Source organism: Corvus moneduloides, chromosome 2, assembly GCF_009650955.1.
Source record: "Corvus moneduloides isolate bCorMon1 chromosome 2, bCorMon1.pri, whole genome shotgun sequence".
Taxonomy (NCBI): domain Eukaryota; kingdom Metazoa; phylum Chordata; class Aves; order Passeriformes; family Corvidae; genus Corvus; species Corvus moneduloides.
Window position 1 is genome coordinate 109,965,615 of NC_045477.1, and position 576,716 is coordinate 110,542,330.

Below are 576,716 nucleotides of genomic sequence, written 5' to 3' on the forward strand. Positions count from 1 at the left end.
AATGATGTTATCCTTGCTTTCCCCACCTTCCTTCCTCTCCTCCCTCACATCTACTTGCCTGCTTATGATCTTTTTTTCTCCCACAAAGATTTGATAATCCTTTCTCAGGACAAGAAGAGGGACCATATCTGGCAGGAGTGAGTGGTGCAGGGGCTCACAGTCCTCTCCCCAGCCCCAGGACAGGGCTGCTCTCCCTGTGCCCTGCCCAGGCTCCTCCCCAGGCAGGGTTGCACCTGTTTGGAAGTTGGATGTGTGTTTGGAAGCACAAGGAAAAAATAACAAGCTAAAGAGGAAGCAAGTCCCTCAGCTTGGCTCAAGTGCAGTTTTCAATGTTTAACCTTCTAAAATGGCATTAGGATTGCACCACAATTAGTTTTTAATATATCACTGCCTGAATCAATGTATCTTTGTTCCAAGTACTATATTTGCTGTAGAAATCATCTTATGATGACCTGCCACTGCAGAATTACACATCTGAAATATGTTCCAGGATTAATTAATTTATTAGTTATCATAAAATATCAACGTCAACTATTTTCATCATGCCGTCAACTGCGTGTGTACACAAGCTAGGGAGTACACACACCTTGTCTGAGGTAACACTGGTTTGCATAAATCACAATTAGGCAATGATCACAGTGAATAATAACCAGAATTAACAGTACAGCACATTCATCTTAGGGAAGATGAGAGTGACCAGGGTGAGAAAAAGACTCCAAGATCAAAAGACTCTGCTTGTCTTGGCAGCAGAGGCTGGCAGATGAGAAATACAATGAACCCAAAAGGCACAAGTGACTAAATTTACCACTGGTTCTTATAAGAAATGTATGATCAGGAAAACTCCATTGGAGATGTGTTTGAAGCATGTGAGGAAATGGGGAGAGGAAAAGCCTCACACTAGGTGAATCTTCCTGGGCCATGCCTTGTTTTCCACAAAGGCAACTAGAAGTGTTGGAATTGAGCTGTGGAACAGCACTTCATACCAGAAAAACATACAGCAAAACAATGTTTCTTCCCCCCTTACTGAAAAGAAGCTACAAACCAGAGTTCCTCCTCAAGGCTTCCTAGCAGGGCAGTGGGAGCTCCTTTTCTCCTGCTCAGTTTAGCAAAACCATGCAGGAAAGGGAGGTGATAATCCCCTGGCGACATTTCACTTAACACTTCTCTGGGAGGCAATAATTCCTGTGTGCCACAGGAACCAGAGTAATGGAAGCAGGATCTGTCTCAGAGAAGTGTGTTAACGTACTTGCAGCACATAAAGGACATTATTATGAGCTTAATACAAGTTTTGATGAAAGCACTGTAAAGTTCTTATAAGGCCTTTGTGACATTAGGCACTTTCACTTCAGAGATGGTGCTGTTCAGCAACCCTAAACACTGAGAAGCTCCAAACAAAAGGAAACCCAGGCCTGACCCAGGGACCAGATATACAGATGGATTCCACACGCTGAGGGTAAGTGAGCCACATCCTCTATCCCTTACCTGCAAGGTGAGGACAACAGTTCTGGCTTCAGTAAATAAGCAAATTCATAAGCATGTAGACACAAACCCAAAAGTAATAAAGGGTCACACTGGAACTTTTCTAAATTAGGGCTATATGATGAATTTCAGTTCCTAATTCACAAGAGAAGGCTGGGAGCATAAAAACTGGGGAACTGACCCCTATCCCTTCCTTTTTTGGACAATTTATTTCCTCCCTAGACATCTCTTGGCTCATCCACCTTGTAGGCACAGGTTTTCTTCATCTTCTTTGTACACCTAATATCAAGTTTTCTTCCAAGCTGGTTTCTCTTCACTGTCAGTAACAGCAGTGCTTATTGCAGCCCTCATGCTAACATATCCTTACACATTTTTAAGGGCTGTTGTGGACTAAGACATGTTTCATGAAGAGATGGAGAAAATAAGAGAGAGAGCAGGAAAATGGGCTAACCAGAGCTGAAAGTGTTAGGATATCAATACGAAAATGTATCTGTAAATTACGGCCTTTGCTATTTTTAGCTATCATTTCAGAAACAGCAATAATGATGGATACCACCTTTGTACCTCAACTCCTCAACGGTAACTTGTCCTTGAGACTTTGCCACTGCTGCATGAATAGGAGATTCTCCTGAAGCAGACAAGGAAAGCAGAGCAGCTCTGCATGGGACTGTGCCCAGTGAATTTAGCTGCAGAGCTGCCACTCATTTTGCCATGTTGCTGTAAAGAAGCTAATTAGCCCCACTGAGAGTCAAGCTTTATTAGCCTCAGTGCATGTTTGTTAACCTTGTCTCACCATCAGGGACAGCACTTGGCCAGCACAGGACAAGGGTCTTTGCACCAGACGCCTGCACACAGACATGCCACATGTTCTGGGTCTGTCCCTGGTGCAGTGTGCTGCCCCAGTATCCCCAGTGCCGTGGCCAGGTAGGGAAAGTGGGGGCATGATTCACCCTGATCCCCACTTCTTTCCCACTGCTTCTCCCACATGCAAGCATAGGAGAGGGCTTGCACCAGTTCAGCAGAAACAACATTCTGCCCCACAGCTGCTGCTCACCCTAGGAGTAACCATATACACCTCTATTACAACAGCAACTTCAACTTTGGAACTAAGCTGATACTCACTTTCAGTAAACACTGTCACCACATATTTGGCACCTACATTCCTGTTGCTCCAACTGCACTTTAGACCCAAAGTGCCTGCCTACTACAAGCAGGACTGAGGATACCCGGTGATGGACTATGCCTTGAGGCACCTGGGCCTGAACCTGCCTCTCAACACAGGATGCAGGAGACTACATGCCCATGGCAAGGCACCAAAGGTGCTCAAGCTTGTGGAAGTGCTCAGGGGCTGCAACTGCCATGTTCCAGAGCAAATAAGGAATGTGTATGTGCATGGAGAGTAGGTCAGACGATGGCTTTAGGCTCTCACCCTACAAAGGGAGGAAAGAAAATAATATCCTTAATCTGAAGAGAAGAAAATAAGGGAAACCATTTGGTCAGGACCACACAGAATCACCAGGCCAGAGATAGGAATCCTTTTGGTTACTACTGAGAATATGAATTAAGGTTGCGCATCATCTTTAACAGAAATGTCTCAGATGACCCAGGGCATTGGGATTTGGCCTTTTGGCTGAACCCCATGAGCTCATTTCACTTGTGGAGCATTTCTGGAGTCCATTGCCCTTCAGTAATGAAACAGCTACACGGATCAGGACCTGGGCACAAAATGCTCTCCATGGCACCCTAAGCCTCCAGGTCTGCCCATGGCCTGCCTGCTCCAGCCATCCCTGGGCTCGAATGAGCACATCTCTGCAGTGATCCTGAGAGGCACACACTGTCTCTATGGCAATGAGAGACAGGAAGAGCCTGGGAAAGATGCTGCAGAAAGGACTGTCTGGCACCAGGAGGAGACAGCAGAATGTGCAGAAGACCAGAGGAAAACATTCCCTGCAGGCTTAGGAAAGTGATGTGGCCATTGGATGACAATAAGGGACCCACAGGAAGATACAAATAAGTGTCAGTTTGCTTCAAGTCAGGTTTTCCTTACCATCAATATTTGCATTACCTTTTATTTATAATGGATTAAATTTTAACTACACAGTACTGTAAAAAGTGCTTACTGCACACCACCCAGCTCGAACTTCATCAGGCTCCTGAAAACTGTGAAATGTAACCTTTTCAGCTTTCTAGTGCAGAACTGCACTGCCTGTTATGTACTTTGTTGCAGCACAGGAAGGGGTATTATGAAATAACAAGTACTGCATAAGAGTACTTTCAGGTGCTCTCTGTATTTGTGTCAGGCTTTTCCCTCTTTGGAAGAACTGCAGTTAAAAGGCATTACATTAGCATAAAAACCATATTTAACTAAAAACATACCTACTATTATAACTGATGATTCAGAACAGAAAAGGAAAGTAAGACTTCTAATTCCACTTTTCCTATTTATTGTTTGTTTCCTTTTCAACACTTCATTCAGACAAGTGCAATGAAATGGCCTTGCCAGGTTCAGCCTCTGCTTATAGCTACCTTTCAGTTCTCAGTACTAGTGCCTTCTTGCCTCATATACAGGAACAAGAGAAGTATGTTTTAAAATGTACGTTTTAATTTTGTCAGGATTTGACGTGTCACTAGAGAAAGTGCAATAAAAGTCTACAAGCTTCTGCTTCTGCTATAAACTACTGATCATGATCAAGACAATATGACAGGGATTATTAGTCACATTAATTGTTACAATTCATATTCACAAATTGGTTTTAATCCCCCATGTACCTATTTGCTTTCAAAATCCAATCAAAACAGAAAGGTCAATTTTCTACTTAAATCCCTAAAAAGAAGTTACCTACAAAAGCTGCTGCACTTCATCTCTCTGCATTCAGGGGGCAGATTATGGAATGGGGCAAATTTTTACCTGTGCCAAGTAAATTAAGAAGCAGTATAGCATGTATTTGCAGGCTTATTCACCTGTGCTGTATCCCCACCGCATGCTCTTTCACAGCCACCTATTCCCTATGAGTGGGTAGGAGTGAGGGAGAAAGTGGGAAGGATGAAATATTGGGACAAGAATCCTGAAGTCACTGAAGAAATCAATATATCAGTAATATATTCAAGTTTCATATGTGTGTGTAAACAAAAGATCAGGACTTACATATAATTCTGCATGTGGTATATGGGACCTCTTCCGAAACAACTCTCTGAGACATATATTGCTGCCCTACTGCTGTGTTTTTCAAAACCCACATCTTTTCTAGAAGAGAAAATGTCTGCACCTAGCAGATTCTAACTTTGTGTGGGTGTGTAACCGACTTGGTTACCAAAGAAACTAGTTCATGTTCTACACCACTGAAAACTAATATTACTATTAGAATAAATAATTGGATGGAGAGGAAGGGAGGGGGGAAAAAAAAAAAAAAAGAGAGAGAGAGAGAATTACTGCACTGCAGATTTGTAACAACCAATTAATGGCCAGGGAGAGAAATGCCATAGCCTCTGTCACAAAATTTTCAGTCTCCCTACACCGACCAAGCAAGCCTTTGCTTTCAATACAAGTGTTTCAAACCCAAGCCTACACTGCTGTGTTCACGCACCACTGCACTGCCTACACGACGCGTTTTCTGCATAAGTGAAGGAAAGTTGCAGACATCTTGTCCTGTTGCCAAGACACTCTGACACTTGCTCAGAGACACTCTGCTGCTGCCGCTGCTGCTCAGGAATCCTCTGACTCCCTGCGCTCCTGTGCCGCACCTGGGCACTCCCCGGCTGCTCACACCTTCTGCTTTGCTTTTCCATAGCATTGGATTTGCCTTTCTTCTCTGCAGCAGCATCCACCTGTATATGTGGAAGGTGAACAAAACCCCAAAGAGCAGAACCGGATCATTTCTTTGGGGCAGAAATACTGTATTACTTCATGCTCGCTATGCTGGCAGGGTAACACCCATATGCTTAACGCAGCCTCGCGCCAGCACCACCAGCTGCTTTTTCAGGGATTTTTGGCTGGTTTTCCCAAAGTGCCACACCAGTGCTCTGGGTCGCTGCCCGTGTCCGGCGGCCGCTCCTGCGCGGTGCCGCGTCCCGGCGGGGCGAGGCGGGCGCGCCCGGCAGCGCTGCCCGACACCGCCGCCCCGCGGCCCCGCCGCCTCCGCGGGCCGCCCGGAGCGCCGGGAGCTGCCCGGAGCCGCCCGGAGCCGCCCGGAGCTGCCCGGAGCCGCCGGGAGCTGCCCGCGCCTCCCTTCCCGCAGCCCCGTCCCGCCTTCCCCTCTCCTCCCGCGGGCGAACGCGCGGGGTGCGGGGAAGGCGGCGGAGGAGACGGTGGGAACCCACAGCGGGTCTGAGGGGAAAAGGGAAACTGAGGACAGAGTAAAGGAGAGCAAGGAAGAGCGGAAAACGCGGGATCTGATGTGGACGCAGGATACAACTGCGCCTTGTGCAGCAGCCCGGCAGAGGCGGGGATGTGGCCCCGCCACACGGCCAGGATTTGGCCGAGCGCGGCCCCAGAGAGCCAGCGAGCCCTTTGGGAGGCTCTTTCCAAGAACTGCAGGCAAGGAGACCCCCACAACATCGCAGTCAGTGTGAATGGAAGGCGCTGTTTTCCTTGCAAGAACTAATCGACTCTTTTTTTTTCCCCAGGTAATCCTCTGTTTACAGTCTGTGGCTGATGCATCAGCGGGCTGGTGGCATCCCCAAAGAACGCTGAAAGCAGCAGAGACTCAGCAACGGGAAATGGGAAAAAATTATAAAGCTTTACCAAGAGACGCTGGAGCTTAGCAGTCACTCTCGACTCTGAACTCCACCTTACCGAAGGTGTCCCTTTTTCATTACCTTTTTTCTCACATCTGTGAGTTTGATCGTGCCAAAGCCCGGCCACTCTTCATATTTGTACTCCCTTTCCTCTATCAAGCTGCAGCCAGTTTCACCTTTGTCCAGGCCATTCCATGCCACCTGGACCTCTGGCTACAGATCAGTGACCCAGGGATTAGTGTCACTTATCTTGATTTTCTCTTTTGCTCAGAGGATCTCCCAGCCCTGACAAGAAGACAGATAACAAATTTCAGAAGCCAAAGTTGAGTTCACCCACCTTACTGCAGCTGTTCTCCACTCAAGCCCTTTCCTCCCATACTTTTACCCAGACAAAACCATGTTTCCCAGCTCTCAAATACCAGAGTCCTCAGGCAGTCAGACATAGCAATGAGAGGCAAGGACAAAGTCTGATGTGCGAGAAGGTGTACAGCTACGTAACTCATCAGTCTTTCCTTTAAATGGTCTTTTCTCTCGTTCCAGTCACAGCTACATTCCAGCACCTACAGCAAATGACGCAGGGTCTGGCCTCCAGGGAACAGACTCATTCCATATGCAACTCTGACTCCTTCCTTAATTGATCCTGGACACCTAAAAAGGAATGGCTTAATCCTAAAAAAAGCTAATGTGTCAGCATGTAAGTAAAATGTATGTTCACACTGAGGCCAAATTAGTATTTTGGCACCTGAAATTAGGTGTTTCTGAACATTTCAGTGCCTGACTCTGCAACATGAATGCTCTTTAATACATACCTGTATATAAATTCTGGAAATGGGGCTGGGGGAGAAGTGGGGGAGGGGGGGCAGATGTCTCTAAAGCAAATGGCTTCCCATCCCCCACGTGAGTTCCTGAATGCATTATTGTCTCAGAGGACCCACTGACAGATCTGAAGCCTTAATATACAGACTTTGACCTCACAAGCCAAGAAGGAAACTTTTCAAGGGAGAATAAAACACTATCTTTACTGTGATTGTCAGTACTCTTCTCTGGCAACAGAAGTGACACAGAAATACAAAGAGGGGTGGCGTATGGTGATGGAGAAAGACACTTCTCCCTGTTCATTTTCCACTCCTGTAAGTAATGTGTTCCTCAAAACCAGGATTCATCCTCTCACTGTTATATCCTACCCGCTGGTTCCAGTTCCCCTCTACACCATTATTCTCCATCAGCTGCCTAAGATTTCTGTATCTTCATCCACCTCTCTTCCTCTCTATTTCAGTCAGGCTAATCCACCTTCCATCATATCAGAGAAGGATGCATTAAAAAAAAAAAAAAACAAACAGGAAAACAATCTCCCTGAATTTAGCAGAATTGCCAGGGACCAGAGCAGCCCCTGGCTTCCAAAAAAAGCAATTACAAAGCCCCAAACTGAGCATGCTAAATACAGTGCTGTTTAAGCAGCCATCTCTTAGGAACCATCTGCTAAGCATGTGCAAATAGTGACTTTGGAGATTATTTTGATTTACCAAATTTTGGAAGAATTTTACAGGAACAGCAAGAGAAGGCTCTAAGTACTATTCTGACATAGGTTTTACAGAATAATGACATACTGATTTTAGTTTTAGGAATAACATTCATCTCCCATGAACCAAAATGTAAGCTTGCAGCAACCTTGAGGGGAAAAAATTACTCTTAATGATTTCCTCAAATGTACAGTAAATTTCATTGAAATATAGAACAGGCTTTCCTTGTATGATATTCCCATGCAGTCAAAAAAAAAGCATGTGCCTTCAGGTGCAAAGCCAAACTCAATTAGTATTTTACACAAACCAGAATATACCCTGAATTCTGATCAGAGGCAGGCTGATGATTCATACTGCCATGGTCTGCACATTCGGATTTGCAAGAAAAGCCAGTGTACAGCTTGATAAGGGGTTTTGATCCAAAAATAGGCACAGATGTGATTTTAAACATTTGCCTGAGAAAATTAGGTTTAGAGACTCTGCTTTAATTGTGTGTCATCTAATGCTGATGGGCACTTACCCGGGTAGAACACCAGCTCCTCGATTAAAATGTAAAGCAACATGTAACATTTACAGTAATGTAATTCTGTATTCATGAGCAGAAAGCACTGCTTGGAACGCAGCTTTCATAGAAAGCAAACCCAAAAACCCTATAAAGATCAAATGTACATCATACAGTAGGATAATTCCCTGCTTCTCTTTTTATCTCAGAAACATCAGGAACAATCGGAAAATCAAGCCAGTCCTATGAAAAGCATGTAAGAGAAAAAGGTATCTGATGTTTTCTTATTTTGAATACACATCTGCTTAATTATCTGATGGTTCTGAACTGAAAATGTATGCCTTGAGAATAACTGACCTCTCTCAAAGGCTGTATGCATTTCACCTGCTCATAAAAGGTACACCTGTGACTTACTGATGTGGGTTTCTTCCAGCACTGTACATTCCATGCTTTGTCATGAGAGACTTTTAGTACTTAAAAATAAAAACAGGCAGACTGTGGTCTTACCCTAAATACAGTACTCAGAGAAACCTTCTCCTACTGTCCTGCATATTCTTTAAATAGCAGTGTGGGGTAAGCAAGTAACGAGACATTTTAGGAGCTATTTAAATATGGTTGTGGTACATTTTCAGTGAACACGTGTTAACGTAAAGGGTGTATGAATGGCAAATCCCTTGCTTTATAATAACGTGGCTGTTTTGTTTTGTTTGCTGTTTTGCTTCTTAAAGGTCCCAAGAAGCTCCTCTTTTATTTTCTCCTGATTATAGCCAGTTCCTGGCTTTATTCATGGGTATTTACAGCAATGCAGGGGAAAGATATGTTTGTGACAGACAGAAAGGACAGTAGCAGGTCAAGGTACAGCAGCACAGAGGTACATCCAAACTGCTGACAAACACATCCCTGGTGCAATTTTCTGGTATTTGTTGAGAAAGCACGGGTGCAGGGCTGTAACAATGGCTATCTGGGATCCATATTTGTGGGAAGTTGAAAATGGGCTGGTTAAAGAGTAGGTAAAACTCACTTCCCCTTTATGATTCATTATATTACTTGGCTCACGTCAACATTTAAAAACAGTTGATAAAACATAACAAAGTATAATGTTAAGAATGATCTTACAGTAAAGGTTCTCTGGTCTGAATAAAACTCTGCACTCGTTTATCATACTGTATTTCCTAAATGCTGTTATATTGTTGATCATGGTCATTCCACTCCCTGTAAAAGGCAGGGTTTTTTTTTATCATCCTAGTTTTAAAGATAGGGAAACTGAGGCAAGGAGAGAATAAAAGTGAATTCCTTACAGCAACACAGCAGTTGTAGAACCTGATTCCTGCAGTTTTCAGTCCTTGGTCTGTCATCTGTGCTGCAGCCTATAAATGATGCAAAACCCCTGTGATATTGTCTAAAATCTACTCAGTCTGATACCAGTCCATAAAGACATACTGAAGGACTGAAGAAAAATTATAGGGTTTTTTAAAATGTCCTTTACTGAAGGTCTCTTACTTTATAGCCAACAACACTGTCAATATGACTCAATATGCAATCTAGATGCAGGTGGAAGAATGTGACAGAGCAGTATGAAGACAATTCTGAGTCAGTGTGCTGTCCCAAAGCTGTACATCTGTAATATACATTTAGATAATTGTTTTTACTAACAACTTTAGAGACACAAAGCCTAGCCAAAGGCTGTAAAGGGGATGTAAGTCTGACTACGAAAAAGTAAAGCAGGGGAGAAATAGGTTGATCAGCCCCATCTACACAGCTTGACTACTCTGCCAGGGACTTCATCAAACCCACATTTTCTCTTGAAAGAGAAAGTAGGTGAGCTAGGTAGGAGCTGTTCACTGTTCTCAGTAAGAAGTTTTTTTGCATCTGTAAATCACAGGCTATTTTTCTTATACTTCACCAGCATAAGATGAAGTATATATCTGTGTATATATATATATATATGTAAACAGATGTGGAAGTGTGACACCTAACCTATTCTTAGGCCATATCTTTGAGTCACAGAAAATAGTGCTGGCTGAGAGAGTCCTCAAAGATACCTAGTTCCTTCTTCTACACCAAAGTGGGATTAGCAATACTTATGTCACACCTTATACATTTATCCAGCTTGCTTTTAAAATCCGCCAGTACTGGAAAGCCTGCACCTTTCCCAGGTGACCCTGCTGCTCCACATTAGTGTTAGAAAGGTGTCACCATTAAAAAGCTTTTTTAGTATCCAACTTAAACATCTCCTGCTTTTATTTAAGCCTATGTAAACATACATTATATAGATATAAAGAAGCATTTATATATATTCCATATATACAGTGTATACATGTGCCTTCGCATATACATGTGCATACATGTGTGCACGTGTATGTATTCATTCCTAAATCTGAAATCAGATGCTAACCTATTTTAATAGCTCCATGTGTTTTCTTCTGCTTTCACTTGCAACCTACTTCTTTAGCCCATTGTTGTATGAAGGCATATAAACAAAAGAGAAACAACATTCACACTATTCTAGGAGTTACACTCTGCCAAAATCCCAGTATGTCCAGACATATTTACTAAACTCACAGCTAATGTTTTGTTTTATACTAAAACTTGTCTCTTAAAGCAGTGCTTTACCTTTAAAGTAGAGAAGTCATACATTTTATACACTTAACTGTTATGGTTAAATTAGAAATTCCTATTTTCTTAAAATAATTTATCCACAAATGAAACCTCTTTTCTGTTTTGGTCCCTTGGACACTGAATACTATAATTCCTTTTCTAGTAGCATTCCAATATCAGAATATTCAGGGTTATTCTAATAAGAACTTTGTATAGTGCACCCAGGGTAACACATACACAGCTATGCTTCTTCATTGGCTCACAGACATTTTTCCCAAAGGATATATGGTTTAAGTCTGTCCTCTGCTTTAGACAAACTCATGTTCTTGATAAAATTTGTGCATTTCCTATTTTTTTAGAAAGCTGCATCATCCAGTTATCTAATACAACTGCATTCAATTAACATCTACCAGACTGGGACAAGAAGCAAATTTATTGTGTTGTCTTGTCTGCTTGTTTTGTTTCTTAAACTGTAGTATGAAAGCTGTAAATTGACTCGTCTGCTTATATTAGCTGTAACATTTCAGTACATCAGGACCACTCAGACTGCATTTCAAAATAAGAACTTAATCCATCTTTCTGCAAGGAAGGACTTTTTTTTATCAGGCCATTATTATTTATGGTGAAGGAAAGACCTTTCCCTAGGTCTGGCAGAAGTGTCAGCAGTCACTCTTTTAAAATAAACAGGTGAGAGGCCATGATTAATAGTCTGATCAATCGCAAATAGCAGACGGTGGAGCCAAAAATACAGCCAGAGAGAGACCCAAAGGTTTCAGTTTAAGAAGCAAATCTAGATCTAAAAAAATATAGGGGAACCCAAATAAAAGCAGAGCATTTTTGTGCAGCCTATGCAATATGCAAGGGAACAGATCCATCCTTCCCCTCTACTGAGCTTTCATACAAGCAGAGGGGGAAAAAAGAAGAAAAAAAAAAGCACAGGCTCCCTTGCTCCCTGTTACATTCCAGGGTTTTTTTTTTCAATCTGTTCATGTTAATGGTACAATTGGGGATTTCCAGTTTTTGTATCACCACTGCCAGGAGCAGGCTAATGGAGCATCTCAGAGACAGACCACAGAACTGCCATTCCAGCCACACAGGGCACTTTCCTCTTTTATTACACTCTGTAAAAGATGTCACACATGCTTTCTCTTAGCAGTCCTCATGAATCAGCAAAGAGCTGCCGAAGAGTGACCACCAGGGCACTTGGGAAAGAATCAGGTGCCAGCTGACAAAGTATTTCTTGGTGTTTACGTTGTTTTCATATATCTCTCTATCCACTTGGAGGAACAGGCCAGAGAGGAGCATTTACATATTTGCATATTACAGGACAGACTGCAAAGAAGAGATGTTGTCATGCAGGCGCAGGAGGGAGGATTTCTTCCCTTTTAGCAGATGCAAAACAAATATTCCAGTTCCTGTGATTTCTCCCAAGATCTGCATTAGCAAGTCCAATGTGCGGAGCGTGTGAGTCCTGTCACCACGGGTGGCAGCACGTCGGGGCACTGGGGAGTGAGTGCAACGTCAAAGGGCATGCACAGCCACAGCTTTTCCTCTTCTTTGCCTCTCTCTTCCCTTCTGTTTGGTGAACACTAGGGGCTTACACACACTGAAGAAAAAATTCCAGCATGACTGATTTTGTCAGTAGCCTGTTTCACAGAGGTGAGAAATCACCCATCTTGAATTCCAGCAATGAAATCTGTGGATGCAGGTTGCAAAATATGCGGCCATCCCTGGGCAGGGTATTGCTTCCTGGTTTGTACACTGGGTTAAGAAGGCAGCTGTTCTTCAGACAGCCCCATCCTTCACAACCCAAAGGACTAGTGTAGAGAGAGAAAACACAGGCTTTGTGATGCTGCTTTCTTCCTCTATTAAATTTCTGCTTTCTCTGGTTGCATAGTTTAAAAAGTCACCTTAGTTTTGGGGTTTTTAAGCTCTGACCATGCTGTTTGTGCCCATGGTGTCCCACTCCTTGGTGCCAGCCAAAAGAAGGTGGGACTGAGGAGAGGAAAAGAGGCAAGTGAAGTTTCACTGATTAAATATAAACTACTAACTGCACTGAGACCAGCTTTCAATTTCCTAAGGTTGCTTCTAGAATGCCCTTTTTAGCATAAGAAAATTGCCATCCTTCTGGGAGAAGTGCAGCACATATGAGTGAAAAGAGTGAAACTTTTGTATAATATTCCTACTGTGATGGAACCCAGGCTGGAAATAAGGAGGATGCCTCCTTCTACTTCACTTTTCTGTTAATTTCAAATGGACAAAAGTTGCAAGTTGTGAGGATCCCTCACCAATCAGCAATGGGAAATTAACTTTATCATTAACCTTGTCTGTGCCCTCACCAATTCAACTGGCATTGGCCCAGGTCCCAGACCTGAGGCCAACAAATACAGAGCAGAGCTTGGTCAGGTGATGCAATGAGAGCTACTTCTCTCCCCAGCCATCCTGGACTGGCTACATCTCGTCTTGACCCCTTGGCACAAAGCACTGGGTCTTTCCATGCCACCAGCGAGACTTTCAGCCAGTATAAATGAGCATAACATAACCAATTTCAATAAAATAGCTTTTGCAACCCTTAAGAATCTAACCATAATTATTAAACTCTCCTTGAAAATTTTCTTTTTAGTTCCCTTAAAAAAAAAAGGTCTTTGTTACCCACCTCCTCACTGTGGGTAACCTCATCCTCTCCAAGCTCCAGCTGGAACCTGCATCACACATTGCTCAGTGCCTTGTTGCAAAAAACATTCCCCATTCGCAGCACTAAATCCCCTGCACATACTCCCAAAATATCTTCTGTGGTTCCTCATGCCTAACTAAACAATGCAAAATCCTGATTCTCTGCATACCTCCCACAGCCATCCCAGCTGCTCCTGACACCTTTCCTTTCCCCTAGGCCCTCTTCACTCATCTGAAGTTACTCATCAGGAATCCCCTCCTCCATCACTTCTCTCTGTTTTTTTTTCATTGGACCACTTTTGGGGAGGTAGGATAAAGAAGTTATTTTAAATAAAATCTTCTTCAACTTCTTCCTCTCACATTAGTTTTAAAACTTCCCATAGTAACAAGATTTGAGCAGATGCTTAAAGATATGCTCATTTCTAGATGGTCAAGCCATCCTAAAGCCCTCTGGCCTGGGCTGTGGGTTGCTTGACCCACCAAGGCCTTGCAGGCCCTGGGAGTGACACCATGAGCTCATGCTAATCCACATGACCTGTTTGGCCTTGAGAGCTTGTGAGCATGGGTCAAGGCAGTCTCTTTGCAGGGATCTGAGAGTCAACAAATGCTCACCAGCAGATAAATCTGCTCTTGAGAGCAGACTCGAACCCTGTGCAGATGCTGCCTTTGAGTCACATCTTCCCCATCTCCCTTTTACACTCTGTCCCCAAAAGTAGCTACCCTGAGGCATTTGCTTTGAAAGGACATAATCATATTGTTCCCCCCTCATTATCCCTATTCCCAGCATCTGCACCTCATTGTACGGTCATGTCTTCCCATCATTCTCTTCTTAATTTAGTTTGGAAACTCTCTGGAGCAATGAGACATCATTATCTATTTTGTAAAGCACCATTCAGAGCCGGAGCAGAGTGGCACACATACGTGATAGAAAACCTACCCTTCCATTTTCCTCCAAAGCAAATGCAGAGCAGGTTAATGCTCGGTGCTCACTGTGAGGCACGTGCCGCTGGCTTTCCCCTACAACGCAGGTGAGAGCTCACCGGGCTTTGGTCTTCACAGAGTGCTGTGGGAGCCTCCAGCTTTTCCACTCCTGACAACCACATTTCCACAGAACGCATCTTGATGGCAATTTTTGGCGTGCCAGAGCAATGATGCTCAATAACAAGGTGATTTCACTACCTGCGGAGTCAGGAGTATGCAGGTTTCCCCTCTGGTTTGGTAACATCCACAGGGTGTTTGCAGCATTGTAATGTACTCAGCGCAGTTCCAGCACACACAGCTGAGCACCAGTAGCACATGTCAAGCTGCCTCACATTCCTCTGTATGTCCCTCCCCTATGGGAAACCCCACAGTCAAAGGCAGGGCAATTCCTTGGGCTAAAGGGAAGCAGAATTTTATAGGGTGAAAACCTATGACTATCTTTGGAAAGACATCATTTCCACTGCAGCTAACAGCACAGCCTGATGCTGGTTACAACAGGCAGTAAAACTGACACTGCTCTGGGAAGACAGAGGAACATCTAGCAGAATTGCTGATACATCAGTTTTTTCCTCTGTGCCCTTGCAAAAATGCATAGATATTGTTAAAGGTTGGTTTCAATGATCTTAAATGATTCTATGAGTCTTCCTGGGGTCACCTATAGCTTACCCAAAGTTAATGTGCTGAGAACTGGGGTAGATGTCAGATCCTCAAACTAGTTTTCCTGAGATACCCTGGAGAACTGCGAATTGGCCACTGGATGGTTACTGAAACAATTAATAATCTTCCTTCATTTTTAATAATGACAAAATATCTTTAATGGAGACCCAAAAAAACCAGCACGGATGATACTGCCTGCAGCAATGACAAAAGTTCTTTACTTGTTGCTAATGACGTAGAGCACTAGGCACATCCCGACGTTCCCCCAATATACAATGAGGTGAGTGAGCCTGTGTTCAGATCTGTGTAGAGTCATCGGCAGTGAGGGGAAAGTGCTGGGCTGGGACACCAGAGACCTAGGCTCTGAGGCCTGACCTAATACTGAATGTCACCTAAACTTGGGTCCAATCCTCTCCCATGTCTGTGCTTATGTTTCTATTTCCACTTTGAGATTTTCTTTAAAATATATTCAAATTAAATTTTCTTCCTTAAATTTACGTAGGACTGATACAAGCAGTGGGGACCCACCTCTGAGGGAGTGGAACTGAGGAGGGGAGTGATCATGTTACAAACCCCAGCATTCCTGGACTGGGCACTCTAGATGCAGATGCACTGACTTCACAGGCAGATCACTCTCAGAGCAATTCCTGGTCCTGGGCATGAAACCCAGAAGAACCAGGCGATGGTGGGACCTTACTGACCTTGGCTGTGCTCAGTCAAGCCACTCACTTGCTTGCCACATTACAAGTGAAACATGGAAAGAGTTTAGCATTCAAGCTGGGTGACCTAGCTGTGAGGAGACAGGAATGGTGTCAAGGTTTTGTGCATGAAGCGCCCATGACAAAACATTAGCTTAAGTCAGACGCTACTGAAATGTAAAAGGGAGGATGACTGTCAGCCTATCAACAACCGAAACAGGGAGCCACTGCCGTTTTATGCACCAACACATATAACAGCTGTCAAACAGAAACTTCTTTTTCTCAGATTTGTAAAACCACCGGCCTGGGTAGTAGCTGGACTCCCACTACCAACACCTTTAGATTAGGAAGTAGTCGCTTGGGCCAGATAACAGCGCTAGGAATCAGCGTGCCCAAATACGCCAACAGCCAGAGCATTTATGCTCGTTGCTGCTATTTAAACACAATTTGTGTTTAAAAATGAGGCCATGCCCCTGGACCGCACCCGGCAGGGACGGGCTGTAGCTACACACAGGTGGGCAGCGCGCTCAGGCTCACGCCGCCGGGGCTGCCGGTTCGCGCTGAGGGGAGCGGCGCGGTGCCGGCAGGTGCCGGGGCTCCCCGCGCGGGGCACTGCGGGGCAGCCCAGGGCGGCTCCGGAGACGATGCCTGGTGGCCGGAGACCGTGAGACGAGCAGGGACAGCCTCGCCGCCGGCACCCGCTTTCCCTAATGGGCATGTGCGGCGCTCGCACATGCCCACTCGGGCCGCGCGGGGCCGGCGGTCTGTGCCGCGCCGCGCTGCCGGCGCCGCCGCGGTAGCCGTGCGGCGGGACCGCGGGGCGCGCCGTCGGACACCCCGGGACGCGGCCCGCCCCCGTCGCCGGGGGTAGCGCCCGGACGTTTCTGGCGGCCGGTCCCCGGCACGAAGCCCCCCACGAAACGCACCCAACTCCCCCTCCACGGGCAGCGGCCGTTCCGCGCCCCGCCGCCCGCCCGTCGGGGCCAAGGGCAGCCTGCGCTGCCCCGTCGTCCCGGGGGCAGCGGTGCCGGCGGCGGCGGGCGGGGCCGGGCGGGGCGGGGCGCGCCGCGGCGTCCCGAGCGCGGCCGGCGGGCGGGCGGTCCCGGCGGGAGGCGCGGCGCTGCGCCCGCCGCCCCGTGCTCGGCGCCGCCCGGCGTGGCCCCGCGCCCCCGGGCGGAGGGCGGGGGCGCCGCGGAGGGCTTTCCGCGCCCGCCCCACCTCGCCTCGCCTGCCGCGGCCGGGGGATTAGTCAGCAGTCTGCGGGCAGCCCCGCTCCCGCGCAAACTCCGCGGCGGGGGCGGGGAGCGGCGCTTGCCCCTTCCCCTTCCCGCGGCGGGGCGGCGGCGGGGCTGCCCCCCCCCCCCACAGCCCCCGGCAGTCCGCGCCGCCGCTCCGCGGCGAGGGGCGGCGGGTTGGCAAGTCAGGCACCGAGGAGCTGGGAAACTCCTCTCGGGCACGGCGGCGTTGCGGGAGGACGGGCGCCCGAGCCGCCCCGCGCACGCACACGGGCGGGCGGGCGCGCACACACACCGCACACACACGCACACGCGCGGCGGCGGCCCCCGGCCCCCCGCAGCCGCGGCCGGCGGGGAGGCGGCGCCCGGCGGGGCTGCCCCATGGTCTTGCGGGGGCCGTGGGGGAGCTGCGGGGGCCCCGGCGCGGCGCTCGCTCTCCTGCGCGCCCTCCGCACTAGGATGTTGCGGCAGGTCTTGCACAGGGGGCTGGGGACGTCCTTCTCCCGGCTCGGCCACTTCGTCGCCAGCCACCCGGTGTTCTTCGCCTCGGCGCCCGTTCTCATCTCCATCCTGCTGGGCGCCAGCTTCAGCCGCTACCAGGTGGAGGAGAGCGTGGAGCACCTCCTGGCCCCCACGCACAGCTTGGCCAAGATCGAGAGGAACCTGGTGGACAGCCTCTTCCCGGTGAACCGCTCCAAGCACCGGCTCTACTCTGACCTGCAGACGCCTGGGAGGTACGGCCGGGTGATCATCACCTCCTTCCGCAAGGCCAACATGCTGGACCAGCACCACACCGATCTCATCCTCAAGGTAACCCCGGCGGGTCCCCCGGCCCCGAGCATCGCCACCCCGTCTGGCTCGGCGTCCCGCTCCCCGCACCTGCCCGCCGGCACGGACCCGCCCGCGCATGCCGTGCTCTGCCCGCCCGGCACGGGCGCTGCCACCGCAGCTCCCCGGTCACCTCCCTGCAACAGTTGGGACGCCAGCCCGCCGCGGGGAGCCGGCACCGCGCTCCCCGCCAGCGCCGCAGGCTCCGCTCTCTTCCTCCTTTTTTTTTTTTTTTCCCCTCATCTTTTTGTTTTTTCCCCGTTTTGCTTGTATTTGCTTTGGGTGAGCGAGAAGGGCAGTCTGACTAGCTTAAATAATTTTTCGGTGTCTCTACTCGCGTGGCAGTTGTGCTCCCGGCTTAAGGCGTCTCGGGCTTTGATAAACTCAAACTTAAAAAACAGTTAGGTACCAGTCAGGCTGCCGAGAATGGTTTGGGGGGCTGCTGCTGTGTCTGGACTGCACTTCTGCATGGAGAGGGGTAGCACAAAACCACCTTCTCACTGCTCATCAAGGCAAATGACATAACTCAGCAGCTTATTTTTAGTGGGTAGTGTTTTTTTCCCCTCCACTCCCAGCCCACCACCACCACCGGTTTCATAGATGAAGAGAAAATCCAGCCCAGCTATAGATTGCAGGCATGGTGCAGCCTGTGCTGCTGGTTCAAGTTAGAGCGGGCAGCATCTTCCCACTTGAGCAGCACAGAGCGTGCGAGCCACAAAGTGACAGGACATCTCACCATACCATATATCATGTCGGAAACCTCCGTTTCTTGAAGCTGGTATGCTAGTTCATACCCCAGTAGTTTTGAACAATTTTGGAAAGAAAAACAAGGAGGATAGATGCAAAAACTGAGTGTTAAGAGGGCCAAGTTCACTCAAGAAAAAGGAAAGGAACATTTGGAAATAACCAGAGGTGTGGCTAGCTCAATCCTGCACATTTTTGCTGTTGCCTTGTGGAAGCCCAGAAGATTTCAGCACTGCTTTTTTTTTCCCCCGAATGTCAAACTGTCAGCCCATATAAAAGCCAATGTTAATTATCCTTAATCACTTCAAGGAGTGTCTCTTCTAAAATGAAAAAACAGATGCAAACACTATTGTAAGAGACTTCAGGGAGACCTCTTTACTAAACAGTGAAATAACTGTTACAGTGAATTTACTTGTATTTTATTTCCACTGTAGGCACATATAGAACTGTGGTACAGAGCCACTCAGTATTTTCTGTTTTCTTTTTGACATATTACCCAACAGTAATGAGCAAACATTTAATGAGTGTCGACTCACTAAGTACAGTAACGGCAATGTTACTGGCAAATGAGAAAACTCCAGAGAAACGATTGTCATTCCTTCATTTTCTTGTACTGTGAATTGCATTTGCATCCAGTATGTGCACATTTACTTAGTCATAGAATAATAATGATAATGGATTTTTTCTATGTACTGCTTTCTCCAGAGATGTGTAGTTTTATCAATAGCAGAGTGACACACAAATAAATGGTACCCTGAATCTTTCCGCAAGCAAACTTCTGCATAAGATTTATCACATCAGCAAAAGAGGTATAACTTAGAAAGTTCTGTCAGTATTTAACACAGCTTCATTTTTAATAGACAGAATTCACTAACAAAATTATTCTTTTTCTTTTAGTGAGATAATGAACATCATTGCCATTTGATTGTTTAGACATTGTCAGGCATATCTGATGCATTATGTCCAACTCTTTACTTATCTACTTAATTCCAATATGCTTTGTGTAGAATAGATTAAGTGCCTTGTCCTGATTATGTTTCTGTTTGTGGGCAAAGGCAGGCTCAGGCAGCTGCCTGTCCAACCTTGTGGATGGCCCCATGGGTCAAAGAACAGCAAAACAGGAGGGAGTGCTCCTAGTTCCAAATATTGTTATATCTGTGGTGATGAAGGGCTACATCATTTTGTGTTAACAGGGCCCACCAAGGGAAGGAGAAAGAAAAAGGTGGCCATCAAGGTTTTCCTATACACATTCTGTTGCATGAAGGAGAGAAGGGAGCAAAGGCAGCCCCAGCTGCAGTCCAGAGCCAACCAACTCAAAGGACTGTGCTTGTAAATAAGTGTCCGGGGTGAAACCATAGAGTAAATCCCACTCACATTTCTGAAGCTGCCGTGTAGGCACAGTCAGGGCAGAGAACCTACATGGCACCTTTGCTTATCTTTTCCGGAGGATGACCTCCCCAAGGGAGAGGTTTTGCTTTAGAATAAGTGTCAGGTCGGACGCTGGCTCCTCCCACATGACTGTTGCTGCATCTCCACCCACAAGCAGGAGGATGGGAGACACAGGAGGATGGTTGCCCCAGGCAGATGCTGGCTCCTGCTAGAGCACATCTTCTTGGTTTCCTTACCTGCCACATCCCAGTTCATCTGCCAAAGAAGGAAGAGAATGAGCCTTGAGCAGCTAAAGCTTCCCTAGTCATGTGCCAAGGGAAGGAGATTTCCCCTGATTTAGGAAGAGGAAGAAGTCAGCTTCTGTTATTGTCCCTTAGTAAAGGGGTACGAAGTTTTGGGCTCTGAGTGATCAAAACTGAAACATAGATGGTAGTGTCAAAAGTTAATCAGTCTAACATCCAAATCAGTTCATCATTCAATGAAATAACTCTTGTTGTGACTTCTCTAGAACACTCTGGTTAGCTCAGTGCAGTTCCTCAGGGCACGTTATTAGCCTGAGAAAGTCACTGTTGCCAGTACTGCACGATACCTTGTTGCTGGCTGGGAAGGGACTCTGGGCAGGGCTCAGCCTCAGAATTGTCTCAGCCCAGGGCTCAGGCAGCACTCCCAGAGCAGGAGCTGCTGAAGGGCTCCCGCTGTCAGCGCACATCTGCCAGCGTGACACTGGCTGCTCCCAGGACAGCCCCAGGTCTTGCTGGACGCACAAGCTGCCCCACACAGGGTCTCTCCTCATTAGCAGAGAGGTGTGTGGCTGCCTTACGGAATAGTTTTGATTTGGAGATGATGCCGAGTACTCTTTCATTTCTTATATTTGTGTAAAAATCTCTATCCGTAGTTGCCATAGCTCCCCATAAGTGCTTACACCATTCTAGGCCTGCCATCCCAGCATTGCATTTCCAGCTGCCATAGTCACTTGCAGAAGGGAGAAATCTGAACATATCCTGAATCTCTGGTCTTGAATAGTTGTTCCAATAAAAAGCCTTGGTAGAATCTCAGATATGGGAGTGATGCATCCTGAGACTGAGATATCGTGGGAGGACAATAATGAAATTTTACTTGCTGCAATACCTGCTCTATAGCTGAGCATAGGGAGCTGGCATCCTGTGCTCTTGGTGTGCAGGATGTTTCTTCCTCAAAATTTGTCTTTCAAGGGAGAGGTAGGAGATAAAACACCTAATTGAAGAAAGTGTGCTTTTACCCCTGTATTTCCAATAAGTGCTTAGAAAAGCAAAAATAATTGGGATATTTGGTGTGGACCATCATGCAGAGGTTCAGGTGATTATATGAAGTCTGTAGAATTTGTCTAAGAAAACCTAGAATCCCACCTAAAAATAGTGTTAGAACAGCCCCCCTACCATTTCATGGTGATATTTTCACTTGCAGCAAGATACTTGTTAGGTTAAAGTCATACAGACTCATTGGGAATACAGACCTAGACAGATTTTTGAACCTCAGAAAATATGTTCTAACTTGGACAGAATTTGAGACACTGATCCTTTTGAGTCTGTTTATTGCTGTATGCTTACAGTGACTTAACTGCATTATACTAAAGACTTTTTTTAATTAAAGATTTCCCCTTTTTCGCAGAAAAATATTCTCTCTTCCATTTCCATTACTGTGTTAATAACATAGTACTAATATTTTTGTGGCAAAAACTCTACTTAAGGTATCAAGACATAAAGATGAAAAGGGATTGAAATGTAACATGCCTTACTGAAGGGGATTGTATTTGCAGTTTGCTTCTATAAAAATCTGTAGATGACAGGGGTTTTTTTCTTAAAGAAACCTTTACTAACCACAAATTTTTAGAAGTGCTTATACATTGCTCCTCTAATATAAACTGGCCATTAATCAATCTAGATAACTGACTAAATATGTATTTGTGCACACAAAGTAAAATTGGGTATTTCTGTTTAGAGACACATTTATTTAAGAACTTCATAACTTCTGATTTTGCAGAACAAAACAGTTTAGCTTCAAAATCTTGCAGACCTCATATTTGTTGGGGTTTTAGTTCCTCTTTCTGCTCCTTAATTATTCTGTTCCTGTTAACGTGTGTTTTGGCACGCTCTGTCTACGGTCCTCACGGATTTCCTCACTTACTTTGTACATGTGAGGAAATTCGTGGAGGAAACAACCATCTTTAGAAATAACCACGTTCCCTTGTCTGTGGTATTCCCAATTGCTCTGCTGTACAAACATGGCACGCTTAAACCATTATTTCCAAAGTCAGTGGAAATGGGTTGTGGTTGTTCTGCGGAGCCAAAAGCTGGGTCTGTTGCGATCCTGAGTAATGCAAAGTACCCTTTTTTTAGAAACTTTTCACTACTTCTGAATGCCTGGACACAGGCAGTCAGCTGTGGATCTAGCAATGGATGTAGTAGGTCTCCACCTTCTCTGGGTAGCTCAGGCACTAAAAACACTTCTCGGGAAACCGTCAATAGAACGTACAGTGCATTCTGCTGAAAACAAAACAAAGGATGAAGTCATGTCTTTAGAGCAAGGCTGTAAGATGAGGGGAAGAGTCCTAATACAAGAAAAACAAGGGTGTGAAAGCAGCAGAAGTGCAAGCCTGTTGTCATAGCAGCACAATGCTGCAGGGCTAAAATGTATCTTATGTGAAAACAGATGAGAATTAAGATACGCAGGTAAGATCCGGGCACAGCCAGGGAAGAGGGAAGGTAAATAGCACGTTGCAAGGACAGTGTGGAAGTGTGTGCAGAAACCCCCCTGAGCTCCCGGTGTCAGCAGCAGCAGCTCCTCTGCGTGATTCCTGCAGGCAAGAGGGTTTGGTCTCTTCCGCAGGCACTGGTCAGAGCCTGGAGCAGAAGTCCTAAAGTTGCCTGTGCCTGGGAGGATGACTACATCTCACTGGTGCCCACCACACCCCTGCCCTGCTCCAGTAGCACCTGCTGGGACAGGGCCCTTCTGCTCTCCCTCCTTTTTCACTCTGTGGTGTGATGCTCCCTACAAACCCTGTGCTGCTGCCGGCTGAGCAGCCAGTGCTCGGAATGCCCAGCATCCCATGTTGCCTTGCCTTTCCTGCCTTGGAAAGTCAAACTTTGCTTCCCCTCTAACAAACAGAACACATGGAGGACAGGTGTTTTCAGTAGGTGGCTGAATGCGTTGTGTGTGCTGGGGGCATCACCCCTCAGGGAGAGCACGCAAGTGGGCAGGGCAGGCATCAGAAGCCAGGGACATCTGTGCGTCACAGCCACCGAGGCCAGGCCACCCCCAGGCAGTGCCACAGGGCTCAGGGAGAGCTGCCGGGGCTCCCCACTGACCACATTTGTACTTCCCAAAAGCTGTGACAAGGCCCTGCCTTTAAGTTGGGGTTTACAGCAAGAGAACCCCCTCTCCTGTTGGAAGATAGAAGGAGGAGCCGAGTTGTTAATTAACACCCTCATCTGTGAACTTGCAGCTATTAAGTTTTCCCTGCAGCGCAGAAGGGGTTGTTCCTCAGCCTTCTGCTGGAGGAGCTCTTGGCAAGAGCCCCCTGAAAAGCAGTATAAGGATGGAAGGGTGTTCATGGAGGCATCTGAGGTGCATGAGGAGAGCCACCGGTGGTGGAAGACACAGGAGTGAAGTTTTACTGTTTTTTCCCCATCACAAAAAATTGATCTCGTTTGCCGCACACCAGGCTGTGCAGAGGTTTCTGCTGCCCAGGTGTCCTGCCCTCTAGCAGCAGTCGTCCCAAAAAAGAGAGTGAGCTTCTCTCGTGTGAACAAATTCAGGCAGATTTACAAGGTGATTGTCAGAATTAAGATGGTATTGATTAAAAAAGCTTCTCCACTTCAGGTTAGAGAAGAAAAATCATATCTAGTGATTTTCTGTAGCTACCAAGAAGACAAATGGAAATGTAAATGCACGCACATCTGCCGCTTCGAGCACTAATAGTTGTCCCTCAGTTGACAACTTGTAGTTGGAACAATTTTTAGATTTTATTTTTATGAAAATTGTTTGGAGAAAATATAAATCACTGTGTTTTGGACAGCTAAAAAAATTAGTCGCAAAAATAAATCCCGTGCATAATTAGTATCTTAGCATCTCTTCAGGAAACCTGATTGTAGGACTGAGAAAAAGAGCCAAGCTACTCATAGTGATCCTCACTGCTTGCTCTCCAGCTGTGACTTCTAATGTTTATCCCAAGCCATTAGAATCTCTTGGCTTGGTGCACGCTCGTCATCCCTCGCTAGGCTCGCATGGTCAGGAGGCCACTGCCCACCGCCCCCTTTGAACCTCTGCCCTGCACCCGCAGTCTCGGACTGACAGCAGGGCACAGCCCGGGCCAGGGGCTCCCTTGCCCTCCCCCTCAGCACCTTCTGATGAAAGTACACTCTTGAAAGTTTAATTCAGCCGATGTCTGCAGAACCCATGGTGGGGTTTTTTTGTAAATTAAGCTGGAAGCTGTGCAAGTCTTTTCTCTCTCATAACCTTTTTACGTTTTGACTGAGGCCACCTCTTGACGTAAATAAAAAAGTACACTGCAAAGGTATGAAATGCCAGAGATTACTGAGATCATAGGAAAAGTGGAGAAATTTATTGCTGTCCATTAAAGGCATTTTCTCATCTTCATTTTCCTTGGCACAAGTTACCTGCAAAAATTACTAAAAGAGTAAACCAGCTTCTCATAAAAATGAAGTGTATATTTAAAATTATTGTCTTCATCCTGCTTTCTAGTTTTTCAGTCTTGAACCCAAAACAGTGATAAAATTTTAAACAGTAATTGATAATGAGTTCAGAGCCTTCTCAGTCTTTCCTCCATAACCACAAGATCAGACATTTCTTTACTTTTTTTTAATTTTTTTTTTTAATGAAAGCTGAGACTAAAAGAAAAAAATCACAATACTTCAGGCTCCAGGACTCACGGAAAAAACAAACTTGGTGAAAATGACAGCAAAAAAAATTCTAAGAGTGGCAACACTGAGGAGCGAAGCTAATGTTGAATTTGAACCATCAGATGGAGACTGCAAGACCAAATAAGGCAAATAATAGCAGCAACAACAAAGTAATATGGCTTTGCAAAGATGATGCTCCTGAGAGTAAAACATGTGTGTTCCAGATCATTTGCAGTGCAAGAGGACATCCATATATCCAACTAGTTTTGTCTCATTGGCCATTCATCAACTGTATGTCAAGTACAAAGTACAGCCGAGTCCTTACGATGAGTGATGTCCCTTATAAACACCACATGTCACCACTCAGCAGCAAAACCAAACATGTTTTTGAGGTATATATGATGAGCAGGAGGTAGTTGTGCACATCCTTGTGATTAAAAATGGTGTCTGTGACTGACCCAGCTTCCAAGAGAGTCAGGATGTGTTTTCATGAGCTGGGCATGGGAGCTTGTCAAAGACTGAAGGGTCCCATTGCATGTTGCTGTCGTTGTCACAGTGGCATTTCCCTGGGAGCAAAGCTGTGCCACCAGCAAGGTGAGACCCAAGTGAGACACTGGTGGCTGGGTCCTCATCCTCTTTGCCCAGAGATTTGATTGGGGTAGGAGATTGTGTAATGTGAGCTTAAAGGATTTCCGGGATTGGACCATTTTGCAGATGAATCAGCAGTTTCTAACCCATCCCTGCTGGGATGGGATCTGTTTCCTTCACAGGGAGGCTGCAGACTTCTTTGTTACCTGATTAAATTAACAGAATTCTGGTAATACCTGCTCACTTCTGAATGAAAGAAAGGATTTCTCAACAAAGCAAAGGCGTACAAGTTTTTCTCACCCCTTCTTGTAGCTTTCTGCATCTTTCGCAGGGACTTAAGAATAAAAACTAGTTTTGCTTTCTGTCCTGACCATACATCTCCAAGTACAACCCTTTTGCCTTCAGGCACAGCTTTGATGCCACTGCTGAAAGTTGTGCCAAGCTCTGTGCAGTCGAGAGCTGTCTCATAGAGCCCGGTGTGGGACTTGGCCATCCCAGGGCACCCAAACTGACCCTACTGCAGGGCTCTGGTTCCCAGCGTCTATCTTCCTGTGCTGGTGGCAGAAGTAGGAGGACTGGCAAAAATAAAACAGCTTGAAGAATTTACAGCCATGGCTCCCTGAGGCCCTGGTGCAAATGGCTTAGCCCAGGATAAATGAAATGATTTTTGCTTCCTGGCGTCTCCTCCTGGACAGAACCAGCTGGTGGGACAGTGCGATTTCACCACCTCCCATCTGTCAGCTGTGCCACAGGCTTAAACATGGCTTGATGTGGAGGTGTGAGACCAGTACAACCCTCACCTGGAGGTATTTGCCAAAAGGGATTTGTCTCCTGGTTGAAGCCATCTTTCCTCTCTGTCTAAAATAAATAATCAAGTGAGCATGGGACTTAAAGTAAGCAAAGACCAAGATGTTACCAAATGCAAATTACTAAAGACTATAGGAAAACACTGTTCCAGAAATCTCTTAATGTTGTGCAAGACACACATAAAACACCATTTTCGGAAGGTAGAGGGGAAGTCCAAGGAATGGTCACTGTTTAAACAATGGCGAAAGGAAGAGGTGGAAGTTCTTATTTCATGTCTGAACACTTTCAAGGACCATGTGCCACCGTGGTGAGGGAGCTTAGGTGGTGCTGTGCAGTTCTCATGCTCAATGCTCGGGCATCTCAGCAGCAAACTGATTTTTGGTTCCTTGCACTGTTAGCTAGCTGAAAAAGCTGGGAGTGATGAGCAAGCAGTGCATGTCTCCCTTCAAGAAAAACCATTCATTCAGCTTTTGTCATTCCTTTAAATTTCCTTTTCTCCCAATAGGATCAGTAAGGATAAGAACAGCTGGATAAGTGAGGATCTGGTAGTCAGTCATTTGTCCCAGAACTAGGTGCCAGGTTTATTCCAAGTATGGGTACTTGCTATTACAACCCTCTGCACCGAGGAGTGCAATATGCATTGTGCATTAGCATATTGCTAATGTTGTCCCCATCACACAACAGCCCTCACCATCAGACTGAAGTTTCCTGGAGGACCTCCTGGTGTAACATAGGCAAGCCAAACTGCAGGCTGTGCAATCCTTTGAACTCACAGGATGTGCCCTTGTAAGTTCTTGGAGCTTCTGTTTTCTGTGGAAACCAGTCACCCAGGGTTATGAGTGTGGGTTCCAGATGTGGGTGGAAAAATCTGTGTGGCTGCAGCTGAATTCCCAGTGTGGCAGCAGAAAGGAGAGTGCCGTGGGACTGAAGCTCTCATCAGGGAAGAGGCAGCATCTGTGGCTCACAGGCTGCCACAGGCAAGCAAAGGGAGAAAGGAGAGAGAGCCTGCAGCCATGCTGCAGCACACCCCTGCCCTGCACCAAGGCAGCAGAAGGCTTTCCTAGCATCAGGTCTGAAAAAAGTGCAGATAAATTGATGTGTTTGTCTTGAGAAGGAAGTCTGGGTCAGGATTCCCAGTGCTGAATTCTTGGGCATGCTGGTACAGTTCTCAGCATACTTTGTTGGGATGGAGGGAATGGCAAGTTTTCCTCTTTTTTGGCTGCTTGCCACCGATTTGAGACCAAGCATTGTGGCCACTGGCAAAGCTCAGGATATATCTCATAGCTGCTCTAAACTGCACGAGCTTGCAGCCAGCTCTGGGGGCTGCTCAGCTGCCAGGATATGCCAGGACACAGAACTGTCTGCCTGCATCCCTCTCCCCCATGAAGCCTCATTGCTGAGGTGGGGTGGGCAGGTCCTCCTCACACAGTGCCCAGTCCAGCACAGCATGGCCTCAGAAGCACCAGGCCACTGCTGCAGAACAGGCTCCTCAGCCTGAAATTATCATTTCCAAGAGGAAAGGAGTGTTTTAGGTATGACATTGAGCTTCTAGCCTTTCACTAAAGATGAAGTAATAGCTGTGATAGATGAGGTTATTTTATAACCTAAATATTAAAAGAAAGTGCTTCAAGTGTGGAAGGAAGCAAATGCTGCAGTGAGGCAGGGTGGGTAAATAGCAACACACACTGTTTGATAAAAGTTGCATGTCAGTTTAGTTTCTTCTGTGTTGTGTCACTCCATAGATCCTCTCTGAAGGAGTTGTATTGTGAATGTAATAAAGGCAGGAAATTCCTTCTATTCCTCCTGGTTTCCCTCAGCTGCGCTTCTTTGTGTGACGTCTTGTTTTATAGCTGTTGTCAATGAAAACCATTCAGTAGCTTCCACTGCAAAAAAAAATTTAAATCAGATATCTGTCTTTGATCCGGTAAAGCAGGGAATTTTCGCCAAACTGTAGTGACATACATTAGAATTTGTACCCCAAAACAGCAGAGCTTTGCAACCCCAAACTGAAAACCCCATAGAGGTTCATTTCTTTGTCATGTTCCTATAAATCTTTTAATTTGTTTTGTTTTAGAAGAAAGTTGTGCAAAATACCCTAATCTGTCATATAGACAGTTACATTTGCTCTCCCACCACAGTGAAAAATTTTGCTTCTCACCATGGCCAGGTATCGTGTTCTCACAGTAATGTGAAAAGATTTGTTAGTTCAATTCATTTCTCAAAGTTATCTTTCTAATATCAGTATTGAACTGTTACTTCTGTTAAAAAAATTAAAACTCCTCAAATGTGGAAAAATACACCCCCAAGCTGCTAGAGAAACAAGTTGAGAATATAGGAATGTTGTAATCTTTGTCTATATGATGTCACATTATCCTGGGGAATGGCGGCAACATAGCTAATTTATACCCATCACAGACTCTGCAATGTAATCACAAAACAATCAGATTCATAGTACCATATAAATGATGGGGGGTTGCTGCAAATAAAGTCACTATGACTGTTTAGTTTCAACAGATGCAGGAGGTTAGCCAGGGTTATTAGGCATTTTTTCCGTTGCCCCCAGATGAGTGTATAAGCTCTACTGCTCTCCTGTACACTGTCTTCTATTTCTTTAAACAGTGTTTGTCATCAGAAAGAATGATACATGTTAGCAAACTCAATATTTTATTTTTGAAAAGCATTGTAACCCCACCCTATTAGGGCTATTCTCTTGCCATATTTTAAATTTCTTGTTTCTTCTATGTTGACCAAAATGGATTCAGAAAATGTTGCAAGAGTTTTCTATATTTTTTCAAGAAGAGATGGTAATTTTTTCTGCCTTTCTTATGGTCAAAAATAACTGAATGTTTTTGGGGTCAGAGCTCAGGCATGGCAAATTACAGAAGGATGAGAAACAACTTAAAAAGGAGGGTGCACTAAGAGCTGCTAGACCTAACAATAACCTACAAACCCTAAAGTTAGGGGACCCTCACTGGTTAACTGAACCTCTCAGAGGGAGCAAGAGAAAACCAGTGTCTGTCTCTGCCATTGCTTCCTGCTCTCAGACTACTGAGGATTTGATGGGGGAAGGAGGGAGGAGAAAAGAGGGCAAAGCAGTTGTTGCCAGCTGTCTTTTCCCTGCTGTGCCAGCAGTCTCTATACGTAGGACATGCAGCTGTGGCCTGTCCTTTACTCTGAGCGAGTGCTGGTCCCCTGCACTGCCAGGCTGCTGCCGAATCCTGCACAGGTGGCACACCTGGTCATGGTGCTCTTCTGCCTTCTGTACCTCAAGTTGATCTCTTGAGAGAGTAATTGGGCAATCCTGAGCATGACAGTGTCCCTGGACATGGTTGGGCTGTCGCTGGACCTGTTGAGTTTACTTATTTAGAGAGGCCAGTCAGCAGATGCATGTGGCACGTATGCAAGTCACATTATGCCAGAGTTACCAGCAAAGGACATAGGGGAATAATACTGCTGGTTGGATGCATGTTTCTTTTTTTTTTCTGTAATATATGTGCTATTAATACTGCAGTCACTGGAACTTTTGTTGTTGTTGCTTAGATCAAATAGAAAAGGGACGGCGGTGAGGAGCTGCTGTCGTTCTGGCTGCTGCTGTGCGAGATGAACTGATGAATAACGTGTGTGATTTCTCTTTCCCTTGTAGTTGCATTCTGCAGTGACCAGGATCCAAGTTCAAAGACCTGGTTTCAATTACACGTTTGCCCATATATGTATCCTGAACAATGACAAGACATGCATAGTGGACGACATAGTGCATGTACTGGAGGAATTAAAGGCTGCTCGTTCTTCTAATCGAACTAATTTTGCAATCACTTACCCGATTACTCACTTAAAGGATGGCAGGGAAGTGTATAATGGGCATCAGCTCGGTGGGGTTACTGTGCACAGCAAGGACCGGGTGAAGTCTGCGGAAGCCATTCAGCTCACCTACTACTTGCAGGCAATCAACTCCTTGAATGACATGGTGGCAGAGAAGTGGGAATCCATTTTTTGTGACACTGTTGAACTTTTCCAGAAATCCAACAGGAAAGTCAAAATGTATCCTTTCACTTCTTCTTCGCTGAAGGAGGATTTCCAGAAGACGAGCAGGGTGTCAGAACGCTACCTGATCACAAGCTTGGTCCTTGTGGTCACCTTGGCCATTCTCTGCTGCTCCATGCAGGATTGTGTCCGCAGCAAACCCTGGCTTGGCCTTCTGGGATTGCTGACAGTGACCCTTGCCACCCTGACTGCAGCTGGGATCATCAATCTCACTGGTGGGAAATACAATTCCACCTTCCTGGGAATCCCCTTCATCCTGTTAGGTAACTATCTCCTCTCTCTTTTGTGTGTTTGTGCCTCCCTGATGCATTTCCCAGTAAGCCGAGAAGCATCACTGCATGGTTCCTGTTCTCTCATCCCTGCAGCACTGCCCCATGCCAAATCCACACTGCCTCCTTTCTGAAACTCTTTTTATGGTGCCTGGATGTTAAAATCGTGCCTGGGGCTCCAGTATAGCGTAACACAATGCTGTGGGATGTGGAGCCTGTGCAGTAGCAAGGAACAAGGATGTGCAAATGCCATGCCTTTTGCAGAGAGGGAGCCCAGCTGCTGCTTCTCTGTGGATGTTTGATTCTGGTTTTGGAGGGAGACCTTTGCAGTGGTCCCTATGCAACGCTGACAGCATCAGGTGCGCTGGCAAATCATAGGGCTGCCCATGTTGGGCATTTAGGGAGTGCTGGCTCCTTTGGAAACCAGAGTGGTGCTGTCCTGGCTTGGCAGGTGCCTGCCTGTGGGATAAGAGCGGTGGTTGGTTCTGGGTTGCATTGCTCCAGAAGTCCCTGTGTTGGCTGAGCAAACATAGGGAGGGTTTCACAGCCCTGGGGGAGAGAGCTTTGACACCCCTGGCCAGGGATGGATGTGCAAGCCCAGCACCAGCGCACCCCACGGCAGAGGGTTATGGAGGGAAGTAGCACTGGCTGCTCCCTGGCTCCTGTGCCAGCAGAGACATCTTTATCTCCCTGGCTTTTGTACCACCTTCACTCGCTGTGGGATATGGAGTGGTTTTGGTTTGGTTTGGTTTGTTTTCCTTGAAGGTAGGAAGGGGGAGGACAGAAGTGTGGTCTTCTTGCTCCCAACCCAAAGTCAGAGCCCTCTCCTGCACCAGGGCGTTTGTGGGAATGCTGCATACTGTACCCAAAGAAGCAGGAGGACTTCACAGGAGACAAAATGAGAGCTCTGGAGAGTTCACAGCCTCTTTGTTTGTGTTTGGTTCAAAACCAGTGTGAAAAGCTTTGTGCACTGTAGGTGTTTAATATGTCCTTGTTCACGCCATTATTCATTTGTGGAGAATAATACATGCATTGATTTGATCACAGCTTCCCCGGCTGAAAATCAGTGTTCAGTAATACTTCAGGTTTCAAGTGTGAGTGTCTCCAGTGACTTAGTCACATCATCTAGTGATATGGCACGTTTTGAGCACAGCTATTTTTATATCCAGCACCAGGTTCCTGTGCTGTGGTGGTACTGTAGTGCTGTAGCACTGTGGTATTGTTGCACTTTAATTAAAGGCTATGCTTCAGTGCATCACACTACCAGTTAACATACAGAATATATTCAGTGACAAACAGAATTCAGCTACATTACATCGGCTGTCATTTTCAGATGACATCCATGAAAGTTAAACTACATTGTAATCTAGAGGAAATGCAGCACAAGAAAGTCAGAGTCAAAAGAAGGGTGTCTTTCTGACCTGAGTCTCTGGTTTCTTTGGTGGGTTTTAATGCCTTTTCATGTATTATAAAATTCAATTCCTCAAATTAAGTAGTGTATATTAAGTGTAGCTTTAGATAGGAGGGGATTTTCAGATGTGTTACAACAGTAGCAGAAAAGCAGTCTGAATTCCAGACATATGAAGTGAAATTACATGGGGAAAGCGACTCAAAAATATGAAATATTAGCTTTGTTTAGGGATCAAATATCTGCTCACTGGGACAACCTTTCAGATCTTTAATTTACTAGTAGTGACAATGCTGAGACTTGAAATCCTCAAAGACTTACAGATAACTATGAAAAGTTTCACGTATCTGTTTTAGTGTTCCTTTAAGTGCCAAGCTGTATAGTCAACTCTGCTTTTCTTTTCCTTTTTCTTCTTTTTCCTGAGTGTGGGGTTTTTTTGTTTGGTTTTTTTTTTTTTTTGGTCTTGCTTGGTTGAAGTATTCCACTCTTAAAAGGGCAGCTCAACTCCCACTGTGAACAAGCCAAGATAGAGCAGCCAAGTTCATGTGAATCTTGCCCGCTTCTCAGCTGCATAAAATCTCCCAAGGGATGGGAATATCAACAGGTGAACAGAAGGCACTGAAGGCATTTTGGAGTTCTTAATGAGAACTGTTTTAAACTGGCAGATAGCTAGAAAGGCAGATTGGCCTTTTTTTTTTTTCCTGAAGTACAACGGAAAGATTCAGCATGAGTTTTGAAATGTCTTTCATACCTAGATGTTGTTTTGCTTATAAAGGATGTTTTAAGCCGAGGCAACTGAAGGGTGAGATACTAAGAACCCTCCATCATAGCCCGCTGAACTGCTTCCGCTTAATTTCAGTGAGCGTCAGATTAGATCATAGATTAACTGACCTTTAGAAAGCGAAAGGATTTCTGGCTAACGATGCAGCCCTGTATCTATTACTCATAATCTCATGGCTAAAAGCAAAAATGAGATAGAAAAAATGATTACACTGGACATGTTTCAGGCGAGGCCCCTTTACTGGTATACATCATTAATGAAGTTTCCCTGGTTTATAGCAGCTGAGGATTTTTAACTTTTCATCAGCGTTGCGGAGGCGGGGGGACACTCTCCAGACATCATTTGACACAGGATGAGATTACATCTTTCATAACAGATAGTTTTCATCATGCACTTTGTCTCCTCCTTGGACTGCTTCCTCCTGTGTTTCACTGCACAACCACTACAGCATTTGCATCATGTCTAACCTGAGTTCCCCTTTTGCAACCTAGCTGTCCTCCTTATTTATCCACTGCATCTGGAAAATAATTTATTTTCTTTTTCTTTGTATATTTGGGACCACTCTCACTTGCCCAGTCCTCTTCCTTTTCATTGCAGCTTGCCTCAGACTATGTTTACCAGACTTCCAGCACTCTTCTTACTTTTGACCATTCCACCACATCTTCTGTGGAGTGTGGTGCCTAAATCCAGACACAGGATTCAGACTGAGGCTTTCAGCAGCACGGAGAGTAGGAGGATGATTTTTCACATCTTGCATATGGCACTGCTGTTCATACATCGCCATATGTCATTCATTTTTTTCTCAGCTGTGTGAAATGGTTGGCATTTGGTTGGTGGTATATGGTAATTCACAGATCCTTCATGTCGTTTTCTACCCTGTTTTCACAGTCATTTATTCCAAACAACACGTAGAAGTTTGCCCTTGTCCTTGCTGAATTATAGCTTGTTTATCTCACACCATTTCTCTTCAATAAGTTTATCTGGAGACCATCACTGCCATTCCAGGATGTATTAGCTGGTCAGCAATGTTTTACAATTATCAACCTTTTCATATTTTCAAGAATTACTTTCTGAATAGGTTGTCCAGTCACAAGCCCATTCTAAAAATATCGGCAGTGTGTCTGGAAAATAGTCTGATCCAAGTGCTTTGTAATACCTCTTTCATTCATCCTGTTTTCTTTGACATCCCTTATTCATCAGCCATTTCCAAGAACAAACAAGCTACAGTGAAGGGTACCAGCCTCTGTAGATGTTGAATCCTCAGCTTTAACACCAACAGGGAATTTAAAGTTACTAAAGTACCATGACTTACCAAATTACAGTCTTAAGCTGTGTAAGTGTCGGCAGGAATATCTTTTGCCTACTCCACCTGTTAAATATGACATGCCAGTTTAAACACTTCATACTTTGGTTTTAATCATGGTAGTTTGTTCTAATTTATTTTACTTTTTAATTAAGGCAGATTACTGTAACCTAGCTTACAAAAGATGATTCTACATAGTGTGTCACTACTGTGACAATTTTTATGTTGGGGCAGGTTTCTTTTTTGCCCTCCCTGGTTTCTAACTCAATGGCAAAAACGGAAGCCAGGAGGGATGTGCCAGATACCCCCTTCTCCACCAGATACTAAAAGAATGAAGGTTCCCTTTGGTGACTGGAGGCCCAGCTGCAAGAGGCAGGCAAGTGGCCATGGCTGGGGCTGGCCTGAACCCCACCGAGGTGGGTTCAGAGGGCAGGCTGGCTGCAGCCACTCTTTTCTCTGGGATGTCTTGTCAGGTCAAACTGGGAACTGTTCTTCTCCAGCTATAGGTTTATATAGGTACTTCTAACCTGAAAGTGAAGCCTAAAACCTGGGAAAATTGGCAGGCTCCCACCGTTCATCTGGACATAGTTTGAATTAGCATACGTCTCAGTGGTTTTTAAAATTGCCATCCACATCTATCAGTGTGCACACAAGTAATTTAAGGACAAGTTTGCTCACATGTGTAGTTCTTTTGGAATACTTTGCTGAATTAGGGCTATTCATTTTTGACCATAGGAACCAAAAAAAAAAAATTCTACAACTTGGTTTGATTTAAAATAGTTGATTTATAGTGTCAGCTGAAAAACAGAATTAAAATTCTGATTTCCTATTGCCTTCTTCATTAAAAACTACAGATGTTTGGTCTGGCACAGATGCTAATATAGCCGTCATAAGTTTCCCTTACACATTAAATTCTGTTTAAAAACTGCCAAACCTTTAAAAATACTGTTTTCCTCAAAAAAACACAGTGTTACCAAACAAATCATTGGACAACAACCAGCACTGTCTGAACAAGTTTTTGGCGTGACTTTTTTTCTTCCCAGAGGCAGAGTGGAACCTAGGCACTCAAAAGAAAATTGCAACATAGCCCTTTGCACTGCAAACTAGCAATGTGTTTGCTGTTCCTTCGGAAATGAATACAGCTTACTTGGGGAGAAGTGGCTGTCTTCAGCTGCCAAGTTCGTGAAAAGCATCGGCTGTGTGAAACCGCGGTGGAACGCCAGGCACTGCCAGATATGGGCAAGGACGCGGGGCCAGCTCCAAGAGCTTATATTTAGCCTCCAATGCTGGCAGGGGAAAACCAGGTGGAAGTTATGAGAGAGGCTTGAGCTTGTAGCACACTCTAAAAGGAAACGATAGGCAGCAGCATGTGAAACAAGGCAAAAACAGGGACAAATGAAAAACCCCTTCTTAGCACCTCCCTCGCATCCCACCATGCAGCATGCCCCTTCTGGGAAGAGAGAAGGGAAAAGCAGTCAACAGAGAGGTGAAGGGAGGTATGACTGGGAAGGAGCAGGTGGAAATGTCAGGCAGGACCCAGGCAGGGTGCTCCTGAGGTTCAGTCCCAAGTGGAGGAAAGTCAGGAGGAGAAGAACACTTACAGGGCTATGTCTGGCAGGAGGAAGCAGAGGAGCAGGTGAGTTGCAGAACACTTTGGAAGGTACCTGGAGGAACCAGGGCTCATAGTGGCACCTCACAGATGCAGAGAAGTTCCAGTTGCTGCTTAGAAACAGATTTGTTGGACAGACACCTTCCACATGGCTTGCCTGGAGGAGAGCTGTGCTGATGGAGGAGTGAGCTGAGATAGCTGTACAGGGGCACTATGGATGCGAAAAATTGGAGCGCCAAAGATGGGATCTGAGGTCAGAGACAGCTGGGAAAGAAGATTGGAAGGAAAAGGTAGGCAACAGAAGAAGAGGGGAGGTCAATGTGTTTGATTATAGGAGTGAAAAGTACAGGAGGGCAAGTGAGAGGATTGTTGAAGGTTAGAGACCATGAAGGCAGCTGGCAACTAAAGCAAGCAGGGCAGCTGACAGCACAAACACCTGAGGGTGCTCAGGCCAGCACACACCAGTACATGGGGCTCACTGGAGCTGTGCCTCGGTGCCAGTAAGGCACCTGGCCTGGCTGCTGCTTAGTTCTCTGGAAGAACATGCTGGTAGGGAGTTGCAACATATGCCAAATTAATACATCCAAAAAGCATTCATTATCCTCCCTATAAAGCATCCAAGTGTTTGCTATATTCAGTAAAGCTGAAGAGTCAGCATTGGTTACATATAGAGAGTTTCAAAGGGAGAACCAGCCCCTCCACAGGTCTCCCCAGTGCCCTTCAGTCCACGCACAGAGGTAACACACACCCCCAAATGTTTGACTTTGTACAGTATTTTTCCACCGATTTTCCTGCTGTCAGTTAATAAAAATGTAAAGCTTACTGAGTCTGGTTTTTTATTCCCCAGCTAAGCTTTCTCACTCTACCTGTCCAACTGTCCCTCTGCTGTCTTTTCATGCTGGGAAGAAGCATGTCGTCCCTCAGCTGGCTGCCTCAGCTGGCTGCCCCCACATCCCTGTCTCACATCTCGTCCATCTCTTTTGCAATATCTGGCTGCCTCCTCCAGTAGGTCTCACCCATCTTCCTGCTCCAGGCCATGGCATCTCCTTCCTAAAGCCTGCACAGCTATCAGCATTTTTTGGTCTCCCTAAGCTTCCTTCATCTTTTCTGCTGTTTTCCCCATTCCTGTCAATGTGTTCCCTCTGCCATTTTTGTTGGGTTTTCTTTAAATTTCTCCTCTCTCATCCTCCCTTCTCCTCAGCCACAGCTGGGCCCATTGCTCCTACCATTTTCCCTATATTCCTCCATAACTTCCTTGGCTCTCAGCTAGGTCCCCACTATACTCTGCAGTTGTATCTCAGCTGCTTCAGATTTCCCAGTGATTTCCACCATTCATCCTTTCCTTTTTTCACACTGCCAAAGCACTCCAAGAGTGCCCTGGAAGTACACTTGGTTTTTTGTCACTCCATCTGCTCAGTTTTCCCAGTTCAACCCTGCACAGCTCAGTTACAGTCCTGAAGCATTTTGTGGTTTGTTCCTTTCATCCCTCTTCTAAGAAATGAATAAAATTATCTGGTTTTATCTACCCTGAGCAGACAGAATCCCAGGCATGTCACGTTGCTCATCATGCTTTTTTCCTTTCCTGTCCTCAGTCCCTCAGTCTCTTCTGACATCTCTAAGCAGCCATGCATCTTCTGCAGTCCTTCAAGCATCACCTGGCATTTCTATTCCTCATGGGGGAGACGGGGTAAGAGCAGAAGTATGTTCCCAGGCCACCCTTTCTCACTCAGTGTAGCAGCTAGTCTCACGAAAGTCAGCGTTTTCCACCCAAAGTGGAGCTGATGATTCACCTTCTTCACCTGCTGGTCTTCCTCACTCCAGCTCTCCTCCTGAAGGATGATGTCCCAAGCCCCTTAAGGAACCCAAAGACTGAAGCCACTATTGTATGGAAAGGAAACAGACTTGAAATTGGTGGACAAATGGTGGCAGACTGTTTCAGACACCAGCTCTTTCCTGAGCTGTGCAAAAGCAGCAAGTAGAGCTTGCAGCTGGCACACATAACACACAGCCAACAAGGTGTCCAAGTTCCCCCCTCACCACCACAAACCCCAGTGAAATCCCTGCACATGTACATGCTTCTTGGCTTCAGAAGACTGCTGATGACTCAGATAATTTACAATATCTTTTGGAAAAGAGGAGCTATATCCATAGGAAGTTAGTCCAGAGAACATCTTAATATTGAAACCAAGTGCTGTACAGTCATTGAGTAAGATCAACCATTTCCTCTTGATTGGTGGTGCTCCAATAAACACTTGTGAGAAGTATGTTAAAGGTGATGCAGCGTGTTCAATGAGCATTCATTTATGCAAAGAGTGACAGAAAGCTGTTACACTTTTGCTGTCTGCATTCTTTTAGCTGCAGGGAAGTCAGTCCATGCGAGGGCTCAATGGAGGGCTTTGTCAGAGGTGTCCCAAACAGTCACAGCTACCAAGAGTCTGGCACAGACATCCTGATTTTCTTCAAGTAATGAAGTCCCTCAGGAGAAACTTTCACATAGATGTGAACATACTGGAAATTCAGAGATTTAAGAAAGGAATCCTTTCTTTATATACACATGTAGGAAGTATATATGTATATGTTTGTGATACACTTTGCGTACTGGGCCTGGGTGATCAATGAAGACCTGGGGAATGTCAGCAGGAACCAATGTTACTTCATTTTAGGTCTGTGAGAGAGGTGGTGCACACTGTGAGCTTCAAATAAATGACAACCCCAAATAGGGAATAGCCTAGAGGCTTGTGTGCAGAGAGGGGACCAGTCATTTTCAGGTCATGAAACCTCTGGCGGAGAATGATTTCATCCAGAGGTGGATTAAATTGAACTGGAATAAATATGGATGCTTTGTGAAAAGCTCAGGTTGAGTTCCAAACTTGTAATTACTTTTTTTTTCTTTTTTTCTTTTTTTTTTTAATCAGTAAAAATAGGTTGGATGTGCTTTAACCGAACTTTTGCAACGTTCTGAACATTTTGTTTCACATATGGTTGATCTGTATATTATGAGTAAGAGTAGTGACAAACATCACTTAAACAGGAGAATTTAAGTGTATGCCTGAGATGTTGTGGTTGTAGCTTTCTCACCAGAAAAGGGGAAACTTGAAGTGTGGTAAACAAATCCATATTCCACTGGCCCATATTGCACTGGGTCAACACTCCTAGAAGCAAAGGATATTTTAGCTTGTGGCCTTAGAAATTTAAAGCAGATTTAAAATGTGTTTGCCCCAGATGTACCCACTATGTCTTACTCCATCTCCAGGAGGTTTGCTGTATGTTACTTGGCTGTTCTGTAACATGGTAAACATTAACCTTGCCCAGGTGGTTGCAGGAGGCTCTCACTTTTAAGTGCTTCTTTTACACAGCATGCATAAAATCTGTCCAAAAATCACTTAATGATGAAAATCAGTTTTCAATTTTGTCTGCTGATCCAAGTTATAGCATGTCATGTATGAGATGAGCCTGGGTTTCTTAACATACTAACTCCACATCTGACCACGTCCTCAGCTAGTGAGGCTTGAGGTACATGCTCCACGGGGAAATTCATCTTGCCAGCCACATCTGTCATTCCTTTACTGCCCTGGCATGGCACTCTCCCATCCTGTACAGCTCCCCTGGTGCACAGGGTGGTCCTGGCTCCCCACACACCCTGGGGTCTGCACCCCATGCTAGCAGCAGTGGCAAGCAGACCCCCGGTCGTCCTCCACACGGCTTTCTCCCTGTCTCTTCAAATAACACCTTACGCAGGGCACTCTGCTTCCTGGGGGATTTTCTGATGTGTCTGAGCTAAAGAGGATGAAGAGGCATTCCTGGAAGGACTTTGGGGCAGGGAGACCCTTTGTAGGCCAGAGTCATGTGCTCCCCTGGTGCTTGCTCCAGAAGCACAGATTTGCACATACAGCACAGGTTTGGCTCAAATGCTTTCGGTTCAGATCTGCACAAGGTCTGGGGTGTCAGTAGATGAGCAAGCCATGCAGACATAAATATTCCAGCAGCTAAAACCAAATTTTGATAACACGCAGCTCCTTCTGTTGCACTGAAAGAAATATGACTTTTAACTTTTGCCAGGTCTTTTGTGAAAACAGAGGAAAGCAAGTGACACGTTTAAACAGAGCTGACAGCATGCTATTTAAATGCCAAAACAAGCCTTTGCTGATTTTTAAGTGGAATTAAATGTTCTCTTTATATATAAAAGTATATTTTGAACTATAAGTTAGTTTGCTTATCAAAATACAAGAGCCACTCAAGTTTCCTCTCAAATGTATCTCTGTTTTTAAAATGTGTTTATTTGACATTCTTGCTATCACTGTAACAACAAAATCTCAAATATTACATTGTTTCAAAAGTAAAAAAGGATGATACAATAAAAACATCCATAATTCTCCCAAAACCTAAATCAATAATTTTATTTTCTTGAAATCAATGGGACTATTCAGGATTAACCCTGTAAGTGCTGAATTGCATGTATAATCATTGTAATAGGAGGCTGTTAATTTAAACAGAATTTGGTATGCTTTAAAAAAATAATTTGAAAATGCAGTATTAAGTAGTAAGATTTTTTTCTTAGTGAATAGCTTTAAAATACACATATTCCAAAAATAAAAAGTGGTGAACCTTGTTACCACCATTGCTGATTAGGGATTGTGGTGAAGTCTAGGATTATGAATACCAAGGCATTGTAGAATTCTACTTAATTAAAATACTTCTCATGCTCTTTGTTTCTTTTCCCCTTATATAGGTAGAAAAATTACAGAATGTTTATGTGTGTCTTGTGTATTGTGTTTGTATTTCTTCAAAGCTAGAGATTTATATGTGGAATGATTTTCATTTCAATAGTAATACATAGATCATGGTTTTAAAATTAGCTTGTGACTTGTACCATTTTCTAAAACATTGGCTCGTTGTTTGTTTGCCACAATAAAAAATACTACTGGAGAGTTTATAGTTGGGGTGCACCATGTACCCCAAGCATTGCTGACTGCATCTCCACAATTTAGGGTGAGACCGAGGGGGTGATTTCTTTTTGTCCGTGCCCACTTTGTGCAAATGTGTACTTCTTAGTATTGGTCCAAAAGGGCTATGCCTGACCAAAACAGAGTTTCACAGGAGAACAGAGAGTTGATTGGGTGCTCCATTTCCAAAAGCTCAGTTTAAAAATGTAGGATATGGCAGACATTCATTGCCAGAAGACTGGGATCTAAATTACTCCGGTGCAGCAGATCTGTACGAGTCTTGTGAGGAACCTACCCCCCTTTTGTGCTTGGGAGTGCTGCACAAGGCCTAAATGAGGCATCAAATTTGTGCTGGATTTCCAGACACACCCCATTTTCCTGACTGTGCATTAAGCAATTTGAGTGCAGGCTTAATGGCCCGGAGAGTCTTTCAGCAGGATCTACGACTGAAAATACCATTGTGGTCTCCCAGCATGAAGCACTGAGCACCAGTTGAAGGCGTCTTCTCTGCGCACACCAACCAAGCCAGGGTGTGCTGCACGGGGACACTTTCTCTTCACGGTGTGTTTCTGTGGGCACAGCCGCCCACAGCTGTGAAACACAGCAGATTCTGAGAGCATATTATTAAACATTTTAGTTTCTCTTACTTTGTTGCCAAGTAGATACAGCACAAAACACAACTCTCTCTCCAGAGACTGAGGCAGATTTTAATCTGGTGTGAATGCACCAAGATACTGTGTTTTTGATGCTGGTAGTAAGTTCAGGAATACTTGGGCATGCCTGGGGCTTTCTGACTGGGATGGCCATTGCTGTTATAATATATATAGAGAGATCAGCCTGACACTTGAGGGTTAATGGTTAATAATCAAATGTAAAGCAAAACCAGAGAGTGATCAAATGGTTTCATGCCTAGATGCCTAACAGGCTCACCTACCTAATTTCAGTATGTTTCTTTCTTGGGAAGATCCCAAGTCAGGTGTTAGTACCTGCAGCCATAGTACATCTTAGGTGATATATGAGTAAAATTTAGTAGCCTTTAAAACAATAATTGCAAATACTGAATCTACCCAACAGGATTGTCATCATGTTTTTGAGGTATGTTGTCATACCTGTAATTCAGTTACAGTACATGTAAAGTCTATGTGACAGGAGGTAAATAAAGCACAGCAATATGTACAGCCTATTCTTATACCAGTACATCCCCTCCCATGTTGCTCTTCACGTGTCCTGAATCCGTGTACCATGCCTGCACATAGCATTCAGGCTTACTTGGCCTTTGAGCCTGTGCTTGGAGGTATAAAATGAGGTCGGGCTGCGCTTGTGTGGCTGGGACTTCAATCACTTTGCCAAAGAGAGAGGAAGCATTTAAGACTATTTAACTGTCCACAGCCTGCAGTCCCCTAGTCACAATTCCCCTGAGCTGAACACTGCTGCCTGGAAACACAGTTGTTTAGATGAGTACCTTACAGGATGTTAGTACCCTCTAGGATTTTACTCTACACTGTGAACTGGGCTCCCACAAACAGGCAAGTGTAGGAAAAGCGAGTAGGATTTACAGTGTGTTTTCTCAGCTCAGCACAAATGTTTGGGACAGACAAGTCTGCACTGTGGGATGTTCAGCATTACACACCCTCCTTCAGGTCTGACATTCACGCAGCAAAACTGGAGTATTGCAGCACCATTTATGGAGGACAAAGTTGGACATTGCTTAGGGTAACCCACAGTTTGTTTCAACAGCATGCTAATGATAGTATAGCTGGTCAGCTCCACCCTTGCCAGTAAACTCTTATCCACTCAGTGAAAAGTGTTGTATAAATTAGGCTTGGTGCTGATTCTGTCTGCATGCTGAAGGATCTCATTTAGCTGTAGTATTTTATTATTTTAGTGAGAACAGAGTATGGAGCCAAATATTTGCTTCAGCTGGATGCAAATATTCTTGCTCTGCCTGTCATATTCGGTAGCAGTTTGAGCCTGTTATATGTTCCGAGCTGAAATCGTGCCTGCTGGGAGAGGCCACATGAGGCAGGCCGGGTATTTAGTCAACAACTGGTTGATTACAACTCCTGTGACAAAGGGAGTCCGGATTAGCGGTTTCACTTGGCTTGTCAGAAGATGGGAGCTGATGAGATCACTGATCTAGCTGGAAAAAAATAAGTCAGCAGGGGGAAATTATCTCAGTCTCTTTGTTGACATTACTGTGGAAAGCAGTCCTAGAGTTGAGCAGTGTACATTGTTATTTTTAATACTGTCAGCTAGGAAAATTCATTGCACCTTCATTATATCATATGTTATTGCAGGTACCATTTTGGAAAGGGCAATTCCTGCGATATGTTTCTGATCTCCTCTGTACTATTTTTGCACAAGAGCAGTTCTTGAGACCTTGCCTGCATTTGCAGCAAGCTGGGATATGAATTTACAGCATCCTAGCTATTTCATGTTAATTCATCTGCTGTTTGTCTCTGCAGATGATATTTCACTCCACTTTGAATGTGAATCAGGCTGTGCTTCACAGATACCCACAAAGAAAGCTGGTACAACATCGTTTGCCCTCTGTACATTCACACCCTTTCTCACAGCACACTAAATTCCTCTTGCAGACAAGTGCTCCAATTCAGTGGGGTGATTTCAGGCTTAAATCAACCTGAGTGGGACAACATTGGTCCAGCTGAACTGATAGTGTTACAAGGATGCAGCCATTACAGTGCAAGCAAAAACCTTAAATCAAAATCCATACTTAACCTCAGAAATTCCATCAGACCATGCTTCCACCTCAAATTTTCACCCCCCCCAGTTTACAAGGCTCCTATATATCCTACCATGAGTCATTACCCATTTCAGATGGTCTTTTGTGCCATCAGCATCAGGAAAAGATTTCGTTTAAAAAGTAACCTTCAAAAAAAAAAAAAAAGGCTACTTTCTAATCCCCACCATTCTTTTAGTCCAGTGTAGACTATAACAGGTGAATTAGTAGCCATGTGGGAACAGAGAACTTCTGTAGGAGAAGAGAAGTAATGCCTACAGAGGGAGAAACCCCATAGCCCAGCTTTGCCTCTAGTGAAGTCTGCCCCCTCTGGAAAACAATTTGTGGCTTTATTGGTGTTAATTGTGGCAGTTAATGGGCACCATACATCCTGGTGCAGCACTCAGCCTCACTGAGGGGCAGATCTGTTGTTGTTAGTGTTTTGTGTGCCTCTGCATTAAAATGGGATTGATAAAATCCATTACCCCTGAAATGCAGCCTTCCACACAGAAGACTGGAACTTCACAACGTGTAAGTGGTGTTTTATTCAGAGAGATTTTACTCAAGCATCAAACACATGCAGAAACATACAACCTTCAAAATAATAAGGACAAACCAGATGAGACCCACAGTGTACTATTATTCTCAACTTTCATAGATAGTTAAGAAGAATGATGCAAAAAGAAGAACCAAAAACCTCAGTCATTCCCCTTAATTTCTCTGACAGACTAAGTCTTTTTGGATATCCAAGCCTCATCTTATCATGATAAGATCAAAACTTCACATGATTTTAGAGCAAAATTGAACATACCCCTCAGTCTTTTTATAAAAGCAGGCAGCAGCCCTTATTCCAGGTAGGCAATTAAACCAAGCAAATAAGAGAACTGATTTGTGACTCCAGTGACCTGAAGGTCACTTCCCTGCCCTCTCACAGGCTCTGGGGCTGCTTAAATCCCTTCATCTCTCTCTGCTTCAGTTTCACTGTTTGCCAGTCAGGAGCAGAGCCAGCACTAAGCCTGGGCTGCCAGTGCCAATTCATAAAGGCCCCTTGCTTGAGCAACCACTTAACAGGGGAAAGGATGCATTTCTTTTTTGGGGTTTGAAAATGGTACTAAAAAGAACAGTTTCAGTGCCTGCACATTAGTAGTATTTAAAAATGAGGTAAATTATTCGATAATTTTAAGGAACAGAAAATTTTGCTTTAGTTTTCACAGCTTCCTACAAGTGCTTTTTTTTCTCATCTATGCTCTGCATTGATTTTGCAGAGCATATGTAATTGCAAGACTTGTTTCTGAAGGAGGCAAATGAAACTTTTTAAATAGCATTTTCAGGCTGCTCATAAAAGTGCTGTGTTTAAGCTAGGCGTAATTTATTTGGTTTATTGGTATTATTATTATTATTATTATTATCAGGTTCTAAAATTAAATGTAGCCCACCATAGGCTGAAAAACCTGTGAGTTCCTCAGCATTAACAGTAATTATCTTCTTCATTTTCTTTGGCTATTAAAGTCCTGTTCTCAGTCCTCCAACACATGGTAGGAGTATCTCCTAAATGCAAAGTAGCAGAAAAAGAGAATAAGAAAAAAAGTTTTATCCCCATTTTGTCCAATACCATTCTCCTATCCCTTTAACATTTTGCTTTGACCCTGAACCTCTTTTTCTTTAAAAAAATCCCATTTTTCTGTGTACTTCTTGTAAGCTCATGATTGTACAGCCTGACTGTAGGGCATGCCCAGTGAATCATAACAGCAAATGTCAGCAGGAAAAAATCTCCAGTAGCCCATTAGCTGTTTGAATTCATATTTATTATTTACTGAATGACCGTGAATAATGAACAAGTTGCTCTAAATGATTACAGATTTGTGGCTAAATCTCTATTAAAAAGGGAAAATCAGCTGAAGCAATTACACAATTTATTTACAAGGAAAAAATTTCCTTCATCTCATTAATATTACCTAGAGCAGATAGCGAGAGAAATAGAGTTAATTGGTGCAAATTGATTAGGGATGTAAAAAAAAATGAAAACTCTGAAATGACAGAGAAGTGAAAGAATGCTTCCATGGAGATATCTGCCCTAATCTTTGTGGGCTAGACTTATATGAACATCTGCGAGTTACTGTGTTGAAGACTGTTACCCAAGTTGTGTTTACAGTCAGTATTTAGAGAGGTAAATTAGGTTAGGTAAATCCCATCCCAGCTAAATACAGCTAATCTTTTGACTGCCAAGCCTAATTTGTGCTTGAGTTTGGGCCTAATTTTTTTCTCAGACTAAACTGGATCAGGTCAGGAGTGCCACTGGTGCAAAAAGTGTGCAACTTTGTCATTTAGGCATGTCCTCTTAAAGGTAAATGATAATTCCGTAGCTATCATATAAATGGACAGAGAAATCACAAACTGTACAACTGAAGGAAAATACCAGTTCCTAGTGCACAGATTGTGTAGCAAACAACAAAAGGAACCTATCCTAAAATAGGAGAGTATCCAAATATTTTTCTCTTGGCTTTGTGGAGCACATGTGGTGACGCCTCTTCATGCATTTAGTTGAGCAGCTCTCTAAATCAGATTCCATTTTAGGGTAGTCTTGAAGATTATGTAAGAGCAAATTGTGGTTTTCTCTTTCCTGCTTAAAGAAAGAATGTGGCATCAGAAGTCGTATTATCAGGCGTTATCCAAAATCTTATACCTGTTAAAACGGCATGTTCAGCATCATATTTAACTAGCTCTAATTTCCTTCTCTCATTGCAGAGTCAAAGGGTTTCCAAATTAATATGGCTATTTGAGTATTTTTAGGCAAGAGCCTATTAGCACTGATTTTTTTTTTTACAAAAACATGCTATAGCTAAAGCTCATAATGGAAGTAATTTGTAATATTCAATGACCTCATTTTATTCTGTTTTGCTCACTCAACGCTAATGTGTATGATGCCATATGAAATTCACAGACGAGCCTGTCTGCAGGACTCATGGGAGCCATAAATGGATTAAACCTCTCACTCCCTGCTTTGGCAAGTGATCAGTTACATTTAAATAAAGGTCAGTCTGTCTTTACAAAGAACACACTGAAAGCAAGCTTAATAGCTTTCCCTACTGAGCCTAGAACATAACTATTTGAAGCATAATTAGCAACGGGGTGCCTGTCACTGATTGTGCTTTTTATGTCTGGGGAATTCCAGTATTCCCCATTAGCTTTAAGAGGGGGCACAGTGCTAGTTATCAAATTGACAGTCTTGACCTGGCCTCTGAAAGCAGCTGTAAAACATTGTTGGGGAAAATTAAGATGAATGCCAAAGCCAGGTCTGTAATACTGCTACAGATTGGACATTTGAGGTGCATACCATGACTCTAAATAACAAAATAGGTAAAATATCTGATACACATGAGAGTATGGACTTTGTTACACTAAATACCAGGTGATAAGGACATACACCAGCTGTCCTATTGTCTCATCTTGTGAGCTCTGTATTGTGATTTCTTTATAAAATACTCCATACCTGTTTTTTTCAGCATAGCAGAGTGACCAGCTCTGCCATCTGTCAAAATACAGATTTCAGGAAGGGTGGAGTGAATCAGCTACAACTGCCCCTACAGTTAAAGGTGCTGGCCACAAAAGGGTTATCTTGTCAAGTTAAATACTTAGCCTGTATGAGGCATTTAAGAATAAACATGATTATAGACTCATAGAATGATAGAATAGTTTGGGCTGGAAGGGACCTTCAAGATCATCTAGTTCTAACATTCCTAATATATCTTGTGGTGTTCCAGTTCTTCAAAACACTTCATTTGCTTGAGGTTTCTTGACTGGTATTTATAGCCCTTGTAGCAAAAGTGATAATTGTCTACAGGTGGAGAGAACAGAGCTGATACAGCAACTTCGGTACTCTGCAGACAGCCTGAAATTCTAAGACAGATCTGTGAATTACCTTGACCTTCCTGACTGGAGCATGAGCTTCAAAAGTCCAGTGATTGCACTTCAGTGTTATCAGCAGCTAATTTAGCACTGATCATTTTATCTAATACTATCAGGGAAGATGGGTAAGAGCAAAACACAGTGGACTGGCTTTTGGGAATTTCTGGAGATAATCCAAGAGCGGACCAGAGAAGTACACAAGTGACAGCAAAATCAGCAAAAGAATAAGGAGGAGGAGGAATTAAAAGGCAGAAAAGAGGCTGGGATTAGATGGAAAGGATCTCTTTAGTAAAGATGAACGTTATAATGAATTATTATGAGAAAATATTACCATCTCACATTTTAGGGGTGATACAAAGATTATAGTCTGTTTATCTCTGTGTAAATCATCAACCTACATTTACTTAAGCCCCTCTCACCTGGTATTTGGTCAATGGCTGCATTCCCAGCTCAGGTTCACTACGAGAGAGCAGAGGTCTGTGTCCTCCAAACACATCTTCACAACATAGAAACTGTTAAGAGGAAGATGACCAACCAGGGATTAAGTTAAAAGCATGTACTTTTCCTGATTTACGTGCACTTGGGGGTTAAACACAGGATTTTAAGTCAACAGGTTTTCTTCTCCTTTCATGAATGGTATATCCATTTTAAGAGTCAATTAAATACATCACAAAATGTAGGCATTGCCAAGAAAAATAGGGCTGTATTTGGTTTTATAAGATCTTAGATATATAAAGAAGACCAATGCCTTAAGCAGCTCCATATCAGTTTTACCACTCTCCTCTAAAATTTATTTGTGCTTTTATTTGTTTGTTTCATTTCTAGGATTTCTTTTTCCTGATGGAAAATTTGTCCAGGAATTAGAGAAATCGGTAACTGATTTAATTGATAATTTTCAGCTTATATGGAATTTTCATTTTTTACAGATTTTCTGCAAAGCAGCCAACTAATTCTCTGGTTCCAGAATAGGCACTTCAAGGTCATATATCTTTGTTTTCACCACAGGTCAAGATACCATCACCAGGAAAAACTAATCTGAAAGCATCTTTCGTCACAGGCACTTGGAAATAATGAAACAAAACAGCCAAGCAGAGTAAAAAAATCCTTTTGCTTTAACCCATGAATCCTGTGCCAGCGGTGCAGAACTCACCTCAAGCACTGGCAGTAAGGTTTGCTAGGCAGGTAGCAAACAGACTTCTGTGGTTTACACCTCCATAATAATTTCTCTCTTCTGCAGAACGTTTCCTTCAAGCACTGGTAGCATCCAGCTGTGTCTCCTTTGAGCCTTTTAGCATGTCCACTTTACATTTTTCCATGTAATTCAGGATTTGTACTTTAAACACTCGCTTTGTTCTCTGTTGTAGGTCATGGGTTGTATGGGACTTTTGAAATGTTGTCCTCCTGGAGAAAAACTAGAGAAGACCAACACGTTAAAGAGAGGACTGCAGCTGTATTTGCAGACTCCATGCTCTCGTTTTCTCTCACCACTGCCATGTACCTGGTCACTTTTGGAATAGGTGCCAGTCCCTTCACTAACATTGAAGCAGCCAGGATTTTCTGCTGCAATTCCTGTATTGCAATTTTCTTCAACTACCTCTATGTACTCTCCTTTTATGGTTCCAGCCTGGTGTTTACTGGCTACATAGAAAACAACTACCAGCATAGTATCTTCTGCAGAAAGGTACCAAAGCCAGAGGTATTGCAAGAGAAGCCTGCATGGTATAGGTTTCTTCTGACAGCCAAATTCAGTGAGGACACGGATGATTCAGAGGAAACGAACACTTACGAGAGTCATCTTTTGGTGTGGTTCCTGAAACGCTATTATTGTGACTGGATAACAAACACTTACGTCAAGCCTTTTGTAGTTCTCTTTTACCTTGTTTATATTTCCTTTGCCTTAATGGGCTACCTGCAGGTCAGTGAGGGGTCAGACCTGAGCAACATCGTAGCGACTGCGACTCGGACCATCGAGTACACAACTGCCCAGCAGAAGTATTTCAGTAACTACAGCCCGGTCATTGGGTTCTACATCTACGAGTCGATCGAGTACTGGAACACCAGTGTCCAGGAGGATGTGTTGGAGTATACCAAGGGCTTTGTGAGGATATCTTGGTTCGAGAGCTACTTAAATTACCTTAGGAAACTCAACATATCTACTGGATTGCCCAAGAAGAATTTCACTGATATGTTGAGGAACTCCTTCTTGAAGACCCCTCAGTTTGCCCATTTTTCAGAGGATATCATCTTTTCCAAGAAATACAACAATGAAGTTGATGTTGTGGCCTCCAGGATGTTCTTGGTGGCCAAGACAATGGAAACCAAGAGGGAAGAACTTTACGACCTCCTGGAGACCCTGAGGAAGCTCTCTCTCACCTCCAAGGTGAAATTCATCGTTTTCAATCCATCATTTGTGTACATGGATCGTTATGCCTCTTCAGTGGGAGCCCCCTTACAAAACTCCTGCATTAGTGCTTTATTTCTGCTCTTCTTCTCTGCATTCCTGGTGGCAGACTCTCTGATCAATGTCTGGCTCACTCTAACTGTTGCCTCGGTTGAATTTGGAGTTATAGGTTTTATGACCTTGTGGAAAGTGGAACTAGATTGTATTTCTGTGTTGTGCTTAATTTACGGAATTAATTATACAATTGACAACTGTGCTCCACTGTTATCAACCTTTGTCCTGGGCAAAGAGTTCACAAGAACTAAATGGGTGAAAAATGCCCTGGAAGTGCATGGGGTAGCTATTTTGCAGAGCTACCTCTGCTATATTGTTGGTCTGATTCCTCTTGCAGCTGTGCCTTCAAATCTGACCCGTACACTGTTCAGGTGCTTGTTTTTAATAGCATTAGTCACCTTCTTTCACTGCTTTGCCATTTTACCTGTGATACTGACTTTCCTGCCACCCTCCAAGAAGAAGAGGAAAGAGAAGAAGAATCCTGAAAACCGTGAGGAAATAGAGTGTGTTGAAATGGTGGATATGGATAGCACCCGAGTGGTCGACCAAATTACAACAGTCTAACTTGATTTGTTGGCTGCTTTTTTACACTAGGTCTTACTGAGGAAACAAAAAGAAACCAGTACTGACTAAATGTGTGGGGAGAGGAAGGAGATTGGAAGTTTTCCCCTCCCTTCTCTAAGCTAAATCCAGGAATATTCAAAATTATGGGAGAAATTAAAAATAAATTTAAAAAAAAAAAGAGCCGGGGTATTGTACCTTGCTCAGTTCCTGTAACAGATTATATGAGAGAATTTGCACACTCATGCAAAGAGAGGTTAAATTGTAGATGCATGAAGTAAGATCTAATGGAAGAAGTTGGGTTCTTAAGCAGTCGTCTGCATCGCCTGTACTGCAGATGCTGCAATTATTGTGGCTAAACCAAATCATGTTGAAAGGTCAACTGTCAAGGCTGAAGTAGCACTAAATGTTCGCTGGATGTAAAGGCTTTACAAACTTTCTGCACAGCAATAACTCAAGTCAGTGAGTCAGCTCTTTTAAGTCTTTGCCATCACATTTAATTTTTCTTTTCTCCCCTAATCTAAACATTTATGCAAGACTATATAAAAGATAGCAAATTGTACTGGGAAAGAAGGCAGTACACAGCAACCAAGTGCTTTCCAAACACTTTTATGTTATGAATCACATTTTTTTTCCTAAAAGTATCATTATTTTAAAATGGAGATCATCCCTTGTAACATTTTTAATCATGGTTTTATAGCTGTTTCTTTTTCTTATAAAAACAAAAAAGAACAAAAAAAAGGAACAAAAAAATCCATGTGACTCTGTCACTCTAGAAAATATATAATTCTATTTTATACATGTCTCGCTACTAGTTAAACATGTAATCTGCTTTACCAACTGTAATTTTGTTAGCACTCTACTAAGACACGTGAGTGGATCTAGCAGCAGACAGAAGATGGTGTACTGAATATTTCAGCACCAAAATCCATGATACAAACCTCAGATACTAAAATGTCATCAAGAAAGTGAATGTTAGGGCTCTTTTAGTGAGAGCCTATTTCAGGCCATTCACTGGTAATGCACACTAAGAGGATTAGAGGGTAGTTTTACATAATGTATAACTTAATCCCTCGATCGTCCTAGAGTACCTGTAAAGCAATAGACCTTGCAGCTATGGGCTCTTCCAGGAGACAGTAGACAGGGAGAGTTGTGTGGAACAAACCGAAGGTTGGGACTGTGGTTTAGTAGCAGCAAGTTTAACAACGTCCCCAAAGAGCCCATATCTAAGGAGCCTATTGAAAACATCACATCTGAGAGGGGAAAAAAAAACCAACTTAAAAATATTACATTACTGGGTCTTTTTGGAGCCGTGAGTTCTAAATCAATAATTCTGTCAGCATCTGTGATGTGGAGTAATACAGATAAAGCAGCATCTCTTCCCTCCTCCACCCCCTCCACCCATAAACGCAACAGGCTCATTACTGTAAGGTTTTATCATGCAGTTGAACCCTAGTGGGGATGTGTAAGCCAATTCTGTAGGTTTTGCTGAGAGTTTTCTGACCATACATTGCCTGTGAAAACCCAGTAGCATGAAGCTGACTGGTGTGTTGAGTGGTTTCATATGGACTGTTGCTTTGTGGTGCAAAATGAATGTATTCCAACCGGACTCCGTTTTGCAGCTCATCTGGAAACTAAGAGTACTTGAAAAGTTTTCAGCACATGGCACAAAGTTTGCTTCAGTGCCAGTATCTGGAGGGGAAGGGATATGGCAAGAGCCATGGGGCTTGGAGCACTGGGAGCACTGTGGCTCAGGAGGCTGCCTGTGGTAGCTGTACAGTCACTAGGACATCTGTGGTCACAAACCCAGGGTGTGCTTCATTCCATGAAACATCTCTTTAGCATCCAAATCCCAGTGACCCCCAAATGCCCTGTGCAAAACCTGCAAATGCCACCTACTGAATATTAATTTTCAAGCCAAGAGATACTTCTAAAGCATCCTTCCTAGCAGAAAATAAGATAACCAGATATTTTGCCCTGAAGCAAAATGTTACATTCTCACTAGCAAAACAAGTCAGCAGTGCAGCTGGCAACATTTACTTTCCCCTGGATAAGTCCCTTCCCTGACCAGAAGAAAGGAAGCTGTGTCCAGGAATGCACAGGCTCTTTGCTTAAGTAAACAACAGTTGCTTCGGTAGCAGCTGGGAAGCTGTAACAACAACTTCAGCCTTGGCAGAACACAGGCGGACACCTTGAAGACAGCCAGATGAATGTAAGGCTAGGAAAAAGATCTGTTTCCCCTGTTTTCTTTAGACTCAGGCTTGGGGTTATGTTTTCCAGCCAAAAATTATTCCTTAAATATACTTCACTGTAGATTTTCTGTGATCATCAGTATGTTGTTTAAATAATAGTCACCCTGTCCCCAGGCTGTTCAACAGGCAGCTGCAGTGGCTTTTAAACTTCTGAGGGCATTAGCAAATTAGCTGAGAGTTACAGAGGAATTGCAATTCCTCTGCAGTAATCTACTGACCTGTGGGACACTTGGAAATGGGACATGTGTCAAAGAGGTTGTTTGTACACTGCAGAGAGGAATACATGGCAAACACTGATTTTACACCTCTGCTATCCCTCATGCTATCACTTGCAGACACCAGACACCAAGATAGTTACCATAAATCTCCTCACATCTAATTGCAGTGCATAGACAGGAGCATCTTTAAAAAGATGTCCAAAGACAAGATTGCAGTTTCACAGATCTCTTATTAAATCTCACCATGTGAGGCCTTCAGAGATCTTCAAGAAAGGTGATAAAACCAGGGATAAAATTACTTCTCTATCTCCAAACCTGTCAGAAAAAGGATGTGGAGGCACTCCTGTGACAAAGTGCTGCAGAAGAGGCTTGGGTGTCCACAGAAGGCAGGGTGAGAAGTCATGCAGTCCACGCCCTTGCCCCCAGGGCAGACTCAACAACATGTAAATAATTTCTGAAGGATGTTTGTTCAGCCCATTCCTAAAAGTCTTTTTAAGGGCAGATTCCTCTCCCAGCAGTTCTCCCCCAGTGCCATGTTACCCTCTCCAGTAACCAGTAACCAGTAACCAGTAACTCCTGCCAGCCACCCAAGACTGGGTTAGAGAAGAGGAGCTGTGCTCCTCTCCACACAGGGATAGGACAGGCAGGAGACTGGAGCATCCCCAAAAGAGAGAGAACCCGGAACAGAGCCGAAACCACCTTACATACATTTTTCACTGTGCTTCACATGAAGCTGCCATTCCATTCCCCACCTCCAGGGTTGGCAAGGTACAGCTGATGCCTTTTCCTGGTCTTAAAATCAAGAGTCAAACACGATTAGAAGGGGAAAATGGATTTTACTTTGGTATTTATTTTAAGGATCCTTAAGTGCACACATCTAGGTCAAGTGCACCGAAATGCACACCCCCAAAAGATCTGGTATAACATTATAGGTTTTACTAATTAGCATATCTATCAAAGATTCCCCAATGAGAGGCTCGAATGAGCCCCCCTCCCCAAGGAGCCTCCCCCTGGATGGTTCTATCTTGGTTTACAGAATGTGTTCTGGAGAGGACCTTGGGGTCTGGGGCGTACTGATCTCTACGAAGCTTCTAAAATGTTTAGTCTCCCAGCTTGACAAACAAGTCTAAGAATGTAGGCAAAAGCACTAAGAATACAGAAGTTGTAAAAGGTATAACAGGGGTATAAAAGAAAAGGCAAAAAATCATCATGGCATCACAGCCATGGAAGTGTCCAAGGTGCACTCAGCCCAGGTCCATGAGACTTCTGCCTGAATCCTGTTGTGTCTGAGGGATGCACCAAATGCTCCTTGTCTACAGGTAGCTTGAATACCTCAACATGAACCATGTTCTCAAGGTTTCAGACTATGCTAAGCCACTTTGGCCTTCCTCCCCGTCAACTTTTTCCTCTGGAGCAATTATCTTCACCAAAGTCAGTGGACCTCCCTGCGCCGACTGCGCCTGGTGCAGATGCAGTGCTCTGTTCTCAGTCCAAAGCACTCCCAGTGTCGAACTGTGCATAAGATTTTACCCTTACTGGTGAACCTCCATTTTGGAAGACTACCTAGGCTTAAGCAGATTTTTGTCATATTCTTAAGTGGCATTTTAGCCCAGGTATCACTGTGGTTTTGTTTGCAATATAGAGGATCAAATTTTTTATAAATTCAGTGAGTAGAATACAGTATTATACACTGTCAGGCACTGACTAAAATCTAACAGTGAAAGTTTTAGCTAAGGCTAATAAGACTATGTAGGACTATGGCTCACTGAGCACATATACCTTCTACAAACATTAAAATTCCCATACAGTAAGGTATGGTGTACAGTATATTTTTACTACAGGGTAAGCATGGGGAAAAAGAGCCAACCTATGTGCATATGGCCCTCAAGATCAATCCAGTTTTCTTGTTATATAACTTCTGATGTTGTGTTAGCACAAGTCCACTTTCAATTTACAATTACTCTAACTGGAGAAAAAAATAAAGAGAAAATGTGGTATAGCTGGAATAACTATGGCATAAAAATTAATTGATGAAGGCAGAATTTTCTGCCCAAAGCAGAAATGTGAAAATGTTCTAGTTAGATTAAAATTATGGCTGGAAAGGTTGAGAAAAACCTGTCAGTCAAAGAAAAAGAGCTTCTTTTCCAAAGACAAGCAAATACACTTACCATGGTCAACTGCATGAACCTGGAGGGAATACAGTACCAAAGTGGCCTGAGGTTATGTTGAGTCACGAGAGGATTCACATCTGCTCTCAGAAGCCTTCTGAGCCAGCACTGAATTCAGGTAAAACATGTACTGTAAATTGAAAGGTGTACTTTTAAATGCTTTTTTCTAGGCTGACTGTCCTCCTGCGAGCCATGAAATCCCACCTCAGTCAACACCTTTAGTTTTATTCAAAGGGAAAACAAAACAAAGTGGTGGCATGACTGGGCGGAGATCAGGGGAGTCCAGAAGGAAGACTGGCTTCTCTGAAAAACAGAGCCAGCAAAGCAAGGGGGTTGCGGGAGAAGACCTGGTGACTTCAAATCTTAGCAAAGTGGTGGTTTTTCCTATTTGTTAACTTTGGAAGCAGATAGCACGTTCAGGGAGACGCAGGGAAGGGAAGCCGAGTTAACAGGAGCCAGCTCCGGGTTTGCTGTGGACTCAGTTACAGTAGCTCCTCTGCATGGTTGGGAACTGTCAGCAGGACGGGAGTGTGGGAGGGGCGGGGACGGCCCCTGTGTGGGCACTGGGGATGCCAGACCAGGGGCTGTGGTGGTGCCATTTCCCTTGTCCCTATCCCACAGCCCTGCCCAGGGGTTCCCGGGGTGAGCAGCCTGCAGAGAGCTCCAGCTCCCGGGCAGGAACAGCTCCTCACGATTCCCACGCTGTGGCAGCACTGCTGGCAGGTTTTGCTGAAGCAGAGCTTGCGTGGTAATGCACAGGCCCTCTAGGAAACCACTTTCTGGAAGCTCTTGGTTAGAAAGAATTACCCAGAACCCTTACCTCCCCTGCCTTTGCACATGTTAAAACCCTGATCCATAAAAATCAGATTGTACAATTAGCTGTGTAGGGACAAAGTATTTCTTCCATAGCTTTATCCCTACATATATCACTAAAAGTACTTGTAATTTATTTTCTTATAAATGTTGTGAAATAAGTAATCCTTTCTGGGGTACACACAAGTCTGATGAGAAGGAGGCAGGGAGGGGAGAGAGCCCCTTCCCCTTCCTGAAGGTAGGAAGCATCTTCCACCCACGGCCAGGCACTACACCATCGCTGCAGGGCACCCCCATGACCCCAGCTCAGTGCAGTGGGGGGGCAACCTTATCCCCCCTCCCCAATCTTATTAGAGAACAGGGAGAAGCTTTAGCTCCAAATTATGGGGGGGACGAGCCCCCAGGAAGCCCTTGTGAAACCCATCCACTGCCAGGAAAGTGCAGTGGCGAACTTCTTGTTTGGTTGGGGTTTTTTTGAGAAAGATACGGCAAAAGTATCACAGGAGGGGATTTGAACACAAATTCCTGTCCATGGTGCATGGGTTGGAGCAGAGTGGCATGCCCTGACATGCCACCCCTTGCCCTGTTGTCCTGGCACAGCTTCCTGCCTGGAGAGAGGGCACCTCAGCATCACGTGCGCCTGCCTGGGGCAGCCGCTTCTCAGGCACAAATTGTTCTGATGTCGTTGGCATTCTGCAAGTCATTACCTTTTTTTAATTTTTGGGAAAAACAAAAAAAAAAAAAAATCAGCATAAACAATTCTAGATTATTTAAGCTCCAAGAAGTCTTAATCTGTGCATCAAATAAATGGCTTGCAAGATGTCAGGGGTTTTCGTTTAGGCTTTTTTTAACCTATTTTTACTATTTTTGTATTAATTTAGGGGAAAATTGTATAATGAATCTCAATGTATAGCATAAGCCTAAAATAAAATGGCTGTCTCTCTCTTTGCTTCCTGTGCTCCCAAACTGCTACAGAAATCCTGTGCCATCACCAATGCAACAAACTGATTTTCCTGGCCTAACCCAAATAATCAGGATGTGCATCCTCTCCAGATCCCCACAGAAACGGGTGGTGGAGTAGTTCAGGGGCACCTGCTCAGCATGGAGCCAGCGATGTCCCAAAGATGATGGGCATGCTGCTTCTCCAGGAGCCCCTCTTGTTCCAAGCTGCACACTGCTCAGCAGCAAGCACAGGGAAAATCCCTTCACTTCTATTAATTTCCATGTTATTGGGATCTAAGTCCTTTTTGGGGGGGGTGGTTCTAGATAATCCAGCAGCAGGACCCCAGCCTCAGCAGGCAAGCCAACATCTAAGGCAAAAATCTGAAACTGGATCAAAAACTACAGGTTATCTCCTCAAACAAGAACCAGACCTTCTGAGATCTGGTAGGTAGGTAGACCTGAAGTATTTCTATTGAACAGAAGTAGTTCTATTGAACAGAATTATTACTATTAAATTTTTTCTTACCAAGACCGTACCAGCCACAAACTTAGAAGCTCCATCACCACTGAGAGACCCACCTCTCCCACCTGAAGAACTGCAGCTGCTGCCCCAGGATCTTCTGATGACTGTGCTCAATCATCTTCTTCTCATACCCAGGCAGATCACCCATTTACACTTTTGCCCTAATGTTTGGAGGAGGGGAGCAGCATTCCTACAGCCCCACTTGGACTAACTGCTTCAAAGCAGAAGCAAACCACCCTGCCAGGGGATGAGGGTGACAGCTACAGATGCTCTGTCACACCTGACTGCAGAAATGAGATATAATTCACTTTACTGTAAAAAGCAGGTGAGCCAGATCCAATCCCAAGTCACTGCAACAAATATCAGGGCTTTGGGATTTTTGGCTACCAAGGGCTTTTGGCCTCTTTAGTTTAATGGGAAGTTTGGGATAGCAATTTAAAGGTGACTCCTGTCACCTCTTACAGCTCCTGGCCTTGGCGCTTTCAGTCATTCTTTCTCTCATTGCCTTAAATGCAGAATCCACAAGCACTGTTGCCAAAAATTCTGTCTGGAACTGAAACTCAAATGATTTCAATTTTTCTAATTGCTTGTATAATATGAGAGGCTACGTCTAAGCATTGTGCAGGAACTCGGAGAGCAAAACCCCCGTACCAGGCTGGTGTTCCTCATTTGTGTTAGCAAGAGCTCCTTCATGCAAATCTCCAGAGATCTAATTTACAAAATTCAGACTTTCCAAATGTGTAATCAGCGCATTTTATTCTGAAAATTCATCTGTACGTATACCTTCAAAATAGAGGCATGTTAAATCTGATTTTTAGCTTATCAAGGAATACAGTTCAGCCCAACAAACGTTCATGAGCAGCATGTGTGAATTCCACATGCAATTCTTACACTGCCACATACAAGTCAGAATATTTTCATTCCAAAATACCCGCATTTCCATCTTTATACAACTAATTTGCACACAGAAACTAGGCAGGATTGTGAACCCAAAACAGTGAAGTGTGCTCATGTCCACGTTCATCCTGTAAATATCACTTGAACTTGTAAAGGTTAATGGCAATATAGAACTCATTGAGAAGAACAGGGCTTTTTTTGCCAACTTCAGTTTACTGGCAGAGAATAACTGAAATATATGCCAAGCACTAGCTAGAAAGAACCCAGTAATAAGACATTCAACAGTCCATCAGCAGAGAAAAAAGTCCACTTGAAAATTTATACATATGAGAAATGTAAGAATCGCATTAAAGGCCTTAGCTGGGTATCCAGACTATACATAGCATATGTTATATATGAATGCAGAATATTCCATTCTGATTCTTTTTGGCCACATTCAATCCTCTGAAATATTCTCTGTTCTGTGAAGAGGCATACTTTTGAGCAAAACTGACATTTTTCTTCTTAGAAATTACCAATTTGCACAGGTGAAGTTTGCTGGAAACAAAATTTTAAATGCATACAAACAAACTGAAGCCAGAAAACACAATTTGTAAAAAATATGCCTTCACATACTGATTATATTTCATAATAAGCAATCTGTTCCCTGATGCTACAAGTAAAAAGTGATTTTTTTATTTGTCAGCTATATTCAGGAAAATGAGATGCCCCACTAATGTATATATAGTGCATACACCCCCATACCTATTATGTATTTCTTACACGCCCAACACAAGTTGGCTCTGTATAAAGAGGAGGAAAAGCCAACCTAGAAATGTAGTTAAAAGCTGGTAGGAAGAATAGTTTATCTGTACTGAAATTAGTAATGAATCAGCAGGGGAGGAGCGACAGAGAAGTTTGGTAAAGAGTTTAGGAACAAAGACAATAGCTGCAGAAATGCAGAGCTGTTGAGAAACTAAAATACTCAGGTTTTATTGTGTCAGGAGGACGAGAAAGAAATTATATAAAAACTTCTGAGTTGCAAAGGGAAGGAAGGTCTAAGGTAGTATGAGAGAGAGAAAAATCATGTGAACATATGTAAGACTAGCAACTGTAAGTTATATTAAGGCTATCTAATAAAAGACAGGATCTGTCCATATAAGGAAAATAAAAAATCACAGCTGCCTAATTATATGATTTCAAATATAGATTCAGTACCTCATTGTTTTGGAATAAAAGGAGGAGATCATTCATAATCTAATCTGGAGTCCAGAGCTGGAGACTTTAACATGATATATAAACAATATCATGCAGAATAAGAGATCGGTCATGGATTCTGGCTCAGAACTTGCTGAAAAGTGACAAATTGACTCTCACTATTTTGCTGCAGCTCTTACTTAGAGAAGAGCAGCTGACTTTAATGGTTCTGAAATGGCCATACCTTCCTGATAAAATACTTGTTTGTTTGAAGCATTTCTTTTCTTTTCTTTTGAAGATGTGATCAATTTTCTCTCTGGACAAAGTGAACCCTCAGGCACATAACCTACAGCAAGAAGTGGGAAATTCCAGCTCTCCTAAGGTGATTCCTGATTCATGGACATCCATCTGAAATTGAATTTCTCTTTTCTTTCCTCTCTGCATGCTATTGCAGGCTGTTCTAAACTTGTCTGTTGACAGTTTTACCAATCAGTATATCGTGCCCCTCTTTGCAAGAGAGGTGGGGTTCTACCAAGCCTCTCCTGATGTTGGCTCCAGAGGCAGTGGCCACCTTATAATTTCAGGATTATTCCTGCTCATTAGCTCCTCTCCTGGGAGCCTTTCTGTCAATATCTTGGATCTTACTGGAAGGGTGGCTACAACAGCTGTCACGGGACAACCAACATTTTGCTGATCTGACATGCCTCTGATATACACAAGTGACATAACATTATTAGATCTAGCAAGGAAAAGCATCCAAATCTCACTGTCAGGACATCATATGATATTTAATATCACCATCTGTGAGGATGTTTATACAGCAGATTTATTATATGGAATTTGCAGAAATGGGGAGGAGAGAAAGAGAATATCAATTAGACTGCTCATTCAGCACTTTCCAAACCTATCCATCAAAGGAAGAGTTCTTGCCTCACAGTCAGTGGTGATACCAAGCCTGAAGAATCTAATTTACAGAAAAAGGTTAAAAGAATTTGGCTTAGAAAGGGGAAACATGGACTTAAGAATTATGGATAAGATTGCTAACATCAGTGAGTTCCTTTTTTTTTTTTTTTTTTTTTTTTTTTTTTGCGCAGTATATGCTTCAAAGCCAGAATCTCTGAATATGAAATGTCTGAAGTGAGAAGCAAATAATAAATTCACGGAGAACATTTCACAGGTAGAAATGACAAATACATATAGGAAACTGTAAAGTCGAGGGAGACAAAAAAATCAACTCAGATGAGAAATGCCTAAATTTATTGTAGAGAGCTCCATAAAAACCTAGACAGAAAATCTCCTAAATGTACTCACAGCCCTGGAGAGCTCTTCAGGTGGTCTCTTCCAGCACCAGACCAAAATAAAGGTAAGAGTTTTAAATTATTGACAACTAAAACCAACAGAGCTTTAAAGTGTGGAACATGGGTACGGGAGAAATGGAAAAATTATGGGAAAAATACTTCAACAAAGTATTTACTCTTTGTGTGCACTGGCACCTCTCCACAGATTTCTTGGGAGTTATAGCCAATAACATTTGTTTAAAGCACTACCCAGACAACTGTTCCCCCCTTCCCCTGGAAGCCAAAGGCTGAGTTTCATTTTGTCAGTCTGCTTTCAAGGCAGACGATCCCTCTGACAGTGTCTGAGTGACAAAAGACCTGAGACACAGAGGTGAGAAGAGATCAGCACAGGAAATGACCCATACCTGAGCCATGGCAGGGCAAAGTATTATTCCTCCTTCATCAGAGAGCTGTGCAAAAGAGGGCATTCCAATTCTTAATGTACTTTAAAAGCTTATAAGTAAAATCGGCCTCTGTGGTAGTCTGTGGTTTCCCTAAGCACAGACTGTGCTATGGATGCTGTCCAGGCCTACTTATGCTTGTGCTTTTCCAAAGCTTGGTAGCCCTCAGCCTTTGGCTTCGTGTCACACAGCCCCTCTGACACTCATATTGCAATTTTTATTGAGATACCTTTTTGGTGAAAAAGACTTTGTTCAGAACAAACAAACCTTTTTAAATGCATGCTCTTCTATTTGCCCCAGGTTCCCACACCTGCCATCTCTATTCCCTGTAAGTACATTTGGAAATGAAGGTGGCCACAGTGGGAAGGAGAGAACTGGAAACCAAGTAAAAGTCCCATCATTGCAGTTAAGGGACAGCTAGTTTTGTGAGGCTCAATTACCAGTGATTTTGTGAGCCTCATTTTCCACTACCAAATTTTAAAAAGGTGCTCACTATTCTACTCCAAGCCAGGGAGAGCTATGGATTTTCAGTATACTCCAAGCAGAGTATAACCATTGGATTGAAACCATGTTGCCCAGTGGAAATAAAGCATTGGGAAGGGGAGGAGAGGTGGATGGAGTTGCTGGATTTGAAATTTTCAGCAGAAAAGACTGTGTTTTCTTTTTCTAAAGAAAGTTCACATATTTACCTTTGTTCTGATAGGAGAAGTCTTCAAGTCTGACAAACTCAAAGCACATAAAATCATTTACAAAACCTTCTGTGCAGGAGAAGAGAGGCGGGAGGTGAGCTGAGAAAAGACATTAAGGCAGTAGCAAATGCAAACAATAGCAAACATTGCACTTCTAGGAAACGCAGATTTGAATGCAGAATTGGCTAAATGTTACCAAAACTCTCCTGATGCAGGAGAAATAAAGTCAGGGAACGATTGTCAAAAAAGCCTTTCTACAGTTTTTAACTTCCTGTTATGGTTTATTTTTAAGGTCACCAGATCCGTGGCTTTTACACTCCATTCAAATCTGTAACTGTTTCTTCAGACGTAGGTATCATTAATACACATTCAGCCATTGACCAAATATAAACCATACTCAGGTGGCCAGCCATAGATCTCAAGTAGTCAAATGTCATCCCTTACAGCTACCGCTATTCCTAAAATACATATAAAGTATATATATTTCACAGAATAATGGGGAAAATCTATACAAAATTCTAACCTACCTGAAAACAATTTGCTTTAAACAGGCCAAACAGAATTGAAAAATTGTTTCCAGCAAATACTTTTATAGGCTCTAAATGTGAAGGTAAAGTAGCTCTATTCAAGCCTTTTGAAGAGAATGAATGAGAGAATGAATGTGAAAAAGCACATGGAGGGCAATTTAAAGAAGCAAGCAAGCGAATCATGACCAGAGAATGTCTATAAAACCTTGGCAGTTGACCTTCACTGGGTGAGGATGGTAAGTGGTTTGGAGAATCAGCATTTCATCAAGTGGTTGAGTATATTTTTACCCTTTTCAGATATGAACCAGCTCATCAGGTAAAAACTGATCATGGAGGTTTGTCCATTTGCCTGCTCTCAGTGAGCATGAAAAAAAATCATATTCCTAAATGAGTCTATGGTTTCTGCTGACTTTGGTTAATTCCAGTATGTTTCTGTTAACCACTAAGGGGACAAAAAACAGAAATAAAAATGCTCCAAACCTTTATTACTTTTTCTTTTCTTAAGAATCTATCCTACACCTCCCATTATCTCCTTTTGCTATGCCAGACCTCTCTTACGAAATTCCCCAGTTTTGGCCAATTGACTCAAGCACTCCCCTAATACGCTCTTGCAATTGTAAGTACTCAGGGGTTCCACTAAAAGGGTGGCTGGATGCAGCTTCAGGACTAATTGTATCCTATGAGTTATAGAATTATGCACCAACAGCTAAAAGGACACAATTACAAGGTGAACTATTATGACACACACTGTGTAATGTCATACAATCAAATGCAATGTTTAGTAAACATGAACCTCTTTGTCATTTTGTATTTATTTATACAGGTTTAAAAAAAATAAAAATAAAGCACACATTTAAAAATATCCCTTTCTCCATTGTGTCTCTGCAGCATTATGCAGCTTCCTGTTGAGGCTGATGGGTAGGCAATGACTCGGTCGGTGCCTGGGGAACTAGGCAATGACTAGCAAGGAATATGCAATTCTTGTTTGATTGAATTATACCTGCAAAGAGAGGGATACAACCTTCCAGAGAATGTGGGAGAGAAAAGGAACAGCTCACCAGGCATTTGCTAGGAGCTGCCTAGGTGGGAACACCAAATTTCTGCAGAAGTAGGAGCCTTAACTAACTCACTGCGTAAAGGACTGCATTTTTCCAGCAATGTGCCAGTAATGAAACACCAAAGGGTTTCTAATTCCTGGGCTCTCTTCCCCAGCTACAAAGTCTGGGGGAAAAAGGAAAGGGGAAAAATGTCTTCCACTTACAGCTGGAGAACTGATAAATCTCTGGCATGCCCTCAAAACAGGGATGTGACACAGCTCTGCAGGGAGCCAGCTCCTGCCTGTTTGCCCAAGGACCCATGGGTTATCCCACCAGCTCTCTGTAATACACAAAGGCTCTGCTTTGCAGACCTCCAGCACAACTGTCCCCCTCTCCTCTGGCAGTGACAACACACATTTCCAGATCTCTGTCTGTCTCCAGAGGAAGATTCTCTGGCACCTTGCCCTCCTGCAATTCCACCCTCCTTCTCTCTCCTCACTTGTTCTCATCCTTATTTATCTCACACACTCACATAAGAGATTCCTATGCAAAGGGGTGACCTCAGTCCATTCCCCTCTGGCCTAAGCCACACGACTTCCACCAGCAAAGGAAAGCAATTCACAATTCTGGCAAAATGATCATTTTTCTCCTTTCCTCAATACACCACGAGAAATGGAGAATAATCTAAAGACAGATATCCAAAATACTGCAGAGGGAACAAAAGCCAAACATGTTACTAATTTTTACAAAAGATGTACTGTGAGTTTAGTGTAACTACAATGAGTGGAGGGGCCATATCATTATTTTTTCCAATGGTTACAGAATCATAGTGGGTTTTGTGGCAACAGTTTTGGTTTGTGCTTTGAATACAAAGCAATTACAATGTCAAATGGCATTATTTTGAAAAAAAGAGAAGCGTTTGTGAAATTTAATTGTGTTTAAATCCCAGAGTAATTGTGGTAATATGAATTATCATGTCAAGTTTCAACTCCATCTCTACATTTGCACTGCATGTGTGTGCATGCTCACATTTGGTGCACTCAGTGGTACTCTTAGCAGTCATACAAGAGGGAGATCCCACATGGGCTGTTCAGGGCCAGCCCAATTCAATGTTTTCACTACTACCAGCATGGATAGTGTACAAAAGGATATGTTAATAAAGCATTTTCTGCCTAAGTTGGGAAGAACTACAGAATTCTGAAGGCTGAGAACAGAGTCGAAACAGACCATTGGAAGAATGATGTGAAATCAGCTGTAAGAAATTCAGAAAAGGCAAGTCCATGGAGGAAAGAGAAATCAGTGATGCAAACACAAAGTATGGAAAAACTGATTAAACAGCAGTTTAGCAGAAGACTATCAGAGGTTGCACTTGGTCACTGCTTCACAGTGAGTAAAAACTGTCACAATGCTACAAAGCCACCACATCTAATCCTTACCCAATTTATTAAAAGAATCACATACAGAAGACATGGAAGACTTTTTCGTTTTTTTTTGTTCTCCTTAGAGGTGATGAATCTTCAACTGAACACTGTAGGCATGACCCTTGGAAAGAGAATGGAATTGAATGAGAATGAGGAGTCAGAAAAATGCACTTTCTTCAGGAAAGCCTGCTTATTCTAGAAGAGATGAATTTGTGAACCACAGTAATGCTTTTCTGTATTAAAAAGGAATATAAGAACAGGTATCAAATGCTTCTTGTGTCCCCTGAAGGTGGGACAAGACACAATCAGTTTAATTTGCAGCAAAGTCAATTTGCATATCCTAATTCCAAGAATAGGCATGCACTGGGAATATGCCTAGGCTGGCTGTGGAACCATCTTTAGCAGGGTTTAAAGAAGAGGTTACACAAAAAACTGCTTGAAACAACCTAGATACTGATTCAGCCCTTTTTTTTACAAAATCCAGTATTTTACAACTCAAGCATGGTATAGCAATTTAGGTTGCCCCAAGCTATGTCCCTTTAAATTGGCTCAGATTGTGTATTCAGAAACAGAGGCACTTTGAATTGCTTGTCATGTTACTTAGCATAAAAGCTGGATTCCTGGCCTGTGGAGGCTGGGATGTGTTAAAAAAAATGGGAGATTTATGTATCTGTAGCTAATACTTTTAAGTACGGCAATTTAAAAGTTGTAGCAATTCAGCCACAATGAGTGGAGAAAATGCAATGTCTTCTACTGTTTCCGGATGCACTTTAATATGTATCTGTGAAATTCAAGCTCTTTGGCTCACAGAAAACCTCTGCTGTAAAACATTCAGTAAGAAGGGTCCATGAAGTACAGAATAACAGCAGAAGAAAGAGACAAATTAATTTGCTGGATAGACGATTATTGGAAGCTTAGGAGAGAGAAATACCAGATTAAATACTTTCTCCATTTCCTTCTTGCAAATCACTCTTTCGGTGTTTAATGAGTTCCTATCGGTCTATGCAAATAATTCACAATGAATAATTTATCTGATATCTTTTCTGTTTGTGGGATATCTAAAAGCAAATTGGTTTCCTCTCACATATTCATTATTCAAAATTATATTAATACAGCCTTAGGTGAGTGCATTTTTGCTGCAGTTGCTTTGCTCTATCATTCAGTTTTCATACCACCTACATGTGGCAAGGGTCCCACCAAACTCCCCTTGTCCTCAGGGCAAAGATTCCTTCAGGGTGAATTAAGGTCCCACTTTTAACAGGCTCTGTGGGGTATCTCTCTGTCCACTGATGCCATGGAGGGGGCTAGCCTCCTAATCTGAGCATCTGGATCCAATGTGGGTGTCTGGACTAGGCTGCCCAGTGGGAATTACTGCCAGTGCTAAATTAAGGATCCTCTTGAGCTCCCCCTTTCCAAATTAGCTGGCTGAAGAGAAGCAAGATTACCCAGGGAAAGAGAAGAAGGACTCCTCCAGGCATCCCATTTCTGCCATTAATGTTCCCCGTCTCTTCCATTGGCTGTTCCTTGTCAACATTATCATAGAATCATGGAATACTTTAGGTTGGAAAATACCTTTAGGATCATTCAGTCCAACTGTGTATTACATATATGCTTGCACTTGGTTTGCACACAAGTGGTAGGAAAAGGATTATGACCTTAGTTTTGAATCTCATTTTAATAGTTCCTCCATGAAGGAAATTGCCACCATACTTGAAGTATCTCCACAATTTTGGGTACAGTCCATGGAACTCCTTCTGCTCCTTGGAACAGAGAATTAAATACTTGTGTGGAGAACTTTCAATTCACCTCTGTCATGAAGTTTAGGGATGCCAGACAGACCAGCTAACACAACAGGCATTGCTCCTGTCGTGTAACACATTGAGAATGCCAAACAATGACAGAGAACTAGCAAGGTCCTTCAGCAAGCAAATTTTGAATAGGAAGAAAAGCTTGAACTGCAGTTGTTTTTCCACATGCAGTCAGGTCTTTTGATAATGACATTATACAGAGGCAGTTCTATAAATTTCCTCGTGACTTCAGTGCAGACAGTTACAGGTTTTGGTAACTGAACGTGATGAAATATTTGTGTTGTTAGAGGCACTTGACAAGGAGACACACTGTATTAAAAGTTCAGTGTGTCCAGCTCCTTCAAATTCCTTCTTTAGCATTTTCAGAATTCAGAATGCCATATACACCGCAGCATTTGCCTTTGCAGAATCATCTTCCTCAGAAGCTCACCTCAGACTTCCTCTTTCACCATCTCAGACTGTTAGAAGAAGTCATTCAAAGTTATCAAGAATATTTTTATTCACAAATGGAAAGGCTCATTCTCTTTACTGCTATAAAAAGCCAGCTTAAACTGCTGGCTGCTTGTGGCTGGCGTATTAATGTAAAAGTGAGAGAGCTTGCATGGGGGAGATAAAAAGGGGCAAATGAAAGAACAGAAAGCATGCAGGGAGAGAAAACATATTAACAGAAGGGGGGAAAAAGGTCAAAGAAATAAGTGGAATGGGAAAAAAGCAGAAAAAGAAGGCAAAATATAGAGATATCCTCAGTAGAAAGGAAGAAACAGTAAAGAAAAACAAGGGTATTGGGAAAAAGCAGGGATGAGGATGATACCAGATCTTAAAATAATTCTGAGAAAATAGATAGTGATGCCAAAATCCCAGTAATTGAATTTTTGCCTTGAAAAGCCAGTGACAGCTTTGCTTAAATGTTTAGCCACATAAAATCAAAATCCACGTCCCTGACTGCATGTATCTCTCAATGAAGTCAACAAGAATCGATAGCAAGAGCAGCATTCAACTCCATGCTGTTTTCATTGCAGAAAAGGTAAATACAATACTCTTTCCATACCTGCACCATTTCTCCATCTTTTTGTAGCCTCTGACACGCTTTCTAATATACGTCTATCCCAAAGCCACTGTTGTTAGCCTTCCTGTATTGATGGCATCCAGCTGAAGAGAAGCCAGTGAGGGAGAGCTCACATATTGTCTGTTCTTAATAAATAATCATTAAAGCATAGATTGGCAGCACCACAGCATTGTCCAGCTCTCAGTCTATTTGCCTTGAGTCAGCTGCTCTGTACTTTCTCCCTATTCTTGCATAATTGAATACTACATCTTACATTTCTTTTTTTCTCTGTGCAAGGACTGGTCTTACCTGAAAAATATTGTAAGCTCATTCAAATTTCATGAATTCATCGGATCCAATGCAAACTGGAGATACAGGAAAAACAAATAAATTAGTAAACCAGCACCTCTCCACTACCCATTAATGGTGGGTTTTTCTGTTTCCTTTAATTGCAGCCCAGGCCTGCCTAGCGTCTCCCCCATCCTTTGCAAAGGACACTGAAAAATTTATGAGCAGCCCAAACTTATTCAATCATTTCAATATCTCAGACTTACAATATATCACATAAAGTGAGTACTCAAATGCTTGAATCATTACACTGAGGCCGTGTTTCTTGGATCAGTGATGTTTCCATCCATCCACCCGATGGGTCTGATGAGACAATCTGCAAACAGGGGCCAGACAAGGAAGTAATAGTGTCACATAAGAGTTAGATAAATGCTTCACTAGTGGAACCAGCTTGAAGATTTCTTGGCAGTTTAGACAAAAACTTGAATGTCTTCACCACACAAGCAAATTAGTGGGTAGGTCTCCTTTCAGACAGTGGTGAAACTCAGGTGATCATGGTGGTAGAGGGTTGTGGGTGGGAACAGGGGGCACAGTGTCACCAGGAGGGGCAGGGAGCTGATGAGGGCCATGAAAATCTGGAAGGGGTGGCAGGTGGTCAGAGGGTTTCTGGAGTTTGTGGGGATGCCTGTTTCCTACCTTTCCATCTATCTCACAGGTACAGATGCACAATCTCCCAGTTTATTTTATCTCTAGTGAGGCTCTGGTCTACAACAGGGACACAACAGAGTACCAGACCCCAGCCCTGCTCCCTTGGAACCCCAACCCATGCCCTCTGGTGGAGGTGATCGAGCTGCCAGGCTGTCCTTGCTCTGTCCCACCCCAGTGGCGCAGCTGCCCGAGGGGAGCTGCACTTCTTCCCAGACGTGGTTTCCACCCCATCAGCTCAGGTGCTGCACACCGAGGAGGGGACAGCTCGGGCACTGCAGGCACTGCTCCCAGCAGCTGCCAGTCTCCCTGCCTGTCTGCTGGGACATGGGTAGGAGCACACTGCCCCGTGCGCCAGCCTGAGCCAGAAACACTAACGCTGAAAAGCACATTCTAAAATGTAACAGGCTCAGGTCTTCAAGACCATCTCACCCATGCAAAAACCTAATGATTCTTCATGTGGACATCAGTCTAGATACCAGAGCCGTGATGATTTGTAGGGAACCATCAGACTTGTAGGCTTCTCTGTATGTCTCATTTGGGATGGGAAGACAGATAATATACGATCAGGTTGATTAGCCAGAAGGAGTGACTTACAGTTTCGTGCACCGTCTGCTTTGTACACCTAAACAACAGAACAAATTCAGATATATTCCTGAGTGGCCTATATAATCAAAAATATCTATATCTAGACCCTAAAACAGAGCGAGGATTTGTTTCCCTTTTAAAAGTCAAGGTGTCCAAGCACATAATATAGAAGGAAAGAAAACTTAGTATTTCCCTCTAGAGGTCTTTTAACGAAAGAATGTGTCACAATGATGTACCGCAGGTAGAAAACAAATTTGATAAAATAAAAATGTAGAATAAATATTATTTTTAAGGACACTGTCTCACAATATTTTTGGTTATGATACAAAAGCATATATTTGATTTGCACAATAAGACCCTTTCCAGAAATACTGTATAGTCCTAAAATGTCATGCTGTAAAGCAGAATCATCCATCAAAATGCAAAATAAGCAAGTTTCTTATTTTGGGACAAATAGAGTTCGCCAAAGATATGAGGTCAGGTGAAAAGAAGGAAAATTTTCTGTATTTTTCAGCCACCAGGATTGTGAGAAAAATCCTTTCTGAATTCTTCCCATCTATGTGCCTGTGATGTACCTGTGCAGCTCGAGGTTCCTTGTACACAGAAAGCAGGATGCATTAATCATGAGGAACAGAGGGCCTGGAGCTGCAGTGTGCCACTCCACTTGAAAAGCCTCTAAAATATGCTAGTGCCAGATCTGCCTCAGCTGAAAATTGTGTACTGCTCACAGTGATGCATCTGAAAAGAGTAAAATTAAATGTATGCTCTCAGAAAATTTGCTGCACATCTACTCCCAATTTCTTTCCATTTCTGCCCTACCAAAGGCTTGCAATTTCCTTCTCTGTCTTAAGCATGTTCCTTCTCTATCTTTCATCAGACCCACAAAGCTCCCTCCTGCCTTTCTCATGAAAGTTTACCTCAATGAAATCACCAAGGTAAATAGGGCAAGCAAGATTTTCCCACTACCTCGCGGGGAATTCATCTGCCCAGGCTTCATTTTCGGTAATGTATGGCTTTTGTTCCTGGCCTCCTCCACACAGTTACACACTTAGGCACGATGATAATCTGGCTTTCTCCCCATGTACACCTGGCAGATGGTGGTGTGTATTAGCTCTGACGGCAAGCACTGAGCAATGCAGCCTGCTCGTTGTCATACTGGAGCAAGAACAGCCTCGGCCACATTCCCAAGCACTTACTCTTTGTCTGGAGTTCCTCAGATATTTCAGTGCCAGCCATACATCACAACTTTAAGAGCTGAGGTGACAATTCAAAATACGAAAATCATTGCAGAGTAAATGAAGCAAATGATCGTTTTTGACAAATACACATGAGTGTGGCACTCAGAAATCTGGCTTGAATGTCTCTAAATAATTAAATTTATCTACCTCAGTAACTACATTTGAATTGCAAATTAGCTCTCCACCTCAGCCCTGCTGCATGCGTGCATCTCTGCTGGTACCTGAGCTCCCACAGCCTGCTAGCTCCGAGTGCAGGAGCACCTTTGGGTGGATGCATTTCGGTGCAGAGAGCACCCAAGGGTGAGGACGCTTGGCTTTGCTGCACAACGTTTTGTTGTCACCCTCCTTGCACTTCCTTTTGGTGCTTTTTAGTGGGCGCTGTGCTGTGCGGCACATCCACAGCCCAGGGACAGTGCCACACACGGAGCTGCTGGGGCAGGGCTGCTCCTGCAAACCTGGCTTAGTTCCATCACGTGTGTTGTGGTATCTTTTAACTGCATAAACCATCCTCTCTACCACGCTCCTGTCCTTTTTACACAGAATAGACAGGGGCATCACTGCTCATCTGATATTCCCCCCTGGGGGAATGACAAAATACACTGTTAACTCCCTATATTGTTTCCATCTTTGTTCAGTTCTCCACCAATGCCACCTTTATTACAAGTTACTCAAATCCCATTGTAAGACAGAATTATCCATCTCCCTACCACTTCTCAGCATATGAGCATTTTCCCGAGAACAATGACTTTGTTCTCCCAAATATCCTGTGAGATGAGGAAACTTCCTTACATCCATTTTACAAATAGAAGCTTGAGGCACAGAGATATTAATGTCAACAGGGCTAATTCATTTGAAGTGTTTGCAGTTTGACTTTCTTAGGGAACCAGGCATTTTATTGCACTGCATTCCTCCACAAAATACCAGTTTCCTGGTCTCCATTGGAAACTCCAAGCATCCTTCACTTCATTTCAGTAAGTCAGACTGAAGGGCTCAGATAAGAAATCCAGAAATTGAAGAACACACAGGCATTACCTGTGAGAAATGTCAGTGAAGTGATATGATTTAAATCCCCACGGAATTCCAGCACGTCAGGAATAAAATAAGGTTCTCCAGGGCAGTATTTAACAGCCCATCCCAGGAGACTTCCTCTTGTTCCATCTTACTCACTGCACAGATTCCCAGTTCCTGCAGCAAATAATGCAGAAGTCCTGGAGGTGACGGTTTCTCCCCATAGCTGTGACACATCTCCCAGCCCATGTACCCTGAACTATTTACAGCTCTGTGGAAAACCCTGTGTGTAAGGGGTGAGCAAGTAACCCAAAATTGCCCTTGTTGCCATTCAGGATTGTAAAGGCAGCTTTGCACTGGCAACTTGAAAACTGATTTTTTTTTCCAGTTCCATATCTCCCTCTGGTGCTGTAAGAAAACCCTTAGAACAAGTGAAGAAGGGGCTAGGAAGTTTCCAGGTTTCATGCTTGCAGCTCTGAAGTGATCCTGAGGTAGGAATAATCCTCTGCACAAGTGTCACAAGGATGCCAATGGTAAAGGGCCACTCTGGTTCCTTAGGAAAAGGAGCTACACTCCACAATGGCAGTAAGTGAATTTTGGCCCTTGTGCCCTGAGCTATTCTATTCCTCAGGCCAGGTTCAACTCTCCTGGCACCTTGTGACTCTTGATACCTCAGGTTCTGTCCCACCTGAGCCCTGTCCTCATCCTGCAGGGCTCAGTCCTGCCTCCTGCTTCCTCATCCCCGCTCTTCCCTTAACCATTCCCATGACCCTCTCCAGCACAGACACACACTCACAATGAGCACTCTGCACACAGAATGAAATCAGACAGCAGAAACTTCAGTCTTTCATGGGCATTTTCACAGCCAGAGTAAGGGACAGATCCTGACACCAGCCCTGCTCCTCACCCAGCTTTCCAGCCCTGCCCTAAAGCTTTAACTGAGCAAGGCTGTCACCTCTTTCTTGCAAACAGGCAAATTGTTTCAGAGAATAGAAATTGTGCACGTTTTGGCAGTGAAAGTTCTAAACGTAACTCTTAAATTTTAGAAAAGTTATGAAACATAGAAAAACAATTATAAATATTGTTGTGTCCTAGAGTGAGGCTTGATTACCTGGCTGCATTATTTAAGGAAAGCTTTTACAAACAGAAAGAATATGCATGTGATCTCTGGATAACCAGACAATCTCAGCTGACAAAACTGTAACTAAATGACCACAGTACTCAGTGTAATTCTCTCTGTCAGGTGGCCAGCTCTCTACTAGCCAGAGATCAAGAGGTGAATTCTCTCTATAGTGTCCTTTCTCTGTATCTGAAAGCAAAACTCAAAGGTTTTTAGCAGCACATCCAATTTATCTCTTCCACTAACAGGCAGCGTCCTCTTAAAAATCTTTTCATCTCTCTATAGTACTAAATTACACAGTCCTAATCCCAACTGAATCAGATGATTGTGCCCATCTGTGCTGTGGAGGCACTTGCAGATAGCTTCACTCAACATAAGCAGCACCTGCTCTGCAAACATCATACCTGCTATCCACACCTAAAAGCGGTTTTGGCTGACTGACAAGCATTACTCTTGTAACATTAGCCCAGCTGTATAGTATTTATTTATATAATCTGTTTTATATGTATGTGTTTATGTATTATTATTGATAAATAATAGAATAGAATAATATAATGCAATGATAAATTACATCACGGTTTCATTTGTTGGTTTGTTTTTATAATGAATTTATAATCTGTTAGTCCAGCTACATCTTTAGGTGTAGTTAGACGTATGGGACAGAATAGGCTATCTGGAGTCATCTGCCATATGCACTGGCTACAGACATCATGGATAGCCTTGGCAAGGGGAGGAGGTTCGTGCAAGTGTGATCTTTGTATTTTTAGAACGAGTTTTCTCAAATCTATCAAACGAAGAAAGGATATTATACTGATTCCAAGTGACTCCATCACTGCAGCTGGATACAAGATGCTGGGTGGTCACAGTGCCTGCTCACAGTTCAGTGTCTTACATCAGCCGGGTTGCAGCATCACCTTTCAAACACAGACAGGCCTGGTTTTCCATGACACACCTAGCTTGCCATTTAGGCCTAAGCCTGAGATCTGGGACCAGCAAGGCTGCCAACCTGCCTCACTGCTGTGACAAACTCATCAGCGACCGCCAGGCTTAAGACCATGATGCTCTGGCTGGACCCCTCACACCTGTAGCTTCAGGTTGCTTCCAGGAGGACAAGAGGAACTTTGGAACATGGTTTAAGCTGGGCAGATGTTCATTTGTGAAGTAATGTGCTAGAAGTTTAAGGAGTTGCTGTCTCAGCAGGGAGCTCCCTGTCAATCAGCTGGGTGCTGAAAGACTCCACTGAAAGAGCTCAAACTTGTTAAACATCCATGAGCTCTTTCCAGCGCCAGTGCAAGTGCCCTGGGCTGGGTCACACTGGAAGTCAGTGCCCCAGCACTACAGGCACAGCTTTAAAGGACCAATTTCAAACTCCCCACATGTCACCAGCAGAACTGATCCAACAGAAGCTTGAAAGCTTCAACATCCAGCCAAGAACCACAGGCTTGGACTGAAAGTCTTGGGAAAGAAAATGTGGGGTCTGCAGCCTGTTCCTGTGTGGTGGCCGGTGAACATACATTACAAGGGACAGAGAGTTCTCAGTAAGACAAGTCCCCAGCACCACAAGAACCACTTTACGCTAGGGTGACCAGAAAGGCTTCTCCCAGGATGCTTGTTCTGTTATGTTAATCTATCCCAGTTTGGATTCCCCAGTAGCCTGTCAGCCTCTACCCCCTTGTCACTCCCCCAGAGCTTCCCCATTGGCCCCCGTTCCCCGGTCCGGCCTTTTCCCCACCCCCAGATAAAACTGAGTTTTGGGCTCGTGTTTGTATTTGCCTCTGCAACCTTCGGCAGTGTAGCAGCAATAAATGCTCCTGGCAGAACGCACACAAATGCCCTTCTCGGCTCTTTGCTGCCGACTGCAGCACTGAACCCACCCGTGTGTCTGTGGGGGCACGCGGGACCCCACGGAACCGGGCAGGGACAGTATTATTCCTGGATTCAGGGGGAAATTGCAGAGTATATTTCCCTGAATGATTAATGTAGCGGCCACAGAGCTAATCAATAATAGAAATAATGACACACTGTCTGTGCTTACTGCATTGCTGTCCTTGCTTACTTACACGGCCCTGGCCAGCCCTGCCTCTGCCACTTCCTGAGCAGGGCAGGGAGGAGGATTTTGTCAAAACCGTGGTAGCCGAGCACAAGACGAGCCATGGCTGCAGGAGGATGTCCCATGTACCCTGGCTGGGCACATGAGGTTTTGGTGCAGGCAACCTCCCACAGCTCCAACCATGGGGCAGGGGCAAGAGCAGGCATCTGGAGCTGCTGGTGCTCTCCTGAGATTCATGACTGCCTCTCTGGCTCAGGGAAACATCCCAACAGCCCTGCACTTGCAGAAGTCACTGGGGGTGGGAACTACATGATCTTTAAGGTCCCTTCCAGCCCAAGCCTTTCGATGATTCTATGAAATCTATGAAATATCCTTCATTATATTTTAAATAGAAAGAACACTGCTTCTTTTACACTCTGTTTTCTGAGCCTTTGGATTGCCCTTGTCCAGGCTGGTCCCTTTGACAACGAAATCCTCCTCATAATGCAATATAGTAACATGACTTCAGACAGGGGAACTTCAAGGAAAACTCCAAAAGCTGCAGTAGAGCTCTCAGAGCCAGCAGCAGCAGGAAGGGATCACAGGTACACTCTCAGCACGCTGCTTACCTGGGGACACCTTCTTCCATTTCCACTCCACCATGTCTCATCAAAGTGACAGGTGTGAGACCATGGATCTCAGTTAATGTCTGTTAACTGCTTGGATGGAATTTGACAGAATATGAAATACTATTACTAAATGCACAAAAATAACTAAAGACAGTATGAAGTGAGCATGTATAGATATATAAAAATTATATATATGTATGTATGTATGTATGTATGCATTATTTTTTTTCTCAAGAAGCCAGTAAAAAGTTACTGGCTTTTATCCCCTTCTGAGATACTTTTGGAATATGTACAATGTACAATGTATAATATGTACAAAAGCCCTGACAATTATTCTACCACTTGTTACATAAAACACTAGAGTGTCTCATATGTAAGCAATATCCTTCCAGAAATAATTATCCTTTTGACATAATGTTATATATATGCTTCTTTGTTTAGGCATCCAGCAGATTAATAAAATCAAGACCCAGATGCCTTGAGACAAATTAGCTATTTCCTGTCAATAAAATATAATGCAGCACACTTAATCTGTAGGAAACACTGGTGCCATGAAATGCTTTGGGCTGCCTGTGCTGCTCATCCCTGTGGAAGCACTGTTGCTATTACAGCCCTACAACCACACAGCATTGGTCCACAAGTATAGAAGAGCTTATCTAAATAAGAGCCATGAACAACGTAAGATGGTTCCGCACCAAAAAAGAGCCATTTGACTTTGAATTTGCTTAGTCACTCTCCAATTCATTTTTCATCTACAGGATTCTCTATATTCACTTATAAAACCAGGTTGTTTTTATGGAGGTTTGAATAATGACAGTGCTCTGCAGCTGTTTGGCACTGCTTCTGAAATGGCATTCCTGACAGGGAAGATGCCTCTGACAAGACCAAGTGATCACAGAATCATAAAATCATTAAGGTTGGAAAAGATTATTAAGTCCACATCTAACCAATCACACTGTTGTTAATGGCTTGAGAGAAGAAATATTCTGAAAAAGTTTAAAAAATCCAACCCCTCTTATCATCCTATATTTTTCTTGTATATTTCCAACTCATCCAAGGGTTGTTTTCTTCTCTGGACTTTGGTTAAAACACTTAGATGCTCCAGCCTAGTTTGGAAAAAAATCAGTGAGACTCATTTGCAACTAGCACAGTTAATTTTGGAAGACCTGTTGCCATGCCACAGTTAAGCTGCATTATGTTTTATCATGTTGTTTAACACACAAAACACGTGGTATCACCCTCAAATGTTTACCACATACTCTCTTTTCTAAAACTTGACATTTATGACGTTTTTCAAGAAAGACAATAATTCAGGCTCTAAGCACTAAGTAATTAAGAATTAGTGCCCCAAAGCCCATGTTTTGAGTTCTGTGATTTATTGAAGATTTTCTACACTGACAAGGTCAAAACAGAGAAAGTGAAAACATACTGAACATTTCATGACTTCTCAGTGGCTCTGGCTTTATTTTACTCTCAAAATTCAGACTTTCAGCAGTCAACTAACATAAACCAAAATTTCTGACAGTTTCTCCAGTTCTTCAATGCTGTATGAAAAGCCATCTTAACCAGCTCAAACAGTAAGTATGTTGGGACCAATTCACACAGGACCCTCTTTCTCTAAGGCTCCCAGCCCCCACCAAGGAGACAGAAATAACCTCTGCTGGACTTTCTTCTTTAATATAAAAAATTATAGGGGGAGAGGAGGGCATTCACTAATGATTTGTTAAGACAAGGTGGAAGTCCTGAACTGGCTAACTTTAATGGAAACAAAGAAATCTGTTCCTCAGCCAAAGCTTATGACTCTCACTGCCCGGTCCACTTCCACCTCCCTTTGATTTATAGCAAACTGATCCATTCCTTGAAACAGATGGGTTTTTTGCACTCCCCTCACAAAAAAACTAAAGAACAAATCCAGCCAATAAAAACAAACCAAAAAAAATCCTCTTCTTTAAACAATAGTGACCTTTTCTCAAGAAAATAACAATTTTGATAAAAGTTTATTGTTTCCCCCAGACTTCTGGTGACCAGGAAGGAAAAGGTCAAGTTCTCACTAGAGCATTTTTCATCTGGGCAATTTTGAGAGGACAGAGAGCTCAGTATGCTGAAGGTGAAGCCCCGAAGGTGACCCTGTCAGCCTGAACACTGGCTGCCACCACTGATCCAGCCCCGGCCCCCCAGCCCCAGTGCCCCCTGCCACCCCCCGGGCTGCCTCCCCTCCTGCCACAATGCAGAGAAAACCCACCAAAACACAACCTCACCCATGCCACCCTGACAGAAACCTCAGTGAGCAGGACAGGCTCTAACAAAGCAAAGGACCCTCTTTTTTTTTACACAGAACAGAAAGTTCTGCTCTGAGCTATGTGGCTCTATGAGGAAAATTGGATGTTAGGCAAAAAACAAATCTCAAATCTTTTCCATCTATCTGAGTAAGTGACAGTTGTGATTAGATGCACACACTTGGGAAATTACAGCATGTGGCAAGGACGTGGTACCGTAATCCTTTCAAAAATAGTTGTGGTGCCAGAACAGACCCCTAAGACACTCCAGTATACCCCATCTTTCTCCCATTTCTGCTCTGTGTGACCCCTTTACCCCTCCCCACTGGGATCCCCTGCCCACTTCCCCACTCTGATGCAGGGCATTCCTTCATCTTGCAATGGAAGCAGCAACAGCAGGAGGCTTCACAGCTCATTGCCCTCAGCCCTGCAGCCTGGAACACGAGGAAGAAAAGCAGGGACAAAGATTATAGTGACTTTGATGGAGCAGGGGAACATGGATATTAAGTTGCAGCAGAATACGGATTAGAAGCTGTTGAACCTGGTTTGGCACAGAAACTCTGCGATGTCTATCTATTGCCTCTGCAAAGCTGCATTTGGCCAACCTGCTTGTAGCTTCTGGAAAGGTTTATTTATAGGCCACCCTTTCATTTTTGTTCATGCACAATTAGGAAGTGTGGAGAACTAAATCATTTGCAGCAAATGGAATTTGAACCGAAAGGGAAAATGCCTCCTTAAATCCCATGGAAAATGAGTTCCTGCTGTCTACCGCAGGAATCTTCTGTTCAATACCTCTGGATCATGCATGAGTTGCAAACTGATGTGCTTTGGCTGATAGGAGAGACCTTTCTGCTCTTTTACATCTGTCTTTTCAGGTTCCAAGAGGAAGGAAGAAGCTTAGGAGTGAATTTTAGAAAACAATTTCATTTTGTGTATGCAAACATCCTCACTAGAGAACCTACTCACACCAGTCAAATCTCAGTATAAAGATCACTTATTCAACCCAACAGGCTGATTCCAAAAGCCCAGTACACAACATACAAATGGAAAAAAATCTGTGTATTTGCTGCATATTTTCACAGTCTTCAACTCGCTTACAATTAAACTTTCCATTTTAAGGAGTATTACAATGGGGTTTTAATTCAACAGCATCTCCAGAAAAAGATTTATACCTCATACTTCCATATTTATCATGCCAAAGGGTAGAAATAAATGAGCGTTGTCACATTCTGACACTGAATAAAATGTCATGAAAGTCAAATGACACACTTAGAATTTAAAATTTTTTATTCCAGGAGAGAGAGAAACTGTTAAATATATTTAAGAAAAGAAGTAAGGCAATCAAAACAATGAAATAGAGGATCTTTCTTGCTTTATTACCTCTAGTATGCCAACCTCCTCTTTGTAACAGCCAGGCAGACAAAGACCTGTCATCCAGTATCTTCACAAATTACAGTCCAACCTGTAAATACAAACAGAGCACTTGATATGATCTTCAGGCATTTCTATTTTCTATTTAATACTGTTTCATGCATTCATGTGCTAATAAAGGTTAAACTAGGTGATCTTTCAAGCAGCCCTCTACACTTTATCTGCCAGAGCTATAAAAGCCAAAGAAAATTGGTGCATTTATATTGTGAAAAGAGAAAGACTCCAAGCATTGTAATGAAGTAGGGTATTTCTTCTTGTGTATCATTTCAGCAGCAGTTGTTTACAACAAAAACATTTAGTCAGAACTGGATTTTTATGAGAAATCCTCATGTGTTACTAATCTTCTGCTGACATCAGACTGATTCTCCTGGATCTTTCATTTGCTTCTGGTGAATCACCTTGCTCATAAAACAAATTGCCTTGTCCTGACTTGGATTTCCACGTTGATTTTCCGTGTGGCTTCAGGTATATGCAGCAGTTTACCCTTGAGAAAATTCAGCATAGTCATGCTAGCACAGTCTTCATCCTAAAATAACACACACCATTCTACAATGAACAAAATAAAATAAAAAAATTGGAGGAATTAATTCTAAAATTAATTCCAGTATAGAACAGCCTTTTTACCTCAGATTCCAAAAGCAGAACCAGATGCACAATTAAGTACAAGGTGGGCCACATAACCACAGATGAGAAGCAGACAAAAGTGTTTATCAAAATATCTCCTTATTCCTTTTGACTTCCCAGCCTTGTCTTCAGCCTTCCTAAGGTAGCAATTTCTCCTCTATACAGGAAATACACAAGTCCCTTTTTAACCCTCTCAGTAGTCTGAAATACATACCAAAAAACCCCTTTGTGGGGCCTCACAAAGAACCTTTAGGCAAAATAAGCAGCTGACTAAAATCACCTTTTCAGATCTCCACATCCTTCAAAAGATAAGAGCACGGTCCTGAACATGAATGGTTGGTTTGGCTGAGAACTGGCAGAGTTGCATTACAAGATGAGGAAAAGGTGTAATGAAAACCTTTGCAATACATAAAAGAAATCTCAGATGAACAAAGCCAAAGAAGAACATGGATAGAGAGGCTGGGTTTAGCAAAAGTGCTTCCACGATTTCACTGAATAGCTGAGATAAACAAGAACAGGCAAATCTTGATGCATCCACTCATCAGGCTAGAGAACGAATTATCATTACAGAATAAATGGCATTCTCCTTCAGGCAGAGTTGATAAACAGCCATCTAGAGAGAAGGAAAAAAACCAAGAATGTCCCCTGCAGAGGAATTGCAATAAAAACCCTATGTGTTACTATAATGTTTCATGATCACACAGGACGAGCCAACACCAATTAAAGGCCAAACTCTGCTCTGAAAGTACAAGCTCATCTCCCATTTACAGCAGCAATGGTAGAAGAGGCAAATTTTGGCCATGACCTTGTCTTTTATTAATATCCTAGATGCCAGAAGGCAGATTTACAAAGGCATTTTTCAAGCTAAAATTGCATATGGGCCCATTGACACAAATACAGGGATTTGCAGAAAATCCTCACAGGATGCCTGAAGTGGCTTTTTAAATTTTTAATCACAAACAAATGAGTCATGTTAGAAAGAGTACACAGAAAGAGAACTACCATCACCACCAGCACTGATTGTTTTAAAAAACCTAAATTAAGCTTGCCAAACCTAGCACTTGAAGTTTCTTTTCTCTGTTATTTGTATGCATACACAGAGTCTGACAAAGCATCCCCAAAATTATAACATAGACTTAAAAAAAAAAAAGATGCAAATTTTTAGAAATACCCACTATGGTGCAGTAAAATTCTTTCATTATTTTCCCATCATTTCATTTTATTCTGATAAATGCACACATTAAGCCCTTCTCTCAGTAATTTTTTTATACTCAAGTGGAATCTGATTTTTTCCAACATAGTTACTCTGAACTACTTCCTTCCTTTTCCAAAGACATTTGATCTTTTGCATTTGAAATGGAGCAACTGAAATTGGAATTGAGCAAAACATTTAATTTCCTTAGATCAAGAGATTCTTAGCACTTTCCAGATATGCTTTAATTATTTTGGGAGAACAACATAGCTTTCCTTGCTAACTCAGACCAGGTCTAGTAATTTCCCTGTATTGCAAACTAGTCAGTGCTTCTTTAGCCTAAAAAAAAGCTGATCTTTTAAAATATTGAGTTATGCTCTTTGAACAATCCACATCATGCGGATTTTTGTGGGGTTTTTTTCTGAAATATCTTCCTTGAATACTTTTTTACATAAGTTGGTAAAATGTAGATTATCTAAGTGTCTACAATTGTTTGCATCATCCTCCTCCACTTACTGTAATCTACAGACCTCAAGATTCTGGATATGACAGCAGTGCCACCATTGAAGGCACTTACAAAAGAAACAAACACCATGGCTACAGCAAGAACTTGAATTCATGTGCTAGAGGGTTTCTGCATTTCACAGTTATTGTTCTTTGTTTTGAGGTGGTGCCTACAGTTCTGAACAGCAAAATGATCCCTCCTAGGTATCAGGGGATGTGTAATGAAAACTGAAAGGGAAGATGAGAATAATAACTCGTTGACTAATCTTTTTTCCCCAGCTGTCATTTATGCCCTCACCCATGCCTTCATTTCTGTTCCCAAGTTATTGTTTTAATTTTGACCAAGCCCATGCTGAAATTGAACACAAAGCTATTTAAAATACTTTGGGTCCAATCTAACTCCTATTCAAGTAGATGGAAAGAAAGATGGATTTTATTTCTTTATTTCAGAATAGAAAATATTCCTGTATTTCTGCTAAGACAAAGGCCAGTGCAGGACATCAAACCACTACATTCCATCACATCAGAAGCATTTCCCACATGGGTCTTAACAACGTGAGATACAGATGAAAACAAAAGCCTTTTTCCCAAGCAACAGCACCACACCAGTCCTGTCCCAAGCTCCTCCTCACTCCTTCCTGACCCGGGGCAATTGCTCAAAGTCTTGTCCACATTTTTTTCAATTTACTTTCCTTATATTTACTGCCCAATTTATACTGGCAATGAAGCCAGCCAAGTCATTCCTTTTTGTTTTGAGAAGAACAAGGTGGATAATTTTTTGTAAATCATTTTTACAAACACAATATTCATAGTCCTAGAGATGAACTGAAAAATCTACTGCAAGGACTGAGCAGCAGTTCTTAAACAAACTTTCTTGGTTTTATTGCTGGTGCTTTATTTTTCCTTTCTTTCTCCTCTCTTGCTGTCTCTGTCACCAGTACCAACCATTTTCACTCTTAATATCACACTGTAATTAAAGAAATTTCTTGTTCTATGGTTTAAAAAATTATTTTAATGACCTTCACTAATTCAGATACGTCTTCAAGTCTTTGTGCTATAGCTATTGAAGCAAGCAGGAGTCTCAAAATGTCTGTGAAAAGCACTTACTGAAAATTTTACATCTAAAAACACTAGCTAAGAATTCTTTTCAGAGGCTTTGATTCCATGAAGCCGCCATGATCTTCCTCCTAAACCAGACAGACAAAAAAAAAGCCACTTAGAGGAAAATGGGAAAAAAACCGTAATACAGAAAACACTACCCTGCAGCAGAGTTCACATCTCAACAAAGAAGAAACTCAAGGACTGCATAACATCTACTAGGATATTTGTTGTAGATATTATATTGATGTAAAAATGTATGTCTCTGGTGAGATGAAGGATGGTAGCGCAGAGCTCGAGAGAGAAAACAGGGCAGCACCTGAATCCTTTGTTTTAAGCACAGAATCATCATATCATCATTAGGGCTGGAAAAGACCTCTAAGATCATCAAGTCCAACCATTCAACTGTATGGCACAGGAGACATATCCTTTGAGATACAACAGTTGTCTGTGTCCTCTTGCATGAAAAATATTACCCTGTCTCATGCCATGAGTTTGCAAACCACGTATCCCTACATGTGAAAAATAATGTGGAGCCAGACTCAAGTGAAGTAGGAGCAAGAAGCCCACAGGACAAGTATTCCTGCTCCGTGGCCTTCCTACATCACCAGAGCAGCTTCTGCTGGCTCCCAACCCAAAAGACAGGACCCAGGAAAGGGATAAAAGAGGTGGGAGGCAGGACCATGAGGAAGCTTGGCTCCCAGAGCAAACCAAGCATCAAGGGAGACCAGGGACAGGAGAGCAGGGAGGCCTGAGTCCTCACCTCCTTTGCTATCCCTGTGTCCACGCTGAAGGAAATCCAGTGTTCACATCTGCCTGAAGCACAGTATTCCCTGGGCTCCCACTGCAACACAGCAGCTTTGCTCTGCCCCTTGCACAGCTCTGCAAAGCCTCATCTGAAACAGTTAAGTACAAGGAAGTGTAATTTTAAGTTCTATCCGTAACTCACACGGAGCTATTATAAAAGGAGGAACATTACCCATATTATAAATGTTACATGAGTAAACGAGGAATATGAATGAGTGAGAGCTATTCATCTCAATGAGCACTTCTCTCTTGGAGAGTGTTACAAAGCCACAGGATGTCCCCAAGTTTCAGAATTTGCATTCCCACCTTTGAGTTAGATGAAAAACTTGCAAAAGCATATGTATCTAGATAGCTCCTTAATGACCCTGCCTCTCAGGGGAATTCTGTGCATTGCATATTCAGGAGAAAGACGGCAATAGACACAACCACGCACGCTTACCAACAATAATTGCTACTTAAACAGCCATTTTCTCCTGCAAACAAAGCTTTACTGGGCACCTACTATCAACCCTCTGAATGAGGGAAAGCCAAAGATCTTCCAAAGATGTAGATGGGGAGCAGTGGGATAGCAACTGAAACCATTTCCATTGCCTACAGCTGTGTCTGTGTTGCAATTAAAAGATGTATGTGGAGATAAACGCTTAATGCTGAGGACCTAATGCCACATTATTTTAAAAACCAGGGAGGGTAGAGAGTGGGGATGTACTTCAGGCACAGTCAAGTCTGATCTGATGTGCTGAATTAGCAGTGGGCACACTGGTCTCCGTGCAGGAGGAGCTGAGTTCATGAGCTCTGAGACCACTCAGTACCACAAACCACATGACCTTAGTGCAGGCAACTGGAAGAGCTGTTTCAAAATGCATTCCAGATCTGAATAAAACCACTAATGTAAATGCACACTTCTTCATCCTGTTCCTCAATACCTTTGAAAACACTGAAATAAGTCATGCACAAAGGCACAACTCAAGGAGAAGAAAGATTGCACAGTAACTTCTCTTTTGCCCAAGCTGCTATGCCTTTCATGTTGCTTTGATAATAAAGGGAACGAAAGTCTGAAGCAGAACTATTCAACTAAACTACACTCCATTGCTTGGTTCTGAATAAAGAAATTTCAAGCTTTTCTACCTTACCTATTATGCTATTCTAAGACAGAAAGATTTCTATAATTTTAAAGGTTTGTTGGGGTTTTTTTCCCCGGCATTAATGAGATTTTTTTTCCTCTGAGAATTTAGCACTTTTCTCACAATTACCATTCCACCTCCAGTTTCTTTAACACACCTGTTTCTGCACAGCAGACAAGAATGAGCTGTTTTTGTTAGGTAGTGTCTTCCCAGTAGATGCTGCCACTGCAGTGCTGAGCACCTCTCACAGCAACACCGAACACTTCTTTATGAACCTTCAGTGCCAAAGTTGCACACTGATTTTGCTGCACCAGAATTCCATTCAGCAGAATTCATTGCTGCACCAGAAGCATCTTTCCTGCAGCATTAACAGGGATACCCCTGTGCCAGTGCAGGAACTGTAACAAAAGCAGGCAGAATTGCAGCCTCTCTCTTTCTCCCAGGTTGTTTGAGAGGGCAGGTACTTCATTTAGCATATTTCTTAAACTGGGAATTGTTTTTAAGAAAAGAAAAATACACACACAAAAAAAATCCTGACTACTCTTATTTCGGTTCTGATGCTCACAGAAACACCATTTTTACCAGGTACAGGGAAGGTAAATGACAGCTTTAAACCAAAGTGATCTGTTTCAGTCAAATATATTTGCTTTTTTTCTTGAAACTTCTCTCCTGCCCTTCCACATGCCCAGACTGGAGAACAGGCAGTGGGTACAGAAACTCCTCCCTGCCAGGAAGCCAAACCACAAGCAGACACCTCCAGGGGTGAGCACAGGGCAGGGAACAAGCTCAGTGAAAGCTGGTTATAAACCAAACCCACATCGTGGATGCCCTGCAACCGCCCCCATTCCCCCTGGGGCTGCCCACTTACATAGGCAGCCAGCAGCTCCTCCGTGGCTCTTCCCTTTCCAAAGATACTGTGGCCCCAACCTCAACCCCTGCTTTGGTGTGGGCAGCTCTTTCCCCCTGGGCTGGGGATACAGCTCACTTCTGGCTTTGAAATTAAACCATTTGCCTAACAGGTCTCCCAAGATCTGGGCACCATCACAAGATGCCCAAATCACCAAAATTTTCACACCTAGCTGGGTTAGAAAGTTAGGTGGAGAGCAGAGCAGCATTTTCATCTGGGAGCCCAAGGAAGGGACATGACTGGCCCCACTGTGAAAGCAGCGAAGGATTCGCACTGCCCCGTAACCAGATCTTTCCGTGATGCCAGCCTGAGCTTTGTGACAGAGTGGGGAACATCTCCACTGCCTTCACATGATCCCACCTCAGGATTTTAGATCTAACTTTACTATGCTTTAAAAAAAAAATATCTGTTGTATAGGATTGGTCTGTTTCTACTCCTTGGTGATGTGCATGACAGCAACACAGCAGAAATATAGCACATGCCCTTAATTTAGTCCCTGTAAAGCTCTCCTGTAACTGCTTAATGCAATCAATTCCCGAGTAATCTGAACTGTGCCCACAAATGAGCATAAATTGGCATCGAAGCTAGGACAATGCAAGCAGTGGTGTTAGTTCCCAACCATCTATTGTAATTCTGTATTCATTGGAGAGGTTCCTCTCCTGGTTAATTTTAGAAGTTCTTTACACAAATGACTGCTATCCTCTGATGTGGGGCAACAGGGAATGTCTTTTTAGCACTAAAATTACACAAAACATACTATGCATGTATGTACACAAGCAGAACTGAACAAAGAGTATTTAGAGAAATTCTGGACTCATTTGCTTTGGTGGATAAATACTGGTTTTAGGTAAAGTCCATTTACAAAATTACATGACACATCCATATATATATATACACACACGCATCCCTTCAGTACAGAAAATTACCTTTAAAAGTATTTAGAACTACACTGTGCATTAACTACAAAATAAGCCACATGCAGACTTGCAGATGACAAACAGCAAAGGGGGAATGATTTGCGTTATTGCAGAGCGAGGTGAGGCAGGCAGCGCGGGAGCCCTGCCCTCCTGTTCGCTCCGTTGTCTCCGGGGAAGGGAGGGAGCCGATGATGTTGGGAAGGCTGCACGGCCGTGCTCCTGCGCTCCCTCTTCCTCTCGCCCTCTCCAGTCTTTTCCTTCTCACACTGCCGCAGAGCTTTCCAAATGAAGAAGCTGTTTCCATGACACCAAACCCTTAATTTGAAGCATACATATAAACAGCCTATGATTGTGATCACAATGCACCATTTCTTATTTATTTTATTCTTTCTTTTGGTTCTGCTTTGGACAGAGACAGGCAGTTCTAACGAAATACAACATAAAAATCACTGGTTGTAAACAGCAAGCAGTTTCACCTTTAGTGTTTTACAAATACCTTGATTTTGTTCTCTATTAAATTTCTTGTCATGTTTAATAAACCTAAGAAGCAGACTAGTTGCCTAATCAGAGTGCTTTGTGTTTACGCTTTGTACTTTTAGCCAGACACATCTCCATGGTGCTTTGTTCTTTTGGTGAGGTCTTAGTTTAGTGCATCCTTTCCCCTCACTATTTACTTTTCCTCAAAAGCTATTTTTTGGTCACTCTCTTTCCCAGAACAGTGTTTTGTATTCCTCTATCATGGCAAACTTACAATAAGAAACTACAAATGTAAGTATTCTTTCTTTTTAAATTTATCTACATTTTTATCTATTTATCTAAAAGAAACAAAAGAACATTCTTCTGGCATAAAAAACTGTAATAAAATATGTGCCACATTAAGAAAAACATAATCTTATATTGAACAGGACTACCATCAGTGGAACACACCCCATAAGCAACCATTTTATTTTTTAATTATTTAATTGTGCATTCTTAATCACAAGATCAAGATTTATTTGTCCTTCTAAAGAGAAATTTTAGTCAAAATATTCTCCAGTTAAAACACTGTAAATTTGTTTGATTCCCAGTGAAATGGAATCAGAAAGTAAAGATGGCAGGAAGATGAAGGTTTTGTGCATCCACAGCATCCCCTCTCTCATCCAACTCCTGCTACCAATGAAAGCAGTGGCAGAAGCGGAATGCAATAGCAGGTAAGTGTTATTCATATCCTCAGCTTTATTAACAAGTCTGAGACACCTACGGCGTGTACACCCGCACACCTGCTAAGCCAAGGGCAGGGAAAGCAGGCATTTACTGAGTGCCTTATTTCCCATTGCTCCACACCTGCAAGGCAGCTGCCCATGGGTGCCCTCAGCTCCCTTCTCAAACACAGCAGCTCCTGCCCCACTGCTACAGGTAGGAATTACAGCTAGGAATTACACTGTAGCTGCAAGTCCCGTGCCATTCCCTGAGTGCGCAGGGGGACGCAGGGAACGTGACAAGGTGGCACATTTCCATCTGGCCATCACTGGTATGCTCACTGTGGAGAGCAGCTTGTACCTTTGGGCCAGATGTTTCGCTCTCCTGAAAGACAGGAAGCAACAAACAGCCAAAACAACACTGGGAGCAGCTTCTCAATATGGAGGCCCAGAGACTGATCCCAAAATCAACACACAAAAGACAGAGCTAAATATGCACAAGTGATTTGATGTACCAGCAAAATCAGCACCGTCCCTTTTCCTACCCCCAGATTACCCAGAAGTTCCTGCACACAAAGGAAAGGAGAAAATTCCATGGCTTTATGGCGCAATTCAACCCCTGGCATACTTGCAAGCAGTGATATATTAGGGTAAAGGTTGCAGGGGGGCTTCAGAATTGGAGCAATAAATCATTTTATTGGTATCTTTTCCCCATTCATGGAGGCTTTCTTATGACATAGACTTTTCCCCAAAAGCAGCCTGTTCCAAAGGCCAAGGAAGGCAGAAAGACTCCCTGCGCTGAAGACACCAGGTGTCCCACGAGGTAAAATGTGCTACCCATAAATGTGAGCACCTGGCTGTACCATCCATGAAGGACACATCCACAGAAACTTGCAGGAAGCAACAAGATGAGTAAAGCCTGGAAGCCCATAAATAGCAGAAAACACTCAGGACGTAGAAATGTGAAACACAGGAGCAACCAGCAAAGCATGGCACCCAGAGTTGAAGGGGGTGAGACTGCTAGGTGGCCACAGGAGTTCATGCATGGGACACTCCCTTCTTCTGTGTGGCTACTTCAGCCAGGCATGATCTGCCCTTCACATGAGACCACACAAGAGCTAGGCTCAAGCCTGTGCCGTGCAAGTTTGCTCTGCAAACCTCAAGCAAGTTTTTCAGTCATCTGTCAAAGAGGAACAGCAGTAGAGCCACACTTCACAGGGACAGAGTGAAGACAAATATGCGGGAGCACATAGAAGACTGCAACAGCAGGTACTAAGAGACATGAAAAACCTTGAGAGAAGCAGCAGGTCTGGGGTTTGCAGCATCCCCATCCCTGCCTAACAAAAGGGCTTCCTTTCCTTCAGGAAATCCTCACAAGAGCATCCAGCCTGGAGGGTGAAGTGTGATCCAAGCTCTATTGAGGGGTATGGACATCAAGGCCTGTGCTCACAGCTTTTTCATGGCTTGTGGAGAACCTGGCAATCTCTGAAAATAATTTGAGATGAGACAAGGAAATGAGATAATGATGCACTTTAAAGTCAGCTACTGAAGAGAGATGGGGTACCTGACGAAGGACAAAGGTACTTGCTGGATCACACTGACAGGGCGACACCAGACACAAGTAATTTGAACTGAAGGAAAGGCTTTTTCAGTTGTAGTGTAGGGTTTATACCATTAGGTTGCTGCCGTTCTGCATGTTATTCTGAGAGCTATTAATGCATCTCTATCTTTTATTCAATTATATTTTTTCCCTTTAATAAACTTGCTTATTCAGTCTCACTATCACACCAAAGGACTAATTTGGATTTAATTTATCTCTCTCTGTGTACTTGCCATAGCCACTGTTCCTTTTACTTTTTCTCCCCTATCTGCCAGTCTTTTTAATTCTCTGTCTTTTGTGTGAGCCTCGTAGGGCAAGGATCATACCTACTTCTATTTTTGGAAACCATCTACAGGGAATAAATTATGGTGATTATGTCCAGCAGAATTAGATTGTAGTGACTGCCAGACATGGAATAGCCACTGTCAGAGATCCTCAGAACAAGATCATCTGGCTTTGCCCTCAAGTAAGAAAGAACAAGGAAGATGCACCGCCAAAATCAGTATTATGAAAATGCCTCTATCTCTAATCTCTGAAAAAGTGCATGGTGAATGCTGCCTACAGCCAGGGAATCACAGAGAGAGCCAGGCATTTGAGCTTTACCACAGAAAGGACATAATAACATTAGTGACTGCTGAATTTAAAATTGAATTCTACTGAAGTTCCCATTTGAAGCTACACTTATTCCCTTGCTCAAGGCTTTGAGTGTGGGTAAAAGGGTGGGAAAAAGCTTTGAATGCAATCTTCATTTTACACATTTCTGATATTTAAAATGTTTCAAAATTATTAATGTTCTACACTTTGCCTCAGTCCAAGTGGTGGCTTATCTAATATTACTTTATGAAAAATTTGGAAGTATGAAAATAGTATTATCCATATATTCAACTAAAATCTGTTTATTTATGTAGTAGGAAAAAATGGCCAAATATTTTAACATCAAATTAAGTGTGTGGCATAGACCTCCCAGAGGAAAAGAAATAGACTCCTGTGAAGGTGCTCAGTTCAGTAGCTGTAAGGTGAAGAATGCCAATGCTAACACAGCTGCACTTTTGACTCAGACACTTGAGGCTACATTGGTGTGATGCTCTAGAGGTAAGGTGGTTTAAGGAGACAAGGTGCAGGCTGAGTTTCCCTAGCTTGTTCTTAACTGCTTTAAGCACTTTTTCTCTACTGGTGCCTCTATATATGTTCAAAGAGGGCCCGTAAGGAGGGAAAGAAAGGGTGCTTGTGCCCTTATCTTGTTGCTTCTTGGTGTGTTAGAGACATCTGCAAGAGCTGGGAGTCTGGCTTGTTTGGGTTTTGCTGGCTTTTTCTATCAACAATGTAGGTTCTGTGTCTTGCTTGAGAGGCAGTCATTGGTAACCAGAGCTGTGAGAGTTCTGCTGACTCTCTAGAGTGAGGAGCTTCCACAGGTCCAAAGAAGACTGTCACCTGGCACCCAGAGCAGGTCTGGGTGTCTGCATGTATGAAAAACAGGTTGTTCTGAATATGTTTCACCTTTTTGTCTAACTGATGTAACCATGATAATGTGGATTAACATATCCATATTCATTTTCCTGTAAAAAGTATAAATTGCAGAGTTTCACAGACTTTTACCATAGTGGGTTTGTTTCTGTGGGCTCTCTTACCAGGTAGATATTTCTGATTTAAGGAACTAGTATCCATTAAAAGGCACCTTTTTTTCCAGTAACAAACAACCCTGCCAGTGTAAGAGGAAACCAGAACTCTCCAAATATTTTTTTCCATGCTGACAATCATGACACACAGGTGAGATGATTGATGAAGCATCAGAAGAGCAGAAGGGAATGGACATTTTGGGCACATGCCAGATCTTCCTTTAGGCTGCTGCATTGTGAGCCTGCCTTAGGGCAGTTTCATTTCTTCTCCAGCAGCACATCATCCCAGAGCAGCAGAGCTCCTCCTCTGTGCCATGCTCTGGAGGAACCCAGGGCAGAGCAGTAACCACCTGGAATCCTCCCTGATGAGAGAAGCTGCCAATATCTGCCCAAAACCTGAAAGTTTATAAATAGACATCAGAACAGATGGGGAGATGCATCCCTTCCTAAGTCAGGATTTACATTTTCTTGCATTCATATTGCAAATGTTTTGTTGCAACCAACCCTTTGGGGATTTCTGTGATGGCTGAAATAAAAAGAGAGGATTTCAGGCAACACCTGACTGTTGAATTCAGAGGCCTAAGCCCCATACTCTTCAAAAGGTCAACACCTTCCCCTGTGAATCTGTGACTGATTGGAGGTATTAACATCTCCTCAACCACATAAATAGTCTTGAGTAAGGAAGGATTTCAGAACATTAACCTCAGTAATTAGTCTCCTGTATCACCTCCTTTAAAGGATGCATGCTGAGAAGGAGGCAATAAAGACATTCAAAGAAATTAATCCTTTTTCCTATATTTTTTCTTGTTTCTTCAGGCTGGCCCTAAGGAGGAGAGAAATTTCACCCTGATAGCTGGAAAGGCTCCTATGGTTGAGCCTTTGGACATCTACTCTTTTCCCTGTCTTAAGGAGGAGCTGGTTCTGGTGCACTTATGTAAAATGCAGATGTTTCTTTCAAGGTCACTTGGCTGAAATAGCCTCTCGATGTTTTCTTTCCTTATTCCAACATGCTTTCACAATAGCTTTGTGTTCATCTGGCAAAGCAACATGTACAGCCACGCAGTTTGGATAGCTCACCCAGCAGCCCACTGCTCACCACTGGCACGGGGAAGCCACTGTGACATCTACAAGATACCTATCACAAAGATTTTTACCTTTTTTGTTCCTGTCAGGATTGGTGAGCAGTTTGGAGGAAAGTAGCCAAGGCTGCAGAGTTCAATTAAAACTCCCCCATTTAATGACAACCCTTTACCAATCAGATTTCTGAATCACTCCGTTCATTCTGTCTTAATTAATCTTCTGGCCTCACATCACCCCAGCTAAAAGAGCCTGTATTGGATATGAACAACACATATAAGCAACCCACACATCTTGCCTAATACCACGATGTGCACATGGGGATAAGGAGCTGAAAGAAACATGAGATGCAATTGATAAGATAGCAGCACCATCCCTGCACTGTGCACACAAACTTCACAAACACTCCCATTGGAAAAGGAATCCCTGAGGAGCCATTGTGTGGGGAACCCACAGCTCAGGCTCTGTAAGAAAGCAGTGGGAAAACCTGCTGTCTTCTAGGAGCTGGTACAGTGTCACTGTCACAGAGCTACGGAGTGAGTGAGCAGTACCCGCTGCATTTTCACACTATGAAATCATATGTCTTTTTAATTTGAAAAAAGTTTGGCTGATTAAGGTTATTGATATCTGTATTTCCTATGGGAATTTTAATAGCAAACAGGAAACCACCAGATAGAAATATCTATAATAGTAATGCTGACAGACCTCTGACTATAGCATCCTAAACTCTGGCTTTATAGCAACCTGCTTAGAAGTTTCTACACCCACAGAATTTCAGTCCTAGCCTAGCTCTTGGGACTGCTATATTCCACTTTTAAAAGCAAACCCATCAATTATCTGGATAGTGAAGGAGTGAAGGATAAACTTGAACAAGTTACATGAACATTTTAATTAAAGCACATCTTGACAAAAGATCAAGAAGAGAATAGTAAGTTAACATCCATAAAAAATGTGTTGAGACAGCTCTGATATATTTTCCAGTTGTAGAAAAGGTAATTGGATGAAATGAAGGGGAAACAAATTCAATGTGATAAATGTAATAGATATTTATTGCTACAAAGGATTAGCTAGAATTACCTTCAAGCACAGGCTTGATATGATAATTTGGTAAGAAGAAACTGCCTTTCCCTCTCATACTATATCAACTTCTTTTATTATGATGTTCCATAAAGGGGAGAAAAAAATCACATTATGGATTTGCTGGCCTGTGGGATAACCTTGAAATTGTGCCACTGAATTTCCACATCTTTTTTTAGACCTCCAGTATGGAACCAAAATAGTACTGAAAGTACATGGAAGATTAGAATATGGGTAAATACAGAGTGGGACCTTTTCTTGCCACAGAGAAAAATCCCTGCGACCTCCACTCATTGAGAGTCAAGGCACAAATGAAAGTGCCTAAAGGGAGAAGAAAAAAATCTTACTCAGAGAGATAACAGAACTTTCTCAGCTGTGAGCATTCCTTGTCGAATGAGAAAGTGTTCCTTTAAACTATCACTCCACACATACTGTGTGTGTGTGTGTGTAAATAGCGGTGATATATTCGTGTCACATCTGTACTGGTTCCGTGCCACAGGGTGTAATGAAGCACATGGCTTTTGCCTTCCCAATAATGACTCACATGCTACCTACAGTAAACTAAGAAGAGAGGGGTGGCACAGTAACTACAAATGCAGAAAAAATGTGTGGTTTTTTATAATTTCCGTCTTCTTGTAACTATCCTTTTCTGTTTTCCTTCAAGAAGCCAAACCAAACCTAAGTAGCACTTTTGCCTGAACAAGGAGTGCTATAAATAAGTGTTACAAACAAGGAGTGTTATAAACAAGTGTTATAAAGAAGGAGTGCTATAAAGAGTTGAAAACCCCTATTTTATCTGCAAAACAGACATGCTGACATCTATGGCATGACAAAGCAAATGGATTATTTCTAGACTCCAGGTTGTGCAGAGGTGGGACCTATGTCTGTAAGACTGTTCCTAGCACAGTAGTGTTGCTACTAAAATATTAATAACAAATGATATACATAGCCTGAAGGGTGGGATCTTTTGCTTAAACTCAAAAAACTCCACTGAACAAGCGTATGACACCATCAGACACACTCTCTCGAAATTGTTCTAACTCAGTATTGACATTTATCTCCATTATCCATCACATCCATGAGATTTTAATATAATTATTTCAGAACATTGCTCAGCTCTTGTCTGCTCTTGGAAATATATCAAAATAGCTACAATTATTCCGAGATGGTTTATTTCAATATAAATCCCAAAGCGGACACTCTTATTCCAAAATAAGAGTTCTTATTTCCAATTTAATTTAATCTAGTTCTAAAATATCCTCCTGGGAGCTTATTCTGGAATAGTTCTTTTTGGTACATTTCCAAATGTAGGCAAGCCCAGAGTCAGGGATTGGAGACTGGAGTTTGCTGAAGAGAAAACTCTGTTTCCACTTGAAAAAAAATCCAAACCAAATAAGCTCAAGAAATCCATCCCTTTCAGAAGCACAAGCCCTTACACAAAAAGGGTAGAGATCCTATTTCAAGAATAGCAGTTTGTTACGTTTGCATGTGCAGATACCAATTAATGTTTCATCAAAGGAGTCACTCACAGAGCTCCTCCACCCCTTTTTTTTTCATCTAAACATATACTGTCAAAGCAAAAGAGAAAAAAATAAGAGTTGGAAACTAAGCAAAGAAAATAATATAGCTCAGGCAGCCTTCTGATCCTGAGAAAAGTGAAATGTAAAAGTCTCCATTAGCTCAGCCAAACATTTTCCATCAGTTGCTAATTTTACACAGAAGGTGTTAGTATGCTGAATGCTAGGCTGTATACAAAACCTGCAATAGGCAAGCCTGAAGAGAAGTACAATGAAGCTGTGAACCTATGGAGGGGGAAAAAAGGATATTTGTTGCTTTTTAAAATCAACTATACCTTCACTACACCAAAGCCTAAACTTTCTAAAATCTCTGGAATACAAAAGGGAACTTGGAGAAGATCTCAGTTTTCTTTACCACAAATGAACTTAGAGAAGTAAAATCAGAGAATGGTTTGGATTGGAAGGGACCTTAACAATCATCTAGGACCTATGACTTAACAACTTCCTTGCTGGGGATATCAGCAATCAGTGATGGTGAAACAGGACACTGGGAGTGTTTAATGTCAGAGTGGTTAAAGTCATTAGAACACGAGCAAACATGGGGACCTGTGTATGACTCAGCAGCTTTCTCTCTATCATTTGGCTTCACTGACCACTCAATAGTATTTCCAAGGATGAAACAAATTCTGATATCAGCAGATATTGACAAATAGTTGTTACCCAGAGCCTCTGCCTCTCAGTGTATATGGGCACAAACAACAAAAAAATCAAAAGAGCTTCCTAATACACTAAATGTAGATAGTTGATCCAAGCAAGTTGTTTTTATTACATCTGTCCCACAAGTGTTAGTAAGAGATATGGTCTATCCTTTATGGATTTTGAAGACTGTCAATAATACTGCTTTTTTTCCTCATTTTCTACTCATCAGCCTAACAAGAGAATTCAAGGCTTTCTTATTTTCTTTAGAGTCTTCTTTTCAGCCTGACCATGCACAAAATATATACAGCAGCGTTTACCAACACTGCCACCAGTATCCCACAGAGCCAGAACACATCAGCTCTATCTTGCATCCCATGTACACCTTTCAAATCTGTCCCGAGTACCAGTGACATGTGAATCCCCTGTCCTTGTGACTGTGCTCTTCTCTGGGACTGCCCAAAGGCTCTGCAGTGGCTCTGCAAGGGCCTGCAAAGATAGCAGTCCTGTCCTTGTGAGACAGTTGTCTCAGCAGCCCATCTTCACCCTGGGTCACACATCACACAACCAAGACTTCGGAGTCAGGGACGGAGTCTCCTGCTTTAAACAACATCCACTTGGCAAGCCAAACATGTAAAGAAGAAAAGCTACAAAAAGTAGCTTCATGTCCCTTTTCTGCCCTCAAAAACACACCAATTACACCTACAGCAGCAGTGCTTCAGGCCCACAAAGGTTGCATTGCCATGGTTTTGGTTCTTTCTCTTCCATAGGGAAGATTTGTCCCTTCTTCCTCCCAATGCAGAGGAAGAACCATGACCGTCCCATCCCACATGATGCTGAGCTGTGTTTCACAGCCAGAAGAGAGACCTCAGCATGTCCTGCGCTCTACAGACCATCTGTGTTTGAGTTGGGAACTGTAGAATGAGAAATGGCAACAAAGGTGTAGATTGCCCCACAAGCCCCATGCAACCCCCTCTGATCAATCCCTTCCTCTGGATATCACCAGCCCTCCTTGTACCTCGGTAACATCACCACCAAAGCTGTGAGGGGTACCAAGAGCCACAAAGTAAGCAAATATCCCCATCTAGTGTCCCTGAGTGCTGCAGAATATATTCTACTATTTTCCATCTCTTTGATCCCTTTCCAGTCGTCCTGATTCTTAGGGCGAAAGAGGCTCTCTCCAAAAGAGAGACTAAAAATTACCACTGCCCCCCAGAAGGGCATTATGCAGGCTTTAGGCAAGCAAACAGCTCAGCCAGCACGCTGCTAATTACATTTCTGCAAGTCTGGTCGGAGCTTTCTCTTGAGCAACAGCTGCTTATTATTCCATCTCACATGGTCAGTCTCTGTGAGGTTTCTTTCTTGGCTCCATTCTGCTAATCTGACCACAAGGAATCGACAAATTAGTTCTAGAGGATAAACCAAAGGGGTTTTCGTGTGGCCCTTACCCCGTTTTGCATACAGTGCTTCCAGCTCACGACTGTCTCCTCAGTTCTCCTAGAAAATCTCCCTGGCTACAGAGGCGTGTTATTTGAGGGTGAAATGCATTAGCCTCTGTTTGCTCCAAATTTAATTCATCTATTTAAATAATTTATTTCAGCATCCATCAGTATGAAAGCTGGGCAAATTGAATCCAAAGGATTTGAAGACACATAGATTAAATAAACTACCTTCCAATCCTGGCTCTCAAATTATCGCTGCCCCTGGATTAATTCTACCTTCTCAAAATTATTAAATTTGTGAAATAAAGATGAAATAAACATAAAGCAAAAGCAAATGGAATATAAACAGCCAGAAATCATAAGATATAATACAGAGCCTTAAATCATACTAAAAGTCATTCAGTTTAGGTTCTTATTAGAGCTCTATAAAGTCATGAGTGGCATGAAAGAGATGAATAAAAAATTTTGTTTCTCAAAATACAAGAAATAGGGGTGCATCACATGAAACTTTCAGCCAGGGCTCTAAAACAAACAAAAGTGAGGACTTTCTGACAGAGTGAATCATTGAATTGCTAAACTCATTGCCAAAAGTGCTGCAGATGCTGAAAGCAAAAGTAGAATCTGGCAAATCAACAAGATAAGGCCACAAAGACTTATTAAACACAGAGATCAGAAAATCTTTAAGCCATGAACTGCTGAGGGGTGGGAGAACATATTGGGCAAACATCACTCAATACTTTCCCTGCAGTTACACCCTTTCCTTAATTATCAGCTACTGTCAGAAGCAGGATACTGAGCTTGATGGGCTTTTGGTTGAGCATAATGGGGCTATTCTTATAGTGTGACAAGTCACGAACTGGATTTACTTTAAAATGTTGACACTGGCTTCAGAGTCTTGTACCAGAAGGTGACTAAAGAGCGTCCAAGTTAAACTCAGCCCATGGAGTTTAGGATAACAATTAGTCTCTCAGACTTATCTAACTTGCAGGAGTTGTTCATGTTGCAGCTCCAGTTGATTGTCAAATCCATTAAGCATCACTACTGCAAATGCAAAGGCAGATATTTTTCTATGGCTATGGCTCATGATGAGAGCAAGCCAGCAGGTTACAGCACAAAAGACAACTCACTCTACAAAAGGTCCCTGACAAGCAGCTTCATTAACAGCAAGGATTTTAAGGAAAAAAAACTTTTTAAAGAGTAATATCTTCAAGAAAGGCCCCAAAATTTGAGGACAGGATTGAAATTATTTACAACATCTGTTCCACGCAGGTAGCTAGAAACCATAGTCAACACTGCTTTGAAGTCTCTGGAGAGTCCTTTGGAAGGAAGCATAGAAGAGCACATGGTCCCTGCCCCATCTGGACTGTAATTAAAAGCAACACTTGGAGAACAGGGTCAGAAAGATGCTTGTCCAAGCCAGCCCTCAGAAATGAGAAGCAGAGCAGGTCATCACTCCAGAAGATCTGGTGCTAAATTCAAGGAGAGGAAACAATCTAGTTTTATATCCTTGCAGTAAGTGGTGCAGACCCATACTTCATCACATAACAGGCAGCACCACCTGGCAGACTGATCTGCTCTTGTTCAACCACAACGCCAAAGTTTCTGAAAACATCAAGACAGCTCAGTTTTAAGCCAGTTTTAACACTAGCTGGAGAGTCACCAGGACTCTGAGAGCAGTGCAGCAGATGATAGACAATATTGCCATACCCCAAGTCTACTGCCAGAGCTGGATCCTCACACCAACAGCATTTTTCAGAAAAGCCAACATTTAATTTTTGTCTGCTAGAAAAGATCACACATAAAGGGAGAAGAAAGCCCTAGATTGATGCAGCCTGCAGACTTGACTCAGCCTTTATTGTCTTCAACATAAAGACCCTTGATGCCCTCCTGGGAGTGGAGTGCAGCCTTCAAAGTTGCCTGGAAACGTAAAACATGATAAGAGTGCTCAGGTATTGAAGCTGCTCTCAGAAGCCAGGTGAAGACAGCCTCAGGCCCCCACAAAGCTCATGGAGAAACAGCAATTACCAGGAGCAGCAGAGGGAGTTCACTGCCTTTGTCGCCCACATCAAGAGCGCTCAAAAGCCAGACAAGCAGGTGCTCCCAAAGGTGGCATTGGGACATGCAGGCAGGTGTGCCTCACCACTGTGACACATTTCACAGTCACATCAAAACAAGCTCTTTCTTTCTTATTCTTCCCTTGTTCTTCCTCCCTCAGTTCCCCATGCAAGGTCTGTCTCCACCTTCTACCATCATCTTGCCACAGCAGGAACAGCCAAATACCTCAGCCCGGAGTCAGAAAATGTAATGCCCAACCTGCTGAGTGTCCTGAGCCAGCTCTCACTCTGCACCTTCCTTTGGGGAACAGTTCTCAGCCATACACATTTCCTCCACCAGACTTGTACTGGTACTGACTTCTACTCTTGAAACAGCCTTCAAAACCCTTATCAAGGCTTCCCTTCACCAGTCACCATCCTAACCCATTTACAGTCTTAAAATTACAAGCCCTGGATGCCTGCCAGCTTAAATAATGCAGATCCAAATGACTTTAAATCTCTCTTTTTTTTTCCTCTCTGCATTTTCCATACATGGTGTTAAGACCCACAGCAGAAAACTCTGTTTCCCTGTGTTATTCTATAATTTGCAATGCCACCCACCAAATGGTACAGTAGAAATAGTTAATCACATAGGCTTGGGATATGCATAAGCTGAGTTGTAAAGGTGCTAATAGATATATTTGAATTCAAAAGAGATCTGAGAGGTGGAAAATAATATCTTATTAGTATGCTATATGTGTGTGCAAAGCAGCAGCCCGTTCTCTAAAAGATGTGGGGAAAAAATAGTAGAATCAAAGCCCTCAGCTTCTCTTATAAGAACATATTAAAATCAGTAATCTTTCTACTTTTTCTCATTCGAATTATTAACACTATTGATTTCTATATCACATAATTTTGAACCATTGCAAAAAATATTACACACAGTAAATCTGCATTTCTGTATATTCACAACCACTCGTGTCTGTCTCTGGGTCCAGCCTCAGGTACCAGCAGCCCAGTGTTTCCATACAACTTGCAGTTTGCCTGGCATTTGAAGAAATGTGTTGAACCTGAATCACGTAGGAAATGGATCCTCAAAATGAGCTGTTAAAATGTACTGAATATGGGCTGAAATAACACAGCATGGCAGCATCTTCAACTTGGTTACCTTTATTTCCCAGAACAGACATATTCCTCAAATACATGCAGTTTATGGGAATTGCTGTTTCTGTCTTCAACACACTGCTGGTTTGCAGGTTGTTTTCTCCCATTCCCTCTACTCACTCTGTGACCAACAGCCTTCACAGAGCAGGTCCAATTGAATGTATGACTGAGCACTTATATCAAGAGGCCAGGGACAGAGGTTCTCCACAGAGGCAAGGGAGAATAAGATCAGTGAAGCACACAGATTATGCGTGGGCAGGATCATACGTTTAAAACTTAGACAAAACAAGTATACCCAAGCAATTAATCCAAGTTTCATTATGACTACTTAATGCGCTCCTGTTAGTCAACTCAGTAATTCCATCACATCCATCACATTTACATCTCAGCTACAGAATTTGGAAATGATTCTGCAAGATACAATTTGGGGGAAAAAAATTATAATTTCTTTTTAAACCTTGGAGCATGAGGGGGAGAATAAATACTAGGCTATCTGAACAGACTCAGAGTGTTTCCACTGGCATGGAGAGGCATAAGATTTCAACCTGTTCTCTTTTTAAACTGAATTTCAACATTAAAAATGGATAAATGGGTTGTGCCACCCACAGCACACTCTGGGGACCAGGAGCATGACTGAATTTTAAAAAGCATTAGGCAGTCCCTGCCTGTAGACATTCTCCCCCCTATCCAGTTCTCTAATGTACAAACTGGCACAGTGAAACCTGCCATTAGAGACTGTGTTTCCACAAGCAAGGGACTACTCTTGCAGAAATTCTTCTTGGTTCATCTGGTCTCAAACAGCAAACCCAGATGAGATGAAATTTGCTCCCATGGGCTTCTACTTGGAAGTACTTTCCTTTGTACTAAGTAAAGCAGAAAATGAAACAAAGCAAATCCCTTGGGCATATTCCACTCTCCTCAGCTGTTCAGCATCAACCTCCCAGGGTCCTTAACAGCATGAGTCAGGTTAAGCAATCTCTGCTGACCAAGGCAACTGGAAGATGCCATCCTGAGTGTGGCACACACACCATGAGGCCACCATGCAGCTCTGGCGCCTGCAGGAGGGCACAGCCAGCCAAGTGCTCCATCAGCCACTTGCAGCAGGGAGGGCAAACACATTGCCAACACTGTGGTCTGACACTGTCTTTGCAACCCCCATCTTTCAACCGAATGTTGCCTTGAACACCAAGAAGTTTGTATCCATATTGTATTCAACACACCAGCTGTCTTGGGGATACCAAAAAGATAAAAAACCAGAAAGGAAAACCATCTGTAACAAACTCTTTCACCTCTGCAATCACAAAAGCTGTCAAGAATGCAGAGGTCTATGGAGTGAAGCTTCCTGTTCATTCTGAGCACTGGAACAGGTTGCCCAGGGAGGTTGTGGAGTCTCCTTCTTTGGAGATACTCGAATTGTCTGGACACAATCCTGAGCAATGTGCTTTAGGAGAGTAGAGAGGTTGGACCAGATGACCTCCCATGATCCCTTTCAACCATTCTGTGTGATTTTGTGATTCATCATTTTCTGGGAATGAGGTGGTGCTCCAGCAAAGCACACAGCACACTATACATGAAAGTCAGGGTGACACAGTAGATGGATAATAAGAATCACATACATCTACTCTGTTCTGCAGGGATCAAAACATCCATTCCCTTATCCATATCCTTTTTGCAAGGATGAATCATGCCTATAGCAATCATGTTTTCATTAATTAACACTGAATCTTTCCTGAATTTAAAAAAAAAAAAATCAAAACATAATTTCATTTTAAAAGTTATGATTAAATGAAACAATGCTCTTCTGTAGGACATTTAAACCTTGCTTAATCATGTGCAAACCCCTAAAATCAACACTTATATAATGGTTGGCCCATCACTTTTTAAATTATTCACAGAATAAAATATTTTATTCTTTTTATACTGGGTCCTCTACATCACCTCTGGAAAGTATCCCACAAAGTACAAGTATACATGCAGTCAAAACATAGTTGCAAAAAACCTGTAGTGCAAAACACAGAGCACTCAAAATTAGCTCATGTGCATACGGGTTTTTAAAGTTGAACTGCATAAAACCCAACAGAAGTGCAAAACACTGAAGACCTGATTACCATTTTTGCACCAGTACAGCCTCCAGGAAGATGCAATATTTTCTTAGTATTTTTCAATTGAATCTTTATCAATAATATTATTATTTTATTTTCATTGAGTTTTGATTAAACATTTCAGTTTTGGTTTTGTGGTTTTTAATGTTCAGATAGAAATTGTAGTGTTTCACCTGCCACAGACATCATGGAAAGTATTTGACACTTCAGGGGTTTTCTTCTGTCCCTGGAGTTACAGCAAAGGCAGCTTCACCATAGAGTTTAGGATCTCCTTTAAAAAAAATCTCTCAAATGAGTGAAAACTATTGCTGCTGGGAGCTCAGTGGGTAGCAGACACACCAGGTGCTGCTGAACATTCAGTTCATGCATTGGGCATAACTGGAATTGGAAATAATTAGATGAATACTTCCGTCCTGAACTGTGCCTGTTCCTCTAATCCTCTCTGTTGCAACTGTATTTGCTGCTTAGCAGTACCAGCTTTAATTCCCAGTTCCTAATTAGTGCTATCAAGCACCACTCTCTCAATTTCATTATACAGAACTGGATGAAACCTTAGGTCAAGTGTACCTCCCAGGTGAGCTTACATTACCATTTGCTTCCTAGTTTCTATATATGCTCTGCATGTTCCACCTCAAGCGATGGCAGATCCTCTGTAAGTGCTGAAATTGTTCAGCTGGGTCCTCAGGGCACCCCAAAACACAGCAGACACCACACAACAACTGCCACAGCCCTGAGGTGTTCAGCTATGGCAGTGCAGCTGGTAAAAGTAAGCAGCCTAATAGCTGATAAATGTCACCTGGGTTAGCACAAATCATCCTTCACTCAGTGTTTTTCCCATTCTTACCATCCTCTTTCATGACAAACACTTTGAAATAAAGTTACATAAGCAAAAACTGGTAGCTCACATCCACGACAAATTACGAGCATGAAATACGTGACAACTTTACATATTTACAAGGCTTAGAGGAGGCATTTGGATCATCAAGAGCCCTAACCACATGGTTCTTAATATGCATTTCCAACTCTCAGGGATATGATGAAGAGTGTTTTCACACTGCTGGCTGAGCACTAATGGATTTGGAGCTGTTAACTGTAGTCCACAGGCATCCTGAGATGGTGAGCTAATGTGCATTTAATTTTGCTCATTTGGTTTAAGCACAACCAGGTTTAGTTATAACACTGTAGTGTCAGCACCAACCATCTGGGGGTTGAACACTGTGAGAAAAGGGTATGAGTGATCGGTGAAACCCTTTGAGAAGGGAAAATTTAAAGAAAAGCAGAAGAAAAACAGAAGAGAAACGGGCAGGGATAAGAAATAGAAAAAAAGTCAGAGAAACAACAGCAATAACAGGCAGTGACAAAATAAAGCACCAAAAAGGAGTGCCTTGAATAAATATCAACATGTCTGGTTGCTCCACACATCTGAGTAAAGACTGGGTGCTGCGAAGAAACTCACTGAAAACATTAATATCAGCAAACTGAGAAATGCCAGTGTTCCTGTTTTAGATATCAGCCCTCAAATTAGGATTTGAGTACTGGATCCTCTCCTGGAAAAAGAGCAATTCTAAAACCATTCAGTTAGTCCTGGAAACATTTAGGGGCTGCATGGCCATTAAGCAGCTTATGTTAAGTTTCCTCCCTGAAAAGCATTCAAAATACAATATTTCAAAACAAAGGGGGGAGGAAATGCTTTTCAGGGAAGAAACATAACATAAGCTACCTTGATATTTTACTGTGAACTTTCACCCGTAAGTTTTGTAAGTTATAACGGGCTGGCAGGATGTTGGCCCAGGAACTAAAGGATGATAAACCAAACATTGATACAGAATCACAGAATTTTCTGAGTAGGAAGGGACCCACAAGGATAGTGTACAGAAAAACAAGATCGTCTCAGGCTTTTAGAAGTGTTGCTACCAGCAGAAAGAGAGTCCAAAGAAGCAAAAGGGTCAAAGACATGAAGAGAAGAAGATCTGAGCAGGGACACCTCTTCTGCAAACCAGGAACACAATCGTCTTCCTCAGCTCTTGATGTGCACCTTAGGTACATCCCAGCATGTAAGGACCTGAAACCCAGACACATTCCCAGGGAGAATACAAGCAGAAAAAAGTGCCTCCAAGTACTTCAGGGTGAAGGAAAAACAAGAATGCAATACCGTGTCCAAAGCTGTAAGCACAGACCAGCAACCAGACTGACACCAGTTCGTCTGACTGGAACCAGCACAGAACAGCATCCTGGCAGGGAGACCATGAACCAGCCCCAGCCTGAAATACTCTTGGCACTAACAAATGGACCAACCATAAAAAAATCTCAATAGATCATTTTCATCCTTATAAATTTTGTTACTAATGATTTCACATCAGTCCAAAAGAACCTTCCATAGCTCTTACCCTGGCAGGGCCTGAAGCAAGGCCAGCTCTGAGCAAACAGTAGGTATATGCCCCTAATTTTTAAGACTAACTGTGGTAATACAGCTTTGTCATCACCAGCAGCAAAGACTCTCCCAAGAGGCAACCTTGGAGAGCCTGGGGGGGACTTTTAGAATCACATTAAAACATGTCTGGTCTTTAGCATTGGCCAGAACTTCTCTGTTTTTCATGTTTTTCAATGCAAACTGAAGACAGAGGAAAATCCGCCATCTTTGAGTGACTCAAAACAAGCATCAGTTTAAACTGCAATGTCAGATGTACAAGTGGAGTGTAGATTCAGAACCTGCTGGCAAATTGATATTTAACAGGAATCTTAGGACTTTAAAAGTATGCTGCACACTGCAGGCTTTTTTATATTAAAGGAAAGAAACTAAATACCAGCTAAGGTTTCATTATGCATTCGTACACTACTTATAATGGGACATTTGTGGAGTGGTCCCTCATACCAAGGTCCTGCAGCAGTTTAGGCCAGGTAGGAGCAGGGATCACAACACAGGTGAGCTGCCTCCACCACACTAAAGCTGCATCTCACATGTGTGAACACCACCCCGAAGCTGGATGCTGCAAGGGCCAAGCTGTGTCCTGAGCTGAATCAGCTCATTTGGCCTGGGTACTGGGATGGTGTTTTGCAGTAGAAATTGCAGACAAATCCAGAAGGATTAGTGGCTGGAGAGCAGGAGCTGAACTGAGAAACCTGCTCCTCCTGCCAAATAAATGCAGCAAATGAGTCTTGGGGAATCAAGTAGAGGGTGTTATGTGAAGGAAATTAGTATCACTGTCTCCTATAATGAGGGCCCCCAAGGACTGGTTGCACCAATTAAATTAAATCAATTTCATAGCCAATATTGCACTATTGCACAATCATCTATAGAAAGTGATATTTCAATTAAGAGAATTTTCTCTCAGTTTAGATTAAGACAGTTCACAGTAAATTTTTTAAAAATTAATTTAAACCATTGCTGAAGTGAAATCCAAGCCTTGACAGCACACCATTAGCTGATTTCATGCAAGCCTAGAAAAAGTAACTTCTCAGCAAGATACATAAAGTTATGAGAAAGATTTTTGGGGTTTGTGAGAAGATTTATTATTGCCACTTCTTTTCTAAAATTCATTTCTAAAGCAATGTGAGACTTCCCTTTATTGTGGCTGGTTTTGTGCTTGAGTGCTGCTAAGCAGTTTGTGTACTGAAAAGGGCTTTTTTGCTGATAAAAGATACTGAGAATTCTCTTAAGCTTGGAAAATTAAATGGCCAATGAAGATCTATCAACTTCCAAGCCCTTTTTTTTAATTAACTTATGAATTCATACAACCAATCATTATACAGCAGTTTAAAATCTTCAGAAGATTTTTTTGTTTGTTTTTATAGGAGAAAGAAACTCTTGAATGGCAAAACTGGTGAATAGTGTTTGTAGGTAAGCCTGTCCATCAGAAGCAAGAACATTCAGAATTTAAGCATTCAGTCAGACTGACACAGATTTACTGCAAAAAGCAAAAGCATACAGACATTTGAGTTAAGCTGCCTTATGGGAATACTTATTGGAGTTTTCTTCCCCTGCAGTGAGGTTTTATTGTCACTTCATCTCAGGCAAGGTCCACTCTTGGAATATTTGCCAGTATAATCATCTTCTATGTATATATGGGGAAGGAGGGACCAAGGAGGAGAGAGGGAGGAAACAAGGGAGAGGAGGAATGAGATCATAGGGCATTTTTAGACTTGCCAGCATAGATACATTTCTGTTGGAAAGTCACTTTAGCTAACCTCATTTGTTTTATTCCTTATCATATACCTGGTATAAATAACAATGTTAAGTGTAACTTTTTGCTGTTAGAAGCTTATAAAGACTCCAACTATATTACACAACTGTGAGCAATGAACCTACTGCTCATCTAGAGGTTATCTGAGATGTAGTGAATGGTTTTTCATGTCTCCTCAGCTCAGTTTCATACAAAGTGCAGTGGCTTGCATTATTTCAGCTCAGATGGTTTGAGATAGCACCGATAGCGAGGTAGGAATCACTGCATCCACATTCTGCAAAAAAAACTTTCTGTCTGACAGCAAACTAAGCAGTCACAGCTTCTGCACTGAAAACCTTTTGAACCACTTCAAGGTCTTGCGTGTGCCTGGTGATGTCATGAGAGGGCTGGGCTGTAAAGCTATTCCACTACACCAGACAGCTTCTAGAGTAGCCTATGACCATGACCCAAGAAGGTACATCCTATGGCTCCACTTGCATTGCTCTGTTATGATTTTTGATCATTTCTCCATCCCTCTTATGAACTGGCAGAAATATCAGCCCCCAAATCACAGACGAGCAACGATCCAGTCCTGCCTCTCTGACCCTTCCAGACCTCAGCTCCCTGTGTCCCTTCTTTGAAGCCACACTGGTACAACTCGTGTAAGCAGTTCCAATGTATTAAACTATTCCCTGGGGAGCTTTCCTCACCTAGAAAAGTCAATAATGTCCTTTTCTCAGTTAAGCATTCATTAGTTTTCTGTATGCAAGCCATTGAGTGGGCAGGGAAGAGCAGAAGGATGTGTATTGAGAAGACACAATGTTCTCCTCTGGCAATGTGGGAAGACTGGCACATCATAATGCTCAGGAATAATAATTGCACCTCTAGCACTCCACTACCTACTTGATCAATGTTTAATAAAGATTTAACATACTGATGTTTTTGAAAAGTAACCATCAGTCCAGATACACAGCTTGTGAGGGTCAGGAAAAGGGCAATAGAGCAGAACTCTTAAAAAAATGGCTCACTAAGAAATTTGATTGAAACAAATAGAGTTGAAAAGCAAGTTATTATTTCTGACTTTTGCTACCAAAAAGCAAAATTTCAAATTAAAAAAAAAACCAAAATAACATATTTTCAACAAAAACACTGCGAAAGCAGGAATAGTAACTATTTGAGTAACTTGTGTTGCCCCCCTGACATAGGCCAAGCTCTGTGGTCCAGTTGTACATCACATCATGCCTGAAGATATCATTCCCCCTCACTCATGAAAACCATTGCGTCTGGGGAACCTGGCTTACAGGGCAAAATGGGGGCATGAGGAAAACAAATGGCAGCTTTCTGAAAAATTTGGCACAGTGCTTCCAAAACCAAAGGCACAGGTCTTGGCTGTACTACCTCTGTTTTCAATGAAAAGCACCTATTTCTGCCAAAATGCTGTTGAAGTTCAAGTGATTATTTTACTATATCTTAATTGATTGAAAATGTTACCTCTCAATTTTTGTGAATTCCCTTCCTTGAACCATTGGAGGCAATGATGGACTAATCTTTCTTCTTACATTAAATGTGGTGCTATGGTACTTGACTAATTTTGCTAGACTTTCAAATCTAATAATAGCATTCTACTTAATTGATTTAGTCTTTCTCAATTCCACTTAAATTAGCTTTCTGCTTTAATTAAATCACAACATATTTTATGCCAGGAGAGAATTGGTCATTTTTACCTGCTGGTATAATTACGAAGTATCACCACAATGCACAAGAGAATCCTGAGGTCTTTAGCTATAAATAAGCTTAAGAGTTAATTTTATGCTTCTGTTTTCCCTCCAATATTTATAGCATATTTGCATTGCTGATACGTTTTATGCTGCTATGTTTTACAGCGTTTTGCAGACAGTCTTGCAATTCTCAATATGCAATAATAGGAATTAAATATTTATGGTTGTGCATAACTTCAATTCTCTCTGCAGTCTTCAGAGTTCCCCGTAGAAGTCAGCATTTGTCAGCTCGGAGCCTGCACTGGCACCAGTGATGATTGTGCTGGCACTGCCTCATGCTACAGCAAAGACTCTCTCTAGCCCCAGATCATCCATAATTTCAGTGCATTTCATCCCATCCTCTTCACAGAAAAAAGTTATCAGAGTGAAAACTGTTGCCCTACTTTCCCAGCCCAAGGAAGACATCATCTGAGAGCTGAGATTTTGCTTTGGTTTCCATGTATCTCATGCACACCTTGGAGTGAGAGGTTTGACACTGTGTGGGACACTTGTAACTCATGCCTCTGGTCAGGCCAAGACTTCAGAGTTCCCTACACCTGAGAATAGGTCACACAAAATACACAAGGAAGAGATGTACAAGCTCTCTCCAGGGTGCTTGAGTCTTGCCCAGAGGCTGCAGTGAGGGACTGAAGGAGCAGGTTTTCAGGGACAGCTGCTCTTCTTCCATCTGGAGCCACAACAGGACAGGACCAGGAGAGTATCCAAGCTCCCAGCAGAACCAAACCTGCAGCTGACACACACAACAGCTGAGATAAGTCTTTGCCTACTGCTGTCCTGGGTCCTACTCCTTCCTGGGTCTGGGTATCCTCCTTAAAACCCACTCTGGTGCTGTTGCTAAACTTTAAGATCCTTTTCTAACTAGAAGGCAGAAAAGCCTTGTTAGTGGCAGGCCATCCCATGCATTTATTCTAGAAATTTCAAGATTAAATAAGAATCAAAAATTAAAAGTGCTGTTAGCTTCTGTTAAAAATGTCTAGACTTTTTATTTCTTTTTCTGTTCTCTTATCTGACCATCTGTGCTGCTTTGAGAACAGGAACTCAAGTTGTTATCTCCACTGTACACGATGAAATGGACCCCGGTAAATCTGCAGGTCCCTCCCCACAACTTTTGCCCTCTGCTATGTAAATTACATTATTTCACAAAGTTATTTTAATGATAATATGGTGCTCTTACATTAGGCCTAATTTCCTTTCAACACAGCCTCAAAAGAGGGAGCTCATTTACAGCGTTCTAAAGCACTTGTATTTCCTTATTGCCTGAACTTTTCTAATATGAATTCTTGTAAGACAGAGCACAACATGAATTATGTGTATCTGTATTCACTCATAAGCCTATAAAAACTTGCATTTACTCCCTTCCTGCTTTTTCTCCTTGTTGGATTTGTTGTTTTCTTCTCAACACGATCTGTTAGGGAACTGGTCCAGAAAGCAAAATATTCCTTTGTTATATGTACTCTTTTTTATTGTTCCTAGATATAATTTCAATTTTTGTCTGGCAGAAGGAAGGAAGGGACAGTAATGATTTCTCCTAAAAAATGAAAAAAGCCTAAAAAGTTTTGGAACAAGATTTATGCCTCCAAAGGGCTACTCGCTCAAAATGCCCTGTGTCTCAGTGTGAGCAGAGTTACATGCCTTCCCAGCTGAACATCATCTCTGAGTGCCCTGTCTGAAAGAACATTCAGTCTGTACCTTGGACATTCATTAAATAGAAGTGAGGAAATCCTTTTTATAATGCTGCGCATAGACACAGAAAATTATCCCTTGTGCATAATTGCACATGACAATTCTTTTTTTTTTTTTTTACATGGGTGTTTGCATACATATGTGTGCCTTAATATTGAGACATAAATAATATAAATATGTTATTAATGACTCCCAGTAACAATACTGCTGCATATTCTGGTGGTAAATGACTTAAGAAATCTCCCAAGGGATGCTGTCACTGCAACAACATTGTTCCAACATTGCTGGAATGGGACAAGCGGAGTGGACAATTGCTACAGTCAACTCACTCCTCACGTGGAGATAGAGCCCCTGGTAGCTTTCCATGACAGATCTCTACCTATAGCTGCACCAGCTCTCTACACAAAAACATAGGTGAAGTCTTCAAATCATGTGAAGGCTCACAGCACAAAAGCTAAGATCTGAAAATATTTTATGGAAATATTAAATATTTTAACAAAATACAGCTGTGTAGTAATGGGACTGGTTCAGTAAGTGCTTGGTGTAGTCATGTACATATGGCAGTGTCTATCTGGAGATCTCTGTCAGTCTAAAATTAACCTGAGTTTTAATAAAAGACTGCTAAATGAAAACAGCTAATTAAAGGCAAAGGCAAAAAAGTTGTAACATCTTAACTTTTATTTTCTACCACTATGACCACAAACAAGTAGCAGAATTCAATCACTGATCTTACATTTGACCTCACTTAGATGTTACCCACAACCTGCTGATATAGTAGCTGAAGGCAAAAGAAGTAAGGTGAAGAATAATTATAATTAATAATAATAACAACTCATAATATATTACTGCTACACATATACACAACATGCAAGAAAAAGAAATCACATTAGCAAGAAGAACACATGCAGGAGACCTAGTGCTTTTCCTGAAAAATTGTCCAAACTTCTTCCTTTAAGTAATACTTGGGAGCACATTGGGTTTTAAGGCCAATTGTTCTCACATATTGAAATTCTGGGAACATTGACTTTCTTCATTAAGTCAGAGCTATAATCCATAAGATTGACAATAAAAATATTCATGGTACTTTGTCCAATTTTCAGCTGATCATCATCCTCTGCAAGCAAAGCTGCAGGAAGCAAAAAATTGAGTAACTCATTGAAAAACAGACCAAACTGCTTTACTCTCAAAAACCAGTGTCCATCTTTGGGAACACACTGGCAAATTTAAGTAAGAAAAATATTTGTCCATGATCTACTCAGCATATGACCTACTTCTTACATAATGATTTACTTGAAGTGAATTAAATTAAGCATTGCCAACCATCAAGTCTTTACTTACTGAGCTCTATTGGGCTTGTACCCAAAAAATCCTAATTTAGTGTGAGACTCAACTATTTTTAAAAATTTTTGCAAGTCTGTCCTGTACTTGTTATAGAAGGGACAACTTTGCCATAATCATGTAGCATTATTGACTTGACAGAACTACTGGTGACCAGACCAACCACTCATCTGCAGTGTAGCTTATGACATTTCACCTCTGGCCTCCTCTGCCCTGCAGCTCCAGTTACTCCTCCAACCAGGCCAAGACCAGCATTTCTCACATAGCTGGAGTGACTTTCCCTCCGGGGGGCTGGAGAGGTCTCCGAGATCACCTGCGACAGAATGGAATGTTCCTCTCACCTTAGAATCATAGAATCATTTAGATGGGAAAGACCTTTAAGATCATCAAGTCCAACCATTAGGACTCTTTCTGCAACAAGTCCAGACAGACTTTTGGCCTGAGGGTACGAAACCTGCTAACAGATTTTGGTAGACTTGCAGTGAGGGAGAACCCAAGCTACAAATCCCAAGCATTTGGGAGAGTGTTCAGGGAAGTATCACTGTGTACTTTCTCTTATCTTCCTCTCTCACTCGAGTATCTGCAGCTGGACAAAAGGCAGGATAACTAGCCTGAAATAGTATTTCTTTGCTTATGTTCATTAGGAATTACTGGCCAAAATTTGATATTTGGAATTCACAGAAAGAATGAGATGACGTAATGATGCCATGAAGATTTTTTGCCTTTTCTTTTATACCCCTGTTATACCTTTTCACAACTTCTGTATTCTTAGTGCTTTTTGCCTACATTCTTGGACTTGTTTGTTCAGCTAAGAGACTAAACATTTTAGAAGCTTCGTAGGTAGAGGATAGTGTGCCCCAGACCCCAAGGTCCTCTCCAGAACACATTCTGTAAACCAAGATAGAACCATCCAGGGGAAGGTTCCTTGGGGAGGGGGGCTCATTCAAGCCTCTCATTGGGGAATTTCCCTTGTTCCCTTTTTCCCTTCTCTTTTTGATATTCCAAGGAGTGCAAATAACTCACTGGCTTTAAGAAATCAATGAACTGTCATGTCCCTGCAAGTAAATGAATGACATTTAGACTTTCCACTATACAAGTTTGAATATCTGATTGATTTTATGCTGGAAAATTTAGTTTAGGCAAGCAGTACTGCTAAAGTCTCCTGTATCAAAACAAGACAGACTTTCATTTGAGATCTCCTGAAAAACAGAGTGAAACTGTCCAAACTCTTCAAGTACCCTTGGATTGCTTGACCTTGCAGGGGAGCTACTTGTATCAACCAGGGAAGCGCAGCACAGAGTGAGACTATGCTTCCATCTCTAAGGCCTCCACTTTGCTACACCCTTCTATATGAATGACAAAAATTATCTCAGGAATTAAAGTACAGCTTAAAATACAAGTCCAAGATGTTCTCATAACAAGGGTCTTAGTAGCACAGCAGTAGGTAGCAAAGTTTACAAACTGTGCCATCAGAAAAAAAAAGCAGTGCAGAGACACTTCAGCTAGAAAACTTCCTGGGGAAATAAGGTGGACAGTGGCTGAAGAACTTGTTCAGACTTTGTGCCCATTAGAGCAAAACCACCCCCAGCCATGTCAGTAACTCCAGGTCACCAAGAACTACAACTCCCTTCCCAATACCAAACTGAAGGTCTCACTCAGCTAACTAGTCTACAGTTAAATCTCACTATCTGATTTAATTCTGAGCTTTAAGATTAATTCTTTTTTCTGTCATTTGACTGCATTTTTTTGCCTTCCTTATTAAGGAGAAAGTTGGACTTAAGTTTTATGTTATGACAGCACCCTTCCCTGAGACTATGTGCTGATAAACAAGGCTCTACCACTTCCATAGCCATTTTTTCTTTTAGATATTAACCAAACCAATAACAATTTTATCTGAAGATAAAGAGGTGACCAACAAAGAGAAAACAGCTTTTTATTACCTTAAACATTCTACAAAGTTGTCAACAAAAGAAGAGTGGGTTGACTGAAATGCACATCAGTCAATAAAGCAGCAATCATCATTTCAAATCACTCAGGGAAAAATATGTTTATCTGGGGCTGCTTTTATGAGTGGAAATGAATTCAGCCAAATTTCAGAGAGGAATAAATGCCCTTTTGTCAGAGCCACCATAGCAAAATCGTTACTACTTTCTGACTTCTATCACGATGTCAAAACCCAGAATCTCACAGGACATGTGAATGCAGAGCCCCCTCAAACAGAGATCAAGGAGAGGATATTGCATAGAACCAAAGCCAGCCCCTTCCAGAGCTGGATGTATTCAGCCCTACCCTGATTTGGGTGAAAAAAGAAAACAGTGCAGGGTGAATGTGCCAGCTCAAATCCATGGCCAGGTGTGCTGCTGCATTTCAAATGAATTGCAAGCGGCAGATCAGTTTTACCAAACAAGAAGGGAGCCACAAGCGTTATATCTCAAGAAAGCACAGGTTCTGATCACCAGATCAATTCAAGATAAATAACAGTGTATCCCACACAGCCTGCGTATCTTAAATCAGTGCTGCTGAACTATGCCTTTTGAAGCAGAGCTAAAAATGACATTGAAGGTTTTCATGTGACTTTTACTTCAGAGTGAATCCATTCAACCTGGGGAGACATAAAGATCCTCTCAGAGAATCTGCTCTTATCTAGCAGCAGCATTCCTGCTTCCTTCAGGGCTGAGGACACCTTTAATACCAGCATTATCACTCAGGCATCTCTTCCCACAGAACAGAGCCCTAATTTGATGAGTATGTGGAGCATAACACAGAAGCAAATCACGACAGCTTTAGACCCTGTGCCCTGCTCATCTCCCCAAACAACTCCACTTCTACTTTCAGTGACTAGTTACCAAACTTTCCCGACAAATGAGTCATTACCTATCCACCCATGATTCTTTTGGCAGAAAAAAAAGCCTTGTGCAATATCCATCACTCTGAGGGATAGCAACAACAACTAAAAAACAGCTATTACCAGCAGGGCACTGCTCACAGAGCAAGGGACCAGTGTACAAATCCATGTGCCAGGCTCTCCCAGGCCACAGCACCTGCAGACCACCACCTAGAAACCTCCACCTCTAAAAAGGGACAGGGCTGGCTCCCCAGAACCCCTCACGTTGGGTTTTTTCCATGCTGAGAAAAGCTTGGCCACTGCAACTGAGCCAGACAGAGCCAGATGTGCAGGAGAGCTGGTCCCAGCATTGTAGCCCCATTGCTGCACACAAAAGACTCTCAGAGAATGGCTGGGCTCTCCAGTTACCTTAATACCATTACTAACAACTACCTCATACAGCAAAAAAGATTACTTTTACTTTTATGCATTTTTCCTGAACACTTGAAGGAACTATCTCCTAAATACCCTCTTTCCTTTGAAACTCTGAGTTTACCCAGGTAGCATCTCACTCCATGCCTGCCTCACCCTCCCTAACTCCACTTTTCCCACCTGCATTCCCTCCCCCGTTTGTTTTCTCTATCATCAGTGTGCTTCTGCTTAGAATCATTTTTAAATTAAGTTTTCATGTTAGTTCTTTATCAAGTATCTTGGTCTAAGTTTGTTCTGTTGAAAAACAAGTAAATGGCATTGAGCAGGTCCCTTCTAACCCAGGCCATTCTATGATCCTGTGGCTCTATATTTGCAATTTTTTGTGCAGAGTATAATCTGTGCTGCATCTTCCTGTTATATCATACTGATAGAGGCCCTATCAGCTGATAAAAGATTTTTACCCTTTTTCTTTTCTCTGTTTTCTCAGACACAAAGTTCTTATTTTTTTAGTAGCACCTGATTCTTATGGAAGATGTCTTCCAGATAGACATTCTGGAAGCAGCAGCAATAATTTCTGACCTGTTATGGGCAAATCAGCAGTATTAAGTGATCTTCAAAGCACTTCTGTAGATGGTACAAAATGTATATAAGCTGCTCCATTGGCAAAATTATCTACCTTCTGGTGCCATTACACAGAACAGCCTAATATGCATAATTACAGTAATTATACAGAGTACAGCACAAACAAAAACAAAATTATATGCTGCTTCACACTGGCACTCTTTCAGACAGAAATTCATTTTCACATTTACAGTATTGTAAATATGGACAACATTATTAAAGCAGAATTTGAACATAATTATGCATACCAACTCCACATTAAATTGGTGTTTTCCATCTTCAGTAAGTTGTAGGTAGCTGTTGTGATGTCTTCTTGATAGTACACTAAACCACCTAAACTCTTAATAACCTGTAACTCCATCTCTGCTTTTCTTTCAACAGTACCACTGAAAGTTAAATATCACAGTACCACTGAAAGTTAAATATCACAGTATCACTGAAAGTTAAATATCACAGCATCTGTAACCACCTGCTGCCTTCAGTCTAACTGATTCTGCTTTACACAGCGTATGGAACTAGTAGGAATTGCCAGACAAGAAACCTTGACTTTGGGACAAAATGGATCTAAAATCGCATCTTCAGGGAATTCTAAATAAGAAATACCCTTCCTTGTTTAGAATTTAAAACATACTTTTTAAGTTTCTCTGTGAAAAACAAGAGAGAGAAAATATTTTAAGCAGGACTGTTTCATTTCAATTATTTTTAAGCAAAATGAAAACTTGGAGCCCAAGGTCAGAGATTTCCTACACTGCAGTAACAACCTGCATGAACACAGCTCTTTCCAAAACACACGTCCCCTATATCCTATGATAAAATTTCAAGCTACTGTTATTTTATGCATATGGTTACATAAAAGGAGAACCCCTGTCGGGACACAAGACTGCTCTGACTTTGGGCCTGCCACATTGGCTGGGAGGTATCCTGGACCTTTTCATCCTTTCAGCCCCAGCAGCTGCACAAGGCCCTGGGATAAGAACAAGAGGGAGATGAGTGAGTATTAAAGTGTTGAGGGTACCTGGAAAGGACCCATCAGGCACCAGAGATAAGACATTGCTGTGACTGGAAGAGTATCCAGAACCCATCTAGACAAGCAGAAAGTGCTTGTAGTGCTGGGGTGTGACTGCAGGCAGTGAGCTGCTGCTGGGACAGAAAACCTCCACTTGGAAACTCAGTAGCTGGAAGAGGTAGAATAACAAATGGCCCAGTGTAAAGCCTCCAAGGAAAGAAGGTTGATCCCAGTAGCAATTTCGGAAGTCTTTCTCACCTAACTGTTTGGACAGCAGCTCTTTCACAGATGGTTTCATCTATCCAGGCTTTTGATACTTAGGATTGGGAAGGCAGAGAAGGAAGGATCATTGCAAGCAAGCTGCTGAGCAAAGCCAAACTGAATAATTTGTTAAAGGACTGTATTAGTAGAACAGTTTTCCACACTGTCACATTATGATGACCTCAGCTCAGAGTGGATACACTGGCAGACATTAAAACCAAGACCACCAGGAAATGCAAAGATTGCAGATGTGAGAGGAAACCCATGAAGCCCTGCTGTGGGTCAGCAGAGACAGGGATGTTCAGACTTGTCCAGACTGATCAAGCATGGGAGAGGAGATCTTGACACCAACAGCCAGGCTCCTTCAGCCACCACCCTGTCCTGAAAGTCCCCAGGTCTGAAAAACCATCTGAGCAGAAAAGCACTCTTTCTTTCCAGGCATTCCTCTAGTCAGCTCTGAGTGAAAGCTAAAATGCTAACATTGCTTAAGGAAACAAGGCTCTTGGTGTCTGCATCCAGGCCTGTTTGCCTTTTGTTTGTGTCTCTTCCCTAAACTTTTTTGAGCTCACCGGACAATTTAGATCTAAAAAAGACAAGCCAGAAGTCTTACAGTCATTAAGTTCCTACACATTTCCTGAAAATAGTGTGTGGGTGGAAGAGAAAGACCTCATTAATGCTGCCTGTGAGGGAAAGGCTGGTGAACAAACTCCCACCTCTTTAGAAATCAGATTGTACTCAAAGGAGAGAAAGCAAGTGGTTATGAAAATCCCAAGTGTGGGGAAAGCTTGAGGTCTGCAGAGGACCCAAACAGAAAGATCAACACCACAGAAACACAAACTTTCCTTCTTCATATCTTTTGACATTCAGTCTTACCATTGGGGGTAATCCAATCTATTTCGTTTCAGGACCTGAAAAGAGAAGGGAACAGATGTGTTTGTGCTTGGAGTCTAAGTGTACACATCTGTGAGCCCACATAAGCTTCATGCAGGAAGGAAACACTCCTCAGATAACACATGAAGCTGTCATGTATTTTTAACTGCCCTGAGACTGGGGAATTGCCATCTGTAATTGCTGATAGTAGATGACCATTGATAAAATTGATGGAGCCCTGGTTGTCAAGTGGACTGCATTGCACAGGCAGGGCAACAGCTGACAAGGAAGGAAAAGAAGAGTCTGGTTACCACAAAACAACTTAAAAGTAGGGTGAAAGCTTTATAATCAAAGTTGTGGTTGTGGTTCACATATTAGATGAATATTCTGCTTCCGAGTGGAGATGCATCCAGCTGACTCTTTGATAAAATTATCTATTTAATCAAATTCAGAATCAAATAGCAGCCTTCTTCACTGTTAATATGGGGGGGAGGAGTTTTTATATATATGTTAGCATGTTGTATTCTATGTGGTCTCTGACTGGATCTCCACCAATTGCAAGGACTCAGTCCTTCACTTTTCTTGGCAGAAAATATTCTACAGTTTTCCTGAAGTTCAAGCCTCAGTTCTCATCCCTACAGCACTCTGACTATATAATAATCTTCAAGTTGTCACTAAGGAGCTATGGCAATTGCTTGAAGACAGTAAGCCAAAGCAGCTTTTCAAACATCTACTTTTTTTTCCTATATTCTTTTAATCTTAATAATCACAGAGACAACGTATAAAAAGATTGAAATATTTTAAATAAGGCAGAGGATATTTTAATTTATTTAATCACAAGATTTTCCAAATGTGACCATTTAAAAAAACATTTCCACTGCAAATACCTGAAAAATAAAATGCATTACATAGAATGATTTCAGCTTCTGACATTTTATTTCCATATCTGATTTATTTTATGGGAGTGTTCTGTCCATTTTGCTTTATCCCATGATGTTGTTAGATGAATTAACTTTATGCTCAGATCAAACCACCTCCCTAATAAGTTCGTTTAGCCTTTTGGATGCAGCGCTGAAATAGGCACATCCAAGCTAGTCACAAATGCAGATTGCTCTGAGTGGAACTCACTTACGGCCAAAGGCCAATTTCTCACAGTTTTCAGGGGTGGCAAGTTGATAAATCTGGAATGACAGCCAGTTGCCAGGAGGTCAGTTTTCTGAAAGTTGCATGGGACTTCAGTTTTGCAAAAGGACAAAAAGCTAAGGAACTCAAGGAGCCCAGTTTGATTCATAAGAGAGAAACCCTTTTCAGAGCCTTCTTCCCCTACAGGGGACCTGGGTTCTGTTCTCTGCACCAGTTCCCATGAGAAGGTCCTAGCGACTGATTAAAAATGTATTCTGGATTCACAAAGTCATAGATTGGTTGAGTTTGGAAGGCAGATCATCCTGCAGCACAGGCCTGACCTGTGCTCAGAGCTGAGTCAACAAAGGACAGTTGCCCACGGCTGTGTCCAGTCAGGTTTTGAATGTCTCCAAGGAGTTTTGCCTAGGAGCACTTTTTCCTTGACGTTCAACAGCAGAAGAATAGGTGCACTATACAAACTGTATCAAAAAATTTGGTAAAAGCAACCATCTCTCCCTAAAACATCACCTCTCTTATTAGACCAGTATGGTCTTTACTAGTACTACTGCTATTGCTACTATAAAATTTCAATTTCCTATTTTGGACTTTAAGAGTAGGTTTTACAGATACTTTACCGGTATTTAAAACCTCCTGCCTCTTACCTCTGCATACTTGAACAGATTGCCTCATATATTCTGTAAAACTATTATTAATCACATTTAAGCCTTCACTTGAGAGATCCATATAGAGAGTGAGAAGGTGCTTTTGGAGAGGCACGTTTCTGAGCTGTGTACTTCTTCCATTAATCAAGGCACCGAAGGAAAGATCTCCACCGACACAGCTACACCAGTTCTCAGCAGGCAACAATCTCCCCTTAATGTCTGTAAAGCATTTCTTATTTAACAATATCAGCTAATTAAATAATCAGAGAAGCATATGTCTATGGAGAATTAGAGAAGTATATGCCTATGAAGACTGTTCAGTCCCAGGCACAAGTGTGAGAATGTGGTTTTTTTCTTCTAATTAGCATTGAAGCTAAATTCCTCCTTAACTCTTTATCTTACTGCTCATTTGAATTTCTCAGAAGCATTCATTTTGACTCTAAGAAAAGCTGTGATTCAAATCCTTGCAGCTTTGCTGATGTGCAGATTAGATCTCCTTGTGGAGCAAAGCGTTCCCCAGGACGGCTCTGCTTAGCAGGATGCAGGGTTTGGTATTTGTGTGAATCAATCCAGACCACTTCAGGGTCACTTTTAGCAAAGGAAAGCCTGCCTGTTAAGACCAGATAAGAGTGAGGTCATTGATTTATTTTTTCCTCATTATCTGGCAAGGTTTCAGTTGAAGCCTAAACTCATTATCTCTGTGGAAATACAAACACAACTTGGTCCCTTGAAGCAAGTTAATTTAGTTTGAAAACAGTTAGGGAGTTACCTTCTGAATTCAATTAGCTAATAACTCCTGATGGGTAAAGGTCACAGAAGAGCAAGGCACTGTGCTGTTTTAAGTTAAATGCAGTTCTAAGTAATATCAGAGCAGCACTTCTCCCCTTCTTACTGAGTCATGGCTGCAGCTTCTGGCCACCATCCCCAAATTCTCTGTCAATAAGAGAGAAAAATTTATGCAAGAAGGGATCACCTTCAGGGATGAGAACAGCAGCAGAACCTTTGAGCCACAGCTCCTTCAGTGTCTTCCCTTTATATTGGAAGTAGATCAGCAGCAAAAAGACCTCGTCCCTTTCAACCACACTGAATAAAGCCCCCTTACTCACCAACGTGAATCAAAATAATGTGTACATTAAAATCCAAATCCCTCTCTGCAACAAGACGCAGTCAAATGCAGTATTCACTTTCTATTCCCAGCTGCAGAGATGGTTCTTACAAGGACTGATGCTGTAGGAGAGCCTGTGTTTCTGCAAAAGATACGACACTTGTGGATCACTCATGGGCCACCAGCTGCAAGAGGCTGTTTCAGGCTGGGCTGGGAAAACATTTCCAGCTTAACATCCAAGTTAGAAATAATACTGTGATAGAAACACTGACAGGCTTGATCACAGTATAATAACTGTTGGTATTAACTACCATAATAGAGGGGAAGTAAATGGTGGAAGGGCGGCACATTTTAATTGTTCTCTCAAGGAAATACCAGGCTCTGAACTACCCTGGCAATCACGAGCTACAAGCAGTTCCCTCTTAGAGCAACAATTTTTCATTTTATAATGTGAAAGCAAATTTCTTGCCAGTATTACCTCAGGTCATTAGCTATATTGTAATTCTTGTGTTTTTCCAAACTGATTTCCCCCTTAATTTGATTTTGAGCAGCTGATTAAATTTGCCCTCCTTGAAGAAACAGACATTCAATTTAACTCTAGTTCAACATTCTCCTGGTATCAAAATACAGTTCTCATGGTCACACTTCTAGCTACAGAGTAATTTTGTCACCGCTTTAAAGGGACATTCTCTAACCAATGACAGTATGTTGGCTTGCTCCTGTACATCCATCAGATGTGCTCAGAAAGCAGAACAATAAACTGTACAATGCAAAAAAACCTACAAATCATTGAACTACAGGATGAAGGAAAACCCAATGCAGCATAGGTATTAATTTTACTTACTTATCCTACAAGGAACCAAATTTGATACCCAGAAGCCTGGGTGTCTCTGGTTCATTACTGAAGTCACCAGGTCTCTCACCTTCTCAGGCAGCTGGATCAATGAGACCTTCCAAATATGTTCTCTTTCAAGACTTCGAGTGGACATCCGGGCTGAGTCTAATTTTTTTTAATAGGGATCAAGCCTTGGGACCCTGTGGATCTCTGAGCTATTTTATGTGCAAAAACATAAAAAACATTAAACAGAAACATTATGCAGAAGAATTCTGTTGGATCAGATCAAAGGTCCACTTAGTCCAGTATTCCACTGCTGACAGGAGCCAGCAGAAGATACCAAGAGAAACAACTTTTAAAAGGGGTAACCATGCAGTCATTTCTCCACTCTCTCCTCCCCACATCCAGAGCCTGCCACGCAGACAGCTCCTCGGGCACAAATGTCATCTTGTTGCCTAATAGTCCCTGATAGATTTCTTTTTCCATTAATTCACCTGATTGGTTTTGAGCCCATCTAACCTCCTGGCACCCAGCAGAATACTGTAAGACTGGTTCCAGTTTAATCACACACCACAAGGACCAAGTCTGCTGTTGTTTGCTTAAGCCACTACCCAGTAATTCCACCTGATGTCCCTTGTTCTTGTTCTGGGAGAAAGGCAAACAACCATTTGCTACTTATTTTCTCTGTGCCACTCATGATTTTAAACACCGCTATCGCATGCCTTTCCACCTTCCCTTTTCCCATCTAAGGAGTCTATTTAATCAATCTCAATTCAGAAGCTGTTCTTTGTTTGTGAAAACACTTGTCAGGTTTCTCTGTCCCCTTCGAACACTGCCATAGCTTTTCTTAGACGTGGAGATCAGAACAGCGCACAGTAATCAAGAGGTGAATGCACAGCAAAATAATTATTTTGTTTGCTGTGTCTTCCCTAGCAATTTCAGACAATCCATTTGCTTTTGAGCATTGCTCTGCCCTCAGCCAACATTTTTAGAATTACTGACAGCTAATTTGAACTCTCTTCCCTGAGTCACAATAGGTAGTTTAAAGTCCATTTCAGCATCGTACAGTCAGGTTTATTTTTTCCCATGTGCGTTATCTCGTGGTTATTGGCACCAAATGTAGGCTGCCATTTTACTGCAGCACCACTCACCACGTTTTTAAAAGTAGATTTTTATTCTTCCTACCCTGAATAACTCAGTCAAAGAAGCACCCAGCACTATTTAGGACATTTTCCAGACCACTTATGAATATGCCAGACATCACAGAACTCAGTGCAGATCCCTCTGGGATTCCACTTGTTATCTCCCACTGAAATACCTGACTGTTTATTCCTACTCCTCACGTCATTTCCAGCAGGGAACTTTCCTTTCATCCTGCTACCGTTTTGCTTCTTTAGGATCTTCCGACTGAGGAGCTTATCAAAAGCTTTAGAAAAATCTGAGCACACTGTACTGACCAAATCACCCTAATCTACACTCATGTCAGTGCTTCAGACAAAGAGCAGTGGATTTCTCTCAGACACGATTTCTCTTGACAAAAGCCACATTGACATGTTTCCAAAGTCCTTTTTAAATACAGGTGTCAAACTGCTATTTTCCTTTTCTGTGGTACAGTGGAGGTGTACTGTGCGGTGGAGGTGCAGGAGTTTCTGTTCTGCTACTGAAAGTTGGATGAATCTGAGTGTGCAGTGGTTGCAATGACCAAAAGTCCCTCCAGCCCTAATCATGCAAACAAGACCCTGCTTGCTCTTCTGAACAATGCCAAGCACTGCCTCTTCTCCAGGGATTCCCTGTTTAGTGCCTTCAACTCACAGTCACTCATGTTGCTTTACAGCAGCAGAATCCCTCCCCATCATGACTCTTTCTCCACTAACACTCCTATTTTATTCTGCAGCTGCTCAGTTCTGTGAATTACTCCCACACCTTTAGTGCCCTACACACCCCCACAGAATAACCTTTCCCTCAGCAGCCAGACCTCTCCTGCAGCCAGGCTGCACCTTCCTTGTGAACTCAGGCCTTTCTGGAGCTCACGGAGGGGGGCAGGATCTGCTCTCACAAGGGAGAGGCCCCTGCCTTTCACCCCACGTTCAGCCATCACTGAAGAACATTACATGATAGAACTAACTTTTAAGAAGGTTTAACAAAACTCCAAATTAAAATTCTCATGGGTTGCCCAGTGAGGAAAATTTTGAACCCACAGAACTATACCAGTGCTTCCTTTTACAATCACGGATTAATCACCTTAGTGTTATGGCTACTCATGTAAAGCCTGAGGCATTAATGAAATTAATGCAAGTGACAGAGTTTCTCTAATAACATTCAGCTATTTGACAACAGATCTGGTAGTTATTTCAAACCGTTGTGGTTATTCCAAATAAAATTTAACTATGCAAACACACTTGGTTTCTAATTTTACCTGGTTTTATGTTAATAGGCTTATTCTTATTTTATTCTTATCCCTTTTCAGATTTTTCATTTAATGCCTTGGAAAACATAAATGTGCACATTTCAGCGGCAATTTAGCTTTTCAGAATATATCACAAGTTCTTAGAGCTGTATACATAAAATAAGTAAAAAATCCACCAGGATCTTAGGGACTGCTTTGCACGTATGAGGTGCTACCTGTAAAAGAATTCAATCAGAAAATTCATTACAAAACGTGAGAAATGGCCCAGAACCTCCAGTCTAGTGTATGCTGAAACTTATGAAGCGGTGTTAAGGGAAAATTGTTTCCAGAAGGCATCAGATAAGATAGCAAAGATAAAGACTTCCAAACAAGGAATTGGAAATCAGACACACAGTGATGCCCAAAATACGCCTTTTTAATTCCAGGTACAAATGCTCTAGTTAACAGGTAGATCTGTATTCACTCATGTGAAGCGAGACCAGGGATTAAAAATGTTCCTGTCTCTGAAAACAGGTATTATGAAGTATTTTAATAGTAATGGAGTATTCTCAACTGTGGAGGGGCAACCTTTCAGTGGAAGAAAAAGAATTAATTTGAGTTTTTTCACTGACACACTTAGGTGTCTGTGTGCGTACATCTAGAGGCCATGTGAGCTCACGGAGCATTGTAAAAACACAGGCCCTGAGCTTCTCAGTCTTTTTGATATTGAAAGGTGAAACAGGTAAGATGGCTATACTTTCCTGTTGTGAAACACCCTCAAATGTCTCCTTTCACATTAAATGTCTTTTGAGTAGGACCACTTATGTCCCTGGGGCTACAGTAAGTACCACTAGGCAGCAACCGGTATCATTTACTGCAAAATTTGTGTATAAAAAATCAGCACTCCAGAAGCCAGAAGGACACATGTATAACAAAGATTTCAGTACTTAGCACTCATAAAGAAAGGAAAATTCAGAAACGTTAGATCCCAAACCTAACCACATTAGGACAATCACTGCACAGAAACAGAGCTTGAATGAACAGTTTCCAACTAATTAAAACCTAATAACCATGGCAATGTTTCCAGCTCTGCATGCTTCACTAAATGTTTCATTTTTTCCACTAACTTTCATTTCATATATTTTAGTAATATTCGTGTCTCTTGATACATTACTGATGCTCAGACTCAGTTCAGTTCTCCCAAGTCTTTATTCCACACTAATTTCCTCAGGTGCCTGAGTCAACCTTTCAGAGATGATGTTCCTCCAAACCAAGCCTGGTCTAGCTGTTTTGAGGTATTTAACCAGGACAGCAGGGTCTGCTGGGCAGAGTGGGAGCAGAGTAATGCCAGACTCCTCCTGGTGATGCCTGTAACCTCATTTTCTCCAACCAGGCTCTGAAAACAGCCCTGACCCTGCTGCATCTCTCAGAAGCAGTTTTCTGCTGGGGAAGGGAGGGCAGAAGGAGCTGCTGGCCTCTCCCTCAGCCAGCCCACAGCAGGACAAGCCTGCAGGCACAGCAGAGCAGCTGTACAGACCCCACACACCGCCCTTACACAAACCTCATGTAAGAACCACCAAAAAATCTGACCCATGGCAAAAGTGTCCTCCACACTTCTGCTTTCAGCCACCCAAAGGCTGGGCACAGTTGTTCAGGAACATCACAGTATTTGCTTGTTTCCCCAAAGTCTTTCCGTCAAACATCTCACAATTACATGGAAGTTCATCTTTCATTTAAAACAACGGCAGTCTGGAGCCTTCATGGAAACCCAGACATGTGAATCCTACATACATATCAGGAACCAGACAGCTCTAAAGATCTCCAGGTCTCTTACTGCTACTGCTTTCCATCTTCCAACCTCTTAGCATCTGAGTTTAGCAACACTGCACAAAAGCTCAAGGCATAGGGCTCACCATTTCTTCCTTCCAGGCTTGGGGCTGTTATCTAGCTCACTCTGGAGAGTGAGGAAAGAGGGAGCACTTGGCTGGTCTGCCCAGCAAAGCTCATGCTCTTCCATTGTGGAGCACTGCTGTCACCAACAGCAGGCTTCACACCACAAATGTTCAGGCTAAAAGCAAAACTTTATAGCTTCTGAAAAACAGACAGCCCCTGTAGCTACAGACAGGACAGACTTGTTTTCTCTGAATGGCTGCAGAAGGATTTAGTGCATTTACTGACCAGGCTATACCTTCTGTCACCTGGAGCCTTCTGCTTCCTCTTTATTTGCAATTTTTCAAAGAAACCCCTCTGTGAGGCAGGACATACTGGTGACAGTCTATCCCTCCCTCCATAATAACAATCCCACAGCAGCTCTCCTGCCATTATCAGAAGCACCCAGGAGCACCAAGATGCGAATGGGAATGAACTGAAACATGAAGTGGCTTGGGATTATAATGAACTACTGACCCTTAACAAACAATTTGGTAAATATAAACAGTGGTTTGCTGTGGTGACCTACTCAAGCATGTCCAGGCAGCAGGTACAGCAGGCAGGGGACTCTCAAGGTGCACTGCTGCTGCCTGGGGAGGAGCAGAGCACAAAGCTCAGGGCACAGCCAAGCCTTTCAGTATCAATGCCAACTTGCCGCAACAGTTTCTGGATGGCTTTCTAGTAAGAAAACTGACCAAATGGGTAATAAAAATGAAATGATCAAGATTATGCCAGGTATTTTTAATGAGGCATTTTTAAAATCAATTATTTCTTGCTAAACACTAAGAGGCTCCAGTCTGTTGGTTACGTGGCTGCAGACTCATCAGGACAAAAAGCATCATGGCAGGCCTTTGAGAAATGGCAGCAAATGTTGCAGACAACCTCGAAGTCTGCTTTCCTACAGGATGATCAGGAGATATAGAATCTGACTTCTTGGGTTGTTTGGTTTTTTTTAATGCTGCTTGTTTCATTTCCATTAAAAATACCATCTGGCAGAAATTTTATCTCAGAAATCAACACCCAGGTCTAAGAGAGGAGCTCTGCTCCATCAGCTATTCTGTGTTATCAGCTTTCTTAACTGGCAACTTCAGCTCAGTCAATAGTTACTCACAGCAGCTACTTCAAAGCGTAGGCCTGAGGAATAATCCCTTGCAACAGCTACTTGTGCAAAAGATCAACACATCATTCTATATATCTCAGCAATACTTACCATCCTCAAAATCTTAGAAAGTTTTAAAATCTTTTTTAAAATAGGGGGCATTATTCAGCAGCAACTCCCACACAGTGAATGACAGAGATGACACAAATTTTGACAAGACAGCTGCAGTTCTGGAGTGGTTCAGATATATTCAACCCTATGTCCAGGGACAGACTTTGGGTCATGCCTGGAATGGCACACGGAGCATTAACTGTGCTCATGCAGAAGTGCTATTTTATTTTCAGATTACATGATGGTGTGAACCAACCCAGTCCCATTTTCATCACTTTAGACTGCATACTGAAGAAAACAGTAGTAGTAGTCTGGTTCTCACTCTTGTATTATGATTTAAGTGTGCAAGTTGCACACTGTGCTTTATTTTAGGCTTCAGGTGCAGCAGAAAAAAGAAAAGCAGCTGCACCCGACTGTAGCAAGTATTTTCTAAATATTTTCGTCCATATTTTGATTCTGTAATGGTGAATGAGACTGTAAGGCATAAATTCATAAATGCTTTGCACATAGGTAGTATACTTCAAGTGTACTACCTATAATACCTACAGTATCTTGAAATCCCTATGCTTTCACTTAAGAATTAGTAAACTTGCAAACTTTTCCAAACTTCTAAGAATGATGCCTTTCCTAAAAAAGAGTAAGCAGGCAATAATAAATAAAACTCATAGCTATGTACCATGGGCTTTTTTTCCTTTAATCATGGGAAAACAACAACACTAGATTTCAAGATTAGTTGTGGTAGATCAAATATTGACTCTTGCACAAAGGCCACCTGGAAAGCTGACAAATCAAAGCAGAAAAAGAGCTTTGACTCTAACGGGAGTTTACTATTAACCCAAAGTAATTTACAGTTTACTACACAACTTATATACTAAATTAGACTATTGGAGTGAACTATAGGAGACTTAAGACATATACCTATGGTCTGGGGAACACAAATACTGGGTCCATTTCCCCTCCAATTATTAAGAAATTTTGCTTTGCAAGGAAACCTCTAGGTCCTTGCATTAGACCAAGTGGGCAAGCTGAAATAGTTGAACCTCTGAAATATGTGCAAAATTGAGTTGGGATGGGTGAGGATGTTACCATAAAAAAGGTAAAGTCTTCATTTATTTATAGCAGTTCTACATGGAGCACAGAGATTTCTGAAAGAGCAGAGAAGAAGCAGGGCCTGTGCACTCCACTCAGATTAGTTAGAGATGATAGCTTTCCGGAATGCTACCCAAACTCCCAGAAAACTGTGCATAGCTAGCAAAACTGGAAGCAGAAACAAAAATCCAGTAGTGATTTCAGCACTCTATAGTGACCAGGTTAAAACTCATTTTCTGTTACAAATTTTCACCTCTTTCACCAGGATTTGTATGGTTGGGGGGTTTTTTCCGTCCTTTTTAAGAGACTACTGTGGTATCACCAGCATCTTCACTCTCAGAGTTTACCCAATAGTGTAAACTTTTTACTGAAAAAATTATATAAGCCTGATTGTTGTAACAAGTTCACAGGAACTGGGGTTGTTTATGAGGATTGAATACAGATTTCAACTTGCATTTCCTACACCTGTGAATCTTGTATTTTAAAGAAGCAAATACCAGATCCCCAGATTTCAGGAAATTTCAGACACTTTGAGAACAGAGGACTCCAGTTCTTTCAATCGGTACAACAAGCATCGTACTGCCATCTAGTGAGCAATATAAAAGCTACTGACACATCAAGGTGCATGAATATTTCTCATTACAAGCCATTTTTTCTCTTTTGTAAGTACGAAAAGAAGAGAAAAGCAAATTTAGGTATAAAACAGTGCTAGAAAACAGATAATATAAAAAGCTTTTCAAGATAGAAGTGAAGAGGCACAGACAGGCCAGCATAAGGAGAAGAGCTGGAAGGTTTTAAGACCATGTTTTCCCACTATCCTGGGAATGCGGCCTTCTCTCCTACACAGATCATGGGATCACCCATGCTTCAGACAGTAGGATCTATTTTTTGACAGCAGCTAAACATTCCATTTCCCTTCAGTGCCCAAATGCAAGGCACACAGCACACCCATAAGCCTGAGCAAGGCTTTAGTGGCTACCCACAGAAGAGGCATCCCCCAGCTGTCACCAATAAACACTGGCAACATCTGTCTCTGTTCTGGTTTGAGAGAATATGGAATTCGGTTGCCAGAGGGTTTCTCTCCATCCATGAGGCTGTGATTCAGACACCTGCAAGGGCAGGACACAGCTTTGCTTTTTGTCTGAGCAGAGAGGTGACAAATCTTCTGCTTTTCCCAAAGGCTGACTGAGCCCAAGGCTTGGACCAGAGTGCTCTAGGCTCAGTTCAGACCTGAGAAGGCAGATCCAAGGGTGAGATCCCGAGGGCAGGAGCCTGTGAACCCCCGTGAATGTCCCTGACGGAGATTGCTACACTTGACACAGTGGGGTTACTGTTCTGTGGGTAGAGGTCTCTCTTGGTCAGCACCACCAGACAAAGCTGGCTAGGTGATTTTGGGTAGCAAGCTCCGGGCTGTGATGGTCTCAGGGCACAGCAGCAGCATGCTGCCAAGGGCACGTCCAAGACAGCCAGCATTGGTTTTCCAGTGCTGTCCTTCACAGTTCACTGACTTGCAGAGAACAGCATATGTCTAACAGGTGCTGTTCAGCACTGACTTTCTCAGTCCTCACTTGTCAGTACAACTGTCCAAAAATTGTGCTAGTGCACAGAGATGTTTTGGGCACTTTCTTTGAATACATGCTTGTTAAAGGGAAAAAAAAAAAAAAAGGGAGAGCATAAACACACTTGTAACCCACCCCCAGGTGATAGCCAAAGGAAAACTGATGAGGCCCTGCAAGGACTACATGACTTATCAACTCAAGAAGCTGGTTTCACAATGTTTGTTTATATTCACAAACTTGTAGATTCTGTCAGCACCTACAGAGACAGAAGAAAGCTTGGAACAGGAGCTTTAGAAACCATACTCCCCCCTCACCCGGTGACTAGCAGTACAAACCACCCTTTTTTGCCATGCTCAGTCAAACACATCAGTAACGTGCTCTGTCCTTTTCCTATCACACAGGCCCTGCAGGGTTTCTGACACCAATGACATAAGAAGCAGAGTCAGAGGAGAAAGGGAAAGAAATGAAGCAGAACTTTTCTACGGCAGGTGGGTTTGCAGAGGAAAAACATGAATTCCTCTCCAAACACTAATGCATTCCCCAGAGGTAGGCTGCAGGAATGAACATATCTATGATGCTTCTATAGTACAACGTGGCAGATTTTACAAGGTCTATGTTTATATTTATTCAGCCATACTGCTTCCACAAGCTGACAACACAAGCAGCAGTCAGAAGTCAGGATGCAGCTCCAATTAAAGCAAATGGCACCATGCAGCACTCCTCAGCCAGATATACTTTCTCTTCAAGCCCCCTTTGCAGTAAGCACACACAGAGCTGACCCCACCAGTCTGGCCTTAGTAAGAGTCAAAGAGAAGAAGTCTTCTCTAATTGGTAATTTTAATTATGGTCATTCTGTTCCAGTCCAATCCCTCTCACAAAACAGATGCTTTCTACCCTCCTTTCTCCGGCAAAGTTTCCTACGCTATAGATTTTTTGTCATGCATGACAAGCAATATATTTGTTAAAATGTCCCTGTAAACCATGAGGAGGATAAAACCAATTGCTAGTTTCACCAGCACAATATTGAACATCTGCTCCATCTGTTCCAGGAAATGGTGACAGGTATCTTGCTACAATATATTACACTAATTTTTCCAAGATATTTTTATGTTCGGTCATTTAAATTGCAGTGAGGTATTTTATTACCACACAGAACCTCCATAACCACTTCTAAACTGCTTAGTAGCCTAAATCACTCCCTGCTTACAGAACTTTAGTGCCACCATCAAGCCCTTTGCCAAAACTGACCCATCTTTGTGGGCCTGGATATGGCAGGACATGAGGAATGCTGCCTGCAGCACAATGGGGGAAAGGAAGGATTTAAGAAATTTCCCTTTACATAATGGTAAGCCCTACCAGCTTCAGAAGAGCTGTATCACAAGATGAATGTAGCAGTGTTTCTCTTATCACACTTTAACAGCATTGCTTAATATCACCAATTTAAACACAAAAATCAGCATTCAGTTCAAATATTTCATCACTGGGGAAAAAAAAAGAAGACTGCCCATCTCCATTTAGACACTGAAGAGTGATATACATTTGGACTTCATCTTGGATTCCATTTATGAAATTTTTCTTTTTTTAATCACTTGCAGAAGTCTTGAGAGTACAGCATCACCCAGGAAGTCTTTCTTGGTGCTCTTTTGAACTCTGTTCCATGCCTATATAGACTTAATCACATGTGAAGCTCAAATTAGCGCTATTAAACTAACATTCTATTCTGCAGATAAAACTCGTTTTTGTCCTTCAGCATTTTCTCCACTCACAAGAGGCCTGCTTTTTTGCTATTTTTACTGCATTGATTCTACTGGTTTTCTCTCTCATTTAGAGGTATGCCGGAATATCTTTCAACTGAGGGATGTTAACATTATGCAAAGTGCATACCTTGCAACTGCTCTTTTTTTTTCAACTTCTCTGTATGTCTACCTCTCAAATCACTGCCATTTCCTACAGCTCAAAACACCACCACAAAGAGAAGAGCAGGGCCGACCAAAATAACTTTCTCTGTGAACACACAGAGGCCATCACTGTCACTTTTCTTATGAGCAGTGAGATTGAGGAAAGCTTGGTATTAAATTCGGTGCTACTAGAGTTGGATCATGTAAGACAGTAATCTCTCAACACATTTTAGCAAGCTTAAATGTAAAACTTGTCTGATTCCAAGATCAGTGGGAGTACAAAGATTGTTTAATTGTTTTTTTCCACCACAGCCACAGTGCTTAACATGAGCAAACAGGTTTTCTTCATCCTCCTTTTAATGACACGACCTTGATAGGGGTGGGGTGTCAAACTCTAACAGCAGCAAAGAAAGGAACAGGTTTTATCCTGCTTTCAACACTTTGGGAGGTATAATCAGAGAATGGCCACCACCAACTCCCTGTGAAAAAAACAGGACAAGGGGATCTCATGTGTCATCAAGTCCATTTCCCCTGTAGGCAGACATTTAATACAACTTTTTTATAACTCCACGCATGCTGATCAAGTCCAGTAAATATGCAGGTGTTTTGCTCCTGTACTCATCAGAGGGCTGTTCCAGAGCCTTACCCTTCTGATCCTCAGTAATCGTCAATCCCTTCCTTCAGGTGGGCAAACATATCCAAATAAGATTATTACTGTGGCAGTAAGGATATGAACAGCATGACCCTAACTTGTAGAACCTAGACTGGAACTTGAATGCCAATACCAGAAGAGATGGGAAAGGAGACCCTTCTGGAGAGAAGTCAGAGCTTTGGGAGAAAGGAACACTAAAATCATAGGCTAAGAAGTACAAGCATGACTGCAAGATCTTGTTTCTCCCGCTCCTGTGAATTTAATTTTGTGAAGTATCTTTTTAAAGATTGAAATCTGCTGCAGGAAACCACAAAAATAGTAGGATTTTTTCAAGACACAACATATAATCACAGGTGCCTTGCTAATCCTTTTCTTCTTATACAGAGCCTTTCTTCTTCGAAAATGACCCTCAACTCAGGATCCTCTTTTGCCTCTGCTCTTTACATGCCTGTTCTGTATCATTTAAAAAAAAAAAAAAAAGGAGAGAAATTGTGCTGTCCATTCTGACACAGGTACCACACTATCCTGAAGGTACATTTATCACAAATCATCTGCAGAGACAGGGTGCACTGCAGACATTCCTGACACTGTCAGTCTGGAGTAAAACTTTTACTGGACCACCAGTTTTCCCAAAGAATGGCATCCACAGTGCTCAAAACACAAAAAGTCAACACTTTTGATAAGGGACAGCTCCAGCTCTCTCACACCTTAATTTTTAAGGGCCCTGGGTACAATTTAATTGATACACTTAACAGATGACCTAACCTGTCCCAGTCCAATAGGTATGCCTAGTTCAACCAGAAATTGTGCTGCAAAGCCTTACCAACTGCTTGTCACAGCCTAGTTACTGTCTCCAAAATCTTGTTATTAAATGCACTGTGGAATTACATTCTATCTATCCTTATCTGTGATAAATATGTAACTGTTTTGTGATATGAACCACAATCTACTCAGCACTGGGAAAAATGATCTCTCACAAGGCAAACTTGAACAAAGGCATCTGGGTCACAGAGATGATCACAGCGTTGGAGCATCTCCTCTGTAAGCGCTGAAGTTGTTCAGCCTGGAGAAGGCTCTGGGGAGACCTTAGAGCAGCCTTCCAGTACCTAAAGGGGGCTTATAAGAAGGATGGGGACAGACTTTTTAGTAGGGCCTGTTGTGATAAGACAAGGAGTAATGGTTTTAAACTACAAAACAGTACATTAAGACTAAATGTAAAGATGACATGTTTTACAGTAAGGGCGGCAAAACACTGGCACAGGTTGACCAGAGAGCTGGTGGATGCCCCAACCCTGGAAACATTCAAGGTCAGGCTGGATAAGGCTCTGAGCAACCTGATCTAGTTGAAAATGACCCTGCCACTGCAGGGGTATTAGAATAGATTATCTTTAAAGGTCCCTTCCAACCAAACCATTTTGTGATTTAATGAATTAAAGCACTTAGTGTTTCATTTCTGTCAAACCACACTCTTACACATCCACCACGTGCACCACATGGAGCCCATTCAGCCCACCTGGCAACAATTCAAGATTTTGAGCCTGAGGCAGTGCCCTTTTTCGCATTTCCTGTATTCATGAGGCCAGAACGCACAAGCTGCACTTGGCATAGCTGGGTATGACCGCGAGTGATGCCCTGCCCACAGAACCCACGCTGCCACAGATAAGAGAGATGATAGCAGATGGGAAGCCTCTCACGCTGATAGCTTCCTTCTGCGATCACACACTCCAGATACGTGCGCGCTCTCTCTCCATACACACGTGTATTTTTCCCCTCTTTCTCTACACACATACACAATTCCCGTCTCCTCCGAGGCCGAGCCCCGCCGGCACTGCCCGGGCTCAGCGCCCGGTCCCACGGAGGGAACAGGGCCCGGGGCGACTGTGCCGGGCTGGGGTTCCCGTGACGGGCGGGGGTCGCTGTGCCGGGCTGGGGTTCCTATGCCGGACCCGGGGTGGCCGTGCTGTGCCCCGGGGTGGCTGTGCCGGGCCCGGGGGAAGCACACAGCTCCCCGCGCCCGCCTCCCCGAGCCCCGGCCAGGCCAGGCCATGCGGCGGGAGCGTGTGCGGACCAAGCTCCTCCCCGCCGCCGCCGCCGCCCCTCGCCGCGCCGCGGGGACGTGCAGTCGCTCGGCGGGACATGGAGGCGGCCGGCGGGGCCGGGGTGCGGCGCCAGGCGCTGCTGCTGCTCCTGGTGGCGGCGGCGCTGGGAGGCGAAGCGGAGGCGGAGGAGCCGCGCCCGGCGCGGCAGCGCGGGGACGAGCAGTGCCATTACTACGCGGGCGGGCAGGTGTACCCCGGGGAGGCGGCTCGGCTGCCCGTCTCCGACCACTCGCTGCACCTCAGCCAGGCCAAGAGTGAGTGCCGGGCGGGGATGGGGCCGGCGCGGGGATGTGCCCGCAGTGCGCCTCCGGGCTGCGGGGCGGAGGGGGCGGCGGCAGCGCCACGTCAGGCGGAGTGCGCGGGGGCTCCCGATCCCTTCCCTTCCCTTCCCTTCCCTTCCCTTCCCTTCCCTTCCCCACCCCACCCCACGCCGGCTCTGCGTGCGGCCTCTGGGGAGGCCTCGGCAGGCAGGGGAGGGGCGGGCGGACCGGCCCCGCCAGCCCCTTCCAGACCTGCGTTTCCATCGTGGTCCCCGCCGCCGTCTCACGGGCGTCCAGCAAGGTCTCTGGTTGCAGAAATGGCGAACGAGTTCAGGGAAGCGCTTTAAGGCATACACAGGAATGTTTTGTGCTCACGCCGCGGTCAGAAACAATGAACGGGCACGTCTGTAACCCGCTGTCACCGCGCTGGGTTTGGCACTGGCTTTCGTGCCTCTGCTCTGTTGTGATTTAAAGGCTTTATATGACAGACCTGGGGGCAAACACCGTAAATCGCGCCGCAGTGAGATGTTCAGGGATACCTGCTCCCAAGTCCCATTCTGCAGGACAGAGAGTACAGAAAGATCACACAAAAATTATCTTCCCTGTGAGAATGTACAGCTTGAACATCCTTTTCCTTTACTGAGCCAGGGTGTACGTTCTGTTTTAAACGTTTGCAAGCAGATGTTAAAAAAAAAAAAAAAAAAAGCAGCCAAGATATTTGTAACCAACATTTTTTGGGTTTTTTCTCCCTTTGCTATGTCAGTTATTACAGACGGGTGTTTATAACTGCAAAAACAATTACCTTAATTTAGAAGGGGGTCCAAACATGCAGTATTTTGTTTAATATCTTTTCCTTCTCCCTCCTAAACTGAAGGTCCTTGTTATACATCCTCACTGACTATATTCTGCTGCTGTGGGCTGTCCTAAGAACAGGAGAGCCAAACAATGCAGGCGCCATCCAGATAATATTTAAGATTCCACATATTTTTCTCAGAAGCTTTTCCCTAATTTCCTGGAGATGTGTGTCAATGTCCTTGACATGTATAGAGATCACCTGGTAACTCCAGCATACGCTGTCTTTTGTCTCACAATTCACATTGCTATGAAAATAGTACCTGGCAGATTAATTTTTAATATTTTAAATTCAAGGTTAATCTCTTCTGATAGGAATAGTAAATTTATTTCATGCATTTCAACTGGATATTTTTTTAAAGCACAGCTGTCTTCAATTTGCTTAGGAGCTGTAATTTAATAAACATATGTTGCATTTTTAGGCATTTGTCTCTAAACATGTTGTGGCGTGTATTTTTTGTGGACCAGAACTCCCATGGCTAAAAAGGAGCAACGTGAATTTGAGCTATCTTATCCCTCTGGTTCACAACAGCTATTCCTAACAAAACAGTGTGGGTACCTGAAGTATTGAACAGCTTCCCCTTCAGTCTAGCAGGTGCCTTGAGCTGGCAGTGCACACATGGTTTGTTCAGGAGGCCCAGATAAGGTTTGTGTGGCCTTGATTATCAGTTGTTAGCAGGGCTCACGTACAAGCACAAGTTGGTCAAATTATTTACTTTCCATGTGTACTAAAACCTTCATTTCTTCATCATTCTGCACCCCCTGTTTAGAGCTGTAAAGCAGTTTCATTGTGGAACTGTGCTGCAGGTTGTTTTTCAAGCAAAAGGAAGAACAGCTGTCCTTGGACAGCTTGGTTTGAACACGGGTATCATATTCTGACTTTTAATTGAACATTCTTTGCATTTCAGTCTCCAAGCCAGCACCTTACTGGGAGGGAACAGCAGTCATTAATGGAGAGTTTAAAGAGCTGAAATTAACAGATTATGAAGGAAAATATCTTGTCTTCTTCTTCTATCCTCTGGACTTGTAAGTAAGAGCACTGTAGACATACCAAGACTGAGTGCAGCTACACTAGATTCGTAATTCATTAATTCTTCTCTTTTTTTGAGGTCTTGTATTTTTGTTTGGTAAGAATTTGGGAGAGAAGAAAGGAGTGACAGAAGAAAATGTATTATTTGCATTTGTTTTCTCATCATGCATTGGTAAAATTGCAACACAGTCTTTGTCCTAATAACTGTGTCCACTAATTTGTGTCTCCACACAAAAAAAACAACTTCGTAGTTCCCCAGTTAGGCAGCTTCTGTGTTCTGTTTCATGCTGTAAATCAGTGCTGCAAATAGAAGACAGCATCCCAACTATATTTTCTAGAGTGTGTCTATCCAAGAGGTGGCATTTTCCCTTTAAGCTCATCCTGTAACATCCTAAGAGCATTTAACATTAACCTCCTTTATTTAGAATGCAGTAACTTCACTGATTGAGTGAAAACATCTCTGCTTTCTAAGGCACAGTCCCATTCTTTTCCACAAAATGAAGATGCATAACTGCTTTAATATTTTAACATGATTAGCTTTATCACTTCAGTTCTTCTGTAGTACAAAAAGTTGAAGACAAATTAGTTAAAACTTGCAGACATACTCAGTAGCAACAAATTATACTATGATTCTCTGAAAAATTTGGCTTATCGTGCTTAAATTCAGACAGTTAATATTCATAAAATCTAAAAGAAAGTCACTGTAAAAACTCTGAATCCAGATTGTAAGATAATTGTAGATTTATAGTCTTCAGAAATAATCCATTTGTAGCTAAGCTGGAGTCTGAGGGTGGAGGATTTGTCAGGCAGCATTTTGGTTAAATACTTGAAGAAGCAATAAAAATAAGCAAAAGCTGAAATAATTTATGATAAATCCACCATTTTAAGTTAAGCAGAGAATTTACTGGCTTTCTCATGAAATTTTGACTTCTATCTTGTCTTAAATTTTCTAGTACGTTTGTCTGTCCAACTGAGATAATCGCCTTCAGTGACCGAATTGAAGAATTCAGAGCAATAAATACCGAAGTAGTAGCATGTTCTGTGGACTCCAAATTCACTCACTTAGCATGGTACGTATCTTCCTCTTGTCTTTCACTAAACATTGTTCATGGTTCAGTCTTAGCTGAAGAACGGTACTCCCCAGATTTTTAGCCTGTGTAGCTATATCATAATGTGTGAAAGTGTGATGCTCTTGACACAAATGTTTAAAATAAATTTTAACCCCAGTGTGTGAAAGTACCTTTATTTTTGAAGCTTGTTTCATGTGTATTGCTTGCAATATGTCATGTCTCAGTCCAAAAAATAGTACAAATACAAAAAGAAAATACAAAACAATGAAACTATCAGTAAATGCTTCACATTGTCCCAGTTCATGAGCATGTTGGCATAAAGCAAATGTGACTGATAAGAAAGAGGTCATCATTAACAGATACGGACAAAACCTATGAAAGATCTACTGAACATTCTGTTCAAGCCACAAATACTGTTCATCTCCTTTGTGTGCAGAACAGAAAAAACGTCACTTGCACTAAATCCTTCTGTCCATACTGATCTGGTTTGTGATTTCTGACTTGTGTAGGGACTTTAAATCTGTATGAGAAATACATCTATATTTCCTTTCCTTCAAAGGATTAATACTCCCCGTAAGCAAGGAGGACTTGGACCAATGAAGATTCCCCTTCTTTCTGATCTGACACACCAGATTTCAAAGGATTATGGAGTGTATCTGGAAGATCAAGGACATACACTTAGGTATTTTACTGGATCGCAGTTCACTTGGGTTTTTGCTGGGGTAATTCTTAATGCTTTATATTTAAAGAAGCATTTGAAATTTTTCTTTGAGAGCAGATTTTACTTCGGGATTCATAGCAAGCAACAAATATTGAAGAATACCAAAAAATATAGTCATAATGAGTCAGAAGAGGGGTCAAGGCAGGGCAAATATGCAGGATTCACCAGAACTACAGTTGCTCAGGGACCTCCCAAGTCCAAGTGGAGTCAAGACTAAGGTTACCTAAAGAGGTATGTTTGCCAAAAACTGAATAGTGTCTTTTGGGATCCCTGTAATGCCATAGCATCTGCACATACCCTGGCAGGACCTGTCAAAGCTTAGTTTTATGTTCTGCAAAGAAGTATCCCTTTTTGGTTTTTAGCTTTAGCTCAGCTCATGTCATGTGATACCCAGGTAAAGAATAGTAGGTTATTGGTGGTGGGTGCTGTATGGTGTTTGCAAAGATCAAATTCCTCCCATCCAGCAGACATAAAACAGTGCATAAAAACAACGCTATCATTAATTCTGTTTCCTAACACACACACTTTTTTTTCCCCACAGAGGCCTTTTCATTATTGACAATAAGAGAATCCTTCGACAAATCACAATGAATGACCTTCCTGTTGGGAGATCAGTGGATGAAACACTTCGTTTAGTACAAGCATTCCAGTACACAGACAAACATGGAGAAGGTGCTCTTTTAGATATTGCCATATTGAAGATTGTTTTACTTAGCCTGGAAGCTGTATTTGTAGCTTTTTGGAGGAAAGATGCTCTGTAGCATTAAGGACTGGCCTCATGCAGTGACTGAAGTGGTTTGATTGCCCTGCTTAATTCTGTAGTCCCAGGTCCTTAGGCTGTTTCTAGAATAGTAATTTACATTTTGCTTCACATCCACGAGAATGAGAGCATAAAGCATTCCTTAGTGTGAATTTTGGCATTGGGTACCATGTGTCACAAGCATAAACCTGTGCAAAATAAGAGGCTGTGAAGAATGAGGCCAAATATTTCAGTACAGTTTTACATACTAAAGTAATGGAGATGCAGGCCATCTTTGTCCTGTGCCATTCATTGAGGAGCTGTGACAAGTAATTGATTGTGTTTCATGTCAAGATACATGGGTATACTGTGGAAATTATAGCACCATTTATACTTGTGTCTTCTTTGTAAGTGCTATGTGATCATCTTTCCCCAACAAAGAAGTTTTACTCTCTTCAGATCATTACTTTGTATCAAAAATTGTTATTCCTCCAGTTCAAGCATAGGGTGAACTTTTCACATTTCTTTAAATAATTTATTTGAAGATTTGTTCAAATATGAATACATGTTCAGCAGCTTAACTGCCAGTTCAACTCAATGTCACCAGGCATTCTAAAGTACCTTTATATGAAGATACAACTCATTATTCTGCTGTGCTGTACAGACTTGAAAAGATAGATGCTGATACTTAGGCTATGCACATCTAAGGAAATTTATCCACATTTAGTTACAAAGCCATCTTACAGAATGTTGATTTGCAGTGTTTCCAGAATACCACATTTTTTCCTAGCTTTTATGTGAATGTTGAGGAGAGCCTCTGTAGATGCCTCGTTGGTTTCTTTGCGCAGAATAACAGTTCTCCACAATTCCTACTAGCATTTGAGGCATTTTGTCTGTCAGCATATCTTAAAGCAGTGTAATGTGGCATAACTACTTGGAATGAAACCTCAGAGGGAGAGCTCTGAACAGATGGGAGCTTTACTCCAGAATATGCAGCTGTACACGTGGTCCCAGGGCCCCCAGCCACACTGCATGGTAAGCACATGCTGTGGTCCCTTTGCTCCTAAGCAAGGCTAAAAATAAAATCAGTCTCTTGTGGAATCTTTGAACTGATTTCTTTAGTAAAAAATTCCCCTAGTTTTGGTTTTAAAGAAAGAAAGGTAGGTCTCTGGGTAGTCACCTGAATTTTAGTAGAAAACTTCTGGTTTTACTAGAAGAGGTGTTGATTCTCAGACACTGCCTTGCCAATACTTCTTGTAGAAGGGCACAAGAATTAAACTAAGTTATAGGCATCCATCCAGAGGTCTGCAGTTTTCAGGTAACATAAGTGGTAGGTTGTGTCAGGTATAAACTGTTAGGTCACCATCCCACGTGTAAAGAAAACTGCACATTTAATAGTTTCAGATATTGACATGTGACACTTACTTCATGGTGTTTTACTTCATGGTCAGAAAGAGAATCTTAAGCACACAAAAGTCAGTGTGTGTAAATATACTTCAGCTTTGTCCCTTTTTTTTTTTTTTCAGTTTGCCCTGCTGGTTGGAAACCTGGCAGTGAAACAGTAAGTCACTGTTTATATTAACAGGCATGTACTACCAACAAGCACTCAGTCATCATTTCTACTAAAACCAAATCCAAAATCTTAGCAACTTTCAATGAGAACATGTGATTAATCTCACATTATTAAAGTTACATCTTTTGAATTACTATTGATTTCATTAGGGGCTTGTTTCCATCACAGTAGACATGTTCCAGTTGTTTCAAACTCCTGGTGTGTGAACAAAATTCACTTGATCACCAGTGAGTTTGTGATCAAGAACTTTCTTCCTGTTAACACCTGATGAGGGAAAGTAGGAAACTCCTGAGGTAGTTATATCTTCTTGGTTACTTGTCCATATAAATTCTTGGTGGAGTTGTTTCTTAGTGCAGATCCTGAGCGCTACTCAAAAAAAAGAAAGATAGAAGTTGCCAGGCTGCTGTCGTATGTGCCAGAGCCAGTGCCATTATCAGCACTCCAGCAGGGAGCACTGTTTTGCTGTGCAATTGCCCTCCCTTCTTTGTTACTCCTGGGCTCCATGTGACTGCAGGCAGAGGAGCCAGAGTTCAGATAAACACCCATTGAACTTGTTTGTGTTCCCTGGCCCAGGGTGAGCCTCAGCAGAATAATGAAACTTTCACCAGAGGTCTGAGCTGCCTCGCTCAGATGAGATCACTATCATTTATTTGAGCATGTGGCTTCCTTCTGAACAATCTGGTGATGACAGAGCACTGTTGTTAATGAGCTGGCTCAACAAAAACCAGGTCCCAGAAGCCTCTAAGCAGAGTTAGTGAGCATTATACTTGATGGTAAAAAACAGTGGAATGTTAAACCATGTTTCCTTGCTGGATGAGAAAAACGTCCCAGGATGACTGGAGGCTGGGAATCAATTTTTTCAAGCTGGCAGAGGAGTGTCATAGTGGGGAAAGCTGGATATTAAGATTGTAAAATGAAAGAGGGCTGGCTGGCCTAACATTTGTATTTTGGTACTGAAAACTTCTGCCCTCCATAAGTAGGATTACCTAGATAACAATGGCATTAACATACTTTCTAAAAAACAGTCTTAAAATGCTGATAGTAACAGCTCCAATACTGCCAATTTAATAATCTAAAGCAATACATAAGCATTCTCCATCTCCTCTGTGCAAAAGATGCAGATAATAGCAGAGTAGATGAAAAAGCCTTTCTCAAAGATGTAGTCATGCCTTCTAAATGTGTTTGATTTAATTAGATCAAACCAGAGGAAGCCATGAGAGTGTGGTGGCCAAGGGAAGAACTGTAAGTAAATTCTAAACCTCTAGATTAAAGACATTAATTTATCAAAATACCTTGCTTTTGGGGCAAGCTGTCAAAATTCTTCCTTTGGTAGGCTGCACTCTCTCATGCCTCAATCAGTTGAATCTCTCTGCTACTGCTGTTACATACCTTTAGAGATGAACAGTAATCTAGTACCAAATCAACTGATAAATTACTCTTCAGTGTTGCTAGTGAGTTGGCAGTAGCATCCTACTATGAAATGCTGTGCTGTTCTGGCTTTATAGTTTGTTGTGTTTTCGTGGCTTTGGTTTTTGACTAACATTTCCATTTTCTTTCTTGCACAGATAATTCCAGATCCAGCTGGAAAACTGAAGTATTTTGATAAACTAAACTGAGGCTCGCATCTGTTGAACTAAATAGGTCACATTCAACTTGATTTTTGCCAATAAAATTTCATTAATTTTGGTACTTTCTTGAGTTTGATTAATATCTAACAGCAGTAAAACATTGAAGGGCTCGTTTAAACAGAAGTCTAACCTGTGTGAAGCACAGGTACCTTGTTAGTTACTAGAGCATATTCTTATGAAATACATGTTTTCTCTTTAGGGTTTGTTTAGATGCTCAGTCTTCCCCAAATTCACTTCTCTTAACATCTTGGACTTAGATTCATGACTTTTGCTATTAATATATTTCTTAATTTCTGCAAAAATCTTGTGTGTTTTCCTTGAGTGTAGAAACTACAGCTAGAAAAGGGCCACTTGGTTATGGTACATTTGTCTGTAGTCCAGAGTCAATAGCAGTAACCTCAAAGCCAGGAATAAGTTACAGTTGCTGAATTAAATTTCCAGTCTGTGTAAAGCTTGAAAACATCTTTCCAACTACTAAGAACATACCCTATACTATATAAATCAGTACATCTGCACTGAGAAAAACACAGCTCTGCTGGTTCATGTTGATTCAAGGGCTGAACCAGTAAATTTTTCTATGCTCGAATTTGTAGTGTATGTGCTGATAAGATTGATTCTCCTTCACACTTCCTGAGTTAGATCCCTGTCCCTACACTGTTAACGGATGTGGTGGACAGTGTCCTATGCCAATCCACTCATTAACTGTGGCTCCCACTTTTAAGGGAGTAGTTGTAGTCTTTCCCAAGATAAGTACTGGCATGTGATCAAAGGAAACTTTGTGGCTGATGGACGTGGATTTCTTCTTCCAAGGGAAAAGAACGTCCCCATGTAAGACATACTTGTGTGCACTGGAGAACCCTTTCCTAAGGATGTCATCTTGCTTCTTCCTACCTCTTCCTCTTTTTGACATGGTATTGTAGAGTCTGTGCAACTGGAAAAACAGCAACTGAAACATATGTCAGCTTTTCACCAGTCTTGAAAAGGTGACCAGCACCTTCGTGCTCCAATCTGTACCACTAACATTATTACTCTCAGTTGGATCCCACATGCCTGAGAACTCAGTTCCCCTTCCCTCACCAGACCATACAATTCTCTGCCCTATATACAGACACTTCACTACAGTTCTGTAGAACCAGGCCAGGAGTTGGATTTGCACTGTGAAGTTACATATTTTGTGGACTTGGTTGAGTATTGAGCAGCTCTCTGTGTTAGTCACTGCAGACACAGAGCACAAGAGGCTGCTTCACTTCAGCTCTGTTACAAGTAAGACCTACGCCCATGCCACAGGCAGACGGGAACCACAGCCAGAGCAAGCAGAGCTCTACTGAGCTTCCACCTCCCTGTCCCTGTGAGGTCTGGTGTTGGGGTCCCTCCCCCGCCGTGTAGCCCTGGGAGAGGGGCCCTGAGGGCACAGACACGGGGCTTCCCTGCCCCTGCTCAGCCTCGTTCCCATTGGTTGGTTTGTGTTCCCTGCGCGGGCAGAAGGACCCTTGGTCCCGTGACTGGAACAGTTCCTGGGCAGAGCTCCGGCCATGCGGCTGGAGAAATAAACATCTCTCTGAAACAGCTATCAAGAATCTGTCTGTCAATATATATTTCCTTTCCACGGGACTCCTGGTTTGATATATGCGTGTTGCAGGATCCCCACTGCAACAGTCTGGGGAAAGAAGGAGTCCCTCATCCCATCTAGATGGTAAGAGGCAGAACGGGATCAATGCCAAACCCCAAAGGCTGCTAACGTGCTGATCCAGCCTGTGATGGCAAAGACCAGAGGGCAGCATATAGAGAGGTGCTTTCTCACATGACTAGGATGTTAATCACCTTGAGTTTTACTCACCCTGAAGCACCAAGAGCAACACACAGAATGTTCAGATAACTCCAAGCCACTGCAGCATGGCAAATGTGGGCCCAGCTATTACACAGATATTCATCAGCAGCCCAAGGCACAAAACAAATACAACACTTGTGCCCCCTTTAGAAATGGTGCCTGTGCCCTGCTCCCCAGAGGCCTTGCCCACCTCTCCAGCCAGGTGGCTCTCAGTCACACCTGATGCTCTCCCAGCTGCAGGAACCTCAGTGGCACTGAGCCAGACAGTGACACCTGATACAGACGCAGGTGAGGTACCAGCCACGTGTTGAACACACTCCACCCAGCCCAGGGCTCCTTGCAGAGCCCAGTGAGCAGTGAGTTACAGCAACAAAGGCACAGGGTGTAGCACTGGAGCACAGTCTGCACCACTACAGCAGCTGTCAAAAGCTGTAGAGACTGAGCCAAGAACAGAAAACAGCACTGAGAACACTTAGTGACTGAAGAAAACCGGGGCCATCTGCATGCTTTGTCCATTGCAAATTTAGGTCCCAGAGCATAGCTGCGCCAACTTTCAAGGTTTTTATAAATGCACATTTATATTTTAAACATCCAGGAAGGGATGGGAGAAGGATTTTTTTTTAAATGCAGTTCAATGGGGATAAAAAGTATCAAGAGAAATAGGGAAGTAGTCCTTAAGCAGACTTGTCATGTGATTGTACATGCTTGAGATGAACAAATGACAAAGCAGTCTGTTCTTCCAGTACTCTTTACCTGAGGTTTGAAATAGTGGAAAAATTAAATTTCATGGATCTCTGCTTTCCCAAACCCTGGGATATATTATGGGGCCTCTCTTGGAAGTGCATAAAATGTAGATGCTATTGTGAGCCTGTCTTCTCAACAGAAAGAGCAAAAATGCTCCTGTAAGGCAAGTAATGACTAATAACAAGACACAGTCTTCAACTGCCTCTGCTATTTTGGGCAAGCCTCCCACACCCCACTACTGCACCCTCAGCTGTTAAACTATATGTGGTGGTGAGGTCTGCAGCTGAAAGCCATCTCTCCAAGCAGGATGGATCTAGCTGAGACCTGGATGTCACTTCTAGAAGTATTGAAGAAGCATCAATTCAGATAATAATAATGGCACGGATTTTTGATGTTATTAGCTGACATAGCCCACTGCAGCCTTCCTGAGTTACACCCAGGAAGGTTCCTTGCCCACAGAAACCTCTTCCTCTGCAAACTCAAGTGTATCCAAAAAATAACCACCACATTGCTGGGAGCCTGTACTGGTATTACATTTACAGTTAGACTCAATGATCTGACAGGTATTTTCCAATCGATTACCTGTATGTAGGGAAATGGGCAGTGATGGCAGGCTAGCACAGCTCTTTTGAGAGTGCTATGGAGGTCATACATAGTTCTGGAAACCAAGTTGCTCTGCAGATCTCTCTCAGTAATCTGGTCTCAGCTGAGCTGAAATGAGCTGATGCCAGTCAGAGCAAGCTCTGTGGTGTGATTTATCTCTAATGCAGATGGCACCTGTCTTCTCAACAGAAAAAGCAAAGAGCTGAGCAGTTACCACATAGTGATGCTGTAAGGACCAGAACCTCTACCAATCTTCTTTCTGAGTGCCCCAAGCACCAATCCCCAGAGTCCCATTCCCCTTCTCCAGAAATCTCCCATTTCTGCTATGTAACAGAAGGGAAGCAAGGACTAGCCGATGTCCAGCAGTGCCTCCAGCCTCATGGACTGGAGCCCCACAGGGCTGAGGACCTCTGCTGGCAGAGAAGTGCTCCAGTATATTTTCTGTGCAGGTCTGGTCATCCAACTACACCTTCCACAAAAGGAGTCCCCAAATTCTCTTTCATGAAAGCTGAACATTTACCCTTTTATTTTCCTGTCAGCTTGTTCCTAACCCAAGAAGAAATGATCTCTCCCATGCCTAGTTAAGAACGCAGTCAGAGGAGAATCAGCAATCAAACCAGTGTCACCAGACAAAGGTTGGACTGGACGTGCAGTAAAACCCGTTGACCATGCAGTGAGCTTAGAGCAGGTTTCTGAACTAGAACTGTTGCTCAGTGGCCCACGTTGCACCAGCTCCTGCAAACTTCTTCCCAGAGTGCTGAACCCCAGAATATAGCTGCAAAGGAATGGTCTGTATTTGAAAAAGGGCTACTAGAAGCTGTTACATGAAGTTTAAGTAAGTAATTTTACTATTTTTTTAACCACTGAAAAATGAAAACATTTGAAACAAAGCACTCCTTTGAGCACTTAATTCAGCCAGTCCCACAGAAATCTCCTTTTATATCACTATTAAGTGAGAGGGCAAGGGGAGGCAATCCTGCTCCTCCTCACTGTATTCCAAGACATGATGGGCACAGACATTTGCTTCCTGCTACAGAGCCACAGTAAATTAATTCTACAGATAAGTTTACTATAAATAAAAATATTTTCTAGCAATTCCTTTAGGCTTCTGTGGTAATGGTTAGTCACCTACAGCAGTGACAGGTTGTATGTAAGTTGCAACATAAACCAAACATAAATTACTGTCTTGAAATATTTTAATTCTAAATGTGAGATCTGAGAACATTTTTCTCACACACACAAAGGCACAAAGCAGCATGCATACCTCTGAACACATGTAGCCTGTCACCAGAGAGGGTGACAGCTTCTCAGAGTAGAAAATGCATGAGTACATATACATAGCAATAAACAGAAAAGCATATATCTTTTACATATGTATACATATGTATATACACACACAAACACATTCTGCATGTCTGTACATACTTTCTGTAACTACTGTCATTGTGCTATATGATTAAGTTATCATGAACTTTGAGAACACATCAATTTTTCTAGGCATCTTCATTTGTGGCATTCATTTTCTTCACTGTGTCCAGAGGTTCTGATGTCACACCTTCTTCCATAGTCTACTACCTCTTCTTCTCCTCTACAACCATTTCCCAAAGGCTGAATTTAGAAATTATGATAAATTCATCTTTAAATGGAGCTGAAAAGTCAGTAGAGGACAAACTTGATATCCCCTTAACTTACAAGTGTTAAAAAAAGAGCAATCCAGGTAGGACCACTGGGTCAGTGATAAAAACCTGCAGGAGTAATACATAGTTCTGAAATAGATCCTTTCATTTCCTGCCTTCCTATTTATTTTTTAACAGTCACCACTGATCCCTGCAGGGAGGGGGAAGAAGCTCAGATAGAATTTCAGTTCTTTATTTGTGTGGTCAGTCTAATAGAGTCAGTTTTAAAAAGGAAAAACCCCAGGAAATGCAATGTTATCTCCACAGCATCACAACAATTAAAGAAAAATATTTTAACATCATAGATGTTAACATCAAGATTTTAACATAGAGCTGAGTCAGCACTGGAGTGTGGCTGAAGAGAGAAACTCTATGGAAGGAACCAAGAGTTTACTATCAGGGCAATGCATGAATCTGTTCTGGATCAGGCCACACCCCTGTGCCTCCTCTGGAAAGCCATCTAACTCATCCATTAACAGCAGCTGAATCTTAGGAAGGAAAGGCTGATGTGTAACATGCCGATTATTACAGTGGTCAATTACAATTCCTCACAGGAATAACAAAGAGCTGTTAGGAGTCATGAACCTCATGCCATCCTAGCACCAAAGGAAACTGGTCCTAATTGTGACTGTCTCAGGCTTTCTTACTCACAAATAAAAGCTCGACATGCTGCTTTATTTTACCAACCTGCTTCATGCATCTGTCCTGATTCACACAATTCCTATTTGCTGCATTCTCTTTTCAAAAGACTTTAAACCTCACATGGAAGCCAGAATCTGTTCTTGTGTATTGTAAGACATGACATTTCATCCATTTAACCACTGAGCCCAACTCCTCTTTGGCTGTCCTGATCAGTTAGGACATCAATCTTGACATGAAGGTACCAGAGATCCACATTTGTGCTTGTGACATACTCACTACTAAAAGCTGATGCCTCCCATCCACTCAGCTTCCTGGTTTCAAGAAATTGGAGATTATTAAAACTTTCTCCATTACATCAGAAGTGTTTCAGTATCAAGTACTCTGTTCCTGTTATTTATTTGCCATAATTATGTCCACCGTGGTGTCCCCTCTATGGTGGGGAAGTACTCTGACCTTCACAGGTAAACTTGACAACCTTCAGAGCTGTGCAGTACTCATACTGCACTACAGTCCACTAAGAGTACAGATAAATAATCCAGCTGAGGAGGAGACTGTCCTCTAGCTGTACCACCCCTCAGTGGGATAAAGATCCTCCCATCATTCAGCAGCTGACTTGGGAGTTGCTCAACACAGATTCTCAGGACCCCTAATTGCAGCACCAAACATCACCATAACCATTTGGGCAGCATTTTACCTTTTTTGTTCCCAATCCTTAGTAAACCAAAATGTTCTGTTCTACAATGCTATTTCCCAGTCCCACCCAGTCTCAACAATCAGACCTCTAGTGCCCAGGCCATGAGAAGTAATTCACTAAGGAACTCAGAGTTATATATTAAAACAAAAAACCAAAAAACTTAGAAGAGGCTGGCAAGGACACAAACAGAACACCAGAAAATACCATCTGGCCGCCTCCTTTCATTGCAAAAATCAGTTTCCTCCCAAGGGAACATGAAACCATCCAAACAGAAGCTGCAATAACCTTGTAAAATCCACACTGATGGGAAACACCTGCTTTCCACTGTGCACACACTAGTAACTTCTGAGCCTCTGCTGCTGCTTAGATGCATGTGTCCTTGCAAAAAAAGAATTATGACCCTTAACCTAATTTACACAAGAATGTAGGTCAAATTGTTTCACTTGTGTTTATCTACTTATTGCACACCTTTTTCTGACAGAACTTCTATCCCTTATCAGGGAAACACAAAGGAGAGCTACTAAGGGAAAGGCAGCAGATGGTGACAAGACAGCAAAGGTTGTAATGAGATCTCTCAAAGCGGACAAAGAGAGTCTACCCAAAGCCTAAGACTGTATTTTTTCAGCCTCTTTTCCTAGCACTGGCATGTAAAAGATTTCAACAAATTCTAATAGTAAAGAATAAAAAAAATCCAAATATATGCAAATACATAAAGAATACTAAAACAGCAGGGTTTGGTGTGGAGCTTGGGTTTGGTTGGTTTGGGGGTTGTTTGGTTTGGGGTGGTTGTGGGGCTTTTCTTTGAGTATTACAAGCACCTCTCCATTAGCCACCTCTGGTGACAGCTTTTGCCAAGACAGCATGCTGCTACACTGCTGAGGCAGCACCCAGTGCCTGTCAGATTTCTTTCATGACTGCAGTAAAGTGTCGCTTCCCATCTAAATACAACATGGACTCTGAAATAAAGCGGACAAAAGAGAGAACCACATTAGGAACTTAGTATCAATAGTGGGCAACTACAACTACACAGATTGGCAAAAATAAGAAGCAATCCACACTGTCATCAAAGCATAAAATGTACGTGGTTTGCCATGAAATCCTGTTACATTACTCAAATGCCAACAGTTCGTCTATGAAAATGACCAGTGTTCCAAGAGAAAGAAATCCATCTTTTTTACAGAATTATGATGACAACATACTAATGGGATACTTGCCTCCATATGTCTTAGGTACAACTTGTGGGACCTCATTTTCTGATATAAATGTAAAATGGAAAATATTGGTAGTATGGTGCTCCCTGGTATTTGCATTGTAAACTTCACTGTGTACTCGAACCTGGATGTAGTTGTTTTCTGTATAACAGACCTACACAGTTAAAACGAGAGTTACAGCTTGTAATTTACCACCAGTGCTGAAAACTGTAACAGACTTCATTATAGCGTTTAACAAGGAAAGTCACACACTCTCATAACACAGTTCATTATCAGTGACTAACACTGGTGACAGCAAAGGCAAGGTTTGCTCCTTTTCAAAAGGAAATCAATTCCTACCTGTCCAGAAAGCAGTAATAAGGATCCAACTTCAACTGGCTTCTGAAACATGATATCATCAACAGATACGATAAAGGGTCTGGAACCCCTGAGGAAGCAAACAAGAAATTTATGTTTAAGAATAAAAAGCATGTTTGAAGGCATTTAAAATATCTACTTGTCAGCATTTTAATGAAGGGTTACTAGAGAATAAATCTCTTCCTTAAACAGACGCTACAGGAAGTGTTAAGGAGTTATGTCATCACTGGAGGAAATCTCTCACACCAATGAAGTACACACTAAGGACACATTATTGCACCATTATTGTATTTTATGACTTACACTTGCTAGACAATCTTCATGCCATCATTGCTCAGGCCTCAGTTTTTCAAGGACTGACACAAACCACTGAACTTTACTATGTATATTAACTTACATATAGACCTTTGCTGGGTGATGACTTCAGTCACACTTCCTAAGCTCAAGCAGTTACTAGAAGTTCAGAACCCATTCCTCTTGTGTACTGAATGCAAAGATGTAATATTTATTTGATAGAGTGAATATGTTATATGGTTAAAAAGTCCATCTCAATAGCTTGGTAAGAGAAAAGACAACAGAAAAATCAATGTATTTTCTATCTTGACAAGTAACGCTTAAAACTCACACTTCAAGGAGCAAGGTGCCAATCTCTTTGTAAACATGACAGATGTTCCAAGTAGAGCAGCACTGTGCACTAATAGTGCATGATTCTACCAGACACCTAAGTTTTTTCAGCTCAGATTGTCATTAGGTTGGTTAGCTTGGGTTCCCAACCTCTGTGTATGTGCACAATGCTCTGGATTATATAAACATTGCAGATCTACAACTCACCCATAGCTGCAAGCAGTTGCCCATCCCAGTTCAAATGCCTTTCTCATGAGAAAACCCCCAAAGATCCTATTGAAGATGTTCCGTTCCTGTACATAGAAACAAATACCAAATTCTTTTCAAAGCCTTATGTTGAAGTCTGCACTCCACAGTATTTAACAGAAGTCCCAACACCTGAATATATAAAAAGCACTACTGAAATACGTATGTAAAATTGAAAATGCCCAAGGCAACTTTACTTAATAGGAGCTCCATTATCCGACTAATCTGACAGCAAAGGTAACAACTCAAAACTGTATCAGCAACCAAAGGCCAAATGTTTTGCAAACACTTTGCAAAGGAATTTCTTTACACAGAATGGACAGTCTGGTAAGAAAACAAGGTCATTAAAAATCATCCATTTCGCAGTGGTAATCCATACAAACAAAAAACTGGTGAAAGAAACTAGGCTCTAAATACATTGCAAGGACTGCAGAAGCCAAGTAAAATAATGGTTTGACTCATCTTACATGAAAATTCATAGAGTCACAGAATGGATTGGGTTGGAAGGGATCTTAAAGGTATCTCATTCCAACCTCCCTGCCATGAGCAGGGACACCTTGCACTAGACCAGGTTGCTAAGAGCCCCACTCAGTCTGAACGTTTCCAGGGATGGGGCACCCACAAATTCTCTGGGCAACCTGTTCCAGAGCCTTACCACAATCACAGTAAAAAACTTCTTCCTAATACCTATTCTAAACCTCTTCCCTTTCAGTTTAAAGCCATTACCCCTTGTCCTGTCACTATCCTTGTAAAAATTCCCTCTCAAAGTTACTTCTCAAGTAACTTTCTGTAATTCATTAATATTTCTCAAAATACCTCAGGATGGCAAATCTGCAGGGCTTTTAGCTTTGCATCTTCCATCCACACTGAATTGGGTGGTAATTTACGACTCTTGAAACTCACTGTCCTTTGGAAGAGACAATAAACTTTACAGTCCACAGAATTAGCAGAATTCAGCAAGCCAAAAAAGCATAAATAGCAAATGCAGACACACACTAAAAAAAAAACCCCACAAAATCATAGAACAACATAATAAAACCCAAAACAGAAATGGTATCACTAAACACTGTTCCAGCTGACCTTGAAGCCTTATCTAAAGCTGTCCTCTGATTTGTTACTGCAATAAACCTATGCTCCTGATATTTCAAAAACTTCTGCTAATGTTCAAGTTTATGTGAATGAAGAGGCTTGAGAAAGGTACATGAAAGAAAAGATGAATCACAATCACAAAGTGCTCACTTTGTCAGAAAAGCTTTGCTCTGTTTTTTGTCATAATAGGAAATAAAAGCACACAGTGAGCTAATAGAATAATTCAACATCAAACATGCAGACAGTTTTTGAAGTTTTCAAACCCAGATGGAATGCATACAAAGTACAACTGCTAATTTTAAGGGAAAGCATGTCTGCCTCTGGTAAACAGACTTAAATTAACAACTGTATAGGCTAATAAGTTAAAATTATAAATTATCACAAATACAACATTGCACTAATGTAATTAGACGTTGTTCTATCACTGTTGGCATCAGATGACTTCACACCAATCACAAGTATAAGAAAAATATGCTAACAACTCCCTCAAATAATGTTGTCAGGTGTTGTATTTAAAACACACTGCAAGGTTATTTGGTCAAAAGGCGGCCAGTTCCTGCCCTCACAGGTTTTTTAATTAGATATCATGGCAGAAAACTGATTGTGCAAGTCATGACCATTCCATTCTCTTATTTGGTCAAACATCATTAACCTTTTTCCTCAAAATTATTCCTAACAGCTTGTTTAGAACAACAGAAGATTCTCCTAAGAACTGCATATGTCACAATAAAGTTTGTACCTGCATTTCAAATAAACTGCCACAGAATTTAAGTGTGCATTTATTCCAGACTACCCTCTTATGAGCACCCACTCAAAAGGCACTTTTCTCTTTGATAACATGACAGTTCTCCTGCACCCCTCCCCTTCTTGCCTTGTGTCCAATGTATTAAGGAATATATCATGGACAATGTTTCTTTCTTCTGCAGTGGGAGCCATTTTCAGTAAGGAAGCAGTGCTGAAATCAATCCTCCTCATCTTGTTCACTGAATATTAAAAAAAACCCCATAGTATTAGAGTTCAAAGAAAATACAAATAATGGCTCTCAAGATTTTAACCTCAAATCAGCTGTCTTTCCATTTTTCCTTTTCCCCCTGCAACTTAAATCCTGTAACTTCATGGTCCTATAGATCCAAACAGAAATTTGGCTTTTAGAATTGACTGCATTGAAATAAAAATAAAGCAGAAATTCAGTAGTACCTCGGGAATGTGATGAAAAACTTCTATATGTATTTTATGACACCCACACACTGTTCCTACAGAAAACTTGAGTACTCCCCTCAAATACAGAACATATCTAACAAGAAACCCTACAGAACAATCAGCTTCAGGTTTTGCCAATGGTACAAGAACTTTACTTCCTCCCAGCCATTAAGTTGCAACTGAGGCAGATGTGCATACTACCAGGAAATACAACATACATTCCCCTTGCTTGAAGATTTCTTCCTCCTCAGGGCTCTCAGGAATGAGTGGATTAACAAACGCTGGCCTACAGACAGGAAGTTTTTTTTAAGTTACCAACTTCGCAAGAATTTCTCCTGTAAATACATTATAACAGTCTTCCATTTTTACTCACATACACAGAACAAGATGAATGACATACTTCAGGTTATATGATAGAAATAAACATGGCTGCCAACAGAGTATCACATTAGCTTTAATTCTGAACAGGCAGCTAAGTGATCCAACCACTACCTAGTGCAATCAGGAAAGAGAAAGTGACACATCCATGGTTCTTAAGAAGCTAAAATTGTACCCATAAATTATAATGAAGACTGCTCAAGAAGAAAGCTGTTCTGAAACTCAGCAAATGAAAACATGATGATTTACGATAGTCTAAACCAAAACTTGATTGGTACCACTCCTCCTGGAATAGAAGGAGCACGGTGCCGTAGCTAGCAAGTGTTTTTATAATCTACGTGTTCCCTTGACAGCCTTATCTACAGCCAAAAGCTGTTTACCACGTGCACCACTTATCAAAGAAGATTATGACGTGCCTTGAGCACAAATTTCTGTTTGTTTTACTGCACGAGTAAGTTTACTTTAACCTAATTATATAACATTATCTTCACAAGTAAAGACAAATGCTTATTTTCAAGAGTCATTTTTCCCCTTAATTTCTAATTATTATTTTTCTACTTTCGATATTTATACAAATGCTGAGAACAACATACATATATGTACATATACACACATGCACACACATACAGACCTGCTGAACAACTCATTTCTACTCCAGGCCTTTACTTGGGCTGCCAACAACAGGCAGAGAGGATCTTTTCTCTTAGAACAAGCTGCTCTTTCCTGGTTTGCTAAACCTCTGGGTTTTGGAGACCCACCAGCTCCTTTTCCATCACAGAGCTCATGTCCCCTCTCCTCAGCTCAGCACACATCTACATCAGATCTCCTGACCAAGCTCCAAGCTGCTGAGATGCAAGTTTGCTGTGATCCCAAAACCACACAACCATGTTTCTGTGGGGCTACAGCCAACCGAACATATCCCGTACCTCTCTGAAGAGTTTTGACCCCACATAAATACCCTTCTTATATGGACAGAATGCTTCCAAAACACAGCCGGTCAGTGGCCACCTAGTTTGTACAACAGCCACTGGAGTTGGCACCTATCTGCACAAGTCCACGTAGGCTTGTCCTCAGTCAATCAGCTAGTGAAGAATTAATCAAATTTGATGTAATTATTTCAAAAAATTAGTCTTTAAAATGGGAACCATAATATAATTGGATTTCTTAATGTACAGTATGTTCACTGGTTCTAGAAAAAAATCTGAAGAAAACCAACCTAGAAACTACTTCTAATTTATCAGGACTGCATAATTCTATCATGTAAAACCCCTTCATTAAACACAACCTTCTTTGGTAAGTACAAGCAATTATTTAAACCAATTAGAAACAGAGAATTGTTTATTACTTTGGCAGACTATACAGGAAAGAGATAAGAATTACAGCCAATTTTTCTGATGCTGGAGTCATAAATCTAAACTGCAACTGAGCAGCCTTTTATTCTAATGACCAAGGAATTATAGAGAAAGTAAAACCAGAAAAGTAACAAAATAAGTGTCTGGGGGTTTTTTAAGTTCTGCGTAATACTTACCAGTTCCATCTTAGTTACACAAGCAAGTTTTAACCTGAGTTATACTGATGACACCTACTGTCTATTAGGGAATTAATGGTATTGTTCACTCAAAGTCTACTTAACCACTGAAACTCAATCATTAACTACTAGAATGCAGGTGGGTTTCTGGTAGACTCGTTCACTTCTTCTCATTCACTTCTGTGTTCATTCGGACCAGTCACTCAAACACAGAGAAAAATCTGTTAAAAAAAAGGGTCAGATCCCAAGACTACCAGCAATTCCTGGTATCATGACTGCTAAAATCAAGTCTGAAGCTTGTCACAGGAAAGTTAACACTTGCCAGCAGAAAGCATCAACTATGTGGTTTATTGATGACCTACATTATATGACTCCTACCCATACAGAGCAAGCTGCCATGTTTGCCACTTTCAGTACAGCAGAAGTTAGGAAACTTTTCCTGTCCTACAAATTACCGTGTATTCTCTGGGTCCCGGGCCACCATGACAAAGGTTGCATCTAACACAGGGCTGTAATCACCATCATGTAGCTAAAAGAGACAGGAAAAATATATTACTGAACTCTAAAATTGTAAATGTGCTTAGCAAACTGTTTAGTTGACATGAACTATTCAATCACACTGTTAATTCTGCTGACTTTCACATTCTGTCATTCCTTCCAACACCTCTTGCAATAGGCCAAAGAAAAGGAAATAGTTAAAACTTTCCTTTCAGAAATTCTACAATGTAAACATTTTCCAGGTTGTTAAAAACTTTGAGCTGCGAGGGGAGGAAATCAACATAGGCATTGTAAAAGGACCTGCTTAACCTTTACTGTGAGAAATGCCATAGCATTTTTTTTAATACCAAATTGCCACTAAGGCCAGCACTGTAAGGAGTTCAGACAAAAAAGGTGTAACATTATCTTCTACATCAGAGACTTTACTTCAGGAGAGCAACTGAATAAAAAAAATTTACCCATTTACCTGAATTATCACAGAATCATAGAATCACAGCATGATTTGTGTTAGAAGGAAGCTTAAAGACATCCAGTTCAAACACCCCTGCCATGGGCAGGGACACCTTCCAAGATCAGGTGGTTCAAAGCCTCTTCCAACCCAGCCTTGAACACTTCCAGGGATGGGGCATCTCTGCTTCTCTGGGCAACCTGCTCCCGTACCTCACCGTCCTCACAGCAAATAATTTCTTCCCACAATCTCATCTAAACCCATTCTCTCAGTCTGAAGCCATTCCCCCCTTGTCCTGTCACTATATGCTCTTGTAAATTCCCCCTGAAGCACCTCATGCCTGTCGTAAGATGGAGAGAGGTCACAAGAACCAACCTGCAGCATGTGCATCTTCACTTCCATAGAGGTCTTCCCAACCCAAGAAACATTGCCTGTGAATTTGATGTCACAATCCGGATGTATAATCTTCTGGCACAAATCTACAAGACAAACATTAGGGGTTACTGGAGACAGATCACTCACAACTGTCCTAGAATGGCCAGATTCTCTAGGACCTTTATGTGATCTGAAAGTGGCAACACACACAAAGACAACCCAGAAAAGACAGTTGTTGCAAGGGACCACACTGCTTGTCTGCAGTTTCTGCCCCTGCAGACTTCTGAAGCCAGAACGGGAGTAGGAAGCAGGCACACAGGTGGACAGCAGACTCAAGGAAGTGCTCAGCAGAACAGGCAACACAGGCAAGATCCACCAGGATAAACACAGTGCAATAATGAAGCTAGGAACCTGCGTGCCAAAATAAAACTAAGCACAAAAGTGCAGGAACCATGGAAGTCGTATTTTGAAGGGAAGTGACATATGAATGCTGAAAAGCATCTACAAAACCCCCTTCCCATCTCCTGTCAACAAAAGCCACAAAACTTCAAAGCTAAAATAAGATGAAGTGAACAAAACAGGAGTGAAGAAGGTATCCTCAATAACAACCATGGGAAGGCAGTAGCTGGTGAAAGAGTAAGACAAGCAGATTCAACTATTTTTATTTACTAAATTGCCACTTACTGATTTTATCCACCAGAGCTGTGACTATGGATAAAGGAGACCTTGGCTGCATTTCCTGCTTGGTGTGAGTGTAGCAAATAAGAACTGTGAAGAGACCAAAAATGGAGTCAGCTCTTTAATAAAAACATAAGTGGAACAGATCAAAGTCATCTTTGCAAAGCGTAAGAGGTACCTGGAAAACACAAACTAAAGTATCCTACTACAGGAGAGCACACCTTCCACATTTTCATGTATGTAACACATGGGATTGTTATAAAGAAAACAGCAGCAGATGTCTCAGTTTTATGCATATTTACTTACTACAAAGATAAATTTAACTAAGCATTTGAAACCAGCTCATCACTTGACTTTCAATCCCACAATCTCTTCGCTCTACCTCTGCAGCTCCCTGTCTCAGACTCTTCCTACGTTCTATTTTGATTTCATGAAGGCTGTCCAAAGATATATGCTATCTGAGGACTTTTTAAATACTGATTCCTTTCAAGAGGTGGAGATTAAATAAACTGTGCCATACAGGCATGAAAACATAGTCAGAGGTATTTATCACATTGCAATTACTACTAGCTAAACCATACTTAAACTAATTAGGTTTGCTCATAAGAGCACATCCAAGTAAACAGACTCCTTGGAGTAATTCAAGGCTGCAAAGATATGTTTTTTCCTAGTGCTCATGTAATTTTCACTCAACACAGATTTTCATTTTCAAAAGTATCTGTCTTCTACTTAGTGAGATAAGAGAGAAAGAATCCCCGTATGGCCATTCACTTCAGAGTTGGACTTGATGATCTTTGTGGGTCCCTTCCAAACCAGAATATTCTGTGTTCTGGAAGATCTCTATCCTTCCAAGTAATCTAAGATGCTTTTTCCCTATGTTTACTGAAGTCACAATTCTAAAACCTGTTAAGCTTATCAACTTACATCATTATGACTACGCCCAATATTGTCTAATTGGGACAGAATCTTGATTAACCCAAAACAATACATCCCCAGTGGAACTGACTGGAGCCCAGTATGACTGCAAACAAGGCAAAGAGATTCTGTGCTTTCACAGGAAAAAAGTAAGATCTTCACAGATTTCTGGGCAAAATAAACAAGGTATAGAATGAAAAACAGGCTCATGTCATCTTAACAGTGGAGGGTAGCCAATAGTTTGATGTCTCCTTTTCTAATTCAGGACAGATACTGAAGCCAGTATCTTCCGCCTCCCAGGAAGAAATATCAGTCATGCAGCTATTTTGTCTATCCTCAATAGACATGCATTCATTTCCTTCTCTGCCTTCCTCAATTTTGTCCATCTGGACTTTCAGAAGGAACAGAAAAAAACTGTTTTATTCACAACTTTCCCTTAATGAGCACTTAATTCCTTGTCAAAAATCTCCATCAAAAAGCTCCCAACCAGCTACAGAACTTGGATGAAGGAGGAAATCACCTGGTGATGTTTTAAAATAAAAGTATCTCCCAGCTCTATTAACAACCTCACACTTGTAATACAGAAGTCAAAGATCTTGAACTTTTCAAGATCACAAATAAATAAAAGGAGAAAAAAATTAAGAAAGTTAACTCATGAAACAACTGAGTTGGTTTTACCCTTAACAACAATTTGCAGAACCCAAGAATATACACCAATTGTTTTTAATTTGTTCTCAGTGGATACATTACATTATTTTCAGATTATACTCTCTTGTCCCCAAAGGGATGATTAAAATATTTGCATCTTATTATCTGTTGGGGCTTGTGTCAGTTTTTGTTGAGGTTTTTTTTCAAGATTAAAAAAAAATCGAAAGTTTTCATTTTCAAGATGCACTCAACAAATTTTCTCTAAGTTCACATTCAATGGAAATTCATAATGTAGAATCACTTTTCAGTAAATTACTTTTGTAGCTGGTCCTTTAAAAATCTGACAGAGGTAGGAAGCCGAACAATTTTGCTTCCACCTGTTCTTTATCATCCTTCCTTCTCTTTCAGTACCAGTGTCTTCTTTTTTTCCTTCCCTTCTGCAATAGCACAATTACGGCTTTCCCTCCAAGGTCATACTGTGCCACACCAAACAGTGCTCAGCAGTAGTCAAATTCACTTTGTGCAGCCTTTACAAGGGCATAGGTACATACCTCCTAAACTGTCAAGATCTTCAAGTATCCTTCCAAACCTGCAATATAGGGGTTTGACAATTAAATATCTACTCACATGGCAAACAGAAGTTAACAGTTTCCTGTACGTGTAACATGGTTGCTTTGTTACCTTACACTGTTCTGTACATTCAGGTACTTTTCTCTTATTTCAGGCTGACTTCCTAGAGGTAGAATAACTTCCAAGTAGCTATCCTTCATTCTCCTAGGAGGGAGATCTTCCTGCCGTTTTGCCAGTAAAGTATGAAGAGCTTTTCTTTCTTGCATTGCTTGCACATGATCCCTGGTAAGAAAAAAACCATTATTCTGAAGTACAACAACAGAACCACAGCCCTAGCTAAAAGATGCCACATTGGTGATTGTCAAAGTTACAACCAAAATGTAGCAGAAATAGCAAGACACAGTGAGCGTGCCTTGAATAAAAAGTTAAACGCACAAAATGAGAGGTGCTAAGCAAGACTACTGCAGAAATCTTTGAAATAGTTAGTACACAAGTGGTAAGCACACACTTCACACTAATGAGATTAACAAAATGCATCTAATTCTGAATGCTACCAAAATGGTTCCCCTTGAAAAAAACAGATCAGACGTAACTAAAACGATGAGGTTTGGTGCATATTCATGTCTTCCATAGCTACAGTATCGCAAATCATCTCACACTGCCAATTTTAAAGGACTGACCATCAATTTACAATCTCTCCCAAGAAGTAAAGTAGATGTACAGTGTTGGCTAACATTAACAACAAGAGAACTAATCTGCTAAGACTTGCCACCATCCACAGGTGAGCTCCCCCTCTGCAGCATCAGTTCTAACAGCAAGCTAAAAGACAAAGAAAACTAACTTACTTCTCTTTCTCTCTTCCCACCCAGACATCTTAAAATTATACAGGAAAGTTACAGAAAGAAACAACACAGAAAAGGGAGAACTATTCCTTCAGAGTTGCTTTTCTGGCACCACCAAGTCAGAGGGGTTGCAACTCTCACAATGGAGAAGGGGCCAACTTACTGTCACTTCTTTCCAATCTACCAAATGGATTCCTTGCACAGGTATCTATAAGATGTAACAGTCTTGCCCAATATTTTCCCTTATGTGTTCCACCCAAGTTCCCTCCCCTTAGAAGTGCAACCTTGTTGCTGCCTGTTTTGAGCTTCCCCTCCCCCCTCCCAAAGACATGTGCTCCGAGCTCCTTTGTTCCAAGCCCTGGCAAAGCCAAATGTAACTCAGACTCTTTAGCAGTGTCTGATTGGCCGCTCACCCCGGGTCCGCCCCCAGTCCTCCCCTTTCCCCTTCTCCTAATAAAGATGGTCGAGGGGAGGCAAACGCCCTCTCTCAGCTCAGCGACTTTACTGTGAACATCTCTGGTTGTGTGTCTCATTTGAAAGCTTCTAACTGCAGGGAATTGAGCGAGCAGGGAGCTGTATTTCTCCCTCTTTGCTTCTGCTGATGGTACTTGCTCTGCAGCTGATTCAGGTACCGATTTTAGAGCTACTAAAGTGCTAGATTGCCCGTGCTACCTCTCAAGGCTGCTCGAGGCTTTCTAAGGCATTGAAATACAAGCGCTAGCCGGTATAAAGCTGAAAAGATACCCTCCACACAACCTGACTGAATAATGCAAGTATTTCCTAACATCTCTAGAATCAATACCCATCTATCAAAAACCTAGGGGTTAAACATGCAACAGTTCTGGTATAAAGCCATAGAGTATGCAAAACTATGGATCCATTTCATAGAGCATGAGAATGCATGAAACACTAAGCAACCAAACTTAATGTTAAATTTCTGGATGTGTGCCATTCCTTCAGTTGTGCATGCTGCATTGCTGAGATCTCAGTGACACTGTGTTTAACAAAACCAATTAAAAAAAAAAAAAAAGAACGAAAGAAAACAACAGAAAACCTTTTCACCAAAAAGAAATTTTGTCTTAAATTTTGACTTTGTGTGAATTCTGGGTATTAGCCATTTAAAATGAAAGCTTACTTGGCTTGAGTATTACTTACGAAAATCAAGCTTCAACGTATTTATATTCCCTCTTTTCTGTTTAACAAGTTTCAGGGAAATATGAATAATCCATGATCAAAAACAGTGAAAGTCAAGCAGAAAACTTCTGTTAGTTTCATTTGTTTGTTTGAAACATAAGATGTGGTTTACCTCATCTGGGTAATGTGACTACTATGGAGTTCAGAGGAAACAGAAAGATAACAACCTCCTCCAGAGGGTTAACATTTGAAGTTATGTCATTGCATAGAAATGGAATATACTAGATGACTAAAGAAAGATGCAATGTCCAAGATGATGCATCTTCATGCTTTTTAAAAATGTTTTTTCCAAGGTCTTTCAGTGAAAGGCTTAAAAAGAAATTAATCAGAAAGTAAATCAGAAATTTGTCTATAAAGAAACCTAACAATAACTATATTCAACTATATTCTGTTTTCACCAGTTCCATCCTGGGTCCTCTGAGGTCAGCAGCAGAATTCTTCTTGACTTCCACTTCAGAATGTGCTCTTCAATATGCAGAAGTATTGGGCTCAATGTAGTAACATTTGTCAACAGACAAATACTGTTACACACTGCAGTACTAGTTTAACAGTAACAATAAGTCATCTAAGTATTAACTTACACCTGCCCTAAACATTCTGAGAAATGTTTACATCTTTCTGAAATGGCCACGATGCCATCTAGACTATATTTAACAATGAACAGATTAATAGTTTTAACTACAACTGAAGTACAAAACCAGAATAAACACATAAGCAAGATACATCTTTTTAATAACAAATGAGTACAAAATGCCACTGGCTTTTACAAGAGACACCACAAACCAAAGTCTCCTTTTAGCAAAATTAATGGCTGAAGATGTTCCTCCAACATGCATCCCTCCTCTCTCCCAGCATTCCAGATATATGTACATCAGTCCTTCCCTAGCTCCCTTTTCAGGACCCCTAAGCTGTTCTTTCAAATATTTCCCCTTCAGTCATTCTGTGGCCTAACTCACTTAAATCCCCAGCTGTTCATTCTCCACATGTATCAACTCTATTACTCCATTTTTAAAGTGGGCTCTCAAAGGCTACATGATCCATGTCCTCCAAACCTCTCTGTACTAAATCGGTCATTCTCAAGCACTCCCATCTGTGGTCTCCCTGGCATTACTTCTTCATGGTAGCTGAAGGATTCAGTACTCTGCAAACCATTTCTGCTGTATTTTGTACAGCACAAGAGAAGTACCTATCTGAGAAAAACACTGCTGTGGTGATCCTGGCGTCAGTCTGCTCTCCCTCCAGGACAGGAGCAGTGGGGATAAAAAAAAAAAAAAAAAAAAGAGATGGAAGAACAGACTTAACCAGAGCACTCTAAAATCTCAATTTTCAAATGGTATTTCCATATGACATCGTTCCTCCTCAGCCGTTCTGGGGTGTGGGAAAGGCTTTTTCATAAACAATTTCTAGAGCCCTTTCTAGCTGACTGGATGAAAAGTTCAAGCCCCCTCATGCTTAGATACTACTCTTACTAAGCAAAAATCAGCTTCCCAGATTCAGGCATTCTTGTTAGCATGCCTACAGCTGTGTTCAGATAAACTGAGTCAGAAGACCTGGACACATCAGACACTCCACCCAGGCAAGCCTCTCTTCATTTCCCTATCACTGCACAAAGTGGGAAAGAAGAGCTCAGCAAACACAGCCAAAATTAACAGTAAACATGGGACCAACCAAACTGCAATACATAATTCCTCCAGACTGCTATACCAACTTTTCCAGACTGTAACAGTAGAGTGTTACAGTCAACTCTGGCTTATTCAATGCAATGGAGGGGGAGGAAAGTAACTTGAATAAAGCCAAACCAGCAATTATTTAAAGTATATGTCAATTAATCAAAAATTAAGTTAGAGCAGAAAAAGGAAATGCTCAAAATGCTCCTGATTAAAGAGATTCTGATCCCAAGCTGACAATTTTCCAAAGTGACATGGGTGCCATTTGGAATGCAGCCTGCTACACAGTGAGCAAGCTCAGCTGCCTCTGAATCCAGCGCAGGATAAATCCACCACATGGGCAATCCACCTAGAGATAACTCAAGAGGTAACAGCAACACAGCATTGTCAGCCAGACTCTACAGCTCGTAACTCCCGTTGGATTTAAAGCTAGTGGGACAATCTTGTAAGCACCAAGATGAGGTATTTTGTTTCTGCCAGAAAAATCTTAGAAGTTTGTGATCCACAAAGTACCAATTCAGAAGCCTTGTTTCAATTACCTTTTAGTGGGATCTTTTTCTTCCCTGGCCAGCAAGCTAACTATCGGTAACTTCCACTACCACAACCCTGAGCTCCACCTTGGTTTCACAAATGAAGTCAAATATATGTAATGCACACTGTACCTCCAGTTGGTAGATGCTCCCACTATATCCCTCAATTTCCTCCGCACTGGAAAAAAAAAATCAAAGCAAATCAAGCTTAGTTCTGCAAGTGATAAACATGAGGTTGTGTTAAAGGCACAATTCTCATCCCAGAACAGGAAAATTAAGCAAATTCATGCAAATAGCAGCCCAGAAACAAAAGTTTGGCCAAATTCACTGCTGCTGTTAGTAGGCATATCACAGGAATGGGTTGAGTAACATAATGCCACAGCTTATTGCATATGGTCAACAAAGAGTATTTGTTAGTGCAATCAGTCACCTCCAGTGCTAATTAACAGCTGAAAGATGGCATGGATCAAGATTACATTGGGGAATTTTGATGTGAAAATATTACAGCCTAAACACAAACTGTGGAGATAACACAAATCAGAAAGTCATAAAAGAACTTAAAAGGGAACAGTGCAGCTGGGAAACAGGGAATGAGGAGAATACCAATTAAATAATCCCACCCACAAAGGCAGGCAGTATCAGCAGGCTGGTTCTTGCGAGCAGCGTTTCATAGCCCAAATTTTTAGCAGTCTGAAAGAACACAGTGTTAAGACACTGAAGACAGGTCTATAAAATTTATTGTGGCCCTGTTTGTACCCTCAGACTTAATATTAGTTCTGCACAGGTTTCTCCTAAATTTCAAGAATAATCTGCATAAGCATCTTTTCTACTCTTTCTCAGATGAGATTATTAAGTGTGCTAAGGTCCCACCAAATCTACCAAATTACCCCATGGCTGTTAGGCATGTGAATGTTGGCTATTTGGAAACACCTGAAAACAAGTAGCAACAATTCCCAAGCTCAGAATAGAAGTTGAGAATTGTATAGAATTGTATTGTGTTGTATCCTTGCTTATTTACAAAGATTTTTTTTATACAAAGAAGTTCAAATATTAGGACAAAATAGGGATATATCAAGGAAGAGCAACCAAAAATTATCCAGAATTTCATGGTGAAATTGAAAGAGGCTGCTGGTGAGTCACAAGCTGATCCTTTATCAGGCTTGTCGTTTTTCAAGCTAAATGCCTGGTCAGAGTATTCACAGTGATCAGCAAGCTGTCCTATAAACCCTGGAGCGAGTCTAGCTGATTCCTAGGATTTAAATCACATTCCACTCTCTAGGCCAGATCTACTCAGCTCTGCTCCCCTCCTCCTCAGTCACATCAGCATCTGCCCAAGTCCCCCACACCACCACCACTGCTATAACCCCAAACCTCCCCTTCCCTGTTCCTTCTTCTGCAGCACCCTCAGCCCCTGTCCCTACACTCCCAGCCTATTTCTATTCTGCCTGCCTGCTAGAAAAGCACCAGCCTGAGCCAGAGGCAGGCAAGGGATTGACTGGCAGCCAGCACATGGATCCCAGTGACTCACCAACAGACAGCAAACAGCAGGCTCTGTGGCTGACCCCAGCTCTAGCTCTGGCACCCTAACAAACCTCTGATTTGGAAGCCAATTTTCAAAAAGTTTCTGGAAATATGTTTCTCTTGGAGACTGGTGGCTCATCTATTTTGGCTGACATCAAATAACAAAAGGTTCTGGAAGAAGAGGAGGACAAGAAAATAGGCAGGCAGAGACAAAATAAAATAGATTACTTAGGCCTCGTTTCTTTACAAAATTAGGCTAAACACATGTTTTGAAATTAGAAGACTTCTACAACTAATTCTAAGAACAAAAAAAAAAATTCAGTGAAAGAACCTGATTGAAAATCTTGAGAGTTGATTTATTTTGGAAACAGGGAAGGTCTGATTCCTTTTTCCTTAAGCAGCAGGCTTGCTTACAGAATAGGGATTACTTTCTTGTTACTCATACTCCAGCTGTGAAGCTACCATAGCACGCATTTGATCAATACAGTGTCAGCAGAAACACTGTTATAGCTTCTAGAACGCAAAACCTCAATTTTTCAACAGTGTGCAGACTGTGCTGGGATGGAGGGGGAATAAACAGCACTTTCTCTTTGCTTGCACTAAGTTCATCTTCCTTTTCAACTCCAGAGGTAAAAAGCTCTGAAAAAAAATCTCGGGTCCAAACGTGCAAAAATGTATATAAACTGTTAATCCCATTTAACACATCTGCTTTCTATTTTAGGTATAAAAATAAGTATTTTTCAGGCTGAGAACACATAGAATTTTTATCTTAATAATGAAAGGGACAAAGTGTGAAGTGTTTCTAAAATGCTGTCAAGCAAAATCTAGTCCATTTTACAGCTCATAAGTATATAATTTTTCTCTTTTTTTTTCTCCCTGCAAAGACTATATTGCTCTTCTAGATATTAGAAAATTAAGTAACAACAGAAATTTAAGAAAATTAAGCACGAAAATCTATAAGCTATTTCTCTTATTTGAAAAATATCCTAAATATGCAAAACAGTTATAGCAAATGGGACTTCTCCATCATTATCATGTTGCATATTTCACAGTATCTCCTAAACTGTGATCAATGGATCATCAATGCCAGAGCAGCAGGCTCTGAGTTTATCTGCACTGTGGAAAAAGACACGAGGAGGGCAGCTGAACAAGATCACTGCATTCATCTCTACCAGTCAGATCCATGCCCCTTATGCTGGTGCCTCCCCAGCTGCATCCAGGTTCAGAGAGACCACCAGCTTTGGTACAGAGCTTGGTCTGGACTTAGGTGAAAGATGCAGATTCAAATGCCTAAAACGAAGCCAAGTACTGCAGGAGCTGCTGCCATGAGAGATTTTGTATCCACAAGCCTCTGAGGAATGTATTATCCAGCACTGCAGACAGAGTATGCTGACAGAGATTTAGTGCAACAACACTGCCACAATTAATACCAGGGCCATTCACCAAAGGGAAAGGGGCTTTAAGCAAGTTAACAGAGGATAATAATGGCACTTCATTTTTCATCAAAAAGTAAGGAAAAACGGTAGCTGAGTAAGTTTAGTGTTATAGCAAATATTTTAGTATGTACAAATTACCACAACACACCATTATTCACATGAATGGGTGACTGTCCTGTGGAGTACAAAACACAGGTTAGATTACAATGAAAAGAAACAATGCATTTTACATCTAATAGGAGTCACTTGACTATTCTACCTTCTTCAGTTCCATTTAGGCACACGTTCCTTAATTTTAGTAACTGCAGGCAATCTATCCTTGCCTGAATTACAGTCAGTGTCTTCTTGGTTTCAACTCAGTTTGTCCTTTCCTTTCAAGCCAGCTTTCCAGTTCCTTGTCTACCAACTAACTCTGTGTGGTATCTGCTTGCAGTGTAATCCCAAGCAGTTTTCCAAACTTAGAGCTACCATGTACTGTTGACAAACACTGTTAACTTTAGAGTATCTGGAGCACTTTTCAAGAAATGGGATGAGAGCTTTTCAGAGGAAAATTCCAAAGTCCTGTTTTGTGTAGCCTTTCGGAGAACCATGGAAGAAGTGAAGGCATTCACAACTGGAACCCAAAGTTGTGAAAACGAAGCATGTGAAAAGCTAGTAAGAAAAAGTATTTGGTGTTTTGTGAAAGCATGGATACCAAATTGAAGGAACATAGTTTACATATCAGCAAAACTCTGAATTTTAACCATTTTGAAACAGAATCTCAAATGCTTACAGTTATTGTAGTCCACAAAAGATTAGTACCCCTTGGAGTACCAGAATGACCTCACTGTTTCACTATTTTTATTGGTCTTCTAGGTTGTATCATTATCAAATATCCAAATAAACAAGTAGGGCAAGTTGCAAGTATGAGACATTCTGTATCCTTGCTTCTCTCCTTTGACCTCCTAACTTACCATTTGAAAATGAAAATAAGTTCTCTAACAACAAGTAACTCTCATTTTCTCTTTTACTGGATGACCAGTAACTACTGGTGACTTCTGTTTAGAGAACAATGTAAAAAATAAGATCTCAGAAATAAGCAGTACTCCATGAAGGAATTATTTGTACCTGGTTCCAGCCTTCTTCCTCCTGCCCTTTTCTCAGTACAAGGGATTAGAATGCAAGAAAACATTTTTTAAAGCTTCTGAAACAGGAGCATTATGGTTTATTACTATTAGAGCACTGAAACAATCTTTCAACACAAAGTTCTATTGACAAGAGCAATTTCACGAGGCAATGCTGCTGATCCGATTAAAAGATTTCTGCAAGTTTACAAAATTAACAGGATTGAAACGTTAAAAGTTCTGTAAGACTTTAATTCCACTCAGTTCCCCATTTCTTGGCCATTCTCTCCAGTCTCATTGCACCTGCCTGTACTACACTGACTTTCTATCAAGAGCAGCAGTTATCCTGCCAGAAAAGAACCAAGCTCCTCCAAGGCTGAAGAACCACAGGAGCCTCTAAATGTGAATTTCAATGATTATGCATATTTGTGCCATTCACTTCCAAACAACTGTGATTTTCTGCTGCTTCCTAAACACACCATGAGCTAACAGACAAGGGCATGTTCATTACCCAAACCATATAAATACATGAAGGGACACCACCTGAAGAATAAACTCCCTAGTAGCATCATTAAATCTTCTGGATTACAGCCATTTACTTTACCTTCAGACATGTCAGGAAGCCCTGGGGAGCCACTGATCCCAGAAGTGAGTGTCCTAGCCAGAACAGAAGGAAGCTTCCTCATGATGCACAACCTATAGGCAGAGGAGAAGAATTTAGCGTTATTAAAAATAATCCCATGGAAATAATTTAGGACTTAATTTGGAATTATGCTGATGACTTCAGAAACACCAGTCCTCATTTTCAGCTTGATTTTTAGAACTAGATACAATCAGTACAACAGTTCCAAGACAGTTGAAATTCCAACACCTATTCTTACCTAAAAGCAGGAAAGAAGAATGTTTCACTGATGCCCTGAGACAACCAATTTAGACCCAACACCAGCTTCTGCCCTGTAGCACCTTAACGCAGATCAGGTCCATGTGCCTCTAGGAAATCATCTATGACCCAAACCATACACTTCTGCACTTGGCTGGTTCACACAGCAGCAGAAGGAGGAATATCCCAAGGATTTCACAAGGTCTCACAAGCAGTCACATTCAGCTAAGCCTGGTCTTCTCCTCCATGGCTTAGTACTGCAGCAACTCAAAAAAGCTTAAAGTGCAGGATATAATCCTCTTAGCCATTAAGCAAGAAGGGACAACCATGAAACCCTTCAGAGAATGTAATCCACCCACAATTCACCAAGTGTTCTACCAGGTACTAGCCAGCACTACTCCTCCAGGCAAGCATTAACTGTGGTAACACAAAAACACACAGAGGGTGTGTAAAACCCCTTCTGATAGTTCACAGCATCATCCTGACAAGGAATATAGATTGCTAGTCCCTTAATTTTCTTCCTCTGGGACTGGAGTTTCACCCCGAAAAAGGAAAGGTGGCAAGTCCTCAGGCACCAACAGAAAAGCAGGGCCATTTACACATCTCTCTCTACTTCATCTCCACATATGTATCATGTACACACAAGCTTTCTCTGTCTGCAGATACCCCTGGAGGCCTTAAGAGAGTAAAAGGGAACACACCCACACCAAAAAAAAAAAAAAAAACCAAAAAAAACAAAAACAAAAACAAAAACAAAAACAAAAAAAAACCTCAGAAGGCATCAGAGTTCCGTATGCACCAGTAATGACGTGAATGACGATGGTGAAACGCCTCTATGATTGCTGCAGCCTCTGGGCTCGGTGTGTCACGGCGCAGCCAGCAAACGCCTTCCCGCTCCAACCGCACCCCGCAGGGCCCCCTCACGCCCACAGCCCCCGAGCGGCCCGGGCGCCGCGCCCAAAGCCGCGCTGCCCGCGGCGCTGCTCAGGTATCGGGGTGCCCCGCCCCGGCCGCGCCCCGAGCCCCTCACGGCGGAGCGCGGCGCGGCTGCGGGGCGAGGGTTGGGGCACGGCCTCCCCTCCCCTGCCCGGGCTCGGACCCGGCCCCGCCGGGGGCACCGTCTCCCCCGGCCGCCATTCCCCACCCGGGCCGAAGGACGTGGGGGCCGCCTTACCGGGTGGGCAGCATGGTGTTCGCCGGGGCTGTCAGAGCGGGACCGCGCCTGTCCCAGCCACACAGTCCTCCCACAGCAGCGGCTCGCCGCGCACAGAGCGGGCTCCGGGCCGCCCGCAGCTGGGAGCCCTCGCCCTGCTCACCCCTGGATCCCCGGGCGGCACCGCCTGGCCTCGGCCTGCCCCGTCTCTCTGTGCCCGCGCAGTTTGGCCTCTCCCCGGGGCGGAGGTTGGAGCAGGACAGCGTTAGTAGTCGGGCGGGCGCGGCCGAGCGGGCGGGCCCTGCCGGGACGTGCTTTTAATAGGCATCGTGATCTTTTCTTTTTAATGCTCCGTTTTTCCACTGTACCGTGAGGAAGGCGGGCTGGCGGCGCTCAGCTGGGCGCTGTGCCCAGAGCCCTGAGGCGCGCCCCGAGCCGTCACACGGCCGTGGGGAAACACGGCCTCCTGCCCCGGCCCGTCCCTGGGTGGCACTGCTACGGAAGGTAACTGAGAGCCTCGGAATTTTCTGATCTTAAGATCTTGAAGAGTGACGCTATCACTCTCTACAATTCCCTGAAAGGAGAGTGTAGCCAGGTGGGGTCAGCCTCTTCTCCCACGCAACCAGAGACAGGACGAGAGGACAATCTTAAACTGCGCCTGGGGAGGTTTAGGTTGGACATTACGTAGGAGGAATTTCTTCACAGAAAGGGTGCTTAGACATTGAAATGGACTGCCCAGAGAGGTGCTGGAGTCACCGTCCCTGGAAATGTTTAAGGAAAGAGTGGATGTGGCACTCAGTAGCATGGTCTAGTGACATGGTGTTCAGTCACAGGTTGGACTCTATGATCTCAGAGGTCTTTTCCAACCTTATTCTGTGATTCTGTGAAAATACAGCTGTGTTAAACAAGCTGTGTGCTTTCCACAGTCAAATGATCAACGAGTTCAATTAATCAGAATTTTTTTATTCCTGGGAGCTGAAGAAACTTAGAGCAGAGATGACATGGGGCCTGCACTGGCACGTGTGGCAGAGGGGCAGCCCCGGCTCTGCACCAAGACACCACAGAGCCCATAAGGACCAGAGCACCCACTGTAACCATGTCTGTACCTCCTGGGGACTGGGATATATACATGTGTCCAGGTGCAGCCCATGACTTCCACACCAACCAGAATGTCTGTGGTTCTCACTGGCCATTTCAACTTGCCAGCAAAACAGTGCATATAGAAGGTACAAGTTAGCAATGAAGTTGTTAAGCACCCCTTGCTGAAGACTTAGCAAAGACACCAGCAAGATTGGATGAGGATATGAGAAAACACATTCTGACAAACAGAAGGTACATTCACCAGAGTATTCATTACTTGTAAGGGTAACACCTGAAAACCAGATGGTCTTTAAAGTCCCTTCCAACTGAAACCATTCTGTGATTCCATGAAAGAGCTGAGGGCGCTATTGCAAAGCTTCTCGCTCATCTGGTCATGGGAAAAAAAATGTGGAAACCTGGTATGCATGTGTGCTGAAGGTTCAAAAATCAAGGCACCATGAAAAGAATCACTTCTGAACACTGCAGAAGACTGTGCCAAAGCCAAAACTGTAACTGTGACAAATAACAAAAACATCTACTCATTGTGCAAACCCCATTAGTTATAAGGAAAAATTTAGATTTCGTAGATTTCTTTTTAAAGCCTGAGATATTTCCCTCTGACAATGCAGGGTCAGAGCCAAAGGGACTTCTACTGTATCCAGATACAATACTTCTACTGTATCCAAAACTGAGGCCTGGCTGGATTTTTTCCCAACATTTATTTCTATAACTTTTATACCCCAAATCATTTGCACACATGATATAGATGATTTGTGGATTCAGGCAGATAATTAGTTATGTCTAAATCCTAAATTCATTAAACTGCATAATTACAAATGACAGAAAAAAAGTATTAGCCTACAGGAATAGGGTTCTAATGACCTAAAATATGTTTTCAAAGATAATAAAGAAAAATTATGGTCATTTTATTGCCAGCATATGGAAATTCATGTAGCTTTATTATGTGAAACTGTTAATTTTGCATTTGCCCTGAATTCTGAGCAGTGCTCATGCAGTATTTATTTCGTATTTGTACTATTCTGACAGATAGTAATATTTTTTTCTCTGTACAGCCTAGTGTTGATAAACTGTAATTTTAAGTGGCTTGAAAAAGATATCAGAAGCAACTGTGAACTCATAAATATCAATGCAAGGTCTAAGTACTAGGAAGAAAATATTCAGTTGAAAATTTTAAGAGAATCCCAGATGTCCAAAATCATCAAAAAATTACAGGTCAATACTGAGTATTAACTGCATTTTCTGTATTTTGCTCCAGAGATTTGACAGGACATACAACTTGGATTTAAATACTTGGAAATATTTAATAGCACAATCAAAAATCATTAACTCGCTACATTTTAATGTGGAATAAGGAGTTTTTCTCTTATTTATTACAAACAGAGAACCTCTGAGGCATGAAAGAGGCATTCATACAGGAATGCAAGGAATCTTCCCAGCGAAGGAGGAAATCAAAAATTAAAACAGGAAGAGAGTTTGATTATCTGAACAGTAAAGAAAGAAAACTGGTGCCCACTTTGAGCCTTTCTGTCCATGCTCCAAGGAAAGAGAGCATTAGAAAATTTAGATGCAAATAAAAACATGGTTTTGATACAAGTGCAGATAAGGTCCCATAACTCTCTGAGTAAATTGTTAAGTTGCATTGCCGTGAAAGGATCTGGGGGAACTGTCTTGGCTATTTCCTGTATCTTCAGACTAGAAAAGACCTCTGTCTCTGGGCAGGATGTGGGGAAAACTGCCTCAGTCACTACTGAGCTCCATGTGCTTTTATTACCAGCTGTTTATAAAAGTTCCTGTTTATAAAAGTTCCTGTTGCATGCTAAAAAAGAAACTGCTGCTTGCTGTTTTGCACAAATTTTTCTGTTTCTCTTATGAGTAATATTTAGGGAGAAGATACAGTAAGAATAATAGGAATGATGCACATTTTAGATAGTTCTAACCATTTTACCTTCTCAAACACCAAAGTCCAACCCTCCTGGTGGAAATGCAGATGGATTCACAGTCAGCAGGTTCCGCATGGAAGAAGCTGTTGGCTGGTACAGGAGTGAGCTAATCCAGACTTCAGTGCATTTTTCATTATAACAGATTATTTCAACCTTGGTTTACCTTAAAAACGTTTGCTAACTACCTACCAGCACACATATTTGCACAATTTGAAAAAAACCTTGATTCTTTTCAGGAGACTTGCCACTACACATTCCTTGGAGAGGAGGGCAGATCAACAGGCTGTGACCACTGAAGGATAAAATCCAAGCCCTGTGCAGGTCATTAGAGATTTCATCATTGGCCTCAGCTGTGTCAAGATGACATGAAACCTGCTCAAAGACCAACAGACCTGAGACAAAAGGAAGAAGCTGTAAAACACATGCCCCATCAGTCTGATTAATTCACAAACTGAGTTCTTTTAGAACCTTTTTGTAAAATATTCTCACCATTCTTAATAAACTTACTTATTCTGGAAAAAATATCCCTAGTAATACATAACTAAATAGTTGTACTATAGTCTCTGAGATCTAGATAAGAAATTTTTAGTTTTCCTCTTTTTTTCCCTGAATTCTCTCTATTTCCTGTTGTTTCATAAAACTTTTTTTGACACTTCATGAAATTTTTTAGTATTTTTTTCCTTCTGCCTTGTGAATTTGAAAGCTAAATCTGATGAACTGTATTAACTGGGGCAACACAATATCAGCATATTTCTGAGCAAGTTAAAGCAGGATTTTCAAAAACAGCCGAGGGAGAAAATGTTTGGGTCTTTTTTGCTGAGACTTCAATTTCTAAATCATGTGACTTTTCTGACTTGAGAAGAAAGAAACCAGGCACTTTTTGTTCTTACACAGCAGTAGGTTTCCTGATAGTGTGACTTCCTCTTTGTGAAATGCAAAACAAAGAGAGTTGAGACAACACAAAGGCTGTTGTCTTTCACAGAGACAGTATTCCCCATTTCTGATCTCAGTCTAATCATCTCTAGGGAATGAAAAAAATCTGTATTCATTAAAGGTATGTAGTTAGACTGAGTCTGTTCTTTGGTAGTTTCTTCAGATTCAGTCTCCCTACCAAATGCCCTGTCCTGAGTGATTTCCAGACTCACAACCCATGAAATAAATTTTAACTTTTCTACTACTAGCCACTGGCTGTTGCTTAGTGATTTGGAAATGCTTCTGTTCTTTGGGCATCTCTATTCTTGCTCCAGTAGAGGGTAAACTGAGCCAGTTAGGGTGCTTGCATAAATCCTAAATTACTCTTCCAGGCCTTCAGGCACTTTCCACTGCGTGCTAACACCAGCCACCTGAACACACACTTTATACACCTTTCTTTATACAATCCTCTTGCAGTATCATGTTCCGTGCTGGACCCTCTGTCTAAGGCCAGCCTTGTAGCTTCTTGGATACACTGAAAAATGGGGGGGTGTATTGTGAAAGTCAGCAGCATGACTTAGTGCCTTCCCATATCCCAAACCATTCTTAAAACAATTCAGACTAAGATAGATTTAAGATTAAGAGCTCCTTTACAATATCTAAGAATGGACATGATAGTGGCACATCTAATAGAAGAGGGTGAAAAGAAAACCATGCATATGGCAAAGACTTGTACTTCTCTGGGTGGCCCAGCTGGTAGGTCCATGGACCGACCACATGCTTATCTAGATTATGACCCAGCTCATTCCTCAGCATACAGCAGTATCTCTAGGTAATACCCAGAGGAAGCACAGGGCTGAGGATAACTCCTCCATCCTCTCGTACTCTAAAGTCATGTTTTTTGAGTCTACCCAGATGGAATTTTCCTCATCACACCCACCTCTCTCCTCAGTGACAGCCATACCTCCATCGGGATGGCATCGCATCCTCTCTTAGGCAGACTACTACCAGATCCCCCTACTTTAAATCTACTCCTTTATGCTTCTCCCAGCACAATCCCTTTTCCTCCAGTCAGGCGGGTTACGGTGCGTGTGCCAGACTGGGAAACGTCCCAACCCCAAGGTTAAACTTCAGTGGTTTGACCCTATTTCCTTAAGGACGTTCCTGTCCGGGGGCGTACCTTGGTGCTAGACACGGTCCCCCGCGCCCGGCCTTGGATACGGATCACTGATCCGTGTTTCCCGCAAATACTGCGGCTTTTTTTCTCTCTCCCCACGGCGGTGCACAAAGTGCCCCCAGTGCCGCCCCGCGCTCTGCGGCAAGGGCGGCGCCACGGCTCCTAACACAGTACCCGCGCAGGGAGAGCCCCGAGCCGAGGGCAATGTCGGGCCCGGTTCTCGGGGTCCCGCGGCAGTCGGTGCCGGGAGAGGCGGTGCCGGGAGAGGCGGTGCCGGGGCTCCCTGAGGGGGGGTCCCTGAGGGGGGGGGTCCCTGAGGAGGGGGGTCCCTGAGGGCCGCTCCCTGAGGGCCGCTCCCGCCGCCCCGCCGGCGCCGCGCAGGGAGAGCGGGCGGGGTCTCACCCCGCTCCGCCAGGGGGCGCCCCGCGCGGGAGGGGGAGGGAGAGTCACGAGACGGCCGCAGCTGTTGCTGGCAGGCCCGGGCAGGATTCCGGGGAGGGGCGCGGCCATTGGCTGAGGGCGAGCACGAGGGGCGCTCCCATTGGCTGGTGGGCGGGGAGGCGGGGCGAGAACGTCTATAAATGAGGCGGCCGAGGTAAGTAAGCCGCACTCTCCGAGCCGGGGAAGCAGCGGTAGGGAGCTGGGACCGCCAGCAGCCGAACGCCGCCGGGACATGCTCGCAGCCTGACTGACCGCAGGTGGCCGCCGCGCCCGGGACACGAATGAAGAAGCAGCTTCTCCTCCTGTTCACACACCGGGGACTCGTCAGCCGAGGGGGCCGCAGGGGGAAGCGTCGCCGAAAATGGCCTCGTTCAGTATCCGCGCCGCGCGTCCCGAGGACTGTCCCGACCTGCTGCGACTGATCAAGGTGCGGGCGGGGTGCGGGGGAACAGCGCTGCCCGCTGCCGGAGCGAAACAAGCTGTTGCGCAAGGGCGGGGGGGCGGAGAGAGGCTGCTCACAATCTCCTTCTCTTCCAGGAACTGGCGAAATACGAGGACATGGAGGACCAAGTGGTCCTGACTGAGAAAGGTACGGAGGCTGCAAGAGCTCACCCGGTTGGCGGCTGAGTGACAGCGCCTGTGGCTCAGCTGCGCGTGTATTCTGCTTTTCCAGAGCTGCTTGAGGATGGTTTTGGCGAGCACCCTTTCTACCATTGTCTGGTTGCAGAAGTGCCGAAAGACCAGTGGTCGTCTGAAGGTGAGACTTCCTGATACTTATTTTTGGACGCTAAGTACACAGAAGCATCATTTGCTTAATATTAATGATTGTAGATAAGGTTCCACCAGTGGACTGGGGCAGGAGGAGTAGGTTAACTGCTAAAATTCAGTAATGTACACTGATACTCTGCTGAAGTGGTTGCTAATCCTGGAAGCATGGGAGATCAGGTATAACATAATGTGCTTGACTCCAATTAATTAAATGGCTTTTCTTATTTGACCCTGACTTACCTTTATGTAATTCTATTGAATCACATTTTTTTCTTTAATTTGTCCCCAATCTTCAGGTTACAGTCTCTAGCTTCGCCATGTACATGGCCCTTCTGTGTACATGGATGGGCGGGGAGGTAACTAAAAGATCCGTTACACAATAAAGTAGATGATCATAATAAGAGGTAAGGTCTACAGGGACAAGTGCTATTCCCAAACCTTTACCAAAGACACAGTAGATGACAGAAACCTGTTTGCACGCTTCTCTTACAGTATGTGCAGAGTGTTATGGCAGATGTAGTTAAAATACTCAGGGTTTGTTTGAGTGGGCTGTTGTTGGAAGAGTTGGTTTTTCTTCTCTCTTGAGCCACAGAGTTAAAATTGAAGCTGTAGCTTTGCTTCCCTTGACTTCATGGTGTTGAAGGTAAAGAAAACAGCGTGATGCTCTCAGTGGAAGCATAAGTGGAAGTGCTTGAAACGCTGCTGTAAAGGTGGCCTGTAAATAGGCCTTCTGGCACAGTAGTTACTGAGGAATGTACACAGAAAGATCAGTGTTCCTCAGGGTTTGACAGACTATTCCTAAGGAAGCAGAGCTGGGGCAATCATCCAGATTGTGAGCTGCTGTGTGAAGTTCTTACTTGTATTCCAGACTGGAAATTAATCAGTAATTAATCAGGTGTGCATTATTTTGTGGAAAAAAAGCTGTGTTAACACTTACTATGATTTTGAGGATTTCAGGGTATGGACAGGGCAATCTTTTTTTACTAGGTTGATACAAATTTGTCAGAACTTGTATTTTCAATTGTGTGTTTACTTGCAAGCTTCATTTTTAATTGTAACCTAGTATCAAATGTCTGCATGTACCAGAGAATCTGTATGTTTAAACATGCATGTAAGACCTAATATTTTTGCCTTTTAAATTCTGACTAGCTGAAGTTACACCGTTTGTTTCAGAAACATGTGTCGTGGGCTTTGCCATGTATTACTTCACTTATGATCCATGGATTGGAAAACTGCTGTACCTTGAAGATTTTTATGTGATGGCTGAGTACAGAGGTACCTATTGCAGAATTAGATGAGTTGCTACCCATAGGGCTTCTGTAGATTTAAAACTTAAGTTTCTTGTTTTTTGGTTTTTTTTAGGACTTGGTATTGGGTCAGAGATTCTGAAGAACTTGAGTCAGGTATGTCAAAGTGCTAAGTCTAAACAAGAATTAAAGGAGGTGGCAGGACTCTAGATGGCTTAAAACATTGCCTGGAGTCTGGTAGACTTTGAGAAATGCTGCAGTGGCTGCTGGAATGAACTCAATGACTTGTGGTGATACACAGCTGCTGAGTAATGTGGCCGGTTGTCCCTGGGGCTCTCTCGGGGGGCTGTGACCGTGTGGCGTTGGCTTTGCAGGTGGCTGTGAAGTGCCGCTGCAGCAGCATGCACTTCCTCGTCGCGGAGTGGAACGAACCCTCCATCAGGTTCTACAAGAGAAGGGGCGCCTCGGATCTGTCCACTGAGGAGGGCTGGAGGCTCTTCAAGATTGACAAAGAGTATCTCTTGAAGATGGCAGCAGAAGAGTGAGAGATTATTCCAGCAAATAATTTGTTTCTGTGAATGTATGTGCTCTCTGAATAAACTCCTTGCTTTCTGTGTATGTACAGTCTGTAGTGGAATAAAGTAGTGTGGATGCTAATAATGACAGTGCAGGTGTGGTCATAGAGTAATTGGTACTGTGATCTGGAGTTGAGGCATCTGTGAAGTTCAGTATGTGCTTGTGTGCATCCTTTACCAGTGTGGGCTTGTAATCCTTGTATATGGAAACTTCATTCTTGTAAGTGTCATTGAAATGTGTACAATGTACACACTGGTAGGGTTTGTTTTAATTATTGCCTTTTATAAAAATAAAATAGTGTTTTCACTTCATGGCCATAGTTTTGACTTTTCATTTTCACATAAAGTTTTCTGTCAAATAATACACAAATTAATAAAAGACTCAATTTACTTCAACCTTCTCACAAGTGAAATGATTTACCATGGTCCCAGTGCATTTGTGTGCCTGTGGGGCATGGCAAGGTTCTGAGCACCTGAGTATTGGAAAGGGTTTGATATCAACCCCTGCTTCCTGTGTGGTGTGAGGCATCCTGGCTTGTGACATACATTTTTAGGTGCAGTTGGAGTCCCTAAATTAGGTTTCTGCTCTCTGGACAGCTGTTCCAGAAAGTCTGGAGCTTGGGACTTCCAGTTACCTGCAGAGCACCTCAGTTGGAAGGGCATAGCCTTGAAGGGAAAGATGCATCCTGGTGTGATTTCAAAGCCTAAGTAACAAAAAGTGGGTTTGACTGGTCGCACGGAATGAAAGTATATTTACAAACTACACAAAAAGCTCTATTATGGGATTCTTAAAGCACCAAAATTGCGTGCTTCTGGTGGCTTCTGTTTCTGTACCTGATACCGGGTCTGGTTCAGCATTTCTGCTGAGCTTCAGTGGCTGTGTTGAGCTGTAAGAGGGAAAACCATCCCTGTGTGTTTACGCCTTTGCACAGCAATAGGTGAAAATAATGCTGCTCATCAATTTTGAGTTGTCTTTGAAACAAATTAACAACTTCACAGTACTGTATTTGCCCTTCTCGTAAGTTGATGGTGAAAGTGGATGCATGCAAGCTTTCTGCTGCTCTCCTCTTGCTCTCTGGTAACCCTGCAATAAAAGGATTTTTTTGGCCAGCACTACTTTCACTTCAAAGGAAGGGAAGAGACTTAGCTGCATTGTAACATAAACTGGTTTAATTAAACAAGGTTTTAATCCTGCTGGTCACTGCATAAATCATGGATTGCATGGAAGATGTTTCCTCATCCTAGAGAGTAGTGGGAAGTGGCTGCTTCAGCAGTGGGAAATGCTGAACTGATTTTAAGATTAAGGTATCACTACCTAGGGCAAAGAGAGAGCTGTGTGTGAAACTATTCTTATTTTCTGTTTTGTTTTTAGCTGATGTGTAGTCAGCAGTGTGTCAGCTCTGCCCAGGGTATGAGGTTTGGTTGTCAGCTGTTGCTTCAAGAGTGAGAGCACTAATAAAAAATACAGGAGCTCTTGGAAGAGAGCAGAAGGTAGCTCTTCCTTGGGGGTATTGGTGGACAAGGAGCTCAACAGTGTCTTGGTAATGTGCACTCACAGCCCAGAAAACCAACCCTGAGGACTGCATCCAAAGCACCATGGGCAGCAGGGCCAGGGAGGGGACTCTGCCCCTCTGCTCCACTCTGGTGAGACCCATGCAGAGTGCTGCATCCGGCCCTGGGGTTCCCAACATCAGAAGGATGTGGATCTGCTGGAGTGAGTCCAGAGAAGGCCGTGATGATGATCAGAGGGCTGGAGCACCCCTCTCATGAACACAGACTCAGAGAGTTGTAGCTTCTCAGCCTGGAGAAGAGGAGGCTCCAGGGAGACCTAGCAGCTTTCCAGTACCTAAAGGGGCTATGGAAAGCTGGAGAGGGACTTTTCTCAGGGGTAAGAGGGCTTTAAGCTGTAGGAGAACAGGTTTAGACTGGCTCATAAGAAGAAAGTTTTACTGTGAGGATGGTGAGGCACTGGAACTGGTTGCCCAGAGTTGTGAATGTCTCATTGCTGGACGCATTCAAGGCAAGGCTGGATGGGGCTTTGAGCAGCGTGGTCTACTGGGTGGCATCCCTGACCATGGAGGAGGTTGGAACAAGATAGTCTGTGAGGTCCCTTCCAACCCAAACCATTCTATGATTCTGTGATATGGTTCCAGTGCTTATCTGGTCTAACTCCAGCTGGACTGAGAATGGAATCTGTCACAAAAATTACTTTGATTGAGCAGGTCAGGTTCTGTATAAGAAACATCCCTTTCCAGGACTGCCCCGGTGCAGCACCTCAGAAGCTGTGGCAGCATTCATACCACACACAGGAGCCTGAGGTTCAAATCCCTCTTCTACTCAAGGGGAGTGGAAATGTGTTTCTCACTTGGCCAAAGATTAAATGCCGGGCTACAAACCTCCCTACCCTTGCTGAGCCTGTACTCTTCTGGAATTCAGCAGGCCAAAGGAAGTGAGAACAAGCCTACCCAAGGAACCAGCTCAAGAGCTGGTGATGGAGACAGAATGGGAAAGAGGAGATGGTCTCCAGCAGCTCTCACTGAGCATCAGGGTGGTGTATCTTCTCCTTGGTAAAGATGTAGTAACTTCACTGGTTACTCTGTGAGCTACATTAACCTACTCATCTCATACCCACTGCATCTCAGTCCTAGCACAATCTGTTTGGAAGTTATTTTAAGCTGGTGCTTCTGGCTCCATGTATCAGACCAGAAGGTGATTGCTAGTAGAGCAGTTTAAGAGTGTTTTTATTTTGAAATTAACAGTTCATTAGATATCTAGGGCAGGCCTGCTTAAATCTCAGGCCCCAGACTTCTGGAGCACAATAAAGCTATCAAAGCTGCATGACTGAATGGAACAAGCTAACTAATTAGGCATTATAATTAGGAAAGTAAGCAGCTTAGTCAAATTTTCAATCAATTTAAAATTGTTTATCATATCTTGTTCATCTTCTGCCAATGTGGCTTACCATTGCATTTTCTAAAATTCTGATGGAATGGATTCTCAGGGAGTCACAGAAAACAAGTGAGGCAGTGCTAAATGAGAAGACTTTTCTAGCCAGTGGGGATAATTTTAAACATTCACATGTGAAAGGACATACAGGGACCAACTGTTCAGATGTGACTTTTGCTGAGATCCTACTAAGAGGCAGGGTTTTTAAAGCCAGCAGAAATATTCTCACAGTTTTGGTAAGATTGACTCTCCAACAGTGATGTGGTAATGCCATGGGTCAAGAAAAGACCAATTTTAAATCCCCTCAATAACTTTTTCTCAAGCTACGGGAGGACCAAAGCGACTCTGGAACTACAATTGAGACATACAGCAGAGTGTTTTCTGTGGCTTTAGATGCTGGAGAAACCTCACCTGGCATGACTTTCCTCGGTTCCAGGACCACAATCACACCGCCAAGCTGAGTGCCAGCATACGGATGGGGGCTGAGCAATACCAGCTGGCTGTGAGCTGGTCACTGGTGTCCCACCAGTGGGAGCCCATCACAGCAGAGGCACAGGGCTGGCGTGTGGCCTGCAGGTCAGCCAGCGCTGCCCTGTTCCCCTGCTTTAGCGAGCCTGCCTGCGGGGAAGAGTTAGGGAGCGAGTGTTACCAGCGCTGATAACATCTCCAGGGAGCTGAGGTGCAAAGCTCCTCCTCGCTCTCCCCCTCAAACTCATGCCCCGGGAAGTTCTCCTCAGGCTGAGGCAGCCGGCGAACATTTCGCAATGGCAGAGTTTCCTCACTCCCATCGGGAGGGGACAGAAGGGTGGCCTTGGACAAACTTGCGGCCGGAGGATGCGTCAGCACCGTCCCCGGCTGCGAGCAGAGGGAGCGCCGGGCTCGCCGCCCCCTCTCCGCTTGGCCTTTTCCTGTTCACAGGCTCCTGCACAATGATCCGGGCCGTAGCCATAGCGACGGCATGGAAGGAGGCTTTTTTTGTCTACATAAGTTAAAACAAAATATATGTGAGGAAAACAACCCTTCCCCCTCCCCTCTTCTTGTAAAGAGCCTTCGCTGTCCATATAATTCAAAAAAGCCAGTGCAAACTTTTCCTCCGAAAAAGCGTGTGGGGGCTTTACTGCATTCCTGCAGGCGGTGTTTTGTCTTGGGAGGAGAGTCGCCGTCCTAGAGCCTGGCCCGCGGGAAGCGGAGGTGTCAGCTCAGGGAAAGCACCACCTCCGTACGGAGAGGGACTCGGGAAAGCTCGGCGTAATTCCCCGCCAGGCAGCGCTGCCCCGGGCTGGAGGCCAGCCCAGGGGTGTGAGTCGTGCCTCCTTATCTTTGAGCTGACCAGAAGCTTTACTTCCTTCGGCTTGCACAAGCTTCCTCCTCACAGCGCTCGCCTCCCGGGGCTCTCCCTCCGCATCCCTCGGGGAGCAAAAGCTGAGCGGGAGCGCTCACAGGGACCGACGGACGGCAGCGCCGAGGGATGAAACCTGCCGGCTTTAAATCATTCACCTCACGCAACAGACTCGGCTGTGCCCGGTTGTTTTGCTTGCCTGGGCAGGATTGCTTAAATGGGTTTTTTTCCCTTTCCCTTTCCCTTTTTTTTTTTTTTTTTCCCCAAACTCAGGTTTCAGAGAAGTGGCTGCAATTTAAAGGAAGGCCTCAGCTCCTGTCCGAAACCAAGCAGCAAAGCAGCACCGTGCCTGCTGCTCATGTTTAATCTCACTGCAAACTCAAAGCAGGCTCTAACTTCACCATCCAGGACTCTTTTTTCTCCCCCCAAGGCTTGGCTAAGTTTTGTTTGCTGTCCGGCTGGTTTTTGGTAAATACAACCTTGATGGAGGGCGTCAGAACCCATCAGGAGCTCAGACTTGTCCCCACAAGGAGCTTGTGGAGGAGAGGGTGTACGGTTGAAGACAGTGGATGTGGGCTCTGGGGCGGGAGCACAGCCCAACACCAGCGCAGCACTGGGAGATGCACCTCTCCCGACCTGAGCTCTGACTTTTTCTGCAATCAGAAACACTCTGTGTTTGATAACAGAATAAAGCACAGGTACACACCTCAGCTGAAAATAGTGAGTGAGGAGGAGGAAATTCCATCTTCAAACCAGTTTTGGTTTCATTTCACAGATTTACTCCAGCCCAAAGCAAGAGACAAAAAGCCCCAAGGGATAATTAGCTTGAGAGGATGGAAAATAAACACCCTGTTCAGAAAACCGGCTCTCAGGTAAATAGTTTTGTTTATTTGTGTTTTGAACTTTGCATATTTTGATTGTTGATATAGCAGGTGTCAGATGGTCACATCCACTCAAAGGGAAAAGGAACCTCCATTTTTGAACTGTTTCCCTTCTCCACTGAAACAGACTAAAAATAATGTGCTTTGGTAAGATGAAACCAGGTGCCCATCCGCTCCTGAAAGTTTGCTGTCCAGTATGATGAGGTGGTTTTACATCTTCCAAATCACCTCCCAGGAACCCACTGTGAAGGGATGGGACATGAATCCCTGAAATTCCTACTAGAAACCTTTCTCCACACAGGGAAAAAACATGAGAGACACGGTAGTTTTCCACATGAAAGCCCATCAGTGTTTCCAAGTAACTGGATATTGCAGTGTTATTTTTGAAACACACTGATAAAACTGCAGGGTGAGATTTTGCAAAGCTGGTTACTATAATTGGACGCCCAGATACCACTGTGAAGGTACCTTTGAACAGTCTTTATTGCTCTCACGATGAGCAAACTCCAGTCTGGGCTCCCTGTGATCTCCCTGAACTTCCAGATTTGGCCCACTTGAGTCACTGACACACAAACACCACCACACACCTTGTGCAGGAGGAAACAAGACTTGTAGTTTTGGTTTGTTGTCTTGTGCCTTTTGCAATCAGTTTACATGATAGGATTTGGGTTTCTGCCCCAGCCAGCTTCCTGCCACAGCCTAGGACAAATGTACAAGAACATTTTCAAACACTGCCTCAAATGTTTTTTAGCTACATTTGCAGGTACATGGGAGTTAACATAGAGGGATGGATCAAACTCTGCATTCACCACTCCTGGAGGTCATAACCTCTGTACAGAGGTGTAGCTTTGCCACTGGGGCAGAAAATGTAAGTTAAAAAGGAGGCAGGAGAAGAGATCTGCAGCACTGAAGGAGGCCAGGTGCAGGGGCTGACCACAGCCTGCCACAGGAAGCCACACACCCAACAGAGGAAGCAGCATCAAAGGAAACAGTTTAGACTTTATCCTTTCCAGATAATGTAATCAGAACAAACTAGAAGACTTATTTCACAAAATCAGAAGTCTGAGAGGTACATTCTTGGGATACATTAATAATATCTGGATTATTTTTACCTCCCATTGATGTAACTAGCCACAACTCAGTGGATTAGCAAGTACTGGATTTGGTGGTGTGGGAGCAGGAATTATTTGTTGCTGAAGAGCAACAGGCAGAACTGGCAGATGGAGGCAGCAACAAGTGCTAGGATCAAAGAAATAACACCTTATTAATCCAGTTTTAAACAAAACGAAACTAGCTGAAAATTTGAGGGATAGTGGCTGTTCTTTAGCCAGGCAAGAAAGCACACCCATTTTATCTAACTACATTTTTCTGAAAGCTGTAAAGCTGCCAGACTGTAAAACAGGGTGACAAACCAAAGTCTGCTGCATTACAAAGTACAGCTAGTCCAAATGACCGTGAAGTCAGGACAAGGCTGAAGAATCCCAAAGGAAAACAAAAATAAATTACATAAGCAAGTACTCAGGATTTATAGACATGTGTTGACTACCTCCTCAGCACAAAGTAATAAAATTATTCTGTATTTGCATGCTGGGTTTGCCATCACCACAATTTAAAATTTGATTACAGAAGTCCTGCAGGCACTCAGAACCACAGAGCTCCTTTACCTGCCATTTGGGCTTGGTGTCAGCAAGCTATTATTTTCTGCTGTTAAAAGCCAAAGCACTTTTCACCCCCGCAGCTCAACATAGTCAGACATCCCTGCTTCACTCCCAGGCAGGGCCAGGTTTGCCTCTAGGCACCCATAGCCGTGTGCCTCTCCAGCACAGTTTGGGCAGCTGGGGCTTCCCTTACACGGGCTTACATCTGGTTTCTCAGCTGGGGTACTTTCTGCAATAAGCACAGGACTGCAAAAGTGAAACTTCCTTTTAACACAGGTCTAAAAGCAAGTAGAGGTGTAGAGGAGGATGTGACATTATCTCCTGTTTGTTCTTAAAGAAGCTGTTGAGGCTTTTGGATCCAAGAAGTGATGGTCCTTTCACTTAACTTATAAAGCATCAGGTGCTCCTGTTAACAGAAGTACAGAATGTAACCCAAATGTAAATGCACCTCAGGCACATGCAGCTTGCAATAAAAGGTTTAGAAGCACCAGTATGCTGTGGGCTGTGCTGGGCCAGCCCTCACTCCTTGCCAGAGCACAGACACAGCCCCTCAGCTGGCTGGGCTGCCCTGCATGTGCAAAGCCACATGGGGACAGTGGCACTTGCAGCTGGTCCTTCTCTTTCATGATCTTTTCTAAGTTCAGCCACGGAGGCCTTACTTTGCACAGCTCCAAACAGCACCAAGCTCATCACAGGTGCTGCAGGATGTTTCGGAGGAGTTTCTGTGGGAGCTGGCACAGGACAGAGGGGCATGGAGGTGTCCATGAGCAACTGGAAGTTCCCAACCCCGTGGTGCACAAGCACTTGCTGTCCACTGAAGGTCGCACCGAGTACTCCGTGGGAGAGACAGATGCCTGGGGAAATGACCACAGACAACTCCAAGTGTAAAATCCTCGTAGTATTGTTTCTGGTGATACTGCAGCCAGCAAAACCTGCCTGGCTGCAGCGTGGGGGACACCTGCAGGCTCAGCACCTGCCAACACACACACGGAGACACACTGTGCCAGCCAATGCCAAGACTGTGTCCTTTTCCAGGGAGGCTGAGCCCCAGCAGCCTCATGACATGGCAAACAGTGTTTGAGAAAAGCCTGGTTTGTCCGAGGCAGCTTCTCTGCAGCGGGGCTGAGCTGTGGCAGCTGGGATTTAGTGCCTGCTGGGACACCACAGCCAGAGTCACAGCTGTGGGCTCGGTGTGGCCCATGGTGGGAGCGTGATGGAGGAGAAACCTGCTGAGGTAAACACAGGCAGACGTGGGGAGCAAGCGTGGATTTGTCCCTCCTCAGGCTTTTGGGCATGCCAAGGGCAGGGGAGGGCTGGCAGTGGGTCTGCTCAGCTGCTGGGCCCACTCAGCAACTACTCGGCATCACAGGGAAAGGAAGCTCAAACTTCTCCTTCAGACAGGGAAGTGCCTTGTCTGAAGAGGCTTCGGACTGGAACGTGACAGGCCCAGGGTGTGTTACGGCGCCGTGGATAGCAGCATGCTTGGCTGCCTGTCTCACAGGCAGTGGCCTGGCACATGGGGTAAAACACACTCTGAGTTTTATAAGTGAAGAAATACAGTGCCCTGTGGAGAAGCAGCAAGCATTCCCAAAAACAGCTTTCTGCAACACAGCTGGCTTGAAACATCAATATTTTTTCCAGAGAGTCCCTTTTACCAAAACACTGCAAACTCAGCCACTACCCCAGGCCAGGCAAGTACAGCCAGGATGATGTCCAGGGCTGACTTCAAATCAGCCCTCCCTGTGACACCTGAGAACAACCTCCATAGACATCCAGCAGTGCTGCCATCATTAACTAAATCCCCTTTTTTTCAGAGTAGTTTATTTAATCACATAGTCTCAGAGTTATGTGTGACTCACATCACGTGTGAGTGAGCACACATGAGTTCCTCTTCTTCTGCCCCGTTAAAGCCATAGTTAAAAGACTTTTCCCACAGAGATATAGTGGTGTTTTACTTAATTCACAGCAAATACAGTCAGTACCTGAGTGATAATGTGCATAAATAGTACATGATTTGCACCCGATCAGGTTTTTTTTTGTGTAGTTTCCATTAAAGGTGTAGCAGTGAACTTCTAATGCTCGTGTCCAGCTGTGGGATGAGTGGGATAAAAGTGGGCTGGGTGGAAAGCTGGCTGAAGGGCAGGGCTCAGAGGGTTGTAGTGAATGGGACTACATCTGGCTGGTCACCAGTGGTGCTCCTCAGGGCTCAGTTCTAGGGCCAGTTCTGTTCAGTGTTTGGAGAAAAGGAGGCTGGGGGCAATCTCATTGCTCTGTACAGCTTCCTGGGGAGGGGAAGTGGAGAGGGAGGTTAAGATCTCTTCTCCCTGGGATCCAGTGGTGGGATGTGTGGGAATGGTTCAAAGCTGCATCATCAGGGGAGGTTTGGACTGGACATTAGGAACCTCTTCACCAGGAGGGTGGTCAAACACCAGAACAGACTTCCTGGAGAGGTGGTTGATGGCCCAAGCTTGTGTTTAAGAGGCATTTGGAGAATGCCCTTAACAATCTGCTTTGACTTTTGGTTACCCTGAAGTGGTCAGGCTGTTGGACTAGATCTTCTTTGTAGGTCCTTTCCAAGTGAAATATTTCTGTTCTGTTCTGTATTACAAGGAAGACTACAGAAAGTGTGTTGAAGACACTAAACATTGCATTTTTGTAAACAATTTAAGTGTTTTTTTCTTGGGACAACTGTATGACTAGAGAATTAAATAAGAGACAGTTACAATCACCAATTAGAAGTCTGTACTACACCCTCTGTTTTGGAAATTGCTGCCCATTGCAGCCAAGTGCCATGTTTTGTGTCCTTTGACCAGCCAAAAAAGACATGCTCCACCTGGAACCCCAATGTGTCCCTGACTCTGTCCCAGCAGGGTGAGGATCTGGTCCCCACAGCAAGGACTGCCAGCCCCAGCTGGTACCTGCTGGCTGCCTCCCTGCAGGTGTTCTAGGGGGGTTTGGCACGGGAGGACAGCCCACATCCCACAGAATCCTGTGGTGGGGCTGACTAATGGCTGAGCCACGTCTCCAGTGCAATCACGTTGCTTACAGTAAGCCCATCTCCTCTCTTTTCCTGGAGGGCAGTGGCTGGGTGCCATTTGGACTTTTTCCCATGCCTTTTGTGAAAAAGGCAGGAGGTCTTATGGAGCTCTGGGCTGCCCATGTCACCTGATATGTGGGTGTGGGGGCTCAGCATCATCTCAGGACCACCCTCCTTGGGCCATCCCCTCATGAGAGGGCTTGGTGCAGCCTGACCCTGTGAGCTCACACCAGCACTGCTGGCAGCACCCACTTCCTGCACTGAGCCCTGAAAATTCCGGTCGGGCACCCAACACCTGCCAGTTTCTTTTTAGTCAGAGGCTCTGCGACACCGGGTTTTATCTGTCCTTCCCTGCCCTATGACAATCCCTCATCCCACTGACTCATCTGAAGGTAAATAGTGCCCAGGTAACCTGGCACTCAGCAGGAAACCCTCACCTCTGCTGTGCCTGATCACAGGTAACCTTCAAGAATGCCCCAGGAGAAACATTTGGTGCACTTTTCCAGCAAAGTGTTTAAAAACATTTATCAATCCAAAACCACCACTGCACTGGGATTATTATATGACATATTGGTTGTGTCTACTTATGTTTTCAGTAAGATAACAATGGCTCAGGCTTGTTAATCTATAAAGAGAATTAGGGCACTGTAATGGCATAGGCATGCTTGGAAAGGGCCTGATAACTTCTTTGTTATAAATACAGTTTTGCTTGTCTCTTTCCTTCCTTTTTTTAGTACAAATGAAATAGATCAGATGAATAAATCAGTGCCTAAATCTCCATCCAAGAAGCAAGGAGCCTTTTTGATTGCTTTGCTACAAGTAATTGTTCTCTATGAAATTTTTTAAAAATCTCAAATTAATTTCCTTTTCCTGAAGTCTAAATGTTTGAACATCAAAATGTTTAAAGAAAATGTGTAGATCAAAGAGTCAAAAGAAATCTCATTGTGAAACATAATAACAAGACTTTGGGGCTACTGTAGCACCTTGAGTGAAATCGGGGCTGGGAGGGCTACGCTGGGTGCCTGCCCACCTCCAGCTTTGTGCATCCTGGAGAAACAGGTTTTCCTCTTACACAGCTGGAAGTCACCCACAAAAATATCCCTTAAGCTTTAACCTGGGGAGAAGTGTGGGGTCCCTTCCAACTGTACTGCTGAGCTGGGAGTAGGAAAGGGGAGAAAGGAGAAGGGGATTGGTAAGAAACCAATCCTTACAAGTGGGGGGAGAAAATCAACAATGGAGAGCGTGCATAAAAAAAGTCCACTGTAGGTTTTCACTGTGCCCTTCTCAAACCACAGTGCACATGTTTGCTCACTCTGGTTTTGATGGTGGCTTTTTTTTTTTTTTTTTTTTTGTCCCCATCATGCACTCACTGTGGAGGGAAGGTCAGATTTGAGGAGCTCACCTGGCCAAGGGTACCACAGTGTTCCCCCAGTCAGGACAGCTGTCTCCTGTAGCTGTCTTCACGTGAGCAGGAAACTGAATGTCAGAAAAACAAACACGCCAACCTCTTCATAAGTAAACATTCATAACCTTGAATAGGTCCCTGTTATGCAAGGCACACTAACACCCTTTCAGGGTGCAGGGCACCAGAAGTGCTGCAAAGCTGCTGTTTCCAGGATTTTAGGGAAAGCCACCCAGATTTGCAGCCTCCCCACAAGGGGGCTGCTGCTGTGCCAGTGTGGGGAGACAACCTGCAGGCACCCGTGCCAGCACCACGGCCCCACACACCATATGTGTAGGAATAGGGCCTCCAGGAGCACCAGGAGTTCTCTAGACATGCTGGTGCAGAGCTGTGGTCCCCTGTACCGGGTCAGATGAGGCCACGGGGTCAGCACAGCCATCACGACTAAAAATTAACCTGGCTCAAAACCTTAATGTTTAAAACAAATTACATTTTAAAAAAAAGTCAGCCTATTGTTTTCCAGCTCTCTAAATAGTAGTTGACCAGGTTTTAAGGAAAACTGTTCCAAAATCCCAAAGTGATAAAAGCTGCTAGATAACCATATATGAGGAGCTTGAACATCTGTATATGAGAAACCTTGAAAACAGGGATGATGAGGTGCCAGAATTCCTCAAGAAAATTACTGAGGTGAGAGAAAAAATGCAAGGAAGACCTCAGCAGCACCCCCGGGCCAGGGGGTGCTCTGGGCAAAGCCAGGAAAGTCCACCAGAGAGAGGGATCACAAACACAGTGAGACAAAACAGCTGAGAGAAAACAAGTTATTGCAGAGAATGAAGTCAACAATCAAGTATGAAACCATTACAGAATCCTCTGCCTAGAAACCCCAGCACTGAGCGCCTGCATGGACCAGAAAGAGTCCCACTTTTCCAGTCAGAAAGGACATTGCAGAATTCTCCTGTTCTCCAAGAGCATCCCTCTGGAGCTGGCAGGTGAACCAGATGGATCTCACGATCCTCCTCAGCCTTCCTGCAGGCAGAGCAGTCTTTCAGCTGCAGGCACAGAGTGGAGAACTCTTGTGCAAATAAAACTGTTCCTCATATGCATTTCACTCCACAAGGAAAATAAAAACATAGAGGAAGTCCCACAGGACTACTAATTAAAATTACTGCCTCACACCTCCTTTGCGGTTATGATTTTATTTATTGCAGTTTACTTAGATGTGATGGCTATGTGTTTATTCATGGTAGTAGCCTTCCAGGACAAAAATCAGGCTTTGAGCACAGCACATCACATTCTTAGTTCAGAGACTTGGGGCCTGAGGTATGTAGAGTTCTGCACATCTATATTGCACTTTACCTCACCCACTGGGAGCCTAAAATCATTTGGGTTTTTTGCTCCCATAGTTCTGTTACTTTTGGGTGTAGTCACCCTGGGCTGGCTAGCCCAGGGCAGAGAGTGATTTTATAGCACTTCTCCTCTAACATTCCTCAAACAAGAGACTCTCCTTAGCAGGCTGACCTCATCTGCAAATAGGATAATACTGTAAAAACAATAATGCTAAAAAGCGACCAGTGAATATCTGGCTTTTTTAAGAGTTCAAGGAGGGTTATGGTAGTAAAAGAGGATGCACTCATATTTATGTTACCTCTTTTTTCCACAAGCTAAGCCTCCTTCCCCTTTACTGTTTTCTTCTTTGTCAAAACAGAGTTGCTGATTTTAGCATCTGTGTATTTTGCTCTCTTGTACAATGAGAGATCATACTGATCTTACTCCATCAAGGCAGAAGTACAGCCAAAGGTTGTTTGACCCCAGGGACGTGTCCTTGTACAGTTGGATGCTGTGCAAAAGCTGCTAAATGGCAGAGGACTCCAATGTTATGTATAAATTGGCTCGTACTCCCTCTTGGCAGGGATAGAAAGAGCCGAGTAGTGCACATTTCTTTCTTCCTTCAGCCAGTAACAGCTCATCCCTTTCTTTGTCAGATGAACCCGGAGGCAAGTACAGGAGAGATAAACAAAACAGACCGTGCCTCACTGACCTCCCCCTGAACCACAGACAGGAGAGTGAGTCCTTTGCTCCTGGTAGAGCTGCGTTTTCTCCGGCGCCTCCCCTGAGTTTGGTGTGAGGCGCTGTGCTGAGCCCAGCGCCTGTCCCGGCGGGGCTGCTGCCTTTGTTCCCTGCGTGGCACCGCCGGGGCCGAGCCTGACTCACTGGCAGCTCCCGATGCCATTCCTCATCTCTGGCAGGATATGAAAAATGTGTCAAGCCTGGCACACGACAGTAAACATAATTCTTTGGGCTGGCTTTGGTGCTTTCACCAGCTGGTTTTAGTTTGGGCAGTTTGTAAATGATGCTTTTAAGACAGGAGATCAAAATCCCCCTGGCGCCGCTCCTCAGTAAATGCAAAGATGACTTCAACGCGCTGCGCTGCATTACAAAACTCTCTTTTTTTTCCTTTTTTTTTTTTTGTCCCACGCCGAAGTATCAGCGCAGTGCTTTGAACTGAGGTTACCTTTATGATTCACGGCATGAATGAGCACTTAGTGTGCGCATACAAGAGCCCTGTACGAATCAGGAAATGGCTCTTTCAGGTCTCCTGACAAAAGGAAGTGAGTCTGAAGCTTGCTAAAGTTACAAAGAGGACGTTGGTGAACTTAATCTGGGGCAGGGGGTAGGGGGAAGGGAAGAATCCCTTTTCTTTTCACTGAGGATTGATACACAAGCTCCCCGTGTTTCTGTACATCATTTTTAACAACAACAACAACAAAAATTAAAGGGGCTAAAACTGTGGTGGTGAGGGCCGTCTCTAGCTGCCTGCCTATGATCCCTAGCTGGTACGTGCATACAGCCACGAAGACATTTCTAGCTTCCCGCTTCAGCATTCCCCCCTTGGCTGGGGCAGTGAGAGCTTTCCTCCATCCCTGGGGTAACGATGTGAGTGGGCAGGGAGCGAGCATCGCGGCACACCCCTGCTCGGGGCATCCTGCCCTCTCCTCTGCCCGCGGAGCGGGGGCACAGCGGCCTCCAGGGCGCCGCAGCACTCCCGGCCAAGCGCTGGATGTGGCTCACTTTCAGTTCAAACAAACCCAGTAAACTTCTCCGAAGGCACGGGTGCTGCGCCCTGGAGTTGAGCGAAAGTACTCCAGGTAAAGACACGGAAGATTCAGAAGCAGTGGGACACAGAACAGCGGATTTTGACTGATGCTGGTACGGAACGTGGTAGGTCCTGTGGCTTCACACCGCAACGGCCAAAGCAGAAAGGAATTAAGTTCTCCGTGTGAGGTTATTCTTTTATCCAGGCATGCAGGGGCTGAACTCACTACTCCCTTGAAATGCACATTGCACAAGCCCCTGGAACAAGATGAGGTGCTCTCTGGCAGCCCTCCAGCACTTGTCTACACAGCCTCAGCGGGTAAAGGACTGCACCAAGAGCCTTCCCGCCGCAGCATCTGTCCCCTCAGCCAAAAAAGCGTGGAGCAAATGACCCATCTTGTTACTTCATAAGCTCTTACAAACTTCAGGTTAGCTTTGCTGAGCAAGATTCAGACACTCAAGACTAAAGTGCATCCTTCAGCTTTAGTTTCTATCAAATTAAATTCTTGAGTCTTGTGAAGGTTTATCTTCACACTATAAACAAGAAGAGAAGTTCCCTGGCCAAGCTGTCCCATTGTCCCCACTGCTCCTTTCACAGTGGGCACAAAGACTCTGGGATCACGAGCACAGCTCAGGCTGTGCCATGGCTATTCCCAGGCATACATAAGCAAGTCAGCTGGAATCTCCCTCTCTCCAGAAGATCCAGCAAAGCTTACCCATAACAGGATCATGCCTCAGTAACTGGGGCTGGTGATGGAGCACTATCCAGTTTACCTGCCACATCTGGACACAGCACATGTGACTGACTGGCTTTGAGTGTTAGTTGGTAGATTTAGACCTTTAAATGCAAACACAAAAAAAGAAAGAAGGTAAGGAGGAGTCGAGAGACCTTAGTCTAGTGCAGGCATTGTAGGTCCACTTCCAATGGAGCAGAGGGAGGGACGAATCTTTTAGAGGGAGCAGACTGGTAACCAGCTGTGAGACATCCTCAGCCCACCTTTGATTTTGCCAGTTTTCATCAGTGCAATGGCTACCAGTAACACCAGCTTGAAAACGTGGCTGTGAGAGCAGCACTCTGGAGGAATCCATGAACGTCAAGTCCCGCTCAGACTTTCATCTTTAAGCAGAGATGGCCAGTGATGAATTTCACTGACCTGAGAAAACACCCCAATTGCATCAATATACCAACATTTTTTCCAGAGGGACCCTAAGAAAGCTGCCAGCTCCAGTCAATTTAAGAACCATATAGTCAAAAAATACCAGACTCAGCTTACGGTACAGACTTAAGAGCACAGGGGGATGTTGCACAATTAGAAACTTTTTTTTTTTTTTGCTAAAACAACTTCTGCTTTGTAGTTTAGATACTATCAAATGTTTTCCTTGTAAACAAGAAGCTTTTGTACCTGTCAAAACCCCTCTGGAAGGGGTTTAACCTAGGCAGCTGCCAGGCCACCCAGGTGCTACAGCCAACGCTGCTGTGAGAGGCTGTATCCAGGAAGGTCCAGCGGGAAGTCATGCAGGCCTTCCCAGCATGCCTGAGCAGCCAAAATGCTCTTTGTCAATAGCAGTTTATTATGATGAAACTGGCTTTAGAAGTAACTCAGAATTTATAGGAAGGTACAGAAGTAATCATAACAAAACAAAAAAGGGAAAAAGAAACATATGCAGCAGTTTATATTTGTCCGGAAGCAAATGTGCTCACACTGAGGTTTTTCTGGCAATAAACAGAGCAGTAACAAGTCTCTTCAACTCCCAGGGCACTTTTTTCTCAAGGGGTAAAATGCAATTCCCTCCACATCAATCCTGCTCTTTACTGCTCTCCTTGAAGGTGACAGATGCAATGAGAAATGCTCCAAAACATTTGACTTATGACTGCTGTGAAGTCTGTGTCTGGGGCCTCCTGCAGTCAGAGCACTGAGTCTAAACCAGAGTTTTGCAATGAACACTTGTGGCAAAATCCTGTGTGTTTCTTGAAGGCTGCAAGATTGTGCATATTTACCCAGGCTAACTGGATTATTCCAGGCTGGTGATGCTCCTTCTAGCAAAGAGAGGCCTCGCTGTCACTTTTGATATATGACATGCTGCCTACAAGAATCCTGATCCCAACACAGGGCCAACCTGATGACCTCCAGTTCTACAACTTTCACATGCTGCAGATAAAAGATGGTGTTTTTAAGAGAGAGCACTGCAACCTCTGCTGCCCCAACCTCTGCTGCAGCCACTGTAGCAGAGGATGCTGAGATGAGAACACTGTTTCAGCTGCACACAGTCCAGTTACCAAGCCAAAAAGCCTTTAAGTGGAAGGATGACCAAACAGGAAGCTTGGGTGGGGAATATACCATCTTAAACCTACATTGTAATACCCACAGGCAAAGTCTGGCAAAAGGTAACACATGCATGCACAATTTAGTTCCATGTGCACACACACACACACACATATATATATATATGTATACACATCAACAGTCGTCAGGTGCTCTCCTGCTCCTTATTAGGAAGGTCTGTGCCAAGAGGATTGAATGTTTACAAACTCTTGGGCTCTTACCAGCATGAAACTTTTTTTTATTTCCTGTAGTTATAAAAACCAGAAGACATCAGGAAAGGATTCCAGCTAAGGCTGTCTTGCTCACATTTTGGAACCATCTCCTTGTCATGTGTGTATGCAGGTGCTTGAAGGCAGTCATTTCCTGCTACATAAAAGCATTCTGGTTTGATGTCAATCACTTGGGACACTTTTAAGCAGCAGTGTAAATATGCAGTATGAAGATGCGATCAAGTGAAAAGCATTTAAGTGATATTTATTTAAGCCAAGATTTTTAAAACATGCACACGTGTGTATGTAAACAAATAACTGAATTACCAAATAATCACATCCTTAAATGCTAATGTGGCATATGCCAAATATTGAAATAATACGAAACTGAAAAAAATACAGGCATCTAAAGCTGTAATCTTAATTCTGTGGTAATTATTCTCTATCTGATATGAGAATGCATAAGTGAAGAACTATCTTTAAGGCCAGAACCAAATCTATGTCTGTACCACAGGAGTGGTGTAAGAGAGCAGTTACAGCTCTATTTCCCAAGTTTCCTTTCCACTACTGACAAAAATACTACTTTGATCCTCCCAAGCCTGCTTGAACTACGTTGGCAAGTTTAAAGAAAAAACAAAACCACACACACACACACACCTCCCAAACCCCATGCAAGAACTCTGCTGCCTATCTCAACATACATCTTCACCAGCCTAAAACAATCATAAAAACATGGACTGAACATGTTGGGAGATACTGTTTTTCTGCCTGAGGCAACCATATGCCTTATTGCCTGTACTAAAAAAGGGTTGGCCTGTTTTACAATGCCCACACAGACTGGCATTCATACTGCCAAGGTCTGCTTGTTTTTCTCTAAAAATCTGTGGAATATGCTCAGCTGGAATACCTAACCATGCAATAACAAAGATATTTAAAAGCATTTTGAATCTGATTTACTTTGTATTTTCTTCCCTGCTCTTTTTAGAAAGTTAATGTATCATACAAACATACTTCATTTCATCCTTCACCCATTCCTCATATTCATTGATTAATTAAGCAGCATTTAAGGCTCACCAACACAGCTTTAAATGCTGAGCTACTTGGATTACAGTAATTTGTAATGCATCAAGCCCCGAAAGAGGGACTCATGGAAATGACAACAAATGATGAAAGGGTTTTATTGTGCAAAGATTTCAAAATGCTGGAAATCCTTTTGTATTTCCCTCCACATCACTTTTTCCTCCCCTCCCCTGGCTGGGAATAAGGAAACAGCCAAGTTATTCTATAGCTGGTTCCCACCACGGTAAAGTTCTGGTTCCCATTGTGCTGTGCATTCAAGCAAAAACAAGAACAGGCATTAACAGCTCCATTCCCATCCATCCACCAGACAGGAACGCACAGATGCTTCATTACACACCTCCCGCTGGCACTGATGAGCCAGAGGACTTGTACAGAAAGGAGGGGGGGACTCAGACAAAACACAAGAGTCATTGTAATTGTTCCCATTCCCAATTCTATGAGCTCACGTTAGCCAAAACATCCTCCTCCTTTCAGCTTTCCTTGCTGGTAAAAAATACAGGCACTGTCAACACCACCTCGAGACCTTTCAGATTGTGCAAACATCACATCCGTGAGTTTAAAGAAGACAGGAGGAGGGGAAAAAATGGACAATTTTCTGTAACTGGAATTTTATTTTATATATAAATAATAAAGAGACTGAGGGATTTTGCTACTTGCAATGTTGATCCTGCAATGGGACAAGCATGGGCAGACTTGAGTCCCACTACAGAAGAGAGGATGAAGTCTCAAGACTGACCCAAAACACATAGTGTCCTTTCACAGAAGCCATACCAGAAGCCTGAGCAGCAGATCATCAGACTGTCCTGAGGCAGAAGGCAGATTAGTAACATTCAAAATGGATTCAGATGGTTTTCATCTTTTTCTTGGGAAATTGTTGCTCATATCTATATTTTTATTCACCTATAACCAAAGAAAGGGGACAGTGGTTAAGGGGGAGAGGGAAGGAGGGAGAAAGCAGAATTAAATTTATCACAAGCTTTTCCTTTCCATTTTTAAAGTGCAATTATAATTTTTTTTTCTTTGCTGTGGCAGGTTTATCAAAATCTGTTTGAGAAACATTCTCAGTACCAATTTGCTTCAGTAGAGATATTTAACTCTTCATATTACCAACATTAGAGCACTAATGATCATGTCTGTTCTAGAGAACTCGATTCCCATAGTTGAACTAAATAGAAATACAAAAGAGAAAGAACACTTCACAGCAACCAAACACCAACTGGAATCTTGTATAATAAACCAACTTCCTTGAAAAGAATTATTTTGAATTCCCATCAAATGCATGTTTTCTTAATCTTACTTATTCTGGTGTAAAAATAGGGCAATTTAACTGAAAGAAATGGAATTACATAAATATAGATCTGTAACAGAGTGATATGCTATCTTCATGGAAAAACACAAAACCCTGTCACTTCCGTGCAATTCCTAAACACAACAGCTAGATAAAATTAAAGCTTGCTTCTTCCACAGTGGGATGTGGTTTCAGCTGAAGTTTGCATATAATTTTTGATGACAAACAAATAATAATAAATAAAGGAGGTACAATGCTGCTGAGTTTTGGAATAGAGAAGTATGTTGTTGTCTTCAACCCCATATGATTTTGGCCCTGGCTGACCATTCAGAGTTCAGAGACCCATGCTGTGGCAAATCATTGAGGAAATGAGATTGTCTTTATTTTAGTAACCACATTCAACAAGGAATATTACCAACAGTTGAAAATGCACTGAGACTTTCAGGACTGATCTCATCCAGAATAAAAAAATGTGTCTTTTCAAAATTCACAGCAGTGTTCTCCAGCCTCTGGGATCACCCAAATCCAACAAAACATCTGGACTTGGGTATGGAGTTAAATTACTGGATTTGGTGTCAAGCACAAGTAACAAATTGCCACCCCCGCAGAACAGCTGAACTTGATACTGAATTGAACTTTCACCATCTGGTTGCCCTAGGTCAAAAATCCAGCAGTTCCCTTCATGTGTCTCCCCCAGAAACAACATGAGGTGAAGCACGTAGGTTTCAAAACCAGGAGCACCCAGGTACTTCAAGCTCCTGGACAATTTATCTTCAGTCTCTTAAAACCTTCCCCAAACAAAGAAAATGTGCCTGAAGCAAAAGGCTGACATTTCGAAAAGTGAATAAAGGCCTAACAGAAATTATATTCATAGCAAGAAATTCTAAAAGAAAATAAAATCTATTCATGGATTTCTGTTTGTAATGAACCTTGATATTTGTACAGTGTCACAAACAAAAGTTCCGTTTTCTTGGTTTTTTATCATTTAGTAGCTCTGTCCTAGTTGACAATAAGCACAACAATATCTCAGTGAATTTTAGAGAGGCTTTTCTTCCTCTTGGTTCTATTGGGATTCTTTACACACAAAAAATATTTTTTAATCCTCCTATTATTTTTTAGTTTTTATTTTACGTGACTATCTTACAAACTACTTGGAAAACATGTATTCCTAAAGACTTTATATTCATAGCTCTAAAGGAAAAACTAAGTTATTCAGTATATCAGCCAGTCAACAACCTCACATTGCTGTTTTGAGAATCAGCTATAGCAATTAAAAACACATTAAGGGAGCCAACATTAAAATCTAGGTTTTCTTTTAAAGCTGCCCACGTAACAGTGGCACGCTGCTGCTCAGCAGATGGGTGCATTCTACCACATCTGCAAACATATGTGACTGATGGTGATGCATGGGAAAAAAATGGGTGCTGTTTGCCAGATCTGGACTCTATTTACACACTTGGCAGTAAGGAAAAAAAAATAAATTCTGGTGAATGGAATACTGCATATGAAAACGATGAGGAGTCCCTATAATGCCAGGATCCCTTTCTGATGAAAAGCAAGTTTTTAACATGGTGCAAAAATAATACAGGGCAAAGAGAAGCAAGTAGAAAACATGTTCAGATGAGAAATTCTTTATCAGCTGATAACAAAGCAGGCATCTGACAATTTGCACTAAATGATGTCCAATTACGTTATAATTATTTGTAATAAGCCTCAAATACACAGCAATTTTTATCCCATGAAACCAAACCATCATAAAAAAGTCAAGAGTATGTTTTTGTTTTGCTTTTCTAGAAAATGTAACCATAGGACTTGCTTGAGTTTAGAACACAGCCCCAAGGCCAAGTCAGAACTGGTATCTCAACTCAAGTTTCTGCCTTGGAGAACCTGGAAACGCTGCCTCCACTTCCTCCATCTTTTCATCCCAACAGGACTCATTTGGGAGCTGCACGAAGATGAAAGGTCAGGCACATCGTGGACTGTTACAGACTGTAAGACAATGCTGTACCTTGGCACTGACAAATCTTTATAGAGAAAACTTATCAGCAGGAAAGAGGTTTCTTTTCCCACCCTAATACTTGTACAAGCGTGACAAAGAAGGCGAAGAGGTTTTGGTATGGGAGGCAGAAATGGGAAGAAGAAAAAGAAAAGAAAAGGCCAAAACCAACCAACACTACAATCACAAGACTTTCCTCATTTAATTCAGAACCCTTCAAACAGACCTATATTTACTTGCAATGCTCTAAAGATGAAGAATTTAGATTTCTTAGCTTAAATAGTGTTAAGGAACGCACATATTCCTGACAAATTTTAGGACAAATAAAATTATCTGTCCTCACTTTCCTCATCATTATGAAGAAAACTACAAGTCAAACTTTGCAAATGTTCAGCTCTTCCAAGTTACTCTGCTGTTTAGTCAAAAATTACTACCAGTCTTTATCCTTACCTGTTTGATGCCAGGTGATGTAGCATTTTACTTCTGAGTTTGCTCTTTATTTGAAGCAGCATGGACTTCCAGGGGCTTGTCACCCACTGCATCACCCTTGAGGAAGAAAAATTGTGCACAAAAGTTCAATTGAGACAATCCAGGATTAATGTTTTTTCCAGAACAGAAATCCTCTTCAAAAGCTGAAACAAAAATGTCTCACAAAATCAAGTGGCTCATGAGACTAATTCAGTATAATACACTCAAATATGATCTACCAAACACTTTCTAGACTTTAGTCCTCCTGTCGTTAGCCAAGCAGTTAAAGGATTTGAAAGAACAAGTAGCTTCAACAGAAATGCTTTAATTGACTCATTTTGCCTGTATTAATAATAGAGGATGAATACCCACAGAGTAGTTGCTATTCTGCATTCTCTGAATTCTGTGTGGATTTATACAATAGGCCTCTTTTAGCACATATCCTTCTAGAGAGTGTTCTCACACTTTCCCCAACAAAAATGACAGAAATCAAAGAATGAAGATAAGCTTGTTACAGGGTCTGGTCTATCTGTTTGCCAAGATGCTATAACAAACAAGCATTTGATTATAGCTTTTAGTAGATATTGATAAAAAAATACTTAAAGGGCCACACACGTGGCTTGGGGACTGAAGCAAATTTACATACAAGGACAGGCTGAGATGAGGGTCTGTTCAGACTTGTGAAGACCACACAAAGGGGGAACCTAACTCCTGTCCACAGTTCCTTAATGGGCATTTACATATTGGGAAGAGCCAGGTTCTTCTCAGATGTTCACATCCAAAACACCGGGAGAAAAGGACAGAGGAGTATGGCAAATTTCTCTTAGATCAAAGGACAAAAAATTATAAATATATCACACCACCAATCACTGGAGCAGGTTTTCCAGAGAACTTTCTAAATCCCTGGAAATATTCAGCACATGACTGCATAAGGCCTGAACCACCAAATCTAATTTGAAACTGTCTCTGCTTTGAACAGGGGCTTGGGTGAAATGATCAGAGGTGCCTCCCACCCTCAATTGTTCTTAAATTCTACACGTGGAAATTAAATGGCATTTCCTCTTTATTCTAGAAGGCTATTTTTACCAACATGACTTAAAGAAAGAGATGATTGGTGACAGCCAACATGGCTTCACTAATGGCAAAATGTGCCTGACAAATGTGGTGGCCTTCTACAACAGGGTTACAGCAGTGGTGGATGAGGGAAGAGTGACTGATGTCATCTGTGACTTGTGCAAAGCACTTGACACTGTCCTGCAGGACATCCTTGTATCTAAACTGGAGAGACATTGAGTTGATGGATGGGCCACTTAGTGGATAAGGAATTGGCTGGATGGTCACACTCAGAGTTGCAGTCAACAGTTTGATGTGTGAGTGGAGACGAGTGCTGTTCCTCAGGGGTCAGTGCTGGGACCAGCGCTAACATCTTTGTCAGCAGCAAGGACAGTGGGATTGAGGGCACCCTCAGCAAGTCTGCCAACAACACCAAGCTATGAGGTAGTCAACATGCTGGAGGGAGGGATGTCATCCAGAGGGATCGTGACAAGCTTGAGGGGTGGGCCCATGCAAACCTCATGAAGTTCAGCAAGGCCAAGTGCAAGGTCCTGTGCCTGGGTCAAGACAAACACAAACACAAACACAGGCTGTGCAGAGAATGGATCGAGAACAGCCCTAGGGAGAAGGACTTGGGGTTGCTGGTTGATGAAAAGCTCAACATGGCCCAGCACTGTGCCCTTGCAGCCCAGAAACCAGCCATGTCCTGGGCTGCATCACAAACAGCGTGGGCAGCAGGTCTGCTTCGCTCCTGAAGACCCACCAGGAGTGCTGTGTACAGCTCTGGGGCCTGTGACATAAGAAGGGTGTTGGACTTGTTGGAGCAAGTCCAGAGGAGGCCAGGAAGATGATAGGAGGGCTTGAGCACCTCTTCAACAAAGACAGGCTGAGAGAGTTGGGATTGCTCAGCCTGGAAAAGAGATGGCTTTGGGAAAACCTCTAGCAGCTTTCCAGTACCTACATGGGGCTACAAGAAAGCTGGAGAGGGACTTTTCACAGGAACAGGTAGGAATAGGACAAGGGGGAATGATTTTAAACTGAAAGAGGGCAGGTTTATTAGATATTGGGAAGATATTCTTTGCTGTGAGGGTGGTGAGGCACTGGCACAGGTTGCCCAGAGAAGTTGCTGACACCCCATCCCTGGAAGTGTTCAAGGACAGGCTGGATGGAGCTCTGAGCAACCTGGTCCAGTGGAAGCTGTTTCTGCAGGGGGTTGGAATGACGTGATCTTTAAGACCCCTTCCATCCCAAACCATTCTATGATTCTGCTAATGCAATGGAAATGCTAAATGTGATGGAAAATGTAACAAAAGAAGCCAGAAGATACTGGAAAACATTTCAAAGCATGGGTCAAATTTATACATTACCAATTAAACTCAATAAAGCACCAAGTCTATGTGATCCTGCATACGCTGTGCCAGAGATATGGACTCAATATATCAAGATTCAATTATGAAGATACTTCTTAAATGTCTTATTCAAAAAATGCCTAGCAAGACCTTTATAAGGTAATTATTTCTTTCAAAAACCCATTTTGTTGTGATTACTACCCTGGATATTTCATAGTAGAGGAAATCACATCCACAAACCACACCCATTTCAAAATAATGATCTACTCTGTAATTTGCCTGTACAGGAACTTTTAAGTTATGACATTTTACTAAAATTTACAATGAATAATCTGACTAATGATGCCTCATCTCAGGAGTTTACTCAATTCCGAACAAGTGAACTAAAAATAAGCTCCTCACAGAGAAGTCTGTGTTTTTCCAGTTTCTTGTTTTAACTCGTAAAAAGCAATTATTGTCTAGGTAAGCTTTTTTTTTTTTTAGTGTCTTGAAAGAGGAAAACAACCCAAAGCAACACACATACACACAAGAAAACAGGGGTCTTGCTAAATTCCTTTGTTTCTATGAGCTCAGGAGATCTCATCCCAGGGCTTGCCTTCAGTAGAACTACTAAGCCTGAGTTATTTAATTCAAGCCAATCCACTATCATTCCTCACACAGTCATTTGCTGAATTAGCAATTAAGAAGTTTTTAACTCCATCCACTGTGTAAGTAGTGAGTCTAAGTGACACTGCTCAAGTGGTAATGTGACTTTGCCAGAAAAGGACTTCCTGTGGCACAGGCACATAATTTTACAAGAAAGTGCCAAAATCCTCTAGCACACCCACAACCAGGTCAGAAGCAAAAAATGTGTTTAGATCAATGACTCAGAAGACAAACTTCCTCTGTGCCAGGGTACCCTCTCATGATCAGAAGCAGGCACATATTCAAGACAGTCTTTCTACTTTCTGGCTCAACACAACCACTCCGTAACAAATCTGGGTGGCCAGAGTTCACACATCAGAGCTCTATCCCACAGCACAAGAGGAAATATTTTGCATTCTTGTGTTTCTGTTTCAAGTGAAAGGTAACTGATAAGAAATCTCCGTAATACATTCATTATAAACTGTTCAATACATTGGGATTCTTTGGGATTAAAAAAAAAAAATCATTATTTGGAACAAAAAATAACACTAAGGGGACTGTACACTTTCAGTACATGAGTGCTTAAAAAACACCCCAACTTAGCTCACACAGTATCTCACAGAGATACATTGAGACATAAACTTTAAACAACAAACTTTACAGAAAACCCACCATGATTACTCTGAAGATTTTCCTACCGTACAAAGAAAAACACCCCAAAGCAAACTAGCTAAACGTCAAACCCCCAAATGTGTAGTGCCTTCTGCCCTTATGTTACAGCCAAGCCAGGTGCAGAAGTTGTTATCTCAGAAGTCTTGCAGATGGTCAGACCCTTTTACACTAATCTTAGAAATTTTAACTTCAAAAGTACCTAAGATAGGTATATATCTTTTATGCTTACGGAAACTCTTGAAAGGAAAAGTTTGGCTACCAGAAAAAAAACAGCAGCTGCAAAAGAAAAACAAAGGCTCACCTGGGCTCAAAGATTAATAATTTACCTTCTGTCCTCTTTTGTTTGCAATGTATTGCTTGGAATAAAGAGAACATCACTGCCTTACTTTATTCATCCTCCCCCAGTCAATCAGTAACAACTTCTTCTTTAAGTTGACCTTGAACTTAACTCTCACAAAAATATGAAGTACTTCAAAAATGTTGCTCTAAGCTGCCCTTAGAGAGACCAACTTTTTGCAGAGTAGATTCCTTCTGTCTGTCCCACCTCTAAAACATCTAAATTCCCACTGCCCATACTAAGGATCCATTCCAAAAGAAGTAATATTTCTTACAAGTTTCATACTGTTACTCCTCTTACTACCAAACAATAAAAGGAGGGGATGACAGGAAACAGCATTTTTTGCCAGAAGTAGATGTTTGTCTTTTAGTTCAGATGACCAAGCTTTTGCCTGCCTGTTCAGAAGCTACCAAAGCCAAGCCTGACACACATTTTCTGTAGAAAGAAGCTCTCTCAGCTGCTTATGTTGTGTTTTAAAAGATGACCAAAACACAAGTGACTTAAAAACTCTCTTAAAACACAATTTAAGGTTTGTTATGGTCACAATCTGTGATGCTGATGGGAAGGCTCCCCAGTCAAAACACTGACACCACAATTTTCAACAGAGCTTTCAGGTGAAGAAGGTTCTGGTCCACAGTTTCCTCGACACTTGTTCTGAGCAAGTACAGGAAATCAGCCAAAGCTGAGCCCTCTTTGCACTTGGAGACATTCTATAACCAGCTAGGACTTAATAAAATACCCAGAGATAGCCATAGAGGTAGATTTTAAATATTTATATATTTTGCATGTGTAATAAAAACATGTGGGTTTAAAAATTGTACGTATTATATATTAGCATTGCTAAGTCACTGGTGATGTCCATCAGCACACTAGACAGGAATGAAAACCAAGTAATATGCTGTAAAAGTTTCTCTCAGGCTCTGAAGCTGAGAAGGAAATTAAGTTTTCTGCAAGTGGGAAAGAGCAAACACAACAAGAAAGGAACAAGGGCTGAAAGAAGGATATATTTAGAGCTGCAGTGCTGTTCTGGTTTTACACAATTTGGCCACTTCACTAAAAACAAGGGTGGCCAATTCAGTGTTGCTGGAAGACAGAGAATCTAAAATTGTTAAAAATACAGCAGAAGTCTTTGAATGGTATAGAGACAAGACAAAGTGAGAACTAAGTCAAGAAAATAGTTTCTCTATGTGCTTTGGTTTTAGCAGAAGGATTTTATCCCGACATCCTGAAGAGCTGCATCCTTCAACAGCATATTAAAAACATTTATCTGACTGACTTGCTGTATGGAGGGGCTGCAGCCACAGTGTTTTAAAATGTAGGCACAGAAGGTCCCAGAATTCATCCTTCTTGGCAGAACTCAGAATTCAGTTGATATGACCTCAATTTGGCACAGGTTTTTGTTTCATAAAACCTTCAGAAAATTAACATACCACATTTATTTTAATGACATATTGCTGCACAAACATGAAGTTATGCACAGCTGTGGTACCTATGACTATCAGACAAATTATGAGCAATGTAACAAATTAACAGAAGCCAAGAAGAGCCGCCCATTATAATTCTTGACTATTTGCAAGAATCCTTTGTTTAGCAACAGGAAAATGCTGGAGTAAATGTCACAAAAACAAAATAACGTCTTTTGCTCTGGCATAGTTTCATGAAATGGGTTACATCTGCTGCAACAACAACTCAAGAGTAACATTTAGACCTGTCTTCACTATTTCAGGAATCTAGCTGCCTAGGACAACAATAAGAAATATGTATACAAAAGCAACCAAATTCTTTCACAAGGTTATCAAATTAAAACAGAAGTCACAGAATCTATCCTAGAATGCTTTGCCAATTTTAGTATATGATAGTTAAAAGCATTTTCTTCCATGCCACTTTTGTATCAGTAAAAACCTCCAATAAAAAATGGAACTTAAACAGAAATTCTTTTGCTTGAAAAGTCTATATGATTTGCTGATAATCCATATGATTATTTCCATAGGAAACAAACCTGAAACAAATCCAAAACAAACCCACCCTTACCCACCCAAATTCTCAACGATGTATTTTATATGGTTTCACCAACCCAGGCCCAAGGAAGCTTCAGAGCAACCTTCTTCCATTACAAACACTTCTCAGTCCCCATTCTAGACAAAAGCATGTGAGCTGCTGTTCAGCTTCTCTGCACACTAGGGAGACAGCACCCTCTCTTTAGGAACTTCAGAGGACAAAGCACCAGTAAGGCTGTTTGCCTCAGAGGTAAGAAATCCGTGAACACGGGAAGTGCAGGCAGTTTCATCAAGTGATCAAGTCCTCTTTCTTCATTTGAGTCACAGGGTTTTTGTATCTTGTCTAATCCACCAAGTTACACAGCAACAGTTCACACTGACAGTATCTGAACAATGAGATGAACTTTAGGAGGACACCAATCAAGGGCCATTTTGCTCCTTTGTGCAAGTAACATGTTTTGGCAACTAAGGGGTGTGATTTAAAGATTCTGCAAGGAGGAAGAGAAAGAAGTGTGTTTGCTTAGTCGTCTCTGCAATTCTGCACGGTGTTTGTTTTTCTGCTGAGGTAGCAAGTGCTTGAATAAGCCTTATAATAAGATGAAAGTGTCAAAAGTTTTTGTCTTCCAATAACAACCACATGTTTCCTTTTGAAAGCCTGGGACACAATTATACTAAAAGTTCAGCTATTTTTTACTAATGCTGTCAGTTTGTCTTTCTGAAATATTTTAACATTGCCTTTTTTTCTGAGTTTCTTTTTGACAGCCTAGGTTTTAGGAAAGGTACAGAATGATTAACTAACCTTTGTTTATTCAAGTTCATTTACTGAAGTGCCTTGGGCCAACACAAGATGAGTATCCACAGATGAAAGTCTCCACTCTCAGAAGACTCAGTAACTGCCAGGACATGTGAGCATTTCTTCAACCCAGCTTGTTTGGAATGAGTCCTACACCCAGCCCTACCTAGGGAACTCGGTCCCATCCCTGCAGTCTATTCAAGTGCAACTGTATCTCCAAAACATCTCTCTACCAGTCACAGCGAGTTTAGAAGTGAATTTAAAACCACAGAAGCTTTACATTACACACTTGAACTTTCATTTCATTAAGCAGCAGCTTAAAAAAATACCTAAAAACCTTACAGGCTTTCCCTGGCACACATTTAATCAACTTGCTCAGTTCTCCAGTCTCTCATACTATGCTTCACTAAGCCATCTACACATATTTCCTAGAAATCTGTTTGCTTATCTGTATCAGATTATACTAAAGGAAACTTCCAAACAGCATTTCTGAAAGTTTAAGTTGAAATAAGCCTAATGTTTTCCAACAGCTTAAAAAGACAGAATGAAAAATTTCTCTTCAGAAATAAAGGCCAAGTCACAGTGGAACAAAACCACTGCTGTTTGTAAATTTTTTGACTGAAGAGGCAGTGGTAAATTCAAAAATCAAGTTCCTCAGACTTCTTACCTTATCACCTTTTTCCCCAGATTTCTTCTTTTTAGGATTATCCTTCCAAAGAGATTCTACAGCAATATATCCTTGAAGACTCCAGTCATACAGCTGTGTGCCAGCAACCTTTGAAACAAAAGTTTTTTGAAAGCATGAGTGTAATAATCTGGGGAATATTGCCTTGCTTCTTATTTAAGTGGAAAAAGTCTCAAAACACAAGACGTTTAACTCTTCCTGTTCAAGCTCAGGATGTACAGCATTAATAAACATCTTGGGAAAAAAAGGTCACATGAGGAATAAGAAAAAATAATGTGCTAAAAACTATATGAAGACTACCTGAGAATATATCTGTACAAACAGGAGGGGAATGATGCTGCGTGGAAACAATCCTGGTTTTCTTAGTATTTGGCATTCAACATAATTAACATAAGCAAAGTATTTCTTAATTTAACAATATCCATTTCAAAGACCAAAAAAACCCTACTTAAGTTTGTCCCTATTTTGCAATTTTAATTTTCTTCTTATTTGTTTTTTAGAACTTGCTGATAGATGGCTGTAGTGAATAACCAGCTGTCAACTCCCAAAACAGAACATAGCTAGGAAAGACTGTATTTGGTATATTACACCAACAGCTATTTTATTACAGGAAAAGGCCTTAAGTCTAATAAAACAGTATCCCTTGTCCCTTATGTGAAATAGAACTGTTATATCTATATATCTATATATCTATAACCCTTTAAAACTAAAGAGTGTTAGGTTTTTATAGCAGGGCTCAGGTCTATACTCACTTTCATATCACTATCAGTTTCTATATGAAGAACAGCAAAATGGACAATCTGTCCAACTAAACAGCTATTAAACTAAAAAAAAATATGAAATCAAGCACTAAGAAGGTATTTCCCTATCTTCTACAGCAGGCAAAGCTGGAAAACCCAAACTCTGACAACAGGGCAAGCGTAAATGTTTCTGAAACAGTTTTCTGATGTTTCTGAAAAAGTTTCTGAATTACATTTTTAAGTTTCTTCCAGTCTCCATCAATTCACTGTTCAGAGATTTTCTGAGCTAGAGGTGATTTTTATGAGTGCAAAAAGGCCCAAGGAAATTCCCTTCTATGAACTTTTGGCACGGGGTTCAAGGGGAAGTGCAAATTTTTAGCATCCCTGTGCCAAGTGGTTCTAGTGCTGGGTACACATGGTGTGAAGAGCCACTTCCCCTTGTTTGTCTGATTTGTAATCAGCAAGACTGATTACACCAGTTATTACACAATGGTACAAGGATGTGCTTCTGGGCAGATACCATGTGCTTGCTACCTTACAAAAGAGGCTATTGAATAAACAGAATTAATAGAAAACAAACCCAAATCAGCAACTACACTTCCAAGTCACAACTAAATCCAAAACATAGGCTGTCTTAAATACAAAGTAGCCTTTCTGTCACCATATCTGACCAATTACTTTGGTTTAAACAAGTCCATTGGATGCACTGAGTTTTCTCTATAGGCGAAAGTGAAAAGGGTCATCAGAAAAAAGCACAGCAAGTGAACCAGTTAAATCTCCAAAACTGCCCAATTTAAATTTTACAGGTATAGAGAGCTCTTCTGTTTTTCAGTATCAGGAGGGTTCATTCTCAAGCACTTCAACAAAGTAGTGGGTTCATCTGAAAAGATGGTGATCGCTTCTGCAAACAGTACAAACCTACCAGGACTGAAGAATAATCACAATAAACAAAGTGCTGGTTTTGTCTGCAATGTTACTGAAGAGACAGCTACCAATATAAAATGAGAAAAACAACTATCCATAAGCTATTTTATTCTTTCTGCTTAAAAACACTCCATTAAAATATTTAAAAGCACACTAAAGGCCTAGCAGTACAAACTTAAAAATGTTCTTATTTTAGGAGTCATAGGACCAAGTGATGTACGAATTGCATTAAATGAGAAATTGGTCATTGATGTCACTGGATTAAGCAGCTACATCACAAGGTACAGCAACCCTGACAGTTTAGTCTGCCAAAACCAACCAATGTTTCACCAGTGCACAAACCTCCCAAGACCCAGGACTCACAGATACTTTCACAGTTGGAAAATACAGTTCTAGGCAGACTGGAAGGGCAAGATACAAGGTCAACATGCTAGAATACCATCACTGTTGAATGCAGCACTGTAAGCAGGTTTGTATGCTAAGTTTGAACAAACAAGTTCAAAAGTCAGATCGCGTGGTTTCAGATTCAGCGGGATTCTGAAAGTTCGGGGTGACCATGGGCCACCAACACCCATACTGGGCACTACTGGGGTAGCACCAGGGGTCTCCAAGGCCCAATGTGCATGGAGAAGACCTTCCATATTTTAATCCCACATAGCACCATAAGCACGCATTACTGACTATACTGGATGTTGCACACAATTACACACATACAGAATTTTAGTTAGCAATTCTTTATCTACATTTCATGCTGGGTAACTAAACTGAGAATCCACTGGTTTTTCTACATTTACACTGTTAACAAAGCAGTCAAAGTGCCATTTCACCAGCATTCGGCAGCAAACATGGATCAAGTGACCACAGCTCCTGCTTTTCAACTCACAGTTCCTGGAATCATGTCCTGCTCTCAGCTGTGCCAGTGCAGCTGTTTATGCCTTATAGACTGATCTAAGCAAAGGACAAGGTATATGTTCAAAAGACATAGAAATAATGTGGTCTGCTGTCAAAGAAACAAAACTTGCTTTTGGGAAGCTTTTATTTCTTTCAAGAATGAAAGCATAACACACAGTATTTTAGTAAATTTGAAATGTTCTAATAACAAATCACAAAATTTAATTCTCATGATAGAGTGGTTTAAGTAACTACATAATGGAAAGTTCTTTCCAGATGGAAGATAAGCCACAGTAAATACAAAGTATTTTGAATATATTATGATTATCTGGAAAGCAATACCATTTCAAAACACTAAGTAGGGTTCCACCAGAATAAAATAAACTTTAGCATTAAATTCAGTTCCCTTACCACATACACAGTCTGACCTTTTGTTCGAAGTTATTAAAAGTAAAGTCATACTGGCAGTAAGGAAATAAATCCCTTACAAATTTGTGATTCATTAGAATGATTACTAAAGCAGGGAAAAAAAAATAACAGTCTATGCATTTCTTCCATCTTCAGTTAGACGATTAGTGTCTGAAAACTGTTACCAATGATGAACTCTGCTGCCACAACTCCACTTAGGAATTCATACAGCTTAATTAAAGAAAAATTTTTACTTCCAGAGAATTAAGTGTTGGACCTCAACTACAAATACATTTTTCCATGTTTATTTCCAACTCTCCATTGGAAAGTCTTAAATAAAAGTGGGAAGGAAACAAAACACCCCTAAACTAAAAAAAAAATAAACAACGCAAGACCCAATGAAGGGAATTATACAACTGTAAAAGAAAAAGCAGTGATGAAGTACTTAAGTGTGGAAGAAAAATAAAATAACATAATATAGAAAATAAAATAACTAATTAAAATTTATGTTCCAGAATATTTTCTATATTGTTTTATTAACTTGGCAAGTGAGCTGTGTACTGCAGACATCCCTTTCTAGGTTTACAGACATTTTTTGAAAGGCTTATGAAACATTTAAAAATAATTAATAGAGAGGAAGATGTTTCCAATTTCAGATTAAAGCCTAAAAATTATGGATGGTAAGATATGATATGCTTAAAACTTCGCTTTTTTAAGAAAAGAAAAGCACAAGATAGATTAGAGGAACCAAAACAGTATCTAGGATATTACTCTCCCCACAGAAGTTTCCAAATTCATACGTCTACTGTCCAGACCAAGTCAACAAAGCTAAACCTATTCCAATCTCCTATCAGATTTTTCATTACAGTCAAACTAAGAACTGTGAATTAATCAAAGAGCAATCATGCACTTCAAAGTTCTCATAAAATAAACTAAGTATTGTGAAGCTGTTAGCAGCAAATCCATAGTTAAGCCTGAACTGAGCTTCTTTAAAAACAGTAACATCAGTTTGAACAGTGTTCAATCACTTCCCACTTCACTGTTCAGAAGGCAAGCAGAATTTTAATACAGTTTCCAACAGAAATGTCTATGCTTCTTAAATTTTGATGGGTTTTTTTCCTGCCACTTGCATAATTTTCACTCTCTGAGAATAAGCCAACAGAATTATCTGTATTTAGAGCATCTGAATCCTGGAAGCACTAAAAAAAGATTCCATCAAAGATCAGAGTACCACCACACTGGCAGAGTTCAAACTCAGCAGTTTTGACTCTCCCTAAGTCAATGACCTTTCAGTTTTTAAAGAACATCATATGTTCTTGAGAATATCATATTACCATTCTGACATCTCAGAGTTATTAGCAAGTGCCCAACAACTAGATAGCAAATTTACCAAAGGCTGAAACATAAAGAATTTCTGAAAGATACAAGTATGTGTACTGTGAGTGGTTAAAAGCTGGATTTGAAACACAGTGTGGTGGAGAACTGAGGAATCTGCCAGTACCACTAAGTGTGGAGAGCAAGGCACATGACCTAACATCAGCAGGGGCTGTAAGCAATTCTGTGGTCTCTTCAGTTCTTGCTCTCACAGGAAACTCACTTAAGCAACTGCAAGTTAACATGTTTCTTTGTGCCTGGAACAACAAATCCAGGAACAGGGAAGGCATCCAGTAAGTTTGCAGCAGAATTCTTATCCCATTCCAGAATATGCATGCTATCTTTCTTAAAACCCTAACCAAAAAAAGGCAGAAAATGTCAATAACATTTATCTCAAAATGTTATGATGACTTCTCTATAGAACTCTTTTTTTTTTTATTTCAAACACTGTTTTCATTTGCTCACAAGATATTTCAGGCTTCCTTAGTATTGTAAGTAAACACACAAACCATACTCACTTAGCATATTTATGTTAATTTAGTGTTACATGAGGTTAGAGATTCTGAAAGGAAATGACATTCCTCTAACTGAAGACACTACTGCAGATGTTAAAAAAAAAGTCACTGAAAGGAACATGTCCGATTGTCTTTCAGCCCAGACTGCATCTGCTTTGACAAAATAACTGAAATGTTGTTAATTGCCACTGACATGGCTTTTAAACATGGATGACCAGTTAATTTGAAGCTAGGAGGCAACAATCAAAGTAAAAGAGACTTCTCCAAAGAAAGGTATCATCACTGACCTTCGCAATAGCAACTGCTTGCTGAGGGTAATACAGGGAGGTACCGATACCCATGAGAGCTGCAGGATACACTAACTTCTTTATTTTTGATCCTGTTTTGTAACAAAAAATCAACAAACACAAACCATTGTTAACCAAGACAGCTGAATGGCCCCAACATTTTATTTATATACAATTCTCTTAAATACAGTTTAGTGTATTTTCTCTTCCATCCTACCAGTTTCTTAAGAAACATAATCACTCTGATCAGTAGAGGCCTCCCTAATAGTTTGCTAAACATTGTAAGCTTCACTAAGATCATATCTTAGATTCACTGTGCACATATAATCCTTTGGGCATAAACTGCTGACCGAGTCTGGGACTAGGACTGGACACAGCTTCACCTGAGCTCCTCGGAGTAGGAGTCTAGAAAGGAAGGAGGTTGTCTCTGAACCCTGTGACTCAACGATCCTCCCCAGACAGGTCTGTCTGACCTGTCCTCTATGCACTAACTGATCAGGTGAACCTTGCTGTCAAATCTTTTTACATCATTGCTTTGTATCAATAAGCACATTGCTGCTCTCTCTTACAAGTGAAGTGCATGACTCCATTTGCAACACAAGGTTAAAACTAATTATCTCCAATGGCATTTTAAACCAAGCTGGATGACTGCACAATATTCACATGATTAAACTTTGAATACTGTATTCTCTACTTAGTGAGCAGCTGTCATTTAGGAAAAAAATAAAGTACTACTTTCACCAGCTTCACAGGAAAATTAAGTATTTTGAGGTGCACTTCTAATTTCTATACAGCCAAGCACACTCTTCCAGTTTGTTCAACACATTCAGGCCCCACAAAGGTTTATTTTTGTCCAAACCATCTCCTCACTGGTATTTAAATTCTACAGCTTTAAAGTTCTGTTACCTACATTTCACTGCATTAAGAATATCTCAACGTAAGCACAAAATAATTTTTCACACTTAACATTTCTTAAACTAACGCTTCTTTTCAGGAAAGCATGAACATTTCTTCCACAAGGGTGATGAAATTAACTGTATCACTTTTCTGTAGTGCAAAATGTGCAGGTATTTATAGTACACCCAGAGTTCACAAGTCTATTTGCTGAATCACCATCTGCAGCAGTTCTGTGCCTGGACACATAATACTTAGAAGAAACTCAAATATACACCTAATTGGACAAATATCATAGTTCAGGAACATCTGTATTTTACCATAATTCACTCCCCTGTTGTTTTCTACAGGGCCATATGTGATCAAGAACTTCAAAAATTAAAAATATTTTTAGGCTAAAAAGTACCAAACCAGTCCTTCCCCATTTTTGTTATACTAAGCTACAACAGGGTAATACAGAAGACTAGATTCTAGTAACAAATACAGCAGGGATAAAACAATAATTGTTGGTTATTAAACACCTTTTCCATGAAGTTTCTTTATAATTGAAGCAACATTGTAGAAACATGCTTGTACAGTTTAGTCAGATCTCATTGTCACAATTAAAAATTAGTACCCTAAAACCCACAAATAAATTACCCAAAATCGTAACATAACCAGTTCAAATGGTTCTCACTTACCTCTAGCAAGAAACAATCCAATAATTCCAGCAAAACTTATCACACCAAGTCTTGGATAAAATCCAGCAGGGGGTTTTTGGAGAAATTCATAGCCCTCTGAAAAGAAGCCAGAACAAAGTGCTTTAATGTAATGTGAAAGTGTTTTTGTGATAAGGAATCATCAATACACGCTGGCAATTGTTACAAAACACAAAGAGTTATCAAAACACATGTAATTATCATGCCCATTTTAGATATGCTGGCAAAAAATTCAAAGCCTTTGAGATCTTCTCTAGTGACACATGAATGAAACTGAGCATTGTATTGTATTTATCAATTTTCACAGGAGCTTTGTCTTTGCTCCTGGGCCATCTGTTTTGTTTTCCTCTTTTGCATCTCAATCATGTCTTTTTCAAATTAAATGATAAAAACCTTTACAAAATGGCATTTTACAGTTACATGTTAACAAGAATTAGTTTCAGTAAAGTATTGTACAAAAACCACATCACAGAACAATGGAAAGACACAGCAAAAACAAAGTGCACTTGAAGATGGGAGTCTGGTGGGGGGAACGGAAACTATGGAAAATCTTCCATGCAAACGAATTCAAAGGACTGAAACCACTAAGTTTAAAGAAAAGAGGTGCAGTATCTGAAATGTGCTCTACATAGCATCCATGCTCAGTCCTGGTAAGCTTAAGTATGAAAGGATGCTCACAAAAACAAATTAAGATCTATGGAAGAAAACCAAAATGACAAGGATAAACATTACAAACAAAAGACCTAATGCTAGCAACAAGTAATATACTTTACAGTAGGTTTCAGCTACTAAGCTGGGTCAAGCAAATACTGCTACAGGCTGAGTCAAGCAAATACAGCTGGCTGGGAATAAATTGTGAGGGTTTTTCCCCTTCTTTTCCTGCATAACTAATTTTTAGTGACATTGATAAACATAAATGCTGGTCTCTAGTTTTAATTGTTTAGAAATGTAGTGTCATAAGTGACCCACAAAGGAAATTCAAACAGATACACAGTGGAAATAAAGTAGTTTTAAATGCATTAGAAATTATACATACAGTGATGCTTAATGGAATTCCCTTTAAACTAAAGACATAGCATAGTCCTGCATTTTAAATTGCTAGTGAAGAAAACTAAGCTGATTTACCTCTACCATGCTCAACAGCTTTTTCTAATTTGGGCATAGCTTTGGCATAAAGATCCTAAAAAAAAAAGAGAACAAGGGTAAATAGATACCAAGTAACTAAAATATTACCTATAGACTGTAACTGACCTGACAAAGAAAGGAGACAAAAAAAAACACTAAAGAAAAAAATGATGGGTCCCTAAAATAACTTACTTTTATTCCCACTTCCGCCCTTCACTTACAGGGCTATGCTTGCTCAACATTACATTCAGCATAACTTACAGATTTTTCTCAAAGCAGTCTTTGGAAAAGATGAAATATAATACTTCAAAGCACAGATGTCAATCTCAGTATTTTATTGAGATCAGGCAGCTGCAACTCAGAATTATCTCAGGTTTCTCAGTGTATGTAGGTATTGCAAAAATACTTGAGGTAATGCAAAGAAAAGAAGTATAATACTGCAATAAACTACTTCTTCACACTTCACAGGGGTATGTGACTCATTCTGCAAGGTGATAAATTCCACTTTCCAGAAGACTGTCTTAGGCTAACAAGACTGCATTTTGAAGTGACTTGGAAAATGAGATGTCCATAGATGTCCAAAGTAAATCAAAGACACTGCATAAACCCCACAGACTAGTTCCCCGTTTTTTTCAGACTGAAAATATTCAGGAAGAATTCACATTGCCTTTTATCAAAACAGAAGAGAAAATCTCAATAAAAAGAACTCTGCTGATTGTTATTTATGCTAATAATCCTACAGAGACACAGTGTAAGGCTGACTAAAAATTAGGGAACAAATTCATACACATATATGCCCAAAGCTAATGCAGAGAATAGTCTTGCAATTCCACCTGAACTGCATCTGGATGGGGATAATATCTTTAGAACTTTCATCTCCTCACTGGCAAGAGTGATATAAAAAAACCTCATCTGTCATGAGACTGAAAAAGTGTTAACATGTGACACACAGCATAACTCTAAATGGCTACTGGTCTTACGAAAAGCCAATTTAAGACAAACTTGCTCTAAAGACGCCAGAGACTAAGTCTGATCTTCTGTCACAGCTGAAACACAACTGGCCAATTTCTACATGAGGTTTTGAGCTGCATTTCCACTATAGTTAACTAATTTTGAAAAAGTAAAATGGATATACAAACACAACCAATTTTATTCTCATTGTCCTGGGTTATTTTTGATTTTAAAGACAACTAAGACACACCTAAATATTACTTTCTTCAACACAGCAAGGATGGGAAGGGGGTGCAAAATCAAAGCTACCTCCGACGACGGTTAGGCAAGTAAGGTTGCCCCAAACCCATGAAGTTTACGTGCCCACTTCATAAAATGAGTCAGTAAACCACTGCCAGCAAATGGCTTGTTGTGTGTGAGCAGAAGAGCACATCTGATGTCAATGATCACCAGACAGACAAAAAAAATAAAACAAACAGGATTACAACAGGTTAGCAAGACATAAAGCAAGGTTAAAGGCTTATCTTTAGTTAGTCCTAGTGGGAACTAACCTCCTCTCCAATTCCGTTCCCCAGTTAGGGTTACACAGACAACCAACCAAAACCCATGTGTTCAGGAGGCCAGAGCTCTGACTATCCTGCAGAAAGCCCCCCTTCCTTTTTCAAACTGCAGCCAGTGCTCCTGCTGGTGGCACTTCAGAAGCATTAGATTGAGTAACTCTGCAAAAATGTTTCAATCCTATTAAAGGTACCACCAAAGAAAATTTCCAGGCAGAAAGGACACCCTGATCTGCACAGCTTGGCTTTCAATGGAGAGCTGGGCAAACAGCTTGCACCTTAAGGGGATTCATAACAGCCAGACAGAAAAGCAGCAACTCGACTTAAGTTGCCAAGAGGCAACCACAGGGCAAGGATGCCCTTGCTTCAAAAGTAACACTCAACATTTCCTGAGCAGGAAAAAGCAAGAAAGCCATCCTGGGGCTTTGCAATCTAATACTAACAATTTAGGCCTTGACTACAAAAATCTTGGTTTTCCTCTCTGCTACAGAGACTGTTTTTGTATTTAATGACTATTTACTCTAAACATACTACCTAATGATATGAGAAGGTTTTGGGGCTAGGTCTGGGGATTAGGTTTACCACTGCTTAGTGGTATGGGATTTTCTCTCTTCCAGAGAGCTGCATTCCTTCCCTCAACATTCCAGTTCAGCAAACACTGATTTATTTTTTGCTAAGTTGTGTTTTGTCACAGTTGCAGTGAGGGCAACTTGGTTTTGCTGCTCCAAAACACACTGCTTGATAATTTAAGGCCTCCTTGAGCATGAAAACTGCAAATACCACTATCCTATCTTCCTCAGCCACAGAAAAGTGCCAAATTCAGTTATCTCTAGGTATATTTAAGCCTAAAGTTCACTTCAGAAAACAATTCTATGCTTTAGTTAATTTTCTTTTCATTCTTTTGGAAGGTGAACCCCTAAATCCAGGGTTTAGTTCAGCTAGTATAGAGACACAACTGGTTTTGTGTGACAAGAGGGTAAATAAAATATGACCTGAACTGTGGTAAATTTTAAGCAATGCAGAAAACTTTAGGTGATGCAGCATTTTTGAGAAATGCTTTTACAGCTATTAACTTTTATTTTGCTGCTATCTGTTACTTCCAACTCTGAAAAAGCAAACCACAATGCCAGCTGGAGCTTTATCCCCGAACCATCACCAGCTGCAATACAAACCATTATACCTGACACCAGGCTGTATATGGCTCCATAACATGCCGTAAACGGGAAACTCCCTCTTCCAACTCCGTTTTGGGATTCTCCACATATTTAGTCTCACGAGCTGGGGAGGAGTACAGTGACAGCTGTGAATATTAGCAAACAAGATGTTAAAAACAAAGGTGTAATTCTGTAAGTAGGTCTTCAGGGCATGAACAGTCCAAGCAGAGAACACCTAACACTGTGCTTACTACATAAACAATGCATAATAAAAATTCACACAGCTCTGAGACAACCATTATGAGCAAAGTTTAATTATACAGCACATAATTATGATGAAGATGACTTCTAACTGCTATACAATTCATTCATAGCTGCTATATGATCCAAGTCACAAGTTATAAATTAATATTAAACTAGTTTAATAAGAACACACAACATAATTGTGAAAAATGTTTCTCACCTTAATCAGCACTTCTGGTTCCCAGTTAACATACTGAATGTACTAGAAATCACAATCAATCATTTTCTATATTTGCACAAGCCATCATTAAAGAGCCTAAGCAGCTTCTAACAAAGGTAACATCCAATACAAATGTGCCTGTTTGTTACTGAGCAGGAAAATGGTACAACATCCCAACCTTTGGTCATTAACCACATCAGCAACTGACAGCACTAATGGCACCCTGGCACTGAGCAAAGAGGAACTGTAACGAGCAATGGGCACCTGCACATAATAAATGCTAAACCACCCTCTTTAGGGTGGAGAATCACAACATTTACTACAATTACCTAAGCATATTTGAAATTGTATTCCATTAAAAAAAAAAGACCGAAGTCTGTACTGTTGAAGATGAACAGCAAAGTTCAGATCAAAACAAAACATATTAAAATTTTGAGCAGTTTATATACTACACTGATGTTTAGTATAAAAAGCTTATATTTTATACCATATTTATACTCCATTTAGTAGTTTATTGTAAACTGATGACTGCAAGTATTGCTGCATTAAAATGTAGCTAGCTAGCCCTCTTCTCATGATCAGCTGGAAAAGAACTGTCTGTCATAATCAAAAAACCTGCTAACCATAACATAACATAAAATTACATAGAATTTCTCCAATAAGTTGATAACTTGTGCAGCTGGATTTCCCATAATACTTTGAAAGACAAGGATTTTCAGCCTCATTTCCCTAGGAAACCTGGTCATCCCTGGCAATCATAGTCACAAGCTGAACTTTGATCCTGTTGGACAACCTAACAGCAGTGTCTGGCACAGGGACAGAAGCCTCGGAGATAAGGAAATTCCCATATATTTTATGAAACTAGACAGCTGACACAGTAGAGATCCAAACTAACACCCTGTGAATGGCAAGAAAGGAAGCCGAAACTCCATGGCTTGCACATTCTGCTGTGCTGGAGTTGATGGCAAGCCCATTACTCAGCTCACATGAACTCCACGCTGCTGCCTCACGCCTGACTCAGGCCAGCAGAGGTTGGGCACGCGACAGCCCAGGCTGAGGCTCCCGGGCCAGGGAGGGCCAGGAGCCCACAGCAACTACGGCTCCTCTCACTCTGTACAAGGGAACTGCCCATGCAGACACAGCCAAAACACCTAAGTATGCACAAACACGAGTCTTAGTTCTAGTGCTTATGTAACAACACTTCAGCTTGGATTGAAACAACTTTAAACAACTGCACGCTTTCATGGATATAAAGCTGGATTTAGTTATGAACTACTTCTATTAATTTTTTTTTTAATGTTGGAGACTTTTAAAAGCCTGTGCAACAATGCTGGTGAATCTACAGTTTGACAGGGTATTTTAAAGCTCTACTTATAAGCAAGACATTTGTAACATCTTAAAGAAATGAAGATATAGCGGGTATTTATTACCACTACTTATTGTATTTGTTGTTGCTTAGGTCTGAATACTGTGAATAAAGAAAAACTGGTAAAATTCTGTAGGCTACTATAGTGGATTCAAAGTATTGCCAGACAAGAATTTGGATCATAAAAAAGAGAATGTTTTTAGAAATAAAACACTCTGATTTCCTGTTTTAGTGGAGAACATAAATGAATTTTTATTAGAATTTACCAACAGTACTTAACAGCAAAAAGTAAGTGGTATTATCTGGATAAAAAGCAAAGAAAATATTCCTGTGGACTTGAAATATACCAATAAGTAAATCTACAAACATGAAAACGTAATTTCTGAATGAAGAATACAAGGCTTTTATGTAGGAAAAAGATCTTACACACAAGCAAGCTTGGCACTATCAAGTGAAGAACATCAAATGTGATGCCCAGGTAAAAGCAAAACTATACAGATGTGTCTGTTGTGGAAAATTGAGAAGCAAATATCAAGGCATGAATACAAAAGGTGACAAGATGTACCTAAATGCTTTCACACATCAAAATAAGTATTTTTCAGAATTCTTTAGATAGAAGAGCACTAAGGCTCTAACCACACTTACCTCCTCAATTTTCAGCAACTCTTTTTTGGAAGTCTTCTCTGAAGAAGCAGCATAAACCTGGATAGAGAGCAAGCCCAGGCTGACAGGGGTGGCCCCCAGCCGAATTACCTGGAAACATTATAGGAAGACAAGTACATCATTATGTGCAAACAAAACAGCAACACGTTTGAACATATCCAGGTAGACAATGTTTATGTCCCTCTACATGGTAAAAAGTGATATATTAAGATGCTTGGAAATTAGGAGAAAGGGCGGTCAGCAGTACACAACCTAATGCTCTCAGGCACCCACATGGTAACATCTAAATGACTCCAGATGGTAGCTGGAAAAGCCTAAGGCTAACAGACACAGTAGAAATAAACACTAACCTAGAAGAAATAAAGGCTAATCTCACCAGTTTTCATCTCACAAAAAAGATCTCATTTTCTCTCATTTGAAATAATTTTTGTATTAACTTCCTCAGTTTAAATAGCAAGATTATATTAATATTTTAATCAACTTCATGAATGCCCATAATACCTCAATTTTTCCATAGTTAGTACCAAGAAGTTCAGTGTTTTACTTCTACTTAATATTTGCATCTACATTTAGGAAAACAATAAGACCTACAACTATAAATACCAGAACAAAATCAGTACTTTCTAAGAATTTTAGGAATGTCTCCTACTTCTCTGTCAGAAACACCAATTACTAGACTGTTTTTTGAATACTCTAAATTCAATCCAATCACACAATACAACCACCATGAGTAAGGTGGATATAATTCTTCCAATATTCAGGACCTACACTAAATTTTATTTCTTAATGAGAAATTCTGCTTCAACTTAAAAAACAGAAGATAAAAATCTTAGCTGCACAGTAAACCAAGAATGCCAAGAGAGCATTTTCCAGCAAACGCACATCCTTATTAACAGCAAAGTATAACTCCAGAAATGTCAGTGGGAAAGCTTTTAATGTCTCATACTCCTGTTACTGCTCATGGAAATGTGCAGAGTTACAACAGCCTGGTTTTTGCTGGATCAGGTTACAGCACGAGTGGATCTAAAACCAAACTGGAGGCGTGTGGCTCCTCTCCAGCACTGGCTCCCAGAAGTCCTGCTGCTCACCTTGCCCTAGCTTTGGTGGCCGGATGCTTCCACTGTGAGGCAATTCACCTTGCCAATTTGGCAAAAGATTAATCCTGAAAGAGAAGTGGAGAGCTTTGTGCGGGATTAGTAAATTGAACCCATCCATGAAACAGCCTGACAAGCACCAGAGGAACTGTGTGGTCCAGGGAAGAAGGGATGAGAAAGGAGAAGGCAGCAAGGCCTCTTCCTTTTCGGAACTAATAGGGTCTGTTGCATTGACCTAGCTGCTTGTGCGACTGAAGCCGTGGTCAAACCAGCACGTCCTTCGTGCTGTAACGGCGGTAACTGGCCCAGCCACGGCACAATTGCTCTTTCTGTTTGTTCCAGAACTGTTAGAAAACAGCTTTAAAATTACCCAGACCTCATCAGCTTCTTGTAAGCAGTTGCGCATTTGCAGCTTAAATTTCTTCCACTGCTTTGCAGGTGGAATGTTTATTAAATGTAACCAAGAGACGCCTCCAACTAAAAATTAGATGATATAGTTGTCAAACTTCCTGAAAACGTTCATTTATGCGTAGAAAACAGCACACAAGAACTAGGTCACAGGATTGCTTTTCTGGAAGACATAAGGGATCTGATGGGTCAAAATGTATGGAAAAACTTGCTTACAATGGAAGTTTTTCCTTGTCTGAATTTATGGACTCATTACTAAAGCACTATAAATGAAACACCACAATGACTGGATCAGCTGTTTCACAGCCAAGGAAAGACAAGGATAATCTTTAATAGTGTTTGCTTAAACACTTTTCACATACTTCCGTTAGCCAGGGCAAAAACAAATGCTACTAACCATTAATAGCTGTAGAGTTTATTTCCTCAATCTCTCCTTTTTTTTCACTGCAAAATTGTTGTGACACTGAAAAGGCAAAAATCTAAATGCATTTTCATTCTGAAATATGTTTTCAAACAGTAAATGGTGCTAAGCGTCACCAGCAGAAACCATAAATCCAAATGCTTTAAATATTTGAGATTTTTATATAAAGACACAAACAGCAGAGCACAACACTGGAAGCACCTTGGTTTCACAAAACAGTATTGGCAATCACAAAACTACTCAGACTGAAAAGGTCAACTGTTTACATTATCAAGATACTGAAGTGCAGACATTTTCCATCAGTTCTACTTCTTAGCAAAATGAAATTAACCACTAAAAGTGCAAGTTGAACCTCTTCTTAAATGTGCTGTTCAAGTCATACTGCAATGGTCCCCTACATCAGCCTTATGGGACAGACAGAACTGCTGCTGAAATACTGCATATTTGTGCAAACAGAGGTATTTATTTGGGAGTATGAAAGATCAACTGCTGCACTTCTTGTTTCCAAAACTCCCTCTAGGATCTCATTTTTGAATTCCATACTAACCATGTATTACTAAAACAACTGGTTAGTAAACATTTTGACTGATTGAGCTGTGCCTTCAAGCCTGCCAGTCTTACAGCCATGCAGCCAGTATCAGAAAAGCAGAGCTGACATTCTTTTCTATTGGCAGTGCTCTGCAGCTATTTTAAGTAAAAAAGATACATCTACTCCTCTCTGGCTGAAGAATTCAAGTTTGTCTTTAGACACCACATAGGAAAAGCTTGACCCTACTTTTGAGAAGGCTGGTACTGGCCCTAATGTATGTAACTGCTTCGTTTTTCTCTTCTTTTTCTATTCTTCCTCCTATTTCTCAACCTGAACTATAAAAACATAAAACCAAAATCCAAACTCTTGAACACTCCTGTCCCTGAAGCACAAATACCCTGGACAAAAAAAGGACAAAAAGCCACCTTCCCCTTTGGCTCTCAGAGGCATAACATCAGGTTGGCCTGCAGCACCTAAATCCTCACTGGCTGTATAAAAGTACTCATATTATGCATACTGCCTAAATGCACAGGTTCACATATAACCCCTCTAATGACAATTCAGTATCAATTATGGAATTCTCAATGATTCTGAGAACAAAAGAATTCCAGCAGCTGCCACAACATTAAAGCACGAAAAGAAAAAAGTTGTGAAAAGAGCAGAGCAAGTGAAGGCTCAGCACATCAGTACCACAGATTCATAGAATTGTCAGGGTTGGAAGGGACCTCTGGAGATCATCCAGTCGAACCTCACCACCAAGCCAGGGTGACCTGGAGCAGGTGACACAGGAACATGTCCAGGTGGGCTTTGAGTATCGCCAAAGACTCCACGACCTCCCTGGGCAGTCTGTTCCAGTGCTCTGCCATCTCAGTGTAAAGTTCTTCCTCATGTTGAGACGCAACTTACTGTGTTTCAGTTATGTATTAGTATTTGGTACACTCAGGATATTGGTATCTAGACATATTATCAATATTTGACACAGAAAGTGGTACCAAGGAAATTGAGTATCGACAATCGAGCAGCACCAGGTTTTTGGTTTTTTTTTTTTTTAAAAAGTAGCCGTAACAACTATCTTACTGACACACAGAGCTCGCTTTTAAGCTGATGGGATCTGGGGCTGCTCTTATCAGAGGCAAAGACCTTTGAGACAGCGAGACCCGGACCGCGCTTTTCGCAGGCTTCACGGACAACCTTCACGCACTAAAGGGACACTTTTCAAGCCCGAGTCGACGCTTTCAAGCGACAACTGCACGAACCCAGATTCTACGGTAACACAGCTCCGCGCTGCTGGAAGCAATTTCAAAAGAAGAAGAAGCTGTAAAGAAGGAATGTGATCTGCACGCACGAATCCAAGCTCTGCGGCAACACAGCTGCGCGCGGCTGTATCCCAGGCGCAGTTTAAGCAAGGAATGTTCTCTTTTCATGCAACACGGAGGACACGCGGTTCTGAAGCGCTAAAAGGAGCGACTAAGCAGCTGCAAGGAGAGTGGAACTAAGAGCCTGCGAAGAGCTAAAGGCAGAGCCCGCGGGCGGAGCGGGGGAGGCGGCGGCGCGGGCCCGGCCCGGCCGCGGGGACCCTTCCTCACCTTGAACATGGCGGCGCCGGGCGCGCGGCGACGGAGCGATGGCGTCACCGCGGCGTGACGTCACGGGCGGTGTCCCCGCCCCGCGCCCGCCTGGGGCCGGCGCCGCTCGGGAAGCGCGGGCGGTCAGATGCTCATTGTCTGCGGCGCGGGAACGGCGCCTCAGGGCTGCTGCGGGACAAAAGGGAGGTGCCGGAGTGCCGAAAGGGCGCACACGCTAGTCCGCAGCCCCGCAGCATGGCTCGGTGTGTTACCTTGCAGCCTTTATAAAGAAGATTCGGGTATTCGGAGATCACAGAATCAGTCACAGGATCACGGAATCAGTTAGGTTGGAAAAGACCTCTGAGGTCATCGAGTCCAACCCATGACCGAACACCACCGTGTCAACTACATCACAGCACTGAGTGCCACGTCCAGTCTTTCCTTAAACACCTCCAGGGGCGGTGACTCCACCAGCAGTCCATTCCAGGGTCTACTCACCCTTTTCGTGAAGAAATTCTTCCGAATGTCCAACCTAAACCTTCCCTGGCACAGCTTAAGACTGTGTCCTCTCATCCCGTCGCAGGCTGCCTAGGAGAAGAGACCGCGCCGCACCTGGCTACACTCTCCTGCCAGGAGAGTGCTAAAGTCACCCCCGAGCTTCCTTTTCCCCAGGCTGAACAACCCCAGCTCGTTCAGCTGCTCCTCACAGGACTTTTGCTTCACCAGCTTCATTGCTCCTCTCTTTCGCTGCAGTATAATTTGGATGGGTAGGCTGGTTTTGCTTGGGGTAGAGTTTCTTTCCTTCATAGTGGCTGATACTGGATTTGTGCTGAACACAGGATTGATAGTACAGAGATGTTTTTGTTACTGCTGAGCAGGGCTTACACAGAGCCAAGGCCTTTTCTGCTTTTTGTACTGCCATGCTGCTGAGGGGGCTGGGGGTCCATGGGAGGCTGGGAGGAGACACAGCTGGGACAGGTCACCTTAACTGTCCAAAGGGATATTCATGATCAGTGTGTCATCATGATCAGTATATAAACCACTCTGGGCTTAAGCCCAGCTGGTACCTAATCCCCACACGGCTGTTTGCTCACTGCCCCACCAGCAGGATCAGGGAGGGAATCGGAAGGATAAAAACTAGAGAGCTCGTGGCTTGAAGACAGTTTAACAGGGAAAGCAAAAGCATGCAGACAAGCAAAGCAAAACAAGGAATATATTCACAGTTTCCCATGTTTGGGCAGGTGTTCAGCCATCTCAAGGAAAGCAGTGCTCCATCACACGAATCGATGACTTGGGAAGACAAATGCCATCACTCCAACTGTGCCCTCCCTTGCTTCTTCTTCCCTCCACTATATATACTGGTCATGATGTCACATGGTCTGGAATATCCCTCTGGACAGTTGCAGTTACCTGTCCCAGCTGTGTATCTTTCCAGCCTTCCAAGCACCCCCAGCCCTGTTACGAGCCTGGCAGTACAAAAAGCAGAAAAGGCCTTGGCTCTGTGTAAGCCCTGCTCAGCAGTAACAAAAACATCTCTGTACTATCAATCCTGTGTTCAGCACAAATCCAATACCCAGCCCCTTACCAGCCACTGCAAAGAGAATTAACTCTACTCCAGCCAAAACCAGCACAATGGGGCTTGTGTATGGATAGGGTTCTGTGCCTTTCTAATCTCATTAAATTAAAAAAAAAAAAAAATCAAGTACCCTTTTCTCAGCATTTTTACACTCCTTGGTCTCTGCATCCCCTGTGGCAACTTCCAGCTCACTTGAGTGAGTTGGACAGGTGCAAGTTTTTTCTCTCACATCCGTGGCAAGAAAGGGTCTTGCGTACATCCCACGGTGACTGACTTGTAACTCAGTGGGAGATGAACATCAGAAATGAGGAGTTCTAAATCTCTGTCAGAAAATGGACTTGGAACAGGCTGCCCAGGGAGGTGGTGGAGTCACCATCCCTGGAGGTGTTCAAGAAACACAGTTTCTTGAAAACAGCTAGTATTGATTTTAGAATATTAATAGCATCCTGTTAGTCCTAGAAAATGTTATTAGAAGAATTTTAATGCAAAAGGTGAATCACTTGAAGAATATGGTAGCAAAGAGTTCATCAGGAACAGTACTGTGGAAAGACAGACAAGGTATGCACCCTTGTACAGTTTTCTTTGTGATGATAATTTTTATTGTTCCCTCTTAAAGAAAATTCCTCCATTTCTTTACTGCAGAATCTTTAAAGACCTGACAGAAGCAGCTGTAGCAGGAAAAAGCTTAACCACTGCATTGCAGAACTGGGCAATGCTCCCTAACAGGCAACTTAATGGGACAGCAGAAATGCCGTGAACAAATGGTACAAAATGAGCTTCTGTACCCACAGACAATACTGATATTTTATAATGGATTTGGTTATAAAGATTTTAGCATGGAAGAGTTAAACCTAAGATGTACTTAAGTGGCCAGTGAGTAAAGAACACTAACTGGCCTCTTTCTCCATTGCACTATGTTTTGCACTATCACTTACATTTCCAGAATATAAGCAGCCAGTGTGAGGCAAATGTTTATGGAAAACTGATTTTGCAGCATTTTGTGGAGGTTTTGTCAGGATGTGACGGGATAGTTTGCAAAGCAAGCACTCTCTTTTTAAGTTTGGTACACGAACAGTAAAGAAAATTCCAATTCTTTCTGGACATAAAATGGTGTGTATGTTACAAATACATATTTTTGTCATCAATTTATATGTAGAGGCTATACAACAATTACTAATACAATTATGTAACACAGATAAAAATATCTGAAGAACAGATGGTTGCTTCAAAAAAAATTTTAATCCAAATAATTTTATTAGCTCAGGCATCTTCAGTGCATTTTTTTTGGTTAATGTGAAAGTTAATCTTTAAAAGTATTGATATGACAGATGAAAATAAATGGGAAAACCTTTGTAGGGGAGAACAATACAAATATAATAGCTTTCATGTAGGTGTATTGTTCTCTTATGCTGGAGGAGGTTATCTCTGCAAAATTTCCCTGGGACAAGGATAATATATGCCATAATGGATTATGCACAGTCCAAAACACTGTCAGACAGGCTTAAAAAGGAGCTGAAGTTTCTGCTGCTGAGGCCACAGAATAAAGAGGTTTGGCATGACTGACTCCTGGCTGTTTCTAATGTAAGAACCTCTAGCAAATTTCAGTTTGATTTTGCATGCCAGTTTTTTTCTCTCTCCTTGGTAATTGGCTTTTCTAAACACTTGTGAAAGATACATTTCCTTTAGAAAGCTGCTGCTCAGAGAAGCTTGAAAATGTCACTACAGTTCATAAACTGTCAGCACAGGCAGAAATACAATTTAAGAAACTCGATCTCTAATCCTCTGCCTTAGCCATCATGGTCTGAGCTTTCATAATGTTTTATTAGATTGCTTGTTTACCGTTTATTTTTTGGTCAGGAAAATAAGATCAGTCCTTTACTAGCAATACAATTACAGTTCTTTGCCATAGATTTATAAGAGTAGGAAAAAAAAAATTATTTGTTGCACATTAAGGCTAAAATGTGAGTGTAACATCTGCCCATCAAATACCAATGAAGTTACCTACTCACACTGATCATTGGAAAACATAATTCTGAAACGCTGGTTTGTTTTGATGTTCTCCTTCATGATAGATCATCTTGTATATTCAAACAAACAAACAAACAATCCCAAGACCCCCCCACGTTTTTCCATGCACCTTTTTTCATTAAAACAAATGATTCTTTAAAATACCATGACTTGTCACTACAGTTTTGCCAGCCTGTTTAGAATTGGGTTTTGATGTCTTTATAAAAGAAACTGCTATTCTGCCTCTTAGAGCTTTTTGTTTGTGTTGTAAGTGGAAATAATGCTGTTTGGCAGATCTCTCTTCAAGTTCATTGAAAATATGTAGTTATTAGAAGAAAATACACAACCACAAGGGCCCCAGTAAATTCAACCTTCAGTTGTTAAGCAGCTTCACCCAGTGCTGTGAGCCTGGCGCTCTAAATGCCCACACAAAGCACAGTGGGAGGGGGCATGTCAGGCACACAGCTTTGCTGGGTGGGTCCATTTCTCAGGTTCCTGTCACTTTTAGCACATATTTGTTAAGCAGCTAATTGAACTGGCCTTTACTGGGTGCATGACAGACCTTTCACTGTGCCTTTGTGAAGGGGGAGTAGTTTGCATATCCATAAGAGTACTCCTTCATCTTTTCTACTTTATTCACTTCCTAAATGATAAAAAAAACCAAAACAAAACAAAAAAACCCAACCAAAAACTAAATTGAGCAGATTTTTGTATTTAATGATACTGTCTTAATTAGAGTGAAACTTACCTTGTGCCTTTTCATACTTAAAGTGGGTCGTTTCTCAACATTTGTCAGAGGTACTTTATTGGCAGCTACAAGGTCTGAAGTCACACATTCAGAAAGTAAATTAAGTGTTGAGGACAGATGCCATTGCAGAACTATTTGTGCTTTCCCACTGACCTACCTTTAACTGCAGCAAAGTCTTTACTGCATTCACATCTGAGGTAAACCAGGACTTGAATTTCAGCACCTGTTGTCTCACCAGCTTTGCCACATTTTGACAGCATCCAAAATACACTCAGTGCTTTCCAAAGAAAGATCCTATAATCTAAAACAGGAGACAGGTAGAAAAGAGACATGTATAATGCAAAAAACCCAGTGTAAACCAACCGCATCTATTTTCCCTTTTGATATTATCATGGTTAAAAACCCAAATGTTCCTTCCCTAATTCAGATCTTTGGCTTCTTGCTGCAGCCATCAGTAGCTCTGGTTCCACGTTTTTCAGTCACTCCTTCCAGCTGCAATGAACAATTCTTCTGTCATTCTATCAACAAGTTGTTGATACCACCAACAGAGATGTGTGGATTGCCTAATAAAGCACAGATACAGGCTACCAGCAGCAGTGAGAACACAAACACCTTTTTGATGCCCTTAAGCACCCATCACAACAAAGCCCAATTCCTTCCAAAATTCAAATGCACCTCAGATTTCAGTTGAACAGGATACATTTTGGAAATCAACTAAAGCTAAAAGGTGGGAGGTCCTGCATCTGTTGCCAGGCTTTATGTATTTTGTGCATGAATTTTTTTACCTTAAGAATTATTTTCACAGTAATCCCTAATTTCTTAGCAAGGTGATGTGAATAGCCTATAAATCTATTGATTTACATATCTTCATAAATATACATGCATATTCAATGCAGTACATTATTTACCTAAATGACAGTTTCTAGGTCTACCAAATAATTTTCAATTAAAGGTACACATTCCTTCTGGAAGCAAAATGCCCTTTTTGGGACATAATCTGGTTTCTGTGCAGAGCCCTCGTCAGCCAGGAAGTCCTTCTACAGTTCCTTGCTCTGTGGTACCATGGCATTTGTTTAGGCTGGGTTTGCACCTTTGCATTCCTTTGCCTCATATTCATTAAAACCCATCATATCTGGTACCTTCCACTACTGCTTCCTTTCTGGGAGCATTTGCCACAAAGGAGCAGCACCCAGCCTTACAGAAGCTTAATCCTGAAGTGCATTTAGGACATTTAGGACTCTAGGACATGTTCCAGGGGCCTCTCACAATCACTAATGAAAACGGTCCTTTAGACGGCTTCCCCTAATGATCCCTTATAGGTTTAATACCTGTTATCCCCTACTACTTCTCCTAATGTGAAGCCATTGATGTCTACCCCCCACTCCCTCTGGAGAAGGGCTATGGCTGGCATGACTGCAGCTCATGGTGTAGGAACCAAGGGGGCACAGGGTAGTGGGGCACAGCCTGACAGAGACTTTACTTAACTGCTTCCATCGAGCACAGCATTTAAAACTACCTCCTCATGCTTGTAAATCTGTACAATATGGTGCTGGCCCACCAAAAAAACAATGCCTTAGCATGCTTTGGCTGTTGTATAGATGAGAAAAATACCACATTTCTCAACCATGATCAAATAGGTTCTTACTAATGCAGGGTATTATACGGGCCCAGAAACTGGGTGTTACAAATAGGAACAACTTCGCTGAACATCAAGAGTGGCAATTTCATGAATTGAAAAGCCTGAGGGATCAATCCATTGTTACAGAAAATGGGAATATGAAGCAGGTAAATTTTATGTCTGGTTCCAGACATTATCTCTGGAGGATATTGGATGATTTCCATCCATAGCAGATGCATAAATCATCAAAAGTTAAAGTACTGGAAAATTGCTAACCCTTCCAGTCACTTTAATGTGTTCTGCCCTGCTTTGAACAAGGCTGCAGATCTGAGAGCAGATCTCTCTGTGCCTTCCTACACCGGTTTAACAAGTTTAGCAAAAAATACATCATTGTCATTAATTTTTACCATGGGAAAAATAAAAATCTCTGCACAGCAAAGCTAGGACAAAACTAAAATTGAGAAATTCTGATCACTTTTTAAGGAGCATAACTTCTGCAGAGTACAGTTGGTTATTATTTGGGTGTTAACAATTTTGTACTGAGATTTCCTTGGCTGAGGTATTTAGTTTCTTTAACTTAGGTAGAAGTCAGTCTCACTCCCGTTGTTTTCAGAGAACAGCACTAACCCAAAATCCATGTCTTTCAGAAAACAGCTTCCAGAAGGTTGTTAATTGGATCAGTTCCCAACTTTAAGAAAATAATTCAACTAAAAGCTACAGTTCAGTTAATTATCATCACTTTTTTTCCTTCTGACTACATGATGCTTTTCAGTGCTTTGAATAATCTGTCAGGAGAAAGATTAGGAAAAGTTATTACTTGACAGTAACTTCCTGATTGCAATAAATGAACTCCAAATCAGGAGGAGAAGAAATACACAGATTTTTAAAAAGGCTTTTGTTCTCTGAAATGTCTTCTGAAGCTTTAGTATTTTGGATTTCATTATAGTAAGTTAAAATTAAGTTCTTGATATCAAGTTGCCACCTGTGTTAGAGGAAAAAATCCTTGCAGAAATACCTGTAAGAGCCAGAGGAAGAAGTGAGAGTGTGTGTGACACAAGGCAAATCTTACAGAACATCCTCAGCCAACCAAGGACACCTAAGTAACTAGGACTCTTTCCTGGGCACAGATTTGCCAAGGGGGCTTTCTGAGAGGTGGAGGATGACAGCAGAGCAATTCCTTGCTTTCCAGGAGTGAAAATAAAGGTCATCACTATACCAACATTGGGGAAGCATTTAAGCCATGCCTTACATCAACACCAGAAGCACAATCCATGCATTTTGTATGACTTCAGCAATCTGGGAAAGTAAACACAAGAGGAATACACTGACCACCTTAGAGCTTTTACCCTGAAATGACAGAACTTAAACACAGAGGAAATACTTGGTTTCAGTTGGAATGATGTCATTCCTTTGACAAGGAAAGGATGGTAAAGTCAGAAAGTCTCATCAATAGCACTCAAGTACATATAAACAGACCCATAGCATGCACAATTCACCCCAGGAAAGAAGATTCTCACACAGAAAAAATAATTACATGGTGTAACTCAAACTTGTGAGATGAACCACATGACAAACTCCAAACAAACCATGTTTAGAACAAGCCTGAGGACATACTGAAATGGCTGTGGGAAAGGAGGCTGCCAGTTTAAGCCAAAGACAGACATAGCTGTCTGGTAAAATTAAATAGTGCAATAAAAGGGTTAACCACTAAAGCCTTCTATCTCATTAGAAAACAGATATTTTATTCCACACCACTTACTGAACAAAATTTTTTTTTGTAGTACGGGAGAAATGCTACCAAGGGTGACAGCACCAGGAGAAATTTGACAGACATCAGATACACAGCAAAGAGTATTTTTTAGTTCCTTAAAGTACCACATACCATCAATCTAGAATGTTTGGTGCTCAGCATATGATGCTTAATGCTGGCATTCATTCCAATGGATAGATCACTTTCCAATGGATAGATGACTGACCAGTCATTGTGTGGTTAAACAGACATCATGATGAGGTTTATTTTTACCTGTAAACATTGCCTAAAGCACCTGTCAGCACAACTACAGAATTGAATGTAGAAGTGGAAAGTGTTAATGAAAACAAGAAATTGAAGCTGCCTTTACACATATTCCCTACCCTCTCCCTTGAACAAAGTTTCTGCACATGCCAAGAAAGTTGCATTGGACAAGGCTGCACTCCATTTAAAGGATGACACTGAACCATCAGCAAGATCTGACAGGCGAGAGGCTGGGTAGGGGATCACATATCCACAAGTATGTTATGAACTCAAAAGGTACAGAACTGATGCAGAATCTGTGCAACACCCAAAGCAACACTTTGCCTTTCCGTATTATGAAGCAAATGGATTCAAAAAAGAAACAAAAAAACCCAAACCCAGAACCCTACAACCCCAGCCTATAACAAAGGGGAAACATCTGCTGAAACTGGGAATTTCATGTCAACAAGGATAATTTATAGCAAAGAATATAGAAGGCATTCACCAAATAAGCCCATTGCCAAAATAACATTAATTTCATATAATACAAAACAAGTGAACAGAGATTACTAACTACTACCAAAAAATAAGGCCACGTAATAAAAAAAAAGTGAGGAATTTGGTATGAACCAGTCAAAATGTGAGAGCTCTTTGTGAAACAATGGAAACTTTGTTGGAGATGCCTGATCAGCTACAGAGGTGCTAATGAGTAAGTCAAGTCGGGCATTGTGACGTCTTGGAAAAAAGGTAATGCCAAAAATTCATCCTGGCTCACTGAGAAGGGAGACTAAATAGGTGAACAAAAAGAAATGTAAGTAACATTTACAGTGTGAGAGGACTGTCATCTTCTCTTCCACTGTATCAGTCTAATGCATTTGGTCTCCTTTTGAACCCAAAATGGGGACATATCACAATTAAAAGTGGCCCTTCCTCCCATTAATTCATCCACAGCATACTCCCGTTAAAGAGTACATTGTGTAGGATGAAGAAAAGTTACTAAAAAAGGAGAGGAAGGAGGGGAGCATGGGGGAAGTTACTTTATGCAAATAAAGTTTAAAGTAATTTGAATTATTAAAATAAAATTAAAATTCTATTTTAGAACTCAATATTAAAAAAGAAAGACACCACAGTTATTTTCAAACATTCTTGACAGCAGACTTTTAAACCAGAGGCTTTGATCTGAGAGAGACTTGACAAAATAGTGACAGAGAAAGAAAAATTGTGGCAATGGACTGACAAGGAAGGCTTTCATCGGACTGCCTGAGAAAATATGATTATAACCTGGTTTACCTGCCCTCCCACCCTGCTCCCCCTCCCTGGCATTGAATGCTGATCTGACACTTTAATCCTGAAATGAAGTTTCCCCTTCCTATTACAGGAAATGTTAAGAAGTATAACCTGGCCTTCTGGCACTTTGAGGTCCAAGTGTGTGGTGAACACACGTTGGCTGGGAGCCCCCAATTCCGTGTACCTGACAGCAGGGAACGCTCTCTCCTGGCTGCTGACCAACACCAAAGGCTGCCTTGGGTGTTCAGTCTTGGAAGTTAAAATTCATGCTTACACACTGGGGGACAAATGTAACAACCAAGTCAACTCCAAACATTCATTCAAGCTTGAAATGCAGAGCAAACAGATAAATGCACTACAGCAATTAAAATTGGGAAGACTGTAAAATACAGTTAAAGAGAAGAACTTGATGTCGCTTATAAGCACATCCAGCACGATGGGATAACTTTAACAAAATCTTACACAAACATTGCAGCAAGACAGTTTGAAAAGCTGTTTAACTGAGTCATCTCTGAAGTCCTGGAGAAAGTAATCCAGGTCCACTACACTTTTAAGTATTATAAAGTTTACACAAGAATGTTTAAAGATTAAAAATATTTTATTTACACTTTTCTTTATACACATTTTATACATTTTTTTCAGCTTGAAACCCAAACAGAGCACATATGCAAGTCTGAGCATACTGTATCCATAGCAAGGGAAAATTACTTTCTGCCAAAAAAAAAAAGACAAGAAAAAATGCTTTAAAACAGTTAAAAAAAGGCAATTCTTAAATTATTTAGAGAAGTTTATAGCAGCCCTAGGGTAATCATTAGACAGTTAATCCAAATGTATATATGAGGTCATATACATATAATTTTAATTTTCTATAGGAAAAGTATTTCCAATAGCTAGACACAAACACAGTACAATTTGAAAATAACTCTTCCTGTTAACTTATCAAATACATTCTTTTCAATACAAACAATCTGATATTGTACACTGGAATTGTGGGATATTATAGTGGAATTGCAATCTCCAGCATATAATAATTTATTTTAAAAAGATCTACAAAAATAACAATATATAGGGAAAAATATTTAAAATAAAAACATAGTTCACTCTTCCCTTCACCTGCTCCAGAACTGACATAAAAGTTAGGTGGGTCCCACTGAGGTAAAAAAAGCCCCCTAAATATAGCTAACTTTACAGTCCTATACAACACTGCATTTCCTAGACTTACAGTAAGATTTTTCTACCAGAGCTATAAATAAAAACTATCTGCAAATAAAAATTATTTTCCCCTAGCTACCAATTTAATATTAATCCAAAGGTACTTGGAATTGATTTTTGAAAGCTATTTTTAAAAGATTACATAAATTGAACTTAGAGAAGTGTAAAAAAAATTAGTAGAGGGACATACAGGAAAGCTGTGCTCAAAACAAATTAGTTTTTCTGCCACCTGACATATACAACTAGGTTTTATGAAGTTTACCCACACAAATAGAAATTTTCAAGTTACTCACCTACTTTCAAAAATAGAATACAGATGCAAAAGTAGTCATTAGTATTTATTTTAAGCAGCTTCAAGTTGTTTAACAAACATGAATGAAAATCTCAGAATATTAGCTACAGGACACCAGCAAGCGCTGTTCAAATAGATGATGTGTTTTCCAGTTATGTTCTTTCCCACTCTCCTTCAGTAAACCCTGCCACGTGTGACAGATGCTTATTCAAGTAACTTCACCACCTATATATATTTTTATTAGCAGAAGGAGAGCAGGAGGGATGTTTCCTTTGATGGCCCCAACCCTATAAACTCGTAAGCACAGGCTTAGTAACACTTGCGCTTTTATGTTTTCCTTTAAGTACCTTACAGTTGTCTGTTTCTTTGTACTGGACTATTCACATATGTGAAGTACACATCTGAAGTGTTAAAACAATCTGGGGCCCGATTCACTATTTCTGGTTTTTTTAAGAAAAAGTATATTAAAAAGGCAAAATAGCTCTACAAATGCAACTACTTCTAAAAAGACTTTGACATATGCAGGCTGACACAAACTGGAAGTTTATTTCTAAAGAACTGTTAGTGTGTCCCCACAATGCTTACACTCCCTTTGCTGAAGAATGGACATAATGAGTTAAGCAATGGGGTTTTTGAGATCGTTTGAATTTGCACCTGCTGAATTTTGTCTTTGTTTCCTGAGTGTCCAGTGAAGCTTCATCCCTGACACAAGTAGTTACCATATTATTAGCATGAGGAAATGCAGCACTTGGGTTTCTAAGGCAGGAGAGCCTCAAAAATAAATAGCTGCAAATCTCAGAAACCAGGGAAATATTACAGTCAAACCCTCAGAGCTAGTTCTAACTGCTATCACACTGCAGAAAGTAGGGCATCCATGTTTTTCAGAAGAAAGCAACATAAAAGCAGTTGCCACGTAGCTCATATGCTGCCACTTGCTAGCAGTGCTTTCTAAAACAGCAGGACCTCTGTAAAACCAAGGACTGCCTTCTTCCAGCTGAATTCATGGGGAAAAAATTCCTAAAGTTTATTTTTGCCAGCTGATACCTTCCCCAATGAAACTACCAACACTTTGTGGGAGAAAATGAGCTAATTTTTCCTTATGCAGTACTTATAAAAAAAAATCTGCCCCCTAAAAACAGACATAGGAGCACACGAAATGGGAACTGGCAGTATCCGGTCCCCTTACAGGAACACTGTGCTTTTTGTCCATTGTCTTGTTTGAAAAGAAAATTTCCTCCTGAAGTTGGTTGCTAAATTAAGAAATGAAGCTGATACATTTTTGTATAGGTGCGAAAAAAACCCTCTAGATTGTAACTCACTATGTCCACTTTTTAAAAAAAAGGCAAGTACACTTGCCTTCCAAAGCAAGTCTTATGTTGAATTTTAAAATATGTGGGTGACATTAGATTTGCTGGTATTCCACAATGAGATGGGAACAGGAGAACCTCCCCAAACCTAATAACCAAAGATCATAACTTCCTTGACAAATGAGAAGCATTTAAATGTTTTTTAAAACCCATCTTAATCTGACCATAATGCTCAAAATTTGATAGTAATAGACAATTCTCATTAGCCAGCTTAGGTTTGTTCCTATTAAGGTACTAAATTATCTGGAGCTAAATACTTAGAGCAAACATAAAAAAATTTTCAATTAGAAAAAATCCCTCCAATATACAAAGTAACAAAAGTAACTGCCTCAAAAGTTCCATTGCAGTATAAAAGAGAACAGAAGCTAATTTTTGTATTTCAGGTCTGAAAAATAAAAGCACTAGAAATGTAAACTGACAAAACATTCTCACATATCCCCACCATTCTAATCCCAAGCGAATTCCAACCATCCCTAATGCTGGAAAGGTTACAGCCAGCTTCTCAATGGAGACACAACTTCAGGGAAGCTGAAACCAACAGTTCAATTACGATTTCACAGAACAATTGCTACTATCATTACTACAATCCTGAACAAGATCTTTCAGAACTGGACACCTGAAGATAAATATGAGCTTAAAAGCAGAGCACCAAAACCAATTGGTTCTTCATTTTTCAAGTGTCAACACTCACCAATGACTTCAGTGGCAGTTGCTGAGCACACAGAGCTTCAGAAGACGCTTAAATGCAGACTCAAAAATGTAACTTGAGACACCCCTATCCTTATCATTACTTTTAATAAAGTCTTGGCCATGTCTCTCAGACATCTGACTCCTGACCACCAGAGATCCAGAGCCAGGGCCTCTCCCCACACTGGCACTGGCCCCATGTAAAGTGCTCTACTCTATGTAACGTGCCCATGACAGCTGCCTCACAAAGGATTAGTTTTTGCTGCCCCATTAACTTTTGAAAAATGAGCTGGTGACAAAGAGAATAATAACAAAAAACAAAACAAAACAAAAACTACCTTGTTTTTTTTCTCTTGTGCCCCAATACCCCATGAACTATGTACAGTGAGCACACAGCCAGCACCTACCAGAGTCAGTTTATCTCTACCCATGTAGGGTGACGTACACACAAATCTCACAGTGGAACTGAGGTTTTAGGGTAAGCCACATTTGCATTAAGCTATCAAGAAATTAGATTTCTAATTCAGTGAACTGAATTCTTATTAAGAAAGACAAATTTAGCTGCAAACTAGTCTGCATCAGAAGGCTGAATATCAATATTTGGTCCAGTCTCTTCTGCTGTAAATAACTTATCACTACAGCTATGATGGCAAACATTCTCTCTTTCTTTTAAAACATACAAAAATACTCAATTAATAAATCATTTCTAACAATAAACAAACCCTAAAAATCTGCTGACTTGCCATATAGCTCCAAATACTCACATTTCAACCCAAAACATAATTCCTACAAAGACACCAGAGCACAATATGAGAAGTTTTACACATTGTTTTAACTTCTATTATTTCAAACTTCATTTACAGAAGTAGGTATTATTTTTAACATGGAAAACTTAGGGTGATTTTGGTCCCTTTGTAAGTGCATTCTTTTGAACTCCCTGAGTACTGTACACTCCTTTTCTACAGTGAATTCTGACTGGAAGATGCTGAATAAAGTGGTTTTGCATTGCTGCATACAAAGTAAAATCTATTGCTTAAAATGAAACACAGCAGCGTTAGATTTTACAAAACATGCAGCTGCATGTTTCAGCATCTGAACTACCTGTGAGCCTTCAGCTTCCCCAGATCTCTCCTTTAGGTTCTAGAAGTGGCTAATTTCATACCCATAAAGATAGTCAAAATGCAATTACTGTTATTATTTATGTCTTGGCAGATAATTCTTACCAATCTGCTGTCACTTATACCTGCAAATTAACACAATGGAATATTCAAAGCCCCCTTGGACCAGCCATCTCTATTCAGGCACTCCAAGGTCAGTAGCCATAGTTGTGTAGGTTTTTATAAAAGAAACAGAAATTATACTAACAAACCAATCACCTAACTCCGTATTTTCAAAACACAGTAGTTCTTAAAAGTTAATAATAATAATAATAATAATAATAATATTATATCACTTCAATATGAGTACTCATATTGAAGTGCGGGTATAAGCAAAGTACTGACAATAAACTGCAGTATATCCAGCATCCAGTTCCAAAAATAACTGTGGGTTGCAGCAGTGCTGAGCATTTGCTTATTGATGTTTTCCATTTTAATGAAAAAAGAAAACCAGGCAGCACATTGAAACCAAAAAAGAAACTCAGGTAAAATGAGTTTACTTTCTAAAAATAATTTATAAAAAAACAAATAATCAACAGTTCATTACGTAGCAACAATATAAAGAGTTTAAGGTTACTGAATCAATCAGTATATACTAAAGATAAGATACTTTGATACCACATGAGGCCTTTTCACTTCAGAACCTTGAATTATTTAGCTCATTAAGGAATACCTTAAATTCAACAGATATGGCTGAATCTGTGCACTAGTTAAAATATAATATTGTAACTGCACATAAAAAGATGCATTTATATACAGTTTTTACAGTGTATGCACATGTGTGTATACATTTTTTTTACTCACCAACAAACACAACACAGACAATAGAAGGCAGCATAGAAATAGTGTTTTGAATATAAAAATGCTTTGTTTTCAATTTAGTAGAAAATGTGTAATTTGCATTTTGGCAGACTTACTGGTACAACTATACAAAACCAGGAAAAAGGTCATGCAAAGGGGTTAAAATTTTTCTCCAAAGTAAAGAAGGGAAAACAAAAACACCTAGTAAATTTGAGAGTACTTCGCAGTTAACGGGAAAAGCATCTAAAAGACAACATAAAATACAGAAATGGTTTGGTTTTGTTACTTTATACCTGGTTGTACCCTAGTACAGATGATGATGTGTATTTTGAGGCTCAATAAAGAGTGAAAATAATATCTTTCTTTTCCTTTCACAAATATTTTGTCAAACTCAACTTATTTCAAAAGCATAGCGGTATAATGGCCATTTAAAAAAAGAGACCACATTGTGGACATAAAATACTACCAAAAAAAAAAAAAAGGCAGACTCAAAAATATATTTTGTCTCATACTAACAATTACATTTGTTAAACAAAAAAAAAAAAAACAACAACAAAGCTTTCACAAGATCAGACCAACTATCACCTTTTCTAATAAACGTGGTAAGTACACTCCCTGTACATCCTGTTTCTCTTAAGCATTTAGCAGTTGTTCTTATACACAAGGAAATGTCTCTGCAGGAATTCAACTGGTTTGTAGTTTTTTTAATGAATTAATATAGCTCTTTTGTGTTTCATGGGATTGTTCATTCTGTTTTAGCTGCACCGTCTAACATGCTCCAAAACATACTCAGGAAAGTGCAGGCTGCAGACCTGTAAGCCGTCCAGCTTGCAGGGCATCCTTGGATATTCATCTTCTTTCCATTTGTTTTCCTCTGGATCAAAAGTGAGAATCGAATCACTGTAATGACCATTGTAGCAAAGGCCTCCAAGAACCATTATCTGTTTGTCCAGAACAGCTACACCATGACCACTCCTACCTATTGGCATAGAAGCCAATATAGTCCATTGATCAGTATCGGGGTCATAAACCTCTGTAGATGGACATCCTTGAGATTCAAAGGAGGCTCTCAGGATCACACAGACACCACCAAAGACATAAAGCTTACCATTGTAAGAAATCATTTTGTGAAAGCATCTTGCATAATTCATTTTGCATTTGTTCTCCCAGCAGTTAGTGACCACTTGAGTTCTCCGTGTTCGCTGCTCTACTGTCCCTTCTTTACTGGGATCAAACACACACACTTGCTTAGAAGTTGAAGATGATGTAATTCCACCAGTGATATACAACTTGTTACCAAGCACAGTCCCTTCATGTCCATACTTATTGACTGGATAGGGATCCACAAATTCCCATTTATCTTCAGTAATATCATACCGTTCAGTTGAGTAAAACGTTTCATCCCTGGTTCTCCCAGCCACTGCATAAACATACCTGCCAATCACTCCAACAGCAAACTCAGAACGTGGCACAGACATGTCTGCCATTCGTAACCAAGTGTTCTGTCTTGGGTCGTATCTAAACACTTTGGATGAAGCATGAAACTCACCATCTGGCCCCAGTTCTTCCCCACCTAACAAGAACACGAAGTTATTTACAATGGCAAGGCAGTCTGGTCGTAAAGGTACTTGAGGACCCTCTAGTTCCCACCAGACCCTCGGTTTGTGCAAGAGAAGAATTTTACTGTTTACCATACTGTGTCCTATCATTCCTCTAAATACTGCAGTCTGGGGTTTGGCAGAACGAATTTTGTTCGATTTCATTTCCATCAAAGGCTGTTGGTGAACGCTATGAAAGTAATTCATGGCTTGGTCAACCTCATGTCGCAGCTGCCGGGAGTATCGATAAAACTCTGATGTTTTTACCTATGAATACATTTAAAAGATATTAAAATTCTGACCAAGAGAAACAATCCAGAAAACCTAAAGCACTATGTGTCATTAGAAGATTATTTTACTTCGTTTCATTCAGGCAATCTTGAGAGCAATTGCATTTATGCATGAAGGTTTAAACTGATGTATTGTTATCCAAAATCCAGAAGGCAATTTAGTGATTAAGAGCAGTGACTAACATTTTCAGCAGAGTAATCACATGCAGAATTTATGCTGGAATTAGGCACAACTGAAATCCCCAAGTCTAAAAATCATTATTCCTTCTCCTGAAAACAGCTTCTGTTCATCTTCTGCTTAATCCATAAAGCACCCAAATTAAAAATTCACTCTTTTCCTGGGTTTCAAAGACACTCTACACACCTATTCTGTGGTTACCAAGGTCTGCTCTAGTCTGGTTTTTTTCTGAATTCTCACAAATGAAGTCTGAGCTCCCAAATGCTAGGCTCTGCTCACAGAGCTATTTAATTGCCATGGGGTGGGAAGGGAAGGTACCCAACCCCCTTCCTTCAGAATATGTGCTTACGCCAACCACTCATCATGATGTTGACCTTATGGTTTCCCCTCTTTGTGTCTCCACATGTTAACACATGCCTTTAACACAAGAAGGAAACATCTCAACATATAATCCTTTGGTTGTGCATTTCTTTGGCAAATTGCAGAGGTAGGTTTGAACTTCCCAGGTGAGAGATACAACCTACGAGCCATCCATGCTCAGTTTTATTGGAGTTGTAGGCACGGGGGAAAATAAGAATTCCTTTCTGGAACCCTTCCTACTATCTAAGCCAATTTAAGTGCGTGAGGCTGGTCCTGAGACCATTCCAAAACACATCCCTGTCTTGAACATTTTAATTAATCTAGCTCCAGGCATCCTCAGCTCACTGTGGGAATCTCTTCAGAGGCTTCACTCTTCCTGTACAGTCAGGTGTAACACAGCATTCTGAATCACATTTCTAAAACAAATAAAACCTGCTAGACGTTGCCAAATCCACAAATCCTTGATCAGATTTGATCCTAAATCCCAGTTTCTTTCACACAAAATTGGATTGCTTTCAAACAGTCTGAAAGCCTTTAGTACCTACCAGCTCCAAAGAAGAAGCAATGCTCTGAAAAAAATCTGAGGCCACTCTGAAATTTCAAGTGACCACAAGGTAACACCAGAAGCTATTTTTAAGTATCTTTTACCCCATCTCCTATTCTTTGTCCCAAAGAAAAAACGCCTCAGGGTTGGTGGTGTGAATTTTGACATATATGGAAAGCAATTTGGAAATTAATGTTCTTTATACCTTGTGAATAAAGTAGCTGCTTGTTCCATAAACACATACTATTAAAATTTTGTTAGCTGTCTGTTAATCATCTCTTCCTTGTATAGTAATTAAGACATTCTGCTGTCAAAGAATCATTTTTTAAAAAAATCTTTTGAACTGTTCTTATTGAACATAATTTGCACAGTTGAGACAGTTTGAAACACCAGATTTCAAAAAAAACCCCTGAACACTAACCTACTATTGTAAAGCAGTGTATATAGCTCAAGAGTGACAGTAACTTGATGTTTTTATTTACGCTTTTTCTTTCCTCCACTTTAATTTTGACAAGTTCAATTTATCTTTGTTTTTAAAAAAAGAGGATGGTCACAGGCAGATCACATATATTATTCTTGCAGCAATGTCCAACTTCTTCCTACTGTTTTTGCCAGAATCTATTTTGGAGCAAAATGGTTTACTCAGGTATGGTACTTACAGAACATTCACAGTAAGCCAAACTCTTCTGGGAACAACAGCTCTATTTTCTTGTTGCAAATAAAGAATATATCATGCAAAGATCTGCTCATATGGTACTTGTTAGAATAAACTGTATACCTTGCCTGACTGAAAAGACTGAATATAAATTACAGAAAACATGCTGGCAGGGAGAACCACAGAACAGAAAAATGATAACATACAAAGGTTACAAAAAATGAAAAAGAAGTTAAAATTACAAAGAACCATGGCTGGGCTACTTTATCTTTAAAAGGAACTTTCAAATTCTAAACCAGCAGGACTACTTCAGGTATTCCCAAACTGGAGCTATCCTCTTTGGAATTAAATAAAAATATAAATTATCTTTGTTCCACCTATATGCAGTTCAGGCTTTCTTGGATAATTATGGAAGACAACAGGATCAACATGCTTACATCGTGAAGCATACCAATAAAGCTTGGCAGAGATAGAAAATGTTTTTCTTTCTCCCTCAACATTTACAACTCTGTCATTAGATCTAGAAATTGGAATGCCAGCCAGAAACTGGAATTAATATAAGCCTACATCCTCATCACTCTACTCCTTCACATAACCTAAATCTCATCCCATGAGAGCATGCCAAAGGAAACAAGGTGTGTCTCTAATTCCAGAGACAGACCCTCATGACCAGGGAATCAATCTATTTGTTTACTACTGCTTATCTTGACAAAGGCACTCATGACAAAGCAAAGCCTCAATCTCTTACCTTAAACAAAAAAGACATCAAGGAGCAAATGCCACTCCCAGTTATTAACACCCCTCTGTGACTGAAGTTCATGGGGAAGCTTCAACATGCACAAGTTTGAAGAGGTGAACATGAAAATACACAAGCACTAGCAATTCTTAAAATATGCAGAAAAAAAAATCCCACAAAGCAAGAGTGATTGACTACCTCGATTCTGGTAAGAAAAGGTAACTGGAACGTTCCTAGACTTGGCTGTTGAGGAAAAATATCCCTGGTTTTAGCTATCCACCTTTCACCAACACAACACTGCCTCTCACAGGAGCAGTACCTCTGCTGAGGCTCAAAGGATGGTCTAAGATGAATGTTAGGATATGCCTAGGAAAGTACAGACTGCTCATGCTTGCTTGATGCAAATGAAAACAAAGCAAAAGTAGGTCATTTGGCCCACTTTCAGTCATACTGTGAAATATCCCAGAATTATTTGAAAGCCCTGTTCAGCACAGTAAGGAAAACCCTCTGCCTACACTTTCAAACAATATTACAGTAATTGTCATTACTTGTGTGTAAAATCAAAAAAGAGAAACATTAAACTTTAGGTAGTTTGGTGTTTAAAACAACTGTAAGTTGTGCATGTCAGCAGATGAAAGCACATGGCCTTTTGTGGGAATTTCTATCTGACACCCAAAACATGCAGAAGGAAAGCCCTCAGCTTTCAAAAGTAGGCTTTGCCACTACCTGTAAGTAGCAACAAGAAGGTGATCAGCAAATATCTAAGTGCTTATCAATAGACCAATTTTCCTGTTAAGTTCAAATGTAGAAGCTCTGGAAGGAATGTGTCCATAATTACCAACACTCAAGCAGAACAGAGAGATTTCTGCAAAGCAGATGGAAACGTATATTAATCATCATGAACCCTGAAGCAAAACAAATGTGCATTCCTAAAGAGTACATCATCAACTCTGAATTGATAAAAATATATAAATGCTTCAAAGCATTTTTGAAGTTTAAAGAAAAACTGTTCTGTTATCTTGCTGAAGGGTCTCAAAAAGGCATTTTAAGTCGGACTTCCTTATCAACCCCAGTCTTACTGTAAAAAATGGAATTTAATCAAAGTGCTAAAGCTTTGCTTGTGTGGTTTTTTACATTCTTTACATTCTTTCCTATTCTTTGTTTAATTTTCTGGAGAAAACCTTTTTAAAGAGGTTATACTGGGACATGTTTATGTAATGTAAGAGTTTCCTCAAGATACGCAGAGATGGAGAATAAGAACTATCTCAATGTATTAACTACCAGTTACAGTGGTTCACAGTCAGACTTTTAGCTACACAGACTGAGAACAGCATAAACTAAATCAAATGTGTCATTCCATAATAAAAGATGTAAAAATAATTAAAAACATCCACCCCTCTACTCACCCCCTAGGCAGTCAATACCAAAATCACCACTATCCTTCCAGTCACAGTAAATTTGAGCTTTAATGCATTTTCTCTTCTTCATTTTAAATCAGTGAAACACTCCATAAAAACTGCTGGCTTTCCAAATTAATGCAGCTTTTAATCATTGCCTATTTTTCTGCTGTATTGCAATGCATGCTTTTCTAGTTGTAGCAGCTATGGGAATCTCAGAATCTTCCATTTATATTATATGAAGAAGTAAAACAAAAAATTAAGCCATTAATTTCTAATTTGAAAAGTGATCTCCACAAAAGACCAGCTGTGTCCCATATTACGTTCATTAACTTTCCTCCTCCCCCCAAAAAATTACACTAATTAATAAGCTGCAGTAAGAGCAATGAAATGCAAGGTAAATGTTCTGTAACATGTTTTACTTCAGTATATGGCTTTAAAAAAAAAAAATCCTCACATAACCTTTTATAGTTACGGCTCTATTTGTATTCTTTTTACTTAGGTTTATAAGAAAAAGCTTTCAAAAGCAGAAAGAAAGGCCTCTTTTGAACTGCCCAAACTAAACAGCTATTATTTGTGCACCTGGCAACTAAATTTTAATGTTATTATATGAGTGGATATTAACTTGCTTCCTTCTGTAGAACTGGTAAAAAAACCCCAAAGACAAACAAAAAGAAAAGTACAGAAAAATCTCCATGGCTCATACTGTGACTTTAATCACCTCTAGTCATGTAAACAGAGACCTATTTTAAAGATTCTAACTTATTGTGCTAGTTTTCTAAGCCTGCCAATTCTGAATGTGCATGTGATGCAACTGAAACTCAGCTAGTAGGAGTACAAAAGTAATGTTCCACCTTTCCAATGAACAATGATGGCATCCATATCACACTTTTAAAGACCAAATTCTTACTCTTGAAAAAAAATCAAACTTAATTTACTAGAGATTAACCTGAATAAAAACTAAGGTCCATCAACTCTGCTAACAAAGATCCTTATTATTTTCACATCTACTTATCTCTGACCATATTCTAATCACAATTATAAACCAGTATGAGAACTGGTCAGTACCAGTGAAGGGCTTTGAAGGACTGTTCTACAAGTGTTACAAATCACTTAAGTAATTTCAGCCTAACCATAGAAAGGCACAGCCTCTGTGCAGCAAGGACAATGCCCTCAAATTGATTACTTGGCTGTTCCTTTTTAAAAACTGAATTCATCAAAGTCAAGCTGGAGTCTAAATCTAATCTCTCAAATCAGAGTGGAGTCAACGATCTATATGCCACAATTAAGAAGCTCAGCACATAATAAATACTGCTAGGAAATCTATTCAAATCAACAATAACCTTAACATCCAAAAATATTAAGCACAGCACCTATCTACAGTAAGAGGGGTCCCCTAACCTCACCCACACTTCTTATTATAAGCTTCAGCAGACAAAGTTGTATAAGTAGATACACATGTGCTACTAGACATGGAGGTAAATGGGAAAAAAAAAAAGAAATTCAACACATTTAAGAAAGGTAAAGTCACATTAACATAAAATTACAATGACATCTTCTCAAAAATTATTATTTTCTAGGCACAGGACAGCAGATATTCAAAGACAATGTGCATCGTACCTCTACACCAGAAGCTGATGAATGTAATGATTAGTAAGTTTTTCATTTAAGCTTGCCATTTATAAATCAGCATGGGCTAGTCATAACAAACCTTACAGACTGGACATAAAAAACCCCTGGATTTTAAGGACACGGGTTTTGAAACAACATTTCCATCTGAGTAGTACACAGAAACTAAATGGAGCTTAAGCAATATTTATCAGAGAGATCATTACATGGTTGCCTCCAGTAACATGGAGATTAACTCAATGATCCAGGTGAAAGGCACTCCAACTTCTATCTCCAAAATTCCTCAAGACTTACAGAGCCATGGACATGTTTCATAAAAATGAAAGCACAAAGTGGACAGTGAAACTTGTGCTTTCCCCAAACACTTTGCCTTCACTTTCTAACTATTCCCTAAATCCTTACTGGATTATCTTTCCATTTTCTCTCATACATGTGCATGTACTTTAAGGGCTGAGGAACAAAAGGAGTATCTACTCATACTTCAGAAGCCATTCTTCCAGGACAGTTTGCAGTAAGCAAACAGGCTGTACCTTCACTTGTGCACTCTAAACGCACATCAGACTCCAGGTGTTAATCTAGAGTCACTGATTTCATTTATAAATTGTGTACCTCTCCAAAAAAATGATGTAAGGAACAGAATGGCTTGAGAGGCCGAAAGTATCCTTATCATGACTTGCAAAGTTATATAAGTTATTTATATACTACAGTGACAGGCATCTGAGAAATGTCCATTAGAAAGATTACATGAAAGTACATATGACAAGCCAGCCAGTGTGTAGCAAATACAGAGTTAGCTGAACTGGCAGAGTCAAACTCAGACTTTATTTGGTACATTTATGCATTTAGTATGTGCTGGCTTCAGGAAAAGGGTGGATTCCGTTTGTGAATCTCCAAAAAAGGCAGTTTTACCACTATTTCCCCATTCCACACAGAGAAGAAAGAAGCTCTCCCTGGGTTACTGCCAGAACAGTGAACAGACGCACTCTTTTATTTAAAAAAATAAAGTGTTCTATATTCTGATGTTGGCTGCAACTGCAGTTGTCCTTTGTCACTTGTCATGCTGGATAACTTAATACTCTCTAGCCAGGGTAGAACACAAATACATTCCTAGCTGCAGTAACAAATGACATAATTAGCTCTGCTTCCCTCTGCTGAGTTGTCTCACTCCATAATCTGCACTGGCTTTTCTCTGCTCCCACATACAATTAACACGAAGGGTATTCACAGACAAAGCTTTTACATGTAGACATATAATCTGGGATGCTGAAAACGTCTCTCCTGAAGTTGTACCTATTGTGCCTGTGAAGATAAAACATGAGAAGCACTGTATGCAGGATTTATACCAACAATATCAAAACCAACTCCAGAAGTTATACCCAAATATAATGCTGAAGACCAACATACACTTTCACTTACAGAAATTTAACTGAAGACAGCTTGATGCTTGAGATTGTATCCCCAAAACTCATAGGGCTGAAGCAGTCTCACACAAATCCTGCCCTGTTAGATTAACCTCAGAAAAGTATGTTGTAAATTCTGTTTTATTACTGAAGAGCTTAAATGATGTAATAATATGATAAAAGCGCTATTTAAAAGACACAAGACACTACAATGCAGACTGTAGCATTAGCTAGCTCTTACTAGTTAAAAATGTTTTAACCCAATATAAACATTACATTAGTGCTCTAAAATATGTTTAGGTATTTATTTTATATCTATAGTTTAATATAGCATCATAAATATATTTTATGTATTATTATTTCTTATACTCAGTTCACAACAGAGAAAAAAATTCAAAATATAAAAATTCACTAGTCTGAAGTAATTAATAGCTCTTATAATCTGAAACTGAAATAAGTATAAGAATTACTGCTTGGATGATCCAGTGGCCCCTAAAACCACCAAAACCAATACAACCTTCTCTGCATATTCACTAGACACTAAAGTAAAAATATATGGGAGGTTAATTTGTAAGAAGCACAACAAAAAACATGGGGTCTGAACTCCTATTAATCTGCTGAGAGGTGAAAAATACAGAAGTTGTATCTTATCACACAAAATTAACATTGTTAAAACAGCACAGCTCAAGGAATTCCTAACCTGAACACTGTTACTAACCTGCAAGAGAACTGATTACAAAGTACTGTAATTTTCTACTGTTAACAAATATTCAGAGATTCTCAAGAACTAAAACCAATATATTTTTGTCTGTTCTTCAACAGAAGAGTAGAAAAAGCAAGTTCTCTTTTACCTCTTACTACATACAATGAACAGTTGAACTATAAGATGACCTGCTACAAAGAGTCCTCTTATATTTAAAGTAAATCATTACATTTGACACAATAATTTTTTGATTGTGTTATGTCTTGTGTACAACCAAGCGTATGTGTAACTTTGCAGGATCGGGGCTTACTTCTAACTGCTGTGTAACAGCACAAGCACTGAGGATACAACAACAACAAAAACACTCTGCAGATTTAAGAGCAGATGCTACTTTTCATTTTTAAATAACCCTCCCCTGTACTTAAGCCACATAAGAACTACAGTCACTATTTTTGATTATATTGATAACAATTATTATAACATATACCCTACATATTATGTGCAGGTCTAAAGCCTCTGGAAAGCAAGAAGCAACTTGTGGAAAACAGTTAAGAACGTTTGAAATTAAACTAGATAAAAGTGACCTTACTTCAAAATGTTTTTTCCATATAAAGTCATGTATAAGCATGTACTGCAAACATACCTGTTCTCCGCCACTGTAGGTATTATTGTCTAATAACCAAAGACAATACTTTTAGATGTTTGCCTTCTATGCCTTTCTTTATTAGAAAAATAAACGCTATAGTTCTGTTCCTTCTCATAGCTTCAGGAATCTTACCTATTTACTGGCATGCTGCCCTAGCTAAATGATGAATCCTGCCTATTGCTTTTCAAATGCACCAACCTTCTCAAAAACACTGGATGGTGTCATCAAACAAAACCTGATGTTCTGAATGATGGTGTCCGTATGCCTCCAGCGTCTTCTATCATGGCGCAGCCAGGCCTGAACAGCTTCATACAGCTCTATCTCTGGAAACCTGCTCAGACGATCATTATCCAAGTAAGACATGAGCTTCTCAAAGCTCAGATACGAAAGGAAGTCAGGTCTGGACATGAGTGGCACAAAATTCTCTAGCAGAAAGGAATCCAATTTTTCCCTGACTCCTTCGATGTTTACACCAAAATCATCCAGAAGTCTCATAATTTCTGCACAGTTTTCTAAGCAGATTTTAGCTAAGAGAAAAGAGCAGCAAAACTTTACCACCTCTATAAGCTGGACATACATGGCAGCCTGAAGGATTTCATGAACAGTGTTCATACTCAGTTCAATAGTTCCATAGTACATGAATTGGAGGACATGACTGAAGCCTGTAGCTGTCAGACCTTTCAAATGGATTTTGTCCTGATCTCGTTCTCGCATGTCAGCTGTGAACATAATCCTGAAGTAATCACTCTGGGTGGCAAGCAGTGCTTTATGGGCCTGAAATTGGTGGTCTTCAATGACAAGTGTGACATCAAGAAGCAATCCCTCCTCATACAGTGCTCTGAATCCTGCAGAGACACTGGTGTCATGGATGGAGGAGCTAAACCCTTCCACGTCCCCTGCCATGAATCACCTGGGGGGAAGAAAAAAAAATAAAAAAATAAAAATAAATCATAATTTCTAATAACATATTACAAGCCCTTCCTGACCAGATAAATCCTAACTCAGATTGCTTTGATTAGGACTTAAAAGTCTTTACCATTCTTTTTGTTTTCTCTCTGGCTGAAGAATCAACTTAGGAAAAAACTTAAAACACAAACTTTAAATATTTCTCCCCCAACCAAATATTCTCATTTCAAAGACAGGGTAATGAACAAAAATAACTATGCAACACTGCCAAAATGATTCCTTACTCCAAGTTAATTCATGGTCATACAATGAACTAAAAAGGTTGTCATGGTTTTTTTCCTCTCCCTTCCATCAATCTTTCTAAAGAATTTATCTCAGGGGAGCAATAAAACACCCACTCATGAATAGCAAAGGTTTCAAAAAGGAAGCCAAATTTCCTTAACTTCAGAAACAAGCTTCAGTAGATCTGCACGTGGTATGATCAAAAAAAAAAAAAAAAAAAGTATTATGTTCTAAAATCTATGTCAAATTACTCAAAAGTTATTTAAAGGAAAATGAACATTTTCAGAGATACTATTTGATATTGTGTGCTTCACTTCTCCTGTAAAAACACAGTCCCATCATGTTCCCCCTGTTTCTTACTACAGTGATTAATATTAGATTATGAGATTTATGAAGTACAAAATACTAAGGCAATAAGAAGCACTGACAGGAATAAGTCACAAAAAATAATATTCTGTATTGTGGGCTTAGTGAAGCTCAATTGCTCATTAAGCATTTGCAGATATAGTATTACTTATGCAAGCTATAATTAAACTGTAAATAAACCAAAAAGAAATCTAAGAGTAGCAGGATCCTACCCTGTTAAAGTCAAGGAAGATAAATATTCAATAATCAAAATAAAAACCTATTCAAAATCCAGAAATTTCTCAAAATGTTGCTCAACTTCCTTGGGTTTATGTATGGTGAAGTTGCACAAGGCAGCTTGAACCAATTAACAATTCTTCAAAGGACAACAGCACACGCCGTTTTCCTTCTCTGTCTCATTCTGGGACCTGAGCTCCTGCTGCCTACTTTGAGCCATTTCTGGGGTTCATTTGGCTTCTCCAGAAAGTCCATTCAACTCATAAACATGACTAAAAAATAAATTAAGAGCAGGGAGGGACAGACGTGAAAAAGACACATGAAACAAACATGACCACCCCACTCCCCAGCACACACAAAACCTCAAAACTAGACATCTTTCTGATTCCCAGTGAGCTGACTTCTGACTTGACATTGTGGGGTTTGGCACACGAACCAACGTGATGCAGAGGGCAGGGCACATACTTGAGCAGGAAGAGAGAGAAAGAGCAACAACTTCCCTATTTGACATTAATTTACTATTATAATTGATTCATCTTGTTTTATTCCTCTTCATCCCACCTTAAATTACACTGCAACTTTCCCTCAGATATTTGTTGCATTTAACTCTGAATTTCCTATAACAAGTAAAGCTAATAATGTTTTGGTACTGGTAACCCACATGAAAAGCTAAATAATACCAACAATTAGAAAAACCTGCAGATTCTCAACATCATAAAACTTCACACAAGTATATGGATCCAGAAGTGACTCTAGAGTGGCCCACGTTTCACAGCCTCAGGGAGCAGTTACCACTTACCCCCACTTCTTCAAGTACCACATTCTGGCTGCTGCCATTGTAACAGGAATGCATTTTATTAGACTCATCAATGGATAATCATCTCCTCTCCTTCACTCCTCAGCACCATCCTGGAAAATCAAACTGGAGACACCCTTTGTCTGTGCAAAACTAATCTGGTGAGTGGTGTTTGTAGCCACACCTCATGGAATTAGCACCACTCCCACACTGCTGAAGCCTAATAATGGGTTCTGTGCAAAATAAAGTCAATGCTGGGAGTGTTCATTACAATTAAGGCCTTCTCACAAAATTCAAATTCCTGAAAGTAAGAGCAGGAGCACAAGAACAAAAATGATAATCCAATCACTTTCTCACCAGTATTCATGATGGCACCTTCCCCTCAATGTCACTGAAGACAAAAAGAAACATGCAAACTGCTCTGGAACCTCATATTGTGAAACTCTTATTCCTCAACATCAAATGCCTACCAGAAAGAAAAATTACCATCAGATATTTTTCTTAGTTGTTGCCAATTCTTACACAAAAGCAGATGAGGAAAGAAGCACTTCACTAACTCTTACCACCTCAAAAAGAAGCAACCAACTGAAGAGGAAGCATAGAGCCTGACTTTACAGGATTTTGCTTTCTAATTGGATTTCTCATATCAAATAAAAAGGTAAGCACCAATATTAGCTTTCTTCCTTCTTTCGTTGGAGCACTTGTAATTCGTCTCCTCCCATCCCCAGTTCTCTGATGTTTAATAATAGCTGAGCTCATACCTCACTCTTCCCTCTTCAACAGATTTAATGATCACTTGCCACTCATCTTCATAAAACATAGAGACTTGAAACAACTCTGACTGCTATCTGAAGTCAGCCAAGAGGTTCAGAGGTTACAAGGACTCTCAGACAGTAAAACTGTGTAAGTTACAGTGCTTCAGGAGACCAACTAAGACTTGGCTCGGCATCAGTTCCATGATCAGGGTTAAAAACAGGAAAGGACAGTTGGAATTTGCAAATGTGAGAACGAGAACAGAGTAACACAACTGTATAGCGGGGGGAGAAAAAGTCAAAAATGAAGCAACATTCCCCAGGTGGCTGAAGCAATATATATTCTTCTGGAAATCATGGGCTATCCCATCACACAGGCAATATCACTGAGAGGATTTCTTCAAAACAGTATGTGCATTACTGTGTACCTGAACAACATAAAAAAGCCACGGCAGCAAGCTCCAAACACACAGTAGCATCTTTGCCCTTCCCTTGAGAAAGATAATTACATTATGGGTACTCCACAAATAAAAGGAGAGAAATTAACTTGTACACAGGATGGCCCTAAAAGAAAGGCCTCTTTCACCACCCTCAAAGAAGCAAAAAGGAAAAGTTGGCAAGTGAAGTTAAGCAAAGGCATGTGGTAGATGCACCTCCAGTGCTGCTTTTAAGGATCAAAACAAGTAAATCATACTCCAAACAAACAAACAAAAACCCAAAACAAACAAAACCCATGAACAAACAGAAGCTACAAACCAACCAAAACACAAACAAACAAACCCCCCAACCAAACCAGCACTAGAGAGTACTGGGCAACTGGCTCTAGGTGGCCCTGCAGGTGGCCCAGATGATCTCCAGAGGCCCCTTATAACCTCAACTAGTCTGTCAACCTGTGATTCTGTTGCTTGGCACAGACACTGCACTGATGTGGGGAATTTTTTTTGCGACCTCCTTTTTAATTCTGATTAAATATAAATAAGACAAATATACGTGCAAAAAAAAAATCATATGTTACTATCCTTCAAATTTTCAATCTAACAAGGCAGGAATCACTGAAATATTGAGAAAGAAAACCCACCTGTGTTTAGGGAACACCTTTAAGGGCTCCAATTTTATACATCTCCCTACAACTGGCTATTCCTTAAAAATATTTAAAACTCTTAGTCAGCCACAAATGTCTACAAGGGTAACAAAGTGGTCAACACTTGGAAATTATTATTTCTGAATGTTTTAAAAATGTGAGTGTTTAAGTCACTTAATCCTTCTTTTCACATTCCTGCTGATATTGCTTTTAGAAAATCTACAGTTTTCAACATCAAAATATTTTTCCTCACAAACAGCAAGCATTTAATGGATTATTTAAGTAAACACAAAACCAGTAAGACTTCTCCTTACATCACCTAAAGAAGCTTCAGAATTCTGTGAGTGAAAAGCAAAAGGACTAGTTGTCTTCCTGTACTAAATACAAGGAGTGAATATCCTTTTTTTGGCATAAAGCCATATACATGATCAGCAGATAAATTTTTCTTTAAAACAAAAAAATATATTGCCAGTGCAAATATGCAAAGGGGTTAAAATACTGCAAAAACTGGGAAACTAGATAATTAAATGCGTATTATGCTTAACTGGTAAAAGTCTTCATTTATAAAGCTAACATCCTCCGTCAAAAGCAAATAGCAATGTGGTAGTTCAAACATTAAAAAAAGCAATACAAAATACTCTCAAACAAAGTAATTTTTCTAAACCATAGCTATGCCATTCCTCCCACACACACTTGCAATCTTTGATGTAATTCTATGCACTATTCAAATGCTGCAGTTATTTCCCAGAGGACAATACCTAACAATTTTTTTTTCCCTATTTTCAATAAAAATGGAAAATTCAGTTAGATTTTCTTCATGCATGCAAATCACAGCAGCACACTTAATCCTAAGGAAGACATGGAGCCTGCAGTGGTCTATAGGAAAACTGGAACAAAAAAATTCCAATGTATAAACAATAAAGGGGAGGTGGGGGGCAATCTACGTTGACATTCGTTATTGTTCTGCACATATTAGAGCTGATCGGGGTAATGCAGCACAGGAAGTAAGACTCTGCTGAAAAGTCAAAAGAGAAATACATTTAACCTTACTAGCTGTTCCTGACATTTTTTCCTCTTTTAGCACATAATGCATTAGAGTCTACAGTGCTGTGACTGTAAAACCACTTACTTGGAACACTGATTTCTCATCTTTATTCTGCAGATGTAATAAAAGTCTGAAAACCCTAATCCAGACTGCTTTTTCTTGCTAAACAAGGAGAATCTTCTTTCCTCAGGGTGTCTGAGGCTCTTAGTCACAAGCAGAAGAAATGGAGTCTAAATGCACTACCTATTGAGAAGCAAGTTATAGAATACCTGCTTTTGACTCATGCCCTCCTGGATTTAAAATCTCTCCAAAAGCAGTACTACCTGAAAAACGGCCCTTTGAGTATGTGTCTTTATGTAATATGTAAGCTTATATGCATTTTCTAGGGACAGAAATGTATCGTTCTAGGAAAGTATTGACAATACCAAGTCTAGGACACCAGCTCAAAGGAAAATTTCTGCTTTCCTTTACTGTTGCTCCTTAGTAACTCATTTGGGATGCTGAGACACAACCAGCAAGTTTTGTTTACTGATTATGGAGTACTTGTTCATTTTACCTAACCCATAGATATTCTAAGAAATCACCTTCATGAACACAGCTGAACAACAAATTTTCACATCATAAAACACTATTATCTATGAGTTACACCAGAAGATATTTCACCAGACACATAGAACCATGCTTTGGTTACACCAAGTACTAAAACAGAGCTTAAAAGTCAATAATCTCTTCCATCCACCAAATACGTGCATTTAAATGTGAATTTTAAAGCCATTATGCATGCTTTATTTGGTGAGGTGCACAGCAAAGGCTGCCTAGAGCAGAATTCTTTACCCTAGTTTTGTTAACACGCTTTTCTGCAGGAATAGGACATTTCTCCATAGTCAAATGTTATAGACACATATGAAAATACAATACAACAAGTATTTGAACACACTAGCAAACATTCACAACTGCACACATGGCTGAAGGCTGGGCCTTTGAATGTAGTGTACTGTACTGAGTAAGAATGCAATTATAACATACACAGTACAAGTAATGTATCCCCCAAATTAAACCTTTGTTTACACAGTTTGACACGAAAAACATTATTTTGTCCACCATTTTTCATCATAATTTCCTACTAACAACAGCAGAAGGAGTGATGTGATGTGGGATAGATCAATAACCAGTGGATATCAAAACTTTCCGTTGCTACAACAATTGCAAATGTAGGGAACAAAGAAATACATCCAGTTTCCACATGTTTTACCTAAAATGCTTTATCATTAATACACTAAATTTGGGAAACAATTTATCTTAAACTATTGGTATGTTCATGTTTAAGGCTTCATCCAATCCATCTCGAGAATTCCAAAAGCATTGGATTTACTTGAGAGACAAGAAGTTAGAAGCTTACCAATCACTGCCAGTCAGAGGAACCAGGCTGCCAGAACTCCAGAAATTAAAACTTGGCTGCTCCTGATAGCTGTCCACACTCCATTTCTTAGGGGCACACAGCTGACCAGGACAGCTCTGCTGCCGATCTCTGGCCATGCTGCTATCTGGGAGCAATCTGAATCAGTTCATAGCAACAGTGGCACTTTGTGTCAGTGCTCTCTGATGTCATTAAAGCTGTGCCAGAAGCATCGGAACTAGTTACAACCAAACCTACTAAAACTCCGCATGGATTGTGCCTCAGCTCAGGATGGTTATCCTTCACTCTAAGCGGGCCAGAACCTGTAACTGCACTTCATAGACACTAAGATAGCTTGAACCATCTGTCTAAAAGGTCACTGCATCACAACACCTGTACAGAAAAACCTGCTCCCAAACACAGAGGAAGCTCACCACAACGCTCTTCCAATTGCATTTACTGATACCAGAACAGGTGCCCTGTATAAAACAGTTGATACACCCACAAAAATGAGAATTGTCTTTAACTGGAAAAACTTGTATTACTAACACCTAAAAGTTAAATGATGATAGTGTTGCAAACTACAGATTTGCCACAGCTCTCAAAGTGGACAGGACTGCTCTATCCTGAGCAATAACAGTTCTTATATATATAATATTTGTGTCTTATAGAATGATTCATCTTTTCAAATGTAAGAAAGAAGTATGAATAAAGTGTGATTTTCTCACTGTGAAGCTATTTATGTATAATAAATTTTATGTGTATGTGAAGCTGTTTATGTATAATAAATTTTATATATATGTGAAGCTATTTTGTGTATTCTATACAGAAAAGTAGCAAGTTACGCATCTGTTAGTGACAAAAAATCATTTGATTACCACAAATTTTTAGCATGATAAGAAGGGAATGAGCTACAAGTAGTATTTAAACTATATGAATAAAAATATTTTACATCTAAATTAGGATTGCTAAACTACCCCCTCCATTTGTCTTTTTGTCGTATCTTTATTGCTAACTTAGTAAATACTCCTAGCATTTTCTGAGAAAATACATTAATTGTGCCCTTTGAGGCACACAGGTTTGACCTCACTGCCAAATGTCAAACTCGCTTGTCAGAAACACAGAAATCTCAAACATATTTAATTTCTACGCCTATCCCCCAAACTGGCAGCTAGATGAATGAAAAAGGTCTGATGTCTCCAGTGTGAGCTCAATGGTTATCTGCTGTGCTCTGCTGAAAGACAAATCAACACGTGTAGATGCAAACCAGCCACAGGGTATAATTAAGGAAAGTGAAGGGAGATGAGTGTCAGTGGGAAAGTTTATAGGACATGTGGTAGAAATTAAACACGTTTGCTAGGTGTTGGAAGGCAAAAGACAGGAAGTATGTTGGTGCATGGTGGTAAGCTCAGGAGATCTGAACGTGAACTGGGGCAATAGTGGTGCAAGAGCTGGGTTATCCTAGGGGCAAGTATACATAACAAGTCCACAGGAAGCCAGACTTCAGTAGTTCTGTCCTTTTATCCAGTAACAGCTTTATGATTCTCCTATTCCTCTTCTAAATGGGGGGGGGGGGGGGGGGGGGGACGACACCCAAATTCCAAACAATAAAAAGGCAAGAACTTTAAATTTTTAAGTGACGTTTCAGTATTCACCAAATAGATCCAGTAGTAACCCTGGGTAGCTCTACTCGTTTAGATCACGGATACTTTTTTCGCCATCAGCTACGATGGGGGAGAACTGGCCATTTTCGGGGCAGGAACTCAGATGACCTACTTCAACCTGTCTGCTCGCACGCTCAGCCCCGCTCCGCGGTGAGCGGAGCTCGCAGGCCGAGCTCCCCGGGAACTGGGGCCGGCAGGCCCGGGGTCCGCGACGTGCGGCCGCAGGAACCCGAGGGGCCCAGCGGGGGCTGCGCTCGCCCCGAACCCGCCAGGCTTCCGGTGCGCCCCCCCTGCGCGGCCGTGCCCGATCCCCGCTCCAGCCCGCCCGCTCCCCGCCTGCCGCCCGCGGGCACCCGGCCCGCCGCCCCCGAGCCCGGGGAGGGTCCCTGAGGGCCAGAAGGGCGCCCGGGCCACCCTCGATGGGGCGGGCGGCGGCGGCGGGAGGGCCCGGGGGATCCTTTACCCACCTCTCGGCAGCGGCGGCGCTGAGGACGCGGCTCCTCCCGCTGGAGCGGCGGAGAGGGGCCCTGGCTCCGTGTACCATACAGCCGGGGGCGGCGGAGGGAGGCGCCGGGGGGCTGCGGAGAGGGGCAATGGCTGAGGCGAAGCCGGGAGGAGGAGGAGAAGGAGGCGGAGGAAGAAGGGGGGATCCTGCGCTCCCTCCTCCTCGCCGTCCGCGCTCGGGGGGAGGTGGGAGCCGCCCCCGCCGCGCCGCCCGGGCACCGACGCTCCCAGCCCGGCCCGGCCTCGCCCCCGGGGTCCCCGCCGCCCTCACGCTTGTTTACCTTCCGCGCTGCCCCGCGCGGCCGCGGGCGCCATGTTCCCCCGGCAGCACCGCGCCGGCCGTCACTTCCGCCGCACCTGCGGCCGCGCGGGCGGGGGACCCGGGGCACGGAACGGGCACCGCCAGCCCGGCACCGGCAGCCCGGCACCGCCCCGGGCCGGCCCCGCTCGCCAGCCCCCGCCCCGTGCGGGCTCAGCCAGACGCCGGAGCATCGGCATGCCTCGAGGAGCACGGCTGCAGAAAGCGACACCGAGAAGCATCATCGGCGTCCAGCCCGCGAGCGGCGTCCGCTTTCGGAGAGTCGGGGTTGCTCTGCTCTCTCCCACCCCGCTGCCTCCAGGCTATCGCCCCTTTCTCCGAGGCTATGGCAGCTGCCCGGTGTAGCGCTGCAGCCCGTCCCGGGCTACAGCAACCCCTGCTCGGGGCCGGCTGAGCTCCTCCCCGGCCACCGGCCAGCCGCAGGTGCTGCGGGCTGATCCCAGCTCCCTGCTCTCCGCAGGCTGCCTTGCCAGCCGGCGTGGGAACCGGGTCACCAGAGCCCCAGGGGTCGGGGCCGGCAGCCGCCGGCGCTCAGCGGAGCAGCCCTTGAGCAGCGAACAAACTGCACGCAGCCCTGGGTGGGACGAGCAGGGCTTTGCCTTAGTACAAACATCACCCGTTTGCTTTCGTTATTTTGCCTTTGCCTGGCAAACTCTGATTTTATTGTAAGGGATGAACTAACCTACGTGGACCTTTGGTTTGCCACTACCACCCCCAAACCGTTTGCTACCCTTCTACGTACCTCCCTGTCACCTTCTATGTCACTGCTGCTTTAAATAGCAGGCCACAGGCTGCCATCCTCTCCCTGTTTACTGCTGTTCCCACCCCCTTCACAGCCTATTTTCAGTCTCTCATTACCACCCTCTCCCCATTGATTTATAAAACAAGTGTACCTTCTCTATAGCTGCCACCCCCAGGCTGAATGTCTTTCCCACCTTTCACAGCTTCACACAATGAACCAGCTATTCCATGTGGTGCTTCACAAAGACTTCCCAAGGCTATTCCCACTCTGTTCAACTGCCCACTTACTGCTCCCTCGTGCTACAATCAACCTCCTATTCACTCCTTCATCCCAATGGCCAGACCTCTCTCGACTTGGCAACTTCTTACTATTCCATCTCACTCACTCATGCAGTAAATTTGCCCCATCTCCCCAGTCACTGTTTTAAAACCTGTTACTTGTGCACTTACTGTGAAACAACTGGCCTTTACAGACTGACTCTACAGCAGGTGTTCCTGCCACCTATGTCTCAAAGGATGGACATTCCCTCCCTTTTCCATAAGGTACATCTCCTGCTGCAGCAAGCACGTACCCACCCATAGCTAATGCTGCAACAAAGAAAAATGAGTAGAAACTAAGTTTCCATATGCAGAAATGACACAACCAAAACTTGATGCATCCTTCTCCACTCCTCAGACTTTTGACCTTCATAGGTCAGCAAGAGTGGAAAAAGCTAAGCAAGACTTTTATGTTTTACCTGACTGTCATTTTGCTGTCTGCAGTTTGTGTCAAGCTGAGGCATAAGATGATCTTCAGGTCTCTCCTACACACTGTCACAGAAGAGGACCTCAAACCTAGCCACAAAACAAAACCACAACAGCTTTGACATTTAAAACATCTCAACATTTCAATGCACAAAACCCCCCTCCTACCCCCTTCTCTTTCACACTGAACAGTTTGCTTCTACCAAAAAATCAAAATATGATAATAATATCTCGATTCTAGTCTCCTAAATAAAATTAAATAAAATTAAATTTAAGCCTCTGACAAGGACCACTGGTATCAAAATTACCTTGCTAAGTATTAATTTAAACAGAGATTTGGGTTGACCCCTCTGATTTAGGCATCTGTACAAAATCAGTGGCTAAGTAGTTACCTGGCTTAAATGAGTATTGCAATGAATAAAATTCCGGATATAGTTTTTTGAGCTATATTAATACACTTGTTACCGTTTAATTATAGTATTTTGAAATTTATTTAATTCATACATACATGTACAATACACATATATTGACATATGACATAATGTCAACTCCTAGAAACGTTCTTAAATATTTTACTCGGGGTTATTCAGCCTGGACAAGAGAAGGCTCTGAGGAAACCTTATAGAAGCTTCCAGTGCCTAAAGGTGAAGGCTAGAAAATAAGAAGGCTAGAAACTGGACTTTTCACAAGGGCATGTAGTGACAGAACAAGGGGGAATGGCTTTAAACTGAAAGAGAGCAGGTTTAGATTAAATGCTAATTCTTTGCTGTGAGGCACAGGTTGTCCAGAGAGGCTGTAGATGCCCCGTCCCTGGAAGTGTTTAAGTCCAGCCTGGATGGGGCTCTGTGCAACCTGGTCTACTGAAAGGTGTTTATGCCCATGGCAGGAAGATTTGAATTCAGTGATCTCTGAGGTCCTTCCCAAACCAAACCATTCTATGATCCTACAATAATTAGACATTTGCAGGCTTTAGACTTTCCTGGGTTTTCTTTATCCTACAAATACTTCCAAATAAGTGAATCAAAATAGCAAGAGTTCCTCGGAATATGTAAAATTTACAATCTCATTGTTAAAATAGAAGCAACAGTTGTGTATTCTTTTCACATTCCTGACAGGGTGTTTGGCAAGGATTAAGTCCTTTTTAAAGGCTGTTTCAAATGTGACAAGAACTATATCCGTAATTTTACACTGCGCTGCATTTATTGCATAATTTAAACAGGTAAGTAATGACATAGTCCAGTATTTTCAGTTCATTTTCATAAAAGAGGGATTGTACACGTGCAGACATTGAGGCAACTACAATAAAGTATTGCATCATGTTCCCACTACACTTTGTGTATCTCAGTTGTTTTTCCCAGAAGCGAGATATTTAACACAAAATTGAAAACACCATGTGGCCTGATAAAAGATTAGATATAAAAATTTATTTTCTAAACCAATGTACATGATTGGGTTGCAAGACAAAATACATTTTGTCATTGGCAACATCATAATAGATACTGGAAGGTTTCTTACGATGTGTTCCTGTTAGTTTCTTCAGATCAAGAACAGCGGCAATGTGTTTGCTCTAGCTATATCCAGCAGAACTCACTATAACTCTTGCATCAGGAAAGCATGGCAACAGTAGCATTTGTCAAAGTGGGAGGTTACAACCATTGTTCAACCAGGCATACCAGTTTCACACAGATTTCCATCATCACACTTCAACCACGTGGTTGTCTGCCCCAAACCTGCTTTTTTTGACCTGCAAAGCCAGGCAAAATCTGAGAACAAACATGTTTTCCAACAGACAAAGCCACAGTTGTTGGCACAACACACACATACTTGAGATGACTGGTTACCTGCACTGAAACCTGTTTCCCTGACCACGGAAATACTATCAGCAACATCCTCTATGTCTTTAAGAGGTTCCCATGAAGAAGTCAGTTTGATTTCCCATAGGGAAGGGTTGGGAATTTGGCCTTTACTCCCTGGTGAACCTCTAAACTGGCTCTCATCACTCGATTAGGGATTTTATTCAATTCTTAAAGCATTTATGTCATACCAAACTCTGGAAACAGCAACTGTTTGGTGGGATTTTTACCTGTTTCGTACAAAACATTCAGGTTGTTCGCATCTTGGGGCAGCTCTTATATCCACATCGTCTCCCTAACAATAAGCGCCCAGCCTACAAAAGACAGTAACAAGAAAAAAGGTTGACATTAGAAAGATCTTCTCACGCTGACGGCCAGCAGAGATTATAACACGTGTACGGTGACATGTTACTGTTCAAGCAGACACCGTGTTCGATGCGCTCATTTCATACGCGCACGGACATCGCGCTTCGGTCTTCTCCCCAGGTGCCTTTCTGCATCGCACCCCCTCGGCACCCCAAATAAATCCGCACAGCAACAAACCCTGACCGCGGCACGAGCCTCCCGCCTTCGCTGTGTCTTCCAGCGAGCCCGGTGTCCGCCGCGCAGCCACGGCGCTGTTTCACACCCGCGCTGCACGGCACTAGCGCGGCGTCCCCGCGGGCCCGGGCGGCCTGTGCTGGGCTCCCGGCGCTCTGGGGCGGGTTTTTCGGGACGTCGGTCTCCGCGGGCTCCCGGCCCCGGCCGAGCTGCGCGCTCCCGTAGCCGCGCCGCGCCCGCCCCGGGTTCCCCCCGCGCTCCCGCGCCCGTTCCCCGCCGGCCGCGCCCCCGCCCCGTGCACGCGCACGCTGCGCGGCCCCGCCGCAGGCCCCGGTTGCATCATCCGGCGCGAGGGCTACCGGGGGTCCTTTACAGGGCTGCCCCGCGGCGCGCCTGACTCGCGGCCGCCCCGCTGCGGGGCCGATGGTGACCTCCCCGCGCTAATCGCCGTTTCTCCTTGAGCTCGGTGTCCGCCCCCGGGCCGGCCGGTGCCGCGCTGTGGGCCGGAGGGTGCCAGAGGCTGCGGGCCGGCAGCGGCGGTGCCGAGCGGAGCCGGCGGTCAGGCGGCCGCGTGGGACTCCTCACTTCCTTCTCGGGCCAAGATGGCGGGGGACGAGGCGGGAGTGACTCTGGGGCAGCCGCACCTCAGCCGGCAGGATCTCGGCACCTTGGTGAGCGCCGCCCGCGGGGCGTCCAGGAGTGGGATCGGGCTCCCGGGGCTCGGCGGAGGCGCCCAGGGAGTGGAGGGAGCGGGCGGGCCGCTGTGGGAGGGTGAGTGGGGGGGTGCGGCACGAGGGGTTCCGAGCCTTCTGCCGGGCCCCACCACGGCTGGTGCGCGCTGAGGGGGCGCGGGAGGCGGCGGCGCTTCGGGGGGCCGAGTTCAGCACGCTGGGACCGAGCTGAGGCAGGGGGACGCGGGGCAGAGCAGCGGCGCAGGGAGCAGGTCTTGCCGGTCCTGGTGGGTGTGGGACGCCCGGGCGAGGCGCTTCTCCTGCCTTTGAGTGCGAGGCTTGTGGGTCCGTGTCCCGCGTGTGCGAGTGAAGCTTTTATGGCTCACTGGTGAGTGCAGTTTTCCCCGTGTAAGGTTTGCCGTGTTCTGCGGTATTACAGACTCTTCCTTTGCCAAAGTAGAACCATGAATTTGCGCTGTATTTCTCCAGCAAGCTCGAGGGCTTGGCTACCAGCCCTGTCTTGCTTGGTTTGCCAACAAAATTTTCTTGACTATTGACAACTGCCGAGAAATACCAGTTCTACCTACCACTGTAACTACCACTGCAACCAGTTGCAGTGGTCTCCCGCTGTGGTAGTCTTGCCTGTTAAGTGTCTCGCCTGGCTGCCTCACTTATTACACTTGTATGCTAGTATAAGTGTCTACGTAATGTGTATTTCAAATTCAAGTGTATATATATAATGTATATAGTCAAAAATCCTGTTGCTGTGTCCCTGGTGTTCAAACTGGAACGGCTTATTTGTCTTTACAGTAATCATGTTCGATGTTCCTCGGGCTTGAGCACAGGAATTCCCTTTGTGTTACGGCGAGCATGTCAGCTAGGAGAGACGGTTTCTTTACTTCCTCTCATTGTTGTGGCGTTTCCTAGTCGGAAAAGGACTAGCTGGAGTGTCAGCAGGAATTACCTTTAAGGCCTGTTCTGTCGGCCCTTGAGTGCTTATGGCTGAGTGGAGCTTCTTGCTGAGCAATAGCCTTATACCAGTCTTGAAGAAAAAACTTCATGCGTGCATAATTGTGTGCACCAGGAAGAATTTTCCTGGTGGCAGGAGTTGCATCACGCTGAAGTTCTGGTCGCCCGGCCACATGGTGCCATCTGCAGGTCACATTCCCATCGCTGGGAAGTCATTTTAAGTTCGATATACAATAAATATAAATTTAATTGTGTGTCTTGGATGTTCAAAATTTGTTTTGTATTGAACATGAACATTTTATTCATGTCGTACTTGAGAACAGAATGAGTGAGCTTACGTTTTTTATACAGATCTGTTTGATCACTGTGCACAGAACCTTCATGTAACAGTGTAAACAATACGTGATTTAATGTGCGTGTTATTTGTATCCTAGCAAAACATTTATATCTTGTCCTGCACCAAGGACTCTTTTGGCATCATGAATCTTTGCTTGAACTGAGTGGCTCATCCATATGAATTCAATGCAGGATGGAAATTGGCTGTACAGGGGAACATTTCAGTGGATTTCAACACTTGTCCGTTATGTGGACAAACAGCTTTAAAAAAACCTAAACAACTCTCTCAGTGTTGTTTCTTTATCTGTATAGGGTGTATTTGTGAGTGCTTTATTTTGCCAGTGGCTTTCAATAAGTTCACACAACAGACTATTTAGGACAGCAGAAATTTTGTCTGGTACCTGAAGTAGCAATAACAGTAGCTGAGGAAAAAAGTAGCCATTAAAAAGAATAAAAATCCATGGTGCTAGGGAAACCTCTGGACCCACTGACTCAAAAGTGTTAGTTGTAATTATATATTGGCTGTAATGGAACCTTACACCAATTAAACAACTGTTTATTGACAAAGCTTTGTTTTTAAAATATTAGTGCAGTTCATCCTGTAGCCTGTTGAAAATGAATTTGCCTGTTACGTGTAATTTAGGTTTGGGGGTAGGTAAGGGCTTGGGGTGTTTTGTTAGAAGCTTCTTTTGAGGTTTTTTGTTTTGATTCCTCCTGTCTTTAACACCTTGCAGTCAGTGCCGATTTACAGCCAGGGTTTTGAATTGTAGCCTGTACTGATTCACAAGCAGGGCTTGGTTCCCTTTTGGTCATATTTCACATGTTTAAAAGACTGGAATGGATATAATCTAAATTGATTTTGCTGAGTAGAACTACTCGTTAATTTTCAAGTTTCTAAATTTTTAACTTTCTAAACATTTATATACAAGGTGAATAAATTCTAAAATCTCCCTTATACAGGATGTTACCAAGTTGACGCCTCTTTCACCAGAAGTCATCAGCAGACAAGCAACAATTAATATAGGTAAAAGCAAACTTATAAAAAAGAGGGGTGCGTTAAGGTGACTCCTTTTGGTGCTTGTGCAGTAGCAGATGGTGCCTATGTGGTAACACTTCCAAGAAATTTGTACAGAAACAGTTACATAGTAGGTTTAGGGACTTTTCAAGCCCTTTTGACTGGAAAAGCACCATTTTTTCTTCAGGAACACAGGTGAATGGCATAGGGAATAGTTGCTAAAGCAATGTTTGTTTTACCTTGAAATTAATCATTGGGATGAGTTTCATTAGAGTGTAAAGATCTGTCCATTGGGAGCTCAGTTTTGGATCTTGTTTGTTTAAGTAAAAATGTTTACAAATTCCATATATCCTTCTGATGGGGTTCTGGACTTAATGGCTGTGAAGAATTTGGGGTAATTGTGTGTTGATCATAGTGGAACATTGCACGGAATTAAACATTGATGTATTGACAAACATTTCCTTTTGAAACACAGGTACAATTGGTCATGTAGCGCATGGAAAGTCAACAGTAGTCAAAGCTATATCTGGAGTTCATACTGTCAGATTTAAAAATGAACTGGAAAGAAATATCACAATCAAGCTGGGTTATGCTAATGCAAAGGTGAGTCATTAGTGTAAATGTAGCCCCTATGTTGCTAATATACTTCAGTGGGGATGTAAGCTTACAGGTAACTAACCCTTGAGGAATTAAAACTTTTCCATTTTAAAAAATCACAGATTTACAAGCTGGATGATCCAAGCTGCTCTCGACCAGAGTGTTACCGATCCTGTGGAAGTAGCACCCCAGATGAGTTCCCTACAGATATTCCTGGCACCAAAGGGAACTTTAAACTAGTCAGGTAACTGCTTTAAATGACTGGAATAAATTGTGCTTACTTCCCTTTCTACAAAAACAGGATTGAGCTGAATGGGTTCTGGCAGACTACACATTCTTAGATGGGACACCCCTGAGCTAAGATGTTGTTTAAACTCTCGTGAATTCCTTGGTGGTTGGTGGTGACAAGCACTCCACGGTACAGCACAGCTGTGTCTGCTGTCCTCAGCTACTTGCAGGACTTCGAAGTGAAATATTTCTGCTGTTAATATAAGTACATTTTAAACCAGACAGATTGAGAACTAATGTGGACCTTACAAACGCATCTTCAAAATTCCTTTTGAGAGGATGACCTTTGTTAAACTTTTTCTTCCTAAAGGCAGAGTTTTCAAAGCTTTTAAAATGAATATATGAAAGCCTGATGCTTAATGTGAGATAAGATCTCTCACTGGAGGCCAAGTGTTCTTTATTTACTTGATTTCTGATGAAGTGTAGCACAGTCTTTATGGAAGCTTAGTAACCACAGCAGTTGTTACATGAGTCTGCACAATGATTGCTCAAATGAGAGTAGTCATGAAGACTGTTGTACAAGATTCTTAGTTTGTGCTTATGATGAAATACTTATGGGGCTGTAACCACGTGTCTTTCCTTTTCTCAGATTCCCAGCAGAGCACTTGTACTAAGATTAACTTCTGTTGGAGTGTGACAGGCAGGCAGCCATTGTGAAACAACTGGTTAAAAGCTTTGCAGTCTTTATCCTACTGTTACTTGCTTGTAGTAGATTTCTAACATTATCAGCAAAGCAGCAAATCAGTCCCTTGCTTTTTGGTGGCCTGCCACTTGAAACGAGGATTCTTCACTGGATAGGTTCAGGAAAGAATATAGTGAATAGAATATTGGTCTAAACAATAAAATCATAAGGTTGGAAATGTAACAGCATCTCTGTAGGCAAATCTTTGAAGTGCAGTTATAACCATTTAATTAAAGATGGATAATTTCCTAAAATTGGAGAATGGGAGATACCTTTTAAAAGAGATAAGAGAAATCCCATTTGGTGTGTTGGGTTTGGGTTAGTGGTGGTAGGTTGGTTTGATTTCGGGTTTTTATTCCAGTGCATTTAACTCTAATCTAATTTACAAGTAAATTGGTGAAATATTAAAGAGGAACTTAATGTGGATATGTGGTATTAAATCTTAAAACTCAGAAAAAGTATTCAGTAGCTGTTCAGTAGCATTTGTGTTCTTTTAGAACTTTTTTGAAAATATTTTTAAGATACTGCTTTTCAGCATCTGTCTCAAAATGTTTATCTATTTTAAGGATACTTTTAACTTACTCTGCCTAATCACTGACATTAATCAGTCAGAGGAATTGTTGATAATGGGCTTTTGGATTTCTCTTTCACATTCTCCTACAACAGGCATGTCTCTTTTGTGGATTGTCCTGGGCACGATATTTTGATGGCTACTATGTTGAACGGTGCAGCAGTAATGGATGCAGCTTTACTGCTGATAGGTAACAATTGCTACCCAAAAACAGAGCTCCATTTTGTAGTGTCATGAAGCAACTTTATGTGGGCTTTAAAATCTCCTGGGAGGTGGTGAGCAATTTAAACAAGTGAATGCTTTTGAGATGTGCTAAAGAAAATCAAGTCGTGCTAAAGAAAATCAAGTCATGCTAAAGTGGCAGTGTACTCTAACAAGGTGGCTTGTTTTAAGCACAGGTATCCATACTCACTAGTCTGGTAGCTGGCCCCATTGGCAGAAGATAGGTAACGTGAAACCTTGTAGTACTATAGTACTGTAAAATTTTTATCACTTTATGGAAACAGATTAGCTACAAGTACGTTTGGAGTTTCTCTGAAGGCTCAGTTTCCTTTAAATATGCATGTAGTCTTTGTCATACAGTAGAGTTCACAAACAACAGTACAAACAGTAAACCCAGATAAATATGGACAAAATTTAAATACAGGAGATTTAATTTAATCCAGACAAATTTTGTTCTGGTTTGCCAGCAACAGGAAGTGAGTAAAACTAATTTTTATATATGTATAGAACATTATAGTGTTCTGTAGTGATACATAGCAATTATCTTACCTTGATAGGATATGTCAGCAAAAGAAAAAAAACGGCTTCAGATACTGTAATTTAAAGTCTGAGATAAATGATGAGCTGTCATTTCTTCTGCCTGTTTATCTCTAGAAAGTGTGATAGACCAAACTTCAAGCAAGATTAACCACCATAATGGCCCATCAGTCAAAGCTGGCTTCTTAGATGGCTGAAATCTAAACTATACTGATAGCAGCCCTATTCACATACTTGATAGAATTATAGTATAACAGAGTTTGGGGATCTTGGTATTTTTATGACTTTACTGATAAGAAAATGTTGCGATATTTCTTGAAAGGTGATTTGTCTATTACGCTACTGTCAGCACTGAAATATCTGAAGAGCTAAAGGATGGAGTAGATCAAGTTAGGTCTTGGTATCTTTGGATATTTTAAGTGGGAGCAGGTTGAATGGGGGAACCTCTCTGGTAGCCTCTCATCTGTCCTGCATTGTGTGGAGGCTACAGCCAGCAGTTGTGAGGGAGAATAGGTGCTTATTGACTTGGTTGCTTCACCTGTAGGTTACTGAGAGACAAGTGTCTTTTCTTTTTTTTTTTACATAATGATAGTGGATGGAAGTAGATGTCTTAACTGTAGGAGTTTTGTCCATCTTTATAGTTTCTATATTCTAGTTACTTCTCTTCTTTCAGCTGGTAATGAGTCATGCCCTCAACCTCAGACCTCAGAACATCTAGCTGCTATAGAAATCATGAAACTGAAGCACATTTTGATTCTACAGAATAAGATTGACTTGGTGAAGGAGAGCCAGGCTAAAGAACAGTATGAACAGATTCTTGCATTTGTACAAGGTAAGTTTTCAAGAGCAGAAGTCCAGTTAGTGGTGGAAATTCAGTGTTGAGAGTGATTTTCTATATGTTCATAGAAAAGCTTCTCTTAGACAATGCTGGTGGATATGGTCTGTTAATGTGAAATTTAGACCCCGGGAGTTGTGTTTCTTGCCTGTTGCAGACTGCATGCAATAATGTTATGGCTCTGGGTCAGAGCTCTGGATGTAAAACTAGTAACAATGGCTCTTACTTAGTAGCTTTCAGTGGATTTGTGATTTCTTCCTGGATTGCTTCTTTGGTAGAGATTGCACTGTGATTTTACTGGAGTGCAGGAGAGAAGGAAGCTGTACGCATTAGGGGCATCTTGTAGGTATAAATACTTTTTTTTTTTTTTTTTATCTAATGACAAAAGATTGCTCTTTCATCTGTGTGTAAATCCCGTTTGGGCAGTGTTATCCTACTCTGTAACGTTCTGCTCACCTTCAGCGTGCTTTGAGTTTTATCTTTCCCAGGAGCTTCCACTGTTATCCCTGTTTATCTGCAGTAGGTGGGGTGTGTGACAAGCTGCAGAGCTAGATTGTCACCATCAAAAGTAGCCAATGAGTCTTTTTTTTTTTTTCCTTTTTTTTGTAATTCATAATTGTTGCCTTGCAGAAGCTGTTCATAACAACTCTGTCAGAGTGGCTTGATGTGTAAATTTGGAGTTTGAGAACTGAAGCAATCACAAGAAACATAGATGAAATTAAAACTAATGATGTCTAACAAACCTAGATTAGTAAATGCATTCTTCTGTAAAATTAGGATTTTTCTAAAATATGTGTTTGTATTGCAAAATTTGAAAAACAGAAATCATTAAATTAACAGGAAATTTAGTTTGTCATAAAGAAATCTGACTGTAAAATTGATACTGATGTAACTGGAATATTGATCTCTCTTAGGAAATCTTAAAAATACTTTTGATCACAGTGTAGGAAGTGAATTCTCCCTTGGAGTGGAAGATTATCTTGCACATTTTCAGAATGCCTTGAAAAGTAGGTGTGGCTGATTTGAGCTAAGGTGTTGAAGGGAAGGATAAATGCTCTGAAACTGCTTTGGGAGATACACACAGAACATGCCATGAAATTCATTAGTGTTTTTAACAAGGACAGAACATTTGGTCATATTGTACTCTTATAAAGGCTTACTGTTGAACTTGATTTTGTTTTAGGGACAGTTGCAGAAGGAGCTCCAATAATTCCAATCTCAGCACAGTTGAAATACAACATTGAGGTGGTTTGTGAATACATAGTGAAGAAAATCCCAGTCCCTTTGCGAGACTTCACATCTGAACCAAGGCTTATTGGTATGTAAGTGCTCAGGCCTGGGTGTCTGTGGCCAAACATTTTTAGAATGTGCCTAGCACATGCTGAGTGCCCTAAACAGAGGTGGGTTTAAAAGGAGTATTTAGAACACTCTTATTTTAAAACTTACATGCTTTCTGAGAGCTGTATTGTTTGTTCACTGCTAATTGCTGTTGGTTTTGTGTATATTTTGTGCATATGACAGCACTAAAATGCAATAAAAGTGAGAAATTGTCTGTGTCTTAAAAAAATCCCTTTAGTTGCTATGAATATAGTTTTGATTTAACAAAATATTGACCAACTGATGAATTTGAAAATTATATTATTTCCATGGAAATATTTTGGGTAGCTTGGTTAGATCTTTTGTGTTAGTCTCCTGTTTCCTGGTTATAATTGTCAAAGTCTCAGTTCTTGTCCAGCATATTGTGAAATGCAGTTCCTACAATGAATTAATTTGTTTGCCTTTTTTTTCAAATAATCCAAGAGAGTCCTACACTGCATAAATGCATAAAAATTGACCACGTTACATCAAGGTTACAGTATTTAACTATGAATACATTAAAACAAAGTTCTAGTATTCACGATTAACATTGTGAATATTGAAGGGGTTTTATAAAATAGTTGATCATTGCTTTCTTTTTCAGATACAGATCTTTAAGTTACTTTCTGCTCTGCAGAAAAAGTCATAAGAAACATTTATATATATGAGCAGTTTAAATGGTTTTGAGAATAAAATCAACAGTCTGCCTAAAAATTTGGAATAAAATATTGATTGTTCTGTTTTTGTAATATTTATAAATGTGTGTATACTTTTCATAAGGCCAGAAAAGCAGTCAAAGTTGCTAACGAAAGGACACTGTTTAAAAATCTGATATTAAATATAAACCTGGTTATGGTCTCTTCAGTAATTAGATCTTTTGATGTCAACAAGCCTGGCTGTGAAGTTGATGACCTTAAGGGAGGTGTAGCTGGTGGCAGTATTCTAAAGGGTGTTTTAAAGGTAACCCTTTCTCTTTCTTAACTGGAAATTTTTAATGACAATGAGTAGAGTTTTTCTATGCTTTCTACAAAATATATCTATTATATAATTGATTTTTTTTAAAACTTGAATACAGTCAGATGGCACTTACCCTTTCTGTCTGTACTTCATTTTTAGTTGACAGTTTCAAAATACCAGAACAAGAAGCACTGATTTCAATTTTTTAAATATATTATTGTAGTCCTAACTTTTGCTAATAACGATAACAGATTTAGTGCCTTAAAAAAATGGAAGGAGCTATTTTTTTTCCTGTCCTACCACTTGGACTTGCTGAATTATTGTGGGGAAGAGGAGAGCAAAAGAATTTTAAAAGCACCTTGGAAGTGTCTGTGGGTTCTCACAGGTCCTACTTCCCCATTTAAGTATTCTATGTATTTTCATTTTTTTATTGTCCTTGCTTACCAGCAGTAGATGGAAACTTTAAAAGTTGTTCTGCTAGGCTGGAGAGCAAACTATGTCTCAGAACATTTGTACGGCTTGTACTTTCTTTGGTTTGCAGTGTGTTGATGTCGATCGGTTACACTGATTGAATTAAGTCAATTTTTCTCAGTGCTGAAATATTTCTAAATGAAATGTTGTGTTTAAAAAATAAATTGAAATTTAGATGTTGGAATTATTGCTGATAAAGATCGTTTGCTAAAGCAGTTTTACAAACTGTATTGAAAAGAAAAATCAGTTGTTACATTTGCCGCAAGTATTGTTCAATTTGCAGCAAATGGTGCAACAGAAATCCTACAATCTGCAGTAGCCCAGAACCAAAGACTTGTGTAAGAAGTAGATCTTGGGATATACAAGTCTTATCTGTGACTAGTCAGCTTCATGTTCCTGTGAAATAACCAGTTAATCACTTTTTCACTTTTGTAATTAGGTGGGCCAGGAAATTGAGGTGCGCCCTGGTATTGTATCCAAGGACAGTGAAGGAAAACTCATGTGCAAGCCAATCTTTTCCAAAATTGTGTCACTCTTTGCTGAACACAACGATCTACAATATGCTGCTCCAGGAGGCCTTATAGGTAAGAATCTTATGAAAAGATTTATTTCTTCATGCTTATTGAAAACAGTTGTCTTCATTCAGCAACAAATTTCAATGTAATTAACAAAAATACAGTGAGAAATTTTAGGTAATTCATATATGTAGAGAGAGACAGGGTTGGTGTGAAAAATGGATATTTAAGGCATAAATAATTTTCCTGAATGTCACTGGCCAATGCAGATCAACTTGCACTGTTCATTGTACCAGCTTTAACAGTAGAATATTTCTTCATTTGTTTAGACAGCTCACAGTCTTGCTGACAGTTTGAAAGTGCTGTCCAGGTAATAGGGAATTCCCAGTACATTCCCTGGTTTTTTAGATCATCTTCAAATATTTTAGCACATGAAAATGACAGCTACCTTCCAGTTACTCCTTGCGACTTCCCTTGTTGTGTTGTAGGTGTTGGCACTAAGATTGATCCCACTTTGTGCCGAGCTGACCGCATGGTGGGCCAAGTTCTTGGTGCAGTTGGGGCACTGCCAGAAATATTTACAGAGCTAGAAATTTCCTACTTCTTGCTGAGACGACTCTTAGGTGTGCGCACTGAAGGAGACAAGAAAGCCGCAAAGGTCTGTGCCCCTTCTTTTGTTTTTCCTGATTTTGCTTCCTGTGCTAAGTTGCAGTAATGAATATATTTCTTTGATCGTATGTAGAAATTTTGTCTCCCTGTTGATATAAGCTTGTCACAAAACTTATCTCCTTGTTTAATACTGCAGAAGAATGCTTTTTAGAGCAGTAGAAATTCATATCAGAGTAGTTTAAAGTAGCATACAGGATTTATGTGTCAGGTTAGGTATTTTTCTAAACATGATGGTAGTTGTGTTTTGTTACCATCCTATTCATTTGTGCAATAATTAGTTTTACAGTGGTACTGATCTGCTTCCTACTGACATGCTTTTTGTAGATTTTTTTCACTGCAGAACTTCTTAAAGTATTTTTGAAATACTCTAGTTGAAAAGAGAGTGAACTTGAGGCACAGCGCAGACATTAACAGTAAACAGTTTGTGTAACACGATCTGTTTTACACAAATCAACTAAAAGATTTCCCCTGTTAGCATTTAAATCTATAAGCTGCTTCATGCAACAGTAAGTAAAGTGCTTCAATGCTCTCTGATCCTGTGAAATGAACTATTTTTGATTTTTTTTTGTATGTAGGTATAAGGGAAATGAGAATACAAGAATATTCTTGTAAATAATCTGTATAACATCACAGTTTGTAACAATGTCTCTCTGACTGTTTGTTTCTAACACGTTACGTGAAATCATCAGTATATAGAAAATGTAGAGAAATCCCAAGTACATCATACCAAGAACGTCAAAACTACATGTACAACATCTTTATGTATTTGTCCTTTTGCACATAAAACTTTTATCTACTGACACTGCTGCCCATAGTTTGTGTGTCTGTATTTACAGTATTTCTCAGCTATACCTTTTCTTGTGGCAAGAAGATACTTGGTACTGTCTGTGCTATTTTTGTTGTAGTACTAAAGCTTATGTTTCAGAGTTCTGTATGTCTGTCTTCAGGTGCAAAAATTATCGAAGAATGAAGTTCTAATGGTAAACATAGGATCCTTATCTACTGGAGGGAGAGTCAGTGCTGTAAAGGCTGATTTAGGGAAGATTGTGCTAACTAACCCTGTATGCACAGAAGTGGGAGAAAAAATTGCTCTGAGTCGAAGAGTTGAGAAACACTGGCGGTAAGTTGATGAAAAGTTGGTAGAGTACCTGGTTGCTACATTGTTAACAAAGAAATACATGGATCTGATTTTGTACTAGAATAGGTAGGTATATGTCTGTCTTAAAAATTCTTCTGGATTCCCCTATCTCATTGGCACCATAGTTTTGTGGAATGCTTAATTTCATTGCTACCCTCTTTTGTAAACAAACACTATGGTTGGGAGGGTACCTATTAATTAACAGACAAGGAAACACCTGAGGTTCATGGTTTGTTGCCCAAACTGCCAAGCTGTAAATTGGGCTCAGTAGGGAATCTTGGCAGAGGGGTTGGGAAATTCTGAAAATACTAAGCCAAAACCTGTCTTTATGCACACCTCAATTGTGTTCTACCCGTGGAGCTGCATGTGATCTCCAGTGCAACCTGGAAGTAACAGCAGGGGAACACAGGAGGGATGTTCGAGTGTTTTATGTACTACAAGCACAGAGGAAAGAATAAAGTATCAACTGGATTAACCCAATCAAATTACAAACACAAAATGTCTGACTGCACAGAAGCATCTGGAGGCTGAAAATGATGAATGGAATTGGTTGGTGGTTCATTTTATCGTAGTGCCAGAGTCTCTTTAGGTGATTATATATACTGTACCTGTCGCGTGTTTCATAAGACTGGATTGATAAGAACATAAAGAGTGTTTAGATTTGTTGGCTCTGCACAGCCGTTGTAGTATGAGAGAGCACAGCCATTTTTACAAGAAGTCTGTACTGTATGGAAAGGAACCAAGCTTTAAATATCCATGGATGCATGTTTCTTTTTCAGATGACAAGAAAATGTAGACAGGAATTTAGTGCTTGCTGTCTCAGAGCAAGATGACAAATTAGGGAAGAGATTATTCTCCAAAAAAAAAAAAAAAGCCAAGACAAAAGATAACATGTCTTGAACAGGAGGAAAAAAAAAGGCAGGATTCAAATTAAGTCAGGTAAAACATAAGGAAGAGGAGAAAGTATATAGAAATTATGTTTTGTTTTTTTTTTTTTTTTTAGGCTGTAAACTGATAGCCTGTGCAAATTGTAATGTGTCTTTTGTTGCCTCTGTAGATTCCTTCCCAGTTAAAAAAACTTGACCAAATAGTGCCCAAAAAGACCACCTGTCTCTGGATTATGAGGTGGGAAAATAGGGGCAGCCTGCTGTAAAGATAATTATTGAAAAATTGATTCCCACGCTGTATTAAAAAGATAAAGACAATGTAAGGAAACTGGAAGTTGAGAAAAGGGAAAGAAGGCAAACTGGGAAAAGCAGCATAATAAAATCTAATTGGAGTAAAGATAATATACAGTTTGTATTGTGAAAAGGAACTTGCAGTGTGAGACAAAGGAGTCTTGAAAATACAGAAGTTCATAAAGCAAGACTAAAAAGAGGTATAAAATAAAAAGGAAATATACAGATGCATAGAGAGAGGCTAAACAGCAAATGGGGTACACCAGTGATTCCAAGGATCAGTGAATTCAAAGATGGTCAAATTATGCCCTATGGGTATGGTACTAAAAAGTGGGAAGTGCTGATCTAATAACCTTCAGGTCCTTTTTTGGTGTCCCAAGACAGGCTCTACTGCTTAGCAAGGTAAATTGAGATGCATGTGTGGTTCCTCACCAGAAATTGGAAAGGTTTTGAACACAGTCTTATTAATAATATGAAATGCCTGCTGACTGTGGAAATGGATGTATTCTGAATTTCTTTTTACAAGCATATTTTTCTGAGGCAATAGTGGCCTGTAAAAAAGGCCTTCATTTTTCTGAATATAAATAGCAGCACTTACCCAAGAGTTGAGTTACCGTCACAGGCTACCTGTTCGTTGAGAGTTACAGCTGTTTGTACTCCTACTGAACTCCTTTCATTTCTGCTTTAAAGTAATGCAACACTTCAGACACAGGTGAAAGAGATCCAGCTGTGAATAGATCTACCATGCACCAGTACAACATAAGTTACAATACTTTCAGATTTTCAGCTTACTCTTCAGTACACCCTTAGCTGGTTACAAATGTCCTCTGTCCTTCTCCCTTTTCTATTCTGTGTTTCCACTAAGCAGGTTTAGTTCCTGTAGGATGTTTTGGGTGGGAGATAAGTGTAGAAAATTCAAAATATAAGAACTGAAGGCATACAAAGGACAGAAGGATGTTCACTTACACAGGATATTTCTGACTACTATTAAAAGTAATATAAACCTTTTCTTTTTGCAGTTTAATTGGTTGGGGTCAGATCAGAAGAGGAGTGACAATCAAGCCAACTGTTGATGACGACTGAAGAACATAAGAGGGCTTCATTTTTAAAGATGAAGTGCCTATTTCTATTTTGGAGGGGGTGTATTTTCACAGTGGAGTTGGAAGCTGTGCAAACAGTATCTTTGAGTTGTATGGCTGTCCTCGTATGTTTTATTGAATTTTACCCTCTTACTAAAATACTAGTCACTGTCACCATTAAAAGTGTAAAAGAATTGGCATAGAAGTGGGTTGAATTATCCACATTTTAGGAGAAATTAATTGTACATGTCTCATGGCATGTCTAATTTATGTTACTTTGTGTTTCAGACATATCTGTTTAATATCAGTAAATAAAACCAGCCCCAGTGTAACACACAAACCATAAATCTGGTATTGAAATAAAATATTGCTTATTTTCATTAATTCATACAGTTTTTCTGAGTAACAAAAGACTGCAGTGATCGTTGTACAAGAATTAAAAGCAAGCAACCAAACTCTTCTTGGAAGACTAGTACGTTTTCTGCACAACAGTTTGTTTTGTCTAGACAGCAGTTTACAACAAAAAACTTTATTCCTTTCTTTCTATGGTTCTGATTTTAGGATTCTAAAGTATTACACTTTGTAATTAGGATGGCAATGTTAACTGACTTAAATTTGTCATTTCTGATATTACTACATGTTTCCTTAAACCCCCAAAGAAAAACTACAAGTAAACTGGATCTGAACTGGCAGTACTGGTTTTGGCCTATTTTAGTATGGGTTTATGAAAAGAATGTGATTAATTTGAAATGTAACTTTGTCATCATGGAACTCTGTGTGGGTGACCTGGGAGTTCTTTATACAGTAGGAGTAAACTACTTCAAAATTACATTAAGCAAATATAAAATATCTGGAAAAGGCTGTAAAAAGGAATGATTTGGGGTGGGGGCAGAGTAACGGTGGTAGAATTGTGAATAGGATGAGGAAGAAAGGTGTAAAACCAGTTTTGCTTAGGTACTCTGAATCACATGCCTCAGGAAAAAACATAATGTAATAAAATTACTGTAGGGTGCTACTACTTTAATCCATTTAGATTTCACTCCCACTTCTTCAACTGTACTAATACACATAGTTCTAGCTATTTTATATATTAGACTATTTAGCAAGTTGTGCTACTTAACATATTTTGGTGCAAAGTACTGTGTGTGTTTTCAAAGCTTGTTTTTGGTTTTAGTGTCTTCAAGGGCTTTCTAAAGGTAAATATGGTTTTGATTTCATCAAACTGGACTTTGATGAAACAGCTTGCATTTTGTTCCTCATATTGTACTGTATTCCATGTTCCCTTATTATGCCTACACTCCTGTATTCAGTTTTTCCATTTGTAAAGTACTACCTCACATGGTGTTGAGTGTAAATACATTAATTTTTGTATCGTGCTTTTCCATTTTAAAAGCAAGAGTCAGCTGTAGTTCTCTCTGACTCTCCATGTACTTGATCAATCAATGTGTCTGTTTCAAGGACTGCATCTTTCATGCTTTGGCAGCTCTTTTCTGTAACTGTGAATTCTAGGACCTTGGATAAACTTAAGCCTCACCTAGTCTGGGAGTGCAAGGGTGAGCACAAAAGAGAGCGTAAGCTACAGCAGAGTGCTTGGATGCCACCAGCGCCAGGGTGAAATTTAGGGCCGAGTCCTTTATCAGTGCACTGCACCCATGGTCCTAATGAACCATATGCTGAAACACTTCTGAGAGACTGGTTAAGCACCCATAGACATTTTTAGGCATTCAGATATTCTGGAGATTATTCTCTTGATCTGCAGTTGAAAGAACATCACTGCCATAATCTTGCCAAAGTTGTGCATCAACCTGCTTTCCCAGTGGCTCTTGCAGGCAGAGTGAGACTCTCACAAGACTCGCCTCTTTCTACACTGTGCTGTATATCCTGTCACACCAGGAAGAGGGCCTGGGAGGCACATTATATACTGAGTTCTTTTTTTGTTAAATGTTAAATGTTTTTGTGAAATGTTAAATTTCCTCTAATGGAAAACTTTCACTGCTGCCATGAGTGATGAGTAGTGGGATTTTGAGACTGCTAAACATGTGGAACATGTGTCTGCAGCATTGGAAAGCCAAGTGTGAACAGTATAAGTGCAAATACATTGCGTGCTGATGTGTCTGTACCACCCCCTCCTCAGTCACTGAACTGTGATGCTGAGATGGTGAAGGACAAAAGAAAGCAATATGTACAGCTAAGGAAGTTGAAAATTATTTTGATTTTCTTGGCCAGGATCACTGTAGGGATAGATGCATTGTGAGCTCTCTCACTTTACTGAGGATTTGCTTCAGTGATGATTTTTTTTACTTTTTTACCCTTTGTAGGTCATATTCAGCTACCTGAACAGAGGTGTGTATTTGCATTTCAAAGGGGTTGGGTAGCCAGGGTATGGTAGCCAGGTGTCACACGTACCACTTCTGGAGCAGTAGCTGGAGAGCAGGGCACAGAGGGTGGCACCAGCACTGACACATCACTCACTGCACCTCTTCCATAATCCGTTGGAACCCGATTTGAGGGCAGTGCCAGTATAGTGAGACCTTGCTATTGGGAGCAATGAGTAACGCCTCGATAAATATTTCACAGAAGGCTCGTGGCATCTAAGAAACCTACCAGACCAGCACAAGTTAACAGCTACTACTGAGTCTGCTTTTATTCTTTGTTTTTATCAACATTGGCTTTCAAGGCCCTGGTTTCATGAAAATGTGGGAAGAGTAATCATCTTAATTAATACTGAAGTTTTCTCTAAGGCATTAGTACATACACACATTACTTAACAGTGTTGCATATAAATAACAGTACCTCAGCAGAAAATGATCAGTAAATGGCTGAGCAGAAACTAAAAAAGAGTAATTCTGTGATAAAGAGATAAAACGAAGAGCTTATACTTCTGCATGATGCTTATTGAGGTTCATTCTTTGAAGAAACAGCTATAAAATACCAAGAAAGATACAGTCTTTCAAAGGATGGGTAGGCTTAGACTCAACAAAAATTGTTGCACTGTACACTTCTAAAAGAAGAGGATTTAGGAAAAGTTGATTTGTAATCATACTTACAAAGGCAGAAAGATAATGGTCCTTTAACCACTTTGGCTCTACCATGCATTACTTCAGTATTTAGGAAGGCAGCATGATGAATACATTGTGCTGCTTTAACACAAAGATGTAGGTATTTTGTGCAGTGGTACAAAGTTGAAGTGTGGTGTCAGTAGTTATTTCTGAGACTTCAGCGTGATTTGGGAAATGCCATTTCCAGCCAAATACCAGATTTTGTTCTGAAAGGGTGAAGAACAAACTTTCGGTTAACACCTTTGCTGATTTGGTCCTAGTATATATGAAATCCAAAATCATTTTAAAATTACGTTTTTATTGCACTTGTTTTGTAGCACTTTCAAAAGTGCTTCCTTCTAGCTCACTGCTGCAGAAGGGGTTCCTACTGTTGTTCCACGTGGAGTCATGTGGATGAGCCTCCACACTGCCTGCAGGAAAGGTTTAAACTTCTGCCCCGGCTCCGTTTCCCATCAGTGCTTCTGCCAGTGTAAAGTCCCAGCTCCGCCGCTCCTGCCGTTCTGGGTCACTTCTTGCTGCCAGGCTGGGGCTAAACATTTATAAAGTTTCAAACACCTGCCCTCCCTTAATCACACTGCCGCCCCAGAGCACCGACTGCTGGTTCCCAGCCCTCACCTCCACCTGGCCGTGGCACGGCCCATGTACATCCACAACACCTCTTGCCTTTTACTGACATCACCAGAGCCTGTGGCCACCACTCCTCACTCATCAGTTCTTCCATTACCACAATTCTTTTGGCAGAGTTGGCTTAACGGCTGATGTTTACTATGTTCACTTACCATAGTGCTAAAATTACTAATGTGCTCTGGCTTTGTGTAGCTGCTTTTGTTTCTGTAAAGCTACAATCTGTACATGCTCATCAAATGTTCCATACCTCTCCAGTCCATCGCAGTGGTGTAGTAAAAGTGCTCGTTTTATACCTTCCCAGACTAAACCCAGGTAGAATAAGCATTTTTACAGAGACTTGGGTATATGGTGAATAACAGAACAGCTGTAACAGTTGAAAACTGTATATAAGTGATACAAGTATGTAAATAAGTTCTCCTTTCTTACCCCGAAAGGATTCAAAGCCAAACAAACAAGTCTCCTAACATGGGCACTATATATGCAATGAAGAGAGAACAAGTGAGCAAGAGAATTTTGTTACCAAGGAAGAGACATCTTGTTCAAGCAATTACCTCAAATATTTAAATAAATACATATCCTTCAATGTCTTTTATAAAACAAGGAACTAGAACACTGTGCTCAAACACATATGAAAACTGTTGAAATATTTTAGTTGCAGTAATGTTATATACATATTTACTTGTGTTGAGGAAGGCTTCATTAAGAAATTGCAGGCTATGTATTTATAAAACACCAACTTTCCAGTTCAAACAGTTTATTTCTAAAGCCTAGTATACTTTTTTGAATATTTCAGTACAGTTGGGGAAAAAAAAATCAAGACTCAATTAAGTCTCATGTTACACAATCCTAAGGATTCAAATGAATCAGGGCACCAGCTCTCCCTTTTTGCCTCTGTGTGGGCATTTGTAAAGAAATCCAACATACTAGACTAGATTCATAATGTTATTTAGAAAGCCCCTTTCCCTACCAAAAATTACACTTTTCTATGTTTAGTTATTTTGGTTTATTTGGTGTTCAATGAAGACCTGAAGAGTGTTTTCTCCTGCAAACGCGCCTTAAGGTTCTGTGAACTCATTTCTCTTCCTGGTTTTGCTTAATCATCAATTTCATTAGGTAATCTATTATGTATCTCAAAATACTTTGTTTGCAACATCATCCTAACTACCACACAACAAAGTCTCAGCTTTTGCAAGTTTGCACTAAAGCAGCTTTTTTTAACCTTGGCGATTAGCACTGGGCATACAAAAATAGAATAACGTTTTGTGCTTTTTCTTGGCTACAGCCAAAATGCTGTTGATATCAAAGTTTAGCAACAAGTATTTTTATTTCTTTAAATTGTCTCTCATTTATTGCTTTGGCAGTAATTGTATACAACTTAATCCTTTCAAAATCTAACATGGCGCCATACTTCACACCAGAAAGAGATATGGGGATGTAATTAGTCCTTCCACAGCAATCACAAGCATTCACATATTCTCCATATGGTTTTGGCTCCTTGCCTCTTGCCTCGTTGTCTGTTAGCACACATTAAACACCTCAGCCCAGCAAACACTGGTACAGCCTGCAAACCATGTGCTTGTGTGCTTCAGGCACACAAATTTTCCTGTTAACACTGCTGGGACCATTATGCACTTGAAGGTGAGCTTGTGCTTTGTTTTGGAAACCGAGGTCTTAAATTACTTTCATTTTTTTGAAAGCTTAATTCCTTCTTTAAATTCCTTGCTACTTCACACTGTTGCTGTTCTACCAATCTGTGTTCATGCTGGGAATTTATTTTTGCAGTTAAAACCTGACATTTGTCTTTGAAAGCATTTTGAGCCTTTGGGGAAGGTGTCTGTTTTGACACATAACATCACACGAAAGTGGACTCTTGGTACATTCCAGAGCAACCTGGCAGCTTTATGGACTGGTGAAAGCTGCTCCAGGTAGAAGCAGATCACCAGCTCCAATCCATTTAAGGGGAGTACAGTTAAAGTAGCAACAGAAGAGTTTTGCTGGAAAGAGCCCAAATAACACAGGTTTGAACTGACAAACACTAAAAATCAGTGTTGTCCCATTAAAGTCTCCCCAAAAAGAAGGTTGGTCCCTCAATGTAATGGTTTGGTTTGTAACGTCCTGCTCTCTTGTTAAACGATTTACTAGAGAAACAGGGAGGGGCTGGCACAGTCCTATTTCAAAACACAGCGCTTATACAGTCAGAGCAGAAAAGCCTCAGGGCCATCTGCAGCTCTATCAGGCAAGAGAAAAGGAACTCTTAACACTTTGAAACTTCTCTATCCTTTCTTTTTCAAGATCCATCAGTGCCGACTTCCAACAATGTATCAGGTTGAACATTTACCAGTCCTTTCACCTTTGTTACACGTATTCACCAACAATTCTAGGCCTATCTTCGGTTCAGGAGCAAATTAGGCAAATTAAATCTGATCTTACAGAATTATAGAGTAAATCATGGATCTTTTTTACGTCCGTGTCTCACCCCCCCCCCCACCGCTGCAACCAATGAGAGTTCAAACTAAGAGATGTTATTAGAAATTGTAGAATAAATAATTAACTGTCCTACCTAATTAAAAATTCCTTTAAGCTTGCACAGCACTTAATCAGGAAGCACTAGAAATAAAATTGCCTGTGAAAGCCTTCCTTTAACAACTAAGTACTAAGAAGTCTGCTGAATATTTGCAAACCTAGACATTTCAGAGATTTCAATGCAGACAAGTAACTTCTCAGTTCTCCACAGGATGCAAGGGACTCCTGCTCAACACAAGGAGCACCCTGCTGTTTAAATAGAAGATCTGTTTTCAACTTTTTTTAAGTTTAGTTTTTCAATTTACAAAAAATAAATCAACCCTTGTCTTACTTTTTTTCCTTTTTTCTTTTCCTCCTTTTTTCCCCCCTTCTTTTCCTTTCCTCTTCTCTTCCTTTTCTTTTTCTCTTTCTTTCCTTTTTTCTTTTCCTCTTTTTCTTTACTTTTCCTCTTTTTCTCTTTCTTCTTCTTTTTCTTTTCTCTACAAGGGCAAATAATCTGCATTTTGATCTGAGGCAGCTGAAAAAACTGTGTCTGGAATCTTCCAAAAAAATTCAGTTTGAGGCCAACACCCCTTAGGGAAAATTTCAGACTTGTGAAAGCTGGCAAAGTTTTACAAGCAACTGAAAACCTGCACAATGCAAAATGTCAGACAGCTTCAAAGTAAGTGACACTACACTGCACAATGCTGGTATTTTAAAGTAGAGAGGTTAGCTGAGATATATGCAGCTGTAGAGATTTCATATTGGCCTTACAACATTTTCACTGATTTAAACCTATAAGGTCAGTTCCAACCTATTGACTTTGTATAACAGAAAGAGAAAAGACAAAGAGTGAATATCTGGACCCTCTTCTGCTCTTTCTCTACAACTATTCTGTGTAGCACAGCACAGACAAGACCAAACACAAGAGCCTTGCATTCCTCTTCTGGGTCCCAACAACCATGGGATTCTTTACATTGGACTCGGTTCTCTAAGATACATGATAATACTGGAATAAACAGCATGTCAGTTGGTTGTCAGCCTGGTATATCTGAACACATTTTTTAAATACTCTTTTTTTATAAGTAGGAACCATTAGAAAGTTTAAATTCAAATACATTTTTCAGACCCCAAGCAACAAATAAGATTGTCAGATCATGTTTCACTGTTCAGTTTGTGTATTTCCCACTCCTTTGCTATCCAATATCCCACCCTTATCCCATACTTGTTTCACAGATATTCCTCCAATACCTTATTTTTCAGTGTTACACAGATCCCAGTAATGTCTATGTTGAGGTTTAGTAAAATTATGTTTTATAATGCCATGAAAACCTTATTTGAAAGACTTTTGCTTTATTTAATGAGCATTTTTAATGGTAATTTCTTCAAAAGAATTTTGTGTACTAACACACGATTGTAAAGGTCAATCTTTGTTTCATTACTTCATTCGTTGCAACTAGTTTTCTCATCAAAAGGAAGTATTTCTTACAGCTTCATTCATCTTTCTTTCCCCTCAAGCCTTTGGCTCCCCAGCATTGTGGCTGCCTGTATGCACAGGCAGTTCAGTGAGCATCCCAACTCTGGTTGTCTAAATTCACCCTAGAATTGGAGACAAGTGTGTATGGCACTTTTGTCCCCAAGCAGCATGGGCTGAAGGCAGTTGGTGGATTTGTCTGCATGTGTAGTGTTGGCTGTAATGTGCCTGTCTCAGTGGCCAGCAATTTGTTGTGACAGACATCAGGCCAGATGCTACCCAAAACACAGGCACTGTGACAGCTGGGCCCCTTTCCAAGCCTTGCTTCCCAGAAACTGTATGAAGCTTCCTGACAACCAAGTTCTTTCTTCAGTTCTCTCAAGGAGCATCCTGAACACCAGCAGTAATTGGAAAAGTGCAGATGGACAGGTCAAAGCCCCTTCACAGGCTCCCAGGGGACAGTGATGGGCAGCACACCAAGCCGCAGCAGTCTTGTGCAGGAGCTCCATGGTGAGGATACTGCTTGGTGGGAGCAGGTCTTGCAGCAAACCCAGGCAGTTGCTGAAGCCAGGGGACACAGCAGGTGACTGTCCTGGAGTTCTGTGTCTTCAATGAGGCAGGTAACAGAGAAGGCTGGAGAACATGCAAGCCTCTACTTGGGAGCAGCCTGCCACCAGTAATGACAAACAATGGTGTAGTGAAAGGTTCCCTGCCCACGGCAGGGGGTTGCATCCAGATGATCTTTAAGGGCTCTTCCAACCCAAGCCATTCTGGTTCTATGAAGCGTGCCTTTGGAGAGGAATGTGAGGTTATAAAGCACTTGCTGCTTGGTGCCTATGGATCACATACACTGATCAATACCTGGGCAGTTTTATAGTCTTGGGATCTCCTACCCACCAGAAAGATTAATCACGCAGGCTTCTCACTCTCCTGTCCAGCATGAATGCCAACCCCTGATTCCTCATAACATTGCGTCACAGCTTGGAGCACCTCGTGTCCTTTTGGTCTGACTGCACCTCTCCTATGCTGTGATTTTGCTTAATTCCATGATGTTGGTTCCTTGGCTATAACATGATGCAACGCTTCATACCGTGGATAAAACATCCTGTGAATTCCAGATGACTTGACCTGTTTTCACTTTTCTGTAGGGGATTTCATGGGGTTCTGCTTCACCCACTGAGATTTTGTGCATGGCCACATGCCTGTCACAGCAGACAGCAATAACCAGTGCTGCTTTGGGAGGTTCCAGCAATTCTTTTCTCACCATGATTTTTCCCCCAAGTGAGAGGAGTTAAAGAACCTCCTTTTCAGAGCCATTTCAGGCACAGAGGCTGTGATTAAATAATTTCTGATGCATTTCCTTCTGTGGGTCACAGCCCATTCATCACTGGTCTTGCATGGAAACCCTTGAGACCATCTAGCCTAGGGACATCTTTTGTGAACAACCAAGAGATAAGGAAGGACTAGTGATGGCAATACATGCTTGTGGTGGCCATAGAAAAGACCCCTTCCTAAACCAGTCAGAACAAACAACCAGGAATAGGGTGTCAGTCTGCCACTAAAGTCTTGGCAATATTTGGAAATATCAATTTATTCCCATATCTGAGAATGAAAAGAGAGAAGAGAAACAGACATTGCTGTCTGAGAGCAAGCACCCTACCATGGACACTAGAGAACTCTACAGAATTCACCGTCTCTACAGGTTTGTACCGGGTAATTACGGTAATTTAACTTACAAACACAAACTAATGTCTGGACAATTCTTGAGAAATTCTGAATGGCGCTACAAAGACTACAAAATGGACAAGAAAATCTATTGTCTATTAAGAGCAACTAGGCCTGGGCATGTCTTGACAGAGCAAAAGAAATTATTTGAAACTATTCTTAGATAGAAAACATCAGTCCACTAGAAAGTGGGACTCCAAGAAACTGTGTTCTTCTAGATACCTCTACCTCCTTCCACTTGTGAAAGGGCAGGGGAGGATTTAAAAAGATGGCCTAATATTAATCTCTCTATGGCATAAGCCATTAAATTTCACTCACTCCTTTTTGAACCAAAGGACCTGGGCAGAAATACCAGAAAGCACCATCCAATTTGCAGATGAAGGCATTGAGGGGAGGAAGACCCATCCCATCCACTATGTTTTGCTTGTGGTCATGGTAATGGTTGATCACCATTTATCATTTAGGAAGTCAAGTCTGGTTTTTGATTGAATCTATCTTGTTTAAACTTCAGCTATCCATGTCTGTCTAGATGGAACTGAACTCCTATTACCAGGAAAGCACTATATGATTCGTGTCTACTTTTTTGTTGTTGTTGGTATTAAACAGCTAAAGACTTTTTAAGCATCCAAATTATTTTATAATTCTTTGCGGTCTCTCCAGTTTTTGGTCTATTTAAAAAACAGGACCCAGCAGATACAAACTCACTTTATTTCTACTACCTACTCCACTGTGAGCATCCCCAAAGAATACCAGCCCTTTTTGTTCCATGTGTATATGAGGCTCTTTTTGAGGAGTCTTGTGATTGAATTCCTTTTATCTTTTCTGAAGTTTCTGCTTTCCAGGATTCAGAAATATCCTCTAGGTACATTCTTTCCATTCATTAATCCTAGACACATAATTTTGCACTTGGATAGATTAAGACAACTTATTTAAGTGGTTCAATTCACAAAGTAATCCACTCTGTGGAGAAACTATGGACAGTTTCTGCATTACTGTCTTTTCCTCATCACCTGTATGTACTAACTCCAGCAGCTTTGTCACAGCCATAAATAAAAACAGGAGTGACTCTACAATGACTTTTAGACCACAATGGAAGTGTTGGGCCATAACTAAGGTTCCACCTCTTTGAACAATCCAATTGTTTGGTTATTTCTGCAGTGTTATATATTTCTTCACAACTGTCAGTCCATCAGCTTTTAAGCCATTTAACATATGATACTGAAAGTAAGGGAGACTTGGTGTTTGTAGTATGAAGCACCTTACCCAAGCCTGCTCCATTTATACAACTCATGTGCTGAAGCTTCTCACCTACTCCAGTAATGAAGTTTGGTGTGTCTGCCAAGATCATTTTTCCCTAAGCCACACTTACTGGTACTAGTTCTAATTCTACCCTTTCATTCCTTATCGAAGAAATCCCATGTTTCCTTTCCATTATTTTTAAAGGACTGACTTTAACATGACAGCCAGCTTATTACCCAATTCATCTTCCTCAGACAAATGGGCACTGGCTGATATGACCCTTTCTGAAGTGGCTCAAGCCTTTTGAGATTTATTGTTATAAATGAACTAACCACCTCCTCTGTGACAAAGGCAGGCAGGAGTGCATTTTAAAGCATGTAACTCTACATTTCCCTATACTTTTACTTCTCACTAGGCATTTCCTACTGATTAGTGACCTTATGAGGTCTAACAGACTTTTGCTCTGACAGCTTTTCCTTTGTTGCGCTCAATTTTAAGACTCCAGGGTTATCGAGACCTGCAGATTAAACTATCAATAGAAAGACTGCTTATCCCTCATACTTCCTTTATTTTGGGACATATTTTTACAAGGATTCCTTTTCAGTGTAACTGTCCTGAATACACTATGCATGAAAGTCAGCAGCTACTACAGCCATGAAGTAAACCTTTATGCCACTGCTAGGAGCAATCTTGTTAATCCTCCTTATTCCTTCCTTTTTAGTTCAATGACTGCAGGTAAATATTGGTGCTCTTGCAATATTATTAACAATCAAAAGAGAACATTATGGAACGTTAGATCCTTGGGTAAGATGGCAGTATTTCCTTTTTATAAACAAGTTTCAAATAGAAGCTAGAAGACAGAAAAATTATTCCAGAATTTCCATGAGAATATATTAACAGAGGACTATTCTGAGAGAAATCAGAACAATCCCCCTTCACTTTCTTTCCTACCCAACTTCCATCACTGTGGCTGCATAGGAAAACCATGAAAAGATTACTTCAGCAGGCTCATGTTTACTGTACAGTGATGTAGCCAACTCACAATGAACTCTGATTGCCAGCAGATGGGTTTGTCAAGGTCAAAAAATGGTTACTGAAACATGATCAGGTAACTGGACGGTAAAATAACTCTATTTCATCACAGATCAAGAAGCAAACACATCTCTACTTAAAGACCTTCAGTCACCAGAAAGCTGATAAACCTCAAGTTACTCTCTTATAACCTGGGACTTAGCAATACAGGAGCTACAGCTTGAGAAATGTGGGAGTGTTACTCAGCACAATGGTGTTTGCTATGCATGGTGTAAATACCTGGAAAAGGATCTAATTAAGACACAAGTTTAAAAGGAACTGTGATTGAAAATGACTTTTACAAATTTTTATAATTTACTGACAAGTAAATTATCAGTAAGATGGATGAAAACATCAGCCATACTAACTTGGAGCTGTACCCATTTTTCATGACTCGACAGACACACACACTAACCACTTTTAAGATTGCGTAGATGGAACCTGATCACAACATTGTAATAGCCACTGTGATAAATAAATATCCAAGTATGAAATTAGCAGCACGTATCTCCAGAACTAATTCAATGACTGCTAAGTTCAAGCATTATTTTAAGAGGACACTCAGCAAAAGCCACCAACTTAATTTGTTTTTGAGAGGAAAAAGATACAGCACAGTACCTACTCCTGAGTGACACCAAAACAAACTCCAGGGAAAAATACAAAGGAACAGTAGATCACAAGTAAAATTAGAGTTGGACTGCAAGGGCTCTGTTCACTGTACTGAGAACAACTGAGCTATTAACTTTTATATACAAGCTGTATTCTCTCTCTGGTGTACCAAATCTGACACAACCTAACCACCAATCAAGGTCAGAAATCCTATTGCTTACAATAGTTTTACCCTTTGCCTACTGAAGTCCAGGAAGTGCAAGTTACAACAACATTTCTGCAGGTAAGTTAACCTGTGTTGCTCCAAAGTGGTAGCAGCACACCTACGGTACCTGCAGTTTCCAAGTGTGTTCTGCCCTTGGATACCTCTGTTGGCTGTGGGAGCAGAAAGGGCTGTGAATATCAGCTGCAAGCATGGCTTCCTTCCTGGCAGCTGCACCCATGGGAGTTACCCCGTTTCTGATCACACCAGCGTGTCTGTGGCCGACTGGAAATCAGAGCGGCTGGGGACAACGTTGAGGTAATGGCTTCATCAAGACAAAAATTACACAAATGACTCAAGATCTGCTGGTATCTTGCTCCCAAGTGGTAAAGAACAAGGGGGTAAATGTGAAACAGTTATATAAAGACAGGATGAATGGCTAGCCAGTCAGGAAGTTAGGATTCAGGTCTTGCAAAACATTCAGCCATTTGCCTTTAATGGCATTACAGTTTTCTGAAGATCTTCCCCTGCAATGACATGACAATTGGCTATGCTGAATCTTTGAGAGCAGTGTGCCCTGTATTCTGGATTTCCATTGCCTATGTGAATGAAAAATTGAATAAAATGTCCTTGGAACCAAAGACCTTACAGAATATAGTGCTGTTCACTGTCACTTTCTATGCACTTTACATTTGTTGGAAAACTGGCCTAGAAATTGTAAAATCATTCAAGCTGGAATTGTTCAATCAATTCTGCAGACTGTCTTGGCCAACCCTCCTACTCAGAGCACTGTCACATACAAAAGGTTGCTCAAGGCTGTGTCTGGTTGGGTTTTGAGTATCTCCAAAGTCAGAGGCTTCACAATCTCTATGGGAAACATGTTCCAACATTCCAAAGAAATTCAGAGTTTCTAAATTTCAACATAAGAACAAAGAAATAAATTTTCCCATTTACTTATCTATACTAGAGCTACCCAGCTGTTGATTATGAACTAACCATCATCTTTCTCTGCTCTTTCCCTTAACCTCTTCCATCCTCACAAAAATATTTACTTAAGACTATTTTACATTAATATCCCATATACGGTCAAGCTCAGAAAACCTTGTGAAGGTTAGTATTTTAGGACCCCTTCCTGAAACCCAGGGCTGGGCTGAGTCTACAAAAGTTTAACTACAACCTCCATGGAATTAAATAAAATAAATAAACTTCTGAAATATTATGGTTCCCATTCTGTTCTCCGTACCATGGTGTGTTGGGTTCATGTGGCCAGCTCTTGCTAGCAGGGGTACTACAGGGGTGGCTTCCATGAGAAGCTGCTGGATGTCCTCCATGTCCATCAGAGCCAATGCCAGCCAGTTCCAAGATGGACTCACTGCTGGCCAAGGCTGAGCCCATCAGGAATGGTGGGAACACCTCTGTGATAACGTATTTGAGAATGGAAAAAAAATTTTTTATGTGCAGGTGTAATTGCAGGCAGAGAAGAGCAGGGTGAGAACATGTGAGAGGAACAAGTCTGCAGACACCAAGGTCAGCAGAGAAGGAGGGGCAGGAGGTGCTCCAGGCACCAGAGCCAAGATTCCCCTGCAGCCCATGGTGCAGCCCATGCTGAAGCAGCTGTGCTCCTGCAGCCAAGGGAGGAGACCCAGGCTGGAGCAGGTGGATGCCTGAGAGGAGGCTGAGAGTCTGTGGGAGGCCCATGCTGGAACAGGCTCCTGGCAGGGACCTGTAGACCCATGGCTCAAGAGAAGCCCATGCTGGAGCAGCCTTCCTGGTAGGACTTGTGACCCTGTCAGGGACCCACACTGCAACAGGCCGTGTCTGAAGGACTGAACCCTGTGGAAGAGTGATCCAAACTGCAGCAGTTTGTGGAGAGCTGTTGCCTGTGGGATGAACTCATGCTGGAGAAGTTTATGGACAATGTCTCCTGTGGGAAGAACCCCAAACTGGAGAAGGGGAAGGACTCCTCTCCCTGAGCAGTGGCCGGAAAAACACGTGATGAACTGATCATAACCCCCATTCCCATCTCTCTGCACTGCTGGGGGAAAGGAGGTAGAGCTTGGGAAGAAGAGAGGGGGAGGGGGGAAGATATTTTTAAGATTTATTTTACTTCTCATTATCCTGCTCTGATTTTGTTCGTAATAAATTAAATTAATATCCCCAATTCGAGTCTGTTTGCCCTTAGGTATTTACTGAGTGATCTCCCCATGTCCTTACCTCAACTCATGAACCTTTGTTATGTTTTCTCTTCCCTGTCCAGCTGAAAAGGGGAATGACAGATCGGCTTTGGTGGGTGCCTGGCATCCAGCCAGGATCAACCCACTGCATACGGTTAAAGTTTGCAGGGTGCATGTTTATCAAACACTATACTGAAATAAACTCCAAGCATCGCCCAACTTACGTTTTATGCCTGTGTGTTAAGATACAAAAGACTAGTGCATAAAATTAGAGCAGAGTCAAAGCTGAACCAGAGGCTCATTGGCAACATAAACACTACACATTTACTGTTCACAGCCAGATAAGTCACATTTGCATCATTTGATAAGCGCACCAGCCAATTTCCTTCCAGTTTCCTTAAACGTTAAAAACGCCTCTTGAAGAAACCTCCTCGAGGCCTGGCCCCACAATTATGCAACCTCTTTGAAGGTACCTCCTCACTTCCATGAGGCTACTCACTTAATTTCTAATGCCTCGAAAACTTTAGGGTGCATCTTTAATGGATCAACAGCAACACTCTCCTTAAAAAAAAAAAACCACCCACCAGCATTCTTAACTTGTAGGACAAGGATGAGAAAACACCTGTAGGCAGGGCTTGTGTTTCAACGCCAAATTATTTCCAATTTTCCACAGTCCACAAAATGCGACCCCCCCCGGCCTGGTACTGTTGTTACGTGAATAGCAGCGGCCCCCGCGGAGCGCCGTCCGTGTTCTACGTGGGGACCTGGGGTCCGGCACCGCACCCCGCTGCTTTCCGCTGTCCTTGTTCCCAGCAATTCCGGCCGGCAGCCGCGCTCCGCGCCGGGGTGACCCGAGGCCGCGCAAGCCGCGGCCCTCGGCCCGCGTCCGCCCCAGAGCGGAGCCCCCGCACCCTAAAAGCCGCTCCCCGCCGCGCAGACCCGAGTCCAAGCCCGCGGCGGGGGCGCGGAGCCTGTGGCCCGCACTCCGGGGCCGGGCCGGGCCGGGCCGCGGGCCTGGTGGCGCGCGGGGGGGGCTCGCCCGGCATGGAGGGGTCGGGCGGGGAGGGGGCCCCGGGGCACCGCTGCGCTCCGGGGGCGCACGCCGAGCCCCGGGCGGAGCAGCGCGGCCGAGCCGCGGCGGAGGCGGCGGCAGGAGGAGCCGCGGGACCGAGCGCCGCCGCGCCGCCCCCGCCCCGCCGCCCCGACCGCCGCCTCGCCCGCCCCGCACAGGCCCCCGGCCCGCTCGGCCGCCCCGGCCCCCGCGGGCGGGCGGGCGGCCCGAAGCGGCGGCGGCGGCGCGCTCCCTTCCGCCTGCTCCTGGGCTCTCTCGGGCAGTGACGTGACGTGCTGACGGCGGGCCCGGCCCGGGGAGCTTGGCCGCTTCCACTCAGCTCCGAGCTCGGCCCCTCCCTCCCCTCCCGCCCGCCCGCCCCGCCGCAGCCGCCGCCGCCGCGCTCGGCCCAGTCGCGCTGAGAGAGGCCGCGTCGAGCGAGCGCCGCCGCCCGCCACCCGCACGGTAAGAGCCGCGGGCCGGGCCCTGCCGCCCGCCCGGCCCGGGCCTCCCCCTGCCCGCACAGGCCGCGGCGCAGGCCGCGAGGAGGCCGCAGCTAGGCCGCGCCAGGGCTCCGCCACAGGAGCGGGCCGCGGGCTCTGCGCCGGCGGGTTCCGCACGCCCGGCACGGCCCGGGGCGGCCGGGGAGGTGGTGTGAGGAACGCGGAGCGGAGGTGGGTGGCTGCGGGCCCGGGGGGAGGCGAGTGGGGCCGGTGAGGGGTCGCGGGCCCGGCCGGGGGGGGGCTCGGAGGTGTCTGGAGGAGGAGACAAAATGGCGGCGCGCGGGGGGGGCGGAGGGCGCCGGCGCCATCTTGAATTAATCGCTCGCACAGCCGGGGCCCCGCGCGGGCCGGGCCGGGCGGGGCGGAGGAGCCTCGGGGCTCCGGCAGGGACCGCCCGCAGTCTCCACACCCTCCCCGCCTCCCGCTGCCACACTGCGAGGCACAGCGGAGCGAGGCGCGTTCCGGCCCGCGGCGGCTCCCTGCGCGGCCGCGCCGGGGCTGCCGGCCGGGTCCTCTCCTGCCCCGCTATCTCTTTCCTCTCCTCCGGCTGGGGATTCGGGCGGCGAGGGCTCGGCAGCGCCGGGAGCTCTCCCGCAGCCGCTTTCGCCCACTCGCCCCGTAAGCAGCCCCCTAATCCCCTTGGGGCCCCCCTTGGTGCTGGTTCAAAGCTGCGCCTGGGATCGGTCATTTCCCTAATTTACGTTTCGTTAAGAATTAGTTTATTTCCTTTAGAATTACTGTCGTCTGGTGCACAACATCCCAGTGAAATATGGAGAAAACCCGTTTCTTTAACCGGTTTCTGCAAATACCCCACTACTGAACTACAACAAAGAGGGGAATGACTTGAGGGGGGTTTTCTACGGAATTGCAATGAAAACAGCAGCACTGATTCTCGTGCCAAAGCTGAGGGAGATGCATCAAGAAATTAGCAGCTGAATGATCGCATAGTTACATTAGTAACATCGTTTTTATTTTTCTATTTCTTCACCTAGTAATAACGAGGGTTATTTTCAAGGCAGGAGTTAAATCCTATAGGAGTATTTTTTTTTTTTTTTGCCTTTCGTGTGTGTGTGACCGAGAGCACTGTGCTTGTGTGTGCCTTGAGTCCCCCCCAAGTGGGTCACGTCAGGAGAGTTGTGACACTGCAGCAGTGGCGTGGACTGAGCCCAGAGCTGCCTCAGGAGCACCGCGAAGCCTCGGTGGCTCGGGGCTCTGACCCAATTGGGATATGCCAGGCGTGCCGCAATTTTTAATGGGATGCAGCAAGGCACGACGGGAATATGGTTGTGGCTGTACACTAAGTCATCCCAGGGTGGGTAGGGGCCAGCACTTGCACGTGGGGAACTTTGCTGTTTTATACCTTGATTTGTCGGAGTTTTGCTGCCTAGATATTTGGTTTAAGGCCTTATCGCAAATTAGGAGTAGGCAAAAGACTATGTTATGTATTTCTTTTTCACAATGATGACTTTTCTGAAGTTTCCCCTTTTTCTCCTTTTCCTTCCCCCCCCCCCCCTTTTTTTTTTTAACATTTTTTGGTGAGAGCAGAGAAACGGAGAGTTTCTGTGGAATATTAAAGCTGTTTTAAGGAACTCTATTTTTAAAGTTGCTCCTTCTTTAAAACATGACAGCTTGTCTATTTCTTTTTATTTTATCTTGATTACCTTGCTAGGTCTATTGAGTCAAGGATCTGTAATGCTGCAGGACTAGTGCACTGTCTGCATTGCTTCTCTTGACTGATTGTTGTCACGATCATTTTTATTTTGGAATATTATTGCTAATATAGTAATACCATTTCTTCTATGAATATGTAGTTTTCCATCTGTCCTTCGACTTGGAAATGTTACCTTGACTCACATCAAGCCAAAACCAGCCAAGTCTCTGAGTAAATAGGTAAAAATCAGTTTGTAAAAACTAACTGTATGGATGGAATTAAGTGTATTGCAGAGTTGTATTAGTTCTCAATCCATGTTAAGCTGGCATGTACCCAAGCCAAGTAAAAGGTGGAGATGCTTAGTTCTTTTCAGAGATATAAAATCTGATTCTGCGTGCCTCAGGTTTTTTTGTCACAGTGGTAGAAGAGTGTTACTGGATTTCCTGAGATTTGAACAAAGAGCCACATAGTTGAGAAGAAGTAAGTGTAGGGACATGGCTGGGCACATGCTTTTCTTTGAGAGGTTGGGTTCCCAAGCTGGAAGTGAAAAATTCATTCTGTTGGCTTCAGTGCCAGAACCGGGTCCTGAGGTAAGTGTCAGCTATAATGTTTTGGAAGGACTGAGAGGAGTTTCTGTCCTTTCTGAAATCTTGCAGGAAAATGAACTGCTGGAATTGCTTCTCAGCCTTTATGGTACGAGCTTGGGGTGCTTGCCAAGGAATTGAAGATGTTCACTGTGGTGCTTGCAAGAAGCAGCTCTGGTATTTCTCATGTCACGGAGCTGCTGTTGGTGCGCAGCCTTGTGGTGTTCCTTCCTTTGTGTGGCCTCATCTTGTGCCCCTGTGCTCGCCCTCTGCTCAGAGGAGTGAGCAGGAAGGAGCAGTGTTTTCTCATCTCCTGGTTAGAATGCTCAAACCTTGACGTGATTTCCGGAATCTTTTTGTATTTTTTTTTACTTCAACCATAGACAAATTACTTCATGACTTTTTGGACTGCAGATTCTGATTTGGGCACTTTTATTATTTTAGGTAGTTCAGGTAATTCCTGTTTTAAATGCCTGCATCCTCTTCTGGTCCTCTCCTTGCAGCAAATTTCTATGGATGTGGGGGCCGTGCCCTTGTAGAGCATGTTTAAACTCTTTATGGTCCTGCACAGGGGTAAGAATTGAGGTACATTGATGTGTTGGCTGGGTCTGGATGCAAAAGCACATTATGAGAAACGTTATTTAGTAAGAGATTCACTGAGTGAAAGCACCAAAGTTTCTTTCTACTCTGGAACAAGCACCAAAGCAAATATTGGTTGCCTTTTTAAGACTCATACTTGAAAGCCCATGTGCCCAGGAAGTGTCTTTGGTTTGTGTGGAGCCTGAGCCTTTGTTTCAAGCACGTTTTGTCAGTGTAGATGAGACCTGGCCAGTACCGAAGAGGCCAGAGTTACACAGTGTGCAGGTGGAGGGTGTGCTGGGCTGTTACTGCTGTGAAACTGGACCTCCTGAGCACCATGGGGACATTTTGGATTTAGCGTCTGTTGCCTGGAATCCAGGCAGCAGCAAGAATAACAGAGAAGAGATGGTGTCAGTGGGCACTTCCAGGAAGATGGAAAGTAGTGATGGAGACCTGCATCTAATGGGTGAAGAGGATGGGGAGAAGGACAGTGAAGGAGTGCATCCCTCACAGAGACAGTGAGGAATTTAGGGAGAAGATAGGCTAGAGAAAGTACAGGCATGAATCATAAGAAGTAGGAATTTGTGGTGGTGATGGTCAGGTGGGTGGTGAAAGCAGGAAGCAGAGAAAACGAATGCCAGTTCTTCCAGTAGCTACTGGTGAACTGACGCTTCAGGCTGGTCAGGTCGCAGCAGATCAGAGGCTGATGTGTATGATAATACAGCTCTCAAAAGCACAGGCATGAAGGGCATCTGAACTCTTCAGAGAGTTCCATCTTCTTATATGTGTATTGTCTGAGGAGAGAGGCAGTTTTATTTCTGCCAACCCTTAGTCCCCCTTTGCCTCCTACCAAAAAAAAAAATCTCCTAATTGCTGATACAATCTTTGCTACAAACTGATGAATAGCAGAGGTTTGTGTGAATGATGGGAGTGTACTGTAGTTAGAAGCTGGAGGGATGAAATGAGCAGATGAGGTAATGAACATGATATTGGTGCAGGCACACAAAAAGTTGGAAAAGAAGCAACAGAAGAGAAGAAACTAAACAGTGAAGGCAACACAAAATATGACAAGATGAATAGGAAGGACATTGGTAGTAGACTGGCTGGGTGTATACTGAATAGATGGAAGGAAAGCAGGGTATGAATAATTCTTGCTTGAATTACTGTATGGGATTTTGTTATTCTGCTCTTGTTTCTGTGGCATGGCAGAAGTTGATTGCCATCAGTCAAGCTATTTCTTGCATCTGAGGCTGAGAAACAGAGCCTTTTCTTCTGCTCTTGGTTGTCAAACAAGCATTGGGTGAAGAGCTGTTCCTCTTAATAGTGGGCACTTCTGATGGAAGTGCTTGACAGTCAGAGTAATTGGAAGGCGATTTATGTCCAGTTGGATACCACAATGACTTGTTAGCACAGCTGTCTCTAAAATACAGAGACCTTTCAGCTGAGCCTCACACAGATGCAGAACACCTCAGAAAATTATTAGTGTGCCACTGTTTTTTTTCCAATTCAATGTCTGGCTATACTTCTCCCTCAACTTCGGTAAGGGACGAGGTCCGAGTGACTGCACTGGAGTCTGGACAATGCCCTAAGGGAGAGTTCCAGAGGTGAAGAGTTGAGAAAATTTGAGCTAAAAAGTGGACCAAGTTTAGAAAATACTTGTTCTAGATTATGGGTTTAGATTTGTGTTTTGGACTAGTTAATTTTTTCTTTTGTATAGCAGTTTCCCTGGTAATGAATGTAAATGTTAGTTAATGTAATTTGGAAAGGTTATGATTCTTATGGAAACCTTGGGTAGAATCTTGATATTTTGTTTGTCTTTTGTGAAAGTATCACAGAAGTGGGGAGCTTTCTGCCTGTCACTGTGAGAAACGTTTGGAGGAAGAAAAATAACATCTTCCACTTTTACAGAAACACAAGCAGAAACGTGAAGGAACGTTGTTGCCTCTTGCTCGTTCTGCACTTAGGAAAGTAGTTGGACTTAAACTTGTACTACTCCCTTGCACTTATGTTAGACTGCATTTTACCTAACTAGGTTTGCCTGATCCTAACTGTAATGCACATATGTAAGCAGCAGAATTTAGATTGCAGTTTCACTTTTTTGCAAGTATTTTAACTTTGTGGTCTTGTTTGGTTCTTTCATTAAGAAGATTAAAATCCTAAGTCATTATGCATTGAAGAGGTGTTGTTGATAATTCTGTTCAAAAATTTTGGTAGAACATGACATTTGGTAGTTTTCGAGAACTAACTTGTGATACTTACAGTACTTTGTCTTGGGGCAAGAATTTTGAAAATACTCACAGATCTAGGTTTGAAAACATATGATGTTATGCTCTGAAAGCAGTTTACATTGATGAATTCAGTTGCTGAAGTGACATAATAGTGAAGTCTTCATGACTGCCCGAGTATGAACATCAGGACATCAGAACTGGTGTGCATTTCAGATAGTGAGCTTTCTATGTTTAACTTGCCATATTGAGCCTTAATGGTTTGACAGTTCTGTATTCTTCCCTGTCCAATAGGGACTTGAGTATGAACTTGTCTAGGCTTTGTCTTAATTTCTTTTTTTTTTAAGATGATAAGGAAATTGTATTTTCACATTCCTTTATGAGCTGCTTCTGTGTTTGTGAAGCCATATGGTGTTGAGAAACGGACCCAGAATGTTGGCCCTCACACTCTTGTTCAGACACTGGGTGTTTGGTCATCCAGAGTAGTATTGCTGGAATCCCAGACTGAGGGACCCTGACTGAAATCTGGTTTGTCTTAAAGTCCATGAGGTGCTGTGTGTTAACTTCCATGCACCAAAAATTTCAGATTTTCAGTGCATAGGCAGAGGCAACCTTCTTCATCTAATACAAGTGAAATAACCTTTCTTCTTTACCTTCTACAGACACTGTGACTGATGAGAGTTAAAGGCCATGGATGAAGATGGGCTTGAATTGCAGCCACATGAGCCAAATGCATTTTTTGATCCAACAGGTCTGTAAGGAGATAATATGTAGATGAGAGTGTTCACATTAGATGCAACTGACTGTTGTTTATTCTGCCTTTGCTTAGAAGTGCTGTGCTGCATCAATGCTTTTGTATAGAGTAGTTGCTTTTGAGTTTGGGTTGTTTTTATTACTCAGAGCAATATGAATGAGCTACTGTTCTTTCAGTCAAGTAATAGTTGTTTGGGTATTGGGGGAGAGTCTAAAAATTGCAAATCTTTTCCAGGAGAGAAAATCTTGTTCATCTTAATTATGTTAGCATCTACTGAGGGCTTGCTTTATCTACCTATCTTAATAGCTCATATGCTGTTATACCTGTTTTACTAAATTGTAGCGTAGTGTAAAAGTTGAAGTGAAACAATTTCAATTATTAACCACCTCATGTGAGACAGTTTTACCATTGAAGTGCTATTTTAATTGTGTTTTTCAGGAGCTGATGCAGCACATATGGATGGAGATCAGATTGTTGTGGAAGTACAGGAAACAGTATTTGTTTCAGATGTAGTCGACTCAGATATAACTGTGCATAATTTTGTTCCTGATGATCCAGACTCTGTAGTAATCCAGGATGTCATTGAGGATGTTGTTATTGAGGATGTTCAGTGCCCAGATATCATGGAGGAGCCAGACGTGTCTGAAACAGTCATTATTCCTGAACAAGTGCTGGACACAGACGTAGCTGAAGAGGTTTCTTTGGCTCATTGCACTGTCCCAGATGATGTTTTAGCTTCTGACATAACAGCAGAGACAATGTCTATACCAGAACATGTACTGACAACTGAGTCAATGCATGTGCCCGAAGTTGGACACGTAGAACATGTAGTTCATGATAACGTTGAAGAAGCAGATATTGTCACTGATACTCTGGGAACAGATGTTGTTTCTGAGGAAGTCTTGGTGGCAGACTGTGCGTCAGAGGCAGTGATCGATGCCAATGGAATCCCTGTGGAACATCAAGATGAGAAGGGCAACTGTGATGATTACCTTATGATTTCCTGTAAGTGTGTGGGTAAAGCCATCAAAGTTCTTATGATATGGGCTTGAAATATCTGAGGGAGGGCTTAAGACAATACCCGGAGCAGAGTTTCTGTGTTTATTATTGAAATGCAGATCTCACAAATGAACTCACATGGAGGGATTTTTAGGAACATACACGAGCTAAAAGTTCTGGTGAAGCTAATGGAGAGAAACACTGGCAAATGCACATCTGATCATAAATTATTTCTGTAGCAATTTATAGCATATGAACAGAAGAGTAAGAATTCCAGTAAACCAAATGCCATATACTTAATAAGAACTGAAAGAAAATTAATGTGACAATGTTTAAAAATGCTTATATGTCCAGGTTACTAAGGTGACTACCAAGACATTAAGGAAACAAAAATATTTCATGGAAAAGAAAGAGTAAAAAACCGTGGTTTCTGAAAATCCAGTCCTTGTCTTGTTTTTTTGCTGAACCCCTGCCTCTTGCACCCCAGTTATTGTTGGATACAGACAACAATATGGTTTTCTTTGCTGTTAGGATGTGTTTTCTTCTCTTGATTAAGCAAAGGACAGAGAGATGCAGCTAACAAAAAGAGTAGCTATTGCTGCTCATAACTGGGAAGTGAATATCTTAATCTCCCTTAGGAACAGTGGCACAATGCATTTGAATTGTATTTCAAAAGACTTAAATAGAGGGTGGAGAAAAATAGAGCATATCATCAATCCTTTTTCTACTGAGGATATCCATTTGTGTGTGAACTAGAGCTTACTCTAAGTATGTTACTTATTATAGTGATTACTCAGTGCAGCACCTAGGAACATCACAGTGTCACTGCTGAACATTTATTTATTGTAGAAATAGAAAAGCCTTGTTAGGCTGGTTTGTTTAATTGCCATTTCAGGCACTTCAGTTTTGTGTGGTGTTAAACAATTCCATCGATGAGGTGTACTTCGTGCTCTGCTTCAATTACCTTTTTTCTTTTTTGGTTTTTTCCTTTTTTTTCTCCCTTTTTTCCCTTCTTTACTTTTGGACACATTTTTGAAATGTATAATAACTTGTTTTAATTTTATGTTCTGTACTTACGAATTTTAATGTTGCTTCTCCTTACCTAGGATCACTGCATTTCTTAATTTATCATCTCTTGAGTTCCTTGAGTAACCTTGTTGCAGCCATGTTTTGAGTTTATATGAGGTACAGTTAATTCTCTATTATCTGGGAAAACAATGAAGTGGGATAATGCAAAATATGGATAACACAAAATATTGTAAATTAAACTGCAGGATTGTACTGAGGTGAAAGAGGTCAGGGGATCTGTTCTGAGATTGTATTGATCCAGACTGATAAATGCACTCTTGTCTAGTGTGGTGCAGATAAAACTTTCTGATTCTGGGCCCAAGTTAAATCAGATGAAAGCAGCTCAGATGCTTCTGCACCTGCTGCATGGTTAGACAACAAACTGGATAATCTGCCTATGGATAGTTGAAGTCTGATGCTGGTGGTGATCCTCACGTCTTCCATGTCCCTGACTGTAGCTCTTCAAGGCGCTGTTGCTCCTGTCTGTGCTCACTCCTGTGCAGGTTTTCCTCCTGCAGCAGAGCAGGGCCTCTGGGGCTGCTGCCGTCGAGCACTCTGCAAACCATGCCTGTGTAAATGCACGTGAGAGGGATGGGTGGATGTGTGTCCTGTTCGTTACTGGCAGTGGCTGAATGAGGACAGAATGTCTTGGTAGAGGCCATTTTGGATGATCCCTACCTAGCTGGGAAGTCTTCTTAGATGTGCCAGTTGTCAACAAGTGGTGACTGGCAGGAAACACAGGAATTTAGTTGTCACTTGTGCTGGGATACTCTCTGTTTTCAGTCATGTATTTCTGCAGTTTCATACTTTATTATTAAAGATTCTTGTAATGTACTTTGTTTAGATTCAGAACCTTAAATAAGCCAGCATTTAAAATAATCGTTACCCTACAAAATATGCGTTCTTTGTGTTTAATGTTCTACAGTTCATTTTAGAGGGAAGTCCCTACTACCACCTACTGTGTTTAAAGCCTGCATAACAAGTTCTTCTGGTTGTGAAGGCAGAGTCTGGTGCTTTTCCATCAAGTAAAGGCTGTCTTGCCAAACAGTTTCTTTGTTGTATGAAAAATATTATTCGAATTAATTTTTTATTATTTTTTTTTGTTTGCATCAGCAGTGGAGGTGTTCACTGATCTGGTGCCTGCCTCAGTTCTTCAGTTGAACTTAGTTTTAAAAGGTGGTCACATCAGCCAATCCTGTTTTGGATTTTTCATCCCAGCTTGTAAATTTGTATTTGCTTCTGGCAAACCTCCGTGAACTGCAGGGGCAGATGTTGGAATGTAATCTTGTCTGCCATTACAGTAGCCAAATGTTGCTGCTTCCCAGATCTGGGAGCTAGACTGTGTTCTTCAGAATGCCTTTGCCTGTCTTATTTTAGATAGGCATTTGAAAAGCAGGGGATGACACTTCATTTTCTTTCTGTCATAGGTTTCTCTGTCTGTTTTCTTCAGTGGAAGCTGTTGTCAAAATCTTTTTGTTTTTTCCAATTTTGTAGCTCTCTTTAAGCATTTTCATTTTTGTTCCTAATGAGCTGAGTATACATAGATTTTCTTAAGATCATTTTCTTAGCTTTTTCCTGAAAATACGTGATTTGAAATGACTAATCTATGTGTACTTTTAAAAAATATTGTGTTTCTGCCTTCTTTCTTGGTTTCAGACTGGTTTGTCTTCTGAAAGAACACAGCTCTGTGGGTTTAATTCTGTGACTGTGCTTAAATGAACTCAGTATTTTAATACTTCTTTTCCCAGTTAGATTTAATTTAGCTTTGGCATTAATATGCCTTTGCTTTCTTCATTTTCAAGATAATGTTTCTTGGCGCAGCTTTATATCACCAGTTACTTTTTGATGTACTTAAGTTTTTTCTTGGATACTTTGTCTTTGCCCTCAAGATTCATTTTTGTTCCATGGTAGATTTGGGGCACATAGAGCAGAACAGAATCAGATATTCATTCAACTAAGAATGCAAACCTACTAGTTAGTAGCTTGAGAAAGATGCAAGGAGGTTCAATAAATCTTTTTTTTTTTTTTCTTTTACATATTCCATAACAAGCCAGTTCATGAGTTGAGTCAGGAAAGTATAAATTGTGCTGTGACTCACACTGGTACTAATTGTTTGGTAGCTTGGAAAATCATTTTTCCATAAGTGAAACAGTAGTGGTGAGATTAACTGGTGTTTGTCAAAATAAAGCAAACATCTTGCATTTACTAACCAAGGAAAGCAGTGCCCTGTGCCTGGCAATAAGATGGAAATTGAGATTTCTTTTTTTTTTCATCTGATTTCATTCCATTTGGCAAAGATAGACACCTCCTCTGGCATTAACTGATTCTATAAGATGAAAAGTTGCATTGTGATATACTCTTATCGCAGTAAAAATTGTGAGGCGTAAAAGTTTGACAAGAGGAGTCTGGAAAAAGTGAAGGGCAGCCTCACAAGGCTTAAACTGCAGCATTAAGAATTTAAATATTGGCAGAATGGCAGCTGTGTTATATCCATCCATCCATCCATCCATCGCCTTGCTTTTCTCTGAGTTAGACATGTCTCTTGTTTGTTTTATCTGAATTAACACATTTCATTACAGGAATCAGAACCCAGGGTAACTCAGAGAGAGAGAAAGGTTTCACCTAGGCCTATGAAAATCAATCTTTTTTTTTGTCCTTGTTGGATGTTTAAGTTGAAAACAATGGATCTGATGAACAAGCCATGAGGTTCATGCTTTTCCTTTGGGCCACCCGGTAGCCTTTGAGTCAAGAAAGCAAAATGCTTTTAATTGCTGTCTTAGCATAAATATCTCTCTCTTTTCCCCTGGAGGTTGCTAAAGATGCAGGAAATCAAATTTTTCTTTCTCAGAGGCAGAACTTGCTGCCATGCCTATGTCTGACCACTGGAGTGGCACCAACAGTTTTGCAGCTCAGGCTGCTCAGGAGGCCGCCATGAGAGGTGATGGAAATAAGTTACCTTGAGTGATGTCTCAGAGCTGTGGCAGAGGACAAGAAGGACAGGTGTTAGATCCCAGTTTGGAGCTCAGGAATTGCACCTCTACTAGATTACTACCCTGGAGGGACCTTTAAATGCATAGGATATACTCATGTGTAAAGGATTAAAATGAAAATAGAGCAGATTTCTCTTTTCTCACAGATTAGGAAACCTGGTTTGCCATTCAAGAAGTAACTGTATGGTAAAAATAACTTCTTCAGTGGACTAGGAATTGTCTGCTGTTGAATGAAGTAGATGTTTCTATCACAAATAACTGAACAAAGTCAGGGGAATACAGAATGCTTTTAATCTATTTTAGAGAGAATAGTTAGTAATGGCGTTTTTCATTAAGAATGCTTAAATAGGGTTGTTTATTTTGTAAGCAGACAAGTATCCCATGATACACATTTTTTAGCAGCTAAGAGAACCATTTGGGAACATAAAGGCTGACATAATAGATGATTCTTGTCTAATTGCTCCATTGACACATTTTTAAGATCTGTTAAACTGGTATAGGGAGACTTTTCCTTAGGCTGTTTGTTTGGTGTGTTTTTTAGCAATGAGCAGTGGGTACTTGAAAAAGATGGAAGGTATCTTTGTGCTTAAGTGAATTTTATTTTTTTACAATCCTTTTATTTTCATAATTATTCCCATGTAGAGGAGAAATGGTAGGAAAGAATAAGTTTAAATAGTTACAGAATCCATTAAAAATAACGGCAGTTGTATTTGCATTTTTAAATTAGAAGTTAAACACTATAAGGGTACAAAGTCTTTATCTGCCTATCCATCAAATATTTGATACAAAAAGCTAAAAACAACATTTTGGGGAAGATGTATGTATTACAGTTAAACAAAAGATGGGTCTATTTAAGCAAATCAGGATCTTGGCTTAACATTTATGCTTCTGTATGGGGAAACTGACTCCAACAGTGTTTTAAATATAGGGTTATTATCAATGCATAGGAGCTTGTTTCTGTCCCAAAGATGCCGTTGGACATGTTTTAATAGAAGGGTAGAGATACTGGAGATAATTATTCTTTGGATGTTACTAGTTTATTATATGATTTTAAAAATTAAATTTAGTATTTTCTAGGAAACAAATGCTGTCATTGTGATAGAACACATGGAATCTGTTGTTATTGTTGCCTGTATCTTTTATTTCTTTGCTTTATTCTTTATTCCTTATTCCTTTTTTTACCTGTTGGTCTTCTTCTTGTTGATTTCCTTGGAAGTGGTAACTAGACAGGTTTTAAATATGCCACTTCTTACATGTTGTGTGACAACTTTTCTCATCTGTTTGTGCTTTTAATAACAATCGTAGCATTATTTTTATATGGAAGCAATTATTGAAGTATTGGAGAAGCACATACTTATTTAATTGTTTCTTGCAGCTCATGGTATGCAAAGAGCAGGCTGCTCTAATCAGTGACGTCTGTGAAGAATCTTGGCAAACAAACCATAGACTGCATTCTTGTAATTAATGTAAAATAATACTGTGTCTAGTAATTTTTCTTTTTTTTTTTTTTTAACTCTGAGATTTAGTCTGTATCCACTTGTTTACTGAATTAAAGCTACCAGCTAGTATAGGGGGGGGAAAAATCCAGACATTTAAAGTTTGTAGTGTCCAGTTCATATCTGATAAAATGGAGGCACAAGGTATGACAGCACTGGAGTAATGCTAGCCTGAACTTTTTTTCTAGCATGTGACTTGTGATTAGTTTAGTAATGCTCAGTGGCTCTACTTAAAAGGAAGTGGTCTCTTAGAAGCTTAACTAATTCTTTTAAGTAACTTTTTTGTTGTTGTTGTTAATGTCAAAGAGGAGCAATATGAGAGAGTATCAGCAATAGATGGTGATTTGTGGGACCCCTCGATGGGCTACAAATTTGAATAAAAAATTAATATCATCAGAGTTCCAACTTCAAACACTGATCAGTCAAGTATTTTGGAATAATTTTCTCTGGTTGAGAGACTGAGCTACATGGAGAATGCAGAAACATTGGGCAAATGTTAAATAGAAAGCAAATTTCATAAAATGCTCCCAGAGCATCAGTGCATCAGTATAAATAAATGCTTGTGTAGCCATAGGACAAAATACCTTGGAAATGGTACTTTCTGTAATAGATACCCATTCTCTTTCACCTCGTTTGTCTTTTCCTTTGATTTTTATCTTTTTTCCTGTCTTTTTCTTTCCACCCTATTTTTCATCCTGTTACCTGTTTGTTACTATACTGCAAATATTACTGCTTGTCAAGCCCATCAGGGACTTCAGTTTTTAAATTATTACCACCTGTCAAGAGTGAATTTTTTTCTTTTTGAATGAGAAAAGTTGGCCTGATACCGCCTACACATCAATTTCCTTACAGTTTAAATGGCTCTGTTAAATAAATATTTAAACCGGTTGTTGTATTTTTAAAACAATGTTGGATATAAAGGGAATTCAGGGATAAACAAACTCTAAATTGTGTAACAATTTTTTTATTATGTTTGATAAAATAATACTTTTAATCTTGGAGAACTTATTTCAAAGCATAAATAGAGCATGTTTTTAAGACTTAGAATTCATCTGTTGTGTGAAAGTTATCAATGGATACTTCCATATATAAATGGAAGTAAAAAACTCTGGTTTGGTTAAAAGAAATGGGTCTGTTTCACATCATGCACATAGGTTTGTTTTCCCTCTGATTGACTCAGCCATGATTTTCCTTCCTTGTGGATATGTTCCAGCATCAGTTGATCTTGGTGGCAGACTTCCCTTTCGGCTTCAGAGGTGTAAAGTCAGTCTACGCTGATTTGAAAGCCTTCCAAATACATGTGCCTGACACTGGAAACAACCGAGTTAGGGAGAACAACTACATAAAAGTACTGTAGGAAGAAAAGCAAATTTTCTTTTTTGTCAGAGTTCCAATGACATTTGGTATATCATGGATATGACAAAGAAGTCATGGAAGTCTGTAACCGAATATAGACACTGTGGAGCTACATTGTTAATGTGATTCAAAAGAACATCTTAAGGTTTTTACTTCTAAATGCTTTGGGGTCTCAGCTACAAGACGTTATGTTGTCCCGTGACACAAAGTAATTTTTAAAACATCCTACTGCTTGAAACAATCTGTACGGTGGCCACTGATCATGAACTTGGCATTCGAGCATTTAATGTTTTTTTCTGCTGTTTTTTTGGTGAGGAGAGAGACAGATGAATTTATGTTAGTGGTTTATAATTTACTGTTGTTCATATTTTTTGTGAGTAATGATGCCTGATTGAGAAATTGTACTTAAATACAGTTGTGTTTGATACATGAGACAGAACATGTGATAGTTTATCTAATTCAAAGGCTAATTTATTGACTTCGTGGCAGGAAAATAACAGTAATAACATTTTGAGTTTTTTTTTAAGTATGTATTAAAATAAATATAAGAATGCTGAGTTTCTGAGTAGTAAAGCTATGATTTATTTATGAGGGTAGTTCAATAAGTGCTAGTAAAGTAAGCATACTTTGTGAAGTCTTTGATATGTGCTAGGCATGGTAGTTGAAAATTCTTCACCATTTATAGGGCAGTTCTTAGACTTTTATTACAAATTCCATGTCTTGTCATGAACTGAAGTCATGCATGACTCTAAGGGAGTGACAGTGAAGTCACAAATTACAAAAGTATTCTGTAATGTTAAGAATTCTTAAATAATCTCAACACTGGAGAAACTTCTGGGGCTTCTGAAAATTGGAAGATTCTCCTAAGGTCTTGAGATGCTGGATTTGATTTTTGTGAATGCATACTTAACTATTTTTTTCTTGAAAATCTCTTCTTGGTAAAGTAAGAAGGGGAGAGGTGCCCATGTACAGTAATGCCTCAAAAATCAAGTGTGTTCCTCGTAAAGCTGGTTGTCAGCCATGGGTATGTGGGAGCCTGGGCAAGTTCTGGCAGTTCAGGCTGGAGTGTGGTGCAGGTGCCCTTCTGGAGGTGGGAGAGCAAAGTCTGGGAGTACACAGGGCTGCAGGAGGAATGCAGGGCCCTGTCAGGAGGGGCACCGTGAACAGGTTTCCGGTGCTGCAGTGGCAGGTCAGCGCTCAGGCGCTGTGCTCCGCCTCCAGCTATGGAGGCCATGAGGAGAGTGGAGGGGTTTCTTCCTGGAGGTGCCGTGCAGGTTTCCTCTCCAGCAGCTGAAAAGGCATCAGTACCAGTGCTTTGCAGGGAACCAGATCTGACAGGCAGCAGTAGTACCACTTGCATTAGAGACAGGGTTAAGCAACAGATAATGCTTTTGAAAAGAACAATTAATAGGTTATTAGTTGCGAAGGAGAAAGCATTTAAAACTGAGAATAGGTGAAATTATGCCGTAGAGTGAAGTAGTGATGTGTACTTTCTTCCTACTATCATCTTGCTGTAGATCACAGTTTCCTTATTAGCATTGCCTGGTGTGGTGCTAATGCTTCTAGTTTTGTCACTGTAGCGTTCTTGCACTTCCCCCTTAACTAGAAGATAATAGCTTGAATTTATTTTTGTGTTTACTGTCACTGTTCTCAAGGATATGAAAAAAAAATTAATGGGTAGGTTCTTTATCACAACTTTTTAATTTTAAACTGCTTCCGAATTTGAGTAATAAATTAATAAAGTCTTTCATATATGTCTGTCTGCATATGACTGGGTAATTGTAATAACTTGTTTTTGTAGTGGATGATGCTGGTAAGATAGAACACGAAGGTTCTGCTGAAATTACCATGGAAGCAGAGTCAGAAAGTGGCTCTTGTAAAGTGGATGGCATTTGTCCAGAAGTCATCAAGGTCTATATATTCAAAGCAGATCCTGGAGAAGACGATTTAGGTAAAATACACTTGTTTGAGAATACTCCGACCTGACACTTGAAATTTTGCATGAGATTGTGGTTTCTCTCAAGTGGTCTGTAAAGACCTATGAGTATGGTACCAAAGAGTGACAAACTTCCAGTTTTTTGTGGTTTAGCATAGATTTTGGTCAAGTGTATTTAAAATATTTTGCTCTGGTCTTCCTAATTAGGGGGCACAGTAGACATTGTGGAGAGCGAGCCAGAGAATGACCACGCAGTTGGATTGCTCGATCAAAATAGCAGTATTCGTATTCCAAGGGAGAAAATGGTTTACATGACTGTAAATGATTCTCAGCATGAAGACGAAGACTTAAGTAAGTAGGTGGCTTTCCTTTGGGAACAGGGATTTTCACTTTCAGCAGTGCAACATTCCTATAATTTCTTTTTACTTCTCTTTCTCTTAGATGTTGCAGAAATAGCTGATGAGGTTTATATGGAAGTGATTGTAGGAGAGGAGGACGCGGCAGCCGCCCATGAACAGCAAATCGATGACACCGAAATTAAAACTTTCATGCCCATAGCTTGGGCAGCAGCTTATGGTAAGTAGTACTCAAAAGAATTATTCATGGTGACACTGCAGCAAAGTGTCAGGGATTGGTTTTTGGAGGGTAGTGTTGAGTATTTGTGCTTTTGTGTTTGTTTTTAGAGCTTTAGTTTAAGAATGGTTTCTTAGCATAATGAGCCTTAAAAAGAAAGAAAGAGGGAAGCTGTAAGGCAGGCTTCTTTTTGCTCCTATTTAACAGGTATTTTCCTTCATACTTTCATGATGTAAAAGGGGAAATACATGAACTTCCAGCTAAAAAATTATATCTCAAGTACATCTGTTCCTCATAGTTTTAGGACACAGTGAGAGCTGGCTTTGGAGTAGAACTGAGTATTTTTATTTGGCGGGGGGAGCAAAAAAAGGCAAGTGGGAATATGTAAGATTCAGTGTAGCAGTGAAAAGCAACACGGAGCTCTAGCTTTATTTAAGTGCTTTCTAGAAGGATCATATATATATGCGATTTCACTAATGGCAATAATTAATTGATTAATGAAAAGAAGTTGGAGGGAAACATGTTAAAATTGTAGCAGAACCCCTTGAGAGTATTTCCAGCATGCAGGACCTGGTATCTGAACACCAACTGGTGCACAAACTGATTTCCAAAACTTTTGTAAGCTTAAGACCACAATTTCATCTGGAAAAAAATGTTTCCGTATTGCCCTACTGCCCCTTTCTCCTTCTAAACAAAGCAAGGGGGTAGAGGACAAAGCTTATGTGTCTGCATGATGTGGATTGTGGTGATGGTGCCAGCAGACAGTTGTGCTGGGAGTACAGTGGGGGCTGGAATCTTGGACATAAGTCAGGAAGGGCAAGATCTCAGGGAGCAGTGTGTTTAAAAGTTACATAGGGGATGGGTGGTAGAGCACCCGAAGCCTTATTTTAGGCCATATACTGGTGAACACAGTTTGAGTGAGAAGGAAATGACATAAGCCAGTCTGAGTGGGAATTAAAAATGAAACGGAGTGAACTTGAAACAAGTTGTGTACTAAGCATTCAGTGATTTTGGAGAAGGGGGAGAAAATGAGCAGAATGTATTAAAAACAGTGAGATGGAATTGAAAGGAGAATTTAAGAATGCAGGAAACAGGGGAGTGGTTCCATTGTCCAGGGTAAGCAACCTAGTGTGCAGGGTGAGAGATGGTGGGGACAGGGAGAAATTAAGCATGAAGGCCTGAAAATGGCAGAGGAACACTTGAGCTACCATATAGATGAGACTCTTCAGGCTATGCACATGCTTTTGCCTGGCTCTGAGTCTCCTTACATTAATCATGAATATTAATTCTCAGCACTCTCATATGAAAGGAACAGCTATTGAGCATCTTGCACTTTCTTCCACTTGAGTCTTCCTATCTTATTTGTGTGCTTTGCTTTCACTAGGGAATGTTGGCTTTTATTGATTCAAGTAAATACTTGATCACAACATTTATGATTAAAGTTTACTTATGCCCTTGAATCACCAATGTTAAACTGATTGCCAGTAAATACCTTCTCAAATGTAATTGTAATTTTCATGTTTGTTTTACATACAGTGATACCATTTGTGTATTAAATACAAAGCTCTGTGAGGCAAAGACTGTTTCCTCCTTTCTGTTACACAACACTGAGCATGCTCTTTGTTCCCAGTAGAAAGAATTTGTGAGTGCTAAAGCATCAGGTGTATAAGTAGTGTGCGCTTTGTGTGCCACTTTATGGGCTGTGCAGAAGGATTCTTTGATTGCAACTCCAGTTCAGAAACTTGGTGTGTGACAGACTTCAGTCAGGTGAATTCAGACATACAGAAGTGAATGAGAACTCACACACAAATGTGTTTCAGGACTGAGAAGAAAATCGGGCACAGTAAATATTGTGATATGCTATTATATATACTAATGTTAAACATTTTGGGTATAATTAGCAACCAAAGAGATGCAAAAAATGCTGCATTTGAAGGAGAATTCTCTATGTAATGGAAAGCCATTAATTCCTGTACATTATGTACTCCTGTAAAATTAGGATAACAAAGCTAATGCTCATAATACCAAACATAATTCCTAAGTTACATAGTGAGACATTTTGCAGCTTGTGCTGTACATGATTACAGTTTGATTAAATGTCCGGATAATAGTTCATCATTTCTGTTGCTACCGTTGTAGAATTTGTACTCGAATTACCTGTAGTGTTGGTAGTTAACTTTTAAACTTAGTTGGTAGGTAATAAATTTTAAACTTATTGCTTGGTAGGTAATAATAATGATGGCATCGAAAGTCGGAATGGCACTGCAAGTGCTCTTTTGCACATAGATGAGTCATCTGGACTTGGGAGACTGGCCAAGCAAAAACCAAAGAAGAAGAGGAGACCTGAGTCCAGACAGTATCAGACAGGTGAGTATGTGGTGCCTGGCTCTACTCTCATTCCTCCAGGTGCTTGCCCATAAACAGATGCATGTGGAGTGTCTTGTAAAAAGAGGGATTTGGGGAATTACTTGGTTGACAACACTTCTGCTTTATAAATGAGTGCATATTTTATTTTACAAATTTTAAATACATGGGTAATTTGGATTGTGGCAGGTGTTTTAATGGAAACCATCTCTGACATAGGAAAAAGTCAGTATTACAGCAAAAGCTTAGAAACCTGCATACTTAACTTGCCACACCAGTTTTAATGTTTAATGTAACTTTTTTAAAGGTGATGTTAGATAAACAGTGTTCTGTAATAGTGCCTTTTAAAAACCCTTTTTGTCTTTATTGAAAATACATAGAAGAATGCATTTCATTATGTCAGCTCAGTAGGTAGCTGAAAAGTGTGAGCACTGTATATTAATGTTCAGTAGTGTAACTTCTATACCCTTTTCTGTTTTAATGGTGAAATAAAATTGTCTTGATTGTTTGTGCCTATCTTTTTCCTTTCATCTGTAAGAACGTAAGTTCTCTATGGCAAAATTTGGTTTCTGCTGTTACTGCATTACAGTCAGAATATTTATTTGGTTTGATAAAGTTAAAAAACCACACAGCTGTTTTCCTTAGTAGCCTTGCCTTAAATAATGCTAAAAGTTTCCTTCCAAATCATGACTTAACTGTAGGAGTTCTGTTTTGTTTAGCCCTGAGTTAGTAAACTGTGTAGGTTAAAGTTCTATTTCCAGCTAGTCAGTTCTCCTTATAAAACATTTTTGGAAAAGACAGCTTTTTTAATGTGCTTAGGCAAATTCAGGGTAAACAAACCAGACTGATGAGTGCAAATAATTTCCAAAGCTTTAAGGTTTCTGTGTGTGAAACATGTTCTTACTGATTCCTGCTTGGTACCTCTTCAGATTGTAGCTGTGACAGATGGCATAAGAAGGAGGTGTTAGTTTGGGGGCATCTGAATAGCAGTCAGCGGTAGGTGATTAAACTGCCAGATTAAACTTTTATCTGCAGATCTGTGGAGAGTCAAGAGAAGATCATGTGCTTTGCTTACTAGATGATATTCAGTTTAACAAGCTGGCTGCTGTTCTTTGCACCAGCCATTGGTTTCTGCGTGTATTTAATGTGTGAACTCAGTCAGAATTCTTCAAAACAGAATTATTTGAGGTCAAGAACATCTTTGGTTGTCTCCATCAAAAAACAGTGTTTCCTTTCTCTTAGTAATAAAAATGAGTGAAAGTAGTAATTCCCTCAGTTTCTTCTGCCTAACTCAGTAACAAGCTTGTTTATTGTATAGTAAAATGTATGTATCCCATCTTACTCAACAATTCATCTTATTGTTAACACCTGACATTTATTGAAGTGTAGTTTTGTTGTATAATATTGATAAAGGGTTTTTTTGTTGTTTTTCAGCAATAATCATTGGCCCTGATGGTCATCCATTGACAGTCTACCCCTGCATGATTTGTGGAAAGAAATTTAAATCCAGAGGTTTCTTGAAAAGGCACATGAAAAACCACCCGGAGCACCTTCTTACTAAGAAGAAATACAGATGTACAGACTGTGATTACACTACGAATAAAAAAATAAGTTTACATAACCACTTGGAGAGTCATAAGCTGACCAACAAAACAGAAAAGCTTATTGAATGCGATGAGTGTGGGAAAACCTTCTCTCATGCAGGAACTTTATTTACTCACAAGATGGTGCACAGGGACAAAGGAGTTAATAAAATGCACAAGTGCAAATTCTGCGATTATGAGACAGCAGAACAAGGGTTACTGAGTCACCACCTTTTGGCTGTCCACAGCAAGAACTTTCCTCACATTTGCGTGGAGTGTGGCAAAGGGTTTCGCCATCCGTCGGAGCTCAAGAAGCACATGCGGATCCACACTGGTGAGAAGCCCTACCAGTGCCAATATTGTGAATACCGATCTGCCGACTCTTCCAACTTGAAAACCCACGTAAAGACTAAACACAGTAAGGAAACGCCGTTGAAGTGTGATATTTGTTTCCAGACTTTTTCAGATACCAAAGAGCTACAGCAGCATACGCTTATGCATCAAGAAAGTAAAACACATCAGTGTTTGCATTGTGACCATAAGAGCTCAAACTCGAGTGATCTGAAACGACACATAATTTCAGTCCACACAAAAGACTATCCTCATAAGTGTGATATGTGTGATAAAGGCTTTCACAGGCCTTCAGAACTGAAAAAACATGTGGCGGCTCACAAGGGTAAAAAATTGCACCAATGCAGACATTGTGACTTTAAAATTGCAGATCCGTTCATTCTGAGTCGCCACATACTCTCAGTTCACACAAAGGATCTTCCATTCAGGTGCAAGAGATGTAGAAAGGGCTTTAGGCAACAAAACGAGCTGAAAAAACACATGAAAACACACAGTGGCAGGAAAGTTTATCAGTGTGAGTACTGTGAGTATAGCACTACAGACGCCTCAGGCTTCAAACGGCACGTGATTTCCATTCACACAAAAGACTACCCTCACCGGTGTGAGTATTGCAAGAAAGGGTTCCGAAGGCCTTCAGAGAAGAACCAGCACATTATGCGACATCATAAAGATGTTGGGCTGCCTTAAAGTCTCTTTCACAGACTTATGGCTGGAATTATAAAGGAAATTTGCCTTTCAGGCAGTTAGCTTATTTTAAAGCCAATCACCTGCGATCACACACACACAAAAAAAAAAAACCACAAAAAAAATACTGTGCATTTGATTTGTTGCTGTATAAAAATAGGATTATTGCTTCTAGTTGACTTTTATACCTTTTGTTCAATAGCGTGTTCTGAATTCTATTCAGTTTGTTTAATAAATGAAGAAAAGATGGCAACAATAAAGTTGCATTTAATAAAGTAAACCCTGTCTCTTACTGAATTTTTCAACCGTATAGTTTATTTAAGTATATTTATCTTACTGACCTCGTTGATACTCACAGTGTCCATGTTAATGCAGTTTTGTCGTGAATTTTAAAAATACGAAATTTCTCTTGATAAAATTGTCAGAGGTGTGTATAAAATGGGGAATTGTCATGTTGACAGTAAAGTCACTAGGGCCCACCTGATTGTCTTGTTTTAACTATACAGACTTCGTGGCAGGTTAACTATTTTCTGGTTGAGGAGTTACAAGTCTCGCTTCGTGTTTTCATTCTGGTTTCAGAAAGAAAAATACGTTAAAAATGGTTTGGGGCTGTTTTTATCTTTCCTGGGCAAATTTTAAAGTATGTGCAAATACTACATTTATTGTTCTGTGCTTCTTTGTCTTTGAAAGGTTTTGTGTGTTACAAAAGAGTTGGGTTTTTTCCGCTTTACTCCTGTCAGTGTTGGAAATGTAAAATACTCTTATTCTGTTTGCAGAGTTAACAATACATCACAACTGTCTGTATGTGCTGGTAAACGTACCTCAAACTTTATGCTTTATGTATGTTGGTATTTCTTTGAAAGAGCAGTTTGTGGTTCAAGTCACATTTTTATTGTTAGTTGTTTAAGAATAAAATTTAAGACCAAGAGATGCCTCGATTTTGGAAACCAGATATTTACAGTGAGAGCTTAAGAAGGGAATGGAGCGGAGCAGATGAATTCATAAGGAGTAGAGATGTTGTAACGTAGATATCCTTAGTAAGAAAAGTAAGTTATGAAAGATGCAGTTGTTACTAAATTGAATGTTTTTCCTGAGCCATTAGTAGCTGTGTTCAGCTGCTGTTTATTAATTAGTACAGTATCCAGAATTAACCCAGTTCTTTTAATCTGTTTGTAAACAGCTGGGAGAATATTACAATTATTAGATGCAATTTTGCCACCTGAAGACTATTATAAAGTAGCGCCATATCATTTGCTAATTGCTGTGTAAATGTACCAAGCACAAAAGTCATGTACTTTAACAGCAACCGTGGAGCAAAAAACCCAAACCATTTTAATTACAGGCCAGATTTTAGGCCTTGGCCCTGCTCCCCTTGCTCAAATTCCCGCCCCAGCCACTGTTTCATGATGGATTGCAGAATTCAGTCCTGGCTGCCTGCCAGATTAGGATGGATTTGTAACCAACAATTCACTAATGGAAAGGCTTCAGAGCCTGGGCCAGTGTTAATTCCTGTTTCTAGGCAGGTGAACTTCCAATTGAATCAAACAGGAATTATAGTGATGGTTTTAAGTCTGGGGTGATAGGAGAGACAAAGGTTTCCTTTTTGGATGTGCATCTTCTAGGCCTTTTGTATTTTGTCTTGTTACCGAGCCCTGCCCCTACTGCTCATCCCTCCTGTCTCACTGTAAGCTGAAATTCTTGTCTGTAGTGTGCAGTTCAGGAGAGCCCAATGCCATGTCACTGCCTGTGTTGTAGGATGGTTTGTTCTTTCTTTGCCTGCTTGCAGTGCCCCCACACTTGCCCAGTGTGCTCTTGTGTAATATTGCTACTAGCGGGCCGTGACCCTTTAGCGTGTAATACCTGGCTGTGCTGCATTGTGCCTTCCTTGAAATCCCCGCTGAAGCCAGTGGATTTCCTACATGGCCGTAGTGTCCGTTGCCTGCTGATGCCAAACCAGATGCAGTAAAACCCAGCAGAGATTCCCACTCGCTTCTTGCAAAGTACCCGCCTGTGACTACTTTTTTTTCCTCTCTTACGTTCAAGCATTTTCTAACTGGAAACCTGGAAAGTGTACAAAATCTGCATAAATTCCCATAGCAGTGCTGAGGATTTTAGCCACTTTGAACTTTATTTTTTTAAATAAGCTGAAAGACAAAGAACACAATTTTACGCATTTTCTTTCTCTTACGTAGCCTGGAATCATACACACTTTTTTTTTTTTTTTTTTTTTTTTTAAAGCACAATGTTGAAACTTTTTTTTTATAATTAAGGGTTTGGTCAAGTGGATTTTGTAAAATGTATTTGTCTGTATAAAGAGAAAATGAAATTATAGCTATTGTTAATGTACTGACATTAGTTACAGGTTAGTTTTAATTCTTAAATAATTTGCTTAGCAAATGCTATAAAATGGATGTTTCAGTTTAATGTTTAAAAAAGGTACAGATTTTTACAAGGACATAATATAAATTATTGTTCTGTAGAAAATACCCTGTTAAATATTGTATACGTCCTTCCCTCTGTACACTTTGTAAAAAAGACAAAAGAAAAAAACAAAATACATAGAACCATATAGGGATGTGTGACATTATTGTAATTGTGTACTTGATAATAACGTGAAAAAATAAAATTCAAAATATTTTCCTTTTAATGAACGTTTAGTCTATTTGATGCCAGTTCTGAGATGGAGCCTTGTTCTGAGGGACACGGTCATCTGCACTTTAACTTCCCTTCTGCTCCCTGCTCTTCGGCTCATTTTGTGTTGTACTGGGGTGGGGTAGTTCAGTCCCTGCTGTGGCTGAAACGTTCCTTTACCTGGAAGTCTGCAAAAGTGAAAGGGATGGCGGGTCTTCGAAATCCATTTTAATGCCTGGTTTTATATTAAAGAATTCATGTCTGATAAACTTCTTATAATGCCTTTGTGTTTTTCAGCAAGGTGGTTACCTACTAAGTGCTACTACACTGTCCCAAAACGCCTCACCAGACCTTGAAACAAATGAGGGGCACTGCTGTTGTTGGGACTGATTAGATGTTTCCTGGTGCCTCTTTTGCCACGTGAGCCCCAGCAGGAGCCCTGCTCCCTCCCTTCTAGCTGGGATGGGTGAGCACGATGCAGCTCAGGCAGCGAGGATACCTGAGCTGGGCCTCTGCCCGCCCTCACTGCCCTGCCCAGCTTTTCCCCCCGCGGCTCCCGGTGCAGGGCAGGCAGTGGCCGGCTGGGGATTGTGGTTGTTATCCCCACTGCTCTCCGAATGCCTCAGCCCAGGTAAATTCATCTGGGCTGGTGGGAGCTCCTTTGGCAATGGTCTGACTGGCACAGGCCATCCCACGCCGACAGCGCGCGTCACCCAGCGCCAGCCCGCTGGTCCCACGATGGCAGAGGTGCTGCTGGGTGTCACTGCCCTCTGTCTGCACCTGCCTTCCAAGGGAGGAGGTGGCGTGTCTGCTGGCCCAGATACCTTCAGGACATTCACACCAGTTGATTCACTCTCACTGGTACCTTTAGGAAATGCTGACTTACTCCTCATCTCAGTTCAGCCCCACTGGCATTGGGCAACTCTTCACAGTAAGAATCTGTCACACTGCATAGCCAGCAATCTCCCTTTGATTTGGTTTGGGTTTTTGTTTTCTCCATCTACCTCATGTTCCTCAACCACTCATCATGAAACTCTACCTTGAGTACCAGAGACATTCAGGGCACTGGAGAAGAAATGCACCCAATTCTGGCTGCTGTGAGGAAGGGCCAGGAGCAGTTACCAGCTCTAGGCTCCTGCAGACTAGCAAATCCCTCCCCTCTAGGATCTCCCCTTCTTCCTCCTGGATTTCCTTAGCTGTGGAAGTCTCACTGCTCTGCTGAAGGATCCTCCACCTGCCCAGGTGCCTGCAGCCCACATGGGTGATCTCCCCCTCGCTGGGACACAGTAGCAAACGCACCCAGAGCCTGGATGCCAACCTGAGAGTTCTTTGACAGCCTTACTTGCAAGCCAAAAGGCTGTGTCACTAATTAGGAAAATAAGCAGGGTAACAGCTCATTGCAGTTCCCTGGCTTGTTAAAGTAATAATTAAAACTAAATAATATATTATTAATAGGAAATACAATTAGTACATTAACAATTATGACAGGTAGAAAGCTGACCAAGGAGGGGCTGACTGGAACCAATAAGGAAGTGAGTAGAGGGGTCAGGGGTGAAAAAGTGGTTGTTGATACAAAAACCTTTGATTCAGTTTTTGGGAAGTTTGAAGAGGGGGTTGGTTGATTAGGCTTCCTTGAAGTGCTGAGGCGGAAAAGGCAAATGTTTTGATAGTTTATTCTTTTATAAAAGTAGCATAAGTATCAAATAAGGCTGAGGATGGTTTTTTCCAGACCTGTGGCAATCAAGAATGCCGTTAATTTCTACAGGTGGAGAGCATTTAAAAACTACAAGCACAGGTGGTTCAGAGGCCATGTACCACACAGGGTTTTGTAATATTTACTGGAAATCCACAGATTTGGAAAAAATCTGGAAAAAAGTTTGAGACTCAGCACAAGCCCAGGCAAAATCAGGATAAAGAATTATGGCTGTTAGAACCAAGTAAAGAAGGGAACATGAAAAGAGTTAAACACAACAAACACATCCCGTATTTTAGTTAGAGCACGTATGCCCTAGCTTTGAACAAACTCCTCCAGAGCTGTGGTAGTGCAGGGTCATGTGCTGGGCTGTCCCTGGTGTGACAGCACAACTCTCCAGAGCCAAGCCCCTTGTACCACCACTGCTCACCCCTGCTCTGCCTCTTGCCTTGTTTTCTGCTGTGGTTTAACCAGTGTTGGAGCTTCACTTTACCCAGCTCCACAGTGGAGCCAAGGGTGGGGTGTCAACAGCTTCAGACAGGCGATTCCCATTGTGGTGCTTGTCTTCCCTCACCTCCTGGCTGGGGGATGTCTGTCAGACCCACTGCCCTGAGAGGCCAATGCCCCTGTGCTGGTCAGGGGCTAAGGAGCCTGAGTGAGTCTATTTTGAGGAGCCAAGTGCTTGAGATCAGGTTTTTGATTGAAAAACTTGTGCTCTGTAATCAAAGCCCAAAACAGGTCACCAGAAAGCACCAGCCCCGAAGAGAGCATTTTCAACAGGGACCACAGAGGTGTTCCTGCCCTAGGAAGCAGAAAGCCACATTTTGAGATTTTTAAACTAAAGTCTAGCAGGTTGGCTAGAAGCTCAAAGGACAACCTACGAGCACAGTGTCAGACAGGGTCCGAAAGTCCCACCTTGTCCTATTTAGATTTCTTGGTCTTAGTTCAGTTGCTCACATCCAGGCACAAAAGCCACCTGTGACTGATTGTCTTGGGATTGCCAGGTGCTGCACAGGGCCTGAGGGGAATCTATGCATGATGGTGTGTCCAGAAACAAGTACAGGTGAAAAGACACTTCATGACATACAAAAGAAGGACATAACACAGACTTGATTTTTCTCTTGCACTGGCATGAGATTTTTTTGTTAAGTCTGATACTGTAAAGTTAGCTCTAAGAAAACTGGGACATATTTTGTTTGACACAGCCCAGGAAAACAAAGAATGCTAGGATTGTATCCATTTGAAAGGATGAATCATAATTAACAAGCCCTCACAGGTACAGAAGCTGGGATGTTACAGCCAGTCAAATGACTGGCAGAGGCAGAGAATGCTAAGAATAAAGAAGTGCTTGAAACCAGGAAAGTTAATATATATTTTCTATATTTATTCTATTTTAAAATGTAATTACGGTATCATTAATACCACTTTGCCTATCTATCATGGCCCCACTAAGACAGCACTTTAGTTTCCTTACTTCTTAGTCTTTTAATGCAGCAGTTTTGCTGAAAAGCTTCTGGCATGTCTGGCACGGAGCAATGTGAATTCTCTGTGGGTAGTCAGAGCAACGCCAACACTTGTCCAGGCTCACTGAGCTCCTTTGCAGCAATACCCAAAGCTGTCACTGCACTGGACAGCTGACCAGTATCACAATAAACCTAACATGGATGCAGGAGAAAATATCCTACAGCCCAAGATTGCCATGCAAAAGATCTTCCTGTAGTACAACAAACACCTTGCAAAAAGCCCCCAGCAAGCCAGGGTGGCAATACCATCTCATGATCACTGCAGCGCAAGGGGAGCCCTGACTGTCCTCTTTTTAGAGCAGCTTGGGGCTCAGGGCTGACCCCACAAATTCAGATGCTTCACATGGGCAGGCACAGAGCCTGGGAAGAATCAGAAGAAGCTGACTGCTGCTGAAAGACAAATAGCCTGTGCTGCAAGTGTCCTGTGCCAGGATTTCTGTGCAAGCCTGAAGAGAATCCTGGCAGGAGTCCAGGACTGGCTCCTGCATGAGGCCAGGGGGATGATGGAGCCATGCCACTGAGGCCAGGTAGCTCTTACCTGCAAATACAGACCAAAACCTTCGCCACAGCTTGGGTATTAAGTGCCTGCTCTGGCAAGGCTGACAAGCAGAATCCTGGTTTGGCTGCTTTCCCGGGAGTCCCAGCTTGTGCTGGGTCATGAGGCCTCCTGACAACTGCACACAGGGAGGGAACCTCTCCTCCTCTGGCTCTGGCTGGAGGGAGGGAGGGAGGGATGGATGGCTGCTGGGCTGGAAAGAGTGGCTGAGCAGCAACTCCTTTTCTTACTAGATACTCCTTTTCTTCTTTAGGAGCTTTTGAAATGAGCTGGAGACAATGCAATGAAACCCAAGCACCAGCCTGGCCACTTGCAGAAGGTCAGTTACAGAAAGGACTGGATAAAAAGAGATTTCCTTCTTGCATCAGGGAGACAAGGAGGCTGGGAAGGGTGCACCAGCAGTTAAGCACCAGCTACATTGCATTTCCCAATGCATAAGACCCACTAAAGCAATGAGGAAGCCCTGTACTTGCAGGGCCATCCCTGGCTTCTCAGGGAGGGGAAGGACTTGATTTACCATCTGTGTTCAAACAAATACAAGTGGGAGAAGTGATGTCCCCCAGAACATACATCCATCTGTGAAATACACCAGTGCTTGAAAGACAAAAAATTTGGCAAGTGATACCTCTTCAGTATGACACAGCTCTTACTTAAAAGAAAACTAAATTAAAGTGATCTTGACTCTGAAACTTGAAAGTGATTCCAGATTACAGAGCAGCCTCTTAGAGTTGAGCTCCAAATACCTAAAAATAACATTTGTTCCCCTTCCTATTTATTTATTTATAATTTTTGGAAGAGCATCCAAGGACCTGTAACGCAAATGGCAGCTAACATGCAACTAGTCCTGACAGCTCTGCCTGTAGTAATCAGGAGTCTGGATCACTAGAAGAGCACCTCTAAAGGAGGGGATCAATGCTGAGGGCACCATGTCCATCCTTTAGTCACCCTGGTGGCTTTTGTATGGTTTGGATGCCCAGGATCCCTCCTGGGGTGCAAGATCACCCCAGCAGTGCTGGGGATACCATCTCAACCACTGCGCCCTGTGCCAGCACACCCCGATGCTTCCCTGCAGGTGGGTTTTTCTTCCCCATCGCACGAGGGAGTAAATTCTTGTATCCAAAACCTCGTCAGACCAGCCAGTGCTTAGCTTATTAGTACTAAGAGGTTTGTGAGTCTTAAACCAGTGATCTTATTAGCGGGACCAATATTAGGAATCTGTAGGAGTCCTGTTCCCTCTTGGGGCTGCCCAGGTTCAAGGGGCAGAAATCACAGGGTTTCCTTTCGATTTTTGGTTGGCCTGGCCAAGATCAAGTTAAGTTCTGCTGACCAACCAAATGATGGCCGGTTCAGGAGCGCACGGCTTTTCCTCCCGTCACCACAGAGGAGGCTCCATAAGCGTGTGATGCTCCCGGCTGCGGAGAGTGGGTTTGAGCACCAAACCGACATTTTGAGAGCTTTGGGGAGAGGTGGTGAGGGATATCTCCAAACGAAAGGAAGACTGTGCAGCTTTCCCACCTGATGTGTGCTTAGGAAGCTTGTAGTGCTCCTGACCTGTGGTGCTCCAAAGCAAGAGGCAGAAGGGGCGAGAGGCGAGAGTGGCTCCGGTGGAGCTGGAAAGCCGGCCTGCTGCAGCTCTCCCAGAGTCCCCGTCCCTCTGCGGCAGCACCGAGCTGCTCCGTGGCAAAACCCTCCCCGCTCGCTGCCCGGCCGGGAGGGCGGCGGGCCCGGGCCGCGGTCGGCAGGTGGCGGTGCGGGATAAGGCCGGGCCCGGCCCGCACAGCCTGAGGGCAGGGAGCGGCTCCGCCGAGGCGGGACCGCGCCGCAAGGGGCCCCGTCCAACCCGCTGTGCCCCGGAGCCCGGCGGAGCCCGGCGGCAAAGCTGCTTCCCAGGGGCACCAGAGCCGCGGGCATCTCGGAGGGCGGGAGGGCCCCCAGGAGGGAGTCCCGCGGGCAGTGGGAGCGCCCGCCCCTCCCGGCATCAGCTGCCTTAGCCCGGGCGAAGTTAAACAGCAGGACCTGTCCTGGCAGCCAGGGGAGGGGGACCTGCCCCCACACCTCTTGCTCAGACTCAGTGTGACTGGCGTCCTGCCAAAGCCCCGGAGCCGGACAAAAGCCAAAAATGTCCACCCTGTGGACCATGGCAATGGGGGAGGAGACCAGAACGCCATCCCATGGGAAAGCAACCTCAAACCCGAGCCGCCGATTCCTCCGCGAGGAATGAGCAAAGCGAGGATGGGATTATACATTGTCTCCCTCACACAGGCAAATTCGTTCACCACAGCTATTGTTGTTACAGCGAATACCAAAAGAATTAATGATTCATCACTTAATTTCCTCTTCCCCTCCTCCCTCCACCTTTATTTTGCTTTAATAAACTGGTCTGGAGCCAACTGCTACATCAGGTTAATAATGACTTTAAGCACCATTTATGCTGCTATGGCGGCAATTTAAATTGTCACTTTCTATTAAAAGGTCTAACTCCAAATGGGTTTAGCTGAAAGCATTGGCACTGACAGTGCAATTAAATAACGAAACTCTTTTCTTGGGATGTCAGTGCAAGCACATTTTAAATAGGGGGTCAGAAGCACCTAGCTAGTTTAAACTACAGTATAGCTTTCTAGTGAAAAACAATACCTGATGCAGGGAATTTTTTCCATGCTATGTGACAGTTTTCTTTGTGATTGTAAGAGACTTTAAAAAGTGATGTGCCAAAGGAGTCCAGCAGCCTTTGAAAACCTCTTGTCTTCACAATAAACTTGGGCAGTGCTGCAAGAGCAAAAGCCATCATTTCTCAGCAGATACACATGAAAAGATATTCATCCTAAAGGACTCTAATTTACAATCTTGATTTCCTCCAGAGAGTTCGTAAGAACAAATCACTTTACTGGGCATCCATCTGATCCTTTGTCTCTAGTTTTATGGCTTATCTTTCAGAAACATACTATGGATGGTGCACCTTGCACGTCTCACATTCTTTTTATCTATGGCTCTGGAGTAATTTATAAACCATATTGTTCTGTGGGAAAATACACTCCTGTGTATAGGATTTTTACAGCTCACCTGTGAAAATCACATCCTCAACTGGCTGCAAAACAAAAGCACTTTATTTGCAAGCTCTGTGTAGCAGCTGCAGTGCCAGTGCCAGGCTGCCCAGCCAACTCCTCCTTCGCTCCTGCTCTGACTCAGCTCTGCCGCCTCTCTGGGTCTGGCCTTTTCCTCCTGCACTGACCACAGGCTGATTCTCCTTTACCAACATCTCCTGATCTTCAACTCTACCCCACATGTTAAGCTCCTTATTCTTTTGGTATCAAATAAAAATCCTTTTGCTGCAAGAGGGAGACTCTGCTACTATTTCACATGTAGAAGGCATTTAACATCCCAATCAAATTACCCAGCTTGATTGTTATAAATCACAGCATCACAAAAACATGCTTGCTCGGCTTGTGTTGATTTTCCTTATTCCTACAGAAGAGGCAGCCTGGAAGCATGGCCCTTTGCTAGACATCAGACAGAATACCACAACTGCGATCCTCAGGATCTGTGCCTTAAACAGGAAGTTAAAAAATACCTGAACAGCTTTAATGGCTTGTATTTTAATTTTAACAGCTTTAAAGGTTCTTCAGTACATGACAGTGTCCCTTATGTTATGACTACTGTGGTTTTTCTGAAGTGCATTACATGTGCTGGGAATAAATGAGTTATCACATTTAAGCTCCCCCTGTCTCAGTTGCTACAGTTATTGCTCTGAAGGACACAGAGACACATCTTGAGATAAGTATTGGTAGGACATCTATGGATATGATATTTATGTCTACACAACTACATTTCTAGCTACAGAGAACTCCACCTTTTACCACTTCACTGAAAAGAAAAAATGCAGTGGCAGATTGATTTATGGCTGGCCCTTACAAAAATAATGTGCAAGAGAATAGGATCAAAAGTCAAGTTCTTTACAGAATTATGGATGTTATTCTGTTTTGGTTTTTTTAAGAAAAGGAGAACAAGAAGAAAAATGTACTGGTATTCCGAGGAATGAAAGAAAGGAATGAAGAAAATTGTAGAAGTGAATCAAGAGTACATGCTGTTAGAACTTTTTACTTAATAATTCTGTCATCATAAATGCCACATATTTGATAAAATGAAAACTTTTCATGAGAACAACCTTGTTTTCCAGTTTCAGTGGAGCTCATATTCTGTGCAATGCCTGAACCCTGCCTCTCTCTAACATTTGTCTTCTGTTTTTTCTGTCTTCAACCTTGCTGGACACACCTGGAGTAACCTGCTCTCACTGCCCCTGCTCTGAGTAGGGGAGCAGAAGAGGTGCTCTCTGAGGGTGCTGTCTGTCCTTAGAAGTCCTCAGCCAGTCTGTAATTCCATGAAATCTAGCATGAAACGAGGTGTTTCTCCAAGACAACATCACTTGCTGTTTCCTGGGTGTCCTGCCCATGGGTGATGGAGCTGGGTAGAGAACTGGCAGTGGCACATGAAAGCAGTGAGTTCCATGGGCGCAGGCTCAGTTCTAATCTCCTGAAGTGGTTACTGATTCTGTTTTCTCAGGGGAATACTCAGCTCCACATAGTTTTATACAGGGCAATAGATTTCCAGTGGGATAGAAACAGCTGCCACAAAGGCCACCAGTGGTAGTGGGAACTGCAAGACAAAGCAAATGAAAGCAAAGCAGACACCCCTTCTTCCAGACCTGCATGGACCAGGAGTACATGTGTGCATTTGGGAACCATGCTGAGTAGGTAACAATGCTGTGCTCTATGTCTGTTTTTAAACATGAGGCATTATACCTGACTTTTAGAAAGGAAACAGGTTTGTCAAGTGTTGCAAAAATAGCCAGGCATTATTAAAAATATACTTATGGTTTGAATACATTTTCTCCAGTATTCTAGTTTATTGGACTAAGCTGATAAAAGCCTAGTTCAGACAACTGTGAGAGTTAAATACATACATATATATGTGTGTGTGTATATGCATGTATATATGTATATATACCCCTTTTACTGTATTCTTTTAATTGTTTTGGTGGTGTGGAGGGTTTTTATCTTTAGGATATAGACCACATTTTCAGTATTTTTTGGATAAAAATGTATTTTAAAATTGGACTTTTATTTTGAGTGAAAGCTGAGATTTTTGCAGAAAATAAGACTTCAAGAAAAATTTGAATTATTAAAATATTTAATACTTGAATACCAAGTAATGTGAGGCAGAGATAACAGTGTGGCTTTTTGCAAGCATTTCATTGAATTAGTTTTACTGTCATGAATGTTTCAGTCATAGTAAACACCAAGCAATTGTTGTCTGATGTTTATACAAATTACTTCCTGGACATGCACATGTTTGCACTGCAGAAATTGGTTCCTAAGTATTACCTGTCAGTCAGACAAGGTAACCATTTTCTGTTGTGAGACTCAAACACCTCCTCCCTACCTCCAAATACACAGCTCAACATTTGGGTGGAACTTACTCAAATTCTTGCTTCCACTTACAAAGTGAGAATGAATTGGTGGGGAGTAAATATCAGAGAAACTGTAAACTGGGTAGAACTGAGAGAGAGAGAGAAGGAAAAGAAACAAAGGGCATCAGAGAAATCTTTTTCTGAAAATTATTATGTGGGAATGACAGTTCTGAACCAGGACAGATACCATACTGTTCAGCTGTCAGCAAGGGCTGAAGGATGCTGAGGGAGCTGTGATAGCTGCTGTATGAAGGTGCTAGTCAACTCGTCAGATGCTAGAAAAGAGGAAATTGGTGGCAAGAGCAGATAATAGAAGAGGCAAGTGGAGATAAATCAGAGAGATGTTAGACTAAGGGAGAGAACAGATGCTGCCATGGGAACTGCCAAGCAAGAGTAGAAAAGCTGGCTTGGGTCTCAGATAGACCTTACACCCTGCAGCTTACACATTAACATGAACAATGTATCTTGTAAAACAAAAATATATTCTAAGAAAATAACAAAATGATGAGGGGACGAGAGAAATAGGCTATCAGGAATGCAAGAAGTAGCTGGAAATATTTAATGAATTTGTCAAGACAAGAGAAAGATGTGTTGAAAAGTCTTTCTATGGTTTAGCTCATAGTATGTTGAAATTGCTTCTGCCTTTTCAGCTTAGTTGCAGTTAAAAAGCTGCCTAAGGTTACAGTGTGAGCCCTATCACTGACACACCACTGTCTCTGATGGTTCTTACATCTGAAAACTTTCCTGTTTTTTCCCAGTTTCCTCAAGCTAATAAAATTATCTCTTCCTGCAACTTTCCCTCACTAGCATGCAAAACATCTGTTTTTCTTTCTCTTTCCTGTTTTTCTTAACAATCTCTTTATAATGATCTCTGTCCCCTCAGGAAATCTGGAATATATCTATTGCATGTCCTGAGATGATGAAATGTAAGAGGAATAAGTAACAGCTGTTTTGAAAATGGTTCAAGAAATAAGGAGAAAGTGCCCCACAGTGTGGTTCCTAGTGGCCCTAAATCATCTCCTTCCTTCCTGAAACAGATGCTGATGAAATGCACCTTGATCCAGTCTGTGCATTTACATTGGGAGAGTAGTGTCCTGAGACAGGCATGGAAAGAGGCTTTGCAGGTACTCAAACAGGGTGGGCATCTGGGATGGGCTGCTGCAGCTGTCCTCACTCGTGCAGAAATGCCACGGAAATCAGCTTGCTGGCTTCAGAGTAGCCTGTAGAGATGGGGTTGGTCTCCTACTAAATGTCAGCTGCTGGCTGTGGGTAAGAGCCCAAAGCAAGTCCTGCAGGCTCGAGGTCCCAATCCTCACTAGAAACATCCTACAGATCTCTCCTTCCTCAGCCCCAGCCCTCCTTACAGAGGGAGCAGAAGTGGGATGTGCAAGGTGTACCCAAGCCAAAGGCGAGTCACCTCAATGTGTCTTTGTAGCCCCAGTCTTCCAGCAGGTCAGTGTGGACCTTCTGGAAATGCAGGAGTGCCAAAAATCAGACATATGGAGCTAGAATTTCTATTTCAGCTTGAAAGACACAATTAGGACCTTCGGAGTATCTGTCTATTGAAAGATACTGCTTTTGCTTCCTTATGGGAAGACAGGCTCTGAGTTCACCTAATGAAATGGGCATTGAGCCTTTGCCAAAGAAACCCCTCCTGAGTTGTGCCAGGTATGATGTCCTGAAAGTCCTGCTCTGCAGACTTCTGCAAACAGGAGCCCGAATCCACAGCCACTCAGGAGCCTGTGTCTCCATTCAGGATGACTGTGGTGTGTGCCTTCGTGTTTACTCCAGATGGAAGAGGATGACAGATGAACACTTTGAAGTAAGTAGGATGAATGTGTGCCAGGAGTAGAAGGAAACTGCACTCAGATAAAATCAAGATATGTACATAGTAGATGACAATACTCATTAGAACCCTATTCCACTTCAAATTGCTTTTCATCTCTGGCAGGTCTTTTGCAAATTCGCTTAATTTGTAATCTTCCATATCAATGGATCATGAGAATTAACACTGTCAGGAGTACGTCAGTGCTGCTTAGGCAGAGCTGCACTAGAAGAAGGTGGCATTTCTGCAGCATATTTGCTTGAAGCATAATAAATAAAGCATGGCTATCAGATTCCATTCAAATGTTTGAGGAGGCAGAAGTGCAAAGAAAATGAAACTTCTAAATATAAATGTATGTTCACTATATGATGCTCTTTGTTTATTTTTTAAGGCTGATGTGAACTTATTCTTAAATTTATTTAGTGACAACTTTTTATATTACTCCAGATTCCATTTTGCTCTTTGGACAGTCACAAATTTCCAGCTGTACCCCCTGACAGCTGCTAAGACGATGTGACAGCTGCTGATAGGATGTGATTATTTACAGTAATTTATGGCTTCTTATGCTCAAGGAGTAAGCTGATCTGAACCGGTCTTTTGGCTAATACAAATGCCAGATAATAGAGCTATCCAGACCCTCTCTGCAAACAAGGCCTTTAACCTTATACTTTGGAATAAATCATAACAGTTCTGCCCAAAAAAGTCAAACATTTGAATTTGGTTCCTATTTTTTAAAGTATTATTGAAAAGTGATACAATTCCAAATTGGATAAGCATCAGAAGAATTCACTTGTCTATTTGTGTGATGATTGAGAAACACATTAATGTTTCTTGTCCTCCTGCATCCATCTCTGGAGGGACCCTTTCCTGCAGGCAAGTGCACTTCTGCCATTGCACAGATGAAAAAGCTCAAACTCAGGCTGCTTGACTTCTAAAGAAGTTCTTGCCAAAACAAAACAGATACCACAGCTATGATCTCCTTCACTGTATTCACAAGACCGCTATTTCTGTCCAAAAGAAGATACAATGGAAACAAAACATTTTAAGAGAACAGTACCATAAACCCCCAGAGTGATACAGGTTATTCATTATCAAGGCAATATCAGCACAATGTGAGTATTTAGCTGTTTTATACTGGAAATCACAAAAAATGGCCATTCCCTTGGGAAGAACCTAATTGCTTTCTTCAATGCCTTGTTTCTCTCTGGCAGCCTGAGCTGCCCCTGCCTGTCTCTTTGAGCTAGGGGAGAGTCAGTGGAACCCAGGGGGTGACAGTGCAAGTACACCAGACACACCAATTCCAGAAGGGAAAACCCCTCACGGGTCTCCACAGTTGGTCAGAGGTTGCAGAAACGTCCTGGGGTGCACAGAAAAGGCTACAGGGTATTTTGCAAGTTAGTGTTTCAGGGTTTTTTTCCTTTTTTGCAGAACCACAAACAATTTAGCAAGGTTTGTAAATCCTCAAGCAGGGGTACCCCCAGCCTCAAGACAAGAGCTGCCCCTGGGTTTGCAGTTTTGTGTCTGGGGCACATTTCCTCAACACATGTGAACCAGAGGCACAGGTACCATTTGCACAGAGAGAGATGCACTAGAGACAGCCATGCAGCCTTTCTCTTGCTAACAAGTTTCATAATTTTCTGGTTTACTGTGACCTGTGTATTATTTCATAACATCCCAGACCTGCAGCTACCCCTGCACATTTTAGGTGTTTGTCTGAAGCCCAGCTTCCAGTTTTCATCTGCAGACAGTGCATCTTTGAGCTATTACAAATGTGTGCCTAATGTGTTTATTTGAAGCATAATTTTGTGTTTTCTCTCCAGCCAAACTCTGCTCCAGATGCTCTTGCTTCTCTACCAAACCTATTCACCTTTCCATTTGATTCTATTTGTGTGCGAACTACAGGACAAAAATTCGAAACTGAATGCGGATGTTTGTGCTCTTCTTTCATCTTCACAATTCACTACAAACTCAGACAGTGCCTGTGGCTTTTCAGTGTTTTCTAAACCATGTATGTAGCAAGAGCTATAGCATTGAGGTAGCTTTCAAAGAGCAACAAACTGAAAACATCCTTTTTCCTGACTGTAACTTTCAAAATAAAATTTCTATTAATTACTTAGAAGGAAAAAAAACCTAAACCTAAACAAAAAAAAGTAGGAGCTTCATTTTTTCACAAGCTGTGTTTACATAAAGGTAAAAAGTACAGTTTCAGGCTGTAGCACTGATTTTGTAGGTAGTGCAGGATTTCACCCGTGCCCAGGCTGTTGGCCCAGGCAGTCTCACTGCCATGGTGATTAAAGTGTTTTGCATCCATATATGTGTGCTCTTTTGTCCTTGCTTTCTGGTGGATGCTCTGCTTGCTCCACAAAACAGTATACCCCTAGTTTTGGAGCATGTTGTGTTTTGGGTTTTAAATTATGTTACTATATTTTAATTATATTATTATATTACAGTTTTGCTGTTGTGTGTGCATGTTCTGGTTTTGGGTTCGGGTTTTTTTCCTCTTCCCAGTAATAGCAATAAAAAGGGAGCAGAAAACATTTCTGTTGTGTTATGACCTGTTGGAAGAAATGCATGATGTGTCCTGCCCAGCACCTGACTGTTGTGAAAAAAGCAATCTGAGTCATTAAGGGCAGAATGCCTGAGATGCCCCAGTCAGATTAACATCAGTAACTTCTGGAGACCCCTGCTCTCCCCTCCAGGAACCTGCTGTAAAACATGACCTCAAGCATGGTTTTGGCTCTGCAATCCCTATTCCATAAAGAGGTCCTCAGCTTTTCTTAAAGTGTCCTGAATTAAGCTGAAAAGCAGGAATTTCCATAGAAAAAAACCCCCAAAACCAACCAACCAAAAAAAACCCAAAAAATCAACCCAATGAATTTGTGTCTAATTTCATCACTCTGAAGCATTGTGGTTTTATTTACATTACTTTTTTATTTTAATGATTTTCAAAAGGTTTCATATTTCAAGATTTGCTTTGAACAGCAGATGCAAAAAACTCCCGTAGGAAATGTTAAGCTGAAATGTTTTTACGTAAACCAAAGTTACAAAATAGCTTCCTGACAATAAATCTTTTAAAAATCACCCCTCTTATCAGAAGCCTCCCTTCAGATGAACTGGGATTTTTGACACAAAACCTCAAAATTCTTGACAGCCCTCCTCTAGAAGCTGGGGGTTATAAATCAGGATTGAAAAGGAAAAGTCTACAGAAATTCACACTAGAGACAGAATTTCTTAATCCTTATCTATTCCTTTTGATGCTCAAGATCTGTGAGGTTTGTCTTTGCCCATCAGTGCTCTTGGACACACATGAGATGCTCTCAGAGTGGCATTTACTTGGTCCTTAAGGCATATTTGTCTTACTGCTCATCAACACACCTTTGGGGAAAAACTTCTTCCATTGCTGAAAAGCTCTGCAATCAAATATGTGTACTTTATCAGAGCAATGGCAGGGAAAATGCACTCCCTGCCTCTACTCTTCCTCAGGATGCTGATTGTTGGCAACCCCCCTCACCACCAGTTTGGGGTCCTCATTTTATAAGGTTCTTTCAGCTCTTTGTTCTACTACCAAGTATTGTGAATTTCCTTTCTGTTGTTCTACTGACACATGCAATTGCTCCTAAGTTACTTTAAAAGGGTAAGATAGGGCAAATAATTACTCGTAACTGGAGCAAAGTGTAACAATACATCAAAAAATTAATAGTTTGATTCTGTCTCTGTATTTCTCCCCTTCATTGACTGGCAGAAATTGATCTGCTACTTTGGAAGTAAGATAAAATCAAAGCTGTTAGCTTCAGATTTAATGAAAACCTCCCTCTTTTCTCTTTTATTGCTTCTCTACTGATAAGAGTCTTTGTCTAAGCTGTCCTCTTAAGAGCACAAAAGCTTCTGGCACACCTGATAGTCTTTTTAAAGTAGAAATTTGTCCACCTGAATAAGCACTAAAGTTACGATTCAGTTTTGTCATCTTAATTTATTTCATTGTAGTGACTGTATTTATTTATTTTTATAGTTGCTGTCATGATGCAGATAACAAGCAAATCCTCTCACTAATTTATTTTACAGTGATACAGATGTTCCTTTTCTTACATTAATGAGCCACCTTCCCTGGAATGGGTAGTGTATTGCTGCTGGTTGGTGAAAAATCAACAGATTTATAGTGGAAAGGGCTGACTTGTATGCAGGTCCAACTGTATATTATGCTATCGCTGAAAAACAGGATTTAATTTAATTATTAAACATGTACATGCCTTTGAAATCTGTACAATTTTAGCTGACTTTCCTTATCTGGTTCTTATCTGGGTATCCAAACCTGTGAGAAATATGATGTGCAGTCCCCAGTCGCACTGGAAATCGATGACTTGTTTTTCTAACACAAATCTGTCCTGTTAGCTTGAACTCTGCTGAACATAATTTCTGCCCCCAGGGCAAAACTCAAAAAGTTGATTTTCCTTCCCTGTAATTTCACCCAGTTCCTCTGAATTTTCATCTAGTGCTTCATGCTTGACTAAAGCATAGCTTTGTTTTGGCAGAGCACACAGAGGGAATCTAAATTTCTTTTAAAGGGAATTGGAGATACCTCTCTTCCTGAGAGGGAATGAATTAAGTCTAGGTTTTGGCATTATTTTAAATCATCAGTTAGTATTATTTTTCCACTCATCTTTCATTTTCCTTTCCTTTCAGTGAATGTTCCTTTTCCTTATATTTATTTCGCTTTGCATTCTGTCCATCACAGGGAAAAATGAATGAAAAACCAGTTGCTTGCATTTGTATTGAAATTTTAAGCCAAGTTCAAAGACTCCTTTACACAAGTTTTTGCTGACATGATGAGTTTCTTGCATCAGTATAGATCACATCCTGTCATATAAACATAGTTGCAGGTACTTTTATAGAGCTCCCTGTGTCCACACTGTAGCAGAGGTACTGTTGAAGTTCTACCTCCTTTTCCATGAAATTGGCGTACAAATGCAGCATTTCAAATCCAGCAACAGCACTTAAAAGGATAATTACCTCTCCCATTAATGAGTGTTAAGATCCTTCTGGCATGATTCAGTTTACCACTGTATCAGTTAGCCTCCACATTGTCTTAGGCAAATGCAGTGGGAGGAGGTTAAACAGTTCAAATAATTTGTCTCTGTCAAACTGTCTGATTTATCTGTGTGATTGGAGGCCCATGACCAGAACTGTCAGCAGAAGAGAATCAGATAGGTGTAGTAACCTTTCCTTCTGGAGTATGTTCATCTACAACTTAAATGCTTTACTTTTACAACAGAACCTGAAATGCCTACCTTGTTTTTTACCCTTACTTAGCAAATGCAGCTGCTCCACATATTGGTTTCTGTCCCTGGAGTTCAAAGTTGGTGGGACCCTTTCAGAATCAGCTGGAACCTTCTCCAGGTAATGTAATGACTAAAGGAATGTAAAGGTCTTGAAGTTTGTGTACCCTGCTAGGAGGTGAGTTAACCTTGTCCCAGAACTGTTTGCAGCGTTAGGTTTGTGGTTGGACTCAACCATCTTAAAGGTCTGTCCCAAACTGAATGACTCTCTGAAAGGGGCTGCATTTCCCATCTTTCCCATCTGCACTGATGATGCTGATGTCTGCTGGACTTCCCACAACCAAAATGCAATAGTCTATCGTATGTATCCTGTATAACGGAGCTTTGAGTTTGTCCCGTGAGATAACCTGCAGGATCTCCTGCTGTTCAGTTTCTGAGCCACAGCTGACATCAGGTTTCCTGTCTATAGGCTTGGCCCCCCAACATGGGGTAGAGGGGCTGTGTCACCTCGTGAAGGCCAGTATTCCTCCTTCAGGGAGACACCACAGATGGCATCAGCTCCTCTGGACCACATGCCGTGGGCCAGTGATCACAACAGGCATCCTGTTCCACAGAACTAAGAAGACCCAGTAATCCATGCAGTGAGGCAGGTGAAAACAAAAGTCATCATAAAAATGGAAGAAAGATAAGCATCTGCAGTGCTCTTCAAAGACAAACACAAGTAGAAGCAAAGGGGCAAGGTGAAAGCAAAGGTTTCTTGAGAAGAAACAAATCTGAGTTGTGCAGTGTCTGGAAGGGGGCTGAACCACCGTCGTGGTTTGACACCGGCCCAGCACCAGGCACCCACGAGAGCCGCTCACTCATCCTCCCCTGCCACAGCTGGGCAGAGGAGGAAAAAGGAAAAAAATTAACGAATGCTTCATGAGTTAAGGACCAGGAGAAACACTTCAAGGGTGAAACAGACTCAACTTCAGTTGCGAAGTGAATTTATTACTATAAGAATTAGAGTAGAATAATGAGAAATAAAATAAGTCCTTAGAACACCTTCCCCCCCCAGCCCTTCTCTCCTTCCCACCGACAGCACAGGGAGACAGGATATGGGGGTTTGGTCAGTTCATCACCAAGATTTCCTTCCGCTGCTCCAGGAGAGGAGTCTTCCCCTGTGAGGCCGTGGGGTCCCTCCCAGGGGAGACAGTTCTCCATGAACCTCTCTGATGTGGGTCCACTCTCAAGAGCAGCAGCCCCACCGCCCCTGCTGCAGCGTGAGCCCCTCCCACGGGCACACAGCCCTTCCAAAACTGCTGCGCCGGGGCTCTCTCTGTCCACAGGGTGCAGTGCTCCAAGGACAGGCTGCTCCAGCCTGGGAGCAGGGCACCTCTCTCCACCGGGTCTCCCACTGGATCACAGCCTCCTCCAGGCATCCACCTGCTCTGGCATGGGCACCTCCCCCACGGGCTGTGGGTGGATCTCTGCATCCCCCGTGGACCCATGGGCTGCGGAGGGACAACCTGCTTCACCATGGTCTGTACCACGGCCTGCAGAGGCACCTCGGGTCCGGCGCCTGGAGCACCTCTTCCCCCTCCTTCTTCACTGACCTTGGTGTCTCCATGTTGTTTTCCCTCACATGTTCTCACCTCCTCCTCTTCTTGGACTAGAATCCCAAAATCTTGTGACTTTGTTTTGATTTTATTCCTAAATATGTCATCACAGAGGCGTCACCAACCTCTCTCATTGGCCCAGTTTTGGCCAGCAGCATGTCCCTCTTCAGAGCCATCAGACATTGGCTCTGCCAGACATGGTGGGAAGCTTCCAGCAGCTTCCTCACAGGAGCCAGCTTTGTGGCCCCCCTGCTACCCAAAACCAGGCTATGCCAAACCAATACAACCACAAAGCACTCAAAAGCCCCTGGTCAACAGAGGCAGGGAACTATATTCAGGGGTGGTTTTTATTCTGAGGAGCTGTGACAATCTCTTAATGCATCTAAATGGATCTATTTATAAACACTCTTCTATTGCTGATGGTGTTTTGGGGGTTTGTTTGGTTGGTCAGTTTTTCATGGAAAATACAATATATTGAGCTAAAACCTGGCATGGTGAAGCTGGAAGGAAAACGTACTTGGGCTCATGGGAATTTGAAGGTTTTGCTGTAGAGACAGCATTTGGCTTAGAGGGCAGTACAGAGAGGGCACTGCTGAAGAGCCTGAGCTAAGAAAGTGTGCACAGAGCAGCAGACCTCCAGCTGTGGCAACTGAGGGATCATGGCATACTCTTCAGTTTGATTCATTACATTCAAGTGCTGTCAGGCAAATATTGTTGCCAAGATAAAGTCCAGAATGTGAGGAAGAGGTGATGCACATTCCCCTCAGGACATATGGCAGCTTTTAAGGAAGTGGATCCAATGTTTGACCCAAAAATGGCAAACGATGTTTTTAACAAAAAAGAATCACAGTAGGTCTGTGGTTCTCTTTTTAGACTCTTTTTAGAGTGTGAGAGGCTCCAGTAGAGGAGGAGAGTAGGATGGATCCCTACAACAGCAGGTGGGAATTAATCCTTAACCTCTAAACCCCAACCTGTTAATTTTCTATAGGTTTAAGACAAGAAACTCAGCTCAGTGTATGCTGCAATATTTGTTCCAAACTGGTATTTCTGAATGGCTTAAATATGACTGTCAAATCCAAAACTGTTATTGAGTTCAAGGAATTCTTGAGTCTCTTATACTTAGTGTAAGAATGTCTTTAACACATGCATTGCCAAACCTGCCTCATTCAGAAAAAGGAATTCACAGGTAAGGGATTTTTATTTTTAGCTTTCAGGGAATATAAGGACTTGGCAACCAAATTAGCAACAGATGGGAATCCTGTTGTGTCTGCTCAGGAAGAACATTCAAAGGCCTTGAGCCATCTTTAAATCTTAGCAATCCTAATGAGGTTTTGGTCACATTTTGGAATATGTGATCACCTGAAAATAGCTGGATAAAAAAAAAATCAGGCAAACTGTGTAGAAAATGCATGGTCTGTTAAAGTCGTTTCCATCTCTACTAGCAACTGTTTCTTCAGGATGAGAAAACAGACTTTCAAATAGAAAATAGGCTGGAATAGTGTTTCATGGATTTTGCCTGTATCTTTCTGCAGCTGGGCAGCAGCAGATGTGCTGGATGGAAGATGCTCTGTGCAGACCGTGACAATTGGGCAGATACCACATTCCAACAGCCAGTTACTGTCGCATCCCTTCTTGTGAAACTGGAAGGTTCTCCTCCTCACCTCTCAATGCAGTGAAAACAATGACAGCAATGCCAAGGAGGACTTGAAATAAATGACTTTGGTCTGTAAGCAATCTCTCCTGACAGTACCAGAACAGGCTGTCAGTAACCTCGTCTGTCTTGCTCCCAAATCCTGCCACCCCGGAAGGAACCTGCCTTCTCTCAGTTGAGTATCTGCTGGTGTTAGACAGTAAGCAGTCCAGTTCTCCCCTGCATCCCTGTGTTCTTGCTGGCAGAGTTTCAACGTCTGGCCTGTCCTTCCAGTAAAACCCTTGGGAATCCTGTGAAAACTGCAAGATGGCAGCTTTTACCACAAGGGCCCTTGGTGCCTAAAAACGTCCCTAAATTCCTCACCTCCCTTCTTCAATTTGTTCAACTTTCTAGAACACCACCATGGTGAAGGGAGGCCTCCATATACATTTTAGCTGTTTTGTGTCTTCCCTATTTTATCCACAAATTCCTCGCAGTCCTTTGCATTTTGTCCCATGCTGGTTCATCGGCTGTCATTTTTGAGGACTATCCATCCTGCACCCAGGATCTTTTTCCTTAGCGGTAATCGCTTATCACTGCATAGGTAATTAGGACTGTCCTTCCCACCCCGGACACCATTCTGTGCTCATTGTTACAGTGTGTCCCTGTCGTTTTGTCACTCAGCGCTGTAACCATTAGGGTTAGGGATAGCCAGCTTTCAGCCCGAGTATCCCGGACAACTTGGTGGGTCACCAAATTCCAACATTTCAGTACTCATTCCCTTTTTCTGGAAACAGCCTGAAAATGCTCAGGCTGCAGAGAGAATCCTCCCAGCAGAGGAAACGTGGGAAAGTGGACAATCTCTCGGTACATTCCTACCCTCACTGTGCTCTCCTTCAGCGTCTCACCTCTTTGCAGCCAAGGTGATCGGGAAGCCTTTTGTGAAGGGCTCCAAGGAAAGTCCCTGAAACTTGACCGAGCAGCTTTGCGCCCGTGCCCCGGGGGCTGGGTTCCGCAGCAGCTCCACCGAGGCCGGGCAGAGCCGCGGAGAACAGCCGGACACAGCCGTGGCCCGTGGCCGGCGGGGTGGGCGCGCTGCCCCGGGCTCGGCGCTGCTCGTCCCGCCGTGCCGGGGCCGCCGGGCGCCAGGAGGCAGCGCGGGCTCGGTCCCTGCGCCGCCCGCCCGCCCTTCCCGGCTCGGGGTAATCATTAACCGGGCCCGGCCGCCGGCACCGCGCCGCGCATCGCCGCCCGCACTCGCCAGGGACCGGCGGCCGGGCACGCACCGACCCCGCCGCCCGTCCCCAGCCTCCGGCACCGCCAGGGCACCGCCAGGGCACCGCGCAGCCATGGAGGGCGAGGCGAACGGGACCCTGCACCCGTCCTGCGGCGCCAGCGAGCCGCCCTACTCGGAAGAGCTTCTCCGGAGTAAGTGTGGGGGCGGAGGAGAGGGGGCTGCCCGCTGCCGGGCGGCCCCTCTGCCCGCCGGACACACGGGAGCGGCCCCCGCCCGGCAGCGCCCTCGGCACCAACCCGCGGCGGGATGGCGGGGGCTGTCCCTGTCCCTGTCCCCGTCCCTGTCCCCGTCCCTGTCCCTGCCCCGCCCGTACCCCCGTCCCCGTCCCTGTCCCTGTCCCTGCTTCTGCCTGTCCCCCTGTCCCTGCCCTGTCCCTGTCTGCCCCTTCGCCGTTCTTTCCCGGCGAGGAAATCCCCGAGCGGAGGCCGGCATCCTTCTGTCCCGGCCGATCCTCCGCCTGTCTGGGGGCCGAGCTGCCTCTGGCTTCGGGGCAGGGCGAGAGCACAGCACGGCCCCAGCCCAGGGACGCGGGTGGGGATGTCACAGAACCGGGAGCGTGGGCGGGAGCGCCGGGACCGCCCTGGACCTGCGGAACCGGGCGCTGAACCGGCCCCTGGAGCTGCCCCGGGTCCCAGGCTCTCCCCGGTGAGATCTGAGGAGTGGAGATGCCCACTAAGACGTGCGCTGCCCCGTCTGCAGCCAAGTCTGCAAGTGCCAGGGTTTTTTGAAGCAGGTTAGGTTAAAGAGGCTGGGGCAGAGGCTCTGCTTTGCCTTCAGATAGGCTGCAGGTCCGGCAGGAGTTAGTATTGATTATAAGCACGAACTTCTCCTAAATTAAGCATGACTCCACTGCGGTGGTTTCTTCTGTCTCTGGAAACACATCCCTTGGGAGAAAACGCACTTCAGCCGTTAGTTGTGGGTCAAAGTTGTTATCCGTACCCAGTGTCCATGGAGACATAAAACCTATCACGTGTGGGTAAATGTTGATATTCATAGGCAGCTTTAAGGGAGATGCAGAAAAGATTTTGGTGAAGACACCAAGTTTTATCTCAGACTAGGTATATCAATGTAATTTTCCTTACCTTCCTCATGTGCCCTAAAAAATTCCACCGAGCTTGTAGTAAATTTGCCTACCTAAGAAAGTTACATGTAACATGCCTATGAACATATGATGGAAGCAGAGAACTGAGTGAATACATATTTGCTTGTAGCCTGCCTGGAAAAGTTCCCAGATCAGGTATTTACTGTATTTATTTGTATTCTGTATTATGTATTTATTTCTGCTACATATTTACATTCACCTAAGGATATTTGCCCTGGAACCCCACCTTTCTGAAAGGGACTATTGCACAATGCTTTGAGAAGGTGAAGGCGTATTCCTCCTGTGTACTGTCTGTGGATCCTGGAAAGATTTAGTCATGAACTTCAGTAATTTGAACTGTTCTGTAGAACTGCCTGTGTAACTAGGGATGAGTGCAAGTATTTGCAGGAATAGGGCAAAGAAGCCCCTCAGAGACAGTGTTGTTACATTAATGTTTGAAATGCTTATGAAATAAATCAGAACTGTCTCTCTTCTCTCTCTGCAGGCCTTGACCTACCAGGGAAATTTCTCTTTGCAACCTTGACTCTGATGACACTCATTGCCATTCTGGTGTTTATAGAGGAAGCAGTCTACATCTACAGGAAAATCCCTTCCTCCAAAGGATCAATCATTATTTGGATTAATGCTGCAGCTCCAGTAAGTTAGCATGGAAACAATATAAAGTTCACTGTTGAAAATAGGGCTTCCCTGAAAATCCACAGGAGCCACCTGAGCTTTATCTCTGCCCTTCATACAACCTTCCTCCCTTTCTCTGTAGGTGATCTCTACTACTTCATGCATTGGCATGTGGGTTCCTCGCTCAACAATGTTTACAGATTTCACAGCAGGAATGTGAGTATTCTTCCTGTTTCTAGATGTTGCTTCAAACCCCAAATTTCTTCCCTTTAAACATCTGCTGCCCTTGGTAACCCAGTCATTTTGTAAATTTAACAATTCAGTAATTTTTTGTTTGAGTTGAAATCTCTTGGCAGCTCTTTTCTGGGAGGTGGAAAATGCTGAAACGGTTCCCAGTGCTACAGTCCCCTAGTGTGGGAACGTCAGTATGAAGGATCTGTGACTCACATGTAATTGATTCCTTGGATTGACAGTTGCTTTGGAGCAGCAGTCTGTCTTTCCTCTCTCTGCATCTCACGTGGAATGAGAGTCTGGCCTGTGACTTCTTCCCTGCACTTCTACTAATGATGAGCTGTGGAGGTCTATTATTAATGGTGCCAAGTGAGCCCCCGATGAGTATATCAATGTAAAAATGTTCCACGGTTGTCCTGATAAAAGCACTTTATGTGCGAGCATGACAGCTCTGGCACGCACAGAAAAGAAGGGAGAAATGTGGTCCCTGCTTTCTGGAGATGATGGCACAGCCCTGGTGGGCAGGACCAAGTAGGGGTATGCCATGGCCCTGAGCACTTCACATTTGGAGATGATTTTGGAATGCACTGCAGCACAGTATCCGAAACACTCAGGGGCTGCCTCACCTCGTGTCACACTGCATTCACTAAAAGCATAGAGTAAAAGAGCAGGGACAACACAGTAGCAGGGAGCACTGTTGGCATGCAGCAGTGCGTGCAGGTAGTGCCAGAAACTTCCAACAATCCAGTCCTGTGGCACTTCAAGCATGTTTACATTCCCCCTTCTCCTTTGCCCGAGCTGCAGGCAGTGCAGAAGAGGACCTCTTTTATTGACTGGATTTCCATGTTTGGTGGCGCAATCTGTAGTTCCTGGGTAGGGTTGAGAATGTGCAGCTGGGGAAGGAGGGAGAGGTGGGGTTGCAGCAGTTGGCGCTTTGTCTGCACAGGAACCACACCCTGCCTGGGCCAGCACATTTGATGATAGCTATTTACATGAACCTAGCCATGTTTGTTGGTTGAAAGCCATATTTGAGGAGGAAGAGGACTTGTTCTAAAAAGTTCGGACTAGTCAGAACTAGATAACTTATGGAAAAATACAGCCATAATGACTGGGGCCAGGAAAGCCTGTGCTTTAATACCGACTGCCACCAGCCACCAGAGCGGCTTTGGGAAATTCCGCATCTGCTCTGTGCCTTGGTTTATTCCTCTTTCAGTGAAGTTAGGGCCGTTCTGGTCCTCCAAGGTGATGGCAAACATAAGGTGTCTCAAAGATAGAGCTGGAATTTTTGTTGATTGCAAAGCATGGGCTGTAAAAACCCTGCACAGAAGGTGGCACTGGCTGGTGCAGGCATGCAAGAGACACACACACAAGTTTAAGCTGGAATTTTCTTTCTCTCTTAGATTTTTTGCCATAGTTATCCACAAGTTCCTGATGATGATGATTAAAGAGTGTGGAGGCCAGAAGATGCTCCTCAGGAGGTTTGAAAATGGTCGCTTCACCATCAGCACCGGCCCCTGCTGCTGCTGTTGCCTCTGCCTCCCTCGTGTGCCCATCACCAGGTCAGTCACCCCTTTAAGATTTCCCAGCTTGGGAACGGCTGCTGGAATTCAGCCAGCTTGGCAGGGCCAAGCTTACAGCAAAGCTTCCCAAAAGTCAGTCTCAAGCCCTCTCAAGCTGTCTCTTTTAAACAGCATCATCACTTTGGGGCTGTACACCACCACTAATTTATTTCATTTTTATAATGCAGAGGTGTGTGGGAGGAGAAATTTCTACTCTAGAAAACCCAATAATTGACATTTCGGTTTCTTTTCATTCCAGAAGGGAACAAATGTCTTGAGATTGGGCATTTTTCACAAGCAGAATTATCAAATGGAGGCTCTCTTGATAGAAAATTTCTCTCACTTTGCTAAAATTGAAATGTTTCATTCTGATTTTGACTTTAAAACTACTTGAGATTAAAATAATTTTTAGAACAAAAAGTAGATATAGTGTTTGTAAAGCATTGCTCTTAGTGAAATGGCATTGTCTGGTGAGGCGAAAGCAAATGTTTTCTTTTTCTAAACTTAGTATTAAAGCATCTTTGAGAAGTGGGGTAAGGATGGAGAGCTACAGGAGCCAATATACTGTAACATAAACCTGTCCTCCTTTGAGCACTGCCTGGTGGAGTTCCTCCTCTGGTTAGTGTCACCCTGTCATTTACACACCACTCCACAGCCTGCAAGCCTCATATATTTCCTGGGGCTGTGCTATTGGCACAGAGCATGAGACTGTTTCTCTCATTATAAGCAAAATCTGAGGGACTGAATGTACAAAGGAGAGTTTTCTGTGAGGGTGTGGACTTTAGTGTCAGAGGGACCTTGGAGACTTTATGATCTATTTAAAGGAAAGCATCAAACAGAACACAGCATAGCAATTTCTGATGCATTTTTAAAAAACCTGAATTTTTATTGTAATAATTCTTCATTAAACGGCCTCATTTTGTATTACAATTTAAACTTTTGTTTCCGTAATTTTAGTAGAGTAACACTAAATATTTACATGGAGGGGGTACCAAGAAGAAGAGGTAGTAAAACCCATCAAAAATGTACCTTTATTTGTTTTTTTTTCCCGTGTCTGTCACCCTCTGTACAGGTTGTAGTAACTGGGAGCTTGGGAGAGGATCCCCTACTCTGCCTTGCTGTTGTTTGGCCCAGTCGCAGCTTATGCAGGATGTTGGCAGCTAATACGGACTCATTTCAGGAGCTAGACAGTGCCTACTGCTGCTGGCAGGAAGGACAGCTGTCTGTTTAAAAAAAAAGGCTTTTTGCTCTGCAGAGGGCTCAGGCCTCCTTCTCCAGTGTCTGTACACCGGGAAACCCATCAGCTCTCTGCTTCTAACCTCTAGCCTTTTCCCATTGCAGGGTACCTTTTTTAAAAAAAATATTGGCAAGCTCTACGAGAGAAAAGTCAGTGTCGTGTTCCTTCCATAAGTACCTTATGGGGAAACAGGGAGCTACCCCAAGGGAGGGATTAATTCTTTTAAGAAAACATATATATCTGCAGTTCTGGGGAAAATAACAAGGTACAGATGAGGCAATGTAACAATCCATGCAATAGGGAGAGATATGGCAGAAGAAATCTGGTGATCAATAAAGATGGGCCCACGTTAACAAGGGAAACAACTCGTGGCATTGCAGTGACTGCACTGTTTGTTCATATCTATTATTCTTTAAAGCTCTCTGGGAATAATAAATCTTTGAAAAGACACACACTGAATGGCTGGCCCATTGCAGGTCTTTCCACATGGGTTTGTGCTGTTGATAATCCTGTGGCTATTTGCTATGTTCATTGAGCAACTCCTATAATTCCTGGTTCATGGCTATATCCTTTAGCACACTAAATGGCAGCCTGTTGTCTGTGAGACATCTCTGATGGCAGTGTCAAGGGCCCAAGGAACTCCAGTGAAAAGAACACTGAAAGGAGGGGAAATAATGCATGGTAACAGACTAAAACATGGGCAGCTGTAGCAGCTTGTCCTGTGGAGGCTGAAGGAGGATTCAGGTCAGTCAGCTTTCTGCCCTCTGTTAGAAAGTTCATCTGCCCCTTTCCTGGTGGGCTTTAGTGCTAGCTGGCCAGATTACAGGCTGTGTTCTGGACCCACTTTATACTGACAGAAGTGAAGGAATCCTGAGCTGTCCTGCTGGCCTTGTGCAATTTACCAAGTGAGAGACAGTTCTTGTCTTCTGTTTGACTACAGAAGAGCAAACCCAGGTGCTTACACAATACTCTTCATGATGCACTGAAAAACTACCAGTCCTTTCATCTAGGTCTGTGTGATTCCCTTTCTTGATCTACCACAGGACTAGGAAGTGACTGAACAGGCTGATTTGCCCAATTTCATGGGAGAACTGAAATAATAAGGCAACAAGGCAAGAGCAAATGGCATTATTGTTCAGAAACCGGTTATGCAGCTACTGTCTCCCTGGTTGGCTTCAGGGCAGAGAAAGATATGTTTTGCCCAGCTTTGGTTAGTATGTACTTGATGCAGAGCAGAAAAAGTACTATTTTTGTAGAGACTTTATTAAATAAACATTGAGAAATTCTTGGAAAGATTTTCTAATCTTGAAGCTGTTCCTCCCCAGATTTTAGCCACATGCTACAGGAGTGGAAAAGTTCTGCAGATGACTGTATCCATAAAATGTTATTAAGGTTGCTAATATGATCTTGGCCTATCTAATTTTTTTTTTTAATTCTTTTTTTTTTGGCCAGGCAAACCCTCTTTTGGCTGAAGCTGAGCACCTTTCAGTTTGCTGTCTTTCGGCCCGTGCTCATATTTTTGTCAATAGTGCTTTGGACTAATGGCAATTACGTCCTTTACAATGTAAGTAAATATTTTAATCAGAGATGGTCCACAAAACCTATAGGTTTTAGGGTTGGTGTAACTATCTTAGCCTACAAGTAAACTGTGAAATCTGGGAGCACTTCCAAGTGAGTCCTTACTGTATTCTTATGACCCCTGAAGCATATAATTTCTGCCTTCCCAGACTCTCTTGTAAAGAAATTGGGCATTGGGTGGGTTGGGCATCAGATTATGCTCCAATACATTTCCCAGTTTGTATGGTTAGAATAGCAGGACTGCAAGTTGCCCTGTGGGAGGTATCTGCCCTGTGTTTTGTAAGTTACAGCCTTAAGAAACAAGTGTATGTACTATCATGTTAATAGGAAGCCTAATTCTATGTTTTTCAGCAAATCATGGTGATTTTTATATCTATGTAAAATAAAAAGATAGTACTGTACTTCTGCTTTGTACCATGTAACCTGCAAGATGATGGAGAAATCAGTATCTGATAATAATTTGGAACCTCTTGGATAACTCAGACTAAAAGTAGTAGTTCTTGTTGTTGTTTCATGGTATAAAAGGAATGGCCCATCTGAGATGTCAAGCTGAATATGCTCTCGTGAGCTGTTGCGCATTGCCAGGTGCTGCTGGGGTCTTTGAAAAGACACACACTGCATGGCTGGCAATTGCAGCATTGAGGGGTTGTGTCACTTGGCACCTCCCCAGACTGAACACAATTCCATGCTGGTGCCTGCAGAGGAGAGGCTGTGCCAACACTCCAGTTGGTACTGGGCAGTTTCCCCATGCAAAACCCAGCAATTGCTGCTGCCATCAGCTCTCATGGAGATAGAAACAAGCATTTTAACGTCATCCAGTTCACAACTTCTTCCTTGAAACAGTAAAGTAAGGTTCTATAAGGCTATGTGATTTGTTTCTCAGTTGTCTCCCAAAGGACCTGCACTATGGATTAGCTGCTTCATTGGTGCCCTCACCCTTTTTGCTCTGTGGGCAGTTGGAATCATGTTTCGAAAAGTTAGGATTCTCCTTAAGTGTAAGAACATTATCCCAAAGTTTGCTCTTTATCAGGTGAGAACTTTAATATTTCTGGTAAGAATTTCTCTTAACTGCTGACACAACTCTGTCTCTCTAGTTCTTGCTCCTTTGTTGAAAATTTGTAGTATTTTTTCCACTAAATACACTGTGCGAAGCCGTATTTTTACCTGATTAAAGCTGTATCCCTTTGAAGCACTCTCCTTGGCTGCTGTTCAGTTTCACTTTGAGCCAATTTACTTCTAGTCTCTCAGGGGTGCTGGAGATGTGAAAGCCATGTAAAACCTATTTATCTTTAGACCACTGAAATCACAACGGTGCTTTCTGTGGGGCCTGAAGGAAGCTCTGTAGTTTTGATATCCTGAAATGCAATGTTAAAATGCTGGTGTGGAGAGGATATGTAGCATTGTGTGGGTGGCTGTTGTTTGAACTGTTTCAGCATTCCACAGTATTCTGTTTTAACAGTATTTTTCTTGGCCATTCTGCACTTCAGAAGTAGATAATAATGAAAAGACTGTCTGAGAATCATTAAATAGTAAAGAACAGAACCACAGAGGTTAGATTGAAAAAGCACAGGGACAAGGCCACCCTCTTCCACATCACTCTGAATAGAGTCCAGCAGAATCCTTGGATATGTGTCCTTCTTGAGCAGGATATACATCAAGGCTGGTGCACTAAGGTTAAGTAAATTATTAAGCACTTAAAAAGGCAGTAAACAGGATGGTCACACCTGCAAGGCTGTGCTAGGGTGAATTCAGGTTTAGGATGGCAAACTCTGTTAATGTGAGGGTCTAGACTCAGGCAGTTCCACCAGCAGCTACAGAGACACTTGGATAACTCCATGGCAGTGAAGGCATCAGTAATGTGATGCACAAGTGGTGGTTCCTGAACTCAAGCTGTGAAGAGTCCCTCATACCTTCTGGCAAAGAAGCCAGTCTCATACAATTTGGGGACCACAACATCTCCCTGCTATAGCAAAAAGAGGAGACAACAGGAAAAAATGTCCTTTGAGTCTTTCTTCCTATTAAGGAGGAACATAAGCTCATGGGTCAAATTAACTGGCATTTTTAAAACACTATTGCCTATTATTCAGAGATCAGTATTATTTGAAATCCCTGCTGGGAGGTCTGTCTATAATGTACCTCCCAAATGAAGGGCTGAGAAGAAACACTTTTCAAGTCCAGGATTAATTCAATACTCCTATTCAAAGCAATAGCATCCTGACCTTAAGATTAATTCTGCAGAATGGCAGGCATCCTGCTGGTAGATGGGGGGAAGGGAGGCCAAACAAGGAGGAATGAGGCAAAAGAGGTTCTGTTATCAAAGCAGAATTGTTATGTGAACTATAAACCCCTTTCTGGTAGCTAAGGCATTTGTTTTCCCTTTCTGGTGCAGTTTATTGTCATTCTGAACCAACTGCAGACCACTATTATCAACATATTCGCTACACAAAAAATCATTCCCTGTGCTCCACCACTCTCCTCTACAGCAAGAGGATCATGTAAGTTTTTTGGGGGAAGAATGTTCTTCATTTACTCATAAAGGTACCAGTTCAGTGTTACTAATGGCAATCTCTGGTGTTTCCCCAAAATAATAATTTCCTGGGATCACTAGCTTTTGGAGAATCTCCGTTGTTACCTTAAAAATAAGAACAAAAGTTTTATAGCTGTCGTGGCTGTAGAGAAGAACTTGATAATGAGAAGAGCTGGAATCATAAATGAGAAGAAAAGAAATCAACATGCATAATTACTGTTAAATCTCTTGTGTTTTGGATGCATAATTTATTGCATGCTTATTGATGGGCAGTATTGGAATTTTGTAACTGATTTCAGTGCTGAGTGTGAGAGGCGGGGACAGGATGGTAGAGTTTGTTCCTTTCACACAGGTGAAAATTAATAAGCCAATTATTCTTTTTTTTTGTCTGGTAGTAATTTCCCCCTTCTGGGGGCTTTTCTTTGCCTCCCTTTTTCTTTTTTTTGGCAGATATAGCCCAGCAGCTGCTCATCATGGAAATGTTTCTGATAACTGTAATCTCAAGGGTAGTCTATCGGAGAAAATACCATGACCTAGAGCCTCTGGAGTGTGCGGCTGAAGAACCCGGGGAAAAGAAGCAGCCTCCTAAGATTATCCTGAATGGTGCAGTTGTTGAAGATGGATTGCCAAAGGTTTAGAAGACTCATGTGCTCCTGTTCTGCAGGAGCTGTAAGCTCAGCTTCAGGAACCTGTATATTCTTGCACCAAAAATAGCCACTGTCCATGTCGGAACAACTTCTGGCATAAATGCCTGTGAGCTGTAGTACTGAAAGGACCAGTGAAGATAATCCTGTTGATTCTCCAGTGATGTATGCATGGTGTGAGTGTTTTCATACTGTGTAATTTACTAAGATTTTATACCATTTTATGCTGTTACTGAGCACTTGATGGTGCCAAACTGTCTCACAATACGATTTTATTTTCATTTTTTACCTATTGGAATGGCTATGATTGAGAGTTAATTCAGAGTAATTATTTTTCATCTTTTTTGACTTTTTAGAATCTTATTTCACCCTGGATTGCTGTCATATGTCCAACACGGCATTTTTCCGTGCTTCCTCCATTACAATAAATCATGTGTCACTCTGTGCCGTGAGCTCACCATAGCTAATTCTGATTTGTAAATACAATCTCATATGTTTGTTCTGAAATCCCCATACCCGTGTGGGCTCTCCACCTACTGAAACAATGATCTCTTTAGGGCGAGACTTCTTACATTCCTTGGCAATTCACCTCCTGAGTTGGTAAATACACAATTACTGTTTGCAAATATGTCAGATGTTCTTCCTATGGATAGCAGGTTCTCTGTCACTGGCCTGGAAAAAGAAAGTGGGAGTTAAGAGTCTGGGATGTCTTCTGCCACTGGTCTGTGATGTTACATGGTGCTTTGGCTCTCTACTTGGAAAATGGGGATAATGATACTCAGGATCCTCGCACTGACAGTGTCTCTGAGGATGGAAGTGATTGAAAGGACTATTGGGGGTGCTGGTCACCAGCCAGCTGAACATGAGCCAGTGTGTCCCCAGAAGGCCAATGGCACCTGGCTTGTATCAGCAATAGTGTGGCCAGACAGGACCCGGGCAGGATTGTCCCACTGCGGAGGCTACACCTTGAATCTTTTGTTCAGTTTTGGGGCCCTCCTGACAAAAAGGACATTGAGGTGCTGGAGTGTGTCCAGAGAAGGGCAAGAGAACAAAGCTAGGCAGATAGAGTCACAGTATACTTTGTGTTGGAAGAGACTTTTAAAGGTCATCTAGTCCAAGCCCCCTGCAGTGAGCAGGGACATTTTCACCCAGATCAGGTTGCTCAGAGCCCCATCCAACCTGACCTTGAATGTTTCCAGGGACAGAGAGCCTGCCACCTCTCTGGGCCACCCATTCCATTATTTAAAAAAATTTCTTCCTTATATCTAGTCTAAATCTTCCCTCTTGTAGTTTAAAACCATTATCCCTTGTTCTATTGCAACAGGCCCTGCTAAAAAGGGTGTCTCCATCTTGCTGGTAGTCCCCTTTAGGTACTAGAAGGCCACAGTAAGGTGGCCTCTTCTCAGAGCCTTCTATTCTCCAGGCTGAACAGTCCCATCTCCCTCAGCCTGTCTTCATAGGTTGAAGTGCTCCAGCCCTCTCATAATTTTGTGGCCCCTCTCTGGACACACTCCAACACACAGTGGGGCTTTATTTATGTCTTACATTGACTCAAAACATTGCATTCAGTTTGGGAATTATTGGGAAATTAAATATTCTGAAAACAACTAGTGAACCACCTGAAGCAGAAATTGGGGCTGACTTAAACAAAATGCTTTCTTCTTTCTGATTGAGGTCAGAAACAATATTTTCTTTAACAGCTGAAGGATCCCGTTATAGTAGAAAACTTGAATTATTTTTGTTTTGAAATGGCTGAAGCAATTTTCATATTTAATCTTTTTTTCTAAGTAGGCAGCCTGGGAAATGAATACAGGCTCTTGAACTGCATTAATTTGAGAGAATCTGCTCTTTTCCATTGAAAAATAATTTATGTGAAAATTTTTACTCTGCATTAGAGTCTGTGCATTAAAATTAACTGGGATCAGCTAACTTATTCTTAACATGAGAAATCTTCTTAATGTTTTTTAACATTATGACTATTAGCATATTCCTAATGTTGCTTTATAGCAGTGTAATCTAGGCCACAGGTACATACATAGGCTTGAGGAGCAATACTGAATTTCATAACAGCATTGGGGATGGTTGGCTGCAAGTTCAATCAGCTTCAAAATTGGAAAATAAAATATTTTGAGTTGGTAAGGCTTCTTTGTGTTTTCTGTAGTGATTCTTCAAGGGAATGCCTTGATGGGTGGTGTGGGAGCCCAGAGTGCAGAGAATATTTCCCTGCCTGTTTTGAAGGGTTCTACCCCCCTGGACAACACTGGTTTTGATCTTCATCTTTGGAGAAAATTGCCTACCCTCTGGGAAGAATTAGAAACAACCCTGATGTGAACTAGGTGATAGAATACTATGTAAGATTGTCACAGGGTGAAAAATTTAGAGGATTTGAGTTTGTTAATGTAGTAAATAGATAAAAGCAAAAAACTTCAAAATGGAGGATTGTTGTTGTTCTCCAAACCTTCTTCTTCTTCTACTACTCCATATTCTGCAGTATAAGTAGTTTGGGATGATTGGATAAAGAATTCCGCAGTTCCTGCCTGCATGACTAGATGATTTATTATACATTGGTGGAAAAGTAAAAATAATGTAAGCTTTTAGTGACCATTGGTTGATTGACCTTTAAAAAAGCTGTGTAATCTTGATGATTTGGCATTCTCCTGGATTCTCTCCTTTGTGCTATGTCTGGGTCACATTAAGTGGCTCTATTTCTCTGACAAGACTTAATAAACAACAATCTGAAAGCAGAGAAGGCTGAAGGTCCCGTTTGTCTCTCGGACTCCTGGCAAAGACTCTAAAATTCTCCCCCGTCAGGGGAGGCATAATTACGGCACAGTCAGTGTCAGGTGGGATCTGTGGCCTGGAAAAGCAGATCCATGTGCTGTAGCATGGAGAGTGCATTTGAAAACAGACGGAGTGTGTAAGAAGTGGCGTCTGTAGGTCCAGAGAAGGCTGCTGGGGCACAGCAAGAGCCTCCACTCATTGCTGCTGGGCTGGTATCTGCCTTATCTCTGCAGTGCCTGTTAAATATATCTTGTAAACATCAGTGTGGCCCTGATTTAGCCACAGGTATTGCTAGCTGTTATGTTTTTGGATAGTTATTTAATACTTGTTGTGACCTTCATCTGACATACTTCAGCAGTAAGATGTACTGTGGTGATAGTCAAGGAGACTTCGGATTTGGCAGCAAATCTGTTTACTATGTACAGTCATGGAGATCTCATTCCAAACATCACTTACACAGAAACCTTTTCAGAAGAAAATTAGATATTTATTTTCTTAAATACACACCTAAGAGCTTCCTGAGTTACAGCTTATGTGACTGTAGCAGAATGTGTGGGCCTTATTGTTACAAATTTTGTTTTCCTTTTTTTTTAAATTAAGACTTTCTTGCCCTCCTCTGGCTCAGACCAACAGCTGTGTCCTGCCTAATCCAGGTACCTGGAAGTAGGTGGCCTCCATTGCAGGGCCTTCATTCAGGCACTCTTGAAATGAAAACATTGCAGGTCATCACCTCCAAGATGGACCTTAGTCAGTCTGAGGATGGAAACACAGAACAGAGAGCCAGAAATTCCTCCAGTCTCAGTTCTGATAACCATCCCTTTCAGATCACTTTCAACTAAGTGTTTGTGATTGAAGTATTTGAAAACAGTTGACAAGACTAGAAGATAAATTTCACAGCTCATTTTCTACAGCTGTAGTAAAGTAATGAGTGTTAGGGTGAGCGCATAACCTTTATGCCGTGTTTGCCTGGGATTATCATGTGAGGAAGGGTAATTTTATCAGTGTTTTCTGTGATTAACAACATTAAACAGAGATAAGCATACCCAGAGGTGTGTGATTGAGGGTTAAGAGACTTCAGGCACGTGGAAGTAATTCATTAGAACATGGGAAAAGATGAGTCACATGTTTTGTGTGTGCATGTGCTAAAGATGCAGGCAGGAGGGTAAACACTGGCCATGAAATCTCCTGGGGTGCCATGTAGGGGAATACAGCCCATGCACAAGGGGGGAAAATCTCTAACACCTTGAAATGTTACAGGAGTGGGTTGCCAAACAGAAGCTGCTCTGTGCTCCTCTTTTCCACCTCTCCTTCAAGCTATTAATTTTAAATCAACACTAAATGGATCCCTCCTATTTCAGAAGACCATGGTGTGGGCTCCTGGTGGCTGCAGCATGGGCAGTGCTGGAACCTTGAAGAGGTTCCCTGAGCAGACCTCCTTGCTAGGCAAGCTTTGTGTCTCTCATGTCTCAGGCCTCTCATCAAAGGCCTCATGGCTTAATACCCAAAGGCTGTGTTTCAGGAGTTAAGAGAGTGCTCTGCTGGCTATAAGAACTTTCTATCCCCACATCCCACCCTCCAATTGTCCTGTCTGCTCCTGCACCCTCACACTTGGCCCTGCCTTGTTCTTCCTGCTTGAGAAAAAAATCATGTGGGTGCCCCTCAGTGAGGATGTGCAAGGATGTAGGCTCATGCCTGCAGACCCAGGACAGCTAGAGCCTGCTTTCTGTGCAATGTCTGTTTCCAAAGAAAAGCCAAGAAAAAATACCCACAGCAATAGTTGTGATCCCATGGTTTCCAGAACTGGGGCAGGGGGGAGAATTTGGGTAACACTATAACACTATTAGGCTGCTAGAGAGTGTCCAAAAGAGGCCACAAGGATGGTGAAGGGCCTTGAGGGGAAACTGTATGAGGAGGGGCTGAGGGCATTTGGTCTGTTCAGCCTGGAGAAGGAAGAGGAGGCTGAGGGGAGACCTCATTGCAGTCACAACTTCCTTGTGAGGGGAAGAATAAGAAGAGGGTTAGAAAACATACTGACCTCTTAACTGCTTTAGATCCCTTAAAAAGTGTTAGCTAGGTGATTGTTACAGTTGACTGAATCAGCATGATCATCTTTTTTTTAGCAAAAGGGAACCAAAGCAGGGAAATCTAGAGGACTATGTCTCTACATTGTGCTGGATGACAATTTGAAGACAATCAAAGCAGTACATTGAAAGAGCTCAAAACCTATTTTTGCAGAATACAGTTTTTCTTTCTTCTCCAACCCCCCCACCCCATTTCTCAATTTGTTGTGGTTTCTTTGCATGCAAAAGAAGTTTGTTACACCTATACTGATTCCACTTACTGACAAATAATTGAGCAGTTAGTGTGCTGCTTGAAGTCTCAGAATAATCTATATTTTTCTTCAAACAAGGAAAAGAAATCCCTACTGCATTGAAAAATGGGAAGAAGATTTTATTAACCTTTACATTATTGTGGGAGAAATCAGAAAAATTTTGACAATATTTTAGACAGTTTTTGTCAGTTCTAAGGAGAGAGAATTGTCCAAAGGTAATTTCCTTTTCATTTGCAGATGTCTTTTCCCTTCACAACTACACATAGGCCCCAATCTCTAAGACCTAGTTGCCCAAAATCTTTTATGCAGGTAGGGTCACAGCATATGTAGAGAATTAGTGGTAGGATAAAAGTACTTTAGTTTCCTTTAATGAAATTTAGGAACTGAAAAGTGTCAGTTTCCCCTCTAGAGAGTCAAGCATCAGATCACAGATGTCATCTGGAACTAAGGAACAGTTTCCATACAAGCTGAAATTTGTGCAGACATTTTGGAAAACTGCTAAGCTGTGAGAAAGCGCTGCAAGACGTTCTGCAGAGCAGGGCCACAGGGAGAAAGGTAAGGTTGCTGGCAAGGGGCGGAGTATTGACACAGAGACAATTAGGAGCTCAAGGGTTCTCAATGAGAAAAAAACAACAGAAAAAGCATACAAAACTCTACAGAAACAAAACCAAGTAGCCCAAGAATAGCAGCTGAGCAATATCAAGGATCAGCCCTTTCCAGGCAGCCGCAGAGACCAACCCTTCCCCTCTTGGCTGAAGCCACCCAGCCAGCCCTGGCTGCTCGGGTGCCTTATCAGGGGTGGTGAGCATCTTAGCTTGTTAGCTCTACCCACGCGTTGTGCATATTGACCGATAAATCAGGAGTTTAACTCCTTTAAGCTGTGAAATCCATTTTGCTGAGGCTTAGTACCTAGCAAAAGGGAGAGCTGTTTAGTATAGGCAGCACCTCCTCATCTATCACCCTTGGCAAATCCCTGCCTTAAGAGCCGAAGCAGAAACTAGAAGGAGCGTGGCAACAACTTCTGAATTGATATTAATCCTTTATTGCCAATTACTGAGAAAGGTGAGTTTTGAGTTTCAGTGTCTCTCTGTAGCCTTGTCATACCCAGCCAGCAAAGGGTGTGAGCTAATTGTTAAATTCAGTTCAACAAGTTCCTCATTAGGGTGAAATTACCTGAGTTTGAAATCTGCTAATTTTCCAATCAGGGTGAGTGTTTGCACTTGTGATTTGGAAATAATTAACACATGGTATAACATCAAAACGTATGTAAAGGCTAATGGTAGAAGGACTAATTTCCTTAGCATGAAAGTGGTGTGTTGGTTTCCCTGGAGCTCTATTACTATCCTTTCAGTATTGGTATCTGCTATGTAAAATGTTCTTGTATTTATTTAGACTGTTTCTCCAAAGAGTTATACTTTTTAATGATCATTTTGAAAAATTAAACCATTAACTTCCAGGGTTGTATGTTTTTTTATTTTGAAGTGTGCTGTATTTCTTTCTTCTTCCTCCTATTAATGCAGACTTCTCTAGAATTACTTGTTTCTATTATCCCTAGAAGAAGATAATAAACTGATTAGGGCTTTAGCCTGAGTTCTGCAAACTTTAAAATGCACCTTCTCAGGAGACCCATGTTCAGATCCTTCAGAGTGATGCCTTTTCCTGGTCTTAAAATCAAGAGTCAAACACTCTAGAAGGGAAAAAGGGATTTTACCTTGGTATTTATTTTAAGGATCCTTAGGTGCACTATGTCCAGGTCAACTGCACCTCAATGCCCACTGCAATGTACACCCCCAAAAGATCTGGTATAATATTATAGGTCTCATTAATTAGCATATCTATCAAAGATTCCCTAGTGAGAGGCTTGAGTGAGCCCCCCTCCCCAAGGAACCTTCCACTGGATGGTTCTATCTTGGTTTACAGAATGTGTTCTGGAGAGGACCTTGGGGTCTGGGGCACACTATCCTCTACCTACGAAGCTTCTAAAATGTTTAGTCTCTTAGCTTGACAAACAAGTCCAAGAATGTAGGCAAAAAGCACTAAGAGTACAGAAGTTGTAAAAAGGTATAACAGGGATATAAAAGAAAAGGCAAAAAATCTTCATGGCATCAAGAGCATTCCTAGGAATGTGAATGCCCTGTAGCACTTAGAAAGAAATTATGTCCAGGTAGGACAATTAATTAGGAAACAGATACCCATGTACAGGGGTGAAACAAACGTAGCTGGAAAACACAAACGAATTTCCTACCTTAGTTTCAGCTATTGACAAAACCCTGATCATCACCAATTCTAACATCCTGACACAGCTCAGCTGGTCAGACCATGGTGCTAATAATGCCAAAGTTATGGCTTTGATCCCTGTATGGGCCATTCACATAAACATTGGACTTGATGATCTTTGTGGGTCCCTTTCAACTCAGAATATTCTGTGATTCTGTATTATTGGATAACAGTAGCTGGTATAAACCAGGTATTTTTTCTGGTAAATGATGCTACCCTCGTAGCTTAGAGCACAGTACTAGTACAACTCAGTGCATTAGTGACCTGTCACCGCAGGGCTTGAAAAGGAGAGGAGTGACTTTAATCTCTGGTAGCCAACTCCACCCAAGTGTTAGTCCCGGTGTGAATGTGTTGTGGCTATTGACAAGCAGGGTGTGACTTGACAAGGAGAAGAGCCCTCTCCACGTGAGCTGGCAGCCTAACAGAGGTCCAGTTTCAGCCACAGGAGCAGTGACACAGAGTCTGCTACATAAGCTCTGCTTGCCCACGACTGGCACATGGGCTTTGCTTTGTCTTTTCTCACAGCATTGCCTTTAAACTCCTAAGACTTCCAAGCAGAGCCTCCCACAAAAAAGAAAGCCATCAAAGGTAGGGAAGGTTTAAATGGCACCTGATCTACCAAAGCTTTGTCAAGCAGCATTCTTTAGGCAGAAAGACTGCTCTGAGAAGCCCTGGGACAGAAACACTGTTCTTTCTGGGCAGCTCCATCCTCTTGCTTGTCCTCAGATATCTCTGGCAACTGTTTGCACCGAGATAGGAATTGTGTTCCAGGTACTTGTGAATCAGCTCTCGGGAATTCCCTTACTGGATTAGCATCCCTGACTTAGGTAACCTGTTTTGAACATTCCTAGTACAATTATTGTTTGGAGCTTTCTCTTCTCAATGTATTTTTGGATGAAAGTAAAGAGAGCTTGCTTTTCTTCTTTCACAGAGGAAGCATTTGTGATTTGTGTCCGTGCCCATTCACACTGCCAGAAATGCTACACAGAGATGGTAGGGATTTGCATTTTCATGCAAGCTGACGATGACTCCTTTTCTGGGTCAGTTTTTCTTTTAATAGCTCATTGCTTATGAACTACTGTTGCTTGTGGAATTCTGGGCTGCAAGTCTTATATTGCTTTTTCTATTGCTCAGTTTTTGTTCACCTGCCTACTTTTGTTCATGACATCAGCTGCTGCAGCTTCTGTGCTTCAAAAGAAATTGTTCACCTCTGATCTGGTTGCTTTGGTTATCAGCAATATCTCCTAAGTCAAATACTCAGAGTTGTGAGACCATCTTCTCTTCCCCCTCTTGTGTGGAGCATCCCCCCTCACTGCTCATATTTAATGTGGAAAAGAGAGCATGGTCAATTGAGTGAGAGGGACTAATACATTAACATTCATGATTTAGATTAGAGAAGATTGCTTATTTTCCTGAAGCTGTTTGTTTTCCCTTTGTACCTTGTCTTCTGCTTTTAAAAAAGATTGAGTTTCAAGTTCTGGTGGAGTAACATTGGCTGTTTCACTCTGGTTCTTACGGAGCAGCTATTGTGTTACAAAGGACACACCAGGCAACTTGGGGATAATTTTTTCTGCAGTGCCAGCTGCCTTGGGAGTTGCTGAAGAACCCACACTGTATAAGCAAGGAAGATCAAAGCCTTTAGATCATCTGGCAGACCAAGTCCTGCCTGTTGCCTGCCTGGGAATGATGTTAAGGAGATAAAGCTTAACCAATAGTTTTCTTCTTCTCTTACCCTTTCAGTTACATGCTGCTTTCTACTAGGCAACCTCTTCTTTCATGCTCCGTCCTCCCTTTGAAATTCTCTTATTGGAGGCCCAAAGATCACAGCCTCCTGCCCCAGACCACTTGGGGAAAATGGCCCTTACTGAAATAGGGGATGTCAGCCAAAGTCCCCTGTGAGATGCTACCTTGTTTGGCTGCCTGCTGAGGGCCCAAGGCAGCTCTGAACCCTCAGGTAACTGTGAGGTTAAGATGGTCTTTGCTGTCAGTCTAATGATGTGTCAGAAAACCAGATGGCTTCTGGAAGGTGATAGCTGTCTCTTAAGCCATTCTCTGCTTTTAATATAAATTGTCCTGTTGTTTAGTGCTGGCCCAGCAGACAGCGTCCCTTGGAAGGCCACAGGGAGGTGTGTGTTTTGTTCAGATCCTGAACAGCCAAAGTAGCCTGCCACGTTGCAAGGCAGCAACCAGCAGCAGCCAGGTGCCACAAGGAACCAGCGCTCAGGTGAGCCTCACTTGTGCCCTGTGCCACAGCTCCTTCAGTAGAGCTGCATTCACAAATCCCTTGCAAAGGAATGAATTAAAATTGTTCTTGTAATGATTTTATTGGGATTTTGAATTGCTTTTGTAACATTAAAAAAGAGACAATGCTAGTCTTTTGCCAGCAACCCGTCATCAATTTTAGCCTGTCTCTCCCTGAAGGAAAAGAATGCTGATAAATGGAGAGAGTTTAAAAGGATTTTATTCGGATTTATAATTCTTAGTTTCCTAGACTTAAACCCTCTCTTAGAATGGCTCTTTCTGAGGAAGTGATCTGAATCCTTTATTAGTTTAATAGGATTTGGCTAATATTACTGACCTTATCCCATCCTCAAGCAGGATTTCCACCAGCAGACTAAACAGATTTCCCTGATGCTATGGCAAATCCTCTCTGTAAACAGTTGTAGCTGAGACTTGCTATCAGTGCTTTCCCTCCACATGAGTAAGCAATCCTGTTGAAACTCTCTCCTAAGGAGAGGTGAGAAAAGTGTGACTAACTGTCAGCTGGCTGTTTGTTTTTTCTTTAAAATCATGTGATTAATTACTTTAAAGTTTTCTTATCTTTTTTCTGAATGCTTCTGCCACCTGAAGCTGGATGAAGAACCCTTGCAATCGTGTTGCACTAAAAAAATTGCAGTGAGAGATGATTAGTATCATCAGCCTCTGAGTTTCCAGCACACTGTCACTGGGATAGCAAAAGAGGCTGAAGTTTTTTTGTGCCATGATGGGAAATACAGTTAATCTCCATTTAATTTGTTTTTATTCCACAGTTCTTCCAGGGACTTCAATACTATATATACCATGAGAAGAAACTTAATTCTGCTAATGAAGTCACAATCACTGTATTTGAAAAAATAATTGTGTGTCACATCTCCACACCCCTGCCTCCTGTTTCCACATTTCTTCCCAGATAAGAATTTTACTGCAGCAGCCACAGGGTAAGTTATGTCACAGATTACAGAATGAATCTCCCTGTTGAATGCTCAGGGACTTCACCTAAGCATAAGTGGTCTCTACAGGCTGAACCCACTCCCTCTTACCTTCTCCAACAACCACATAACCAGCAGCTGCAGGTTGAGGCATTCGGCCTAACATCTGGGACGTCCAGATGTTCTTTCTGCAAACCAGAGGCGAGGCGCTGGTGCCCGCGGGCTGTGCCCGCCGGGCCGTGCCCGGGGCGGCCCGCAGTCACTAGATGGCACACTTGGACAGCGCACTGCGCTCCGTGCGCCCGGCGCCGTCCCCGCGCCGCGCGGAATTCCTCCGTGCGCAGGCCCGCTCCGTATCTTTATTGCAGTTTCCTGTCTTCATTGGTACGCTTACAATTTATTATTAGCACACAAAGCTCAATTCCTCTGCCCTCAGTTATAGTTAAGCAATATTGCCGTCTTTAATTTTGGAGGAAATGTTGTTTCGTCTGTTCTAAGCAATGTCTGCAAGCAGTGATGCGACCCTGGCTCCCACTCCAGAAGCAGTCACACACCTGGAAGGTTAGGGGGATCTGTGATTTATCTGGGGGAAAATAATGCCCTTCCTGGGTACTGATTTGAAAGAACAATTTTTACAGAATGTTTGTACCACTTCCATCCTTTCATTTACAGTCCCCAACAGGACTTACCATTGCTGTCACCAGTACCATAAACAGTAGGAATCAAGGCTTGTTTGCCTCTTAACCATCCCTGTAGAGGAAAAATGTAGATCGAAGCAGGTGGTGGGTGCCATTCTCAGTTCTTGCTCATAACCTACTCTATAACTCCTGCTAGGTGGACACTCCATCTCCTTTAGCACACAGTACTCCTGTGTGTTGCAATAATCACAAATTCAGTGAAATTACTCCTATTGTACTTTTTGCTTTGAATTTCATCCTTGTCAACACAGGAAAGTTAATGGCATGTGAGGCTAAATACACATGCAACTCCTGAACCCTGCCCTCCATGTGGAGACACGGTGCTGGGACCTTGGGCTGGTTCTCCAGCTTGTGTTGAAGTCCACTCCCGGCCTGGCTCAAAGCAAACAACTCCTCAGGGATGCATTTTCACAGCTTTTTAGTCTCATTGAGTCTACAGTAACATTTTAAATTGGATTAGCGTGTGTGAAGCAAATCTCCTAATCGTGTTTCAAATGATGCCTCGGGCTGCCCAGGGGCCCTGACCTCCGAGCACTCCAGCAGGATGCCTGCTGTGGGAAACTACAGGGGGAGATGTGCTCCAGGAGTGCACGTAGAGCTCCCCAGCTGCCAGCAGGCTGTCCCTGCCCACGGGATGAGCCTAGAGCTACTCCGAAATGTGAACAATTGGAAATACCAAGTCCTCAAAGCAAATCTCTGCACTGTACAGACATAGATAGCCCTATGGTGCAACTCAAGTGGCCAAGGGCGTGTGGAGATACTGTTCCTGATGCTTAATGTGAAATTTCTCCCAGTCTTCGTGTAGGACCAGTTCTTGAATTTGTCTGTCAGTGATCTCTATATTCTATGTTGTTTCCTTTAAAATAAAGCTTGTGGAGAATTTTGCAATTGATCAGCAAGAACATGCCTGCGGTGTGACACTTTTCTTCCCTCCTTTCTCCTTGCCCCTCTATGAACTATCAGTCAGGACTGTCCCAGGGATTTGTTCTTCTGCAGTGTTGATGGACATGGTACCAGACACAGGAAAAATTCTATTTCATACAGAGAATTAACATAACCCCCTGCCCTACCCCATACTCTATGATGCCCCATGGTCTATGATGCCAAGGGGTGGAAGCATTTTAAAGGCATGCTGCAATTTGGGTTTCGGATTCAGTTGCACAGAGTAGCTGTTTTCAACCTTGCTAGTTTTCACCTTTCACCTTATGACTCTGGTTTGGAACAGTATGTATAAAATCCAAGCTCAATGTGCCCTCTAGTGAGAGCCTATTCCTTCCTTCTTCTGATTACAGAAGCACTGTCAGAATTTAATGTGCTAGTTTAATCTCTCTTTAAATATGGATAGAGAGGGCCTGTTGATACCACTTAGTCATGGAAAAAAGTTGTTCACAGCAACCCCTTCTGCTAGACAGCAATACTATCTAGCAATGCATGTTATCCATCTCCATTTTAGTTGGTGGTATCTGGTAACTTTAGGCCTTGAAGTGTGACTGTGTGGCAAGAAGTGAAGCAGGGGCAGAAGGAGAGGAGGGAGAGAGCCAGGACTAGTGCTCACACCTGCACCCTTTTCTCAATGGGTCATTTTTTCTTGGGCACCTTCTCCTATGCTAAAAGATTGCCAGGTTTAGAAACACACAGCAAATATTTGTATCAGCTAAGACATACATTACACAGGTACTAAGAAGCTACTCAGCTAATTATTACTCAAGTATTAACTATGACTTAAGTTCTTAAATACAGGCTACTTCAGCTAATTATTACAAGTATTACCAGGCAGGTAGGCAGCTGTTGGTTGGGGGGGAAGTTTTCATTTCCATGACTCTTTGGAGAGGACCATGATCCCTCGTCTGGCCAAGCTGCTGCTTGCTGAGTCTCTGCCTTCTTTCTGCTACTTTCACCCCTCCTCAGAATTTTCCAGTTAACTGTTACTGCCTTTACAATTTCACTTCTGCCTGTGAACTTACTTCCACATGGCTTTAGCCTACACTCTTTCTTGCAGCTGGACAAGATGTTCTAAGCAAGACTCAGCCAAAGCATCACAGCTGTGCCACTGCAAAAGCAAGCCTTGGGTCACTGGCAGCTGAACATCTGGCTGCTGTTTAGCATCTGAAAGTTAGCTGCACATTTACACCAGAACAAAGGTAAAAGCATTATACTGCTCTTTGTCATGACACCTAGACTGGTGTCATACTGATCATTAACAATGAGGGGGCTTAAATTATGATTAGGGCAGGTCAGAACATGGCTCTGGATATTTTGGTACCATTACGAAGTCCAGGATGGACAGCTCATCATGACACCAGCAGCAGAGTCCTTGAGGTAACCACTGATTGTATCATAGGTGGTCTATCAGATAAACACACTGGTTTTGATTTCTGAAAAAATCTTCTAGTGATAGAAAACGTCTTATTGGCTCAGACATTGTCCTGGGGGTTGTGTTCATACCTTAAGAAGGATCAAGTGCGCCAGAATGCTTTCGGCAAGACTGCTGGTTTTGAAATAGGCTGTAACAGATCTGAACAACAGATTTTGTGTTGGAGTCTTTTGAGGAGAACAAACAGAATATTAGAATCTACCCTTTGAAAGTTCAGACAGAAAGGAAGAAGACCAAGCTTTTTGGACAGCAGAGCAGAAAAGTCCTCAGATATCTGATAACTGAAAGAAGCACTTATATACCAGAAGCCACACATGCAGAGAATGAAGAATGTGATCTTTGTGGAGCAGCTGGGAAAAAAATCTTTGATTTGCTGGTTAATCAGAATGTACTGCAGAGAAATCAATTTAAGGATAATCTCATTTGCTATTTATTTCTGGCTCATATTTCCACAGGCCTGGATATATGCATTTCATCAGTCATCTACTCTGGAGAGGAATGGCATAAATTTCAACACATCTGCTATTTTTGCCTGCAAAATATTCAAAATTGTTTCTGCAGAAGCTATGGGCAGCAGTGGGGGACATTTATTTAAAGAAACTTGGAACAATGGATCACTAGCGATTAAAATAAAAATGGAAATTACATTCTGGATGCAGGAGGCAAATGAGTATTGCATTTACAATACTCTGGCATTTAGCATGTATGAACCACCGCTGAATAGTTGCATTTTGGAAATTTTGAAACCTGGTTGTCTTTTGAAAAATGCAGATTCAAGCTTCTCATTTTATGCTAATGTGAAGAGGTGAAGGAGAATACCAGTTTGTTGAAACAAGTGAATTAACATGTGAATGGAGCGTATTGGACTTCTCCCTCTTGAAACCACGGCTTTCAAAGTACAAAGTAGGATTTAAATCTCACACTGTGATTTTTCTCTTTTCAGATCCCCAAATCATGTTACTTGTAGTGCATTAATAGGCTTTGAGCCTGTACCCCATTGACTAGAGGTGCTGTCATTTTTACTAATAGCCATAATCTACAAATCTAGCAATCAATGAAACAACCTGTTTTCTCTCCCCCTTCCTAATTTTTCTTTTGGATCTCACTTTCAGTTTCCAGGACTGATGGTTATGAAAACACTTGCAAAGTAGGAATGTGAATGGGAGACCAGCCTGGATTCTCTCCTTCCTCATCAAATCCTTTTTTTTCCAGAGGAGTGCTAGAGAGGTTTGCCTTCAGTGCTGATGTACTCCTTGCAAATAAGACAGGCTTGCAGCACTATATTGCTGAGGAAGCTAGACTGCAGTGACACAGGAGAATTAGTGCTGCTAAAGGGAAGAGACTTGGGGAGGTAGTTTCAGGAATGTTTCCAGCACCAGGGTGACTAAAACCTCACAGCTCAACCAGCCTAATCCCATACTGCAAAAAGTCAAGCCACCTTCAGCAGAGACTATGACATTTTCTGCTCATGTGAAGTAAAAACTCAGGAATCTCTGCTGTGAATTAAATTCCCCAATTAAAGCAAAATTTTGCCTTCCAAAACCCTCTCCTCCCTCTTCCCCCTCTCCATTTGCCCAAATTAGCCATGGTAACCTGGCCTGCTTTTCAAATACCTGCTTGTATTTGTGTGATGGAGTACACATTTGCAATATCATTGCAAATTGTTCCTTCATTGCATTCGACTTGTCTCTGATTAATGATTAAAGCAAAGCAAAACCATTATAGCTGGTTCTAAGTGCCTCTGTTAGCAAAGAACAGAGCTTGCAGTAAGTCTGCTCTGGTGTCAAGACACCGGAGCTGGACCACTCTGGGCTGCTCTCAAGCCAAGTCCTGCAAATATCACTTGGTAAGATGCTCCCTGCCTCACACAGCCTGCTTTTATTTGCAATTGCATTCACATTATTTTTAAAACAACATTGCATTTGACAATAACACGGAGATGTTCTGGTTTTAGTTCTCTTCTTTGTTTGGGGTAATCACTGTCTTCCTCTTATGCAGTAACACAAGTCCGAACTCTGTAGCAACTGGATGTTCCCACTGCAATACCAGAGAGTGGTGGCTAAAATCCAGTTGTGTCAGTTGGAAAGGTAGCAGGAGGTGCAGTTATATTAGGCTGCTTTAAAGGCTATAAAACTCTTCTTTCTCCTGGCAATGCCAGTGTTTGCCTTTCTGACAAAATGACTGACTCTTCGATGCAATAGCTGCTTTGCTCCATAGAGGGAATGTAAGTCACTCAATAAAACAAGTGTTTACAGTCATAAGATTACAAAGGTTGTTTATTTTTGTTTGTTTTTAAGATGGATGTGTACTTGTCTTGATTGCTCTACTGGGCAATTAAAGGTTTTCTAATCAGTTCAGTGAAAATCTTGATTGGTACGAGATTGGTGTTGGTGCTGCCTTGTATTGAGATGTAGCGTCTCCCAAAAGGATTTATCATAAGACACCTGTAAACTTCTCAAGAGAAGGCAATTTAGGTGGTAGCTGGTGGAAAACACCATGCCATTTTTCAGTTGAAGTCACCCTGACTGTCCTTTGAAAGTAGTAACTGGTGTCACATTCCTAAATCTGCTTTATAGTTTGCTGATTTTAATGAACTCAATGTCTGCAACAGAGAATCAGAAAGCTACTGCTTTAATTACAGTAGATGAGATCCTATAACATGGCTGAACAAGTCATGCTAAAAGGAGTGGCTCTACTACCCCTCTGGTTCCTTTGCAGCTCTAGAGAGGATCTGTAACTTCTTCTCTCCATTATTTTGATAAGGAGTGGGAAGTAGAACCACTTCTCTGCTTCTGCAGATTAGCTCCTTAAGATGACACAGCCTGAGGCTGGGTTAGTGCTCTCAGCTGGGCAAGGAAACATACCTGGGAAAGGGATGGGGGGAGGTTGGGCAGCCCCTTGCTGCAGCTGAAGTGCTTGTGGCAAGGTGTGAGCCTGATACAGACATCAGCATTGCAAAGTCCAGCCACCGCAGACAGCACACCATGACAACTCAGGACTGGCTTATCTAGAGCCATTAACTGCTGGGTGCCCTTCGATTCTTAAGCCTGAGCATTAGCAAGACTGCTGAGTGACTTTTGGCTGGGGCCAGGATGTAGACTCTCCCTCTGAGCTGTCTCAGCTTCTTAGCTTCCTTTAAATTGTTTCCCAAGAGATGTGTTAATCTGTTTTTATATACCATGAATGCTATTCTTAGGAGCTACTTTTGATTTGTTCAGTGTGGCAAGGCAGAGTTCAGTGCTGTATCGAGCCGAATGTTTTAAGTGCACTATTCCCCCACATATTGCAAGCACACATCCTTATACAGACGTGCCTCACATTTGTCTCTATGTGAACCTACATCAAGTCATAAAGATTGAGTGGAATGTCTGTATTTTACTAAAAGAAAAAGAAGCCACTGTGATATCATACTTGTGGCCAGCGTATTGGGTTTGCATGGTAAGGATTTTGTAACGAGGAGGCTGCAGTGGTGGCTTCTGCGAGGCTATGAGAAGCTTCCCCCATGTCCAGCAGAGTCAAGGCCAGCAGGCTCCAGGATGGACCTGCCACTGGCCAAGGCTGAGCCCATCAGCAGCACTGATAGTGTCACCGTGTGATATATTTGAGAACAGGAGGAAAAACCTGCTCTGGGAACAGCAGCAACAGCAGATGGAGGAAGCAGTGACAGTACATGAGAGAAACAGCCTGCACACACCAAGGTCAGTGAAGGAGGGAAAGGAGGTGCTCCAGGCACTGGTGCAGAGATTCCCCTGCAGACCATGGTGGGTCAGCTATCCCCTTTTAGCCCATGGAACACCATGGTGGAGCAGAGATCCACCTACAGGACCTCTTGCCGGAGCAGGTGGATGCCCAAAGAAGGCTGTGACCCTGTGGGAAGCTGGCCCTGGAGCAGGCTTCTGGCAGGACCTGTGGAGAGCAAAACCCACACTGGAGCAGGTTTGCTGGCAGGATTTGTGACCCCATGGAGGATCCACAATGGAGCAGCCTGCTCCTTTGGAAGAGACCCATGCTGGAACAGTTGGTGAGGAACTGCAGCCCATGGGAAAGACTCATGCTGGAGAAATTAATGGAGGATTGTTTCCTGTGGGAGTGTCCCCAAACTGGAGTGAGAAAGAGTGTGAGGACGAAGGAGTGACAGAGACGAGGTGTGATGAATTGACTGCCACCCCCATTCCCTGACCCCTTGCACCTTGGAGAGGAGGGTAGAAAATTTGGGAGTAAAGATGATATCAAGAGGAGGGGAGTGTGTGTGGGGTGAAGGTGTTTCTACAGAGGAGTCCATCTCAAATTGACACTTCATTTTACCTGGAAATGTGAGACTCAATAGTTATGCTCCACCAGAGGTAACAGCTGTAGCACACACAAGACAGTGTCCCTTTGAGGTAAAGGGTATAGATATCTAGGCTTGATTATGATGCAGGTTTAGCCATGAGTACACCTGATGGACCCTTTTTTCCTTTCCTCTCACTTAGAAAAGTCAGAGGGAATTAAGTTTTATTCAATTCCTATTCATTATGCATGTGTAACATCCAACTACTGGAAGTCAATACTCATCAAGTGGTTAAGAGCTGGCAAACGTGCTGAACACAACTGGAAATGGCTTCTAAAGGCAAGCATTCAGCAACCTTAATAATAAAAATGATCTGTGCTCTTCATTCTGCTTTTCAGTGTGTCCATCACACGCCACTCCCAGCTTCAGCTGAGAAGAAAGGCATCAAACTACATGAATGTGGAAATGTTGTTGCTCATTCAAGTGTGACAACCTCTTGTTTAGCATTCAGTTGCTTAATGAAGTGTAAAGATGACTTTGGATCATCAGTAATTCCATTCTTATCCACATCCACATCCATATACTTATCTAATCTTTAAAGCTAATCCATCCTACAACAAACTTGTAGGCCTGAGTAATGTTGCAACACAGAGAAAGTAGAACTTCCAAGTTGTCAGGAATCTGCACTGAATCCATTTTTCACCTAAGAAGGGCATTTTATTACTCCTGTTATCTCAAAGCACTCATCTGCAAGCAAACACCAGAGCAAAAGTTTTCTTCCCACCCATGAAGCTCTTGTGCTATGCTTTCCCACAGATCATCAAAATAACTTGCTTAATAATTTGAGTAATAAGCTGCACATTATGGTTTGTAGGTAGAACAGTTGAAAAAACGATTTATTTGTTTATCTTGCTAAATTACACTATTTTCCAGTCGTCATCTTTGAGGAGGCGCTGTCTAGAGACACAGGATATTTTCCCAAATGGTGCTCCTGGAGAAGTCACCAGCTGTTACCAGCAGGTCTTCAAGGCTGCTTGAGGAAACCTAAATGGAGGCTACTGCATTTACCAGGATAAGGTGCCTGGATATGCCACATGAACATGGTGCATTAACTTCTCCCTTGGACTGTGTATGTAAAGACAAATTAAAATAGATTCTTGTTTGGCATCAGTATTGAGCCCCACTACAGGCATGGATTTGAGCAACCACAATTGCATCCTGATGTGACTCCACCTTGTTAAGAGGAACTGGAAATTAGGGTCATGATGCAAAAACTCCAGTACAAAACCTACCAGAAAAGCTTATCTCTAACCCAAACTAGTGCTATTATAACCCTGAGAAGTTTTCTGTTTTGCTTAGGGCTAATTTGCTATGTGAGTGTACATAGACATAACACTGTGTTTGCCTATTTTCTCATCTAGGCCAGTCTACAAGCTACAGTGTACACACTATTACAGAAAATCAAACAAAACATGTATTGCTGTTTTCAGGAAGAGAAACTCCAGATTCCAGCAAAAAGTAGTATCAGAGGGAGATAGATATTAGAAATCCAGGATATTAAAAAAAAAGGTTAAATATGATATTTAACTTGTGCTATGTAAACCACTTCAGTTTCTTTACTGAGCGCTTTCAAATCAGTACTAAATAAAAGGAATATACGAAAATGAGAATAATAAAAGCTTATTGGTTGAACAAGTGCAAGACAATGTTTTTAACAGAAAAATCGGAGAAACTACAATAATTGGTTTAAACTTTACATGGGCTTATATTAAGAGTAAAATACCCACCAATTCATGTGTAAATCTATAGAGTGAAAAAACCCAATGAACAGTAAGAACTGCAGGTTAATAAAACACATCAGGTCAGATAAACATGATACCCAAACCCACTGCAATTGCATGTGTGTTATATAAAAGTATTCTAGTGCATGTAATGCTTATTGATTTCAGAAAAGCACTTCATATGATGCTGAATTATAAAACTCCTGGCATTTGGTGCATGAGATACAAGGAAATATAATGGGGTGAAAAGGAGATTGATCAATGCAGAGGAACAAAGTGACGCATCACTGCTCTCTGAGGGCAGAGTTGCTATTGGAACAGGGGCTCTTCTCAATCCATTTTCTACTGCCAAGGTCTGGAAGAGGAGGCAATCAGAAAATGCACTTGTGCTTCCCTAATATTGTTTGGTTGGTTAGTTTTTGAGAGGAAAATGGCTGATGATTCATTACAAAGTGTGTATTTGGACTCAGAATTTTTTTTTATTAACTCGTCTCTTGGAACACAGGTTCCTCTGGAAAGTGCAGCTCAGGAATAGGAATTACTCTCCGAAAGATTTTTAATATTCAGAAAGCTCCACAATGACAAGCATGACAGCTCTTCTTCCCAGTTGTTACAGGAGCTGAACTTTTGTGCTGTTTTATTTAAGGAATCCAGTGAAATTGGTGGATTCTCAAAGACGAATGTTTTGATGTTTCTATAAAAACTGTGGTGTTTCCTGGAAGCTTTAGTACTCACCTCATGGGTTGCAGTGAAACCAGAAAACCAAGTTTCAGGACAGTCTATATGGCAGAGCTGTGAAAGTCCTGGGAAATCTGCTTATCCAGTCTTTCAGCCTGATAAATAGCGTGTCAAGTACCAGCAGAATTGGGAACAACTTCCTGTGAGATTATGGTGGTTTTGAACAGAAATGGTGGTTTCTTCTCTACGATTTGAGTGCATGGAAAACAAATCTTCTATGCAAAATGAACAAGAAGTGCATTTCTCTCTCCATGTGAAAATTTTCAGAGCCAAGATGACTCAGCTGTGCTCCCCTAAACAGCAGATTTTATTCCATTTATTCGAGGATACAGGAACTTCTCGTGGTGTATGGCAAACTTCATGTAGCAAGATCAACTCCTTTTCAGCTTTTCCCTCACAAGACCCCTACAAATTTCAATTTTGCAAACAAAAAGGTGCTGAGATGATATTCTCCAAAGATAAAGGTATGTCAGGGTGTGGTTATGGCTATTCAATCTGAAATAAAGTTTTCAGTTTTCCCCTGGGAGACTCCCTAGCAAGGGAGGGAAAGAAAAAAAAAAGAGAAAAATAATTTCTTTCACAGGCACTCCTCTCCTACTAATGCCAAATTAGTTCTGTGCTTCTCCTCAAAGTACGTTGTCAATCCCACTTTAAAGGACCTAGTACAAAACCCAAGTTGTACTTCTTATGTACCAGTGACTCTTCCTCAGCTAGTGTTCTTTCAAGGTGTTTCTGGAAAAGAAGACTAAATGTAAATCCTTGGTACAAGTGTCCTGACTGCTGTTTAGATTCAGTTTTGCACATTTTAGATGCAAGTTAGGACCTTGCTGTGGGTTTTTTTGTATGTTGGAATGGTAAAAGAAGCACCAAGACAGTCTTAAGGGGTTGTTCTGGTGTAGCTCTGTGCCACTCAGTCATAGCTCTGCCTCACTGGTTCCAATGGTTCCCTTATGGCAAAGCCAGGACAAAATACCATGGCAATAAGGATACTCCTAAATTCTTTCTCTCTGCATTTACTCTCAGTGGCAAGAATTTTCTCTTCTGTGTGCCTTAACAATTTGAAAAGAGATTAATCTATTTGTTTTTCTTTAGACATGAAATGTTTTTTTGCTATTGAAGAGTAATGTAGGTCTGTCCATTAATGCTGGGCACACAGATGGTGTCATCTGATAGAGAGCCAACATCACCTCACATGGTGGCACCAGCTTTACTTCAAAGCAAATTACAGAGGACAGCTCTGTAACTGAAGAAACTGTGGAGTGCATACTCTAAAAAACCCTAACATGTCTGACCCAGAAATTATAAACATTTTGACAAGCCATGGTATTTTTGGTTGCAAAGAGAGTAAAGATTTTCTTCAACTTCCCAGCTCTTAGATCTGCTGAGTGCAATCTTTGATAGTCCCAGATGGTTCATTTAGAAAGACTGCTGAACTTTGCTGGTCAACTAACTAGGGTGAGGAACCCCAAATGCAGTGACTACCAGCTTTTGCTGGCAAAAAAACCTGGTAAAAAAACTTTATTTTCTTGGATAATAGACAAGAATGGCTGAAAATGTAGACTATGGTAGCAACAGAATGTAATACTACATGCACATTCCCAAATGCAATAACTATCAATCTTCTGACCATTGTGGGTAACAGTCCCTCCAAAGTTACCCACCTGAGTGCACAAATACTAGGAAGTAGTAAATTACTAAAAATAAAACCAGATCCTTTTTGAAGTCCAGGAAAGCTTTGGTAAGGAACCTTATCCCTTTCTCACTCCATGTGTTCCCAGTGTGGGTTTGATCCACTGCTTGAATCTACCCTTGAAAGCATATAATGGCAGGTAGGAAAATACAGTAGGGTTATTGAGAAATATCAGTACTATGAAGAGGAGGAATTTGTACGAAACATCACCCCATACTAGTTTTTCCTGTACTGTGCTGATTCTTCTGTCATCTTGTAAGAAGTACTTTGGGACTATCATTTCCTGTGTAAATTTTCTCCAAATAACTGTTATCGGTTATTATTATTGTTCATGTTTCAATTGTATTATCCCCATTCTCAATGACTGCTTCTGAACATTAACAAATAGGGGTTATATTAACTTCAATATAGGTTTATTCTTTTTTGTTAAAAAAAAATTACTATGAATTCCACAAAGTCAATGTGTCTAGAAAACACTAACAACCATGTTTTCTTGGTTTACAGTTTATCATTCCTTTCCCCTCCTCTGACATCCATACAAAGAAGTTCATTATGCTGAATCCCCTGCAGCTAGCTTATAGACCTACTATGTGTTCTGCAGTGAAATAAAACAAGCTTTGTTAAGAAGATTATGGCTCTGGTGTTTTAAAGGTCTGAAATTTTCACTGTGAATAAGGGTTAATTGGGTGAAATACTACATGTGAAAGCTTTGATCCCTGAAAACAGAAGTGCGTGTAATATAAAGGTCCAGAAAGTGCAAGACCTGAAAATGCAACAAAAATGCATCTTTTAAAATCTCCATACCAAATTTGGCTACAAATTTCTGTAGGAGTGAGTTTCTCATTTTAACTATGTGCTAAGAAAATCAAATTTAGGGAGAACTTTCTTTTCTGGTAACTTAATTTTCTGATTACTAGTCATAGAAGGGTTTCTTATTTATCCCTCTGGCTCCACTGAATTAAAGACAAGTGCCATACAAGGAGCAGCAAAGGCTCTTCCATGCATACTCTGTCATTAGGGTACACAGTCCCTCCCTCCCATCATAGCTAAAACACAAACCCAGGGGAGGCCAATTTTTAAGTACTGGCACTGAATCTTGTGGTCAACAGTCAGTGCTTGACATTTCTGAGGGTAGGAAACACCAAAAAGCTTTTGCTTTTGCAAATATTCTCTACATCAGATCCCCTATTTTAGGGAATCACTCTGCAGCAAAACCTGATTACTACTGCTTTTCCCTCTCAAAGTTTTTGTGGTTTGTGAGTCACAAGCCTTGATTCTCCAACACAGAAAACCAAGAAAAATGTTTAAGGCAAGATTGTTTACTCAGATTTAATTATCCATCTCCTTTGTCACAGTGATGGCCCAACAAAAACTGATTCTATGATGTGTCTGGAGCTCCCTGAGAGCAAGCCAGGGGCTGGGTGGTGCTCTCTGGGCCAGGACACCAAGGGCATCTTGTCCTCAGTGCAGGGTTCTGGCAAGTGTCTATACCAAGACCCTAATTCCCGTACAGATGTTGAGGTTTCCAGTTGCCTGTGTGCTCAACAGATTTTAACTGAACAAGGGACTAAGTTTTTCTGGCTACTAAATGGCCATGTAAAAGTGGGTTATCTTTGACCCCTTGGTTAATTCTAGTTATTCCAGATTTGAATCTAACTGGAAAATATGAAAATAATACCCCCAGTGAAAGGGAGATGCTAAACACCTGAGAAATTCAGCAGTGTTAGGTGTTATCAATGTTAAAATTAAATTTTCTTAAGGGGTAAATAATTTCTTTCCTGTACACATGTAGAGGTTTTTTATCATATAAAGAAAGATTCAGGGAGGTTCTCACAGAATGAGCTCAGAAAGCTTTTCTGCACCAGATACGTTCTGAAATACATAAAGCAGGCAGGTATGAGGTATGAGAAATCCAACTGGTTCAAAAAGCAAAATTCAGCTTAACATTTAATCTTATTGATCCCAGTGACATGTTGTATTTTGCATTGTTTAAGTCACTAACTTCTCTTTAGTTAGGCAGATTGTTTAAGAGCTAGGTTTAGGTATATGCTTGCTGCTGTCTTGCACTGGTAAAACCACAGCCTTTCCCATGATGCCTGAAGTGGCCACTTAAAACCAGAGACTAGATAAGAACAAGGGAATAAAGGTGGGTGTTTATTTGAAAGGCCTTCAAAGGTACCCCCTGGGGAGCCAGAAGCTACTGCCAAGATGGACCCCAAGATGGACCCCAAGTCACAAGTTCCTCACACTTTTATAGGTTTGGTTCATTTGCATATCAGGGTTAATTCTCCAATTAAAGCTTCAGTTAATTATGTAATTTCCCTAAGCTTTCCCCCCCTTTAGAGGCTTTTGGTTTATACTTTTTGGGCCTAGGATGGCCTGAGTGTCCTTGGAGAGCAGGCCTGGAGAGGGTTTGTTGTGCCTACCTAGCATGAGAGAGCAGAAATTAACAGGCTACAGGAAACTTCAGAGTTACACACTAGGCAGTAGAGGATTTGAAAAACATGAAGCTTAAAACCTAAGGCATCACCCACGTGCATTTTATGTTCTCTCAAGCAAGTCTTGCAGTCTTCTTAAGCACAAGGCCATGAAGAGCTGTTGGGTGGGTCTGGGATTTGAATGTGTCTAAAGCGTGTGTTTGAACAGCTTTTGGAGAATTAGATCTGTTGGTTACATCATCAATTTCTCCAGACTTGAGAGAAGCTATAGGGAGTCTATTTGATGAGAAGAGCACACCTCTGTTGTGCAGTGACTTTGTGTGTGTCCTCATTGTGGTTTTAGTCTGTATCACCAGAGACAAAAAACAATTCCGATTTTTCATATGGGTTGGCTAATATATGTTTAAGAACTTTCCAAAAAAGATGATGCTGTGACGCTGTATATTGCAAAAATGATTTTGTGTTTAGAAAGACAACTCAATTGTTAACTGTTGTCATGCTACTTTTTGAAGGTGAAATCACACTAGAATTACTTAAAAATGTGAAATGATACATAAAATCAAGTGGCTTAAATGTTGATAATGAATCATCCTTTGAAGTTGCTAATTTCATCTTAATTTGGGAAATGTTCTGTCTTTACCAAAAATGGTATTGTTTTCTGCCAGATAATTCTGCAACCCATTTCAGAGTTATGCTCTAAATAAATCACAATCAAATCCTGATGAGTATATAACAAAAGTTTTAAAACACTTTTCCTCATCTGCCAAAAAAGCTTCAGAATTACAGTAGATGTTTCATTTTGCCAGTCTTGATTACATGACATGCCTCTTCAAGCCAGTCATTCCTACAACCTGCAATTGAAGTGATTTTGAAATGCTTTCCAGTTATTTTGTACATTAGGTCAGGATTTCTCAGTCTCAAATTCTATAATCATGACAGAAAGGATGGAGAGAGACTTCCAGTAACTAAAGTTCTCTAAAGTACTAAAGTAACTCTTTGGCAAGTCAGTTATAAAATTAGAGTAATATTATCTTCTACCTCCTGAAGTTTACATTGAATTCACTGGAGAAAAAAATGAGGAATTTGGAACAATTATTTGTCTTAAATGTACCTAAACCACATCATAGCAAAAAGCAGTCAGTGACTGCATTCAGTGATACATTTGGATTCTCCAATACCTGGCTTCACTTTCAATTCTAGTTGTCAAAATTAATTTTAATTGTATTCAGATGCTTTCTCAGCTAAAAATGGGACTTTTTCAGGAAATTTCAAGTATTATTGCATGTGGTGACCTTTGTTCTGCCAGCCTCATACCCACTGTACAACCTGCTGGATACCTGAGGGCTGAATTTTTGGCGGAAGCCGGTTGTGCAGGCACCATCTTATGGACCAGCTGAGACATACTAACTGGTCCATCTGAAACCTGAACAGAGGGAATAGCCAGGTGGGGGGTCAGGCTCTTCTCCCAGGCAACCAGTGACAGGACACAAGAACATAGTCTTAAACGATGCCAGGGAAGGGTTAGGTTGGACATCAGGAGGAATTTCTTCACAGAAGGGCTGATTAGATAACGGAATGGACTGCCAAGGTGTTGCAAAATGTGGAATATGTAAAATTTGCTCAAGAAAGGATGCTCTGTGATGCTTGATCTTTGTATACTTTCAAGATTAATCAACAAAAGGGAGATTTAATCTGTGAAACAGATAGCAGCTAGCAAGCGATGTCCAGGTGTCAGAAAGACAAATAACTTGTTGGTAGAATTGACTTGTTATGGTTTAGGGCTTGACATGCTGCGATGATTTCAGATGTAGAGGGAGGTTAACAAACCTTGGGGAGAAGGATGCCCACTGACAGTTGGCACAAAGAACACAGAATTTACAGACCACAAGGACATCTGGCAGAACTCCCAACATTAAGAAGAAACTAATAAAGCCAACTCAGCAACTGTGCTGAAATCAGCTCCAGCTGGGTAAGAGGTAATTCTGGCAGGGGGAGATCGGGACCACTGACTCACTGACCACAGACCCAGGAAACTCACTGTGCCAGCAGAAGAGAGACTGAGCATGAGGGCTAAGTAGTGTGACAGGCGAGAGAATCATTAACCAATAGACGATAATAATACTAAGAGAACTATGTAACTTGTAGCCAATGACCACTAATTCTTTTGTTAGCTAAAATCTGTAGTTAGTAAAAAGTTTTGATAGTTGGTGTGCCTGATTCATGGAATGCCACGGAGCACCCAGGCTTGTACAACTCTGAAGTAGAGTAATTAATGTCTGCCTTGAGCGTGTAATTATTGGCTTGCCACACAACAGGTGATGAATCCGATTTTTGTGGACAACAGAAGGAGGTGGTGGAGTCACCGTCTTGGATGTGTTTAAAGAAGGACTGGACGTGGCACTCAGTGCCATGGTGTAGTTGCCACGGTGGTGTTCGGTCATAGGCCGGACTCGATGATCCAAGAGGTCTTTTCCAAGCTAACTGAGCCAGTGATTGCGACCCCAAGGACCGGCTGAGGCACCCGGCACTCGCCACACGATCCCGTTCCGCTCCCGCGGCCCTCACTCGCCCGCCCCGCCCCCCCCGCGCCGACGTGCGCGTGCGCGGAGCGGGCGCGGCGCTCGCCCCTCCCGCCGGGCCGGGCCGGGCCGCGGAGCGCGACGGGCGGCGCGGAGCGGCCGCGCCCGGGCAGGAGCCGCTGCCGGCGGGAGCGCAGCGGAGCCGGGCGGGCCGCGCCATGCGGCTGTGCGGGGCGCTGCTCAAGAGCCCCATCCCCAAGCAGATCGAGTACTACTCGCGCTTCTCCCCCTCGCCCCTCTCCATCAAGCAGTTCCTCGACTTCGGTGAGTGCCGGGGCCGCGGGGTGAGGGGGTGTGGGGGTCGCGGCGGCTTTCCCCGGGAGCGGCGGCGGCGGCTGGCGCGCAGGCCCCGGCCCCTCGGCCGCGGCTCCTCGGCCCGCATCGGGAGCGCGGCCGGGGCCCGGCCCGGCGGCCCCGCAGGCCCGGGGCCCGCGCTGACACCCGGCCGTGCGCGCTGTCGGTAGCCGGTGGCCAGCAAACAGCCGCTGCTCGCCTCGCCGAGGGGCCAGGAGGGGCGGGCTTGCCCCTCTTGCGTTATCCCCTGTCACGGGTACCGTGGGAATGCGGATCAAAATAAGGGTTCCTGACCTGACGTTTTGTGAGCTTAGCGAGTAAAGGAGAGAGTAAGTTAATGGTGTTGAGCGTGAAGATTTAAATCTGCCGTGCAGAGATCGGCTTACTTAAAGCTCGGACATGAACTCTTAACCGCACTTGTATAGGAGACCTGTTTGTGCGAAATTCAGGAACACTTCAGGAAGTGTTGCTGATGATAAATAGCATTTTTCTTTTCAGAAGCCCTGAAATGAAATCCAGGAGTGGCTTTGTGTTGCTGTTAAAAAACCTGCTTCCATCTAGATAACGATAAACCCATATTTGTATCGGAGGTTATTTGACTCTTGCTCTCTGACACATGAGTTGTTGAGATTTTATTATCACATAAATATTGCTGGTAGAGTAAATGTAGAGGCCATGTGTAACACCGTGAAGCTTAACAGAGTGTTCCTTCATTATACTCTTACAGTAAAGGTACAAAAGGACAAAAATGAGCTAGATTTCAGCCACAAAGTGATTAAAAGTGGATACAATTGAACAATTATGGCAGTGGTATTTGTGAAAGAATGCTGTAAGTACAGAAAGCCAGTAATGGGCTTGATATAGTGTTTCAATGAAACAGGGTTTTGTACCATTAAAAAAAACCCCCAAACTCCCTTGTGTTCACTTAAAGGAGAACCTGACTAGAAGCTGTGCTTTCTTTCTCTGGTCTCCACTCACCTGAGTTTGTTATCTCTTCCCACCCCTTCCTGTGCTGCTGGGCTTCTTCTTTAGTATTGGTGATTCTTAGGCTGTATCTTTCTGTACTGGCAAGAGCAATGGCCTAATACTTAGAATATCTTTATTTTAGCCTTGGCACTAAACAAATTGTGTCACCATTGCCTGTTTGAAATGGGTTTGTAATTTGTTGCTGGGGAAATACTGGTTTTTGTGAGTCTTTTCAGTTGTGATTAGAGAGGTGTAAAGATTTCAGGATTTGCATTAATGCCTTGGATGTTCTGACAAAACTTTGCTTTTTGGTAAGGACTTCTACAGTTCTGTGTTGTCCTGCATGACTGTTTGCCTTTGGACATCTCTTCTGCGGGAGCCTTTTCATAATGCTGTGTTTGTTTTAACATTGTAGTGTCTGTATTACTTTATAGTTAGAAAAGTGTCTTGTGATTCTGCAGAAAGTGGTAGTTTTATTACACAATTCTAAGCCTGGCTTATGTCACTGGAAATGAACAGAGTGAGAACAGGACGTTATGGCCTGGCCAGCCCTATTCTTCAGATGTGCTCCAGTTGTCACTGGATGTGTCATTGGACTCTTGTGTGTGTGTGGCTGTGTATTTAAGGCTCTTCGTGTCTTAAGGCTGACGGGAAGCTATCTTGTCATTGACATTTCAAACCTCTGAAGAAAAAAAAGTCTATGGTTTAGTCTTGGAAGGTCACCAGGAGTTTCTAAAATTAGTAGTTTTATGTTGTATCAACCTTGTTAAACCTATCACCTTGATCTTAATAAGTCTTACGGGCCACTTAACATCTCCACTTACTTACTCTTTAGTGCCTGTATTTACTTGGGAAAACTCAAGTAGGAAAATTACAGCAGTTTAAGCAAATACATTAAACCCAATGTAGTTACTTAACTGATGTGATCCTAAATGTTTACAGCTTTGGGTAATTTCAAGTTCAGAGTCTTCAGAGGCCTAGAGGAAAAATCAATATCAAAATGTAAGTGATAATGCAAAAGTTTTCCCACTTGAGGTGTGGAAAGCCTGGACAACTTGCACCATGTCGGGGAACTGTGTTACTTATATCTGAATTAGCCAAAAAAGAATTTCCTGGTGGCACAGGATACAAGTAGTCAAGAGAGCAAATATGCCAAACATAAAGGAGCACGATACTCAAGGTGCAGTTCAGTTGTGTTTGTTCATTTGTAAGAATGTTTGATGGGAAGAAGACACTGTTTTGTGGTCAGCTTATAGAGGCTACTTACTGTCTCGCTTCAAAAGAAACAGTATTTTTAATTGAGCTACATGAATGTAGTGCTTGTTTTACAAAAACATGAGTGAATTTTCAACAAATATTGAAGAAGAGTAAGCCCAAAGGAAATGTGTGAATAACTCTCTCATGGCAGTCTGGTTTTGTTGTCTGATGTATATTTCTCATATGGAATTTGCACTTACTGTGATTCGGATTTATGTGAAGAAAGTTTTTTGACTTAATTTCTGACAATAATGAAACTGCAGTGTGTCCCTTATGTCTTTTTTTTTGTATTGGTGATACTGATTTAGACTAAGTTGACTTACAAATTTGTAAAACTGTGGTGAGCTGGGGGGGAGAAACTTTGTATTTCTTGTGAGCTGAAGACTCTCTTCAGAGATAGTTGGTGGCAATGTGTGTTGAGGTACAGCTTGGGCTTTTTTACTTACTGGCTAACAGTGTGGGTTGTATGGAACATAGTTGTGTGCATAGTGAGGCTGTAGAGTCTCTGTTCCTTTCCAGTGATATAAATTAATGATGTTTATTTTAAAACTTTCTCTGCTTAATTCAGCTGTTTAAACCACTATAAGAGACAGTTTGTCTGTTTAAGGTAGCTTGCTAGTATTAAGAACGTGTGAAGCAAACCAGAAGGCAGTAGTTAAAGCAGTGACACTCTCTTGGCTTTTGTAGCTGAGTCCTGTTTGTGTCCATGTTCTGTTGAGCTTGCAGCTGTCTTTGTAGCTGCCGTGAGTGTGTCAGAGGTTACTGTGCCATGGGCTTGGGACCTCTGTGTAAGAAAGTCTGAGTGCTCACACTGTGCAGCTTTTTTACTTTTTTCTGTGTGTACATTTTCTGTTTGCATGCTCCTGAATTCTGTTCAGGCAGTTTCTTTTTTTACGAAGTGTATTTCCCAAGATTCTTGTGCAATCTCGTTCCTTCGCAAAAGAGTGACCTTCTGTAAGTGTGTTTCAATATAAACAAATTTTGACCTTGTTTAATGCTAGCATGTCACTCCAGGTTTATCCAGGCCTCAATAATTATTCTGCTCTGGAAAAAAATACAAAACCTACCAATTGGATTCAGTTGTGTAGTTCCAAACTTGTGTAGCTCCTCTGAAAGTTGTTTTGGTCGATTTCTAAGTGCAGGTGTTCCTTTATGACCGAGACTAAATTAATTACTAAAATATCTTCTCTGAAATGAACTTGGAAGTAGAGATGTCATCTAACATTTAGGTCCATGGATCTTTGTACATTTTGGGGGCTAGACTGTTTGAGAAAAAAAAAAAAAAGCCCATTCTGGAGATTCATATTGATAGAGCATCTCAATTTAGATTGGATTCAGCATGTAGGGTGGGCCTTAGAGAGTGACAGGTTAATCCAAAATACCCAATACTCTTAACGAGCAATCACACACGTGGGTAACCAGTTGGCCAATCCCTTGCCTGGGGAAGTAATAACCTGTCTGTTTGAGGAAAGTAGAGTTGCTTTTCTGAGAGTGTCCTGGTATTTAAAAAAGTCACCCAGAGACGTGAGCTCCTGGTGCGTGCCCTGCAGCCTGTCCTTGGTGTGAGCCAGCCCTGGAGGGCTGCACTAGTGCTGAACCCTGCCCTGGCTGGCAAGCTCCACACAGCTGCTTGCTCACATCGTCGGGGTACCTCAGCTGTCAGTAAAGTTACTGACAAATGTTTTGTCAAATGAATGGTTGTACTGCAAAGGTTACATATAATTAAGCACAAATGAAGACATGAGTGAAGTGTAAATGGTGTAATCCTTCGATTATGCATGAAAGAGTCATTTGAAGCTGTGCTAGTGCTGTCTTGTGAACGCGTGCCAGGATACTGTACTCATGTAATCCTCTCATTGCTGGTGCCCAGCTGACCAAGTGTCTGAGACCGATGAGTCTGAGGTGTGTTTTGTCAGAAACACGAACCATCTGCTTTTGGGGCTTGTTTACTACTGAAGCTCTCTTGGCCAGCTGTACCTAGCCCTTTTTGTTTCATGTTTCAAATGAAATGCTTTGGATGAATTTTGTTCCTATGGGGTTACACTTGGTTTTTTGTTAGCTCTTTGAACTTGTCATATATTAGTATACATGTACCACAGAGTTACTAATGGGTTTGGATAAAAAAGCTGTGCTTGTGCTTAAGACAGAAGATAGTGAATCACAGTGAATTCTTGTTGTGGAATGTGACTTAGGAGATCCTGATTTTGTAGGTTATAATCAAAATATTTGTGGTGACTGCTGCAGTTAGTGGCATTGAAAAATATCACAAAGGTTGTAATTTAGTAATTCTACTGTACTGAGAACAGCTGAGCATGCAGCAGATAATCACAATGAGTGCATGGAACTGTTATGCCCTGGGGCATATCTGGAGGAAAATATGATCAATAGATCCTTCTCATTTTTTAAATACAGTTTTTGACATGAAATTGTTTCATTTATGTGGTACCTATTAAATTTACCTGTCTTGGGGCAACATGTAGGCCCCTTCCAAAGGGATATAAAGAGCAAACCAGGTATCGGCATTGCTGTTGGTGGCTGCCAGTTGTATGAGCAGGATGAGATTGGGGTTTTGCAAGAGTGTTAATGCTTCATGTCGCTTTCTTGGTAGAGGCATGGATCTGAGCTGACAGCCTGCCACTGGAGAGGTAGCTGGCAGATACAATTTGAACAACAACAACATGTGGAGGTAGGAAAGTAGAGATCAAAACCTGCCTTATGCCTCCAAATATAATTACTAATCTTCTTATGGAAGATGGCTGTTGGAAGATTTTTGTACACAAAAAGATACTGGAAGATTTTAATTGTTTGGTTTTTTTTAATAGAACATTAGTGGAGAGACTGTGCATCTACAGGACTTAAAAAGTTCAGGGCTAAAAGATATTAAATGATTACCTGCTATTTATTGCTTTCAGCTGTGCTTTTTCTACTGCTCTTTGTGTATGGTCCTTAAAACCTTACACTTGATTTAAATACATCTTCAAAAAAAAAAAAAAAATCCTCTTAGCCCAAATGTTAACCATTGGAATGCTGACCTCTGAGTGGGATCAGGAAGATTAATGCTAGTCAGGCATTACTGTCTTTCATTTTCATCTGACTGGCTTCAGCTTCCATACAGCAGTTTTGTTAGAGCTTTTGTTGGTAGGTTGGGATCCTTTGATGCCTGGAATATTTTCACTGTGTGGTATATGTACAGTGTGGTGGAGTATCTTTCTTGATTTTGTAAAGATAAATATATTAAATGAGCTATTTCAAGCCTTATGAAAATACCATGGAATTAACTTCTGTGGCTTTTCCAGAATTTTCAGTATTGTTCTTCAGATATGTCTTTTAGAGCTTTAAATAGCATCCCTTTAGGAGTTTTGTGGAACGTTGGAATAAGATTGTTTCACTGCTGTTTAGTTTTTACCTTGAAAGGCTACCCTTTGGTCACAGTGACAGCTGGATGTGCAAGCTGGATTGTCTGCCTGCTTTTGTTCTTGAATTCTTTTGTGGTTATCACCTTTCCATGTTCAGTCCTTCGTTCCCTAGATCTGGGCATGGATAAAGTTTGCATTTCATAACATTAAGAAGGGTTTTCTTTGAAGGGGCTGTAGCACAGCAAGTAAGCTGGAAGCCTTTTTGATGCAACTGTTATTTATAACCTGTTCCTATTTACAACTGCCAGCTGCTGGCAGGCAGTGGTGTTCCAATACTATATATAATATTGAAGGGTTTTATAAGGCCTAATATTGATTGTTTTGAAGGTCTGGAAGAGTCATTGTGGTTAGGTAACTTTGTTCAGCAGTCACTACTAAACTGTGATATGATAGAGATATTTGTGTGTGGGAGTATTGTGTAATACTAGACTGTGGTGCATTTCGTATACAGAATTATCTGTATCAGTCACTTTTACAGGCTGTTTATTCAATAAAGGAATACTTAATTTCTGAGTGTAATTGAGATTTTATATATATTCTGAATTCAGTATTCTAGTATAGTTACAGTACAAATTCCATAAATTGCTGTAGATGATCAAACTGGATCATCAAGGTATTTTTTTTTTCTTCCTCATAAAGCCTAAGCACTGAAAATTCTGCCTTCAGTAGGTGGTTTGGCTGGCCACTCTTGCCTGTAAGCATGGCCTAGTAGTTTACAAGTGAGCATCCTTCAGCTGATGGAATTGCTTGAGTTTGGTTTCCCAAAACAGCCAAAAATTTCTCAATCTGTATTCCATTTGTCTGTGGGCTGATCAGAGGAGCTGTGCAGTCGTCTGTCTTGGGATGCTGGGAAGGGGAGATGATGTTTCCCTGCACATGTGCATGTCTGCATGCTTGAGGTTTTTTTTATTTCCTGAAGCTGGTATGGCATGTAAGCATACAGCTGAATGTCTTGGGTGATAGAGAGAGGACAAGAACTCCTCATCTGCATGAAGCAGTAAACAATGCCAGTGGGTTTGTTTATTTCTTTTTAGCGAAGCAGAAGCAATGGAGAATGCTGCCTGATAGAAATTGAGGGCTTGGGAAGCTTCTTTCTGGAAGGACAAAAAGATAGGATTTGTAGCTCTTGAAGATCTAAGAATGAATGGGACATGTTTTTCTTCTAGCAACTGGTAGAAATTGTTGAAATGCCTGCTTTAGAGTAGATTAAAACTAATAAGGAGACACCTGAAAATCTGAGATTAAACTTTAATTAAAATGGACATGAATTTGATAGCATTCCTTCTCTGGAATGGAAGAACTGACAGCCAGTGATTTTAAAATAGCATAACTTCTGCAAGCCGAGAAAACAGGTTGGTAGGGTCTCTCCTAAGATATAAGGAGGAGTATAAGATGATGTGTCAGTTTGAGAAAGAGCAATTCTGATGCAGACAAAAGATAGGGGAGCAGTAGAGCAGTGTTACGAAGTCCAGAAATACTGTTGATTAAAAAACATCATATGAAAGCTGGAAGCAAGGACATCTGTCTTAGGTTGCAGTACAAATAACAGCCAAGGTGAGAAGTCATGGGATAGAAAAGCAGATAAAAAGATGTTGAGATAGTTTAAAGTAATTGGGGAGAATGCAGAAGTGAAACATTTACTTGATGAAAGTAAGTACATAATGATAAAGACTGTTGAATTCATCTTTGCTTTGGTCTTCAGAAAAAGATGAATTGTATCCAGAAACATAAAGGAAATCACAACTCTCCCCTGGCCCAAATTTTAGATCAGCTGCAATATGTCTAGATCCTCTTGGCCTAGTGGGTTCCAGCAGAAGTAAATCGGTTCTGTGTGTTGTGAGTAGCTGAACACTTTCTTCTGCAAATGTGTGCGGCCTGGTGCAGCACAGCTGGTGCTTACGGGTTTCATGGAAATAATGGATGGCCCCAGTATTGTGGAAATGGGAAAAAACACTGTTTGTCTTTCAGGGGAGAGGAAGAGGAGGAGATTAGAGTTAAGTCAGGTTGACTGAAGTAACTGAAAAAGTGATGGAGCTGATAATGAAGTAACACATAGATAAGCACCAAGAGATAATAAGGTAGTAAAGAGACAAAAGATTGTGTTGGCCTGGTCTGATTTCCAAGTTAATTTGGTGTGTGCTAAGGCAGTAGCAGTAGGTGCTGTATCTGGCTTTTTATGAAGTTTTGGCACAGCTCCATGTGACATTCTTAATTAAAAACAAACAAACAAAAACCCCCTCAATTACAAAATAATGGACTAACTTCAAGGTGAGGTTGTTGTATCATAGCTGTTCAGTGTTATGGTAGGTTGACCCCATCCAGTAGCTGGGTGCTTGCTCCCCTCTTTCCACCCCTCACTGGCGTGGGGAGAGAATAGGGAGGGCAGAAATGAGAGAACTTATGGATTAAGAACAAGACAATTTAAGAAGTAAAGCAAAGAGGAAGAGAAACAAGTGATGCACGGGCAGTCACTCACCACCCCTAGGAGCAGAGCTGTGCTCAGCCAGACACTGTGTGATGGACATCTTGGGTGACAAAGCCAGCCAGTTTGTTACTGCTGGGCATGGCATCATGTCATATAGAGCAGCCCTTTGTCCAGCTCAGGTCAGCTCTCCTGGCTCTGTCCCCATCCAGCCTGTTACCCACCCCCAATCCTACTTGCTGGGATAGGGACTGAGTGCAGGAGAGAGAAACCCCTCATGCTATGCAGGGCCTGTTCAGCCATAGCCCAAACACGGCTGTGTCAGCAGCGCTTCGAGTTACAGCTCCAAGGCACAGCGCCCTCTGGGGCACTGTGAGGAGAACTGGCTCCAGCAGCCAGCTCAGTACAAATGTTTATGAAGAACTATTAATACGTATGTTGCACTAGCAGTCATTGATCTTCACAGGCCTGTGTTGTGAAGAGTGAATGGTATGTCTCCAGTCCTCCATAACTCAAATCAGTATAAGCCATCATAATAATCCATCAATATAATCCATCATCATCATCCACCATAGGCATAGATTTAGGGATTGTTTTATCTAATTCCACAGTTACTATATTAGAACAGCTTTTCTTGTTGCCAGCTATGCTTAATATAATGGCCTTTTTTAAAAGCCACCTTTTTCTCAAAACTGCTGCAGTATTTTAGAGGCTACTACTTACCCTTTAAAAAGTACATTTGTTTTTTTGTGTTTTTCTGGAGTCAGTTAAATGTAATTTTTCTTTTTGGAAATGTTAGGTTGAAAGGATGAATTAGAGCACTGAACTGTGACTCTTGAGGCATAGTTCTCCTTTTTCTGATGCTTTTTGTGTTATAAGAGGCTATTTTATTGGCTCCTGTTTCCTTTAAACCTTTCTATGTAAATGTGACGTTCTCTTACATTTCTTTGTTCTGTTTAAATTATTTTCTGTTAGTTTGTAGTCAATATAAAAAAAGTGACACAGAGTTATAAATACTTTCACTGACTTAATTCATTAAAATAGTAGGCTTGTGCAAATTACAGTTGGTGTTTTTCAGAATTGGGTTTAAGACTGTGAATCGACAAGCAGAATTTTTTTGCTAAAAATAATCTACATTTTAACTGCTACTTGTTTGTTTTAGTCCTTGTTTATGCTTTTCTGCAAGATTTTTATAGACTGCAAAAATACCTTCTGACTGATAACTAGCAATGACATAGAGGAATCCTCTAATCTTTTTTGTAATGTGGTTTGTTAATTATCAAAAGTGTTTTGAAACAAGATGTTTAACAGTCTAATGCGTTTCACTTCGGTGAGACTAAAGGGAAACTGGAGCATGTGGTATTGGCAGTATTTTTATGTAATTGGTTTTAACTGTGTGTGTCTTTGCTCATGAACGTTAATTTTATTTATGCTGGGGATTTGGAATAGCTTTTCCTTTGGCAGGTTTACAGGAACTAAAGGATAAAGCAGGGACTTGTATTTTTCTGGAATGGTTAGAGAGAATTATGGAAGTTTTTCATAAAGGTTAGGAAGGAATTTGTCAAAGTTGTGAGAGCTTAGGGAGAGTGTTAAAAATTTGGAACATCTAATTATAATCTTCAATGTGAAACAGATTTTTACCTCTTATGGGAGGAAAAGGTGATTATAAGACCCAAGAAGCAAAACTCAATCTTTTCTGGTCAGTTTATTGTAACAGATGCTGATCAGAGCAACAAAAGGAGAATAAGGTTTCTTTGGTTCGGTGCTTTAAGCCTCATCTACATCTAAAAAACCAAGTTTTAGATCTGTTTTAAGATTTTGAGTCTCACCAGAGCAAAACGTGAGATTTGTTTTGTCCAGGATCTCTTGTTTGAAAGCCGCAGAGCCCCTTGGCAGTGGAGGCCAGGGCTGCTGTGCACCTCTGACCTGCTCTGACTGGCTGCTCCCTGCTTAGGGCTCAGGAGTGCTGGTGGAAGAGGAGCTGATACAGTCTGAAGAGACACGTTGTTTTGGTTTTGTCTGTTTTAGAAGCCCCTTGTGCCTGGCTAGGGAAGGAGTCTGGTTTGCAGAGATAGTTCTAAGATCAGGAACCTGATCAGGGCCATGGTTTCTCCTGAGAATGTTTTGGCTCTTTGCCTGTCATTTTCTGTGGGGAGTGCCTATGATACAGCAAGACAAAGCTTTGTGCTAAAATGATTCACCTGACTTTCAGTCTACTCCCAAATTGCTCAAAGGAAAGACAGCCTTGGGTCTATATGTCTAAAAATAATACAGCCTGTGGGTAATTGGTTGAGTGCCTCTGCGTTAAACTTTATAGGTACTTTTGGTTACTGTGTTGTCTCTTGGCAAATGCATTAAAATACTCAAAAAATTATTTCGTTAGAAGTGAGTGGTAAGCAGCTAAACATTAGTTTTAGATCAGGGAAGCTTATGTTAAAAATTCACGCTTTTATTTTAATTTGGGTTGTTCTGTTTAACAGTACATGGTGCTGGTTTACAGCTTTGACAAGTGGTTTTCTGATAATCCATTCCTCTTGAGAGGGACAGACGTGTCTTCACTTGGGTCTTTTCTGTGGCAGGAAGGCTGTGGCTTTAGGAGTTAAAATCAGTGATTGCAGTTTATTGTGCATCTGTTAATTCCTCCTGTTGTTTCTGTTCAGCAGTAAGTTAAGCTGCTTTCCAGCACAGTCAGTTTCATTCAGAGCACCATTTACTTGAAACAGGCTTACTGGAGTTCACAAGTCATATATTGTTGTTATTATTATTTATTATTAAATTAGTGTATAGCTAATGTGATAGTAAATGTAATGATTCACTCCATGTTGAGCTGTCCTGCTGTGCTAAGGACAGCTAGCTGACATTTTTTCTTTACCTGCATTTATATGAAAACATGAAATGACTTTTTCTCGATGCCAGTGGTATTCCTTAACATGGACATAGTAATTAATACACATAAGATATAAACCAGCTCACTCTTAGGGGTTTTGGAAATAAGTGGAGATAAGTATGTTTTTCTGTATATAAATTCAAGAGTAGTTGTATTTATTTTTTAACTTCTTAAGTTCAAAAGTCTAGACCTTGATTATGAATGAGATTTGGTCTGGTCATTCAGATAACAGGGTATAGGCTAATGTATTCTCCTGATGAATGCTGTACTGAAATTTTCCTTTAGAGCAGAAAGTGAGCATTGCAGTTACCCTGCCAGTCAAAGCTTGAATGTGTCATTAGTTGAATTGCATAAATTGGAAATGGTTTATTAAGCTCAACTGTTTCAGTACTTCAGCCCTTGTTTTATCCATATGCTGTGACACGTGACTGTTGGAAAGTTTTAACTGGAAGGGTAAATAACATGAGCTCCCTAGTTTGGATTGCACTTAGCAGTGGAATGGCACAGAGTGCAAATCAATGGCCATACAGTGGTAACAACTGAGTTCTCATCTGTGAACATAAACCATGTAGATTGAGAAGACTCAAGCACCCCTATCAGTGTGCTTTCCCTTAGGCTGAAAAGGCCCAACTAGTCATGGGAATTGGGCTGAAGAAGATAAACAAATATTTGGGAAAGATTACTTGCGGACTTCAGTTCCTCTGGCTTTAGGCTGGTTTTCTGGCAGTAGTTGTTTGACACAACTTAATTGACTTCATAAAAGTGATATGTTTATTATAGTTCAGTAATATGTAAAAAATATTTTTTGTTTTTAAATCTTCACGTTTCATTTTTTGAAACTTCAGAATTTCTCTGGTTTCCTTACTGACATAGAACCAGTCTCTTAACGTGCCAATCATATGTGCCAAGTGAAGCATGCCCATAAAACAGGACACTTCCATGAAATAATTGCAAGGGTTGGTGGAATTAGCCTTAGAGAGCAGTAATGGAACTTGGGCTGAAGCTTAGTCCTGATGTGTCTAAAAAGAGGCTGAATACCTGAGGAAGTGTGGTTTGGATTCTTAAATTTCAGACCCTCCGTCTGCAGGCTACCTATGTCGGAACAGCTGTGCAGGCTGTGGTTGCTATTCTGTAGCACAGCGTGGCAGGTCCAGTTTCAAAATACAGGTTTCTAGGATGCAGTTTGTGGTAGGGAGTGAGAGTAAACAAGAGTCAACATCTCCTGTTACATTGTGTGTGCTTTTTCCACTTGCTTCATCATCTTCATTGGGGTTTACAAAGCCCTGTCTGGTACCAAGCAAACAAACCCTGTATACTTTTTGTGGGATTGGTATTTTTAGTGCTTGGTGAGATAAATATCTAAAGAGTATGCTGAAAATATAATCATTCCCATTGGGGAATAGGAAGGATTTTGGACTTGGGCTTGTTTTGCTGAGTTTTGTTTTGTAGTCACATTTCTTGGGACTGTGCAAACATCGTTGAAATTCAACTGTTCTTAAGTTCTGCTTTCCTACGTTCAGCAGCAAGTTATTAGTTTTAGCTTTTGCTCAGTCTGCTCTGATGCACTGATCTTTTTGCATATTCTTTTGAAGATTTCTTCATCCTTCTGCTTCACTTTGTTTTGTTTGCCTATACAGGAGCTATGAAACATTCTGGAAGCTCAAGAGAAGACAGTATATGTGGTTGATCACTCCTGTTTTCCTGTGTTTCTTCCTTTGTTTTGCCCTATCTAAAAGCAACAGTAGTGGTTTCTGATCTTGTTTTTATGGAATTCTGGATAAAGTCTCATGTCTCTGGTAGACAACAGGTGGGACTTTGAGTCTTAGAGTAGTACAGTGTCTGTCTCTGGTGTTCGATACGTAGTTATTGGAGAGAACTAGACCTCTGCCTGCAGTGAAAAGACTGAAAAGAGCACTTGGTCTCTTCTTTTCCTGCCTCCTCTGACAGACGAGTGTCAATATTCAGAAACTACTGATGCTTTTATGATGTGACCTTGGCAGTCCAGTGACAACCTGGGGATGTGACAACTGTATTAGGTTTGTGAGCTAGGTGACTTTGATCATCATTGTGAAGGACTGTTGCTGGAGTCTGTTCTCAAACAGGTATTCATGAATGTGGGAATCTGGCAGCTGAACTGAGAACATTGGAACCAGAGTTTATGATCTCATGCTGCATTTCTGCCCTCTTCTGCAGCAAAATGGAGGTTTGTGTGGAGCCTTCTGTATGGAATGAATCCTTTTGTAAAGTGGATCTTGGACAGTACAGTATTGCTCTGTCAGTTTGTAGAATTTGCCAGAACTGGATCAGGGCCTGCTGCATGTGTGTGAAAAGCCTCTGCATTGTTCATGCCTCTTGTTGCAGGACCCAGAACAAAAGTTTGGTTTAAGTGCAGCTTTGCAAGAGTTGTCTAATTTGTTTTCCGTTTCTTAGCACTGTGGAGTAAAAGGTAAAAGTAAGAAAGAGAAGAGATGAGTAAATGTTAGAGAAGAGTTGAATCCAGAGAGGAGAAAAGAGAGTAGTAGAGAAAACTGAGAGTAGAACTCTGTTTCCTGAGTTTCCTCTGAATGGAAGATCCACCAGTGATAACATTGATGTATAACCCTGAAACATTCCACTTTTAATCTTTTCCCTTCTGATGGCATTACATTTAGAAGTTCTAATGCATTTCAAGTCTGCTTTTGTGACCTGTGCTACCTCAAAGGTTCTGGGTCATGTTTTATTAACATGTTTTTCTTAAATTTTTTTCTCCCTCTGATACCTGTCTAGTTGAATAATTGGCATGACTCATTTTTGGTGGAAGCATGTAACACTTTTTCATATCTGGAAAAATTGATTTAATATTAAATGTTGTATTCTGGGTGAGCTTTTTCTGAAATTTTAATGTGTTACTCTTATTTAAATAAGTCTACTTATATTTTCAACTTAAACTTGTGCGGTGGCAGTCACATCATTCTTCAGGTGTATCATATTTCACTGCATAAGCAAATCTACCAACATTGACTCTCGTGAACAGTGACCATTCCAAATGCAGCAGTGTTTGTACAGGTACCATTCCCACTGTATTTTTACAAACCCTGTGTCTGTCATGCATAAGGCTGACATTGAAGGTTGTCCACAGAATATTCTTCACTGACCTTGCTTCGATGTAAAGTCCAGAAGATTGCTGCTTAGATTTTTGTTTTACTGATGTATTTTCTTATTTTTGCGGTGTTGAAGACTGTTGTCAGTCCATTACACTGACTTGTTCTTAAGTGAAAGAGTCTCGAGATTGGCATTGCAGTCTCTCTTTGGTGTTAGTTTTGAGCTGAAGATTTGAAAGTGGCAGAGCAGCGGCTACGAATAAGTTTTTCTATGTGACTTCTGTATAGGGTGACTGATGAGCCCAGACAGGTAAGATTGTTCAGAAGATTGAAGGTGGTAGAACATTTATTAAACAGTTTCTTTTTTTAAACCTCTGGTGACACTTGACATTTCTTTCAGTTTTTGTGCTAGCTATGCGTTCAGTAGTAATAACTTGAGGATTAGTTCCTTCATAAATACCTTGCTTTTCATTGTCTCTTTTCTGTCAAAGTAGCTATTATTGTATAACTTTATGCAGTCTGTGCTGTGTTTTTGCTAACTCTGACTTGCTTCAGAGTTCCCACTTTTTGCTTGTTTCCCTGTGCAAAATTGCACTGCTTTCTCTTTGTGGGTTTCATATTGACAAAATATGAAGTGATCAGTTTCTTCCTCTTGGGTCATGAGAGAATTAGGGCTGCAAAGAATGTTAGGCAGTGTTCAGTTTAACCTCATTTCAGAGACTGAATCAACTAGCTTAATGTAATTTTGGCAGTTTTTTTTTTTTTTTTTTAAAGAGATGTAAAAGAGATGCCTAAATCAGATCAGGTTGCTCTCTTTTACAGTGTTTACCATGAAGGAAGTTTCTGCATATTAAGACTTGAGTCTTCTGCAGTTTGAGTCTAATGCTTGTTTGGTTCTTGAAGGACAAGGTTACTGGTGCCTCCTCTGTAGTGAACTGTTGAGGCCTTGGAGAACATTGCTGTGTTCTTTATCTATTTCTTCTTAGGTAAATCCATCAGATTCACTCATTCCTCTGTCACAGACTGTTTTATTATTGTTACCTTGATTTCTGTTACATCCGTCTATGTTTTTAGAAGATGCTCAGAAATTCATGTAATTTACCGGTAGAGTGGGATATTTTATGCATGCTTTTCCTTTATCCTGTTGGGTCAAATTCTGGGTTAAGTTGCAGGCATTGTAGCTATGATTTTGGAGTTTTTTAGTCACCTTGAAGGTGTAACTTCATTATGAGTAAAAATCTGTAGATAATCTAGCCTCTTGACCCTGAATTGACACCATCTTTTAGAAAACGTAATTACTTTGCAGGGTTATTTTCTACCAGGAAGAATAGTATGGGATTGCTTTGTTCCCTGCAGTAGAGCAGACCTGTAACAAAGAGGTTTTATCTCTCTGGTTTGTTCTTTTTGTTGCCTTAATGTGATACTTACTGAAAGAAACTTGTTTCAGTGCCTGACTTAAGAATTTGATCTGCACAATTATTCCACTTAAAGCCACAAAACTGCATTATTGTTCAATTGCAATCAAATCTTGCTGTTTTACAGACAGTGGGAAACAAATGGTGGTGGTGTGTGCAAAATTCTGAACCCTATATATCATGAGATGCTTTCCTTGCTTTCTTTTCTTCTTGGCTTTGTGGATAAGAAATGTTTCACTTTGAGTTTTCTAGTATTTCCGTTTTCAGATTTTTAAAAGCATACTTTTAAAGAGTTTCAAGTTTTTGGAAATAAAACTAAATACAGCCATTGATGCCTAGTGCAGTGTAGATTCCACTAGGGCATAGGATGACTATTCATTCTTCCATTTGAATTCGTACAATGGGAAGCATATATTTGTATTCTTGAGTAATGTATTGAGGATTGCAGTGTAAATCAAGGAGGGATTATTCACAAATTTAACTTTCGCTTTGACCCTGAGAGTGTGATTTCAAATTCTCTTCAACTGAAACTGATAGATTTGGGCTGATTTTAGCCTCTGGTGTTTAAAACAAAAGCCTGATTCTGGCAACGTGTATTGACCCAGCTGGAGTCAGAAAAAATCAAGAAAGATTGCTGTATATTTTGAAAAATAGATGGAATGACTAGATCAAAATTAAAGCCAGCCTTTGAAAAAAAATTAAATGTGACTGTAGGCTAAACCTGCAGAAGTCTCATTGCAGCTTATTAGAATGCTGTTTCTGGAAATATGTTTAGAACTTACACTTACTTTATCATACATGCAACTGTCATGTAATTTATGATCAATTATATTAAGAAAATACCTAACATACAGACTAAGGGGTTTTTTTACTTAGTCTGATGTCCCTTCTTTTGATGGATATGGTTGTACAGGTGTTGCTGTGAGGAACAGCAGCCAAGGAGCAGTGTTAGGACACAGTTTGCTTTTGCTTTGAAAGCTGGAGGGTATCTAATTACTGCTGATCTAGTGGGTACCATTCTCTCTTGCATGCTGCCTGGCAGGCAGGTAACTGACCTGATGCTACGTGCTGAAACAGCTCTGTGGAGGCTCTCAGATAAACTGACTGCAGCTAAGAAGCTGATACAAGGACCATGTGCCCCAAACCAAACAGATAAGCTGAACTTAAGCTGAAGCAAGCCTGTAAGCTGGGAAGGCTTAAACCAGAGCTTCCTTTCCTTTTCCTGCACTGAGCATGCAAAGGGACCCCAAAGGGCTCTGTACCTAAAATGTAACTGTACAACAGGGCAAGGCAGCTCCTTAAAGAGATGGTTTAGAGCTGCTGGAGTGAGACAGGTTGAATAGAGATATGCCCTTGCATGTGGGAGCAGAGGAAGTGGATCTTTTCAGCCAGTCCTGCTTTCCTGTAGCAGCTTTTGTTGTTTGCCTTGCACAAATCCATGGGCTATGGGTTCTTGTTCATAATTTTCTTATTTTCTGTATGGGCTGTCTTTCATTTTGCTTTTTATTGCCTAGAGAATAACTGAACTTGCTCTCAGTCACTCTTGGGAAGAAGCAGTTGTTGTCTTTGTTCTGAGGGGTTTTCCAGCTCAGAAGGTATAGGCTGAGCTAAGCCAGGGAGTCTTTCCTGCTGTTCAGCCTCGTGTCTCTCCTCTGTTGTAGGTGAATTGGTATCTGACTTACTTGAAAAATTGAACTCTGAAATCATTACTGTGCTTCACAGAAAACAATGTAATGTCTTGTTTCCTTTGTCTTAATTTTGACAGGATGTGTGTATTTGTAATTGAGATGTGAAAATGCGAGCAAGTAAAGTAGGTCCAAATGTTTGCTGGAAGAACTGTAATGGAATTGATGGCACTATCAGAATTTAATGACCCCCAGATTGATGATACCTAAATGAGCAAGAAAAAAGGGAAATGCTAATCCTTCCTGCATATTCCCCAAGATAATGTCAGGGTTTGGGAACTAATCCATCAATGCGTGTTACCTATGCAAAGAAGGTGAAAACTCTGTGATTATAATGGGACTGTCTTTAAAAGTATCTCCTTGATTGTGCTGGTTGCACTGTACTTGAATCTTTCAAATTGCAAATCTCAGTGATTATGGACCTAGCAGTGCTTTTAACACTTTCTGGTTTGCTTGAACATAATTTGTGGCTCTTACATTATGCCTTCACTCAGAAATTTTGTGGATGGTTGAACTGGTTATCATCACAAAAGAACATTTGCTGTCTTTCTAGATGAAAGCAGAATACTGGCTGTTCATTACAAGTAAAACATGGACTTCTTAAAAAATTTAACTTACCTGGACTCTTTAGAAATTAGTTATGATGGGGACTTTACCCACTTGTTAAATGATGCAAAATACAAAAAACTATGTTAAGTAAGGTCTGATCTTCTATCTAAACTACTTGGGCAAGTGTCTTAATATCTTATGCTTTTAAATATTTGTAGTTAAAATTTTATAGGTATCTTTAGTAGCTACTTTAGCTTAAGATTGCTCTTAGTCATGTCAGTCTTTCGATTTGTATAGGGTGGCTTCAGAGAATGAAGACTGTCACAACTAGGTCTGCAGGAAGGTATTGTTATTTTGCTGGATCCATTTATTTGCTTTCTGACTGTATGGTCGGGGGGGTTTTAATGTTTTATTTTCAAAATACTAGCCTCGATAAAAATCTGTTTTAAAAATGAAAGTTAAAGATAATCTTAGCTGAGGCCTTTCCAAATGGGAATGTGATGATAAGCACTGGACTTTCCTTCCAGGTCTCTAGTGAGAATCTTATAGGCCAATCCCAGGAGGGATGACAGCCTGTGCTGGTCTCACCAGGTGCTCCTCAAATGTTAAAGTACTTAAGTTTGAACAACTTGTGACATGAAACATCAGCAAACTGTTGTCACAGTTTTGTCCTTTTGTTTTCCCTCCTTACCCTCTGTTATGTGTGCAGCATTTACTTTTTAAAAGCTCATTAGTATAAAAATTGTACTGGTAAAAGCTAGTATTTTGGCGTCATATTTCCAAGTAATATCAAGTATTTGGTATTTGATGAATTTTATTTCTATGATGAGAGATTTATGCGAGAGAAAATGAGATGATGTGAAATGTGCAAGAATGTCAGACAAAAAGGGTTAAGCTCTAGGAAGGAAAAAGTTTAAAATGTGTCTCGTGAGAGGAAAGTGAAGATGGGTACTGAAATCGCTTTAAAACCTTTTATTTTCACAACTGGTTTTTTTTTTTTTTTTAAACTTCTAACATTAGGAGGTCTAAAATTTGATCTGCTGCAATGGGCATCTGGTTTTCCTTCCTACTGACAGGTCGTGACAATGCCTGTGAGAAGACTTCATACATGTTCCTGCGGAAGGAGCTGCCTGTGCGACTGGCAAACACCATGAGGGAAGTGAATTTGCTGCCTGATAATTTACTGAACAGGCCTTCGGTTGGGCTGGTGCAGAGTTGGTAAGTTTAAAAAAAAGTGGATTGAAAAGCTATTGCAAAACTAACACTGTATGTGTTGTTTTGCTCGCAACAAAGAATTTTTGAATTTTTCTGTATCGGTTGGTTTTCTGCCTTGAATTGTTTATAGTATGTCTTGTCAAATGAGGTTTCACTTTTTTTCTGTCTGATGTTGAGTATATACCCTAATCTGGATCCTAGCTGAGGATTTACAAGTTACTCTTGTGAGTTAGTAAAAACATACTGTTGTCTCCCAGGTAATTAAAATGCATCTGTAACTTCCAAGAGCAAGCTTTTTTGACATTCCTTACTGTATTGCACTCATGGCTTCTTGAAATAGCTGTTCTTTCTCCGTATTCTTCCTTCATCAAAAATATTGAGAGAAAATTAAAACCTCATCTATTTTTCTCACTGCTAAATCTTTAAAAACATAACCTGGTATTCAGTGGAAGTTATGGAATGGGTCAAAAATCTGGTGTCATCCAGTAAACTACAATCTCCATTGTAATAACCAGTGTGGATCCAAAGTGATTCAAGGTCCTGTCATCTTTTCCACAGTAATTAATTTCTAGCCTAATTGCATGTTCGGTGAGATTTAGAGACTGCTGCCTTGGATGTATTAAGCACTAAAAAATTGTTGTTCATGGGGTATTTATTGTCCATTTACCAGTTAATACTTTTCCAAAGACTTTTTGTAAAAATATCTTTGCAGTATGCAACAGAAGTCCCTTTGTGAGTAGCAGCTTATTTAACTGTAAAAGCAGCTAGTGTTGTAGGCTTGTGTTAAGTTCAGTCATAGCATTAAGCCTAGAGCCTCTGTGCTCACTGTACGTTGACTGGGTGTCATATTTACCAAGCTTCAGACTTAGAAAATATAAATTAGGATGTGTGGTATTGTGTTTGTCTTTGCAAGGTTAACACTGGATGTCTTGATGACCACTTCAAGTATAGTGATGAAGTGCTTCAAGTGAGTGTAAATGCTGTGGAGCCCCACAATCACTTTGTGGTTAAGTGGCGGCTTGCAAGGTTTGAAGGCTTGTCTGTCTGATGTCACAGGAAGTTGTTATGCACATAGAAAAGAGTAGATAATATGTAGGCCTTTTAGGTGTTTCTAATCTGGTTGACTTGTGGAGCTGTCTTTAATGAAATGTGGACAAATAGATTAATGGAAAAAAGGAAATAATTTTTCTGTAGTGACAGCAGCATAATACTTCTAGTCCAAATGTCTGTGCTGTGGCTTGTGCTTCTGCCCTACCAACACAGAACTAAACAACATTTGGATCCCTCTGGCAAAGGAACTGAACGGGTGTTCAGAGTGCAGGGACCCTTCAGAATTTTTGTTGAAGATGTTTGAGGACTCACGTGATGCTTTCTATGGTCACGATAGATACTACTGATTAAAAAGGGAAAAAAATCCCCAAACTGCAAATGAAAAAAGCAGTATCAAGTGTTATATGACAATATGATTTGCACAATCACACCTGTAGACCAATAGTTATCTGCTGAATGGGCTAAAATACCAAACTGTAATGTGGTGAAGAAGGTGGAGTGGACATCAAGCCCAGAGATGGAAGCTTGAAATCAGAATGTTTTCTGTAATTTTCTTCTAATTTTTGATCCACAGTTAACTAACAGTTTTTGTGGAAAGGAGTATTTTTGTTGAGATTGTGTGAGAATATTTTTATGATCTTATGTCAAAGATAACAGTAATTGTAGCATTTTTTTCCTGTGATATTATAGGTGTTGAATTTAAAGAGCTTAGTTTTTATTTTCTGCTCGGAGGTTTTTAATTGCTTATCAAACCTCTAGTTTGTAAGTCCTGATGATGAACCTTGGGGAAAATATACTTCTAAATTTATCTTCTAAAAAGACCAAAACAAAGATTTTATTAACTTCAGTGTGAATGACCTTGAGTATTATGCAGCTATGCTGATAGCACATTTTGAAACATATTTATAGTTTCTTAATCTAAAGTTTAGAGATACCTAGAGTGAGATTCCTGAATTTACATAGTAGAATAAATAAATATAAGTTAAGCTGTTCAGCTGTTTTGTGAACTTGTAAAATGAAAAAACCTCTTCTCGATGCACTTCAAAACTACGCTATAGGTTGAGAAAGCTTGGCAGTTCATTAATATGCAAACAAAAATCTGTTGTACATTTGCTACAAGAGAGCAAGACATTTAATGCATTATTCACTTTAATATATTTATTTGCTAGTTTTCAGTAATTTATATAGTCACAAGCATGTTTGTTTTATTTTTGCTACCATTTTACACTAGAAAACTTATTTTTTTATGTATTTTCGGTGAGACTCCAAATAGCTGGAGCTTTAACATTTGAATTCCCAATCTATTCCTTAATGCCAGCATGCCGAAAAAGAAAACAAAAAGGTCCTAATCTTTAAGATGGGTTTTACTAGACTTTTAAATTGAAGTGGCTCTGTAAATAGAGGAATAAGAAATCAACCCTGCCTACACTACAGCATGGATCCTTTCCCATCAATCCTCTGTGCTTCCAGTCATCAAACATTCTGGATTTTGTCTGTTTTCTTGCCCTTTATGGCTCCCTTGGGAGGCAGCTTCATTTTGTCACTCCCTGCTGCAGGCAAGGCCTGTTCTTTCGTTCTCCAATCCATCTCCATGGCCATGCTGGAGGCACTTTGCTTCCTGTGCTTCGATGCCTATCAGATTTTACAACTGAGTGCTTGATTGCTCTTGGGAAAGGTGCTCTGTTGGTTTTTTCTCTTTCCTTTCTGGGCTCCTCAGCCTGATGTGTGCAGCACTGAGGGAGAGACAAGACCACTGTCCTTCCTTTTTACTGCTCAGCTACACCTTCCTGAATAAATCTGGCACTGCCCAGAGAGTGAACTCTGAACAAACCAAAAAGAATAGTTCTGCATTTCAGTAAAGGTAAAACATCAGGTCTGTCCCAGTTCAAGTTCACAGCTTAGTTTTTGTGTATCATTTGCATGGAGTAGGGAAGGAATAAAGTGAATCAAGACAGTAACGCTGTCTTGTTATTATGTTTTGGCTGTGAGCTGCAATGGTTCCAAACAGCAGACAGATCAACAATCAGTGCCTTGTTTTCAGCTTTTCAAAATTAATGGGGAACTTGCTTGATCCAAAGAAGTGGGCCTTTTTTAGGCCAGCTTTGAGAAGGCACTATAGCTAAAGTGCAGGTAGGATACAGTACATATGGCAGAATTGTATAATAAAGGATATGGTCACTAATGTGATGAGGGAAAATAGTTACAATAAAACCTTACAATGGATAAGGTTAGAGCTTATAAAATACCTAAAGTAAGTGTGAGGTTTGCACAGTATGTTAGTTATATGTAAAATTCACATTTTATTTAGCCCTGGACAAATTTCTCTATTTTTCTTTAGTGCTTTTCCTTGGAATATGCTATAAGTTTCTCTCTTGGGAAAGACCCATTAAAGAAATACATACAGTTTGGGGATTAATAATTGTTTTTTTCTCTGTTTTCTACATTGAGACTATGCTATCAAGATTGTGTTACCATGGAGATTTGTTTTATCTTTTTTGTGCTTTGGTATTAGAATGATTGTAAAGGAAAATTTTGGTGAAATACACATCAGGGAAAAAGCAGAAGTATCTTGCATGAATTAAAAAAGAAAAGAAAACCCAGAGTTGACATTATAGGCTTTTGCAGTGCTTTCATGTATGCAATGTGCCATTCTAAAATTATTGCGTTTGGCAGACTAACAAGAATTCCATCTATGTGGCAGTAATTAACAGAAGAACAAGGCAAAAGGGTGCTTGAAACCAAAGAGCTTGACCAATTGTAGTGTATTGTGATAAAAAATTGAAAACCAGAAAGACAATATGTTTGAAGGGCATAGGCTTTGATTTCTGTTTTTAGTGACTCACCAAATACTGCAAAATATAACTGACATTGTCTTTTTCTCATATATGCTGGATTTTTTTTTTTTGTGGATTTGTATTCTGTATAGTTGTATTGATTTATTAATGACACAGCAAGTCATGCATTATTCTGGTACTTTTGTCTTTTGTTCTTTCTGGCTTGTAATTATGTATGAATTATGTTTAGACATCACAAGGTCTTGCTTTTCATTGCTTGATAAATCCTGTAGTTACCACCTTCATTTATCCCTCTCTGCAGCTACAATTCAAATCAAAAGAAAATGCAAGGCAGTAGATGGTTTGTATGAAAAGGGAATGACTTTTTCACACACACTTTTATAGGAATGCATTACTGACTGCTCCCCTGTCATCCGAGTGTAATGGTGGTGGTCATTAAGACCAGAGTTATGAATATAATTTTAAATATGTTTTCTCTTAATTTCTTTAATTTTGAGCTGTTTGGTAGAGAGGAAGTGGGGTAGGGGGTGGAGGGGGTGCTGACTTCGGTGTACAAACCGGAAATCACACCAGCATAAAAGAAAAAGATGTACCAGCATTTGCAGCTCCGAGTTTCTATTCAGAGACTTAAGACATAGCGTCTCTTACAACATCCAGACTGGCTAATGTACAGTGGTAGACACTGAGCAGTGGGTTAGGGTTGTTTGACATAAGGTGACTTTTTTCTAGCTTGTCACGGGCTTGGAAGAAATTTGGGTAACTTAGATTTGAAGTTCACCTTTTCTTTAAGCTGGTCCCTCTAACTTGCTAGATACAGTGCTTTTACTAATGAACTTGATTTCTAAATTTCTTTAGAATCAGAAAGACGCATGTAAAAATTGTTGATAACGCTAAAGGAAAAGCATTGCCATTTTCCATAATTTCTCCAGTAATGGCAGGCAACCAGTCAAATCCACACAGTACAAAAATCAGGTATCATCTACCTTCAGTACCAGCAGCATTCACTGCTGTTTTATCCTCGTGTCTGCACAGGATTGCTGATGCTTGACATTTATGGTAGGAGGTCTGCATTAAAAACAGCCGGTTGTGTTGCTTCTCAAGTGTGGTGGTGTCATTCAGAAACAGGACTTTCATAATATTATATCATGACAGGTGGGGGTTGAAGAACACTCTTCAGAGTGAGTATGGTCATGATTTGTTAATTGTTGCATGTGAATCAGCCGAGTTCAGAGTGATGGTTGTTAACTGGTGCCATCTCTTAGCAGCATAAAATAGTATCTTTTAAAATAAGCAATATTAAAGGTATCAGCTATATGCCCTACTTGTAAGTGACAAATATTTGGGGAGATTCCTGTAATGGTTCCTGATGTTTGCAGGAGGGCACAAAGGCATGGAGGGACAGGAGCTGGTGTTCCTGTGCTGACCATGTTGAAAATGTCAGTCTCCCTGAGGAGTGTCACAGTGACCTGTGGCTGCAGCTTGAAATGGGGGTGGAGTAAGCGGTATGTGGTTCTGAAGGGAGTCACATATGCAACGGTGCTGAATTAAGCTTCACGGTAGCTTGAAGATGCAGGGTGGAGTTTCATAGCCTCATTAAGCTGGTCTTAACATGGAACTGCTGCCCAAAGAGCTTATGCATAGGTGATTTTGTTGAGCTGACCTAATCTACTGGGTTGCTGCTACTCTAAAGGAAAGGCTTGGTAATTTGTTTTGGTTTTTCCTTGTGTAGGCTCTGTGGTTGTCTTTTCTTGTGTGCTAGCTTTAGCTGTTTAGACCTTTCAGTGAGTTGTTTTCCTGTGCAAGAAAGGTTTGTTTTTTTTAATCAATCTGTTTCACCATTGCAGGGAGTTGGAGCTGGTGACACAAACATCTGATTAGTGTTGATATTATATCGTAAATGGCAGTGCTTTACCTGAAGGGAGGGTAATGTCGAAACCCTCCCTTTTAAGTGTGTTATTGATTCTGCGTGTGATTGATACCTTTTGTGATTTACTTCAGGAAATAGGTCCTGGTTCTGTAGTCTTTAAAGCTCCATCTGTACTGCTAATGCACGTACTCCAGGGGTGATACCTGGTCCTGGGGCCCAGTGCTGTGAGGTGGCAGAATTTATACTGGTGTTAGGCCAGTGTCCTACAGAGCAGGCTGGCCACGTTCATGTTGAGGGGTTCAGATTTGGGTCCTCTGTGGTACCTCTGGGACTCTAAGCCTCAGTTAATCTCATGTGACCCAAATGTCTGAGCAGGAGAGAGCTGTGTTGTGTAAGAGAGGTTTTTACGAAACTGAGGGTTGTGTCGCATGGCCCGAGGTACAAAGGAGCTGTGGAAGTGTGTGAATGGGTGTGCTCTTCTGGAGTACTCTGGGAGGACCAGCTTGGTGCAGTCCGGTTAGTGTGCCTTTTGGGGAGTGTTCCCCTGAGCTTCATTTTGAAGGAAAAGTTGGATTGCTCTCTGAGGAACATGGGAACAAGCTAACGTCTGTACAGAGTCGATGAGCGGAAAAATCAAGATCCAGGGACAAACTACCTAAATTACAGACCTACCTGTGGAGAGGTTTTGCTCCTGTTAACTTCAGTTTGATTTATATAGCAATTATCCTGAATTGCAGACTGTAAGGTCATAAGTAATACTTCTTAACTCAATATAATATATTGTGGTTGCTTTCTTTCCCTTTGTTGCAGCATCCCACTTACTTCTAGCCTTTGCAGAGAACTGTGTACTATGCATCTATTATCCTATGTGACCTTGTAGTGTTAAAATTAAAGAAACTCAAAAGTATTTTAGGTTTAAGTATTTTAATTCTCTCTTTCTAATTTTGGTTATTTCAGGTACATGCAGAGTTTCCTTGAGCTTTTAGAGTATGAAAATAAAAGTCCTGAGGATCCTCATGTTCTGGATGAGTGAGTAATTGATATAACAGTTCATTTTAAAATAATCTGTCTCAAATACCAAGCGGTTTTGTACTATAGGATAACAGTTACCTTATTTGTAAGGTAGAATAGGTATGGCAAAAGCTAAAATTGTAATTTGGAGTAGAATGTAGGTATCTAAGTGCTTTTGAACAATATATTTTGTATTTATGCAGATGGTAGTTTAAGAAATGGCATGAAATGCTTCCTCCAAGGCTGTATTGAGAAAAGAACATGGATGTGAGACTATACTTGCATATCAGATACTTAAGACTAAAATGTCACTTTAGTATACATTGAGCTTAGTGCTCTGTTGTGTATTAAGTATGTTAACACATTAATAGTTTGATTTTTTTTTTTCCCAGTTTGAAAGCATTCTAATGTGTCAGTCATTGTTTTTATCTAAAAGATTTTTTCATGGATTTCAATTAGTGGTGTTCACCTAGCTCACTGAATAACTTGAATTACTTGAGAAGAAAGGAAAATTTAGGCAATTTTCTTTATCAACAAAATCATACTGAAGTTACCATTAGAATGTTTGCCTGAAATGTGTACACATAAAACAGAAAAGAGCCCCACATGTGAGAACAGCAGGTGCAACATATGCATCAGAGACTTGAAAACAAAGCAACCAAAACACACACACACCTGCCCAGCACTGAAGTCTGTTGCTACCCTGTACCTATAGCAGTCAGCTTTCTTTCAGGGTATTACTTCTTGCAGGTTTTTTGTTCCATTAATTAGCTTTCTTAGGGTAGTTTGTCTTTTGGATTTCTTTTTAAAATCTGAAATCCTGTATGATCAAGCAGCGCTTTATAGAGTGTTTCATAAAATATCTTACTCTCTTTGTGCACCATGTGGCCTGTGCTGTGCAAAAATGGTGCTTTGCCTTCAGCAAACTTCAGATGCATTAACGGTGATGTTACATTAGGTTAAATAAGGGTTTTAGGAGGTGGCGCATTTCAGGTGTTTCACTCTTTTGATTGTGGGCATGTTATCTGAGGTCTTGACACTAGCTTTTGTGTACCAACCAATATGTGTAGGAGAAGCTCAAGTGCAGGAGTACCAAGTTAACTTGTTGCTCCTTGTCATGGCAGAGCTGTAGGAGCCATAGGGATCACTGACTGACTGAATTGTAGTGCTATTGAACAAGGGGAAAGTAACCGTTTACTCAGTGTGAGTCCTAAGCTGGAATGCTGCCTGCAGTTCTAGGTACTACCTTTTAAGAAATTAAAACACTTGCGGACAGTATTGATGTGAAAGGAACAAGATTTAGAGACTTGGATAGTTCCACCTCTGAATAATGCTGAAGGCATTTGTTGAGACTGGCAAAAAAAAGACACTGGAGACGCTGGAAGTCTGTGTGTGCCAAAAAAATAAGGCCACTGTAATAAAGGATAATTGGTTGCTCTAACTGAAGAACTGGAGGACTGAAGAACTGGTTTTTATTAAAGTTGAGAATGCATGCAGGGCAAAAGTAAAGATTGTAATATTAATGAGAACAGACTGAAGGCTGTAGAGCATCCTATTTAAAAAGCTTTTATAAATAGATTAGATAGTTTTTAGTGGCATTCTAGGTGTGCCTGTTCTGTAGAGGATAAATCAATTTTTCAACCACTCTAGCTGTTAGATTTTGTGATTCTGTATTTACTGTTTGCTGATGACACAGGAATTTCTGCTTGTGACTAGTTTATCAGCAGGCTTTCCTTTGTGGGATGAGGTTGCCGAAACTTAAGTGTCTGTTGCCCTTTGAAATGGCATGAGATGTCCTAAACACCTGTGTGAGCCTGGCAAGTGTAACACAGGTCCTCTTAAGCCTGTAATGTCCTGGGTGTGGGTTGAGGCAAGGTGGTTAAGTAGTTTCTGAAACCATCTTTGGTGTTCTGTATTTAGGCAACTGAATTTCACCTTTTTAGGAACTTCAGAGGTTCAAGGTAGATCACAATATAATAAATACATGTATTTATGAAGGCTAATGAGTAGTTCTCTTGGAGATCTATTTTGAGAGTCTCATAATTAACACATGAATTATCTAAATCTGCCATATGGATATGGCATTCTTGATATTGTTTCATGGCAACTGCAAATATTGTTTGCGATGCTCTATATGAGTATGGTAGAACAAATATTTCATAATGAAGCAAATATCAATATCATTCAGTATAACTGTTTGTTAAAAGCTTTGCAATCTTGCAATTATTGTATTCTATGTAATTAAGCACATATAATAAGAATGCTTGGAATTTATTGCTGCCTATTGAAGTGAAGTCCAGCTAGGGTCTTTGACAGTAAGAGTTGTCTTCTGTACTGCATTTGGCCTGTGAAAAGATATTAAAAATGTATTATCCAATTAAAGAGCAGATTTGTTTCTTTTGGCAGTATTGGATAGGCTACCTAAGATTAGAAAGTCAGATTTACTTTCTTGCTCTGGGATGTCATCTGTTCCTAACCTACTGAAGGCTAAGCCATTTAACTGCATATTGAACTGTAATTAGGATTTTTTTAATATTAGTTACAAACTGCATCTTTCAAAAATACTCATAACTATGTCCATATTTATCTTATAATAACCCACAGATAAATCTAACAAATTTCTCAACTCCTGTGTCAGTATTCCATGTTGCTGCTACCTAGTCCTATCCTACTTTTATGTCTTGTGGTCAGAAGTGTGTCAGTATGGTCAGAAAGTATCAGGAATGCTGGTAGCTAATGAGCTTCTCAGTGGGGAAAAGCCCCACATCTCGGAGTTCATTTAAGTTTGTATAAAAGTTTTCTGTTCTTTTCTGATTGCACATATCATTACATACCGAATTTGAGCCATTGTCTGGGACATTGTGTAAGTGTCTTTAAGGATGCATAAATAGGAATAGTTCTTTTTTTCAACCAGATTGATTTGCTTAAAGGAAAACCTGGAGGTTTATAAGGTATGGACCAAAAGCCTTTTTTGTGTGGGCAGTATCTGTGGGGTATCTCTGAGTACCTTGCCAAGAGCAGCCTTTAATAAGGGATTGGAGCAGGCTTCATCTCTTGTCTTCTCTCCACTGTCCTGTTCCTGTGTGGCACATGCTGTAGAACAGCACATTTTACATATTAATGTTACAGATTGTATGGCTTGTAGTACAGAAGACCCAACCTTGCATTCTTTGGTCATCGAATGCCCATCCTTGTCAGTCCTGTGGGGCATCAGGTGATTCAGGCATTTCATGATGGCCCCCATCTCTTCTCTCTTTAGCTTAATTAGTGTTACAAGATGTGAGTCTTGCCCGGGTGGAAGTGTCTCTGTCCAGTACCCATCCCAGCAGCTTCTTTTTGGAGCTGAATGTCATGTTGACCTCAGACACTCAAAACATGAAGCATAACAGAGCAGTTGATTTTTGGAAATTAAAGAGTGCCCTGGTGGACTTCCCGTCAGCTGAGGTGGACTTCACTTTCTGTTCTGGCTAATCAGGGTTATAGTAGCGCAGGAGAGAAGGGGAGCTAAACTGGTCGTTCACGGAGGTTGAGTATCCACAGATGTGCTCTATCAATGTTGCCAGTAGTTCTTCAATTACTGCTTTCTAAAATGGTGCAATGCTTTTATCAATTGAACAGAAAATTGTCCTCTATTTGTGTTACCATCTCTGCTTCTCTGGGAGTCTGCTCTGGTATTCTCAGAGTCTGGGCTCTCTTTCTGAGGAAACCATTTTCTGTATTAGTGTTATAGTATTGCAGATGTCATCCATGTACTGGCACAACTGTGTGTAAAGCCACACGGTGAAGTGAATTGGGAAATTGATGTAGTGGAAGAATGTGGAGGGCTGTGAGCCTGACTCCAAGGTGATAGAAGAATAACCTACTTTTAGCTCTGTGGTCCCTGAAGTGTTACAGTGTGTGGCCAACAAAGACAGCCAGCAGTGCCCCTGCAATGGAAAGGGTGAGTGGTTATAGAAGTAGGTGCAGAGACTAAACTAAAGCTGATGTTTTTCAGAGTGGCCCAACTTCTCTCTGCTCCTAATGTAATGAATTTGAGGGCAGATGGATGTTCATGAGCCTTACCTTTTTGTGAATGTTGGACAAAGTCCTTTGAAGAGATATTTTTGCCTCGGCATTTTTCTGATGAAGCGTTTCAGAAGCGTTTCAGTTTGTTGCCTTCTGTTGGTTGGCAGACCTCATGAAGCCTTACTGCAACATTGCCACATTACTGTGTCACTGTCAGTAGTGTGGGCACTTGCCACATGGTAGGTGAGTTTTACATTTTCGATAACACAAATACTTTTTTTGAGCTGTAGAGAGGTCAGGTGGAAGTTTTTCTGCAGTTCTGCCAAACAGTGTGATAACAGGAGCCCTAAGATAAGGTGTCCACGCTTGGTGAAGGGTGTGAGCGGGCAGAAGTGTTGGAAATTTCCCAAGATGTCAATATGCATCCAGTAAACACATGGAGGTGGGAGCTGTGTTTCAAAAATTGAAAGGTTTGTAAAACATGCTGTTCCCATGTGCTCTCAAAGGACACTTAGTGCAGCCTCTACACCCCCGAGTTTCTTTGATGATTTTTCTCTTTGTGGCCCTCTCAAGGGAGGGTGTGCGGGGGAGTGTCCTGGAGCTGGGAGGCACTGAGGCCATCAGCTGCCAACATGCCTGAGATAACACACACAAGGAGCTTAGTAAACAAGGAGCCTTCCTTTCTGCAGCACTGCAGTTAAAATAGTGGTTCTGTAAGCAGTTTAACCTAAGTAAATATTGCTCTATTTTTGATTACGAAGGTGCCATTTGTTACTTTTACGTAAGATGAAATGCTACTTTAGTTAGTTTTGAACTTTGGAAGTAGATACACTTTCTAGTAGAGAAATCTTTCAGTGTGAACTTTTACCTCTGTTTCTGGTGATACTCAGCTGCCAGCTAACACTGCTTCAAAAAAACCCAGCCATTTAAAAAAAAACCCAAACCATTGCATCTGTTGCATTTAAAAGGGTTTTTACTCTATTCATTACTTTCTTGGTTTTCATCTTTCAGATAATACTATCCATAAGAGACATAAAAAAATTCCCTCTGTCTTCATACTGACTTTCTTATGCTTGTTTTCTTGCACTGTAATGATAGATCAAAACAGAATAATATATACAGGTTATTAGGAAGTTAATTAATGAATGTCACAACACAAGTTATTTTTGTCTTTGCAGAATTTTTTAGCCTTCATTTATTTAACACCTGTGGTAATGCCTGAAATGTTCTTGTATATTAACAGAAAGCACTGAAGCTCACTTAACTAAAGTAACTTCATATTAATAATTTCTCATTTGTAAAACCAACTACATCATTTATTCTTCATCGTTTTGAAAAAAACAGAATTGTAGGGGAAAAAAGTAATTGGCAAATAAAATTTTCAGAGCTGTTCTGGAGTATTCCCAGTAAATTCCATAAGCAGTTTAAAAATTCCTTAATATGGTCTCCCACAGTTTGAGTACAATAAAAGCTTTGTGTCTTTCAGGGGTGTAGTGGGTAGAGGGACTGTAAGGAATGAGTGTTAAGATTAAGGAGATATGTTCTGATTTCTGCCCTGCTACTCCAAATGTGTCTGTATGCTTCTTCTGTTTGCTTCTTGTGTTTACTCCTTTAAAAGCATCTGCTTGATGGAAACACGTGAGTTAATTCAGTTATCTTGCAAGATGGAACAGGAAGTTTGCCATATCAGTGCAATAATGAGGAATTACTTTATTATATATTTAGTTATATGCTGATTAAGCTTCAGCTATGATTTTGCTGGTCTGCAGCAGATAAACCTAAGCCCTTTGCCCTTTGGCATGCTCTGTGCATTTAAGCACTTCGGGAGTGGGATATCGGTGAACAATTTGCCCTCTTGGCATCAGGTATATATTGTGGATAGTGGAGGTATTTAAAAACAAATAGCAGAGCAGCTATCAGGAGACAGTGTTGTCAGTTCTGTTTCAGACATGACTGTAAGTGCTGCTTCCAGCTCTGCTCTTCACTAGGGTCTTGTTGCTCAGAAACAGAGAAGCAGTACAAGTACAGCCAGGCACCAGTCTCTAACATCACCTCTCAGTGGCAACAGATCACACAGAGTCAAGACTGAATAAACATAAAAAGTCGATAAACCTTTTAAGCATTAAATGTTCTAAGCTGCCCAGTCAGCAAGACTGGTGAGTAAGAGAGCAGTCATTCTGTACTGTGATAGTATTTAGAATGGGGAATTAGGCAGTTAAAACTTCCCCTTTCCTATGCAACAGAGGAGTGTTGAAAGACTGCTGAGCTGTTTAACACACAGGCAAAAACTGATAGCTAGACTTAAGATCATGAAAAAAGTAGTAAAAAGGAACCCTACATTCCTTTGCAGCTGGCAGTGTAGAGTAGGAGAAATTATTTTAGAAGTATGTCACTTGTTAAGAATGGTATAAAAAAATTGTCTTGACTAAGTGGTGCTGAAAAGGAAGAAAGCATCAGATTTAAATGGCTGGTCTTTTTTACTTTACGTGGTCTTTGTTCTTTCCCCTGCTTATTTGCAGGGGCATTGGAGTAGATGACCTTTCAATAATTTCTGTGATTCTTTCCTTAGCTGGTGTATATTCTACTTTTGATAGAAATAATGAATGCATTTATAATCAGTATTCATTATAGATCCACCAAGTATGTTCTGCTGCTGATGTTTTTTGAGAAAGGATCTGTAGAGTTGCAGATACAGGCATAGCTGAACAGCTCTTCCAGCTGTGCTTTCTTTGGAAAGCTGCATTTCACCATTTGTACTTTATAAAACAACATTACATAAACATTGTGGTGTTAACATTAATTTAATATTGGAGAATGTAGCAGAGTTGAGTAGTACTGATTTTCCATGTTTCAGCTTTAGAAAGCTACTAATAATTGATATTTCCAGTATGTATGAGTTACCATGTGGGGGGAAAAAAGGATGAGCACATTGAAGATCATAGGTGTTGAGCTGCCTTGGCAGGAGAAACAGAAATTCTCCAAGCTGTTTCAAAGGAAATGCTTGCTAAAAGCAATGGGAGTGTTAGTGTTATCCCAAAATTTGCCGAGCTCCGGAGGAGAGCTCCGTTGTATTTGCTCTGCCATCCAGTGGTGTGAGAGGAAACTGAACAGGAGTCACACAGTTACTTGTCCTGAGATTCTAACTTAGCCCGAGAGACGCCAGGTGAAGGAAATGCATTCGAAGTTAACTGCGTGGGTTTAGGTGTTGGGAAGAAAACATGAATTTTTCTAAAGACATTATAAAGGGCGGTCAGGTTGTTTTTCCTGAGTTTCCTTTCCAATCTCCCAGCTACTGTTAGAAGTTGCAGGGGATGAGAGTTACCATACTGCATGTGATTACGGTGAAAGAGAATCTTTTGCTATCCATCAATGGTGAAGAGAAATTGATTTAATTTCAAGGAAGTTTTGGGGAGGAATAACTTAATTTGGGGCTCTAAATGCTTCACAGGTCTTGTGAGTGAGAAGTTGCTCAAATACTTCTCTTTAAATAGGCTTGTTGAAGTACTATATTTTTGTGTTTTCCCTCTGATACTTTGTTATTGACTGGGAGGGGTAGTAAACAGATAATATGGTTATGCTGTTGTTGAGTTTAATTTTACTTCTAACAATCTGTTTCTAATTTTGTTTCCTGTAGCTTTTTAGATGTTTTAATTAAAGTGAGGAACAGACACAATGACGTGGTTCCAACCATGGCGCAAGGGGTGATTGAATACAAGGAAAAATATGGGTTTGACCCATTTGTTAGCAGTAACATCCAGTATTTTCTAGATAGATTCTACACCAACCGCATCTCTTTCCGTATGCTTATTAACCAACACAGTAAGTAATTGCTTTTCTCTTCTTTGAAAACTCATTCGTTACTGCTTGTAAACCTGAAGCTTTGTTTTGTTTTGGTTTTTTTTCCTTACTCATGACTATTCTGTGCTACTTATGGTAAAAGATATACTGGCAACTGGTTACTTTGGTACTTTGCAGTGATCAGAAATGAATCCAAAACACCAGTGTGCTTTCTTTTAGAATTGTTAGTCTTTGTTAGTGTGGCTGTCGCTTTTTAGTCTTGTTGGCTGAGATGGCTTGTGAAGTGATATATGAAGTATTTTTAGATAGTAGTAGAGTAGCTGTATCTTTCTGCTCACAGAGCTTTCAACATAGTTTGTAGAGCTCATATTTATTTCACAGTGAAACGCAAAGATGCCATAAATTTTGAATAGGTTATGTACTATACATATTGTTCTTTCCAGCAAGTTATCTAGACTGTCTTGCCTTCTAAAGAGATTGAGTATTTCTAACTGAAGTTTTAGATTATATCTCATCTTCCCTTACTTCCTATTTCCTATTTATGGATAAATGCTGGAATTAGTCATCCTTTGTCATTAGGTTCTGTTTCATTTGTTGTTACTAATAAACTCACTTTTTTATATTCATATTACAGAGTGAAGGGAGTTACTTGCACAGCTCCTATTAACCAGTATGTGCAACCATGCAGAAAGTGATCTATGTAAAGTTAAGGACAGTCTTCTGATCTGTTTTAGTGTGTCTTGTGCCTTTTAGCTCTAGAGCTTCATTCTCTGCTAAGTATTCTGCTTTTCTGAGCTCTTAGAAATTGTTGTATGCTACAGAAAATGCGGACGCTGGAGTACTGTAGTATGAGGTGTTTTACTACAAGTTGTGTGTCTTTCCAGTAACCTTTTCCGTGACTAACAAATGCCTTGCTGTGTGTGCACAGATAACTTGGATGTGGCAAAGCATACAAAGTGAGATAAATGTACAGTTTTTTCCTTACTTGTACCTGGGCAGACAAATGACAGACATAAAACCAAGTTTAAAGGCTCTCATAGAAGAGTTCTAGCAATAGAGTACAAACATTGTCCTAATAGAATTCTTGGGCTGAGTGCTAGCATAATTTGCACTAATTCTAAAATATTAAACTTGATTCATTGAACTGAACTACCTTTTCCTATGGATCCTCTTCTTTAACTGATTGGAGCTTAAAACTGCTTGTAGGTGCTTAAAGTTAACCTTGTCTAATGTCTGTGTGTTAGCAGTGTTAGTGGTATGTCTGTGATGGCAAATATTAATCTTGAAGCACTGAAGAAAAAGATAATTGGAAAGCAGAATGCAAAACCAAGTTTTTACGTAGTTTGCATTTCTGTTCCTACATTCCTGGCAGACTGTTTCTTACAGCACCATTCTGCAAGGACACAGTACCCAGTGTATGAGCTTGCTGTGCCCAGGGTAGGAAAAGCTTTCAGATCTGGACTTTTGCTCACCTCATGCTGCACCTGCTTCATGTCAGAGCTCACTAACTTGCTAAAATAGCAGAAAATCACTCCTGAAATAAAGTATAAAACCTTTCTACTTCTTTGAGAGTCTTCTTTAAACTCTTGGTGAAGGGTCTGGTGAGTACCAGACCCTTGTGCAAAGAGGGAGTGGGGATCATACTTCTGAGATCCAGGGAGAAAGTCGAGTGAGTGAGTGAGACCTCTGTGCCAGCTGTGAAATTGCAGCTTAGGTGAGTGTAAAAGGCTTTTAATGATGCCTTACAGTTCTGCATTCCTTTTTACTGTAATGTTTTCATTGTTGTGAGTGCTTCTGTTCTGGCATAATGGCATTTTACATTTAAGTTTTATCTAATTTTTGATAATCTGCTTTGAAATGTAGGTTTTCACCTTAACCCTCCTACATCACAAATTCTGTTTTAACTAGTCTTAACTGTAAAAACTAGAAAAAAAGGGGGGAAGATGAGCAGTTAGACAAGTAGTCTTCCTAAATGAGGATTGTAACAATTTGCTAGAGTATCTTTTTACAAAATGATGCAGTGTACAGGAAGCCTCTGATACCATCAAATTGAAACTTTCTGGGCTGCCTCAAGGGTAATAAATAATTTACTACCATTTCTTTTTTATTTTAGCACTTCTGTTTGGTGGAGATATTAATCCAGCTCATCCCAAACATATTGGAAGTATCGATCCTAATTGTGATGTGGCAGAGGTGGTTAAAGGTAAGATGAAGTTAATATTTTTGTTGACCGAAATCCCCCCAACTTAAAATATGCAGAAATATGTTATTGAGATACAAGAGACTGAAGGTGATTTAAATCCATTTCTCTTTTCTTATTTTAATAAATGAAAGCTCTGCAGTTGCTCACAATAAAGCCCTGGGCTTAGTGAGGCTTTCTAATGTCTTCATTATTGAGAAGAGAGAAACTTTTGGTCTGTTAACAGAACTAAGAAAACAATTTGATTTTTAATAGCTTTAATTTGTACTTTTAAATATCAGATGAAGTGTCTAAATGTTTTGTTAAACTTTAGATGGTTTTTTCCTGAAATACTTAGAAGCGGGTTCTCATGTACTGCCTTTGTATCTCATGCTGGTACTACAGAAAACTGAGAGTAAGTGAAGTTGCCATTTGGTTTAGTTTGCTTTAGCTAGGCCTTTCTGTAAATGTCCTCGTGTGTACAGATATCCCGGTGAAACTCCTCCTTCCTCTGTCATCTGATCATACCACAGCCTGTTCTGTCTCCTGCAGAAGACATGGATGTGATGGTTGCACCTGACTGATCTGGCACAGTCACACTGAAGTCCTGTTTGCTGAGTTGTGAATGTTCACATGCTTTCAGAATGTTAACAAGCAGGCATGAGGCAATGCTGGCTGCTTCAAGAATTTCTCCGTGGGAGGTTCACACTCTGGGTGTATCTATTAGCAAATGCAGGTCTTGCTGTAGGAGAGAATTCCAGGCTCTATCCTTTGCTGCTGTTAGTGCAGCTGCAAAGGGGGGAAGAATGCATTTCTCCCCTTTACTTTCTCTCACCCTTTGGTGAAGGGAGAGGGAAACCTTTCTTATCTCAAAGTCTGACCTGCATGATAGCTTGCTTTGTAATGCTTTTTACAGCTCTCTTACGGCTTTTTTTCTAGCTCTTCTTGGCTCCTAAGGTGGCCTTTTTCAGCAGCTTTTTTTTTGTTTCGATTGACCGTACTCCACTTTGGTGTCAGCATTGTATATGTTACAGCCATGTTGTTTATTTAGCTTTTCCTACCAATAGCAATATTTGAATCAATTTTGATCATCAGATTCATACTTGCTGCCTTGGACAGGGGAGTGCATAGTGTCGGAAGGTGCTAAGTCCAGTTTTCAAGCAAGTAGCTAAAATAGGTCTTACACAGCACTGAACAAACAAGGGTGTAGCCAACAGTGTTGCCTTTCAAAGAAATGAAATGTCCTTAAAGACAGGGGTTGTATAGTCCTGTCAAGGTGATTGAGGCCTTTCCTTGTAGAATTGGTGGAGGGGTTAATTTATGTTCTGTATGCTGTGCTAGCTCCCAAATGTTCTGGTTCACAGGCAGCATTCTGGGCTGTTTATCAGTTAAAATGTCGATGTGGTATTGTATGTGGAAGCTACAAGCTCTGTATGCCCTTCAAACATTGAAGAAATTATTTAGACAGCCACTTCTTGCTTCAAGCAGCTACACCAGGTGTTGTGTCTGTGCTGTGTGAAGTGGCTGTCTCTGTCTCACTTAAGACTTTTGAGCTGACGGCAAATTCAGGTTTGTTCCTGGAGCCAGGATTTTAGATTACCAATAGATCCCTCACTCTTGTTGCTACTTTATCTCCATCCACACCATGAAGCATGCTTTGAACTTCACAGTCTCTTTCGCAGTCTTAGCACTCTGCCAAAGAGTTGAGTTTTAGAGGAAGATGAAATGTTAGACTGCACTCAGACTGACCTAGATTTGCTAAGAAACCAGGAAGAAATCTTTCAAATATAGAATCCCAGAATGGGTCAGGTTGGAAAGGAGCACAATGGATCATGTGGTCCAACCTCCCTGCTCATCCCAGATCACATGGCGCAGGATTGTGTCCAGATGGTTCTTGAACATCTCCAGTAAGGGAGACTCCACACCCTCTCTGGGCAATCTGTGCCAGTGCTTGGTCACTGCACAGGGAAGTTCTTCCCCATGTTCAGGTGGAACTTCCTGTGCATCAGTTTCTGCCTCTGGTCCTATTGCTCAGCATCACAGAAAAGAACCTCCAAAAGGCTCCATCCTCTTGGCACCTCCTCCACAGATACTCTTAGGCATTGATGAGGTCCCCTCTCAGTTGTCTCTCCTCAGGGCTGAACAGGCTCAAATCCCTCAGTCTCTCCTGGTAAGAGAGATGCTGCAGGCCTTAATCCATATTTGTTGCTCTCCACTGGACCCACTCCAGGATCTCCATGTCTCTCTTGTCCTGAGGAGCCCAGAACTGGACACAGCACTCCAAACACACCTCATTGGGGCTGAGTAGCAGGGCAGGATCCCCTCCCTGACCTGCTGGCAGTGCTGTTCCTAATGCACCCCAGGATTCATTGGTGTTCCTGGCCCCCAGGGCACTGCTGGCTCATGGACAGCTCGTTGTCCACCAGGAGCCCCAGGCCCCTCTCCTCAGAGCTGCTTTCCAGCAGGTCGGCCCCCAGCCTGTGCTGGTGCCTGGGGTTGTTCTTGCCCAGGTGCAGGACCCTGCATTTGCCCTGGCTGAGTTTCAGAGCGTTCCTCTGCCCATCTCTCCAGCCTGTCAAAGCCCTTCTGAAGGGCTGCACAGCTCTTGGGGTTATCGGCCACTCCTCCCAGCTTTGTGCCATCAGTGAACTCGCTGAGGAGGCCTCTGCCCCTTCCTCCAAGTCATTGATGAAGATGTTAAACAATACTGGGCCCAGTATTGAACCTTGAGGGACACCACTAGTGACAAAGGTTAACTTAAACTTTCTACTGGTATTTTAACAATATGTAAAGCCTGATTTGGGCTATGGGGAGGTATTTTCAGGGGGAGTAATTTTTGGTTCAGTAGGAAGGAATGAAGAATCTTAACAATTCCAGCTTTTCCCCCAAAAGATCTTGAAAATTAAGTATTGTAAACAGTATTGTGTTTGGAAAACTTGAATTTATGGCTGCAATATCATCCTTTTTTATTTGAGGTGGAAAGAGCAAGTATTAAATTGTAATAAGGGAATGAAAAATAACTAGATTTTTATGGTCAGCCTAAGATTATATCCTTCTGCGTTTTCAAGCCCTGAACAAGGATGAAAAATAGCTTCCCTCCAGTACTGTGCTTTTCTTTTTAGAGCTTTAGGTAGAGTTTTCCCTTTCTTGACAACTGGGCTACGAGTGTACAGAGAAAAAGGGACTAGATTGGATACCAGCTTCATGCTTGTAAACTAGTGCTCAAAATGAGTGTTCTGTTTGTGGTCTTTCACAGAGAGGATGAACACTGCTGGTCGTCTCTAGAAGATTTTGATAAATCAGTGTTTGTTGTGTTGTTTTGTAGATGCTTATGAAACAGCTAAGATGTTATGTGAACAGTACTATACAGTGGCACCTGATCTGGAAGTTGAAGAATTCAATGGTAATTATGAAATTATTTGATTGATGTATGTAAGAAAATGCATTTCTGATATGTGATTTCTAGTTTTGTTAACTAATTGTAAGTTGTAATTTGAACTCTGCAGTCCTGTATGCAGTTGCTTTTGTTCTAATGTGTCTACATGGGCACCTGAATTATAGTTTATCATCATGATGTGTGCTTCTTTATGCTGAATGCGGAGTTCTATCTGCTGAACTCGCTATCACTTTGAAGAAAATAAATCAAGACTCCTCATAACTGAGAAGGAAACATGCCTGCCTTCTAATCTAACTGAACTGAAACTTGTTTTATTCCAAAGTGTGCTTATAATGAATTCCACTGGCACTCTTGACACAGTGGTGAGCCCTTCTGTGTAAGATTGCAAAATTGGAATTTTTATTAGGTAGTCTATGCTTTAAATCCTATCATAAACTTATCACATGAAAATCTGTTTCAAGTTGATTGCAGAGATGGTAATTGGATGACACAAAACTGATGAGACAGGCCTTGTCAGCGTATTGACTGCTTTTTGTTCATTATTTTATTGACAAAAAGGAGCTTATTTTCTTTAGTTAAAAAAAAAATTTCCTAAGTGATCCTCTCCCAAATTTTGGACAGCAGCCAAACAAGACTAAGATGTTTCCAGACTTCAGTAGCAGAATTGCAAAAGTCTCAAAAATAGGTAACACTCAATGGAGAGTGTGATATATGGAATATGTGTTGCTCAAAGTACTACTGAGTAGTATAGAAATATTTCTCTACACAAGGTGATACTGTCAGCAATGAGGTATTACCACCTATCTCTCCCAAAACCAAGGGACCCAACCTTCCCCTTTTAAACTGGGTGATTCTAGAGATAAAAGTACTGAGTGTTGCAGCAGAGGAATCAATCAATGCAAAATTCATCTGACAGCGTAAGTAAAAAGATCCAACAGTAGAGAAAGCAAGCTGCTGGAGCTAAAAAAAAAAAGTGAATAAAGAATGAACTATTTCCTTTAAACCATCTTATTATCAATATGAGGAAAGGAACTTTGCAAATTACCTCACAAGAGCAACGATATCTCATCTTCTGTCTCTGTGCCTCAAACAAGTGTCAGTCAGTTTGCCTTGGTTTTGGTGAAGTAAGGGAATGGGAGTATGGGCTGATAAAATTAACAGGATGAAGTATCAAGTTGCCTTGCAGAGCATTGTTTTAGTCTTCTCCTTTTCCTAGGATTTTTCACTACCATGTCTCATAAAATAATTACTGGGATTATTACCAGCCCTCAGTGCCAGAAGGAGTGAAGTTGACTCCAGTCATGTTCTTAGTGCATATTTATATCTTTCTGGAATTTATGAAGCAGACAGTTCGAGACTTCCCTTCAGTCTGAACTGCTGCTCAGTCTGACTTTCTGTGACTGCATAATTTAATGCCAGTAGATATTTGAATGTTCAGGGATGACTTCATCTTCAGCACCAGAACTGTCCTGGAATGTATTAAATGCAGCTGTATTATTTCCTGCCCAATCAGTCAATGAGCATTCTGGCATTCAGAGCTGTGCCAAGCTGTACCCCTCTGCTGAAACACTCACAGGGGGACAGCAGTGGGCAAACAATTCAGTGATGGTTTGGAATATGGAAGCTGTGTTATTGTTTGAAGTAGATTTGAAATTTTTTATGAATACTTACATTTTATATGTTTTAATGAGGGGAAAATATGTAGTTGTTTTTAGAATATTTAAGCAGTTACTTTTTCTTTAATTTAAGAATCTTTTTGTGCAGCAAATATTATGCTTAAATAATATGTGAACATGTGAAAGTTTCCCACCTAAGTAGGAAAGTTCCCTTGGTTAACATACACTGTTGGTAGGAAACCAACCACTGCTTAGTGAAGCTTCCTATCTAAACAAAGTCTGCTGACTGGATAGATTTGAAGATCGTAATTATAATGTGTTCTTTCAGGTGATAGCAGTGACTAAAATTTATGGTTTTACTTCATGAAACTAATTTTGCACTGGGAAAATTAGAACATGCTTACATGCTTGTCTTTACCTACATGTTCATGTTACTCTGATAAAGGGCAATGCTACAAAATACTGTTTTGAAGAAAAATGATTTGACATTTTTCTCTTTTTTTTCTTAGCTAAAGCTCCAAACAAGCCTATTCAAGTAGTCTATGTACCTTCTCATTTGTTTCATATGTTATTTGAATTATTCAAGGTAGGTTGCACTTGTTAATATTTGGGAGGGTTTTGTGACCCTATTACTGTTGAAATTGAGATTCCTTCCGGTTACAGCTCTCAAATGTTATTTTGGTTTTCTTTTCTTAAGTGTATTCTTAAGTTTCAAACACTCTTCACTTGTTTAAAAGCCAGATTTAAACCCCTCTCTTATGACCTTGTGTACTTAAAAACTGCCTGGTTTCCCACTTCTCCTGTTGTGCTTTTGTGGCTTTTTTGATTAACTTAAAACACTCAAGATAGTTTAGTTTTGCAGTGATGGAATATTCATAACCTTGCAGTTTTCATGAGCTTACTTCTTTATTGCATATTTGAGGACTGGTTAGGATCAGTGTCTTTACTGTGAAAACAGGCCCTGTGTCTTTGAATAGTGTAGATGACATGCTTTGTTTGGGTTTATGTGTTCTGAATAATTGGAGCAACAGTGAAAACAGAACATGTGAGAGCTGTTACATTGTTTGAAAGAAGAGAGGAGGTCTCTGAGTGGTGTAACCAAACACCAGAAATTGAGGGGAAAACTTGTGTTTGGCCAGAGAGAAACTTTTTCAAAGTACTGGTTTTTGGGGTTTGATTTCTGACATTTGTCAACTATGTTCATGTAAGTCTTTCCCCATTTTGCCATTTGTAACACTAGTTCTAGGGCAGAACAGGTGAAAATTGGTACGTTACATGTGGGTATGTTTTTGGTACAAGTCGTGAAGCAGGTTGAAGGCAGTAAGTTGTAGCTGTAAAGAACTGGCAGTGGAAACTCTTGTTAACATGCATTATAAAATCAGATTGACAGGTGGTATCTTAAAAATTGTGTGACCCAGGCTGAGAAAATCAAAACTAGCTTTCTGTGGGTGAGCATCACTGTTGGTGTTGTGCATGGTAGAGGTGAAGGATGTTCTCATCCCGTGGGTATATTTACTTGATTTCACACAGGGAAAAAAAAAAAAGTCTTGCTTTCTTTTCTCTGACTATACCAAGTAAATAAAAGTTATGTATAACAAGTTGTAATGTAAAAATTCAACTGGGCAATTCATTGACTGGATGGCACTTGAATTTGTGTTAAATACAGCCTTCTCTACCTTTTACACAACTGTAGGACAGAGTAGAGGCAACAAAATAAATGCAAGTTCTAGCTTGTCACAAAAAGCTTGTATGTTAAAGTTAGGATCAAAGAGACTATTTTCTTTTACCTTCAGAATTCAATGAGAGCTACAGTGGAATTGCATGAAGGTAAGAAAGAAGCCTATCCATCGATCAAAACCTTAGTCACTTTGGGGAAAGAAGATCTATCTATTAAGGTAAATGCCTAAAAATAATATACAGCTTGCAAACCTGCTAGGTTTAGATTAGTATGACATATAATTTGAAAAGGCAAATTAATTATTGTATCATCTGCTTCATATTCATTAGAATGGAATATTTTCAGTTGGGAAGGACCTATGAGGAACATCTTGTCCAACTGCCTGACCACTTCAGGGCTGGCCAAAAGTCAAAGCACGTTTGTTAGGGGCAGAGTCCAAATGTATCTTGGTCACTGACAGATGTGGGCCATTGATGACCTCTGCAGGAAACCCATTCCACTCTTTGACCACCTTTCCCATACAGAAATGCTTCCTGATGTCCACTCTAAGCCCCTGCTGATGTTGCAGCTTTGAACTGTTCCCACGTCTCGTCACTAGATCCAGGGAGATGAGATCAGCACCTCCCTCCCCAGTTCCCCTCCTCAGGAAGCTGTAGACCATGACAAGGTCACTCCCAGCCTTCTTTTCTCCAAACCAGACAGCCCCAAAGTCCCCAGCTGCTCCTTTTAATATTTATAAAGTAATTTAGATAATGCTGCTTGAGATTTTGTGGGTTTTTTCCCAGAACCTAATGTTTAAAACTCTTCCATTTTCATTCCTTAGATAAGTGACCAAGGTGGAGGTGTACCTCTAAGAAAAATAGACAGATTGTTTAACTACATGTACTCAACAGCACCCAGGCCCAGTCTGGAGCCCTCGAGGGCTGTGCCTTTGGTAAGCAGTTGCAATATGTGTTTAAATATCCCTTTGCACCGCTCTGATTTTACATTTCCGTTCACTGCAACCTGCTGGATCAGGTTTTCCATTGAGGAAATGGTCTATCATTAGCAAGTCTATCCAGGTAGAACAGGAGAAAATGGGTTGTGTTATCATCACTTGGTCTATGGAATAGAAAATTACTTCTGTCTTGACATTATGTTCTTGGAAACAAGCATAAAAAAACTGCATAAGCACAGTCTTTTCACAGATTAATGGGCAGGATCTTTAGTGCGATATTACTGAGAAGGTGGATCACCTAATGAGCTCCTCTTTGGTGTATAAATTACTGTTTATCGAAGTTTCCTATCATAAATGAATTAAAAAGGTGAGCCACACTGCTCAGCACTTGAGAAGCACCTCCTGGCAATGCACAAGCTTATACTGAAGCTTGAGGATCATTTTTCTGTAAGTTACAGACTGTAAAAACACATCTAAAAAATAGTCCCAAACCTGCATGTGGTATGAACACTTTTGGTATATTCCTGTTTAATTGGAAATATCTCATGTGATACTCCTTTCTGAGATGCATCAGGGCCAGATTTCAAATAAAAAAATAATTCCCCATAGTTTCTTCTAGGCAGGGAAATTATTTCAGTGTTGAATGTGTAGATTCTTTTAGCAAGCATGATTTTTAAAAAATATTATTAAAATACTGCTTCTAAATTGTTTTATTAAATTGTGTATTGACTCGTGATAAAAATTGTGTGGCTACTGTTGCACTTGACTGATTTTCAGTAAGTGGACTAATACAGATACTGTATTTTGCCTCTTCTCATCTCTGTTCTCTGTCCTTCTGATGCAATCCTGTTGAGGAGTTGATTCTCTTGAGAAATTTCCTTTCCCTGCTTAGGAGCATTCTCATCTAGCATGTTCCTAAGCAGTTTTTTAAAATTAACTAAAGGCTTGGAATTAAACCACAGCGCTAAGAGCTGTGTCTACTTGTTTCCTGAACACTTCCAGGCATGATGACTGACTCCAGTACTTCCCTGGCCAGCCAGTTTCAATTCCTGACAATCCTTCCAGTGAAGAAATTCTTCCTGATGTCCAGCCTGAACCTCCCTGGCACAGCTTGGAGGCTGTTCCCTCTTGTCCATGTGACTATTTTGGATATAAAATATTTAACAGTAAAGTGAGGGTAAAATCAGTTCAGAGTGACTCATGATGCCATGAAGATTTTTTGCCTTTTCTTTTATATCCCTGTTATACCTTTTTACAACTTCTGTATTCTTAGTGCTTTTTGCCTACATTCTTGGACTTGTTTGTCAAGCTGAGAGACTAAACATTTTAGAAGCTTCATAGCTAGGGATCAGTGTGCCCCAGACCCCAAGGTCCTCTCCAGAACACATTCTGTAAACCAAGATAGAACCATCCAGGGGAAGGTTCCTTGGGGAGGGGGGCTCATTCGAGCCTCTCACTGGGGAATCTTTGATAGATATGCTAATTAATGAGACCTATAATATTATACCAGATCTTTTGGGGGTGTGCATAGCAGTGTGCATTGAGGTGCAGTTGACCTGGATGTAGTGCACCTAAGGATCCTTAAAATAAATACCAAGGTAAAATCCCTTTTTCCCTTCTAGAGTGTTTGACTCTTGATTTTAAGACCAGGAAAAGGCATCACTCAGAGGTAATAAATTTCCTTTTGGCTTATGAGCAGAAAGGCTTTATGATACTGTCTTGGTCCACAGTGGGTACCATTGTGGCATGGCAATACATTGCACTGGTTTTACCCCTTTGCACTGTGAGAGGTGTGAAGCCCCGTTCTGTCTGCACTGACTTGGTACTGATCCTTCACAGCTCCTACCTCTACAGCATATCTCAGTCTTATGTTTCAGACTTCTGCTTTTTCATAGAAAATCTTCTTGAATGTGGTGAGTGAGAGGGAACAGGCCTTAATCCAAATACAAGCTTTTTTTCTTTGTCACAAATGGCAGAATCTCTCTTGATGCATAATCTGGCTTTGTTCTGTCTCACTTTTGATCAGCAATTTACTGTATCAGTCTACAAGGACTTCCTGAAACTTGTTCTCAGGATAAACTTACACCTTGATTACCGGTTGTATGCACTATTAAACTGTCTCTTTCTTTGTAGCTCTGATTATAAAATGTGTTCATTTTAGGATTGACACTATTCTTTTTTCTTTTTTCCGTGCATCTTTAGCAATGCATTGCTGTGTTTACTTCCTCATCTTCAAAACTGCTTACTTTGATTTGTGGCATTTATCCTTGGTGGTATTCTACTGTATCCCGTTTTCAGGCTTTATTTGCCTTTCTCAGTCTATGCCACTGTAGTCAAACCTACAAAGTATCCTCCTCTCTTGTGAATCCAGCAGCTTGTGCCCTGTGAGTCTGACCAATGCCTGCACAAGACTGAAAGTCAAGAATAGTTGTTCAGCTCTGTTATTTATATGTGTGTGCAGAAAGAAAAAAGTCAAGCTGTGAGTCTGTGCCATATCTTGCTACTAACAGGAACAAGGACTTAGCAGTGAAGTTTGACCTGTTATGTATTATGGCCCAGATGCAGTTATGCTGTGCCTTGCATGTCAGTCTGGAAATAAAAATCCTTTAGCAGAAAGGTTCCACATAAATCCTCTTTGATGTCCATACAGAAGGAGTTTCCTTATTGTTAAGTGTCAAAGACAAAACCACTTAAGAATTACAGTGCTGCAGAAGGTTGGTGGTGTGTCATCCTTGACTTAGGTAATATTCTAAACTAAGCTATGGTGCAGTGTAAATAGACATATTTTTCTGTTCTAACGTTCCTTCCCCTCATTATATGATCCCCTGTCTAGTTTATGAAACATTCATGGAATTGGGCAGTGGAAGAGAGGTATCCTTGTTGATAGGGGAAAATTTTTGCTCCCTGTCATTGCAAATGTTGTTTAAAGACTGCTGAGAAACCTTGTTACCATGGCAGCATTCAGAATTCTAGCAGGTCTTAGGTTCATCTGCACTGCACATAGAGTACACAAAACCACATGGTCATGTTTAGTGGTAGTAGGTTTTCTTAGGGAATTTAATGATTTTCTCTCTGGCAGCATTTGTTTACAGAAGACGGAGAAACGTGGCTTAAATTAGTTTTAATTTAAATCTGTATATGCTAGTAACACAGAAATGTAATAACTTCCTATTTGTTTAATGCAGACCATAGCATTTAATGGTAAATATTCTCTAAGGAGCTTTCCTTTCTCAAGGCAGATGTGCCATCATGGACTGTTCTGTCCTCTAGGTCAAGCACAGATCTGTGTAGTAATCACCTCTTGTTAATTGTCTTTTGCAAAATATACCCTTTGCAAGGCCAGGATTTAACAAGGTACTCATCTGGGGTCTCTTGTCTTCATGTTTCTTGTAAGTTACCTGGTTTGGAAAACACCCTAAAGGCGGTGCACAGAAGAGGCTGACGGGAAATGTTTGAAAGAGGGCTGTATGAAATAATGATGTGGGCTAGCACAGAGCATGAAGGAACAGGAGACAAGCAGAAGCTGGGTTTTAAGGAGGGGTAATTCTGGAGTGAGGAAAGTATAAAGTGTTTTCAGTATTGTTTGATATTACCCTTTACTTGAGCTGGTCCTTGGGGTATGTACTGTCCACAAGTTGCCTTTTGGTCACTCTGCCTTATAATTTCTGTAATGTATTTATTGTCCAGTCTCCAGAAAAGAAAGTCAGCTTCTGACTTTTTTTTTTAGTTCTTTCTGAGGCAGTCAAATCAGTTTTTTAGAGGTTAAGAAAGAAATCTCTCAAGTTTCAAGACCAGGTGTTTGAAAGTGATGCGTGTGTCTCTAGTGGGAGATGTTGGGAAAAGGGCAGCTAAACAACTGTTTTAACTCTGCTAATGGACACTAACAACTATGACAAGCAGTGTGAAAAGGGTGTACTTGGCATTTCTGTTTCTCATTTTGCTCAGAAGAGCTGAGTGAGCAACTGTAAACAAATTTAATACTAGATTTAGAATTCTGTAAAAACAAGGCAAAAAAGGCCAGAAGATACGTTGTAGTAGATGACAGCAAGAGAATTTTTGATGGACACTGTAGTACAAGTTCTTTAATGTTCAGTTTTCCCTCAAGGGATTTCCTAGAAAGTGATATCACATATTAGCTGTGCATAGTGCTTGCATAGTCCTTCTTCTTAGCCTTCTCTTTTTTGTATCATTTTAGGCCTTTGTTTTAAAAATTATGGGTATGTTTATCACTTACCTGTCAGGTTGCTTTTGTACAAATATTATTGTGGAATGATTTATTGGTTTTCTGAAAGCTTCAGGTGTCTAATTTTTCTCGTAGTCCACCCTTACTACATTGCTTTATATATGTGTTTGGTTTTTGGGGTTTTTTTGTTTCTTTTTTTTTTTTTTTTCCAAATGCTTGTGTGTTTGGAATCATTCCTTTATTGCACTGGATAGTCCTGAAAAATTCAGGTGGGATTTGGGTGCATAGCCATTGTGGTTCTCAGCACATACCCAGTCATCTGAAAGAGTTGGTGTGTAGAGCAAAATTTTACTCCTTTGCTGCAGTGAGAGAAACTTGGAGGGTTTTCTTGTAACTTTTCTGACAAGAGAGGGTTGGAAGAGGTGCCTAGTGATTGATCTTGTTGCAGGCATGGTTATGAATATTAGTTTTGTAAATTTAAAATCTAAACTTTGTACCCATCAAGTCCATTATGCTTTAAAAATTGTGTGTCTCAGTCTTCAGGAGATCATTCAGTGCTGTGGAATCCTGATCTTTTGTTAACCAGAGAGCATAATTTGCCTTGTATTGCTTGCGTATTCCTCTGCAGGACTCTGCTGATCTCTGGCACTGTGGCACTAGCAGTCACTTAATAGTATGATCTAGATGAAGCAGAGTTGTCTCTGGCTTTCTTATGTCCTAAGTGTGGAGACATTCGAGAATAATAATTGCAGGCTTGGGGGAGAAAAAACATGCTGTCAAAACTCTGATTTTTACCAAAGAAACAATGCAGTACTACAGCAATGGTCATCACAGCGAGGAGGCTGTGTAGAGCATTGGTTTGCTTTGCTGGTTGCAAGCAGCATGAATGGTATGCTGCACCTACCTGCCTCTGAGAAAATGCAGAATGGACAAGGGAGTTCTAGCAAAGGACTCAGCCTTTTTTGTACTAAAAACTAATGCACAGGAAAAAAGGAGATTGCTCAAATACTGAATATGGACTTAAAGTATAAACTGAGAAATAAAGGAAAGCTTAAAAAAGAATTTGATACAAATCTAATATTTAGATGTCCTCACTTTTATAAATTAATGCAGGGATCTGTTGCATTTTTTTTAACTTGTCATCATATTTTTCCTTTTGTTCTTTTGTTTTGACAGGCTGGGTTTGGCTATGGATTGCCAATTTCTCGTCTGTATGCGAGGTACTTTCAAGGTGACCTTAAACTCTACTCAATGGAAGGTGTGGGTTCAGATGCTGTTATTTATTTGAAGGTATGAATTTGACCCTTTTATAAACTAGTAATGCAGTGCAAGTTGTTTGTAGCAGGCTCTTTTAACTCTTCAGCTTGTTTTGGGATTTATTTTTGCTGTCTTTGACACTTTAACCTAAATCAGTTACATAAAATCCTAAACTCCAAGGTTATATATATTAATCTGGTACTAATACTAGTTAGTTTGCTTTGATTTTTTTTCAGTCCCCCAGTTGGATTGTTATAAGTGGTGAATCTTCCAAGAACTGTGATATGAGATAATTTTGGTTAATGCTTTTTGTTTCTAAGTTTTGGCCACAATAGAATTGAGAAGATCATTGGCCAACTCCTAACTAGTAAATATCTTCTATTCTATGCAGTTCTTGATGCAATAGACTGTACTGATCTTGTTGTCATTTTTTGGAAAAGCCCAGGCTACTCAGGGGCTAAGGGTTGACACTGCTTGAATTCCACAAGGGAGTTCAAAAGAACAGAGTGTGTAGCTCGTGTAGGTTATTGGCTTAGCACTGTCACTGTGCCTTGCTGTATATAGCAAGTGAGTTGTGGAATCCTCTGCTTCTGATGGGTTTCATCCTCTGCATGTGTGTGTGGAGAAGAAAGGTCTGGCCTTTCTCAGAGGAAAAAGGTGGGCCAGGGGACTGAACTGGGTCAGCCCCCACAGATCAGTGTGCTGGCAGAGCCCAAGTGCATTCAGGAAGGGAAGTGTTTGAGGAACTGTCTGCTCTGTGTCAGTGACAAATCTCACTAAAATATCTTTGACCAAAAATCTTTTTCTTGCTATCTCAGTAGACACCACTCTGTGGAAAGAAGGGAAATATTTTTCAGTGCTATTACTTTCTTTTAACTTTGACTAGGACTTTGAGTATACCTAGAGCTACTAGTCACAGCTCAAGTATTTTCAAAGTAGTGCTGTGATGTGTAACTCTGGGATAATTGCAGCACTTGTTGGGTACAGAAGTTGTAACTGTAGAACTCCCTGGAGTATCACCTTGCTCTTGTATCTCCAATGATACCTAACCATTGCTTTTGTTTTTCTATAGGCCCTTTCAAGTGAATCATTTGAAAGACTTCCCGTTTTTAATAAGTCAGCATGGCGGCACTACAAGACCACACCTGAAGCAGATGACTGGAGCAATCCTAGCAGTGAACCAAGGGATGCTTCTAAATACAAAGCTAATCGATAATTTGCTACCTTTTGTCTCTGTTGGAGATGACCTCTGCATTCAGTATAAAGTCTCTGCTTTGTTCCAAAATCCTTCAAACCACAGTAGCTAATTACTTCCAAACAAAGACCTAATCAGGGCATTGAAAAATACTAAGAACAAAGTGATGATTGGGACTTAAAGGAAGGCACTGAGCACGTTTGGTATGTGAATCCTGTGTACTTCACCAGAATATGCTTGGTTGCTTCAGTCATGCATTGACAAAAGGGATCGCACTGTGCTTGCACGTAGGAATACAATGTTGTAACAGAAAAATACTATTTGAAATGGCCAATTCTTATTCCAATGGAAGGATTGGTAAGATGTGCAGAATCCCTTAAAGTGGTGAATAGTATCTTTCACAGCAATATGGTATAAGAGAAAAATTCTAATGTAGTTAAACGTGTGCTTCGAAAATCCACTGTTTGTGGCATTTTGTATTGCACAGTGTCACCTCTAAGAGAAAATCCCTTTGAGCTCTTCAGATCTTATCTCTAATGAGTTTATAAATGCATTGTTCTAAAAAGGCTTGCACAGCTTTAAACTGATGCTTTCTCCAAATTCCCAAATCCATTTGTCATGTGCATACAAAAGTTGTGTTCTTGTAAGACGGTAGGACTTCCACTTCTTGGTATGCACCTTAATGATTTTCTTGACACAGAAGTGCATTTCTATGCATTTTTCCTTGTTTTGAGGAAAGCTCCTAAGTAGTTAGATCATCTCTCCATACAAGAAATTCTGTCAATGCAGGGGCAGGAGGTAATTCAATTTCCTATTTGCCTATCATTTTAGGGGAATTGGGGAGGGGAGAGAAATGCTGAGAGGCCAGACAGCCAGTCATACAAATGAATTTGCCTTAAGAGTGTTGGTTGCTTGAAACCTGATTAGTTTAAAACCTGTAAATAGTTTGCAAAGTTATTTATACATTCAATGTCTGACTACAGTCTGGTAATCTGAATTTGTAGTGTATATAAAGATGTCATACGCCAGCTTTTGGAACGTGTCATTGGTCTAAGTACATGAAACTGGAAATACAGTAGAAATGGGAGGGACAAAATGTGGCCGGTACCTGGTTTAAGTTAAAAAATATCAAAGACAAAAATAATCCAAGTATTTTCCCCATAAATTTATCATAAGGGTCATTTCTGACTATCAGAAAACTGTTCTTCTCAAAGTCTTTGCCAAATGCTGTTTCTGATACTATGGCCTTTCAGAAAAACCCATGAAATTTAAAAGTTCTGGTGATACATTAGCTGTGGCAATAAACTAGATAAGTTGTAAGCAGCTCTGATGCACCCTCAATTTCTCTTAGGTGCTTTGATATTTTCTGGAAGGATAATAGAGATTTTAGCATGGAAGAATGAAACTTGTTTACTAAAATTGTGGGGGAACTGTCCCTTTTGTCCTCCCAGTATTTATTTTTATAAAGATTTATTAGGGAAATGCTGAGAAATTCCTAGGTATTTTAAAAAAAGAAAAAGAATCTTAGTTTGACTTCACAATAGTACTTTGCACTTCATAGCACATTTCGCTGAAGGATTATAAAGTGCTTTGAGCAATAAACTCCATAGAGCCCCATTTCTGAGGAGTCGGAAGTTCTTGCTTTGCCTGTTGCAGTGAGTTCCAGAACTCGTGGGAGCAGTGGATGAGCTCGCAGGGCTGAGGTCCCGTGCGTGTTCCCACACACAGGGACTGGGGTCGGGCCCGTGGGAGCAGCGGGTCCTTGTCTCACAGGGCTGCTGCCCCTCCCTGTGAATCAGGTGGCACCAGGGCAGCTGCTGAAGGCTCTCCCCGCTGGTCAGCTGGGCAGTGCTGCCCTCAGAGCCCCCTGAGAGCCTCGTCTGCCAGCAGGCAGGAAGAGGGAGTGGGCTGATGGGGCTGTCCCGTTCCCAAAACGGGCTCATTTGGCCCTGGCCAGAGGGTCTTGGCAGGGCAGGGTGAGGGTGTGACACACATGTGGCCTGCAGAGCAGCAACTTCCCAGTGCCTGCAGAGAAGGCAGATTGCTATTCAAGCAATACAGCTGTGCTGCTGGGGTGAAACCAGGGAATGGTTTGACTAAAACACTGGTTGCAAGTCACATCTACTAAAGTTTAGTCACTTACCTTCTGCCCCTACCTGTAACTTCATACTGTTTTTAAAATTATTTCAAGTTGCATATGTTTTCTAGTAATTGCAGGGGAGAGTTTGCTTAAAGATAGAAATTTCTGATGAAACGAGTATTTTCTCAGTTGCATGTGGTCAGTTTTTTCTAGAACATTACCCAAAACATTCCAGGGAATAAGGTAGTTTGCATAAGAAGCTCGAGTTTCAACTTTTGTTAGAAATTGTATTTTGAAGTAGTAAATCCTGACCTGGTACTTGTTTTTGGCTGTCTCCTTATTCATGACAAGGAGAGGGAACAGAAAGCAAAGGAAGGATGCAGGCATACTGGACTTGTTTTCATGAAGTGAATGTAAGCCATGGGAGCCATGGGATGTAAACCATGGAAACTGTGAACAGCTGAAGATACCATGGAGGACGTTATGGTGTATTAGTGATGTCACTTCTTGATCCGCAAAAAAACTGACTGGCTTTCAGGACTGGAAAGCTCCAGTACTCGAAAACTGAACTCCCCTGAAATGGCACCCATTTCCAAGAACCCTGAGCTTGTACAAACGCCTCAAAGCAGCAGGGTAGAGCACAAGGAATGCATTTTCTTTCCATTCCCCAAGGTCTCTATGTGGGTGTTACGATGAATATGAGCAAGAAGCAACTTTTCTTTTCTCCAGCCTTGTCCGGGCAGCCTGTGCTTTAGTGGCAATCCCAGGTGTGCCATCAATTGTTCTCCACTCATTGTCCTCATGCCGTGTTTCTACATAGGGGTATTAGTCTGAAAACTGTTTCAGGAAGCAGCAGCAGACCTTCAGTTAGGAGAGGGTTTTTCAGTGGCTGTGCCTGAAAATGAGCATGGGTGGGTTTTTAATATGGCTGGTTTAACTATAGATAGTATTTTTTTTCAGTTACTTCTATCTTTGATTGGAATCTCTTATGTTTTAATATCTTGGGGCTGTTAATTCCAAACTTTCTGATGATAAAAAAGTATATTTCCTTTTCATGAATTTCAGAGTTACGGCCTGCTGATGTCATTGCAACCTGCTTGTCTTGACTTACAGGACACATAAATACAAAAAAATGTTTTCAGTGAAAATGTTCCTTACCTGTTGTATTTAGTTATTAACAGAAACAAACTAACAAGAGATGTTTGCTCTTTGATTCTTCCTGAGAATTTACAAACAACTTCTGTATGTCATAGTGTAACAAATAGTTTACTTTTTTTGTCCATTGTGCATTTTTCTGGTGTATGTGTCTTGGATGTAATTTTATTAATCCCTGCCTAGTTTATATTAATAGATACAGAAGTCTCTCCAAATCATGTACATATTTGTGCTCCTTGCTTTTCTAGGCTTTGTTTTGAGGCAACAAGGAGTCTTTCAGAGTCGGCATTTGATGAGAAATATTCAGAAGATACCAAAATGCTTCTTTTGCAACTCAGGTGCAGTCTTTGCCTGTGTAATTGACTGTGATGACCTAGGAGAGCACAGAGAAAGTCTTTGTCCTGCTGCATCTGTGCTACCTCTTGGGCAGTGTTTAAAGCAGGTCCATTGGCACATGCTTAAAAAATATAGCTATTAATTCTTGGAAAACTCAGGCTACTTTTGGCTATGTACAGCTACATTTGCTGCTGCAACTGGGTAGCATTCTTTTATTTGCCCTCAGTAGCATTTGCTTTGGAACAGCTGTTTACTTTCTCCAAGAAGTGAGCAAGAGTGATCTTTAGTGCAATTTCCAGTTCACCTCCACCCAGACATAGTATTTAGGGTGGTATCCTGACCTCATTGACATGGAAGAAGTTTCCTCCCTCCTCACCTTTAATAGGCACTTCTAGATCCTTACGTGTGAGGTGCTGCAATAGTGGTCAAGATTCATGGAAATAATTCTGTAGAAGACAGCCTAAATGTTTACTGTTAGTATTTATCTTGAGGACAACCATGTCCCATTGTGCAGTGTTCCCTTTCCTTGCTTGTTTCCGGGTTGCCGTGGTTTCCGGTAGCTCTTCCTTGCCTCTTCCTGGCATACACACCTGTCTGTGAATTAACATATATGTGTTTTTGCTGAAGTTAAGAGAATATGATGGCACACGACAGAACAATGTGTTACTGACTTCAGAGGCTGAGTTTGTTCACAAATGAGGAACACAGCTATAAATTGTGTAGTGACTTCAGGGCTGAGTCTTGCAAATACTTGCACAAGTAAACAGTGTATGAGAGGAATGCCACTTAAATGAATCTGTTCTCAGGATCAGGACTCAGGCTGTTGATATTAATCTGAAACAATGAAGATTTCTGTAATTGAAGTGGCTTTCTAATTAAAAATAAATACAAAAATTTAAAGCTCACGTGCTTTAATTGCAGTATTATGTTGCCTTAAAAGTCCTCAGAAATCAGCATAGAGAACTTGTTTGCTTCTTAAATCTGGAGGGGTTTTCATGTAGTACCAGAAGGATTGATGAGTGTATGATAATTCTGACACTGTCCTCCTGGTGTCAATTGCTTTATTGAATTTTTCCTTTGAATTGAAAACTGCCAAGAGGTGTCGCACACAGTCCTTTGAAATCCATGCCCTCTGCAGATCACATCAGGCAGAGGCAGTTTCCAAACAGTACCCTCGATGCTCTCGGTTCTGCAGCAGGGATTGTCCTCAGGGACCTGCAGACTGGCTCACCTCTCTTGGAAAGTGTGCTGACCCTGCACTGGGGGTGTGATGAGTTTGTCATGTGGGGGAAAACGAAGTCCCTTTGTTCCCAAGGTCAGGTACGGGACAGCTCTTCCTGGTGAGCTGCTCTGTGTTGCACTTGGCGTCCACAAGGGAAAGTGGTCTCATGGTGCCTTTCCTCTGAAGCGGCATCGTTTGAACCTATTAAACCTGTAATGGAGGAGTGACAAGGAAATTTTTCATGAGATTACTTGGAGATGTTTTAAATTTATTTTTGAATCTTCTGTAACTTGTCTTGGAAATGTTTCTAGTCCAGTGCCTGTGTATTTGACTTGTGTATACTCTTATTTTCCTTTTTCTTTCTGTGGTTGACAAATAAAATGATGTAAAAACTACATGCTGACATTTTTAAGGGACTAGTTTGGTTTCATACAATATGGAGCTTAGTTTGTGATTTAGCAGTCCAAGGTCAATTTCAGAGAGCTGCACTTGGGAGCTCAAGAGTAGTTTTAGCATATGATCAGCTGAGCAGCTTTTGGGTTTGGGGTTTTCTCTGCTATATAAACCTCCCTAAAGCTAATTCTCAGATTATTCTTGACAGCCAATATATCTGTTATAAACAGATGTATAACACCCAAGGCTTCTATACCTTGAAATTTCTTCAGCTTTCAATAAAGTTTTATATGCATTTGTAAGTTATTCGAGAAAATGAAAAAACCCCGAAGTTTCTTACCAAGCAATTCCAGAGCAGGAAAATGCCTGGGGACCCATCTTGCTTGGCTTGTTAGCTTTCTTATAAAGTAATAAATGAGGCTCCAGATGGCCAGAATTTTGCTAGAACTGAGATAATTTTCTTTGAGATGAAGAATTTATTTTAAAACTTCAGCTGAGAAGAAATCTGTGTGTTGTACTTTCTTACTGCTTACCATTTGCCGTGATGGGGTATTCACAGGAGCTGAGTAGTTAATTAAGTAACTCAAAATTGCAAAATGTGTCAGCATGCACCGCATATTTGACAGTAGCTGCCTGTAGAAGATAAAGCAAACAGTTGCAGCAGCAGTATAATGAAGATTTATGGCTTTAGGACAGGCATATGTGGGAGAACAATTTGTAATAAGGGATCAGTTTCTGGTTATACAATTCATGCCTTTTTTAGATGGCTGAAGACTTAATACTTCAGTTTGTTGTTTTCAGTGGAAAGAAGTCTTGTGGCAGACAGTTTTAAAATGAAGTGAGACATATAAAACATGTCAGGCATGCTTGATAGGGAAAAAACTTTTTAAAAATGTCAGATCTGTTTATATTCGTGATCTAATTCGGATGCTGTCTTTAAGCTTTTGTACCATCTTCTCTGGGAGTTACATGGAGTGTAGTAAATAATGCCTGCTGTGTGTTGTCTCAAGAGCATCAGCCATTTAGAAATTGTGTCACAGCAATCCCAAAGCCCTTTTCCATCCTAGTGACTTGCTTAATTTTTTTTATTTCTTCGGCCCAAGCTACTCCCCTCGTGTGTCTCCTACTCCAAAGGCAGCAGGCAGGTCGCTGTGCTTCTACTAGTGTACAGCTGGAGCCAGCATTTGAACATTGTAGGACGATTTTCTGTTTTGATTTGCCACTGTGGATTCTTTTCCTGAAATTAATAAATGTGCAGGTACCTGCAAACACTGATTTAAGAGATCAGAAGAAAGCTTCAGTTCTGCCCATTTCCAAGGTCACATGTTGACTGTTTTGGTATTGGGAAGCTTTCAGAGGTGTTTCATTAATGTGGTTGTGGAAGCTGATGCTGCATATTGTGCCATGAGAGCTGTCCTGGCAGATTTGGGGTTGTGGGTGTGCCCCTGAGCACCTCCCTTGCCTGATCCACTTGGCTCTTCATCCTTTGGTTAATAAATCTCTTTGTAGACATGGAATGCTGGGTATCAGGTCCTTGGGGTGGTGGAGGACCCGCACTCAAGGCATGGTCAGGTTTCCACTCAGGTAAAGGAACCTGGCTGTGTGTGCCAGGTGCGAGTCATGGCTGTGGGGGGGTTTCTGTCTTGTTTCTGCACTAAAGGTTAAGTTTTCCCCCCAGGAAGTAATTCTTTCCTTCTCAGTTTTCAGATCCAGGTGTCCCTTCAGTGAATGGGTGTCTGTGGTCAGTGTGATGCAGCACTTGAAAACTGCCTGTGTAAAACAGCTGGGTCCTGCATGTTACAATGGACAAGGCTGCCACTTACAAACTATTTCACAAACAGCCATTTGTGATGGGTGAAGAGGTTGGAGTTATACTTTATTCTGGTCTTTTAAAATGCATTCTATCTTGCTGTTAGTGCTCACATACGTAATTAATCTCAACTTTTGGGTTCTTGGTTAAACAGTTGGGTAAAACATGCAAGAAGATAACTTGGGTAGTTCTCTGTGGGTGCAATTTCATTCAGGTCAGAATGGCTGGAGTCAGTTCTGCTGATGGCATGGCATGGCACCACCACTCACGGCTTAATGGCTGGGTTTTAATTAGCTCCTGTGTCGTTTAGCTCTACGTTCTTAATGACAAATTGATTTGACTTCCCAAAGTGGAAGTTAAAAGGTGTCAGAATAGAGGTGTTTGATCTCATAGCATTACTTTTTCTTCCATTTCTTTCAAAGATACAGACTCTGAGTGTGCTGGTGTTTTCTGACAGTTGATGTTCTCTCTGTGTGATACAAGTTTGTGCTGTGGCATCATTTGAAGAAAAGGTCCTCTTGAGGAGAAAAAAGGAAATTAGAACAAGCCACCCAAGATCTGTGAGGCTGTTTGGATTATGTTTAATTTGGAACCGCTGTTCTAGGGGCATTTTGTTAGTTCTTACACAGGATATGGCTTTATGCAGTTTTGTTTGCATGTGAAAAATACGAATATTTAAAATGTTAGGTTTGTTCTTTTCTGGAATAAATGCCCTCATTTGTGAGAGGCCTTTTACATAACCAATGGGGGATGAGTGGAACAAATGAAAATTTTCCCTATGGGGTAGTTTCCCATTTTGTTTTGGCATTTGGCTTTTAATGACATACCATAGAAATGCATTTACCAGGACACTGGTAAAAATGAAGCTCATTAACTTTTAAACTGATGATGTAAACTATCTTAAGTATGGCCAAGTAGCAAAGTAACTGGATCCCTACTGGTTGATGTGTTAGTTTTGAAATGAAAAAGCTGGAGCCGAGCATGGTGTGTAGAACATTAAAATAACATCTCCTCTTGGTATTCAGAGCTGGTCACTTGTAAAGAGCAAGTTAAAATTAATCTGCTCTTACTAAGCAGATGATGCCTTTGCAGTTCAGTCTCTTTATTTTATGGAAAACCAGTGTTGGTTTGTGGAGAAATATGATTAGAGAATCACAGGAATACTGTAAAAAAAGTACTACAATGTGATGAAGAGGACATAATTAATTCTATTAAAGCTGTTTCTAGAATTTGAAATATGTGTGAGACTTGATGTGCACATACAGCCTGGTCGGTGCCACCAGGGAGGCTTTTCCCTTTGAGTGTTCCAGCTGTCACGTGTTAAGCACAGGAACAATTGCTTTGAGATAATGAAACATTTTTGTCTTGATTAATCCAGTTAAGCATTTAAAAAATGAATTAGTTAATCGTGTTTGTGCGAAGGGCAGAACTGCCTCACCTGGCTCAGAACCTGCAGTTCCCTGTTCGTTGCTGAAGCAGCGATTGATGCTGTTGGAGTCTCTAAAAGGGGATGGAGACACCAGGTGTGAAAGAACTGTTTGAACTGGCCATGAATAACTGCTGGGGCAGGGGAATTCAGGTCTCGTATTTAAAGAACTAGTTGTAACATGGGAGCCTGCTGGGATTCCGCAAGATCAGCAAATGCACTTGTTCTGGGAAGAACCTCAGTTATTGCTGGAGTCCAGTCCCACATTCCCCAATTAGCACAGTGAAAGTGCATGTTCAAAGGCTTGCAGTTATTTTTATTTCAGTCTGTATTTGTCTCCTCTCCTTCAGGCAGAGCCATGAGGCGGTGGCCTTGATTTCCATTTGGATTAGAAATGCTAATGCTGCCCTTCCCTACACCAGGAAAGGGCCTTCCCTTTGGAAACAAAAGGGCAGAAAATACCTGTGTGTGTGTGCTTGTGGGACACGTGTTTTGAGAGGAAAGGAATCCCTCTTCAAAATCCAATCAGAAGAGGAGTTCTTAAGGTAGTTTGGTGCTTGAAAGATCTCCATGCAAGAGGCAAAGCCCTGGGTCCATTTTCTGCCCCATTTTCAGTTCTGTTTTATGAGAAGGTTGCAGGTCTTCTGCACCAGACTCCAGAGAATCTGCTGCTAAATTACGTGCTATCACACAGGAGACTCTCCCTGATGGTTTGTTACCCTTTTACAAGCAAACCTACAGTAGCATCAAAGCCTTCCTTCCTGCTGAGCTGACAGGCCCGGTGTTCAGGGGCTGCCTTGTTCCCGAGGGGTTTGCTGTGAACCAAAACAAGGGTCCCCTCTGGGCTGGGCTGCACACTGTAAGCTCACACACAGGGGTGTTTCTTATGGCTCTCCCAACTGGTACCAAGGTGCTGCTGAAAACAGTCCAAATCCATCTCAGGTAATAAGCCTTTTATTACCTGGGAGAGTTTTGGTGTGGACTCTGTGCCATTAAATAGTTTCTCTGCTATGCTCAATGACTTTGAAATTTTCTTATTCTGTTACTAAAAATATCTTAGCTAGGAAGTCCTGAGCTGCCATTTGCTGGTTCAGCTTCTCCCTGCCTGAGGCAGGACTGTTCAATAAATAATCTTTACAGCTGCTGCAGGTACTAGCTTCTTACAGAATGGACAAATGGGAAAAAGCAAAGCAGAATATTCGGACACCAGACTGACTTGGCTCAAGGAAGAGTCAAGTCCAAAAGCCAGTGTCAGCATTTGTCCCTAAGGCTCATGTTTGCTGCTGCAGTTTTCCATCCGGCACAGCCATGCATCATCTCGGCACCCATGAGAGCAACTCAGTTGCTGCTGGGGGTGGTTTTCAGCAGTGGAACCAGAATGGCTGCAAAAGCAGTCTCTTTCTTCCACTTTGAAGCAAGAATTCTAACAGTGGCTCCTGATTGCACTGTGCTGGGACAGAGAGTAAACAAGGTCTCAGACTTGTTGATGTCTAATGCTCCACCCTTCCAGCGGGGACAGCACTTCCCCACCTTCACCCACATTTTTCTGGGTGCAAGGTAAAGGCAAGGAGAGGTGATTCTGTCTGTGCAGAGAGCAGCAGAACTCAAGCAGCAGAATTTTGGGCATGTTGGCAGAGCTGCTCTTGGGGCTTTGTGGGGTACCATGGATGGGGATAACAGGTACTGTGCCGTCAGTGGGGTTTCCTCTGCAGGTTGTGTTCATGTGTCCGAAGATGCTGTAAAATGAAGGGGAGAGGCAGCTGTGGCTGTCATACACTTTATTTTTCACTTGGAGCTTGGCTGATAAATAGGACTCAATTAAAGTAACACTTGTGAAAAGTAAAACCCAACCATGACTCAGAAGTGCAAAATTGCCTTTCATGTGTCCAGACACCATGAGGTTCTGGTTTGCTGGAGACAGCACATGAATGTACCAGCAGGGCAAAGGCTTCAGCTTACTGATATCCTAAATGCAAACAAGACACCTGGTACAGAATATGGCTTTGTTGCTGGGTAGCCACCTGTGACCCTGAGAAACAGCTTCTGTTAAGAACAGGTCACTGGTGAGTTTTTCTCTAGTTACCATTTACAAGTCATGGTGCTGTCTCCACTCAAACCACTGAGCAAGGGCTGCTAAACAGTTAGTGCTATGAAAGTAAAATGAACAGAAAACAATGGTAAAAGCCAAGAACAACAAATCCTTGCCCACCTCCATTGCATTTGGACATGGCTCGTCTATCAACAGCACCAGTAGAAGCAGGCAGTTCCTGTGGTGGTGGAGTGGTTTGTGATGGCAAGACTTAAGACTTGCAAAGGATCAGAAAAACTAACAAGTGCATCCCAGGTATGAAATTACAGTAACAGGTTGCCTAAGGCTGAGAAAGGTTTTAATTGCATTGTCCCATTGGGCGCGGCAGCAGCTGAAGTAGCTGTGGCTGTCCCTTTGCACATTCCACCCTATTTCCTGCTCACCTGTTTTTGCAGCTCTGTGAAGGAACTAGCTTGACTCTGGAGGACAAAGTGTGGCATGAGATGCAGTGTACTCAGTCTTGTGGTAGTCTGAGAAGTGTCTGGCAAAATGTTCCCAAAGAAAAATTAGTTACCTCATAGTGGGGGATGGAAGAAAGCTGTAGGGAGTGAGCAGAGTGTGGGGCAAATTTGGTGCCTGGTACCAAGGTCTGTAATTTACCTGCCCAGACAGTATCTGGAAAGGAGTTTATCTACCAGCGAGTCACCCAGCGAGGCAAGGACAGCAGCCTGGGGGGCACTGCTGCCAGCAAGCACAACCACCCCACATGCTCAGGCATTTTGGTCCCTCAGTTTTTTTCCAAGAGCAATGTGGAGCCCTCCCTCCCCCAGTGTTTCTTGTGCTGCCTGTGCAGGGAAGCAGCCAGTGCTGACTGGTGCTGCCCACAGCAGCCGGTGTGTCCTGGTGGGTTTGCAATTCCAGGCAGCAGTGGCACAAGAGTGATTCTGTGGCTGCAGCCCCCTTCCCGGACTGCTTGAGGCTGTGCCCAGCAGGCTGCCCATGAGACAGGGGGCAGTGGCAGCCTTTACCTGCTGCCCTGGCACCACAGCTGCTGCTGGGCTGGAGAGCCTCAAAGGTGGCCATGTGCTGAGGCAGCTGTGCCAGGCAAGCCTGGGACCAAATGGCAGCAGTGGCACAGCCCCACCCCAGCGCTGGGGGCTGGGGGTTTCCTGCAGCTGTGAGGCAGAGCAGCCCCAGGGCTCAGGAATCCTGCCAGCCCCTGCAACCACTTCAGCAGGTGTCAGCTGAGGGACTGAACATGGAGCCAGATGTCAGGCAGGACTGGCTTTGCCCAGTAGGAAGATCAGCATTGAGGGGAGAGCTTCACCCGTGCTACCCTCTGTGTTTCTGCTTGTGGCTGTACAGGTGTCATGGATGGAGAAAGAAAATAGTTGTGCCTAATCCTGTTCAGAAAGTTTCCTTTGGTTTTTTCAAATTTTTTTCCTCCATATTAGCGTAGAGGAATAGGTTTGGGATCCTCTGCAGGGGCAGTGTGTCTGTGAACACATCCTGTTTAGAGTTTGATGAGAAGTTTAACTGGCTGAATACCATGTGACAACAGCACTGTTTGCTTATCATTTGCTGATACATAGCTGGGAGCAGCAGGTTTTCCTAGGAGGCCACATCCCAAGGCCTTGGGATCTTTTTTAGAAATTCACCAGTAAAAACCACCAGCATCTTCAAACTGTCTTATTTCTTACACCACCACATTCCAGCTAGGGCTGTCTTTTCATTTCCTTTCTTGCCTTCAAAGTGCAAAGCCAGGGAGCAAACCAGAAGTGATCAGGCAGCTGTTCAGGCACTAGGAACGCGGAGAGCAATTTGATAAAGCAAAAAGCCAGACTCTTTACACACCCCACACAGAGGCTTGGTCAACAAGCAGCACTGAATATATTAAATGGATTTCCACCAACTTGCCTGGACAGCTCTTCATTTCAGTGCATGATTTGGGCTCTGGGGCAGATGTTATTCAAAAGGAAAAAAATCCAACTTTATTCCCCGTTTCTCAACATACTTCCTGCAGCAATGCGGTTCCTTCACCTGCCAGAAGAGCTCAAGGTCAGCAGGGTACAACGGCATCTTCCTCCCTCTGCAGGCTGCAGCCGGCACTTCCCTGTGTGCTGGGTCCGGATCAGGAGCCTGCTGGGCTCCTCCTGCCAGCCCCCCTCGGTGCAGAGCTCCCACCGGCCTGGCCTGGAGCAGCAGCTGGAAAGCAGCAAGACAGGGGCAGGAACTTGCACATGGGTGTGTTTTTCTGTCAGTCCCTGGGGCTGTGCCTGGCAAGTGCTGCCGGCTGGGTCTCCAGCACCGCGAGAGAGTGGGGATGGGATAAGCTCTTCCTGAGATCTCCCCTGCTGTGCTCCAGTTCATTTTTGACATCTCCCAGAGCACGATCCCTGGTGTCAGAGATACCCCTGGTGTTCCTCACGCTTCTCCCCATCCAGTGGTTGAGTTCATAGCTTGTTCTTCTGTCTCATGGTTAAAAAAATATATTTTTTATTTTTCATCCTCATCTCCCTCGCTCATGCTGCTGAGAGAGGCAGAGGCAGCTTTTGGAGAAGAGGGAGGGGAGGTCTTATTGATGACCCAAGGTGGAGATGGAGAACGGGATGGAGAGCGGCCTCGCGTAGGACTGCTGTTTGGGCTCTGCCGGGGAGAAAAAGCCTGGAGCATTCGGCCGCTTCGTTCCTGGAACATCTGCTTCTGCAAAAGCAAAGTGAAAAGATGCTCTTTGAGTAGTGCACAGAGAAGGCTGTGGGCAGGCAGGGGCTGCACTGTGCCTCTCACTGGGGAGTGAGCCGGGAGCCAGAGCCCTGGAGCATGGCTGGTTTGCCTCTGCTGTGCTCATGATAACCTGGTCCTTGCATGCAAGTTTTTACCTCAGCTGGGCCACCTCCTGTGTGAGAACACCCTTTGTACTGGCCCGAACCACACGGGGGGACTCCCTTTGTATTTTTTTTGTACGCGTTCATCAGCCTCTTGTCTCAAAAGGTCAACATTCCTACTTCCCATGGCCTTTTCCTTCTAGAATGTTGGGAAGGACCACCCATCTCCTCCTGAGCTTCCTGGCTTTCCCAGCTTTTATTCCTCCTTCCCTTCCCAAGGGAGACAGCCTGGTCCCTGCCAAATACTGGCAGCCACTTCCCCAGCTCTCTGGAGCAGGCATGACCCAAACCCATAAACTGAAGGTGGGAATGTCAGAATTCGCATGTCTGTTGAAAAGAGAAAAAACACTTGCAGGCTCTGTGTTCTGCTTGGAGCTTTATTGTCACTTTTGCTTTGTCAAGCTGAGTGGAGGCCTGCCAGAGCTGGTGGAGTGGAAGAGACACCTCTGCAGTCAAGCAATCTGCTACAATAAGGCAAGTGCCTCTACTCATTAGTAGCAATGTGGCCTTGCGTCATGCTGGGTTATGGAAGATGTGGCATGTGCTGCACAGGCTTCACATGGAAAATGCCAAATCCGAGTGCCCTGCTGCTCTTCCTGGGGATGGGGAGCAAGAAGTCTCAACCTTGGCTGAAGTACTGGCAGTCAGGTCACAGGCGATGCTTGGCTGAAAGGAAGATCCAGCCCCAAGAAAGTTACGTTACCACTCAGGTCTGAGAGGAAAATACTTGTGCAGAGTGCATGGGGTTTGCCTGTTTGGGCAGCTGCAAACTTGACCTCAGCTAAGTTTTCATCTTGTTCCTATTCCCCTTCCTGCTGCAGTGACTCTGCTCTGTGCTGACCTTCCCCCCAGCCACAGAGCATCTGGCTGCCTGTCTTGCTCCTTCTCCTCCTCTTCGAAACTCAGTATTCCCTGCCAGTGGAGAGGCAGAGGCTGGTTTGCCCCTCAGGTTTCTGGGTGTTCGCTAAATCCCAGGGCTTAAAAATCAAGCACAAATACTGAACTTAGCTGTTCTTCTGTGAGCTCCCTCTCCTAATTTACATCTTTATCCCATTTGCCTTTACTGACTTAGTCTTAGAGGCTGGATGTTGCTGCAGTGTGGAATGGCAGAACAGTTCCTGCCTGAAGCTACACTTACCAAGGCTCTCGTGCATAAAACCCCATGGTGTGTAACCTACCCCTGCACTAATGCTAGGTCAAAATATTAGTAGAGACTTCCTAAAATCTCAATAGTTAGCAGATGGTGGTTGCTCCTGATAAATGGTGCCAGGAAGCATTCAGAGGGGGAGGATTTCTGCAGCTGAGAGCTGCGAGGATGGCACCAGGGCTGGCAAAGCCCCAGGGCCCATTTGCAATTCAGTGGTAGGGGTGCAAAATTTCTCTGTAGATCACAGAAACGTCAGGTTCTGTGAGCTTAAGTTGTTTCACCCTCTTACTGAAGATAATCCCTGATAAAAAACCCCCATGTTTGATATGAAATATCTTTTTCCTGGCCAATTGAAATACTTTGACTTCCTTCTGTTACTTCAAACAACTCAGTGGCACAGTGGTGCTTCATGGGGAGTACCAGTGCTAGGGGACATCCAAGTGTCCCATCTTGGCTTAGCCTGCACCATCCCAAGTGGTAGGGGGTACTTGACTGTACCTTAGTCACAGAGGCCAGGGATGGAAAGGGGAATCCCACCTTCCTGCTAAGTCCCTCAGCCAGGCTGTAGGACACCTGCTTCCCAGGTCTTCAGTGAAGAGTTTGTTGCTTGAACAAGCTGATGCACTCACACCTTCAGTAGGGCAAGTGCCTGGCCCCTCCGCGTTGCCTCCTGCATTAGTGCTGGAACCACCAGGCTGCTGGCTCAAACCACAGCTCTGCAGGAGGAGGAGGTGGTGTCATCCACCTGCCTCACAACCTCTTTCTCTCCAGCTGTGCCCTAGCAGGGTCAGTAAGCCATGCCCTTTGCAGGCAAGGAGCTCCTTGGGCCACTGGGTACTGAAGAAGCAGAACAAGTGTTAATGGCTTCCTTGGAGTGCTGGAGGGTTAGACAAGGCTGGATGCACTGAGGACCTTTACCAGAGGCAGGGAAATCATTTCAAAGCCTTGATTCAAGCAAGTTCAGGTACACCCAACCAGTTTAGGGTTTGTTTTTGGCAAACTCGCTACTGGGAAAAAACATTTTGCCTGTTTCTGAATTTTATTGCCTGTATGTTGATACCCCTTTGCTTTGCAAAGAAAATGCCAGCTGGGTGTTAAGAGAAGGCTTCTGCTTTGGAGCTGCTGATTGTTCTAAGGGCATTTTAGGTCCACGCTGCAGACAGGTGGTGTGGCCTAAACACCATCCCCAGGTTCTAGTTGCAACCTGTCTTATCTGAGCCCCTGCTGATGTCTGAGGTGATGCAGCTATTTGGAAGGCAACCTTCCCCGAGTGCCCCTGTGTGCTGAGCAGAGGGAAGCCAGCCCCTTGAAGGGACATCTCATTTGAAGGGACATTTCTGAGGGAGACTGGCACAGAAACCCTGCCCTGTGAGCTGTGCTTTCTCTCCACTGCCCTCAGCTGTAGGTGCCTGCTTGTACATGTCTTGAGAGGAGGTGGAATGGACACCTGCACCCTGGAGTGGTGTCTCTGCCATTAGGCCCTGTGTGCCAGGCTGCGTGGTGGTCCTGTCTCACATCACAGAAAAGCTTCATGCCACATTAATCATTGTTTCTGACCCCGCTGTGACTCTCTTGCAGAAAACATATGCACAGGGGATTGCACAGGTGGGCAAAACTGCCCATGAATTATAGACATCTAGACAGTTGAAAACTGACATTTTGACCTCTTTCACAAACGGGTGGTTTTTTTGTGGGTTACATGGCCCTTACTTTTAGAAAACTGATGCTAGCATAAAGTGTATTATAATAATTATTTGTGAAATAATAATAGCATATTAATGGCATGCAAATTACTGATCTAGAAATCCAACGTGCCCGTAACGATTCCTGTACTTTTAATGTCAACATTAAAAGCAACATCTAACAGTGATAAGGCAAATTAACATTAATAACAGTTTTGACACTAATAGTAAGTTATCATTATTTTAAAAGTCTTTCCTGTTGCCAGGGCTCAAACTGATTTTAAAAAAGCTACACCACCTCTCAGCTTGCTGTCACTGATGCTCTTCCTACAACACTGTGAAGAGATTTCACTCCTCTTGTTCTTAGCAAAAGTCCCTGTGATTACACCAGACTTCCTACTCTGTGGTCAAACACTTACTCAGAAAACAAGAGTTTCTAGATTTTAAAAGACCTTTGCAGAGCACCTTTTCCTTAATTGAATTTGGTAAAATGTTTTATCAGCAAAGGTTTTTAAAAATGCCATTAGTGTGCAGTGTTGAGTGGGTAGAGTCAGGAAATGGAGTCAATGCTTTTGAATTCTTCTCCTCTCTCTGCACAGCTAAACTCACCTCCTGTGGCTTTCACGTGCTCTGTTAGCATCAGCTTCAGTTATTCAGCACCTATGGCCACAGGACCATCCCACATGGGGAACACACACCAAGTTCTATGGGCAACAACTCACAGAGGAAGCTTCATGTGGATGTGGACAATGTAGGAAGACCTGAGCATTTCATCAGAAGAGTTACCTTCTTGCTCTCCCCCAGGAACATGACAGTGTCCATGAACAAACTGTTAAATAAGCTCACTGTTCATGTGGCTGGGGCCTGTGTTGTTCACTGCCTTCGAATGGACACAAGCAGCTGTAAGATGACAAAGTCTCTGCTCTGAAGCCTTCACAGCCTAATTTTAGGTTTTCCTCAACTGAGTGTAATCAACATGGCAAGTCAGTGCAAAGATGAGAACTCCAGTAACAGACAGGTACTGCATGACTTGGTGGCACTGAGTTGTGACACAGCACTGATGTGAGCTACTTAATTCACAAAAGCTCTGTGACTCTTCCTATGTGTTTGTTTACGAACAAAAGCTCTGCTAAGTTCATTCCAACAGAAGGAAATTCTTTTTCACTGAGAGTTTGCAAACAGAGCAGCGTGTCTGAAATGGTGCCTGCACTGGAGGGTCTGGGCTTTCATCCCAACACAGATAAATTCTACATTCCAATTAAGCTTTGTTACTGGTTTCAATGCAGCAAAACGAAGTCATACAAGAAAACAAAGCTTCTTGAGGTCTGGCATGCTATCAGAACTGACAGATGGGGGCCAGGACTCTTTTGGGGCTCTGAAGTGCCACCAACTCACCAGCTGAGTTTGGTTTGAGAAGGTTTCTCCCCAGAAAGATGCTGTTGCAGATTCTCAACTGCCTGTCCAAGGCACTTGGGGACCATTAGTAAATGGGTCTGTGAAGCCAGCACATACCAAGCAGAGCTTTGCAAGTGCTTCAGTCCCACCTGAGCCTTCCCTGCTGTCAGTAGTTTTTGAAGTTAGAAAATTATAATCTACTGCTGAATACAGAGCATGAAGAGAACTACTGAAAAGCTTTTCAATGGTCCTGTTTTCCCTCACTACCTTCAGTGTATATCCCTGACGTCAGAGTGGTTGCATTTAATGCTAACAGGGCCAACAGACTGTATTGGCCTGTTTGCTTGTGTGGTGCTCCGCTGAACACAGTACTATGTTCAGCATAACACCTTCAGAAAATACAGATATCCCAAACAAGCAACAGCCAGAAGCAGCAAATCCTTCTGTTGCTGCAGTATTGGTATGCATTAATGGCTTCAGCAGCCAGGTCTGCCATTACCTTGCTGTGCTGGCTTTTGAGACTAAGAATGCAGCAGAAGCATCTGCTCTTGACCTGTGTTAGAGAGGAGAAATAAAAACAACTCAGACTTCCTGGGATGGCAGAATACCTACCCAAGCTCCGTCAGGTCCAAACAGCTCTAAAAAGTTGCCAATAAATTCCCTGGACTTTTCTTCCCACTTCTGAATGAGGTCATGGCTCTTCTCTTCCACCTTGTAAACAAATTCTTTTGACTTTTCCTCCACATTCTTGACTTTTTCTTTCATTTTGTCCACTTGGTTTTGAAAGCGATATTTCTTCTCCTGTTTTAAAAGTGTGTTCAGAGATTAATAAAAAACTTGGAAATAATCAGCCACAAACAGTTGATAAGACAAAAAAAATTGCATTAATGCATCCTAATAAATATGGCCCTGATTAGCTATTCCCGTGTTATTTTTACAAATGCAAGGTTAACGTTTGTGGAATTTAGTGCAGAAGGTACATATTGAAAAGACTTCCTGTGTGACTACTGTGTTTAATCCACTACATGAATCTTTTCTGTATTTTCAAACTGAATGCACTTTGAAAATGATATGAATCTTGTGAAGGATATGAGTGAGAAATGAACAGCTCAAAGTTAAACAGTAGGCAAAAGGCAAATCTCCCTAGGTTTACTAGCAAATGCTGCTGACTTGCCAGTCTAGATGTTAACTTGGACCAAAATGTCACTTTGCGTGGATTTCTGCAGAGCAGAAGGAAAACTCTCATCAACTCTGAGCCTGGCTAATACAGGATCTTCTGGCTGCAACACAGGTGTGTGTAGGTCAGTGGCCTGTGGCCAGCAAACTTCATAGAAAAGAGAGCAACTCCTAATTGCTAAGTCACACAGAAAAGGAGAGACACAGAAGATAATATTACAGAGCTCCTGGCAAAAGCTTCTGAAATACTTCAGGATTAAAGGGGTTTTGTCTTGAAATGCTTGAGTGCTCCACAAATTTTTGGTACAAGCAGATAAACAAGATGTGCTCTTGAAGGTGTGGTGGTCTGTGTAGAAGCACAGATCACTATTGGCTTTTAATTCTCTGTTAACTCCATTTAATGGCCACTTGAATTTACTTTAAAAACAAGCACTGTAGTGGGGTTTATTCTAGCTCACAAATCACTAAAAGCACAATCTTTGCAGGGCACAAGCACAAACAAAATCCCCAAGGTCCAAAGAAACCAAACTCACTCTGCACCTAGAACGTGATCAGCCCTTCCTTTAATGAGGAAACCAGTGCTCTTCTGCCTTGTGAAATCATGGGCATTTAATTTTGAAACACAAACAGTCTCTGGTGCAAATCAGCATTTCTGCATTTAAATTACTGTAAGCTAAATAACCAGATGTCAGGAGGTTCTTCAGGATACAACAGTGTCTGAGACGGGGTGGGGGAGGGGGGAAGCACAACTTACGCAACAGTATCTTAACCTCACAGATGCTAAATAATAAATTTGAGAACCTTCAAGGCATCCAGCATGCCTTATTTTAATGGATATTTGCAATAGTGATCCTTCTGGGTGGAGTACTTACAAGCAGGATTTTTTGAAGGTGTAGAAGACTTTATAAAAAAGCACAGTGAAATAAATATTTATGCCCTGTGATCTGGGGTTTATCTGCCAGACTTCAAAATAAGAAAGAGATAAACAGAAACAGATAAACTAAACTCTAATGAAATAACACAATTCAGTCCTTCACAAGGGGGTTTCCAAGCTCCAGGGAGGGAAGGTGAGAGATCCTGCTGTGAGCCATGTCAGTCACAAGGGAGATTTCAGTTATGTGGGTTATCTTGAGGTTTAAGTCAAGACTTGAAACAGAAAATGAAGGAAGGTAAAGTCTAATTTCTGTGAAGTGTTTACTTCTCACTGGAGGGGCAGGTCTGCATGTGGAAGATGAATAATCTCAGCAATTGTTTCACATGGCACTCTTGCCATTGTGGCTTCTGAGCTCTACAGCAGCATAATTTATACACCAGCTTCCTAGCATACTTCTTTCTTTTTGAAAACCATTTTAGCATTCCGTAGCAATCTCACTGCTTTGTCATTGGTTTTGTTAAGAGGTTTTTTTGGGGTTTTGTTTTGTTGGTTTTTTTAATCCTATCACGCTTGAGAGAAACTTGGGATTTCAAAATCCATGCTCTCTGGGCTGCCTTCTTGGAATAGGAATAAAGAAAGAAATTGTGTGTTGGGTGAGTGGTTGAGCAACCTCTGGTGGGAGGGTGGGCTCCTTCCTAGTGTGTTTTTGTCACCTACAGCTCAAGGAGGAAGGGGGAGCAGCAGCTTTGTGAAAAGCGTAATATGGAAATGAGGCTTCTAATTAATAGGAGCAATTAAAACTACCCTCAGTGTACCAGTTTCTTTTTAAATTAAGTTCTTTCCAGCTATTTTAAAAGCAGCAGGAGGAAGATACTATTTCTTAACCTTTACTTTACACTCAGGATGCTAGGAGAGAGCTTGAGGAGCAAATGCAGATCAATGTACTCACATTTATAAAACTGACATTCAGCTCTTTGGCGGTGTATCCTCGCTGGAGGTTGCGCCGGGCATACACGTCATAGTCCCGGACGATCCGTGTGATGATATCCGATGTGGAGATACCTTCGGTTCTCTGCGTAGGTACAAACATTCCTGAGCAAAGTGGGAAAAGAAAGCCTGCTGATAAAGCTTGGCAGGACCAGGCGCTGCAGTAGATAGCTGAGGATGAACACAAAAATGCCTGACCAAAGGTAAAAGGCTTGCAGTTCTGCCTTATTCTTAGTTCTCTCCTGTTCTTTCTGTCTGAGTTTGGGGAAGGCAAGATTGCTATACTATTAATTTTTTCTAAAGTCTTTAGAAAGACTAAAAATTTCCCTCTGTACAGTATCAGCTGTGGTGTAGAATTTATTAGACTGGCAGGGGCTCCCAAGCCAGGAAGGCCAAGTTTCACAGTTGTGGCAATTCACTGAGCAGTTCTTTCCATAAGCATAGCCTTTAATGTTATATAAAGGAGCAGAGACGTTTGCTGCTCTTCTTTATTTCTACTCCTGTGCTGCACCATTTGATAGACTTTGTTCTGCTGAGTAGAACAGACCAGTGTCTGGCCTTGACCAAAGCCAGGAAAAAGAGGCATTACAGTAACTGGAAAACACCCTGGAGGTTCCAGTAGTTTGCAACAGGAAGGTGAAGTGTAATGGTAGTGTTTTGTGTCTACCCAGCCATGTCAGTGGCTGCATAACCATCCTCCCTGCTCTGACAAATCAGTCCCCAAGAAATCTGGCCATTTATCAATACTGCTTGTATTTTCCTCAACACAACTGAGATATATGTGGCTCTCTAACTGCTCCTCATCAAGGCAGGAGCACCTAAACTGTTAACACAATTCACAAATGTAATAGTAGCAAAGTGCTGGCACACCTTGCTTTAGTAGTTATTTAGAGCTACAAAAAAATTACTACTATCACTTATATGGAATTGCAACATGAAGCTGCTGATGAGAAAGAGAGAGAGAGAAGACTGGAGATGGTTTGGGAAAAAAGAGGTAGTGCTTTGTCTTAAAATGGTGTTATAGCTACTGGCAAATTAATCCTCACATGTTCACTTGAAGTAAGCAGGCATTGGTAGCTAATTTTACAGGGTTGGAAAAAGACTCGGAGAACGAATCAAGAAGCTTAGCAGTCTCTTGTGACTAAATGCTATGTGATATTTTTTCTTTCTGATCTCTAATTAATACCCTGCTAAAAAAATAGATTACTTTAATCATGAGCAGACATGTTTCCCCGATCGTTGCTTTTCAGGCTTGCAGCAGTCACTCAGGAAACTATTTTTGGAAGTGGTGAAACCTACTTTGAGCCAGAAACCTTCACAGATAGGAGTTACAAGAATACATGAACAAAATTTAAACCCCACCTTTGTTAAGCTGAAAGTTGAACTGTAGGTGAACATTACCTTTAGCCATTGACTTTGCTTTCATATGCTTCATGTATTGGACTGATCCATGTTTTCCAAGCTAACTGTTCACAGATGTGCAAAAGTTTAGTCAGTGCACTGTTACCCAGCTCACCATTGCCTATTCACCCTCCCACCCACTGAAGACAGTGGGGAATTGGGAGCCCATGAGAATCTACCCAAGGAGCTCCAAGGTTCACATCTGCTTTTCTGCTGTCCAACAACCTGATGTGGGAAAATGGGAATACTGGAACTACAGAAAAACGTGCAAATGTATCAACAGTACTGGTCTATTTAAAGCAAAACCCCTAGGACAAAGGGGAAATTCATTATTGTAATAATGCTACTGTGGAGCATTAGGGACTATTACAGCACTAGATCTCAAAACTCATCACAAGTAAGTTAACATTATTCCCAATTTCTATGTAGCAAAATTCAGCCATACAAGACTCAAGATGCTTCTCTGGTATCTCGTGGTGACAGCCACAACAGACCATAAGTCCCTGAAGCTGCAAGTCCGTATTCTCTTCTGCAAAGTTTGAGTTTCTCATCGGGTCATGTGTGTACCGCACCCATGCCCAACGACAGCAGAGAAGGGTGTGCCAGGTTTGAGCACTCTCACACCCAGTCTGGTGTTTGATAATTAGGCAGGATAATTGATCCAGTGACACCAAGAGCTCCTGTCATGTTGTCCTGTGCACTCAGCACCTTACAGAAGAAAAGGAAAATAGCTACTTGTCCAGGATGTGTGCGGTATGTCCCTTGGTGACCCAGTCTTACCAGAGGGGCCTTTTTTCACTGCCTACTGAAGGAAGCTGGCGTTGGCTCTGAAACTGTAGACAGTTGTTCCCAAAGGAGGGCTGTGGGTCTGATACCACAGGGAGGTTCATAAGTGGAAAAAGATCAAGAACTGCTGCTATAAAAAGCTCATTCCTTCAGCTCAGGTCAATACCTGGTCTATAGCTGTCATTGTATAGCTTGGGAAGGTCACTTTGCATGACATACTACCATCAGGCAGATTGCTCTGGAAATTTTTCAAGCCTCCAATATACATGTTTATGCAGAACAGAAAGAGGCTGGATTTGCCAGGGTTCAAAGCAGCATCTCCAGGGAGCCAGAGAAGAAGGATGTGATTTGTTCCTCCTCCTGCACTGTTCACTGTGTTAGGATAGCTACTGCTGGCAAACAGTGGCTTAACGTTACCTCCTCAAATTTAATTCATCTTCCTTGAACCAAAGAGATACAAACTCCTAATGAGTTCAGCATCTTCATGTTCAATGTAATATGGTAGTCAATAAAACTGCTAAATAGTCATGGTAAGTTAATTACTCTTGATACTGATTTAAACCCTCTGGCAGTGTAATGAAAAGGACCCTCAGTGCAAGTGGATCCTAATGGCTCCTGAAGGTTGCCTTTGCTTGCCCATATTCAGGACTGGTATGTGTCAAAGAGCCATCAGTTTGTGGTTATCAAAAACTAAAGCTGGCTGGGCTGCTGTGGAAACTGAACTCATTTTCATCCATTCAAAAGTCTCAGTCAAGCACCACAAAATTGTTTTAAAAACCCAGATGGGTCTATTTTGTGCTCAATCTGAATGGTTTCCTTGGGATTATGGTAGGAATTCAGCCAAGGATATCCCTTGAGGTTTTTTTCAAAGTGAATCTTTCTGCTCAAATCAGCAGTACCTACCATTAGGGTGCAAGACAATGTGATATTATCTCTACTGCTTCTCTCCCAGCAGTTGTGGTTAAAAGACAGTAAAAGAATTTGAGCTGAGGCTGAAAAGGAAGGTGCTAAAAATGTAAAGCTGCCCTTACCTGCCTCCTTTATATGTTTGTATACATCATCCGATCCAGCGGAAGAGTACGGGATGTCATCATGTGCTACGAAGTCAATCTGCCAGTGAACAGAAGAATAACCACATCCCACCATCACTAAATTTTGGTTCACTGGGGATTTGTTATAGAGAGTTATCTCTTTTCTTGACTCCAGCTAACTTGCTTTTGACATTCTCATCCTAAAGCCATCGCCTAGTATATTGGACTAGATTTGGGCCTGCAACTGCTGTGCTGTATGATCAATTATGAAAAAACAGAAATCTTCTCTCCAAAAGCACTGCCACTACCACATCACTCTGACTGGCTCAGTGTGATATTGCAGTACAAAACCCAAGACACATACTCCTGCTTTTATTCCTACTGCAGACGCAAGTGGTGAAGCCCTGGCTTTCAAAACCATGGAGGCAGGATAATTGATTTTGGATCCTTAGGGCTGTGCATGTATACATGTATACCTAGCACTGTCATGCTGTCATTTTGTCACCCAGTGATGAGGACACTAAAATACATCCTAGTTAATTATGCTTTTGTTAGGATTCATATATGTTGCAAGGCAATCAATAGCATGTTGAGGACTCTATCCTGCCTTTTAGAGGGCACGTGGTATTTTTACATATTGCACCTGTTGCTATTAATAAGAAACATGCCTTTAATTCAGGACTTCAGTCACTAGGTGACAACTTTCCTGGTTCACCATCTCCTTTTCTGAAAGTCAATTTATCAGTAATTTTTTCACTGTTATTTTACCCTTCAGAAATCCCAGTAGAGAAATCATCTCAGCATATTGAGAAAAAAAGGCAAAATAAATATAACGTTTTCCGACAGAGATGGAGGCAAGGAATGCTATGTACCTGATTTCAGTGGCTGGAATTAACTGAATTAAGTAATTTGCTCCACCTAACAGAATTTCAGACTTGCTTATTCTCAAATGTCAGTCTACAAAGGGGAAGGGTGAGATAAGGGGAGAAATGTACCTTATGTTTTTCAAGGAACTCAGGTGTCAGTGTCCAGGGTGCATCTCTGATGACCTCATCCACATAACGACAGTGTCTGAGGGCTTCATATCGCTCCGTTTCATTCATCACAGTGAAGCCTTTGAATTTATGAGTTAAATCATCACTGCAAACTAAAATACAGATGTATGAGCAGAATGGCTCCACATTCAGTAAAATTAGCATGACCAGGAGCTGATTACTCCTAGATAAATCCACTAAGCACTTAATTTTTAGCTTAGTGGTTTTTGGGGTGTTCCAGGGCATCTAAGAGCTCTGCTTGGGGTTGGCAGATACAACTGTGTAATAACGAGAGAATCTTCTCTTTCTGGAGCTGCAGCCAGAGGCCAAGTAAGATATCGTAGGACATCTCAGGTGGTATCCTTTACATGCTAAGGTAAAACAATCCCCAATCTAGTGGGGATTTCATGAGCTGTGTTATTTCAGGGGTGATGACCAATGCTTTAAAACCAATCAAAGAACACAGCGTGGACAATCACAGTGCTCACTAACTCCAGGTATCACAAAATGGTCGGGGCAGGAAGACCACTCGACATCACCTAATCCAAACCCCCTCCTCCCAGCAGAGTCAACTACAGGTTGCTCGGGGCCATGTCCAGTTGAGTTTCCAAAGATGGAGATCCCTCAGCCTCTCTGGGCCTCCTCTTCCTGCTATTCATTTTTATGTAAACAACACTCTAAAAGGTGAATTTGCCAACAAAACTCAAAATCATAGTGGGAGAGTTTCTCATTAAATAAACCCTGATGGAAAACAAGTCATAGAAAACTTTATAGGAATCTGCCTCTGATCTTAGCTTTGAGTTCAGCAGGTTTCACAGAAAGAGAAGTACAGCTTGTGCCATGTTCAAATGGGAAGTTGCAGAAGGAAGCCCCAAGGAAAGGACTGGGAGAAGGCATATGCTCTAGTGAAATGAGCAGAGTTAAACATCCAGAAATCTTGCATCTTTAACTCTGGATGTACCAGTACTTTGTCACATTGCTTTTAAAACGAGAGGCAGGAACACCTACATTACCAGAGGACTGTAAAAGTTAGGTATTATCTTTCTACCCACATAATGTTGTGTAAAAACTGGTGACCTTCCCCACAACCATCTCTGTCCAACATTATAGCTACAATAGTTATTTGACACCCCACCTGGAATAATGTGATACCCATTTATAGCCAGTGGTTGTCCTTCACCACAGGTCAAACCTATGCCTTTGGATCTCACTTGTCTGTAAAAGTACTTGACAAATGATAAACGCAACATTACTAGTGCTGCAGTGAAGTGTGAGAGTAGCCCTATAGCCGCTGCTTCTTTCTAATCTGAAAACATCAACCTATCAGGCAAGCTGCGGACAAAGATGCAGTCTTTTTTTGAGATCTGAAATGGATGTTCTTGCCGTGATGGTCATTAAGGACTTTTAAAGTAGGAAAAATGTAGAAAGGCTTTGATAGCCCTGAAGCTTGTGCAAAATTCAAAGCCAGATAATAACATAAGTATGAATTTCAGCAAGCAAAATGCTACTCTATCCTATTATGTCAGTTGTGATGCCTGCTGACAAGAAATTTAATGGTGATCAAAGCATTTTCAGTAGAAAGATCCCTTCAGAGAGTGTATTTGTATTTATTTACAGCCTTTATGACATCTTTAGGCTACCCTCTCCTGGAAGAAAAGGTCTACCAGAATTACTGGAAAACAGCAATTTTTGCTTGAATTCTGAAGAAAGGTTTGATTTTATTTTCTGGTTACTATTTGTTCATGTACAATGCAGACACAGTATCTTTCTTTGTAATTCTTTTGAATCTGTTATCCTGCTCTAATGACTGATTGGGGAAGGTATAAATGTCTATTTTAAGAAGGAAAGTGATCTTAGGCCCAAGTAATTGTCTTCACAACAAGAAATAGAAGGGGTTGGTTGTGATGCCCAAAACGACATATGATAGCGGTGCTTTTGCAGTACAAACTGTATGTGGGCGTGGGAAGGTGCCCATTTTTTAAACATGCTAACACACAGTGCCTTGTTGGGAGCAGGTGCTGATGAGTTCTGGCTGCTTTGTCCTTCACTCCAAAAATAAGGGCGAAGTGAAGCTATGGCATGTATTTCAAAGGAGCCAGGCTTTTGTCCCAAAGCTCCTTCTTTATCTGGAGCATCCCCATATCCTTTAAAAACTACAATGAAATGTACATAACTTGCATTTTTTTAGACCTCACAGTCCTGCACCTCCACTTGCTGCTTCTGCATGTTGCCTGGCTCAGCAGGAAAACCAGAGAATCCTTAATGTTTCCTTCCTAACAAAGGGACTTGTCCTTTACCTCACAGGAAGCTCCATGGGAATCGACACAATTAATAAACTTGAGTAAAACAAAAAAACAGGTTTATAGTAAGATTTTGTTTTCCCTCTGTGTTGGGTCTTTTTCCCCCCTTTCAACTGTTTGGGACAAATAATGCACCTTTATAGTATCTGAAGATTGCACTCATGTTGACTGTAAAGCATTTGAGCAGCTGAATGAAGGTTGCTGTGAAATGTTTCTGCAAGGAATAGCTCAACCCTGGAGGTGCAAGAAAAATGGAACCAAACTGCACATTTATGAGGCTTCATGAGAGTAGGGCTTGCACAGCCAACTAGGCAGGAAAGAGCAACCCTCCTCAGGCACAGGCCAACTGCTGAACAGCTGTTAGCCAGGCACATAGCAAAAGAAGAAGATATTCATAGCGAAAAAAAACCAACAAAATAACCAGCCCGGGGACACCTGTGAACTGAAATTACATTCCACTCATGACCTACATTTGGGTTTTCAATGATAACTGGCTAGACTTAGCTTCTGCGATGATGCTGAAGGCTGGGTCTGGACCTGGCAGGCAGAGGCCATGGGGCTGTGCCTGGCTGGTGAAGGGACCAATGAGCCAGAAATAAATAATGGTTGTTCTCATTCACTCATCTCCATCTTTGAACAATTTTGAGCAAATAACTGAAAAAGGTAAATTATTCATATGGAGCTATTTTAAGCTCAGAGCCATGCAGGCACCTGCTTTAACTAGAATGGGAATTGTGCCTGTGCTGCTGAGGGCAGAATTTGACTTTCACTTTAATTGATGCAATTGTAAGATGTAATTCAAGGCAAACCACCTATAGAAAGCCCCTGAGTGAAAGTAGCATTCAAGTCATAGTGTATAAACAGCTGGGGGTGGGAGCACAGCAATAACTCTCTGATAGTGAAGCACAGAAGCAAAAATTCAGTGCAATAAATAACTCTGATCTTACCTCCTACTAATAAGTAGCTATTTGGGAATAGAGTTTTGGCTTGCATAAGAGCTCTAGCATGGCCAGCATGGAAGAGGTCAAATATCCCATCTGCATACACTCTGACAGGTCTGTCAACTGTGGAGAAAGAAACACAACACTGATTTTTCAGACCCCAAACAAGTTGCACTTAATTCTACTGGATGGCTTTTTGTTCCCAGATCAGATGATTGCAGAGATTTACCGCTGTTCTGATACTCAAAAGCACCACAGGTGAACCTGCAGTGTTTGATACTGCACATTACTTGTTCTTTGTACTCTGCAGTTTTCTCTCAGACTTACCCTATTTATTATCATCCATCATCCCCATACTCTAATTTAGCAAAAATGTCATCTTTCTGCCTCATTCGGAGTTCCACCATATGTCTTGTTCTTTTCTGCCTTTCTAATCAGTTATGCCTTATGGGTTTTTTCCCATCATCTCCCTTTCCCTCCCCTCTTGCCTTGACTAGCTTTTTTCCACAGCTTACTGCTGTAACAATTTATTGCTTACCTCTTCTACATAAACCTTTCACTTCCCTTTTTTCAGACTTTCCCCAAGTTCTTCTCTTTAACGAGCCTATAATTTCTTTTTCTCCTGCTATCACCCTTGTAACTCTTTCTGTACAGCACCTTCAGCAGCAGCCTCCATACTGAAAAAGGACTTGCTTTCTCAAATGACATGCTTTGCCACCTCCAAGCAAAAGCACAGTGGAGAAGAAAGCAACAGAGCTTCAACCTCCATGGATTGTGTTTCAGTGATAGCAGAGAGATGTCTTTGCAGTCAGGATATCCAAGGATCCATGGGAGAACACTGTTCCTTGCAGAGCTGACTGGAAAGCTGCAGCTTGCTCCTATAATGTGTACATACTTTAAAAGCTTATTTTAAATAAATAAAATAAGTAAACAAAGGCTTTTTAATAACGTCTTGAAATAAAGAGGGTGTTGAAGCATGCATATGGGACTTCATGTGAAGTCATCCTGCTTCCCCAGCCAAATCACAGATGCCCGAATAAAGAAATTGGCAAATAACCTTTAAGGCCACTGAAGGCCTGATGTGATCAACAGAAACATGAGTGAAAAGAAGAGTTTTCCAGCATACAGAGGCAGTATGAGACAAGAATCCAGAAGGTAGCTACTACATAACACAATTTTCAGGCTGGCAAGCCTTCCTTCCAACCAACATCTACAAAAACATCAAACTCTAACTTGAAATGTTTTCTCTTGTTGTTTCTCTAACAAAATATAATGGCTCTGTAGTTGATGGTTTCTTCTCCATTACCCAACAGCACAGACATCAGGCTTTTGCTTTTGCGTAGAAGGCAAAAATAAGCATTAATTAATGTTTGTATGGAAGAACCAGTGCTTTGGGAATGCCCACTCTCCTGTGGACACAGCTCTCTCCACATACCTGGTGTTCCCAGGCGGGCTTGTGCAATGGTTAACTTCTCATGGGGGGCTTGGCACTGACAGCTTGTTTCATCTGCAAATGGGGCAGGTGCCGTCAGCGTCTGCAAGGAGGAAAGAAAACGAAGAAAGTAAATTTATTTTCACCACCAAGTAGTTATAAAAGAACCATTTAACTGTGGCAGAATGCTGTAACCAGACTTCATGCTAGTTTGCTCTCTGGAGATTTTTGCTTTTTGGTCACCCCTGAGCATGCGCAATTCACACAAGGTAAAATGGTGAGGAAAATAAAGCTTTTCAAACATGTCATGTAACTGAATTCTTTGTCTCTGTTAGAGAAGCTTGGTCATCTTTGAGGTGGGTGAAGGCACACAATTTTTCTGTTTGCAGAATAAAGTCACGTTGGATGGTGTGAGCACCTTAACCCTTCTCAGCGACTCCAAAGGCCCAAGACGAAAAATATATTTTGTCACCTGTAAGTAACAGCTGGGAAAACTAACTGGAACTTAGAAAGCTGCAAATGAGCCACCTCTTAACAAGCACCACTTCCTGCCACTGGCATCTGTACAGATAATTGGGAGTAGAGGTTGTTTAGTTGTGGTTTTAATCAGACTCTGCTATAATTTCGAGAAGCCATTCAAAATAAAGGCAAGGATGCAACCTTAAGTCCCATTTAACAAGAGCTGACTGAGCTGCAACTCCTTTTTGGTCTGACACATTCTGCTATAGTACTAAAATACTCTAACTGTGATCAGAGCACCACAAGGGTACTTGCTCTGAGGAGCTTATAACCTAAAGACATACGAGACTGAGTGAGGATGTGTGAAGACTGACGTGGCATTATCTGTCAGAAAACTTGATTACTGAAATTGTATTTTCTGCCCATGCCTATGTAGGAAGTTATCACCCATCAGACCCTCAGATATTTATCATCTGCCATATGGTCTTACAGGAAAAAAACACACTTCTACAGCTTTTGGCTTGAAATCCTTATGAAAACATAGCTGAGTTTTGGTTTGCTTTGTTTTTCAGATGAAGTGGTGGTTAAGAAAAGCCAAAGGAAATCCGTCAGTTTGGCTCCACCATGATTTAACTGGGAGCTCATGGCTGTGCAGCTGTGGCTCTGTTGGGTTTTGAGAGTGACCATTTGATGTACAACTGTCACACGAGTTTGAATACCCATGGTTGATCGTAACAGAATCTCTTTTTTCCTTTACATTGTTTTTTCAGATTTTTGATGCTGAATGATTAATCACTGAGCATTTAGCATTCTTTAGCATCCCTGAGACACTTTAGGGCATGTCATGCCTAATTGCTGCTGGTTTGTTGCATGGAAAGCTCAGAGGACAGCAGTAAAACAACAACGAAGACTTAAAGATTCATATACAGTTCTTTCTGCTGAGTTGCTATTCATTTTGTTTACTGAAAGTAATTCAATTTCATGTAGGCTTCTTTTTTTTTCCTTTCCATTTTTCTTTCCTTTTTTATTTTTCCATACTCTCAAATGTTAAAGGAAATCACCATCGTTAGCATCTTCATGACAAAAATCACAGCATCTCTGCACAGACAAGGTTAAAAATGGAGAAACTATGACCAAACCCAAGTTTTTGTCTGGGTTTCATGGATGGGAACTGTTCATCAGGCCACCCACGCTGCACAATGTAGAACATTACACATAATCATACAGTGCCAGCTCTTTCCTTTATTTTCTAAATACTGTCTTTTTGCTTCTGGCTTTGCTATTGCTGGGTGCTAATCTGTCTTTTTATCTCCAAGCAAGGTCAAGCTACACGGCAGCCCATACAGCCTGGTTCCTGCTGAGATAAAGAGAAAGGCAGAAATGTTAAAACAATAATGGCTATGGTCTGAGGCCTGCAACTGGTAATCAGCTCCTAGCTTGGCAGAGGCTGTTTCCTTGGATGTTATTTGAAGAAAATAGGCCTGGTTTGCAGGAAGATACCTCTTTTTCCCCCCAGGCAAACACAGTGGTGCTTTTCATCCATGTAACCACCTTTGCAGCACTGAGATTTTTCCTTCAGTCTCTGCTCAATGGAGAACAACCTCTATTAGCTTCCCATCAGTCCAGCTTTTATAAAATGTTCATCATTAAAGCTCACTTTACAGATCAGGGCTTAGAACCAGACCTGTCAATATTCCCTTTACTCTCTGACCTCTCAGTTACTGGATACGAAAATACATCAAATGCAATAGATTAAAATCAGCCATATTCCATCAAAGCCATATAGAGAAATGCATAAACACCATGTGCTGACAGATCAAAGGAAATCTACAGCAGTAGCTTCCAAATGACTACTATTTTATCTGTCCTAAAAAAATTATTGGTAAGCTTAACAAAAACATGAGTAAAATGAGACCATTTGGTTTGTATATAAGCCCATAAGAAAAAATATTTCAAGAAATTATTAAAACCCAGAAATAATTTATCAAACCTTTTCAGTTTGCATATAATTACTGGTATTCCTTCCAGCTTCTTGACAGAATAACTAGAATTGTGAGAAGACAGCAAGTAATTTATATAGCAGCTTTTCCATTTTGGTTAATTGATTAAAGTACTTTTGGAAGTCTGCTATAGTTTTGCCAATAATCAGATGGTTAGACAAAGACTTTGTACTTCTGTCTTTCTCTGACAGATTTTTCCCTTCATCTCTGCCTTCCTTATATTCCAGGCATTTACATTTTGCAATTAGTCCAGCAAGTGAAATTAGCCTTGTATTTTGGAGCAAGGTAAGCTCTGGAGACCTGCAACATCCTGTAGTAATATGTGAGAGAAAGCTTATTACATGTCACAAATGGAGAAGTCATTGTAATATTAGGACTTATTAATGATAGTTACTTTAGAAGATGATAAAAACCTCTTGCAATAAGAGTCCTGTTTCCTGGAAATGAAGACAGAATTCAGTAAAATGAAGGTATGTGAAACCATCATATTTAGTAACCCTTGCATATTAGAAGCTGTTCATCCTATGAGAAGCTTAAATAATGTCTTGCTTTCTAGGAAATTTGCAAAAGATCTGAATGATGTTCAATAAACTTCAGGACATTAAAAGATGGAAGGTAGATAATGGGGGCTTTCCCAGCAAGCACCTCACAGCTCCATTTGCACCAGCAACATCTTTGGAACCCACAGCTCTATTTGGTGAGACAGTAGCCAAGAGGAGAGGGCACAGCGCAGTTGGTAGTCCTGAGCTGGTTCTGGGGCCAGGACACTTCATGAAGAAACCCTACATGAGAGCTAGAAGCAGCTTATTTTCAGGTGTATCTTGATGCTGCCTTTTTATTATCACTCTTCACAGTCTCTTAGCCTGCCGTAGCCATTTAACTTAGCTCCTAGGCGTAAGATAAACACTCGTGTTTCTAATGATTAAAAGGGAAGTTGCTGGTGTTTTGTAGAGGCAGAGGAGTCCTAGCACTGAAATAAGAGGTCAAGAACACCTGTTCAAGCACCTACACACTCTCTCTTTTGTTTACAGCCTGTTGTGTTATTTTGCTTGCTTTCTGTATGTTCAGTAGTTGGGTTGGGTTTTTTACACAGCAGCAAGGAAGACAGAAACATTCTTTTAAGTAGGCAAATGTAGAGCCACCCATGTCATAGTGCACCTACCATTATAACTCTGCCTGCAGGGTGACTGCAAGAAACACAGCTAATGGAAGGAGCTACTGCCTTTTTTTTTTTTTTTTTTTTAAGTCATGCAATTACACTACCTTATCTCCTCTTGGTAAACTTGTATTGTCATCTAAGATTTTGCCACTGACAAAGGTCAATGAAATTTCAGATCATGAACTGGTACAGCTACAGAGGCAACACTTGATAAAGCAGGCTGGACCTGTGCTCATAGCAGAATTAAACGGGCAGGGAAATTCTGTGGGAGGTCTGATGCTGTAACCACCTTTTGTCTCAGAGGCTGTATTTAGAACAGGTAAGTGATTTCAACAGGTAAGTGGAACAAATCACGTGGGTAAGGTCTACTCATATGAGGAACGATTATTTTGGGAACCTGCTCCTGATGTTGGGAAACAATAATTATAGAGCAAGAGACACTGACATCAGTTTCAAGGAATATTTAAGAAAAAAACCTATCAAAACTATTGAAAACTAACTAAAAATATGTGCCAGGTTTCTGAGGTATGAACTTTTCGTAAGATGAAGGACTACCAAAGCCTTCTCTTAGAGGCTCAGGGAGCAAACATTGTCAAAAATGAAAACCATGTTTTCTCCTACCTGTTTGGGTCAGCAACCTTGATCCAAATAGGTAAATTTATGAGCATTTAAATTGTAATTGAATCTTACTGGTAGTTGTCTCCTGGTAAACTTTTCACAAACAGTTCTAATATTAATGCCAAAATCAAAAAAAGTCTAGCCTGTTCTCCCACAGTTCTGCGGACTCAGGGAGGTGGATGTGAACTAAAAATATGGCAAACTAACCTTTTAAGAACAATAACGTTAGCATTCTGTTTGCATGCATTTCAAATTATCTTAGTTGCTCTTTCTGGGCTTTATCTTCAATCAAATACACTTTGTTCATCATTAGTATTAAGTCAGTAATGATTAAGTGCAAAATGCAATTAGAAATTGAAGATACTGCAGAGGAAAAGAAGCTTCCACTGCCTTTTCAAGAAGCACAATGATGTATATATGTAGAGATTCAGGGATTATGAAACTAGAACAACTATTATGTAATCTAATCTAATATTTGCAAAAGGCCAAATAATTTTGTGACAAGATTCCTGCATGACAGCCATGACTTTTGACTGAACTGGAACACATTATTTAGAAAACAATCGTAGAGGTAGGATGGGCCCCAAGTCAAGCAGAGTTCAAGTGAAAGAGTTGCCAATGAAGCACCTCAACCTCCATGAACACCAGCTGGAAGCAAAATGCGGCAACTTATCCACTTAAACCTGTTCCCCTGGCACAACTGGAAGGCGCACTGCGTGCCAGTGATCCAAGCAGGACTCACTGAAAGAGCAAACTGCACCTAGGGCACTGTACAGCCCGTGAGCCCGGATGTTCTCCTGTCCTGATGGCTACAGACAGGAAAGCTGCCAGATAACCCATCACTGGGGAAGGATATGCAGCACTCCAGTGTAAAGATGCTTGTGGCTCCTTCAAAGGGGCACTGGTTGCCGATCATCAGCCTGCAGACACCATCTCAAAGAGCCAAACTCGCTGCGGGGCATTTGCAACTCAATGCCCAGTGGCAAGTGCTTGCTGGTCCAGGAGTAATGCTGAAGGTTGGCCATGGTCAACAGACCAAAAATGTGTAACCACTGCTCTAGTGCCACTCTGTGTTTTATTGATCAATTCAGAAACAGGAGATAACGTCAGCTCCTGCATTTTGAATGTCTGTCACGCATTTCTTTTTACTTGTACATTATTGTATAGAATCACAGAATCATCAAGGTTGGAAGAGAGCTTTAAGATCATCCAGTCCGACTGTCAACCCAGCAGTACCACAGTAACCCCTAAACCACTGAACCACACCACCCAGTGCCAGATCCAGATGCCTCTTGAACGCCTCTGGGGATGGTGACTCCACACCTCCCTGGGCAACCTACTCCAATGTCTGACCACCCTAAGAGTGAAAATATTTTTTTAATATCTAATCTGAATCTCCTCTGTCTCAGCTTAAGGCCATTTCCTCTGGTCCTCTCACTACAGGCACAGCAGAAGAGACTGGCTCCCACCTCACTACACCCTCCTTTCAGGCAGTTGTAGAGAGCAATGAGCTTCCCACTGAGCCTCCTCAAGACTACACAAACCCAGCTCCCTCAGCCATTCCTCATAGGACACATTCCAGACCCTTCACACACTCACTGCCCTTCTCTGGATACACACCAGCACCTCAGTACCTTCTTTGAAGTGAGGGGCCCAGATCTGGACACAGTGCTCAAGGCATGGCCTCACCAGTGTTGAGTAAGGGTGACAATCACTGCCCTGATCCTGCTGGCCACACTACTGCTGATATAGGCCAGGATGCCATGGGCCTTCCTGAACACCTAGGCACATGCTGGCTCATGTTCAGCTGGCTGGTGAGTAGCCCCCCCAGGTTCCTTTCTGCTGGGCAGCTCCCAAGCGACTCCTCCCCCAGCCTGTAATGTTGCATGGGGTTGTTGCGACCCAAATGCAGGACTCGGCACTTCCCCGACTGAGCTCCTGCTGCTGTCCTCAGCCCATTGATCTCTCTGTAGATCCCTCCTACACTCAAGCAGATCAACACTCCCACCCTACTTAGTGTCATCTGCAAATTCACATCAGCTATACACCTGATATATGGCTAAAAGAATCCAACTCTGCTTTAACACAGGCAAGGGTTAATCTTCTGAAAGCAACTCACATATATAGCTAAGCTATTGGGTGAATTTGGCCCAATAATCAGTCTACTTGTGCTTCTTTATAGAGATACATTTATCAATTACTTTATGTCAGATGTACAACAGCATTTTGTATAACCCATTACTCAGAAACAGAGCTATGAAGAAGCAAAAAACCTCAAACCTTTTCTTCCTCCTGCACAGGAGACACGTTTTCTGCAGTTCCTCAGCTGTCAGCAGAAAAACCCTGGGAAGATCTATTTTCCCACAGGGAGTGCAATGGGCTTCTCTACAAGATCCCTGATTCATCCAGTGCCTTTCTCAAGAGGTTTTCACCTTACACCGTCTGTTTATATGTGTGTAAAACAGGAAAGCAGATTACATGGAAACAAAAGACACACTGGGATAGACAGTTCTGGCTGTACTGAATGTTTGTGCATGATTGTGGATGTGTGGGTATACACTACACATATTCCTGCCTGTGTAGTCAGTATTTCCCTCCTAGTTCTGTATTTCTTCTGCTCCACATCCACGCATGTGCTGAATTCTTTTTACATTTTATACATATCTTATATTATAATGTTGTCTATGTTCCTGAGGAGGGAGCAAAGAGAATCTATTTACAATGGATTTCCATTCCTTTTTAAAGATGTGATACAAACCTTTGCAGTAATGGCAACAGCACAGTTTAAGAAGTTGGTAATATTATCCTAATAAAAACTCATTCTAAAACATCATTTCATTTGCAAGCACGGAATGCAATATACAGAATGTGATGTTTTCTCCCTGTGTTTATGTGTCATTTCTGACTCCTGAAAAAATATTTGCAGTTTTGTGTATCTGACAAATATGTAGTGCAACTTGTATTTGCAGAAACTAGCATTTCAGAACATATATAAACTGCATGTCCTCTAACGTAATACAGGGAAATCTAAGTAGATTTTTCATGTCTGTGGGCAATTTTTTTTTTTTTTAAGTGCAGCAAAAATTGCTACATGTCCCTAAGTACAAACCTCACTTGGCACGTTTTTATGGGTTTGTGCTTTTATATAGTAGCCAACATTTACGAAAATGAAAGTTAATCCAAAGCAAAACCCGAACTTCTAAAGGACCAAATAAATATTTAGTCAAATAAAGTAATTTTGGATTCCTTAAATTTAATATTATTTACATATTTATCTATGCTTAGTTCCACAGTGAAGTAAACAGATGGCAGACCCCCTGTCATAACATCACGTGGGAAACAGATGTATGGGACACTTTTCAACCACAATAAACCCCCCCTACATTAATCATTGGCTCCTCTGATTAAAATTGCATATACCTTCTGGTGATACAGGAAAGACGAATATGAAGATCTATGAAAGCTCATGGAAATAAAATACTGAAATGATTCTAGAGGTTGCATCAGGATCTCTTAAAACATTCCTTGCAAATACGAAGGGATGAAAGTACAGGAATCCAAGGCATGCACACTCTCCTCACAATTATTTCAGATTTTGTGTTTGAGTTCATTGCTTAACAGCAGCAACAAGGAAATTGTCTAAAGGAGTAGAGTGACTCCTTGAACCATTATACAGCTCCAGTGTGTGAAAACACTAAAATGTTCTCCTCTTCTCCTCTATAAAATAAGTGTTTTCCAAATGTACTTGAATCATTTGAAAAAAAAAAATTAATTCATGTACTTTCATTTCTTCTAAAATATCAAGAAAATAAACAAAATGGCTAAAGCAGCTGATACGGAAAATTATGCAAGATCTGTCATCTTCGATTGTACCTGAGTCTCATTCTCCAAAGTGTTGCAGATTCAGTGGCCCCAAGATACATAATACCTAATTCCTATTGACCTGTAAAAGCCCGTAGCCTCTGAATCTCACAACACTACAGAAGTAAATCTGGGCTTTGGAGCAGTGCTGGGATTGCAAGGGTGAACCTCAAATGGCCCTGCCACTTGCAGTGCCTTGGCAGAACATGTTTTATCTGCCATATGGATAGACCAAGTATCCAGCTAGTCTGTCCTTGCAAGGATGATGGAAAAAGCCCCCAACAAACTATTTGGGTACCTCCACACAGGGCCCCAATGCCACTTCCTGTACAAGACGTGAGATCTGGCCACAGTTCCAGCTGCCTGAGAACAGACATCCAAGGGTAGTATGGATGCCACATACCCTTGAATAGCCCAGTATTTCTGGGATAGCACTGCCTAGGGCAGAGCAGACACAGCAAAAAGCACTTACCTGCTTCTTTACGTCATCTTAAAGATAGATTCACTTTAAATTCATGAAAACTGCTGCTTAATTCCTTAGTTAAACTAAGAGCTTGCCTTACTTAGGGACCTTTTTAGTACTGATGCACGCAGACAAACCCTAAGGGCAGGATTCCCAGACTGAGATCCACAGCCCCGCAGCACTCTGCAGCTCACTGAAAGTTATCCAGGGACAACTGCCATACTGTGAATGTGTGACATGATATGACCAGAGGTCATGTTTATCCCATGTAAAACAGTGAAGGCCCCCATGACCAAATCATGGGTATTCTGGGGCTCAAAAATATGAATGGGACCGCAGCAGATGAGAAAGTGGCCTAATGCAGTAGTTTGGTCCAGATGAGAAAAGGGATACGTGCAAAAGAATACAAAACAGGATTGGAGAAATGCTATTTGTGAGGGGTTTTTTCTTGACTACAAAACTCCTAAAACCACCACTATGGATAAAACCTGTGACTCTGATTGGTTTGTTTCTCTGTTGTGCATCGAGACCAAGATACATGGGTCACTCAGAGAGACATTCTGGCATTAAGATACATGGAAGTTGAGAACATAAAGAGGGCAAATACTAAGTCAGAGATGGAGCAGAGGAATTGACTGAAGCAACACAAATGCTTATTAATGCTCCAGCTGGTTAAGAAAATGCACTGAGTGTCTTGGGAAATAATTAATGGTAATTTATAATTACAACAGTACCAGGCACTGGAAAACATCAGGTTTCAATACACATTGAAACTTACCCGAGAACTGCCTTCAGTGACCCCTGTTTTCCTGATCTTTGAATGACACAGGTTCTTTAGTCCTAATGTGACAGTTCCTGACAAGCTAGCAGGCTTCATAGCCTAAAATCGGGGGTCTAATGGCAGATATCCAGTAAAAATATTCACAGTTTTAAGGCTTTAAAGAAATAATTCCCGTTTTAATTAAAAGGAGGACAACAGTTTCAGAACAGAAGCAACTCCTTTTCACCTTCTAAAATTTGAGGTGATTCTGAAGTCCCAATTCTCAACAAAAACTGCTTCCTACAACTTAGCACATATTAAGAACCTGAAAGCCCAGATAATTAATTTTAGAGATATGTAAGAACCAATGAACAGCATTAAAAAGTCATCTGTAAATATCACAGACTTATCACCAGTTATATCATTCTGAGGTACCAAAGCCATCCTGAGGTCCAAACAACACTAAAATGTTACCTGAGACACCCTCTTTCTTTTACACTAATAATCTAGGTGACAAGGTTACTGACCCACCACTGTACATGTTGCCTTCAAAGGATGAGATCAGACCAATTACTGAAGATCTTAAAAAAGATCTGATAGGAATTTGATGTTATCAGATCGTCTGTCAAGGGGTGATTCACTTTAACTCTTCAGAATACCTGCCCTTAATTTTCCTCACTTCAGACATCACCTGGCTACACTTGTTTGCCTCACTCCCTCTGCTTTGAGCTCAGAGTATTGCATTATATTTCACCAGGCAAGATTTTTTTTTTTAGCTTGAGGATAACACAGTTCTGATGACTGATGAGGTATCACTTCATAAGGACACACTTTCCTCAAATATTTATTCAAAATGTCTCCATTGTCCATTATTGGTACTCAGGAAGATCTAAAAACTCATAATGAATTCCTGTTTCATTCATGTACTCTGTCACCTTAATTTCCACAGAAATTATACTGGAATGCATGCTACTGTAAATACTGGAATCATATTGTCACTTCTTTCTTTAAAATCTTTTAAAATGTCACACTACACAGAGAGATATATTCAAACAGGTTGTTATATCTGAGCTTTTGACAGAGAAATCTTAGACAGCCTGTACGAACACACTGCAGAAACTATACCTGAGCTAACTTTCCCTATTAAAACTGCTCCAAAAGCTTTCCATTAACAAATTAACAGTCTTCTTAAAAGCCGAATCTAATTATAACATGACCAAGAAGAAAACATTAATTTAGGTCAGCTCCAATGACTGTTGCTATTTCTTGTCATATCAGAACAATGTCTCAACTACAGTGTTGAATTTAATTACTGAAGTTTGATGTTTAAATATGTTTTAATTAGCACTGAGACTGAATCCTGGTGTTAAATGATCAAATTTCCAGTACTAAACTGTTGCATACATCATGGATTGTCACATCTTGACACTGCCTCCACAATTCTGTGACTGCATTTATGTATTGTTATTATTAATTTTCTACCACCTTGCTAATGGTGCACACCATGCTGGGATAAGGAGAGATCTTTTCTGGTGGGAATAATAACAGATTTAAATAAGAAGCAAGGAAACATTCGAGATATTTTAAGTGAGCACATGAAAAGAAGGACAGCTCTCAGAACCTGAATTCTTGGGGTACAGCAGCCTCGTAAAGTTGCCTACACGGTCTGAAGAGGTCTTTAAGCAAAGAACATCAGAGGAGTTATTTCAAGTATCACTCTCCCGGCCCTCCCTCATTCTCCTGTCCCCCCAAAAACCGCAGCTCTCCGAGACTCTCTTCTTCCTTGCACATCCTGAATCGAACGGGCAACTCCTCGCCGGACTTTTAAAGTTGAGAAAAACGGGATTTGCCATTCCTGGGCGCAGTAATCCGGCCAAGAGCCGGCCCACAGGGCAGAGCACGGCCCGGCGGTCGGTCACTGAGGAGTCCCCGGGGACTGCCATTCCCGGCGGGAGCGGCACCGGGAGAGGCTGGGACCGGCCATCGCTCCCCGCCGCCGGCTCCTTGGAGCGCGGGCCGCTCCTCTGCATTCACTACTGGAAACAGGGAGCTTTTTAGATCGTAACACGGCTTTGACACCACACGCCTCCCGCCGCCGCTCCCGCCACCCGCGCACATGCGGCAACCGCGCCGGTACCCGGGCGCGCCCTGGCCCGTCGGGAGCACGGGGGATCCGGGTTTTTAACGCGGGGACCAGGAATCCTGCCTGGCTGTCACCGCACTGCCCCGAGTTCCTGCACAGCACGGCACAGCCCATCTGGGACAGCCTTCGCTCGCCCCTTCCCTGGCGTTGCACAAAGGGACCCGCCGTGAGGCGGCACCGGCCGCCCGGGGGCTCCCTCCCTTGCCCCCGGCCCAGCGGCCCCGCAGCGCCCAGGGCGGCTCGAGCGGGCGGGCCGCAGCCGGGCCCGACTCACCAGGCGAGGCTGTGGGCAGGTGTGTTCCAGCTCCTCCATGGTCTCGGAGGGGGATTTGGAGATGCCTGTTCCTGACTCAGCACCGGCCGCACGCACTGGCATGGCCGCCGCCCGGGCCCGCCCGGCGCGGGGGGTCTTCCCGGGAGCCGCCCGGGGGCTCGGCCGCTCGCGTCGCCACGGCAACCGGCGGGCCCCGCCCCGCTCCGCGCGTGGGGGGCGGGCCCGGCTCATTTGCATGCGGGCTTCTGGTTGGCTGCTGCCCCGCCGCGCCACCGCGCGCTGCCCACGGCGGCTCCGCGGCGCGGGCCCCGCCCCCGCAAGTCACCGGAGCCCGGAATGGGCCCGGCCGGAGGGAGCGCGGGGGAAGCCGCTCCAGCCTCCCCGCGCCAGCAGGGCCATCCCGGAGCACGTGGCGCAGGACCGCGTCCAGGAGGTTCTTGAACATCTCCAGTGGGGGAGACTGCACAACTTCTCTGGACAATCTGTGCCAGTGACCGGTCACCTCTACAGGAAAGAAGTTCTTCGTCATGTTTAGGTGGAACTTCCTGTGCATCAGTTTCTCCCCGTGCTTCTTGTCCCTAAGCTTGGCAACCCCTCCAAAAGGCTCCATCATCTTGGCACCCCCTTTAGATATTTATACACATTAATGAGGTCCCTTCTCAGTTGTCTCTCGTAGAGGCTGAACAGGCCCAACTCCCTCAGCTTGTCCTTATTAGAGAGATGCTCCAGTCCCTTGATCATATTTGTTGCCATCCACTGGACCCACTCCAGGATCTCCATGTCTGTCTTGTACTGAGGAGCCCAGAACTGGACACTGCACTCCAGATGCACTCATCTCACCGGGGCTGAGTGGAGGGGCAGGATCACCTCCCTCGACCCGCTGGCAGTGCTCTCCCTAATTCACGCCAGGATCCCATTGGCCCTCTTGGCCACAAGGGCGCTGCTGGCACAAACCCCGAACCGTGTCCCAAGCACGGCAGGCGCGGTCAGTGCCGGAGCGGTGCGGGCGCTCGGGAGGCAGGGCCGCACCAAGAGCCGCACCGGCATGTCCGCCCCTACCCCGGACGCGGCTGCACAGCCGGGCCGGGCGGCCTCGGTACCCCCTCAGAGCGAGCCCGCGGCGGCTGGTTCCGAACCTGCCGAAGGCGGGCGGTGCTGAGCGGACAGCTCCCGCCCGCCTCACCGCGGTCCTGGGGCAGCGCCTGCGTAGCGCCCGCCCGCCGGGCTGCCTGAGAGCGACTGCCCGCTGCCCTCCCCGGGCAGGGGCACGGGGCTGGGAGTACCAAATTCTTGGTGCTAAAGAAAGTAAATTGCTTTTTAGTGAAAGCAATTTTAACAGTTTTGGCAAAAGCGGCGTTCTGTTCTGCCGAGAGATGGATACAAGGACATGGCTGTAATAGTAGCATCTCTCTCTAAACGCAGAGAAATGCTTCTATCATAGGCAAATTCAGAGTTCCCAGGCCCTTCACATGGAATCTGGCTGACACCTGCCCAGGAGCCACGACTACATCTTCGGTTGTCCCATATAGCTGCTTCAACACACACAACTGTAGCTTCTACACGGCTGAATTACCATACTTCTTACTCCTAAATAGCATGAGAATGTGACCAAGGTAATATAAAACCAAAAATTTTTAGAACAGAGAGGCTCCATTCGCTATTGTTAACATTGATAGAATGGAAAAAGTGGATTGCAGCAGTACTTAGCTTCACCGGGCACTGTCAGTGTTGGTTTTAAAAATCAGACTTCATCAAAGGACACGAGCATCTAAGGCCATTCAGACCTGTGAGGAGTTACAAGAGAATTGTGTCTCAGGGTCTTGAGACCTGAATTTCAAATGTCTTTATCTTCTGCACATTTTCAAGGAAAACCAAGTGTAATACAAAAAATGTATGAACTATGTGAAAGGGAAAGGGGTAAGTAAATAAGAGGAGATGAGAAAGAAAGTAGCAAGAAAAGAGAATGTGAAAAGAAAGAATGAGACAGCAGTCAAGAAAAAAGGAAAATACATGTCAAAGGAGGTGACTAAGCAAGAAAAACAGTAGCCAAACTAAGTGAATCTCACAGCTGAATCTTTTCCTTATAACTAAGTTCCTTTATCAGTGTTTCTGCAAGAACTACTCACACATCATGGAGAGCATACTCAAGGGAAATTATTAAACCACGATCAATGCAGCACTTGGTCTGAAATTCGTAGCTCATTTTCTCAGGAAAAATATTTGCAGGAGTTATGCTGTTAGAAGAATATTTGGGCAGCACAGATGAGCAGTGCTAGGGCTGGAGCAGCCATAGGTAGCAGGCAGCCCTTTTATAAACCCAACCACGTATGCCAGCTCTTCAGAGACCAGTGCTGGTGTCCTGAAGGAGTAGCACCAGGTATGGACATATCCATATCCAGGGTCAGCGTCCAGCCCTCCCTGACCAGGCAGGTGTACAGGAATAGAGATGAAAGAGAAGCGGACTTTCTTGAAGTTGGATGATTGCCAATATACTGGAAATGCAAATTCCCTTGCCTTCTATTTCTTTTGAGTATGGAAGGCCGAATTTCATCTTTGCTTTCATGCTGAGAGTGTGCTATTGACTCCAGGTGCATTTTGATTCATCTTCCCTACAGATAAGCTTTTCCATATACATGTAACATTAAAGAATGATGTCTCTCTTGCAGTAGTGTTATCACCTATCTAAGCTGGGCCAGAATTTCAAAGTGAAAGCGGAATACTTTTTGTGCTGCTTATTTAATTTCCACCTCTGGTGAATACTTTGTGTATTCTGCTCTTCTGTTTGAAGAGCATGAAAAAAAATGTTGTGTACTTCATTACAAGAGAGAGAGGAAGTTGAAATAATGGCAGAGAGAAGGATGTAGGCTCTGTCATGTCTGTCCAAATGGAATTTGTCTGATAATCTTAGTCAACATATTTGGTATCTTGAATAAGGTATCCTAAACTGCATCATCTTCTAGCTGTTGGGGCTAAATGAGCTTTCAAAAGGCTGGAGTGTGTCTTCTTTACTCTCTAAAATAAATAAATACAAATTAGGTTTGATTGGAAAAGCTCAATAGATGGTCTTCTGTGAATCCTTACAAGTCAGCCAGCTTTTAAAAGAATAGTGGAGCAAGAGTCTTGGGTAGGGAGGTTCATGCATCTAATTTATTTTCTGTAACCAATATCCTGTGCCAGGCTGATCATGGTCTCCTGGGCAGCTTCCTGCTACTTCTTCACAAGTAACAGGGACACATCGCCATGGCCTTTAATGACTGAGCTCTTTGGAACACCTGCTTGGGTTGAACAAACATCTGATGCATAAAAATCTTGTCCCAGGGTGTATAAATTACAGGCAAACAAGCCAGGAAACCATGATCCCAATCTTCCTAACACTAATTTCAAGGTCTGAATTAAATAGGCACCAAACAGGGAAAGAAACTCAGTTGTTAGGAAGGTTCCACCTGACACATTGTGGTTTGGGGTTTTTTAATACAGAACTTCAGTTCTCAAACTGCAACAATAAATTCTCAAAGTATGAAAAAGATAAAAAAGGTAATATGTTTAGATGTTACATTTAAATCCTCTCATTTCTTAAACTGAAAGTATCATCCTTCTCTGAGCTTCATGGATCTCAAGCACTAGTTAGCACAGCAGAAGTTGCATTTAAAATGGTCTTTGCCTGAGAGAGGCTGAAGAAGTCTTCTGACCTATAATTGAGTCATAAGGAAGAGAAGCAGACCCTCAGGTAATTTCTGTTCAAAAGTCATCAGGAAACCATGAAAAAAACTGTGTGGTTAAATAATGTTTGACTTCAAAGCCAAGCATCTACGAGAAAACAGAATAAATTATTGAATATTTAACTGATGAGCTTCAATGAATTTTGCTTCAATGGATATATTTTGGATACTGAAGGTTTTAAGTGCAAGACTTTGTAAGGTCAATTGCAAGACTTTGTATGATAAAGGAATGGTTTATGTCTGGAGCAGATTTGTTAAAATACTGTGTTTCTATGTATGTATCTGTGTATGCAGGAATCCCTGTATTTATGTATCTATGTATCTATCAATGTCATGCTAATTCTAGACGTGCTAGAATTAATAGTTAAAAATAGCAGAAAAAGATACCTTATTGCTGAGATGATCAATTAGTTAAATCATATATTTTTAGACTGAGATTAAAATCCCACAGTGGTAGATATTTTTTCCATCCTGTGTAGATGGGAAAAAAAGGTAGAGAATGAAAGGTATGAATTTAACTACACCCTATAGGTTTTCATTGCCTCCAACACCAATCACTTTGCTGCTTCCATGTAATGTTGGCTGATAGTGTAGATTTAATTAATTTTTAAGATGCAGTTCATCATTCCAGTGGAACACACAGTGCTTATAAACGATCCTCTTTTTGTCAGAATAAATCAAAAATATTCACTATTTATGAAATAGTCTTATAAAATGTATGCAGATTAAATCCACAAAGTTTTTCTATGTGCAATTAAAGTCCATAAATTATGAAAAGTAAAAACATGGGATTTGGTACAGTGTGATTTTATACCTGGTTCTTTCCACAATTCCATAGTGAAGATGTGATGTGATGTTTAAAAAAATCCATGTTCAAGGACGTTTAATAAAATCCGTATACGAGGATACTTGTATAGAATCAAATTAGTCAGTCTTTATGTAAGAGTTTAACTAAAAATGTCATGTTAATTCTGATATGGTTTACATGTAAACCACCTGAAATACACAAATTCTTGAAAATAGTGGCCTTTGGTGGTGCCATTCATCTGTGATTGTCGCACTGTTTTGAATAAGTGGGGTTACCCACTTCGGGGCAGGTTCTTTGTGTTCTTGCTCTTTCATGAACTACTTTTATAAGCACTTCTGAAGAAAATGGTGAGAAATCATGGCTGGGTTTTGACCAAGAGGGTATCTGTCTTCATTTCATTCTTCCAGAGTCAGAGAGATGGTGGGAAATGTTAAGTTGGTCTGTCCTGTTATTAGATTGTTGTGGGGTATGCCCAGCCCCCACCCTGGAGGGACGTCTGCTGAGATAAGGCGAGTGCTCAATCTCCCAGCAGAACTCCCCTGGAAAGGGAGCTACTCTTCAGTTACGGCGAGAAGAAGACAGACCCAGAATCTCTGGGAGACCCTATGCAGATCCTTTGTAACCCATTGGCCCTCACCCTCTGACACCCACCCCCTGGATCCCTATAAAGGCAGCCCTGTGCCCCTGCGAGATGGAGAGATGTTTGTCCCTGGCTCCCCTTCGCCGAACTAATAAAGCTTCCCCATGTGGAACAGCCACACGAGCCTCTCCTCTCTCCCTGGTCTGGCCTGGAGGCTGCCCTGCAGAGCTGAGCTGGAATCACGAGCTGACAATCACTGAAGAGCTGACAGACTCTGCAAGGGCCCTCCTGCCAGCAGCTGAGGGAAGACACCGGGCCTCGGGAAGGTGATTCCTTTTGGGACCATCTCTCTGCACCGGTCACAGCTGCCTCGGTCAGAGCTACTGACCCCACTCCAGCTGCCATAGATTGTCCTTGCTAATTTTAATAATCAAGCTTTTACTTACTGAGTAAATGTTGTTAGGGAAGGGTTGAGAGATTCTCAGCAGTGAGACTTTCCTGATGGATGCTCAGAGGTTAGAAAGCACTTAGATTAGCTAACCTCTGTTGGTCCTTCCCTTCCCAGAACCCAAATTATCTATTTAATCCACCCAACACTGTTCACTCTTACCAGAAAGTTTTTCTGAATGTCTAATCTGAACCTCCATTGCTGCAAACTATTGCCACTGCTTGCTTTTTCTACTGGACACAGAGAACAGATTTACTTTCCTTGGCTTTTGTATGACTACTGTGGTTAAGATTTTGAAACAACAGTTTGAGGATTTGGAGTAGAGAGCTGACATTCAGCAGGCAGGTTGGTACTTTTGTTACATGTTTCATGACTTTTCTAAACTGCCCCAGTTGCAATAATTTCTCATAGGTTACATGTTATAATGTTTTCATTTTCATATGTTATACTTTTTTTCATTATCCTCCCTGCTCTATTTTGGGTTCTTTGTAGATTTCTTACAGAGTGGTGCAAGCACAGGACTACAGCTGCAACTTTACTGCTACCAAGAAATACAATGCTGAATGCTACAGTTCTCTCTACTTTATCTCAGTATAAACTTTGTCTAAATGATTCATATTCTCTGCCCTCCTTCTTATTGTCACAGATAAAACATAATTTAAGAAAAATCTCTTTACTATTTACATTTAAACTGTGTTGTTATCCCTCCTATCCTTTTTTCTCTTCTTCTGGCTTTCCAGATAAGCACTCCAATCTCCTCAAATCCACACAAAGCTAAGACTACCTTTCTTGAACATATTTGTATTGCACTCACTTCTATCCATTTTCAATCTCTCTGGTGCCTTCCTTTTCTGCCAGCTCAATTTCAAATTTCTCGGACTGATCATCAGTATTCTGTCGCACTATCTTTTCCAGGATTACAAGTTCCCAATACTTTTTTTTTTCTCTCCACTGTTCCTGTCAACCTTTATCTTTCCATTTGTCAATATTTCATGCAAGTGCCTTCACAGCTTTTTTCCCATACTATTCCAGATGCAAACCTGCCAAGTGAAACATAAAAAATCATACTGTAAACTGCATTTGAGTGATTTTTACATTCACATTAATATTTTGGGTACCAAAAACTTAGTAACTGGAGAGTCTCATAATCTGGGTAAAGACACGTATTTTATTTAAGGCAAAACACCTACTTTATGTACTGTAAAATGACTATCTGGTAGCTAGTTATTATCTGAATGCCTCTTCCTGTAACAGCTTCTTCCATTTTGCCTAAACTAAGGCAAATCAAGTACCAAGCCTAACTGGAAAGACCTTTCCTCTCAGGTTCACAGTTACTTTCCTGCTAGTGTCCACAGGAAGAATCAAAAGCTGGACTTGAAAGAAATGAAAAAATTGTGACTTGCTAGTATTGGAAAGCAAGATCAGATGCCACTGGAACAGCAAAACACAAGGAGACACCATCACCAGACCTGACCTGATTTGTGATCTGACTTGTGTTTCTGCCTTGCTTGTGGTAATATGGCAGGTCCAAAATCTTGTGTGATGATCTGGACTCTCAGCTGGGCCTGCCAGCTCACCCTGCCTGGGTCTGTGGGACGTAGCCCTGGGTGTCAAGTCCCCCACCCCCACCAGCCATATCATGTCATTGTCTCCCTGTCCTTATGGAGCAGCTGCCCCTTGCTGCACCCTGATAGCAAGATCAGACCTTCCTGAGCTGGGGCCTGGCCCATGGCTCTGTGGGATCCTCTCCTGCAATTCCTCCTGCGCCATCAGCCTGACTGGACTTTGGTGTCCTCATTGTACTAGCCCCCTGTCCTGAGTGAACCCCAGCTCCTGAGTGAACCTCTTCCCAGAACCCACCTGGCAGCCCCTTGGGGCTGTTCTATAGGGCTCCTGCCACCCTTTAGTTTCATCTGCTGTGGCCCCTTCCCAGGCCATTGTCCCTGCCCTGGTTGAGTGTCCATAAAGCTATCCACTGACAACCCACACCAACTAAACCCCCTCCCCCTTCTGAGCTCTCAGGTGTGAGGACACACCTTGTTTGTGGGGAACGGGAGCTGTTGCCAAGGCTGAGGGCACTGACAACCCTGACCAAGCCTCACCTGGGTCCTCTGCCCTCTGCTCGTGGGCTCTGAGTTCTGGCCTGCGCTGTTGGTCCTTGCTGGAGCTGAGATGTAGGAGTGGTGGTCTCCATCCAGCTCAGCCACAGCCATGTCCCTGGCTCCCCAGCCTGACCTGGAACCTGCCTTGTCCAATGGACTTGTTTGGTGATTCCCCAGTGGAAGTGGATGGGGCTTTGAGCAATCTGGTCCAGTGGAAGGCGTCCCTGCCTGTGACACATGGGTTGGAACTAAATGACCTTTAAGGTTCCTTCAAACCCAGACCATTCTACAGCTTGCCAGGTGATCACTGGGCTGCATCTGACCCAGGTTACCATCACCAGAGCTGATCCTGAGTTGTGTTTGTGGTTTGTTTTGAGACCAGTCCCATCACCATGGACTTGTCCTAGCTGATCCTGACTCCCATCTCCAGGCAGCCCTGCTCACAGTCCTTCCCTAGCACCAGTCCAGCAACAGAGTTGTCAAGATTACAAGAAGACTTAGCAGCATCTCATGATGCTGTCCTCCTTTCTGCCAAAGGGATGTGAAATAGTGAATGCTGAGAGTATTCATGCATGGAAGCACATTTGATCTTCATCCAGGTCTCGAAATTTAACAGCCTCTCTGCAATAATGTTCTGTTTATACAATAATTGTTCATTTTGGTGCAATTGCAAAGAGAGAGCATTGAAAGTAGTTAAAACAGAGACTTTCATGCTGTGGCAATAACTGTATGCTCTTGAATACCATTGGTATCAGACTTAATTCTTAGACATTATAATTATGTGAGGGCTCATTTTCTGTGAGTTTGCTCTCACTTGTCTTCCCTATTTAATGTATATTATAATATTTTGTACTTTTCTTCTAGGCTTGAATAGGAATATTGTATTAGGCAAGCAGGTGATGAGATTCTGCTCTCTGTTCCAGTTAGCATAATTCCACCAATTCTGGTCCAGTTACCAGGATTTGCTGTAATTTAACTGCAATCAGAATTGAACTGTGTTTGTTTAAGAAAGAAAAGAAGTATCTCTGAATGTTCATTCCATAGACCTTTTTTTTCTATCATAATGGAAATTAGTACGTGTTCTTTTTTCTATTTCACGTTTTTATTTCAGAGCCTTAACATCCTAATAACAACTTTATTCTCTTCATCCTGATGTTAGGAAGTAACTCAGGTAGGAAATTAAAACGAGATGTGCAGTGAACAAAAGGCATTCAGAGGCCTGGTAAGGAAGGAATTTACGCTTTTAACATAAATGTCTGCATTATCATTATTGATAAACAAAAGGAGAAGCATTTATTTTTTTCATACTTGTCAGTTACGTATACATGAAGAGTTTTGAAAGCAAAGACATCTTGTAAAGTAATAATTTGAGATTTCTTTTAATTTATGAAATCTGTGCTTTTTTTTGAGTTTGGTCCTCTGAAAAGTTAAATAATTCATGTTGAAATGTCACATGAATAGCACTGTTTAGTAAGCAGCTGCAGAAGTGGTCAGAGCTGGATGAAACTAGAAGGAAAAACTTGAAGTTAATCTAGTGATAATGTGCATCAATTCAGACCAATGTAATGATTAAAAGTAAGATAATGAAATACTCCATGTCTGTAGGAAACATACACATAGAACATATACACTGATATCTTGAGTAGCATGCACACACACACAGTTCTTCACAAAGACAGTCTGTACTTAACAACAATATAATAATATTTACGCATTTTGAGGTAGACATAGTACAGGTGAATTTGCTGTCATTCACGATTTACTGGCCTTGTTTCTATACCACCACTCTTACTTTTAACGGATTCTTTTCCATCATCAAAAGCATTACCAACCATAAGCTTAATGTGTAACATCTGCATCTGAGAGTTTTAACTTTTTGTCCTACTGCTTTTGCAGCAGATCAAGCACACTCTAGTCATTAAAAGGAAGACAAAAATAATCCTCAATAATTACTTTGTCCATTTAACTTAGTTTTGGTACTATACCCCATTTGTACTTTCCTATGTCAATGTAAACTACTGTTTATATTATCTTGGAACACTTGCAATGAGTTTACAGTATTTACTATTAATAACTTACATATTTAAATGACAGCTTTGAGAAAACAAAAAAGAAAATACATCTTTGTCACCTTTTGTTGATATCTGGGAGTTTCCTGAGCTTCTTCTTCCGTACTGTGTTTTTGGCTGCCTACCATCTTTGTTACTGTGCTTGTCTTGCACTTTTCTCTGCAGCTATCACGCTTGTCTTGAGGGAAACTTGTTGGCTCTGAACCACCAGCAGAATTCCCACTTCTTGTTCTTAAAAGACAATTGAGCAAAGTTGTTCTTGTATGATTGTCCAAAGGGAGGTTAAAGATCAGCTCAAAGCAATCTGCTGTGATGAAGCCTTTAGCAGAGGAAGTCTCAAATCTTGCTGGGTTATTTTTCCTTCCCAAAGCAAAGCCCATCCCTTGCTCCCCCAATCTTTTTTTTTTTTTTCTACAGCATTTAAATATGTTTGTTATGTTGTGCTGTTAGATGCATTCTTGTTATGGCCAGAGATGAATGTCAGGATTGAACTAGTATCCATGAAAAAGTCTTTTGTTTGATCTGCACTGTCCCACAGTGGAGCTATGGCAACAACTTCAGTTTGGGAAATTAACTGTATCACTGTGTACTGGCTCAAATGACGGCACCACCTGAATGACAAACATGCCACTGTTCATGTGACAGCTGACAAAGAGTACTGTTTAATTTTAATCAAAAACATTGAAATCCAGTCAATTAAAAAATCCAAAGCATGTGAAGGCTAGGTATATGTGAAATGCAGTGGCACTCTGTTTTTATTCAAACTGAAGAATTTAGAGATATTGTTATTTTATAAATGTTTATGTATTGTAGCTTAAAAATTGAGTAACTTCTGATTTTGAATCCCACATCATGCTTGGTGATGTGATCTTGGTTTGTGCACATGTTTAAAAAAAGAAGTAAAGCAAACTGCTGTGAAGGAGAGGCTGTCTGTAGGTGTTGTGGTTTAACCTGGCAGGCAGCTAAACAGCACACAGCCACTCACTCACTTTCCCACCTGCCCCCTGAGTGGGATGTGGGAAAGAACTGGGGGAAAAAACCCAAAGTAAATATGGGGGTTGAGACAAAACCAGTTTACTAGGAGAGAAAAGGAAAAGAACAACAGTAATTAGAATATACAAAGTAAGTGATGCACAGTGCAATTGCTCACCACCCACTGACTGATGCTCCGACAGTTCCTGAGCAGTGGCTTCTGGTCAGTTCCCCCCCCACCCCGTTTACATACTGGGCACAACATCTTATGGTATGGAATATCAGCTGGGGTCAGCTGTCCTGGCTGTGTCCCCTCCCAGCTTCTTGTGCCCTGCAGCCTCCTTGCTGGTGGGGTGGGGTGAGAAGCTGAAAAGCCCTTGACTTAGTGTAAACACTGCTCAGCAGAACCAAAACATCAGTGTGTTATCAGCATTACTATTTCCAGAATCCAAAACACAGCAGTTACTAGGAAGAAAATCAGCTTGATCCCAGTGGAAACCAGGACAGTAGTTCAGAGAGGCATTCTTCCTGTAGCTGTCAGTGTTTCCAAGGATGCAGGTTTGCTACAGCTAAGCTGGCCTATTAACTACGTACTGCTGAAAGAGGGGTCTCATTCTCCCTGGGAATGGGCATTCTGGCTGCCAAGGTGTCCAGCCTCTCTCAGCACCAGGGAGCTGCCACAGGTGGCTGGGGTCACTCGTCTGCTTCCACCCAAGACTAGATCCAGCAGTGGGATAATGTTGTACTAGCACCTGGGTATGTAAGTTAGGAGGACTGGGAGGTTTTTTATTTCTCTCTTACCAATGCAAAGGAGTCCTGGTGGAGAAAGAAGGAAAGTAATTTTCATTTTCAGAACCATATAAATCCTCTCCTTGGGAGAGCTGGAAACAGTCAGTATATCCAGACCAAATAATACTAGTTCACATTTCTGCAAAAGCGTATCAGCCCTAAGGAGAGAGCCATGTGGTGCCACCTGCCTTTGCAAGAAGCTGGAGTCAGTGCCTGTATATTTTTATGAGCAGTAAATGCTTCTCTACAAAATTATGCAAATGAAGGTGGTAGGTTCTTTGAGTAATGACTGGCCAGCACTGATGTTTTTGGACAAAATATTGAGGTTAATCTGTAGTGAAACAGCATGAACCCCATCAGTTTCCCTGGGTTTCTGAATGCACACACAGACAGATCTGAACCCTTTTAGAAGAGAGGACTTGTAAAGCTCCATTTGTCTTAATTGAAGCTGTTAAAAACTTTCCCCATCTATGCTTGAAACTGAAATATATCTTTTTATGGACACAGTCCTTGCTCCTCAGCTGAAGGCTGTTGTGTAAGTACTCTTGACAGATTTGAGTGAAGGTATCTCTGTAGCATCAAAATGAACAGAACATACCCCACCTCCCCACCCTGACCAAGTCAGGGGTATGCAAGGATAAAGGTCTGATGGGTCTTTTCTCAGAACCTTCCACACACCACTTGGCCTCTTGAGATATCAGAAATCCAGTCTGAATCTACTTTTTTTTTTTTTTATTTGTAGCAAGAAAATAAAAATGAAAAGGGGCTTGGAAAATAAGGAGGGCATCCAATATAATATATATATTAAAAACTCTATGTGCAAGTAATTATAACTATGTAAAATATATTTATATAAAATATATACACACACACAGAGACATATATAAAACCATATTTTGTCACTAAGCTGGCCAACCACTACTGCCTCTGAAAGATTCTAGGGAGTAATTTACTGAAATTACTGAATATTGTGATAGAGCATAATACCTACTTTAAATATGCAAAAAGAACACCATGGCTTCTACATATGTTAGTCTTGTCATGATCACTGTTCAACCTTCAGTGGTTACATGTCGATGGAAACCGTGTGGGAAATGCCCGTTTTTCCCAGCAGGGACTGACCGACCGCTGACCACGATGTTGCAGGTGATGCTTCACCCTCATGCCTGGCTCCAGCTTTTATCCAACTGGCATCAACCACCGCCTCCTACCAGCTCAAGAGATATATTTTATACATAACATTGAGACATTATATATTTACGACAAAGCATTTAAACATGGATTTACCCCAACTGCGGCACCGGACCCGTACGGGCTATGGGCCCCTGCAGCAGATGGAGCCCTGCTCAGATCCTTCAGACGCAACTCGCGGGTACCGCGGGCCCTGACGCCGAACGAGCGCCTGCAAAGACGCGGCAGCAGCAGCGGGCCCGACCCAGGCCTGGGTCGCGGCCCGGCGGTGCAGGCCTCTCGCAGGAAGCGTCTCCGCCCGCCTCCGGGCTCCGTTCCCGCTCCGGACCCCGCGGGGGCGGGAGGCGGCCGGGCCGGGCCGGGCCGGGCCGGGCCCTTCGCGCGGGCCGCGCTCCCCCAGCGTCCGGGGCGGCCCCGCCCCCGCCCCCGCGCCCGCTGATTGGATGCGGCCCCGGCGGCGGCGCGCGGGGCTCCCGTCTCGCGCCACTTTCGGGAGCCTTTGGCGCGAGCGCCATGGCCGAGAGCGGCGCTCGGGGCCGGGACGGTGAGACCCGGGGGCGGCGGGGCGGCCGGGGCCTCTGTCTTTGTCCTCCTGCCTGTCCCTCGGAGGCGCCGGCGTTTCGCTGTCAGGCGGGGGGCGACGGGGCAGCGGCGCTGGCGGTAGGGAGGGCGAGCGCGCGCGCACCGGGCGCGGGAGCGCGCGTACGCGGCGGGCGGGCGGCCGTGGTGGGGGCGGACAGCGCAGCGTGAGGGTCCCGCGTCCCTCGGGGGGAGCTCGGCGGGGCCGCGTCCGCGCTGCCCCAGCGGGGGGACCCTCTCCGGGCGGGCGCGGAACGGGGGGATACGCCCGGGGGGCGGGCTCGGGCCGCACCGGCAGTGGAGCCCCGCACCGGCAGTGGAGCCCCGCACCGGTGTCTCTCCCGGGTCGCGTCTCCGGCGGGGGCACTCTCAGCCCTGGGGGCAGCGGCGGGCGCGGGCGGTCCTGGCTGGGGCTGAAAACACGCTTGTCCCAAAGGAGTGCGTTGTCTGAGACGCTGGCGTACAGTAAAGGCGAAGAATTGACAGAAGATAAACGCGCTCAAAGCGGTCCATCTTTGCACTTCTCCCCCATGGGCCAGCAGGCAGTGTAAATGCGCCTTTTACCCGAGCCCTGAGCAATACGAATCCGGAGTTGTCCCAGCTACACTGCCTGGGTGCAGCTCTATTCACAAGTTGATGTCCTCCTGCCACCGGGTGGGGACTGCCCTGCTCCTGTGGCCACCTGGCCAGCCTTCGGTCTCCTCTGCCTGCACGGGGTATTCAGCTCCTCGCACTGAACCCGCAGCCTTGTCCCTGGGCTGTTTGTTTGCTTTTATAAGTTGGATTGGGTCCACTTGATCCCTGTGGTCAGGTAGGTGTTCCTGCACCAAGTTAAGAGAAAGAAAAAGGTCGGGAGAAGTAGAAAGCAGCTTGCTGGGGAGAGCATTTGGAAGGGAAGGAAGTGGAAGAGGAAATGGGGTGTCAGCTGTCAACAGATTACTAGTTTGTCTCAATCTGGTCACACTCAAATGTTGTGAAACCGCCTAAAAACATTCCTGCTTTGTAGCAGTGTAGGCCTTCTCTAAGTCTGGTATTCCTGAGTTGTCATGGAGACATGCAAAATAAAAGGAGCTGGAAATTCCCAAGGAAGGAGGGGGGGCGATCCCTTACAGGGAAAGGTTGATGAGATTTGAGAGGTGCTTTGGAAATCTAGGTGGTAGCTTCATGCTGAATGTGAGCTGGCATGAGAGGGCTGTTTGATCTCCTTGTCAAGCCATGCCTTCAGTATCATTCCAGAACTGGCTTAGGAAGAGCCATCTGTGACTGTGCTTTTAGCCGAGCAGGTTTTGGTTTTAAGCAAAACTTCAGTCATCTCTTAATGCATCCCTGAATGCTTAAGTACCAAAGATAACAACAGCTCATTGCTAAACTCATTTCTCTTGTTTTTAATTAATTACAGCTATGGATGACTCTGGAAGTTTTGCAGCATCACGTTCTAGACGTGAGAGGAAGAATAGAAGAGGCCAGCAAGAAGCACTTGAACGTCTGAAAAAAGCCAAAGCTGGGGAAAAATTAAAATATGAGGTGAAAATTCTTCATCTTTTCTTCTTAATGAAAAGAATATGAGCTGAGATGCTTAATCACCATTTATAGATACGTAAAAGTTATGGGAAACAAAATAAGCCTTTCAGATCAGCTTTTGTGTTTTTAATGGTGTATGTTTTTCTGAATGTAGCTCTATTTTTTTTTCTGCTTTCTAGTATAATTTATTTGTTTCTTTTTGTTTTCAAATCTAACTCAGTTTTGTTAACTGCAAGTCAAACATGCTTGCCATTGCTTGAGAACTATGCCACAGGGAAGGACCGATTTTTAAAATCGCATAATTAATGTTATGATAGGAAGTACTTTTTTTTAACCTCAAATGATTTTAAACTTTAATTTCAGGGCTTTACATGACTGAATTCCATTAATATTGATATGCTGGGTTTCCACAAAGAGACCAAAATTTAAGTATTTAAGTGGTAGATCTGAAATCTGTCAGTGTAACATTGATACTGTAACATTGTCCAGTGGTGCTGCCAACAGGAAGTGACTTCCTCATTGAGGTGAATAAATGTAAAGAAACCAGAAGTCTGTAGATCATTAACATGCAAATTTTCTCTGAGCACTCTGCTTGGGTACATCAAATCCCTTTCATTTTCAGTGAGCTCAGATTGGTGTTTGAGAGTAGAGCCTAGGTCAGAAGTCTCCACTGCTAGGTTTCTTATCTTTCAGAATTTTTTTTGGTGATACGAAATGAGCAATAAAGCAAGTAATTTTCAAGTGAAATCTCTGCCAGTGCTTCAGTAGATTTTGAGTTTCAGTATATTGTGATAATTTTAAAAATTGATGACTTGTTTTTTATCACTGCCAAAGAAGAAACTTAACGAATAACTGTGCTTACTAGTTGTGGACAATATAGCAGTGTAGGAAGTCTACATGTATTCTTGGGAACTTTTATATTCTAACTGATGATCTGTAGTATTAATGGTATGGAAACTGTTAATCCTCAATATACCTTAACTGTAGGTTGAGGAGTTCACAGGTGTTTATGATGAAATAGATGAGGATGAATACTCCAAGATGGTCAGAGACCGCCAGGATGATGACTGGATTGTTGATGATGGTAAGTTAAGATTCATTTGGAGAGTTATTTTGGTTCTAGTGTTATAACTCAATTAGGCTTCATAATGTTCATGGCTTGAGGCAAGTTATTATTAGTACATTCTTAAAATTTGTTTTAGGAGACAAGAGAAAGGCAGTCTTTTAATGCAAATTAATCTTTGCATTGTTCTCATAGTAGTCTGCTGGTAAGGTAATGAAAATATTTTTCCATGAAGACCTGTTCTTGAAATTTTATTTCCGGTTATCAGTGTTACAATTCTACCAAAAAAGTACTGTTATTGATAATTTCTAATTAAACATGTAAGAATGTCCTTAGTCTAACAGAAGATACAGCTGAGAGTGCTGTAGTTTTTAATACTCACTTTTGTAACTTTTGCCCTATATTAAAGGGGGAATATATGTTTAAATATGTAAAAAATTCAGGAATATCAGGACAGAATTTAAACTGCAATTTTTTAACAATTTGTTTTTCTACAGATGGGATAGGTTATGTAGAAGATGGAAGGGAAATCTTTGATGAAGATCTGGATGATGATGCTCTTAGTTCCAATAAGAAAGGTAACTTGCATGTGACCACTGAAGAATGTCTTCCAGGGCCTTTTAAAAGGTACCCAAAAAGGGCAACTTCCTGCTGTCAGTATATGTGGTAAAGATGGCCAAATGACAGATTACTCGAAGCTCTGTCATTCTGTGCCTGTGGATTTTGTTCAGCCCCCGTGATGCAGAGGATGGAACTCACAAACTGAGGTCACATCACTATTAACTGCTTCAGCACTACCAGGGCACTTCTGCTCGCAGTCTTCTGTGGAATGGGGATTCACTTCTAGAACAAAAGCGTCTGGGAGGGCTCTTGGTTTTCAAAGGCAGTGTCTAAAGGATGTGTGGTCTCTCTTGACCACTAAAATACTTGCATGCTTGTAAGAATCTGGGATCATATGATTTTTCCAACTTTTTAATGGAATCTGATGGCAAACTGAGAAACTGAGTCTGATGAGAATCCCAGCATAGTGCCAAATTCCTGGACACACTTTTTTTTTTTTTTCCCCCTGGAGATGCTTCCATGTAAAGTGTCTTTGTCCTTTTTCTGGAGTATGCAAAAGGCATCTCTGACATGACTAGGAAAGTCAGGGTGCTGAGAGGGTTTTTCATTTTTTGTGTGTGCATGACAGCTGCTACAAAGCTGAAAGATGATTAGGCTTCATTTCAGCCAGCAGTGTAAAGGTGGAAGAAGTAGACTACCTTGGCTATCTATCCCTGCTGATAACTGGACCTGTAAACATTGAACTTTTCTTATGTAAAATTCACAATTTAAAATTTTTTGTTTCTGTAGGAAAAGGTGGCAAAACATCTACAACTGGTAAAAAGAATGTGAAAAAATCTGTGGTGTCAAAGCCAAACACAATTAAGTCTATGTTTATAGCTAGTGCTGGGAAGAAAAACACAGATGTAAGTTTTTATGTTTTTGTATTTAAATGTTTCTGACTTGTTCACAGTGTTTCAGTGGGAGTGGAGTAAACCAAGGGCTCATTTTAGTTTCTTGTGTCTAGTGAGGCAAACTTCTATTATTATTATCTCTTGTGTATGGAGCATTTCTGAAAATGTTGTGTGTGTTTTGTGGAAACCCTTTAGTGATTTGCTGCTGTTCTCCTGACTGGGTTTGCACATATGTCTGAGAACTGTTTGGCTAATCTTACCTTACAGAAAACTGTGGACCTGTCCAAGGATGATTTACTTGGGGATATTCTTCAAGATATTAGTGCTGAAGTAAGTATGTTAATAAAATCTGTTGGAAACAACCTTAATCCATTAATTCTTCTTGTCATGGAACATACCAAGAAAATACAGTTTTTTGTGAAACTAGACAGTCTAAGACAGATTTCATCCATAGCACATCTCATTGATAGATTCGACATGTGTGTGCAGTCTGCCTGTTGTCTGCACCATGCAGATGTTGCATGACTGCATTGCTTGGTAAGGCAGTACCACTATGGCCTGATTACAGATGGTTTATGTTAAGATGTGGAGCCTGTGCTAATGCAGCCTTCAAGGTTTTAGTCACCTTGGAGTGAAAGAGGACTTGGCTGCCTCTGAATCGTGTATATCTGTCACCACACCTCAGCCAGGGTTCTGTAAGACATCTCCATCTGATGTGTTTGGGTTTAGGGGAGGAGCTGAGGGAGCATAAGTTTCAGCAGGTCATGTAGCCTGAACTGTCTGCCTCCTGCTTCCCACGATGTGCTGCAGAGAACCAGGTTAACCCTCCCTTGGAGGCAGGAGTGCAGGATGGCTGCTGTAACAGGGTTGGATTATCTCAAATATCTAATGCCCTTTTAGCAAAATTTCTTAAAACCAGAAGGATTGCTCACATGTAAACGTTGAAACTCCTGTAGTGGTGAGATACTGAGGTGGAATATGTTGAACCAAAATAAGCTTATTGTGTTTTTTTCAGGGCAGTAAAGGGTACAGGCTGTTCAATGTGAAGTTATTCTCTTAGTTTTGTGCTGTTACTATTTTACTCCTCCCTATGACATCTGATTAAGGCTATAACCCCCCCCATGACTATAAAGCCCCCTGAAATCATTGAACAAATGCATTTTAATGCTGCCAAATTTTGTGGAACATTGATTAGGGAGAATAATACTAATAATTACATTATGGCTTCTATTTACTTAAGTACTAGTTAGCTATTGATCTTTTCGTTTTGTTGTTTGTTTGTGAAATTTCTTTCATTATTAGCTGTTGATAAGGTTAAGCATAAAATATCTGTACATGTAAATAAGTTAAAATGTGTTTTTGTCTATTGTAACAGTGCTGAAAGAGCACTTCTGCCTTTCTTGAGGCATGTATGTTCAGTATTACAGCGTCAGCAGACATGAAAAACATAGCACAAGTTATTCTGATACTTGTGCAATAAAGGCACGGTTAGCTATTAAAATTCCCACTGTTTGAAAACTGTTTCACTTATTGAACCTTATGGCAGTTTTTCTCAGACTGTTTCCTCCCCAAAAAATCTAGTGTCTGTCTTCATGGGCTGATTGCTCAGATAAAATTGTTTTATGGGGGTGAGTTTTGTATCGGGGGGTGTGTTTTCTTGGTAAACAAAACATATTGGTGGCCTTCTTTCTCTTTGATGGAAAATGTTGCTAACCAAAGCAGAAGAAAACACTAAACAGCTCTTTCTTTTGTCACTTTCTCTGTTCCTTCAATATTCAGACAGTTCAGCTAAGTCCACCACCAATTATAATGCTGAAAAGGAAAAGATCTGCTGGAGTACCACTCAATCCTTTCTCTGTGCAGTCCCAAACTTCTAAGGTAAAGGGAAAAAAAAGATGTTCTCATTAATAATAAGCACTAATCTGTGTTTTTGTTGATTTGAGTAGTGTTGACTTTTATTCCTCCTCCTGGAAATTAACTTTCTCCTTGGCTTCCATAGCAGTGTTACAGTGTAACTTCATGCATTTTTCCACATCCCCTTTCATGTGAACACATAAACAGTACAATTAGTTTTGTATGTTTAGTATCGTAGGAGTTTGTAGCTGTTACATTTGACAGGTGAAACTGTTGGTACAATGTTAGGTGCATCACATGAAGGTGAGTTTCTGCTTTGTCTCTTTTCCAAAGAGTAGAAAACACCCTTGTGGCAAGTAGAGTAGGATGGGAGGTGAAATAAGCAGGAGTGTGGAAAAGGATAAGAAACCAATTGTTTGCAGAAATGGAAAACAAATGGAAAATTGAAGCTATGGATAGACATTTGCCTTAGTGGAAGATTTTGGAGTGAAAGGAGGGATGGGCTGCTAAGGGTGGAAGGCTAGAATTTTGTTAGGAGTTCTGGTAAATGGAAGGACTTTTTAGCTGGAAATACAGTGAGATATTTGGTAATGGTCATAGTGGGAAAAGGGAGTAGTATAGATACATCTGATATGTGAAACCTTGTGTTGTAACATCAACTCTTACAGTGAAAATAATCACCAGTGCTACTCAACAGCTGCGTTCAAAACTAGAAGTGATTGGGGAAAAAAGGGGACATGTAGGAAGAGGGGATCATGTTGCAAGATATGTGGAACTTTTCCACTAGCCCTGGTTACTAGTTCTGCAAATAGCAAGTGCAAGGTTTTGTTTATTTTTTTTTTCTTCTTTGCTCTTACAAGATTTTTTTTTTTTAACTCATGGTGGAAATGTTTTTCAGGTAGTCACCCCTATATCAAAGAAAGCTCCTGCTCATGTCAGAAAGGAAGCTCTTCCTCCAGCTTCATTTCATCCTAAACATCCCAATTATACAGCAAAATCTGTCAGAGTCTCTGAAAATGAGGACATGAAGCATGTGCAAAAGCCTGTGGAAAATGAGGGAATAGTGAAGGCAGTAGGAGAGAAAGCTACTAAAGGTACTGAAAGTAAATCAAAACCCAATTCTGGAAACTGTTTGTATATGGCATAGTAGTGTTAAAAACACTTGTTAAATTATACTAGCTTAACTTAAATGTGGTACTTTGTTTCTATATTAATACTGTATATTATATTCATGCTTACAGTGTGCTGTCTCTGCATACTGCTATAGTATGCAGCTTGTCATTTTAATGATTCAGGACTTTAGTTCTACCTGCAGCACTTCCAGATGATGATCAGGGAATGATGGATTTTGATGAGGAGGACTTTGATGAACCTATGGAAGCAGAGCATGTGGAAACTATACCTGAGACAGCTGAAAGCTTGAAAAGAGACGACGAAATTGAAAAGAAAGAGACAGAGCAGCTGGAATCAGAGAAAAAAGAGACATCTGTCTTGTAAGAATCTCTTTTTCTTTTTTTTCTTCCACTAAGAAGGCTTTCAATTTCCGTAAACCTTAGATTTATCTTCATATTTGTCTTTGCAAAAGGGATAATTGTAATACAGACAGAATGGTGATAATGCTGTGCAATGCTTTTTTTTTTTTGTAGTTAGATTAAGAATAGTAACATGCTGATAGCTACCTAATTGAAAAATATTTGATGTTTTTGGCATTTAGTGTGTGTGACAACGTGTATTTCAGCACGCTGAGGTGACTCAATGTGGGTGTTGAATAGTGAACTTTGGTGTCAGTAAGAAAAACAAGGAATTGCTAAGGTTGCTTATTCTAAGTGAATGTGAAGGTATTTCATAATAGGTAGGTATGTAGGTAAAAGTTTTGTTGCTAAAAGTAATGGTGAACAGCTATGTCTTTGGAAATAGGAAAACAGGGATTTTCCCTTTTTTTAAATTGTTTGGAAAATCTTGAATCATATGTTTCCATAACAAAGTATTTCAAAGTGCAAAGTATTTGAATGATGAAAAAGACCTAAACATCTAATGACCGGAAAGGTAGTTTTGATGAAATAATCTGTTGTTCCCACTAAGCAACTTGTATAGATGGATGGATATATTTGTTATGTAAAGACTTGAATGAGCAAAGCTGAAATACCAGGTTACTGGTTTTTAAAGCCTGTTTGTGGTGTATCAAGAACCATACTTATATGTGGGTTTCTGTCTTTGTCACTTCATCCTTCTTTTCAGAAAAAACCTGAGGAAACCCAACTGTTGGGAATGTTGCTTGGTTGTGGAAAGAAAAACAAAAGGTGTGAGAATATAGGCCTGGAAGAAAGCAAAATGGTGATTATAACAAAGGCACAATTTTATTTGTTTCTTTCTTCTGCAAAACCTGCAGGAATTGTTCTCTCCCAGGTCTCTCGTGTTGGGACAGAATTGATGAGGATGAAGCTGATCTAGTAGCAGCAGAAGTTCAGCTGGACCCCAATCTCCTTCCACTTGTGAATGGGGAAAGTGATGATCAAGTCTTAAGATTTTATTGGCTGGATGCTTATGAAGATCAGTTCAGTCAGCCAGGTAACTGTTCAGTTAAAGGCAGAAAATGCCAATCTGATTCTTTTTGTTCAGTTGGGATTTTCAGACTTTACTGAATTACATCCAGATGCCCTGTTTCTCTGTGCTCTAAGACGTTCACCTCTTGTTTTTCTGTACCTCTGTCTGCAGGGCAAGGCACTGACTGGGAGGAGAATGTCATCTCTTGGCCTAGTATAGAAGTAGGGAGGTAAAAGGGATCTACTAACACTGTTCAGTGTTGGTGACCCATTGTCCTTCTTAGAATTTTATACGCTCCAGGAGCAAGCTGAAGTTGTTAATTTCTTGCTCTGTGGTGCAGCAGCTGAGCATGCTTTCTTGTTTTTGGTAAAGTAACTTAAAATTCATGTGCATGAATAGAAAGCCTGTACAATAGCAGTTGCATGATTTTATACAAAGGAAAGGTATGTCTGTCAAGGGAGGAAGATGGTTGAAAAATACAAGGTCTGTCTTGTATTTCTTATCCCCTAATTCAAACTATCTAAAGATTGTCTTTGAGTTAAGATTGGTAAGATACCCTGTGCAGTTGACATGTGAATCCTAGCTCTCATAGTTTTCAAATTGCATCATTCTGATCTCAGCTCTGACAAAACGATTTGTGTTCACATCTGTTCTGAGCACTTCCCATCCATCCCCTCATTTCATCAGGAGTTTTAGGAGCTTGGGTTTCTAATTTGTGCTTCATGTGTGTTTACCAGAAGGTTCTTTCACATGTTGTTGGAGGTTTTTTAGGGTTGAAGTTGTAAGCATCAGATACATTTCTTTGTTAACACCTTTTGTTGTGAGTTGGGATGCCAAACTTAAATATGAGACTGTGATGGGCTGAACAGCTTGGTGATGGGAGTGGTAATAATCATAGATATCTTGATGAAATCAATGGCTCTAATATAAAATTGCTACTTTTAAAGAACCCGCTATTGTTATTTTTCCTTTTTTTTGTCTTTTAAGTCGGTGATTGCTGAATGGCACATAATTATGAAAGGATTTCTGTTCCTCGCATGCAAGGAGTGTTCTTTTCTCATTATGACTTTTTCAGGATTGAATAATAAAGACTGCACCTGTTTTCAATTAGTAATGTAGAAGGGAAAATTTTGATATTGCTTTTTGTTTAACATGTTCATGATCTTTGTTTATGCCTCATTTGCTGGGATGTCAAATTCATTGCCTGAGGAGTAAATACTATAGCATAATCATAAGACTCTTTCAAACTTAATGATTTTTTTGGAGGCTTGCTTTTCGTAATTCCCTTTATGGTCTTCGGCAGAGAACTCAAGAATTGTGATCCTATTAACATTTTAAAGAAATAACTACTAAAACCTGCCCTTTTTTTTTTCCCTTCTGCAAGACTTTTTCCCTGTGTTTTGACTTTGCTTACCTTTTGGTTCATTTGGTAGCATGATCTTTCTTTTCACGTACTTTGATTTCTAAGCTTTATTTCTATTTTTTCTTTCTTTTTTCTTTCCATAGTCTTGCAGGGGATAGGGCCCAATACCTCTCTGTTGGTTTTTTTTTTGTTTTGTTTTGTTTTGGTGTTTTTTTTTTTTTTTTTTTTTGTTTTGCATGAAATGTGTCTGAAAACTCTTTGAAGTTAGTTCTGCTTTTGCTGCCTGTGGGGGTGGTAGTGTGTGCCAGTGTTCAACTGGATGATCTCAAAAGGTTCCTTCCATTCTAAGTTAATCTGATTCTGTGAAGTCTGGTTATTAAGACCACTTATTTGTCCATGCTAGAGTTGATTGAAGTTTGTCTTTGCAATCCCGGCAGCTTTTTAGCCTGTCTTTGACTGGCTTATATATCCTTTCTACCTCACCTGCTTGTATGTACTCCTCTGACAGATTAACTACTCCATGCTCATGCTCTTAATATTGCCAGGTGTTCAGGCAATCAGCTACTGTTTTGTGGTCTCTCACAGTTTCATCTTTCTCTATGATACAAACCTATCTGAGGTGGTTTTTTTTTTTTTATCCCTTAACAAAAAAGTAAAAGATTGCTGGGGACAAGAACTTCATCTTCCCTGTCACTTAGATCTGCAATTGGAGCTCTTTCTCAATACTTCTATTCGAACTGTCTAAATCTTCAAGATTGCCTCTGTATTAAAATTTCTTAAGATACTTTGTGCAGCTGAAACTTGTATCCATGTTCTCATCATCTTCAAAACCGCAGCATTCTCTGTCCTTGACAAAAGTAGTCTTGTTCACATCTATTCCAAGCACTCAGAAAATGATTTTTCATAGCCTGTCACTTTGACTCTGTCATCCATCTTAGTGCATCTTCACTGATTTATCTTTGATCTAATGGAGTAAGAAAGGTGCCTTTACGTCTGATATATCTCCTGGCAAAGATGAATTATAACTTAACCAAGGACTTGTTTGTGTGCTGCAGGCCAAGGAGAAATGCAGATTCCAAAATCTTCTATGCATGAAACATTGTTTCCGAGACAGTCTCAGCAGGGATATTTCTGTTTTCATCAATAGTAGTACGCTGTAGGAGGAGTGTCTTCCATGTAGTCAAATTCCAAATTATTTGGAGCTTGAAGGGAACCTGGTGAAGCCAGGTTTCTGAGCTGTGCTTGGACGTTTTTTGTACTGGTAATTTGGAAACTATATGTGACAGTCAGGTGGCTTGGTGCTTGGTTATTCTAAAGTTTGACATAATTTGATTAGCAGTTTGCAGCGTTTTGTGCTATTGCCAAGTTTTCTGGGCTCAGAGATGTGCATGTACAGTAATGACATTGTCCACAGTGAAGTCAGTTGCCACTAGTCCTGCTCTGTATAATCTTTCTGAGTGTCTCCCTTGGTTACAACTGCTGTCATGGCATCCAGGATTCCTAGCAATGTCATGCATCTTTTGGTGTCCTCATTTGTTAAAAAATAGTCACTTGAAAGCTGATCAGCTTCTAGTTGTTGTCTTCAGAATGTATTTCTACAGGTTTTATTGGTAGTAGAGTCTTGGTCTCACGGTACTGAAGTGTAGGGAAAAGGAGTTAATTGTACTGGTCTAGCTGAAGAGAGAAAAACTGTAGATAACACATGTTAGAGGATTGATTGACAGCACAGGCATTCTGATAATCTTCAGCTTTCACTGACATCTCTCTCCTTCCTCCATCTCTCCAGGGATTATCAAATGAATATAGGCAGCAGTAGAATATCAGAACAGAGTTTTGAGACTGGCTGTGTAATGCCATTTTGAATTTTACATATCAGGTGTTACTATAGTAATGGAGGTAGAGACATGAAGAATGATCCAGGTGTCTGTTTGTAAAGCTGGTGTTTAAAACAATTTAGAATGTGCTTATACATCGGAAAGATTTGTTGTTCAAGGACCAAAACCAGAAATGGTTGTGTTTCAATGCAAGAGTACATTATAAGCTGCTTTAAGGAACATTAGGAATGATTAATTTTAAAACTGCATATTGAATTCTTTGCCCTTCTCCCTTAGGTGTGGTATTTTTGTTTGGCAAAGTTTGGATTGAATCTGCAACCGCCTATGTCAGCTGTTGTGTGACAGTGAAAAATATTGAGAGAACTGTTTATCTGCTGCCACGTGAAACAGTAAGTGTGACTTTTAAGCATGTCAAACATAAGTACCTTTCATTCTGCTTATGGCAGGTTGTGAGCTCTAGCAGTGTGTTTATGGAAGCTGTTGGAAGCCAGTGTTGGCTGATGTAGGTGGTAAAGTTAAAAACAATGTGTACACAATATATCACGCATGAGCTGCAGAGTAGAGCACTGTGACTTCCCCTGACCCTAAGTAACAACTGCAGGCAGATTTTTATCCTTAGACTTGCTGTTTAGCAAATAAAGTAGTCTTAAAGTATTACCAGAAAACTTACTGCTTTTTAAACATTCTGTTCAAATAATATTTTATAAATTTGGGATTTCTTGTCTGATTGCATTATAGTTTTTCTTAGAAAAAGAGATACATGATTCATAATAGCTAAGTAAAATTCAACTTATTGTCATGTCTGCTGGCTTTTTTGTTCATTTGTAAAACCTCACTTCTGTTTTCGAGGAAATCGACCTATCTACTGGCAAAGAGATGGAGACTCCAGTAACTATAATGAGTGTTTTCAAGGAATTTAATGACAGCATTTCACCAAAGTACAAGATCATGAAGTTCAAATCCAAGGTTTGTTTACAAGCATCCTATTTGGTCATCTTCTGTTGTTCTGGTTTGTAGGGTGGGAAGGCTGTTGAAACATTGTCCAGAGAGGGAGGCAATGCTGAAATGCAAATATATAGCTCCTGACATGTGTAAATGTACCTGCTTGTAAAAACTATTCAAAATATCTATATTCCTTTAAGAATGGTGAATCTGCAACATGAAATTTAAACAATGCTTTTGAAAATACTCATTCATTAGCTTCTTTAAAACTGGGTTGAGTGTCAGACTGGGTTGCTGAGCTGTTTTTGAGAATGCAGAACAGACAGAAGTTCTGATACCTAAAGCCTTAGTATCAGTTCATGCTGTCAGAGTTTAAAATGAAAGATTATGTTGTCCAGCAGATAAGTCAGCAGTCTGGGATTAGACTGTCTTTGCATTTGACCAGATACCTTACTGCACTTTATCTCTTGGCATGTCTCATCCTTTTTCTCACCCCCTGCAGATTTGTCTTTTTAGAGTGCATGCTGTTCAGAGCATGGATTGTCATAGTGTGGCTGTGCAGGAGGTAACAAGTGAGGGCTGTCATTCTGTCTTGAAAGCTGTTCTGTGGTTAGAGTTACGGGCAGTAGTCTTAAAGTGTTATTTTGCTGTGCTTTGTTTGCTCAACAAGTCTTTAAAATGACATTGGAAAAACAAAATATTACTGTAATGGAAACTTTGCACATAAATTAATGTAATACTTGTCATGAGTCTGCTGGAAAAGAGCTGATACTGTTGATGGTGTTGCAGATTTGGACTGAATTAGTTTGCTAGTATGAGAGCTTTATTGTCCATTTCCATAGAGAATTTGTCTTCCACAGGGAAGGGTAGAGGTAGGAAGCTTGTGTGGGGAAATGTGGCAAACATTCAAGTTAGGGGAAAAATCTGTTCTGACTGAAGTGCTCAGAAACGTTCATGTTTCTTGAAGTAACATGTCATTAGTCTGGCAAAGCTGATTTTCATTAGTTGTAACTTTCCCCATCCTGGCAATCTTGTGATTTCACAGGATTCGTTCCTGAATAGTTAATCAGTAACGGAGATGACAAGTAAAAATGCAGGAAGAATGGAATTTAACAATATGTAAATGAGGGAAAATAAAACCAGTTTGTGTGATAATTCAGGTTGGAAAGATCCTCAGGAGGTCATCTCATCCAAAGCTAGCTAGAGCAATTCTGAAAGTTTAAGTTGTTAAAGTGAAAATGTGAGCAGTGTTTCTCAAATAGCAAAGACATGCAAGACATGACATTTTTTCAGCAACTTGTAGCTTAGTGCGTTACTTACAGAGTTCAGGGAAAATGGATGCGACATTACTACTTTGTAGAACTTTTTTTTTTCCTCTAGCTTATTTTCTCTCTCAAAACTGCTGTAAATTTACGTTTTTCAGTTTTGTCTGTTATTTCTCTTGTATAGTTGATTATAACATAATTACATGTGGGATCAGAAAGGAGTGAATTTAACAATAGATAAAAAGCAAGTTGCTGATAGCTCACTGTTCAGATTCTTTCAGGAATGAGGGAGAGAACTCAAAGGAATACAATTCTTCATTAAAAGAGAGGATGCAAACTTGTACTCTAGAAATAGAAGGAGGGAGAAAGGCCTCCAAAAAGATGTAGATCTGCTAACAGAATCTTGGGAAACCTCCATCTTTTCCATGATCTGCCAAGTAAGAATAATGTGCATGAGGTAATAGAGTAATGTAGTTTAATCTTCAAAGATGGCTTTTAAAAATCAAGGTAAAACCTGCCAAATTTTTACTGAGCTTACACAGAACTCAGAGCAGAAGACCCAACAGTCTTGTCTGGATACACGGCTACAGTACGTGTGGGGTCCTTGGGTGTAACACAGGTGTAGGGAAGTAGGAGCACTAAGACACTGTTGAGATTTTTCTCCTTGAATATTTTAACACTTGGTCACCCTCATGAGGAAAGATTAACTCAAGTGACTATGGGTACAAAAGATGGCAATTAGAAGGATGAGACAAAAGGAGAATCAGTTATACCAGAGATAACTATGAACTTTTTTTTTTTTTTAGCTAGTAAAGTGAAGAATAATGATAAGACCTGTTTGCTCTCCAGAAAAATTAAAAGGGAATGAGTAGCAAGAGAGCTATTTAAAGGACAGTTTTAGCAAAAGAGCGAATTTGTAATTTTTAATTCATGAATAAATTAGGTAGGATAGTTGGTGCAGGGAAGCTCTGAAATAACCAGAATTGTTTCTGAAAAGTAAAATTCAAATTATGTTGAATTCTTCAGTAAACTGAGTTTTATTAAAAGGATAAAAGCTATCCAGCTTTATTTTGCTTGTGTAATTTTCTGCTACTTTTGATAGTGCATTCTGGGAGGGTTTAATGAGAACTGGAGATAGTAGGAAGGTGTGGCAGTAGTAATATGGGGGGTAAGAGAAAAGACAGGATAGTAGAACAGGGCTGTTAGTGGGGTCTTTGGAGGATTATTCAAAGAAAGTGTTACAGTAACTCAGATATTCTAGATTATACAAAATTCACTGTGAACAAGTGGCACCAAATCTCCAAATCTGGCTAGGCTTACGCCTCTGCAGTAGAGAAGCTTTGTGTTCTCTGCAACATAATTGTGGATGTGACAGGGTTGTCCCATTACTGTGCCCTCCTTTTCTTCTGTTCCTTCCCTAGATAACTGAATTTGCCTGGTTGTATACCTTAGTCTGTTTCTCATAAGGAGTCATTAACCTCCTTTTCATTGTACTCATACCATGAGAGACAAGAGCTGTTACCCAGCCCTTGCATCTGTGTGTCCATAGGGGTGTGCAGGACTCTTCAACTGAAACAGTTTGTGGCACTCACCTAAACAAATGCTCCAGAAAAGTGATCTCTACACAGTTGTGGCTCTATGTGGTATAGAGCTAATGTGCTTTAGAAGATCTCCCCTGCTCTGTGATGTGCAGCCAGTGTTCAGTACTGTGTTGTTAAGGGTTCGTGTTTTGAAAGATTTCAAACTAATGGCTGTGTTGCTCAGGTGAGACTTGTGAGCAATGCATTCAGAGTAACATGAAGTCTCAGTGTTTGCAGAGTACTGTGAAACTGAAAACCACTCTTCTTCCATCATTAGCTGAAAATCAGGAAGGTTAGTGACATCCCTGCCATGCACCAGAGTTCTTTTATTCAGAACACCCCTTTTTGTGATGATGTGGAGACACTGAGACAGGTTGTTCTCTGTGCATCTTGGCCTTGCCAGCACCCAACTTTGTCCCTGTGAACACACTTAAGCCATATCATTTCCTGCTGCACCTGCTGCTAATTGTAGCTTCAATGGGTTGCACTGCTGCCAAGTTAGCAAGTCTTCACAAATCAATTTGAAAGCAGCCTTACTCCACTTAGAAACTTAGCAGCTAATCACTGCTGCTCATTTCTGCTCTCTGAAGGGCCACTTGAAGGGCAGATTATTCTGCAGCAAAGCATTCATTCACTGAGTTATGACCAGACGCTGGTGTAATTGAGCTGAGCTCTGTGGAATAACGCAGATGAATCACTACAGCAGACTATTTTTATACTATGTTCGTCTTGCATTTGCAACAAGAACTTGTTTGAAGCCTGAGAGGGTTTTTTTTTAATTAAAAAAGAGGAGGGGGAGCACCAGTGATCTGTGCTAAAAGCAGTGCATTGCCGTCTATTATGTTACAGCTCTGATCTGCTCGTGTGAGGTGCTGCTGTGGCTCAGAAGTTGAGATTTACATTTGCATGGTAATTTGCAATGCTGATCTGGCTTCATAGTGGTGCTCTTGTACCAAGTTATGTTACACTTCTGTTTCCATGAAACTGTTGATGCCATAGTAGTTTCTGGGTTTGTCTGCTTCCTATTTATAGCAGAGGCCCCTCTCCTCTCCTACCCAGGCTTTGCAGCCTTACAGCAGTTGTACATGAAGTAGCAAGTTTAGCTGCTTGTTGTAGCACCCTTAGGGAACCATTGCTGATGCTGTTAATTTAAGGAAAAAAAGACCCAGCCATCCAACCCCAAAACTGAAAAACTTCAAGTTTGCCTAACTGGGCATGTATTTTGTTAATTTGTAAATTTTATTCCCATGTATGGTGATTTTGCTTTTTCTTATTAAACTTTCTTTAGTGGCATATTATGCTGAGTCTTGTGTATAAAGTGGTGAACGTAGCACGTTGTCCAGTGCGAAATGTGATTTTTAATTTAAGGTGCCTCTAGGAATTCCTGTAGTAGAGTAATGTGCTAGCATTATGTTATGGCATAATATAGTTATGGCATAATATAGTAACTAGTATATAGCAGTGGTGCAGATGGTTTGTAAAGTACTACAGGGCAGAACACACCTATGACAGGGTAGAGTATGGCATTTCAGTAGGTGCCAAAGCGCTGTTGCATAGGATATTGTAATTATTTGGAAAATGAAGGTAGTTATTCTTAGAAACTGACAAGCTGTGTGTGTTGCAGAAAATTGTTGTTGTTCTTGAAGAAAGCAGAAGTGATACTTAACTTTCAATAAAGTTGTACTGAACTTCGACTTCTTTAACTGTCTTCGTTAGAGATACATAAACAAACTTGACTACTTTCTAGTAAAACCCAAGTCACTTGAAATGAAAAATACAGTAGTGTCACAGAAATGATCTGCTGTAAGCATGTGATAAAAGCTGGCAGATGGTTGGGAAATAATCTCTTTTGGGTTCCTCTCTGAAGTGCTGGTACACAAAAGCGTGCAGTGTAAAAGGAGGAGCTGTGTGCAGTTACAGGAGGTACAATCTGGCTGGGATCACAGACATGTGGTGGGATAGGATGTGGTTAAGACAGGCTGGGATAGCAAGGAGCAGGAGGGCCTTTTGTGTATCAGAGCAGTGGGAATGCATGGAGCCCTGCCTGAAAGTGGGCAAAGAGCTGGTCAGGATTCCAGTAGATGGATTAGTGGAAGGGACACCATGATGGAAAAAGAAAACCCAAAGCCCACATGGAGCTGGATCTGGTGAGGAAGACATAGACCAGTAAGAAAGGCTGCTATAGGTACAGGCAGACTAAGAGAAAAGTGCTGCTGAAAGGGACAGGAGATGTGGTGACAGAGGTTATGGAGTAAGCTGTGATACTGTGTGTCTTCTTCACCTTGGTCTTTACTGCTAAGTCTGGCCTTTAGCAATCTCTGATGCCCAGGAGACCAGAAAGAAAGCCTGAAGCAAAGAAGCCTTGTCCTCAGAGGAGGAGGATTAGGTTAGGGCACATTTAAACAAATTGGGCAGATAAAGGCACGTGGGATCTGATGGGATGCACCCCTGAGTATGGAGGGAGCTGGCCAATGTCAGAAGGTGCTTGGGAGTGTTTGGTGTGGATTCACAAAATGATGCTTCACCAAGCTGGTAGCCTTCTGGAAAGAGATGGACTGGTTTGGTGGACAAGAGGAGAGCAGTGACTGTTGTTTATCTTGACTTTGGTAAGGCTGTCAACGCTGCCTACCGTAGCATCCTCACAGACAAACTGATGAAGTGGGGGCTAGTGAAGTGGGCAGAGGGGTGGACTGAAAACCAGCTGCCCTACTGGGCTTAAAGGGTTGTGATCACTGGCACAAAATCCAGGTGGAGGCCAGTCCTTAAAGGTGCACCCCAAGGGTCAATACTGGATCCAGTCTTGCTTAGCATCTGTGTTAATGATTTGGATGATGGCATAGAGCACACACTCAGCACGTCTCCAGGCAGTACAAAACCAGGAGAGGCTGATATACCAGATGGATGTGCTGTCATAGGAATTTCGACAGGCTGGATTTATCTTATGACCTACAGGAATCCCATCAAATTCAAAAAAAGGAAATGGTCCTGTATGAGGACTGGAATAACCTCAGGCACTAGTAGATGATGGTGACTGAGTGGCTGGAAAGCAGCTTTGGAGGGAAGGACCTGTTCATCTTGGTACATGTGAGGCTGGACAAGAGCCAACAATGTACCCTTGGGGAAAAGACTGCCATGGACATTACCAGAAGTGTCAGGAGCTGGACCTTTCCCCTTTGCAGCCCTGGTGAGCACTTGTGGAGTGCTGTGCTCAGCTGAGCTCCCCTGTGTGAGGAATAATGTGTGCTAGTGGAACCAATCCAGAATAGGACCACAAAGATAATTACAGGGCCTGGAGCATCTGTCATGTAAGGAGAGGCTGAGAAACCTGGGACCGCAGCCTGCAGGAGGGAAGGTTCAGGATGAGGGGGTTGGTGATGCAAATCTTTTAACTGTTTATAAACATTTGATCAGCATGAGTAAAGGTGACTCTGCTAGACTTCTCTTGTTGGTGCTCAATGGAGGACAAGAGCAATAGATGCCATTTGAAACACATGAGATTTATCAGAACATAAACTGCTGCTTTACTGTAAGGGAGATCAAGCACTGGCACAGGCTGCCCAGAGAGGCTGTGGAGTCTCCGTCCTTGGGGATATTCAAATCTGGCTGGAGAGAGCCCTGAACAAACCACTGTGATTGACCCAGCTCTGACCAGGCAGCTGGACTAGACAATCCCTGGACATCCCGTTCCATCTCAGCCATTTTGGGATTTTGCAGTGGTCTGCAGCCGCCAGTTTTCATGAGTATATCTGAAACCTGTGAATTTAGAGAATATTTCTGAGTTTGGCTAACTACCAAGGTGGTTTTTCTGGTAATGGTTAGTATAGTATATCTGAAAGTCAATTCTATAGAAACTCTTCATGCTAAAAAAACATACAGAGATTAAAAACAGGCACTAAAATATTCTTTACTGTCTTCAGCCGGTTATAATGAGTTGCAGAATTGATAATATGTGATCAAACCCATGATATTTGAAATGTATGTTTTGGCTGGCCTCTTTTTTCTTTAGCTTTCTTATTGGACAGAATGAATATTTAATTGGAAGATACTGAAAATATAATACCTTTGCTTTATATAGAAAGTGGAAAAATACTACGCTTTTGAGATTCCTGATGTACCAGCAAAATCTGAGTACCTAGAAGTTAAATATTCGGTGAGTATAATTAATCTGACAAAATACCATAGCTTGCTTTCTTATCTAATTAAGTTTACAATGTGACCAGTTTCTGTATTAAAATGGTCATTGAACATTGTTGTAGTCTTGGCTGATGTATCCAGTATGGATGAAGAACTTTAATTTCAGTGTGTTTTTACATTACTGTCCTGGTTTTTAAGTGAAGCTTGTAGTGTGATTTCCTCAATTACCGTAAGGTATTACGGGTTAGGGCTTTGCTTGTGGGGAATGATGATGATTGCAGTACTGTGTAGTTTTGTTAAGGTGCTGTCTGAATATGTCGTGTCAACCTTGAAGACTTCTGTGGTGTGAAATGACTCAGTGCTCTCTGTTACTTGTTAGGCTGAATGCCCTCGGCTTCCCCAAGATCTGAAGGGACAAACATTTTCACATGTGTTTGGGACCAACACCTCTAGCCTGGAACTTCTCTTGATGAGTCAGAAGATCAAAGGACCCTGCTGGCTGGAAATAAAAAATCCACGTATGGTGGTTTGCATGTGAAATACCTGGTTACTAGGAAACACATATAGACTGGGGGGAGGAGGGGAAATTTAATTTGTTCAGATGAATTATCGTTTTTGTACATTAACCTTGCAACTTATTGGTTTAATTTTCATTATCTAGAACAAATTGTAACTTATTCTTCCTTTTTTGGAGTGACAACTATCCATATAAAGTTGTGCACTGTAGAGATGAGATTATAACTTTTAATGCCTGTGAGATGGAACTGTGCAGTGCTCAGCAGCAGCTGCTCTTTGATGCATCCCCTAATGCCTTGTATATTGAGCTAAACTTACTTGACTTGAAAATGACTCATCTTTCTGCTCTTGATCACTTAAGATTTGGGTTTCTTTCTGCAAATATATATTTTAAAGAACAAACTGCTGCTAGATGGGAGTTTTTTGTTTGTGAATTAGGTTTTTATTTACTTTTTTCTGACACTTGGAAAAGTTTGTGGTGTGGAGCTGTTTTAGTTTTAAATCCTTTCTGCCCCATGAGTGGCATGCAGCACTTACAGGTGGTTATGCTGCTTTATTTTGTCTTGGTAAGAGCCCTTTATTCCAAGTGTGCTGCATATTCCCATGAACATAGGGATGTTGAGCATACTGGACAAAAGCTATTACTGCAGTCTCCTTGATGCACTTTGTGTAGAATTGGCTGTATGAACACTGACACCAGGGAGGTTTTCCTCTTCAGCAGCTTGCTCTGTCACTGACAGAGCAAGGATGACTCATGTAAAGCTGCCTGAAGTACTTTTTGGGTTATGCAGACCTTGATCCAAATCTTCTCATTTGGTGTTAAAGAGCTCCTGCTGACTGGGAAGTCAGGGCCCAGGGAGTTACCAAAAATTAGGTCTTGGACTATCCCACCAGGGCAAAACATGAAAAGGATGTGCTCTGTGCAGCAATGCTGTAAGAGAAGCCTTGTCTGTGGTTCCCAGAAGAACAGAGGTGGTTTGTGTTGTTTTCTCAGAGCCTTCAAATCAGCCAGTCAGCTGGTGTAAAGTGGAGGCTGTGGCCATGAAGCCTGGCTTGGTGAATGTGGTTAAAGATCTTTCTCCTCCTCCTCCTCTGGTGGTCATGTCCTTCAGCATGAAGACCATTCAGAACCCAAAGACTCACCAGAATGAGGTAAGTAATCTGCTCTCATTTTGGTTTGGTTTTGTTCTTTGGCATATACTAAAAATTTTCTAAGGCTTGGAAGAGCATCATAAAACATGTTTAAATATATTTACTGTTGAAAAAAGTTTCTCTGTTCTGGGCTTTTCAAAGAAATTTTTACTGGCATTTCACTCTGGGTTAAGGGACCTGATTGGTGAGAATGTTTACTGTGACAGTGGATGCTGTGTATGTTTTCAAGCCTTCTGTTTTGTCTATTGGGCCTCATAGTTATAAAGGAGACTGCCTCAGAACAGCTGTTAATGGATTAGTTTTAATTAATTAATTGTTTTATTTAGCTAGAGCTAATCATAAGTTAGAGGTAAAATGACCAAGCTTTTCTGCTAATAAAATTCGTTTTAAAATGAGAATTTGGTCTTGATCTTAGAGCACCTGCTATTCTACTATAAGATCTTAGCTCAGAAAGGAGGAGAGATGTAGGTGGCCTCTCTCAGTTTTGGACTGCAGACCACGAGGTGTACTTAGGCACATATTTTTTGTTTTTTAACATAACTCTCATTAACCTTGGAAGTGATGTAGTATTCGCAAATAGGATAGGATAGTTGTTTCTGGCTAATTGAATTGAAGAATAATAGGTTGGCAAATTTTTCAAGCAAAATTATTCCTCTTGGTGAATTAAAATTTTTTTGGTGGAAGTATGGAAAATACGTGGTTTCTGGCCAAAGTAACGGGACATACACAAGATACTGACAGGACTCTGCTTGCCAAGAGGCTTCAAAGCCTTTCTGCTTTGTTTTCTGTTGGGTTTTCCTGGCCATTGTCTGGGGAGCCAGGCCATCCTGCCAGCAAAGCAATCAAAAGCATCAGTAAAGCTACTGGCTTGCAACTACTAAAGCTCTTGACTTCTTGGCAGTGTTGACTGCTTGTGTAGGGGCACCCCTTCCTGAAGTAAGGCTTCTCTGCCCTGCTCACATCTCCCCTGCACTGCATAGGGAATCCTTTAAATTGTTGGGTCTGGTCAGACTCAGAACAAAAATTGATAAAAGTAGTAGTTTTCCGAAATGAATTATTTTTTCTCTCAAATTTATAATAATTTAGGAGCAATTGCTATTTTATTTTCCTTAAGATCAATAGATAACGTTTTTCTTATTTTCAACTATTTGTAGCTGGAATTAATTTAAGAAAGATATGTTGTAGAAACCAGAGAAAAGAGATGGGGAGCTCCAAAAAATAAAAAGGGGGGAAGAAATGAGTATGGGTAGTAGTCACGCTTATGAAGCTGTGTGTTCTGTATCTCTGTGGTATAGGTTGTGGCTGTTGCAGCTCTTGTTCATCAGAAATTTCCTTTGGATAAGGCTCCACCTCAACCTCCTTTTCAAACACACTTCTGTGGTATGTACTTGGAACAGTTTGAGTGGGAAAATAATTAATTCTGGTTTTTTTCTTTTTTTTTGTTCTGGTTTGGTTTTTTGGTTGTGGGGTGGGTTTTATTTATTTATTTAAATTTTTATTTCTTTCTGTCACTACAGCAATAATGGCCTAAAATAGACAACTAACAAAATTTCAACTCCCAGACAGGCTTTTCTCCCCATTTTTAACTTCACTGGTTACTGCCTTTTTGTTGAAGACTTAATTAAAAAGATCTTAGTTTGAGACAATGCCAAGTACAGTTTCCTGTAATTTTTATTGGTTTTACTTTATCTTCCCATTGATTTAGACCATTTGTTTACTGTCGCATCAGTTATTTTTCTGTTCAGTTCTTCTGAACAGAATTATTTAGAAACAAGTTTTCTTAGGGGAAAAAAAATCTTGCAGTGTCATTGCAAGAATATCAGCTAAACCTTAAGATTCAGACCCTGACTGGAAGTGATGAAGTGTTGAATGCTTGTGAGAGGAAGTTCTTCAGGAGCTGTGGCCCATAGTTTTAATGTCCAATGATAACCTTAAATGTGACTGATTCAGATTGTTTAATGCTTTGGTAATTACTTGGTTATTTTAAAGACAGTATTCATTTAAAGCTGGTGTTTTAGAATTAGAGGTCAGTTTTCTCAACTCACTTTGTTGTGAATGGGTGTTTATGGGGAGGATACAATTAACTTGTATGTAAGTACAAATACCACTTTTTGCAGCTGTTTCCAAACCGAGCGATTGCATTTTTCCTTATGACTTCAAAGAAGCCGTTAAAAAGAAGGTAATTTCATGTTGTTACCCTTCTGATGGCAGTACCTTATAGAATATGAACTTCATGGTGCTTTTGGTAAGTTCTGAAGAGAAATAGTCAAAGGAATGGCGTGATTATTTAATTAGTTTTCCACTCTGCTAACTTAAATCCAGGTATTTATTCTGTGTTGCTTGTAAAAAAGTGGTGTGCTCTCTGTGATTCAGTACTGCTGCTAATTGTGCTCGTAAAATAGACGCAGTGTTAGGAGAGTTGGAAAGGTTTTGCAAAGAGGCTAAAATTGTGATTAATTTTCATTATGCCTGACTATGTACTCTTAGTAAACTGGGAGAATTTGTTTCTTCTTTTCATGAAGAGTAAAGTCTGTCAAAATTTAGAAGACATCCTTTCTAAAGGGTGGTGGGAGAGCTGACAGAATAATAAAATAACCTATTTTTGTTTTTCCTGTATTTCTGTGTGATCTTAAAATCTGTGTGTGAAAGATGCATATGGAGCATTTTCCTGGTGTGCTTGATTCTTAGGAGGCTCTTAAAATATCACTAGACACTTACATTCAAAAGCAGAATGGAAAAAAGCCTCTGAGGAAAGCTTTCCATGTCTATGGGAGTGAGGAAAAAAATCCTTGAATTACAGAAGGAAAAGCAGAACTCTCTGGTGCTTTGTTATTGTCTTGTAACTAGTAGGGGAGAGGAGATGCTTCCATTTTGAACTTATTGGGTCATTGAAATCAGGTGCTCTCTTGCTCCTTTTAGAATGCTAAAATAGAAATTGCTGCAACAGAGAGAACACTGCTGGGATTTTTCCTTGCGAAGATTCACAAAATTGACCCAGACGTTGTTGTGGTGAGTAGTTCTGAGACTTTGAGAGTTAAATTAAAGCATATTGTCGGTCAGCTTTGTTCTTTTTCTTTTGTCCCCTTATAGGCTTTTTAATGCTTGTCTTAGACTGCCTTATGAATTGAGTTTGCTTATGAGACAGCAGGTATATTTTGATACAAAGATGACATGGAATTTTCCCTGACAGCATTTTAGCTATTATTTCCCATAATAGCTAAAATAGGCAGTATTTTCACAATACCTGAAACAAATTTTTTTTCTTTACTCAGAAAGACAAAACACAACAAAAAAACTCCAATGATTTTCTAGAAAAATGGGAACTCTTGGCATACTTAAGATTCTGTTGCAGTTCAGATGCTCATATAATTTGTGTTTCTTCTGTAAATCAAAATAACAATCTATACAAATCCATGAGATCTGAGCAAAGTTTTGCAATAAGCATTCTTACGTTTTGTACTGTTTTAGCAGCTGAGGGTTTATTATAATTACTCATTTTCTTTTTTTTGGTTATGTTTAATTAATGACAGTTCTGACTTTCATGTAATAAAATTTTGAAGACAATTTGAAGTTGGTTGTAAGTCTGAGGTTGGTTACATACAACTTGTTATTCTTCTGTAGGTAAATGCAAATAATTAAGTGATGGTAATATGATGAAATGAGCAGTCAATGCCTGATGTTTTCAGCTCACTGCAGCTGGTATTCAGTATTTGCCCCATGACCTAAGCTTCCTGGTGGCTTTGGCAAGGAATCAGAAGAAACACTGCAGCCAGTGGTTTACAAATGAACATGCCAATAGCAGGGATGTGAGAGCTCCTATCCTGAAAACAGCAGAGCTGTGCTAGTGCAGTTTAATTTGCACCTGGTTTAATTAGTTCTGTTGAAATGCTGCTGCCCATTTTAGGAAGCTGCTTCTATAGCGCAGTCTTGCGCTGCGCAGAGGAACCTGCTGGAGTGGACCTGCAGTTCTATGGCTGGCTCATGTTCCTCAGGGTAGCATTTTGCTCTTGGATGAGGGTACAGACCAGTGTCATCAATGGACTGTTTAAAATATTGCTAGAGTGCTTTGATATGTAAATATTGCTTGCAAGGTGTTCCTATTCAGATTTAACAGCTCTTCCTGTTGTAGTATCAAAGCAAAAATAACTTACAGCATTTTGATGTCACTATTGCGACTTTCACAGATGGAGGGAAAAGGAATTACTCTTAAGTTTTTATGCTCTATGAAGAATGTTGTGGATTTTTCAGAAAGCTTTAAATCCTAATCTCTGGTATCAAAGCATGAAGCTGTATTGTGTGTGCTATGAGTCAGTTATAGAGCTGATTTTGGTATTCTAGTGAACAGCATTGTTAATGTTAAGACTAATGAGTACTGTTGATGAATGTTCTCTTAGAAAGTGCTTTCTACAAGAGAGATAATGCCATCAATTAGTTGAAAAAAATCACAAAGGGCAAAGGAATACTGAGTGTGTGAAAGTAAGTCTTTGAATTTGCATTTGTTGTAACCTTTTTTGTTATTTTTTCTGCTTCAAGGGTCATAATATTTATGGATTTGATCTGGAAGTGCTGCTTCAAAGAATTAATTTGTGCAAAGTCCCTCACTGGTCCAAGATAGGTCGACTGAGGAGGTCTAATATGCCAAAGCTTGGGGTAATAAGATTGCTTAAGTCTTTTAAGCCCCTTTATGTTGCATGTGATTAAAAATGAATTAGTTTTTCTGAGGAATAGTAAATGTGACACTGATGTATTTTGACTGTTGGTCATGCTGAATTTTGTAGTTCCCAGATCAGAAATGATGAGTGTTTATATGACTTTTATTACAGTAATAGGATAAACTGATTTTCAAGTTAGGCTAATTTAGTTTACTTAGCTAGATGATAGTAATGACAGATTAATTGCAATAGTCTTTACTGTAACAGTCTTTGTCTGCTGTAGCTGTAAAATTAGAAAAAGCAATTTGGATTGATGGGTGAATCATCCCATAGAGAGCTGCTAAGCTAATAATTCTGTAGTTCTTGTTACCTATTTGTTCAGAGGACAATGTGTGAAGCTTGGAGCATTGAAGTGCTGAACATGGCGGTGTTCTTGCTCGTTCCTGTACTTCCTAGAGGCTGAGATGGGTATTTCGGTGTGGTTTTGTGACTTTTTCATCCTGCTTTTATTACAAAAAGTATCCTTAGACGAAAGACAAAATCCACACCTAGGTTCTTGTTGGGGCTAGTCTAATGACTGAAGAAAAAAAAAAAAGCATGATAGTTTAAGAGTTAAGATGTAACTAGTAGTGAGAGTTAACTATCTATTTCTTAATATCCACATGCAGTGAAAGATACAAGGGGTTCCTTTAGGGATAATTACAAGTTCTGGAGTATTAGTGGTATTTAATAGAGTATTCGAGTACTTAGTGACCAACTGACTTGACTGAGTCGTATAAACACATATTGTGGATAGATGTTTTTGTTAATATTGTTCTGTTTCATTTTATTGGGGTTTTCTCTCCTTGTGTAATATGATGCAGGGTCGAGGAGGGTTTGCTGAAAGGAATGCTGCCTGCGGTCGGATGATCTGTGATGTAGAAATTTCTGCTAAAGAACTAATTCGTTGCAAAAGTTACCATTTGTCTGAACTGGTCCATCAGATTTTGAAAACAGAGAGGGTAACAATTCTACCAGAGGAAATTCGAAATCTGTACAGGTGTGTTGCTGATTGGGGGTTTTAATCCTTCTCTGGAAAGCAGAGGAGCTGGTTCCCTGGCATAAAGTTTTACATTTGCTTACTTGATTTGTCATGGGGATGCTGACTTAGCATATTGGGATTTGAAAAGTTAAATGCTGTCTTAACATTATGAATTATAAACATTATAAAACAATGTTTCAAGATACTTGTGGTGGCTGCTGGTGGCTTATTATGTGTGAAGCAAATTGATTTGTGGGAGCATTGGTGTAGACACACTAACAGGAGATGCAAGCCTGAGTTTTGGGGTAGTTCTCTGAGTATGATAGCTTGCTGTAAAATTCAGCAGTGGTGTGCTACAGATACCACGTGTTCCGTACAGCGCATAGGTGTAAACTGCTACAGAGTACAAGGGAGATTGATTTTACTTTGCTAGGCCATACCCCTTCTTTCCCCAGTGATTCTCCTCGCTTACTGTTCATGCTGGAAAACACCTGGACAGATGCCAAGTTCATTCTCCAGATCATGTGTGAGCTGAATGTCCTGCCATTGGCTCTTCAGATAACAAACATCTCTGGGAATGTCATGGTACATATTTATTACTTTCCATCCCCTTCCACTGCCCCCCCAAAACAGTTCCATGTTTTCTGTGTTTGATTTGCCAGGTTTAATTTCTAAACACTAATTTAGAATGCACAATGCTGTAAATTTTTGGTGTGACAAGTGGGAGAGTTCAGTGTTCTAATCAAGTAATAATGTAAAACCTCCTTAAAAATACCACATTTGAGTTTTGTGCACGGTGATGATCCAGAGTAATAGTAATGCTAGGTGAACTGAAATGGTTGGAGGACATTGCTTAGTCTTTTTTGCTGTCAGTGTTTTCTGTGCTTTGTTTTGAGTTCTGTTTTCGCCCCCTCTTCAGTCAAGGACAATGATGGGCGGACGATCTGAACGTAATGAGTTCCTGCTGCTTCATGCCTTTCATGAGAAGGACTACATAGTGCCAGACAAACAAGTTTTCAAAAAGCCTCCACAGAAGTTGGTGGGTCCAGTTTTTCTCTTTCTAAAGGATTTTTATTAAAAAAAGGAAAAAACATTCTTCCATCTCTTGCGTGTTACTATTCTGTGGGAGCATAAAGAACCCCAAACATAACTTAGATATAACTTAATGGTACAGCATATGCTTAATTAAAACATTTTCTTGGTGTGGAATTGTTAATGAGTGGGAGAGTGTAACAACTTTTCCATTGCATCACAGATCTATAAAAACTCAGTTGTTCTGTTAGTCTAAAATTAAAATAAGCTTAGTACTTGTCTGTGTAGGGAAATGGTAAAGAAGATAATCAGTGTTGTTTAATATCTGCACTTAGTTATTTGGATGAACAGTATTTCAAGTATAATTAGTTATATGGGTGAAATATCCAAAGGTATTAAAAAAAATTCCTTTATGTAATACCAGTGTGAATAATATTTATAGAAATATCCAGATGTTTGTTAGTGAACAAATTAAAATTTGGGAAGGTATTTGTATTTCACGTTTACTTTTTAGTTTTAAGTAAGTTCAACAGCAAACTTCAAAGCAACATGTTCTGTTGATCGTATTGTTGCATCAAAGTAGTGCTGGAATTCTAAATGATTCAGAATAGAATTGAACAATTGGGACAAGAATTCCTATTACAACATAAGAAATACCAGAATATTCTTTAGGTCAGTAATAATGTTTTTGTTTTATTCAAGCCCGGCCATTCTGTTTCCAAAGCCAACATTTTAATTGGGCAATCATACCACTTCTGGGTTATGAGTTGGTTTTTTTTCATGGTGTGGACTTTTACAGCTAGCTGGAAAAGGCATTCTAGTGCTGTGTTGAATGATGGCAATACTTTAAGGTCTTTGTAATCTCTTGTTAGCAGTTTTTTCCTATCAGGATTGGTTTGAAGGCTGTTTTGACATGTAGAGCGCTTTAGTAAGGATCATGATGAAAACACCATGTTTTGCATATATTTTAAAAGGAATTCTGCACTGGCTCCCAAATTTGTATTTTACTTGCCAAAAATAACTCCTCTAACATTACAGAAATCTTAGAGACTAGATAATGACTATTTTAAATGCCAAATATAGGTGGATGAAGATGAAGATTTTGAAGATCAGAATAAATCAAAGATAGGGAAAAAGAAAGCAGCATATGCTGGGGGCTTAGTCTTGGATCCCAAAGTCGGTAAGATGTGGCAGTTTTCTTTCTTCTATGAAGTTAGAGACAGGTAGGTTGTATTAATGCAGAGAGATTGCAGTGGGTAATCTGTGTTTGTGGGAGTTTGGTGTTGTGGTTGTGACGGGAATGTTGTTGCATACAACAAAATTCCCAACACTGATTGTGGAATTGCTTCTTTTTAGGAATTAGGACTGCATATCTATGTATAATTTTGCTAATGGACACGTAAGTTTTCTTTCAGTTTCTCCTCTATGTGGGGAAAACTGTACAAGTGTCCTATAGTAACACAGAAGCTATCTGTTCAACTCTGGTGAGTTAATGGGGTTGGATCGTTCCACTTCTGACAGCTTTCTTTAAAGGGCAGTGGTGCATCTCAGCAGCTGCTTGAAGGGATTTGGATTATGGAAATGTGGTACAGTGTATTATTGTCACTTAAATATTAATTGTGGAGTTGTATGAAGTCCTTTGGGAGACATGAGTAATTATGACTTTTGTTTTAACTCTGTTTTAGGTTTTTATGACAAGTTTATTTTGCTTCTCGACTTCAACAGCTTGTACCCATCGATTATTCAGGAGTTCAACATCTGCTTTACCACAGTGCAGCGACTGTCATCAGAAGCACAGAAAAGGGCAGAGGTTTGTGTGCTTTACTTGTGATTTAAATTACACTGTCTTAACTTCAGAGTGTTTTCTGTGAATCAGCTCCTTAAGAATCTGTTCTTTTCCACTGGTTTTTTTTTTGTTCCCTTTCATACATAAGAAATGATTCTTGTTTAAAGACGTAGCATATTAAGCTTTGGGTTGGGACTTTTTTGAATATTTTGTTTCTGTCACCATTCTTTCTGTAATACTCTCACAGAATCTTGCTAAGTTCTCTCCCATCTAATCTTGGTGTCCTTGTGGAACAAGATTGTTACTGAGGCTTTGTGACCCTTTCCAGCCACACATCCTCCCTCAGCAATTTCCGAGCTCCTTTACTAGTTTAATCCTAACTTGATAGAGGCTTCCTTAGATTAAGTTGCTATAGAATTCATGCAAATATACCTGAAGGAGGTAGGCAAAAGTCTCATGCTTTCTACAGGAAAGAATACGATTATGAGCCCAAGCATTACTAGGCATCAGGAAAACTATGTGTGTGTCTTGGGAGGGTGATGTTGTGACTGTGTCAGCTGTGGGACCAGCTTCACAAAAATTCATGCTATTCAAACTATATTAAACACAGCTGAAAAACCTCCTGAAGGTATGGTTCCATGTACTGTTTTATAAGCAGCTGTGTTGGCTCTGGCTTACCCATGGGTGGAGATTCTCATTTTCTCAGATGTGCTGAAACAATTTTTGGTGGAGCTGTGTTGTAAACTGAAGCTTTGAGCTGGTCAGGTCTAAAGGTTAAACCAGAGGCTTTTATTTTTAACTGGTATCAGCTCACAGGTTGGAATTAGTCCTGTAACAAATGAAGTATCAACACAATAGCAGAAATGAGGAGACAGGTATGTGGAGTTCTGTCAGTAAGTTCCTCCAAACTGTCTTTGGATTTTCCCTGCTTTCTGAAGTGTGCTTCAACCTGAAGCAGCTCATTTTGATTTCACTCACTGTATGATGTTTAATGAGCCTTTGGTGTAATTTCTTGTTACAGTTCTCCCCAGACTGCTTTACTAAACTTGCCAATCTCAGTGTCTGTATTGCCCTTCCTTTGTACATTTCTGTCGCTTTCATTGTGCTTGAAATGTCTTCCCATTTTTGCTGATCAACCATTTCTTCAGTCATGCTAAGAAAAATGTGTGCTTTCTGCTATGTTGTTTTGCTATAATCAAGAGTTGCTTGGGGTGGAGTTTTTTTTCTATTGCTGTGGTCTGTTTCACTTTTGTCAGTTGCATCATTCAAAGTATCAGTTCTACAGAGCACATGCTCCTTTTGACAGATCTGAACACCAAAAGTACTTATGTGATGATAAAAAAGGGGTGGATTTTTCAGCATGGAAAGAATTGCTGTGTGTGTACTTTTATTTATATTTTTGTATCTATCTAGATATACCTAAGAGTGAGAGTGTGTGTATTATTTATCTGGATTTATATATGTGTGTATGTACATAAATATATAACACACACTAATAGAAAATAAAAAACTTCCTGTTGCTAGTCCATACCTTCTTTGTGTTGCTCCTACAGCGAAACAGACTTAGGCCCTGTCCCCAGCTGGGGAAAAGTAATACAGTCAAACACTGCAAAAAACACCTCATGCTTGTTCTAAACTGTGCTTTCGGTGCTCTGCAGGAATTGGCAGTGGTTTTGTGTCTTTTCCCCCCAAGCTTTTCACTTAATTCATTAAAATCTAATCTTCAAGCAATAAAATGATAAGCAGCAGTGATCATTTGACAGGTCGAAGAAGAGGAAGAAATTCCAGAGCTTCCAGACCCATCTCTGGAAATGGGAATTTTGCCTAAAGAAATCAGGAAACTGGTGGAGAGAAGACGCCAAGTTAAGCAGTTAATGAAACAGCCAGATTTAAATCCTGACCTCTATTTACAGGTGTGTTTTATAGAACTCCGTTGATTTTTCCTCCCACTCCCCTTAAGTGCCCTGATCAGCCTTGTAGAATAGGGATGATTAGTAGTGGCAGTGATTGTAATGTGCTTTATTTGTAGCCCATCACTGCTGCAGACTGTATAAAAAAGCTGTGAATGTAATTGTGAGCATCAAGTTCCGTTCTCTGATGGCTGTGGTTGGATCATTTTTGCTGGTTGTGTTTCTTTTCAGTATGATATCAGACAGAAAGCTTTGAAACTCACTGCTAACAGCATGTATGGCTGCTTGGGATTTTCCTACAGCAGATTCTACGCCAAGCCTTTGGCTGCTTTGGTGACGCATAAGGGGAGAGAGGTAAGTCATTAAACAGGTTATACACACATGTAAAAAGGCTGAATTTAAGCCACCTGTTTTTTTTCATTGAACAGAAGAATGGTTTTGTTTTTGAAGCTGCTTTTGGTTTCAGAACTCTTTAGTTTGTCTTTCTTGTACTGTCAAACTATTTGGTTTCAATGGGCCAGATTGTGGTGACAAAAAAAAAGTCAAGGCTGCTTTCACATTTTCCATGAATTTCCAGTTCTGCTTGATAGTTTAGTCTTTGATTTGGTGGTATGCTTCAGCTTTGGATGAGCTTGCTTTTAGCCAGACTGTCCTGTGGCCTGATATGATGAGTTTCTGAAATCCTGAAGTCTGTGATAGGGTTAATTAACCGTGGAGGCAATGGATTATGTATCAGGGCTTGTTTTCTGAAACTTTGTTCCTTAAAATGAAGTTTCTCATTAGCCTCAGATTTTAGGGGTTGCATTTGACTTGTAGGCAAAACTACTCTTGCTATTGATTAGGATGGTAGCTCAATACAGACCACATTGATTTTATCCCTGTGGGAAAAATAATCTTTATTAATCCGAAACATACCACTGATATAAATTGCCTTAAAACATGATGTTTCATATTAGTTCCTTATAGAAGAGAATACCAAGCAGGAGTCTGCAAAGGTGCCAAGAACAGTTGTGTCAGGATGGCTGGTCAGCCTTTTAGTTGATGAGGGAGATGGATGAGGTCATGTCCCTGTTGACAGGCACATCCTTCCCGTGATGTGAAGGCACACCTACTTTACAGTCCCCAACTCAGTTGCTTGGGGGTGTTTTATTTCCGGTGACATATCTTTGTTTTTAATAATCTTCCTATCTAAACAGTTCTCTAGAGAGAACCCCACATTTGCTGTCTTCCCAATTTATGTAACCAGTTATGTTTAACCTTACACATCTGTTTAACTCAGAAATAATTTCCCAGTTTGGTAACTGCAAATGTGCCATGTAGCCACGTGAATTCAAAAGTTAATGTTTCCTTTAATAAGGTATTGTGTTTGTTGTTGTGAGATTTTGATATATTTGTCTATGAGGTTGGCATGCAAAGCAGCTGAGTATCATAGCTTTATATTTTCTAGTGGTATTTTAAAAGTAATGAATTCTACTTGTTTCTTAGTTTTTTTAAAATGATCTCCATATGTCGTATGGACCACCTGCCACAAGCCTGGTATTCTATGGATACTTAAGCTTTTGGCCTCTGTTAAGATGGGGAAATACCTTTCATTTGCATACAGAGTTTATTCTCATTTATCTGTAACGTATCAGTTATAACAGCTTGAAATTCTGGTATTTCTGCATTATGTTCCAGTGTGATGGTGAAATGAGGAGATCCTAAATAGGTGCTACAGAATGTGCTGGGGAGTAATTAGAGATGGTTTCTCTTACATAGTTGATCTTTGGTTGTAAGGGATTTCTTACCTCTTAAATTCTGGTGGTGCTAGACCTGTGCTGGCTTCTGCCAAGCCTTTGCACACATTTGAGTTCTTGCCACAGAAGATGACATGAGGACACCTTAGTTTTCTGGGGGTTGTTTTGTTTTGTTTTGTTTTCTAAGTTGAAATATCTAATCTGGAAAAACATTACTTTCAATTTTTATATTAGTCTTTCTATTCATAGGTTTCCTCTTACCACTCTAATATAAAAGAAGTAAATGTTTAAGTATCCGGAGGTTTGGATTCTCTATGGGAAAAGGTTAATTAAAAAGTAACTATTATGGAAAATTTATGGTCTAAATTTAAACGGCCTTTTCTGATGATCTGCAATTAATACTTTTTTTTTTTTTTACTGTTGTCAAGGGCACCTGAGTAAATGCAGGTAGGCTTGTAGAAGTCTAAGTGGGAAAAATACTGTGTGGGATGAAAACTGAACTTAATATTTGCACTAACACAATTACAGTTCAATTGTAAGTCTTAGCAGAATAATTGAAAGTGGGAAATACGTATTTCATGTTGAAGTTGTTAAAGCTCATACTAGCATGAAGTTTTAAGGTAGCTGAGAATGAGTTTTGATGAGTCCTGTAAATTGATGCTTTTCAACTGTGTGAGTGACAACCTTTGCACTGAAGTTGTGGGAAGATTCAAGCGCTTGATGCCAAGTGCTGAGTGCCACCTCTCCTGACTCTTAACTTCTCTTTGTGGTTTGGAGAGCAGTAGTGGAGCTGCCATGGGATTCCTTATGGTGACTAAAAAATACTTGTAATTGCACACTGCCATTTTAAAAACTTGTGTGTGACTATGTTAGTGAACTTGTGAACTATATTAGTAGAACTTGACATGTTCATTTTGATGGCAGAAGTATTAGGCCATTCATAAAAAGCCAGATCACAGAAGTAGATGATCTTTAAGGTCCCTTCCAACCCAAACCATTCTATGATTCTGTGGCAGTGTAATCCATGAAAGCTCAGTTCTCTTCAGTCAGCCTTAGCGAGATACGGGCCAGTGCTTGATCTTTATTTTCCTTGAGACAGGGAGTAGAAATGTAGCGAAGCCTTACATCCCTGGCCGTGGGCAGGCTGGATCCAGCAGAGTTTAGCGTGTGTGTCGACAATTCCAGGGGCCGCGTTTGAGGGGACGGTGTGGTAATGGCGGGCAGTTTTCGCTAGATGGCGATAGAGACCTTGAGATCCTTAATCAATTAAGACTCGTTTTTGTCAGTGTTTAAACGTTGATTATCGGGATTTTCGAACGGGTTTTCCTTGTTTTTCATTTGCGGGTAATATTTAACAGGGGCATATCAGTGTGAATTTGTCAGAGTTTAGTGTATGGTGTGTCACAGGTAGACTGCTAAGTTCGGGTGTGTTTCGGAAGAAAAAAAAGGCAAAAATTTGGGGTGGAAGTGAATTAAAACTATAGCTCAGATCTAGTTGACCATTTTGTCAAATGTAAATATTTTTCTGTTTTGACTGTAAGAAATGCATCAGTTCAGCAAAAAAAAAAATTCTTTCTTCATCTGCGATCCAAATGTTGTATTATTGATCAGGAATGTTTTAGAGGGATTCCTGGATTTTCTTCTCCACCCCTCATGTTACTAAGCGTTTGCCTGGACATTACTCTTGTTGTAACTATAGCAGTTGCTTGCATGGAAAAGTAATAGGAAAATATTTAATATATTTTTAGCTGTCCTTTAATGTAATTTAACAACTGGAAACAAGATGAGTCGGAGCTGTACAACCAGCCAGCTCTGCACCAGCAGGCAGTGTCAGGTCATGCCGTTTTAGTCTCTCTAAAGGACAAGCCTTTTGATGAAGTGTCAGTTGTCTGGTTTCCTAAATGCAGGATGCTGTTTGCTGCAGGATTCTCCTACAGGACAGCAAAGTTGTTGAGAGAATTTAACAGTAGACAGCTTGCTTGCTAATGGCTTTCACTCAATGCTGAGGCCTTTTCCAGGTACTTGATTTTTTTCTGTGTTGTTTTTTGCTGTTGCATATTTTTGCCCAAGCAAACTTGCCTTTGAAAGGAAAACAACTCGTTTGCTGTTTTCAGCAGTGCTGCCAGGTAGACCTAGTGTTCAATTATGCAAAATAAAAGGGGGAAAGAGGCAATTGGGTTAATTCCAACTTTCTCATTCAGATCCTTTAGATACATTCTCAATTAATAATTAGTTTAAGGCCCTGGCAGTCAAAAGGAAAGAATAAAAGCATGTTATTGCTGCAGTCTGGGAGAAGAATGGATGAGGGAGGAGAAAAATGAAGTGGAGAAAGATGAGCTCATTTAAAAAAAATTAAGGGTAGGTAAGCAGGTTAATGGCCGTCTACTGTAATTATGATCTGTAAAGAAATCCAGGCACTTCTTTTTTTTTTATATTTTTTTTAAAGTCTCGTTCATCCAGGGAAAATGATCATCAACTGCTTTCTCTTAATTGTACCTAAAGCATTGGTTATACAGTCTGCAAGAGTTGTCACGTGAATGGGGCAATTGACAGACAGACTCCTGGTTTCTTCCATGTTGTACTATAGGAGAAAGGGGATTGCTAAAAGAGGGAAAGGAGCCTCCTAATGTCTCGTTATAAGCATGCCATCTATATTTAAACTGGGGGTGTAACATCAGTATAACAATTTTGGAAGACATGGAACTTCATGGCAAAAGGGCTAGGCAAGGAGTTTCTAGCTGCTTTTAAATATAAAAATGGCCAACCAAAATCTTGGGAGAAATAGTGCTAAATTGCTGCATTGTCCTTAAATGGGAACTGGTGGGGTTAAATCATTTGCCCCAGCTGTTAAATTTATCATTATGTGTGCAATTGTGAGCCTGTGAAAAAGCTATGTATGTTACTCTGCATGCTGATATCCAAAACAAGTTGGAGTAGACGAGTAGAGGCTGCATATAATCTGGAAATGTGAACTGAGTACCAAGTAGCAGAAGAAGTATGGAGCATCGTAACATTTGTTGAAATATTATTGGTAGTCACGTGCAGGAGAAGACATCTGGTCTAATACAGACTTTTGCATCTCCAAGGAGAGGAAATGAAACATTTCAATTAAGAATGGCCAGAATATTTTGGGTGAGGAGGAAATTAGTGAGAAGGGAAAAAAAAAAAATTATTTTGGATGGCATGCTGGTATTTTTTTTTTCCTCCTCTGGACAGAAAGGTTTTATTTAATGTTTAGGAAGATTGATCAGATTCAGACTGATTGTACAGCAAGTCAGATGAATAGAGAAATCTTTTCTTTTTTTTTTTTCTTTTTTCACTGCTTATTTTATGACTGTGCTATTACAAGAGGTGTGGTGCCTCTCACTTCCTGACTGCTGATTTCTGTGGATGGGTTATAGCAATTGCATGGCCCCATGGTGAGTTGGATCAGGCTGGTGATCTGAGTTGAAAACTAACTCCAGAGGAAAACCAAATTGATTTCAGTTGGATCAATGGCTCAGTGAGTCACTGCGTGCTCTGAGCACTGGTGGAAAAGGAGGAGGTTGGGAAGTGGAGGCAGGCCCAGTGTGAGATGTAAGGGGTCAGGCATGACCAGCCATTTTCTGGCTCATACTTGACTGTGAAACTGGGGGGTTACTGTTAATAGGATGACACGTGGAGGTTTCTTTGGTTGTTGTTGTCTTTCTTCTGTACTTTTGATTTTTTCTTAAGGTTTCCTATCTTGTATTTTTTTTCTCTCCTGCCAAAAACCAGATTTTTGCTTGCATCATATCTTAACCTGGCTGACTAGGTAACAGCAAGATATTCCTCACCCAGAATTGTGGTAAAACTGAGAACCAGAGTACTGGGAAGAGCAAGGTCTCTGGAACATTCTCTGTATCTGAAATGTAACAGTGTGTCCCCTTTTAGAAGCTGTATGTGCTGGTAGAGAGCTGATACCTCAAGATTAGGAGAGGTAGAAATGTCTCTCCACATCCAGTGGTAACAGGAAAGACCTCAGGTGTTCAATAAAGCATTGGGGAATGCGCTTGAATCATGCACTGCAGATGAAGTCTGCCATGCTTCAGCTTCAGAATTACTAAAGAAATTCTTTAAACCTATCTAGAATATTGCAGGGATTAACAGAGATCCTTCATGGTTCTCTCATAGGATGCCTTATAAAAGGGAGACACAGTAGCACAGGTGCTTCACCATGAAGGTTGAGAGCTTTAGCACCATCGCTCCACCATTTGTAAACTGCCTTGATTCTGTTTTCAAACACATTCGTTTTCCAAAACCCACTGTTAAGGTTAGATTACAAATGCTAACTGATGCTTTAATGTTTTTCTCCAGTCTGTATATTTGTTAGCACTACATGTCTTTGCAGTACACATTTTCTTGGTTCATTAGTAGCTTATCAAAAAATACTTGGGGTTTTGAGACTTCTGCAGAAGCTGTTCTTTAGGATCTTATTGCCTCACTCATTTGCATCATGCATTCATCTTAAATTGGACGTTGGCTTGTTCTAGAAACCCTGGGTTTGGATATCTAGATGGTAATAAAGTTTTTGAAATAAAAGATACTTCAAATAGGAGTTAAAAATAATTTTCATTTTCAAGCACTATTCCTAAGAGGATAGAAAAACAGTCTAACTGAAGTGTCTGTCTCCCACGAGACTTAAATAAATATTCATACTGTCCTTCAAAGATATGACACCTTGATCTCATCATCAGAAATTTTCATATATTTCCTGGGAATCTTGCCCACTGTGCAAAAGCTGACTTTTTCACCACAAATTCTATTAGAAGGTTTTGACTCCATCCACAATGAGATGATCTGTTCTTTTCCCTCTTGGATAAATACTCATTTGAGCCTACTAGGTCTGTTGTTTTCAGGTAGTGGTTTCAGGATGGTGATGATCCTACTTTGATATATAGGGAGAGGCTGAAAGCTGGGTTTCTTTTACTCTGGAAAAAATTGTTTGAGGATGGAATTAATTGTGATCCTCAACAACCTAATGGAGGCTGTCTAGAAGAAGCCAGACTCTTCCCAGAGATGCCAGGTCTAGCCCTGTCTGGGGCCAGAGGCTGGGTTAAACGATGTCCAGAGATCCCTTCGAACCAAAGCTGGTTTGTGACCATCGGTTGAGAAGTTCCTTTAATTCTCACTGAGGCTTATCACCATGGTCAGCAAGATCCAACAGATTAAACTTGTCATTTGAAGGGAAGAAAACTGGAAGAATGAGGATATGTCAGCAGTGATACTTGTTCTTACCAGGCTGTTTTGGTTTCAGGGCTAAAAAAATAATGTTTGAGTACTTTGAATGCAGGTTTTGCTGTGTAGATCAGGTCGTGTGGTCTCTTGCATGTTATGTCCTTTCACTGGGCCTGTGCCAAGATTCATTGGCTTAATTTAGAAGATAAGCATAAACAGCTTATGCTATTTTCAGCACCAAAATATACTTATGAGACAGATGAAAGAGTTTAAGACCTTTATTTATATGTGAAAAATGGACTGTCTCTGCTGCTGCAGGTGCAGTACCTTGTAAGGATATAGGAGATCTTGGTGGGCAGCATCAAGAATTCTGGTTGTAACAAAGGACTCTTGAGAAGTAGGTGTAGTTTAACAAGCTGGGGCATACCTGATCTCTTAACATAAGCAAGGAAGGCTGTAAATTATGCATACAGCCTAAGGTAATTTGTTCTGACTCCTTTTGCAGTAGAAAGAAGGCAGTGTCAAAGCTGGATGAGCTAAATCCCCCAAATTTTAGAGCTTGAGCAGTGATTGAGACACACTAGCATTATGCTTGCTCTGTTGGCTTTCCTTCCAGCAGTTATACATGATGTAATGCAGGAGATATTGCTGGTGTCTGTGTTGTCTTTAGCTTCAGACTATTCCCTTTATCAAATATGGGTAAGGGTTCAGGGAGTAGGATTAAATTATGTATGTTGATTATATGGTTTACAATTTGATACTCGTGTTTGCTTATTTGAACCACTAGGAGTAGATGCTCCATAAAATCCTGTTTCAACACCTGGATTAGTTAAAAAAATTTAAAAATAAAATACTCATTTCCCTTTACCTTTCATGTTAATCTTTCTATGTTTTCATACTTTCTAACTGGCAGCCTTTAGAAAGAGCAAGAAATAGTTTTTTAGGTTGTTGGGAGTGGGAAGTGGTTCCCACTTGTGTCACTGAAGTGACTTGCTTATCAAGCAGTGCTCATCAAAAACGTGGAATGATGGGACCTTTGGAATTATTTGAACCCTGCTGCAGGGTTTAGTACCTGGCAGTCATTTCTCTGTGAGCTTGTGCTAGTCTTGGTAGTTACATGAGACTGGAGAAACTTTTAAAATTTGGACACTGGTGATTGATACGCCTTTGGTTAAAAAAAAAAAGCAAAAAGCATTAATGCTTTCTTTCAAATTAGTTGCCTTGTTCATGAAACAGAGCAGAAATTGGCATGTTTAAACTATTGGAAGTTACCAGAAAAGTAGGACAGTGTAATAATCTGCTTTGATCAAGTTCAGGGTCATATTTCCTGAAATGACTGGGTAAGCACAGAGGAGACCTCGAGGTACAAACACTTTTTTTTTTTTTTTTTTTTTTTAATCCAAGGAAAGTGAATCTGCAGAACAGTTGCTGGGGAGAAGGGTAGCCATGCTAAAGTGAGGGCTCTACACTTGGGCTGCTTTGCCCTTTGGTTTGGTTCTCTGACTTGTTCTGTGTGCGTTGTCATTTTATTAGGCAATACCACAGTTTGCACACTAATAATTTCTTTCCTGTTTTCTCTGACTTCAGTGCAAAAAATGTTTTCGTTGTCAACTTGAGTTTTCTTCCTTGATGCTTTTAATTTGTTCTGGGATATTAAACTGTCACAAGCTTTGTGCAGTAATTTGGAATTAGCAGGTGGAAGACTGACATAAAACCATAGGAATGTCTTAGTCCTGTGCTCGAGTCTATTGCAGCCTTCTGGTTGGTTTTGCTCTGGTTGGAAATTTACTTGTTGAATCTATAACTTCCTTGGTTGTACCCTTTGCTTTTTGAACAAATGAGATTTAAGTCAATGACAGCTGATGTTTTGGTTTACGTGTGACCACCTTAATTTCTCCCCTTTCCTCCCCATGTCCCTCAGAACTCCATATCATCTTTGGACTTAGGTAAATACCATTTTTGTCTTTGCTCAGAAATCTTTTGGTCTCTTTAAATTGTAGTTGCACCTTTGCCTTGATGTTTTAATATGTATTGTACCTGGGGTTTTTTGGTTCAATGCATAGCTTCATATTTTTCAACTTAGAGGTAGAAATAGTTCATCCTGGGGATAAAGGAAAATCAATGAGAAGCCCGTACTTAGCCTGAGAACCCCTGCAGAAAGCTTTGATTAGAGAAAAGCTTTAGATCTGACTCTTGCACACAATTGTCCGTCAAGTGGCCAGTCATTTTTGTATGTACAACTGTGTACCACAGATGGTAGGGATGGAAAAAGGTCTGTTACATCATGTAGTTTGTCTTCCAAAGTATGTATATAGTTACTTCAGCAGAGACACTACTCTTGATTTTTGTTGTTGTTGAAGGCTGTTGTCCTTCAAGAAGTCACTTCTAATTTTAATTTTGCTGTGTTTTGATCTGACTGCTTTTTGTGATCACTAATTTTTAATAGATTGGAAGATGAGCCTGCCTTCAGTAGGAATGTGTTAATTGACAGGTGTTCTGAAGTTCTACATTCTTGGCAGTGATCCAGGATGACAGAGCAGTAATGACTTAGAAACTGCTATTCCTTCCTGGTGAAAGGATTGGAGGAAATCTGTGGAGTTATTAGCTACTACTCTCTCCTAACAGATTGTGAGAAGATCATTATGGCATCTAATTAGTTGAGATTACCTCCTTTATGCAGAATGTTTGGGTTTTTAAAAATTCCTTTACATGCTGTCTTATGACTTGCACTATTTTACTTTTTTTTCCTCTTCTCTTCAGTGTTCTGGATGGTTACTCTGAGGATTTGAGTAAGGGATCGTGTTCCTATCTCTGTGTGGTGTAATTAGCACAGCTATTTAAATGTTATCTGGAACCCCTTTATCTGATCCGTCAGTTGCTGCTTAGTTCAGTGGAAATGCTTTTATGTAAATCACAGAGCAATGCTTCTGACTTGTAACAAGATTGGGCTGAATTTAGGGAACTGAAACACTTCATCCTGGAATAAAAATGTCTTGCTGAATCAAGAGTAGATTATGAAAGCTCCCACTTTTAAAAAGTGTATTATGCTAACATATGTATATGTATAAATTGAATTAGCCGTGTACTCCTACAGTGAGAAACTTCCCACTGATTCTAAAAAAATTAAGGAAAAGCTGACACACATGAAATTTTCCTCCCAATTTGCATGCTAGCTCTTCAGCTGGTCTTAGAGTGTGGCTTTTGTCGAGGCGGACATAACACCACACACTTGTCGTAATCCAAAGTCGAGAGAGAGAGGGATTTTCTATTTTCTCTACTGCTGTTCTTATATTTCTTCACAATTGCTGTGGCCTATTGAGATTGGCTGCTTAACAAACAAGGACAAGGCTGTCTAAAAAGCAATGACCATTCAGGCAGTAAAACAATTAGCTGTACAAGCAAAGATGTAGTTGCTACATATTATCCACAAGTTCTTCCTTGTACACACTTAATGTCCCATAGCAAGAACACCTTCTCCTTGTGTCCAGAACATCTTCTCTCATTGATTATCTTCTTGGTCTTCTCTGTGGGTTTCCCTGAAGCTGCAAAATTTCCACTGTAAAATTCTCACAGGTAAATTCTGACCGATTTTAGGTCAGGCTCTGTGAGGCCCCCAGATCAGCTGTCAGCCTCATCAGGTGCCCCCTTTTGTTTTTGTATTACAAAGGCAGAGTTTATTGACTTTTGCAGGGCCCTTTGCAAAGAAGACAATAAAGATGGCACAATGAGCAGGATGCAAAAAATAACCAATAGGAGGATCAGGCATCCAGTTTTAAGTAGATTTTTGATCCATCCCACAATTTGCCAATTGCCAAACAAACTAGTAAGCCAATCAGATTCTGATTCTTCATGCAATTTTGACATGCTTGTTTGTAATTCATTGCATTCTAGCTCTTCACCTGGTCTTAAAGTATTTGGAATTAATGCCTGATGGGTTGCAGGGCAGATGCTTTCCTTTTACTTCCAAGTAAATTCTTAATGAAAGCAGTTCCTTCTATGGCCCAGAGATAGTTGCATTTTATAGGGATCTAGTGGCATTTATAATGATTTCGATTGCTCTTAGGCTTCTGTGGAAGATAGCCACATAATTTTTTTTTTAAATTCCATTCAAATAAAAATAACCTTCTCTCCCACCCTTGTTCAGTGTGCTGGCCTTTTGCCATCCCATATTTTGGTGGTAGATCTTGAACTTAAAATAATTATGAAAGTTTCTCATCTTTCATATATGAGCAGCTCATGTAGTTTTGGGTTTTCTTCAGAAGGATGGGCTTCTGACATGGTGACCAAGGAAATATTAATTAACTGTGGCTTTTGTTTGTCTGTTTCAGCTTTCAGCGTGGAGTGTAAGCTTGTGTCACTTTGCTCTATTCTAAATACTGTGTTAAATTACAGCAATTTTTTTAAAGAAACTGTTTGATTTTTTTTGCCAGGGATTCCTGAGCCATTTAGTAAGAGTTGGAGGGATCCTATTCCTTCTCTGAAAATCAGTGCCAATTTTGGACTGTGCAGCTGTCCCAATTTCCTTTTTATTAATTTTCACTCTAGGAATAACTTTTTGTTGTCTGATGTTTATTCTATTAGCATATTTAAAGTCAGCTTTTTCCTTCCCCACATAGATCTTGCTTTACTTTTCTCCCCCCGCTTTTTTTCTTAAAATGGAAAAAGAAATAGATCTTCCAGAGGAGATCTGATGGTAAAGCTGTATGAAGTGTCATTTATAGGACTATTCCAGAAATGATCCTTCTGTTATTCCATACAGTACTGCATAGCTTTTGGCTCAGCTGGTCTGCATAATAGGGGATAGCCTCCCTGCTAAGCCAAGCAACTCCTCTTTGCTTTGAAGAGTATGTCAGGCATGTGTGGTAGTAGATTATCACAATTATCAAGTATCAGTACTGACTTAGTATTTGTCCCTGGCCTTTTCCATCTTAACTTAAGGAAAGTCTGTTCTGTGACTGTCTGTCAGCCCCTCTCTCTGAGAGGAACTGTGGTTAGTAGTTTATTAATAGTTTGTGTTGTACACAGACCATCACAGGCTTGCTGTATAGCTCTTGAGCATAAAGGGGTGTTTTGCAGTTTTATATAAACAAGATGTTCCTTTCATCATTTAATCTCTTTGGACAGTGTTGGTAGGAGGCATTGTTAATGGGTTTGTTATGGCTCAAAAAGTTTTTCTTGACTTTAAAAAAACCCCAACCAACTTTTTGCATACTTTGCATAACATAGAGTTGTTGGGTTTTGTCTTTAATTTTTGGTATTTGTGTCATAGCCAGTAGATGTTTTAGGACTACAGTTATCCACCATAAAGAGAGCAGTTATACTTGTTCCCTGGAAGGAAGTCTTGGTGCTCTCTGAAGTTCTGAGCTGTTAAAATGAGTTTTGGGAGAGATGGAGTTTGGGAAAACCTGAGCCAATATGCATACACATAATGAAAAAAATCCTTGATATGTTTTGCCTTTAACTGCTTTTGAAATGAAATGGGCATAGGTCCTTAAGTATGAAGTTGGCTGTCCTTAGTGTTTGGAAAAGAAAAAGTAGCATGAACTGCAAATAGATTTGCTTATATGGCAAGTAGTTGGTTTTGTTATTTTATTTGTTTTCCTCTTTCATGTTTTCCGTGTTTGCTTCCCAAACCAGTACTTGAATGTGCTTCTTGGTGTGTACTTGCTTAGAGGTGGGGGTGGAACAAAGGGAGAAGTGGAATTGTTGATAGGATAGTTCAAAAGGAGATTAATTGTCCAAAAATGCTAGCAGCTTCTCTGATAACTGCAGTATCTTGAAGTCAAAATGTGAAAATGAAAACATGAAAATTACTTTTACCTCAGTGCTTAGTTCAGTCAGTGTGTCAAGAAGTTAAATGTCAAGAGTAAAATAAAATGATCTAGAGAAGATAGCTGTGGGTCTTCAAGTCACAAAAATAACCTGGAAGCACTGAATGCTCAGAACTGTTAAAGAGAAATACTGCATCATGCTAAAGGACAAGCAACTTTTGAGACTCCATTCAGTCCAGAAGTGTGCAAGAAGTCCAAAAAGATTGGATAATTAGTCCTCTTTTGTACATACAATTAAAATAGCAAACATTTATTGAACCCTTTAAGCCAAACTTGGGAGTCAATGTCAGGATTTAAGCAAATTTTTGTTCACTGGGAGCTGAGAATGAAGCTTCTAGTGGGGAAAAGGGCTTCAGCTGCTTTGCTGAGCTGCACCTGAAGCTGGACTTTCTGGGAAAGAAATGTAGATGGATTACACATGAAGTCTGCACATTAGGGTGAGAATCACTGCCTAACTAGGTTTGGGTTTTGATTTTGTGTTTGGGGTGTTTTTTCTTCATTCTTTTTCCTACAGAAGAGAGCAGCTGGGTAAGATCTGTGGGAGCTGTGCTTCCAACTCTGCTCCTTTTTTGCTGATGCCTAGTGTTGAACTCTTCCTGGAGGATGAAATGTCTCTTGGCACATTTGTTGCCATCTGCTGTTTGTCTCTGTTGATAAGGCTTAGTTAGCACTTTTCCTAGGAAAGCTCATGACATAGTTTCAAAAACTGTTCCATTTACCTGTTGCTGTGGGACTAGGCACATGTTTCCCAGCTGGTACATATCATTACAGTTTCAGATGACTAACATGAAAAATGATAATTGAAGCTACAAGCCTATTACGTAGTAAGCTTTAATTAGTTAAACTGCTTCGTATTTGTTTACTGTTGGTGCTAATGCTCTTGAAATTAATTGGCACTAAAGGGGGTTCAAAGTTTGTATGCAATCATTGCTGTTATAATGTGCTATATTACTAGGTAACTTGGCTTATTAGGTGATTTTGTTCTCAGTTATTGCTGCAAGTCAACAAGGACAGAGTAATTATCTCACAAACAATAGACTTGCTCCCAAGACAGATGCGACCAGACTCTTCCCGTGGAGTTCTGCAGTGTTCTAGGAAATAGGCAAGGGAAGGAGATTACATATGTCACCCAGCAGCAGATGGGGAAGATATTTAGAAAGGGGGATAGCACACTTTCAGATCTTCTGTTATGCTAATAAAGTTTTTTGTGTGAGAACAGAGCAATGTCAGTCTATCAATGACATCAAGCCCTGGCATGTGCAGGCCATCAAAGCAAACACAAGATGCCTCTGTATGCATAGCTGGACAGTGTAAGCCAGTTGCTACTGAAGTGAAGGTCATCTCTCATTTTCCTAGAATAGACTGAATACACATTGATTAAACTTTTCTTTTTTTGAACACAAGTTGTGATTTTGTTAAAATGGAAGATTTAGAGTAATGGGAATTTCTAGACCCCATAGGACTTTCACCTCTAAGTTGTTAATGCACTGTGTGCCACCGCTGTAGTTAACACTGCTTATATCAGCCAACAAGCGTCTCATAGAAGAAATAATAAATTGAGTGGATTAATATTACCTAGTAAGTATAACACATTATTAATTAATAGCTAGCATGTATTTAAGATGGTAGAGTTTATATCAGAAATTAATTACAAATGCAGATTACTTTCCTGAGTGGAAAAAGGAAAAAGTACAGTGGTGAAACTGGAATAGTATGACTGAGCAGTGCCAATGTGTACCTCTTGTTGGTTACTCTGAAAAATGCCTTCAGGTGAAGGTTCATCTGAATTTTCGGATTGTAAGTGTCTTGATCTGAGTTCTGATACTATTCTAATTCCCTCTTTACAGCCAGCATGTAAATCTTTCTTTAGGACCATCTTTCAGCAACTGCACACAGCAGGTCAGGTATTTATTCCATCCCAGGAAACTGCTGTTTCCAGGAATAAAAAAGGGTAACCACTACATCTTAATTTTCTCTGCCACTTACTTAGAGATTGAGAAATTTTGCAGTTTCAGGAGCGTATTTGTGAACAGACATGCCTCATGTGAATTTTAAAGATGTCACTGTGTTTCAAGTGGTAAAGGTGGATAACTCCGTTGAATGGTAGGCTGCTTAGTACTGTTTTACTGGAAATATCTGTGGAATTTTACAGTGGAAGGTTCTTTGTAGCTGCAGTGATTTTGCCCTCTTTGAGTCAGTTTACAAGTCAGAATCTTGAGTATGTGGAGACATTATAAAGACTTTAAACACTGGCGCACATACATTGGGTCACGTTTGTAGGAATAGTCCTGGAGACAGGAGTTCATTTCGGGTATTTTAAGCTAAGGTGTTGAACCTACTTTTTAGGGATCTCTTTTGTTGTTGTTTTATTCTTTAGTATTTAAAAACACGGCATTTAATTCTCTCTTTTAGGAGACTGTAGTTCCCCATAATCAAAAAGACAAAGAGTGCAGAAAAAACAATCCTTGTGACTTTCACAAAACTATTGCTCTTCAGGCAAGGGGTTACAAATGTGGAAGTACAAAGCACTGCAGCTTCATTTATGTGCAACCAGCGAAGATATAGAGAAACCTAAGTGGCTGTTCCGTTTGTTTCACTTTTTTCTGTAAGGAAGGAAAAATAAGAATACTTTGTTGAATCATTGCAATATAGATGTGATGATTTTAAAGGTATCTGTCAAATGTGCCTATTTGATAACGTGGAGGGCTCCTCAGCAGTAGATTCATTTTGATATTTTAGCCTTGAAACCAAGTTTCAGTGTTTGAATCTACTAAAATTGTTGGTGTCATATGTCTAATAACCCATCTGCTTGAATAATGATAAAGCCTCCTACTTAGTCTGTCTACCTCAAGGGAATAATCGAGCAGCCACCGTGACAATACTGCTCTGAGCCAACAAAATACATTTTTCCCCAGGAGTTCCCTTTGAAGCATGAATTATTTTTAAGGCAGTAGTGAGAAGTGCCCTGAAATGAGGCTCAATGAGGAACAAGTATCTATCTCAAATTGTCTGTCATGGCCAGGGAAGTTATAAAAAAACAAACCCAAAACCCACGATAACCCAACTTCACCTTATCTAAAAACTAGCGAGATATCCATTCTTATGAGTAGGATTATATGATGTATGATTTAGGGGCTGGATTTCTTAGTAGACCATTCTGCCATGCAGCAGTCTGCAGGCTGCTTCAGTTTTGCTCCATAAAGTCTTGAAGTTGTTGTGTTGTTTGGGCTTCCTGCTGTGACAGAGACCATTGCCAGTCAGAGGAGCCAAGAACCAAAATTGTGTAGATGTCTGATATCCCAAACGTGTGTGAAAAGATTTGGAATCCCTAACGCATGTCTTCCTCCTCTTTCCTCCTCACTGTGGTACAAACCTCTTGTATTATCAGTTTCTTGTGTTTGTTGGTACAGATTCAGTCACAGTTGGCAGCATAAATGAGCCATGATTCAGTTGTTCTTAACTTCGTGGCAAAGGAGTGGCACAGAGGTGGTGGTGGATTTCACATCATTTGTGTTAAATCAAGGTCCCATGCCTTGCTTCTAGAAATTATGCTGCCACTCAATCTGAAGTTACAAGCTTGAAGTAATGGTTATTTAGTAAAATTTTATGGTCCACGTGGGATGGAGGAAGGTCAATAAGGAGTCACTGCAGTCTTCTGCCACACTGAAATATGGTAATTTATGTGACATATTTTGGATACAATTTTAATGAATTGGATGCCTTTCATAAAGGTAATTCTATGCAGCTGTAACAAGTTGTGTGGTTGGCAAGAGAGGAACTGTGTATTACTCATTTGGCATAGCATAAAAATATTTGTACTTAAAAATTAGTATTCAATAATAAATTTAGACCTTTCATTATTTTCATGGTTTAATGCAGGGGAGTTTTTTTGTTTATGTACTAAATGTTTATAAAAGATTTCCTGTAATTCCTGCCCATGTGTGCATGATCTGGGTATCTTGAGTTTGCTTTGCTATAGTGTACATATGTGTAAAGCATTTTGCAAGGAAAAAGTGGTGTTTCCTTGTCTTAGTTAAATCTTGAAATGTTTACTGTTTATTGTATGGTTATAACTCTGATCATCAGTTTGTCTCTTTCCTCAGATCATACTTGTGCTTAGGAGGGAGCAAATTACCTTTGCTATAATTCACCTCTGAATATGCTAATAAATTTTGTGTGCTTTTATGTTTTCTGGTTTCTGGATAGTACCTTGTGCCATGAACTTTCTTTGGGATTAAATAAAATTTTTAAACAGAAAAATTCCTAATGTAGTAAACAGAAGTACCTTTATATTAGTAATTCCTGCAGCTTTTAGTGTTTTAATGCCTACTGCAAGTTTCCTGCTTTTAAGGCTCTTGAGAGAAATAGGAGGTTGGGACCAGAAGGGACATTAGACTGCAGCCTGTTTAAATGAGCTTGTACAAGCTGGGGAACACTTCTGGAGCATACATTGGAGACTTGAGAGCTTTTGCTATTGGAATGGTCCAAGGTTTTTTGGATAGCAGATCTGCCCTGGTGAAGAAGGTGAATTGCAAGAAGGGGATGCTGTGACGCTGGTGTCTGAATGCTGTGCCATGACTAAAGACTGTGTTGTCCCAATGCAGCTACTCTGGATATAGTGGGTGGTCAGGGATATTTCCTGGTGTGCAGCAAAGCATTGTTTATACCAGTGCCTGAGCCCATAAGAAGGTCTCAAGTAGGTAGAAACCAAGAGTGGCCTGGGTGGATTATACCAGGCCTGAATGCCTGAGCACGGCTCAGAAAAAAAGAAAACAAAGGGCCCTCTTACCCCAAGTGTCACATAGTTAATATTTTGAAAATAAGTTGTTCTAATTGTTTTTGTTTTCCTCTTTCCACTTCCCTCCTTTTCTTTTACCTTAACATACCAAGAATTAACTCTTGAAATAATGCATTGACTCATATGTGTAAGCGTATTACTATAGGGTAATTTAGTCATGCCCCTGTAGTATATGGTATTCTGGATGCTGCTGACACTTGGGGTTGGGCCTAAAGGATCTTCAAGGTCCTTTCCAACCCAAGTCATTCTATGGCTCTTTAGGGTGGGATTTTTCTGTGGTGGAGGAAAGATCTTTGCAGCAGGTTTAAAAGCTTACATGCTTTTTTACATGTGTAAGAACACCAGAGGTGTGTTGTACAACTGGATTTTGTCTCTTGCTGTCTTGCCTTCCTTAATGTCTCTCTCTCTTCTTCCTTTCTCCCCAAAATGTCTCCCCTGCCAAAACATCCATGTTTTGTTTCTTGTCACTTCTCAAATTTGCCATAACCACTGCCCTCGTTTTTTAGGCTTTCCATTTGAGTATCATGTTGGTTACAGATAAAGGTGGGAGCCTGGAGTTACATTACCAAAGCTGTTGAGTAAAAGTCAACTCTCCCACCTGTTTGACCTATAATGAGGTGTTTGGGGTGTGGGGTAGGCGAGAAGGGGATGCAGGAGAGGAGAACAGGCTGCTGCTAAACACCAGGATGATGCAGGTGCCAGCCAGCAGCGTCCACCTGACTGTTCCAAATTGTGTTCTGAGAGTACAAAAAGCAGGATTTGCTGCCCAGACTCTGGCTTGCATTCTGGCTAGACCAAATGGAAGGGCCTATTTCTCTGTGGGGAGCAAGCAGCTGCTTTTCCCTGGGAGGGAGAAAGGGGAGGGATGTTGTTCTGGGTCTGTCAGGATGCTCTGGCCACGTGTAGTGGTCTGCATGTCCTATGCCAGTGCTCTGTTTATTCTTCCCTGCACTACTCTTCCAGCCCACCTGAGGAGCTTGCTGGCAGCTCCCTAATGCATGTACTGCTTGTGGTTTGTTGCTGTAGGTGCTGAGGTGACTGGCACCACTACTTGGAAGATTAAGTAGTGTCTTTCTTCAGTATATTTCTCTGTAGGCAGGGTTTTTTTGTTACATCTCCAAGTACTTTCCCCATCCGTGTGTAGATGTTTGAGCTGTATGTTACCACTTACCCTGTTGTTTTGAGGTGTGTTTTCATAGTTTTCTCCCTGCTCTACTCTAGACAGTCTGGAGTGTCCTTGAACCTGCCCTCTCCTTTCTAAAATGAAGAATGAGAAGCCTTTAAGCAGCTTAAGTGTCAGCCGTGTCGCAGCTGACAGGAAACTGATCTGGTGCTTGGCCCCGCTGCAGCCAGGGCTGCCAGTGGCATGTGCTGGGCTGTGCAAGCCCTGCCAGGGCCAGGGGGTTGTGCTGAGGGCCCCCTCTGCACCCTGCAAGGTGCAGTCTGGCTGTAGATGTGGTCAGGAACCACTGTCTGTCCCAAAATGTTGCGGCTGTTTGTCACAGCTGCCCATCCTGTCAAAACAGTGACTGTTCTCGGGGTTAAAGGTCGATGAAAACTGTTGCTAACTTGAGATGATTGATGTTGGACAACTAATTAGTGAGCACGGGCAATTAATTTGATCACTTGTACTGGTTTCTCTTACGGGTTTTGAAGGACTTTGCTGAGCTGCTTTTATCAGCTTCTTTTTAATTGAAGTGGGATGTGTTTTCAGTGGACTGCTTCCAAGAGGAAAGATGGGGTAAATTCATAATTAGTGCTTGAATTTACTTGTGTGATTGTCCAAAGACTGGCAGGAAGATTCCCGTTTTGCTTAGAGAGGGAAATGTCAGACACCCTGGTGAAATTTTCATATGAAATACCTTGTGACATAGTTGGGAGCTCATTGACCGTGCTCTGCCACAGGAGGTGTTCTCTGTAGCTGGGGAGGTAACAGAGGAGTGTTAAAAGGGTATTCTGGTAACATTACTTTGGCTTATTCAATTGCTGATGACAAGACAATGTGTTTCCACTTTGGTCCACGCTGCTAAAGTGTAATATAATTATTTGTATTAGACACCAACCACCTGTTAATATCGTTCTTCTAAAGGTCATTGTGTGGTGCCTTGCTGTCTGAATTTAACGGCCCTGTATCAGGTTTGTTGGTCACTCTTTTGTGTGACACTGGACAAGTGTTTGTGGGGAAAGAATGTGAACCTGATACCCTGACGGCCAAGGGAGAGGAGAGGACCAGGGACAGGCTCTGCTGCTGCTATTGTCGTGCCACCAGGCCAGGGCTGGAAAACAGGCAGCTTCCTTCTGAGGTGCTTTCATCTGACACGGTCCTTGTTTGGAACAAAACCAACTTGTAGTAATTTCCCAAGAGAAGCAGACAGATATCCATAAACCCAGACTTTTTGGTGCTGTGAATGTGGAGGAGACACTGTGGTCCTAACCTGGGCTATAAAGGAGAGGAGGGGCACTGCTCCACTGGCTGTCAGTCCTCCTAATGCCATGAAAGGAAAGTGAGGTGGTGATAATGTAATTGTGCTTGGTGACAATAGGTAGATGCTTGATAAATTGTGTTAAAACATATGGTCTTGTCAGTTAACCTTAATCCTGGTGTTGGATTCATTTATTAATGTCTGTACAGTGACCTGAAAATGCAAAGCACTGTATCATTGAGAAATGTTGACCTTGTTAAATGACAATTTTTAATTGATTTTGCTGAAAATAAGGGTGTTATGCATTTAACTTGAACTTTCACTCTTCCCACCTGACCTAGTATTAGCTTTTGAGAGAGGTGGGGGACAGGTAGGACTTGCAGATGAACTTATTCAGTGCTTGTATCCTGTGAATGAAGCAGATGCAAGTGACTGCTGCTGCAGGGGCTCAGCTGAATGACTTTGTTTTCAAATTTCCAGAAAATGAAAGCTTCAGCTGCCAAAAGAACAAAACAAAGCACCTGGTTTACCACATGGTGTAGGACATTCCAGCACTTGCAAAGAGGGAGGGTTGGCTTTAAGCCATCTGTATTCCAGTGTCATTAGTAACTGCTGCTAACTGTTGGATTGAATTACTGGCTGAGAAAGAGCAAGGGCTTTTAGAGTCTTCTCTGCAATTGAAAATAGTCACATGAAGAACTCCCATTACTGACAATTTTATAAGGAATAAGGATCTCACTTTATCAGTTGCATATTTATTGGCTCAAACCATTTGAGGCTCATTATGCACATGTAGATAACTCGTTGTGGTTGTTTGAAAAGGTTCATTAGGGTCTTCAAGAATTCTGGCTTTATAAAAATCTAATTCATTATTTCTGCAATGAAAGAGTTAATGAAGGATCACTTGTGGCTTTTAATTTTCAGCTAATTAAAAAGAACGTCTGTTTTTGCCTTGACACTCATCGTTAAAAGTGCCAAATATAGGAATTTTTTTTGTGTGTGTGAGTTGAAGGGTGAGGAGGAGGGGGAAAAGTTACATGTAAATCATTTAGCCATTAACCTAATGTGGTGGATTTATAAATCCTATTACTATAAGCCCTTTTCATTTCCACTGAGGCCTGACGTGTGCTTGATCCTGCTAATGTAAAATTCATTCTGTCTAAGTGATTACTGAAGTAAGACATTTTAGTCAATTTTAATCAGATTGTGTGATACTTGCTTGAACACCAATGTTAAGTAAGACATGGACACAGTTTGGCCATGTCTTAATTAGCCTTACAGATCAGACTAGGAATCAATCAGTGAGCCAAGTCTATGAGCCTTTTGACACCTAATGCTTTCTTTGGGGGGAAAAACCATCTAAACTGAGGGGTGAAAATACAGGGCTTGGAAGCAAGATTAAGATTGTAATTTGGTGTTCTTGTTACATGGTTTGCTTGGCAGTCCCTCACAGTGTGCAAATCCTTTGCGGTGCAGCCCTCACTGGTGTTTCAGAGTTGAGGCCAGTGGGGTGCTTCCTGTAGCCCATCATAAATTCCTGTCTCCACAGCAGGAGCAGCAATTGGAGTATTTTTCTGAAGCTGCTTCTGCTCCAAGATACATCTGTTGTTTTGGGGGGGGGGGGGGGGGGTGAGGGACAGTTTATCTTAAAATGTAACTTCTTCCCTCCAAGTGTTCACTGGGAACTACTGACTTGGATTCATGGGACATCTGTGTTTCTTGGGTTTAGCTGTCTCTGTTTTCCCTATAGGGAAGCATTAGTATGGAAGATCTGCCTCATAAGCCCCTCAAATATTGCTCACTGTTGAGATCACAGGTGGTTTTTGTGAAATGTCATCCTTTGATAAGACAAGTAAAGACTTTGCTGTTTTTAATGTTTTTCCTGGATCATTGCTTTTTCAGTAGGCTTTATTCTGAGATGAGCCTCAAACTGACTTTCAGTCCATTTTAGTCTACCCAGTTTTTGAAGACTCATTACTAGCCAATATTTTTCCTGTTCTAATCATATAGAATTTCTGTATTGGTAACAACTTTTTTGGTATTTTCTTCTAATATATGGATTATTTCCTTTTATTAGGAAGATAATTGAAAATCTTGTAATGTCCTTGAAAGATCCTGTAGAAGTCTTTGGTCTTCTCCCCCCTCCCCCCTTCTTTCACTCATGGTGTCTTCTGCTGCACAGTGGAAAGCCTTAGGAGAAAAGGATGCTTGAAGTATATGGAAATTAAAATGTTTTGTACCAGAGACAGCAGATGTTCTCTCAAATTAGGCGGCATCTTTTGCAGAAGTCCCAGCTGCACATGGTGTTGTGTCGGTGCTGAGGATTTTGTAACCTGGTGAAAGACAGGTCCATTGCAAATCACCAGCTTAGCCTGGAGATTTTGCTTTGCCATTGTTGGAGAATGATGCTGTTTTAAAGCTTGAAAATTCAACCACCAGCAGTGTTGGCAAACCATTTTCAGAATCACTCTAGAAGTTGGTATGCTACAGACTTCTAAAGTTTTTTTTATTGCTCCGCTTCAGGCAATTTAAATATCTTTTCTCCTCTATCTAACCTGATAAATTACCTCTCTCTGTTAGGGTGAGTGTACCTCATTTAGTCAGATGTTACTTAGTTGATGATAGGACTGCAAGCACATGTGGAAGAATGTGGGGAACATGTTTTCTGCTTGATCTGAATGCCTCTTTGTCTTCTGTTTTCTCTTTCCTTCGGTTACTGTTGGTCTGCCAGGTGTGCCTTTTTGAATGAAAATGAGAAACTTCTTTAGTGTAGAACTCTTACTGTGGTTGGGATGAGGCTCATTTGAAAAGCTTTGAAATTAGATGTTAATTACCTTTCTCTTCTACTGGATAATCTTCTGTACTTTAACCAAATAAGGATAATCTTCTATACTTTAATCAAATAAATATTCAAATACTTTGAATTTGCCATATTTCAGCTTTTTGACAGTTTCTTATGTGATGGATTGTAGGAGAGCAAGTGCTCATGAAAAGGCAGAACTTAAGAAGAAAAAAAATCATAGTAGTTCAGGTGGATGGGATGGTTGATCCATTATAATTAGATGGAATTAATTTGAACAACTACATGGTGATCGCTAAGGACAGAACTGTCAAGGTTCGCATCAGCCTTTTCAGATGATAGATTCCAATATCATAAAGTTATAAGCCTGAGAAGGCTGCAGTGAAGTCCATTCTAGATCATATTTTAGGGTAAGATTTTTCATTAATCTTGGTCAAACTGTAGTTGGTTCTTGACTTTGAATATTAAATACCTTCCTATAATTGTATGTATACATAGGGTCAAAATAAATGTCCAGGTTTGGAAAATGTAAACTACCTCCAGGGTACTGTGTCTCAGAAAAGAACATGATCTGCAGAAGATAACAGGTGTCTCTTATCAGCTGTCTTTCATGTATATTTCCTGGGAAAATGCTTTAAAGTCTCTTGTCTCACAGCTTATCAAGACTTAACTAAAATTAGTGTTACCTGTTTCACAAAGCAGCAATATCTCTTCAGTGTCCTGGAGGTTGGTGGGCAGGTATGTTTTGGTTTATTTTTACCCAGCAGAGTTAAAGTATTTTTTAATACGTAAAAATTTAAGTATTCCTGATTTTTTTTTAATTTTTTTATTTTAATGGGCACTCGATATTCCTTAGCCCTCCCAAGAAAATATATATGGGCTTTTGTTCATGTTCGTTTGTGTCATTTTAGTAGTAGATTTTTTTTGTGTGTGTGTGTTTGTTTTGGATTTCTTTGTTTACTGAGGTGCATAGGAAGATCCATCTGAACAGCAGTAAATGCTTTTTTACTGTGAGGGTGACCGAGACCTGACTGAGCTTGCCCAGAGAATGTGTGGAGTCTCCATCTTTATAGATACCTGAAGGTGTCTGGACATGGCCCTGGACAATCCAGCTCCAGGCGGCCCTTCTTGAGCTGGGGAGCTGGGCCAGATGACCTCCAGAGGTCCCTTCCAACATCACCCAGCTGTGGCTTTGTGATTGAGTCTATTTTTTTTTTTCCTAATTCAAACAAGGCCTTAGAATATCAGCAAATTCTTAAAAGGGTTTTTATTTCTACAGCCTATCCCTATCTTTGCTTCTGTTTTGGGGGTTGGTTTGTTTGTTTGTTATTTTAGGCACCTGTAGTTATCTAAGGGCATTAAAAAGGAGCTTAGCAACATTTGTATCTGTAATAGCAGTGGATCGAATCAAACCACTGTCCACCAGTGCTTGTGGTTGGATTATTATGTTGGCACTAAAACCCAGGGCCCTGCAGGTCTCATTTCAGATATATTTCTAATGAGGATATTGAATGACTGGTGTGACAATAATGTAAATGAGTGCTGGTGCCTTCTACTTTAACTGAAAAGTGAGAGCAAGAGAGAGCTTTGAAAGAAGGTTTCCTTGGCATATGAGTGAAAGCTGAGGTTTTTTATTCAATTCAAACTCCTGTAATCAGAAGTAGGAAAGCTTATTAGCTGTGTTTTTAGATTAAACAAAACCTTTAGGTTGTGATGTTCTTTCTTTAACTTGAATTTGTGGGATGAAGAATTTAAATGAAAATTTCTGAAGTTGAAGATTGATTGAGTTAAAGTATGTAGCATGAAATCAATCCTGTCAAATTGTAGGGAAGTAAATGAGACATTTCTAAACATTGTTAATGTTTTAGAAATCTAGTTTTGTGCAAATGTATTTTGAATTCTTTACAAATGAGATAACAGTAGGTCTAAATGACAAATTAAAGATTTAAAAAATAATCAGCATGCCTCTCTTGTAGTAATGGATTTATGGAGGTAGCATGCTTAAGTTGCATTTGTAATTAAGGTTTTTCCATCATTAGAATAGAAATGTGTTCCTGTTGAGCAGTATCTTTTTATGTGATTTATGTGGATTGAATGAGTGGCAAAACTCCACTACTTTAATCTGTTATGTGGCTAAAAGTCAGTATTAGGATTGGATTCCTAGAGGGTCATGCTGAAAGGTTAAATACATTTGTCTGTTTTCTTAGTCTTCAAATTTCCATATTCTTTACAAGTAACAAACAAATCCATGTCCTGTGGGATTGTACAATGACAGCTTAGCAACTTGGCTTCATTAGTAATGAAGCCATACTGCTGTTAATTTCAAAACTCTAAATACTGAAATGGGTGGGCTGTACGTGGAGTGCTTAACAACAGACTAATTCATAAAGGAAACTTCTGAAACTGTAATTTCTTTGCATAAGTTCATAGTCCTGAAAAATTTACCTATATGCATTGATAAGCCTCTAACTTCTTCTGTTTTTAAAAACAGTATAAATGTCCTGGGTTATGAGACAGACTACAAATGGTATTAAAAATGACCTAGACTACAATTTTAGGTAATTGACCGAGTGACCATTAGCCGCTGAAATCCTAAAGGCTGATAATAAGGTGGTCCCTTTCAGGAATTTGCTTCTGCATGAAGCTAAGCTTTTCTCAAGTGGAGTACTCCCGAAATTGTGTCTTGGAACATGTTTCTGTAGGAGCTCTCTTGACATCAAATATGGTTCCATCCTTAGCTCTTTATGTGATGATGATATATGTGGTATGGTGAATGTTTGTGGATAGGCAATAGCTTCCATTGACACGGACCCTTTTATTCCTGTGCATCCTTACAGGAAAAATCTGGAAGGTGAAGTTGCCTCAACCCACCTTACAATTCCTATTCCTGACTTAGAGTTGCAAGACCTATTTAACAAGCAATTTAGGATTGTTAACTAGTAATTTTCTTTTGTAGTTAGTTTAAAAATAGTTAAAAAGCTTAAATGAGGCTTTTTTAAAAAAAAGTTATTTCTACATTATAAATCTTGCAGTCATTTGGTAGGCTAGTAGATTTTATTTCTGACATGTGTTGTAAATGTCTACTTTGTTCTAGGAGAGTCTTTCTTGTCCTGAGGAGCTCTGTCTTGGGCTTTGGTTGGTTGTTGGTTTTTTTGTCAGACATATCTAGGGAATTCAGGAAGCTCATTTTTAAGAGAGACTCTAAAAGGACTGTGTCTAACTCTGACAGACTGTCAGGAGCTCTTTCCATCTGTATCCAATCCAGCTTTGTAAAGTGCTGTAAAGGGGTCGCACTGAACAAATCAGAACTGTGACTGAGACTTCATGCTATTAACCATGCATGTTCCTCATTGTATTTTCAAATCTTTTGAGCAATCACTAGGTCCTGCCTGAAGCAGGAAATGTTAAGTGTGCCATGCTGAAACTGTTTCATAGGATCACAGAATATGCTGAGTTGGACAGCAGTGATCCATTGGGATCACTGAGTCCCACTTCTGGCCCTGTGCAGGACACTCCACGAGTCACACCTTGTGCCTGAGAGCATTGTCCAAATGCTTCTTGAACTCTGTCAGGCTTGGTGCTGTGATCACTTCCCTGGGGAGCCTGTTCCAGTGCCCAACCACCCTCTGGGTGAAGAATCTTTTCCTGATACCCAACCTAAACCTCCCTTGACACAGCTTCAGGCCATTCCCTCGACTCCTATCTCTGGTCACAACAGAGCAGAGATCAGTGTCTGTCCCTCCTCTTCCCCTCAAGAGGAAGTTGTAACTGCAATGAGGCTCCCTTTAGTCTCCTCCAGGCTGAACAGACCAAGTGGCTCTCAGCCACTCCTCCTAAGGTTTTTTTGTCCCTGGCACCACCTAAGAAGGCTTTTACCACACTGCTGAAAGAGATCAGAAATCTGCACCCAGAGCTATATCTGAAGGCTTGGAGGAAGTACCCCAACAAGACATGGGCTTATGGGACTGAAGATTTAGATGCAATGTAAGACAGAGTGGCAGGGAGTGATGTTCCAGGCCGACAGCAGAGAGGAAGAAAAGTCCATAAGCATTTGTAAAATAGCCTGCAAGTAACGTATTGTGGAAACATATCATAATTATTTTTCATTATTACTCTGAGGGTAAATGAAAAATTAAAATGGAGCTGGGTTTTTTTAAGTACAGTTGTGAACCCTCTAGGCATTCATATACCCCTGATCTCTCATCTTTTTTGTTTGAGTAGCTTGGGTGGAACCTTGAACATCCCAGTATAGTTGGGAAGCTGAATGTGCAGGAACCTCTCCTTCCTTAGTCAGAGAGGCTCACAATCTGTCAAATCTGAAGCAGATTATTTTGGAGTCTTTCAGGATGGTCCTTTTCTTCAGAGTAGAGGGATGACCTAGAAAGTGCAAGAGCTTTGTCTGTAACACTGTCCTGGAGGCACTCCCTTACTCACATGGATATCCTTGAGGAGGGCCCCCTTGTTGCTGGTTATGTGGTCCTTCCTGCTCACAGCATATCCCACCCTTTGCTTGCCATCATGGACATGCACTCTGGCCCCTCTCAGTCCTGGTTCAAGGCTCTCCTTACCAGCCTGGGAAGTCTGTTGGCACAGATAATTTTGTCTCATTTAGGCAAATGGATCCTTGTTCAAGCAATTCTTGGTGCCGACATCAGCTGCAACCATGGAGGATGAATAAGTATTGTTTAACTTCATTAAAACACCTGTCGTGTTGTCTAAATATATCTAATTTAATGAAACAAAATTACATGCTTTATGAAAATCCTGCATGACATTTAAGAAATTAGGTAAGAGAACTTTCTTTGGAGGCTAATTAGAGGCTAAAATACTTTTCTGAATTTGAATAAATGTTGCTTTGATAGACAATCACTTAGTCATAATGAAAGAACAGTTTTAAAGCAGTTCAAACCACTTATAAAGATTTTTTGATGGACACAACATCCACACACAATCTATTTATTTCCACGCCTAGCATGTCCTCTCATCTCCTATAAAATATCAGGATAATTTTAGCGGGTATTACCTGTATCTAGTCAGAGATAGCCTTGTTCTGTTTAGTGTAGCTATTGCAAAATGCCTATGGTTCTTCAAGAAAAAAGGCTGTATTGTTCAGTAGAAGGCCTTTTTCTTTTAAGAATACTCACCAGGTAGCAAGTGTGTTCTGCATCTGTTTTTCTCTTTAGCACTTGCTTGTCTTCTCCCAGGCCTTCTTTTTTCCCCAAGCACACAAATCATGGTTATTACTTAAAAGATACTGATCAGGAGAACCTTAGAAAAGTTTTAGGTCCTGTTTTCTGCTTTTTATTTAAAAAAAAAGAAACAAAAAGGGGGAGGAAGATGTGATTCTCAGGAAGTTTGTCGTCATCTCGGATAGTGCACTGAGTTTATCTACTGCTTAAAAAACATTTAGTCTTTGGAGTATTAGTTTTATTTCTTTTTCATATTTACAGACATACTTGATGTTTTTGAAAAACTGTCTTCTCTACTGATTCTGAGAATTACTCTCTGATTTCTCCAGGGCTTCTAGTTATATGGCTATGAGAGTAACTTTTCTTGGAGATGGGACAGTACTTCTATTTCTGTCACTTTGAGATTGAAAGACATGCTTATATATTTGAAAGATAACTTTTAACACTGTAGTTTTAAACCTGATGTGGAAGATAGTATGGTTATTTTTCCCTACTCTGGTATAGATTTTGCTGTTATTCAGAGGAAAATTTCTGTGCTCTGGTTTAAACCTTGACTGGGTTCTAACTTGTTTGACTAAACAGGAAACCTTAGTTTATTAGTAATTAATTTCAGTTGTTTACTGTTCTTGTCATTTTATTTTTTCTGGTGAAAAAAATAAATGATTATGTTTTGCTGATGTGTTAAACCTCTTCAGTTTGGGAAACAAAGCAAAGTAAAGCTTTCCTGTCTAAGTGTTTGTTCATTCCACTGAAACAAATGCTGTTGTTTTCTCTATGGAGAATATACTTGTCTATATGCATTTAAATATTTAATAACTGAATACATATTTTGGAAATAGTGAACAATGCTTGTCATATTCTTTCTTAATTAGAAGTGGTTTTGTTTGTGGTTTCTCTTTTGATACAGTTGCAGTTGTCTTATTAGGCAAAGCTACCTTTGCATCTTATATAGTTAAGTACATAGTTAACTTATAGTTAACTTAGAGTTAAGTATAAAATATTAATCAAGCAAAGATTTATTTAGTGCTTTGGAATCAAAAAAGATCATAAAAGTTAATGAGCCAAAATTTGTTTGAGTACCACATTCTTCAAGGAGTTTTAGGTGCTGTGGATCTTGTTTCTTCATGAAGTGAAACCAGGGATCCCTGCTTCTTTATTTGTTTTAGGTGTTCAGTTTTGAACGAGTTAGAAATAAAGTAACTCCATGGGTGGGCTGTGAGCCCTGGTGCTTCTCTAGGAACTGTCCCTGTATTTGGTTTCTCTGGAGCGTTGGGAGATGCCCGGGCCGTACGGACATTTTTCACAGCTACTTTTCACACGGACATTGTATTCCTACTGCTTCTGGGAACACACAACACTTCTGGGAAGTGGGGTCAGGGCCGGGTCAGTTACCTTCTGTGCACTCAAGTGTTCAACTTCATTGTTGAGCACTCCGTTTCTGTGTTTCCAAGACGGTAAAACTATCTCCAACACAGAAGTTTTTGTGTATGGGGGGGGTTTTGTTTAGTTTGTGTTGGTTTTTTTCTTTTTTGTTTTGTTTTTTTATGGATTGGTTGGTTGGGTTTTTGTGTTTGGCTTTTTTTTTTTACTTTTGTTCAGTGCTTTTAAGAGTATGTTTCATTGTTCTTTCTTTTATCCTAATACCAAAATAACTGTTTCCAAAGTAGACAAAATTTGCTTTAGTATAGCATGGTTTGTAATATATTTTGTAGAAAAACTAATAATTTCACAACTTAAAACAGTTCTGGTTCTCCCATTCTCTTCAGTGAAGCTCACCGCAAATACTTGAAATAGAAGTACTGTAGAATTTTAAGGATGTAATTGTTTCTGGAACTAAGGAAACATTGTCTTCAAATTTTAATTTGAATTGCATCATCATCATCTGTGTTTTACTGTCATCTTTGCATTCCATGTCAAAATATAACAAAGATACACATAACTTTTTTGTGTTCAGCACATTTCTGTTGCTGCCTTTTTTGTGTTACTGTTGTTTGTGAGGCAAAAGATTCTACCTTTTGTTGTCATGCAAACACATGTCCCTGGATCTTTGTGTACACTGCTTCAGCCCTTGGAACCATTCTCCCTTTGGTTTTGGTGCTCCATCCAATACTGATGTTATATACAGAAGCTATGAAAGTTGTATTACTGTCTGTCAGCTTTCTGGGTGGAGTATGAACATGTAATTTCAGCATTTCTGAAGAAAAACAAAACCAAAACAACACAGAAGGGAAAACTTTGGCAGTTTGGGGTGTATTTCTGATGCTGTTAATATTTCATAAGAACGTACATTTTGGAGAAATGTAACTTTGAATATATTGTCTAAGTACAGCAAATACTCAGTAAAAGCTCTTTGAAACAAACTTATTAACTACTTGAATCTGATCACTCAAACTTTTCTAAATCAAGTCCATTGGCTTATGAAAAGACTAAATTGTGATTCTTCATTATTTGTGGCAAACAAGGCCTCTATCTTTCTTTCACTTATGCTTAGGGCATATGTGCCTTTTTGTCCAGCAATAGAAACCTTTTCTGAAAATCTTCCTTACTAAAATCATTTTACAGCATCATGTGACTGTAGCTTAGCAGTGCTAAAGTCTACTTAAGACAATATCCTAACAAAGCTAATGAATAGGTTGCAAAAATGCAGAGGTTCAGAAATACTTAGTGAGTGGTGTTACTGGAACACAGTTTTTCCAGCCCATTTATTCCTCTGTGCCATGGAAAAGACTAGTTAATATGAATTACTAAAGCAGGTGACACAATTATTTTCTTACTATATAATTGCAGAAGTAAATAAATGAGATGGAAAAATATATCAGGTCTACTCCAGATATTTACAGATAGTTTTGCCTCAAGGCTGCTTGTTTTTCTCCTTGTGCAGAGTGAATGGACAAGGGGTGTTTGGTTTGGTTTGAGTTTTTTGTTGTTGTTTTGTTTGTTTGTTCAGGTTTTTTTGGTTTTTTTTCGTTTTCTTTTTGGTGGGTTTCTTTTTTTTTTATTTGTTTGGTTTGGTTTTTTGTGTATGCTTCTCTGGTATAATGTTTTTGTAGTGACTGTGCTCATTCTTTTCAGTCTGCTCTCAAGTCTTGCTTTCTGTTCCTTCATGTCTGTTACCCCAGGATTCTGCAGAAAATGTGTGTTTTCAGGAGAAGTCTTCGCATCAGCATATTAGTTTTCTATCCTGTTTCATTGGTTTCTAACGCTTGTATTTTAGCTTGTTTCCACAGAAGCATCCTCACATCAGAAGGTACTCTTCAGAGGTTTTTAAATAAGGAATCTTTAAAAATATTTGATGTAATAAATAACAGTAAGGCTGTTCTTTTTATATTTATTTAATTTTAATCATTCCCTGTCTTAAATCACAATCTCAATTAATTAATTTGTGAGTTGGGGTAGGATTAGAATAGGGAATTTTGCAGTTTGATGAGTGCTCATCTGCAATTACAGTCTTTTCAGTTTATATTGACTTGCAGTTCATGGGTGAGAGAATGTGTGTTGCTAGTCTTGCTTTTACAAGAAAAAAAGTTTTATTTAAAGAGTTTCACAGATGTTCACTGTGCTGAGAAGTTCACACGTTTTTAAAAGTGTATGTTTGTTGGGGGGAGGGCGCATGGCTGTACAGACGGGTTGCCAGGCAATTAATTCTTCCTACTTGGATTGCCTGCAATAGGAGACAATCCAGCTCTCATAAGCAGTGCAGTATTATTTGCAAAAGGAAACTACCCTATACCATTTTTCCTATTCTCCTCCTTCTTTCTTCTGTCTTCCCACCCTTCTTCCTCTGCTGTGCATTTCTGAGAAACTGCTCAGGATTGATATGATAGCAGAGCTGTCATTCTCTTTAACAAAAAAAAAAAAAAGTCACTTTTATTCTAGGTATTTTAATAGAGTCCCATTAAGGATGTATTGCTGACTGAAATATTGGCATGAAGGGCTCTCACTGAGCTGAGCCCAGGAATTAAGAAGTCAGGAAATGGGCTGCTGCATTGCTAAAGAACCTTGTGTGACACAGTATCTCCTGATTGGGGCGATCATTACTGCTATTATGACTCGACTTGCGTAGGAATTTTAAATTTCATCTGAATGTCAGTAATAACCCTCTTAGCAAATTATCCTGAATAAAATCACGAAGGCATTTTATATAATAGGTGTTGAATTACTGGATAGATTTGCTAATTAAATACTCTTTGTTCTGTTGCAGTTGACATTACAGGGTAAGATCTTGAACAATTATTCTCAACAGCTGTACTTTGTTAAGGGAAAAATTAACTACAAAGTTTATTTTTTTCCTACACTTGAAATTGGCAGATTTTTGAAATGTGCTTGAAAAAATTCCATCATCCAGTTGGTAATGAGAGGATAAATATGCAGGTGTTGCTGTGAAATCAGGTAACTACTGACTGCCTTATTAATGAATTTAGCAATACTTTATAACCTTCTGTTTTGTAGCTGTTGGCACTTACAAGTGATCTCCTGTCAGAATGGGTGGCACTAGCATATGCCAGTCACTTGATGAAGCCAACTTGTCTGTGACCCTCTTGTTGTGATTACCTACACCCACTGCTGTCCTCAGGGACAATTGACAAATGGTTTTTGCACAGCCAGATAATTTTTTTAGTAGGGGGAATTCCTTTTTTTTAAAAAAAAGTTATCTTTCTCATTATTAATAGAATTATTTCAGAGAGTGAAGTAGAAAATGCCAGAGATTATCAAGGGAAAAATGATAGACCTTCCTTTCTTTTCAGTGTAAACTCTTCTTTTTGGTCCAATTTTCCAATTTTGTTTCAGGGACTCCTGCTTGTGTTTAGAGTACTAAGGGAGAGGTAAAACCTTTCTCTCTAGGAGTTAGCGTATAAGTGAGAGGAAGGGTTGTGGGGTGGCGAATATGGTGGAATTTTGACTACTTTATATGAAATTTGATATCATGTACCAGTGATGTGTCTTTAGAATAATTTCAAAGCTCCATTAAAAGGTGGTGGGGTTGAATGTCTGAATCACTCACTAGGAGATGAATAGGAGTGGAATACCTTTTTTTAAAGCTTCCAATTAAAATGGAATTGTGTGCGTCTGATTCCAGGTAGGTACAGCCTAGCAGGAATCTGCAGTGAAGGCTCACCATTTTTCTGTTTTATAAAGAAGACTAAGGACAGCTGAGCTTTCTGCAGTTTTGGACTTCAGCATCACATTGTCTGAGTGCCTAGTTGGAAGCATCAGTGGATGGTCTTTAAATCAACTGGATGTTTTGAACTTGACCCAGAGTGTGTAAATCCATAGATATCCATATGTGCTTGGGGAATAACCATAATAAGAACATTTGTTGTGAGTCAGCTGTGTCAAAGTTACATCATAATCTGGAACTGAACCTGTCCTTAAGGGGAATACAGCTTTCAGTGCATAACTGAAAACAAACTGAAAAAGCATCAGACTTTCACTGTGGTTATATAAAGGTTCTGAAATACTGAAGAAACGTGCCATTAGTGTTAAAGGAATGACAGTTGTCATCCTGTTTGTTGTGTAGAAGTGGAGATTCACCTGTTTCAGAATTCCTTGCTGCGATAGCCATAGTCAGCATCACGATAGTCAAGACTCTTGGCTTCTGCATAGACTCCTTGGCTTTATGAAAATAATGAGATTTTCATGAACATGATCTTATTTCCACTGAGCACAGACAGCTCTTGCTTGTTAGTCCCTTTTCTTTCCTCATCCCTGCTGATTTCTACTGCTCAGCTCCTTGTCACAGGCTTCTTGACTATGAGTCTTAATTCTACCTTTTGGCCAATGTGGCCAAAGAGTATTGCAATTTAACGTGAAAATAGTAAAACTGAGACGAGGTTGCTAAATATGATACAAGCTGTTGAAATAGTGTATTGCCTGTCTGTCTTTAGAGTTCCAGATTGTTTGGGTTCCTGACAAGACTCTGATCTATCATTGCTGTAACATGTGGTTCAGATTAATCCTCAAGAAAATTTAAAGTATAAATATATATGACTAGTAGGATTAGCTCAAGAAAAACTGAGGTTTATGCTGAGTGGCATTGGAAAGGACTGAAACCAGGGAAGTGGAATCTGGAGCTATGTGCCAGAGCACCAGGATGTTGATAAGAAGGAAATGGGGAATACAGTGGAACTGTGGCCAAGTGGCTGAAGGAGTGGACCAGATGTTGGTTCTCATGCAGCTGTGCGGAATTCACCAACCTCTTCCTGCTGCTGGAACTACACATCTTTTTTGTTAAGCTCATTTGATTGTCCCTTTTCTGTGCTACAGCTGTACCTGTGGCTTCAGATGATGTGCTCTCCCCACCTTCCACTGTGCTGAGCACTATTAGAGAAGGAAGCAGGAGCCTAGTCACATGAGGTCTCTACAGCTGTTTCTCAGGTTCAGAGAGGTGCTATTCAGAGCATTTGTGGAGCTTGGGATGCACTCCTGGCTGAGGAACAAGCATGGTTACACACAGATTTGCCCATTGATTCAACATCTGTATCCTGTCTCTATCCCAGCTCCTTGTCCCAGTTCTGGTTTCTGTAAGGAGTTTGCTTTTTGATGATGTATTTTGAGATCACAAGGGTAATCAACCTTTTGACGAAGTCTTGTTCAGTGAGCTCCATCCAGGCTGGACTGAAAAAGACAGGATGCTTTTGGGAAAAAAATTCAATGACATCAAGAGATAAGATGATGGATATGAAGGCGACAACTGACCTAAATTACTGAAAGAGACTTAATTCTGGCATTTGCTGATTAGGTTGTGTTTAAGCCATCTGATTCAGTGTTCTTTTTTTCCTAAGGTAGAATGTGTGCATGCACATGCAATTTTGAGATTTGTTTTAATCTTGTTTTAGGGGAGTTAATAATAGCATTAATACAAGGTCAAACGAGAATTTACTCATGTAATAGGAGTATTGAGGTGACTGTGTGTTGCCAGGAGAGAGGTGGTTTGCTTTGTTTTGAAAGGTGAGAGCATTTGGAGTTAGCAACCTAATGGATATGTTTGCATGTGTTAGCCTGTAATTATATCATACGCTAATCTTTGATTATTTTTTTTAATTTCAGATTTTGATGCATACCAAGGAGATGGTGCAGAAGGTAATGCTGAGCATTTTCATTAAACAACAACAGTTAAAGAGCACACCTGGTGAAATTTTTTTATTCTAGGAGAACTGTAACCCAAACAGACCTGAAATCACTTCTTAGGATGCCTGGTTTACAAATGTAATCCTTCCTGATGGATTATAGCTTTTTTCTTTTCCTACCACAGATATGATCTGGACCCTGCTTGAAGCCTATGTGGGACTGTTTCAAGCAAATTAGCAACAGTGCTAATTAGAGTTTACTCACAGACCTGTTACACCATGTGTTCTAGCAGCTAGTTATGGTTTATTTTTTGGCATCCTTTAAGCTCTGTCACGGGGGGGTTTTTTGACTCTGTGGAGTTTAACATGGACATTGCCATGTTGCAGTTTTTACAGCTGCATTGATTTTCCACCACTGTAAATGTCAGGTTTTCTTTTTTTTTTTTTTTCTAATTAATATCATGCAACTAGATGCATCCGCCAGTTTTTTTTGTGTTGTGACATTTACTGGTGTTGGCAGTTTTTCTTTTCACCTTTTTTCTTGCTATGCCTTTCATATGCGCCTCAGGCTTTTTTATGTTCCTCAGTTTGTCTAAAAGTTGCTCCATTATCCCAGAGTATTATGGAAGTATGGCTGGTGTTTGAATACAGTCTTCTCCAAGTAAGGCATTCAAATTGTTACAAGAATGAGAATCAGAAGTGATATGAGGGGCAGAGTGTCAAAGAGAAAAGGTTCAGTAAATGTTTGTGTTCATATCTGGGTGTAATTGTTCAGTAGTTCAACCTGGGAATATAAAACTTGAGGGTCATAGTAGCTGGATCCTTATCCAAAAGGAGCATTCCTTGAAAGGTCTGCTGCCTGGGGAGGATGAGCACAGGTGGTTGGATTAGCAGAAGTTAAAAGATGGGAGTGAGAAGGTGGAAATATGAAGCCATCTGCACAATCTGGAAAAGTTTAAGAAGAGCAGCCTGATCTGGACAGTGCTGTGGTATTCTCAGTTGCTGTCATCCACTAGCCAATGCTTTCACTGGATTTGTTTGAAATAGAGAATCTAAGTTCTTTTTTTCTTTTTTTTCCCCAGTACTATTGTGCTGGCTGCAAATGGGATGTGATATCTGACTGTGGCATTACCTTTCAAACACTTTGGCTAAATGCCTTGCCTGAATTTGTCAGCAGTCTTTGAGTGGAAGTGATCTTCTTGTGTCTTAGCAGTCCAAAGTTATTTCTGATCAGAGTTCCTGCTGTTTCTCAAGATCAGACTTGTTCACTGACTTCTTTTTCTAGTATTCATTTAGTAAGATTTTACCTAATTATATTATGTACATAACTGGACAGTGCTCTTTTAAACATATCAGTGGCTTAAGTTTCTTTATTCTCTTTAAATTCAAATGTTCTAATGAAATGTACAGACCTATCAGTAAAAATCTATTTTACGTTTTCTTGCTAGTATGCTTTTTAGTGTTTAAGGGACAGTATATTTATGATATTTTTGAACCTTGAAAGTTATGTGGGACTTGTCGAAGATGGAGTGGTTCTCTTTTGTTTTTCAAAGCAATTCTTTTCATTTAGATGAACCTAGAAGTGATTTATGGAGACACAGATTCCATTATGATAAACACTAATAGCACCAATTTGGATGAGGTCTTCAAGCTGGGGAATAAGGTGAGGAACTTTTTCTTTTTAAAGCTTTCCTACATAGGTGTTTTTACTCTGAGTAGAGAAGATGGTATTAAGAGAGGATTCCGTGGCATAAGCAGAGAATATTCCGTGAGAAAAAACTTCACAATGTATGGAATCTATGAAGTAGTAAAATCTCAGAGTGCTCTTTTTCAGGTGTGGCTATTCTGTGCATTTTTAAAAGTGATTTCATTGCATAACAAGTTTTATTTACTAATCCTAAAATAGCAGGAGATTATCAATATTTGGTGAACCAAAATGTAAGGTACAATTTCTCCTCCACATTAATTTCAATTACAACATGAACAGTTCTGACTTTTTTTTTCACGAGGGATGTCTCTCAGTTTAGTTTTGTTTAGTTATGTAATTTGTAACTTAAACAAAGATGTTACCAGATTTCCAGTGGCAAGTTCAAATACTAATTTCCATGGTATACCAGATACAGAAGAGATTTGATTGATTAGGAGCTGGCAATAGATGATGTGGAAGTTTCGTGGCTCTCTGAAATTGTGGAAGAGAAGTGAGAAATGTGTAAGAACTTTCTAAAGAAAAGATGTAAATGAAGCTGTTTTTGAGAGAGGAAAGAAACTGTGATGAAAATGAGAGCCATGGAAAGTCTAAAATACCAAAGAAAGCGTAGATGTTTTATTCAGTATAGTATTAAACAAAAGTAATTTAATTTTAAGGCAGGGAGTGATTCTGGGGTTTTTTAGAATACTTCTACCTTCATGCTAGTGGGTACATTTAGAAGTAGATGGGCTCAGGAGCAGAAAATGGGATAGTATCTTGATGTCATAACTGAGTAGCAGGAGGGCTGCTGCCATGGTAGAAAGCAGTCTTTCTTGTTTGTTTGCCACATGCAAGATTATATAGAATTTCAAGTGTATATACAGTAGTGTATAAGAAAGCTTAATCTTACTCCAGTCGAGTGTATGTGGTTCCATTCTGGTTTGGTTTTTGTCCCTGTGCTCCCATTTGGTGGCTAAACATTACAGAGGATAGTTAAATAATAATAACTTTTATGAAATCTGACAGGATAAGCATAATAAGTTAAATACTTCTGAATTAGAGTCAGGTTTTCTGAGAGAATTGGTAAGTGTTTGAACTTGTCAGCTGCTGAGTAAAATCTTAAGCTTTTTTAATCCATTGTAGTTCTGTGTTATGTATCAGTTGAGGGTTTTTTTTAATTAAAAAAAAGGACGGAAAGATATGTTTTGATTAAAATCAAGTACAAAATACAAAAACTGTAAAAGTGAGTAAACTTATACCTGTAAACCAGCACAATCAAACCTAGCATCAAAATTGCAGGAGTTGTGGCTTTCAATAGTCTTTCTGTGGCAGAAAAAAGTGATTAATATTTGTCTCATTTCACATATTTCTTGTTTGTTTGTTTGTTTATTCCCCAAGAAGGTGAGAGTTGCTTTTTTTGTAAACACTTTGATCATTTACATTTTCCTTGTTTTGAGTAATTCCTATTTAAAAAAAAAATCAGGATAAAGAATTGTCTGTTTTGATGAGGAACACTTAAGAAATGTCTCTGCTCCACTGCATAATAATTTCGTTCCCAAAGTCTCATGTTCAGAGGTGAGGATTATTTCTATTGCTCTCACTGTACTATTGTTTTAATGTAGACTGTATGGAAGGCACACAGGTTTAATGCAAACAATTACAGTGAGAGCAGTTAGTGAGTGTACCCTGTTCTGATGTAATGTGTGAATTTATGGGTTGTCTTCAGCAGTGAAGCATTCTTCCCAGAGATTAATTTTGGTTTTTATTGGAGGAAATTCTCTCACATCCTTTCTGAATTCCCCCATCTAACATGTGTGTTCTCTCCCACCCTTAACCTTCCATTATTTATATCCATGCCCTTTTTTGTCATTAGTCAGCAGAATTTATTTCTCATTTTCTGTGCATCCTTGTGAATCAGATTTGCCAGTACATTCTGTACTGAACTGTTGCTGGTTTTTGAGCACTTGTTTAGTATGATATAAAAAAGAAAAATTGAAAATACTTTAAAAATTGCAGAAAAACATTCAGAGGAATTGTTTGACTGTTTTAAGAAAGAAAGTATGAACCTCTTAGCAAAATGGTTTTGCCTCATGATGTCCTTCAAAACTTAGAGATATACAGGAGGTATCAAAGTAATGGTAATTCCTACAATAGAAAAAACACAGATCCAAGTGAGAAAAATTAAGTACGCACATATATGTATACACAGAAATGGAAAATGTGTGAGGAGGGTTTTGGTTAAAATGGTAATTTGGGTTCAAAGGTGGATAGAAAAGCGGTGAGATTTTATGCTAAATGTACTGTTCTTGGTGAGGGCATCTGTTAGATGGCAAAAGAACTTGAATCCATATCAAACTTCAGTGAGACACGAGAAAAGGATAGTTCATAGTTGGTGGTAAGAGTGAATATGGAAATACTGAAAATCAACTGGGAAACTAAGTTGTAGGGGAAAGAAAGTAAAGAGTAGAACATGAAGACAGAACAGGACACCTGGCATATACTGAAAATCAACTGGGAAACTAAGTTGTAGGGGAAAGAAAGTAAAGAGTAGAACATGAAGACAGAACAGGACACCTGGCATATACTGAAAATCAACTGGGAAACTAAGTTGTAGGGGAAAGAAAGTAAAGAGTAGAACATGAAGACAGAACAGGACACCTGGCATATGCAGATACTGTCAAAGAATGTACATGTCTTGGTTTGAAAGACAGGTGTCTGCTAAGGAAGGCTGGAGCCTTCCTTGGCATGGAAAATGTAACCCCCTTTCCCTCTGAATTATTATAGTTTTGAAATTAAGGGGCGAATTATATGAGAAATAGGAATAGCAGTTCTTTACTACTATATGTAACAAGGCAATAGTACAGCAACACTGGCTTAACCTGACAGAGTCAGGATACGACCTGACACCCTGCCGGGCAGGGTGGTGGTAGCAGTCCCATTAAGTGGTGGCTGCATCCTCTTTGAAGTGGTTCTGGTGAAGTGGTGATCCTGTAGAAGGGTCTGACCCTCCTCTGCACATCCAGTGGTGGTTATGTATCTCTTGTCCTCTGGGAACCCAGTAGGTAAGGGCTGGCTGTGGTGTTCCAAACCTCAGATTATACCCAGGCAGGAATGCTTGGTTCCTCCCCCTGGGCGGGGCATCTCACAACGGGATGATGTAATTTTATGAGTCATGCAGTGAGGCTGGATGGCCCCTTAACAGCAGATACATCCCAGAGGGAGTTATCAGGGATGTGTCATGAAAGAGGTAAAGAACACTGCCCCACCTGGTTTTAACAGATGGTGATAAAATATATACTTTTGGTTACATCTTACATTGTAACCTAAGACAGTAAAGTAAAAACATATGAAGAGAGAAAAAAGAAAGAAGCAAGTGGGAAACTTTTAGCCAAGCCAGTAGGTGGGTGAGTATGTACTGGAACCAAAGTTTGTTGTTTAAGGTTCATGCTTTTTGAGCTGTTGCGCTTCTGTCCCTTTACAATGGAGGTAAGAGATACTTGGTACACACTATATTAAGACAACATATCAAGTGCTATTTGAAGCTCTTGTATATGGATAAAACATAGCCTGTGTGTAGAAAAACAGCACCTTTTCCTCTCAAGGAAATCAGGCTATGGAAAAGGTAGGTATATTGTGGGGAATGGTAAAAGAAACGCTTGCTTATGCATGTTTTTTGTGAACGTGCACGCACAGAGCTCTGGTCTGCAGTCATAGTTCTTCTCCCCTCCCTGGTTTAGGGTGAGAGTGGGAAGAAAGAAAGATGCCTTTGCAGGATAGCTTTTCTTTAAGGCTTTTTGTATTTTCTAAGTGACCATCTCTTATCTTTCCCTAGTAAGTTAGTCCCTGCTGTGGAATCCCTTGTTTGCTTAATTTATGTGAGAGGTTAGATGGAGTAGCTGTCCTGGTAAAATGAGCTGGAGTCAGTTATCTCCAAGGTCCTCCAATCCCATGTTTCTTTACTTTGCATAATTTTGTTAAGGAGTTAGATATACCAACGTGTAGATACTGAAAAAGCCGATGGGTGAACTTTAATTTTAGTAGTAGCTCATAGTTACTAGTGTGTAATTAATTAATGATATCTGATCAGTCTTTAAAATGTGTATGCAAATACACAGTGTATAGTGTAACTTGTTTTAAAACTTAAGAACAATGCATTTAGAGATGGAAGTTAAATTTGTCCATAGTTAAATTGTTGCATTTGTTTTTAATGTTGGTGCATTTGCAGATCAAAAGTGAAGTGAACAAGCTGTACAAATTGTTGGAAATCGATATTGATGGAATTTTTAAGTCCTTGCTGTTGTTAAAGAAGAAGAAATATGCTGCTCTGACTGTGGAACCAACAGGAGATGGGAAATACGTAACTAAACAAGAACTGAAAGGATTGGATATAGTCCGGAGAGACTGGTGTGATCTTGCAAAACAGACTGGAAAGTAAGTTTCTGTGTGGCATTGTCTACTTTGCTCTGTTTTAAACAGTACATGATTCATAAATGTTTGATACCGTGTGGTTGTTTTCTGAAGAGCACAGATTGGTAACTAACATCAGTGTTAGGACTTAGTTGATTTTTTGTAGGAGATGGTAAATGTTACCTTCTGGCATTGGTAACAGGATATACCTGGGCAAGTCCAAATGTCTCCTAATTTCACTATCTGGTTTTGCATCTGCTGTGGAAGCTGTGCTTTTGAGTTGTCACAGTGTTGTAAATGCCATTTAATAAACCAGAGCTGAAATCTTGTGAAGATGGTAGATGCTGTCAGCATTTGGAGTCATAAGTTCTTGGTCAGATTTTTTTTTTCCCAAGATGAGTCAGGTAGCTGGTGATCAGCACTTTCAGCACCCTCTAAAAAAATCTGGAAGTGCACTGGATGCAGCCTGAGGATGTGATCCCTTTCCCCAAGACTGCTTCTCTTTCCTTTTGCAATGATACTATGCCATCCTCCTTTGATACTATGATGGATACTGGATTGACTGTTTATTAATTGTCATTGCACAGGGCATTTTAATGCTTTAATTCAGTAGAAGTAATACATTTAGCACCATAGAAAGAAAATTAGAGAGAGTGGAGAGGTGGTCATCTGGGTGCTGACTCATATTGTGTACTGCCTCTTGAAAACTTAAACAGCTCATGGTCCAAATGTATCCAAAAATGAATACTTGTCGCATCTGTGAAAATACACCACACACTTGCTTACTGTTCTTAAGACTTGCATTTTCTAAGAAAAGATGCATCATAATAGAAGCAAATTTTTCCAAGTTAGGAATGTATTAGTAATTAAAGCTATACAAATGTTGGAGAGTGTTCTTTAGTGACTAACTCTTCTGCAGCTGGCACATCTTCCAACCACATTTTGCAGCAATAGGCAAGACTTCGCTTACTTGGTATGTTCTCTTCTCCCCCATCTTAAGATACCTGCTATGGAATAATAAATGGAAAAATGATATGGCAGCAGAAAATAGAAAGTTGCACTCAACCATTCCAAATCACTATTTATCATTAGAACTATTAGCAATAATTGGCTTTTAGTAAAATAAGCAAATAAATAAAACCCAACATAAAATATACTGGCAATTTTCTATAAATTTTTCATCAGACTTCATCCTCAGGCTCTTTAATGTCTAGAGAAAACCTGGGGCAAGAGCAGATTTGTGTCTATTGTGATGGTTTTGCTTCGCATGTGTCAAGCTTTTCTTATTTTTTGTACTGTTTTTGCAGCTATGTAATTGGTCAGATTCTTTCTGATCAGCCCCGAGATATAATAGTGGAAAATATTCAAAGGCGACTTATAGAAATTGGAGAAAATGTGGTCAGTGGTCAGATCCCAGCTAATCAGTTTGAAATAAACAAGGTAAATGATCTTGCAGCTCTTTTCTGTCTCAGAAAAACTTTACTGTTCCGAGTATATTGACTGCTGACAAAAATATTGTTATGTAGGGGGGTGTTTCACCAATGAATTGGGTATTACATGCCCCTCTTATGCTTCTAATAGAAGAGATTCATCAAATGTCCATCCAAAGTCTCTTTCTTTCACCATCTGGACATCTGTCTGCTCTGTAAGACTGTGTTAATCAGTTAAGAAATGTGTTCAGGTTGTCATATGAATGTAGAGAAACCACTGAATTTTATGGTTGACTTAAAAAAAGAATGTTCTGATGCAGATACTCTAAGAGCACTTAGTGTCCCAGTAAAAGATAAATATAGCAAAATGTTCACTTTAAATTCCTAAAGTTCCTCTGTTTTAATACTTCAGAAAAAAATGTATTTAACCATTAAGTCAAGTGTAGAAGTTGTTTCTAAGAATTGGGATGACAGTAAATATTTAAATGTAGCATTTTATTTTATTTAAAGGAAAAACTCATTGTGGAATCTCAGTAGTATGAGATACATGGAAATACTTAAATTCAGTTGTATCCTCTTGCTTAAGAGCTTGTTAAGTACACTTAGCTACATGATATACAGATTTACTGTATGACCTTAGCAGGACCAGGAGTAACAGGGTAATCTCTGGCTCTGTTTTTGTATTTTGCGTAATATTGTCATCTTCAGTTTAGTTTAATTTTCAAACAATTGCATTATGATCATAACTGTTTTGAACTCTAATGCATTTTTCAGATGGTAATTGTCAAAACATTCTTTTGTTTTATTAATAATACTTTAAAAGTTCGGAGGAATGGTACCTAGGGCTTAACATATGGCAAATACATTTGTTACAGTTTTTTCATCTTACTTTGTGTTTCAGATGTACTTGTGAATAGTAGAAGGATAAAGATAGCTACTATGTAATCTTGTCTTTTAAAGTTCTGAGCTGTCCATCACTGAAGTAACAGATTTTTCTCACAGGTATGTTTCTGTTTTCCCCTTTGATATTTTAGGCATTGACCAAAGATCCCCAGGATTATCCTGACAAAAAAACCTTGCCACATGTGCATGTTGCCATGTGGATAAACTCTCATGGAGGCCGAAAGGTGAAGGCAGGAGACACAGTGTCATATATCATTTGTCAGGTAAAAATGTCTTTCTTTATAGCTAAATACTAGGTATTGTTTTGAGATGTGGCAAAGAAAACCAGCTCAGCTCCTGGGAAAATATGTTCTGGCATTTCTTTTTGGTGAGGTAGTCTTAAATTTTAAAATAGTTGGTTTTCTGTACTAAATTTAGTCTCATAGAGCCATTGTGATCAGCTCAGCAACTATTTCCATATAGTGGCTGGTAAAATTTCACTGAATTCCTGCATGTTTGGAGCTAGAACTTACTTCAAAGAAAATACCTAGTCTTCTTTTTAAGCAGAAGAAAATTCTGGTGGTAAGAACCTGTCATTGGTGGACAGCTGATTGTTGTTGTTGGTTAAATAGTGTCATTGTTATTTCCAGTTTCAACCTGTGTCGTTGGATCTGGCATTACCTCTTATGTATAGACTGGGAAATTTGAGCCCCTTTCTGGTTTCAGGTGTTTATCCTATAAATGCTTATCATTATTTCACAAATATATACTCCACTTTGGTTCTGCTAATTAAAAAAAAAAGTGTAGGTTGAGTTAGATGGACCAAGGGACCTCTTAGGCCAAGCTGATGAACTTGACAATGTGACTATTTCAGCTCCTTCATTATTTTAAAACTGAAAGATACTGTATTTGACTTAATTGAGAGTTCTTAGCCTGGCATCCCGAAGCTGCCAAGACTTTTGAGAGCTGGGCCACGGGTGCGGCTGAGCAGTGGCACAATACAAGAGAAGAATATACTTGTTGAAAGAAGGGAGCTGAAGGAGTTGCATTGTAATTATTTTTGCAAAGCAGCTGGATGAGCTGAATAGTCCTAAATTAATTTTGTTCTGAATACTAAGTTGTCTGAAAGGAGTAGGAGGGACCAATGGCTTCCAGTCTGTCTTTTTTAGTGATGGGTTTTCAGTCCATGGTTGCTGACCCTATTGAAACCAGTAGCTTGTCTTAAATGAAAAAATGAAGGTGTCGTGTATTAATGCATTAGTTTTATTTTGCTGGGGAAAAAAAAAACAAAACAAAAAAAGAGACTGTACTTAGAAAAAACAAAACCCCAGAACTGTTGTGGTACTTCCCCCCACCATGCCCCATCCCTCTAAGTGTTTATGTCTATTACGGAATCTTGCTAAAATACTGCTTTAAGTTTTGCTCTAAGATTTTTGGCACACATTAAAAATGAAATTTCCTAGTGCAGTTGAGGACTGGGAATATGATTCTACAGATTTAAATGAGTTACATTTTCCAAAAGAGTACTCGCATCTTAGATTTGATACTTAATTCCTCCATGTATATTGTTTTCAATTTAGTTATTGTCTTCCCAAATTAAATTATTTTCTCCTTACCTTCCTCTCTCAAGTTGGAGAAGAATGTAATGTATATTTTAACCTCTAAATGGTGTTTCTCTCTTGGCTTGGGACGTCACCATACATTTCTTTTGATATTTCTTAATATTTGAGAATTTCCTCTTTCAAATCAACACTGCTGCCTCTGTTGTTTATTCATATGCCAATGAGCGATGGTCCATTCTCTGACCATTCGTCCTATTTGTTTCTTTATAGAATTAAAGAATATAAATTTCCTAGCAAAACAGATATAGTTTTGATATCCATGACTTAGAATTTGCTTGTTGTGCAAAATGATAATGCTGGTTTAGTACAAAGTGAATCCAAAATGCATGCCCTCTGTGTATTTTTAACTGGGCTGATAGTTACAATGTGTTTTCATTGTGCATTTCAGAATTGACAGATGGGACTGTTTACTCTGTCTACTTGTACTGATTTGCACGTGTAGGCTGCAATAATACAAGCTGGTTTTGCATTCTTGAACTTGCTAGTTGATGCCAGCATCAGCAATGCAGTTTTTTTACTACTGCTGGATTTGTATTGGATGCATAATAAATCAACCAAAAAGAGTGTGTAACAATTTTGCATTAAAATAATGCATAATATTTGAAACATCATCCTTTGTATAGACTTTTTTCACACTTTGTTTTGTATGTGTATCCTGTCTTAGGATGGATCAGATCTCAGTGCCAACCAGAGAGCATATGCTCCGGAACAGTTAAAAAAGCAAGAAAATCTTAAAATTGATACTCAGTACTACCTGTCACAGCAAATACATCCAGTAGTTGCTAGAATATGTGAGCCCATAGAGGGAATTGATTCTGTTCTTATTGCAACGTGGTTAGGTAAGTATTCTAAATTCAATTTATTTAAAGAATTGCCAGATCCAAATGAGAGGTATTAATGTATGTTTCTCAGCAGAAATGCTTCCCCAAATCAGTCTTTTTACATTGAGCAATAGCTTGTGTTACACAGCCTGTAGAAAGCAGTGTGGACTCTTAAGTATATTTATGACTCCTGCAGAATAGTGTTTTTTCAGAAGGTGATCACTAACATAAATTTAATCTTACAATCCTTGTTCAGGGTTGCAAAAACCTGCTTTTCAGAAATGACAGTACTATTGCATGTCTTTGAGATTTGCTTAAGTTACTAAAGGGGGTCTGGGGTGTGTATGCAGAATTAACATTTTTCCAAAGAGAAATGCTGGCATCTCTGGCATCTTCCCAGGAAAAAAACAGTCATAATTATAATGAAAGAATACAAGTTTTTACGAGGATGTAAGTTAAGACTTGATTGCTAGAACTGACCTAGTGGATAATAGAAACATGAAATCTTAATAACAGTTTTAACTGCTTCATATGAAGGAGTTAAGTCATCCCAAAACCAAGAAGTGCTGTCAAAAAAGAAACCAAACTAATGTTAGTGATAAACAGAGTCAACAGTTTTAATTCAAATGAGCAACGGGGAATTGCTCTTGTTAGAGTAGTTTTTCCTTTTAAAAGGATGTCTAATAATTAGAATTAGCGATTTTTCTGCCCTACTGTGATTGCCTCTTTCTTTTCTATTCCCTAGGCTTCTTACCTAAAAAAACTGAAAGGTTGAAAACTTGTTAACAGTTCTATTGGGTCTCTTCTTGAAAATGCTATGCTCTGTGTGTGTATTCCTTTTAGTGTTGTTTCCTCCCCAGAAGTGATTAACCCACAGACTTGACTGATCTATTTGATAAACAGAAATTTTGTGATTTGTATCCCACACGTAGTTTGTTATTTTTAAAACTGTTACTCAAGGACATGAGAAAGTTGTTAATTTTGCTGGCTACAAAGTTCTTGACAAGACTGCCTTTTCTCTAGGAGAACTTCTTGGGGAGTTGCGCTGTGTCAGTTTAATAGTCTGTTTATGCTATGCCCGTGCCTACAGGAAGTTCAGACCTGCAGAAATTATTTTATTCAGAATATTGGAATGCTCAAGGGAAGAGCTGGTCGTCAGCATTTTGTGTTTAGGTAAAGGCCAAGATCCAGGATTTGGCCACTTAAAGTCACCTGGTAGCAGGTTGCCTCAGGACTCTTTACCTGTGTATCTGCATCTTGGTAGCTCCCTTAGGAACAGCTGATCAGCTTCCAGATTGTACTTAAAACGTGTGCAAGAAAGGTCCTGCCTTCTTGTTTCTCAGGAAGGGTGATGATAGCCATGAAGGATCTTAATCTCCCAAGGCAATCCTTGTAACATGCAGTGTTTTTCATTTCTATTTCTGAGTTGTTGAGAAGGGGTTGAAGACAGAAATTCTGCTTTTTCTGAGTCAGCAAAGGTGTTTCTTGGAGGCATTTGATGTTGCCATGTGTCCTCAGCAGCTCTCATGCTTTGAGGAGGTGTCAGCTCTGCTCCACACATGCAGGCTGACCATACAAATCATCCTGTTTATTATGTGGCAGGGCCTTGGTATCCAACTTTCCCTTGATGTCAGAGTCGACTGTGTGGTATGCCTGGCTGAAAAGGTCAAGCATACTTGGTTAGGTTGAAGGGGTTTAAAATAGGCAGCAAACTTGTACTTCATTTAGGTGAAAGACAGGAAGGATTTCTGAAGCTAGTTTATTTGGCAAAGATTGTTAGTCTTGTAGAGTTAAGCTCAAATTCAGAGCTCTTATTCACAACAGGTTAGATTTTCAGAAGAGACTGGCTCCCTTCAGACACCTAAATTAGCTACCCAGATCTTAAGAGCTCTGTGCTGCTTGATAGCACCTACTGTTTGCAAAAGCCTGTGCTGCTTTTTGCACTGTAGTACGTTCCAGATGAAAATTTCTTCTATGGTCTATAATAGCATCATGCAGCTGAGCGTTTTTTAATAGTCCACAATTGTCAGTCTGAAAACCTGTATGTATCTATTACAATCTTAGATTTGATGTGTGTTCAGTTTGACCTTGCTGTACAGTCAAAATTTTATCACCTTCTCTAGCTTTGTTTTCTTTGGAAAGCTTAAATTGAGCTTGAGGGTAAAGGCAGGTCTTTTTCAAGACTTCTGATCTGCTTAGGTTTTCATATATAGCACTTGATCAGAGTTGTACATAAGTTATTGCAAGCTGAAGTTATCTTACAGAGTTTTTTAATGGTACTGGAGGCATGGTCAAGTGGTTTTCTTTCGAGAAATCAGAAATCCTTTGCAAGATACAAAGGAGTACAAAATACTTGAGTCCAGCTTGCTAAAACAAGCAAGTATGGAAGCTGTTTACTGTTCTGGGATGCTAAGTTGGGCTTTTTACTTAGTATTTTCATTGTGATATACATCCAAATGCCCATTTTTTTCCCATCTTGTTGCAAAAAGGTGCATTTTCTGGTTCTGGACGATATATAAGTAGCATATATGTGGACCAAAACTTTCTTGCATTTTCACTGTTTGTGTCTTCCTCCACTGATCAGATTTATTGTGTTGCATAGAATATGTGTCTGTGTAGGGAGAGTGGTTGTAGGAAAAAGATCTTGGCTGTATGTTTAACAGAATCTATAATCAGGCTTGTTTATAAGGTGAATGTTTTATGTCACCCTGCTAGTCTGAGTAGATAAAATTGAGCTCTGCTTGGGGAGCTTGGCTCACATCAAAGTGATGAAAAGTTCTTTGTTCTGTCTGTGCTCAGAGCAAGTAATTTTAAACTATTTTAGACACAGAAGAATGGGAGCAAATAATGCAACTTAAAAATTGCAGAGAACCCCTTAAATATCATATTTATTCACTACGGAATCAAGTTGAAAACTGCCTTTTGTTTTGGGGCTTAGTAGGAGGTCTGCCTAGCCTTTGAGTGATGGAAGTTTATCGTTCTTAAAAAGGAGAACCTCATGGGCATACTCTTGCACTCACTCTCTTTGTCGTGAAGTTTCTGAGGAAAAGCAGTGACAAGGTGAGGATTGTCTCGGTTTGTAAAACTGAATAAAGTGTGCAGTCTGATCAGTTATATCATTTAATAAATCTGATCTTCCTAAATCTTGGAGACCTTACTTCATCCTTAAGATACCTAGCTTTTAAACTGGAAGAACTGTATGGCAGAGCAATTATCTTACTGTATTTCAAATAAGGGGTTTTTATTAATACGTAAGTACTGCTTCTTGTCTCAAAGAAAAGTCACATCTTATTTGTGTGTTGTCAGAAATATGCAGACATTATGAAAGCAGAGTCATTTAACCGTGGGATTTTTGTAGCTGTTACTGTGTAATATTATTTGCTTCATGATAGAAGTTGATGACTGCTGTCCTAGACAGTGTCATGATGTTCTGAAAGAGGTATGTGCTGCTGCCTTACAGAGGAATGTGCACATCGGTGCTCTGCAGGTTGCTTGGCATTTGGGCATTTCTTAGGAAGTCTGCCTGATTTTAGGGAGTCACTACTGGGTCCTGATGAGGCTTGTCATTAAGAGTACTTACCAGTACTGCTCCTTGCTTTGATGCAGTGTCTATGTGTTAGCTGCTTCTTGTAAGGAAACACATCAGCACCGAATATATTGTCTTTTTATATTGTCCTTTATTATTATTAGATAATCGTTTAATAGGTGTTTTTAATACAGTGTTCAGCAGCTGGTCAGTCTCCAGACAGAAACCAGGATAGATGCTCTCCTTGTGGCACACAGAACTTACCTCAGGTTCTGACTTTTTTGTTGTTTTCCTCACATTAGAGAGTGAAGTGAAAGGGCAGTGATGAAAACTAAGACTGAAGTCATGACGAAATTTCATGACGATACGATGACGAGCCCTAGAGCGTGTGAACTTTGCTGTTTGTGGTCTGGCTGGGTGTTTTTGAGATGCTCCAGACCTGCTCAGAAACTGAGAATTGCTAAAGCGCGTTGGGCGCTCTGAATGAATAAAAGAAACAGCAAAAATATGAATGAATAAAAGAAACAGCGCTAAGATGAATGCATAAAAGCGGCAGTACCGATGTGAATGAACAACCGAGCAGCCCGGCCGGGCGGGCGGCCCCGGCCCCGCGGGCCCCGCTGCAGTGCGCGGCGCCGGCCGCGGGGTGGCAGCACCGGCTGCCGATTCCCGGCCCGTGCGCCGGGTCCCTGGGGAAAGGTGCGGGCGGAACCGCCGCGGCCCCGCGCACCTGCGGCTGGAATGCGGCATCCCGGGAGCTGCCCCGGGCCCCGCACGGCTGCCCGGCGCTCCCGCGGCGCCCCGGTGCCCGCCGCAGGGCGGGGGAAGGACGCGCACCAGTGATCCGCAGAAATGCTGCTTTTAAAATACTGCATTTGGTAAAAATCTCTGACCGTTTTTTCAGGTTCTTGAGTGAGCTGCTTTGCTTGCCAGTTAGTAAATGTTTTAATTATTAAATAATTCAGGAACAAGTCCCAGAACTTAGTTGTATCGATTACTTTGGTCACACTGCTTTCATCAGCACATTTGTAATGTTGCGGTGCTTTGTCCTGCGTCCAGCCTCGTAGTTTTGGTGAGGTGGGAAAGCTTACCTGCAGTGCAGGTAATTTAATGATAGCCCTGAAGACTTCTTGCTGCCAGAGTAAGTCAAAGTCCCTTTGATTTTTATTTTTTCTTGATGTAATAGGGGAAAAAAAAAAAAAAAAAAGAGTTCAAAGTTCACAGATTAGTCTCATCCTAGTCATTTAAAAATTACCAAAACCAGATATTATTTTTTTTCAACTGCCCAATCAGATAGCCCCTGTTTTGTGTACCAAGTAAAATAGTGTGGCCAGTGTGACCTGGTCTGAGAAGATACCAGTTAGTGTGCTGAAATGGATTAATTGAGCCAACTAACTATTCCTGTAAGGAGATAATATATAAAATAGGTCCCAATTCCACAAGATAATTAAGGTAGGCATGTTCTTTAAAAGCCTGATTTGTACTCCCTTTTATTTCACTGTGGCAGTTTGCACACCAAAAGTTAGGTGTATGCTTAATTCAGCACAATATTTTTTGTGTTGTTTTTCCAGCCAAAACAGCTAAGTTCAGAGATAGGTGTGATTTAAATTCACACAATGATTTTTTATTTTTCTGTTAAACTAGTATGAAATGACCAATATTTACTGTCACTGTTTTTGACTCAGTGTTGGAACACTGTGGTTGTCTGAAGACCAGCATTTGTCTCCTTTTATCTTTTTTAGTGAGCTACCTTGCTCCATATTTGCCTTTTGGGAAACAACCAAAGATAAGTTTCTAGCCGAACTGTAGTGGTATCTGTATCAGAAAGTTGCAATGATGTTTTTGCATTCCACTTCTGAACTCAAAGTAAACTGAGAAATTTTGTTTTCACCATTACTACCTTAGATTCAACCTACTGCTTGCTTTATTTTTTTACAAAATCTGAATACTGAACTTTCTAAACCTTTTATCTACTACCTGCGTGCTGCAGAACATACTCTCTGTTTTCTAAAACAGCAAATATATTACCAGCCCTTTTATTAAAAAAAAAAAAAAAAAAAAACCAAAAAAACCCCCCAAAACAAACCAGAAACAAACCCTTACAGCCTTTTTTGGGGGATACCATATGTATTAAGCTGTAAAATATGCTATTAGCAGTGTATTTTGCTTTGTATGCTCTTTCTTTTAATGAATAGTGGAGAACTATATTTAAAGTTTAGGAACCTCCTGGAGGTGAAGTGTTACCTTTATGCGTTGTCATTTTTTTCTTTTGACAAAATTGGGAAGATTGAATAAATTTTAGTGGAACCCATATTCTATCAAGAACTAAATAAACTTATTTGGCAATGGAATTTTTCCTTGTCCTTGAATTTGTTTTAAGACTGCAACATAAAAATTCAGAATAGTGGTATTAAAGTGAGACATATCAATTCTTTTATGTAAGGACAATCTATATTTGCCTGTATAACACAACTGTTTTGTAAGTGCAATAGTATTTGTATCATTTACCTGAATATTGTTCCCAAGCATTGTCTTTAAGTGTAACGGTAGTTATAATAAGGTGAAGCTTCACTTTCTATTTGTGGTCTTTGTTACATTTCTTATAGGAATTACTACATTTTTGGAACTGAAATTTATACAGGATATAGATTAATACATGGTAATGTGGTACTTGGCCTAATGTCTGTTAAAAATATTTTTTGAAGTGCTTCTCTGATCTTTTTGTTTTACTGGTAAAGTGAGCCACACTTTTCTGAAGGTTTTCTCCTACATGCTCATTCGATTAAGTTTTTTTCCCCAACATGTGTTTTTTCTAAAGTTAACAAAAAAACCCTGTAAATGAGATGCATGGACTTTTAAAATGTTGCACATGACAAAGGATGACAAAACTTGAGGATTTTTATTAAGTTTACTTTGGCAGTCTTATTCCCAGAACAGTGAACTTCGTGCTTGCTTGCTTATTTACTTATTTGTAGTTGAATCAGTATTTCTGGGATCTCTTTTGTGTATTTATTTGTTTAAAATCTTGAGTTCTGGCAATCAAAAATAAAGCACTTTGTCTCCAGCGCTGTGGTTTTAAATGCTGCTGCTGAATTTTAACCACTGCATTAGATTGAAACCTCCATGCTGTTAACCACTGAGCCAAAATGAAATCGACCACTGCATTGAAATCAGAGTTGGCAGTTGTGTACGGACTTGAAGGAGTTGGTAATAGCAGTGCACCCGCGTTTCTTTAATGGGGTTTTTATTCTCTGTTTTTGGTTTTAATGGTGCCATTTTGATTTAAAGACTGTTTCTTAAGAACGATGCACATTTTTATTGAAATATTTTCTATGTAACTTAAGAAGAAAATAACAATAAAGCTATCCGTTAGGAGTGGTTTCCTCAGAAACAAAATGTTCTCTTGCATACTCCCATGATAATGCAGTGTGCTTGTTTTATTTATAAAGCAATCTTGCGTAAGAAGATAAGATGATTTCTTCATGTCTCATGAACCTTTATTCATGGTTAAAAATTGTAGAATGTTTTTATGTTTTATAGAGGAAGTTTTGCTAAGGAGAGATTTTCAGCTTCTGAATTTACATTTTGTAACTTTCTTTTGAATCTGCTTCACCAAGCATATGAAAAATAAGCCTGCTTGCATGGTTGACTTCTTAGTCTTTTGAAATTTTTGTTTCTTATTAATAGGACTGGATCCCTCCCAATTCAGAGTCCATCACCGTTACCATAAAGATGAGGAGAATGATGCCTTGGTTGGTGGCCCAGCTCAGCTCACTGATGAGGAGAAATATAAGGATTGTGAAAGATTCAAGTTTTGCTGCCTCAAATGCGGAACAGAAAATATTTATGACAATGTCTTTGATGGTTCGGTTAGTTGGATTTTTGTTTGTTTCATTTCTGTTCATTGGTGAGGGAGAAAAATGCTTGTAGGGAGAACAGCTTTTCAGATAGGATTCATATGATGTTGGAGAAGATACCATATTGTTTCAGTCCTGCTATTTATAGCTTTGGAGCAGATAATTGCTGATAGGATGGTGCTGAAATATTTTTCCCATTTTTACATTTCAGCTGCGTCGTCTCACAGAACTGTGAGATTATCTGGCTTCATTAATCTGTTTGCCCACAGTCGTGAGTGATTGTTGCTGTAACTTTTTAAAGGAATCCTTATCTTAACACCTTAGTAACTTGTAGTTCTCTATTTAATAAATTTTTTGTATAGCAATGACATAGTTTCTTATCCTAAATCATATTAATTGGAACAAAGTGCTTTTTAAACTTGTGTTTATCTTGCTACATCCCACCTCCCTACTTGACAGTAAGGTTTTTCTATGTTATCTTCCCTTCTGTCTCTGTGAATTGAATAAAAAGTCATAGGGATACATTCTTGTTGAGAAGTTCTGCCAAAAAATGTATCTCTGACCTTGGATCACAACTTGAAATAGGGCCAAGTATTTAACTCTACAGCATGTTATGTATGTATTAGTCATCGGGAAATTAGCGAGCTTCAGAGTAGTGAAAACCTTGAAACTGAAAGCAAATAAATCTTTTATCTAAATTAAAAGTAATTATTTTAAGTTAATTTGGACAAACAGCAGATGTTTTGCATTTTTTGAATCAAAATAAAGCAGTCTTTGGAAGCAAGTAAGAGGAAAAGACACACAAATCGAGTGATACTTTGTGAATCCTTGACTTTTGTTCCTTGCAGCTGTAAATAAGACAGTTAATTGCATGTAGACTTGACAAGTTGCAGATGGGCTAACTGGAGAGGAGTGGATGTCAAACTCCTTAAAAAAATATATATCCCTACCACCAAACAACAGAAGAAATCCTGAAACCAAGCCAAAAATCTCCTCTATTTCACCTGGAATTAATTAGTGTTGTGAGTGGGGGGTTAGCCAAGATGGCTCACAGCAGCTAAGTCTTACCTTGAAAGAAAGGTTTTCTGAAAGCTGTATGACTGTCCAGCCTACCAGACTGTTGCTGTATTAAGGAGAATTCCACTAACTTAATTTCAGCTGTTCACACAACACTTCCAGGTTCTGAAATTTTAATGTCAGGTGTTCAGAAGGTTATGAAAATAAGGGAATGAGATAGTGCAAAACCGTAAGAGCTATTCTTTGAACTAGGAGAAAATAAAAGATGATCATTTGATTCTTCTTTAATGAGGTTTGTCTCTACAGCCCTGTTGGTAATTTCATAATTAGTATCTATAAGGTTGGTTTCAAAGTTCTGATCAGAGGACTGAGGCAGAACTTTGTCTCTGATAAAACAATAAACCTCTTTTTATTTGGTAGACATAGGGGAGCATGATTTGTCCACAGATTATTTTTCTTTTACTCAACATCTCTTTTTGAATTACTAACTTTGTGGTGTGTTCTCTAAAAGAGCTTTCCTGAAGAAGAGAATGAAGGTATCTTGACCTACAGTTTTCCCATGTGGGTGTGGCCAACCATGATGGGAAGAAAGAAGGCCCAGATATTATGGGCCCTTTAAGACTGTTACTTTTAAAAACATATGTATTATGTCTAAACTCCTGTGGTAACTTCTGCTGCCATCATCTGTCCTAATGATGCTGTTTTTACACTTCGGTTTTCAGGGGCGATTTATTGAACCCAGCTTGCAAAGGTGCAGCAAGACAGAATGTGAAGAGCCTCCTTTCAGCTATGTGGTTCAAATGAACAACAAGTTACTACTGGATATTAGACGCTACCTCAGAAAATACTACAGTGTAAGTATGCAGAAAATACTCTGCCATATGAAATGAGTTTTTGAAGTAGTGCTGGGTTTTTAGTGACTGTCATGTTACCTTTTTTTTTTTTGTACAGACCAAGGTAGTAGCATGCAGCATCAAACCCCAACTTGATGAAAATAAAACAATCAGTGAATTAAAATATTAATTTAGAATGTTTGTTTTCTCAGTTCAGGCTCAAGATAGATATATTTACATTTTTGTAATTGTGTGTGTCAGCATTATTACAGATGTAGTAGCTCGTGTGTTTTCCAGATTCTTAGCCAGAGTGCATTATCTCAATGGTTTTAGGAAAATCTGTGGAGCTTATCAAATCAGTTTCTCATGTAATTGAAATATGATTCTCTTTCTTTAACTCAAATTGATGTATATTGTGTTACATTGTGAAAAGGAAACCCAAATGTATGTCTGTAAAAATTCTTTGAGGGACAATAGGAAGGGAAATACAATGAATCTTTCTTAATAGTGATTGGGAAGGGAAAAAAAGAGGAGACAGATGGATGGTTAATTAGTTTGATATAATTCTCTTTTTTTGAGGGGTAGTGCAAGAAATCCAAAGTGCCAGTGGTAGTGGTTGGCTTTGTATGGAATTGTGGGGGAAAAAAGTGTAGTATTTAAAATTCCTGTCTTCTCACTGTCCAACATTAGGACAAAACCCACCATGCTTTTTAACTTATATCAATATGTTTTGCATTTCTAATGTGCTAGAAGGGCAGGAGAAATTCTTATTGCTAATAAGAATAAAAAGCCGTGTAATGTTTTGCTCTGTTCTGTTTTTATTTTGGTTGGTTGGTTGTTTTGTCTTTTAAGACCAAGCTATGAACCAAACTGAAATGTTTAAATGTTGAACATTGTAATTTGCTTACATAAATCTATTAAGTATCTTACTACATGGTATATTGGATAATTAATATAATGAAAAAGAAAATCATTTGTCCATGTAAGTAAAAGCTTCAGGGTTTTTTTAGTACTGAGAATTTACTTTTAAACTAGTTAGCTATAATAAGGTTTAAAACCACTTTTTGACTGTGGAATACATTCAGACTCTGGAAATGTGAGATTAATTTCCAGATTGCACATTAATTTTCTTTTTACAAAAGGGCTTTTCATGGAGTTGGGCAAGTAAATTTTTGTCCTGTTAGCTCCTAGAAAATCAGATGCTGAGACTTTTAGTTTATTCCTTTCATCCAGTACTTGTAGTGACTGTATAACAGCTGGAGTTGAAATTCATCAAATGGGTAGTTGCACTAATATATATAATCCTGTAAGCTGTAAAGACACACCCAAAAGTATTATGGCAAAAACTGTCTGAACAAAACATTTAATGAAACTTTCAGGCTCTTATTAAACAATCTCATATTGTAATAATTGCATCTGAAGGGCACAGAAATACCAATTTGTATGGGTCAAATATATTGTCACTCCATTATAAATTTTTTTTAGATATTATTTTGTTTGTATATCCATCAAATGGCACATAATACAAAAACATAAAATGCGAAAATGGTTTTTAACCTGTAAATAATGAGCTGCCTTTTATGAAGACAGCCCTATCAAGAGCCTTTCAGCCTGATCCACAGCTCACTGAGATGAATAAGTGTACTTTTTTTTCACTGAGCTTTGAATCAGATTTTTTTTTTAGGTGTTTAAGTGTTCAAGATCTTGCTTGTTGTTTCCTTTAGTCTATTGAAATGCTTTTATATGTGGCTGTATAAAGTGGGGGGGGGAGGGAAGGCGGGAAGTGCCGTAAAATCTAAAAGTAGAAAATCATCTTGCCCTTTTTGGCACATGAAACTGTGTTAAATAAATACATACAATCATGATAGACTACATTCCTTTAAAAAGATGCAAGTGTAAGTGTATAAATAGAATTTTGTAAGCCTGCTACAATCCCATTGTTTTTGTAAATAACTCGCCTTTATATGAAAATATCTGCAATCGTTTTTTGCCATTAAACATTGAAATGTTTTATATTTGACTTCCCAAACCCATCTACCATTGCTCCAGTATTTACAGATTTCTTAATGGTATTAAGAATATCAATTTTGATAATCTTACTCTTAAATGTAAATATATTTAAAAATTACATGGAAGGATTTTATTTCTTCTCAGAAATGCATTTATTCTATGAGAGATTGATCCTGTTGTGTGCTTTTTTTTTTTTTTTAATTCTGCTTCAGAAGAGCAAATAGATGAAAAGAGAGAGAAACGCTAGCTAATCTAAATTGGGAAATGAAGAGGGCTTTTTTAAGCATGAAAATTTCATCATCTTGTCAGCTGGCAGAATGCCTGCTGTGTGGATTCACAAAGGCTAAGAATTACACTTTCATGAAATTTTCCTCACTAACTGCCCTGGTTAATTTGAAAGATAACCCACTGTTCTAATTCATTCCTCAATTGGGCGGTGCAGGTTTTATCTTTGATCTGACAAAGCATTTGTGTTAATCGTTTTGGCCCTCTACTAGACACTCTTGGGATTGTGCTTTTACAATAAATGTGTCTGTGATAGCTCTTTAGTCTATTATACTTACAATAGATCCATAGAACTGGTAATTAATTCTGTACTGCTTTGGAAATGGGGAAGAATAGGTGTAGCTCTGTCAAGTGCTGCTGGGAAGTTTGTTTAGCTAGTTCATTTTTGAAGTGTTACCCTCAGCCATCAATGAAACATCCATGCTAGGGAATGGGTAAAAGCTGAAATATGCAAGCATAAATGGAAAAACTGACCAATTTCTTTGCTTAAGCAGGATGTAACTTCATTTATAGTAAGTGGATCTAATTATTATGTTGGAACCTGCTTTGTGTTTCCCACTGGAATATTCAAATGCTCGTTTTTGAGGACTTGGTAAACAAATACACACTCTTTTAGATCCCCTTTTAAAAGCCCTGTAAAAGTCAGTATTCATGACAATAAAATGAATCCCGTATCTTATCCAGCTATTCAGATGTTAGTTTTGCTAACTAAAAAGAACTGAATGAAGGCCCCCAACATGTTGCATATGCCATTTGAGTAGTAGCAAAATGCATACAGAATTGGTTGGACTGGGCAGCTGTTGTCCCCGAAGCAGCAGGTTTTTCTTTTTTTTTTTTAATACATGTATACACCTGTGCTATTGTTAGTAGTATATTTATAGGCTAAAACCTGCTTTTATATGGATGCTCTTTCTATGCTGTCTGATTAATAGTGTAGGGCATCTGTAGAACTCTGTATGGTTTTCAAAACACATAAAATGATGTGAACTTTAAAAGAGTTTTTAAAAAATACTGAGAAAATCTTGTTCCAACCTGTATTGTTTTTGTTTCCCAGTCTTTTTCTGCTGGACCACTGTAACCCACAGGCAGAAGTGAGTTTGAAGGCTATTGAACGCTGCTAAATGACTTTATACTGTTCAGCTGTGAAAATTCAGTGTTCAATAGCCCTCAAAATTTCTCATTTCTTACCTGTGGTGGGGTGGTCTACTGCTTGCACATTAGGTCGCAGTATAAATACACCTTCAAGATCTTTGAATTACTTTTTATATATATATTGCTGTTCTGGCTCTTGTATATATGTTCAAGGGATTTGCATTAGTATTTTGCGCACTTAAAAAGGTAAAATATTTATAAATAAGATAACATTATAAGAGGCCATAGCATTCACACAGGTTTTGGGATTATGTGGCGTATTTGCTTAAGAGAACAAAGATGACAGGGCTCGTTCTGAACCGGAAATTTCCCACACCTCAGTGAAGTGTATTGCCAAGAGCCCACAGGTGTACACCCCATGAACAGGTGAAAATATGATTGTAGACGATGGTGATGACTTCTGTAATAATGTTCTCACAACAGTCATGCACTGAAAGTGTGTTTGTTTGGTGGGTGAGTTGGGGTAAGAAATTTCTTTGGCGTGAGGGAAAGGTGTCTTGTAGTGGTAATAGTACAATATTTTATTTATTTCTGTGCTAATAGTACTAGAATTACATGGGCATGTGATGAAGAGTAGTTAGGGCCAGAACTGTGACACCAGCTGATGTGGTAGGCAGAATCAGATAGCCAGACTCTGCCTTCAGATTAACTCCAGTGATTATTTTCAGTCCTTTCTGTATGTATGGAAATAGGTTTCTGAGTCTTTTCCAAGTTTCAACTTGTATCACTGTCATTTTGGTTTATACATACAGAAACAGAGATGTTTATTTTTAGTACTGACAGCTTCCAAGTCAAGGCAGAATTCGGGGCGATTGGAATGAAAGATAAAATATTAATGTGATTCCCTTCACAGTTTACTGGGAATGTGAGAGAGAGAAGGGAGGTTGCCACCACATTATCAGGAGTTTCCTTCTCCCTTCCACAGTAGTATTTTGTGGTCCTCTCCTTGACTGAGGTTGACAAATGAGTTGTGTTTGGAATCAAGTTTTGGTTAACCAGGAGCAAGTTAGAAATGTCTTGATTATTGAACAGGACAGTCAGTATTCTACCATATGGAAGTGTAATACATCTGTCATAATTTATGTTTATCGAATAATAAAAGATAACTCTTTTGGTCACAGTGTGTAGTGTGTTTTGGGGAAGCAGTTATTTGTCACAGCACTCATAGAGTCCATTAACTGGAATCGATTCGCTATTACTGCAACTTCTCCATGATCTGCCCTGTAAAGGAATTGTTTGGTTCAGACTTCTAGCATCAATACAATTTTTAGTGAAGTGTTTCAAAGTAATGATCGATATGTCTTTACAAAGGGTTTAACTCTCCTCATTGGATTTTACCAGCCATGACGGACATGCATCCATCTCACTGGTGGTTGAGAGAGGCTGAGTATGACTCTCTGCACTCCAAATTTTAGCCACTGAGAATGAGTTAACGTAAGCAAAGAAGCAGAATCTGTAGTTAGTCCCCAGTCTGGTACCTTGCAAGAGAAGGCTTAATGACACTAGATATCTCTGTTAGCTCTTTGTAGAAAAGGCTCCCCAGGCTGGCCACCACATAGATCAGGTTCTAAGAAATGTGGATTGCTTCAATAGAGTAAAACTAGCTTTGTAATTTCCTCTGTAGGTAGAATGCAGGAATGTAAGGACTTATTATCACAATAATTTGTCTGCTTAGGCTTATAAATGGCAGTATTGTGAACACTGTGTTACAGGAAGTGTGCCCAGAGGTAAATATGGTCGTGGTTATGATTGCCACCAAGTGTGTAATGTTTACCTAGGTGATTGAATCACTCATCTAATAACAAGATGTTGCTGTCTTCAGAGGATTACAGAAAGCACAGTCTTTGAAGGTACTCTGTTGGAACTGATCTGTTGCCCCGGTCAAAGCAGTGATGAATTTCGGCAACACTTGGAGAGCAGGTTTGTGCTGCAGTTGAGAGATGCAGTTGCAGCTCAGTGTATCTGATCTGGCTTTACGCTGACTACAAAGTGTGTAGCTTTGGTGTCCCAGTAGCAGCATTTGTTAGGAGATTCTGTAGCCAAGAATTTTAAATGTTGGGCAGATCTGTGCATCCTGTGGAGAGATATGTCACTATGGCATTACTGATAGTGCTTGAGAGAGAGTGACCAAATGTGTCCTCTGGATACCTTGGATCGACAGAAGCACTACAGATACTGCATAGATTTGGAGGATTTGCTGCTTTTGAGTCTATTTTAATAACAAATAATTAATCACAGGAGGGTTTATAACAAATCACTGGTCTTGAAAGGATCGTTGTTCATCTTTCTTCTTTTTACAGGAGTTTTAGAGAGCTATTTTAAATTGTTTTAGGTTTTTATGTTCAGTTTAAAGTTTGATGGAAAATTATCCCACTAGTCTATAATTAGAGGCATTACAAGAAGGAAAAGTCCAGGTAATCTAAATAAGGAATAAAGTAGGTCTTAAAACCACCAGTTCTCATGGAATTCTGACTTAGTTAATGCCTTATACTATAATAACTTGGACCAACCAATTACTGAAATACCAAACCAGGCTGAGTCTGTACTAGTCTACAGAACTTTTAATAGAGAACCATCTTGCCAGGAGATTACACAAGTGCACAAGTTCTGTTGGCCTTGAAGGCTTGATGCTGTTGATGTGTATGTAACCAGGAATGCTTACACTGCCTAAGCACCTTGCATCCATCAGGAGAACCAGAGTTAAAATCTGAAGCTGAAGAGACCATATTTTCTCTGGACATAGTTCCTTCCGTAAGAATAAGTTTGCTTGATGTTCATGACCTAAAAGTGATGTGCTTATCAGAAATGTTTTTGTAGAAGTCACTATTAATATGGAAATCCGTGGTCCAATGCCAATTTTAGGAAGTGAAAATTACTTGCTTTAAGCCCTTTTTAAAAAAACCAAAACCTAAAATAGCACCATCTGTGGTAGTTCAGAATTGAATGGGCACATAAAAGGAAAAAATATGGATTGTTTTATAATAACGTCACTAAACTTTACTTTTGTGTTACCTATCCTAAAGTTTCTCAGTCTTTATCATGAATTTTTCCTTCAGCTTCAAAAGTAAGCTTAAAATAAATTTTACAGTATTTGGGAAACTAAAATGTTCTTCAAGCAGTTGCCTTGTTTTGTAAACAGTTTTGTTTGATGCTGTCTTTCATAGTCCACATTCCTAAAGATAATTGAATAAGAAAATCATGGGGGTGGGAGGCAATTGAGGGCATACATGAAAAACTTCATCTGTGTTTGCCCTAGAATGCTTTTCCTTTTGGCATAGTGGGAATGGCTTTTGCAGGTGTTTTATTTTTTCCCTACTCTTAGACGTTCAAAGAATTATTTCCATTTTTTTTTCTTGTTTCAGGCAGTTACTGTTGCCAAAAATAATTCTAGCAATGTTCAGTCAGTCTTCTAGTTCTTGATAAAACACTCTTAGAAAAATTAAATAAGATGTTCCTCAACAGGAGTTATTTCAGTATTCAAAATCTCGTCATAAGGAAGCTTTATAGTTAGAAGGCAATTTTAAAATCTCTTATTTAGCTTCATGTAAGCAGCTGTTTAGGTCTCGTTGATGTTTAGTATTTGGTGCAGCAAGGGAAAATGGGTGAGTGTGTCAGCATTCGAGAATTGAACACATCCGGTGGGGAGTACTTCACACCTTTCAGCTTGGTTCCTGGAATCAAGTTTATATGTGTGAAAAAACCTCAGAGCAGTGAGTCTGGGCAGCACCATTTAGTTAAACTCTTCTGCCTTTGTGTCCTCATTCATGTGCTTGGGAGGGGGAAGGTGACCCTTGAGCTGGGTGAGACTTCTGGGGAATTACTAATTTTTCATACATGGTGGCCAAGAGAAGCAGTACCAGCTATAATGCAGCAAATCTTCTGTAAGATATCATGTATCCTAGGAAATACCATCACCAATTTTAGCAGCCTGTGCTGTGTTAGAGTTGACATTTGTTCCTTTTCCTGACTTGTGAAACCTGTAGTTCTACAGGTTTGTTTGAAAGGAGCAGTTTTAAGGGACAGTGAAGTTTCAGATCATCTGAGATCAAAAAGAGATGTTACTTCATTTTAATTGAGACTGTTCCCATCTGCAGGAAGAAATGGCAAATACTGTTACATTAGATATGGCTTCATAAAAGGGTTTTGGATTTCCTTCACTGTCTTGTTCAGAAGTCAAGTCAAGCTGCACAGGGTCTGTTTTCTGCAGAGTACCAGTGTTTCCTGCAGTGGATATGTACAGGTGGATTCTTTTTTTTAATGCCCAGGCATTAAGCAAATAACTGCTTTGTAATGCCTTCTTTGGGAGGTAGTGTGATTTGAGTGCAGAACCTTATTCCAGTATGTGGGAGACAGAGGAGTAGAAACTCCTGCAATTAAAGGAGGCTTTGATTTACAACCCTGGAAGAGACTAGGTCTGGCTTAATTGACAGAGATTTGTGGACTTTAAGCAAAAGGATTACAAACTTGTGTTCCTATCATTATAAGTAAAATTGTACACTGGGTGTTTTGGTGAAGGGTTTTAAAATATAATAGTGTGGTTTTATATAGTTTAAGTTAAGAATGTAGATGGTATAAGAGAGACAACTGTGTGTACGTGACATGAGAAGTTACTGGTCAAGACATAGCTGCATTGCAGTGAGAAGTGCCACAGGTGATAGGTCATTAATCTAAAACAAAGTGTCGTTTTAAGTATCTATTGGATTAGAAAGTTATAAATTATGATGTAACTCTAAATCTTGGGACTAGTCGCCATTACTCGGAGGTGTTGTAAAATCTCACGCCTCGACTGATGCGTTTGTTATTTTAAACAATAAATTCGTGTAGTTGCATAGTCCCATCCCTTAAAGTTATTTTCCTCCGACACGTGAAGCGCGGGAAACGGACAGAGTATGTGTAGTCTGATGGTAAAAATGTACTTCAAAACAGTTGTTGGCCCATATGTAGTGTCTGTTGTGTTGGTCTCTGTGAAGAATCCTGGAAGCTTATCAGTTAGGTTGTCTAGATTGGGCTTCAGATTACATTTCATTATATGGCATCTACTGATGGACTGTATTTCTACATTTTACCCATTGTTAGTTAATCTATGACTTTCATTCAGTCAAACACGGGGTTTTGCACTGTCTGTTTCTTTCATAAATTGAGCCTGGCGAAGTGGCAGCTCTGCCTGTGCTTTAGGCCTGTGCATTCTGTGATGGCACTCTGTTTTAAAGGCCTTTTAGTTGCTAAAGATGAACCTCCCCTCTCTGTTTCCATGCCATGCTTAAGATTATTGTGTCTTCAGTCTGCGTGCAGGTGCAGCGTCCTATAACATGAGACAAAAAAAAAAAAAAGTCTGTAGTCCCACTCAAACTGTTAGAGCAGCTTAATGACAGTCTTGTTCACTTTCTTCTGTATGGAGAGTTTCAGCTATCCAGCTGTCTCCAGTCTAGGAGAGTGTGTTGGGCTTTGAATCTGTAAATGTACAAGAGAAACATTTCTGAAGTCTTCTAGAGGTGTGCCAGGTTTCTACATGGGAATTAAAGCTCCGCAGAACTTGACAAGTAGATGTTTTCCTTTTTTCCAGAACAAAGTCATTAGCTTTGTAAGTGGCATCTGCAAGAGACGTCACAAATCCATGACTGTCAGTAAAGATCTCCAGATAGAAAGGTCTATGCAGTGACTGAACTAAGTCCATCTAAAAATAAAAATCTGTTTCAGAATTGTAGCAGATAGTCAGAATGCCTTGCATATGTACCTTCCACCTCCTATGGAACAGTACAAACCAAACAGTGTTTGAAGATTGGTTTGTTTTTTATACTGTACAGACAACAACACTTCTTTGTCTTGTCTTTTCCCTTTCTGTATTGGCGTCTACAGGTCAAATGTGGAAAATAAGGAAGTATGAACTCCCAAATGGATTTATTTAATTAATACATCCAGTCTACAGCAATATCATCCCAGACATTGATTTAGCTGGCATTTTTCTTGTATTCTTTTTTCATTTATCACTTACAGCCACGTGTCTTAGAAGATTATATGCATGCACATGTTGGAGAGCATTTTTGTAACAATATGCTGTCCTTTCCTAATGAAAATTTGGTCAACCTAACAATATTATTATTTTTACCCTCATTTGATGGAAGTTCCTGTATTAATAGCTTTGGTTTGGATTATGTGTATTTATAACGTCTTTTTTAAGATGTTTGCATTAACAACACTTCACTTCTACACTCTGACTTGAATGTGAAGTATTTAGCATTATGCATATTTTATAGTTGGTATGTCTTAATTGTTTAAATTTTTAGAATTTACTGGATTTGGAAGAATTATCTGAAAGGACAAAACAGGAGGTGGAGTCAAGTGGAGGTGTATCCTCATCAACTCTGCAGTCAGCCCCCATTCCTTTGAGTGCAAGGCAACCCAGCTGTGAGGATTGCTGGCCACACTCACTCTCATCAGAGAGAGAAAGAGGTGGGGGTGGGGAGAGAGAGAGAAAATTAGCAAGACAAAATTCCTTTCTATCAATCCTGTCTTTACACAAATTCAGACTTCTGAGTTCCCATACGTGAGTGTGTAACTTAATTTCCAAATTACATGATGAAAGCACATCTGTCCCAAAATTAATACCTCTTGAGAATATCATAATTGTATATACTGAAAATAATTAGTATCTGTAATTTGCAAGTCATAAATGTCTAATTTTTAGCGAAGTTGTTTGTTTCCATTTAAGATAAATTCTCAATTTAATATCCATAGCAACATTTGACTATGCTAAAAAGGGGCCAGAATTGTTTAAAAACAGAGAACCCCCCAATCCCCCAAAATACAGAGAATACAAAATGGTATCTGCTGGGTTCTGTTGCAGAATAAAACGTTCGATTTCTGCAAGGAGTTTGTAATTGCTGTAATAATTTTTATTGGATAACATATTGTTTCTCATATTGGGGCAATTCATGCTGGATGATCTTGCACTAGAACTGGCAGATACCAAGCTACCCATTACTGACCACCTATCAAGCACAAAGATTGAATGTAGAATTTGAATTTGGTAGAAATTCTGCCTGTGTATCTACCTGTGCATCCATCTATGTGAGTATGAATAATGTCATTAAGATTAGTACAACTATTTAGAAAGATAGTATTCCAGTAGTTCATGCAGTGTTGATGATGGTTTCTCACACCATTCTGTAGTATTTGCATGTGGTTTTTATGCTTGCTTGAAGGAAGCAATTAATCAAATTCCCCCTCCCTCCTACTGCTTTTTGCGTCTCTTTTTCTTTCTGTGATAAGCGATCACCATTTATACTGAGTTGTTCCTTTAATGGGGCATCTTTTGGGGATCGCCTTGTCAGGATTTTGGGGTTTTTTTAACCCCATCAGTTAAGTAGCAGAAATAGAGTAAACTGAACTGTGATATGATCCTTGAGAGAGTTTCATGTATGATTAAACATAAGGTGGTTTTAGGATCAAACACCCCTTCTCCCTCCCCAACCCCCCAAGTAAAAGGTACTGAAATACCTTGTAGAGAATTCATAATATAAATTCTGTATATTCTGATTTGTCTTTGGAGGCTTCCCAACAAGAGTGAGTCAGGCACACTAAGACTTACAAAATAAGGCTGTATTATCTGCCAAGAAATGGTCAGGGATTACTCCAAAGTCTTATTTTCAGTGTTTCTCCTGTGTCCATTTCTGAACGGCTTCATGAGGCTCGTGGCAATGTGCCACCCAGTAATCAGGTGTCATTCAGAAAAAGGCTGGAGTAGCAAATACCTATTTGAGGAGCATCTGAGACTGTAGTGAAAATAAGGAAAATTATCTAGGGAGTGATTACGAGCTTTCATAATGAGAAGTACATTGAGTTTCTATATAAATTAAACTGGTGTCTTTCCAGACACAGATCTGTATATGAGAAGCCAGCATCATAACCGAGGCTTAGTATTTCCTGTTGATGGAGTCAGTGTGATTGCTGACTGTTTGTGGTTTTTTAAAGACAAAAGGCAGCTAGATAGATCTCTTTCCTTCCCATTTTTTTCACCCTGATTTTAATTGTAGGTAACTCTTTAGCTGCAAGGTTTCCAGCTTTCTCCCTGTGGTGAGTTACTGAACTATCTGGAACAGATCAAATGTGATAAAGCGCTAGGAGGCTGCTAAAAACTGTGTTTTGATAGGAAAGACCTTAAGAGGCAGCACAACATCCTTAAAATAAATAACTTCATGAAAGAAAATACAGGCTCATAGAATCACTGAATGGCTTGGGTTGGAAGGGATCTTTAAAATTATCCAGTTCCAGCCCCCCTGCCATGGGCAGGGATGTCACCCACTAGATCGGATTGCTCAGTGCCCCATCGAGCCTGGCCTTGAACACTGGCAGGGATGTACCTGTCCCATTGTCTTTGATAGTTTCTTTAGATTAATTCTGTCAGACTTCATTAGTTGTTTCTAGGACATTCCAACTATGTATGAATAGTGATACTAACAAAGGAGTTTTGCTTTTTATGTCTCTTAAGTGTTTTGGAACTCTTAGGAGAGGCTCCCTTTGGATTATAAAAGTTGTTAAAAAAATCTAAGTGTTACACATTTAATGAGTACATCTAACTTGACTTTTTGGGTGAAAGTCAGTTTCTTCATAAGAAAACTGTAGAATGTCTTGCTGGACAAAGTTGTCTGACCTTATGAGATACCAGCACACACAGAGAAGTAAACGAATTTCTTCATTTCCCATTTTGTTTTTTACTGTTGCTTTCCATTCTGACTGCTCAGTCGAGCTCTTCCATACCTTTCTGTTATTCTCAAACATTTAAGCATATATAATAAAAATATTTCATTATGGTTGCTAATGCTTTAAAAAACATAAATTTTAAGACTTTTTCTGAACAGGAGAGTAGTAAAGTAATTCTTCCAACTGCTTAGAAAGTTACTGGGAAGTCATTAAATGCAAGAAGAATCTTCCTTTTTTTCCAGAGTACGAAATGTCTACTTCAGTGAAGTTGTGCTTGACACTGAGATGTTAACTTTTATAGGAGGTCTTTCTACTGAGGAATTCTTTGTTGCATTGACTAAAGGAAAATATAGGCCTAATGTTTCTTCTTAGTTCTTCTATTTTTTAACCCAATGTCCTTTTTTTAGAGCGAAGCTGTATTAAAACTATCAGATTATGAAACTCTGCTACTTCTTCAGAGAACCTTGGGGCCAGCCTCAGATATTTTATTGCTTTTACATCTTTCACAAGAGATAGACAAGAATATGCTTTCATTGAACTTAACATGTTGTTTGGCCAATTTTCTATAATCCAGTAAATACAAATTGTACCCTGGTTATCCATCTACGTCTGTCAAGCAAATTTTAATGGATGAGTGAATGAGTCAAATTCTATGCATGGAAATATACAGATATGCAAAATATGGGTCTAATTACAAGGCCGCTGAATTTACACAAGGTCAGGTAAACAAGGCACTCTGTAATGATTAT

At 41.3% G+C, this 576,716-nt stretch overlaps 12 protein-coding genes, 4 long non-coding RNA genes and 1 other non-coding gene across 48 annotated transcripts in view; 12 read left to right on the forward strand and 5 right to left on the reverse strand.

The window, feature by feature from the left end:
- The first annotated feature begins 6,105 nt into the window (after window positions 1-6,105).
- Window positions 6,106-13,633, forward strand: LOC116440254. Of its 2 annotated transcripts, XR_004238512.1 has the most exons (3): window positions 6,106-6,276; window positions 6,754-8,504; window positions 12,160-13,633. It is a non-coding gene; the product is annotated as an uncharacterized LOC116440254 (long non-coding RNA). The 2 variants fall into 2 exon arrangements; XR_004238511.1 differs by lacking the exon at window positions 12,160-13,633 and having other exon boundaries at window positions 6,754-8,770.
- Window positions 13,634-17,432: 3,799 nt separating this feature from the next.
- On the forward strand, window positions 17,433-53,481 carry PTCHD1 (patched domain containing 1). The gene is made up of 3 exons (XM_032100819.1): window positions 17,433-17,887; window positions 29,975-30,635; window positions 48,696-53,481. The coding sequence occupies exons 1-3, from the start codon at window positions 17,459-17,461 to the stop codon at window positions 50,348-50,350; spliced, it is 2,745 nt and encodes a 914-aa protein (XP_031956710.1). The 5' UTR covers window positions 17,433-17,458; the 3' UTR covers window positions 50,351-53,481.
- On the reverse strand, window positions 45,146-133,801 carry LOC116440260. Its single transcript, XR_004238513.1, has 5 exons — window positions 133,617-133,801; window positions 78,863-78,944; window positions 48,482-48,743; window positions 47,751-47,843; window positions 45,146-46,045 (listed from the first exon to the last, which is right to left on the reverse strand). It is a non-coding gene; the product is annotated as an uncharacterized LOC116440260 (long non-coding RNA).
- On the forward strand, window positions 133,116-141,279 carry PRDX4 (peroxiredoxin 4). 2 transcript variants are annotated; one of them, XM_032100831.1, is made up of 8 exons: window positions 133,116-133,358; window positions 135,125-135,242; window positions 136,200-136,316; window positions 136,876-136,998; window positions 137,579-137,709; window positions 139,303-139,337; window positions 140,545-140,591; window positions 140,915-141,279. In XM_032100831.1, the coding sequence occupies exons 1-8, from the start codon at window positions 133,142-133,144 to the stop codon at window positions 140,916-140,918; spliced, it is 792 nt and encodes a 263-aa protein (XP_031956722.1). In that variant the 5' UTR covers window positions 133,116-133,141; the 3' UTR covers window positions 140,919-141,279. The 2 variants fall into 2 exon arrangements, with proteins under 2 accessions (XP_031956722.1, XP_031956721.1); XM_032100830.1 differs by lacking the exon at window positions 140,545-140,591 and having other exon boundaries at window positions 140,915-141,038.
- A 3,698-nt stretch (window positions 141,280-144,977) lies between these two features.
- ACOT9 (acyl-CoA thioesterase 9) lies at window positions 144,978-168,454 on the reverse strand. 9 transcript variants are annotated; one of them, XM_032100821.1, is made up of 16 exons: window positions 168,277-168,454; window positions 166,827-166,918; window positions 165,268-165,294; window positions 162,295-162,340; window positions 158,041-158,211; window positions 157,911-157,948; window positions 155,803-155,886; window positions 155,119-155,222; window positions 154,253-154,326; window positions 152,110-152,177; window positions 151,563-151,674; window positions 150,419-150,509; window positions 149,564-149,649; window positions 148,715-148,802; window positions 148,379-148,529; window positions 144,978-148,120 (listed from the first exon to the last, which is right to left on the reverse strand). In XM_032100821.1, the coding sequence occupies exons 1-16, from the start codon at window positions 168,288-168,290 to the stop codon at window positions 148,062-148,064; spliced, it is 1,305 nt and encodes a 434-aa protein (XP_031956712.1). In that variant the 5' UTR covers window positions 168,291-168,454; the 3' UTR covers window positions 144,978-148,061. The 9 variants fall into 9 exon arrangements, with proteins under 9 accessions (XP_031956712.1, XP_031956715.1, XP_031956714.1 ...); XM_032100824.1 differs by lacking the exon at window positions 168,277-168,454 and adding an exon at window positions 167,902-168,006; XM_032100823.1 differs by lacking the exon at window positions 168,277-168,454 and adding an exon at window positions 167,873-168,005.
- A 140-nt stretch (window positions 168,455-168,594) lies between these two features.
- LOC116440261 lies at window positions 168,595-172,476 on the forward strand. The gene is made up of 2 exons (XR_004238514.1): window positions 168,595-168,759; window positions 171,533-172,476. It is a non-coding gene; the product is annotated as an uncharacterized LOC116440261 (long non-coding RNA).
- Window positions 172,477-173,989: 1,513 nt separating this feature from the next.
- On the forward strand, window positions 173,990-176,728 carry SAT1 (spermidine/spermine N1-acetyltransferase 1). The gene is made up of 6 exons (XM_032100832.1): window positions 173,990-174,253; window positions 174,364-174,415; window positions 174,500-174,583; window positions 175,768-175,869; window positions 175,957-175,997; window positions 176,216-176,728. The coding sequence occupies exons 1-6, from the start codon at window positions 174,188-174,190 to the stop codon at window positions 176,384-176,386; spliced, it is 516 nt and encodes a 171-aa protein (XP_031956723.1). The 5' UTR covers window positions 173,990-174,187; the 3' UTR covers window positions 176,387-176,728.
- A 3,690-nt stretch (window positions 176,729-180,418) lies between these two features.
- On the forward strand, window positions 180,419-198,726 carry LOC116440263. Of its 2 annotated transcripts, XR_004238517.1 has the most exons (3): window positions 180,419-181,399; window positions 181,477-181,573; window positions 197,468-198,726. It is a non-coding gene; the product is annotated as an uncharacterized LOC116440263 (long non-coding RNA). The 2 variants fall into 2 exon arrangements; XR_004238516.1 differs by lacking the exon at window positions 197,468-198,726 and having other exon boundaries at window positions 181,477-187,062.
- On the reverse strand, window positions 193,550-222,785 carry APOO (apolipoprotein O). 2 transcript variants are annotated; one of them, XM_032100833.1, is made up of 9 exons: window positions 222,696-222,785; window positions 218,640-218,747; window positions 216,192-216,311; window positions 213,504-213,558; window positions 212,361-212,456; window positions 210,787-210,878; window positions 205,630-205,737; window positions 198,120-198,215; window positions 193,550-195,285 (listed from the first exon to the last, which is right to left on the reverse strand). In XM_032100833.1, exons 1-8 carry the CDS (start codon window positions 222,702-222,704, stop codon window positions 198,147-198,149), a joined length of 657 nt encoding a protein of 218 aa, XP_031956724.1. In that variant the 5' UTR covers window positions 222,705-222,785; the 3' UTR covers window positions 193,550-195,285; window positions 198,120-198,146. The 2 variants fall into 2 exon arrangements, with proteins under 2 accessions (XP_031956724.1, XP_031956725.1); XM_032100834.1 differs by lacking the exon at window positions 222,696-222,785 and adding an exon at window positions 220,557-222,660.
- A 9,697-nt stretch (window positions 222,786-232,482) lies between these two features.
- Window positions 232,483-261,000, reverse strand: KLHL15 (kelch like family member 15). Of its 6 annotated transcripts, none has more exons than XM_032100837.1 (5): window positions 260,770-261,000; window positions 260,451-260,534; window positions 258,361-258,457; window positions 247,754-248,465; window positions 238,142-239,284 (listed from the first exon to the last, which is right to left on the reverse strand). In XM_032100837.1, exons 4-5 carry the CDS (start codon window positions 248,456-248,458, stop codon window positions 238,175-238,177), a joined length of 1,815 nt encoding a protein of 604 aa, XP_031956728.1. In that variant the 5' UTR covers window positions 248,459-248,465; window positions 258,361-258,457; window positions 260,451-260,534; window positions 260,770-261,000; the 3' UTR covers window positions 238,142-238,174. The 6 variants fall into 6 exon arrangements, with proteins under 6 accessions (XP_031956726.1, XP_031956728.1, XP_031956727.1 ...); XM_032100836.1 differs by having other exon boundaries at window positions 260,764-261,000; XM_032100835.1 differs by having other exon boundaries at window positions 232,483-239,284; window positions 260,451-261,000.
- Window positions 261,001-261,324: 324 nt separating this feature from the next.
- On the forward strand, window positions 261,325-275,538 carry EIF2S3 (eukaryotic translation initiation factor 2 subunit gamma). The gene is made up of 12 exons (XM_032100841.1): window positions 261,325-261,431; window positions 263,697-263,760; window positions 264,227-264,354; window positions 264,471-264,592; window positions 265,985-266,079; window positions 267,322-267,480; window positions 268,667-268,801; window positions 269,705-269,799; window positions 270,707-270,851; window positions 271,271-271,440; window positions 272,399-272,571; window positions 274,787-275,538. The coding sequence occupies exons 1-12, from the start codon at window positions 261,363-261,365 to the stop codon at window positions 274,848-274,850; spliced, it is 1,419 nt and encodes a 472-aa protein (XP_031956732.1). The 5' UTR covers window positions 261,325-261,362; the 3' UTR covers window positions 274,851-275,538.
- Window positions 275,539-290,970: 15,432 nt separating this feature from the next.
- ZFX (zinc finger protein X-linked) lies at window positions 290,971-314,922 on the forward strand. Of its 3 annotated transcripts, none has more exons than XM_032100842.1 (8): window positions 290,971-291,044; window positions 296,784-296,872; window positions 297,314-297,880; window positions 306,586-306,735; window positions 306,928-307,071; window positions 307,162-307,296; window positions 309,520-309,660; window positions 311,092-314,922. In XM_032100842.1, the coding sequence occupies exons 2-8, from the start codon at window positions 296,812-296,814 to the stop codon at window positions 312,276-312,278; spliced, it is 2,385 nt and encodes a 794-aa protein (XP_031956733.1). In that variant the 5' UTR covers window positions 290,971-291,044; window positions 296,784-296,811; the 3' UTR covers window positions 312,279-314,922. The 3 variants fall into 3 exon arrangements, with proteins under 3 accessions (XP_031956733.1, XP_031956735.1, XP_031956734.1); XM_032100843.1 differs by lacking the exon at window positions 290,971-291,044 and adding an exon at window positions 291,189-291,253; XM_032100844.1 differs by lacking the exon at window positions 306,586-306,735.
- A 20,759-nt stretch (window positions 314,923-335,681) lies between these two features.
- LOC116440268 (organic solute transporter subunit alpha-like) lies at window positions 335,682-347,401 on the forward strand. Its single transcript, XM_032100845.1, has 8 exons — window positions 335,682-335,896; window positions 337,352-337,503; window positions 337,625-337,698; window positions 339,114-339,272; window positions 341,962-342,073; window positions 342,971-343,117; window positions 344,477-344,582; window positions 345,065-347,401. The coding sequence occupies exons 1-8, from the start codon at window positions 335,818-335,820 to the stop codon at window positions 345,250-345,252; spliced, it is 1,017 nt and encodes a 338-aa protein (XP_031956736.1). The 5' UTR covers window positions 335,682-335,817; the 3' UTR covers window positions 345,253-347,401.
- Window positions 347,402-372,463: 25,062 nt separating this feature from the next.
- PDK3 (pyruvate dehydrogenase kinase 3) lies at window positions 372,464-427,746 on the forward strand. 2 transcript variants are annotated; one of them, XM_032100854.1, is made up of 11 exons: window positions 372,464-372,668; window positions 391,452-391,593; window positions 398,260-398,331; window positions 405,953-406,137; window positions 408,230-408,319; window positions 411,621-411,698; window positions 413,818-413,894; window positions 415,102-415,203; window positions 415,810-415,920; window positions 421,283-421,396; window positions 422,436-427,746. In XM_032100854.1, the coding sequence occupies exons 1-11, from the start codon at window positions 372,563-372,565 to the stop codon at window positions 422,577-422,579; spliced, it is 1,221 nt and encodes a 406-aa protein (XP_031956745.1). In that variant the 5' UTR covers window positions 372,464-372,562; the 3' UTR covers window positions 422,580-427,746. The 2 variants fall into 2 exon arrangements, with proteins under 2 accessions (XP_031956745.1, XP_031956746.1); XM_032100855.1 differs by lacking the exons at window positions 415,102-415,203; window positions 415,810-415,920 and having other exon boundaries at window positions 372,500-372,668.
- A 4,995-nt stretch (window positions 427,747-432,741) lies between these two features.
- PCYT1B (phosphate cytidylyltransferase 1, choline, beta) lies at window positions 432,742-476,844 on the reverse strand. Of its 8 annotated transcripts, none has more exons than XM_032100852.1 (9): window positions 476,592-476,839; window positions 473,606-473,774; window positions 452,084-452,183; window positions 450,655-450,771; window positions 447,369-447,520; window positions 446,374-446,452; window positions 443,118-443,260; window positions 440,731-440,919; window positions 432,742-435,712 (listed from the first exon to the last, which is right to left on the reverse strand). In XM_032100852.1, exons 2-9 carry the CDS (start codon window positions 473,669-473,671, stop codon window positions 435,506-435,508), a joined length of 1,053 nt encoding a protein of 350 aa, XP_031956743.1. In that variant the 5' UTR covers window positions 473,672-473,774; window positions 476,592-476,839; the 3' UTR covers window positions 432,742-435,505. The 8 variants fall into 8 exon arrangements, with proteins under 8 accessions (XP_031956743.1, XP_031956737.1, XP_031956738.1 ...); XM_032100846.1 differs by having other exon boundaries at window positions 473,606-476,511; XM_032100847.1 differs by having other exon boundaries at window positions 473,606-476,518.
- Window positions 476,845-476,932: 88 nt separating this feature from the next.
- Window positions 476,933-576,716, forward strand: part of POLA1 (DNA polymerase alpha 1, catalytic subunit) — a 188,091-nt gene continuing 88,307 nt past the window's right edge. Inside the window, exons 1-34 of one of the 5 annotated variants that reach the window (XM_032100856.1) lie at window positions 476,933-477,039; window positions 478,474-478,598; window positions 479,583-479,679; window positions 480,156-480,236; window positions 481,009-481,124; window positions 481,380-481,442; window positions 482,892-482,990; window positions 483,865-484,060; window positions 484,270-484,459; window positions 485,356-485,534; window positions 488,985-489,097; window positions 489,558-489,674; window positions 496,571-496,645; window positions 497,009-497,147; window positions 498,140-498,297; window positions 499,593-499,677; window positions 500,415-500,476; window positions 501,217-501,306; window positions 502,831-502,947; window positions 503,813-503,988; window positions 504,426-504,555; window positions 504,890-505,009; window positions 506,086-506,182; window positions 506,688-506,812; window positions 508,552-508,701; window positions 508,930-509,052; window positions 543,719-543,751; window positions 545,309-545,401; window positions 549,651-549,856; window positions 551,140-551,272; window positions 552,297-552,428; window positions 554,431-554,605; window positions 561,801-561,982; window positions 563,710-563,841. In XM_032100856.1, coding sequence (XP_031956747.1) covers window positions 477,009-477,039; window positions 478,474-478,598; window positions 479,583-479,679; window positions 480,156-480,236; window positions 481,009-481,124; window positions 481,380-481,442; window positions 482,892-482,990; window positions 483,865-484,060; window positions 484,270-484,459; window positions 485,356-485,534; window positions 488,985-489,097; window positions 489,558-489,674; window positions 496,571-496,645; window positions 497,009-497,147; window positions 498,140-498,297; window positions 499,593-499,677; window positions 500,415-500,476; window positions 501,217-501,306; window positions 502,831-502,947; window positions 503,813-503,988; window positions 504,426-504,555; window positions 504,890-505,009; window positions 506,086-506,182; window positions 506,688-506,812; window positions 508,552-508,701; window positions 508,930-509,052; window positions 543,719-543,751; window positions 545,309-545,401; window positions 549,651-549,856; window positions 551,140-551,272; window positions 552,297-552,428; window positions 554,431-554,605; window positions 561,801-561,982; window positions 563,710-563,841 — 4,140 coding nt within the window. In that variant the 5' untranslated portion in view covers window positions 476,933-477,008. Of the gene's footprint in view, window positions 477,040-477,084; window positions 477,156-477,448; window positions 477,886-478,473; window positions 478,599-479,582; window positions 479,680-480,155; window positions 480,237-481,008; window positions 481,125-481,379; window positions 481,443-482,891; window positions 482,991-483,864; window positions 484,061-484,269; window positions 484,460-485,355; window positions 485,535-488,984; window positions 489,098-489,557; window positions 489,675-496,570; window positions 496,646-497,008; window positions 497,148-498,139; window positions 498,298-499,592; window positions 499,678-500,414; window positions 500,477-501,216; window positions 501,307-502,830; window positions 502,948-503,812; window positions 503,989-504,425; window positions 504,556-504,889; window positions 505,010-506,085; window positions 506,183-506,687; window positions 506,813-508,551; window positions 508,702-508,929; window positions 509,053-543,718; window positions 543,752-545,308; window positions 545,402-549,650; window positions 549,857-551,139; window positions 551,273-552,296; window positions 552,429-554,430; window positions 554,606-561,800; window positions 561,983-563,709; window positions 563,842-576,716 lie in introns of those variants that run through there. The other 4 variants (XM_032100857.1, XM_032100859.1, XM_032100858.1 and 1 more) reach the window with 4 other exon arrangements.
- On the forward strand, window positions 506,395-506,525 carry LOC116440491. Its single transcript, XR_004238644.1, has one exon.

Coding starts and splice junctions, on each gene's coding strand:
- APOO (XM_032100833.1), bottom strand. Junction 213,559..216,191: donor CATATACAGCCTGGTGTCAG/GTATAATGGTTT, acceptor TTTTTTTTTTAG/GATCTTTATGCCAAAGCTAT. Junction 205,738..210,786: donor AAGCAGTTGCTATTGCGAAG/GTCAGTGATGAT, acceptor TTTGTTTCAAAG/GTTGCTGGCACACAGCTGTA.
- PDK3 (XM_032100854.1), top strand. CDS start 372,563: ATGCGGCTGTGCGGGGCGCTGCTCAAGAGCCCCATCCCCAAGCAGATC. Junction 398,332..405,952: donor GATCCTCATGTTCTGGATGA/GTGAGTAATTGA, acceptor TGTTTCCTGTAG/CTTTTTAGATGTTTTAATTA. Junction 406,138..408,229: donor TATGCTTATTAACCAACACA/GTAAGTAATTGC, acceptor TTTTTATTTTAG/CACTTCTGTTTGGTGGAGAT.
- ACOT9 (XM_032100821.1), bottom strand. Junction 165,295..166,826: donor GCTTCCTGACATGTCTGAAG/GTAAAGTAAATG, acceptor TGTACTCCACAG/GACAGTCACCCATTCATGTG. Junction 157,949..158,040: donor AATGTACAGAACAGTGTAAG/GTAACAAAGCAA, acceptor CCTATATTGCAG/GTTTGGAAGGATACTTGAAG.
- PTCHD1 (XM_032100819.1), top strand. CDS start 17,459: ATGGTCTTGCGGGGGCCGTGGGGGAGCTGCGGGGGCCCCGGCGCGGCG. Junction 17,888..29,974: donor ACACCGATCTCATCCTCAAG/GTAACCCCGGCG, acceptor TTTCCCTTGTAG/TTGCATTCTGCAGTGACCAG. Junction 30,636..48,695: donor AATCCCCTTCATCCTGTTAG/GTAACTATCTCC, acceptor TCTCTGTTGTAG/GTCATGGGTTGTATGGGACT.
- PCYT1B (XM_032100846.1), bottom strand. CDS start 473,923: ATGGGCTTTGCTTTGGGAAGGAAAAATAACCCAGCAAGATTTGAGACT. Junction 452,184..473,605: donor CTCCCAGATATCAACAAAAG/GTGACAAAGATG, acceptor TCCTCCTTGCAG/ACGCTGACGGCACCTGCCCC. Junction 446,453..447,368: donor AGTTCCTTGAAAAACATAAG/GTACATTTCTCC, acceptor GTTCACTGGCAG/ATTGACTTCGTAGCACATGA.
- SAT1 (XM_032100832.1), top strand. CDS start 174,188: ATGGCCTCGTTCAGTATCCGCGCCGCGCGTCCCGAGGACTGTCCCGAC. Junction 174,584..175,767: donor AGACCAGTGGTCGTCTGAAG/GTGAGACTTCCT, acceptor CGTTTGTTTCAG/AAACATGTGTCGTGGGCTTT. Junction 175,870..175,956: donor TGTGATGGCTGAGTACAGAG/GTACCTATTGCA, acceptor GGTTTTTTTTAG/GACTTGGTATTGGGTCAGAG.
- ZFX (XM_032100842.1), top strand. CDS start 296,812: ATGGATGAAGATGGGCTTGAATTGCAGCCACATGAGCCAAATGCATTT. Junction 306,736..306,927: donor TCCTGGAGAAGACGATTTAG/GTAAAATACACT, acceptor CTTCCTAATTAG/GGGGCACAGTAGACATTGTG. Junction 307,297..309,519: donor AGCTTGGGCAGCAGCTTATG/GTAAGTAGTACT, acceptor ATTGCTTGGTAG/GTAATAATAATGATGGCATC.
- EIF2S3 (XM_032100841.1), top strand. CDS start 261,363: ATGGCGGGGGACGAGGCGGGAGTGACTCTGGGGCAGCCGCACCTCAGC. Junction 264,355..264,470: donor TGGGTTATGCTAATGCAAAG/GTGAGTCATTAG, acceptor AAAAAATCACAG/ATTTACAAGCTGGATGATCC. Junction 272,572..274,786: donor AGAGTTGAGAAACACTGGCG/GTAAGTTGATGA, acceptor TTCTTTTTGCAG/TTTAATTGGTTGGGGTCAGA.
- KLHL15 (XM_032100835.1), bottom strand. CDS start 248,458: ATGGCAGGGGACGTGGAAGGGTTTAGCTCCTCCATCCATGACACCAGT. Junction 239,285..247,753: donor CATCCAGTGTTTTTGAGAAG/GTTGGTGCATTT, acceptor ATGTATTCATAG/GTAAAAACATCAGAGTTTTA.
- LOC116440268 (XM_032100845.1), top strand. CDS start 335,818: ATGGAGGGCGAGGCGAACGGGACCCTGCACCCGTCCTGCGGCGCCAGC. Junction 343,118..344,476: donor CAAAGTTTGCTCTTTATCAG/GTGAGAACTTTA, acceptor TTTCTGGTGCAG/TTTATTGTCATTCTGAACCA. Junction 344,583..345,064: donor CTCTACAGCAAGAGGATCAT/GTAAGTTTTTTG, acceptor TTTTTTTGGCAG/ATATAGCCCAGCAGCTGCTC.
- PRDX4 (XM_032100831.1), top strand. CDS start 133,142: ATGGAGGCGGCCGGCGGGGCCGGGGTGCGGCGCCAGGCGCTGCTGCTG. Junction 136,317..136,875: donor AAATTCACTCACTTAGCATG/GTACGTATCTTC, acceptor TTTCCTTCAAAG/GATTAATACTCCCCGTAAGC. Junction 139,338..140,544: donor GGAAACCTGGCAGTGAAACA/GTAAGTCACTGT, acceptor TGATTTAATTAG/ATCAAACCAGAGGAAGCCAT.